Here is a 515,137-nt window from a genome sequence, read left to right as displayed (position 1 = left end):
CCAGAGCGCAATACTAAATTAAGAGTCAATTCTCTCCTCCCTTCCTTCAACCCATCCACGTTTGGCACGTAGCTTTTAAAGCTGTTTCGATTTACGTTAATATTTATTAACTAACAAATTTTAAAACAACTAAAAATGAACATCAAATTACCACCTATCAATCCATAATTTACTAATTACTCGATTATTCCCAATTAAATTTTTTTTTTAAATTTAACCATCGTGTTTTTGAGACAGAAAACCGGCCCTGTATTTGTACATTTTATCTTTTAAAATAAAAATTATATGTTATGTATATATGAAAAATATATAATGTATGGTTGGCTTCATACAATAAAGCAAATAAAGTTTTGTTTTTAATAAAATGGTGGTTAAAATGATATTCATTTTTTCTATTTGTTATTCTACGATCAGTGTGTAGTACTGAAGAAGAAAAAAAAAAAGAAAGAAAGAAAGTATATGCATATAATATATATATAATCACCCGAATATCTATGATTGTTACGCTTGTCTGAATAAAATAAAAAAGTAGGCATTTTTTGTACTACATTGTGTACAAAATGTACACAATGTACATTTGTGTACATACACTAATTAATATTTTATTATGAGTACATAAAACCTGATTATACTGAAAATATATGCAGTGTAATTAATTGCTTCCATTTTGAAATGATTGTATGGTTATCAGTTCTTCGAAGCTGTAGAAAAAATTTATGCTCATTGTGAAGTTTGCTTACATACGGGTATGTTTCTTTTTATACTTTCTGTGCTTTCTGTAATTTAAGCTTTCTTAAGAAATGTTTCTTTAAAAAAAAAAAAACAAGAGTAGAAATAATCTGTTTATATCGCCTCTTGTCTTTGAGATGTTTTGGGGGGGTGGGGGAAGTACTTTCTGCGCAAGAGCAAAGATGTGATTTCTCTTTTTGTAAGCCTGGAAATGGTTGGTTGGTTGGTTGGTTGGTTGGTTTGTTTGTGAGTTACCATATTTTGAAGATGAAGAGGTTCCAAGTGTTTTTGGAATTTAACATAAATGCCAACGCAAAACTTAATGTAAAAAAATAAATAAATAAATAATAATAATAATAAAGAAAAAAAAAAGTAGTGATGTTGTGAAAAAACCTTCTGTTTGGTCCAGTTTGCAGAAAAAAAAAAAAGAAAAAAAAAACATAGTTCATTCAGTTCCACTCTTTTTCTCTATCTATCTATCTCTTTTTCGTGTGTGGTGTGGTTGAGCAAGCAACCTGTATTAAATATACGTCCAGTACAATTGCGCTATATCTTGGCATGAAATGAACTGTATAATAAATAATTTGTATCACTTTTATATTTCTGCAGATTGAGAAAAATACACAACATATGTAGAGAAGATCTCCCTGTATATAGAAAATGGAAAACAATTGTTGACATGTAATAACCTGTTGGGAAAATATTAAAAGGGACACTGCCGTTAGCTGTTTGTCTTTATTTTTAGCTGCTAGGCTACAGTGACATCAATTTCAAAATCCACCACTCTCTATCACACATGGCAGCAATTGCCAATATCTTTTCAAGGATATGAAAAAAATATCCACCAACCACTTCATAATGTGGTCCCCTGAAGACTGTTACGATTAGTTTTATTATCCAGGTGGCACTTTCCCATCCATGGTCTAGTCCTTCCAGCAGGCGAAATATGAACATCTACCAATTAACGTGTTAAGTCCCCCCCCGAAGGTCAAGAAACGCCATTTTCCACCGTTGAGCATACAGAAAGTTTCGTAACTGGGATGGTTACGGTTCCATACCTTTGACAGGCTTTTCAACTTGACTATTTGGCTAAGAGGGGAAAAAGAGGTCCTCAGTGTCCAGACACAGTACACTACAGCAATCTCCTTTGAGCAAAACAATGGAGGAACTGAGTACATCTCTGCAAGAAAATTCTGATAGTGTAGAATCATCCGATCCGAAGGACTTTTAATAATATACACTGGGCTGTCACTTTATAAGGTACACCCCTGCTGTGAATACAAATGTTTTGTCCCATAACGTTGCAAGTCAAATGACCTCGAACGTGGCATGGTAGTAGTTGCAAGACGTGCTGGACAAAGCATCTCTGAAACGGCATTTCTCCTGAACTTTTCACGCACCACCGTTTCAAGGGTGTATCAAGAATGGTGCAACGAACAGAAAACATCCTCTCGACGGCACTCCTGTGGAAGAAAATCGCTTCTTGATGAGAGATCAAAGGAGGATGGCTAGAATTGGAATTGTGCAAGCAAACAGACGGGCCACAATGTCGCAATGTGGCCGAATACAACCTTGGCGCGCAGAACAAAATATCGCAACGGACCACTAGTCGCACTTTGTCGCGAATGGGCTACAACAGCCGACGGCCACATCGCGTACCTTTGTTATCAATGAAGAACAAAAGAGCACGCCTCCTGTGGGCACAGTAACGCCAGTACTAGACTATCGAGGATTGGAAGACTCAGAATTTGGCGAAAACCACATGAATCCATGGACCCATCATGTCTGACGACTACTGGGCAAGGTGGTGGGGGCAGTGTTATGGTGTAGGGAATGTTTTCTTGGCACACGCTGGGTTCATTGATATCCATAGATTCACGTCTGAATTCCACATCATACCTAAACATCGTTGATGACCAAGGGCATCTGTTCATGTTGACAGTTTATCATCAGTCAGTTGGTCACTTCCAGCAGGATAAAGCGCCGGTGCACAAATCCCGAATCACTATGGAATAGTTCCAGGAACATGACAATGACTTTTCTTTGCTGCAGTGGCCCGCTTAATCCCTGGATCTCAATCCTATTGAACATCTTTGGGATGAGATGGAAAGTGCTGTTCGCTGCAGGTCTACACGTCCGACGAATCTCAAGGAACTGCGTGACACACTCATATCTGCATGGTACTCCATTCCTGCACAACGTTTTCAGCATCTTGTTCAATTCATGCCTAGACGAATTCAGGCTGTTTTGAAGGTCAAAGGAGGCTCAACACGCTACTAGGTAGGTGTACCTAATAAAGTGGCAGCACAGTGTATATCTCACTTCAAAGCTCATCAGATCACGGTGTTAACCATATCATACAACGCAGATTCTCCATGATTCTCCATCATTCGTCATGATTCTCCTACGTTATGGACTTCTACTGACTCTATCGATTCATGGTATTTTCTGATACTTATACCCTGTTAGCACGGTGTAAAAGATAGCGCGCATTATAGGACCACCAAACCCATTTTCTAATAACTCCATGGTCCACACAAACGCGTTAGACATCAACAGAATTCGTTAGAGATTGCTGTCACTAACTCAATGATCTGATGAAATATTCAGTTCTTTTGCAACAGACCTTGATGGGAAGAAAAACTTTTTTTTTACATATATTGCAAATTTATGCACAACGAACTAATAATCAGCAATCTACCTACTTAAACTAAGGAATTCCATAATACACTGCTCGACAAAATTAACAGAACAAAAATGTTTTTCATGAAAATTTGTTATCCAATTAGTGTCCAATAGAAATCGATTTACCACCTTACAGAGCAGCGCATTTGCAAATTATTCGTATGTTTTTGTTTTCTGGAAGATAGCCATAGCTCCAGTACTCAGGATGACAAGTCATCGTTGTTTAGATGATTCTTTGAGAGAGCAGGCCATTGGACGACTTCAAGCAAGCCGAGCAGTCGCAAGCAGAGATGACACGTTGGCTTAATGTGTTACACTGTGTCATCTAGGCACTATGGAAGCAGTTTAACGAGATAGGAGCCATTACAAGCACAGTTGGCCGAGGTCCCTCGAGAGCTACATCAATCAAAACAGATCACTCTGGCTCTAACAGCAAGACGGGACAGTACGATGTCCCCCTCATCAACTCTCTTGAAGTCCACAGATGAAAACATTTACAACGGGAAATGTTTTAAGAAGGCTCAGTTCAAGTAGCCCCTACGCAAGGAAGCCAATGGTTTCTATCCCATTAACCCCAGGGCTCGTCGAAACTGGTGCCATGAACATGACTTGGAGCCCTCACAAATGGAGTACAGTTCTGTTCTCTGATGATTCCTTTTTAGCCTACAAACAGATTCTAGATGTTATTTCATCAGGAGACAACGAGGAATGAGGTACTATCATTCCAACATCGCATCCCTCTTCATCCTTTTGATAGGAGCACCGTAACTGCGCAGAGGCACAGAGAACAGATCCTCGATACCTACGCACGACCGTTTAGAGATTCGATTGGACCAGATTTTATTTTCATACACGACAAAGTCACTGCACATAGAGCTCAAGTGATGGAGGAATGTTTTGAAACTGAAGATATCCAACAACTGCCAAGGCCAACACGATCATCAGACTTAAATCCAATCGAACTTGTGTGGGAAGCTCTTGGGCTTCGCATTGCACATCGACAACCAACTCCTCCATCACTTAGTTAGCTAAAGTGTGCGATGGTGGAAGAATGGGATTTTCTGCCATAAAATCTTATAGGCACTCGTATATCGAGCATAGTTCACTGCTGTTGGGCCTGTTTAGCCGTTAGAGGGAATCATACGCTGTATTGATGTCATGTGACCATATTTTCGAGCATCTTGTATCGATTTCTCGCTGTCTCTTCATATCATTGTTGTTCTATGGTACACCAACATACCAAATTTTGTCTCAATTCACCGCAAGCTCCACGAGTTACACCACGTTTTCTACGTGTTCTGTTAATTTTGACGAGCAGTGTAGAGGAGACTCATCAGATAGTGCAGACGCTAATTCACTTTGCTTTTTTTTATAAATATAATTCCATCACACGATAAAAATTTTGTGACCTTGTATGAAGATAAGATAAACTGACAACACAGTGGTCATAATGCTTAGGATAATACAGACCAATTCCAAAAACAATGAAGACTATTGATGTTTTCAAAATGAAAAATTGGCAATGAAACAAATGTTCGTGGAGACTGACTAATTCGGCCAGGGTGTGAAAAAGGTATATAACAATTCAATTTCTCCCATCTTTACTGAATTAGAACCCAGGCCTTTATCTACTTGCTCTCGGAAGCAGGACTATCAATGACTGTGCTACTTACTGCGGGGAAGAGGGCTGCATAACACACAAACTATATTCAAATATTACATAATTTATAGACACAATTTACTGAAGGCGTCATGGGTCCCTCGGTATATTCTGGATTGCTCGTTTAAATAATTCAACCAAAAACACGCTGGTTGGACACTGGGGGCCTGGAAACGAGTGTGCTGGTCGAATGAGTTCAAATACTTGGTGCAAAACGACGAAGGACGAATTCGTGTGGCGCAAGCAACCCGAATCCATAGACCCATCGTGCCTACTGTCCAGGAAGGTGGAATTTTTTTTTTCTGGAAAGAATTCGGACCCCTCGTACGTATGGACCAACTTTTCACTCCGGAAGCCCTTAGGAGACATCTACTACATGTCATGTTGCATTTTGTCGTGATGCGCTGTCATCGAATCCACACTGTGCACGAGTGATTCGAGGAACACAGTGAAGATATCATCCATATTGATTGGCCTCCAAATTCGCCTCACCTGAATCCAATCGAACATCTAGGGGATGTTCTGGAACAGGAAGTGAGTGGACATGCAACCATCACCTATTCCGGCACTGAGGAAAGCCTTGTAGGCAGCATGGCAGTAGATCCCTACGGACGACTTCAGGTATCTAGTGGAGTCAATCCTAGGCCAATAGCGACTGTTATCCGTGCGAACAGTGGCCCAACGCGGTATTAAGTAGGTGATCACTCAGTGTGTGATAACCACAGATCTGTTGAGATGATGCTATCGAGGTTATTAATATATTATAAACTTCATATTTCGAGGCCTTGAAACACGTCCAGTGAATCAAATTAATCTACCATCGCTATAACATTATTTAAAAATAATGGAAATTATTTGTTGCTGTGAAGAAAATGCTTCTTTGAGCGATAGAGAACGATGGGAGATTGTACGTTGCAACAAGTACAAGGTTGTACGTGTTGCGACTTGGATGTATGCTCATTGTGAAATGAGCCTGCATCCAAGCTAATACAATACAATATCGTTCAATTTATTACAGCGGAAGACGTCTTTCCAGCAGTAAATCATGAGATATAACTCCTTGGATCGTACAGTAAAGGTGGGTGAGACATCGTGCAAGGACTTTGAAGCGAAGAACTGGCGGCGTGTTCAGACAATATTTTGATTGTCTGAACGGTGCAGAAAGCACCCAAACAATTATAAGCCACTACACCAATCATATATTGGTGTAGTGGCAAACCGACCAAAAAATACGCGCAATTTATAGATATAATACAAATGGGTGGATGAGTTAATTAATTCTGGGTAACCCTAATATGACTTTTGTTGTTTATGTAGGATTTTTAAACCAGGAATGCAATTTGTATAAATATAAATAGAAGGGAATTCTGTTCATCGAGGAATCCCGCAAGTAGCAAAGTAGTTGTAATCACTGGCCCCCCCACACCCGATGGAAAAGATCTGAATTCGAATCTCGTGAATGATGCAAAGAATTTTTAAGCGCATTTTTCGCATAGTGACCGAGTTAATCGGTGTCAGGCATAGTTGTATGGTTATTCTCCCAGAAAGTTATAGATTTTTTTATTCAGCAAGCCAGACATCACACTGACTTAATTAATCTAAGATCCGAGATAATGGTAGAGTCACGAGCAGGAGCACCCCTGCTATAGAACCGAGTTTTCGGGAGAAAAAAACATGGTGTGAAGGGGACGGTGATTATATCAACTCTGCTACCCATGAAGGTGGTAGATATCATATAGCAATTCTAAACTAAGAGGTTGTTTCAAGCAGAAAAATGGTCAAGAAACAAAGGCCGGATTAAGCAGAATTCAGCCTTCGTCATCCCGACAATGTTCACAGAGTGGACAATTACGAAAGAATGGGAATTTACTTGACGGGCTGTCTATTCCATTGAGGATTCAACCTGAGGAACTGTTATCTGTTACCAGGAAGTAATGCCTCCAAGAATAATGTAGTTTTTTGTTTGTTTGTTTGTTTTTTTTTATGAAACCCCCAAGCACGAGAGGTATCAGAAGCTATACTACTTAGTACCGTGCATGGGTTGGAGGTTGAGAAGATGAAAGAAGATGTTCACATTTCACGTGAACTTTTGTAGATTGTAATTTTCAGAAAATACGTATGAAGGGAGGTTGCTCCAGAAAACGGAAGTTGAATAAATAAATGAGGAAGAAGAATAAAAAAACAGAAAAGTTTCTGTGAGTTTGGACTTGGACAGTGAGAGAATGTTGACTGGTTGCAGCATGTGTTTGGACTTATTTGGAAGAGAGAGCAGGAATTATTGAACCCAATTCAGAAGAACAGTGCCCATGGAAGTATCTACAGAAAAGGCATGCAGCAGAAACAGAACGTCTATGAGACAGAGAGTGGAGAGAGACTGTTAGAGATGAGTCATTAATTAACCTAACCGCCTTCTTTCGAATGGAATGTAGCAGACTGAGTGAGGTTTTGGGGACAGCACCCCATGGAACAATATTCTGTGGTAGGGCAGATTTGGGATTTATACAGAGTGAGCAGCTGTTTGGAAGAAAAGTAACTCCGAGAGCGACAGAGAAAACCAAGTTTTTTAGATGCAGAGGAAGCAATATTTGTAATGTGCTTGTGCCAAGAGAGATTAGAAGTCAATGTAATCCCCAAAAGAGATATATGACCCTGATTAGAAATCGGAGTGTCATTAAAGGTAATGTATGGATATACCTTTGTACTCTACTATATATATATATATATATATATATATATATATATATATATATATATAATTATTTATTTAATTTTATATATATATATATATATATATTTTTTACCACGTACTGTTATTTTATTTAGGTAACTATATGTTACCCTTGGGCCTTTGACGGCATATACAGTTCCAGGGATTTTGGGTTAGCTAGAATAGAGTGAGACAAACTAACATGTACACATATATAGGAGGATCAAAGAGCGACACAAGTAATTATAGACCTGTTTGGTTTAACTTCTGTTCCAGGAAAATTAATAGAGGCACTGGTTAAAGAAGCACTGCAGGATCATCTAGACAAGACTTCAGTTATAGCTCGGACACAGCATGGTTTTGTTAAGGGGAAGTCTTGCCTGACCAATTTGATTGGATACTATGATGTGTTCACAAAGGAACTGGATGCAGGGAATAACTTTGATATCATGTATTTGGATCTTAGAAAGGCTTTCGATACTGTTGCACACGGAAGATTGCTGCACAAACTGGAGCAGTGTGGCACTGGAGGCAAATTGCTGCTATGGATAAAGGGATGGTTGAGTGGGAGAAGACAGAGTGGTAATCAATGGACACTGCTCATCGTGGACTAATGTTATTAGTGGAGTCCCTCAGGGTTCAGTGTTGGGTCCATTGTTGTTTTCTGTATTTATAAATGATATTGATGATGGTATATCAGGATTAATGTCCAAGTTTGCAGACGATACGAAGGTTGGCAGGGTTGTTAATGACACTAATGACAGTACGCTGCTGCAACAGGATCTAGAAAAGTGGAGCAGATGGGCTGAGAGGTGGCAAATGAAGTTAATCTTGACAAATGTAAAGTATTACATATGGGAAGCAGTAACCCCAGAATAACGTATCAACTCTGTGGTACTGCACTGACGGTGGTAGAGAATGAAAAGGACCTGGGGGTAATTGTGCAGGCAGATATGAAGTTTTCTGAGCAGTGCAGACGGTCTGCAAGAGTAGCTCATGATGTGTTGTCAATGATATACAGGAATTTTCTAGCAGGTATAAGGAGGTGATTATTCCCTTGTATAAGGCAATGGTCAGGCCACACGTTGAGTACTGTATACAGGTCTGGAGGCGTCATTTCAAGAAGGATGTACAGCTGCTGGAACGAGTACAGAGAAGGGCAACAAGATTAATGAATGGAACAAAGGGTTGCTCTTACGAAGAAAGGCTTAAGTTTTGCAAATTACAGTGTCAGGGGAGTAGGCTCCTAAGAGGTAATCTGATAGAGGTGTATAAAGCCTTGAATGGTTTGAGGCAGCGGGTAGTTGGTTGGTGGAACAGACTTCCATCCCTTGTTGTGGAAGTTGACAGCCTAAAAAAATTTAAGGCTCAGCTGGACAGGTATTTGGAACGAACGAAGGGGTGAAGTGGAAGTTTTATTTATTTATTATTTATTTATTTTTTTTTTGGCTGATGCTGCATAAGCTTGCTTTCTTCCATCATATGCCTCTACTAATGCTAATGCTAATGCTAATAGCAACATTGTTTAATTTAAGGGTTCAAACTTAGGTACATACATTATTGTAATTAATAATAAGGATTAATTTCAGAACTAATTGTCCAGTAGAAGTAAACTCCTCTGGGATGCACACTTACCAAAGTTTATATTCAATCTCATTTACTACGAGGAATAATTACAGTTCTCAGTAGTTTTAAAGACATGAGTTGGGTGTTCTCCTTCCATCGTACAGCTTAATCAAGTCATTCTCAGAGAGGAATACGGAGTGCCTTATTTTGTCATTCTCTTTAGATCAAACATTACGTTACTTTTCTCCCGAACTATATCTTGGACTCGATATAATAAGGATAAAGAGTACTTACAATTAATTGTCCCCTTTTCCAGGTTGGGCCAGCTCCCTGGTTTTAGGACGATTTTCAAATTTCGGGTTTTAATTTTCGGGATTCCTTTGTTGTGTACTTCCTCTTCTCACTTTTTAACTATCAGATCGAAATCCTGTGTTAACGGACTGTCTGGTTTTCGTCATCTTTCGCATATCCTGAATTCGGACTGCACTCAACATTCCCTCCTTGCCTATACTGCTCCTATTCCAGTTAAACTTTACTGATCTGTACCCCTTAGACATATTCCCCGGTACACTACTACCAATCGTCTCTTAACATCGCCACCACACTTCCTCCAAAAAAAAAAACTCACTAACCAACTCACTCACTAATCGACCAACTCCTTAAATGACCTACTTACTCACTTTTTCCCGCCAATCAAATCCTCATATACTCCATTAGGTTCTAAATTCTCCCCCCCCCCCTCTTATTTTAATATAATCCCCGATAATTCTTTCCCCCTTGACCTTCTAAGCTCCTTCAGCCCGTTTCTCCGTATACTTCTCCGGGCTCGGTCCTTTTCGAGGAATTCTGAAAAATTTGCTTCGACTTTTAGTACATTCCTAAACCATTAATACCTGATCCTATTTTAATCAATTGTTGGCGTGTTTAATTAAATATTTACTGAATCAATCTAAGTTGTAAGATATAATATTCCAATGTTAAATTATTATCATTATTATTTTTTTTCCCGTTACATTAGCATTAGTAAAGGCATTGTGATGCAAAAAAGCAAACTTATGCAGTATCTTATGCAGAAAAAAAAAAAAAAAAACACTCCCATTTCACCCCTCCGTTCGTTCGAAATACCTGTCCAGCTGAGCCTTAAATTTATTTAGGCTATCAACTTCCACGACAAGGGATGGAAGTCTGTTCCACCAGACTTCCATCCTTGAAAGGCCTTGAATGGATTGAGCACGCTGAATTCTGATGGGATCCTTCCACTTGTTCAGATTACGAACCTAAGGGGGCATAAATTCAAATTAAGAAAAGACAGATGTAGAATAGATGTGCAGAAATTTGCCTTTAGCCAGCGGGTGGTTAATTGCTGAAACAAACTTCCATCTGTCGTTCTGGAAGTTGATAGGTTGAATAAATTTAAGGAGGAACTGGACAGGCATTTGGAGGGAATGGTGTGATTTTTTTTTTTTTTTTTTTTTTTTTTTTTGGCTGATGCTGCATAAGCTCATACACTTGCTTTCTTGCATCAAATGCCACTGCTACTACTACTACTACTACTACTACCAACCAACTACCCGCTGGCCTGGCTAAAGGCAAATTTCCGCACATCTATCCTACATCTATCTTTTCTCAATTTTAATTTATGCCTTCTCAGGTCATTATTATTATGAGCAAGAGGTAGAATCCCAACTGCATTGAGCATGCTCAAACCATTCAAGGCTTTATACACCTCTATCAGATCACCTCGCCGGTGCCTAGTCGCCAGACACTGTAATTTTCAAATCTTAATCCTTTCTTCGTAAGAGCAGCCCTTTGTTCCATTCACTAATCTTGTTGCCCTTCTCTGTACTCGTTCCAGCAGCTCTACATCCTTCTTGAAATAAGGCCTCCAGACCTGTATACAGTACTCAAGGTGTGGACTAACCATTGCCTTATACAAGGAAACAATTACCTCCTTATCCCTGCTATAAAAATTCCTGTATATCATTGACAACACACCATGAGCTACTCTCGGAGCTCGTCAGCACTGCTCAGAGAACTTCATATCTGCCTGCAAAATAACCCCCAGGTCCTTTTCATTCTCTACCACTGTCAGTGTAGTACCACATGGTTGATACGTTGCTCTGAGATTACTGCTTCCCATGTGTAGTACTTTACATTTGTCAATGTTAAACTTCATTTGCCACATCTCAGCCCATCTGCTCAACCTTTCCAGATCCTGTTGCAGCAGCAGCATGGCGTCAGTAGTGTACTTAACAACCCTGCCAACCTTTGTATCGTCTGCAAACTTGGACATTAAGCTTGATATACCATCATCAATATCATTTATAAATACAGAAAACAACAATGGACCTAACACTGAACCCTAAAGGACTCCACTAATAACATTAGTCCACGATGAGCAGTGTCCATTGATTACCACTCTCTGTCTTCTCCCCCTCAACCACCCCTTTATCCATAGCAGCAATTTGCCTCCAATGCCACACTGCTCCAATTTGTGCAGCAGTCTTCCATGTGCAACAGTATCAAAAGCCTTTCTAAGATCCAAAATATAATATCAAAGTTATTCCCTGCATCCAGTTCTTTTGTGAACACATCATAGTATCCAATCAAATTGGTCAGGCAAGACTTCCCCCTTAACAAAACCATGCTGTTTCCGAGCTATAGCTGAAGTCTTGTCTAGATGATCCTGCAGTGCTTCTTTAACCAGTGCCTCCATTAATTTTCCAGGAACAGAAGTTAAACTCACAGGTCTATAATTACTTGTGTCAGCCTTTGATCCTCCTTTGTGAATTGTGGTCACATTTGCACATCTCCCGTCTGTGGGTACCTCTCCTGAGTCCAAGGAAGCTCTCATAATTATGGCTAAGGGTTCGCTTACTTCGTCTGCTGCCTCCTTTAATATAACTGGATAGATCTCATCCACCCCAGGTGCCTTTTTTTATGTTTATCCTCAACAATTTCTCATCCACTTTCCTCTCGGTTATTACAAAATCATCTAGCTCACTGCAAGAGTTTACTTCACCTCTGGCATTCCCTTTCCTGAATAATTCCTCATGTGTGAATTTAGATGCAAAATACAAGTTTAGTTGGTTAGCCACCTGAGCAGGATCCTCAACTGTTGTACCATCAATATCCAGTGGACCAATCTGATTCATCCCTTTCCTTCTAGAGTTTACATAGGTAAAGGACTATTTTCTGTTTTTCTTTGCATACTTTGCCAAGGATTTCTCATAATCTGCCTTTGCCTTCCTAATCTCCTTTGTTACTTGGTTACAGACCAGCTTATATCTATCATAGGCTTCCATGTCACCCATTAATTTATATGTATCCCATGTATTTTTCTTCTCTGCCATATGTCTCATTAGTTCATCTGACATCCATTTAGGCCTAAACCTTGAACAATATTTCTTAGTTGGTATGTAAAACCTAATAGCTTCCAAGATAAGTTCTTTGAATGCTTCCCATTTTGAATTTGCTGTTGATAACATCATCAGTTGGTCCCACTGTATAGAATTTAAATACTGTCTCAGACCATCGTAGTCGCCTTTACGAAAGCGAAAACCCTTCCCTTTACCCCTGATGGTAGTTACCTCCTTGAGTAAATCCCACTTCAGCATACTGTGATCACTGCCACCTAGTGGTTCCTTTATCTGCAGATTCTTAATGCATAAAGAATCACTACTGATAATCAGATCAAGAGTATTACTCCCTCTAGTTGCCTCCCGAACATGCTGATGTAGAAAACAATCATCCAATAAATCCACAAAAGCCCTGCTAGTGTGTGAGTAACCAGCCCCCAAATTCCAGTCAATATCTGGGAAATTAAAATCCCCCATTATAAGACTTTCTGATTTACTGGCCCACTCTATTTCCCTGTACAGTTTCTTATTATACTCATCAGAGTCATTAGGCCACACACACCTACTCTCATTTTTCCTTTCCCAGTGCTTATGTCACACCAAACTGACTCGACACTGCACTGTCCAGCGATGTCGACTGGCTTCACTTCCTTGGATTTTATGTGCTTCCTAACTAATAGCATAACCCCTCCTCCCTTCCTGTCCTGTCTATCCTTTCTGTACACATTGTACTCCCCAAATTCCAGTTCTGCATTCCTTATATCTGTGTGACACCACGTCTCTGATATCCCAACAATATCCGCCTTTGATGTTTTGAGCAATACCTCAAATTCACCAAATTTATTTACCAAACTCCTAGCATTGGTGTACACGCAAGTATAAATGCACCTGTTCCTATTCTTAGCTACCCTAACACAACCCATGTGTTTACTCTTACTGCAATGACTTCCAGCAGTCTCTGAAATATCCTGCATCTTGTTTTCCAGGCTGCTGCTCATTCCGATAGAAGCAGCGCAAGAATGACTTTCACCTCTGCCAGTGGCTACTTTTAATCTATTAGTCCTTGTATCCCCCAAGCTAGCAGTTTTCCGACCCGCCTAACACTGCCTCGATAGCATCAGCAAACATTCTTGCACCCTTTCTATTTAAGTGTATCCCATCCCTGTATAAGCAGTATCTCCTGTTAACCAGTACAGACCAGGCTGAAAAAAATTCTACCCCTTGAGCCTTGCACAAACTTTTCAGGGCCGAATTGATCGACAAAGCTCTCATCATATACTCCCTCCTATCGTGTCTGGGCAGAATTGCAGACACTTTCAAATTCAACCCTAATTCACGACTTAGCAACTAGTAACAACTTAGTGATTAGTTACTAGTAAGTCAAAACTGACAGTAAGCATATGAGCAGAAGAATGCTTTTTGCGAGATATAAGACAGGACTGCGTTTTAGAATGATTGAAAAGAACTAATTTATCTTTACTCCACTGCAGAATTACCTGGAGATCAGCGTTTAACGAATTGGTAGCAGATATTCGAGAAGTTGAAGCTGTTTGAGTAGGGCAAGGTTTCTCAAACTGGAAGGTGCAATGCAATCTGCTATCATCAGCAAAACTATGGATAAGATTTCCGGTCAATAGAAGAAGGTCATTTATATACAAGAGAAAAAGGGTGGGGGAAAGAACTGAACCTTGGGGTACATCAGCATTAGTGGGGAAGTTAGAAGAGGGAGAGCCATCAACCTTCACCAGCAGTGGGCAGTCAAAGAGAAAACTGGAAACCCAATTGCAAAAAAAAAAGTTAACAAACCATAAGATGGAAGCTTATTTAGAAGACCTTTATGCTAAACGTGATCAAAAGCCTTTGAAATGTCAAGAATAACTGCTTGAGTTTCATGAAACTTTTCCATTGAATTTGTCCATAGATGGGTAACATAAGCCAGAATATCATGAATCGACACTGCGAAATCCATACTGGCGATCATTGATCATATGGAAGATTTCTAGATAGCTTAAGAATTGGCGGTTAATGATTTCTCTATAACTTTAGAGAGAGTAGAAGTAATTGCAATGGGACGATAATTGGATGGGAGGGATTTGTCACCCTTTTTAGGAACTGGCTGGATATGAGCAAATTTGCAGGCAGAAGAAAAAACATTTGGAAAAAAAAGTGAAAAAAGGTGACAGAGAACAATAAATAAGTTCGGGGGCACAGGTTTTGAGAACAAGTGGGAAAATGCCCTCAGGATGTGGAGCTTTCTTAGCATCAAGATTCATTAAACTCCTTCTGACATCCTTTTGACGGAAGACCAGAGGAGACATTGAACGGAGTGTATTGGGAATGGTGGGAGGTAATTTACCAAGATCATCAATAGACGAGTTGGAAGAAAAATAGGATGCTAGCAGGTCAGCTTTATCTTTAGTTGAAGTGGCAATAGAACCATCTGGTTTTATAGAGGAGGGAACAGAGATGAACAAAAGTTCCGGCCAATAGCTTTGGCAAGAGAGCAGAATGCTCGGCTGATATTTGGACAAGAAGCAAGTTTTCTGCTATCAACCTGTTCGAAATCTAGTTTGCTCTACAAATGTTGTGAGCTTTGGCGTACGCAGAAAATGAACTTGGAAACAAGCCAATTAAGATATATAACCTTTTTCTCTTGAACGGCCTTAGCACATTTATTGGAAAACTAAGGTTTAGATGAAGGACGAAATTTTAAGGTGGAGTGTGATATAGCGATATAGGATTCCATCCCTACAAGAATAACTTCACTGACACAATCTGAGCAAATATTAACATTAGAAGATTTGAAACAGTAATCCGACCAAGGAAAAAAAGAAAAGAAATCTCGCAGATCATCCCATTTTGCATTCTTGTAATGCCAAAGAACATGACGTTGAGAATGGCCGTGATAGAATGACTCCATTGGAGAAGAGACCACCACTGAGTTGGGATGTGATGTGAACATTGAAATCACCAAGGAAAATTACCTCACTGTTAGGAAAGTTGGACTGGAGAAAGCCAAGTTTCAAAGAGAGAAAGTCAAAGAGTTCCATGTGATTAGTGGAATTGGGAGAACGATACAGGCAACAGATGAATTTGACAGAATGTGGTAGAGAGATTTTAAGCCAGTAACAGTGATGTGTCCAAACCCCTTATCGTCATGTTCGCTAATCAAGGATCTCCATATAAGTTGTTTTATATCATCCTCTTGATCATAATAAGGAAACTAAAAAGGGATAAACCATATTTAACCATTCTTGCCCAAAAAGTAGTAGTTCATTAATGGAAGCATTTAAGCACTTTCATCCCCACCTCCACCCTTGCAGATTAAAAATATTTTTTTATAGTACTCAAAAGTGCTTCAAATATTTATCCAAAAGTATATTACGTGGAACGTTTGAAAATTTCGTGGCCTGAGTATGAAAAGATAGTGGAAGTGCTAAAATTTTCTGTACTTAATGTACTATACTTCAAACAGCAACCCATCAAGTTTCATGCAGTTTCAATGGCATTTCCTGAGTTAAACAAAGTTGTGTGAAAGAGGAAGGATGGACAAAATCAGTCAACGTGCAATATCCAGTATTCGGGGAAAAAAAAAGGAACTAAAATCAAAGACAATTTATGAGAATATGATTACAATACTAGGCGAGGATGCCCCTTCATGTTCCATGGTTAAGAATTTAAATGAGGGAAGGAAAACCTGGAAGATGACCCACGCTAGGGTAGACCTGCAACATCATCAGAAAGCATTGACAGTATGCATGATCTGGTGTTGAGTGGTCGATGAGTGACAGTTCGGTACACTGCAGCGCCTTGCGCGTCATCGAAGACACTCAAATTTCTAGACAAGATCACATATCTCTATTAGGGATTACTCTGATTTCCAATCTCTCTTGGCATAAGCACATCACAAATATTGATCCCTCTGCATCTATCGCTCCCAGCGTTGCATTTCTTCCAAAGAGCTGCTCGCTCTGTACAAATTGCAATTCCACCCTACCATGTAATATTGTTCCCGCATCTGGGGCGATGCCCCATAACCTCTCACATTGAAAAGATGGCAGTTAAGTTAATGACTCATCTCTTACAAGTCTCTGTACTCTCTGTCTCACAGACGTTCTGTTTCTGCTGCATGCCTTTTCTATGGATACTTCCACAGGCACTACTCTTCTAAATTGGCTTCTATAATTCCCGCTGTCTCTTCCATACCAGTCTGAACATGACGCAACCAGCCGGTATCCTTTTACTGTCCACCTTCAAACTCACAGAGCCAACTTTTCTTCTTCCCCCATTTTTCTCAAACAGTCCCTCTTCATACGCATTTCCTGAAAATTACAATATAGAGAAATTCAAGTCAAATGTCAACAAGTGCCTTCTTTCATCTTCTCAACCCTTCCACCCATACACAGTACTAACTACTATAAGTTCCAATACCTTACGTGTTTGGGGTTTTCATTAAAAAAAATCTCACCTGAATGTGTGTACCACATAATAACAGAGGTTCTCCCTATGAAAAAGGTGTCAGCACAAGGGCTTCCAATCTTCTGGACAGCAGATAAAAAAAAAGGCACAAGAGTTGTCAAGTCAAGTAAACATTTGCATCATTTTCAAGCAGATTCAGTAACTTTCCTTGCAAGGTTTGTGATTAATGGATGAGAAGAGGGTCCATCACTTTCAGCCAGAGACAAAGGAGCAGTCCAAAAAGTCCTCTTCTCCTCTTCAAAGAAAGTCAAGCCGATTCTTTCCGCTAGCAAGGTGATTGCATCGGTTTTTGCGATGCTGTTGATGGAGTGGTCTCATTGAATTACTTTCAGATAGGCCAAACAGTCACAGGGGTATATTGCGCAGACCTTGTGAGGCGTTTGTACAGAAACATTAAAAATAAACGCCGATGAAAACTCAGCAAAGGAGTATTATTCCATGAGGACGACGCGCCTGCTCACAAGTCTGTCGTTACCCTGGCTGCACTGCTTTTTAAGTACGACTTTGAAATCTTGGACTGTCCCTCAAACTCATTAAATCGAGCGCCATCGGACTTTCACCTAATCCCTAATTTGAAAAATTCCTATCTGGCATCCATTTAATTATTAACAGTGACGTCATTGCTGATATGGAGGCAATTAATGCATTGCAGCATTGGTGGCAAAAGTGTGTTGATTCCAAAGGGGACTATGTTGAAATTTAACATGCTACCATACTTTTCAACAAATCCTTCATACTCAGGCCACGAACCTTTCAAACCGATGATTCTGGTCAGGAATCATTGGTTTCTTTAATAGAGCTCTTGGTTTACTGTAAAATAGAAGCTTGATTGCAATATCATGGTTATCAAGTTCATCAATTAATTGAAACATTTTTTTCTTCTGGGAACTGCAGTTTCAAAAGCAATAGTTTTAACAGGACAGCACAACTTCCGTATCACTGTTCACTGTTCTGGATTCAGACTCCAACCACCCAAAACCTCCGCTTTATCCTCAAAGAGGCTTATGGAGAATCTGCGCTTCCATATAGCATGAAAGAATGTTTAAAGATGGACGTGATTCAATCAAAAAAACGGCGGTCCTGGAGCTCCAACCACTGCTGTCACCCCAGAAACCATAAACGCTGCTTCTGTAATCGTGAGAGATCGTCGCATAACAGTAAGGCAACTGGCAGAAACGTTGAGTATCAGTAGGAAGCACGCAGGGTATTCTGCATGACCATTTGCATAAGACACGTGTTTGTGCACGCTGCTTTCCAAGATTACCCCCACCTGAGCAACAGCAATTGTCATGGAGGTTTGTCAGGCGTTGCAACTGATGGTTACTGTAGATGGTGACGTTCTGCACAAGTGATAATAGCATTTGAGACATGGATTCATCATTTCGACCCACAGAGTAATCAACAAAGCACTCTTTGGAAGTATAAGCCATCTCCAATACCGAAAAACGCAAAAGTTGTGGCTTCTGAGGGAAAGGTTATTGGACATCTCTTATTTATTTCTTTTATTTATTTATTTTTTTTTTTTACATTCAAGGAATGGTTTACCAGCATGTGCCACGTCATACAACTGTTACTGAACTTACTACAAAACTGTACTGCACTGTTGCGAGATCACATTCGTCGCAAACGACCACGACTGTACTCAGACGGATGGATGCTGCCTCAAGACAATGCGGGACCTCACACTGCTCACTGTGATCGAGTACAGTACTTAGCCAGCATTAATGTCAAATGTGTTCCTCATCTTCCCTGCAGCCCTGACCTTTCAGCCTGAGATTTTTTATTTCCAAAGTTAAAGGAACTGCAAGGAAAACGTTTGTCATTAGTCGTTGAAGAAACGTTGGCAAAAACTTAGGAAAAGGACCATCAAAATGGGAAAGACTAATAAAGGTATGTTGTGAAAAAAAATTATGATCATTCTTTATTGAAGAGACCTCATAATTCGACAGCTAAATTCTTTTTGTTCCTTTTTCTCTTTCAGCTTTAATTATAAAGCTGATGGTGAATACCACTGTAAGGAACTTACTCTGTTTCGAGAAAAAACATACACAAGAGTAAGAAAAATAGGGAGAGAAGATATGCAAACTTGACCAAGGCCATCTATAATAGATTAAGCCAGTTGCTCTCAAAACAAAAACAAATGCAGCTAGATTTACTGGCAGAGAGTGAAAAAATAACTCTCCTAAATTTTTAACTATTACTCAATAATTGTATTTTGTCAATGAATTACACTGTTGTGCAAAACTTAAGGACCAGTCAGGTTTTCACCTGTAGCTTCTCATAGGAGTGGTCTGGATATGAGAAAAGCATACCAAAGGAACCTCGTGAGGTACAGAAATGATGAAGGAAACAACACCGATACAACAACCCAAACAAGACAGTAAGAGAGACTTTATTCAAAAATGGCAACATAGCACTGGCTGCCATGATACAGATGCATCACTGCCAAAGATGGAACAAAGGGAAGAGGTGGTCCTCAGTAGGAGATATGGACACCCCTAATGTCGGTGCAGGCTCTGCACCCCCTGTCCATACTTAGAACAATGTTGTTGATAAGTTCTTCGTCTATTCCTTTGTCAGCGCCGTCTTCAGCTGGCTGGTGAACATTTCCTGGTGCGTGTCCCCAGAGCTTTCCATATGTGTTCGATGGGATCTAGATCGGTGGAACGGTTAGGCCAATCCATACGAACAATGTCCTCACTTTCCAAAAGCATATCAACAGCTGCAGTGCGATGGGGTGTGGCGTTGTCATCCATAAACACGAACTAGGGGCCAATGACACATCGGAACAGACGCACATGGGAAAGGATTACCTCAGTACAGTAGCGTGCTCCGGTTACAGTACCACCTTCCAGTATCTGGAGTTGCGTACGTCCATCCAAGATAACGCCTCCCCAGACGAGAACACCTGGACCGCCATATCGATCCCTTTCAGTGATGTTTGCAGGGTGAGTTACCCCATTGCGCTGCTGTCCAGTCCTTGCGTTCGATGAACCACTGTAAACGGTGTCTCCGATGGGCAGGTGTTAAAGGGACACAGCGTACTGGCCGTCGAGCAAACAGTTCTGTCCACCTTTGTGGAGTCGCCTGGCCACAGTAAACCGCGATATCCTGCTTCCTGTGCTGCTGTGCAGCTGGTTTGCAATGGATCCCGCTGTCTGAGTTGGTCCTTCTTGGCTTGTAGGAGTATATAGCGGTCATCACTGGGCGTTGTTTTTCGTGGACGACCACCACTGGTCCTTTGAACAGATGTACCTGTCGTTCTGAAGGTCGTCCACGCACGTGAGACGATGCCATGGGTGATACCGAACTCTGCTGTCACACCCTTTGCATTTCGACCTTCCACGAGCTTCCCGATTATTCGACCACGGGTAAAGTGATCCAGATGTTGTCTTCTTTGGAAAGCTCTTTGGAAGCTCACTTTGGAAAGCTCTTCAGTACACGATGCTTTCTTCCGGGGAGCCATAGAAAACGGGAATGCAGTGTGTGCAAAGCACTCAGTCCCTAAGTATCTGTTATAGTTGTAACAGATGGTGGGAAACGCCCAAAACCAAAGATTCATTCGGATTTCAAGATGTCCTGATTATGAACTTATTGGAATAACTAAATGCCACTTGACCATAGAACACTCGAAATTTACTGACACAATATACTGACGTCTCCTAACCTCAGACTCTTGTGGGTAGCATAGTTGGTAAAATCGTCCTCCTACTCCACAGCCGGTGGAAAAGACCTGAGTTCAAGTCTCGTTGATAACGTGAGAATTTTTTATGTTTTTTTTTTTTTTTTAGAAACGTGGCAGAATTAGTCGGTCTCAGGGGTATCATGGTTTTCTTCCCGGAATCGATTTTTCATCCAGCAAACAGAAAATCAATATGACCTTAGTCGCTGATGCTCCAAAAACCCTACAACAACAACATGACCTTAGTTGCTTTGGGACATAACACAAACAGGAAATACAATTTCACTAGCACTGGTTTCTTCTACAACCAATCTATTTAAAAATAAAAATTATGATTGAAAACGAGAGACAGGGACCTGATTTAAGGCTACACAGCTGGTTGTATCGTACTGCCATCTAGGAACATAAAACGTAACTAATAATAAAATAAGAGAATTTCTTGTTTAAAAATTACACAGAACCTACGGTGTCTATTAGTCAGTTATTTTTTTTTTTTATTATTTTTTTTTAATTAGTAGTAATGATAATGATTATATTATAAAACTATTAAACAAAAACACAACGTCTTGATTTATGTTTTTCCAAATGATATCAACTGACAAATCTTCAAGATTCCGAATACTATTTATTTAAATTTATTTGTTGTTAGTCATCTATACTGGTGTGCAAAAATTAAGGACCAACACTATTTCTAAAGGTTACAATCACAAAATCAAACGAAACAGCCTGTGGTGATTTGCATAACTGTGGCCATTCAGTAGAAAGCTGGTGCACATGCAAAAATTTGAATCGTGATGAGGGAGCTCAACTCCCATCATAAACAGATAAAAGCAGCAGTTCTATTGGTTTCATACAGTACCTCACGAGGTTCCTTTGGTATGCTTTTCTCATATCCAGGCCACTCCTATGAGAAGCTACAGGTGAAAACCTGATTGGTCCTTAAGTTTTGCACACCAGTGTATGAAAAGCAAAATACAAGAGGGATGAAAGATTTTATAGTTTAGGGATTCAGTCACAGAAGAAATCGATTGCTCGATTAATAATAGAGATTATTGTATAAAATTATTAAATAATAAATTACTTAAAAGCATATTGTTATCAAGTAGATTAAATAATGGAATGGTACACTATAATTATTTAAATATAAAACAATTTTCGAATTATCATTAGTAGGGGCACATGATGCAAGAAAGCAAACTTATACAACATCAGCAAAAAAAACAAAAAAAACTTCCCATTTCACCCATTCGGTCACTCCAGATTTTTGTCTAGTACAGCCTTGAACTTATTTAGGTTGTTAACCTCCACTAAAACAGATGAAAGTTTGTTCCAACTATTAACCACCCCCTGGCTAAAAGCAAATTTCCGCACATCTATTCTACAATTATCTTTCCTCAATCTGAATTTATGTCCCCTCAGGTGGGTAATCTGAGCAAGAGAAAGAATCCCATCAGCATTGAGATTGCTCAAACCATTCAAGGCCTTATACACCTCAATCAGATCACGTCGCAGGTGCCTAGTCGCCCAACGCTGGGAGACTAAGAGCATCCATTTGTTCCTCTCACCAGTATCGTTGTCCTTCTATGTAGTCCTTCCAGCAGCTGTACATCCTTCTTAGAATGAAGTCTCCACACCTGTATATGCAGTATGGTGTAGCTTGATCATTGCCTTATACAAGGAGACAATCATCTCCTTTATCTCTGCTAGCAAAAAACAATAAGGTAGCAAAATAGCAGAATTTACAGTTGAAAGTAAATAAGTACAACTAAAGTCTCTTTCCTGTATGCTTTGTCATTGCAAAAGAATCAATTCTCAGGCTAGTTGAGTAAGTCTCCCCCAGCCCTCTTCGTAGCCCTTAAAATAGTCCGGATTATTGGTAACCTGGATTCCATGAAAGGAGTGAATCAGACGCTGAATTGCTTCCTATTATTGTAAAAAACTGTATGGTTGCGGATCTCTACTCCGAAGACTTCAATCCGCTTCATCCTACCATGATCACTTCGATTGTAAACTGGCGAGGAAAGCATGGTTCATTGTTGGAAATATCGATTCGCAGATTAATACACTGCAGCTATGCTGGGATTCACCTAGTCAGAAACAATTTCCAGATAGACTGTGGCATCCAGATGTCGCTCCACTGGTAGCAAGGGACCCAGCATGAAAACACTCCTCACACCTTTACAGATCCACTAACAGCCTGTTTTGTTGATACAGGATGTTAGCGGATAGATCCATGGATTCATGTTGTTTCCGCCTCTGGTTCTCCTGGTTAAACCGTTAAAAGCAATAATCGAGATTCTTCCGACCAGGCTTCTTTTCTATTCTTTCAATACCCACTTTTTTGGAATACCAACTTTCAAGAATTCCATTCATGAAAGTTGCAAGTGCTCAACTGCGTCTTTCATTACCTCCATAGACTATTACTCCCACGCCGTTGGCTGATGTACAGGACCAATATCTATAAACTGCAACACTGCTGGAGTTTTCACAGTTGTACATAAAACACCAGGAATGTTGCAGTTTTTGAGATATTCATATAATGCATCTGATGCCAACTACTCAAAGTCACTTAAATCTTTCAACGTGCCCATTCTTGCGCGCGGCGCATACGTCCTCGTGGGTAGCACACTTGATAGAATTACTGTCCTCCCCAGATCGGGTGGAAAAGACCTGAATTCGAGTCCAGTCGACGACAAAAGGAATTTTTATGGACTTTTTTTCACAACGTGGCTGAGTTATTCGGTCTCATGCGAGGGTAGCGCGGTTTTTTCTCCCTGAAACTTGGGTTTTTCGCCACAGAACACACGCAATTTACAGACGGAGCAATATGCTCTTAGTCCCTGAGACTCCTAAAACCACACTACAACAGCACGCGCGCGCGCGCGCGCGCACACACACACACACACACACACACACAGTATTCCTACGCCACTAGTCGCACTTTGTCGCGAATAGGCTACAACAGCCGACGGCCACATCGCCTACCTTTGTTATCAATGAAGAACAAGAGAGCACGCCTCCTGTGGGCACAGCAACACCAGCATTGGACTATCGAGGATTGGAAGGCTCAGAATTTGGCGAAAACCACATGAATCCATGGACCCATCATGTCTGACGACTACTGGGCAAGGTGGTGGGGGCGGTGTTATGGTGTAGGGAATGTTTTCTTGGCACACGCTGGGTTCATTGATATCCATAGATTCACGTCTGAATTCCACATCATACCTAAACATCGTTGATGACCAAGTGCATCTGTTCATGTTGACAGTTTATCATCAGTCAGTTGGTTACTTCCAGGAGGACAATGTGCCTGTACACAAAGTCCGAATCACTATGGAATCGTTCCAGGAACATGACAATGACTTTTCATTGCTACAGTGGCCGCTCAGTCCCTGGATCTGAATCCTATTTAACATCTTTGGGATGAGCTGGAAAGGCTGTTCGCTGCAGGTCTACACCTCCGACGAATCTCAAGGAACTGCGTGACACACTCATGTCTGCATGCCACTCCATTCCTGCACAACGTTTTCAGCATCTTGTTCAATCCATGCCTAGACGAATTTAGGCTGTTTTGAAGGCTAAAGGAGACTCAACACGCTACTAGGTAAGTGTACCAAATAAAGTGGCAGCACAGTGTAGTATTCGATGTTGATGTGAAGACCTATGGAATTTGGATTCTGACTATTATCGAAATTCAAAAACAGCTTGACATTATCCAAATAAAAGTTCTGATACAATGATGCCTTATGGAAGGGTCCTAGAGATTAAGCAATGTAAGACATACGAGCATATCTTACAAACATGTTGAAGCACGTCATGAATACAAATTCTGACAATTTCATTACCTCTTTGAAGATTCTACTTTTATTTCAAATGTGGCTTGATGAAAGAGGATTGATTTGATTACTATCATACCATTCTAGCCCTTGATAAAAAAAGAGGACTAATAAAGTATTAAAATCCGTCGAAATTACAAACCTGCTAATATATTCACCAAAATACTGTGATGCAGTCTAGCTCCAGAGATTCCTGAGCAATTTCCGCCCACTCGATCTGCCTCCGTTGGCTTCGATAAGTTTGAATTGTACCAGCGATCGATTGTCGGGTAGTAACCTTTGCTTTCAACATGCTCCGTTGTAAACAGCAAACCGTGAAGTCATTCGCATTCGCCTCACGCAATACCAGATTTCTCCTTAAGCCAATCAGCTGTTTTTTCACTCCTGGACTGTGGGCAATGTTATAAACCCTGTTAGAAGGAATGAACGAAGTCAGAATGAAGACAACTTATTTATAATTCATTCGTTACCTTGAAGATTATAACCTGAAACATATTCAATTTATTCATAAACATTTTGAAGCTAATAAATATCCGCATGGTTACTTAATCACCAGGGGGCGTACGCAGAAATTTGATTCTAAAAACGGGTGAGAGCGTGAATTGATAAAAACTACTTATTTCTAATTGTTTAAGGAAGAGTTGGGTTTATTCCTCTGATCCACCTTCTCTATTTATACTCTTGCGAAACAGATCATTTTCAAAATGGAAGTTTTAGAGAAGAAAATAAAGGAAAATAATGTACACTGAGTCGGGTTTGCATTAGCGACACCTACCTAATACCTCGTGGAAGTCGCTTTTTACCCGTAATACAGTCCACAAGGTTTTACAGGGTGTCCTTTGACAATGCTACCCATTCTTTGCACAATATGTCCAGTAATGTCCATACACTAAATGTCCACTTCCAGTAGGTCCGAAACATGCTAATTGGGTCGAGATCGGTTGAGTTGTGCAGCCATGAGAGAACGGAGAATTCACTGTCAGGCTCTTGAAACCAGTTAGCAACCTGCTGGGCATTGTGGAATGGCGTTCTGTCTTGTTGAAAGAAGGTGGAGTTGTCTGGATACATTATCATCATGAAGTTTGTGTACCTAGCCTTCAACGATAGACACGTAGGCATTTACAACGAGCCGTTGATTAAGGGTGATTAGAGAACCAGGCAGTTCCCAGACCATAACACCACCGTTTCCAGCCTGCCAAACAGCAATAGTGCATCCAGGAGCCATGGCTTCATGTTGCTTTCTCCAAATGCGGATACCCGCATCAGCATGATAGAGTTGGAAACGGGATTCATCAGACCAGGCCACATATTTGCACATATAGGTGGTCCAGTGTTGGTTCTGACGTATCCATGCAAGGTGTAGTTTCTTGTACATGGCAGTGGGTATGAGTGCCCAACGGCCGTCAACTGCCATAACTTATACGATCTAATGTCCGGCATACAGGCCATATGGATATTGGTCTTTCTGTTCCTACATTGTACTTAGTGGTTAGCTGGGCCACTCACAAACAACTGGTTAGAAAAAAGGAATTTCTAAGATGTATATGAAAAATATCGGTTAACGTATAAAGTATGACCCACATGGGCTATAATGACATCATAACCTTTCTAAGAGGACACTTTTAGATATTTCTGGTATGTGAAGACAAGGATCTCCACTCCTCCAGTATTACTCGAGTATTGCTCCACTCCACTATTACTACAGTCTATTTCTTTTTAAGTTTAATAGGGCCAACAATGAGCTCTGGTTCCAACCGAATTATTGGGAGAGCACCATAAAATCCAGGGAGAAATAAGTAACCTACATTACGAAAGCGTTGACAGTATACTAGGATTATTTAATTTATTAAGTCACAGAAACTAATTGTCATTTTATCTATTTTTAACAGAAAACAGGTATAATGCTAATTCTATGTGCTCTTGATAAGTATATGCCGTCAACAGTTGGTATCACCATGAGCAAGGGCCCCTAATCAATGTTTGTATATTTACCCTGAACATTATTTTTCGCTTTTCCTTTTTTAGTCTCCCTCATCTGAGATGCAGCACTTACACCATAGGATGTATGGCATTGCGTGAGACAAGGACAGATTGCAATATCCCGAACGCTGCAAAAACCCAGAAGGATCTCTGGATTGTGTAGTCAATCCACAGATCCTTCACAGTCAATTGGGCCGTAGCTATCGATATCTGTCGCGAAACTAGCAAGTAAAAGTTGGATGTACTAGATTACAAATTCTGTGCTCCATCCCCGCGAGATTCATGAACGGTTCCCCCATGCTCTTTAATAATTGTCCCAAACCAGCCGTCTAGGCTCCTTGGTTGTTCAGAAACTCCACAGTGGTCGACTTGGCAGTATGGTAGTTTCGCAACTGGTGAGATGACAATTTAGTGATTGTCACATAGCCAGTGGAAATTACTATTTTTAACATAACTTTTTGATACAGCTATTATATAAATAGAACAAATTGAGATTAATGGCAATATCCTTGGATCAAGTGTAAGCTAAAAGATATCAGACAGAGAGTAATCATAAATGGACATAATAGGGAGGACCAGTGTAGCAAGTGGAGACACTCAAGGGTCAGTGTCGGAGCCACTTTTGTTTCTTATCTTCCTTGATGACACTAATGAGGGAGAGCAGGGAAAGTTGTCAACTGCTGATGGATGAAAAGTAAGAAGGGTGGTTAATGACCAGAACTAAATCAGTTTTCTTCAAAATGACTCTTAGATCGTTTGCACAAATGATCTGAAAATGCAACTGAGGTTTAATCCTTCTTAAAAAGGTTTTGCATCTAGGGAACAGAAATCCAGGAATTACTTGCAAACCAGGGAGGAGGGGGTCGAGTTAAAAGTCGTTCAGGATGAAACAAACTTAGGAGAACAGGCTGCTAGGAAGGCACGTGGTGTCTTTGTCCATCATCGCAAGTAGGGAAAATGGTGTCATTATATTGTGTTCAGGTCTGGCTTTTTCACTTGAAAAAAGACTTCTGAAAAGGTTCAGAGAAGGGCTTAGAAAGTGAGGACTGTAAAGCACAGCAACTAGACATCCTTTGGGGACCTGATAAATAAATTAATTAAAAATTAATGGAAAATCTACTCGTTCTTTTAATTAAAATTAATTGCGGAACAACTGTTGCATTTTTATGTAAGTGCCATCTAGTACCATGGCCCTCACCTGAGACCGGCTAACTCAGCAACGTTGTGAAAAAGGCCCATAAAAATTCCTCACGTCATCGACAGGACTCGAACACGGGTCTTGTCCACCCCGTGTGGAGAGGATGGCGATTCTACCAACTGTGCTACCCATGAGGGAGTATGTCCAACTCGAATTCGCATCGATCCCGTTGGAGGAGTACCTAAAATTTCCTTACCTAAAGAAGACTATTACCAATACACTGGATTCAGTTCCATGGACCCGTAAACCGCGAGGGTTCACTTCTGGTTTTAGTGTATGACACAACAGTTGGTTTAATATTCCGCAATATTTTCTGCAACAGTTACAATTCGTGCTACTAGATGGCACTTACATACAAATGGAACAGTTGCTCAGCAATTCATTTTTTAATTAAAAGAACGAGTAGATTTTCCATTAATCTTTAATTTATTGTTTGGAATTCTTCCTTTGATAAGGGAAAATATATCTTTTACTTAATGGTTCCTACTGTTTACGATTAATATACTGTACATTGAATGATACTTTATCAAGAGTTCACCTCATTCACTACATTCAAATAATAATGGAAAAGCTATCTGTTTCTGTTTGCTACCTGCCAGTAATCGGCCCTAATAATAATAATCCAAATTTAGGCGCGTACCAGAGTAACTGCTAGCCTGACAAATAATAGACTGAATAAATATATTTATAAATTATATACATAAGATGAGAGGGGTGGGGAACTAACAGAGGGCAAGGAATACGCTGTGGCTAATAAAAAAAAAAAGGCGAAGCGAGGAAAGAAATAGTACCCTCCAATCCTCCTCGAATACTCTAATAATTCATGGTGATTTAAAAATTTAGAATATGATAGCATACTAACATAAAGAGAAGATCAAAGATATATCAATTGTACTCGGGAGTACCGGAAGCGTAACTGCCCGACCCCTGAGATGAGATCATGGTATTTTAGTAAGGCACAGAACAATCACTGAATATGCAATAAAACAATTAAACAAACTTATGAAAAAATATAGACAACTTTTCAGGAAAAGAGAGGGAACACAAAATAAAAACAACGTGGTTATACCTCTAAGACGTCACAAGACTTTTTTTTCTTTTCTTTTTTTACCTTTTGCTTTATTAATATGCTTCATATTAACGTGAATAAGATCGCGTGCTTTCTCTGAGGTTTTCGTGCAGAATAATAATAACAGCAGCTGTTTCTTTGAAAATGACTTTTAAAAATCCTCAATGCATTTGATTGATTGCCCTTGTTGCAGTAGGGTTTCAGGGGCATCAGCGACTAAGGCCCTATTGCTCCGTGTATATTGTATTTAAGACATCCGATATTGATGGCACGTTGGGGGGGCTGTTAATACTAATATTTATATTTTTAGTATAAACACACGTGTGATGTAAGCTATAAATAAACAAAAAATATGTCCAAAGACAAATAAATAAATAAATATTTTATTTATATCTGTGAAAAGCATACACTGTGCTGCCACTTTATTGGGTACACCCCTGGTGTGCATACAAATGGTTTGTCCCACAACGTCGCGTCACATGACCACAGTTGCGGATATAAATACAGCAGAATCACCTTTCTAGTATCAGTCAGTTAAGCGTACAAACTGTAGCAAGAATGGAGAAAAGGAGTGATCTAACGGACTTCGAACGTGGCATGATAGTAGGTGCAAGACGTGCTGGACAAAGCAGCTCTTAAACGGCAGTTCTCCTGAACTTTTCACGAACCACAGATTCAAGGGTGTATCGAGAATGGTGCAACGAACAGAAAACATCCTTTCAAAGGAACTCCTGTGGAAGAAAATCGCTTGTTAATGAGAGAGAGGTCAGAGGAGGATGGCTAGAATTGTGCAAGCAAACAGACGGGTCACAATGTCGCACTTCACGTCAGAATACAACCTTGGTGTGCAGAACAAAATATCACAACGGACAACTAGTCGTACTTTGTCGCAATACGGCTACAACAGTCAACGGCCAAGTTGCGTACCTTTGTTATCAATGAAGAATAAGAGAGCACCCTCCTGTGGCCACAGCAACACCAGCAATGGACTATCGAGGATTGGAAAACAGTTGCTTGGTCTGACGAGTCGAAGTTCCTGGTGCATTGTGCTGATGGAAGGCTCAGAATTTGGCGAAAACAACATGAATCCATGGACCCGTTATGTCTGACGACTACTGTGCAAGGTGGAGAGGGCAGTGTTATGGTGTGGGGAATGTTTTCTTGGCACACGCTGGGTTCATTGATACCCATAGATTCACGTCTGAATGCTACATCGTACCTAAACATCGTTGCTGACCAAGTGCATCCGTTCATGTTGACAGTTTATCCTCAGTCATATGGTTACTTCTAGCAGGATAATGCGCGGTGCACAAAGCCCGAATCACTATGGAATGATTTCAGAAACAAGACAATGACTTTTCTTTGCTGCAATGGCCCGTTCCGTCAGCGGATCTCAAACCTATTGAACGTCTTTGGGATAAGCTGGAAAGGGCTGTTCGCTGCAGACCTACATCTCCGTCGAATCTCAAGGAACTGCGTGACACACTCTAGTCTGCATGGTACTCCATCCCTGCACAACGTTTCTAGCATCTTGTTCATTCCATGCCTAGACGAATTCAGGCTGTTTTGAAGGCTAAAGGAGGCTCAACACGCTACTAGGGAGATGTACCTAATAAAGTGGCAGTACAGTGTAGATCGCGTTTACATTTTGAACAAACTATAAAAATACTAAGAAGAAAAATAATTGGCAGCTCGACCCTCCACGCCAGTTTATTTCTGGAAGGACTCAGAAAGCAGGCTTCATTTTTCTAGAAAGAAATGGTTGTTTAATCTGCGTTTTTTCCATTTGTAAAGTTCTTGGTAACAGGAAATTGCATCTTCCATAAATGTACGCTGAGAGAAGATTCCTATTTCATCCGTTTTAAATAAATATTAATTGGGATGAATATTTCACCTTTAGCATGACCCGAAAAGTTTCAGGATGTTCCTCTATTATATTACTGTCATTAATAATGGAAAAAAAAGGGCACCAACATGGCGAACAACATGGCAACGAACAGTGAGGATTTCCTGTTTATGTATTGTATCACTACATAAAGGTAATTCAAATGGAACAAAATTACTTCCGTCTTGTCTGAATAAACAGTTCAGAGACGCACCTGGTTAAAAGTAAACAACCGCAGTATTGGGTCTTCGGTTCAATCATGTGATCAGGAAAGAGACCCTCAACGTATGGCACCATGGTTGCTGATTAAACCAAAGAGCAACATCTTTCGAATGAGAGACGATTGAATAATTTCTTCAAGGGATCCGAGTGGACAATGATTACAATAATTTTGATTACACCACGAGGAAAAAAGCTGCGTTCGAATCCCTTCAACGACGTGAGGGATTATTGTGGGCTTTTTTTTTTTCTTGTTTGCTTGCACAAAAACGAAATCTCTTTCGGTGGGGGAGATTGTTGTTGTAAAAGGATTTTAGGAGCATCAGCGACTAAGGCCATATTGCTCCGTGAATATTGTCTGTAAATTGCATGTGTTCTGTGGTCGATATTCTGTTTGCTGTATGAAAAACCTGGAGGGAACCATGCTACCCTCGCCTGAGACCGTCTAACTCAGCCAAGTTGTGAAAAAGGCCCATAAAATTTCCTCACGTCATCGACGGAACTCGAACTCAGGCGTCGTCCACCTGGTTGGGGAGGATGGCAAGTCTACCAACTGTCCTACCCACGAGGGTCCTTTTGCAAGTGGTGAACAAGGTGGTAGCAGGTTAGGTCATAACAGGGCTTGGGTGTTACTTCACTTTCCTGCTTCATGATAAGCTGTGTTGTATTACTGGTCTCTAGGCAACCAAGCAGCAAAAGTTAAGTGGAAATTCGTAAGCTGGCTTCCAACCCTATCGAGAAGGTGACCCATACACTATATTCGCTGAAAACTGTATAGTCGGCTGCGTCCCTCATCTAACTGTTTTGGGAAGCTAACCCTTGAAAATTATATGAAATGGAATGTGGGTTGAGAGTAAGAGAATGGACAAATTGGCAGGAAAAGACAGAGAACACGATCCCCGTATGGGAAAGATGCAAGGGCAAACCCCACGTATTTTTTTATAAATTTTATAATGCATGGTATTTTAAAGATTCTACTTGAAGTATGGACAAACAGAAGGGCGAGGAGTTTTTGAACGTTCCCAACTGAAGCTATGAGGCGCCATTATACACTCGGTGATCACTGAATCACAAATGCTTAATGTACTATGCCACATACACTCATTTAGTATAGAATTATGGCCACCTAACTAATACTGTGTTGGGGCACTGTTCGTACAGATAACAGCGCTATTCGCTTAGGCATTGGCTCCACTAGATGTCTGAAGACATCTGTAGGGATTTGCAGCCATGCTCTCTGTAAGGTTTTGTACAGTGTCTCAATGGATGATGGTTGCATGTTAATACGCTTCGCTTTCCGTTTTAAAACATCCCACAGGTGTCAGGACTCAGGTCAAGCAAATTTGGAGGTGAATCAAGATGAGTAATATCTTCACTATGCTGCTCGAACCACTCGTGAAGAGTGCTGGCCGAATGACACAGAGCATTATCGTCTTGGAAGACACCGTTTCTGTCCGGAAAAAAAATGCAACATAGGAAGGTTTACATGGTCTCCTAAGAGCTGCCGGTAGACCTCACCAGTGAAACGTTGGTCCATACGCCCAAACGCCCTAGTTCTTGCCAGCAAAACATGCTCCATATTAAGCAACCACCACCTGGATAGTTAGCACCACGCACGATGAGTCCATGGATTCGTGGATAACTGACGCACGAAAGTATTCGTCAGCGTGTTGCGCCAGGTATTTGTACATATCCGACTAGCACACTGGTCTCCAGTCTTCCAGTGTCCACCAGAGTGTTGTTAACACCACAGCATTCGCCCTCGACAATGACCAGCGGTGAGGAGAGGTTGTGTTGTTTCTTGGGTCGTTTGCTGTGGAACACCCGTACGTCTGAATGTACGGCGCATAGTCATTTGGGATATTGTTTTTGAATTCCTCATATTGTATTGCAATGTCAACTGTCACACAGTGACATGCCATTGAGCTCCTACAACGTGCTACACCCTTCGCTTACCACAAACATCCACACTGCACGATCCATTAGAGTTCCGTTGGTGGGAGGTGGTTTGACCCGTTCGATGCCACTCTTTGTACACCTAAAGCACAGGGGCCCATGAACAACCACAAGAAGTGCAGTTTCCGATATGGAAACACCCAAAGCACAAGCTTCCACAATCATGCCCTTTTTAAACTCCGTGATATCTTTACTACATCCCATAAGCGTTACTTCATCATTTTGATTTACACATTAAGGATGGGGTGGTCATAATTCGGTGATCACTGAGTGTAGTTCGCCCAAGAGAGGTAAACTCTCGCTGGAAACGTGCCAGGAATATTCCACTTTTGTAGTTATGAGCAGGATTCTACTAAACAAACAAGGAACAAAGCGCTAGTGCAGCAACAGAATTTTCAGAAAAGTTCATAAAAAGGATTCGAAGTCAAGAAAAAGGTAAATATTGTCCAAATGTCTTATCGTTCAACAAAAGTTGCAAAAAAAAAAGTTTTTTCTAAATTTTCCAAAAATTCCACGTCTACCTAAATTAATCCCAGTTTAAAAAAAAAAAAAATTAATTGGCAAAGAGAAACTTTAAAAAAGGAATTCCTCTCTAGATGGGATTTTGTGTAAAGAAATCTCAAAACAGAAGAAAAGTTTTAATGGGAAGATTCGGCTTCATACCTAAGAGAACGAAGTATGTAGGAGAAATGAAACGAATAAGAAATAAAAAGGGATTTATTGTTTACACTGAAGAAACCTAAATCGGCAAGCAATTTGCGATGGAAAATGTTGGAAAGCTGAACTTATTTCTGGAGTAAATGAATCAGAAAATGGGTCTAGAAGACTCATTTTCCACACAATGGGTCTAGAAGACATATTGTGTAATTTTGGGGGAGACGAATGGGGTTTATTCGTAGTTATAATTTGGTGTATAAAGCAAATGCTACTACGGTAGATTACCATGCCTAAGTGAACTCGACAATGAATCCTTTCATACCGCAGATGAGCAAACCTCTGAAATCATTAAAAAGAAAACAGGAAATAATAGATTAGCTTGTTGTTTATGAACAATATATTTGGAGGCGAATCGTTAATAAAAGTTGAAATTTTGGATTTGGTAAGACCAAATACCCCTCCGAATGAGGGATATACATTTTATACAATGACTGCACAAAAAGATTTTCGACTACTTACATTACCGACACCATTTCCATTGAACACGAGGGGCTTTTGAAAAGTTTTGAAAAGGGAAGTGGAGCAATATTAATTATAGGTCCTGAAGTCAACAAAGTTCTTTGAATTAGGAAAGATGGACAAAGTCAGTCATCCCAGATTTGGGAAAAAAAGGGACTAAAGACAAACGCAATTTATGAGGATATGGTTACACCATTGGAGGAGGAGGAGGCTCCTTCTATTCCATGGTTAAGAAGTGGGCAGCAGAATTTAAACGAGGAAGGGTGAGCCTGGAAGATTACCCACGTTGTGGAAGACCTGCAACGTCCATCACTCCGGAAATTGTTGACATTGCGCATAATCTAGTGATGAGTGATCGACGAGTGACAGTTCGGTACATTGCCAGCGTGTTGGGCATCCCATCTGACAGTACGCGCCAAAAATAACAGATACTATCGCTATGAAAAAGGTACCAGCACGACGAGTCCCAAAGTTGTTGACAGCGGATCAAAAATTAACAAGTAAATGTTTTCATCGTTTTCAAGCATATCCAACAAATTTCCTTACAAGGTTTTGTGACCGTGGATGAAATTTGGGTATATCACTTCCAGCCAGACACATAGGAGCAGTCCAAGCAGTGAAGACACAGTTCTTTTCCCCCTTCCAAAGAAAGCCAAATCGATTCCTTCTGCTGGCAAGGTGATGAAAAGCCAAGCAATCAGAGGGACATTACGCAGACCTTGTGAGACGTTGGCGTGTAAACAATAAAGACAAAAGCCGGGGGGAAAACTTAGCAAAGGAGTCTTGTTTCACCAAGACAACGCGTCTGCTCACAAGTTTGTCATTGCCATGACTTCACTGCATGAGTGCAGATTTGAAATCTTGGACCATCCCCATATTCATCACATAAGTTCCTACTTTTTCTTTTTATAGTTGTATATTACATATTTAATACACAACTATAAAACTGTTGGCCATAACTTATTCCGGTAATTAGCAACTCACTGGCTAAAGGAATTAGCACAATGGACCAACGTGTTGAACTTACTTACCTATTTCAGATAATGAAGCTGATTTGGTCATGCGCAGAGACCTTCAGAGGATGAGCTATAACTGACATCTTGGCAATGAGCTCAGGCAACGGTTGCATGGTTTTTTCTCCCGGAAACTGGAGTTTTTCGTCCAGTACACATGAAGGCGAACAAAACACATGCAATTATAGACACAATACACTGATGCCTCATTGCCTTAGTTGCATTAGCGCTTAACACTAAGCCTTAACCTAATCTTAAGTCGGACCATAAAATTACAGAACACTTATGGTTATAGTCAACTACTTTTCACTCTAAAAAATTGAAAAGCCTCCAATCGTCAGAGAAGTGACAGGCCTACATTGCAAACTTGATTATAACAGATAAAATAATAAATATACTGAGTGGCCACTTTACTAGCCCAGTAGTGATAGAAAGATCACGAAATTTTCATTGGTGTTGTTGAAGGACCGCTCCATTTTATGAAAAGGGTAAGCGTAGCCATTAACACCAGAATAGTTGATGAGCAAGTACTGGCTTAATACAAAGAGAACTTTATGGTCTTCCAAGACTTTGCGAGATCGGAATTTAAAAGATGCCGGATGTTGCTGTGTTATGAAGCGTCCCCTAGGTGATAACAGAGATAATATCTGGTTGACGCAGAATGACTTAGTAGAAACTCAGACGAAATAATATTTACCAGTTTGGAGTAAGCATGGATGTGTGGTATCATTCTGATTATATGGTGGGTTGCTTACTCCTAATGTTAAACGAGAACAAAGGTGTGTACTAGGATGATTCCACATTATGAAATCTTTTTCAATTGTGGAACTAGACAGTTAGACGTTGGCAAGAAATCGCATGCGTTAAGGATTGTAAGACTCGTTGTTTTTGGATGAAAGGTCTGGGCTAAAGATGGTTTGCGAATCATAGCATTGTTGCTAAAAATTTTGGATCTGATTTTTTCTTGAGAAAATTGGTGATCATCATACAACGGTTAGGGCACTGTGATGAATTTGGTCCTGTGCTTTGTGCTCTGTTATTCTGTAATCCTCCTTCGCACAAGATAAAGAAATCGGAAATTCGGTTACTTCTAGGATTTGATCTGGAAGAGTGTGAAAGTACACAGGCTGTGGAACTCTGTACCTTAATTTCCACCTTCACCTCCACATTACTAGATCTACTTAGCAGTGCACTGGGTTGCATCGCAGTGACATTCTTTTTGACAGTTCATGGTACAGCCTTGCACGTGCAGTTTAAAATGTTCATCTTTGTAGGTTCATGAGGTTCAATGAATAGTCTGACAATCCATAGTGCTGCCCCAGTTCTTGAGTAGGCGATGTCATTGTATTAAGGGTTTAGCTTTAGTAAAGGCATATATGATGCAAGAAAGCAAGCTTATACAGCATAAGCAAAAAAAAATCTCATCTCACCCAACCACTCGCTCTAAATTTTTGTCTAGTTCTGCCTTGAATCTATGTAAGCTATCAACTTCTACATCGACTGAAGGAAGTTTGTTCCAGCAATCAAATATCCGCTGATTAAAGGCAAACATCCGCACATGTATCCTACAACTGTCTTTCTCAATTTGAATTTATGCCCTCTCAGGCGATTATTCTGAGCAAGAGGAAGAATCCCATTAGCATTGAGCATGCTAAAACCATTGAAGGCCTTATACACCTCAGTCAGATCACCTCGCAGGTGCCTAGTCTCCAGAAACTATAATTTGCAAAACTTAAGCCTTTCTTCTTAAGGGAAACCCTTTGTTCTTTGTTCTATTCACTAATCTTGTTGCCCTTCTCTGTACTCGATCCAACAGCTCTACATCCTTCATAAAATGAGGTCTCTAGACCTGTACGCAGTACTCAAGGTGTGGCCTGACGATTGCCTTATGGGGTTACTGCTTCCCATTTGCAGTATTTTACATTTGTCAATGTTAAACTTCATTTGCCACCTCTCAGCCCATCTGCTCAACTTTTCTTGATCCTGTTGCAGTAGCATACTGTCATTAACAACCCTGCCAACCTTCGTATCATCTCTAAACTTTATTGGCACTTTATTGGGTACACCCCTGCTGTGCATACAAATGGTTTGTCCCACAACGTCGCGTCATTTGAGAGGTGGCAAACTTCATTTGCCACCTCTCAGCCCATCTGCTCAACTTTTCTTGATCCTGTTGCAGTAGCATACTGTCATTAACAACCCTGCCAACCTTCGTATCATCTCTAAACTTAGAAATTAAGCCTGATATACCATCACCAATATCATTAATAAATACAGAAAACAAAAATAGACCCAACACTGAACTCTGGGAGACTCCACTAATAACATTAGTCCACGATGAGCAGTGTCCATTGATTACCACTCTCTGTCTTCTCCCCCTCAACCATCCCTTTATCCATAGCAGCAATTTGTCTCCGATGCCACACTGCTCCAATTTGTGCAGCAGTCTTCCATGTGCAACAGTATCAAAAGCCTTTCTAAGATCCAAATATATGATATCAGAATTATTCTTTGCATCCAATTCCTTTGTGACCACATCATAGTATTCAATAAAATTGGACAGATAAGACTTCCCTTTAGCAAACCCATACTGTGTTTGAGTTATTACTGCAGTCTTGTCTAGATGATCCTGCAGTGGTTCTTTAACCAGTGCCTAGATTCATTTTCCTGGAACAGAAGTTATACTAACAGGTCTGTAATTACTTGTGTCGCCCTTTGATCTTCCTTTGTGAATTGGGGTCAAATTTGCACATCTCCAGTCCATGGGTACCTCCTCTGAGTCCAAATAAACTCTCATAATTATGGCTAAGGGTTTACTTACTGCTTTTGCTGATTCCTTTAATATAAGTGGATAGATCCCATCCACCCCAGGTGCCTTTCTTATGTTTATCTTCAACAATTTCTGCTCCACTTTGCTCTCAGTTATTACAAAATCGTCTCGCTCACTGCCAGAATTTAATTCATCTGTGGCATTCCCCTCCCTGAATAACTCCGCATGTGTGAATGTACAGGCAAAATACTCATTTAGTTTGTTAGCTACCTGAGCAGAATTATCAACAGTTGAACCATCGATATTAAGTGGACCAATCTGATTCATTCCCTTCCTCCTAGAGTTTACATAAGTAAAGAACTCTTTGCTGTTTTTCTTTGCATCCTTTACCAAAGATTTCTCGTAATCTGCCTTTGCCTGCCTAATCTCCTTTGTGATTTGGTTTCAGACCAGCTTATATATATCATAGGCTTCCATGTCACCCATTAATTTATATGCATCCCATACAGTTTTCTTCTCTGCCACATGTCTCATTTGTTCATCTGATAATGTTCATCCATATTTAGGCGTAAATCTTGAATAATATTTCTTAGTTGGTATGTAAAGCCTAGTAGCTTCCAAGATAAATTATTTGAATGTTTCCTATTTTGAATTTGCTGTTGGTATCATCTTCAGTTGGTCCCACCGCATAGAATTTAAATACTGTCTCTCAGACCACCGTAGCCATCTTTACTAAAGTAAAAACCCTTCCCTTTACCCTTGACGGTAGTTACCTCTTTGAGTAAATCCCACTAGTCGCATCGACAACTGAGGCCATATTGCACAGTATATACTATGTCAGTAAATTGCGAAAAAAATGCTACCCACGCCTGAGACCGACTAACTCAGCCACGTTATGAAAAAGGCTCCTAAAATTCCTCGTGTCATCGAAGTGATTCGAACTCAGGTCTTTTCCACCCGGTGTGGGGGGGACGGTGATTATACTAACTGTACTGCCCATGAGGGCTACACAGTAGGGTTGAAAGTTTGGCAGGTACTGCCTAATACAATAAATAATAAAGTGACCAGTCCTTATAATTGACATACAATGGTCCTCCAAAATTACCCTATTATAACATTAATTTTTTAAATTTATTTCTGCTGCATCTGTGGAGACTGTTTACAGCACATCGATTAAGAAGGAACCTAACCTCCAAAGTTAACAAATGTATTCATGGAGCAGCTTGTGTAAGTGTGGCGAATTTGAGGAAAAATGATTTTAAAATAGTCAGAACAATACTGAACTTGAATAAACAAACGTAAGTTGTGTTCTACAAATCATTGTCAGTGTTCCTTGCCCAGTCTCCCATTCTTGTGTTATTTCACTCACTAACAACACTTTATATGCAATAAAATAGTACTTGTCCGGCCCTTAGATTTATAAATCTAAACTGAGATGTCACGAAATTTCGTTTCATGCAGGTGTTGCGCCTGTCTACTGTTTTCTTATCGTAGGATTTATGAGAGACGAAACGCGCGTCTTGTTTGATTCCCCACTATCATCCCTGGTAAAAGAGGGAAGAGTGAAACTATCTAGGTCACAACACTCCACCTGCGAGTGGATCATTCGTGACGTCATAGCGTTCCCTTGAGGGTTTCTCTAACGGAACGTTTCAAGTGCTTTTCATCGGGATGCAAACAGAAATTCCTTCGGAACCATGAAGTAATCGAATTGCTTGTGTGCCTAGGACGATTGACTGTATAAGGGACACAGCTCTTCCTTATTGAAACAAACCCCTAATGAACATGATGGATGCCTACTTCATTCTGTCTATCAAACTACTTTCGTCGTCGTAGTTCGTTCGTGATGCTTCACATTAGTCGTACCAATCCGCTTCGCTCTTGCTTGAATCAACAAACAAACCTCTCGAGACGACAGAATGTCCTCTGCAGGAGCCACGTGACTTGGTGTTTTCTTTAATATCGCTCGCTGAAATCTCTGCTTCACACGTGTCTATTCCCTTCCGAAGTCAGTGCATTAGCCTTATTACCCTTTACCTTCATACCCTTATCCTTTAAGCCAATTTCCATGGACCCACACGACTATTTCCCTGATTAATATCAGTAGATATATTGACAAAAAATTAACAATAACCCATGGCTTGGACAATCACTAAAAAGAAGTGGTTCATTCCGGACTGCACTTGCCAATGTCATCTGGATGTTCCCATTCTTGGAATTAAAGTTTGATATAATGGGATCCACGTCAATTCGTTGCAAGATAGTTCTTTGTACCACAGTTCAGTACAAGACACTTCGCTGTATATGTTGTTGTTGTTGTTGTAGGGTTTTAGGGGCCATATTACTCCGTGTATACTGTCTATGGTCGATTTTCTGTTTTCTGGAAGAAAAACCCTTGCTACTCTCGCCTGAGAACGAATAAATCAGCCAAGTTATAAAAAGAGCCCATCAAAATTCCTCACGTCATCGATGGGACTCGAACTCAGGTCTTTTCCACCGATTCTACCAATTCGGTGTTTCATACATAGATCAGAAATCAATGACGTAGCAGGTTTAAGAAACATGAGAAATTTTGGCGACTAAGAAAGGAGGAATCCAGAAATTTAGAAAAAAAGAAAATGTTTTTTTATGCATTTATTTTCTTTTAAAGGATTCACGCCGATCCTTCTCAAGGGCAGGTTGGAAAGTGTCCATATCAGCATGACTCCGTCCATACTGTAACACCTTTAATCTGCCTAAAGATAAGATTTCAATTGAATCTTATGCTTTTCCAAGATCATGGATTGGTTGTGGGTTTAGATGCTGGAAGAAACTTATGGGCACAGAAACCAGAAAGGGGCAAAAATAAAGATTATCACTGTGACAGTTGCTAAAGCCATAAGCTGTTTTAGCAACATGGACTTGTTGAGGATTGCAAAGCCAGAAGACAATCATTTACACAGAAACCACAGGAAAGGAAAGGACAGTTAATGAAGGTAGGTTCCATTTTTTTTTACTCAGAACTCAGAAAACTGCTCTATTCTCGCACCATGAGGGTTTTTGTGAGGTTGTGAGGGTTGGAGGAATTTCTATGAGTGGGTACTCGGTTCCCTCCCCCATCTGGTAATTTCGGTTTTTTATGAAGCAAACAAATAAAACAGACTATAAATATATGCAGTTCACAGTATGGCATTATATATAACGCCCCACGAGTTAACGTGGGGCGTCTGTAACGTGAGACGCCCCTTAGTGAACGTGGAGAAATCTTCCCTGGAAATATCCAGGGAAGATTACTCGCCTACCCTTAACCCATCAACGGTACTAACTTGTACTACTAACTTCTTTCAATAAGAACTATGGCGCAGATTGGGAACCCAACGTCAGAAGACACGCCAATACCCAGCCGACATCCATTAATGATCTTTACTTTTCGTCTCTCGATTAATCTCCCCCTCCCCTGGTTTGTATTTCCTAAAATATGCAACTTACAGAAGAGAAAGTAAAGTGCGAACAAGATTCTATCCCATTCTTTAAATTGCCCGTGGCACTGAATTGCTCTCTCAAAGAATTCGTCGAATTGTCGTAGTCACCAATTGTCTTTCACCAAATTGTGAAACCTCATTCACCAAACTGTCTTACAACGAATACGTGATGCCAATGAATCAAGTGACATCCGTGAACGACCTTGCTGCTCCTGGACGTACGAAAAAGAGATGGAGGGTTCTTTACCCTCCCCCCACAAAAAAAAAAACTTGGAATTACTTCTCTCGTTTAAGTTTGGTACTTTGACAATTGTCTATCCATCAGTTTGTTTCATTATCATTATCCAAAAGTAATCTTCCAAAGGATTCGGCTCCTTTGGGAGATTACTTCTGGAACCGTTCACGAATTTACCCATGTGAGCTACTAGAAACACGTCGATATTTGATTGATATACTGTATTATAAATGTGTTCCTAGAAGGTCTTTGGCAAATGGATAGAAAAGTATATCTGCAACCCAGCAATGAAATCCTGTTATGAGGTGATCACACGACGCTTCGTCAGTTGACATTTCGCTCGGCTTTTTTCCCTCCACTATTTGCGCAGTCTGGCGCCCCGAATGATTTGCTAACTTTTTTTAGCTCTAATAATTGTGAAGGTGCTTTCTCCATCAAGCGTTTAATTAATGCAATCAAGAGGATGTTGCATCGTTAATGAAGGGAGGTTAAAAATAGCGGGCAAATCGCAAACAGACGACTTCTTTTCGCTGTCTTGCACAAGATGATCGTGATTGCCGAACACTTTTCGTGCTGTTTCCATAGTTACGAAGCCTTCTGGTAAGAAGAGGTGGAGAGTGTAGACAATGTGAGACGCGGGATGGCAGTAAGAGGCTGCAACAGAAGAGCACGAAAAACAGCCTCCACGCTTAGCATTGACCAACACGTACGTGGCCCAAGTGTTGCATTGCTCCTCATCCAAATGCATCGGGTGCCATTTAAAGGAAACCTGTTTATCCTTCACTCATCCTCTCGTATCTTCTCATCTTTTATTTCATCCTCTCGTATCTTCCCATCTTTTATTTCATTCTCTTTCATCCTCTCTTTCTCATTTTTAGTGGCTCATTTCTGTCTTTTATCATTTTCATTTACTCTCTCTCTCTCTCTCTCTCTCTCTCTCCCCTTTCCCTCTTTCTCATTCTCCTTTTCTCTCTTTCATTCTCATTTTCGCTCTCCATTCTTCTCTTCACTCTCTCTCATTCTTCTCCCTTGTTCTCCTCTTTTGCTCTCTATCTCATTCTCCTCTTTCTTATTCTCCTTTCGCGCTCTCTCTCTCTCTCTCTCTCTCTCTCTCTCTCTCTCTCTCTCTCTCTCTCTCTCTCTCATTCTTCTCTCTCTTATACTCTTATACTCCTTTTCAATCTCTATCTCATTCTCCTTTCTCTTTCATTCTCCTTTTCGCCTCTCTTTGTCCTCTTCACTCTGTTATTCTCCTCCCCCCCCCCTCTCTCTCTCTCTCTCTCTCTCTCTCTCTCTCTCTCTCTCTCTCTCTCTCTCTCTCTCTCTCTCTCTCTCATTCTTCTCTCTCTTATACTCTTATACTCCTTTTCAATCTCTATCTCATTCTCCTTTCTCTTTCATTCTCCTTTCTCTTTCATTCTCCTTTTCGCCTCTCTTTGTCCTCTTCACTCTGTTATTCTCCTCCCCCCCCCTCTCTCTCTCTCTCTCTCTCTCTCTCTCTCTCTCTCTCTCTCATTCTTCTCCCTTATTCTCCTTTTTGCTCTCTATCTCATTCTCCTCTCTCTTATTCTCCTTTATTTCTCTCTTTCTCTCTTTCTCATTCTCCTTTTCCCTCTTTCTCATTTTCCTTTCTCTCTTTTATTCTCCTTTTCGCTCTCTCTCATTCTCCTCTTTCTTATTTTCCTTTTCAATCTCTCTCTCTCTCTCTCTCTCTCTCTCTCTTATTCTCCTTTTCTCCTTTTGGTCTGTCTCTCTCATTCTCCTCTCTTTTATTCTCCTTTTGCTCTTTTTCTCATTCTCCTATTCGACCTCTCTCTCTCTCTCTCTCTCTCTCTCTCTCTCTCTCTCTCTCTTGTTCTTTTCGCTCTTTCTCTCTCTTATTCTCCTTTCCGCTCTCTCTCTTTTTTCTGGCATTCTCACTTTTCTCTATCTCCTTCTCTGCCTTTCTCTCTCTCTCTCTCTCTCTCTCTCTCTCTGTTTTTCTTATCATCTCACTTCTTCTCTTTCATTTATTCCCCTTTTACTAATTCTCTCGATTCTTCCTCTTTTACTGATCTCTCTGCTCTTTCGTTATTTTTATCTGGCTCTCTCTCTCTCTCTATTCTTGTTTCATTTTCTCTCTCTTATTTTCCTCTTATTTCTCTCTCTCTTTCTCTCTGTTGTTTGTCATTGTTTTTTCTCTCTCTCTTTCATTTTCTACGTTCACCAAAGAAGGCAGAAACTGTTGAACTAATCATTTAAAACATCGGGAAGGTCAAAGGTAGAAAGCGGCTTCGAATCACGTGATGAGGAGAGAAGGAGAAAGGGTAATCGCGATTCTCGTGGCGTGTTTCTCCCCATAACGCTTTCCCCGAAACTACTGTCCGTGGCCCAAAACCGCTTCCTGTTTGTAGTAGAGTCGTTAAGCTGATGCAGGAACTCGTTTCCTCACAATCGCTAGTGGTCCTGCGAGACACTCCGATTCGACGCGGCGTTCGCCACATCTGATTACTTCCTAGAAAGGGGGACGCGAACGTCCTTCATCTCACATTGTTTTCCCTCTTTTTTTTTTTTTAAAGGTTGGCACTACATAACCTTTATTTCCTTAGAAACCTTTGTCTTCTATAAATTCCATCTAAAGTGCATTGAAACAAGAAAAATAGCTAACCGTACTGATTATTGGTAACTGCCATTTTTCAATTTTTCAATATACAGTATATATATATATTTTTTTTTAACAAATAGTATCCGGTTTTTGTACCCCAGGTTTCGTCGGCGGTATCAAATTATCTCTGGGATTTTCTCCAAATTTTTTTCTTTCGTCTTGCAAGTAGACAAACGGAACCACGATGGATAGGTAATTTTTACCGTGCAAAATGTGGTCAAGGGGTATGAGAACTGGAGGAGAACATCCCCATAAAGAAACCTGGGAGTAACTCCTCTTCGCAATTTGTCACTGTACCCTCCATTCACCTCCCACAAGACAGGAAACATGATTCATCGGAAAAGGAAACTTTCTTCCACTCTTCAATGGTCTAAAGATGCCTTTCAGATGGAAACATGAAGACTCGTTGGAGTTGGGTTGATGTAAGTATGCTACCTTGATCGGTGCCTACTCTGGAGGTCCACACGGAGGAGGGTTCGTTGGATCGTGTTCTTGGAAATACTGGTAGTGGTCAGCTTCATAGTTCATAGACACAACTAGCCAGAAGTTGATAATGCTTGTGGTGAGGGTGTAATGGTGTGGTAAATGTTTTCGTGATGCCCAATGATGCAACATTTGGATGCCATAAGTTATCTGAAAATTGTTTCCGACAAGGTGCATCATTTCATGGCTGCACTGTATCCGTCTTCCAACAGGCAATGCACCATGTCCAAGGCAAGAATTCCACAGAACTGGTTCAAGGAATGTGAGAATGAATTCAGCCTGCTGCAGTGGCCTCCTCAGTCACAGATCTCAGTCCAAGGGAGCACCTGTAGGAAATGTGTACGTTGTTGTGTCTTATGTAAGGCGGCCCCCTAAACGTTACTTCAACTCTGCCTGTGGGAGCAAGAGCACCTGTGAGAAGAAGTAAACGAATCCTCCGAAGTAGACATCTGTTGTTGTTATTGCTGTAGGAGTTTAGCTGCATCAGCATGTTTGCTGGACGAAACTTGATTTTCTGGTGAAAAAAAACCTCCGAAAACCTCCTACTGCCCTCGCCTGAAATCTATTAACTGAGCCACGTTGTGAAACAGTTGGTAGAATCGCCGTGCTCCCTACACCAGGTGTAAAAGATTTGGGTTCGAGTCCTGTCGCTGACGTGAGGAATTTTTATGGCACTTTTTCACAACGTGACTGAGTTAATCGATCTCAGGCGAGGGTAACATGGTTTTATCTCCCGGAAACTCGGGTTTTTCGTCCAACAAATAGAAAATCGACCTCCGAACACATGCAGTTTACAGACAATGTACAATGGAGCAATATGACCTTAGTCGCTGATGTTCCTAAAACTCAATAACAACGTTGTGAAAAAGTCCCATAAAAATTCCTCCAGTCATTGATTTGCAACAACTATGGAAGCCTGAGTCAACACACACCAGCATCCCTATGGCATACTTTCCACACCACACCGAGTCCGTGTCGCGACGAATCCAGGCTTAGCCCTTAGGGGTTAAAGGGGCCATATTCGATATTTGGTAGTTGTACTTAATAAAGTGACCACTCAGTGTATATGCAGACTAATATACATGGAACTATTGCCTGTAACTGATAGTGTAACAATGTACTTAGCCTGGCTAGGTGAGTAGAATCTTCCAGATCATGGACTCCATTTTTAATCTTTTGTATCCATTCATACACTTTCCTCTGAGAAAATTAATACGCTCTTCTCTTCTGAGGACAAAAATCGTATAACTCTCTTGACGCCATTTTGAATCTAATCAATATAAGAAACTTCTTCGTTGTAAAATCAAGATCAAATCTCAATTCGCTAAAATAATATTAGGTCATTACCTCTTATTAAAAATCTTTCTCAATGTGTGCCAAGTCGCATTTGCTTCCATTATTGGGACTACTTTTAAGCTACGTAGGAACTGCTAGTATCATTTGATATATCAGATTTTCATGAATCCTTTGACCATGTCTCATGAAAGTTAATATATTGGACGGGAAAAAAAATGAATCCCCCGGATCGATAATCTGTCATAATTAGACGCTGTCTTCCTTCGCCTCTTTCATCATCTTTTTATAGAGATATTTCACGCCATCCGACGTGACCTCTGATCTTTGTCCTGTTGCTGATTCTTATTTTCTGATTAGTGGGAGATGACGCCCTCATAGCTTCTTGAAGGAGAGCTAAATCGCTCGAGACATCCGAAAATGAAGTTACTGAAGCGTAAGAAGAGATGTCATGGAAACCCACGCCAGAATGTGCACTTAGCCAAACCCAATTTCTACTTGAAAAAAGTGTTGGCACGCACTCGACAGTGGGGTTCTCCTTTCAAGTTAGTTAATGATAAGGACCAACTGGATACAGGAAACTGGTCACCAAAGTTTAGGCATCACTTGATTTATTCTGTAATTAAAGTCGTAGGCGTGTCCTTTGTGACATCTACAAAGATAATTGCACATTTTTCTACTAAGGGGTTGTTAAGTAACCGCTGGGTGGTAGCACTGATTAATTTCCAATTGCATGTCAGGGACACTTTTGAAGATGGAGGCACAACTAAGAGTGGAGCAGAATTGCAAACTCTGGCATGTTAAACCCTCTAACAGAGTCAATATAATAGTCATCCTCTCGCACTGGATTTAATCCAATTTTTATGGGTTCTTTCTGTCATGGGCTTTTTTCACAACGTGACCGAGTTAGTCGATCTCGGGTGATGGTTGCAGAGTTTTATTTCTGAGAAACTCGGATTTTTCGTTGATAAACAGGCTAACCGACTGAAGAAAACGCGCAATGACAGACGCAATATACTGACGCCTCCTAACCTTAGTAGCTTGGCGCTTACATTGTGTATATTGATAATGTTTATTACGTATCCTGTACTCTGTCACAACCATTTGTGGATCAGAGGAAAGTACCACAACTAATCATTTTGGAAATTGATGCAATCATTAAACATAGCAGTCACGGGCTATCGAACCACGGTTAACTCAAACGTGACCTATGCTGGGTATTAATGACTAAATCAGACCATATAAGTGTATTGATATAGTGAGTATTTGGACTTTTCGTCTATCAACCACTTCTTTGGCATTGATTATGAAGTCATTAGAATATTTGTTTTGTTTATTGAGTCTTCTTTTTCTGGAAATTTCTAATTAGTCATTACCGCATCACTTTGGAAAGTTTTTAAATTTCTAAACTTTTCTTTGGTTCTCTAACCGAGTTTTCCTTTTATAAGTGAAGAGAAAATATTTCTAGAAGATGGTGTGGCTGCGTTGTTTTGACTGCGTTAGAGGAATGACTGCTATGGGGTGTTTGTGCATCGGAATGTAAACGCTAATCCGATCAACACGGCGTCATGAGGAATGTGCGCAATGAATAAAACGAACAGGAGAATGTTAATCTGTTTGCCAGGTGTTTGTGCAAGGAACTTGCGCTGTTCAACGGGTTTCTAATCTTGCAAAAGCCTATCAAAATAACAAACCAATTTCCTGCTGACGATGATTGTTGCTGTGAATGACAAGAAAATGGACTCTTTCGACAAGGACAGAAACGACACTGGTGTCATCTTGACGTTCCTTTCCAAGAGAACGTTTATACCTCGTTCGCTCCCTCCTCCGTTCTGTCATTTGTCAAATCAATAACTCGCAGACCTGACGGCAGGGCGTTGCTAAGGAAACGCACGTGAGTTAGCCGCGTGCACCCTCTTTGAACTGTTATGAAGACATCGATTCCCTGTCCGTCTTTATTATCCCATCTGTAACCACAAATCCGGAAATGGAATTGCTCTATTTTTTGACTTGATGCTCTTGTGTGATGTCCTTACACAGGGTCTATTGACTGTGGGAGTTGGTGGGGGAGGATCGGTAAGATGCTGAAATGCGCGTCTTAAAGGCATTTTCCATCAGCTCGCTTCATCTGTGTGGTTGTTTTACTGTTTATGCTCCAAAGTCACCGCCAGAGGACAGGCCCGAAGGCATCCAACTATACACAATAAAAGAGAGTAAGCGGTTTTTAGAATGTTTGTAAGGTTGCTATGGAATTACAGCCAAAGGACCCCAGTAGGTGTGTTCCTTTATCATATTTATTATTTTAAATTGTAGGCAAACTATTTTTATTCCAGAATGTATACAATCCCTCAGTAATCGGCTTTAACTGCAAGGTCTCCGGAAATCAGTGGGACACCTGTCCTCCCAATGGACACATCTGGATTTATTCAGAGAACAGCAGAAAGTACTTAGACTTAAACATACAGTACACAGGCTTTTGATATTGTTCCACACGAACAACTGCTATACAACTGGAGCAGTGTGGCATTGAGACAAATTGTTGCTAATGGATAATGGGATGGTTGAGTGGTAGGAGACAGAGGGTGGTTATTAATGGCCACTGCTCTTCAAGGACTAATGCTATGAGTGGACTTGCACAGGCTTCGGTGTTGGGGCCCTTATGTTTTTAATATTTATAAATGCGTTAGTGTAAGCATATCAAGCTGGGCCATCTTTGCCATTAGGTACTAATCAAAGGCCTACTAAAAAACTTTTAAACACTTCAAAAGCAAAAAATTAAATTTAACGCAAGAGCATTATACACTGGTGTGCAAAACGTAAGGAGCAACACTATTTCTAACGGTTACAACCACAAAATCTTTAATTAGGGTACTCTTTACTGACGAGAGTAGATTCATTCTCAGCAGATTTTGGACATCAGGTGATTTGGCGAGAGGTTGGCACATGATATCACCCCGCAAACATTACTGAAACGATATGGCGGTGGAAGGGTTCTCGTCTGGGGAGGCGTTATCTTGGATGGACGTACACAACTCCAGATACTGGAAGGCGGTACTGTAACCGGTGCACGCTACTGTATTGAGGTAATCTTTCCCCATGTGCGTCTGTTCCGAGGTGTCATTGGCCCCGAGTTCGTGTTTATGGATGATAACACCACACCACATCGCACTGCAGCTGTGATATGCATTTGGAAAGTGAGGACATTTTTCGTATGGATTGGCCTACCCGTTCCGCGAACTAAATCCCATCGAACACGTATGGGACGCCTAGCGGCACGTCCACACCCACCAGAAAATGTTCACCAGCCAGCTGAAGATAGCGCGGACAGAGGAATGGACGATGTTACCGCAAGGACAGGCGGTCCAAAGCCTGCATCGACATTAGGGGTGGCCATATCTCCTACTGAGGACCACCTCTTCCCTTTAGTTCCATCTTTGGCATTGATGCATCTGTATCATGGCAGCCAGTGCTATGTTGCCATTTTTGAATAAAGTCCCTCTGTACCGTTTTGTTTCCGTTGTTGTGTCGGTGTTGTTTACTTTATTTCTGTACCTCACGAGGGACCTTTGGTATGCTTTCCCATATCCAGGAAACTCCTATGAGAAGCTACAGGTGAAAACCTGACTCGTCCTTAAATTTTGCACACCAATGTATGTTTGATATAATATAGTCAGTACTTAGAAGGAAGAATACGTAGTGCCTACGAACACCGAAAGACGGCCTGATATCAAGTTCTAAGTTTGCTGATGACACAAAGGTGGGCAGAGTGGTTAATGACAATAATCAAAGTATTCTACATTAAGAAGACCAGCATAAATTAATCAGATGGGATGAAAAATAGCAACTGTGATTTAATACGCACAAGTCAATACATTTGGGTTAAAATGTCATATGTGGGGCACCCGAGAACGATCTCATTTACCCCTATGTCAGTTGGTTTTCTTCTTTCGCTGGATGAAAACCGAGTTTACAGGAGAAAAATCCTTGATATCTTTGCCTTTACCTGACTCATTCAGCCAAGAAGTGAAAAAAATAAAATAACCATATAAGTTGCTCGCCTCATTGACGTGATTCAAACCCAGACGTTCCACTATCGATGTGGAAAGGACAATAATTATAACTATTTCGCCACCAGCGAAAACTATGCGTGTGGGTAACAATATAAATATGGTTGTTTAATATTAATTTTTTTCCAATATTATTTTACTTTTAATTTTACCACCCTGAATGCTTGAATGGCGGAGCTGGGGAAGACCACCGGTGCCGCTAGACCCTCAACACTTTACACTTTACCTAGAATACTATCACCAGATTTTAATTTCTGGGACATCTCATCCATAGAACCCTGGATTAAAAGGCAATCTGATTACAGTTACTAATTCAGGGAACTCAAGCAAATGGGTGATGATTTGAATGACTGTCTCTGCAGGTAGAGCTCAACGACACAAGAAACATCGATTATGCAAAATAACTCTTTAATGTACTAGACAAAAAATTAAAAACCATTATTCAATATCTAGTAGGGCCACTTTTTATCGGAATCACAACCCACGCATGTCTTAGCATGGATTGATATAATGTAGTGGAGTGCAGCTCCAGATTTGGCCATTCTTCTATCAAGATATTTGCCAGCTGCTATACAGTATTACGATCAGTAAAGAACTCGAAGCCGAACTGCCCTTTCCATCATATCCCAGACATTCTCAATTGGATTAAGATCTGAAGAATTAGGCTGCCAGGGAAGATGTTAGAAATTTTGGGAACGTTCCTCACACCATTCAATTCAGTTACAATTTGTGCGCCGTAGATTGTCACCAGGATTCGTCGCAATGCGCGTAAAAATGAACCATTGCAGGGTGAAGTTAGTCCAATACAACAAAAAATTATTCACTGGAGGTAACATGACCTTCTATAGGTATGAGCGAACCCTTTCCATGGTATCAACACCAGCCGTTTTAGTGGTGGACACGATACAGTCTAGATCAGGGGTGGAAAACCTATGGCACGCGTGCCTAAAGGGGCACACATACAAAATTTTTGGGCACGTGGTATTCAGATGGTCCCAAAAAATTGAGTTAAGTATTTCTCCATGATTTATCAAGTTCAGAGAATTAGAAGAAACTGCAAAATTCATCAAGTTTGCAGACAGAGTAAAACTAGCCGAACTGAAACTGAAAATGTTTCTGTGGATCGACCTGGATGATTTTGAGATGCAATTGATTGATTTTCAGAGTAGGTCAATTTGGAGGCAAAAATTTATCGACCTCAGAGCTGATTCAGCTCTGAGGTATATTATATTTATTTTGAACTTTTACCTAATTGTTTTATATGATTTCAACTATAAACCACACTTTTTTTTTACATAAACAGAAATAAGCAAATACAAGTAATTGCAGATAAAGAAGAGTATAGTGAATCTTGGGGAGATATATTTTTTAAAATATGCAATCTTAAATTTTTCTTTGATCCATATGAGATTGCCTTATTTTCGCGATGAGATCTCTCATCCACTTTAATAGTAGTATCTTCGTAGAACTGCATTCAGACTGTTACTTACACCATGCCATTGCAGTTTCTAGTGCAGTGAAGGCCTCCATTGGGCATTCAAATACATTAAGCAGCAGGAGTAATATTTCAGCATAACAACCAGCGCACTACAAATAGATAGTGTAATTTTTTGGGGGGCGACGGTGGTTCAGATAATTGATAAAAGATTCACCACCCCTGATCTAGATGCATTGCTTTATGAGGTTCAAGCCACACTTTCACTCTACCATTAGTGCAATAAAGGAGTAAAGCGAAACTCGTTAGACCACATGATCTTCTTCCACCCCCAACCCGCCATAGTCCAGCGTTGTCGACACCACTCCAGTCGAATCTTTCGATTTTTTCGCATAGGCATGTGACTACCAAATCCCTGATTCTTCAACAACAGCCACATAGTTCTGTTCGAAATGAACACAGGACCTTCTATTCTGAAGTACATTTCCCTGTAAATTCTTGGAGTACCAACCTTTTGCAGAGTTTCTTCCTTTTAGAGTTTCATTTTTTCGTCTTCAACCATTTGTATACTTTTGAGATGGTCGCTTTCGAACACTAGTGATTTCGTTTGTTTTCTCAATTGTGGCTGCCGCTAAACGTGCTCCAACAATAGCACTTTTCTGAAAAATCGAAAACACCACATCTGTCTTACCATGATAATATTGAGTTAGAAGTCCAAGGGAAAAAAACGCACAGTATTTAACAGATACTAAAGAACTTTGATCATACCACGTGACAACTTACATTTCCATATGTACGGAGAATATTCCGTACATATGGAAATGATTCTAATTTTGCTTTCCTTTCTTCTTCACTTCTGCCTACACTACTCTACAAAATTAAGAGAACAAAATGTTTTTCATGAACGTGTCGCCGAAGACACTATTCAGAATCAAATAGGGGTCCCGTTTTAGCCTACAAACTAATTCTAGACTTTATTTCATCTGGAGACAACGAGGAATGGGTACCACCCCTCCAACATCAGAGATAGGGACATTACGGTGGATCAGCGACCGCACTCCTCTTCATGTTTTTGATAGTGATATCGTAAATGCGCAGATGTACCGAGAACAGATCCTCGAACCCTATGTGCGACTTTTTAAGGGTGTGGTTGGCCCAGATTTTCTTTTCATACATGACAACGCACATAGAGCTTAAGTGGTGGAGGAATATCTTGAAACTGAAGATATCCAACGATTACAGTGGCTGGCACGATTACAGACAATGGGACGCCCTTAGGCGTCGCATTGCATGTCGAGTGTCAACTCAGTAACCTTGTGAGCTAAGGTCTTCGCTGGTAGAATAATGGGATTTGTTGTCATAGACACCCTTATATTGAGCATGATTCGCCCGTTTTGAGGCCTATTTAGCCGTTGGAGGGGACCATAGGCCGTAATGATGTCATCATGTAACCATATTTTCTAGCATCTTGTCTCATTTCATCGTTATTCTATGGTACACCACCATACCAAATGTTAACCCACTTCAACTCAAGCCGCACGAGTTACACCACGTTTTTTTGGTCGAGCAGTGTACTTCTGTACTCTCTCACACCAGCTGCTTTTGTTCTTCCCTGCTGAACACAAATGATGAGACCTGGTCTAGACGGAATAAACTCCTGAGCGTTAATTGGAAAGCAAAACGCATAATAATCTATTAAATCCGCATGCATATGAAAAGTTTGGGAAGACATTGGTGAAGTCCATAACGGCGTATTCATGCCATCCAATAAATATCGAAGTTAAAAGTTCCATAAATAAATCATCTGTGGAAGATTTTGAAAGGAACTGGAAAAACGCCTCCAAAACGAACGAACTACTTGTCACCCGGGTTGGAATTTTAGCCACCTGCCGATCGATTGAGAGTGTCCTTGACTGTCTTAAGTGCATCGTCTTTAACTCTTTTCTCGCTTCTTTTCGCAGCTGTTTACAAACTGCAGTGAGAACGCCCTATAGCGAGCTAAACCTTTGTGTTCATTATTGCCAATAATCATCCCCCCCCTCCCCCTCTCTGATCTTCTTTCTCTCTCTACAAGCTGTTTTCCACATCCTCTAAATTTTATATTTAACTATGACACACTGCGAAGTTTCGTACTTAACCATGCAAAATACGCTGTCGGTTGCTTAGCAACGCTACTCTTGTTTGCTTTCGTGTGTTTGCGAAATAATGCGCAGAAACAATACGGTGACAAGGAAGACTTCACCAAGACAACAGAAGAGTCTGGTTTATAACGAAAATGGGCGAGTTTGAGTTACGCGCCCTCTTCAGAACCTGTTTTCGAACATCCTTGAAACAGGTTGAAGTGCATGCCCAAGGGTACTTCTAGAGAACACGCGTGTCACTTCACAAAAAGACTGATAAACTCCGCTACACCATGTATAATGGAGAACAATATTGGAGAAAACAATTTTTATTCGTATAAAATATAACTCCTCCCCCCACCTGAATTACTTTCTGAGTCACAAGGCACAGTTCATTTTGAATTTGACTTGAAAAGGTGGGTTTGTGAGAATTGGCGCTTGCATCATAAACGCCCCTGCGTAGTTGGTGATTTCCATTCAAGAATTTCTTGCGAAGCATTTAGAAATTATTCAAAAGGAGACATTGAAACCGCTATCAATTCCAAAAGAAGCCTATCGGGAACACTTCCAGAAGTTGCAGATCCATTGTAATTGGAGTAATGTTATTTGCATTACGTAACTTCATAATGCAATCCTGTTTTTAACCCTTAACTTCCCCTATAGGCCTGATGATGGGATTCATTTGAACCTCGAAACATCGCCAAAGTATTAAGCGTCAATTGATGTGATTTACTTCAACAAACATTTTAAACTCCATTAGTAATCGTGTTTTAATTTCTTTAAAATCAATTGTTTATATTTTGAAATAATAAGATCCTCTTAAGCACCACCACTTACGTGTACCACTATGGTGGCTCCCAGACAATGGTCCATCTCCACCTCTTATCACTGTAAAGGTATACAGAAACAGTAAAACGGTTTCATAGACCCACATGTACAATTTTATATACAGTTTTACCACTTGAGTTAAAAACTCCAAATAAGTTAACTGTGAATCACAATAACTTATTAGTGCTTCAATTTGTTGTTTCATAAACAAGCGGGATCACACTATCAAAAGAAGGACAATGAGTTCAAGGTTGTCCAATAGACATTAAATGTTTCGCATTTTGAAAGACTTGTACAAAGAAGGTCTGAAAGACGTTAAAGTTCTTGGGGTCTTCGATTAAAAATATTCCAGAGATGCCAGGTTTTGTCATACATTTTTTGTTTAATTTAAAAGTACACGGGACCAGCGCTCTAGTTCTTCGCAAAGACAGAATGGACTGCTGACTAAACAAGCTGAAATAATTTGGAATTAACAAAACCATGTCGAGAAATGAAGTAGGACGTTGTCATGTTAGGATAAAACTATCTCTTAATTGTTTTGTTGGCGGTAAAAGTGACATCTTTTATAAATATGCGAGTAACATATCCTGTTGGGCTTTCTTGCCATCTCGCTTACCACAAAGAAAGAAGACGTTCCCAAATGTTCGTACTTTTTGGTTTGTAATTTATAATTAGATTGCTAGTTATACTTAAGATTTACGTTGTTCTACCTCTTTTCAGGTTGTACGTGATGCCTCTCTTAAGCACTAGCAGCAAGCAGCACAATCAGTCCCCCCCCCCTACAGGAAATGCATCGTGTATCCTCAGTCCCCTATAGAAAATGCATCGCCAAAAACGACAAAGTGAGAGATGACACATGTCGACGATGCCAACTGACCCCAGAAACAATCCACCACATAACCGCGGGATGCAGGGTGATCATAGACACGACTAGGTAGCCAGGATAACACATCAGAAGCTATCGAAAATACCAGTTGATCAAAGAAAGTGTACGTATTATAAACACGAATCTCACGCTGTACTAGAGACCCCTACTCGCAATCTATACTAGGACCGCACCATAATAACGGAGAAGACGATCCCGCACAACATACCAGACATAATCCTCTTAGACAAGAAGGAAATGGTCACCTGCCTGATCAACACAGCGGTGTCCAACCGCCAGACAGGAAGTCAAAGAAATGTGACATATGGAACAAGTAATGACCGTCCCGACGTCAACTACTGAAATGTGCCAAAGAGCCTCCATAAGAACCTAGCGACAATAGGCTTCCCGGAGAATACTTACATGGAATTCCAGAAAGATGTGATCTTGAACAACATCTGTAGGATAGTCAGAAAGTTCCTCGACCAACAGTTAATTGAAAGAATTTTATTAAAGTTTTGCGGGCTCCAGGGTTTCCCCTATCTGCCGCTAAATACATAATGTGCAATTTAAAGTATACATAATGTGCAATTTAAAGCAACTATTTACAATGATGATGATACATGAAGGCTATTTACAATGGTAATGATAATGATACAAAATAAACACTGGACTTTGGAGTCCAGCAGACTGATTAGTACATCAGGTAAGAGAATCCAAAAACGGAAACAGTCTACAAACAAGCCAAAGTTATCAGTCCCCAACAACCAGCTGATTGTTACAAAGATTTATACTTCAAAAGAATAGTTACAATTTCTGGCTTAGGGCCCTTTGTGAGAAGTTGAAAGTCCAGTCTTAAATCATCGTACAGAGGACAATGAAAGACGAGGTGCTCAACAGTTTCTTGAGCACCACAACTGCAGAGAGGAGTGTTACTTAATCCGAATGAGAATAATTTAGAGTTGAGACTGCCATGACCGGTATATAGTGTCCTCATGGAGCAAGCCTTCCAAGATGGCATAATTGACAAACTCCAGTCCAGGGTTTCATTACCATTTACAATAATAGAAGAAAGAACATCGCCGGGATGAACCTTGTTAGTAACAAGTTTGTAGGGTAATCCCCACGGATCTTCATTTATGTTATGCTGAACAAACCTTGCCCAGGCAAGTTTCTTCTCTTGGAAAATGATATTGAAATAACTCACCAAGTTTGTCAATCTCATCTCTGGGCCTGTTAGCTCTCTTTGCTCTCTGAAAATTACGACAAGCATTTTATAAGTTTCTTCTGAGAATTGTGAGATTTGGGGTCCACCATGAAACACTATTCATTTTCTTTTTTTTCTTTTTTAGAGTGGACTCACAGACAGTGATTAGAATCTCTTGAACCCTAGAAACCTGCATATCAGCAGAAAGCGAGCCAAGTTGGACAATTATTTCTTCTGAAATAAGCTCACGAACCTTTGGAAAAGCCAGTTGGAAATGCCACAACCAAGAGTAGAGTTTGAAAGGATAATGTCAATATAAGATTGACCCAGAGAAGAAACAAAAGTAGGCGGATGGTCTGGGGTATTCCAGGCCATCCGCCTACTTTTGGACTGAATAAGTTCCTCCAAAAGTTCACCTTGGTTAATAATAATAACAGTAACAGGACACAACCAACCACCTCATATTATTAATAATATAAGGTGGTTGGTTTTTTTTTTTTTTTTTTTTCAATTATGGCTCGCCATGCTAAAATTCGACCACCATCGCTATGGTAAGTAGTACTCATTAGCGTGATTATAACTTTAAAAAGGCTGCTAATTTTTTTTTTTTACTAGTTTTCCAATCAACCATTTGCTCTGGCAGGTGGCGCCTTGGTTGATGAAAGAATACTTGTGGAATTTCCTTTTATGCTTCCATTTATTAATTACTTGGATGCTGCGATCTCCGATACGTACATCGCACGTGCGTCTGGGGTGCCTTCAATAGGCGTTAAGAAACACAAAGACTAAAGTTATAGACAGAGACAGCAGCTGTCACGTGTTACTATACAGAACGTCATTTGGCAGACTAACAACTTCACATGTTCTCGCTCTCTTGTCTGCTACTGTGCACTGAAGCATTCAGCAAGGATGGAAGATAAATTAAATTATATCTAAAAAAAAAAAAGCAGGAGATGACGAACTCCATATATTTTTACCAGCTTTATTTTCTACATTAAGCCTATTGTGAAAGTTGCTAAAAAGGAAGTGGAGCAGAACCAGTTGGAAAGGTTACGTCGGTGGTACGCCCATGGAAGTGGGAGAGGGGGAGTGGCGATGGGAAATTACAATCAAAACTGGTCATATGACTATGTGATATACACGCTGTCTTGCCAAAAGCATCCTAAAATTAACCAATACATAATGATTTGATTTAGCGAAAGGCTTCTTCTTAGATTTTCAAGTAGCTAGAATGGCCACTTATGGACTATAAAGGAATCTCATAATACTGCTAAGAATATTAAAAAAAAAAATTAGCAATTTTTGTCAATGCCATATGACAATAAAACAAAGCTTTGATATTTGGAAAACTCAACTGGATTGTTTCCGATAGGATGTGATGCTTCACCAGCATTTTGTATTTTTATATGGCTCATCGGTTCATTGGTACAAACGAATAGTATGAAAGTTGGATGAGGGAAGAGCAGAGTGGTTTCAGAAAGGCAGATCAACCACGGTCTAATTTTTATGTGAGACAAATTATAGAAAAACGAGTATGGAAGAGTCTGTGCATGGCTTTTTTGGATATTGAAAAGGCGTATGATAGGGAAGAAGGGTATGACTCACATAGAGAAGAGGGGTATGGAAAGTGTTAAGGAAATAGGAAAAGGAAAAGTCATTGATTGAGAGTATTAAAAGTCTGTACAAAGGGACTAAATGCTGTGTGAAAACAGTGGTTGGAAACACAGGCTGGTTTGAAATTAATAATGGACATTAATAATAGACAGTTTGTTGTTGATTTTGGGTGGGTATGAGGTACAGGAGCTGGTGAATAGCTGGGTGTAGGAAGCAAAGAGATACAATTTAAAGGTTAGGGATGCTAAGTGTAGCGTAATGGGAATGGCAAGGAAGGAGGGGAGAGGAGGGGATTGACATTTTTATTGAGGGAAAGCAGATAGAAGATGTGAATAGTTTCAGATATTTGAGGAGTAAAGTAGATAAAGAAGGGAGAATTGATAAGATATGTAGAAAAGTAGACCAAGAAAATATGTTTTATAATTGATGTAAAAGATGAAGTTTGGAGAAAGGAGGTACCTGAGACGTGCAAGATCGTACTCTATAGAGCTTATTATGTATCAATAATAACCTATGGATCGGAATCATGGGTAATGCGAGAGAAGGATATGATCAGAACGCAAGTTATGGAAATGAAGTTTCTGATAAGTGTGTGTGATGAAGACCAGGAGAGACAGAGTAACAAACGGCCATTCCGGAGAAAGTGGGAGAAAAAGAAATAATTGGGAAAAACAGACTGAGATGGTTTGATCATGTAAAGAGAATGGAGGATAACAGACTGCCAAAGAGAATGTTAGAAATGAAATTAAGGGGAAGGACAAGAGGAAGGCCGAGAAGATGTCAAGAGGTGAAGAGAGATGTGGAGAGAAGAGGCTTCTGCTGGGAGGAGCTGGAGAGAGAGAGAGAGAGAGAGAGAGAGAGAGAGAGAGAGAGAGAGAGAGAGAGAGAGAGAGAGAGAGAGAGGAATGGTAGGAAGATAGAGCAAAATGGAGGAGACTGGTTTTCTTATCGACCCGGCAAGAAGCTGGAAAGACAACGGATAAGTAAGTATATGGGTCATCGGCAATCTTCCAATAGAAAATGGTGAGATGAAATTAGCAATCGCGAAATAAAAGAAAGGTTATCGCAAACTACATGTCAGATCAAGTACCACTTTCTCCTTCAAGTTAATGACCCAATACATATAAAACAAGCACAATAAAAGAGCACAAAAGACAAAGAAAAGAAACAAGAAAAACAGAAATGTGAGGTAACAAGATATATAATGGAAGAAACTACAGCCCCTGATCACGTGTATCTCACGTTATATTTCTATGTTTGCATTCTTCCCCATCTGGCTATCAGCCAAGAATTCACGCAAAACATCACTTGAATTTGATGTCTCCGAGAAGTCTAACCTTCACCTCGTCCTTGTACTTAATGGCATTTAAACCACTTTTAAATTTTTATTCTTTTGATTTTGTTGTTCGTTTTGTTTGTAATTTACTGACTTCCATTTATAATTATGCAACTGGAACTGTTTCCAACTGATATTTAAGTAATGGTATCAGCAGGCGAATGATATCATTATCATGACCAGTTGAAAAATCCAGAATATTTCATGGGGGAAACCTATGCCCTCCGTCTGAGATCGGCTATCCACAGCGGTTGAAGAGACGTTTGAATTCTTCTCTTAGATGTAATTCAAGCTGGAGCTTTCCTAATGAACGACAAGTGGCGAGCCCACGACCAACATAACCTTTTATTAGACAGACACTGCTAATCACAGCATACGTTTCCCCGCTTGCACGAAAAAAAAAAAAAAAAAAAAATCAGGCTATGCTCTCGGCTTGCGCGGCTAGCCAAGTGATTATAAACGCTATCATCCCCGCACCTGGTGGAGAAGGCCCAGGTTCGAACCTCGTAAATGACGTGGGGAACTTTAATAGGCTTTTTCCACTCAGTGACTGAGTTAGATGGTCTCAGGCGTAGACAGCAAAGTTTTTTTCTCCAAAAAACTCGGGTTTTTTGCACAAGCAGACCAACCAACGAACACGCACAATTTATGGACATAATACACACTTCTTGTTCTCGGGTAATCTTGAAATGACATTTTTTTTTTAAATTTGTACTCTTGGTGGCTACTAGAGAAATTTATAAATATGAGGGACTCTGACGTATCTCTCCTACTTTTGATCTTCATGGAAACATCTCCAATAATACCTTTCTCTTTATTTAATTTATTTATATGATGGCTAGAGTTGAAGTTAAGATTTGCATTCCAAAACAGTCAATCATGGTAGCCAGAAAAGCAATTAGGACTGTTACGCTTTCGCTTTGCATGAAGCCCTCTTTGGTAACACTGCTGGTATAATTACCATCCTCCCCACAAAACCAAAAAAGACCTCGAACTCAGGTGGAAAAGACCAGAGTTCGAATTTTTACTAAAGGAACTTTTATGGACCCTTTTCACAAAGTGGCTGAGTTAGTCGATCTCGGGCCGAGGATAGAGTGTTTTTCCCCTACAGAAACTCAAGTTTTTCGTCCAGCAAATAGCAAATCGACTACAGGACACACGCAATTTACAGACATAATATATAGGGCGCAAATAAGTCTATAACAACCAACCCAACTTTGTATGGAAAGCGTTTAGGTTTGATTCCTGTCGGAATAGAAACAATTTTTTTTATGGATTTTTGTTTTTATCACAAGGCGGCAAGTCCAGGGCAACAGGTGATTTTCCTGAAGCTCTGATTTTTCATCCAGCTAAACAGACAAGCCAACTAAAGGTTAACGTATTGTGCAGGCAAGACGTCCTGACTCTTCATGGCCTCAGTTAATATGTTCATAAGAAAACTGGTTATTTATAAAATGAATATTTAATGCTTAATGATTTTAAAGAAATCGCTGCAAATAATTTTGCAAATAGCATGCTATAAGTAATGATTTAGCTTTTCAAGCTTCTCTTAATAAGTTCCAAGAGAAATCTAGATAGGACAAAGATTGGATACCTGAGAATTCCTTTGCAAAAAATACACGATCGGATGTTCTGAAGTAAATTCAAACCACTTTCAATATGTTGTTTTATTGACTGCAATTATTGCTAAGAAATAACTCCAGTTGTTGTTCCAACACTGAGATAACTGAGTTTGCACGAGTCGCGTAGTGGCAGGAGAGTTTGTTTGCGATACGGTATTAGCATGAGAAAGGCATTACTCTTCAATTGTATTACCTCCCGACTAAATAAGTCTTCAGACGTCAAAAGGCTATTCTGTAAACTTTATAGGAAATTACATTCAAGTTACAAACTTCCATTTCTTTTATTTTTCTTGCGCCTTTGTATGTTCCTTCAGTAAAATGTCCCTCAGAATTCTTCCTTCTATTCTTCGTTCCTTGCCAATCTTCTTAGAACTTATCTCTAAGAACTTCATAGTCTTTCTTTGTTCGATTGCAGGAAATCAATCTCAGGCTATCGATTGGATACTTTTTTTCCTCCCTGTTTCTTTATAGCAATCTTTCTTTGCGCAAATACCAGCAATTTTTCCTTCCTCTGCCTTATAATCTTGTTCTGGTTAGAAAGCAATTTTGTATCCGTATTTCGGCACCTTCTGCAAGTAAGCAAGTCATTTTTCAAAATTTCCCTCAATCTAGAGAAACTGGATAGAAATACCGAATTGAATTTACTTTCGTTATGTTTTATTTTGCAAATAGCAAAATAAAACATAACGCTTATTAAGGTGGTTGTTATGGTTATATTGGGTGTGGTAAATATGAATATTTGCCACCGAGAAATAGAGAAATTAATTTAAATTGCCAATAAATAAATAAATAATAAAATAAGACAGCTTACTAGAATACACTTACTTTTCATCCCTTTTTGATTTGCGAATAAAGAAAATTTCTACAATTCTTTTGCTGATGTGTTTATTTCTTTTTTGGTCATAAATTGAAACCTTTGGAGAATATATTAACATAATATATGATAACCGCTAGGGGGACGCTTGTGTCCGGCTGCTTGTATGATGTGCTCCATAAACTTTTCTTGATTTGTTTTTTTTTTAATCAAAGTATTAAGTTCCTATTAGTGCTACCACATAAAGATAGGCCCTATAATTGCCAGATGCAAGTACTTTATTATTTGAGCAGAAAACAGATAAGTATTAAATGAATTTCTGCATGTTCATTCTGCTTCTTTATACAAGCGCATTCAGTCATTATCTTGTAGTTCAACTTATACACGTGTCCAACAGACACTTGACCTTGACCTGGCATTAGTCTCCCATAGCCTCTGCCTCCCCTTCCTACTTAGACCCCTGCTACCTATGGATTTCACTGCGGGACAAGGCGACTGGCTGGTCACCGTGCCAATTGTTTGCAAAACCACAACTGGTGGTGATATTGATAATAACCCTACAGTATCCGATATGTCAATCACTCAAAATGCTCAGCTCTACTGAACTGCCTCTTCTGGGATTTTCCTAAGAAAATAACGAACGAATAATAGAGTTGCAAAAACGTAATAATATAAACGTAAATAGTAATAATATTGGCAATAACATATAGTACGAGTATATATTTCAATCTATTAATTCAATGTGACAAATACTACCTTCTGTGAAAATTCTAGCGTCTGCACCATCTGTGGGACCAGCTCTGACCCCATTATCCAATGTATTGAGTGTACGCAATTAATATGCAATTATTGTACCCACTCTGACCTGAAAAAATTAAATAAAAGTCGTCGGAAATCATTCTGTTGTGATTATGTCAACTCAGAAATTCTCAGAAAAGCCCTATAACTGTTGCAACGCAAAACAGCACGGAACCTGAGGCACCTCCCTCCTCTTCTGCTAGCAAAGTTGAAATGTCCTACTCTAGTTCACTTCAGTCAAATATCATGCCAATAACCAGAAATACTGACTCTGAACCTTACGTGGAAGAAGCCCCTAATCACTGCTTGTTGTCTCCGGGATTGCATCAACTCAAACACAAGTGTCTCTGCTCTCAGAAGATCTCGGCACTAACTCCTTCTCTACTGACACTCGGAATTCAACCTTTTCTATTGTACAATCAAATAAATTCCAGGAACCACTCTTCAATACTATGAAGAAAATCCTCCATCCAACTCAGCTAACCAGTGTACCTCATACTGCAAAATCTGATATTTCTCTGGATTCTAATACACTCAATGAAGGAAATTATGAGCTATCCACGGAAATTCGTAACATAAAAATATGAAATAATCAACGCCCAAATTAAAAATCTCACGTCAATTATGTCTTGCCACTTAAGGGAAGCTAGGAAGAACTGTGACCCTACTCTTGAAACTAATGTTCTCAAAGTGAACAAGAGTTCAGCATTACCAGAAGATGCCCTTAGTATTGAGACCGGATCTTCATTTTCCACCAGCCTGAATACTCCTACTGCTGCAAACTCTGAACCTACTCTTGAAACTAATGTTTTCTCCAAGAATTCTCCATTACCTGACGATACCCTTAGTATTGAGACCAGATCTTCATTTTCCAGTGGCCTCAATACTCCTACTGCTGCTGTAAAGCCAGTTAACATTCATGATTCAAGTCATTCAACAGAGCAATTTACGTCCAAACACACTGTCAGATTATTCTTCTGATGTAAATCGAACCGCTCTCACCACCTGCTCTCGTCTGCGGAATACTTCTGCTTGTACCTCTATTTTACAAACTCTGAGTCACCTAGGGGAATCCTCTTCAACATCAGTTAAGGCAACATATGCCAAAAATAACTGCTGCCACATGTAATGAGGTCTTCAAAACTGCCTATAGGGCTGAAGCCACAGTGAGTAAACCTGCTTCTGATTGCCAGTCTCAAATGCCACACCAAAAATCAAAACAGAACAAACCCTCAGAAAATGCTAAGGCCTCTATATCTCAAGCTACTTTCTCCAAGCTTCCAGCCAAAATGTACCAAACTCAGAATGTAACTAACGCAGATAAATCTCAATTACTCAAAAAAAAAGTACAATATCACAATTATTCCCACTAAACACCGAATTTTTGTTTCTAGGCTTGGACCCACCACTAAATCTGAAGATCTTATCAATTTAATTAAAGAAGAATATGGTTTCGGTGTGGATGTCCGTTCTCTAAGACACGGTGTCCCGCCTACTCATCTTTTATAATAACATGCCTTCCATCACAAACAGAAAATGTGCTGAATCTAAGATCACTCTTATCAGGGACTCTAGTAAAACGCTTCACGGACAGACCACCAAGGGAGTCCAAAACCTCTTCTCCACATGCATAGCAATCAGTGGCCCAGCTATCTACACATACTATGCTCTCCTCTCGTCATAGAATCTTCAGATCTCAACTGTTCAGTGTTTACCTTCAGAATTGCAGGAGTATAGTTAGCAACCAGCCTCCGCAGCCGAGTGGGCAGGAGCGGGAGTGCAGTAGCACACGCTCTTTGAGTAGACTGGGGTTCAAGCCCCTGACTGCTGAATACGGTCGATCTGCCAACCCGCACTGGATCAGCGTGGCAGATTATGGTCCATTTCTCTCAGCATGAATTGTTGAGGAGGCTTCCATCCTGCAGTGGATTGATAATGGCTGCACTTTACTTTTTTTTTTTAGTTAGTAACCTAAACCACTTTACAGCAATCCAAGGCTCACATATTTACGACATTTACCTACTCACTTAAACCTGGCTCTCCATAGACAATGATGATCAGGAGATTATAGATGGGCAATATACAATCCATAGAAAAGACAGAGGATCTCTTGGAGGTGGAGTAGCTATTATCCAATCTAACCAGATACTCTGTGAAATTGCATCAAATTTCACAAATATTGAATCATTATAGTGCCTTCTCCATCTTGGCAAGTTAAAATTTTTATTAATATTACTTTATTTTCCACATCCCTTAACTAATAGTGACTCAGTACTTAGAAAACTCGCTGAAATATATCTTCCAGCTAATTCAATCTGCTGACATAGCAATGGTTTTGGGTGACTTTAACTGTCAACTGGCCAATTTTTATGATCTTCATCTCCATCACTGCAGACTAGGGCTCTCTTTAATATGCTTCACAGCTATGGTCTTGAACAAGTTTGCAATTTTCCTACCAGAGAATTTGCCTACCTTGACCAAATATTCTCCTCTACTGATATTGAGGTTCGCAAAGACAATCCTATATTCCACTCGGATCATTTGCCAATTACTTTTGACATCACTGTCACTTCTCATAACCTCAGATGCAGCTCCCGTTCTGCACGATTCAATTTCAGAATGGCTGACTGGCCTCTGCTCAACCTAGCTCTCAGCAATATGGACAAGCAGCTGTTTGCTGCTGTTGATGACATCGATGTGCTCACCAATAACCTGATCAACTGTGTCCACTCAGTTATATCTGAGATTGTTCCTCAATCCCATATGACTGCACGCTCTACCTACCCGCACCGGTATAACAGCGAATTAATACATAAAATTAAATAAATTTGATAATTGAGAGCTATTAAGTGCCCGATTATTAAGTGGGGCTTAGAGGGGAACAGGTATCCTGTGTGTTATCAGACACTCAGCCTAAAACACTGATGGATCCAATATCTCTCTATTACAGAAGATTTAGGAGAAGTCCAGTTGGCCTGCTTCCCTAAAATCCACTCATGCACACCTTCTCAAGGGTAAGCCCTGCTACGTCACTTAGGTGGCAATGAACGTGTACAGTGGTTCTCTTCAAGATGCCTGGTCAGCGTGAAGAGGAAAAGACCAAACCCTCCAGCATATGACAGCACGACGAAACAAATGGCCCTCAGTCCTCAGCAGCTTTCACTCCCCCTCTTACTGCAGCGAGAGGATCAGAGTGGAAGCAGAGGGTGCTAAGAATCTCTGGGTACGATCAGGCTGCCATGCACGGAAACTGAACTTGGCCTGTTATATCGTAAGATCACTCATCGGTGAAGACAGGATATTAGAGCTGGAAAAGGAATTAGAAAACGTAAATTGAAATATCATTGGTTTGGCTGAAACAACAAGAAGAAATGAATCACTTATAAGTTTATCAAGTGGAAATCTGCGGTACACCAATGGAAACAGTAAAAGGAGTGAAGGTGGAGTTGGGTTTCTGGTCCATAAGGATTTTAAAAACAACATTTTGGAATTCAAAAGTACATCACCAAGGATGTCAAGACTAATACTCAAGATTTCTAAGAGGTACAAGCTAAAGATTATAATGATTTATGCACCAACATCGAGCCATGATGTTGAAGAGGTTGAAGAAATGTACACCGAAATTGAGAGTCTTCTAGATGAGCAGAAAATCCACTACACTATTATTACGGGGGACTTCGATGCTAAGGTTGGAAAAAGGCAAAACAGCGCAGAAAGAGGAACTATAGGAAATTTTGGAACTGGTGAAAGAAATAAAAGAGGTGAAAGACTTGTGGTATTTGCAGAATCTCAAGGACTGTCAGTAATGAACACTTTTTTCAGGAAAAGGGTGAACAGAAAGTGGACATGGAAGAGTCCAAATGGATTAACAACTAATGAAATCGACTTCATCCTCACTAACAGAAGATATATTGTGAATGATGTTACCGTCCTGAATAAGGTAAATGTTGGAAGTGATCACAGAATGGTAAGATGTACACTTGATATAGATGTAGGAAAGGAAAAGGAAAAAACTGACTCGAGTAAATAATACAAAGGTCTTTGAGATAACAGAGGAGGAGAAAAAGCAGTATGTACTGGAACTTAAGAACAAGTTTGAGCTTTTGCAGACTGCTCAGGACCAAGATATCGACGAGGAATATTACAACTTTCTGAAAGTGATAAAGCCCAAGAAACCTATAGGGAAAAAGAAATCCAAAGAAGAAAAAAAATTAGTCAAGGAACACTTGTCATTATGAACCGAAGACGACAAATGAAGAGCAAGAAAAACACTGACAGGAAGAAAATTGAGTATACTGAGTTATGCAAAGCCATTAGAAAGAGACTCAGAGAGGACATAAGAAGATTTAACACAAGAAAAGTAGAACAAGCATTAAAAGAAAACAAAGGATTTAAATCAGCAGCCATGAGCAGTAATACAGAAAGACAAATGATACTGAAACTGAAGAATAGCGATGGTGTACTTATAAACAGCAGAGAAGGCATAATTCAGATAGCAGAAGACTACTATAGAGAATTATACAAGGAGCGAGGGAATGGTGCCAGCAGTGGGGAACATGGATTGCAAAGTAGCAACACATACCCGATGTTCTTCCTGATGAGGTAGAACATGCAATGAAGAAATTGAAGAATCACAAAGCCCCGGGGGAAGATGAAGTTACTGTAGAGTTGTTAAAATTGGGAGGAAGAGACATAACACAAAAACTGGCAAGGCTCTTCACAAAGTGCATTAGAAAAGGTATGATGCCTAAGCAGTGGAATAATGCAATCATAGTTTTGCTGCATAATAAAAAAAAGATAAATCAGAAATTGGAAATTATAGACCAATTAGCTTGTTATCCCACATCTACAAGTTGTTCACAAGGGTCATTACTAACAGATTAGAAAGAATACTTGATGAGAATCAACCGAAAGAGCAAGCTGGCATTAGAACAGGATTCTCAACTATGGATCACCTTCACGTAATGTCACAGCTAATGGAGAAAGCAAATGAATAAAAAACATCATTATGCCTGGCATTTGTGGATTATGAAAAGGCATTTGACTCCATACAGCATAGGGCAATGTTTCGGGCACTGGAAAGACAAGGCATAGATACACCATATATTATGATTTTGAAGAAAATATATGAGAGTGCTACATCCTTTATTAGACTAGACAAAGACAGTAGGAAATTTAAAATCGAGAAAGGAGTTCGACCAGGAGACACAATATCTCCGAAGCTGTTTACTGCTGCCCTTGAGGAAGCTTTCAGAAGATTAGACTGGTCGCAGAAAGGATTCAATGTGAACGGAGAGTACCTAAACCATTTACGATTTGTAGATGACATTGTGGTCATAAGCCACGATCCCAAAAGAATTAGAGGGAAATCTTAATCAGTTATGCACAGTTAGTAAGGATTTTGGACTAAAGGTGAATATGGCTAAAACAAAAGTATGCCAAAGAAAGGGAAATAATGATTGAAGGAGCAGTAATTGAAAAGGTGTAGTCATATATCTGAGACAAGTTATTAGCTGTAATAATGATAAATGGCTGGAAGTCAAGAGAAGAATAAATTTTGGATGGATAGCATTCCGGAAATATAGTCACATACTGAAGAGCAATATCCCAGTTTGTCTGAAATGTAAAATAATGAACCAGTGTATACTCCCGACCATGACTTATGGAAGTGAAACTTGGGCACTCACCAAAAGAATGGAAGAGAAGCTGAGAACTACACAGCGAAGAATGGAACGAATTATATTGGGGATCAGACTGTTAGATAAGAAGAGAAACACATGGATTAGGCAGCAAACTCAAGTAAAGAACATTCTTATCAAAACTAAAGAAATAAAATGGTCTTGGGCAGGACACATAGCTCGAAGACATGATGACAGATGGACTAAGAAAATAACAGAATGGTGCCCAAGAGGAGCTAGAAGAAAACCTGGAAGACAAAGGCGGAGATGGATAGATGAAATTCATGAGTTTTTGGGTAGTAAATGGATGGCCAGTGCTCAAAACAGAAGGAACTGGAAAGTTGATGGAGAGGCCTTCATCCTGCAGTGGATTGAAAATGGCTGATGATGATGAAGTGCCCGATAATTCCTATATTCTATTATATTATAAATCAACAGGGATTACCTTTATTTTAGATATAGGAAGCTTCCTATATCTAAAATAAAGGTTATCCCTGTTGATTTATAATAAAATTAAATCCAAAGAATTCTATAGAAACAAATATAAGCAAACAGGTGACAGCCGATACTACGAAATATTCAGCCAACTCAGCAAAGAAGTGAAAACCCTCATATTAAAATCTTACAACATGTATACAGAACCAATTCAGGATAGTCTACTTACTCACAGAGATATTAAACCATTCTGGAATTTCATGAAGCATAAGCATATAACCAGTAGAAAGGTACAACTGCATAATGCAGATGGAATTATCTTATCGGACGAATTCAGTATTGCTCAAGAGTTTGCCAAACATTTTTCCAGAATCCAAACAAAAGATACATAGAGACCTGCCTCATTTCCTGACTTCACACCTGTTAAAGATGATATTCTCATCAACATCTTTATCACAGATGAAGATTTAAAGTCAGCATTAAAAAGCACGAGAAATGACTATACTAGAGGTCCAGATAACATTCCTAGCTTATTTTGGAAAATGACTGTCGCTACCTTAAAACCCCTCATACTGCGGATCTTCAACTTGTCTCGCAGGCAGGGGAAGTATCCTAAGCACTTTAAGCAGGTCAATATAGTTCCAGTTTTCAAGAAAGGCGATCAAAATGATGTAACTGATTACAGACGCAGATCGTTGCAAAACAGTCAGTCTAAACTCTTCGACACAGCAGTACGCAAACATCTCTTCGAATTCTTCAGGCCTTTCATTGACAGAACCAACATGGTTTCTGCAGTGGCAAGTCAGTAGTCACAAATTTGCTTCCTTACTGGCAATACACCTCTGAAGTCCTTGATAACCACCTTCAAGTTGATGCAGTCTACACAAATATATCTAAGGCATTTGATAAAGTCCCGCACAAACAACTTCTGGAAAAACTTAAGCTATATGGTATCTGTGACCCTTTGCTCTCATGGCTACGCAACTATATTACGCATCGTTCCTTGAGCGTTAGCATCAATCAAGTGAACTCAGATCGTTTTATACCACTAAGTGGAATACCTCAAGGCTCTCCCCCTAGGTCCTCTACTTTTCATTGTTTTCATAAATGATCTTCCTTCTTTCATCTGCACCTCCAATATTCTAGTTGCTCTATATGCAGATGATCTTAAGATCTACTCAGCAGTGAAGGAGACAACGGATTCTCAACAGGTTCAATGCGCCCTCAATAAATTCTCTCTGTGGCTATCTCTGAATGACTTGTCTGCTAACCCTTCGAAGTGCAAAGTAATCTCTTTCTCATCCTGCAGATCTCCACAACTAATAAATACGGAGTACACTATTAACTCTCTGATCATCGAAAGGTGTGACCAAGTTAACGATTTGTTCAGGGGATTCTCTTCTCCAGAAGTTCTAAATTTGATGCCCATGTCCCTAAAATCACCGGCAAAAGCATTCGAAACACTGGGATTTATCAAACGGAACACCTACAAATTCAAAAACTACAGATATGCTGGCATCCTTTATAAAACTATAGTTCTCCCAATCCTTGAATTCAGCTCACTCATCTGGAATCTTCACACGAAAACTTTAATTAACAAAATTGAAGCAGTCCAAAAAAATTTTGTCCGTTACCTTACGTTCCGTAATCCTCTATTTTATCACACGGTATACTATGAATCGCTGTGTGATTACTTTCATCAGAGGCCTCTGTGCACTAGAAGAGTTATTGCTGACATCACCCTTCTAGCCAAAGTAATCACTGGAACTTATGAAGCATCTGATATCCATAGTAAAATCAACTTCAATGCTCCTTGTAGACAAGTTAGGAACCTTACACTGTTTCGCCTTGACTCTGCCACTCTATTCTCTTACTAATTAATTTATTATTTATTTTACCGGTAACTTAACTTAATGCAATCCTCTTTTGTACATATGATTTTAATTTTTAAATCTATATCAATGTTTATCTTCCTGTTGGATTTCATATTATTGTTATCAATTGTATTCATTATTATGCTCTCAGATACACTGTTAATGGTTATCTGTCGTGTATCTTGTTGTTAATAAAATAAAAAAAATAAAAAATTATATACGAGTTCAGTCAACTCAATTGTCAATCTTTTTCAAACATACAAAGTTCTAAATGACAAAATTTTAAAATAAATCACGCCATCTTCCAGCTACAGTAGAAATCCTAAAAATCAATAATGAATTAATTTTTCGCTTTTTTTTGGATTTAATACTTTTTGAAGGATACAGTTGGTAGAATCGGTGTCCTCCCCACACAGGGTGGAAAAGACCTAAGTTCGAATCCCGTCGATGGCGTAAGCAATTTTTATGGGCCTTTTTCACAACATGGATGAGTTAGTCGGTCTAAGGCGACTGTAGCATGGCTTTTCTCCCGGAAACTCGGGTTTTTCGTCCAGCAAACCAAAAATCGATCACAGAACACTCCAATTCACAGACAGTACATTGATCACACGGAGCAATATGGTCCCAGTCGCTGATGCTCCTAAACAACAACAACGACATTAAAAATGTTTATACAGATGTAAATAAATTCATTTGTTAATGCTTAATATTCATTGAAATGTGATTCTTCAAAACTGCACTTCTCAATCTCCAAGAATGCCGAATTTTAAAGAAGTTATTATTTGCATTGTTTTTTGGACTAAGGTTCCAATGGAATCTTCAGTTATTTGGGAGATAAAAAGGAACCATGATTAAATAAATCATATACATTAATCAATTCGATTTTTAATACAAAATTCATCTCAAGGATTTTAACCATTTCACAGTTAGCGCGGGTTATTTTCTGAATTTACTCGCCGAAGCGTTGTACAATAATTTTGAGCCTCTGGAAATCATATTAAGGATGCTTCGCACATTCCGTCAGAACAGACGATATGTCAGAGGTGACATATCGTCTGCTCGTGAAAGTTGTCTCAGATTAATGCGGACCAGCAAGTGTGCAAATTAAACATAATTTGTTTTGCACTTTATTATAAGTTCTTCGATTTTTGGGAACATTTCTTGCCACGGATTGCATAACATTAAGTAATAATGATTTATGACGAGTTTCGGATATTTATTTAGTTTTATTTGAATGTGACAGTATTCTGAACAAACGAATTTTTCATGTGAATTTTACACTATGGAACAAAAGTTAAGGTATAAATGATGACAGCGCAACAATTTGCAAAATAATTGATAGAAAGAATTGTGTGAGACATGAGCAGCTGATTGAATGATTGATTGATTGTTATAGGGTTTTAGGCCATCAACAACTTATAATACGTCTGTAAATTGCCTGTTCTGGGGTCGATTTACTGTTTGTTGGACAAAAACTACAAGTTTTTGTCCAGCAAACAGTAGTCGGCCTGAGACCGACTAACCTTGTGAAAACGGCCCATAAAAATTCCTCGCGTCATCGACGGGACTCGAACTTAGGAATTTTCCACCCGGTGTGGGGGAGGACGGCGATTTTGCCAACTGTGCTCCCACAGTGACAGGATATAAATCTTATATCAATTCTCTTCACAACAGCAATCTACAAGCTAACTTAATACTAATAATTCTATATATCTCTTAATTTAGCAATATCAATTTTCTTTCCAGCTTCAACCAATAAACCAACTCAATACTAAACATTTCCTTATATTTCTCGTAATTTCTTCTACTTCAGCCTTGCTCTAAAATAATCTACAACTTTATCTAAACACCCTTTCCAATAGAACACAGTTCAGAGGAGTTAAGTTCCTTCTTTTTCACGGTGGGGTTTCTTTGTGTGGATTCCTTCCACGGAGTGCAGTGAAGTCTCTCTCTTCTTAGTTGGAATCTGCCGTATGGCTCTTCCAGTACTGTCGTATTTCGGGAGCAGTTCTCTGTTAATACTGAAGGAAATTACCACAGCACTACACTGAGTGGATAGAAATCATGGGATACCTACCTTGTAACGGGTAGGCCGACCTTTCGCCCGGATAAGGGCAGTCACATGGCGAGGCATTAGGTCCACTAGCTCACAAAAGCATTCCACAGTTAAATCCATCCATGCTTCCTGCACCGCTATCCATAATTCCGTCGCTTTCCTGGGTGGTGGATCCAAAGCTTGAACGAACCTTTCCACAGCATCCCAAAGATGCTCCACAGGATTCATGTCCAGTGAATGGGGAGGCCATTCCATGGTGGTAAAATCTGCGGAATGCTCTTCAAACCATGTTCTAGTCACCACGACTCCGTGGGAAGCCGCTGGCAGAGTCCATTGCCCGGTGGATGCACGACGACCATGAAGGGATGTAGATGGTCTGCAAGGATGGACATGTAACATGGACCGTTCAGAGATGCGTCAAGACGTACCAAAGGTCCCAACGTGTGCCAGTTGAACACGCCCCAGACCATTACCGACCGGCCACCTGCATGAACAGTTCCTTGTTGACAGGAATTTGGTCTATCATCGGTGGGTGGATACCCTGGTGTTGTAATTGTGACAATCCAATTATGTATAACTCCACAATATGAGAGACGCCAGGTGGTGTATAACAGTTTAAACTGAAAGAGGTTGGCAGGGCACTAAAGAAAGGTCAGTGCACTAACCAAAAGGTTAATGCAATTGCATCATGAAAAACGATGCCATTTTACCAATTTGGTAATTCACTTGTAAAAAATCATGATGCAACTGCACTAACCTTTTCGTTAAGTGAAATCTTTACGTAGGTTGAGGTAGCCCTACCAAACTCTTTCAGTTTAAACTGCTATACACCCTCAGGCGTCTCTCATATTGTGGAGTTATACTTTATAGCTGGGTTGTCACTATGACATCACCAGGGTACCTAACCATCCACCAATGATAGGCCAAATAGCCTTGAAATGGCTGCCTGGATGGTGGTATCCACCAAGAATAAGTAACAAGCCTGGATGGTGGTATCCACCAAGAATAAGTAACAAGCCTTCTTTATTGGTGAAGCGTTACTTATTCGAGAGAGTGCAATACCAGGCAACTCGTTGTGAAGGTATTCACAATATGAGATACACTGGCGTACAAAATTTAAGGACCAGTCAGGTTTTCACCTGTAGCTTCTCATAGGAGTGGCCTGGATATGGTAAAAGCATGCCAAAGGAAACTCGTGGGGTACAGAAATGATGAAGGAAACAACACCGACACAACAACGGAAACAAATCGGTAGAGAGGGACTTTATTCAAAAATGGCAACATAGCACTGGCTCCCATGATACAGATGCATCACTGCCAAAGATGGAACAAAGGGAAGTGGTGGTCCTCAGTAGGAGATATGGCCACCCCTAATGTCGATGCAGGCTTTGCACTGCCTGTCCACACTTAGAACAATGTTGTTGATAAATTCTTGCGGTAAATTCTTCGTCCATTCCTCTGTCAGCGCCATCTTCAGCTGGTGAACATTTTCTGGTGGGTGTGGACGTGCTGCTTGCCGTCTCCCCAGAGCATCCCATATGTGTTTGATGGGATTTAGATCGATGGGAACGGGCAGGCCAATCCACACGAACAATGTCCTCACTTTCCAAAAGCATGTCAACAGCTGCAGTGCGATGGGGGTGTGGCGTTATCATCCATAAACACGAACGTGGGGCCAATGGAACCTCGGAACAGACGCACATGGGGAAGGAGTACCTCAGTACAGTAGCATGCACCGGTTACAGCACTGCCTTCCAGTATCTGGAGTTGTGTACGTCCATCCAAGATAACGCCTCCTCAGACGAGAACACCTCGACCGCAATATCGATCCCTTTCAGTGATGTTTGCGGGGTGATACCGTGTGCCAACCTCTCGCCAGATTAGCTGATGTCCAGAATCCCTGAGAGACTGAATCTACTCTCATCAGTAAAGAGTACCTTAAGTAAAGATTTTATGGTTGTAACCTTTAGAAATAGTGTTGGTCCTTAAGTTTTGCACACCACTGTACGATTAAAACGATGTCATTTTACCAATTTGGTAATTCATTTACGAAAAAACATGATGCAATTGCACTAATCTTTTCGTTGAGTGAAATCTTTACGTAGTGTGAGGCAATAGCTCCACCAAACTCTTTCAATAGAGTTTTATTTCTTTAATCATATTTTAATGATGATTATTCCCTTCCCTTTGAGGATACATATTAGGAATTATTAAGTTAGAAAGCTCATTAATTTCTAATATCCTCAAAATCTTATGAAATATAAGACGGACGTTGGTATCGAACAACTGTCCATTAACGAATAGTCTGTCAACAAAGGGATCAAAAAATAGAAGTTATTTTAATGTTAATTAAAGTGACATCTACAGATTTCCCAAAGTGTATCTGATGTTTCCACTTTCTTTCCATTGCCTGTAATAATCTCTCTCTCTCTCTCTCTCTCTCTCGAATTATTTCAGTGCCATGTTACTGGCGCCCGCACACACACACATGAAAAGCATTCCATGAATGTGGCATAAAAGCCAATTTTTCACCGTTGTTTGTTTATGTCATTAGAGTTACTTCGTTCGTGTGTCATAGAGCATAAAATGGAATGCTGCTGTCCAACAGAAACGCGCAATTTAGTCTTCCCACTCTAACGCGTTCCTCCTTTGTCCGACGCACGTGTTTTAACCGTTAAACCATCTGAGGGAGAATTATCTAAACAAAGAATTTGCTTTCATGCCATGATGGTATCACGGTATGACGAAGTTCGCCTTGAATGTGCGTGAAGTACTCTCAAAAGATTTTTATTTCTTTTATTATTCCTTTAACGCTTTCCACGCAACTGTACTAACCCACATATTTAAAAACTTCTGTCCACCTGAGCTTCGCTCACTTTTTTTTTAAAAATAAATATGGATGTCTGTCTGGGTGAAGGGGGATCAAAGAACTTTCCCGGCCCTGGTCTAGACAGAGGATACATGTCCTGTGTCTAGACCAGGGGCGTCCAACCTTTTTCTAACAAGGGGCCCAAAACAGATAAAATGGATTCTCACTGAAAGCAAGCCGCAAGAATAGTTCTTACATTTAATTAAGCAGCTTGTAGTCACAGTTTATTTTATTTATTTATTTATTTTTTATTAATAATTAAATACGAAAATAAAGTTATTACATAAAATCGATTACTAATAACATTATTATTATGGTTAGAATGAAATACCAAGGAAGATGAAAACTGAAATATTAAAGTTATCCGAACAATCGCATCCATCCATCCATGTGTATTATGTCCATAAATTGCGTGTGTTCGCTGGTCGGTTTGCCTGTTTTGCCGAAAGAAAACCCGAGGGAAAAAAAGGAAACCTCGCTTTCCTTGCTGAGAGCGTCTAACTCAGCCACAGAATAAAAAAAACAAACCTTTTTGTTTTTTACAGCCCATTTAGCTTTTTAAACTTTAGCTACATAAAGTCCCCATTTTATTTCGAAAATCTTTTCGTGGCCCCATCTTAGCTTGAAAATGTTTTCACGGACCCCGTTTTAACTTCAAAATTTTTTGGAAACCCGCACGCTTAACAATATTCTAATCATGCTCTAAATTTTTTCAGTTTTTAAATACTGATAAAATTTCAGGCATTATTTACAGACACTGAAGCATCTTTACGGACTCAACAACAGCGCTTTGTAATAAGGCTTGCTGTTATTGGGTTTTTAGGTACATCTCCAACTTTGACCATATATTGCCGTATATAATATGTCTGTAAACTACATGTAATTTGTGTTCGATTTGCTGATTGTTGGGCGAAAAATCCGACTTTCCGGGAGAAAAAACCATGCTACCCTCGCCTGAGATCGACTAACTCAGCCACGTTGTGAAAAAGGCCCATAAAAATTCGTCGCGTCATTGACGGGATTCGTACTTAGGTCTTTTTCACGCGGTGTGGGGAGGGCGATGATTCTACCAAATGTGCTACCACGAGGGCGTGAGGAGACGAAAATCTTGAAGTTGTCTGCATAGCAAATGAAGTTCTTACGTAGTGACAATGAATTGATCAAGTCCTGCTGCAAAAAAGGATGGAGATGGAACACCTCCTTAGGATACGCATCTATGTTATACTTGACGCAATTGTTATTGTGTATCACGAGGATTTGTGTTCCAGTCAGTTGTTCTCTAAAATGCTTCGATATGTGGATTACAAGTGAAGTGGTTCTAAGAATTATTAGTACTGATGGCCAATCTGTCAAATTCTGCTTTGATACCCAGGAAAAGCACATCCATTTGTCGTCTGTTGTTTAGGATATACTGGATTCCACAAAAGTTCTTGAGGCAGTTCGTGGTTGTTAATCTGTTTTTTTTTTTTTTAAATGGTATGTGGATAAATGGTATGTAGCTGGGTCTGTTCTGAAGCAGTGCTTATTTATGAGTTTTAGGACGAATCTCTCCAAATATTTTAACCTGTTGTAACCTATATTAATTTCTTGATTTTTGTCTTTTGTTCTTTGAGAAGTACTGTTCCCCCTCCCCAGTGGAGGATATAAGTTGCAGACGCAAGAATCTCGTTGAAGGTTAACTTCTCTGGATAAAGTTTGCTACCAACCTTGTGTGACAAGTGCATTAAAGTAAGGTGAAAAGGATTGAGGAGAGTAACGCACCGAATCCATTTTCCTCGCCACTAGATTGAGTAATAAAATGGCCATTGAAGCGGAGACGAGCAGGCAATCAAATCTCCGTACTTCTTCCCAGATATCCACTTCTTCTTTTCTTTTTATTGGATTACGTAACCAAATACATCATCTGCCATCAAATTTTATTTCGCAATTTCCGGTGCAGATTTTTTCCCCCCAACCAAGCAACCTTCATTAGCCAGAGAACATCTTGCAAAAGTCAAGATAATTCTTCCTCCTCGGAATTCAATCTACACGGACGAATAGAGATTAATTGACTATGTGGACCTCGTACAGCGGACATATTCAGACCTCGACATCTGAATGCCAGAAATAGAAAATAAAAGAAACATGAGAACGGAAGAATGGCATGAAAGGAAAACACATTATGATGGAAATAGAAGTATAAGCAATCTGTTTCTCTTGGCGTTGTCATAGTAACGAAAGAACTTCGGGTGTCGTTTTCTCAAGGTTTAATTAATAACAGCCTCCTGAGTCACATGCCTTCTTTAGGCTGACAGTTCCAAGCTGAGAATAGCAATGGGAAGCTTTTATTTAATATAATTTTATCGATTTTAGAGGAATCATATGATACAAGTATTTAAAAAAACTGGACTGAAACAATCAATGAAGTACGTACATCAATTTCAACCCCTAGCTGAACAATCAGGGCTGTGGATAGCTTATGACGTGAGTAGAGAATATTCTCCACATGATTATTCTCAAGAATTATCCATCGTTAGGCCAGCGCATTATGGCATTTAATCCTTCCTCCCTCCTTTTAGTGCTGCTTACAAGTGTTTTGAAATTTCAAAGTACTTTTTTTTTTCATTTCAGTAGATGAACCAGAGCAAATAATTAACAAAGGACCATGCACTTTTTATGACAGAATACGGGTGCGATCTCACAATGGACGTGTCACCTTGGGCAACAAGTGATAGGCATAATCGAGAGGTCATAATCGATTATTTCGATTATAGCAAATCATTCGATTATTTCGATTACACTGATATCAGTCGAATGGTTGATATGATTATGGAAAAATCATTCCGTTTTAACAAAAGATTCGATTTTTTTCGATTATATTGTAATTCCAATGAATTGTTCGATTATGGAAAATCATTTTATTATAATCATTCGTTCGATTATGGATAATCATTCTATTATGGAAAACCATTCGATTAAGGAAAATCATTCCATTAGGGATAATTATTGGATTATGTAAAATCATTTCATTTTGATAATTCATTCGATTAACGAAAATCATTTGATTATGATAATTCATTAGATTATGATAAAACATTCGATTAAGGAAAATCATTCGATTAGGGATAATTATTCAATTATGGAAAATCATTCGATTAGGGATAATTATTCAATTATGAAAAATCATTTCATTTTGATAATTCATTCGATTAACCATTCAACTATGATAAAATTCATCCGATTATGGAAAATAATTTGATTAGAGATAGCCATTCGATTAGGTAAAATCATTTAACTATGATAATTAATCTGATTAAGGAAAATCATTTAACTATGATAATTAATCTGATTAAGGAAAATCATTCGATTATGATAATTCATTCGATTAAGGAAAGTCATTCGACTATGGAAATTCATTCGATTACGGAAAATCATTTTATTATGGATAATCCGACCCCATATAAACGTGAGAAGAAGGCGAAGATAAAGAAGAAGAAGAAGAATTTTATTATGGATAATCATTCGATTAGGAAAAATCATTATATTATGGAAAAATCATTATATTATGGAAAAATCATTCAATTATGATAATTTATTCGATTAACGAAAATTATTTCATTATGATAATTCATTCGATTAAGGAGATCATTCGATTAGGAATAATCATTCGATTAGGGATAATCATTCGATTATGGGAAATCATTCGAATGATTATATTTATTAACTACCTAATTAGTCACTTATTGAGATTTCTCTATTACTAATCATTTGATTATGCCGCTCATTCGATTATGGGAAATCATTCGAATGATTATATTTATTAACTACCTAATTAGTCGCTTATTGAGATTTCTCTATTACTAATCATTTGATTACGCCGCTCACTCGGACGTTTAAAATCTTGGCTCGACTTCTCAGGTCAAGCGGAAAACCGTATATACAAAGGGTACTAGGAAAGTTTTGCAATACAGCTTTGTTTATTTAATTTTTTCAAAGTAATTTCCTCTACATTCAATACACCTCTCCATCCTCCGAAACCAATCTTTAAACCAGTTCTGCCAAGTTTCACTAGGGAGTAAAGCACACTCGTTGTCCCAAGCCCGTAGAAGGTCCTCATCACTGGAAAACCGCCTCCCTTTTAGCTTCATTTTCACATGCGGGAACAGTGCAAAGTCGCAGGGAGCAAGGTCTGGACTGTAGGGAGGGTGCTCAAGAAGTTTCAGTCCTGTCGTGGTCAAATATTCGGTGCAGGCTTTGGCGCGGTGAGCTGGAGCATTATCGTGATGGAGGTACCAGGTGTCCATTTTTGACTTTGGCCGCAGGTTCTTCATAGATCCAATGACTTTAGGCAGGCATTGTTCAGTATACCACTTAGCTGTGACTGTCTTCTGCGTGTCCAAAACGACACGTTCCACAATTCCACTCGATTTGAAAAATACAGCTATCATTTTCTTCTTTACAGATCGGGATTTTTTGACAATTACGGGTGTGTCGTCATCATCAAAGACCCAAACTTTGTTTTGAGCCTTGGTCGGCAGATCGTAATAGTACAACCAAGTCTCGTCACCTGTCACGATGTTGTTCACATACCGAGATTGTCCCTTATCAAACTTTTTTAACATCTCCTGGCACCAAGTCACACGGCGTGTCATCTGCTCTTCAGTCAGTTGATGCGGCACCCAGAGAGAACAAAGTTTCTTCACGTGCAAATGATCTTGCAGAATCGAACGAATTGCTGGTGCATTTAGGCCCAAAGTATCCTCTATCTGTTGGTAGGTCACTCGCCTGTTTTCGTCAAGCATTTTCCTCACAGCAGTAACGTTTTCCTCCACAACTGACGTTCGTGGCCTTCCCGGCCTCTCAGAATCCTCCAGAGTGAAATTTCCCCTTTGGAATTCTCTATACCACCTGAATATCGTTGTACGATGTGGACAATCATCATCTAGTGCAAGAGTCATTTCTTCTAAGCACTGGTCTATGGTTAAACCACGCACGAAATTATACCGCAAAACTGTCCTTATCTCATTTCGTGACCACGATGCCATCGCAAGCACTTTACACTTTCACTACTAATGAATAACTGAGCCCATCGACTTGGCGCGGCGGCTACTATGCACGTATGAACATGTCTCAACATGCAGCAACAAGCAGCTTCCTGCGATTCATTGTTGCGTCATATTGCAAAACTTTCCTAGTACCCTTTGTACAGGGCCAGTCCTAAACTACAGTGACCCAGGTGCGAGATTTAATGTTAGGGAAAAGGGCAGCAGAAGTTTCTTCTTTCCCTCTATGGAGGAACCTTCCATCTGTTGGCATTTGTGGTCCTTCCTTTCCAGTTCGGGCGGAACCAGGATGCATTTCACATACTGCTCTTTCCTCCCCAAGGACTAGCTTTGCCTGGACATGTCCCGAAAAATGTGGATCTATGTACATGTGAACAGTTTCTGACCATTCTGCTACCAGGAAGCAGCAATCACCAGGAAAGCTGCTTTCTGTCTGAATACCTGTCCATGACACGAGAAGGAGGAGGGCCACAACTGTTCACGCACTGTTTGACTAAATCCCGCACTCATAGGTAGTAATGAAAGTCCTATAGGGCGCAACTTAGAGTCATAAGCTGACCCCATAACACTGGCGCCCAACCAATGATACAGGGTCAGCGACCTGTCATGTTAATAACAATGCTTTTTAATAAATCTTTCTTTTCGCCGCCATCCCTTCATAGAGATATCACTGCAATGAAAAACGTTGGATTTTCTTTTTCTGTAAAAGCACCAGTTTGTTCAGCAAACCATTTGAGCGATAACATGAGCGATGAAAGATGGGTGTTTTCGTTGTCGTAAACAGCAGGGAAAACATGAAGACAGCGTATGTCACAACAATCAGATGTTATGGTGGCAGAAGAAAATATATGAGTAACCAAAGAAATGCGGAGCATTACGTTACGCCATGCGGACTCTAAACATTGAGTAAACGAAGGGAACGAAAGAAGAAAAGAGAGGGTGGTAAGGCAGCAATTTCCCCCGAAGGAATCACTTCAGAGTCATTACTAAAGCTTAATTTGATTTATGAAATGGGAAGCAAAAGTCAGACGAAAATGCGGCGACTACCGCTTTCATTCAAGTGAGTAAGACAGGGAGCGTCTGACAGCTACATACAAATCCCACCCTCCCCCACACCTATCACCTCACCGGAGGCACCATAAATTCCCAAGTGTCCCGTTACTTGTGCACACTACTGATGGGTAATTTGTTTCCCGGGGAATTCAAGCAATCGGACATGGAAGATAAACAGCAATGCCGTCAGAAACTGCTTGGGTTAAGTCTCTATTTGGAACAGAACAAACTGCTCACTAGACATATATAAACAGTCCTCTCTACGGTTATTAGAGGATTCAGTTCCAAATCTGATGTCAGATTTTGCAAGCTAACTTTCTGAATTATGGGACAGAATTCCAGTACACAGACTTAGTCAGTTTTCAAAAATACAAAATAAAAGTATGTGTAAGAATATCATAAAGACATATCAAGATATTGCATTTATCATTGTCTTCACTTCTGGAAATCTTGTTGGGCAGTACTGCACCCAAGAAAAAATTTGGTACACTGCTGATCAGTAATGTCATGTGCCCCGTCTTTTTACACTTTTAGACCAGCACAGTGAACATACTGAATCTTTTTAATGCCAGTAAGTTCTTTGCTATGTATAAATCACTTTGGTGGTGGCAAGATTGACTACATTGTTTTCTCTTCGCTAAAAAAAAAAAAAAAAAAAACATCCATTACAGATTACACATGTATAATTTCATTTGTGAAAACCATATTTTCAAGTGATATATTTTAAAAATGACCAAAGACTTCATAATCAACGAAAAGCTAATATAAAAACGGGAACAAACTGGGATAAACAACAAGATCCCTCGTTGGATCAAACTAGCTAAAAGACAGCAAACAAAGCAAGGTCTTAAATGGCGTACTTCAGAGTGGACTAGGAGCAGAAAGTGAAGTCCCTCAGGGATCAGTGTTGGGGCTACTACTACTGTTTCTTATTTTCTTTAATAACATTTTAAAGGAGTGTAAGAAATGTTGTCAAAGGTCGCTGCTGATTTAAAGGTGGGAAGGGTAGTTATCAACCAGGACCAGGCCACTCTGCTTCAAAATGACTTGCACAATTGTCCGAAAAATTGCAACTGAAGTTTTATGCTTCTATGTGTAAGGTTTTGCATCTAAGGAACAGAAATTCAACAGTTACTTACAAACTAGGGGGAAATGGAATTTAAAAGTGGTCCAGGGCAAAAAAGACTGGTTACAATTCAATCAGACATTCAATGTAGTGCAAACAGGCGGCTGGAAGTTTTTTTTCTAGGAGGCTTCTTCCTTGAATGCATCTAGAGAGATGCATTCCTACTCGTAATGTATCTTGACATTTTATCTAAACTCCACTCCTTGTTGGATTTTTTATTTATTTTTTATACAATTTTTGTTGAATTATTTATTTTGATGTCATTATTCTACTTACGCGTAATTGTATTTTAATGAAACTGTATACTAAACTCATTAGCTAATAAATGCGTCCTTTAATTAAATTGAGCGAATGAATAACATCATCCAATGAATGCTTTCTTTAACTATGGTGGTTACTTTGATTATTTAATTTCCTTCAACCGCTGGGCTGGAACAGGACTGTGTCCTCATTCAAACATTAAAGCTACACATATTCGCTATAAATTAAAAGTGACAACACTAATCAGTCTACATTTACTGAATATCACAATCCACTTCTCTCCACTCTTATACGAACATGAGATTTCTCATTTCCAATTCAAGTGTTGCGTGGTTAAATACCAAAGAAGCAAGAGAAAATTTTAAGCAACCAACAATGACCGATTCTGACCAATTTCAGTAATTAAACCATTCACTGCATGCCCTAATTAAGTTTGGGCACTCGGGTTATTACTCATCTTTTCAGTGACAAGCTGTTACAGAAAGTCAATAATACTACTGTACGATATTTGTCAAAGCAACGATTATTTTTCGTGGTACCCAATTTTCCTAGAAGAGCCGAGAATGCTAAGTTCAAGAAATGTCAAAAGAATGCAGAAATATGGGACGTGAATGTCTTATGATGACGTTAAAAGGTGTTTCATTATTTCAGAAATATATCAGGCAAGATTTATTTAAGTACACCCATTTCTCTGATATGTGATTTAAATATTCATTAATAAGTTCACTGCAGTTAATTAACGATACATAAATAAGAATACCCGAAATGTTGCTTTTAACATTTCGGGTATCCGCCGAGAATAAGTAAGAATTTAGCCAAGAAATATCTTTTAGTTTAAACCGCGCACACCATCAGGCATCTCTCATATTGTGGAGTTATACTTCATTACTGGGTTGTCACTATTACAACAACAGGGTACTTCCTTACCCACCAACCGATGAGGAGCCCATAAGCTTCGAAACGGTGCCGTCTGACAGTAAGCCGCCAAGAGTAAGTAACATTAGTCTTCACTATAGGTGAAGGGCTTTTTATTCGAGGTAGTGCAATACCATGGAAACTCGTTGTGAAGGTATTTACGATATGAGATATAATTAAAACGATGAATTAAAAAGGCCATGGTAGTAGTAGAAATGATGTGCTTACTTCATGGCATTTAGCCATGAAGAAGAAGGGAAGGGAACAGATCAAATCCAGAACAAAAAATTTATAATACAGCAGCCAAAAATTGAGGTTCATAAAAAAATGAAGGTGTGAAACATCGTATTTCACTACTAAATATATGAAATTTATTAATTTTAAGTAAATTAATATAAGCTTTTCAAGTGAAAATATAATTCGAAATAAATAAAATAAATTATAATAATAAAAATAATAAAATAATTCAAAATTAAATCTATAATTTTAATGTTTCCCTGCTTTAACCGAATAAGGGCCGTTCTTCATCGCGTCGGATAAACAGGACTAATACTATAATTATTACTTTCAAGGCAAACTGATTATGTACATATTGTAGTGGGCACTGCGCTGACATGTGGGTGGCACCAAGTCAGGAGGAAAAGAAGTCAGCGAATTTGACATGGTTGTTGTGTCAATTATTGCAGGGTTTTACGCACATCAACAACTTGGGCCATGTTCGGCAGTATATAATATATCTGTTAATTGCGTGTTATGTGATCGAGTTGCTGTTTGTTGGACAAAAAAACGAGTTTCTGGGTGAAAAAAAAACCTGCGCTATCCTATACTTGCCTGAGACTGACTAACTCAGCGACATTTGTGAAAAAGTCCATAAAAATTCCTCATGTTATCGACGGAATTCGAACTCAGTTCTTTTGTGAAAAAGTCCATAAAAATTCCTCATGTTATTGACGCAATTCGAACTGAGTTCTTTTCCACCAGGTGTGGGAAAGATGGCGATTATACACTGCTCAACAAAATGTTTTTCATGAATAGTTTATTGTTGTTGTTGTTTTTTTTAGGAGCATCGGCACTAAGGCCATGTTGCTCCAATTGCGTGTGGTCAGGGGTCGATTTTCTGTTCGTCTGGACGAAAAACCAGAGTTTTTGGGAGAAAAAATCATACTGTCCTTGCCTGACACCGACTAACTCAGCCACATTGTGCAAAAAGAATCCATAAAAATTCTTCCCGATCGACAAGATTCAGACTAAGGTCTTTTCCATCAGGTGTGGGGAGAACGGCGATCCTATCAACTGCGCTACCACGAGGGTATATTTTATTGAGAAAAATGACGTAGAAGGCCAATATTTGATATAATAAGCATCATGACATGCAAATTCCGAGTATCCAATCAGAGCCACAAATTATTCAAATTATTAACGCCTAGAAAAACACGGTTGCGACCACATCACTTCATTCCCGTTTTTTTTTTGGCATGCTCAATGGGACAGTCACATCTCCAGTACTCAGGTTGGCAAGTCATCGTCGTTTAGATCAGTTCTTCTCTCTTTGGTGAAGGACCAGTTCCTTTTATTTCCAATCAATCGCGGACCAGTACTTTTGTAAAATACAATCGCTGCGGACAGCAGTCTCAGGAGGAAGTGGCACACTGGTTTAATGTCTCAGGAGTTTCAGGAGAAGAGAACCACAGAAAGACAGAATACTACGAAGTCCTGTCATCAACTTCTCTTGAGGTTACTGTGGCCACAGCTGAAAACATTTCAACCTAACTGTGCTAAGGAGGCTCAATTCAAGTGGACTCAATTCCTCTCTCTATGAAAGGAAGTAAGTGTTTGTATCCCATTAACCCCCAGTGACGCAAGGAACTTTAATGGGCTTTTTTCAATCCGTGTCTGAGTTAGCCGATCTCAGTCGTAGATAGCAAGGTTTTTTCTCCCCCAGAAACTGGGGATTTTTCGTCCAGCAAAACATGCAAATCAACCAGAGAGCACACGCAATTTACAGACATAAACCCCCGGAGAATACACGTAATTTACAGACACAGGTTTTTATGAATGACACCTCACCCGTCTATATAAACGGGTGGGTGTCATTTATAAAAACCACATGCTTATTATGAACACTATTTACATTTACATTATGAACACTATTTACGTAGGAGATTATGAACACTATCGTAACAAAAGTCATGGGACCCTTGGGTCCCATGACTTGCTTTTTTTTTTTTTTTTTATAAAGAACAAACCTCACTAGCTCGGCACAAAATGCTACCCGCCATCGGTGAGATTCAGCACTGACCGAGGAATGCTGTTCTTGGAAGACACTTTTTCCAAGACACCTTGGCAGAATATACTTACACGGCTATCAAAAGCTAAGGAACAAATAGAAAGCCACGAATACATTGTATTAAATATACACAAACAAATATGCAAGAAATATTCGGTAACTAGGTAGAAACATCCAACTTTTGGAACCCATGTATTTTGCATTTATCTCACACATAGACTCTCGATTTCAAGATAACCATCATTATAAATGTCATGATCTGCTTGCGCCATAGTTCCCACTGTCCTTACAGTGTTAAAAGTCTGACTCACATACCCTCATGGGTAGCATAGTATTATCGCTATTTTCTCCACATCGGATGGAAAAGACCAGAGTTCGATGGAAAAGATCTGCGTTCGAATCCCGTCAATGACGCTAGAAATTTTTATGGATCTTTTTCACAAGGTGGCTGGGTTAGTCGGTCTCAGGCGAGGCCAACATGTTTTTTTTTTTTTTTTTTTCCCCAAAATTTGGGAGAAACACCATACTGCATTTTTTTTCCAGCAAACAGTAAATCTCACAGAGCATACGCAAATTAACAGACATATTATACATGGCGCATTAAGGCCTAAGTTACAGATATGTAAAAACACTAAAACATATAAAAACATACAACTGACTCATATGCTCTGAGGAGACAGATCCAAACACGCAAACTATCTCCTGAAGACATGTCCAAGGCAGCCCTCATGTTTCCGTACAAGTTATTGCTGTACGGTTTAAGCGGATCTGCTACTTAGGCCATATTGCTGTCCATAAATTGCATGTGTTCTTTGGTCGATTATTGGATTACACAAGCAATTATTGGATATATGTACACTGCCCTACCATTTATATCCGGACACTTGCCTTTGGACAAAAAAAGGGCATTTATTGTGGCATTTAACATTTTGCGATGAAATATTTTTTTTAACGCGGTCTTCAGTCTTCGAGGCATACACTCAACCAGTTTTTTATAAATGTCAGGTAATATATTCCTCCACTCAGCCTTTAACGCAGCCACCAGTTCGGCCTTTTTTTTTTTTTTTTTTTTGTGCGATCTCGATGTGCACGTACCCGACGATCCAATACATCCCAAAGATGCTCGATAGGGTTCAGATCATTTCTCTCGGTTGGCCAAACAACTTTTCCGCACCCATGTCCTCAACCACTCTGTTACGACCCGAGCAGTATGGCATTGCGCGTTTTCTTGCTGATGCAGGTATGGACCTTCCCCGAAGTATTGCCATAATGTTGGAAGTGCATAATTGTCCAGGATGGCCTGGTTAAGGTCATCAAAGCATTCATGGTTTTGTCGATAACGACTAATGGGCCCAAGCCAAACCATGAAAAGAGCCCCATACCATGACACTGCCTCCACCAAACTTCATTGTTGGGAGGATACAATCAGGAAGGAACTGTTCCCCTGGCATTTGCCACACTCAGGAACGGCCATCAGACTGGTAGAGTGCGAACCTCGACTCGTCCGTCCATAAGACTGTTTTCCACTACTCTACAGTCCAGGATTCGCACTCCTTACATCATGTTAATCGGCGTCTAGCATTTGTTGAGGTGATAAATTCTTTTGAAGTGCGCCTCCGTAGCCAGGTGGGAAGGAGCAGCAGTGCGTAGCACACGCTTCTTGATTAGACCGGGGTTCGAGCCCGTCACCACCAAATACGGAGGATGCGGAAAGGTCAAGGGAATGACCACCGCATATTCCTGGAGCAATATGGCCTTAGTTGCTAATGCTCCTAAAAACCAAATAACAATAACAACAATCTTTTGAACTGTTGAAAGTGTCATCTTGCATATCCACTTTTGCAGTTGACTGGAGTAGGGCCTTTATGAGCCATTTTAAATTGGTATGCCAACAGCATATTGACTGGGCCCAGGGTCGGTGCTATCATTAGGGTAAATAGGCAGCCACCTAGGGCGCAGTACTGACCTTTGAGGGGCAGTTTTATACAGATTAGTTTTTTAACCCATGTAAAAAATGCAACTGACAATTTATATATTCTTTATTCTTTATTTTAAGATAATTAAATAACAATACATTTATTTTAAGATGAATTTTAATTAATTATAAAGTCTTATAAAAAATTTATATACTTTGTTTATTTATTTATTCTTTTTATATGTTGTTCTATTTTTCTTTTTAAAATTTAGTGATATTTTTGGCTAAGAAAAAAATCTTGTTATTCTTAGTTGGCAGCGTGTTGTTTACAGCTGGATACGTTACGTCGAGTGAGTAATAGCATGTTTGCGCAATTTTTATTATTTCTTATAAATTTCTGATAATATTTTACTTTTATTTTATATTTTGAAGATTTTTATCGTTGTTGGCCTGAAGGAATTGGTGACAAAATTTCACTTTGTGTGCCTTTTCAGGCACACAAAGTGAAATTTTGATGTGCCTGAAATTGAAACTTTTAAAAGACTTCAGTTTTAACATTCCAATCACAAGATTATTCAAAATTATTTGTGTGCTAAAACATTTTTTTTTTTTGTATTTGTACTTGTAATTTAAAATAAATTGCATCCTTCAATTTAAAATAAATTGCAAGTACGTATTTAAATTGCAATTCAAAATAATTTAAAATTACGTACTTGCAATTTAAGATGCAAGCTTTGCCTGGGGCGCAAACATGAAAAAAAATTAAATTTAAATTTAAAACCTAACAGTGAGGTTAGTGAAGGCAACTTCTATTTAAAACATTTAGAAGGTATTTACAGAAAAGAATCATAAAATCGACTGTATAGCATAAATCATGCATATTAATTAATATATTGCAGCATGAAAACAAGAGACTGTTTATGAGACAAGGTGACAAAGTGCAATTTAAATATGACATAATGATAGCGCATTTACATTTAAACATCATTTGCATTTAAGCATTAATTATAAATAGGCTTAACAAATTGATAATGGTCTAACCTGAGTTAAATGAACAATGGAATTAAAACTTTTTTTTCGATGATTAAGGAATCATAGGAAATTAAAGATTATTACAGGCTTTAGTAAACTGACCAATTCATTATAACACAGGAAGAAGGACACAAAAAATAGACATAAAAACTTGAAAACTGAATAAATTGATAAGCCTATTTACACAAAATCACAAATATCAATTGGAAACAATCAACAACTAGCGCCACGGCACGCCACGCGAGAATAATTACACATTATATTATTTTATTGATTTTCATTATACTAAACAGTACTATTTAATTACGTTATTTACATTTTTGTGAAGATATAATTATGTTGGATTCGTACGTATAATATTTCCTGAGTGGTGTCCTGTTTTATATGATTTTGTTTGAGTTCCTGAGTTGCATTTCCGTTTCTATTATGTTGCGATGTGTTATCGGAGCTTGCAATTGAGAGTTATTATATCAGACTACTTATTATTATATTCATTACACACTTGATTAGCTTTGCATTAGTAATACCCCCTTGTATAGAAATAGACTGGTCTGTGTTGCTGATGAAGGCTCAAAGTCGGGAACGTCTGATATAACATTGTAGTTTGCATACTTGGTGATCATTTTGAGTGTATGCGAGGAAAAATGAGTCAGTCAGCGTCGAGATCTATCAGACTGCGAACATGGAATGATTGTGAGGAGAGACCTGCAAGTGCCAGTATCCCGACAACAGCCAACATAATTAAGTGCTCCCGTTCTGTGGTGTGAGGGTCTACCGGCCAGAGTATAGGTCAAAGACTGTAAGTTAGTGTGTCTTTGTGTAATGTTAGTAATGGGGTATGTTGTTCATCTCGCCTATGAGCCCAGATGAATAACTAGTAGTTACAGTTACGATGATGGGGGAGGCATTAGCCGGTTGGAGCTTCGTGGGCAGCCAAATTGCTAACGACGCTGTCCTCCCAGCACCAGGTATAGAAGATCTCAGTTCGAGTCCCGTCGAAGATGAGGAATTTTAACGGACCTTTTTCACAACATGGTTGAGTTAGTCAGTCTCAGGCGAGGGTAGAATGGTTTTTCTCCCCTGAAAACTCAGGTTTTTCGTACAGCAAACAGAATATCGATCACAGAACACACGCAGTTTACAGACAGAATATTCAGAGCAATATGGCCATAGCCGTTGATGCTCGTAAAACCCTGCAAACAACAAAAACAACTGATGGATTGGAGTTTGGGAGAGGGGAGGCAAGATGGGGCACATTATACCCGCTACCTTTAGTTGAAACTAAACAGGGGATAATAAGGGAGCCACACATGGTATAAGAAGAATAAAGTCATTGGGTAGGGCAGCCTATGTGGAGGTAGGTCGCCAGTCCAACAATGGCTGGGCCCGCAGTGGGTCTGAGACATGACCAATTCCCACACCAGTCCCCAGTTGTAGGTGTCAGCAATCCCACGCCACGCGGTAAGACCAAACGTACCATCAACTGTCAAGATCGGTGGGCGCTGCTTGACACCGAAGATCCGGTGATGGGAATGCGATGGGTGCTCTGCCCTTTTAATTCCCTTTGTTACAGTCGTGAGCATTTACCAAATGGCAATCCAACACTGGCTCTTAGGCAAGCATCATTAACAACAGCAACAGTTCAACATTGTGGCAAGACACAATGTCTGCAGTCAATTCCGGTCTATCTTTATCTCACACTAGCATAATCCAGTATCAGCAATCCTACATCATTCTGTGGCGCAACGTCAGCAGTCAGCCAACGTTTCATAACCCTGCTGTGTAGCACAGCTGGTAAAATCCTCGTCCTCCCCACGCCGGGTGGAAAAGACTTTAGTTCCAATCCCGTCAATGCCGCGAGGAATTTTTATGGTCCTTTCCACGACGTGATTGAGGTCTCAGGTGAGGGTAGCGTGGTTTTCCTCCAAGAAACTCGGGTTTGTCGTCTAGAAAACAGCAAATCGAAACCCACGCTAGCAATTTACAGACACATATTACGTGCTGAGTAATGTGGACTAAGATGTATATAAAGTTCTACTACAACAAACCAACCAATAAAGACCCTCCCCCATGACAGGAGGAGTTTTATGTTCTTTTTTTTTTTTTTTTTTTGTCTTGCTTTTGCATTGTAGACGAGGTAGTCGGTCTCGAGAGGAGAGTTTCTCGGCTCCACTTCCACTCTTTTTTAAACGAAAGGGTGCAACACTGAAACATCACCATTGATGATGCTCATGTACTGTGTGGCTTTTGTATAACTTATGAACGCTTACAAAAGTTATACACAATAAATACACCATAAAATTATAGTTAATACAATAGTGAAGTAATATCTTCTCATTCTTATTAATTCATTGTGAATAATGTCTCGTTTCCAATATGTTTTTTGTTTATTGGGATAACATCCAATGCTGATAATGATAATATGTGATGATTATAAACATGTGTGATGGCCATTAAAGATTAAGGTAACAGATGTTTTAGGTTTTCTTTAAAAACAAAAACAAAAAAAGACTTTAATGAAACGACACATAAATGGAGGCAAATTACTGCATTTCGACATATTAGGCTAACGTCCAAATTTGCAGCTGATCCAAGCGTTGATTACTGTGCAGGGTGGTTACTGAAAGTATGCTACTACAACAGAATCTAGAAAAGTTGGGCAGCTAGGGTGAGAAATGGGAAATGATGTTCAGACTTGACTTAGCCGAGTGGTCAGGAGCGCGAGTGCAATAACACGAGCTGTTTAAGTGGACCAGGGTTCAAACGAGTGATTGCTAAATACGATCTGACTTGGTGGTCGTTTCAGAATATATACAAGAACATTTTTTTTTTAACATTGATAAATGCAAAGTACTACATATGGGTTACAGTAACCCCAGATTTATGTACTACACTCAGGATAGTGAAAAAAAAAAAAAAAAAACTGAGAGTAATTGTGCAATCAGATATGAAGTTTTAAGTGCTTTACTCCCACACATTATTCTTACTAAGAGAAGTATATTTGTAAGACTGGATATCTTTTATCTTTACATGAAAGGATGCTGGTGAGACGGATTACTGACTATACTGAAAAAAACTTAGGCTGATCTGGCAGACAATGTGGTTTTACTCCAGGTCGTGGAACAGAAGATGCGCTTCGGGCATTGCGAAACTATATATTAGGCTCGAACAGTAAGTATGTCCTTGGAATCTTTATTGACTTTGAGGGAGCTTTTGACTCCATTCAATGGAGCAGCGTTCTTATGATGATGAGACTTGCAGGCTGTTCAGCTAAGATCTTTAGGGTGGTAAAGGACTACTTCACGCACTATACAGTGTCTGTTAAGTCGTCGGTTGATTCTATTGTACGACAGGTGACCAGGAAATGCCCACAAGGATCGGTTGCGTAGGGACTTCGAGCATACAGAGATGGTGGCATATGCCGATGATCTTGTATTGCTTATTGAAGGAAATACACGGATGTAACTAGAAACCAGGTCGCAGCAGGTTTTGTTTGAACTTAATAACTGGTGTAGGTTACATAAACTGACTGTATCAGGAACCAAAACAAGGACAATGGTCTTTAAGGATCAATTTTCGAGTAGAAGACCCCCGGTTGTTAGAATGAATGGGTCGAGCCTAAAATCGGCAAGGCAATTAAAATATCTAGGCATTATGTTTGACGGATCTTTGACTTGACTTGACTTTAAACTCACATGTTACTTATCTATCAGAAAAGGTGAGGAAATTTATTGGGATGATTACTCAAATCACTAGAGTTTGCTGGGGAATAAAAGGTAAGCGCTAAACTTGCTATATGAATGTGTATTTATACCCATGGTAACGTATGGTGCACCAATTTGGTTTGAACGTGTAAGTGGAAAAGTATTTACTAGAAAGCTCAGTTCCATTCAAAGAGTAACGCTCCTTAGGATGTGCATGGCATGCAGAACTGTGTCGACCCCAGCTTTGCAGATTGTGACTGGAAAATTGCCTATTGATCTGCATTTATTGTATTGTGCATTGGCTTACTTCATCCGCCGTGGCATTCCCTGTTCTTTTCTGAATATACAGGTGGATATTTTGGCAGATCCCAGGAAGGAAAGGACAAGAATCCGGGATGCTTTGGTAAAAGTCTGGCAAGAGCGTTGCAGTGTTTGTGATAAAGGGCACATTACACAAAATTTTTTTCCAGATTTAAGAAATGCAGCTTCGATAAAATTCAAATGGTTTTCCCCAAACTTACAAGCTATGTTCTTATTAACTGGTCATGGTTCGATTAATGCAAAGTTGCATGATTTAGGAATTAATGAAAGGTCTAGTTGCCATTGTGGCGAAAGAGAATCATGGGAATATATTATGTACAACTGTGAGGAGTACTGCGATCTACTAATTGAATTGGTATCTCGGGTTAGTAATCTCAATCTTATGGCAGAAGGCTGCGAGACAATTCTAGTTGATAAACAGGAGAACTTCTTGGCTTTCCACGCCTTTGCAACTGCAATATTTCTTAGTCGGAAGACTCTTCTGCATCTAGTAGCCTTGGATTTGTAATGCGGTATGGTGTAAGCCGAATTACCTAGAATTCTGTGAAATCGTGGAGGCTTGAGTCTGCTATATCCACTGCAACTCCAGCTCCTTGTGCTGGAATTTCTCTTCTGGGCGGCTCCTAGCGCTGCTGGCTTTCCAACAGACTGTGAACAGATGCAAATCTTTCCAATGAAGTTTGGACTTTGTCTGAAATTTAATTATATATAAAACAGAATCACCTGAGAATATCACCAGAAAAAACCAACTCAGCCTTGATGAAAGGGAACTTGGACCTAAGACGGCCTCCTCAAATTAAGATAAACCAGAGGACAATAAAATTCTCCAAACAACTCAAGTATCTAGGGGTCATCCTTGACCACAACCAATCCTTCAAAGACCACCTACAAAACATCCGAACCAAGATTAGGAAATATGCTGCCCTCGTTGCTAGGGTGGCTCGAAGGGACTGGGGCCTTGGCCGGCGTACGCTACATATCTTCTACAAAGCCATATTCATACCTATCATCACATATGCCTCTGGCGTATGGTATCACAAGGCTACTACCGCAGTCAACCGACGTATCATCAACTCAACCCAAAGGTCGATTCTACTATTTACTTCTCGTGCCTGCAGCATGGTGAGCACCCACGCTTTACAGGTCTTGACCGGAGTCCTCCCCCTTGATCTGGAGATTGTGGGCAAAGGTTTACTTTACCATCTTGCAAAGGGCACCTCAAGGACCTGTCTCGGACATACAACTGACCCAGCAAATAACCGCACCGCTGAAAAGAAGAGGCTCTACGCTCACCTGCTGCAGGTGTGGCAAGAGAGATGGACAAACTGCCATACAGGGGAGATAACCAGAAAGTTTATACCTGACGTCGGCAGGGTCTACCCTACGTGGTTCTCACCTGGACTCCATGCAGCATACCTTCTCACCGGACATGGCGCCATCAATGCCAAACTTTGCCTTTTGGGAATTGAAGAGGACCCTACCTGTGTTTGTGGTGGTCTAGAGAGCTGGCAACATCTAATGTATGATTGCCAGCTTTATGACGACCTCCGCAACATCTTAATAACAAAGATCTTATATTGTCCTAGAGGACGGGAACACAACATACTGGAAACAAAACAAGTGTACCTGGCTTTCTCCTGCTACGCCCAAGAGCTGTTCGCAAGAAGACGAGTGCTCGCTGCAATGGAGCAGAACTGAACCCTATACATGACAACCAGGAATAACAACTGAACCTACTTAATAAAGGACAAGAACTGACTTACTAAACTAGACGGGACCTTGTCCCATGAGTGATATCCCAAATGGGAACACCAAGTCCACTGAAGACCAACTGCAGCTTGCTGCTCGCCATCTTGGCTCTCAAACCATGCTCCCTTGCATGGTCCTATCTTTTCCTCTCTCCCCCGGCAGGGGGAGGGGACGGTATCTTCCGTCCCCTCACCTCCTTGCCACTCCCCTCTTCGCCTGGTGGGGCATGGGCCTGCCCCGCCGATTATCTGGGGTCGCCTTCTCTATCGTCCCCATATTTCTGTCTTTTCCCCCAGCCTTCTGTCTCCCCCCACCTCTATCTAATACGCAAGTGTACTCCACATAACTTAAAATTTAATAATGACTAAATTTAATTCCGTTCACAGTAAACTCATTTGGCCTTTCTACACAATTTTCTTAACCTCCACTGAGCGAAAAAATTTCATTTTATTATATATATATATATATATTTTTTTTTTTTTTTTTTTTTTTTAAGGTCCTAGCCACTGAAATCTCAGGAAATTAGGTGGCAGGACCTGCCAGAGTAAATATTTCAATACTAGTGTACCTGGTCTGCCTCCACGAGGCATAGTGTGGACAACGTTAGGCCCCAGCAGGGGTCTAGCGGCTAAATGGCCAGAAGAACAACGATACACAACACTACACTCATACAATATCCATACACTTTTAAATCTCTGGCCTTTACAGTGAACTGTTACATCCACAATGACATGGCTAAGAGATGGGGAAACCCCTGGTGCCGTTAGACACGAACGCACTATACACTATACACTATATGTATGTTTTATTTTTTATGTAATTTGATTATTTTTCAATTTGTTCATATCAATCTTTTTTGGTCATGGCAGGTTTTTTCCCTCCCTGTACTTGGGCAAACAGGAGAGGGAGTATATAAGAGTACTGCTAAATTATGTGTAACTGACAGCGGGGTTGCCATTGGTTGGCTGGGATCGCTTTAAGTAATAAATATCAATATGTATATCTTTACATACTGCATTTGGGTCTGGAGGCTTCCTTTTAGGAACAATGTGGAAGCTGCTGGAACAAGTGCAACTACAGAGAAGTGCAACGATATTGGAGAGGAGAACAAAGGGATGTCTTACCAAGAAAGGCTTAAGTTCTGCAAATTGCAGCGTCTGGAGACTAGGCACCTGCGAGGTGATCTGATTGAGGTGTTTAAGGCTTTGAATAGTTTGAGCAATTCAATGCTTTTGCTCAGATTAAGATTGAGGAAGGGTGGTTGCAGAACAGATGTGCTGAAGTTTGTTTTTAGCAGGAGGGTGGTATAAATCCGGGTTACGTCCGGATTTATACCGGACGTAACCCGGATATATCCTAGGATACACGACTGGTTCTCCCCTGGTTTACAACCAACGTACTTGTTTTACAGGCCATGGGGCCATAAATGCAAAACTCTCGCTTCTTGGGATCCTGGAGGACCCCTCATGTGCCTGCGGAGGGCTTGAGAGATGGCAGTATCTAATTTACGACTACCAGCTCGACGACCCACGCAGCATACTAATCACCAAACTAATCTACTCACTTAGAGGCAAGAACAGCCCCTGCTGGACACTAGGGGGGGGGGATTACCTAGCCTTCACGGAATTCGTACAAAAACTATTCGCAAGGAAGATAACCTTCCACCAGATACAACTCAACTAGACTACCAGATGAAACATATAAAATCCGGACAACTACAACCTCGAGGCGCGGCAAAACGTAGACAAAACAACTGATAATCATGAATATCACAAACCATCCTGATGCAAACCGCGATGGAACACAAGGGCAGTCATATAGGACTCCGTGCCCAGGAGATGATCCAACCACACCGGACTAGATCACCACGACCCGAATGTGACAACCTGAATATGACAACCACAAGGATGCCACAGGACTGTGACACCGGACTGGATCACCACGACCTGAATGTAATAACCTGAATAGACAACCACAAAGATGACACAGGACTATGATACCGACTAGACCACCATGACCTGATTGTGACAACCTGAATATGACAACCACAAGGATGCCAGAGGGTAAATGCGAATGCAACAACCTGAACATGACAAACGCCATATGGCGACCTGAGCTGGGCACCCTTGCCTGACTCACCTTGCATCCTTTCCCTGGGGGGGGAGCCCTGGCCTCCCCACCCTTCCTTCCCTCATTCTTCCCTCTGGTGAGGCATGGGCCTGCCTCACTGATCTACTGGGCTCGCCTACTCTATCGTCCCCATACTTCTGCCTTATTCCCTCCAGTCTTCAGACTCCTCCCCTCTCTGCCTTCATGCAAGTGTAAACCCCACACACCCAAATTTAAACTTATCCAAATTAACTTTCGCCCATACTATCGACCTTTCCAACATGAGCGACACCCCCCCTACCCTACGCAATGGAAATTATAATTTTTTTTTTTTTTTTTTTAGGACCTGGCCACTGAAATCTCAGGACACCAGGTGGCAGGACCTGCTAGAGTAAATAGAAAGTACTGGGTACCTGGTCTGCCTCCACGGGGAGAAAGTGGGGAAATGTTGGGCCTCAGCAGAGGTCCAGTGGCTAAATGGCAAGACGCAGTACATGACATTACACAGTTACAATATTCGCACACTTTTAATTCTCTGGCTTTCCCAGTAAACTGACACACCCACAATATACGAAACGCGGACATGGGGGGAACCACCAGTCTTGTCTTACCTCAACGCTATGACTATGATGTTTTTTATTCTGTCTGTGTCTTGTGAACTCCTCTGACCTTGCAGTATGTGGCCGTCCTGCAGCATAAACAGAACATCTATTATTGATTTGTTTAAACCAATAACTAATAACTAACCAAATAACTAATAACTTATTTGGCTGGGTTGAAGTTATTTGACTGGCTTCAGTTGTTATTTGAAGTGTTTAAGGCTTTAAGTGAATTATGTAAACTATCTGCCGATGACGTCCTTACTCTTTCTTGAATACACACGCAAGGGGACAGAGATTAAAAATTAAAAAGAGTGGTTGTAGGATAGATGTGGCAAAGCTTTCTTGCAACCAGAGGATGATTGATTGAACAAACTTCAATCTGGTGTTGTCGAAGTGGATAGTTTGAATAAATTTTAAAAAACGTTTGTAGAGATTATTAGAAGGGACGAGCATACTAAATATATTTATGTATTTATTTATTTATTTTTTTTGTTAGGCTGATGATGTATAAGCTTGCTTTCTGCATCATTTTGTCAATCCATAATATTAAGTTATCTCTTGGAGACCATGCTTTCTGATATTTCCTTTTCATATGCACTGGCTTATGGTCACATCGTGTCTAATTCAGCCTTAATAGAAGTCTTCTTTTCATCACCTTACTGAGTGTTGCCTCTTGAGTGGTACTCGGAAATCGTTTACTTTTTTAATTTCAGCTCTATTAGTTGAAGTTATAAAACTTATTAATCTCCCTCTTTACACTGTTTAGTGACAGCACAAGTATTATACCTAGAGTTTTGATAAGAATGTCCTTTACTTGAGTTTGCTGCCTAATCCATGTGTTTCTCTTCTTATTTAACAGTCTGATTCCCAATATAATTCGTTCCATTCGTCGCTGTGTAGTTCTCAGCTTCTCTTCCATTCTTTTGGTGAGTGCCCAAGTTTCACTTCCATAAGTCATGGTGGAGAGTATACATTGGTTCATTATTTTATGTTTCAGACAAATTGAGATATTGCTCCTCAGTATTTGACTATATTTCCTGAATGTTATCCATCCAAAATTTATTCTTCTCTTGACTTCCAGCCATTTATCATTATTACAGCTAATGACTTGTTCCAGATAAGTATATGACTCCACCTTTTCAATTACTGCTCCTTCAATGATTATATCCCTTTCTGTGGCATACTTGTTCATCACTATTTTTGTTTTAGCCATATTCATCTTTAGTCCAAAATCCTTACTAACTGTGCATAACTGATTAAGATTTTCCTCTAATTCTTTGGGATCGTGGCGTATGACCAGATTAGTAGTTATTACTTAATAATAAAAACATTACTTACAAAGTGATAGTTTCATATTCTTTACAAAACTACCATAACCTGAGCATAAACTTTAATTCATTCGAGGTCCGCCGAGATAAATCGTCAAAAAGAAGGTATTACCAGGTTGCGGGGCAATACGAGCCGCACCCCTTCCACGCCATGCAGGAATCCATATCCGCCTGTAGTAACAGACACTCCACAATTCAGACCTATGTTCCTGCTCGTACCTGGGCCCACTCATTGCTACACTTTGTCACTATTGTGATTTTCCCCTCTTTTGGTATCGGGTTGTAACTTCCTCGCTATAAGCACCGGGACTTCGTTCTGAACTTTGTAAACAAATCCCCGTTCAGTCCGTCTAAAAACTAGTGTTTTAACGAACCTTACTGGATAGATAATACAGAGAAACCTGTTAAATGTTCTTATGACATGGCTAACATACATAAGCCGCTTTAGGTATTCCAAGCGTAAAAAAAAAAAAAAAAAAATCACTCTGCCTGTGTTTTGAAATAACTCTCCTCGTCATTAAATACTGTACGCAAAACAACCGCTTGTTTATACCTTGCGGTATAAACATTTTACGCATCCATGGGCTTATTCAGGGATGGGCAGAGGGGGAATATGCCTCCCCTTCAACAAAAAATTGAAACTAAAAAAAAAAAGAATGCTGTCCTACACCCCCTAGGACAAGGGGGTTGTCCTACACCCCCTTTTTGTCCTACACCACGTAAAGGGGTGTACGACAAAACTCCTCTGACAAATAATAATACGAAATGTTTAAACCATAATTCTTTAAGAATGCACACTTAAAGAACACTTCTCTGAGATGAAAAATATTACATTCATTATATCATAAGCCTGCAATAAGGAAGGCATTATAAGTATTGTACTGTGGCATGCATTAACACTTGCATTATAAATTTATAGTTCACTGTTTTACAGGAAAACAAAATTATTTAAACAATCATAAAAATGAACATAATAAATGGAACATCACACTGTATCTATGAAAAATCAAACAAAAAAAGCACAATATTGAAAATCTCATTAAGCGTAAGGTTCATTTTACGTTCATTAAGGTTAATTAATAAGTTTAATATTATAATAAGGTAAAGTTCATTTTACTTCCACCTGATGCTGTGGCCTACTGCATTCAGAAATTCCTCCAAGTTTGTCGAAGGATAGGAATGCCTAAGTAAAATGAAATTTACCTTATTATAATATGAAACTTTATAATTAACCTTAATAAACCTTACGCTTAATGATATTTTCAATATTTTACTTTATTTGTTTGATTTTTCATAGATACGGTGTGATGTTACTTTTAAAGTTATTACTAAGTATAATACCACTCTTATACAACGTGAAATTAATAATTTAGTTTATTAAGCTTTCGCCTGAACTACTATACATTAAGGTAACATTTCAGGTATCTTACCGATACCCATCATCAGACCTTACTGTTGAGGAAACAAAAATTGAAAGAGTTACAAATTTGAACACAATTACCAATATTACGTTACAATTACCAATATTATGAATATTACAAACTACAATTTGCAAATAGACAATTCTATTTAAACTAATCCAATATTATGAACACTACAATTACGATTTTCAAATGAACAATTATATCTAAACTAATCCAAACTTAGAATTGCAAACCGTAATGGTAATATTCATAATATTGGCAATTGTATTCAAATTTGTAACCCTTTCTATTATTGTTTCCCCAATTGCACGGTCTCATGATGGGTATCGGTATGATATCTGAAACGCTACCATATTACTCTCAGGGGCTCACATCTGGTGAGTATGGACTTGGCACACCCAGGGTCCTGAGCTGGCTGGTTATCATCATTCTTCTCTTTCTTGGTGATTCCCTTCTACTCTCTCTCTCTCTCTCTCTCTCTTGTCTGGTACAGCATAAGCCTCAGGCTTCCTTGTACTATATGGCTAATAATAATAATAATAATGTATAGTAGTTTATGCGAAAGCTTAATAAACTAAATGATTAATTTCACATGGTATAAGAGTAGTATTATATTATATAATAATCTTAACGGAAAGCAACCACGTAACGTCCTTCCCTAACTATTTTAGATGTTCCTTTTATTATGTTCATTTTTGTGATTGTGTAAATAATTTTATTTTCCGGTAAAACAGTAAACTATAAATTTATAGTGAAAGTGATAATGTATGCTGCAGTGCAATACTTATAATGCCTTCCTTATTGCAGGCTTATGATATAATGAATGTAATATTTTTCATCTCAGAGAAGTGTTCTTTAAGTGTTTCTTAAAGAACTACAAATGATAAGAATAAAAATTATGGTTTAAACATTTCGTATTATTATTTGTCCTACTTTGCACTCTAATTGAAGGAGTTTTGTCCTGAAGGGATGAGGGTTGCCCGGACCCATTTAGGGTGTACAAAACTCCCTAGGACAAAATTGATACGGTGTGATGTTCCTTTTTCATAGATACTATTACTATTATTTTTATTATTACTATTATTAGCCGTATGGTGTAAGGAAGCCTGAGGCTTATGCTACACCAGCCAAAATAAAAAACATTCTGAGTTACCCTGAGAGAGAGAGAGAGAGAGAGAGAGAGAGAGAGAGAGAGTCAGAAGTAGCAGGGAATCACCAAGAAAGAGAAGAATGATGATATCTAGCTCAGGACCCTGGGTGTGCGGTGTGATGTTCCTTTTATTACGTTAATTTTTATGATTGTGTAAATAATTTTGTTTTCCTGTAAAACAGTGAACTATAAATTTATAATGCAAGTGTTAATGTATGCCACAGTACAATACTTATAATGCCTTCCTTATTGCAGGCTTATGATATAATGAATGTAATATTTTTCATTTGAGATAATATGAATAAAAATTATGGTTTAAAGTGACCCAGTGGTTTTCAACCTGGGTGCCGCAACAACATTCTTGGGGTGCCGTGTAATTTCGGTTTAAGTTTCTTAAAGTTATTATTATTTTTTAAATTTATACATTTATTTCATTATAAAAAGGTGTACGGTAGCCATAGTACCGAATCTTTTTAAATTTTGTGGTGATCTATAATTGATCATTATTTAGTACCTCTATACAGGTTGGCCTCTGTAGTCGAGTAGGCAGGAGTGCAGTAACACACGCTCTTTGAGTAGACCGGGGTTCAAGCCCCAGACTGCTAAATACGGTCGATCTGCCAACCCGCACTGGACCAGTGTGGCAGATTATAGTCCATTTCCCTCACCATGAATTGTTGAGGAGGCTTCCATCCTGCAGTGGGTTGATAATGGCTGCAGTTTACCTTTTATATCAAAAATAAAATTATTATATAGGTATATATTAAAAGGTCGAAAGCCACTGTGTTAGGTATTTCTTTTGGCCTAGGAGTGCCGTGTAAAAATTACAGGGACACTAAGGGCGCCGTGAACCGAGAAAGTTTGGGAACCCCTTGTTTAAACATTTTATATTAGTTGTCCTACTTTAATTGAGGGGGTTTTGTCGTACGTGGGGTTTGTCCTATGTAGGGTTTGTCTTAGGGGGTTTGGCCGGACTCATTTAGGGTGTACACCCCCCCCCCCTCAGGACAAAATAGATACCGTGTGATGTCCTTTTATTATGTTCATTTTTATGATTGTGTAAATAATTTTGTTCTCCTGTAAAAGAGTGGATTATAAATTTATAATGCAAGTGTTAATGTATGCTACAGGCAATACTTACAATGCCTTCCTTATTGCAGGCGTATGATATAATGAATGTAAAGGCCGCCGTAGCCTAGTGGTCAGCCACGCGGGTGCATAAGTACACGTGCCTTGAGTGACCGGGGTTCAAGCCCGTGACTGCTGAATACGGTGCTGTTTCTTGTATTCTGTGTATCTTGTAAACTCCTCTGACCGTTTGGTCGTCCTGGAGTATAAACAGAAAATTTATTTATTTATTTAATATATTTCATCTCAGAGAAGTGTTTTTCAACTGTTCATTCTTAAAGAACTACAAATAATAACAATAAAAACTAATACATTAATTAATATTATTATTATATTAGTCATATGGTGCAAGGAAGCCTGGAGCTTTTGCTGCACCAGGGAAAAAAAAATTCTGAGTTAGCCTGAGAGAGAGAGAAAACAAAAGTCAGAAGTAAAAGGGAGTCACGAAGAGAGAGACGAATGATGATATCCAGCTCAGGACCCTGGGTATGCCAAGCCCATGCTCACTAGATGTGAGCCCATGTCGTGCAAAAAAGAATGTCATTATTTTCCATTACAAAAATTATTTTGTGATGTTGAAATCTGCGCGTGTAGCACAGTGGTATTGTCACCGTCCTCTCCACACCGGGTGGAAAAGGCTCCGATTAGAATCCCTTCGATGAAGCGAGGAACTTTAATGGGCTTTTTTCACTCTCGGGCGAATATGTGACGGTAAAATGAAGATTTCGGCTTTTTTTAAGCATCTAAAGGCAAACTGACAGAAGAAAAAAAAAAAATAATAAATAACGACGCCTAAAGGTAAACAACGGCAATACTCTGTAGTGTTAGTAAACAGCACCACAGGAGTTCATCTTCTGTCAATATTTAAATACAAAAAAGTGTACGTAATTTGTTAAATTAAATGTATGCCATTTTGTGTTTTTAGTTAATTTTGAATTTAGTGTATTCGTATTACCGCCAAATTACAAACTTGTCTTCCTTTTTTAATGGAACGTGCTTGTGTAGTGGTAATTTCCTGTGCGCCATCCCACGTAACGTTCAGCGTCCTCTTGCTTCGGTTGTATATGGCGAGTATTATACTCGCCGCCATTACGTAGCATGAGGGTCGCTACAGTTGACAAATCATTTCACTGCGCTATTTCACCGAGCGTTTAGGTGTAGCGTGCTGTCAGCGCACCCCTCTTGCGTTTTCAAACGGAGGTAGTGTGTGCTCGACACTGGTGGTTCTTTATTAGCCGAAGAAAGTTGAGTATTCCTTGAGAGTCTTGGCCACTAACATTGAGCAGACGTCTGTTAGATAGGGCCGGCGAATAAAAATTCATTCTGGGGTGTCTGTTGATCTTCACAAGGTTGGGCTTGGTTAACCTTGCATAACCAGTAGAGACAGATGTGGAGTTGTAACTCAACATTTTTTGTTGTATTATCATCAACAATAAGTTAAAACGGTGTCAAAAAAAAAGAAAAAAAAGAAAAAAAAAAAAAAGGTAAGTCCGGAATTAATTTTATGTTGTAATTTATGTTGATGGTGACTTCTGTTTTTTTGAAGTGATAGTGATTTATGGAGCATCTCCAGTTGTACACAATTATCAATTTCCTGTTGATGTGATTATCGTGATCCATAAAGAAGAAAATCTGCTATCAGAGTTGTTTGAAAATGAATTAACATATAGGTTATTTAATTTTTGTGTGTGTGTAGAAACTAGTTATTGAGGTACAAAGGACATGCGGTTCTTATAGTCAGAAATTGGTAATGGTTGAATGAATAAGCTGTCAGATGCTGGCATTACAAGTGAGCCTTGAAATTGCTATTCATGACCTGCTTCAGAGACTTTGTCCCTGACAGTACAAGAAACGAGAGAGCGAGAGTGGCACAATGTTACATGTGCTCCTACATTTTATTTTCATTTATAATCAGGTCATTAGTATAGTAGAAAGAAGTTTATTTATCCAAAGAAAACTGAGGAAGAGGAGGTATTTGTCCACATTTTGAAAATGAAAGAAAAGGTGATATATGTATTTTTGTGTTCACTTCACTATTAGTAATATTGTTAATTTTCAAAAGCTGCTGTTGAAATAATGAAATTACTTACAGTAAAAAATAAATAATTTATTAATTTTGTCTGTATATGTATATATTTTAAAACATAAGAATTGTTTTTTTTAGCGAACTTAAGTATAAATTAGTTTTAGTAATTAAGTTACTTTTATTTAATGGAGGGTAACAATAATTAACTTCATTGATTTTTTTTTTGACATTAATATTGTTCATGTTATTAATATTTTATTTTTTACAGTTTAAATTTATAATTTTATATATTATATATTCATTCAACGTAATATATATTAATTTGTTCATATAATGTACTTTAGCATTTTGCTATGAACCAATTGAATAATTTTTTGTGAAATTATTTGTTGTTCGTAATTATAAGATCTAGAGTTTCATAACCTGTATTCACAGCATCCGTTTGAAATGAATAAGGAAGCGATTTTTTTTTTTTTTTTTTGTCATTTGAGATTAATAAAACTAGTAGATATTCCTCGCAGTATAGTGACAGTACAAGTTTTATATACAGCATTTAAAGTCTTAAGGGTGTTAATTATGCTCAAAATTTCTTATAAATTTGGACATTTTTGGCTGCTACTTTAATTAAAAGTTTATATCTGTAATGAATGCTTAATTTTTCAGTATTTCCCGATCTTGGAGTTATTAATTTTTTTTTTTATACGTTTTTCTTTGTTGCCCAGTATTGACTTAAATTGTTGACAAAGTGCGAAGGTAGGAGAAATGATTTTTCATAAAATAAAGTAACCCACTTAAAAAAAAAGTAATAAAATTCAACTCAAACTTCACAGAAAATCCATCGTATTATTTATTGAAGTATTTTAAAATTCGTAAATTTTTTTTTTTTTGTTTTTATCATTTTTATTCTGCAATTTTTTTTGTTTTTTTTTTTTTTGTTGTGGCATAGACTATATTCTATTTATGCAGCCTTACAGGTATACAATGTTTCTTTGGTCATACGTTCAGTTTCCCTTATTAGATAGTACTATTTATATTCCTCTTTTTGATTTTAATTTTTCCTTTCTTTTTCTTCCTGACAGTTATTATTGTACTACTTTGGGATCTGCTTTTGAATATTGGGACATGGGTTTTTACAGCTGGAGTGTCCTTTCTGATAGCAAACCAGATGTGTGGAATAATCCTTGTACTCCTCTTTGTTTGGAATGTGTATTATCAGTGCTGTAGTCATAAAATTAGAAGGTATCAATACATCATAGAAGGTATACTCTATGAATGTTACGAAAAGCAGACAATATACTATGCATATCAGGCTTATTAATTGAATTCCAGAGGGTATATGGCATATACCTGTGTGTGTGTGTGTGTGTGTATATATATATATATATATATATATATATATATATATATATATGGCATATTTACTTTTTCATATATATTAAAAATAATAAAACCCTAAGTATTGCCTAAGAATCAAATTCTAATAAATTTAGTTTTTTTAATTTTCAGTAAATATTTTAATATTTGTTTTTCCAAGTCTTTCAAAAATCAGGAGGTATATGTTCACTTAAAAAAAATGCAGAGGGTATATGGTGTATACTCACGTATACTCTCCACTATAGCTCTGTGTATTTACATATAAGCAAAAATTTACTTACATAATTACTAAAGGACATTATGTGAGATTGTTTCATCTCACTTAATGGGGGAATTACCAGTAAACAGCCAAGCAATTTCTGATAGTGTTTTTTTTTTTTTTTATGGAAACCTCTTTGATGGTTATTTATCCATCATGCAAGTGCTTTGAATAATTTTATCCAGGCAGGTGTTGAGGCACAGTTTATTCACCAAAAGCAAGAAAATATTTTAATCCTAAAGAGAACATACCCAACAGTTTTATGCAAGAGGGAATGTAGTACACTTTGTGTAGCTTGCTATGTTTTTTATTCTGCACATTTTGCGCTTACATGGGAAGTCACATGGTATGTAGAGTACACCAATGGTGAGAGCATATTTGTTATCTGTTAAAACTATGGCAGTAGTTCTAGCAAAGTGTTGTGAATTGAAGGTTAAATTCATATTTAAGGTATATTACAATTCACATCAGCATCACCTTACTAGTTATTTATCTTTTATTTTTTATTTATTTATTTCTTTGATGCACTAACATGCCTGCTGTAGAATAAATGATCCATCCTCATATACGTTGAAGCTGGAGAATTATAGAAGTAAGTCTGCTATCATGACCCGAGATCAGCTGGCAGTATTTTACCAGTGATTGAGGAGGAGTAATTAAAAAATAAAATTCTGACCATAGTAGAATTGAACTGAATTTTTTCCCACACATGGTTATTGTGATTTCTGTTTTTTGCTTGATTTTAATGGCTGGTGTATTTTATACACAAAAACAGAACAATTTATAAATTTAAAAATATATTAGAATTACATCAGTATTCACTTTTGATTTCTATCACTATTTTTTAATTGGAAAAGTTACAGCTGTAAACAAATCTTTATAGCACCCTGTACGGGGAAAAAAAAAAAAAAAACCCCTGTTGCTGTGATAACTTTCCAGAGAGTTTTGATGTCCTTTTTGTCTACCTGCCTATAGAGATTTGGCTCTGTACAGTTGTTTGGGAATTTCTTCTTTTTCTTTTTTGGTTATCCAAAAAAAATAAATAAATAAAAGAACCACTAGGTGGCAGTGATCTCAGTGTATTGATTTGGGATTTACTTAAAGATGTAACTGCAGTCCTAAAGTAAAGAGAAGAGTTTTTGCTTTTGGCTTTCATAAAGGTGACTACAGTGGTCTCAGAAAGTTATAAATTCTATATAGTGGGACCAACTTATGATGTTATCATCAGCAAATTGTAATTGGGAAGCATTCAAGAAATTAATCATAGAAGCTACTAGGCTTTTCATATTGACTAAGAAATATTCTTTATAGGTATAGGCCTAAATGGATGTTTGTTATTTGGTTTTTAGGAGCATTAGCAACTAAGGCCATATTGCTCCGGGATATGCGGTGGTCATTCCCTGACCTTTCTGCATCCTCCGTATTTGGTGGTGATGGGCTCGAACCCTGGTCTAATCAAGAAGCATGTGCTACGTACTGCTGCTCCTTACCACCTGGCTACGGAGGTGCCCCTAAATGGATGTCAGATGAACTGATGAGACTTGTGGTAGAGAAGAAAAATGCATGGACACTAGAAGGAAGGCGATTAATAAGTTTGGTCCACTTGATATCGATGGATCAACTGTTGATGATCCTGCTAAGGTTGCTGAAAAACTGAATGAGTATTTTGCATCTACATTCAGACATGAGGAATTCATTAGAAAAATGGAGGCCAGAAGTTTATCAAACTCTAACAGGGAGACAAATGATTCTCTTCCACTTTCCCTGCAATAAATGCAGGGAAGGTGGAAGAGAAATTATTGAAGTTAAAGATAAGAAAGGCACATGAGGTGGATGAGATCTATCCAATTATATTAAGGGTGGTTGCAAAGAAAGTAAGCAAACCATTGGCCATAATTATGAGAGCATCCTTGGATTCAGGGGAAGTCCCATGAGATGGGAGATGTGTGAATGTATCAATAATAAGCTTATACAGCATCAGCCAAAAAAAAATCCCATTTCCTCCATCTATTGCTCTTAGAGTTTGTCCAGTTCTTCCTTGAATTTATTTAAGCTATCAACTTCCACAATGACAGATGAAACTTTGTTCCAGAAATCAACTGCCTGCTGGCTAAATGCAAATTTTCGCACATCTGTTCTACAACTATCTTTCATGACCTGAGCAAGAGGAAGAATCCCATCAGCATTGAGCCTGTTCAAAACCATTCACACCCTTTTTCAATCTGTGATGTGGGTGCATTACTCATGTGCTTGTTTTTCCTTTGAGAATCTTTTAATAGACATTTTTTTCCATAATTTATGTATAAGTTAAAAGTTATTACAATGGGAAAATTTTTCTCTTTGCTACTAGATCTCACTTTTGTTCCCCTCACAACAGCATTTTTATGCTGTTGTTATGGAACCTGGCAAACGCCATGGAAAAGTAATGGATAAAATACAAGAATTGTTAAGAATGTGGAACTCTAATAAAGAAGCATAATATTTGCCAAAGGAACCTCATTTTAACAGTTTTGTCATAGAATTATGGGGAGTTATAATTACAACTTCTCCAATTGTATTTTTATTAATAAATACGGACATATTTTGATGTAATTACAGCTGGAGAAGCCTTTCTAATAGCCAGAAGATATAAATGTGGAATAATCCTTAACACTTTACAAATTAGAATAAACAGTATGATAGTTATGTTGGGATTTTTGAAATCGTCATGCCTGTAGGTAATTTCTGTACTCCCCTTCCAACTCATTTAAGTTATATGGTTGTCAAAATGTTTTATAATAATTTTTTTGTGACATTTGTAATAGTCTTGTGTGCATGACCTTGAAGCATCCACCATTGGTCAGTTGTTTTTGCTGTTGAACACTGTTAGAGAGCAAAGATGAATTTTACTGTTTCCAATTTTCACATAAAAAATTGGAGGTGGTTGTGCTGTTTCATGCTTGCATATTTTTGTCCTTGATTAGGGAAATTTTCAATGCAGATCATAATCAGGAATTAATAGCACACTTCTTATCCGGAGGTTGGTGAACAAGATTGCTGGTCTGGCAAGATGGGCTGGAAACGGGGCAAGAATGATGGAAGAATTGGTTGCTCTCAAGATTTTTGGACCTACTTTTGCTTGACTTTTTCTTTCGGGTTATTTAACACAAAATTTTATTTGACATTGTTCATAATGCAAAATATATTTAAGTGTTCTGTGTGTGTGTGTGTGTGTGTGTATATATATATACATTATTTATATATATATATATATATATACACCTAAAATATGAAACTTATAGTAATTTAGTGATGTGCATTAGTCAACAGCTGAGAAGATAAAAGGTATTTGTTAACATGGGTGTTGTGGAATGTGGGTAGTTTGAATAAATTAAGGAAGAATTAGACAAATTATTAGAGAGGATGGAAGGGTGATGTTGATTTTTTTAAAATTTTTTTATGATATATAAAATTGCTTGCTTGCATCATTTATTAATACTAACATTAGACTTGAATTTCTATAGATTGTACTTTTTTTTGGAAATACATGTGAAGGAAGGTTGGCATTAGCATTAATAGAGGCATATGCTGCAAGAAATCAAGTTTATACAGCATCAGCCAAAAAAAAAAACCTTCCCATTTTGCCCATCCATTCACTCCAAACATTTTTCTAGAGTTCTGCCTTGAATTTGTTTAAGCTGTTAACTTCTACAACCACAGAGGGAAATTTGTTCCAGTAATCAACCACCTGCTGGCTAAAGGCAAATTTCTGCACATCTGTTCTACAACTGTCTTTCCTAAATTTGAATTTGTCCTCTCAGGCGATTTAATCTTGGCAAGAGGAAGAATCCCATCAGCATTGAGCTTGCTGAAACCATTCGCGGCCTTGTACACCTCACTCAGATCCCCTCACAGGTGCCTAGTCTCCAGACACTGTAATTTTCAGAACTTAAGCCTTTCTTCGTAAGAGCAACCCTTTGTTCCATTCACTAATCTTGTTGCCCTTCTCTGTACCCTTTCTAGCAGCTCTACATCCTTCTTAAAATGAGGCCACCAGACCTGTATGCACTACTCAAGGTGTGGCCTGACCATTTCTGTATACAAGGGGATAATCAACTCCTTATCCCTGCTAGAAAAATTCCTGTATATCATTAACAAGACACTATGAGCTACTCTTGCAGACTGTCTACAGTGCTCAGTAAACTTCCTCTCTGACTGCACAATTATCCCGAGGTCTTTTTCATTTTCCACTACCCTGAGTGTAGTACCACACAGTTGGTACATTACTCTGGGGTTCATCATCAGTCATTTTCAATCCTCTGTGGGATGGGTGCCACTCTAGCAACTTTCCAGTTCCTTCTGTTTTGTGCAATGGCCATTCATTTACTACCCACAAACTCATGAATTTCATCTTTCCATCTCCATTGTTGTCTTCCAGGTTTTCTTCCAGCTCCTCTTGGGTACCATTCTGTTATTTTCTTAGTCCATCTGTCATCATGTCTTCAAGCTGTGTGTCCTGCCCAAGACCATTTTAATTCTTTAGTTTTGATTAGAGTGTCCTTTACTTGAATTTGCTGCCTAATCCATGTGTTTCTCTTCTTATCTAACAGTCTGATTCCCAATATAATTTGTTTCATTCTTCGCTGTGTAGTCCTCAGCTTCTCTTCCATTCTTTTGGTGAGTGTCCAAGTTTCACTACCATAAGTCATGGTGGGGAGTACACATTGGTTCATTATTTTATGTTTCAGACAAATTGTGATATTGCTCCTCAGTATGTGACTATAGTTTCTGAATGCTATCCATTCAAAATTTATTCTTCTCTTGACTTCCAGCCATTTATCATTATTACAGCTAATGACTTGTCCCAGATAAGTATATGACTCCAATTCACATTGACTCTTTTCTGCGATCAGTCTAATCTTCTGAAAGCTTCCTCAAGGGCAGCAGTAAACAACTTTGGAGATATCGTCTCTCCTTGTCGAATTCCTTTCTCAATTTTAAATTTGCTACTGTCTAGTCCAGTGGTTTTCAACCGGGGTGCCACGTAGTTTGAGTTTAAGTTACTTAAATCTATTCTTTTTCAAAATTAATCTGTTTATTTCATTATAAAACGGTGTACAGTATGGTAGGGGTGCTGCAAAATAAAATAAATTACTTAGGGGTGCCATTATTAAAAAAAGGTTGAAAACCACTTGTCTAGTCTAATAAAGGAGGTAGCATTCTCATATATTTTCTTCAAAATCATAATATATAGGGTATCTGTGCCTTGTCTTTTCAGTGCCCGAAACATTGCCTTATGCTGTATGGAGTCAAATGCCTTTTCATAAACTGCAAATGCCAGGCATAATGGTGTTTTATATTCATTTGCTTTCTCCATTAGCTGTGATGTTACGTGAAGGTGATCCATAGTTGAGAATCCTGTCCTAAATCCAACTTGCTCTTTTGGTTGATTCTCATCAAGTATTCTTTCTAATCTGTTAGTAATAACCCTTGTGAACAATTTGTAGATGTGGGATAACAAGCTAATTGGTCTATAATTTTCAATTTCTGATTTATCTCCTTTCTTATGCAGCAAAATTGATTCCATTTTTCTCCTCCTTAGGCATCACACCTTTTCTATTCATTTTGTGAAGAAAAGTTTTTGTGTCATGTCTCTTCCTTCCAATTTTAACAACTCTACAGTAACTTCATCTTCCCCCAGGGCTTTCTGATTCATCATTTCCTTCAATGCATGTTCTACCTCGTCAGGAAGGATATTGGGTATGTTGTATGTGTTACTAATTTGCGATCCATCTTTCCCACTGCTGGCATCATTCCCTAGCTCCTTGTATAATTCTCTATAGTAGTCTTCTGCTATTTGAATTATGCCTTCTCTGCTGTTTATAAGTACACCATTGCTATTCTTCAGTTTCAGTATCATTTGCATTACTGCTCTTGGCTGCTGATTTAAATCCTTTGTTTTCCCTTAATGCTTGTTCTACTTTTCTTGTGTTAAATTTTCTTATGTCCTCTCTGAGTCTCTTTCTAATGGCTTTGCATAACTCAGTATGCTCAATTTTCTCCTTGTAGTGTTTCTCTTGCTCTTCATTTTTCATCTTTGGTTCATCATGACAAGTGTTTCTTGACTAATTTTTTCTTCTTTTGATTTCTTTACCTATAGGTTTCTTGGGCTTTATCAATTTCAGAAAGTTGTAATATTCCTCGTCTATATCTTGGTCCTGACCAGTCTGCAGAAGCTGAAACTCGTTCTTAAGTTGCAGTACGTACTGCTTTTTCTCCTCTTCTGTTATCTCAAAGACCTTCGTATTATCTACTCAAGTCAGTTTTTTCCCTTTCTTTTTCTTACATCTATATTGTGTGCATCTGATAACACAATTCCTGTTCCCCCTCTAAGCCCCTACTCTGGGGTTACTGCAACCCATATACAGTAATTTACATTTGTCAATGTTAAACTTCAGTTGCCACCTCTCAGCCCATCTGCTGAACTTTTCTAGATCCTGTTGCAGTAGCGTACTGTCATTAGTTTCATTACCAATCCTGCCAACTTTCGTATCATCTGCAAAGTTAGACATTAAGCCTGATATATCTTCATCAGTATCATTAATAAATACAGAAACAACAGTGGACCCAACACTGAACATTGGAGACTCCACTAATAACATTAGTCCATGAAGAGCAGTGTCCATTGATTACCACTCTGTCTTCTCCCACTCGACCATCCCTTTATCCATTGTAGCAATTTGCCCTTAATGCTACACTGCTTCAATTTGTAGAGCAGTCTTCCATGTGCTACGGTATCAAAAGCCTTCCTAAGATACAAGTATATGATATCAAAATTATTCTTTGCATCCAGTTCCTTTGTGACCACATCATAGTATCCAATCAAATTGGTCAGACAAGACTTCCCCTTAACAAACAAATGCTGTGTCTGAACTATAACTGAATTCTTGTCTAGATGATCCTGTGGTGCTTCTTTAACCTGTGCCTCCTATTAATGTCCCTGGAATAGAATTTAAACTAACAGGTCTGTAATTACTTATCACCCTTTGATCCTCCTTTGTGAATTGGGGCCACATTTGCATATCTCCAGTCCATGGGCACCTCTCCTGAGTCCAAGGAAGTCTCATAATTATGGGTAAGGGTTTGCTTACTTCCTCTGCTGCCTCCTTTAATATAACTGGATAGATTCCATCCACCCCAGGTGCTTTTCTCATGTTTATCTTCAACAATTTCTGCTCCATTTTGCTCTCAGTTATTAAAAAATCATTTAGCTCATTGCCAGAGTTTAATACACTCCCAGCATTTTAAAATACTCAGTTTAAAATACTCAGTTTGTTAGCTACCTGACCAGAATCATCAACAGTTGAACCAACAATATCAAGTGGACCAACTTGATTCATCCTCTTCCTTCTAGAATTTACATAAGTAAAGAACTCTCTGCTGTGTTTTTTTTTCTTTGCATCCTTTTTCCGATGATTTCTTATCTGCCTTTGCGTGCCTTTGACTTCATTACAGACCAGCTTATATCTACCATAGGCTTCTGTGTCACCTGTTAATTCATATGTATCCCATACTATTTTCTTTGCCACAAGTCTCATTAGTTCATCTGACATCCATTTAGGCCTAAACCGTGAACAGTATTTCTTAGTTGGTATAAAAAGCCTAGTAGTTTCCAAGATGAAATCTTGAATGCTTTCCATTTAGAATTTGCTGTTGGTAACATCATCAGTTGGTCCCACTGTATAGAATTTTTAAAAACTTTATCAGACAACCATAAACACCTTTACAAAAGCAAAAACCCTTCCCTTTACCCCTGATGCTAATTACCTCTTTCAGTAAATCCCACATCAGCACAGTGTGATCACCACCATCTAGTGGTTCCTTTACTTGTAGATTCTTAATGCATGAAGAATCACTACTGATAATCGAATCAAGAGTATCACCTCCTCTAGTTGGTTCCCGAACATGCTATTGTAGAAAACAATCGTCCAATAAATCTGCAAAAGCCTTGCTAGTGTGTGAGTGACCAACCCACAAGGTTCAGTCAATATCTTGGAAATTAAAATCCCCCTTATAAAACAGTCTGATTTACTGGCCCACTCTATTTCTCTGTACAGTTGTTCATTATACTCATCAGAGTCATTAGGCCTATAACACACTCCTACTCTCGATTTTGCTTTCCCAGTGCTTATGTTACCAAACTGACTCAACACTGCACTCTCCAGCCATGTCAACTGGCTGCACTTCTTTAGATTTTATGTGTTTCTTAACTAATAGCATAACCCTTCCTTTCTGTACACATTGTACTCCTCAAATTCTGCATTCCTTATGTGTGACACCAAGTCTCTGATATCCCAACAATATCTGCCATTGATGTTTTGACCAACACCTCAAATTCATCAAATTTATTTACCAAACTCCTAACATTGGTGTACACATAAGTATACATGCAAGGCACCTCCGTAGCCAGGTGGGCAGGAGCAGCAGTGCGTAGCACACCCTTCTTGATTAGACTGGGGTTCAAGCCTGTGACCACCAAATACGGACGATGCGGAAAAGTCAGAATGGCCACCGCATATCCCCAGAGCAATATGGCCTTAGTTGCTAATGCTCCTAAAAACCAAATAACAAACAATATACATGCACCTGTTTTTATTCATAACCACCCTAACACAGTCCATGTATTTTTTCTTCCATGACCACCCAAAGCAGGGCTTGAAATGCCCCGCACTTTTCTTTCAAGGCTGCTGCTTGTTCCACTAGAAGCAGTGCAAGAATCACTTTCACCTCTGTTTGTGGCTACTATTAGTCTGTGAATGCCCCCAAGCTAGCAGTTTTTCGATCCACCTAACACTGCTTCAATAGCATTAGTAAATATTCCCGCACCCTTTCTATTTAAGTGTATACCGTTCCTGTAGAAGCAATCTCTCCTGTTAACAAGCCAGACTAGGCTGAGAAAAATTCTACCCCACGACCCTTGCACAATCTCTCCCTGGCCAAGTTGATTGAGAAGGCTCTCATCATATACTCTCTCCTGTTGTGTCTGGGCAGAATTGCAGACACTTTCAAATTCAACCCTGACTTGCAGCTTTTTTTCCAACATTGACCTGTACTTGTTAAGTAATTCCTCCCTTCTCCCACTCTTAATATCATTAGTGCCAACGTGTAGAACAATATCACGTTTTGTGCCCTAAAAGATGATATCTGATTTATGTCATTAACTTTTGCCCCTGGCAGACATATCCTGGTCCTGTTCCACTTATCCTTTTTGCACAATATATTGTCTGTTTCCCTGACAATAGTCACCAACAATAACTAGTTTCTGTGGGACCAGTGCATTTTGCTTGGGGATTGCCACTGTGTTGCCTGATGTTCAAGTGCAAGCTCTGGTATTGATCTGGGCAGTGAGAGCTTGATGGGCCCCTCAATTTAAAGCCTTCGAGGGCATCTACCCTGTTCTCCAAGCTCTCATAAAGGCCCATAACAACACTGAATTGACACTGAGTTATTGATTTCCTCACACTCTTTACATTGAGCACATACAAAGACATTTGCCTTGGCAATACCATGTCCTATTCCTGATCCGCAAACATCAAACAAGCAGTACTTTTCAAAAGGCTGTGATTCAGAGGACAAACTTAGTTCGAACTCTCACACCACTTATCTATGCCAAATCACCGATTCTAAAAGGTCTACGAATATTACTGTCCTGCATTATGATTTATGTGACAAGTTAAATTATTAAAACACATAAGTAGTGTTATAATTTTTAATCCTCTGCTGATACTGATTACACTGCTACAAGTTACCTAGAAACTTCCAGTATCTGCTATATCGATATGAAAACAATGGTGGTAGATTCTAATGCTACTGTTGATTCCCTTAGGGGCCTTGCGGCTAAGCAGCCAGAGACAGAACAACAGACCACAGCACAACTCTGTCACAAACCAGACACCACACTTTTTCTGGCTTTTACAGAGATTCTGTAAATTCTTCACAAAGTACCATGGCGCAGATGTGGGAAACCACCGGTGGCGCCTTCCACAAAACACTATGCCACTATGCTACTGTTGATTCAATGCCGGAAGAAATCGACTGTGGTTTTCTATGCAATTACAAGGCAGAGTAAAGAATAAATGCACCAAATTAATCAGAAAATCACAAAGGAACACTACAAATTTTAAATCAAAAGTTATACAAAAACAATAATTTCAAATCAATAAATAAAAAAGGCAACTTGGCGGCTTTGAACACATCTGGTTCCCACTAGCCTCATCAGCAGCTTATTCCAGAAAGTGGAAATAGAAGGAATAAATGAAGTAGAGCACAGTTTAGTTCTGTTAATTCAAAGGTGAGCAGTGAATGGATTTCGACTGTTTGCAGTACATGTTCACAGACTGGTTTGGGACAGTGATGAAATTTCAGATGGCCATTCAGAAGAAAATTGCCAATTCAGCATCTGTAGAAAGAACATGCAGCAGACACAGAATACAGACAGATGGAGGAGAGACGTATCATAAGTGGTGTGACGTTGTAGGTCAGGCTGAGCTTCAGAATGATTTGAACAAGCTTCATAGATAGTCAGAGATATAACAGTTACATTTTAATGCTGCCAAATGTAAGGTTTTGTATTTGGGAAATAATAACCTGAGAATAACTTTTACATTAGGTAGAGTTAGAGCCGAAGGATATAAATAAGGAAGGAAATTGAAATATATTGATGCTATCAGACTTAAGATTAGCATGCATGTAGGGAAGAGGAGGTTATAGTTCTGTTATACAAGTGAATAGTTCAACCATATGTGGAATATTGTTTATATTGTGAGGTTTCATTTAAGAAAATGTTTTTTTTTTTTAATGGGTCCAAGGACTGGTAACTCTAAGATTTACAAAGTGGTGTCTGTGAAAGTAGAGAATGTTGCAAAGAATGAATTGGTTATCTAGTAAGAAAAATGAAGCCATACTAAAAAGAAAGCTAGAATAGCAATAAAGGGACCATAATATTTTTTCCCCTCTGTGCATATTTTCATACATTAGAAATTACTGCTCTGATGCCCTTGTAATTGCCTTTATAATTTACAGAAATGCAAATTATAAAGGCAATACGCAGGATACTCCTTGCTTCAAGGCAGACAGACTTCTCTTATCACTCATCACCGTTCTTAGCATCACTTATCCTGGATATGGGATGGCTATTAATTCAGTGATTCTTGTCTTTTAGAGTGTATCATAGCACATACCAAATACAATTAATTTCATTTCATATATCTTTCTTCTCTGTCTTCCTTTTTATGCCTGACTAAAGCTGGTAATTCATATTCTTCATTTCCTTTCTTAATAAGCCTTCCAAAAATCCTTATGAGTTAACCGGTTATGGATTCTTGCCAACATTTCTTAATCATGTATGCAGAGGCACCCAGTGCTTAACTGAATATAAATGTAGTAATGAAGGCTAACTTATTAGCACTCATGATTAAAAATAAGCAAACAAGCAAGGCAAATTAATTAGTTGTAATGGGTATACTAATATGTGATTAATGAAAACTGCCAGATTTTAATGGGGAAAGAACAAAGTGAGAGTTGTAGAAGGATATAAATTATATCCAGTTATATTATATTATATCCACCCAGCAATTTTGGTCATGTTGAGTGGATGGGTGGGGAAGCTTTAATGTTCCTTATTGTTAGATTTTATATGAAAATACATTTATATAATATAAAACAAAATTTTCATGGGGGACTTCAGCTCCTAAAAACATGTACAAAATAAGGAAATAACCTTGAGTACTGTCATTCATCACAGTGTCCACTTTTTATATTCATTAGCAAACTTAGATCTCAAACTTGAAATATCATTAAGAACAGTAAGCAGCCAAGTACTGACCTTTATGGTGCCCTATTCATTATGTTGTCCCGTGATGAGTAGTGGCTATTTATAATCATTCTGTGTGGTTTTAAATGGTTCACTTAACTTTCCCTTTATCTGTTGTTGTAACCTTATCCCTAAGGCCACATTACAACAGCCCTACACATGGTACAGTATCAATGGATTTAGTGGAATCTGAGTATATGACATCAGAATTATTATGTGCATCTAGTGATGATCTCTTATCTGCTATTCAGTTTGGTCAGACATGATCTCCTTTTAACAAATTTATGCTACTTTATGGCTTCACTCCTATCACAATGATCTTGTATTACTTTACCTATTGACTCCATCCATTATTTTCCCTGGCACAGAGGTCAAACTTGCAGGTCTGTAGTAACTCTTCACTGTTTGAACCACCTTCATGAATAGGAGATATATTTACCCAGTTTATAGGAATTGGGGATGTGCAAATAATGCTCTCATTATTATGGTTAAAGGTTTAGCTATGCTACCCCTTTTTTGCAGCTTATTTTAATATACTGTAATTTGATAAATTTCATCAACTCCAGGGACTTATGCAGCCCCTAAAAATTGGTGATCTGATGCAGTATATTTCTGCTTCTATATTAATATGGCCTAGAGTATAGAGTTTGAAAGAGAACAACAAAAGTTAAAATTTTTTTTTTTTTGAATTCTCCTGAGATGTGGAAAATTTCTACCTTTTTAATATACTAAAAACATGCTATACTACTGACATAATAATTTAAATATTTTAATTAATTTTGATATACATTACACTACCCATGCATTTCAGAATGCTGTAGTTCCTTCTTCTGTGGAGCTTACTTGAATTACAAAAATAACATAATAAGATATCCACATTCTGAAAGAACTATGTGTAATGTCTCTCCATTATAATTTTGCAGACACAATGATGCCAAGAGGATATTGAAAGAGAAAGAATACCTGAAACAGAAAGGGCAGGTCAGTATTTCCATCATCTGGCTCCTCCTCACTGCAAGACGAACTGATTGGTGGAAGGCATGGGGAGGCTGATCGAGTGATATATATCACTGAAATGTTGTTAGTGCCACAGGTTGAAGTGTGCCTGACTGTCACCAGGGTCTGTTGTCTATATTTATTTGTAGGGAGTGTTGTCTGATCATTTCGGGCATAATGAGTGTGATATCGCAAGAACCCGGTTTGACAGTTTATAATGTATTATAAAAACAAGTCGCAGGCAATTTGGCAGGCTGGTATCAAGTTATAGGGACTATCAGAAACATGAAATTTAGACTTCAGTAAAGTTCTCAAAGATCCCGCATGAAAAGATTCCGTAATTCCAGAACTTCCATGGTCAGTATTCATATGAACTTGTGACAGTTATTTCCAGCAGTGGGAAAAACACATTTTAGCAAGCAGTAATATCCAACAACTATATGCTGCTCATATACAAAATTATCCTGATTTTGTTCAAATTTACACTGACGAATTGAAGCTTGAGAGTGAGGTGGGTGCAGCATTGGTACTCCCAGAGATCACCATTTCTGTATAACTGTACAACAGAAGTGACCACTATGATCAGTTCTGCTGTACAGAAGTCATAAAACTAGTTACAATGCTGAGTTATATGCTATAAAACTTGTTTTAGAAAATTATAAAATATATTCCGTCTTTCAATTCAAAAGAGCATAATATATACACTCGAAAAGTGCTCTGGTAGCTGTGCAAAACACTTCCCCACCATACATCCATTGATAAAGCTGATCAGAGCTGATTTGTCTCAGTGAGCATTAACAAATAGTTGTCTTCTGTTGGTTCCCACTTCACAGTGGAATACCAGGCAATAAAAGTGCTGCTCATGCTGCCATCTAGCACAGCATAAATTCTCTATTGCCATCTACTAACTATAAATACAACATACAGAGAATATGTAAAGAACAATAAACTCTACTATTATAACAAATTCTTTCAGGTTAAACCTGTAACACAATTGAGCTCCAGCTTCCTTAAAGACAGAAGAAGTAATCTTAGCCAGACCATAAACAGGGCATACTCACAAACTCACTTTTTTCTTCTGTTAGGAAATTATCCTCAATAGTATACACACTGCCACATACCATTTAGTTTTAAAGCATATACTTCTGGAATGTGTCTTATCCAGAAATGCCCAATTATTCTCATTCAGTTCTCTCTTAAACTTATACATATCTTTGTTGCTTAGCGATATCATGATAACTCAAAATTTAACTTCCCACAAATAAATGAATATGATTCTGTTTCCACATCAATCAATATTTGTAGATTTCAACCACATTATTAGGTGCAGTGTGGCCTCGGTAGCCCTTGTACAAGACATAGCAACAACCATGTTGTGCATATACTGTCTGGGATAGTTTAGGGCAGTGCAACAGGGGCAGTTGTCTTTGGTGTTAAGTGACTAGGAGTATTGTGAACCTATTTTTTTTATTATTTATTTTTTTTATAATAAAATTGCTATATATTAAGTGAATGGTGGGGAAAAATAACACTGACAATGTAAAAACTATATATTATCAAACAAAAGAAGTTTATTAATCAAAAGGTATTTGAGTCAATTCATGGGAATTATTAGACATGAACACAGTGCCTAGATTAATGGATTCGAGATTTCTAATTCTGTTACATGTTTTGTTTCAACTGAACATTGTAAAATTTAAATTATTTGTTTTATTATTAGTATGGCAAATGATGCAAGGAAGTAGGCATATACTGCATCAGCCATAAAAAAAATAAATAAACAAAACAAAAATAAAAAATCTCCCATATCACCTATTCATCCTCTCTAATAATCTGTCTAATTCCTCCTTAAATTTATTTAAACTGGCTACTTCCACAAACATCAAATGGAATTTTATTCCAGTGATCAACTACCCCTGTCTGAAAGCAAATTTCCATATATCTAACCTGCAACCACCCTTCCTCAATTTAAAATTATGCTGTCTTATGTCTGTTGGCTGAGCAAGAGTAAGAATACTATCAACATTTAGCTTTCTCATTCCATTCAAAGCCTTAAACACCTGAATCAGATCTTCTCCTTGCAGCTGTCTAGTTTCCAAAATGCTCCAATTTGCAAAACTGAAGTCTTTCTTCATAACAGTTATTAGTTTCCTATTGCTCTTTTTTATATCCTTTCCAACAGATCCATAGCCTTCCTAAAATAGGGCTACTAGACCTCTAATGCATTAAGGGCTTATGCCTCAAGCTGTGAATGAGTTAGACTATGTATATCTTAGTGCACTTGCATCATTTATACACAGCCAATTATAGATTAGCAAATTTGCAATAGCGGCACCATTTAAGTTACATCTCATATTGTGAATACCTTCACAATGAGTTTCCATGACATTGCACTACTTCTAATAAGTAACGCTTCACCCGAAGGAGAAGACTGTTGTTACTTATTCTCAGTGGATACCACCACCCAGACGCCACCATTTCAGGGCTATTTATATATGTGTGGGATAATAACTCGACTATCCACTTGTCCCCATTAGACTTAGAAAAGCAAAAAGGTAAAGTAATAGTAGGAGTGGAAGAGGAAAAGAAATGGTGTAGAAGAATGAAAGGGACAGTAACTCCTTCAACTTACACCACTCAAAAACTCAAACTCCTCGAATAGGCAACGCTTCCCCAGTGGAGAAGGCTGTTGTTACCTATTCTTGGAAACTCCGGACATCATCAGGCTCCCCCCTGGTGCCGTTTCAGGGCTATTTGGCCCTTATTCGGTGGGTAGGTAACCAAGTGATGTAATGATGACAAAACAGTTGTGAAGTATATCTCCACAATATGAGAGATGCCTGATGGTGTATAATATAAGTTAGGACTCTAATGCATTAAGGGCTTATGCCTCAAGCTGCGAAAGAGTTAGACTATGTATATCATAGTGCACTTGCATCATTTATACACAGCCAATTATAGATTAGCAAATATCGGCAAATTTGCAAAGTGGCACCGTTTAAGTTAACTTAAACGGTGCCGCTATTGCAAATTTGCTAATCTATAATTGGCTGTGTATAAATGATGCAAGTGCACTAAGATATACATAGGCAACTGGACCTGTATACAGTATTCAAGATGTGCTCTTACCATTGCTATATATAATGGAATAATTACATCCTTATTCCTGTATATCATTGACAAAACACCATCAGCTGGCAGCCCATCTACATTGCCTCAGAGAACTTTGTCTGACTGCACAGTTGTTCTCAGACACATCGTACTATCCAATTGGTATAATATTCTGGGATTACTGCTACTCGTATGCAGTACTTTGTATTTGTCAATGTTAAACTTCAGTTGCTATTGCTCAGACCATCTGCCTAATTTTTCTAGATATTATAGCAGTAGCATACTCTGATTAAAGTCATTTAAAAACAACCTTGCCAATCTTTGCATCATCCGAAAACTTGGACATTAAGCCTAGTATGCCTTTTCATCAATATAATTAATCCATATTGAAAACAGCAATGGGGACTCCACTAATAATATTAATCCAAGAAGAGCAGTGCCCACTGAAACTTTTTCTGTCTTCTCCATCAACCATCTCTTTATCCGTAGCAGTAACTTGCCTACAGTGCCATGCTGCTTCAATTTGTCTTGTAGTCATTTGTGTAAGAGTATCAAAAGCTTTTCTGAAATCTAAGTATATGGTTTCAAAATAATTTTTTTTTGTATCCAGTTCTTGTGTTACTATATCATAGTAACACAAGAACTGGATACAAAAAAAAAAAAAAACTGCCCTTTAGCAAATCTGTGCTGTGATTGATGTGTAACTGTATTCCTGTTCTGCATTGCTTCTTTACCAACTATTCCATTATTTTTCCTTGTTCCTTGGAATAGAAGTCAAGCTTACAGGTCTGTAATCACTAAATTTGCTCTTTGGTTCCTGTGTGAATAGAAAAGATATTTGCTTGTTTCCAATTTATAGCAACCTCTCCTGAATACGAGAATGCTCTTGTAATTATGGCCGAAGGTTTGCTTACTTCTTTTAGTACGATTGCATAGGTTTCATAAACCCAAGGTGCCTTATTTACTGGTGACTTATGAGCTTCAACAATTTCTCTCCCACTTTCTTCTCAGTTATTACAAAATCATTTACCTCCTAATTATAACTTGGTATATTTCTGGTGTTTCCATTCTAAAAGGTTTCAGCACAGATGAATGTAGATGCAAAATAATTATTCAATTATTTTGAATTTTACAAGATGGGATTCGATGCCACAAAAACATGTACGGCAAAAAAAAGAAGAGACGACTTCACCAGACTTTATTATTGAAATATCTAAATAAACAAAGCTTTTTTCTTATATCTCATGTTGTTAACTTTTCATTAATAAAATTTTTGCAATATTTTTTATTTCAAATTCTTTTAATTGGCAATCAGGTGCAAATTGTTTATAGATTTATTATCATTTGTTTATAGACTGTTTCTCTGGTACGCATTCAATTAAAATCCATTATAATTTTACCTCAATCAGCACGGTTTTTCATAACATGGAACAGTTTGGGTACCAATTATCAGTGCTATGTGGTGTATTGCTGTATTTCTTAGTTGGCATAAAAAGCTTAATAGCATCAATGAAAATAACATAAATACTGTCCGAAAACCTTCCCTTTACTCCATGACAATAGTTGTATCTTTAAGTAAATCCCACATTAATATGCTAAAATTACTACCACTTAGTTCCTTTATCTGGACATTCTTATTGCATGAAGAGTCAGTGCTGATAATTATCAGCACAGACTCTGATCTGATTATAATTAGATCAAGACGTTGCTTTCTTTTTTTGCCTCTCTTATATGTTGTTTTAAAAAATAGTTATCCAATAAATCCAGAAAAGTATTGCTACTGTGTGTGACTCACAAGTTCCAGTCAGTTATCTGGAAAAATAAAATAACCAATGTTAAGATATTCTGGTTTGCAGGCTCACTCTGTCTGTATAGTTGTTTGTTATTCTCATTACAGTCATTTGGCCTGTTGCCTACTCCTACTTGTAATTTTGTTGTACCTAGATTCTGTGTGCTTTTTAACAAAGACCACACTTCGTCCACCAGTGTATGTGGTATAAACTGCTATACACTAGACTAAGAGGATGACCAAATGTCTGCATTTGGTGACTTGATCAGTACTTTAGATTCATCAAATTTGTTTACTTTATCATAGCATTAGTGTATATATGTAAATACAGGTGACCCCGCTTAACGCTGATAATTCGTTCCGGAAAAACAGCGCTAAGTGAATCCGCGCTAAGCGAGCGCCGCATTCCCATAAGGTAACATATGTACAGTGTATTTGTAAGATGCGGTCGGTGCCATAGGATATTTCCTAATCAATAATAAACCGTAGTGAAAAGATGCACAAATGTCGGTAAAAATATTTAATATTCAAATATTTGTACAGTACATATAAATTTGTACTGTACTGTACAAATATTTGTACAGTACAGTACTTATGGGAATGCGCCGCATTCCCATAAGGTAACATATGTACAGTGTATTTGTAAGATGCGGTCGGTGCCATAGGATATTTCCTAATCAATAATAAACGGTAGTGAAAAGATGCACAAATGTCGGTCAAAATATTTAATATTCAAATATTTGTACAGTACATATAAAATATTCTGCATTGCATACGTATATAATTATGTGGTAACTACTTACGTATCAAAATTAAACTTAAAATTCCAATTAAAATCATGAATTTAATTGATCTGAATTGATTTTAATTGATGAATTTAATCATGAAAAATGTGTCGATTTTGGGTTGAACTTTGGCCCTCTTCTAAATAAACTAAAAGGGTATTAATTTTAAATCCCCCCAGCGTTACCACCCAACAATAAAGTCACCCGATCCTTTTTTTTTTTTTTTTTTTTTTGCCGCTCTGAAATCTGGCATGTTTTTTTCTTCTTTCAATATGAAACTTCTTTTAGGCATTCATTTCCACAAAAGTCCTGCTTCATCTATGTTATAAACTTGTTGAGAAGTATAACACATACAATACCCCTCTTCTATAATTTTAACAAGTTCTTTTTTGAAAGTTTCGGCTCCTTGATCTGCACTTGCGGCTTCTCCCTAGATTTTAAATCTATTCAACCAGCCCTTATCAGTTTTAAATGGTTCCGCATTTTTTTTTTTTTTTTTTTTTAGATGTTTTCTTCAGATCATCATATTGGCTAATCTCTCTCCCTTTTTTTTTTTTTTTTTTAATAATATTTAACTTAACTGAATTCTGCATTGGATATTATCTTCAATAAAATTTAGTTAACGTCTTTCCATTTCAATCCTAATAGCCGGCCTAGCCCTAGTTGCTTGCAGTGGAACAGCTATCTTTCCCGCTGCAAAAATTAATTCTTTATTTTTTTATAATTGTTCTTACAGTTAAACTTGCAAGTCCTAAATTATAGCACACATTCGTTTGTCGTTGACCGGAATCGATTCGCTTCAAAACGTCTAATTTAATTTTCAAATTCAGTCTTTTTCTTACATTTATAGTCTTCGTACTGCGCCCAGACGTTGTTGCTTTTTCATTCTTATCGGCCATTATTAACTCTTCGAAAATGTAACTGCGTTGGTTGCATTAATTATGATACAATGTTCGAGTAAACTGTCCTTTATGCACGATGTCTAATACTGTACTGAGTTATGACTAGACTTGGGCTAAATGCATATAACGCAAATATTACAAGCAATATACTGGATCGTTTTTTAAAATGTTGATCTCGGAACTACGTAACAAGTCACTGTACTGCAATTAAATTAGCGTGCGAGAAAATTTCACTGAGCGTGGGAAAATTTCTCAAGTCGGCGTGGGAAACGTTTTAATGCTGTTTTGCTATTGATTTTCAAGCTATCGACTCCATCAAACGAAACGATTTTGTTAAATATGCCAAAAATGCAATCTGTAAAAGAGCGTTATAGTGATCTGTGACAGTGTTATAGTCAGATACGGGTTATAATATAAGAACAACGTTATAGAGAATCAGTGTAAAGCGAACCGCGGTATAACCGGGGTCTGCTGTATGTGTTTATTTGTTAGGTAGTGTGTATGTGCATTAGCACATACATGTGCCTATGTTTGCCCTTAGTAACTCCAACCCAGATATTTGCATGTTCCATGAGGACACCCTACCCCAAGTACACCTTGGAATTCCTGATACTTTACTTCCCAGGCTACTGCATGTTTTGATAGAAGCAGTGCAAGAATCACTTTCACCTCTGCTTGTAGCTGCTGTTAATCTGTTACATAAACTATGTATCCATTTCCCCAAAGTTAGCAGTTTACTAACTGCCTAGGTAGCATCATCAAATATTTTTGCATCCCTTCTATTTAAGTGTGTTCCATTCCCGTAAAAAAAATTTTCTCTCCTAACAAAAACAAAACATCCTGAGAAAAATTCTACCCTATGAGCTTTGCACAGTCTCTCCAAGACCAAATTGATTGACAATGTTCTTGACTTTCAGCATGGCCTTTTATCTGTTAAGTAAATTGATAGATATATTTTTAATGTAATTAGTAACAATGTATCACCTTATACAGGGTGTCTCAAAAATATTGGTACAAACGTTTAGGGGAGGTAGGTACCACTCCCCTCCCCCTATACTTCTCCTTCAACCCATGCATGGTACTAAGTACTATAGGTTTTGATACCTTTCGTGTTTGGGGTTTTCGTAAAAAAAAAAAAAAAAAATCATCATCATCTAAAGGAATGTGAATCGCATAGGAACCCATAACCGGAAACGTCACCGTAAGTCAGGTAAGTCAGTACACGGCGCTGTTCATCAGTTCGCGAGAGGGAAAATTTCTGGTTTACTCATTCAAGCAGTAGTCGCCGCACGAAGAGCATGCATTGATATACGAACTGTGAGTTGGCAGACATGCACCTAGTGTATGGTTCAGCAGAGGGCCCACACTGTGTGCACCCCCATGCGGCACAATATTGCTTCACAATAAATGTGTGGGCAGGTATGGTTGGCGACTGCTTAGTCGGCCCATACCTCTTACCATCCCGCATCAACTCCGCTAAATATCGGATCTTTCTTGAACAAGTTCTACCAGAGTTACTTGACGATGTTCCAGCAAATGTGAGATGCAACATTTGGTTTCAGTGTGACGGGGTGCCTGCCCATTATGGAAGGTGTGTTCGTGACCATTTGAACAGGCATTTTGGGCATCGATGGATTGGCCGTGGTGGACCCTTTGCCTGGCCCCCACGCTCACCTTATTTATCAAGCCTTGATTTCGTTCTGTGGGGGGGTCCCTCAAATCTATTGTGTATGAATTGCCTGTGGAGACGGAAATGGATCTCATGGCGAGACTCGTCTGCGCTTCTGCTACTGTCAAAGAAACTCCAGGTGTGTTCGACCGTGTCCGCCAATCCGTGCTGCGTCGGTGTCACGCATGCATCTCATGGTGGAACCTTCGAGCATTTGTTGTAACATCATGAAATGCATCCATCTCCTACTCCATTGTTAATACTGTATTATGTCAAATAAATGTTTGCCACTAATTATTGTCTTGTGTCATTTCTGCTTCTTGTGCCTCTGCTACTACTTTCCCGTGACATTTCCGGTTATGGGTTCCTATGCAATTCATATTCCTTTAGATGTTACCTACCTCCCTTAAATGTTTGTACCAATATTTTTGAGACACTCTGTATATATCACAATAGTGTATCACCTTTTGTGCTCTTAAAAGATGATAGTTGTTTTACAGCAGCATTAACTTTTTCCTCTTGCCGATATAACCTGTTCTATTCCACTGTATCCTTGATACTAAATATTTACCATTTCCCTAACAATAGTTACTTCCTGTGCGATTAGTATATTCACTTCTGTGGTGTTGCTATGTTGTTTGCTTCCTGAGGCAGGCCCTAGCATTGAGCTGAGTGCTTGTTGGGTCCCTTTTTTTTTCTAATTTGAGGGCATCAGTCTGTTTTCTTCAAGCTTTATTTAGCATTCTGTTATCCATCATAATGCTAAATTTGTGCTTAATTTTCTCATACTCTGCAGTGTGAGAAGGCTTCACAAACATACAAAAAAAAAGTAGAACACATCATAAAATCCTGATTTATAAGAGAACTACTATCGGCATTTTTATCCCTGTGCCACTGAATTCCCACTAATTTGAGCTCTTTGCTTCTGTAGTCTGAGTCTGGATTTTATCAGACAATTGTAAATAAATAAATAAACATAAGAACAACGTGCAGTGTATAGAAAGAAATCAAGAAAAATAAATCAAAGCTTAGTGTCATAAGTGATGAAAGTTTATTTCCATCATTTATCATGGAACACAATCATCCTCTGAGCTCTGCTGATCATGCAGACGTGTTGTTCAGAAATATGGTTTTCAACAGTGAAATAGCCAAAAAAAAAGAAAAAAAAAAATGTGGAAGAACAAAAACATTTAGCGATTTGGACAGGAGGAAAGAAAGGTATCATATAACATCATTTGTAAGGCTCAGTAGTAGTAATAGTAGCAATTGCAAATTATGCAAAAGTAGTAATAGTAGCAATTGCAAATTATGCTTATATAGCATCAGCCAAAAAAAAAAAAAAAAAAAAACCTTCACAATTCACCCATCCGTACTCCAAGAATTTGTCTAGTTCTTCCTCAAATTTATTCAACCCATCAACTTCCCAAATTGTCTAACCTCGCACCCAGACAATCGCACCGATTGTCTGGTGCGAGGTTAGCCTGTGCAGACATTGCTCCTTAAAGCTCTTCAAACAGAGAAGTTTTTCCTGATTTATTTTCTGCTTTATTAGTTTAAATTGTCATATTAACTTATTTTCTAGAGTAGCTTTATATTCCTAGTTACGATACTTAGTTTAAAGTTTAACTTAGACAGAGATTTCGTAGATATTACTTAGTATCGGTAATGGTATCAAATCCATGTGTCACAAATTGAACGAGAGGTCTTTTAACCAAATTTAGTCGATTTATTAACCAATTGTTATATCAAATTATCTTCTATAAGTAGATTATAGACCTAGTCAGGATCCTTAGTTTATTCTAAATTGAGATAGCGAGATTTCGAAGCTAATCAATACTTACGAGTCCGTAGAAATACCGTTCGTGAATTCCCGCCATTTTTACACGATAGCATAAGCTTAGTGTAGTATACTGCATAATATAATATTGTCAATTAATCAGTAAATCTATTAATCTTGATAAACTTTATTGTCAATTAAATTGTATTTTTAACTCTATAAATATATATAACGACTTAATCGTAACAAATAATTAATACATAACTATAGTGGTACACGTGATACGGAAGTTGTATAAAGGGAACACTAGATACCGAAAAAAAAAAAAAAAAAAAAAAAAAATATATATATATATATAACATAACTGTTTTGGGATATAACTTAAGGATTTAATTTTTGTTTTAAATTTTATTGAATTAAATTGGAATCATGACTCTGACCAGAGCAGCAAAGCAAAAGGCTCAAGCTAATGGGAGTGCTGTGGTTCAGTGGAGAACTGAGGGGGGCAGTTGCCCTCTGAATCACAGTCTATTAAAATGCACTGTTTGCTTGATGTTTGCGGAGCAGTCGGGTACGGGACATGATACTGCCAAGGGGGATGTCTTTGTGTGTGCACGATGTCAGGAGTGCAAGGAAATCAGGCGACAACTCAGCGTTGTTATGGGCCTTTATGAGACCTTGAAGGACAGGGTGGATGCCCTCGAAGGAAATAAATTGAGGGGCCCATCAAGCTCTCAGCTGCCCACATCAACGCCAGAGCTTGCACTTGGTCATCAGGCAACACAGGGGCAGCCCCCTAGGCAGAATGCGCTGGTCCCACAGGAACTAGTAGTTGTTGGTGACTCTATTGTCAGGGAAACGGGGAACATGCTTTGTAAAAAGTATAGGTGGAATAGGACCAGGGTATGTCTGCCAGGGGCAAAGGTTGATGACGTTGTAGAGCGGATATCATCTTTTAAGGGCACAAAAGGTGATATAGTTGTACACGTTGGCACTAATGATATTAAGAGTAGGAGACCGGCGGAATTACTTAGCAAGTACAGGTCACTGTTGAAAAAAAGCCGTGAATTAGGGTTGAACTTGAAAGTGTCTGCAATTCTGCCCAGACACGATAGGAGGGAGTATATGATGAGAGCCTTGTCGATCAATTCGGCCCTGGAGGGATTGTGCAAGGCTCAAGGGGTAGAATTTTTTTCAGCCTGGACTGTACTTGTTAACAGGAGAGATTGCTTCTACAGGGATGGGATACACTTAAATAGAAAGGGTGCAAGAATTTTTGCTGATGCTGTCGAGGCAGTGTTAGGTGGGTCGGAAAACTGCTAGTTGGGGGGGATACAAGGACTAATAGATTAACAGTAGCCACTGGCAGAGGTGGAAGTGATTCTTGCACTGCTTCTATTCAAATGAGCAGAAGTCTGAAAAACAAGATGCAGGATATTTCAGAGACTGCTGGTAGTCATTGCGTTACAAGTAAACACATGGGTTGTGTTAGGGTAGCTAAGAATAGAAACAGGTGCATGTATACCTGCGTGTACACCAATGCTAGGAGTTTGGTAAATAAATTTGATGAATTTGAGGTATTGCTCAAAACATCAAAGGCAGATATTGTTGGGATATCAGAGACGTGGTGTCACACAGATATAAGTAATACGGAACTGGAATTTGGGGAATACAATGTATATAGAAAGGATAGACAGGACAGGAGGGGAGGAGGGGTTATGCTATTAATTAAGAAACACATAAAGTCAGAGGAAGTGAAGCCAGTTGACATCGATGGACAGGGCAGTGTCGAGTCAGTTTGGTGTGACATAAGCATAGGGAAATCAAAATTGAGAGTAGGAGTGTGCTATAGGCCTAATGACTCTGATGAGTATAATAATATATTGTACAGGGAAATAGAGTGGGCCAGTAAATCAGAGAGTCTTATAATGGGGGATTTTAATATCCCAGATATTGACTGGAATTTGTGGGTTGGTCACTCGCACACTAGCAAGGCTTTTGTGGATTTATTGGATGATTGTTTTCTACATCAGCATGTTCGTGAGGCAACAAGAGGGAGCAATACTCTTGATCTGATTATCAGTAGTGATTCTTCATGCATTAAGAACCTGCAGATAAATGAACCACTAGGTGGCAGTGATCACAGTGTGTTGATACAGTAAATAGAAAGGGTGCAAGAATGTTTGCTGATGCTATCGAGGCAATGTTAGGTGGGTCGGAAAACTGCTAGATTGGGGGGATACAAGGACTAATAGATTAACAGTAGCCACTGGCAGAGGTGAAAGTGATTCTTGCACTGCTTCTATTGGAATGAGCCGCAGCCTGGAAAATAAGATGCAGGATATTTCAGAGACTGCTGGGAATCATTGGGGTACAAGTAAACACATGGGTTGTGTTAGGGTAGCTAAGAAAAAGAACAGGTGCATGTATACTTGTGTGTACACCAATGCTAGGAGTTTAGTAAATAAATTTGATGAATTTGAGGTATTGCTCAAAACATCAAAGGCAGATATTGTGGGGATTTCAGAGACGTGGTGTCACACAGATATAAGAAATGCAGAACTGGAATTTGGGGAGTACAATGTCTACAGAAAGGATAGACAGGATAGGAAGGGAGGAGGGGTTATGCTATTAGTTAAAAAACACATAAAATCCAAGGAAGTGAAGCCAGTCGACATCGCTGGACAGTGCAGTGTCGAGTCAGTTTGGTGTGACATAAGCATTGGGAGATCAAAATTGAGAGTAGGAGTGTGCTATAGGCCTAATGACTCTGATGAGTATAATAAGAAACTGTTCGGAGAAATAGAGTGGGCCAGTAAATCAGAGAGTCTTATAATGGGGGATTTTAATTTCCCAGATATTGACTGGAATTTGGGGGCTGGTCACTCACACAGTAGCAAGGCTTTTGTGGATTTATTGGATGATTGTTTTCTACATCAGCATGTTCGGGAGGCAACTAGAGGGAGTAATACTCTTGATTTGATTATCAGTAGTGATTCTTCATGCATTAAGAATCTGCAGATAAATGAACCACTTGGTGGCAGTGATCACAGTGTGCTGAAGTGGGAGTTACTCAAAGAGGTAACTACCATTAGGGGTAAAGGGAAGGGGTATTGCTTTCGTAAAGGCGACTACAATGGACTGAGACAATATTTAAATTCTATACAGTGGGATCAACTGATGATATTGCCAACAGCAAATTCAAAATGGGAAGCATTCAAAGAACTTATCGTGGAAGCTACTAGGCTTTACATACCAACTAAGAAATATTGTTCAAGGTTTAGGCCTAAATGGTTGTCAGATGAACTAATGAGGCATATGGCAGAGAAGAAAAATGCATGGGATACATACAAATTAACACGTGACACGGACGCCTATGATAGATACAAGTTGATCTGTAACCAAGTTACAAAGGAGGTTAGGCAGGCGAAGGCAGATTACGAGAGATCCTTGGCAAGGGATGCGAAGAAAAACAGCAAAGAGTTCTTTACTTATGTAAACTCTAGAAGGAAGGGGATGAATCAGATTGGTCCACTTGAGATCGATGGGTCAACTGTTGATGACCCTGCTCGGGTAGCTAACAAACTAAATGAATATTTTGCATCGACATTCACACATGAGGAGTTATTCAGCGAGGGGAATGCCAGAGGTGTATTCAAATCTAGCAGTAAGCTAGAGAATCTTGTAATAACTGAGAGCAAAGTGGAGGAGAAATTGTTGAAGATAAACACAAGAAAGGCACCTGGGGTGGATGGGATCTATCCAGTTATATTAAAGGAGGCAGCAAAGGAGGTAAGCAAACCCTTAGCCATAATTATGAGAGCTTCCTTGGACTCAGGGGAGGTACCCATTGACTGGAGATGTGCAAATGTGACCCCAATTCACAAAGGGGGATCAAAGGCTGACACAAGTAATTATAGACCTGTGAGTTTAACTTCTGTTCCCGGAAAATTAATGGAGGCACTGGTGAAAGAAGCACTGCAGGATCATCTAGACAAGACTTCAGTTATAGCTAGGACACAGCATGGTTTTGTTAAGGGGAAGTCTTGCCTGACCAATTTGATTGGATACTATGATGCAGTCACAAAAGAACTGGATGCAGGGAATAACTTTGATATTATATACTTGGATCTTAGAAAGGCTTTTGATACTGTTGCACATGGAAGACTGCTGCACAAATTGGAGCAGTGTGGCATTGGAGGCAAGTTGCTGCTATGGATAAAGGGGTGGTTGAGGGGGAGAAGACAGAGAGTGGTAATCAATGGACACTGCTCATCGTGGACTAATGTTATTAGTGGAGTCCCTCAGGGTTCAGTATTGGGGCCTTTATTGTTTTCTGTATTTATAAATGATATTGATGATGGTATATCAGGCTTAATGTCCAAGTTTGCAGACGATACGAAGGTTGGCGGGGTTGTCAAGGACACTACTGACACTATGCTGCTGCAACAGGATTTGGAAAGGTTGAGCAGATGGGCTTCGAGGTGGCAAATGAAGTTTAACATTGACAAATGTAAAGTACTACATATGGGAAACAGCAACCCCAGAGCAACGTATCAACTCTGTGGTACTACACTGACAGTGGTAGAGAATGAAAGGGACCTGGGGGTGGTGGTGCAGGCAGATATGAAGTTCTCTGAGCAGTGCAGACGAGCTGCAAGAGTAGCTCATGGTGTATTGTCAATGATATATAGGAATTTTTCTAGCAGGGATAAGGAGGTGATTATTCCCTTGTATAAGGCAATGGTCAGGCCACACCTAGAGTACTGTATACAGGCCTGGAGGCCTCATTTCAGGAAGGATGTAGAGCTGCTGGAACGAGTACAGAGAAGGGCAACTAGATTGGTGAATGGGACAAAGGGGTTCTCTTACGAAGAAAGGCTTAAGTTTTGCAAATTACAGTGTCTGGAAACTAGGCACCAGCGGGGTGATCTGATAGAGGTGTACAAAGCCTTGAATGGTTTGAGCATGCTCAATGCTGATGGGATTCTTCCTCTAGCTCAGAAAAATCACCTGAGAGGGCATAAATTCAAATTGAGGAAAGACAGATGTAGGATAGATGTGCGGAAATTTGCCTTTAGCCAGCGGGTGGTTGGTGGGTGGAACAGACTTCCATCCCTTGTCGTGGAAGTTGATAGTCTAAATAAGTTTAAGGCTCAGCTGGACAGGTATTTCGAACGAACAGAGGGGTGAAGTGGAAGTGGTTATTTTTATTTATTTATGTTACTTTTTTTTTTTTTTTTTGGCTGATGCTGCATAAGCTTGCTTTCTTGCATCAAATGCCTCTACTAATGCTAATGCTAAGTGGGATTTACTCAAGGAGGTAACTACCATCAGAGGTAAAGGGAAGGGTTTTTGTTTTCGTAAAGGCGACTATGATGGTCTGATACAGTATTTAAATTCTATACAGTGGGACCAACTGATGATGTTACCAACAGCAAACTCAAAATGGGAAGCATTCAAGGAACTAATCTTGGTGGCTACCAGGCTTTACATACCAACTAAGAAATATTGTTCAAGGTTTAGGCCTAAATGGCTGTCAGATGGACTAATGAGACATGTGGCAGAGAAGAAAAATGCATGGGATACATACAAATTAATGGGTGACATGGAAGCCTATGATAGATATAAGTTGGTCTGTAACCAAGTCACAAAGGAGATTAGGCAGGCAAAGGCAGACTACGAAAAATCCTTGGCAAAGGATGCAAAGAAAAACAGAAAGGAGTTCTTTATATACTTGAACTCGAGAAGGAAAGGGATGAATCAGATTGGTCCACTGGATATTGATGGTTCAACAGTTGAGGATCCTGCTCAGGTGGCTAACAATCTAAACGAGTATTTTGCATCTACATTCACGCATGAGGAGTTATTCAGGAAGGAGAATGATGTAGGTAAAGTAAACATTGGCAGTGAGCTGGATGATTTTGTAATAACTGAGAGGAAAGTGGAGGAGAGATTGTTGAGGATAAACATAAAAAAGGCACCTGGGGTGGATGGGATCTATCCAGTTATATTAAAGGAGGCAGCAAAGGAAGTATGCAAACCCCTAGCCATAATTATGAGAGCTTCTTTGGACTCAGGGGAGGTACTCATAGACTGGAGATGTGCAAATGTAACCCCAATTCACAAAGGAGGATCAAAGGCTGACACAAGTAATTATAGACCTGTTAGTTTAACTTCTGTTCCAGGTAAATTAATGGAGGCACTGGTTAAAGAAGCACTGCAGGATCATCTAGACAAGAATTCAGTTATAGCTCAGACGCAGCATGGTTTTGTTAAGGGCAGGTCTTGCCTGACCAATTTGATTGGATACTATGATGTAGTCACAAAAGAACTGGATGCAGGGAATAACTTTGATATTATATATTTGGATCTTAGAAAGGCTTTTGATACTGTTGCACATGGAAGACTGCTGCACAAATTGGAGCAGTGTGGCATTGGAGGCAAATTGCTGCTATGGATAAGGGGATGGTTGAGTGGCAGAAGACAGAGAGTGGTAATCAATGGACACTGCTCAACGTGGACTAATGTTATTAGTGGAGTTCCTCAAGGTTCAGTGTTGGGTCCATTGTTGTTTTCGGTGTTTATGAATGATATTGATGATGGGATATCAAGTTTAATGTCTAAGTTTGCAGATGATACAAAGGTTGGCAGGGTCATTAAGGACACTACTGACGCTATGCTGCTGCAACAGGATCTGGAAAGGTTGAACAGATGGGCTGAGAGGTGGCAAATGAAGTTTAACATTGATAAATGTAAAGTACTACATATGGGTAACAGTAACCCCAGAGCAATGTATCAACTCTGCGGTACTACACTGACAGTGGTGGAGAATGAAAAGGATCTGGGGGTAATTGTGCAGGCAGATATGAAGTTCTCTGAGCAGTGCAGACGAGCTGCAAGAGTAGCTCATGGTGTCTTGTCAATGATATACAGGAATTTTTCTAGCAGGGATAAGGAGGTGATTATTCCCTTGTATAAGGCAATGGTTAGGCCACATCTTGAGTACTGTATACAGGTCTGGAGGCCTCATTTCAAGAAGGATGTAGAGCTGCTGGAACGGGTACAGAGAAGGGCAACAAGATTAGTAAATGGAACAAAGGGTTGCTCTTACGAAGAAAGGCTTAACTTTTGCAAATTACAGAGTCTGGAGACTAGGCACCGGCGAGGTGATCTGATAGAGGTGTATAAGGCTTTGAATGGTTTGAGCATGCTCAATGCCAATGGGATTCTTCATCTTTCTCAGAATAATCACCTCAGAGGGCATAAATTCAAATTGAGGAAGGACGGATGTCGGATAGATGTGCGGAAATTTGCCTTTGGCCAGCGGGTGGTTGGTTGGTGGAACCGACTTCCATCACTTGTTGTTGAAGTTGATAGCCTAAACAAATTTAAAGCTCAACTGGACAGGTATTTCGAACGAACGGAGGGGTGAAATGGGAGAGGGTTTTTTTTTTTTTTTTTTGGCTGATGCTGAATAAGCTTGCTTTCTTGCATCATATGCCTCTACTAATGCTAATGCTAATGCAAATATCATATGGAAGCCTGATCCAACAATCAACCACCTGCTGGCTGAAGGCAGAGTTCTGCATATCTATCTTCCAACCATCCTTCCTCCACTTGCATTTATGCTCCCTCATGTGTGTAGGCTCATCAAGTGGAAGAATGCCATTTTAACATTCAGCTTACTCAATCCATTCAGGGCTTTAAACACCTCAATCAGTTCTCCTCACAGGTGCCTAATCTTGAGACATTGCAATTTGCAGAACAGAAGCCTATCTAGGTAAGTGCACCCTTTTGTTCCCTTTACCAGTCTGGTTGCCCTTTACACCCATTCCAGCAAATCTTTATTCCTAAAGTGAGGGCTACAGACCTGTATACAGTACTCAACAAATGCAGGGTAATCACCTCCTTATCCGTGATAGCCAAGCTTCTGTATATCATTGACAAAACCTCATTAGCTGCCCTGGCAGCCTGTCTGCACTTCTCAGAGAATTTCATATCTGTCACCTTTTGATCCTCTTGATGAATACATTTGCAAATCTCCAGCCCATAGCGACCTCCCTTGAATCCACGGATGGCTAAGCGCTTGCTTACCTCTTTTGCTGCCTCCCTTAATATAATTGGATAGATTCCATCCACTCCAGGTGCCTTTTTTATGTCCATCTTCAACAATTTCTCCCCCACTTCTCTTTCAGTTATAACAAAGTCATTTAGTTCCCAGTTAGAGTTTGATAAACTTCTGGTATCCCATTTCCTAAAGAATTCCTCATGTGTGAATGTAGATGCAAAATACCTGTTCAATTTGTCTGCAACCTGAGCTGGGTCATCAACATTTAACTCAAAAAATCCCCCACCCCTTGTTTTCCAGGCTACTCCATGTCACAATGGAAGTGCAAGGATAAACTTTACTCTCTTTGTGGGTGCCATCAAACTATAAGCCGGCATATCCCTCCCAAACTTGTAGGTTTCTGAGCCACCTAATGCTGTTTTGATGGCATCAGCAAATGTTCTTGCATCCTGTCTATTTAAGTGTATTCCATTCCTAAAAACAGTCATTCCTGTTAATGAGCACAAACCATGCCATGAAAAATTCTACCCCATGAGCCTTACACATGGGGTAGAATTTTCTCCAGGACTGAAATGATTGACAAAGGCTCTCTCCTGTTGTGTTTTTGCAGAATTACAGACTTTCAAATTTAACCCTAACTCATGACCTTTTCTCACTGTTGTTCCATACCTGTATAATGAAATCCTTGAATTTCCTATTCATAATATTATTGGATTTGATAATAGCGAGCTATTAAGTGCTCGATAATTCCTATATTCTGTTATATTATGAAACAACAGGGATAACCTTTATTTTAGATACATAATTGTGACGCTGTTTATGTAGGATCTACCATGGGAGTGGCACAGCTTCAAGCAAAACAACGCCAAGCTTCGGTGCGGGCAGGTCGTTCAGATGCATCGGAACTTTCATTCCACGCAATAAATGAACAGCATTCATTCGGCTTTAATGAAACAAAAATTATAAATATTCAACACAACTACCACAAACTACTTGTTGCGGAAACCTTAGAGATGAAACTACATGAAACTTCAATCAATATCCATAGACCATTCTTATTGTCCGGTGATTGGTCACTTATACACATGCGTGAAAAACAAACACTACAACATAAGTCAAAAGTTTTGGATTAATTGTGAGTTGCTCTATTCCTGTGAACATGACGCCCCAAAAAGTTCTAGTCCGACTTAAGGAATGTAGAGAATAATCCCCCCCCCCCCAATATCCATTAAACTTTTTTAGATCCCCAAATTTAACTCTAATGTCAAGCTACTTGACCGAAGAAAATAATCGGTCCATATTTATTAAGCGGTTTAGACCTTCAAAATTTAATTTTATGTCAATCCACGTAATGGTTTCCTTGCTGCCAGAGGTATGGTGTTTGAAGACAGAAGTCTTGAGTGCTCAAGGTTGAGACCGAGGGGTCTGAACACTACGGTTCTGACAGTGGGGAAGATGTCCCACATGTTTTGTAAAATTGATATCACCTTCCCACAGAATTATTAGCGTATTGGACCAGGAGAGTTGGTTAGAAAAGAAGCTTCCTATATCTAAAATAAAGGTAATCCCTGTTGTTTCATAATAATAATATTATTAATATCATCTTGTATGACAGTATTATCTTTTGTGCTCCTAAAAGATATCTGCTTACAGTGTCATCAACCTGTGGTCCTGGCATACATACCCTGATGTCGTATTTCACCTATCCTTTTTATACAATATATTTCCTGTTTCCCTGATAGTAGTTATTGACAATTGATCTCTGCCTTTGAGGATATCATTGTAGTAGTAGTAGTAGTAGTAGTAATAGTGGCATGTGATGCAAGAAAGCAAGCGTATGAGCTTAGCAGCATCAGCTAAAAAAAAAAAAAAAAAAATTATACAACCATTCCCTCTAAATGTATGTCCAGTTCCTCCTTAAATTTATTTAACCTCTCAACTTCCACAACGAAGTTTGTTCCAGCAATTAACCAACCGCTGGCTAAAGGCAAATTTCCGCACATCTATTCTACATCTGTCTTTCCTCAATCTGAATTTTTGCCCCTTAAGTTCATAAACTGAACAAGTGGAATAATCCCATCAGAATTCAGCGTGCTCAACCCATTCAAGGCCTTATACACCTCAATCAGATCACCTCGCAGGTACCTAGTCTTCAGCTGCTGCAATTTGCAGAACTTAAGCCTCTCTTGGTAAGAGGATCCCTTCATTCCCCTCACCAATCTTGTTGCCCTTCTCTGTACACGCTCAAGCAAATCTACATCCTTCCTAAAATGAGACCTCCAGACCTGTACACAGTACTCAAGGCATGGCCTGACCATTGCCTTATACAGAGGGACAATCACCTCCTTTTTCCTGCTAGCAAAATTCCTGTATATCATTGACAAAAACCCATGACCTGCCCATGCAGCTTGTTTGCATTGCTCAGAAAACTTCATATCTGACTGCACAATTACTCCCAGGTCTTTTTCATTTTCTACCACCTTAAGTGTAGTACCACACAGTTGGTATGTTGCTCTGGGGTTACTTCTACCCATATGCAGTACTTTGCATTTGTCAAAGCCCATCTTAGTCACTTCTCAGCCCATATTCCCAAATTTTCTAGATCCTGTTGCAGTAGCACACTGCCATTACTGTCATTAACAACCATGCCAACCTTTGTATCATCTGCAAACTTCGACACTAAGCCTGATATACCTTCATCAATATCATTGATAAATATACAAAACAGTGGACCGAACACTGAACCCTGTGGAACTCCACTAATAACATTAGTCCACAAAGTGCAAGGCCCATTGATTACCACCCTCTCTTCTCCCACTCAACCATCCTTTTATCCATTGTAGCAACTTACCCTTAATACCATTCTGCTCCAATTTTTACAGTAGTCTTACATGCTCGACAGTGTCAAAAGCTTTTCTGAAATCCAAGTATATGGTATCAAAATTATTTTTTGCATCCAGTTATTATTATTATTAGCTATATGGTGCAAGGAAGCTTGAGTTACCCTGAAAATTCCCAAGTTACCCTGAGAGAGAGAGAGAGAGAGAGAGAGAGAGAGAGAGAGAGAGAGAGAGAGAGAGAGAGAGAGAGAGAGAGAGGAATCGCCAAGAAAGAGAAGAATGATGATATCCAGCTCAGTACCCTGGGTGTGCCAAACCCATACTCACCAGATACAAGCCCCTAACCACATCATAATATCCAATCATATTTGTCAGACAAGACTTTCCCTTAACAACCCATGCTGTGTCTGAATTATTGCTGCAGTCTTGTCTAGATGATCCTGCAACGCATCTTTAACCAGTGACTCCTTGTGTTATCTAATGCTTGATCATGGGTTCTAGCATTGAGCTGGGCAGCTGAGTGCTTGATGGATTTAGAGGCATGCTCTCTCTCTCTTGAACTAAACTATTCCTGTTACTTCGGCTCTTTGCTTCGTATTATCTGAAATAATTTATTTGGTAATGCAGGATAAATATTTTATATTAGTGAAACCAAGAAAATGACAGGGTCCCAAAGTATGTCCAGAAATGTAAACAGTCAACTAAAATTTCAGCAACTTGTGTATCCATGGCAAATGGATTTCTGTAACTTCCTCCATTAATATATCAATGAACTGTACATTCAATTACTTAGAGAATTAAATGTTTTTCATTACACGAATGTTCTGTTTTTACTCTGCCATAACCACATAGGTTAGAGGAGTTTACAAGTCAGTATTTTAACAAGATATTCTCATAACTCTAATTAGCATTGATGTGGCTCTTACCACAGTAAACTGATGCAATAGTGGTATTGATCTGCACAATTTAGACCTTGAAGCCAATTTCATTTGATATCAAGGTATATATTGTATTAATGTTATTAATACAGTAAAGCTCTTTATAAAGACACCTCCCTTCAGGGGAATGAAAAAAAAATGATGGTTATATCGAGTTTACAAAATTGGCAAAAGAAAAAAAAAGTTTGAACATTTAACTTAATTCTGCTAATACAATATAGTGTAATCTAATTCAAAATATGTACTACAGTATTCAACAATGATGTGGAGGTTGTACAGTTTGCACTGATTGGATTGTACAGTTTGCACTGATCGCAAGATTATTTAATGAAAAAACTTTCCAGCCTACAGGCCAGTAAAGCTCCTGGAGTTGATGGAATATACCCTATAATCTTAAGGGAGGCGGCAAGTGAGTGCATTGAACCATTGAAGCTAATTATGCGAGCATCACTAGACTCTGGGAAGATTCCCTTGGATTGGAAAAATGCCAGTGTATCTCCCATACGTAAGGGTGGCTCTAAGAGTGAACTGGGAAATTATCGACCTGTCAGTCTGACTTCAGTGGTAGGGAAAATCATGGAGGCAATGATCAAGGGTGGAATTCAGGATCATTTGGATCAAATTAAAATTCTCAAGGATACTCAGCATGGTTTTGTAAAGGGAAAATCATGTTTAACAAATCTGGTTCGCTATTTTGAAAGGGTCACTCACGAGCTGGATTTAGGGAATAATTTCGATATTGTTTATTTAGATTTCAGCAAAGCTTTTGACTCAGTCCCACATGAGCGGTTGCTTTATAAGCTGGAACAGGTTGGAATCACTGGGAAAATCCTTAGATGGATAGCAGGATGGCTTCAGGGCAGGAGGCAGAAGGTTGTGATAAATGGCTATTCCTCAGGTTGGGTTGATGTAAGAAGTGGGGTTCCCCAAGGATCAGTATTAGGACCACTGTTGTTTTTAATTTTCATAAACGACATCGATGAGGGTATAGAGGGCGTGTTGTCTAAATTTGCAGATGATGTTAAAATTGGTAGAGTAATTAATGATCACTGTCAAGCTGCGCTTCTTCAGAGAGACCTAGTAGACTTCAGGAATGGTCAGAAAAATGGTATTACAAAATGGTTACGATACGGTCAGACGTGAAATTCTCTGAGCATTGTAAACAGGTTGCAAGGAAGGCCCATGGTGTCCTTTCGATGATCTATCGAACTTTTGCAAGTAGAGATAGGGACGTGATAATCCCATTATATAAGGCTTTTGTTAGACCACACTTGGAATACTGTGTTCAAGTATGGAGACTGCACCTAAAGAAAGACATTGAGCTTCTTGAAAGGGTGCAAAGACGGGTAACTCGCCTGGTGAGATCAGCAAAAGGGCGTCTTTATGAAGGACGATATGTTTAATTTCCTTTTCTTTTATTAATTATTATTATTATTTTTTCTTTATCATTGTTTTATTTGTTTTTTTTTTTTTTTTTTTGCTGGTGCAGCATAAGCCATAGGCTTTCTTGTACCATACGGCCATTACTAATACTAATACTATTGTATAGTAAGATTTAAATTACATGTGCAATAATTAACATATACCATAGTACATTTTTTTATGAAAATCCCAAGAATGGGAGGTATTTGAACCTATAGTATTTAGTACTGTGCATGGGTTGAAGATGAAAGAAGATATATGTTGAGTTATACTTGAACTTTTGTAGATTGTAATTTTTTTGAAATATGTATGAATGGAGATTGTTCCAGAAAATGAAAGGTGAACGAATAAATGAGGAAGAAGAAAAGTTGTTTCTGTGAGTTTGAAGTTGGGCAGTAAAAGGATGCTGACTGGTTGTGGCATATGTTCAGACTGGTTTGGAAGAGAGTGGGAATTACAGAAACCAGTTCAGAAGAATAGTGCCCATGAAAGAATCTGAAGAAAAGACATACAGAAGAAACAATGTCTATGAGACAGAGAATAGAAGTGGAATCTAGAATCATGAGAAAGGTTTCGGGGGCATGCCCCAGATTTGGGAACAATATTCCATGGTAGGGCAGATTTGCAATTTGTATAGAGTAAGTAGCTGTTTGAAAGAAAAGTAACATGGACAGCAAAAGAGAAAATCAAGTTTGTTAGATGCAGAGGAAGCAGTATTTGTGATGTCATAGAATTGATAGTTTGCATTTAGACTCATTGCCAACGGCAATGAGTCTAAGTGTAAAAGTGTAAAAAAGGTGCCACAGAATAGTGGTAAGCTCAGTAGTACAGGTTTTGAGAACAAGTGGAGAAATATCATCCGGACCTGGCACTCTCTTGGAATGAAAACAGTTCAAAATTCATCAGACATCCTTTGGCAGAAGACTACAGGAGATATTGAATGAATGTACTGAGAATGGTAGGAGGTGATTTACTAAAATCGTCAATACAGTAGTTAGAAGAAAAGTAGGATGATAGCAGGTAAGCTTTATCTTTAGCTGAGGTGGCAGTAGAGACATCCAGTTCTGACAGAGTGGGAACAGAGATGTGCAAATGTTTGGCAAGAGACCAGAATGCTTGATTGCCATTTGGACAAGAAGCAAATGTTTTGCTTGTAACCTGTTCAAAGTCTAGTTTGGACTGCTTAATAACTGTTTTACAATTGTTGCAAGCTTTAGTTTAGGCAGAAAAGGAACCTCTAGATTTGGATGCAAGTCAATTACTATATGCAACGTTCTTATCTTGAACAGCCTTAGCACATTTATTGGAAAATCAAGGATGAGATTTTTGAGTGTGGAATAAATGATTTTATCCCTACAAGAATAATTTCATTGACACAACCTGAGCAATTGAAACAGTAATCCGACCAACAAAAAGAAAAGAAATATTGCATATAATCTCATTTTGCATTCTTGTGATGTCAAAGAACACGAGGTTGAGAATGGCCATAAGAGAAAAGGTCCATTAGAGAAGAGTTTTGATTTTATGTGTCTAGAGGACCACTCTCCTTGACCATGTACAGTACTTAGAAGGATTGCTTTTGAGAAAAAAAGCAAGAGTGTTGGTTGTTGTGGTTAGGATTGTTTGGCATTCTGATAGGTAAATGAATAAACTGTGTGAGATCATTATTAATTGCAAAAGCCTTAGCATCTCAACCAGCTGGATCCATGTGATTAGGAAATGGAAGCCAGCTGGAGTTATGAACATTAAAATCAAGGAAAATTGCCTCACTGTTGAAAAAGTTGGACTGGCTTTCGAGTGAGAGAGAGAGAGTGAGAGGGGGGGGGAAATGTTTGATAGGGTGGGGAGGATATGTTGAGTAATGAAATTTTTGGATATGCTGTACACAGGGTAAGAATATACCTAGCTCCTTGACAATGTCCCCAAATACAAATTACTTGGACTACCCCCAGTCACTATCTGGCAGTGAGATTATACACTAGCTGATTGGGAAGTGTCCTAGAGAATTACTAATAAATTTTGTATGGTGGACCATGTAGCAGCTGACCTGCAAACACCATTTTTGAGCTGTATCCTCAAAATAAGGACGATTGGATCTTGCCATGATTTCCATCATAACCTCAAAAGACATTAACCATATGGATTGCTAATCTCTGCAACACATATAATCAGTCATTCCTCATAAGATCTTTGTTTTGCTAATCTTGCCATGCAGGTTTGTCTATCTTCGGACCCTCAGTGAAGCTCAGCATTTTTTAAATGAGATCTCCATACTTGGACAGTATTCCAATTGTAGTGTTCTCATGGGTAGCACAGTTGGTATGATCGCAGCCCTCGGCACACACTGTGGCTGATTAGTCGGTCTCAGGGAAGGGTAGCATGATTAATTCTCCCTGAAACTTGGGTTTATCATCCAGCAAACAGAAACTCTACCTCAGAACATGCAATTTAGGAATGCAGAACTGGAATTTGGGGAGTACAATGTGTACAGAAAGGATAGACAGGACAGGAAGGGAGTAGGGGTTATGCTATTAGTTAAGAAACACATAAAATCCAAGGAAGTGAAGCCAGTCGACATCGCTGGACAGTGCAGTGTCGAGTCAGTTGGGTGTGACATAAGCATTGGGATATCAAAATTGAGAGTAGGAGTGTGCTATAGGCCTAATGGCTCTGAGTATAATAAGAAACTGTACAGGGAAATAGAGTGGGCCAGTAAATCAGAGAGTCTTATAATGGGGGATTTTAATTTCCCACATATTGACTGGAATTTGTGGGTTGGTCACTCACACACTAGCAAGGCTTTTGTGGATTTATTGGATGATTGTTTTCTACATCAGCATGTTTGGGAGGCAACTAGAAGGAGTAATACTCTTTATCTGATTATCAGTAGTGATTCTTCATGCATTAAGAATCTGCAGATAAAGGAACCAGTAGGTGGCAGTGATCAGTGTGCTGAAGTTGGATTTACTCAAAGAGGTAACTACCATCAGGGATAAAGAGAAGGGTTTTTGCTTTCGTAAAGGCGACTATGATGGTCTGAGACAGTATTTAAATTCTATACAGTGGGACCAACTGATGATGTTACCAACAGCAAATTCAAAATGGGAAGCATTCAAAGAACTTATCTTGGAAGCTACTAGGCTTTACATACCAACTAAGAAATATTGTTCAACGTTTAGGCCTAAGTGGATGTCATATGAAATAATGAGACATGTGGCAGAGAAGAAAAATGCATGGGATACATATAAATTAATGGGTGACATGGAAGCCTATGATAGATATAAGCTGGTCTGTAACCAAGTCACAAAGGAGATTAGGCAGGCAAAGGCAGATTATGAGAAATCCTTGGCAAAGGATGCAAAGAAAAACAGAAAATAGTTCTTTCCCTATGTAGACTCTAGAACGAAAGGGATGAATCAGATTGGTCAACTGGATATTGATGGTTAAACAGTTGAGGATCAGGCTCAGGTGGCTAACAAACTGAACGAGTATTTTGCATCTACATCACATGAGGAGTTATTCAGGAAGGGGAATGCCAGAGATGAAATAAACTCTGGCAGTGAGCTAGATGATTTTGTAATAACTGAGAGGAAAGTGGAGGAGAAATTGTTGAGGATAAACATAAAAAAGGCACCCAGGGTGGATGGGATCTATCCAGTTATATTAAAGGAGGCAGCAAAGGGAGTAAGCACACTCTTAGCCATAATTATGAGAGTTTTCTTTGGACTCAGGGGAGATACCCATAGACTGGAGATGTGCAAATGTGACCCCAATTCACAAAGGAGGATCAAAGACTGACACAAGTAATTATAGACCTGTGAATTTAACTTCTATTCCAGGAAAATTAATGGAGTCACTGGTTAAAGAAGCACTGCAGGATCATCTAGACAAGACTTCAGTTATAGCTTGGACACAGCATGGTTTTGTTAAGGGAACTTAACTTGCCTTGCCTGACCAATTTGATTGGATACTATGATGCAGTCACAAAAGAACTGGATGCAGGGAATAACTTTGATATTATATATTTGGATCTTAGAAAGGCTTTGGATACTGTTGCACATGGAAGACTGCTGCACATATTGGAGCAGTGTGGCATTGGAGGCAAATTTTTGCTATGGATAAAGGAATGGTTGAGGGGGAGAAGACAGAGTGGTAATCAATGGACACTGCTCATCGTGGACTAATGTTATTAGTGGAGTTCCTCGGGGTTCAGTGTTGGGTCCATTGTTGTTTTTTGTATTTATAAATGATATTGATGATGGTATATCAAGCTTAATGTCCAAGTTTGCAGACGATACAAAGGTTGGCAGAGTTGTTAAGGATGCTACTGACGCTATGCTGCTGCAACAGGATCTGGAAAGGTTGAGCAGATGGGCTGAGAGGTGGCAAATAAAGTTTAACATTGACAAATGTAATGTACTACATATGGGAAACAGTAACCCCAGAGCAATGTATCAACTCTGTGGTACTACACCGTGGTAGAGAATGAAAAGGACCTGGGGGTAATCTTGCAGGCAGATATAAAGTTCTCTGAGCATTGCAGACGGGCTGCAAGAGTAGCTCATGGTGTGTTGTCAATGATATACAGCAATTTTTATAGCAGGGATAAGGAGGTGATTATTCCATTGTATAAGGCAATGGTCAGGCCACACCTTGAGTACTGTATACAGGTCTGGAGGCCTCCTTTCAAGAAGGATGTAGAGCTGCTGGAATGAGTACAGTGAAGGGCAACAAGATTAGTGAATGGAACAAAGGGTTGCTCTTATGAAGAAAGGCTTAAATTTTGCAAATTACAGTGTCTGGAGACTAGGCACCGGCGAGGTGATCTGATAGAGGTGTCATTATCAGCCATTTTCAATCCACTGCAGGATGAAGGTCTCTCCAGCAACTTTCCAGTTCCTTCTGTTTTGAGCACTGGCCATCCATTTACTACCCAAAACTCATGAATTTCATCTATCCGTCTCTGCCTTTGTCTTCCAGGTTTTCTTCTAGCTCCTCTTGGGTACCATTCTGTTATTTTCTTAGTCCATCTGTCATCATGTCTTCAAGCTATGTGTCCTGCCCAAGACCATTTCAGTTCTTCAGTTTTGATAAGAATGTCCTTTACTTGAGTTTGCTGCCTAATCCAAGTGTTTCTCTTGTTATCTAACAGTCTGATTCCCAATATAATTCGTTCCATTCTTTGCTGTGTAGTTCTCAGCTTCTCTTCCATTCTTTTGGTGAGTGCCCAAGTTTTACTTCCATAAGTCATTGTGGGGAGTATACATTGGATCATTATTTTACATTTCAGAAAAACTGGGATATTGCTCTTCAGTATGTGACTATATTTCCTGAATGCTATCCATCCAAAATTTACTATTCTCTTGACTTCCAGCCATTTATCATTATTACAGCTAATAACTTGTCCTAGATAAGTATATGACTCCACCTTTTCAATTACTGCTCCTTCAATCATTATTTCTCTTTCTGTGGCATACTTGTTCATCATTACTTTTGTTTTAGCCATATTCATCTTTAGTCCAAAATCCTTACTAACTGTGCATAACTGATTAAGATTTTCCTCTAATTCTTTGGGATCATGGCTTATGACCACAATGTCATCTGCAAATCGTAAATGGTTTAGGTACTCTCCGTTCACATTGACTCCTTTCTGCGACCAGTCTAATCTTCTGAAAGCTTCCTCAAGGGCAGCAGTAAACAGCATCGGATATATTGTCTCTCCTTGTTGAACTCCTTTCTCAATTTTAAATTTCCTACTGTCTTTGTGTAGTCTAATAAAGGAGGTAGAACTCTCATATATTTTCTTCAAAATCATAATATATGGAGTATCTATGCCTTGTCTTTCCAGTGCCTGAAACATTGCCTTATGCTGTATAGAGTCAAATACCTTTTCATAATCCACAAATGCCAGGCATAATGGTGTTTTATATTCATTTGCTTTCTCCATTAGCTGTGATATTACGTGAAGGTGATCCATAGTTGAGAATCCTGTCCTAAAGCCAACTTGCTTGCTCTTTCGGTTGATTCTCATCAAGTATTCTTTCTAATCTGTTAGTAATAACCCTTGTGAACAACTTGTAGATGTGGGATAACAAGCTAATTGGTCTATAATTTCCTATTTCTGATTTATCTCCTTTCTTATGCAGCAAAACTAAGGCGCCTCCGTAGCCAGGTGGGAAGGAGCAGCAGTGCGTAGCACACGCTTCTTGATTAGACCGGGGTTCAAGCCTGTCACCACCAAATATGGAGGATGCGGAAAGGTCAGGGAATGACCACCGCATATCCCGGAGTAATATGGCCTTAGTTGCTAATGCTCCTAAAAACCAAATAACAACAACAGCAGCAAAACTATAATTGCATTATTCCACTACTTAGGCGTCACACCTTTTCTAATGCACTTTGTGAAGAGCTTTGCCAGTTTCTGTGTTATGTATCTTCCTCCCAATTTTAACATTTCTACAGTAACTTCATCTTCCCCCGGGGCTTTCTGATTCTTCATTTTCTTCAATGCATATTCTACCTCATCAGGAAGAATATCAGGTATGTCGTATGTGTTGCTACTTTGCAATCCATGTTCCCCACTGCTGGCACCATTCCCTCGCTCCTTGTATAATTCTCTATAGTAGTCTTCTGCTATTTGAATTATGCCTTCTCTGCTGTTTATAAGTACACCATCGCTATTCTTCAGTTTCAGCATCATTTGTCTTTCTGTATTATTGCTCATGGCTGCTGATTTAAATCCTTTGTTTTCCCTTAATGCTTGTTCTACTTTTCTTGTGTTAAATCTTCTTATGTCCTTCTCTGAGTCTCTTTCTGATGGCTTTGCATAACTCTGTATACTCAGTTTTCTCCCTGTCAGTGTTTTCCTTGCTCTTCACTTGTTGTCTTCGATTCATCATGACAAGTGTTTCTTGACTAATTTTTCTTTTGATTTCTTTTTCCCTATAGGTTTCTTGGGCTTTATCACTTTCAGAAAGTTGTAATATTCCTCGTCAATATCTTGGTCCTGAGAAGTCTGCAGAAGCTGAACTTGTTCAGCAGTATGTACTGAAGTTTCAGTACATACTGCGTTTTCTCCTCTTCTGTTATCTCAAAGACCTCTTTATTATTTACTCGAGTTAGCTTTTTCCTTTCCTTTCCTACATCTATATCAAGTGTACATCTTACCATTCTGTGATCACTTCCAACATTTACGTTATTCAGGACAGTAACATCATTCACAATATAACTTCTGTTAGTGAGGATGGAATCGATTCCATTAGTTGTTAATCCATTTGGACTCTTCCATGTCCCCTTTCTGTTCACCCTTTTCTTGAAAAAAGTGTTCATTACTGACAGTCCTTGAGATTCTGCAAATTCCACAAGTCTTTCATTGTGGAATTTGCAGAATCTCATGTGCAGAATCACTTTCTGTGCTGTTTTGTCTTTTTCCAACCTTAGCATTGAAGTCCCCCATAATAATAGTCTAGTGGGTTTTCTGCTCATCTAGAAGACTTTCAATTTCGGTGTACATTTCTTCAACCTCATCATCATCATGGCTCGATGTTGGTGCATAAATCATTAGCATTAGCATTAGTAGAGGCATTTGATGCAAGAAAGCAAGCTTGTGCAGCATCAGCCAAAAAAAAAAAAAAGCCCACTTCCACTTCACCCCTCTGTTCGTTCAAAATATCTGTCCAGCTGAGCCTTAAACTTATTTAGGCTATCAACCTCCACCACAAGGGATGGAAGTCTGTTCCACCAACCAACCACCCGCTGGCTAAAGGCAAATTTCCGCACGTCTATCCTACATCTGTCTTTCCTCAATTTGAATTTATGCCCTCTCAGGTGATTTTTCTGAGCTAGAGGAAGAATCCCATCAGCATTGAGCATGCTTAAACCATTCAAGGCTTTATACACCTCTATCAGATCACCTCGCTGGTGCCTAGTCTCCAGACACTGTAATTTGCAAAAGTTAAGCCTTTCTTCGTAAGAGCACCCCTTTGTTCCATTCACTAATCTTGTTGCCCTTCTCTGTACTCGTTCCAGCAGCTCTACATCCTTCTTGAAATGAGGCCTCCAGACCTGTATACAGTACTCTAGGTGTGGCCTGACCATCGCCTTATACAATGGAATAATCACCTCCTTATCCCTGCTGGAAAAATTCCTGTATATCATTGACAATACTCCATGAGCTACTCTTGCAGCCCGTCTGCACTGCTCAGAGAACTTCATATCTGCCTGCACAACCACCCCTAAGTCCCTTTCATTCTCTACCACTGTCAGTGTAGTACCACAGAGTTGGTACGTTGCTCTGGGGTTGCTGTTTCCCATGTGTAGTACTTTACATTTGTCAATGTTAAACTTCATTTGCCACCTCTCAGCTCATCTGCTCAACCTTTCCAGATCCTGTTGCAGCAGCATAGTGTCCGTAGTGTCCTTGACAACCCTGCCAACCTTTGTATCGTCTGCAAACTTGGACATTAAGCCGGATATACCATCATCAATATCATTTATAAATACAGAAAAGAATAATGGACCCAACACTGAGCCCTGAGGGACTCCACTAATAACATCAGTCCACGATGAGCAGTGTCCATTGATTACCACTCTCTGTCTTCTCCCCCTCAACCACCCCTTTATCCATAGCAGCAATTTGCCTCCAATGTCACACTGCTCCAATTTGTGTAGCAGTCTTCCATGTGCAACAGTATCAAAAGCCTTTCTAAGATCCAAGTATATAATATCAAAGTTATTCCCTGCATCCAGTTCTTTTGTGACTGCATCATAGTATCCAATCAAGTTGGTCAGGCAAGACTTCCCCTTAACAAAACCATGCTGTGTCTGAGCTATAACTGAAGTCTTGTCTAAATGATCCTGCAGTGCTTCTTTAACCAGTGCCTCCATTAATTTTCCTGGAACAGAAGTTAAGCTCACAGGTCTATAATTACTTGTGTCAGCCTTTGATCCTCCTTTGTGAATTGGGGTCACATTTGCACATTTCCAGTCTATGGGTACCTCCCCTGAGTCCAAGGAAGCTCTCATAATTATGGCTAAGGGTTTGCTTACTTCCTTTGCTGCCTCCTTTAATATAACTGGATAGATCCCATCCACCCCGGGTGCCTTTCTTGTGTTTATCTTCAACAGTTTCTCCTCCACTTTACTCCCAGTTATTTCAAGATTCTGTAGCTTACTGCTAGAGTTGAATACACCTCTGGCATTCCCCTCGCTGAATAACTCCTCATGTGTGAATGTCGATACAAAATATTCATTTAGTTTGTTGGCTACCTGAGCAGGATCATCAGCACTTGACCCATCAATATCAAGTGGACCAATCTGATTCATCCCCTTCCTTCTAGAGTTTACATAAGTAAAGAACTCTTTGCTGTTTTTCTTTGCATCCCTTGCCAAGGATTTCTCGTAATCTGCCTTCGCCTGCCTAACCTCCTTTGTAACTTGGTTGCATATCAACTTGTATCTATCATAGGCTTCTGTGTCATGTGTTAATTTGTATGTATCCCATGCATTTTTCTTCTCTGCCATATGCCTCATTAGTTCATCTGACATCCATTTTGGCCTAAACCTTGAACAATATTTCTTAGTTGGTATGTAAAGCCTAGTAGCTTCCAAGATAAGTTCTTTGAATGCTTCCCATTTTGAATTTGCTGTTGGTAACATCATCAGTTGGTCCCACTGTATAGAATTTAAATACTGTTTAAATATGTTATAAATCATTATAACCTTTAGCTTGTACCTCTTAGGAATCTTGAGTATTAATCATGACACCTTTTGGTGATGTACTTTTGAATTCCAAAATGTTATTTTTAAAATCTTTATGTACCAGAAACCCAACTCCACCTTCACTCCTTTCACGTTTCCATTGGTGTACAGCAGATTTCCACTTGATAAACTTATAAGTAATTCATTTCTTCTTCTTGTTTCAGCCAAACCGATGATATTTCAATTCACATTTTCTAATTCCTTTTCCAGCTCTAATATCCTGTCTTCACCGATGAGCGATCTTACATTATAACAGGCCATGTTCAGTTTCCGTGCATGGTAGCCTGGTCGTACCCAGAGATTCTTAGCACCCTCTGCTTTCACTCTGATCCTCTCCCTGCCGTAAGAGGGGGAGTGAAAGCTGCTGGGGACTGAGGGCCATTTGTTTTGTCGTGCTGTCATATGCTGGAGGGTTTGGTCTTTTCCTCTTCACGCTGACCAGGCGTCTTGAAGAGAACCACTCTACACATTCGTTGCCACCTAAGTGATGTAACAAGGCTTACCATCGAGAAGGTGTGCATGAGTGGATTTTTGGGAGGCAGGCCAACCGGACTTCTCCTAAATCTTCTGTATTAGAGAGATATTGGATCCATCAGTGTTTTAACCTGAGTGTCTGATAACACACAGGATACCTGTTCCCTTCTAAGCCCACTTAGAGGTATATGATAGAGGTGTATAAAGCCTTAAATGGTTTGAGCATGCTCATTGCCGATGGGATTCTTCCTCTTGCTCAGAATAATCACCTGAGAGGGCATAAATTCAAATTGAGGAAAGACAGATGTAGGATAGATGTGTGGAAATTTGCTTTTAGCTGGCAGGTAGTTGGTTGGTGGAACAGACTTCCATCCCTTGTGGAAGTTGATAGCCTAAATAAATTTAAGGCTCAGCTGGACAGGTATTTCGAACGAACGGTGGGGTGAGATGTGAGTGGGGTTTTTTTTTTTGGCTGATGCTGTATAGGCTTGCTTTCTTGCATCATATGCCTCTGCTAATGCTAAATGCTAATGTACATGGAGCAACATGGTCTTAGTTGCCCGTCCTCTTAAAACCCAACAACAACCAGCAAACCAACCAATCAATCAGCGAAGTGTGGTTTTACAATTTCCTTATACAAATGGGATTGTTCTTTTTTTTTTTTTTTTTTTTTTTTTCCTGTACAGGCTGTTCAACAAATCTCCAATAGGATACTGTTGACTTTCCTGGCTGCCTGTTTATGCTGATTAGAGAACTTCATATCTGTCCATATTATAATTCCCAGATCCCTTTCCACTTTTTTTTACTGTTTTTAATTCAGTCCCACCAAGTGTGTAAGTTACTGGGGTTGCTATTCCCAAAGTATAAGACATTGCATTTTGCTGCATTAAATGTAGCTGCCACTTTTCTGACCATCCTTAAAGCCTGTTCAAGTCATCCTGAAGGAGTGTTGGCCGGCAGTGATCATTAATGATGCTCCCAGTCTTTATTCCATCTGCAAATTTTGACATTGTGCCCTCTATCCTTTCACACTGTTATTTATGAAAATCAGAAATTACACCTTGATCAAGTGGCCGAAGAACTGATGTTATAATTAGGTGGCAGGTATTATTATTATTAGTAGTAGTAGAGTGACATGTGATACAACAAAGCAAGCTTGTATAGTATCAGCCAAAAAAACGTAATAAAATAAAAGCTACCCTTCCACATCCTTACCCACAAAGAATTTTTTAGTTCTTCCATGAATTTCTTTTTCATCCACTTCCATAACAACAGATGGAAGTTTGTTCCAAACAGTTAATCACCCGCTGGCTGAAGGCAAACTTCCACACATCTGTCATACAACCATCCTTCCTCAATTTGAATTTATGCCCCCTCATATGTGTAGTCTGGGCAAAAGGAATAATGTCATCACCTGCTTGCTCAAACCATTCAAAGCCTTAAACACCTCAATCAGATCATCTCGCAGGTGCCTTGTCTTCAGACGCCATTCACTTGGCAGTGAGACGAGCAGCCACCTACAAACAGTAAAATTTTCCTATTCTCCTTGCTCATCTTCCAATCTATAGTCTCTGATCCATTTATTCTGATTCATTCTTCATAGATTTTTGATGACATCCATTCCTTTTGTTTGCTCAATATATTAGCATTAGCAGAGGCATATGATGCAAGAAAGCAAGTGTATATAGCATCATCCAAAAAAAAAAAAAAAAACCCTTCATCCATCCATTCACTCCAAAAGTTTGTCTAGTTCAGCCTCGAATTTATTTAAGCTGTCAATTCCCACAATGACAGATGGAAGTTTGTTCCAGCAATCAACCACCCACTGGCTAAAGGCAAATTTACACACATTCATTTGCATAGGTGGAAATGTCTTCAAATCTCTGAAGTAATGGGCTTCTGGACTTTTCCAGTGATTATAAGGAAAGTTTCTTTTTTTTTTTTTGCCAGACATCTTTGTCAATAGGTGAATGATAATCCTGTTCCTCCTCTTTTTTTTTCTCTCTTTTTTTTTCTCTCTTTTTTTTTAATTTAACTACATTTCTTGCATTTATTCCTCCTTGACTATGTAAAACTAATTTTGACATAATCCCTTTTCTTTTTCCAACTTTAGAAACAAGTATGTTACAATTTCAGAGTTAATGGATTGGATTATAGACTTGATTGGATGAATTTTCTGCATGCTAGCATTAGCATTAGTAGAGGCATTTGATGCAAGAAAGCAAGCTTATGCAGCATCAGCCCAAAAAAAAAAAAAAAAAAATAAATAAATAAATAAATAAAAAATAACCACTTTCACTTCACTCCTCTGTTCATTCGAAATACCTGTCCAGCTGAGCCTTAAACTTATTTAGGCTATCAACTTCCACGACAAGGGATAGAAGTCTATTCCACCAACCAACCACCCGCTGGCTAAAGGCAAATTTCCTCACGTCTATCCTACATCTGTCTTTTCTCAATTTGAATTTATGCCCTCTCAGGTGATTATTCTGAGCAAGAGGAAGAATCCCATCAGCATTGAGCATGCTTAAACCATTCAAGGCTTTATACACCTCTATCAGATCACCTCGCTGGTGCCTAGTCTCCAGACACTGTAATTTGCAAAACTTAAGCCTTTCTTCGTAAGAGCACCCCTTTGTTCCATTCACTAATCTTGTTGCCCTTCTCTGTACTCGTTCCAGCATCTCTACATCCTTCTTGAAATGAAGCCTCCAGACCTGTATACAGTACTCTAGGTGTGGTCTGACCATTGCCTTATACAAGGGAATAATCACCTCCTTATCCCTGCTAGAAAAATTCCTATATATCATCGATAATACACCATGAGCTACTCTTGCAGCCCGTCTGCACAACCACCCCCAGGTCCCTTTCATTCTCTACCACTGTCAGTGTAGTACCACAGGGTTGATACATTGCTCTGGGGTTGCTGTTTCCCATATGTAGTACTTTACATTTGTCAATGTTAAATTTAATTTGCCACCTCTCAGCCCATCTGCTCAACCTTTCCAGATCCTGTTGCAGTAGAATAGTGTCAGTAGTGTCCTTGACAACCCTGCCAACCTTCGTATCGTCTGCAAACTTGGACATTAAGCTTGATATACCATCATCAATATCATTTATAAATACAGAAAACAATAATGGACCCAATACTGAACCCTGAGGGACTCCACTAATAACATTTGTCGACGATGAGCAGTGTCCATTGATTACCACTCTCTGTCTTCTCCCCCTCAACCACCCCTTTATCCATAGCAGCAATTTGCCTCCAATGCCACACTGCTCCAATTTGTGCAGCAGTCTTCCATGTGCAACAGTATCAAAAGCCTTTCTAAGATCCAAGTATATAATATCAAAGTTATTCCCTGCATCCAGTTCTTTTGTGACTGCATCATAGTATCCAATCAAATTGGTCAGGCAAGATTTCCCCTTAACAAAACCATGCTGTGTCTGAGCTATAACTGAAATCTTGTGTAGATGATCCTGCAGTGCTTCTTTAACCAGTGACTCCATTAATTTTCCTGGAATAGAAGTTAAACTAACAGGTCTATAATTACTTGTGTCGCCCTTTGATCCTCCTTTGTGAATTGGGGTCACATTTGCACATCTCCAGTCCATGGGTACTTCCCCTGAGTACAAGGAAGCTCTCATAATTATGGCTAAGGGTTTGCTTACTTCCTTTGCTGCCTCCTTTAATGTTTTGTTCTTTGCTTGCAAACTTGCTGAAGATTTGTTCAGTTGTGAGTGCTTAATATTCCTTGAAATGTACCTCTCCAAAACTGCTTATCTAGTGGGTACATGAGTTTAAAATTCAGAAAATTTTAAAATCCTACACTTCATTCTTTGAGGATAAGACTTGAAAGAGTTAAAATAAATAAATAAATAAATTTTCTGTTTATACTCCGGGACGACCAAACGGTCAGAGGAGTTCCCATGATAGATTGAATACAAGAAACAGCACTGTATTCAGTAGTCACGGGCTTGAACCCCGGTCACTCAAGGCACGTGTAACTGTATTCATTTTAGAATTACTGACAAAAAACATTTATTTATGCAAACCTGCATATTAGAGAAGCCTGTTTAGTGTGTGAGCTAGTTGAAATAGGCTAGTAGAAATCTGCAGAAATGCCAGAATGTCAATCCTTCACAAGCCTAAGTGATGAGCTGATATTGGCCTCAACCAATTAAAAATCCACGTACAAAATCAGAATTGACCTCTTATGAATTACCCTCTTATGAAAAATAGGAGGCCACCTTCAAAAGGGAGGACACAAGTCCTACTTTTTATAAATTTGAAAAGGCTTTACAGAGCATTTAGATCAGCATCAAAAATAGGATTGGAACCATAAAAACTTTAAAAATTTCATCTAAATATTTCTCTTAAGTTTATCATAAATATGATGAATCATAATAAAAAGCCCATAATAAATAGGATGTGAATCAGTCAATTGTAAATCAGTTGATCTTTTTATGTGTGTGTATAATGATTAGTGTGTATGGGAGAAGTGTAAAGATTTGCGTGTATAATTATTGTATAATAATTAGCATAATGTGTTTGTTTTTTGACTGGCACACTGCTTAGTAAGTGCAACAATGATCTTGAATGCCACTACAGAACAAACCCTAGATTTACAAGTTAGAATTTGCATTAGTAGAGGCATACGATGCAAGAAAGCAATCCTATACAGCATCAGCAAAAAAAAAAAAAAAAAAACTCATTTCATCCATTCGTTCACTCCAAAAGTTTGTCCGTTTCTTCCTTGAATTTATTTAAGCTAACAACTTCCACAATGGCAGATGGAAGTGTGTTCCAGCAATCAACCACCCACTCGCTAAAGGCAAATTTCTGCACATCTGTTTTGCAACTGTCTTTTCTCAATTTCAATTTGTGCCCCCTTAAGTGCGTAATCTGTGCAAGAGGAAGAATCCCATCAGCATTGAGCTTGCTCAAACCATTCAAGGCTTTATACACCTCTATCAGATCACCTTGCAGGTGCCTAGTCTCCAGATGCTGCAATTTTCAGAACTTAAGCCTTTCTTGGTAAGAGCACCCTTTTGTTCCCCTCACAAATTTTGTTGCCTTTCTCTGTACTTGTTATAGCAACTCTACATCCTTTCTAAAATGAGGCCTCCAGACCTGTATACAGTACTCAATGTGTAGCCTAACCATTGTATTATACAAAGGGATAATCACCTCCTTATCTCTGTTGGAAAAATTCCTGTATATCATTGACAAGACCCCATGAGCTTTTCTGGCAGCCTGTCTGCACTGCTCAGAAAATTTCACATGTGACTGCACAATATCAAGAACTTAATATCAGGCTTAATGTCCATGTTTGCAGACGATATAAAGGTTGGTAGGGTTGTTAATGATGATAATGACAGTATGCTACTGCAACAGGATCTAGAAAAGTTGGGTGGTCTGAGAGGTGGCAACTGAAGTTTAACATTGACAGATGTAAAGTACTGCATATGGGTAGCAGTAACCGCAGAGCAACGTACCAACTGCAGTACTATACTCAGTAGTGGAGAATGAAAAAGATCTGGGGATAACTGTGCAGTCAGATATGCTTCTTTTAGGAAGGATGTAGAGCTGCTGGAACGAGTACAGAGAAGGGTAACGAGATTGGTGAGGGGTGCAAAGGGTTGCTCTTACCCAGAAAGGCTTGAGTTTTCTAAACTGCAGTTTCTAGAGACTAGGCACATGCAAGGTGATCTGACTGGGGTGTATAAGACCTTGAATGGTTTGAGCAAGCTTAATGATGATGGGATTCTACCTCTTGCTCAGATTATGACCTGAGGGGGCATAAATACAGATGGAATGAATTCAAAGGTTACATTGGTATTTCAGTATTTTTGAACAAACGGCATTAACAGAGGTTAATCTGCTTTTTATTTAAAATATGAATCATTGCTATGACAGCCTATTTTGGATCATGCTGGTCCCTTATTACATAGCAGCTGCTTACTAGCAATAGTTCCTTGACAAAATACTGATAATAAAGTTGCATATGAAGTGCCATGTTACATGTGAAGTTATGTGCTTTGAAATTATAAAATAGCTAAATCCTATTTTTCATCTTCTGAGATATCATGGTATCACCACAGATTCTATAACTTAAAGACCAAAATTGCATTAAAGATATTTTATTATTTTAAAGGCCTAACTTCAAAACATCCATTATCAGATACCCTGATTTGTGATGTCCTAAGCAGGCTGTCATGTTAGTCTCATATTTTATATAAATAGGTAGCTTAATTCACTTTTTGGCAGTACCAAGGAAATTCAGGTAAAAGCAGAATTCTTTCTTCTGTGTCATTAAAACCATTGCATTTACTAGGCAGTTTAAATCATGCCACCTTCAAAAGGGAGGACACAAAAGTCCTATACTTTTTATAATTTTGAAAACATTATACAGGCAGCATTTAGATCACCATCAGAAATAGAATTGGCACCGTAAAAACTTTAAAAATTTCATCTAAATATTTCTCTTGATTTCATCAAGTCAATCATAAATCATCAAATCGCGAGTTAGGGGTAAAATTGAAAGTGTCTGCAATTCTGCCCAGACAAAATAGAAGGGAGTATATGATGAGAGCTTTGTCAATCAGTTTGGCACTGGAGAGATTGTGTAAAGCTCATGGGGTAGAATTTTTTCTCAGCATGGTCTGTACTTGTTAACAGGAGAGACCTTCTACAGGGATGGGATACATTTAAATATAAAGGGTGTAAGAATATTTGCTGATGCTATCGAGTCAGTATTAGGTGAGTTGGAAAACTGTTTGCTTGGAGAGATTTGCAGACTGATAGATTAACAATAGCTGCAGGCAGAGGTGGAAGGGATTCTTGCACTGCTTCTATTGGAATGAGCAGCAGCCTAGAAAACAATTTGCTGAGGATTTCAGAAACTGCTGGGAGTCATCATGAAACAAGTAAATACATGGGCTGTGTTAGAGTAAGTAAGGGTAAGAACAGGCGCATGTATACTGGCATGTGCACCCAGTGCTAGGTGTATCGTAAATGAATTTAAAGTGATGGACAAGACAACAAAGGTGGATATTGTTGGGATATCAGAAATGTGGTGTCACACAGATATAACAAACACAGAATTGGAATTTGGGGAGTACAGAGTGTACAGAAAGGACAGACAGGATAAGAACAGAAGAAGGATTATGCTGTTAGTTAAAAAACACACAAAATCCAAGGCAATGCATCCATTTAACATTGGTGGACAGTGAATTTTAAGTCGGTTTGTTGTGACATAAGCACTGAGAAAGCAAAAATGAGGGTAGGAGTCTATTATAGGCCTAATGATTCTGAGTATAATCAACAACTATTCAGAGAAATAGTGGGCCAGTAAATCAGAATGTCTTATAATGGGGGATTTTAATTTCCCAGATATTGACTGGAACTTGTGGGTTGGTTACTCCGCACAGTTGCAAGCGGATTTATTGGGTGATTGTTTTCTACAGGAGCATGTTTGAGAGGCAACCAGAGGGAGTAATATTCTTGATCTGATTATAAGTAGTGATTTTTAATGCATTAAGAATCTGGGGACAAGGGAACCACTAGGTGGCAGTGATCACAGTGAAGTGATGTGGGATTTACTTAAATATGTAACTACTATTGTGGGTAAAGGGAAGGGTTTTTGCTTTCATAAAGGTGACTACAGTGGTCTTACAGTTTTTAAATTCTATGCTGTGGGACCAACTGATGATGTTACCAACAGCAAATTCTAAATGGGAAGCATTCAAGGAAGTAATCTTGAAAGCTACTAGGCTGGTTCCTCCGTAGCCAGGTGGGCAGTAGCAGCAGTGCATAGCACATGCTTCTTGATTAGACCGGGATTCAAGCCCCTGACCACCAAATATGAAGGATGCGGGAAGGTCAGGGAATGATCACCACATATCCCCGGGGCCTTAGTTGCTAATGCTCCTAAAAACCAAATAACAACAACAGCTACTAGGCTTTTTGTTCCGACCAAGAATTACTGTTCAAGATTTAGGTCTAAATGGATATCAGTTGAACTGAGACTTGTGGTAAAGAAGAAAAATGCACTGGATGCATACAAATTTTCAGTCAACACATAAGCCTTTGTTAGATATAAGCTAGTCTATAATCAAGTCAAAAGGAGCTTAGGCAAGCAAAGGCAGATTACAAGAAATCTTTGGCAAAGGAAAATCGCAAAGACTTCTTTACTTATGTATACTCTAGAAGGAAGGGATGAATCGAGTTGGTCCACTTGATATTGATGGTTCTACTGTTGATGATCATGCTTAGACAGCTGACAAACTAAATGAGTCTTTTGCATCTACATTCACACATGAGGCATGCTGTGGGGAAGTGGACAGAAACTTATTAAACTGTAACAGGGAGCTAAATGATTTTGCAATAACTGAGAGCAAAGTGGAGGAGAAATTGTTGAAGTTAAACATGAGGAGGGACCTGGGGTGGATGGGATCTATCCATTTATATTAAAGAAGGTGGCAAAGGAAGTAAGCAAACCCTTAGCCATAATTATGAGAGCATCCTTTGACTCAGGGGAAGTCCCCACGGACTGGAGATGTACAAATGTATCCTCAATTCACAAAGGGGGGGATCTAAGGGTGACACGAGTAATTACAGACCAGTTAGTTTAACTTCTGTTCTTGGGAAAATAATGGAGTCACTGGTTAAAGATGCATTGCAGGATCATATAGACAAGACTGCAGTAATAATTCAGACACAGCGTGAGACTGCAGTAATAATTCAGACTGCTCAAATAATTCAGACACAGCGTGAGTTTGTTAAGGGAATGTCTTGTCTGACAAATTTGATTGGATACTATGGTATAGTTACAAAGGAACTGGATGCAAAAAATAATTTTGATGACATTTACTGTACCTGAATTTCAGGAAAGCTTTTGATACTGTTGCTCATGGAAGATTACTGTACAAATTGAAGCTGTATGGTATTAAGGGTAAGTTGCTACAATGAAAAAGACTTGGAGTTAATTGTGCAGTCAGGTATGAAGTTTTTTGAGCAGCACAGACAGGTTGCTAGAGCAAGCCACACCTCGAGTACTTCTTACAGGTCTGGAGACCCCATTATAGGAAGGATGTAGAGCTGCTAGAGTCAATACAGAGAAGGGCAACGAGGTTGGTGAGGATAACAAAGGGGTTCTCGTGAAAGGCATAAGTTCTGCAAATTGCAGTGTCTGGAGGCTAGGCACCTGCAAGGTGATCTGATTGAGGTTTATAAGGCCTCAAATAGTTTGAGCAGGCTCAGTGCTGAAGAGATTCTTCCTCTTGCTCAGATTACAACCTGAGGATGCATAAACTGAAATTGTGGAAACACAGTTGTAGAATAGATGGACGGAAGATTGCTTTTAGCCAGCGGCTAGTTGATTGCTGGAATTGACTTTTATCTGTCATTATGGAAGTTGATAGTTTAAATAAATTCAAGGACAAACTGGACAAATATTTGGAGCAAATGGATGGGTGAAATGGGAAGTGTAGTGTTTTTTTTTTTTTTTTTTTTTTGGCCAATGCTGTATAAGCTTGCTTACTTCTGTCTGCTAATGCTAAATCAGCAGATCCTTTTTGGTTGTATTTTATATTAAATGTTATTTTGAATATGCCATAGTTATTTACTAGCCACTTTTTCAATGCACAAAATGCAAGCTCTTTTTAACTAAATTCCACCTACCTTTGTGCTTTTTTTTTTTATTCTAATTCCTTTCTCATCAGGTCTAGAATCTGAATCATAACATATCATTATGATTCATAGAATGTTGAAGTTCATAGTACAGATGCTACAATGTTATGTGTGCCAACCGGGCTAGTCAGGTGGGTAAAGTGCCTGCCTGGCAACCCAAAGGTCGCGGGTTCAAATCCCGCCTCGGGCTTGGATCAGAGTAGAAAATGCAAAAACCTTGGGAGGTGCAATATGGCCACAGAAGCCGATGCACCAACAACTAACAAAAAAAATAAAAAATGTTATGTGGGCCGAATTGCTGTGTGTGAATGTGGCCTGAGGAATATACATTCTTGTGAATGTAATTATGATTTATTTAATCATAATTAAGGGGGGGAAGGAAGGGAAGTGGAAATAGAATGAAAAGTATGGGGATTGGAAGGGAAGAGAAAGTTGGATAGAAGATAAGGGTAATGAGAAATAGACATCGCCTGAAATAGAAGAGAAGTTTTTACAGAAGTTTATAGAAAAAAATGAAAAGTTATCATTCTGCATTTAATCAATATACCTTTAAACTATTAACATCAAATCTCAGACCGATTCAACCATTTTCCTCTAATATATTACTATAAAGAGTTTCCTTCGCCTGAATAATTTATCTGCAAAGTGAGAAAAGGCATTAAAATTTTCCGTTTTTCCCATTTTCCCGTTATATACATTTGTAAGTAATTGGAAGTTGAGCATAAGGTCTAGATACAAATAACAATCAAAGATAAGATGTTCAGCTGTTTCCTGGGCCCCACATTTACACAATGGGGAAGCAGACAGCCCAAGAATATATAAAGTTAAGGCTACCATGTCCAGATTTAGAAATGATGCATTTAATCCAGGATTCAGCCATGTTATCTGTTGTTTAGCTATTTCCGAGAGATTTGGAATGAATTTGCAAGTTGTTCTGCCTGTGACCAGACAGTTTGCCAGTCGTTGATTAGTTCATCTCTAATTCTTGCATTATCCTGATTTAATGACAAGTTCAAATCCAATCTTCTTCTTCTGCGGTTATAACCCAGGGTAGGTCTTAGCCTTTTCAACGATGTTCCACCAGTAAGCCCCTCACAGAAGTCACATTTTTTATCCAACTTCTTATCCTCATGACCTTTTAAGTTCTCTTCTACGTTATCCATCCATCTTTTCCGCAGTCTTCCTCTTGCCCTCCTACCTGTAGGTTTCCATTTTGTTATCCTCTTAGTTGTTCTGCTGTCATCCATTCTCATAACATGTCCCAACCAGGCAAGTCTCTGGCTCTTCGCAAATCTGATGATGTCCGCACCCTGAATAAAATTGTCAAGTTCATGGTTCATTCTGATCCTCCAGGATCCATCAACACCTTGTATGGGCCCAAAGACTTTTCACAAAATTCTACGCTCGAACACTCTCAACAAATGTTCATCTTTACTTGTTAATGTCCAAGCTTCACAACTGTATGCTATAACTGGTCTAATAAGACTTTTGTATATTCTTAATTTTAAATGTCTCTTCAATACTCTGGACTTCATTAGTTTTTTCATGTGCATAGAAGCATCTGTTTCCAATCAGGATATAGAACTTAATTTCATTAGTGATAGATTTGGACTGGTTTATTTGCGAAATTATGAACATGCTCAAACGAGAAGCTGCTGGTTCTTAAATTTTCTGTGTTATCTGCCATTCTCCAGACTTCCATATATTTTGTCTTTGCTTCATTTATCCTAAATCCCCTTCTTTGTACTTCACCATCCAGCCTGGCACTGTTTCCTCCAGTGCTCCTTTAGTCCTACTGATAATAGTGACATCATCAGCATATGCACAGACCTGCGCTGTCTTTGTGCCTATGTGTCCAGTCACTTCTAATTTTCTGACAGCCACCTCTAAAACCAAGTTAAATAATGTTCTTGTTTATACTCCGGCACAACCACCAGGTCAGTGGAGTTTACAATAAATCAATCAATACAAATGTTAATTGTATTTAGTAGTCACGGGATTGAACCCCGGTCCACTCAAAAAGCGTGTGCTACTGCACTCGCGTTCTTGACTACTCGGCTACGTCAGGCCTAACACAGTAGAGTGCATCGCCCTGTTTTACACCAGCGTTAATATCAAAGGGAATCGTCAACTTATTGTCAGTTCTCACCACTGCTTTAGATCCAGCTAGGATTGCTTTTATGAGCCTAACAATCTTTGCGGGTATGCCTAGAAGGAGATCATTTATCATTTCCTCTCTGTTGAGTGAATTAAAAGCTTGTTTGAAATCTACATATAGGTTAAATAAGTATATATTATATTCAAATGCTTTTTCCTGTATCTGCCTCAAGATGAAAATCTGGTCAGTTGTTGAGCGATTGGGTCTGAAACCTCACTAATATTTTCCAATGATTTTCTCTGAATATCACTGAATATCAAGCTTAATGTCCAAGTTTGCAGACGATACAAAGGTTGGCAGGGTTGTCAAGGACACTACTGACACTATGCTGCTGCAACAGGATCTGGAAAGGTTGAGCAGATGGGCTGAGAGGTGGCAAATGAAGTTTAACATTGACAAATGTAAAGTACTACACATGGGAAACAGCAACCCCAGAGCAACGTATCAACTCTGTGGTACTACACTGACAGTGGTAGAGAATGAAAGGGACTTGGGGGTGGTTATGCAGGCAGATATGAAGTTATCTGAGCAGTGCAGATGGGCTGCAAGAGTAGCTCATGGAGTATTGTCAATGATATACAGGAATTTTTCCAGCAGGGATAAGGAGGTGATTATTCCCTTGTATAAGGCAATGGTCAGGCCACACCTAGAGTACTGTATACAGGTCTGGAGGCCTCATTTCAAGAAGGATGTAGAGTTGCTGGAACGAGTACAGAGAAGGGCAACAAGATTAGTGAATGGAACAAAGGGGTGCTCTTACGAAGAAAGGCTTAAGTTTTGCAAATTACAGTGTCTGGAGACTAGGCACCAGCGAGGTGATCTGATAGAGGTGTATAAAGCCTTGAATGGTTTGAGCATGCTCAATGCTGATGGGATTCTTGCTCTAGCTCAGAATAATCACCTGAGAGGGCATAAATTCAAATTGAGGAAAGACAGATGTAGGATAGACATGCGGAAATTTGCCTTTAGCCAGCGGGTGGTTGGTTGGTGGAACAGACTTCCATCCCTTGTAGTGGAGGTTGATAGCCTAAATAAGTTTAAGGCTCAGCTGGACAGGTATTTTGAACGAACAGAGGGGTGAAGCGGAAGTGGGTTTTTTTTTTTTTTTTTTTGGCTGATGCTGCATAAGCTTGCTTTCTTGCATCAAATGCCTCTACTAATGCTAATATGCTGCCAGTCTGTTATAGATAACTCCCGACAAAACCTTGTAAGTAACGCTCAGCAACGTAATGCCTCTATAGTTAGAGCAAAGCAGTTTATCGCCATTCTTGTGAATCAGCTGTATGATTCCAAGTGTTCATTCATCCGGGATTTTTTTCCTCAGACAATATTAATAGTATCAGATTATGTATTCTTCTCCATAGTGTCACTCCACCATTCTTGAGAAACTCTGCAGTTATTCCATCAGTTCCTGGTGCTTTAAATTTCTTTAAGCTCTTAATAAATTTTTGAATTTCTTCAAAACTAGGGTCTTCAATGCATGGTGCTACTGTATAATTCAATAGCTGTTTCATTTCTGTCTTACCTCCTCTCATAATACTCTTTCCACCATTTCAGAACCTCCTTTCTCTCAGTCAGCAAGTTGCCTTCACTATCCCTACATGCAGTAACTTTTGATCGGAATTCCCATGTACTTTCTTTAATCTTCTTATGAAACTTTCTACTTTCCTTCTTGTTGTAATGTTCCACCATTTTGTCGATCTTCCTTCTCAAAGCTTCTCTCTTTTTCTTTCCATATATCCTAGCTGCGGCAATCCGTTTTTCCTTGTAGTAAACTGTGAACACTACAAGGAAAAACGGATTGCCGCAGCTAGGATATATAGAAAGTATATATTGGTGCTATTACACTGTAAACATTTCATCATGGCTTGTCTCTTCAAATCTACTGCTACTTGACACTCGTCATCATACCAATCCTCATTTCTCGGCCTTGAGGTCTCACCCAAGGTTACGTGTGCTGCACCCAGAATTATAGCCTTTATGCAAGTCCATTCAGCTTCAATCTTGTCACTTTTCCTGTTCCTGCAGTCTTCGGGCCAAATTTTCCTGGTACTTCGTTTCAACAAGTGTATCTTTCAATTTCTCTTCTCTACATTCCATCGCTTAGTTTTCTCAGCCTTTCCTCTTGCTACTAGAGCTATTTTATACTTCAGTCTGGCTCCCACTAAAAAATTATCAGAATTGGAGCTGATGCCACAAAAAGAACGGACATTTTCAATTGCAGTAGCCCACCTCTTAGAGACCAGTACATGATCAATCTGATTAGCCTGATATGTGTACCTTTATGAATATTTCTTCTTGGAAACCAGATACTCCGACCTTAAAGTTGTTGACAGCAGCAAATTGTGCTACCTTAAGGACCATTTGTATATTCATAATTCAAATTCAATGCATAAACAGAAGTAACTCTTCATTGAAATACTGATAAACTTGACTAATACTAGATTGTAAATGTGAAAAAATTGTTAATTCCAGTTGAGTTTGATTTCTGAAACCAATAACTCAACTGGATATTTCAGTTGAGTTATTGATTTCTGAAACCAATAACTCAACTGGATATTTCCTGCCATTTCTCTATCTTAGTTCCTGTGAACAAGTAAAATTATTGTTATTTCGATGACTTTTATCTTTGGTTTACTGTTCACCTAATTAAACTTGTATGCAACGCTATACCTTAATCCTAATCGGTGGTGTGATTGTGAGGAATATTTTGATTTCTCTAACAGATGGGTATTTAGTGATTTTGTAAATTAAAAATTATAGCAGCCATAAAGTAAAATCTCTAAAATAGTAATTTTATTTACAAGCCCAAGTTATATGGATTCTAATCAGTTAGCATATTAAATGTGGCATTAAAAGTATTTTTATTAAAAATTTAGCACCAAGCATTTTTTAACTCAATTTTAACTGGGTAGTAATCTCAAGAGGAATTTGTCATCCACACATATATTTTGATTCTTTTGAACTTTAAAATTGTTTTGTCCACTTAGCAGTTACTTCTTATGAAAAAGTTTTGTTCCAATTTCTCTATTAAAATTTTGTAATCCCTTTCAAAGCGAAAATGTAGAACTGAGAATTGTTAGTTTACATGATAAAGGGTTAAAAACTTTTGTTAGAATATTTTCATTGATAATTATGTAATTGTTAATTTTGAATGTAATATTAAACTAATAAAACATTTTAATAAGATCCATGTAGTCCACTCTATGCATCTAAAATGTGTAAGCAGATTTCTCAGAGATTTATAATTCAGGATAAATTAGTGATTGGGGAAACAGTTCTAAAGGTACTAGAGGACACTTCTACATAAGTGGATAAAATTTATTGTTGTTTCTGTTTCCTACAGCATAATTGGTGTTAACATTTTGTAATTTTCATTGTACTAATCATGTAACATTTGATTACTTTCAAATTGAATAATTATTTCTGAAGTTACATTAAATATTTAAATGTTTCATCAGCCATCAGAAGTATGATAATCAATGGCAGAAATGGATAGGGTAGCTTATGCTTAAAATTGTTATGCACTTTTATTTTAAAAATCATAGTGTAGGATATTATTATTTAATTCGGTTTTATCTAGTAATGAATATGATTTATATTGGAAATACTAATCTGGCTGAGGATAACGACTTTGAGAAATTAGCACTGGTGATTCACCTGTGAGTCATAGCGTTATTTGTACTTTCTGTGGCATGTACATGAAGCTTGTATTTTTGGTCCAGGAGCTCTTGATGGTCTTTTGAATATTTTTAATCATTTCAGTCAATGATGTATTTCTGTGTGTTATAGCTAGAGGGTGATTATCATGTGTTGAAACTTGGTACTATTAGATGAGATCATATTTCTGTAAAAGTTATTGTGCTTAGGAGAGTAACAGATCTTGAGGGCCTGGCAGTTACTCAGATGTCTAGTATTATTCCAAGTAATGCTCTCCCAAATGAGCCATAGGGATAGAACCACCAGGCTATGGCTAATTTGGTTCCAAATGAGGAAAACTGGAAATATTTCTGTAATAAAACCCAGAATATAACAACATTTTTATTTTTTAACCTTCACTCATTCACCCTCTCAATTGTAACCAAGACATTCGTGTGGCCTCTACTGTATTTAACTTCTCCCTTTTGTTTTAATTATAAAAAATTTATTTTTAGGTTTTTACTGAATACAAAAGTGATCTATTATGATTTGTTGAACCTAAGTAAAAAATATAAAAAGAAAATAAATGAGAGAAACTAATAATAATAACAAAAGTTTTTATCATATTTTTAAAAATCTCAGATAACTGACCCTATCCCCATTCAGATTGAAACTCAGATGCTCACATGGTGTCTTGTAGACCCACTGTGAACTTTTGTATTTTTGTCAGCTGTTTTTGTTTAGCTGGTGAAATCAAAGTATCGTGGCAAGATTAGACACCTGTTGCTGATTACACATCACATGGAAATGGGAGCTGCCTAGAAGAAAGTAGATGTTTTTGTTCACCTGGTTTCTTTTAAATACCAAACAAAAATTTCATGTCTTGTAATTCATAGTATACTGAAATGAAAACAAAATACAGCATAACCAGCTAGAGAATATTGGTAAGGCAAGGTACATGGGAGAATTTTATTTCATTTTAAGATTTAAAACATAATAGAAAAATTTAAAGAAAGTGGTGCCAGACATCATGCTAGCAGATGAAGGTTAATGATACTTGATATGGCTATTCATGCAGAATAGTTCCAACATGGTCCAGTAAGAGGGAAAGCTAAAGCAGTGTTATAGGAAATTATTTAATCATCATGTAGCAATTAAAATGTTATTTTGATTGTGGAGGAGGTTCCCTCCCCCACAATCAATATGTGGGATAGTGGTTGGATACCACATTAGTAACCTTTTATTGCATGCAACTGTGACCTATCTAAATCTCCTAGATTCCATTGTAGTACCTGTTATACAAGGAGCAAAGACTATGGGTGATAGTCATTGGAAAAAAACTCCTGGATCACCTCACAAAATTCATTCAAAGAACTATGAAGAGGGCAGCATACTTTGTAGTGGCTATAGGAAGACCTATCTGTATAAACTACATATGAACTTTCTGTAGAGTGCTGCAACCCATAGTACAGTGGTAGAGCAGCTGTGCATAAGCCCAATATAATGCCCACCAAAGCAAAATGGCATTTGGAGTAGTGTTGTGCCTGATGTTTGTAAACTCTGCAGTGGTGCTGTGGAATGAGGAATACACTTTTAAGCAAGTGTTTGGAGAGGACACTATCTCGGTCATAAATTTGGAGGTGATCTGGTTGTATGGGACAATTTCAGCATGGTTCATTATTGGTAGGAAACGAAATCATGAAGTCCGGGTGCTGATGGCATTCTTCGTCATGCCAAGGCTACACACATGAGGGGGCATGAATTCAAATTGAGGAAGATTTGTGGGGGTTTTCCTTCAGCCAGTGGGTGGTTGATTGTTAGAATAAACTTCCATCTGTTGTTGTGGAAGTGAGTAATCTAAATAAATTCAAAGAACTAGACAGATAGCCGCTTATTGAATATTTTTTACATCAAATTATTTTTTGTAAGTAGCTTATAGACCTACTAAGGATCGTTGGTTTATTCTGAATTGAGACAGCGAGATTTGAAAGTTAATTAATACTTAAGTCTCCATAGATTTACCGTTCGTAATTTCCCGCCCTTGTCTTTGTCATACGATCGTTATATATCGAACCTAGATAGCGTTAGTATAGTATAGGTTATAATATTTTCAGTGATCGGTAAAATCTATTAAACTTGTTGAACTTCGTTGGCATTTAAATTGTACTTTTAAGTAAATACATATACCGACTTAGATTACAAACGTAACATAATTAATTAATACATAACTGATACGGAAGTTTTATAAAGGGAACTCGGAGATAATTAATACTTGACACTAAAAAATATATATCCTCTTATAACTGTGTTGGGAGATACGTTAGGGTTATAAACTGAAATTGAAATTTTATTTAAATTAAAAGAAATCATGACTCAGACAAGAGCAGCAAAACAAAAGGCTCAAGCTAATGGAAGTGCTGTGGCTCAGAGGAGAACTGAGGGGGCAGTTGCCTTCTGAATCACAGAATTCTAAAATGCACAGCTTGCATGATGTTTGTGGAGCATTCAGGTACGGGACATGATATTGCCATGGGGGATGTCTTTGTGTGTGCGCGATGCAAGGAGTGTATCGAAATCAGGCAACAACTCAGCGTTCTTATGGGCCTATATGAGAGCTTGAAGGACAGGGTGGATGCCCTCGAAGGAACTAAATTGAGGGGCCCATCAAGCTCTCAGCTGCCCACATCAACGCCAGAGCTTGCAATTGGTCATCGCGCAACACAGCGGCAACCCCCAAGGCAGAATGCGCTGGTCTCAAAGGAACTAGTAGTTTTTGGTGACTCTATTGTCAGGGAAACGGGGAACATGCTTTGTAAAAAGGATAGGTGGAACAGGACCAGGGTATGTCTGCCAGGGGCAAAGGTTGATGACGTTGTAGAGCAGATATCATCTTTTAAGGGCACAAAAGGTGATATAGTTGTACACGTTGGCACTAATGATATCAAGAGTAGGAGACTGGCAGAATTGCTTAACAAGTACAGGTCACTGTTGAAAAAAAGCCGTGAAATAGGGTTCAATTTAAAAGTGTCTGCAATTCTGCCCAGACACGATAGGAGGGAATATATGATGAGAGCCTTGTCGATCAGTTCGGCCCTGGAAATATTGTTCAAGGCTCAAGGGGTAGAATTTTTTTCAGCCTGGACTGTACTTGTTAACAGGAGAGATTGCTTCTACAGGGATGGGATACACTTAAATAGAAAGGGTGCAAGAATATTTGCTGATGCTATCGAGGCAGTGTTAGGTGGGTCGGAAAACTGCTAGCTTGGGGGGAGACAAAGACGAATAGATTAATAGTAGCCACTGGCAGAGGTGAAAGAGATTCTTGCACTGCTTCTATTGGAATGAGCAGAAGCCTGAAAAACAAGATGCAGGATATTTCAGAGACTGCTGGGAGTCATTGCGGTACAAGTAAACACATGGGTTGTGTTAGGGTAGCTAAGAATATAAATAGGTGCATGTATACTTTCCTGTACACCAATGCTAGGAGTTTAGTAAATAAATTTGATGAATTTGAGGTATTGCTCAAAACATCACGATATTGTTGGGATATCAGAGACGTGGTGTCACACAGATATAAGGAATGCAGAACTGGAATTTGGGGAGTACAACATCTACAGAAAGGATAGACTGGATAGGAAGGGAGGAGGGGTTATGCTATTAGTTAAGAAATACATAAAATCCAAGGAAGTGAAGCCAGTGGACATCGCTGGACAGTGCAGTGTCGAGTCAGTTTGGTGTGACATAAGCATTGGGAGATCAAAATTGAGGGTGGGAGTGTCCTATAGGCCTAATGACTCTGATGAGTATAATAAGAAACTGTACAGGGAAATAGAGGGGGGACGGTAAATCAGAGAGTCTTATAATGGGGGATTTTAATTTCCCAGATATTGACTGGAATTTGGGGGCTGGTCACTTGCATACTAGCAAGGCTTTTGTGGATTTATTGGACGATTGTTTTCTACATCAGCATGTTCGGGAGGCAACTAGAGGGAGTAATACTCTTGATTTGATTATCAGCAGTGATTCTTCATGCATCAAGAATCTGTAGATAAATGAACCACTAGGTGGCAGTGATCACAGTGTGCTGAAGTGGGATTTACTCAAAGAGGTAACTACCATTAGGGGTAAAGGGAAGGGTTATTGCTTTCGTAAAGGCGACTACGATGGACTGAGACAGTATTTAAATTTTATACAGTGGGACCAACTGATGATGTTACAAACAGCAAATTCAAAATGGGAAGCATTCAAAGAACTTATCTTGGAAGGTACTAGGCTTTACATACCAATCAAGAAATATTGTTCAAGGTTTAGGCCTAAATGGATGTCAGATGAACTGATGAGGCATATGGCAGAGAAGAAACATGCATGGGATACATACAAATTAACACATGACACAGAAGCCTATGATAGATACAAGTTGATCTCTAACCAAGTTACAAAGGAGGTTATGCAGGCGAAGGCAGATTACAAGAAATCTTTGGCAAGGCATGCAAAGAAAAACAGCAAAGAGTTCTTTACTTATGTAAACTCTAGAAGGAAGGGGATGAATCCGATTGGTCCACTTGATATCGATGGGTCAACTGTTGATGATCCTGCTCAGGTAGCTAACAAACTAAATGAATATTGTGCATCGACATTCACACACGAGGAGTTATTTAGCGAGGGGAAACCAGAGGTGTATTCAACTCTAGCAGTAAGCTAGAGAATCTTGTAATAACCGAGAGTAAAGTGGAGGAGAAATTGTTGAAGATAAACACAAGAAAGGCACCCTGGGTGGATGGGATCTATCCAGTTATATTAAAGGAGGCAGCAAAGGAAGTAAGCAAACCTTTAGCCATAATTATGAGAGCTTCCTTGGACTCAGGAGAGGTACCCACAGACTGGAGATGTGCAAATGTGACCCCAATTCACAAAGGAGGATCAAAGGCTGACACAAGTAATTATATACCTGTGAGTTTAACTTCTGTTCCAGGAAAATTAATGGAGGCACTAGTTAAAGAAGCACTGCAGGATCATTTAGACAAGACTTCAGTTATAGCTCGGACACAGCATGGTTTTGTTAAGGGGAAGTCTTGCCTGACCAATTTGATTGGATACTATGATGTAGTCACAAAGGAACTGGATGCAGGGAATAACTTTGATATTATATACAAATGTACTTGGATTTTAGAAAGGCTTTTGATACTGTTGCACATGGAAGACTGCTGCACAAATTGGAACAGTGTGACATTGGAGGCAAATTGCTGCTGTGGATAAAGGGGTGGCTGAGGGGGAGAAGACAGAGAGTGGTAATCAATGGACACTGCTCGTCTTGGACTAATATTGTTAGTGGAGTCCCTCAGGGCTCAGTGTTTGGTCCGTTATTGTTTTCTGTATTTATAAATGATATTGATGATGGTATATCAAGCTTAATGTCCACGTTTGCAGACGATACAATGGTAGGCAGGGTTGTCAAGGACACTACTGACACTATGCTGCTGCAACAGGATCTGGAAAGGTTGAGCAGATGGGCTGAGAGGTGACAAATGAAGTTTAACATTGACAAATGTAAAGTACTACACATGGGAAACAGCAACCCCAGAGCAAGGTATCAACTCTGTGGTACTATACGGACAGTGGTAGAGAATGAAAGGGACCTAGGGGGTGGTTGTGCAGGCAGATATGAAGTTCTCTGAGCAGTGCAGACTGGCTGCAAGAGTAGCTCATGGTGTATTGTCAATGATATATAGGAATTTTTCTAGCAGGGATAAGGAGTTGATTATTCCCTTGTATAAGGCAATGGTCAGGCCACACCTAGATTACTGTATACAGGTCTGGAGGCCTCATTTCAAGAAGGATGTAGAGGTGCTGGAACGAGTACAGTGAAGGGCAACAAGATTAGTGAATGGAACAAAGGGGTGCTCTTACGAAGAAAGGCTTAAGTTTTGCAAATTACAGTGTCTGGAGACTAGGCACCAGCGAGGTGATCTGATAGAGGTGTATAAAGCCTTGAATGGTTTGAGCATGCTCAATGCTGATGGGATTCTTTCTCTCGCTCAGAATAATCACCTGAGAGGGCATAAATTCAAATTGAGGAAAGACAGATGTAGGACAGACGTGCGGAAATTTGCCTTTAGCTAGCTGGTGGTTGGTTGGTGGAACAGACTTCCATCCCTTGTAGTGAAGGTTGATAGTTTAAATAAGTTTAAGGCTCAGCTGGACTGGTATTTTTAACGAACAGAGGGGTGAAGTGGAAGTGGTTTCTCCTTTTTTTTTTTTTTTTTTGGCTGATGCTGAATAAGCTTGCTTTCTTGCATCAAATGCCTCTACTAATGCTAATGCTAATTATTGGAGGTGATGGAGGACAACTGATGTTAAACTTTTTTTTTTTTTTTGCTGATGATTTATAAGCTCTTTTTTTTTTTTTTTTTTTTTTGCATCATTTGCCAATATTAATACTAAATTCTGTCCACCGATCGTCTGCATTTTGCTGTTGCGCATGCTTTAAGCGTCAAGATAGCTAAATATATTAACGTTGACTATATTGTATTTGTTTCCGTTAAATAAAACCAAAACGCTCTCTCCCGAGGCTGGCTATCTCGTCCATAAAAGAGAGAAAAAAAAAGCACATAAAAATATCCACTCTTCTCGACGGGATTAGAACCCAGACATATTCCAGATGATGTAGAAGAGTGGTAATCATAACCATTGTCCTGACCACAAGGGGACTTGTCCACTGTAATTGCTCTACCCCTAATGGGTCGATTTTCATGAACTTTTGTTTGAAACTTTTAGAAAGATTTGTCAAGTCTTGACAAAAAAACTGTATATTTTCTCCCATAATACGTCTTCAGTAATATATACATATGTGTAAGGGGAAAGGAAAAGGAATAAAAGTACAGTAAGTAAATGGAATTAAAAAAATTGAGAAAATAAGAAAGTGAGAGAAATAGTGAAGATAATAGATAACTAATAGTATATGCATAATAAAAAAATATATAGCACACACATATATGTAAATTATGTAAGGATATACACTAAGTGATCACTGAATTATGACCAACCCTTTTTTTAAAAACTGATTTGACCCGTTGACCACGTGAGGAAGATGTGTGGGGGTTTTCCTTATCGACTAACTCCGCATGACAGTGCGGAGTTAGTCGACCTACGTAACATAGATAAGGTGTCAGTGGTTTAGTAGGTAGTAAAATTCCGAGCTGATGGGTGAAAGGAAGGATTTATCGGACTTTGATAAAAGGACAAATTGTGGTGCTTGACGAGCTGGTGCCTCTATTTCCGAAACGGCTGAACTGGTGGGGTGTTCGAGAGCCGCCGTTGTTAAAGTGTACCAGGACTGGCGTCAGAATGGTCAAACAACGACCCGACGGCAAAACTGCAAAGGTCAGCGAGCCGACCGGGCTAGCCGGGTGGGTAAAGTGCCTGCCTGGCAACCCAAAGGTCGCTTGTTCGAATCCCGCCTCGGGCTTGGATCAAAGTACTGCAAAAACCTTGGGAGGTGCATTATGGCCACAGAAACCGATGCGCCAACACCAACAACTACCAAAAAAAAAAAAAAAAAAAAAGGTCAGCGAAAGGTTGGTGTTAGAGGTGAGGGCCGGGTTCGACGACTCGAACAGGCACAGCACTGTTGAAGAGTTGACTACCCAATACAACATGGGCCATTCCGCTCTCAATGTGGAACAATATCTGGCATGATGCATGGTCATGCCAGATATATCGCATGTATGGGCTATACCAGCAGACGACCCCTACGGCATGCTCTCCTGACCAAGGTTCATCGGCGTAAAAGACTCACCTGGTGCAAAGAGCATGCAAGTTGTACGTTAGAAGACTGGAAGAAAGTGTGCTGGTCAGATGAGTCACGTTATTTACTCCACACCGTCGATGATCGTGTACGGATTTGGCAATCAACAACACGAAGCTCTTCATCCATCATGCATAGTATCAAAAGTGTAGGCCGGTGAAGGCGGTTGTATTGTGTGGAGTACGTTTCACTGGCAGGAACTTGGACCCCTGGTGCATGTGGAACAACGTATCAGTGGTCTCCGCTATCGTCAACTGCTTGCTGACTGTGCACACCCCGCTATGTTACACTTTTTGCCGAATGGCAGTTGTCTTCCAAGATGACAATGTGCCGAGCCATCGGGCACTTATTGTGCTGGGATGGTTTGAGGAACACAGTTCTGACTTCAAGGTTATCGATTGGCCTCCGAACTCCACCGATATCAATCCCATAGAGTACTTGAGACAATTTGGAAAGGCATATCAGGCGTCTGGATACACCAATCACCTTCATAATACCTGCATTGCTGACTGCATTACACACAGCTTGGTTGGCCATACCTTACGAACGCTTCCGACATCTTGTTGAATCAATGCCACGTCAGATAGCTGCTGTAATGAGGGCAAAACCTACGAAGTATTAGGTAAAAAAAAAAAAAAAAATTAGGTAGGTGGTCATAATTCAGTGATCACCCAGTGTATAGTAGTTAAGATTTTAACATTTATATTAAATGTTAAAATCTTACATTATCATTCACATTAACTTAACAGTTTAAACTGATAACTGTGGAAAAAAAAAAAAATCTCTTCCCAACATATTTTTTAATTTTATTATTTAGTTATTTTTTTTGTCGGGAGAAATCTAGGCTATAAATAGTGGGGAAAATATTTAAATAAATATATGTATATATAACAAAAACATGCCACCAGAAATCGACGTCTGAGTTTTAGTAGGTAATACAATTAAATATTTAATTGTATTACAATTAGTAGTATCAATATTATTACAATTAATATTAAATTAATTTCATTGAATATTATATTATTAATAAATGAAATATTGTACTTTTTACTAGTTTTGTTCCTAAAAAGTAGATTCGACGTACTTTGTAAAAAATATATACAGATCGATAGATCTCGGGACTTGGCTTATTTTTAAAGTGGCCTCCAGCGAATACTGATTATGTAAACGGAAAGCTAAATTTTTAACTCTTAGAAGTGTATTAGATTTAACAGTGCTTATTGAAATGTAACTTTGTGGAAAATGGCGGATGTGAAATAGGCGAGTGGGGAGTTAACAATATTCAATTTGAATACATAAAGAAATATTTTTATAGCTCTTCAAAAGGCATTAAATATAACAGCGATTCTCACTTTTTTTTTTTTTTTCATTAAGATAATTTGAAATTCACAAAAGCACGCACGGCTCATTGTGACTTGTTGTGCTAAAAATCCGGCAGCACTTAATTCAATTCGTGTGCAGTCGCGATGAACTTGTAAGCTCTTCTGGCTTCAGCCGTCTAGAGCGGTGGGTCCCAATGATGCACTGCGAGATTTGGGAAACTCCATGAGTTTAATGGCAAGAACTCTTTAAGTGTGCTGCGAATACAACATCTTAAATCATTATTTTTGAGTGACAAAAGGTTTTAAAATACTAGTCTAGAGAATAAACAGAAAAAAAAAAAATTGATTCAGTAATGTCAAAGAAGAATGCGAATAATATTTGAATCAGAAAACTTAAGGTTGCACCCATGGTGCCAGAAATACGAAATCAGCTATTGCATTGCAGAGCATGAAGCTTACAACTAAGCTTGAAAAAAAGAGTTGTGATGCGTGGATCAATAGAATTAGGAGTCCAACAGGCAGATGAGGTTGTGTGTCGCTGTTATAACTTATTGAAATTTGCAAGTTTTGCATAATGCAACCGTGATTGCAATAAAACAAATCGCGCTGCAGTAAATAAAGACTTTTGTCACGACGTAGAAAGGACATAAATTTCATCCTATGGGATTAAAAGTTCTTTACGCTGGAGAAGGCACAATTGATAAACTCTCATGGAATAGCAACTTGATGCGATCTTCTATATTGAAAAAGCTTTTGATTTTGCTGACATTAGAAAAGTGGGAGGGCTCTTTTTGTTCATTAAAATGTCACATGTGTTAGTACTTTATTCACAGGCTAGCGTCAGCAATGGTCCAACATCCTCCTACACAGTATATCGTAAATATTTTGTTTCTTTTACTCACTATATACAGTAATCATAATAATTATGAATTGCATAAAACTTTTATTTGAGGTTAATTTGAACCAGCGGCTTTTCGGTTTTCAGAGGTGCAGGTTATAATTACGCTATTTGAGCCCTTTCCACTCGACAGTGTCGCGTGCAGGCTCAGAAAAGTCGACAGGGTTCTTACCAAATTTATTGATAAAAAAGCCTATAGAAGGCATATAACAACACTACGTCGTTTTCAATGTTTGTAAGCTAATAGCTGTTTTTCTTTTAATTCTGATTTCAGAAATGTTGGTTTTCCCCCTGTCACGTACCGTATTTCACAAATAACTTAAGTTGATGTGAGTTGTATTACTGAATGTATTAAGTTTGAGGAGTAAATGTTGGGAATTTGTAAACTAAATCTTCATATGTTAGCAACACTGCCTTTAGTCATTTGTTTCTTGACCTTAAGAGCTCCATGCAGCACTGTTTATCAGTGTGAGCTCAGTTTATTTTTTAGGTTATCGTGTCAAACGTGTGCTGAAAGGTGAGTAAAATGTCATCACGCAAGTGTTTGAACAATCCGAACTTATTTTGTTCATTTGTGGAAGTTAATGTAGCCCTCAAGCAAAGAATTGGTAAAAAAATGTGTATTGCTTATTTTGGATTGAAACTTGGTGACCAAGATAAAGTTTGCCGAACTTGTGTTAAAGCATTGAAATTGTGGAAAAATGGTAAAAAAAAAAAAAAAAAAAAAAAAAAGAGGCTATTCCAATTGGAATTCTCATGATTTGGCGGGAGTACCATTGTGATGACTGCTATTTTTGCTTAGTAATGTAGAGGGATACAGTGCAAAAAGTAAGAACGACATTGTGTAATATTCCATCTGCCATTAGACCAGTCCTTCATGGAGAAAATCTGCCATGAGAAAATTCCATGTCCTCCACTTATATTGAAGAATATAGCAGCAAAGAGTGCTGAAAGTGAAGCTTTTGAAGATGAAACTGAAGTCTACACGCCAGGAAACATTCAGTCCAGCCCTCAACTGTTTTCACAGCATGAACTCAGTGATCTGGTGACAGACGTAAATTTACCAAAGGAATCAGCAGAACTCCTTGATTCTAGTCAAAAAAGTCAAAAAACACATGGGACATTTTTCTCATAGTACAGACACAGAGAACGAATCCCCTACTTTTCTGTGGACGATCCTATACAAATGACTTAATGAACTATTTAGGAATTAGTTACAATCCTACACAGTGGAGACTTTTTAGTGACTCATCAAAGAGGAGTCTCAAAGATACGCTACTCCACAATGGAAATAAATATGGGTCACTTCCAGTAGCTCACTCTGCATTTAAAATAAACATGAACTTGGAAGTTGTTGACAAATATTAAGTATAAAAAACATGATTGGTTGGTGTGTGTGTGTGCTGACTTTAAAGGGATATGCATGTTACTTGGACAACAATCTGGCAAAACAAAAACGACTTGTTTTTTGTGTTGGGCCGTGGCAGGCATGACCTTCTATTGCGGTTGGTGATTGGTTTGTGGAGTCTCCCTCCAGTGAAAACCAAAGCTGTGGAGCCCTGTAAGTAGCGTGTTTGTACAAATTTCAGTCCCTGTTGACGCCTTAAGTTCCTGGTTGATGTTTTGCAGAGATGTCTAACGGGATCGTCGAAGCTCACTCCAAGTGCGACTCCGGTCACGTGGATTTAGCATCCACTGTTTTTCTGTTCGTTGCTGGACGGTGACTTAATGATAGTATCATTTAATTCCATTTAATGGTAATATCACCGGCAGCCAACTTTGGACAGTGAAAGCTGTCTGTCAGAAATTGCTGGAATTTACAAGCCATTAATGTGACATCCGTCACAACAACTTCCCTCGAAATCAATCAATTGCTCTTCCTGCTATGGGCAGGATAACGAAGTTGTGTTACTCATGTCTTCATCATTTTCCGGTGTGAACCACTGTTTATCGAAGGTCCGATGGACTGAAAACAAGGATTTTTGGATACTTTTTTAAAAGTTTGTATATTTATATACACTTAATGATCACTGAATTATGACCACTCCATCTGTAATGGACTATGCCGAACAGCTTCCAGTATAAAAAGATGAACAGGCTAGAGCTGTGTTAATTTGCATATGGTCGTGCAAATCAGTATGATAAAGTAACAGGTATGGCATGTATTAAAGGTATCAAGGAGTTTCAAAAGGCCATGATGGTGGAAACTCGTGTGTCGCGTGCTTCCATATCGGAAATGCCACGTCTTCTCCGTTCCTCGCGGCCCACTGTGGTTAAAGTGTACAAAGAATGGTGTCGAAAGGGTCAAACATCTCCTTCCGACAGTACTGTCAAGGATTATGCAAGGTGGATGTTCGTGGCGAGCGAAGTGTGCAGCTCGTTGTACGGGCTTAGCGGCAGTTCGCTGTGTGAGACAGGTGACGTCACAATACAATATGACAAATGCAAGAATAATATCCCAAATGACGATGCGCCGCACCCAGACGTATGGGGTTCCACAGCAGACGAACCAAGAGATACGCTCTCCTCACTACTTATCGTCTAGGGCAAATGCTGTAGTATTAATAACACGCAGGTTGCACACTGGATGAGTGCAAACAAGTGTGCTGATTGGATGAGTGCAAACAAGTGTGCTGATTGGATGAGTGCAAACAAGTGTGCTAATTGGATGAGTGCAAATACCTGGTGCCACACACGCTGATGGAAGCTTTCGTGTATGTGGCTCAAGCAACACGAGTCCAACCCATCTGTTCCAGCAGGTGGCGGTGGTGTTTAATATAGGGAATGCTTTGCTGGCAACAATTGGTGCGTATGGAACAACGTTTCACTGGTGAGGTCTACCGGCAGCTCTTAGGAGCCCATGTGCACCTGCCAAGTTGCATTTTTCCCCGGATAGAAATGGAATCTTCCAAGACAATGTGCCGTGTTATCCAATCCGCACCGTGCACGAGTGTTTTGCGGAACAAAGTGAAGGTATCACTCATTTTAATTGTCCTTAAATTCGTCTGACCTTAACCAGTTGAACAACTGAGGTGTTTTGGAACGGAAGTGAGGCGTATGGACACGCAGCTGTGATCTATTGTGACACTGAAAAACCTTGCAGGCACATGGCTGCATATCTTACGGACGTCTTCAGACGTCTAGTGGAGCCAATGGCTAGGTGCCATTATTCGTGTGAACAATGGCCCAATACGGTATTCGATAAGGCGCTCATAATTCAGTGAGTGTAGAGCAGTATTTTCAGAAATCTAGTTAAGCTCTTTAATGTGGATCTTTATTGCCTTTGAATGGTGTAGGATTTGTTCAGACGGATATATATTTTTTTATTTTTATGATTAAATTCATCGTAGTGGAAGTCTTTTGTAGCATCAAAAGGGTTACCGATTTCCTTTAAATGCAGCCCTCCGGTAAGATATTTAATGGAGTGTGCCTTAGTTGCTCATTTACTACTAGCTCGATAATTGCTTGATCATATTATTATGTCAAATTTGCTCCAGCTTTTTATTTGATCTCCAGTGTTCAGTTCGCAGCTCCATTTGCAGTGTTGCCCTTTTGCTGTTACAAGTGTCATTAATCAGCCGCATATTACTTCGCTCCGGAAGCAACTAGCTCAACTTCTCGGCAGTTATGTACCCTACATAAGAAGTAATTATAATGAACTGGGTGCTTCAGCTCGCCATTTCTCATTATTGCTATCATTTAAGGCAGGAACTTGCGAGTTTTGTTAATATACTAAAACTGTGATCTTTCATTTCTGGTTCATTGGAATTCTTATAATTGATTAAGTTTGTGTTTGGTAGAATTATTTTCATTTACAGAAATTCGCTTTAAAATCGCTGTATTGAGTTACATAATAAACGCGAGCCAAAGGGAATTTTATTTGAATAAATTTCAAAATGTTCTCAGGTTAGAGAATAATTTTGTATAGTTTTGTTTTCTTTTAATTTACCGTATTATTTTTGGACCATAAGATGCTCTTCTTCAATTAAGAGTGTAGAATTTCCTAGTCCTTTAAAGTCAGTAGCATATGTTGTATCTATTCCTTAGAGGAAATCGTGGAAAGATATTATTGTGAAACTGTTTTCTTATTTGTGCTCCTTATGTTGCACTTTCCTTCCAAAATGTCTGTAGCTGTAAAGTCTGTGACGATGGACATTTTAATATTTAGATCTGTAAATGATCCAGGGACTATCTTTCTAAACTCAGTTATTATCTTTTTAAACTCCCTAGCACCATAAAGGTAATTACAGATGAGGTGAATATGGCGGCATAGACTACCTGTCTTCCGAAACACGAAAATCGCTAAGGTGACAAGTCTAGCTGCTCAGGGAATGCCCACTTACATTTGTAGTTTCTAGGTTTGCAATTTCCAGAAAACTGTGCATGGTCAGGCAGTGTCGTATAAGAAAATTACACAGTCATCTCAATACGATCGAGTATCCTCTTTTTTATGGCACGTTGTAGATCAACTTTGGGGATTCGTGCTGAGTTTTGTAACTTGGCTGTTTCATCTTTACACGTGAAATGGTACATTTATGTTTATTACTTAAAGCGGTCCCAGCCAACCAGTCAGTTACACATAATTTAGCAGTACTCTTATGTACTCCCTCTCCTGTTTGCCCAAGTACAGGCAGGGAAAAAAATTTGCCATGACCAAAAAAGATTGATATGAACAAACTGAAAATAATCAAATTACATAAAAAATAAATATACATATAATTAAATTTCAGACAAAGTCCACACTTCATTGGAAAGAGCTACATCTGTTCACAGTCTGTTGGAAAGCCAGGAGCTGCCGAGAACAGAAATGTCAGCACAAGGAGCTGGAGTTGCAGTGGATATAGCAAACTCAAGCCTCCACGATTTCACAGAACTTTATGTAATTCGGCATACACCATACCGCATTACAAATCCAAGGAGGCGCCTCCGTAGCCAGGTGGGAAGGAGCAGCAGTGCGTAGCACACGCTTCTTGATTAGACCGGGGTTCGAGCCCGTCACCACCAAATACGGAGGATGCGGAAAGGTCAGGGGAATGACCACCGCATATCTCGGAGAAATATGGCCTTAGTTGCTAATGCTTCTAAAAACCAAATAACAAACAACAACAACAAACAAATCCAAGGCTTCCAGATGCAGAAGAGTCTTCTGCCTAAGAAATATTGCAGTTGCAAAGGCTTGGAAAGCCACAGCAGTAGGGCCTGTGATTCGAAGACCAGCACATGCATAATCTTTCCGGCGCTTTCGAAAGTCATCAACTTGGACTGTTGGTGATGGCTGTTGTTTTCACTGCATGCTGCTCTACTTCCTGGCTGGTTAGAAGTGTCCGCACCATGGTTCTGACATGACATATTATTTTGTTAAAACTGTTAGCTTGTCCGGCGAAATCATCCTGCAGTGTTTTTTCCCCCTTCACGCAACGATTTGCCCATGTAAATTTGTGAGTGTGACATGTAGTTCTTGGCGTAACGAAATGGTGTACGCTACAGTGATACTCTATGAGATATTGAATAATGCTCTGTTGATTATTACTATATTTAATACCATTCTTATACCACGTGATATTAATAATATAGTTTATTAAGCTATTCGCTTAAACTATTATACATTAAGGTGACGTTTATTAGGTATTTTACCGATACCCAGCATAAGATACCTGAAACATCACCTGACATAGCCGATTGGTCAGGAGCGAGACTCGCGCTGTTTAAGTGAACCGAGGTTCAAACCCGTGGTTGCTAAATAGGATTAACGTTTGTATATAATTTATTGTAAACTCCTCTGATGTGGTGGTCGTGCCGGAGTATAAATATTTTTTTAATGTATAGTAGTTTAGGCGAATAGCTTAATAAACTATATAATTAATTTCACTTGGTATAAGAGTGGTATTAAATATAGTAATAATCTTAATGGAAAACAACCACGTAACGTTCTTCTTTAACTATATTAAATGCTCTGTTGCTCTAGGTTGGACGCACCCGTAACTATGAACTCTATATTGTCTGCTTATGCGCGTACTGGACTTGTGTTCTGTAGAAAGCATTTAATAACAACCCCTAAATTTACTTCCATGGTGGCACAATTTAAATTTATATAATCAAAATTTTCGTTTCATTTACTCCACGTACGGTTTCATTCATTTTGACTCGCGCACATATAATAAATGGTGTGTGAGAGTGAGTGAGTACAAAAACAGTTTACATAAAAATAAAAAATATTATGTGCTGTATTTATTACGCCTGCTGGTCAAAAATTTGACTAAATTTTTGGTATTCAATACGCGAACACTTTTCTTGTGCTTCTGGGCTTTTCATCTTTATTAAAAGAAACACACAAGGAAAGTAGAACCACTTTTCCCACTTGGGCTTATGCGAATCACCGGAATGTCCCCTAGCAAACATAAAGGGCTCACATTTCGTCGCACGATATCACGCCGGTTGAACTGAAGGCTCGAAAAGAAACATTCAAGTTCAGTTCCTGCTTCAGCGACTTTGGACAGAAAATCTAACAGCAGTTTGCAAGGTGTTCGACACGCCTGATACCTCAGTTTTCCAGAAGAATGCTATAATTTTAAACTGTTGAGTTCACTGGTATCCATGATCTCTTATGTTTTCTCGGATGGTGAACATCAATTTATGGAACACTTGCACCATAACTTTTTTTTTTTTTTTCACATTGCTCAAATATACGTTTCGAAGGTTTCACTGGGGCATTTGGTTATTGGACGAAATTCAGAGGTGCATAACTAACTGTTAATTTTTGTTACACTAACCGCAAAATACCAATAGCAACAATTTAAAGTTCTCTCTCTTTTTTTTCCCCCCCCTTTTGCTTCAGGTAGTGCCGCTACCTTACTATAAATCTTTTTCTGTTTACATTAAACTCCTGTATATTAATTTTTCACATCGTCCAAACATAAATTCATTAACATATACGATTATTTCTATAAGGGGAGGAGTTTTGATGATCCTTCTCACTCCTGATTTTCAGTTTTCCAGCTCCTTTTCTAATTTTAAATCATAACTGACATTTCGCAGCCTATAACCCGTATAAATTCGATTTCACGGTGCACAAGTTGTACAATTATTTTAAAGTTTTTGGATTTACAAGAATTTCCTATCCCTGCTTACTTTACATCTGTCCCACATTTCCCCCCTGCCATTTTTGTTTTTTTTTCGGGTGCCATAAACACATTTGCCTTTCCGCTGCTTGATCCTCCCTCTCTGAAGATTTTTCTTGTCTTCCCCCTCCCCCACCAACATCGTCAGCCTTTCGAGTATTTTTGTGGCTTCAAGAAATTTTAAATAATAAAAACAAACTTTAGGTGGTGCTATTAATTAATGATTAATAAAATTAAACGCTTCATCTGCATCGTTATGGCTGGAAGGTGCTACTCCATAGTAAAATTATACAAGAAATAAGCTAAATAGTATGAATCAGAGCTGTAATACTCAATATGTATTTACTTAAAAATATTTACTTTAATGTTACCGGTAAGTTGTCGATTTTTCGTTTTTTCCGTTTTAATTTCTGGAGGGTATCATACGGAAGTGTTCCACGTACTATATTGAGGTAAACACCTCTTATTAATTGACTAACAAGAAATAAGCGAAAAAAAAGAGAAAAATAACTACCAAGAGCCAGTACTCATTCTTGGAAGCACAGAATCATGGTATAATAGGCAATACGCAACTGCAGTCCATGAACGTAACATGCAGAAATACTAACACCTACTAATTAAAATAAATATTCTGTTTATACTCCGGCACGACAACCAAGTCAGTAGAGTTTACAATAAATCGTCAATACAAATATTTATCGTATTTAGTGGTCACGGGCTTGAATCCCGGTCCACTCAAGGAACGCGTGCTATGCACTCTCGCTCCTGACCACTGGGCTACGTCATTCTTCTCATTTTTCTCATACAATAAAACAAAGGAATGGTTGGGGGAACCACAGTAATAGCTTCATCCGGAGACGTCCCGTGACATGTGTACATTTTCTAGTTGAAACCATAAAATAAAATCTGTATTGTTATTCTACGTATGGACATGTGGTATCTTATGTAGGGCGGCATCCGAAGGTTAGTTCAACTCCGCCTTGGTTCATCGTGGTAACACAGAACTCTGTAAAGTGATCATTAATGAGTAGTGTTTGTGCAGTACAATGTATATGTTTATTTTTTTATGACCACTCTGCTACAAAGAAGCAACGATCACCGGGAAGACCCTAGTACCAGTCCACGCCAATAAGAGACGCGCCACAATTATACCATACTGTTATTAGTGGACTAAAATCCACATACGTGAGCAGAAGTACAAATCCTATGGGTGCAGCAGTCCCGTACCATTGAAGCCCTATCAATGGTACCAGCAGTAGATTCCGCCCTGCACAAGAATAAAGAGAGGTGGGATCGAAAACATACAAATAAATAAATAAAATAAAATAAAAATCCCGCACCTACACGAAAAAGTGTAAAAGAGTGCCAGCAACCCTTCGCCAACTGTAAGTAATGCAATACCAATAGGTTCCTGCAAATCCGTATCCAGGGAGCCCAATTCAAGTAGTGTTACTTAAAAAAAAAAAAAAAAAAAAACCAACACTACTGTACTTGGTGTCTAATGCGAATTTTGTTGCTATTTTTCACCATTTGTCTTCAAATTAAAAAAAATATATATATTTTTTATTATTATAAAAATACACTTTTTTATTATTTCCGTAAAGCTGTTGTGGGTGGCCAAGTGCCAGTGTATATTTTCCTATGCGCACCGCTCGTGGCATGCATGCCACACTGGTTTGCCATACGTCATTTGAAGACAATTTGCGCAAACAGTTGAACCATTGCCATCTTGTGATAAAATGGCCTACTCAATGAAACATTGACTTTGCTTTTTGCCTAAATAATAACTTATATCCTGAAAATGGTCAGCAAGTTTTATCTCTGGAATTTCGAAGAACAAACAGTGTGCAGGTGTTATTGGATTTTTATATATTTTTCAGGAAATGGCAACTAGATAAAGCTGCTATTTATCTACCTTCCTGTGCGAAGTGCGGTGACGTTGCCCTTTTTATGTGTGTGAAGTACAAAACTTGGAACGGAAATTCAAGGGAGCCTGTTTACTTCATTTTATGGCTAGATTTTTCTAACGCGCTAACAGTGTTCCCTCCCCATCCCTACATTGTATATTTTCTCTTTTGTTTGCATATTAATGTGTTAGTGTAAGCCATAAGATACAAGGAAGGAAACCAGGCTTTTTCAGTGTTATAAAAAAAAAAAAAAAATCGCACACACCAGTGTCCCTTTTATCATGCTCTTTCCACTTCCCATTAAACTTTACCAGACTGTCATCCTCAGTCACCACTAAAGGCAATTCATTGCAGTGATCATCAACACGCTGACCAGACAAATTTCTTGGGATTCAGTTAGTTTCCCCCAATAATTTTTATTTTTGTGTCCCATTTCATATTATGCAAGAATATTGTATTGGTCCGTGGGACAGATGGTTTTTTACAGGTTAGAAAACAAGAGTCTGTTACATCTTTTTTCATCAACGTGGAGGAGATATCTCTAAAATGTACTTTGGTAAGGTAGTAACAGGTTCAGCACCCCCCCCCCCCCCCCCCCACACACACCAAACATGTGTTCATTCTGCAAAGAGATCAGCTCTCCTTTTGAACGCTGCAATTTCAGAGGAGTGTCCCAATGCTTTCCACTGCGTGAAATTGTGCGCGATTACGAAGTATGCAAATATTTTTACTTAAAAAGTGATCACCTGTTAACCCGGAATTCATCTGAAACGTATACACTGCATAAAGAAAATGTGGAAAAAACTAACAAAGTTTCGGAAGAGAATAGTAGCTGGATGTCATAAGGGGGAAAATGTCTGTACATTACTTAGGAATTACAATCCCAAGTCAAAAGTTGGCAGTGGGCTAAAAAAAAATGAGTCTAGAAGTGAAGTGTGAAATACTGATCGACAGGAGCTGACATTCCGGGAATTTTAGGAAGGCGGTTCTTATACCCAGCGATTTGATATTCGTAGGCTCTGATATTCTTCATTCCGAGGCCCTCACTACATTATATTAAACGCCTGAAAATGCCATTCCGTTTAATCTAATGTTTATCTTTAATTCATGTTATTAAACTCAAGTTTATCCCAAATCTCGTAAGTCCCGGTAGTTTTCCACTCCTTGTGATTTAAAATAACGTTTTAATGTGGTGCGATACAAATTCCGAATCCTTTAATTCCTTCACTCTGATGTTTGAAAAATTGTTTGTACCTTCACTGTTTCCGGTAATTTACAATAGAAAATATCCGGTTTACGTTTGTGAGCGTATTTCGCTTGCAAAAGAAACTACTCTCTGAATTTTATCATTTTGGAACCATTTTGAGAAATAATGCTGTTCTTAAAAGTCAGCATCCGGTTACGCGCGCACGCAAAGTTTGTTATTATTCTCTCTCTCTCTCCACCTTTAAATCCAGAACGCTGCCTAACATTTTTGCAATTCGTAAAAGAATTTGACGCCAAAAAATTCCCATAAAGATAATTACTCTGTCATAGCCATTCTCATTTACGAGTCAGTAGGAATGCTTTCAGCACTTTGCACTTGTCATCCCGTTTTGCCACACTAATACTAAAATTAAGGGACATGACTTTGGGAGCTCTCACAAAGACCGTAAATTGTAGATAATGACAACTCCCTGCACCAGCGAGAATGTTATTAATGAGATCTCAAAATACAGTAATTGGTTGCTGTGTCGTTGTACTTAAAGTGAAGTTCCAAGCGTATTTGTATTAGTACGCACTGCACTGCTTTAGCATTTTTTTTTTTTTTTTAATGTGTGTGAGCTTGTATGCATGTTCAAAGGGATGGGCGAGAAAACTCGGTTGCTCTTTCCTGGAAATAAATAAAAACATTTTTCTGCAGCAGTGCCCTACCTTTTAAATTACCACAGAATCTCGATTATCCGAAACATTTCGGACTGAGGATGTTCGAATAACCGGGAATTTATGGTAGATTTTTTCCCCCGGATAATCGATTTTAAATGCATTCTGTCTATAGTATAAAAGGGGAGCAGGAACAAATAAATATACAGGGTGATTCCCTACCTGTGCGACAAACTTGCAGGAGGTGTAGGGGCCACAAAGACGAATCACAAAGCATTGCAGAGTCCGAAATGCCTTCGTCATGCGGGAGGTCGCGTGAACAAAGAAAAAGAACAGAAACAGCAACTCGTTAGTGTAACAGAAATCATTTTAATGACAAGTTTTACATTGGCAAAAAGCCATGCTACAGAAGGTGTTCGAAAGTTCGACCAGAAGCAGTCACACAGGCTTCACAGCGCTGCCGCATGGAATACCTAACGTTCTGGAAGATTCCTGGCGTGTCTCGAATCTCCCCGGCAGCTACAGAGATGCGAACGACGAGGTCTTCAACTGAATCAACGGGGGTCTCGTACACAAATGTCTTCATTTGACCCCAGCAGAAGAAGTCCAGGCATGATAGGTCCGGCGATCTAGCAGGCCAATGAACCGGACCACCACGACCTATCCAATGCTGTCCAAATGTAACGTTTAGGTGTTGGCGGACGTCATTGGTGTAATGTGGGGGAGCCTCATCATGCTGGAACCACATTGAGCGGCGCAACGACTGAGGAACATGTGCTTCTTCAATAACTCTAGCTACAGTGGTACACCCGGTCAGCCTCCCCGTGGCATGGTGTGGTAACGTCGGGTCCCACTAGGGGCTCGGCGGCTAATAGACCGGAGGAACAAAGGGCACAACACAATATACAGCACATGACCCCCACACACTTCAAATCTCTGGCCCCGATACAATGTACACCCGCGGAGATGGGAGAAATCCCAGGAGCCGTTAGACACTAACATACCTTATACCTTATACCTTATAATAAGTTCGGGCAGGACTTGCTGTAGAAAGATCAAGTATGCCCTACCGTCCAGACGAGGGGCAGAAGGTACGGTCCAATGAGGTGGTCTCCAACAATGCCGGCCCAAACATTGACAGAGAAACGGCGCTGAGTTGCACGTGTTCGCGTACCATGGGGGTTCTCCAAAGCCCACAAATGGGCGTTATGTTGATTGAAGGTCCCCTCTCTTGTGAAACTTGCTTCATCCGTGAACAATACGGATGCAGCAAATGCGCTGTCTGCCGCACTCTGTTGAAGAAACCAAGTAGCAAAAGTCCTCCGGAGTGGATAATCCGCAGGCTCCAATGATTGGGCGCGTTGCAGATGGTATGAACTCATTTGGTTTGTTAACAGTGTAAGATGTAAAATCTTACAAATATAATATTTTGTGGAGGAGGGAGATTTATTTAAAGTAAAACTTATAATAAAGCAATATGGGGGAGCAGAACATTACAAGTTAAGAATATTACTAAGATCACTGGCAAGGATTAAATTAGACAACGTTTATGAAGATCAGCGTTAAGCTTGACAAAGGCTAATGGCAAGGAAGGGGTGTACTTCGGTTCCCAGCGCACAGGAACATCCAAAACAATGGAAACTGGTTGCAACTGTTATGAGTAAAACGTGTCAACCCTGATAAACAATAGCGCGGTGGACCATGTGCTGTCGGGACATTTCTTTAATCGGTTACACCTGGACAGTAAAATACGGAATAATTCTGGGAATTAGATGGAAGTCTGGCTCTGGCTGTCGGTGATGGCAAGTTTTTAGATCGTGGGAAATTAGTCTGCTACAGGGTAACTATAAGCGGCTGACTTCAAAGGTACTGACAGCCTGAGAAAGTTTGCAGACTTCTTAAAATGAGAAGTTGGATCGAACAACAAGGAATCAGCTTGAGAAAATTAAAATTAGCGAATAAGAAGAGAGTGGAAGTTGATAAAATGAGTAAGATTGGTTAAACAGAAAATAGGGCGTATTTGACATATGTAGGCGGTACAGAAATTGAGATGAACAAAAAGTGAGTGGACAGGGGAAAACAGAGTCATACCCCGAGTTGAGATTCATGTGGGTGTTTAGGGAAATGAGTTAGAACACACAGTTGGGAATTTGGGAGTGTTTTGCGAAGATGAGTTAGTGACAGATCCCCGAGTTGAGTTATGTGGGTGTTTAGGAAAATGGGTTAGTGGGATTCTAAGTTGAGTTTTGTTGGTGATAGGGAAAATGAAATAGTCAGTGGACACAGCAGTCGAGATTTTCGTCGAAATAGGTAAAATGACTTAGTAACATGGACAGTTGAGGGTTCTGTTGTGGTAGGAAATATGTGTCAGTTAACAGTGGAGTGTTTGGTCGTGGTGGGAATAAGAAAAGGGTAGTGCGCTGGGAAATTTTCTTCTTGAAAGAGTTCTTAATAGGTGGAGCGGAAAGACGAGGGTAGCACCCTATGAGTTTTTCCTTGTGATAAGTTTTAATAAAGTGGAGTGGAGAAGGAGATAGTGTGAGATGCCCTATGAGTTTTCCTTGTGATAAGTGAATGGATGGTAGCCCGAATAAGGTGGAGAAAGAACGCCAGTCCCGTGCAGCAAAGAGTTCCTAAAAATCATCTGTAGCAAATTTATGGTGATAGCAGATGAAGGAGATCCTCAGAGAGCCAAAAATGGAAGGTTGAAACCGCCCCGGAAAGCAAACCAAAGAAAAAAGATAATAGTAAGTACTGTAAGTTAACAAGGACTGTTAGTTAAACAGTATAGTGATTAATTAATGAAAAACAGAGATAGCACTAGAAGTAACTTGATAGATAAATTATCTCTTAAGTAAATTATATATATACTAACAGATTTAATTAATTCAAAAAGGTTATTGTAAAATGCAAGAGAAACTAAAGATAAGTAATAGATTAAATTGTTCAAATGATTATAATATGTTAGAAGGATAATAAAGTTTATAGTGAGAATCTTGGAATGTTCTAAAGATAGATAATTGAATATAGTAAATTTTATATGAGAATATTTGAATATTCTAAGGATAGATAATTGAATATAATGTTTGTATTGATGAAGAATTGTTGATCTAACTGAAAGACTAATAACAAATAGAGACATTAGGAAGGTTAAGATTAGTCTTCAGTGTATTGTAACAGAATGGCGAGAGCACAGATTATAATGATGAAAATAGCATATTGATGGTTAATATAAGAATAATTTATGCAAGGTATCCTTGACTTAACCTTGTATGCACATTACATGTTTTTTTATTCAATTGTATATTTTGTTGTATATATGTATATATATATATATATGTATATATATATATATATATATATATATATGTCAATAAACTTTGTTGTTATATATTAATGTGTGTATTGTTTGTCATACTGAACACTCAGCCTTTCCGAAGGGAATTATAAATAATAGAGAAGTTCCCTTGAATCTGGAATTCTCCTAGGAAGTAGTCAGATGCGTAAGTGGGGGAAATAAGAATAAAGTGGACAAACAAATAATAGGGAACAAAACGAAATAAGGAATAAATAACTAAAAAAATATATAAAGCATCATTTTAAATTCCACTCCCACAACAGTATCCTCCATACAATGGATTCGGAAATACCCAATCGTTGGCCTATCGCTCGAGTACTCGGATTGCCTTCTGCAAGACGTAGGACATTCTCCTCATTGTCTGGCGACCTCGTCGTTCGCTCTCGATTCATGGTACCTCTCGTGAAACAACCAGTCTCACGTAACCATCTATGCACACGTGCGAAAATCGTATGATGAGGAGCACGCCTGTGCGGGAAACGTTCTTGGTACAAGCGCAGAGCGCGCGCTCGTTACAGTCCGCAGCTCCATACGCGAGGTGCATGTCGGCCAGTTCAACGTTTCAATACTCGTCCATCCTACTGCCTCGGGAACCGGTTCGCAAATGCTGACTTCCAGCGGGATCGCTGTTCACGCGACCTCCCGTTCAACGTCCTCTACCGCATGACGAAGGCATTTCTGACCCTGCAATGCTATGTAATTCCGATTCGTCTTTGTGCCCCCTACACCTCCTGCAAGTTTGTCGCACTGGTAGTGAATCACCCTGTATATATATAAAAGAAAAAAATTACAGCAATTTACGCTTCTGCTAGGCGTGTAGTTGTACAGATTTCACCAATCACGTTTTTCGGAAAACGACAAGAAATATTTGAAAACAAGAAGTTTTAAGAATTTATTCTTAATTCTAACACTGTTATATAAAAATATAAAAAATTCTTTCTCTGACTGGCTCTGATGATCAAAGAGGGCGTGAAAATGAAACTATGACGAAACCCATGGAAAATTAATATGGTAGGTGCTCTTCTACTCCAAAACGGAGCCTTAAAGAATTTTTTATGGCTGCATATCTTCAGTGATAAAAATAATTAATGATGCAGTTGGGGTCTTTTGCCATACTTGAGGAATACTAAAATTTTCAGATTTTTCCAAGAATTCGCACAAAATTCACAAGACCTTTTGTGTTATTGGTTGAAGTTAACCAAAGTGACCCATCGAAAGTTAAAATAATTGTCAGTGTTTTTCTTCTTGAAGGAAGTTGGTCTTTTTTCCTGCATGGAAATACTGTATTTTCTTTACACGCATAATTGGTTCTCATTCAGTTGTTCTTGAGATTTGGCTTGCCTAGTATCGATCCGAAAAGCGTTAAAAGATTTATTAGCCGTTGGTTTTCTCGGTGTGTATTCATCATAATGTAATTTTCAATTTCTGTTTGATTTGGATTAGTATAATTAATCGTTGAACTATTTCCTAATCTCTCAAAAAGTGATAACCTGGATCGTTACGAAAATAATCTACAGCTATCTCGCTTTCTCTTTAGTTGTATATTGCCGTTAAAATGTCCAAATAATTTATTAGAGTTTATTTTATCGAACCAGAGAAACCACCCTGTTTATGTAAAGTTAAATCGCGAGAACATGGCGTATCAGAAAAACTAGAAAGTTTGTGTCTGTCAATAAAGGCCAAGCAGGCTGGATAGATTATCCAGGCCATCTGTCTGTAACGCTAAAGACGCCGATGTAATTTATAAAAATTCTGCTTGGGAAAGAGGGTTTATAAACTATTACATAAATTTTTATTTGTATTGATTTATTAATTGTGAAATTAGGGCGAAAATTTCGAGGGAAAAAAATACAACATTGTAGATAACTGGTATTCGAATGAATTTTATTGTGTATTGAACATTTCATTTACATAAAACATCAACTGTTTTTTGTAAATGAAAGGAGTCATTGGAATGTTTTGGATAATCCCCCCCCCCCATCACCACCCAAAAAATTGGCTTGCCAGCTGACTAGAAAATTTCCTGTAGGTTGAGTACCTAGTTGATTTAAGCCCTTTTTTTTATTGTATGTGATGGGATTGTATATTGAATTGCATAGCAGAGCAAGGAAAAGCGAAGTTAACGGAAATGAAAAGGGTAAGGCGCCCGGAGACTTCTCTTTTTTTCTGCATGTCCCATTTCTGCCTCTTATCATTCCTTCTATTTCGGCCTGATTACAAGATGAAAACTTTAAGTATCGGATTAGAATCTTTCGTAAAAGTATTCGATTGTGTGATACAAGACTAGATCAGGACGTCATTCTAAGAAACCACAATTTTTTTTCACTCTTAGACTTGCAGTATAAATTAAAATGCAATACTGTATGTCAATAGTTTAAAATAAAAATGCATACACATCAGTACTGTTGTTCTGGGGCAAAGTTGTAACTTCAGTGAATGAAACAAAATTAAATAAAACAAGTTTTGAAACACCGAAATTAATAATCGCACGGAGGGGAGGGGTAGTGTATTCGGTGGAGTTACCAGGATAAAATCATCTTGTTTTTCACCGGCACAACTAGAAGTCATTTTGTCGCCTTTTGTTGTAGACTCCATGGACTTCTTTTTGTTTACAATGTCATACAGTACTCTGTTATTGATTCTCGATGTCGTCTTGAACAAATCCCTTTCTATACCGTCCGCCTGAATTGCCAACTGTTCAGCTTCGTTGAGGTCCAAAATAAACATTCCCCCTGTTCTATTAAGCCTGCAAAATGTCAGTGTATTTCTGTGTAAGTTTCAATGCAATTCTAAACTTTCTCATCCAAGTTTTGGTGCAGCGTGTTCTCTGAGAAGGAAATTGCATATATGGAATAGATCTACGTTAGAGTAGAGATTAAAATATGGAAGAGGTTGGAGTTACTGGTAAGATCCTACGCTGGATTGCAGGCTAGCTAAAATATTTTTTAGCTAGCCTGCAATCAATTTCATATTGACGAGGTAAGCTGCCCGAGTTATCTGATGATTTGAAGGTGGAAAGGTTATTAATAATCATTTGGTAATAGGGAAAAGAACGTCGTTATCCCTCATTACAAGGCTATCTTTAGACTGCATTTGAAATATTGTATTCAGTTCTGTATACCGCACCTGCGAAAGACAGAACTTCTGGATAGGGTTGAGAGATGGCGACCAGATTGGTGATCAGTGCCAAGCGTGCAACCGGACATCTGAAGGAAGGTCTGCTTGAGGTGTATAAGTTACTGAGGAGATTGAATAAAATGAATGATGAAAGCGTGTTCTCTCCGTCGATGAGACACGAACCCGAGGGGTGTCAGGGAAAAAGAGGATTGGATATAATGAAGTTTACCTATGGGCAGCGGGTTGTCGAACATTGGAATAAGTTGCTTCCCAATGTGGTGGATGCAGTGAGTCTGAGTAAGTTTAAAGCAGACTTGGGTGATTATCTTCGGAATAAGAATAGTATGAATATTCTGATTTATTTTTATTATTTATTTATACGCTCTTACAAACATCACGTAAATCCATTACCTGAAATTGTCCAGAAGCATCGGAACTGGCGCATCAAGCAGCCATCAATTTAGGCGAATTTTGTATTAAAAATATATTAATGGATATCCAAAATTTAACATGAGAAGTCTATTTTTGATTCCCGACTGCTGGGGATTTTAGCGCACGCGTAAAAACACTTAATTTAACTACATGGGATACATTCGCACATCCCCAGTCCACAGGGACTACCCGTTAATCCAAAGATGCTCTCACAATTATGGCAAAGGGTTAGCTTACCTCCTTTGCTGCCTCTCGTAATATAATTGGATAGATCTCTTCCACCCCAGGTGCTTTTTGTGCTTTAAGATAAAATAATTACTTATGTCTCCACTTTCCTCTCAGTTATTACAAAATCATTCAGCTCTCTGTAAGAATTTGACACACTTCCAGCATTCCCTCATCTCTAGGCATCTGACCGCCCAATGGTGGTCCGATGCCTACAGATGATACATACCTATTTAGTTTGTCAGCAACCTGATCAGGATTATCAATAGTTAAACCATTCATATGCAGTGGACCAATGTAATTCATCCTCTTCTTTCTAGAAGTCTTTGCTGATTTCTTGTATTCTTTGCTTCCTCCCTCTTTAAATTTGTAAATTCCTTCTTCTAGTCAGAGCTCCTATGGTTTGACCGGAATATCCATGAACGTATGAAATCTACAGCAAACGTTGAAAACGGGCGTATTTTGTCCGTTGGATATATATATACCTTATAAAAGGGTGACTTGCAAAGTAACTAATATGATGAGAATATAGTCGTTGAAAGGAATGGCTACGTAGGCGATGATAATTATCATAGGGGAAGTGTCTTTATAATTATAAAGAAATACTTCCCCGCGTGTTGCAGAAGTCTTTTTTTCCCTTCTAAGATATCTACAGGAGATAATCAGACAGGATAGGATAAGAAATAGCAATATAAGGAAAGTCAAATGTAACTAATAGAGGATTAGAGAGAATTGATTAAAGTGATTGGGCTACATTTGGACAAGGCTAGAGGAGAATGTGAGCAGAAAATGCGTCTGGTGATTGAAGGCGACCACGTGGACAACCAATAAACAGATCGATGGATGTAGACGCTGTTGGATAATAGCAGACGTATTGGTGACAGAATAGAGGGAAGTATAGATGGAAGGAACCAAGGCCTATACCGAAAGGGATTTTTTTTTTTTAGCGACATTCTCAATTAACTACATAAAATCGAATAATTATGCATCGTTAGAAACAGTCATTACTATATATTTTTTTTTGATTCCAACCTCCTCCTCGAATGACTTCCACAAAATTGATTACGATGCAGGTAAGATAATTTTTTTCTGCTTTATGGATGCGAACTCCAACAGTCAGTGGGGTCAGCATGTTACCGAAAACATTTCGCATTTCTGAAGCAGTAATTGGTCCTGCTTGGGATAAGGTTATTCCGTTATCTCCTCGAGATTAATATAAGTAAAGTAACTGCTGACAGTGAGCGTTTTCATCACTACAAGAAATCGAATAACAAAGTACCGTTGGCATCCTTACACCGCAGTTGTTACTACGTTGATGGAGAATAAGGCTATTAGGCAGTGGAGCACCAAGGATTTTTCTTTATGGGGAATGCACTGAGGATTATAGCACGGCTTTTTATTCCCCCTTTCTGATGGAGTCTCATTGGAAGGGCTGAAGTTTCAACATCCAATACCCTGGGTGTGCCTCGTCTATAATAACATTTTCACGCAACAACTGATCCAGGTTGTTCGGAAAGGTCGATTCCATTTAATAGAACTCTGGTTTTTAGCTGAAAATTATAACTACACTACGTTAATATTAATTTCCAATCTTGCTGCTCTAGTTGGCCAAGTGTAATGCGATCTGCCAGATTTTTATAATTTTTAAACTGCTGCAATACTAGATGAAAACAAAACATGTTTGTGGGAGTGAGACGGTTTAAGAAGCACTGTTTTGGAAAAGGAAAATTTTCTTATACAGCCACGGAGGTTGATGACTTCGTTACACCTTGGTTGTAGCCACTTTGCGGGGGAAATCAATCGACCGGTGTGCGTAGGTGGTCGGCAACGCAAGTACGGTTATATCATCTACCTTAATCACTGTCATCGAACAAAGACACTCAATTATCTTTGGGCAGTTGTCTGCTTCTGTATGAGTAATCCTTTATTTGCCTCACTCAAGTTGAAACACATTTCACTTGCTCATTACCAGTAGCAGGCCTCGCATGTTTTTTAAGTATGTCACAACTATCTTAACACCCATTTCCTCTTTTTCCGCGAGATTTCGGATGAGTGTTACTTTCCATTATCTTCACTGCTGAATTTCCGTTGAATGGTTTTCAACGAAGCTTGTCGCTTATTATGCAGAAAGTGAGAATTTATAACAATCATTATTAAATTTTCGTCGTGGTCACATTAACTGGCCTAATCTTGCGTAAGTTTTGGAATTCTTAATTCAGGATGATTCAAAACCCACCAGTGCACTGAAGGACCTCACAGAAGATGACTTCCAGGGCCCTCGTGGGTAGCACAGTTGGTAGAATCGCCGTCCTCCCCACACCGGGTGGCAAAGACCTGAGTTAGAGTCCCATTGATGACTTGAGGAGTTTTTATGGGCCTTTTTCACAACGTGGCTGAATTAGTCGGTCTCAAACGAGGGTAGCATGGTTTTCCCCCTACCAGAAACGCGGGTTTTTCGTCACGTAAATAGAAAATCAATCACAGAATCTAAGCAATTTACAGAGACTATACACGGAGAGCAATATGGCCTTATTTGCTGATGCTTCTAAAACAGTACAACGAAAAAGGCGTCCGTGGATGGAAGGGGGCGCTGGAGGCGGTGTAGCTTCACTCACAGGGAAGCTACTCTTGAAAGAAAGAATTTTCAATTCCAGAAAAATTTGTAATAAATTTTTTCAGTGAAATCAGTCGCATTAATTTTGTGACAGACCTGGTATATTTTTAAATGTGCAAAAAAGGAAAAAAAATTGCAACAAAATTGCTTTATAGTACATACATTGTGATTATTCTTATCATAATAAGAAGCAATTATTATAGAGCACATAGATCGTAGGTATAGCTTAGCTTAATTTTTTAAGCTAAGCTATACATACAATCTAGTCATTACATTACAGCACATAAGGACTCCTTAAAAATCAAGAGTATAGAGCACATAGTATTATATGCTTGTCCAGTATTATAATACAGGGGAAACACATGGCCATGTGTTTTGCCTAAAAATATTTTGTGCGATCCTTAGACGCTTTTTCTTCAAAAGAGCAAATAAATTAAAAAATATATATCAAGTAGAATCATATATCGTATAAAATAGGGATGGATAGAAACGTGTAAACCACAAATACGATGTCGTAGCAATTACTTTTGTGGTTTGGCTTTTACATCTCCCTCTCTCTCTCCCCTCCTCGTTTAGAGATAAACTCCCTTTTCTAGCTAAAACCTGAGGGAATTATTTGCTTACGTGAAGTAGTCCTTGGGCACTGCCCGCTTATTTTTTTCTTTCATTTCGTTTTAGTACAAGTGATCTTGTTTGGACTCTGTTTTTGTCAGTTGCATTTTAACAGTGGCCAGTGCCAGCAGAGGAAAAAAGAAAACTGCAGCGCTGAATGTTGTGGTTAAATAAAAATAAATTTTCTGTTTATATGCTTGTACTATGGTCAACTCAAACTCGCGTGCTACTGTTGCGCTAACTACTTTGCTACGTTAAAGATGAATTATTTGTTTAAAGTGGATAGTAAGATGACGTGCAGTAGTGGATGTCCTTAATCTATAAGGACAACCGCGATTGGTTGTCTTTGTAGATTATTATATCGCTACATTATAGATTATTACGTTGCTGTGGCATCTGATTTTTGATGATTAGGGAAATGACGCTTTACTTGTGAACAGGCATTTGAGGTGTAATCCCAGTTATTCTGTTCGCTGGATTCGTTATCCAGTTTTGCAAAATTTATTCTGTAAGATGAATTGGCAAGCCTTCATTGTGTGGTACCAGAAGAGATGATATGTTGGAGTGCACAACAGCTTTACGATCGGCAGTTTTGTATTTCCATCATACAAAAGTAATAGTCATCATGATGGTTTGTGCTCTCTTCGAAGTATAGATAAAGACACACATTTACGGCTACCACGAAACCATTTCTCCAATGTCGATGTGCAAGTGCCACAGCAGAAAGGAAGTGTTCATATGTTGTTTTTATCACCCATAGACATTCCAAAATAAGCTTCATGTGTGGTGTAAAACTTTGCTACCTGTAATGTTGGGCTTCATCTGTTTTGGACCTGTGTAATATCCACAAACACGGGAGATAAAAACCAGTTTTTTTTGGTACATGAGTGATTTTTCAAATTTTAAATGTCTGTAGCTTTTAAAGTTTCTCCAGATTTGCATTAACTTATTAGAGGTTAGTGAAAGTAATAATTATTTCGAAACAGTCGGAAAAATTAAAACAAAAAAAAACAAAAAAAAAAACACGACATTCTTTGAAGAATTTGGAATTTTAACTTTTGAAGAAGTTTTCTTATGCTACTCGAATGCAATCATCAAGTGCCTGCGAACTTGCTCAGGAGTCTCTTCTTAATATCTTCAAACAGGCCTATAGGGCTGGGAAATTCCATACTGCAATAATTAAAGACCAACACTAGCCAGGAATTAAAAATTTTACTATAAAAATAAAATATACAGAATATACAGAAGCTGTTTAGTAAATTGAGCACCTCATCTTCCTTTTACTTAACAGCTTCTCCCCATTTATACAATTTACCTCGGAGGTGGAAAAAGCTGGGTCCCTCCCGTTTCTGGATGTCCTAGTTAGTAGAGATGGGTCTAGAATACAGACAACGATTTATAGAAAGCCTATGTGCCTACGTTCATTACAGCTCGGCACAGGCTTATCATCATAAGAATAGTGTAGCCAGGGCGTTGTTGAATAGGGTGGGAACCCACTGTAGTACCCCCGAGGATAAGGAAATGGAAATTTGCAGAGTCACGGCAGACCCCAGGAAGTGTGGGTACCCCCAGAGGGTCTTGGACAAATATATTTATAGGGTAGAGTCCAATCGTAGGGAGTCGCCTGCCCCTGTGGCTACCGCATACATTCCTTACTATCCGGGCCTTTCAGAACGCATTGTACGGGCACTGCGGGAGTGTCAGACCCGCTGTGTGCAACTTCCGGGACGGAGATTGCATACAGTGGTGTCTCAAGTTAAAGATCCCGTAGCCCAGGACTATACTAGTAGTGTGGCACTATGAGATTAAGTGCCCGGATTGTGAGGAGTGTTATGTGGGGGAGACGGGGCGACGTTTAAAAGACCGTCTGGAGGAGCACATGACCGCTATTAAGACTGTTAATTATGCGAGATCTGCTGTGGCAGAGCATTTCTGGGAGAAGCAGCATCGGATCTCCCCTGAAGACGCGGTCATTACGGACCGTGCCCATGGATTTTGGGAACGCAAGTGGCTCGAGAGCTTCCGAATCGGTTCATTCAGTCGTAATACTATTAACAGGGACAGGGGGATACGTTTACACCCCCTGTTCCGGGTAAAATAATGGAGTCACTGGTTAAAGATGCATTGCAGGATCATCTAGACAAGACTGCAGCAATAATTCAGACACAGCATGGGTTTGTTAAGGGAAAGTCTTGTCTGACAAATTTGATTGGTTATTATGATGTGGTCACAAAGGAACTGGATGCAAAAAATAATTTTGATATCATATACTTGGATTTCAGGAAAGCTTTTGACACTGTTGCGCATGGAAGACTACTGTACAAATTGGAGCAGAATGGTATTAAGGGTAAGTTGCTACAATGGATAAAAGGATGGTTAAGTGCGAGAAGACAGAGGGTGGTAATCAATGGGTGCTGCTCTTCGTGGACTAATGTTATTAGTGGAGTCCCACAGGGTTCGGTGTTGGGTCCACTGTTGTTTTGTATATTTATCAATGATATTGATGAAGGTATATCAGGCTTAATGTCGAAGTTTGCAGATGACACGAAGGTTGGCAGGGTTGTTAATGACAGTAATGGCAGTGTGCTACTGCAACAGGATCTAGATAATTTCGGCAGATGGGCTAAGAAGTGGCAACTGAAGTTTAACCTTGACAAATGCAAAGTACTGCATATGGGTAGAAGTAACCCCAGAGAAACGTACCAACTGTGTGGTACTACACTTAAGGTGGTAGAAAATGAAAAAGACCTGGGAGTAATTGTGCAGTCAGATATGAAGTTTTCTGAGCAATGTAGACAGGCTGCTAGGGCAGGTCATGGGGTTTTGTCAATGATATATAGGAATTTTGCTAGCAGGGAAAAGGAGGTGATTGTCCCTCTGTATAAGGCAATGGTCAGGCCACGCCTTGAGTACTGCGTACAGGTCTGGAGGCCTCATTTTAGGAAGGATGTAGATTTGCTTGAGCGTGTACAGAGAAGAGCAACACGATTGGTGAGGGGAATGAAGGGATCCTCTTACCAAGAGAGGCTTAAGTTCTGCAAATTGCAGTGGCTGGAGACTAGGCACCTGCGCGGTGATCTGATTGAGGTCTATAAGGCCTTGAATGGGTTGAGCACGCTGAGTTCTGATGGGATCCTCCCACTTGTTCAGAATACGAACCTACGGGGACATAAGTTCAAATTAAGAAAGGATAGATGTAGAATAGATGTGAATAAATAAATTTAAGGAGGAACTGGACAGGCAATTGGAGGGTATGGTGTGATTTTTTTTTTTTTTTTTTTTTTTTTTGGCTGATGCTGCATAAGCTCCTACACTTGCTTTCTTGCATCAGGTGCCACTACTACTACTACACTTCCGTTTCCGATGCGCGCGTGGGGAATGCCGACCATGTGTCTGATGGACCACGTGCATGAGTGCCATGGGCCTGCTACTTAAGGATGTGTCATTGCATTAATAGTACACTGTTGAAGAAGGAGACAGCAGTTTCCGAAAGCTTCAGGTTTTATCGCTTTTAATCCAGTTTATCTTAGATAATTTTATTGCTAACTACATTTTTAACGTTTTATCGTAGTTTATTTTATTGTAATATTTTAGTCTTCCGCTAGTGTATCACAGTATTTCATTATATTCTGTATATTTTATTTTTATAATAAAATTTTTAATTCCTGGTTGGTGTTGTGCTTTAATTATTGCAGTCTCTTCTTAAGTTTGTGAGAGTTCTGTTTCCTTGTTCAATTTCTCTTCCGCTCTGAGGGAGTTACACACATCTTGTGACACTATATTTTACGCCTAATGACAGCTTGCCGACATTGATGCTATTTTAGATGAACCTACTAGTCCCATTTGCTGCTTGGATAAGAATTTTGATTGGAGTGCTCTTAGGCATACAATGCTTCTTGCTGATAATTTGATTTGCTGCTAATGATATTTGGTAAGTGAATTTGCTCAGATGTGCTTGCTATCATCAGTGTTTTTATAAATTAGGCACATTGGTCCATTGTTAATATACGTTGAAGACTTAATGGCTTCGACTTTCTACTAGGCCCTCCCGCTGCAACGTTTCTAACGGATTTTAGAGCTCAATTTCTCCATCTCTGTTGTGTGCTCACTGCATAACCACTGTAAGTGCGTAATGGTCTCCAGACTGTGTTAACCTATTTTATTCTATTGCCTTTTCTTCGTCACTGCGGCCACTGTATACTTTATTTTTGCAAAATACACATTACTTCATTCTTTTTCACGTTAATTTGGATGATACAGGGTGTTCTTCTCTGAATGATCTTCGATTTCACTTGCGGGAACAACATAATTTGATTGATGTGTAGACTTGTACGGTCACATTGCATTATAAAAGATGGAAGAACACTTCCTAGTTCACAACAGAGGTAATTTTACTTGGTAATTTTAATGTTCACAACTCCAGCTGGCTTCAGTTTTCTAGTCACACTGACCCAGCTGGTCATTCCATTCTATTTATTTGTACACACACAATTATTAAACACACATATATATACACACACAAATTTACAAAAAGATATATATACAATTTTATATACATTAACATTCTCGTTACACATATATAAGACATTATATTATACCTCATGGTGCACTTCGTACATGTATCCCAGAGTCTAGGGTGGCCCCTAGGCAAAAGCCCATCTCCACCTAGTTCATCTGTTTTTGGCGTAGAACCTCAACAAATCTAGCCTAAAAACATGTGCGAGGTATTTTACCACCGCCAATATAAGACAGCTGTTGCTCGGTGCCCTTCTCTAGGCCCGGGTTGACGTTATGTAATTGTGCCGAATGCACAAGTCCCCCACCCACCCACCTGATGTAGTGCAATACCAGTGGGTGTCAACAAATGAATTACTAGTGGAGAACTTCCGCAAATTATCCTCACAACACCCACTAATTATTATATTAAACAGGTATATACAATACTTTTTTTTTTTTAATATGCTTAGAGTCTCTGAATTACTGAGAACCAAGAAAACAATATATAACATATACATCTTTACAGTAACAATTGATATAAATCTTGTCGATAACAATTGGCCAAAATCAGTGCAATATTAATTAACATAAATCAACACAATAGCAATCCATATAAGTCAACACAATAACTGTTAACTTAAACCTTTTGTCTTTTGGTCATTTGTGAAGTCAATTCCCAGAATAAGCTGAAGTTCTTAGCTGAGTCCTCAATATGAAAACTGATCTTGAGAAGATTTGCAGAGCAGTAAAGTTATTATGGTCTTCAACTAAGATATTTACATTGTTCTCCAATAAGTTGGAACCGCAGACATTAAATCCGTTCTAAGTTGAGAGTACAATGGACAGTTCAGAAGTACATGAATCCACTTTCATATTCCCCACATGTGCAGTACGGATCAGGCTCCAGGCCACGCCCAAATAACTTAGCCCGGAGGGACCCATGCCCTGTTAGCAGATAAGAAGTTGTCATAGAAGGTCTGAACCGCGAAATAACTCCAGGGGTTGTTGAGAATTCCACTTGCGCAATATACTTTCTTGTTACAAGCCCAAATTCGCTCTCATCCCATCTTTTTTGACAGAAAACAGTAAATTCCTTCCAAAGCCTTCTCCCTTTTAAAGTCGCTGGCTGGATCAGTCTTAATTCCAAGCATTGTCTTAGACTGTCCTTTTTTTAGGTAGTAAATCAAACCCCGAAAAGCAATATATAAATCTACAGGAATCGTACCGCCAAATATTTGGAATGAGTTGTTTGAAATAGTCCTTGGAATATTATTGATCGTCAAAAGAACTGATCTTTGTGTGGAAATAAGTTTCTGTTTCACTTTTACCTTTGATACTTTTTGGTACCAAACACTTGCTGCGTATGATATAATAGGCAAAAATATGGTTTTATAGTAAAGGTTCAAGGTTTTCTTTGATAATCCTCACTCTTTCCTTGAGACTCTGATAACTGAAGCTGTGAAAAAACGGATTTTGTCCCTGAGTTTTGACACATGAGGCAGAAAACTGAGTTTATCGTCTAAGGTGATTCCCAAATACTTAGTTTGGGATACATGTGGTATTTGGGTATTATTTAGTCGGATTCTGGGCGGTCTGTTGTGGCTAAAATGGTTCTTAAAAGTCACAAAATTGGTTTTACTGGGGGATATTTTCAGTTTGTTGACTGTAGCCCATGACATAAAGTCATCCAAGATAGGCTGTATTTTCTCTTCAGTTATTCTCCTTGTGTTTCCATCAGCAACGATCACCAAATCATCCGCATAGGCTATCTTACTGATACCGTTGTGTTCCCGCGTTAACCATTGATCCAGCACAGCATTCCAGAGGAGAGGTCCCAACGCTGATCCTTGGGGTCATCCTTTTGAAATCTGAGCCCAGTACGTATGATGTTTTGCCACCACCTTAATATGTCTCTCGCTAAAGTACGATCGCATAACACTGAATTACTCCTGTTCTTTGCCGCCTTTTTTTCACTTTCTTATTCCAAAGGTGCTTTTCCTTCTGCTTGGAAATTTGCTCATATCCAGCCAGTTCATAAAAAGGGTGACAAATCCCTCCCGTCAAATTATCATCCCATTGCAATTACTTCTACTCTTTCTAAAGTAATGGAGAAATCAATTAACCGCCAACTCTTAAATCAACGATGGCCAGTATGGATTTCGTCAGTGTCGATCCACTCGTGATATTCTGGCTTTTGTTACCCATTTATGGACTAATTCAATGGAAATGTTCGGTGAAACACAAGCAGTTGCTGCTCTTGACATCTCAAAGGCTTTCGATCGTGTTTAGCATAAAGGTTTTCTAAACGTGCTTCCATCTTATGGTTTGCCAACTGTTTTTTGTAATTGGTTATCCAGTTTTCTCTCTGATCGCTCCTTAAGGTTGATGGTAGATGGCTCTCTGTCTTCTAACTTCTCCACTAATGCCGGTGTCCCCCCAAGGTTCAGTTCTTTCCCCCACTCTTTTCCTCTTGTATATTAATGACCTTCTTGCATTGACTGGAAATCCTAACCATAGTTTTGCCGATGATAGCACATTGCATTCCACTTTCCATTTTGAGAAACCTTGTCCTGCTCAATCAGCTTCAACTTTTCGAAAATCTGCTACCAATTCCTTAAATGTTGATCTCCAGGTAATTCTCCAGTGGGGCAAAGACAACTTAGTTGATTTCAATCCTTCTAAAACTCAGTCTTGTCTTATATCTCGCAAAAAAGATTCTTCTGCTCCTAATTATCTTTGGTGACACTCCGATTTCTAGGCAAAATGATATATCTCTTTTGGGGATTACCCCGACTTCTAATCTCTCTTAGCACAAGCACATTACAAATATTGCTTCCTTTGCATCTAAAAAACTTGGTTTTCTCTTTCGCTCTCGGCGTTACTTTTCTTCTAAACAGCTGTCACTCTTTACAAATCGCAAATCCGCTCTACCATGGAATATTGTTCCCACATCTGGGGTGGTGCCCCCAAAATCTCTCTCAGACTTCTTGATTCCGTTCAGGAGAGGGCAGTTAGGTTAATTAATGATTTATCTCTAACAGTCTCTCCACTCGCTGATTCATAGACGTGCTGTTTCTGCTGCATGTCTCTTCTACAGATATTTCCATGGGCACTGTTCTTCTGAATTGGCTTCTATAATTCCCGCTCTCTCTTTCAAAACAGTCCGAACACGTGCCGCCACCAGCCAACATCCATTTATTGTCCAACTTCAAACTCACAGAACCAACTTTTCATCTTCTTCGTTTATTCATTCAGCTTCTGTTTTCTGGAACAACCTTCCTTCGTACATATTTCCTGAAAATTAGTCTACAGAAGTTCAAGTCCAACAAATATCTTCTTTCGTCTTCTCAACCTCCAACCCAAGCACGGTACTAAGTACTATAGGTTCTAATACCTCTCGTGTTTGGGATTTACATAAAAAAAAAAAAAAAAAAAAAAAGAAACTTACTCCGACTCAGCCACCTCACATCTGTGTGTAATATCAGATCTGGTTCATTTTCATCGAGTTGCATTTTGAAAAGTCTCCTTTGAAGAGATTGTCCTCTGATGGAATTCATTATTTCGAAAGCGATGTTCATAACAATTTTAGTACAGCAGACTCTCGATTTACCGGGATCGGATTAACCGGGACACTTCAAGACTCCAAATTAAAAAAAAAAAAAAAAAAAAAAAAAAAAATCAACCAGAAATCATAAAATTCAAGTAATAACTAGAATAGGTATAGATATTTTGCAAGTCGTAAATAAGCGTAAAGAAGTGCCGCTATAAGTCGTCGTTGGGAGATTATTATCTTGCAACCCCCGCTGTCTTCACACCCTCCGCTCAAAAAAAAAAAAAGAAAAAAAAAAAAAGACCAAATGTTTAGTACGTTGCTTCGTTTGTTTTGTTATTTATATCAGGGATGTCGAAATTTTTTTTTATAGTAAATATATATATATATATATTTTTTTTTTTTTGTTTAGAAATCGTGAAAATGATGAGTAAACGCAAAAGAGTTGCGCTTTCAGTCAATCAAAGACTTGAAATTATTAAAAAGTTTGAAAACGGTGCATCCGTTAATTAAATCTCTAATGAACCATTATAATGTTGGTTGACCAAATCATACGCGACATTGTAAAAAATAAAGGGAAGCTATTCGATTTAAAATTGACATCGCAAAAAATAAGGGGAAGTATCGTATTGGACACACGAGTAGTACGTGGTAAGTTTTTTTATCTATCGCCATATTTTTTACGTAGCTTGCTGAACATTTTTCGATAGAGTAAGTCCCCGATTTATGCAACTACGGATTTACGTAAATTTGTTTTCACTCAATTTTTTTTTTTTTTAGGTTGTAAAATTTAAAACAACAAAAAAATAATAGTAATAAGCAATCAATAACGACGATCACTGCACGCACAAATTGCACAAGTGAGATCGGAGTAACAAGCAAAAAAAAAAAAAAAAAAAAAGGAAAGAAGAGAAGGTTGTTACAATTACAGTATTTGATTTTTTTTTTTTATATGACTGAAGATTTCCAGTGAAGGGAACACGCATTTCACCATAATAACGTAAAAACCCACAGAATTCCAGCTATTGTTATTATCGCAAATGCAATAAGATCAAGTTTACTACCCATTTATAATAGATTGGGCTAACAGAAACGCCCAATAAAACGGAAAGTGCAAATTGTTTTTATTGTTTTTTGTTGACCTCCAGAAATGTGCTTTAGTAAAATGTGAGCTCGCGCGGGCTGATGATAGTGAGTTTTCGCCTTAACCCTGTGAAGTTCTTTTCAGAAAATTTAATTTTGACTTTTATCATGGTGCCGACTAAGAGAATAAGTGACAGCGCTACTAGTAAATCTACCAAGAAAAAGAAAGCGATCGATTTGGATCAGAAAAATTAACCAAGAATGTATGAAAATGGTCCAACATTAACAAGTATCTCGCTGAATTCAGATTTGTCAATGAGATATATGTTATTAGCCATTCCCGAGTTACGTAAAACTCGAGGAAGTAAGAAGTCCTGGAACGTATCTCTTACGTATGTCTGGGACTTCTGTATTTTTGGATTAACCGGGAAATCGATTATCCGGAATTTGTTTTTTACCATCTATCCCGGAAAATCGAGAGTCTACTGTATTTAATCTTTTTCTGGCTAACACTTGTTGGTAGATGATACAGTAGTAACTCAAAAAATCTGGGAATTCATCATTCTTTTGGCACAATGCAATGAATCCGTTAAGGTGCCCCGTTATTGCTTTAGCTCCATCTGTTGTTATTGATACGAGCTTAAATAGTGGTAATTCATTTTTTTCAATAAAAGCTTTGAATGCGTTAAATATATCATGCCTTCTAGTTCTTTCTCTTAACGAAACTATACCCGGCAGTTCTTCTCTAGTGGCAGAATCATCGAAACCCAGACGAATAAAAACGAACAACTGAGCTATATCACTGACTTCTGTAGATTCATCTAGTTGAAAAGAAAAGGACACACAATTAGGCAATTGAAGCACGCAATTGTTCGCTCACATTTTTATTAATTTTTTCGTTGCATCGCATCACAATATTTCTAGATAATTGCAGATGTTGAAGAGCACTTTTAAGCATTGCAAGTAAAACAACATTTTTCTTTTATCATTACAAAAAAGTATTCTAGTTCCCACTCGATGATGATACGTTTTACTCTTTTTCGTAGTATTCATTTTAAATCAAAGGGTATTAAATTAACGTATAATTACTGTCCAGTTATTAATATTAAGTAAGCTAAATAAGAATTCGCGCATACAATATGCTCTCTACAACGTAACTGCGTGAATTTTCACTAGACAAACCTAGCGGCTGCGCGGCGACAAGAGTAGTCACGTGGTTCAACGGATTTTAATAAGGGTATGCAGTGGGGCTCATAATAATAATAACATTTACATTTTGACTAATCTATTTTTTATATATATTTAAAATTCGTCGTGACGTGATCGACCGAAATTAAAGCTGCGATCGATTTGTTGGCCACCCCTGTTGTAGGTGATTCTAAATATTCTAGGAAGCGAGTGTGTTTTATTTAATATTCTAAAAGGTTGTAGATAATTCTAGAGTGCTTTGCAATAATATAAATTGACGAGCATGGGCTATAACTTATAAAATCGAAAACCTGTCATTCAGAAAGAGTGGTGTAAGTTTTGTGTGTCTTCTGATAAACATGGGCAGAAATAAGGAAACTGAGTGTTGGAAAAGGAAGTGCTATTATAACTCTATAAACAAAAAATATTAACCTGCAAAAAAAAAAAAAAAAAAACTAGGAGTTTGCACTCCTTTCATTTAAAGCAGTGCAAACTACCATTCGACGATTCAAGGACACCGGAAGTTTAAAAGATACCACTGTTAGGACGAGTAACAACGGAATTACAAGATAAGACCATAACACTAATTTCTAGAAGCACTCGGCGACTTACTACACCTGAAATCTGAGCTGAGTTATAGTAATAGTATTCGCCATATATTGCAAGGAAGCCCAGGCTTTTGCTGCACTGGCAAAAAAAAAAAAAAAAACCCAACTAGATAAGAAAACACAAATTATATGCTTCCCTCCTCCCACAGGTAACTATCAAGTTGACCTTTTAAATTTAGTCAAACTGTCAGCCTCAACTATTCGAGAGGGAAACGTGTTCCAGCAATCAACGACTTGCTGGCTAAAAGAAAAATTCCTACAATTTAATCTAAACCCGAATCCCTGTAATTTGAATATATGGTCCCTAGTTCTGGAATTCTTTATAACAGTGAGAATTCCACTTTCATTCATTTTACTAGTCTCTCTCAGAGATACCTGGTTGCCAAGCTCTGTAGCCCACATTATCTGAATCTTTCCTCTTACTTCTGTCGATCTCACTATTCGAGTAGCCTGTCATTGTACCTTTTCAAGAAGCTCAATGTCTTTCTTCAGGTGAGGTTTCCATACTTAAACACATCATCATCATCATCAGCCATTTTCAATCCACTGCAGGATGAAGGCCTCTCCAGCAACTTTCCAGTTCTTTCTGTTTTGAGCACTGGCCATCCATTTACTACTCAAAAACTCATGAATTTCATCTATCCATCTCCGCCTTTGTCTTCCAGGTTTTCTTCTAGCTCCTCTTGGGTACCATTCTGTTATTTTCTTAGTCCATCTGTCATCATGTCTTCGAGCTATGTGTCCTGCCCAAGACCATTTTAGTTCTTTAGTTTTGATAAGAATGTCCTTTACTTGAGTTTGCTGCCTAATCCATGTGTTTCTGTTCTTATCTAACAGTCTGATTCCCAATATAATTCGTTCCATTCTTCGCTGTGTAGTTCTTAGCTTCTCTTCCATTCTTTTGGTGAGTGCCCAAGTTTCACTTCCATAAGTCATGGTGGGGAGTATACATTGATTCATTATTTTACGTTTCAGACAAACTGGGATATTGCTCTTCAGTATGTGACTATATTTCCTGAATGCTATCCATCCAAAATTTATTCTTCTCTTGACTTCCAGCCATTTATCATTATTACAGCTAATAACTTGTCCCAGATAGGTATATGACTCCACCTTTTCAATTACTGCTCCTTCAATCATTATTTCCCTTTCCGTGGCATACTTGTTCATCATTACTTTTGTTTTAGCCATATTCATCTTTAGTCCAAAATCCTTACTAACTGTGCATAACTGATTAAGATTTTCCTCTAATTCTTTGGGATCGTGGCTTATGACCACAATGTCATCTGCAAATCGTAAATGGTTTAGGTACTCTCCGTTCACATTGACTCCTTTCTGCGACCAGTCTAATCTTCTGAAAGCTTCCTCAAGGGCAGCAGTAAACAGCTTCGGAGATATTGTGTCTCCTTGTCGAACTCCTTTCTCGATTTTAAATTTGCTACTGTCTTTGTCTAGTCTAATAAAGGATGTAGCACTCTCATATATTTTCTTCGAAATCATAATATATGGAGTATCTATGCCTTGTCTTTCCAGTGCCTGAAACATTGCCTTATGCTGTATAGAGTCAAATGCCTTTTCATAATCCACAAATGCCAGGCATAATGGTGTTTTATATTCATTTGCTTTCTCCATTAGCTGTGATATTACGTGAAGGTGATCCATAGTTGAGAATCCTGTCCTAAAAGCCAGCTTGCCCTTTCGGTTGATTCTCATCAAGTATTCTTTCTAATCTGTTAGTAATGACCTTTGTGAACAACTTGTAGATATGGGATAACAAGCTAATTGGTCTATAATTTCCAATTTCTGATTTATCTCCTTTCTTATGCAGCAAAACTATGATTGCATTATTCCACTGCTTAGGCATCACACCTTTTCTAATGCACTTTGTGAAGAGCCTTGCCAGTTTTTGTGTTATGTCTCTTCCTCCCAATTTTAACAACTCTACAGTAACTTCATCTTCCCCAGGGGCTTTCCGATTCTTCATTTTCTTCAATGCATGTTCTACCTCATCAGGAAGAATATCGGGTATGTCGTATGTGTTGCTACTTTGCAATCCATGTTCCCCACTGCTGGTATCATTCCCTCGCTCCTTGTATAATTCTCTATAGTAGTCTTCTGCTATTTGAATTATGCCTTCTCTGCTGTTTATAAGTACACCATCGCTATTCTTCAGTTTCAGTATCATTTGTCTTTCTGTATTACTGCTCATGGCTGCTGATTTAAATCCTTTGTTTTCCCTTAATGCTTGTTCTACTTTTCTTGTGTTAAATCTTCTTATGTCCTCTCTGAGTCTCTTTCTAATGGCTTTGCATAACTCAGTATACTCAATTTTCTCCCTGTCAGTGTTTTTCTTGCTCTTCATTTGTCGTCTTTGGTTCATCATGACAAGTATTTCTTGACTAATTTTTTCTTCTTTGGGTTTCTGTTTCCCTATAGGTTTCTTGGGCTTTATCACTTTCAGAAAGTTGTAATATTCCTCGTCGATATCTTGGTCCTGAGCAGTCTGCAGAAGCTCAAACTTGTTCTTAAGTTCCAGTACATACTGCTTTTTCTCCTCCTCTGTTATTTCAAAGACCTTTGTATTATTTACTCGAGTCAGTTTTTTCCTTTCCTTTCCTACGTCTATATCAAGTGTACATCTTACCATTCTGTGATCACTTCCAACATTTTAGCTTATTCAGGACGGTAACATCATTCACAATATATCTTCTGTTAGTGAGGATGAAGTCGATTTCATTAGTTGTTAATCCATTTGGACTCTTCCATGTCCACTTTCTGTTCACCCTTTTCTTGAAAAAAGTGTTCATTACTGACATTCCTTGAGATTCTGCAAATTCCACAAGTCTTTCACCTCTTTTATTTCTTTCACCAATTCCAAAATTTCTTATAGTTCCTCTTTCTGCGCTGTTTTGCCTTTTTCCAACCTTAGCATTGAAGTCCCCCATAATAATAGTGTAGTGGGTTTTCTGCTCATTTAGAAGACTCAATTTCAGTGTACATTTCTTCAACCTCTTCATCATCATGGCTCGATGTTGGTGCATAAATCATTATAATCTTTAGCTTGTACCTCTTAGAAATCTTGAGTATTAGTCTTGACACCCTTGGTGATGTACTTTTGAATTCCAAAATGTTGTTTTTAAAATCTTTATGGACCAGAAACCCAACTCCACCTTCACTCCTTTCACTGTTTCCATTAGTGTACAGCAGATTTCCACTTGATAAACTTATAAGTGATTCATTTCTTCTTCTTGTTTCAGCCAAACCGATGATATTTCAATTCACATTTTCTAATTCCTTTTCCAGCTCTAATATCCTGTCTTCACCGATGAGTGATCTTACGTTATAACAGGCCAAGTTCAGTTTCCGTGCATGGCAGCCTGGTCGTACCCAGAGATTCTTAGCACCCTCTGCTTTCACTCTGATCCTCTCGCTGCCGTAAGAGGGAGAGTGAAAGCTGCTGGGGACTGAGGGCCATTTGTATTGTTGTGCTCTCATTGCTGGAGGGTTTGGTCTTTTCCTCTTCACGCTGACCAGGCGTCTTGAAGAGAACCACTCTACACGTTCGTTGCCACCTAAGTGACGTAACAGGGCTTACCATCGAGAAGGTGTGCATGAGTGGAATTTAGGGAGGCAGGCCAACCGGACTTCTCCTAAATCTTCTGTAATAGAGAGATATTGGATCCATCAGTGTTTTAGGCTGAGTGTCTGATAACACACAGGATACCTGTTCCCCTCTAAGCCCCTCTCACTTAAACACAGTATGGTACAAATGTGGTCTCACAATTGCCTTATACAATGGGATTATGACCCCCTTACCTCTACAGGATAACGTTAGATAAACCGTCGAAAGAACACTGTGGACTTTCTTGGCTGCCTGTTTTACACTTCAGAAAACTTGATATTTGCCCGTACTCTAATTCCCAGATCCCTTTCCCCTTCAATGTTTTCAATTCAACCCCACAAAGTGAATAATTTATTTGATGGTTGCTATTCCCCAAGTATAAGGCCTAGCATTTAGCAGATTTAAAACATTGCTGCCACTTCTCAGGCCATCTTTGAGGTCTGTTCATGTCATCCTGAAGAAGCACTCCTTGGCACTGTTCATTAACGATTCTGCCAATCTTTAGGTCATCTGAAAATTTTTACATCATACCTATCCCTTCGTCGATGTCGTTTATGAAAATAAGAAATAATAATGGTCCAAGAACGCTACACGACCATGATTTCATGGTCGTGTAGCGAATTTCGTTCAAAGAAACGGGCCAAGAGCGAGCAGCATTGGACAGCTGAAGAGTAGAAAAACGTACTGTGGGCGGATGAATCCAAAGTTGAAATTTTTGGATCTAAGCGTAGAGTTCATGTGAGACGATCAACTGAAGAAATAATGGTGTTCACAGTGTTTAGCGCACAGTCTAGCATGGTGGAGGGTTCATCATGATCTGGAGTTGCTTCTGTTTTTCTGGATTGGGTAACATCGTAAGAATTGAAGGAATTTTAAGGAAAGAAGGCTATAGAAACATATCTTGAACATAATACGATGTTCTCTGGATTGGAAGAAATTTTATATTACAGCAAGATAACGACCAGAAGCACAGCTCTAAGCTTTGCAAGAGGAGGGCTATTGAAAATTATGATGTGGCCACTCCAATCGCCTGACTTAAACCCAAAGGACTTTTGTGGGCCCATCTAGACTGTCAAATCCGTAAAAAAAAAAAAAAAAATAATAATAAATAAATTAAAATAATAATAATAAAGAAATAAAGCCATATTAGGCCACCCGAATATTTATTCATCTGCCAGGCCATGTGTATCATGTCTGTAAATTGCGTGTGTTCTATGGTCGATTTGCCTATTTTACTGGACGAAAAACCAGAGTTTCCTGGTGGGAATGAAACTTGCTATCTTCGTCTGAGACCGACTAAACTCAGCCACACACACGGAGGAAAAAAAAAAAAAAAAAAGCCCGCAAAAGTTCCTCATGTCATTGACGGGATTCAAATCCATATCTTTTACACCGGTGTGGGAAGGACAGTGACGATACCACTGTGGTACGGCGCAGACAAGTCAGTGGAGTCTGCCCATCTCACAAAATTTATAGGAAAGCTTGCAGATCGCTTGAAATAATGTTAGTCGAGTCACTATTATAAAATTAATCGCCAGAATGCCAAGTCTGTGTGAAGCAGTGATAAAATCTCGTGGAGGATATTTTAATGAAAAATTAATATAGTTGTTAATATTAATAATTTCAATATTTTTTTCTTTAAATTTTTTAGTGCTTAATAAAAAATCTTAAAATACTGTGTAGCATTTTTTTTTGTATTAACCCTTACATTTTCATAGCTAATTAAAAAAAAAAGTAAAAAAAAAAATAACCAAAAATGTTGTCATACTCTGATTCCAAACTTTTAGGCAGGAGTGTATATATATTATCAGGTGGGGTAGTGTCTGATGATGTTGGATTTCAGTGTCACTTAGAGATCCCACGAGCTTCATATTTGCTCTCTGCAATGCCATTGCAGATGTATGTGCAATTGCGCTGTCTTGTGAAAATAACCTTCCTGATATTTCTGGTCTTCCAGTTGGTATGTGAACCTCTCAAACATTTTGATTGTTGACGTATCCACTCAAGTGGAAACATGCCTTGTCTGTAAAGAACCTATGATCAAAGATTTCCATTCCTGCTGGAACTGCATTTCTGTGCTTTCTTCTTTAAGTAAGTTCGTGAACAGTGTGAACCCTCTATGGACGACTTCAAGCCTAGCAGAATCAGTACTGAGGAAATGCTCATTGCATCTGATAATCTTCTGAGTAATTAGTTTGGACGTTATCAATCACGGCGCCCGATATTTTAAGTTTTCCACTTGGTTTGGTAGTCACATAGCAAGTCTAGCAAAAATTTTTTTAATCATACGATGGACTTAGCAACTCGTGTGTCTTGAAATATTGTATGTTCTGCAGAGGAAATGAGTTTTGAAATATCGCCCATAATAATAAAACATTTCTGTTGTAGAGTTAACGCCATGGCTTTTCAGAAAGTTAATGGCCTTACTGTGTGAGTGGCTTCGCATGCGCACAGCGCTGCTGCCATCTGTAGTTACTGTATATTATACAGGAATGGGACATGTCTATTTCATTTAATAATTTTCTGATTTGTTCGGACTCTGCTGGAGTCGCAGAATCCGATATTTTAGGCTGCCCGCTAAGCGTATTTTTTGGTTAAGCAGCCAGCCTCTAAAAATATTTTTTGTCAACTTCCGCGCGGTGGACTCATTTAGTGTGGCTTTAAAAAATGTATTCCTATAACTTCTGTAAAAGAAATGAGTTTGAAGTATCGCTCCACAACAATGCTTCTGTTTTTGTTGTAGGGCTCGTTTACTGCGTGAGTGACCATGCACATGTGTGCTGCCATCTGTCGTTAAGCTTCAGATCTATAGTCAACCAAAATATGTGTTGTTCCCCTGAGTATAACCAGATGATTTGAAAAGCACTTTAGTAAAGTGTATTGATGTCTAACGGCACCAGGGGTTCCCCCATCTCCGCGTTGCTTTCATTGTAGGTGTACCAGTTCACCGGGAAGGCCAGAGATTTAAAAGTGTATGGATTTTGTATACGTGTAATGTTGTGTATCGTTGTTCATCTGGCCATTTAGCCGCTGGATCCCTACTGAGGCCCAACGTTGCCCACACTTGGCCCCGTGGAGGCAGACCAGGTACACAGTAGTATGACGCTTTACTCTGACAGGTCCTGCCACCTAGTTTGCTGAGATTTCAGCGGCTAGGGCCTATGTAAAAAAATATATATATAAAAATAAAAAATAAAATGCAACACGCGGCGATTTTCAGGGTAAGACGCTAAAGAGATTATTAGAGGCCAAAAGGGCATGCGTGACTTGATTTGAACAATTAAAATTTTGATAGTGTGGGGCATACGCTATGATATTTAGTCAGATTGGGGAGGAGACTGAAGGCTGGGGGCAAAAGTCAGAAATATGGGGTCAGTAGGGAAGACGACCCCAGAGAAGGTCAGTGGGGCATGCCCATGCCCCACCAGGAGGAAAAGAGGGGTGGGTGAGGGGGAGAGGAAACAGCAGAGCCATCCTCTCTCTCCTTCCCCCGCCCAGGAAGAGGAGTAAAAGCCCAGTGCAAGTGAGCACAGGTGTAGGATCGCCTTATGGCGTCGCCAGCAAAGCTGCGTGTAGTCACAGTAGTTGAAGTGCCCAAGCCGTGAAAGTTCGTCATTCTGGGACAGTCCCGACCTGCCTAGTAGTTAGCGTATCCATTTTTTGTGCAGGCGATGCACGAGCGGGTATCCTTACACGCGTCAGTCATATTTCCGCGTCTCTATCAGTATTCGTTGTACTAAGAGTCCGCGAGGTCCCTCCTTATTGAAGTTTCTTATATTCAGCAGCTGTGTTTTGCACTGGAGGGGTAAGCAGCTCTTGCACGACTTTCTCCTTATTATTGTGGTTTCCTGTGAACAGCAATTTTTGTTCTGCACCGGGTAAACAACTCCTGCGCGAATTTGGTTAGTGCCTTGTACTCTTCGCATGAATCTAGTAGGTGCGACTCGAGATGTCTCTTGGGAAGTACGTGGTGGCTGTCGTAAGTCTGCAGCGTAGGTCTTCATAGTTGGTACATTCATACGTTATGTGCGTCCAGGTTTCTGGCTCCCCACAGGAGCAACATGGGTCCTCTAGGATTCTGAAAGATGATAATTTCGCGTTGAACGCTCCGTGGCCTGTCAGCAAATAGCTTGTGAAGAGGCCGGGTTGAAACCAGGGTGGGGGCATGGGGTACATGGTGAGCAGAAATTTCTTTGTAATTTCGCCTTTGGTTGTGGCAGTCCATCGATCCTGCCATACCTGCTGTGAGCACTTTAGTAATGATACAGAGTGCTTTTAAACGAACTTATGTATACTTGTTTGTCAACGTGTAACTTTTTCTGTGTTTTCGGAAGCCAACTAAGCGCGAACCGCGGTTCACGCTTAGTTGTGGCTCGCCTTCTCGTGGCACAGACGGATACCGGGACTCCTTGGTGGCAAATTGGCAAGAAACAGCTAAATAACACGCACACACACCCTTTCTACACAGTTCTGTATCATCTTAGTGGGCAATGGCGAATTTGAACGTTCTGTTCGTGAGCCATACCTATGATATTATACATGTCTGCATGTGGTTTTTGGAAGACTTCTTTGGAAATCAAACAGTTGGCAAGCGAGTACATAAAAAAATGAGTTGTGGGTATGCTTGTTAAAAAGGTTGACACCGCTTGTAGTAAATATTAGAATTGATCTTAAAATGCGATTGCAAGTTTAAGATACGTTGCAAAATAGTTTGAATGAATATAAGTGTTAATATTAATAAAAAATATTTCGAAAGTTGTAAGCCTCTTGAGAGACTTCACAAAATTTTTCGGATTGCTATATTTTATTCAGCTTTGAGGAAATAATTTATTATACCTGAATCACCTAGCAATAGCAAGTTTAATCCTTTTCTAGAAATAGAAAACATGTCATTGGGATCTCATCCCTGGAGAATTGACAAGACTACTATGCCTACTCGTCTATAGCTAAATCCTTAGATTTAGAGCATTCGACGTGCGTACCTATAAAAAAAAAAAAAAAAAAAAAGTTAGAACTCAAGGAGTGATGATTCAGGGAGGAAAAACACCATAGAAGTTCCTTTTTCTTAAAAAAAAAAAAAAAAAAAAAAAAAAAAAGGCAATCTCACTAATGTTCAGCTTATTCTTCAGGTGGAATTGAAATGGAAATAGAGTTAGTCTTTACAACGTGAAGCACTGAATCGCTTAAGCGAGGAAGGAAGTAGATAAGGATTTAAACAATAAAAACTTAGTAAGGCAAAAAAAATCCATTTTATAGAATCATCTCGGTTTACTTGCATGTGACCGTATTTCTACTCAAATTAAATAAGCTTCTCTGCATAGCGTCAGGCAACAGCGAACTAAAACAGAAAACCAGATACCGTAGAAGAAAAACAAAAAGGGAGAAAAATCGCAGGAATACGAATAATATTTTGTGTAAGAAATTCTGTATTGTGAAGAGTTCATTTTCATCTTCTCACATAACTTCTATATTTAAAACACAGCAGTAGTGGCGAGGAACCTGACAGGTGTCTCTCGAAAATTACGTTCCCGCGTTAACTGTTAATGAATAGTTTCTAAAGTTTAATTAATGAATAGTTTCTTGCGGTTTTCTTATGTAAATTGATGCGTGGATTCAGATGCACTGCCACCTTTTTTGCAACTACAGTATTCAGATTTTTCTTGAGGAATAGCATAGTACCGGACAAGCGCCGGTGCTGTGTTTGTTTAAAGTTTCAGGTTATTTGTTTTTCCGCTCCCACTAGGTCACTAAACGTATACTGTCGTACTATATTTGTTTTGTAAATATTTATTATTGTTTTCAAAGCGTAAAGACAAAACACGGAACCTGGTATTCCCTTAAAATGGTTGCTACTCTACGGGATATACGTAATTTCAAATTTTGCGCTCTGTAGAGGGAGCCAAATTTGAAATTAATTTCAAAATAAGCCTGAAAATGGAAGTAAGTAATAGTATTGAATATACTTAAGTTTTTTTTTTTTTTTTTTTAAATAACTTTTATATAGCAGATATATATATGCGCCTTTTGAAACTTCACACATATAGTGGTCTTTTAGATTTGAAAAATGGAAGACACTAAGACTGATGCTTGCATTTTAAGTCTAATACATTTTTGTAATTTTTAGTAAAAGTAATGTTTTTGATTAATTAAAAAAATGTGTAAAACCCAGCGTGATTTAAAAATTCATTTTTTAAACTTAAAAAGGTACAATAAGCATTGCATTAAGAAATTCAGACAAGATGAAATATTCACATTTTTCAAGTAGAATTTAAAAAATTCAAGTTTTCTAAAAATTAAAAAGAAAATTGGCACCTGTTAGGTGTCTCGCCACCGTTTTTGCTACGAATGGCAGCACCACTACCAAGATAAGGCAGCAATGAAGGCTTTCTGCAGATGTTTTGGAAAATGATCATTGTAACAGGCTTATAATACACTGAAAGGACAGAATTTATGGGACACCTGGTTCCTAGGCAACTTGACGCTGTCAGCCCTCTTGCTAGTGGACGAATCCACCGCATGGCAGGTGTATAGGTACACTGCATTCACGTAGACGGTAATTCGACGTCAGCATGGATAAACGTAGTGAGTTAACAGACTTTGAAAGAGCGATGTTAGTGGGTGCCGACGCATGGATCACTCTATCGTGGAGGTGGTACAGAAATTGCACTATCCCCGTTCGACAGTATCAAGGGTGTATCGGGAATACACCATTTCGGGTGTATCGGGAATACACGGGTGTATCGAGGGTGTATCGGGAATACACCATTTCCGGAATAACATCTTATCTTGGACAGCGCTGTGGGCGGAGAAAAGTGGTGGATGAACGTGGCCGTCGACGTCTGTCTCGCATTGTTTCAGCCAACCGGAGAGTGACAGTAGCCAAAACACCGCCGATTTCAACGAGGGAGGCGCCAGAAACGTCTCCACCATGAATATCAGGCGATCATTAGCCGCAATAGTTTATGGGAGCAGCCGACCTACTAGAGTCCCATTGATAATACCACGACACAGGACTCAACGCCTCAACTGAGCAAAAGAACATCGGCACTGGACCTTGGATGATTGAAGACAGGTCTCCTGGTCCGATGAGTCCCGTTTCCTTTATTTCGAGCGGACAGGAGGGTGCGTATCTGGCGGAAACCGCACGAAGCTATGCGCCTGTCATGTCAACGAGGAACTGTTCAGTCAGGTGGAAGGTCGGTAATGGTCTGGGGGCGTGTTCAACTGGCATACGTTGGGACCTCTAGGTACGCCTAGCCGCATCTCTGAATGGTCCAGGTTGCGTGTCCATCCTTGAAGACCGTCTGCATCCCTTCATTGTCATTGTGCACCCACAGGGCAATAAACTCTTCCAGAAGGACAGTGCGCGTCCCCACAGAGCTATGGTGACTAGAACAAGGTTCGAAGAGCATTCCGCAGATTTTACCACCACGGAATGGCCTTGCTGTTCACCAGACATGAACCTTATGGAGCATCTTTGGGATGATGCTGTGGAAAGGTCAGTTCGAGCTTTGGATCTTCCGCCCAGGAATGCGACAGAATTATGGACAGCGGTGCAGCAAGCATGGATGAAATACCTGTGGAACTCTAGTGAACTAGCAGACTCGATGCCTTGCCGTGTGACTACCCTTATCAGGGCGGAAGGCGGATCTACCCGTTACTAGGTAGATATCCCATGATTTCTGTCCACTCGGTGTACTAGTCTGTAGAATTAAATTTATCTCCAGTATCCAAAATATGAAATGTGAATGTAATTTGAAATATATATGCTACGTATCTTTAGCCTTAAAGATCCTATTTATTTATTTGTTCAATTAATTTGTTATTTACAATCGCCCCTTGTACAGTATGCAAGCCAGAGGGGTGTTTTAAGTTTGGGATGGGATTTTCTCTGCTAGTTTGAGTGTATATGTTGTACATGGGGTTCAAAATACCGCTCTGGGATTGGAGGAGGAGGGGGGAGGGAGTGAAAATAGTGGAAAACAAACATGCTAAAACCGAGAATTTCTTTTCGGCTCATCCGTCATATTTCATAGTCATTCCTCCAATCAGCCGTTTCCAAAGACACTTTATAGCGCTTTAGTTTACGGTGTACAGTTATGAAGAACCTGTGTCAGCAATGATGAATTATTTTAGGCCTGGGTGTTAAAAATAATCTGAAATAAAAATAACAGTTTTCTCGTGCTATAGAAATAAAAAAAAAAAAAATTATTTTTCCTCAAATAAATTTTTTTTTTTTTTTTTTAAAATATGAACTATTTATGAGAGGCAATGTTTCCTTATACATAAGAAAATATATGGAAACTTGCCGTGAGTTCACAATCCCTGACCTATGTGATATAAATTGGTGTTCAAAGAAAGTGAACCACCCCTTAAAATTGTAATTGTCGTCCGAATAAAGTAAGTATATGGTAATATTTCTTACAGATTGCATCAGATAAGATTGACAAGCGTGGGTGATAACGTATTATTGCATCAGCTGTTACTTTCAGCTATATAAGCACTTTCAGCACGCTCTGCAAGAGTTGCAGTCATTCCTTGCTTGTGTCAGGATGACGAGTTACGTGCAGTTGACGCCACGAAGAAAGAGTGCTACTGTTGCTTCTTTACGTGAGGTAGGATGTTCTTCCCGTCATATTGCTTATAGAGTGTCTTGTAATCAGTCGACAGTGAGTAGATTTCTTTCCAAACTCAAGAATACTGGTCTGCTAATAGGGAAAAAGGAACCTGACGCAAACCAGTCTCTATGCCAAAACAGGACCGCGTTTTGAAGCGCTCATGCCTTATAAACCGTAAATCTTCTTGTCAATCTTCTTCGTCTGAGCTGAAAAGAGAATGGGAAGAACATACAGGAGTGGTAGCAAGTGCAGTAACAGTCAGAAGACGCCTCTTCAAAAATGGACTTATAGCCCGTCTTCCTAAGAAGAAGCCCTTCCTCACACAAAAATGGATGAAAAAGGCCCGATTAATTTGGTGTAAGGAGCATGTCAAATGGACTCAGGAGCAGTGGAAGTCAGTTATTTTCTTGGATGAGAAGAAATTCAACCTGCATGGCTCTGATGGGACTCAAACGATTCGCTGTAGACGTGGTGTAGAATACCATCCAGACTGGTGTCTACAGTGAAATTCCCTACCAGCCGAATGATATTGGGGTGCATTTCGTATCGCGGAGTAGGTCACCTGCAGGTTATAAAAGTTCCGTAAATGCCGATGGATACCTGGCTATAAAACTGCAACCATTATCAACCCACTGCAGGATGGAAGCCTCCCCAACAATTCATGTTGAGGGAAATGGACCATAATCTGCCACGCTGGTCCAGTGCGGGTTAGCAGATCGACCGTATTTAGCAGTCAGGGGCTTGAACCCCGGTCTACTCATACAGCGTGTGCTACTGCACTCCCGCTCGTGGCTACGGAGGCCTACTACTTGGCTATATTGGAAGGCAAATTGCTGCCAACTATTAGGGACCATTTCAACTTGCCAAGTAACTGCATCTTTGGACGACTCTGCTCCTTATCATCGGGCAAAAAGTGTTAAATAGGCACTTCTGTAGTTACTTTAGCTTCATTTCTGCACTAGAGGTTCGACAGTAATGTGTTTACATTTGTTACAAGTAAAAAAATGGTTGGAAGGACGGTCCATTTACAAGTGTTAGCTGGCCAGGAAACAACCCGGAGCTGAATCCTGCAAAGAACTGCTGGCATCGTGTGGAATCTGCAGTTTCCAGAAAGAAACCAAAGACCCTTCGTGAACTTCATAATTCATGTTTGGAACCACGAATTATCAATTGATTATCTTCAGAAATTGATCTTGTCAGTGCCTCGACGGTGTGCTGCTGTCATCAGGGCTGGAAGCGGTTCAACTAAATATTAGTTTGCACTTGGTAAACTTTTTCATTTTGTTTTCCATTTAAAATGATAAACTGAAGCAAATTGAGGGATTCTGATAACATTTCAGCCGTAATTGTCGTGTTTACCAAAACTGTTGTATAAAGGTTGCAAATACTAATTTTGGAATATTTTGAGAGCACCTGTCAAATATTACTGAGCTCTTTGCCTTAACTATTAATAAATATCTTTTGTTTATATTTCTGTTTGTGATGCTAGTCATTAATGTAACATACCATCGCGAAAAACGGTTGGAAATGTGAAATTCCTAGGTGATGCACTTTCTTTGAACACCAGTGTATATGAAATGTAATAATAATTGCCGGATTTCTATTTGTTCGATTTTAAAGAAATTTTGGTGACTCGTTAAAATCTTTTTAAAAGAGCCAAATATAAAATGTGAAATTTCGTCTATTGGAATCGGGTTGTTTTGCACGCAGACAGAAGGGTGAACAATAGGTGTTTTTATACCTATGAAAACGCCTCTAAAAAGGGGTGTTAGACTTTACTTTCATTCACACTCTAAAATAGTGTTAAAACAACGGGGAAGTGCTGATTTTTCTGGGAAAATTGATAATTTTCCCAGAAAAATCAACACTTCCCCGTTGTGTTAATATAATATAATTAAAATTTTTAATTCTCCGTACATTAGTAGTTGTGTGAGGTTCACATCAGCCGTTTTTTAAAACTTCTTTGGCTCAACTTTGTTGATAGAATATCTAAATCTTTTTCTCTCTTTTTTTTTTTTTTTTTTTAGTAGGGTTTATCAGATCTAAAGTATGCATTATTTTTCGTGTTCGTAAAATGATGATTGCAAAGTAAAGTTGTTTAAACAAAGCTTTATGAAGATTTCATCAAAGAACGGTACGTAATCCTTTACACCTTTCTCCTGTCTGGAACCGTCGAGTGGCAGCTCTATTAAGTACACATATCCATTTATGAATGGAGCTCTCTCTTCAGTAACTGCATCACCTGTTTGTACCGTACGATATAAGAAGGTGAGCAGAGACTTAGGGATGCTGGACGTATGAGATTAGTGCTAAAGTCGGCGACGGAAGATTTAATTTACTTTGAACGTAGTATGTTAGTCAGCGTAAGATGCTCCTATATGAATAGCTCTGGTGCATCCCAATATGTTTTAGTAACCGCATATTGCTATGTTTGATTGGCTTTTCGCTACGTTTTGAATGGAAACTTTTTAATAGATTTTTATAAACATTTTCGTTTCTAATGCCCACCCACCATCTGATGTGATGCCCACCCATCATCACATCAGAAACCCATATTCCGAGCGGCAGTGTTAGAATTAAATCTGGAAAAAGTGCGAACACTACATGAAACGGTGTCTGGACTCTTGACTACCTGATCTGAAAATATAGCAGGACTCGTCACTATGTAGTCTCCATAAGATTCTTTGAATCCATCCTTTTATTATTCCAAGACACCGTGCGCTACTCCTGCGCATTTGTCGTTATACTTGTGCAGTGGAAACGAAGACAAATTTTCTGCAGATAGTGATGAAACTTAGGGAATTTTTTGCCTGCATCGCCTACTTCGCTATTTGTAATTGCGTCTATCGGGGTGGCCTTGTCATCCTCATCGCAAACACTGATCTGTCTGCCAAGTGTTCTCTGACTACAGGATTATTTCACTATAAGATCACCTTTCTTCTGTAACTTGCACAAGCTCTGGCACAGTAGTTCCTGTTGCTGTTCTTTTCCACAAGGTGTGGAAAAGGATCGAGTTTAAATCCAGTATCTACGGAAGAGGAGGAATCTTTTTTTTCACATGGTTAATTAAAAAAGCTACCACTATTGACACCTCACGCCTTTTGTTGTCTTGATACTTATTATTGCAACACCTTCTGCCATCTTGCCCAGTGCCACCTACAGTTGACAGTTGAAGATAAACTGTGAAATATGGCATCTGGTAAATCTTTAAATTTGCAATTCATACTGACCGTTACTTTGAATACATATTCAGTATTTGGAAATACTGTATTCTTAGTGTCACAGACAGGTCCGAAAAGATTTGTGTATGAAAAAAATAATAATAAATAAATTTAAAAAATCTCAAAATCTAGTCTCAAAGTTCAGCATTTTATTAATATATGGTAATTAGTGTCAACTATGCTACTCTGTACTCGTAAAATATGATGGAAATTGAGTTTCTATTTGTTTAACTGCGAACAAAACATTAGTATTTTATTGAGGAGCTCGATTTCAATCGGCCCTTCAGTTTCTGCTGCCCACTCCTTCCTTCCTTTGGGGGATGGAAGGAGACCCTGACAGTATGCACAGACATTCTCGATTTGAATATTTTAATCATAAGAACGCGTCGCACATTTTGATTAGCCTTGTTGTGCAAATGCTCCTATTGATAAATCACTTTTTTGTTTATGATTTAAGTTACCAAGTATTTAAATAAACCCAATGAATTCTCCGTGGATTCGCTTCATGTTAACCGTCTGCCGAATGAGTCCATGCAATTTATAGCATCGAATTCATTCCTGTTGGAAAATTCTCTAAACTTAAAACGATTACTGCTGAGTAGTTTCTTTCTTTATGCAGCCCTAAATTAGACACTAGCCGACCGAGTCGTAGTTGAAAGGCTACCGAGGAAGAACTGAAATTTTATTAATGCCACTTCCCGTAATAATTTAAATGTCAAAGAGACATATTGAAGATAAGGAAAAGAAAACTATATAAAATGAGAGTGTGCAGTAGATTTTTAAGCATGACGTTCTCCGTGATCGATAGAAGAGCAGATGGGATCGATGGTTAGAAACTGGGGCTAGTTGAGGGGGTTGAAGAAGATGAAGAAAGCGGAAGTGCACTTAGTGTTGTAGCTCCTTTGTGGATACAACAACTTGGAGAAAGAGGCACTGTCATCAGCATTTGTCCAGAAACGCAAAGGTTACATCGAAGATCCCCAACTCTTTACGAGTTTGTGTGGAAAGTTTGAATTAGTTTGATCAGTTTGGTTTTTGTTTGATTGCACACCGAAGTTTCGGACAAATAAACTCTTTAAATCTCTTTTGAGCAGATGAATTCCTCTGAAAGAAGACGCATACGTTTCTGAAGTTAGCACGACGTTCGGATAGTCTAAAGAATTCAGAATGCAACATTACATTTTGCTTTTACGCAAATAAAAATGCCTTTGCTTCCTATCACAGAATTTTTAACAAATTCAATACGGATTAGGGATTCAATTTCATCTCCATTTTGTGTTGCACGTCTTTCACAGTTAGACCCCTTAAGATGAAAGCACTAGTGGAGGGATGTAGTTTGTTCAGCAGGAGAGTGTGACAGCTTACTTAATTTCAATAACTTTAAGCGAAAGTAATAATGGTTACTCAATTTAAAAGGCTAAAATGAACGAGTTCGTGAAATTCGAAACAATTTCCACACTTTTCTCTGAGAAGTTCTTATAATGATAAAACCGATGTAATGGGCAGGTGGAGACAAGTTTTTTGTAATAGTTATTAGGCAGCTCACCGTGTCTCTCTCTCTCTCTCTTGTATGTGAGAAAGATCTGTAGCATGTTATGAAACCATAAAAGCATCCGAGCTGTTCTTTCGTAATTACTGACCTGACATACTCCTCTTCCTCTCTAGCGGGGAGCCTGGGTAAATTGCGAAACAGATGGCAAGGCAATGAATATTTTCTTGAATGCATGCTGAGCTTGGACAGTCCCATTAGAAACCCTAGTGAGCCCTTCAAGTACAAATGTGGATCAGTGGTGGCAGCTCTGGATCGAAAATAATGTTTGAAATATTCACTTGGAGAAAGTAGCTTAGTCAACGACATTTTTTTTCCCCTACTGCTGTTTTATGTAGTAGTTTATTAACTACAAAGAATTTTAATGCCTTAAAACCTTGCACTGTTTCTCTCCCCATTTTACAGTATTCGTTGTGGAAAAGTAGTGGACAGATTTGCTGTGTAATTTACACAAACAATATATTGGTACATGATTCGCAAACCTCTGTTTGCCTGCGGATAAACTTGATTGAATGTCTGGTCTGAGACGTTTTGTTAACTAGGTTATCGGGGATTATTTGGAGCATGCGCCAAATCCAATTCCTCGAGGTGATTAAATATGGAATAGAAGGGAGAAATGAGCATGATGTAATCAGCAGTCAAATGTAAACAAAATTGAATCGACAGAAGGCATTTGTGTGCACTTATTGGCAACAGTATGTTTGCTAGTAAACGTCACGCAGTTTGATTTCTTCAAGTTAGCCGACTTCTAATTTAACCAAATTAGTACCTTGCTGCTAGCCGCATTAGCTTATTCGTAATCTAAACGAATGTATTAGAACAACCGTAGGTACATTGTTCAATGAGGAACACTGTTCAAAATATTGAGGCATTATTTGATAGTGTATATCTAAGATATTTAGATATACACTATTAAATAATGTATACACTTATATATAAAAAAAAGCACACCTTATATATATATATTTTTTTTTTTTTTAAAGCAGCATATTCCTTTTTTAGAACATTGTGGCAATTTTCGACCATCGCAGGTGACATTTCTGTTGCTTCTTGTGGCCATCAGCTTCTTCTGACATTGCATTTTTTTTTTTTTTTTTTTTGGCACTTGTTGTTAGAGTTGTTCAGTGGTAATTTTAAAGCTTCTAAATGTAATGGTCTGCATTGGAGAACGGAAATCCCGGGGTCACGTATAAGCTAGGAAAAGAGAAGCTAAAAGTGGTTTTGAACGAAATTACTTAGGGATTACGATTTAGTCAGACATGACTGAATCGTAAAGACATGAATAAAACTTAGTTAACTTTAATCCATCCAGAACTCAGTCCTATCTTACTTCGCGCGCAAAAAAAAGTGTACTGCTTCTTGGTCATCTTCGTCGACACTTAATAGATTTTTTATTTGTAAGAGGTGGGTCATTAATTAACCCGATTGCCCTCTCAGAACGGCGCAATGATGTTAATTAAAGACCCATCTCTTACAAAGTATCATAGACGTACGATTTCTCTTGCTTGCCTTTTCTGTAGATCTTCTATGGGCACTGTTGTTCTGGATTGGCATCTGTTCCTCCACTCCTTTAAAAACCAATCCGAACACGTGCCGCAACCACGCAGCATCGATTTACTGTTCAACTCCAAACTCACAGAACCAACTTTTTTCACTTCCTCATTTACCCCTTCCACTTCTGTTTTCTGTAACAACCTTTGACATGTATTTCCTCAAAATTAAAATCTACAGAAATTCAAGTCTAATGTCAACAAGTATCTTTTGTCTTCTTTGTACAACCCATACACAGTACTAAGTACCATGCGTTCTAAAACATTCCGTGTTTAGGGTTTTAAATTTAAAAAATAATAAATAAATAAATAAAAGGTCAGACATAATTTTCTCTGCAAGTGCAAACAGGCGACTGAGGCCCATTGCTAGGAATGAGAAATATGTCATCTCTCTATACAAGACATGGTTATACCGCATTTCGAATATGTATTGTATTCAGGTAGAGAACGCACCTGTTATCTGTTCTGGAAACTTAGCAACTCATAAAACTGAGGTCTCAATTCGATAGGAATATCAATAACTAAATTTGTGGACTTCGCGGTAGTACAGTGGTTATAATCGCCGTCCTCCCACGCGGCATGGAATGAGGTTTGAGTTCGAATCCTGTCAATGATGTGAGGAATTTTTATGGGCTTTATTCACAAGTAGATGAGTTTCTCAGTCGAAAGTTGTTTCCCCTCCGGTTTTTCATCCAGGAAACTCAGGTTTTCATCCAGAAACTCATTGCAAATTACACACTGTACTGAACGCTTCATAGCCTAAGTTGTTTTTGCGCGCGCGGTCGCACATACACACACACACACACACACACACACCCTTGTTCTTCGTTTTACTTTTATCAAATCCACATCCTTCCTAAAATGGGAGTTACAAACCAGTATAAAATATTGAAGATATGGACTAACCAAAGCTTTATATAATGTAATAATTACTTCTCTGTCCCTATTAACAAAAGTCCTCTAAATAGATAAAACACCTTTGTTCCCTAGCGATCTGTCAGACAGGTTGAGAGAAATTCATGATGGATTGCTCAAGCCTCTTTCATTAACTGTCTTTAGTACGTTGCTTCTCGACTAAATAAGATAATATGAGATTACATATTCCAAGAGATGATATTAAGTGACAAGGAGAAGAAACATCCTAAATACGGTAATCATAAGAAAGATTGGCTGTAAATAGTTTTATTAATTAAAACGTTAACATCAAGGCTCTGAACAGAGATCAACAAGAGATATAATAAGAGGACACGAATTTTTAGGTTTACTATGTGGAAAGATTTTTTTTTTTCTGTTAACAAAAAGGCTCAGATAATAAGAAGGTTCGTGCAACGAAGAGTTGATGAATTTTTGATTGGAAGAAGCGCTTGAAGCACTAGCTGAGTCAGAGACTTCAAAATTTCTCGTAAAAGTATGACGTCATTGGTGTATGAAATGAAATTCTTGTGGCGATGGAAAAACGATAATAGCAAAACATTCCTCATGTAGAATTGCTTACATCCCTCAAAGTGGCATCACCCATTCGCGGGATGTCATAGAGCAGTTGTACCCAAATAAATCTGGTTCGTCCTTATCAAGAACAGTAATTTCTTTTCGAAAGACATTTTTCAGTAAAGATAAGGATACATCCAAAAACTGAAGTATTACTAGGAACTGCAATATTTTGATAAATCACTTCATGAAAAGCCAAAGAGATGTCGACAGATGTAAGATTCAGTTGGATTTCTTTTGAAATGCTACTTGTATTAGGAATGTGGTGATTGTAAGGGTTGGCTTACTCTTAAGTCTATAATGATATAGTGATGAAGTTGTGGAAAAAATTAGTTCAACTGACGTGTAAGATCTTTGAGAAAAACTGAGATACTGAAATTAAGTTATTACTTTAATCATATTTTGGAATTTGGAATTCATTATTCTTGGCACTGGCTACTAAAAATTCAATGTTTTCGTTCATTTTAAACTAGGTAGCAAAAGAATGAACAAAATATTCTCCCGTTGCTAGTGTTAGTGAAGGGTCGACTAGTTTGACAAACTGTAGTATCCACCAGAGGTGGCTTGCTGATAGTGTTGTTGCCTTGGGCCCTGCATAGATTTATCTCATAGTAATGCCCATGGATTGAACGTTAGATGAGGGCTAGGACCATCGCGTCTCACATCACGAAGGAAATGCATTCTCGAATAATGCCCAAAACATACTTTAATTTATTAGAGGATGTTTCAGTTAAAAAGCACCAGGATCAACCTCGCTTATTTTTAGATTTATGCCGTTTGTTGCTTTAAAATCATCATCATTCGTCATCATTGTCAACATCAAATTCTTAATTCGAAGTCTAGTAGTACCGGTTGGGTTTTGCGATTTCTAAATTTAAATTTGGCCTAACCAAATGCTTTTTTTTTTTTTTTCAGTAAGAAAATTGTTCTCGGTCCTTAAGTGTAGTCTAAAAACGTCATCGGTGTAAAGAAGAGCAAGCATCGTATTTTCCTGATATTTTCTTACCACTTCTTCAGTGACAGCTGTCTTTGCAATATCACCGTCATAAAAGATCATTTCGGTCACAAGAACTCGTTGAACAGGAACATGTACAAGTTCTTGTGATCGAAGTGATCTTTTGTGACTGTGATATTTCAAAGACAGCTGTCACTGAAGAAATGATAAGAAAATACTACTAAACGTTTTATCCCATTTTATATATATATATTTCTAATTCGGAAATATAATATAATACCATCGTAGGTTTTGAGTTTTATTATTTTCAAACAACGCAGTTTACCACGCATCATGCCACTCAAGGAATACCTTAGTTTAAAAAATAAATAAATAAACAAAAAAAAAACAAAAAAACCCGGCGATCCATACAACAAATAAGCCTAAAGCTAAAAATCAGCGAGATAGACACCGCCACCTTTTAATTGGAACACCCTGTGTTATTTTTTTCTTAAGGGGAGAGGGGGACTGGAATGACTATGAAATTACAATTGGGCTTCAAAGCTTCCCAGAGATCAACGAAACTTACGTTGGAAATTTGTTATTGATCCGCCTTTTTCTTGTTAAGTGAAACTTGGACATCTGAAATTCATCTATACTGTATTGTACCCAAGAATTGTTTGAGAAAACATCACTACGTAGCCAGAGGAAAGATTTATGAAGCATATTTTTTTCGGGGTTGGGGGGGGGGAATTGTGTTAACAAGGGCACAGGGGGATATAGATCTATTTATTGATATGAAATTTGGTACGAAGGCCCGTAAGAGTGTCTTAAAAAAACTTCTGATATTTAGAAAGAGATCGGGGCTGTTCCAGATTCGTTGCAGTTTATGTAGGAGAAAACTAGGGGGCTGTGGAATAGAAGTAGTATGCACAGAAAAGAATGACCTCGGTTCGCTCATATGAAGTGTTACTTTCTCCTGAGCTTTTTTTTTCTTTCTTTTTTTTTTTTTTTATCAGTTTACAAAGCCCTCGTGGGCAACAGTTGGTAGATCGTCGTCCTCCCCATACCGGGTGGAAAGGACCTGAGTTTGATTCCCGTTGATGACTGGAGGAATTTTTATGGGCCTTTGTCAGAACGTGGCTGAATTAGTCGGTCTCAGCCAAGGGTAGCATGGTTCTTCTCCTGGAAACTCGAGCTTTTCGTTCAGCAAACAGAAAATTGACTTCAGAACATACGCAATTTACTGACAGTATACACGGAGCAACATGGGTATAGTCGCCGATGCTCCTAAAACCCAATAACGACATGTTACATTTCAATTTTTATTAAAAGTTCAGGAGAAAATAAGTATTACAAAACGTTGAGTGAATTAATATTACGTTGTAACGTATGTGCAGTGAAGTGAAAAGTTAAAGTTTCAAAATACTTTTATATATTATTAGTGAATGTATAGCTTCGATTTTTAGGGGGGCCGCATTTTTAGTTTGCTTAAAAATATCTTTTAAAATAATCTAAATATAATTCTTGACTAAATGTCAAAGAGTATGAAAAGGCTGTTTAAGCATGGGTTCATAACTGGGTTGTCACTATTGCAACAGAGTACCTGTCCACCCACCGATGATGAAGCCAACCAGCTTCGAAACGGTGCCGTCTGGGTGGTGGCGCCCATCTGAGAATAAGTAACAGTAGTCGTCTCTACCAGAGAAGCTTTACTTATTCGAAATAGTGCAATACCTAGGCAACTCGTTGTGAAGGTATTCACAATATGAGATAAAACGATGCATGCATACTACCTGGATAGTAGAAATGATGGAGATGCATTACCCATGCTTAAACAGCCTTTTCATCTTTTAAAATATTTAAAATTATTCAAATATTGAAATTCAATAATTCAGATTGAAATTAAATATAAAACCCTACATCTCTCTCTCTCGCTCGCTCACTCTTTTTGTTTTATGAAAACCTCAAACACGAAAGGTATTAGAACTTATAGTGCTTTGTACAGTGCTTGGATTGAGGGTAGAGAAGGTGAAAGTCAATATTGTTGCCATTAAATTTGAATTTCTCTGGATTATAATTTTTAGTAAATAAGTATGACAGGATGTTGTTCCAGTAAACGGAAGTTGAAGGAATAAATGAGGAAGAAGAAAAGTTGGTTCTATGAGTTTGAAGTTGGACAATAAAAGGATACTAACTGGTACGTATTCGGACTGGTTTGGAAGAGAGAGAGAGAGAGAGAGAGAGAGGGGGGGGGGATTATAGATGCCAGTTCATCTCTTACTATACTCGCCCTATGATTTCTTTAATTGTGAAGTTAGCGATTTAAAAGAGTTAATAGAATAAAAGAAGTTCCAAAAGGAATCTACCCCTAACTTTGGCTCGTGAAAGTATAAAGATCATAAAACTGAGGAACATCTGAAACCATAACTGTGAGTTTTCGACACGTTCGTTAGCAGGTGAACTTGCATTATGGAAGGGTCACGTATCTGTTAGATGCCTTGTAATCTCGTGCTCTTAAAATTTACAGGAGGAAATTTAATGTTATCGAGATATCACGCACTGGCGAATTCGACAGGAATGTCGAAATAGCTTGCAATTCTCTTCATATTGAGTCAGCTGACTGGAATAATGGCTTTTCTTTTGTGAAGTTGAAAGCATTATGCGACGACCGTACAGATGGCTGTGTAGACAGTTCCAAACTTAACGATGAAATCGATTTACTTGGTGTTGTTCCCCCTACCCCCAAGTTTATCCATTTCATGTACTGATGTTTCACTATTCCATTTTGTTATATATATATATGAATGATTATTGCAATTCTTGCAGGTAAATGAATTATAGTTCGTCGCGCTAGCAGTAGAATTGAAACTGAAAGACAACACCCTAGTCCTAATTCTGATGTTCCAGCCAGTGATGACACAACACATTATCATGGGTGGTTTAATACCGTGTAATCTCTAGTACCCTTTTACTCGAAACTTTGAGTAAAAGAGTACTACAACCACAATCAGGTCCCCTCTAAGATGCTTGGTTACCAAGCTCTGTAACCACCCACGTATTCGAAATCTTTCCTCTTGCGTTCGCCCCTTTGCCGATCTCACCATGCGAGTCGCCCCTCTTTGGGCCCTTTGAAGAAACTCAGTCTTTTTTCAGATGAGATCTCCAAATCCCAAACTTCATGGGGATTTGGCTTTACTTCAAATTGTGATTCACACATGTCGTAATCTAAACCGTTATTGTGTAGTTGTTCGAAAATGTGTTTATACAACATTTGATATATCTGTTTGCCACGTCAAACTGAAACATGCCTCAAGGGAGATCTGGCAACCATCCTGGCGCCACCCAACTTGAAACAAAGCAGAAAATGGTCCTTAAAAATTCCCGTCAAGGAAATGGCTGAAATTGGACACGCATCTTTTGTCACAGTCATCTTCTGTCAAACAAGTAAAGCTCTCTTTATCTGTGGAGTTTAATGCCTATAAAATAAAGGAGTTGAAGCGACTTTCAGTTAGTTATTCTCAATTTTATGGCTGATAGTGGTTTTAGAGATAGCAGCAGGCAGTACTTAGTGACAGTGGACAGGCCTATTGCAAACGATTACCAGCCTCACAACGTTCAAAAATATACAGATATCACTATAAGATAAAGTACAGCTGGATGTGCTGTTTCTTATACATCAGGAGCTTACGACAGCATAAATGTTGAGAGAAAAAGGACAAGTACTTTGTAATTACTTCAATATAGCTGGGTGGTCAGGTAGGGGCTACATAAATATACGCACGTGCTTTGATTGACCGTGGTTCGAGCCTGCGTGATTACTAAATATGGAGCTGTTTCTTGTATTCCATCTTTTTGAACTTCTCTGACTGTGAAGATACATTTGAGATACTTAAGAAAGAAGTCACTAATAAAACAGTGATGCTTAGCCATAATGAAATGAAGGCTGAAATTAAAATTAACCATTGCTTAATTAACCATTAATCTTAGGGAAGAGTTCTTTCCGGTTTTTCACCTGCTTGCAGTGGAACCTTTTTTGATTGCTAATAATAACGCCAACAGCAGATGTTAACCTCAAGGTTTTTTTCGTATTCTCAGATAAAAAAGATGGATTAAAATTTTCAAGGTCTAATCAAATGGATTTTATCTGTTGATATTTGAACTTTTTTTTTATTATCTTAATGTACAGAAATCTGCGCAGGTACTCGCTCGTAGTTTTTACCCAAATGAAAATTCCAGAAATTAACTCATATATAAATGGGGAGCAGGAAAAAACAGTTGAACAGCACAAGAATTTCAGACTCATGGGGTGATAAACTCGCATTAAAAAAAAAAAAAAAAAAATTAAAAGGTATATGCACAAACCGTGATGGGACATCAAGCAAGAAGTCATAGGATATCAAAAACTCTTTGGTGGATCCTTACTTAACAAGATTGCCGCGTTCTTGTTATAATGTGCGATTCCACTATCCTGGACCTCGGTACTTCTGAATCTTATAACCAAATTATGATAATGCAGGCAACTGAGTATTGGTTGGCAAGGTGGCTAAACAAAGTTACTCATTAACTGCGTATCCGGGGAAATTGTGCACAGAAACCTAAATTAAACTGTAGAAACAGATTGCAGGAAATAAAAACATGCGTGTTAATAAACTGATCACAAAAGAAAGATGTTTCTGATTCGGCAATGATGTGAAGAATTTTTATGGACTTTTTATGGACTTTTTTCATAGCGTGGCTGAATTAGTCGGTATCAGGCGAGGGCTGTATGGTTTTTCATCCAGCAACCCGACCAAAGATAGTTTGGTCGGTTTTCTGGAAGGGATGTAATTACAGATGTGATATACTGATGCCTTCTGGCCTTAGTTGCTTTGGCGCTTTAAACGCACACCGAATTCCTCCTAATGACATTATATTAACCAGGGAACTGAGCAAAAAGAATGATCGAACAGATCATAAAATTAATGGAATGAAAATGTTGAGACGGCGTGTTCCTTTCAAATGTCATCCAATTCGCAAAATAATACATGCTGTCTCAAAAATCCTTGAATTTTCGAAAAAAAAACGTGATTGAGCTTGCTTTTTTTTTTAAATATATTGCCATTTTATTTATGTAAAATTAATTTTAATAAGTGGTATTGCTGTCGCATTTTTTTTTAACCATGAAAGTTTTGTGATAGAGCTGCTTTGTTCGCACATTTGTTTGTTTAATTAGTGTGTCGGGCTTGATTTTAATAAAATTTTTGAGGGTTCGACAAATTATTATAAAAGAGCGAAATATGAAATATCGCTCTTTTAGAACAAACAAACATTTTTTTTTTCTTTTTTTTTTCCCATAAAAGACCCAAATCTTTTTAAAGGGCCCAATGTAAAATTTTATGAAAATCTGTCCACTGGAAGTCGAGTTGTTACATGCGGACGGACAGATAAAAGGATGGATATGGCCATGATACTAGGCGCATTATGTATATATGCTAACGCACCTAAAAAGGCACTACGACTTGTGGGGGCCGTGTACATTTGGTTAAATTTTAGTTATTAACGTCTTAATACAAAGTTGTTTAAAAAACCGTATTACAGTATTTGTGGTTTCTATTTGATTTTGAGGTCTGTATTCCATTTTCTTTTCCCGTTTGTCCCTTTTGGTATTAGTACACAAATACGTATTTGTGTACTAATGCCATATAAATTAACAGGTCTCGGACTGCGAATAAATTTGCTTGTTTTTATGGACTACAATTTGAAAATACTGTATATACAAATAATTATATTCTGTAATTCTGACTTTTCACTAATTCGGATTACATCCCAAACCCCCTCCCCCAGTCCGAATTATTGTGGTTCTGTTGTACTTTACACTTGATTAAGAATACTTTGAATTATACAGAAAGCATATCCTAATTCAATATGATGCCTTCGTAGCTTTAAAATTCAAAATTTAATGGAGTATTAGAATCGTTTCAGTGCAGCATACGCGGTTATAAGAATTTCATTGATTATATGCGTTTGAGAATAATTGAACTGGACACGTAGCGACGGTACACCAAGTAATCCATCACGAAACTTCATCTCTTTATGCTGGCCCTTCGCTCTAGAAATTGTCTGGAATTTTCGTATCTTGTCATTTACTCCTATTAGAGCAAATTGATTTTAAGGCCTAAACGTGAGGAACATTAGATTGAACGATGAATTAACGAATCAATGATAGCGGATAAACTTTTGGTGTACTAATGTTAATTGATGATCGTGCCCCAAATTTATAGCTTTCATAATGTATTCCTTAAATAATGAATCGTATTTCCTAATTTAATGTAAGTAAAACGTATGAGGTAGACCTAGGCGAATCGGATCACAGGGAGATTTGGATCAAAATAATTAATTTTTAAAAATAGCCCAAAATAAAATTGCAATCTTATTCTGCTCGTGCGATAATGTTGTCATACAACCCCAGTGTTACTAATTAGATTGAGTACGTCAGGTATCTCTGTAAATTACAGGTTAAAGAAGCAGACATTTTTGCGCTTTCAAATTTTCTGAAAAATATGAGCTACGAGGGGAAGTCAAAAAGTTCGTACCCTCACCTAGATAAAACATCAGTAGTAAGATGCCGTTTTTAATATAAGTTGTCTACATAAATCCGACGAGTATAGCGGATGGGTGACCACAGTGATGGAGAACTTCACAAGAAATTCTTGAATGGAAAGCATTGTGAAGGGGCATTGGTGTGATGTAGGAGTCTGTTCTGTTTGCCGTAGTTGACACTTCTTAGCCCAAATCAATAAGTAATTTCTCACATATGCAGATGATATTAATTTTTTTTGTTTCTTCGGAAGATCAGAAATCAGCTGACTATTGGAATGAACAGGCTAACAGGAAGATATAAGAACTTACCCTACACCTAAATGGAAATAGGACAGCTCAAACAAATCCTGTTCACTAAAAAAATAAAGCAAAATAATATAACAGTACATATGAATGACGTCCAAGTACAGAAAGTTAAGTCGCACGTTTGACCTACGAGGGGCGTTTGAAAAGTTCGTGGGGTGGGTATGAAGGGTTTATTTGGGGTAACGTTACTTTTCGTCATAGGCCCCCTTTGGAGTCGAAACACTTTTACCACTGGTGCAAAAGTTTTGATGGTGCATCCACTACAGCAATGACGTCACTGTCGGTGGGAAAATGGTTGCCAATCAAGTAATTTTTCAAATTGAGAAATAGGTGAAAGTCCGATAGTTCTAGATTTGGTGAATATGAGGAATGGTCCAAGATTTGAAAGCCTCACTCTTGCCATAGTAGTGATTATTTGTGAGAAAGAATCCTGTGCTAAGTTTCCCTTGATATTTGTTTGACTTTACACGCAAACACCTCATAATGTCTGCGTAATATGCCCCTGTAACTGCCTGGCCTTTCTGAAGGTATTCCACTAGCAAAGACTCCATCAGCATCGAAACCGATGGAATTACCTTTCCAGCAGAAGCCTTGAGCCGCTGGCATTAAAAACTGCAATCTAATGAAACAGTATATTAACAGACGCTTTATTCCTAGCCTTTTATACGCGTCAAAAATCTGATTATCTGCTCCGGAAAGCAGTATTAAGATTTTCTTGAGGTGCCATGAGACGGTTATATAGAATTACAGGTTACCCTTTTACCATTTCTAGAGCTAGACTGTATTCCAACTTAGAGATTACACCCTGGAGACAAATAAGCATAAAAAATATCCTGACATTTGCCATTTCTTAACTGAACGACTGCATCTGCTAAAAGCCAGAGTTTGGATAATTATACCCGGAGAGAAATCAAAGACCAGTTGCAAGGAAGGAACCGCAACTCAGAAGCACAATCACCCAGTTAAATAGCCTAGAAAGATTCTTTCCAGCATAGACTTTCACTTACCTCAATATCAACCCTGAAAAACCTTGCACAAGAGATTCAAATATTACACTCCTGTATCTGGAGTGAAGACATTGACCCCTTAAACTAGGAAAATTAGAAGAGAATACTCGACAGATTACTGTATAAATTAAAAGTTGAAATCATGTATGATATCATGTTCGTAAATATTAATTTTAAAATCATTTTAATGGATCTATAATACTGTATAATATTTTAAGTATTCTTTGTTTTATGATTATCACTTCCCATGTTCAACGTCATTTCAAAGTTAAATTATATATCATAGAACTGTTCTGCGGTATTCCTAGTTCACTGAGACAGATTTATAATGAACGGTGCCCTATGGGAAAAAATATACAATAAGCATTGGTTACATTTGATCGAGAGTGGTATTTTTTGGGTGGGGGAGCTTATTGTGTTTTTTTGGGTGGGGGAGCTTATTGTGTTTTTTTGGGTGGAGGGAGATTCTGATTCGTGACATGTAAATATAGAAGAAACAAAGTGTGGTCAGGCATTGAGTGGAGTGAAGGGCATTGGTACAATAACTCTACGGAAGGCGAGTGAAGTGTGTTTGTTATGGCAGAAAGCAATTTACCAAGATCATCAATACATTTTAAGAACAGTAGGATGCTAGTAAGTCAGCTTTATCGTTCACTTTGGATGCAATTAGAACTATCAGGTCGCAAACAGAGGTGGAAGTATAGATGGACAGAAGTTGTTCCCAATCGCTTTGGTCAGAGAGCACCTTGCTCGACTACCATTTGGACACGGACCATTTGAAAGAGTCTCTGGGCAGTAACGCCACTAAAAGGACGTTTATCTCTCAGGGTCGATATAGACTACCGTCGGTTCTGCATGATTCGTGATTAATGTGCCTATTTGAATTAAATGATCTAAAAAATTCATGATTGGCATTAGTGTATTAATTCTGCTATGAATTCAACTGATGAAATAGTGACAATTACTGCAATCGCCGTCACCTCAGACAGCATCAACATTAAAAATAGCTAACTTTAAAAATAAAACCACCGCCTACCAAGAAACTGATCAGTGTATTTTTCAGTAATCGGGAGAAAAATATGACGTCCTGGACTGGAAAAAAAAGGTGTCACTGATAGACTGACCCCATCTGAACACAGTCAAACCAGAGCGGGTATAGATACCTGATGACACATCCATTGAGGCCAACATCATTTGATCTATTGGTGAAATGAAAAAAGCTGTCATAAATTGGTGAAAATTATTCCAGGAAGACTCTACTGTGTTAAGACAGGCCAGGATCTTTTGCTGTATTAAAATCTGGTCTGTAAGCTGTTAGTAGTATCTTTTCTCTTAGGGTGCCCTAATACTTTTGGTAACAAAGTATACATATTTTTCATTATAAAATTTATACATTTTACTCATCGAAATAATGACTACGTAAGTTGACACATAAATGTAAAATTTATTTTCCGCTTGAATAAATTATTTTAATCAAAAGTAATTGAAATTCGGTTTATGGCTACCCATGACATAAATTTTAGTGCTGAAACCTGTACGTTTTACTCATTGTTTTAATTTGACTTTATTATTCGCGTTAAATGTGAGTTTGCGAAATTCTGCACCTATTTTTCGATAGATTATTTTGATTCTTTTCAATTACTTCGATAAATTCTCTCCAGTCTAGACGTTCTTCGTAAGTTTTATAGTCACTTCTTCATCTTGTCAGTAACAAGAAATTTACTGGTATAATTAAATTTCGTTAACCGTGCTTTTAATATTAATGATCAAAGCCGCTTTGAATTCCTCTACTGATTTGCAACATCCTAGCTTAAAGAGATTGATTTAATGTATTCTAACTTTTCTCCAAACGTTTCTGGTCATTTTAATAGTTACGAGTTTGCAGGATCTGAGATGAAAAAAAAATTGTTAACTACAGTAATATTTACAGTGTTCTCCGCAGTGAGGCGTTAGTGTAGCCCAATTACAGTGGAACCTCTATATAACGAAATCGATCGTTCCCTTGAAAAAATTCGTTATACAGAAATTTCGTTATAAAGAAAAATAACCTTTTCAACAACGAAATATACTGTAAATTCAGAAATATAGTAAAAGATGGGAAAGAAGTGGGAACGAATAAATATTCTAACATTTTAAAACAATTTATTAATGCATACATATTGAGAAATGACTAACCCACAATTTATTAGTATATGTACTTTTAAGAATTATTTCGTAAAATATATGGTTATTTTTTGTTATACACTGGATTTTACTCTACATCGTTCATAAAACTGTTCGCATTTGTTTAAACTTGAACCACTCAGATATATTTTCTGTTACATTTTCTTTCCACTGAAGGCCTCGATGCAAAGTTTCAAATGCTGCCAACATTTGTTTTGAAGGTTTAATATTGCCCTCATTTTCATCCAACTTATCGTCGATATTGTCACTAGTTCTTTAAATACGTTCCAAAATGTTGGCGTCACTCGGATGTTCAGCTACTATGACATCATTATCAACTCTTAAAAATTCGTCAAGAACAATTTCTCCACTGATCAAACCTCGCTTGGAACTCTTCCTAAGATTGCCCAATGTCTTCTAGTAGTTCATCCCACTCATCTCTGTTAATTAGCATTTTAGCAAAACCTGCTTTTGCGAAACAATTCTTAATCATTGTTTCCGTCACATCTTGACTCCATGTTTTTGCCAACTCTGATATGCACATCCGCAAATCTATAACAGAATCTATAAGTTGGTTGGTTTCTGTTCTCAGTATAATTTTTTTCAGTATGCGCTTTTGGTAGTGCATTTTTAAATTCTTGATAATGCCTTGGTCCATTGACTGCAGTTAAGACGAATTATTCACAAGGAAGAAAACAAGCTTCACACTTCTAAGTTTCGAAATTACCGAGTGAAGGTGGGCAGGGCAGTTGTCGACAATCAACGCGATTTTTCTGTTTTCTTTTTCATATTTTATATGATCCCGTTTCATATTTCTATCGAAATTTAAAATCCACTGCTCAAAAATTTCGCTTATCGTTCAAGGTTTTTTGTTGTAGTCGTAGTCCAACTCTAACGACTTTACTCCTTTGAAACATCGGGGTTATTTACTTTTGCCTGTTACCAAAAGCTTCAGTTTTTCATTACCAGCCATATTTGCCACCAAGAGTAATTCTCTCCTTACTATTTTTACCACCTAAACATTTATCACCTTTAAAAGTCAATGTCTTGTTCGGCAAACATTTAAAAAATAGACGTTTCATCAACGCTGGATGTGTCTTTGGACTCGTAGTCCTCCATAATTTTTTTTTTCAAACTGTTTCTTTCCAATGGGTATAGTTTTCTTCGATTGCAACTCCACTTTCATCAGAAATAACTTTATCGAGTAGGCCATGGCGCTTTTTAAATTTGTCCAGCCAACCAGAACTGGCTTAGAATGTTTTGTGCCCCAGAAAAAATGCGTACTGCATAGCCTTTTATTTTATTAATAGCGCTTATATCGGCATGTTTTGGTCTCGAATCAACTTCATCCACTTAAAAGTTGTTTGATCTACATCTTCCCAAAGGCATAATTTCTCACGCTTCCGGCTGGATCCCGTTTCCTAAAACAGTTTGAGAATTGAAACAGGGTTTTTCAGAATGGTTGACACATTACTTGCAGGAACATTAAAATTTAAAGCATATTTCTTTTTTTTTTCCTTTTTTTTTAACGCCGCATCTATGCTATTAAGCACTTCTACTTTTTCACACTACACTCAAGGATTTCTTCTTAGACACTGTAAGGTTACTTGCACAGCAGTTAAAACAAAGCGGAAATTAGGGACCACTTGTAGCTACCATGTAAACAGAGACAGGTGAAATTTAGTGAAAGTGTGGATGACTCGTTTCTTCGAAACAACAGATGAATTTCCGCGATAAAGGAAAACCACTCTCCTAATTCTCTAATAGGATGCTTACGTTAAAAAATTTATTTTTTCCAATGGCTGTGGACAGCTGACCAGCGGGACTTCTCGGCATAGTAGTGTATAAGTTGTATAGGCTTTACTTCTTTTTAGCCATTGCTGAATCCACTGCTGGGCAAAGGTCTCTCCCAGACTTCCATCTTTTTCTATCTCGTGCTGTGGTTGGCCAGTTTCCTCCTGCATGGTTTTACAGGCACCATAAAATTGTAAAATGTTTTAATTCGTGGAATTAAAGCCTTTAGCTATTAAAAGCAAAAGGAATTAATGTGCTTAATCCTTTTAGCTCTTAATTTGTGCTTTCTACAACATAGCTTTATTGCCTGAAGGCCAGATGTGCGAACGAATGCGTAACCAGGTCTCTCAAAATCTGTTCGTTATATGGAAAATGTATTCGTTATAGGGAAACTATTTTCAATGTAATGACCAAGGAGAAATCAAAAACGTTCGCTATATGGAAGTTCGTTAAAGAGAGGTGTGACTGTATATGCAGTATTTTTTTAAACAGTTGTTTGTGGTGAATTTACACATGTTAAATGTTTTCTTTTATAGCGGATTTTTGAAATTCTTGTATTCACCTTTGTCAATAATTGTTGACATTTGAATACATGAATTTCAAATTATATGAAAATTTAGAATAAGTTGTAATTCTGCAACTCCTTTATTCGAAAATTTCTTATTGTTTTCAGTGTTATTTCAGAACGAGTTTTGTCTGATCTGGACAATTGATTGACACCACTTCATGTATTAGAAATATTATGGAAAACAGTGATTAATAACCTTACTAAATTTATTTATTTTATTTATTTAATTTCAAATATAAAATAAAAAAAGCAGAAATAAATTAACGTAGTACTAGGAGGCTTCTTCCCATGTTCGCTTTACTCGAGAGCCCCCGCACACGGCTTTCTACGTAAAAGACACACCTGTCGAAACGCACCGATCGATATCTAATCAGGAAATTAACTATGCAGTTATTTACGTTGGGGGGAAACCCCTGGTGCCGTTTGACACTAAACACACTGCATTTGTAGTGACGTAACTGCACTGCACACTTGTACCAACTGACCTGCATCCCTCTTCTTCTATTGGAAACCCCATACCCACCACGCGGCATTCTCAAGGTGGAATGAATATTAATATGTAATTATTTACCTGTGTTTACATAGGTCACTTAGAAAAAGGCTTTTTGCTTTGGGTTCCATAATGCATAAGGAATATTGTTGCATCCAAAAGAGCAGGACTAAAATATTTACAAACTATACAAATATTTAAAGTGTTTTTTTTTTTTTTTTTTTGGCTGATGCTACATAAGCTTTCTTTCTTGCATCATATGCCTCTACTAATGCTATTCTCTCTGTTACATCGCTACTTGAGGATGCGAGCGACATTTAGTGCATTTTGGGGAAGGGCGTCGGTATGTAGCAGTTCAAAGGTGTGGTAGGTGGTGGTAAAAATGGAATATGAGTTACTCAGTGTGAGTATGAAAAGACTGAGTTTAAAGAATAGTAGCATGATTGGGTCAGGTTTAAATTGGATGGGCGGAGATAAGTAAATGAGAAGAAAATAAATAGGTTTTCGCCCCAAAAGGGGATTGTTGTTGCTGTTCGGAGTGATTCCTGTTGTAGTTCGGGGACCAGTTCTGGGATAGTAGCGCTATGTAGTGATGGAGGGTTCCGCCGTGCACTACAGACGCTGTTTTAAGTAGCGCGCGCATATGTGTGTGTGTTTGTGGGGGGGGGGGGGGAAGAAGTAGTCGCAGTTTTAGGAGAAAAAGCAGTGGTTTTCAACCCTTTTTTTAATAACGGCATCTCTAAGTAATTTATTTTATTTTGTGGCACCCCTACTCAATTTTCTACCCGTTAGATCCGATTCTCTCTCTATATATATATCCAATATTAAAAAAAATATGTTATTTGATAGTTATTACAATAATATAACTATAAACAAAATTACAATTCGTAATACAAATCACAGTAGAACCTTACTAATTGGTCACCCTCGGGACCAGAGGGGTGACCAATTAGTGAAATAGACCATTTAGTGAGAGAATAAATAAAAAGTCAATTTGTAATCATAAAAAACTAGGAATTATTTATTTAGATTAAATTTTAATACATATACAGTAATTAAAAAAAAATTACATACATGTATATTTAAGAACACTTTTAACTTAATAAAAAAAAAGAAAACTTATTTACATTACAGTAATTTGAAGTTGTAAATACATAATTTTTTGTTTAAAAACAACTGCTATTTTTGTTTGTTTTTCAGTAGCCAAGTTATAAATTTGTCGTAGTAAAATTATTTTTGGCCTTTCTGCTTCTTCTTGGCATTCATACCAATTGATTATATCTGTCAGGGATTGACTGGCTTCCTTATGGGAAATGGTAGATTTTGTGGGCCTGTCGTCTTCTTCATCTACTACTTCAGTAGATCCCGCAGAAACATAGGAGATAATTTCATCATCCGTAAAAATTTCGTAAGCTATATCCGTTGCGTTTATATCGCACCAATTTTTGACATCGTCTTCTTTTTAAGTTTTTGAATATTGGCAAAGATCTGCAAATTTATATTAAAACTGGTGGTGTGAGACCAGAATCTTCTTGTTCTGCAGAGTCAGGTTGTACTGTTGAGATGGCCAGAGCAGATTCCAGGCAGATTTTAGCGTCCTTTCAGGAACACTTTGCCACGCATCAGCTGCATTATAGATAGCATCCTTTATAGTATATTCCTTCCAGAACTGTTCAACCTCTAAATCGTTTTCACATAGTGCCAAGTTCTGTAAAAATAATTTTCTGTACCGCCTCTTAAAACTCTCTATAATGCCCTGGTCCATTGGCTGTAATAGGCTAGTTGTATTAGCTGGAAGAAATATGCAATGAATGTTGTTATGGGATGAAAATTCTTCTAAATCGTCAAGGGGATGGACAGGAGCATTGTCCATTATCAAAAGGGCTTTTTCTGGTAGGTTTTTTTGTTTTAAGGTAAGAAAGAATTTGGGGACAAAATTCTTCTATAAACCATTGCTTAAAAATTTTTGTTTATCCAGGCATTATTTTGGTCATACAATTTTACAGGCAGTAAATTATAATTCATGTTCACGTGTTTTTTTTTTTTTTTTTTTGCCTTGCCGATTACTGCTAATGTCATTTTGTGGCCCCCACTAGCATTGGAACAAACAAAAATTGTTAAACGCTCTTTCCTTACCTTAAATCCTGCGGCTGAAGATTCTGACCCAGATTCCAGTGTTTTTTGAGGAAGTGCTTTCCAGTATAATCCTGACTCGTCACAATTGTACACCTGTTACGCGCACAATCCAAGATCACTAATATGGACACTTAGTTTTTAAACCTATGGAGCCAACCTTGACTTGCTTTAAAATTTGGGTCACCGTTCAATTTTTGATTCATTTGGAGCGCCTTTTCGATGATAATTGGTCCACTTAATGGAATCCCTTGGGAGCGCTGCTGTGCAAACCATATAAACATGGCTTCGTCCAATTTGTGGAGTGTCGCTGTAGTCAGCCTTTTTATTTTCAAAACGTTTCCATCAGCAGCCTCTGTTTTGCACATAAATTCTTCAGTTTTGTCCCCATTCTTTTTTATATTATTCATCGTGGTATGTGGGACACTATACATTTCCCAGAGTTTTGATACACTTTCACCTTTACGAAGACGTTGTAAAATTTCATATTTTTTCGACAAATCCAGACTTTTATGAGTACCTTTAGCAGACATGACTTAAGTCACTCGAACGCACTTAGAAACTTGAAATTAAGAAGGACTGTGACCGCGAACAGCTCTAATGGAATACATACTTTCTAAAAACTAAATTCACAGTGGAAGGGGAGGAAGAACGTCTACGAATTAGCTCTAAACAGCTAGTTAGGAAATGATCACCCTTGTCTTCTGTTTACTATTCGGGGAAGGATGGTTTTACTGAGATATGTGTTTATATCAGTATCTTTCAATTGAGTTCTGAGGAACACGGTAATGACTTTGTTCCCTGTTATTTTCTTTCCCTCCAGCTTCCTACTCTATCACAAATATGCATTAGATTTGGGAATCAAAAAGATATCAAGACAATTCCGGAAAAAACAAAACAAAAAAAAAAAACTGGTCCTCCTCCAAAGGTGACCAATTACACAGGGTGACCATTTAGTGAGGTTCTGTTCTACTGTGTGTGTGTATATATATAATAATTTTATTCTTTATATAGAGATATTAAATAAACATCAATTATAGATCACCACAAAATTAAAAAGATACCGTACACCTTTTTATAATGAAATAAATATATAAATTAAAAAAAAAAAATTAAGTAACTTAACCCAAATTACGCGGCATCCCGGTCGAAAACCACTGAGATAAAGTATCGAAAAGAGTAAAATAAAATTGTTACTGTCTTGTCCAGTTACTCTTTAAGCAGTAACATTTATTAGAGAAAGTGTAGATTATCTGTCGTGGGGCATTTTCCTGTTCCAGAAGTTGATCCGGAAGCTGATTAACAGGCCAGTCAGATACTGCCCCCGGCTCCTACTACTGATATTGTTAATTGAGAGAAATTTTATGGAGTTGATAGCATGTATTATGTATTAACAGATTAAATGAGAAAATTGAATAGATTAAACGTAAATGAATACCAGTTATGTAGATACTTGTGAATAGCTTGTATATTAAATGACTTTGTTTTATAATTTTTGTGTCATTGCTCATGAGAAACTGACAGCTCACATATGGTGTATGGGGAAAATTCGTAAGCTCGTGGAAATCCTGGTATTTTAACACACTTAGTTAGCTTGAGGGGAGCGGTTGTACTAAAATAATAATCGACACTGACAGCAATACTAGGGTACAGGGGAAATAAAAATAAACAAACAAGAAAAATCCCCCTCTTCCTCCCACATGGCATTGTGACAGACTGGTTTGAAGACATGAGCACCGAAATGTTGGACTGGACAGCCCAGCCCTGATCTCAGACTTATAGAGACCCTCTGGGATGAATTGGATTGTCTCGTGCATGTGACTAGAGACTGCCAAAAAAATAGCTGAAATGATTTGTTGCTTTGAAGGCGTAATGGCTGAAAATATCGGAGGAACGTTACAATAAACTGGTGGAGACTATAGTCTGATATAAAAGCAGAAAGTGTCAGTAGTGGGTGGGAGTTATATCCCTCCCGTATGATTAAAATAATGTGGATTTTTTTTTTACTTCTACATCGTGATTAAAGCTTAATTCTCTGAACATTGCTTTAGCCCCCCCCCCCCCCAGAAAATCCTGACACCACCACTGATGGACCTCCTAACACCCGATAGTGGTATCTGCCAACTTCATAGACTCAGTTTTGTTGTTATTTTTGTTCTTCTCTTTAGATGTTTTGTTTATCTGTGTTTTGTGCAGAGTTAAATTCTTATTCTCTCTCTCTCTTCAGGTTTTTGATGATAGTTACGAACTTGCTCTTTCTTTTTTCAGAAAAGAAAATTGAATCCAGAGCAGCTATTTGTAATTCAAGTCTGTTTTCAATTTCCTTTTGACTTGGGACATGTGCCTCTATTATTTATTATTATTATTTTTTTTTTTTTGTATTAAACAGTTTTTGTCAGACCTGTGCTCCTTATTTTTATTAAAACAGTTCATCTTAGCTGTACTGCATTGTGCTACATCCCCACCCTCTTTTTTTTTTTTTTTTGTATTAAACAGTTTTTGTCAGACCTGTGCTCCTTATTTTTATTAAAACAGTTAATCTTAGCTGTACTGCATTGTTCCTACACCCCCCACCCTCCTTATTTTTTTTTATCTTGGTGTATTTGGAATTTCAATAACATTCAAATTAGGTCTATAACGTAGGTTGTGGCCTTTTGGGTTGTTTTCTGTGGCGCCTTTCCGTCGGTCATAAAGTTATCCTCCGGTAGGATTTTAATCTACTCTTGCCAACAAGAAATTGCTGATAGTCTTAATTTGTTCTCTGCTCTTTCTTTTATTGCGCCACTCTTGTTCTAATTAACCGCGATAGTAACGTGCCATTCGGCATTCGGGGCACGACTGCGTGAATGGTTTGTGCCATTTTATTGTAATTCCCCTACGGTGTTCGTAAACGGAATTAATTGGCATTTGTGATAGCACACGTCACTTTACAGAGGCTACTATTATTTATTCATGAGAACTTCACGATATACACGTCTATGAATCCATTCTCCTTGTTTCGGAAAGAACTCGTTTGTTGCGCTGAATACTTGCACACAGTGTAAGCATGATGTGCTAAGACAAATTAGTTAGTTAGTTAGTTAGTTATTTTGGTTTTTAGGAGCATTAGCAACTAAGGCCATATTGCTCCGGGATATGCGGTGGTCATTCCCTGACCTTTCCGCACCCTCCATATTTGGTGGTGACGGGCTCGAACCCCGGTCTAATCAAGAAGCGTGTGCTACGCACTGCTGCTCCTTCCCACCTGGCTACGGAGGCGCCGCTAAGACAAATATCTCTTCACTTTTAACGAAGAAACCCAGGAGGGGTAGAGACTCATCTCATATGATATTTGTGTGTATCTGGTATTCCAAAAATTGTAATAAACTGAATATGTGTTCCAGATTTATTCCAGGAATTTGACCAAAGGGGAAATATGTGGTAGAGAGGGGACCTCCGAAAAAAGGTTTTGAGGGGCCTCGGCCTTTCTTGAAACTAAAGGCAGCGCACAATTTTTACACACTAAAAGTAGGAAAAATTAGTAATGTAAATTTTTATAGATATAAAAACAAAAGGTTTTATTTACTGGTGGGAGATCGAAAAGTTTGTAGCCTGAGTATGAAAGGATAGTGGTACAGTATCAGAATTTCTGTATTTAATGTGTAACACTCAAAATAGTAACTCATCAAGGTTCACGCGGTTTTAATAACTTTTTTTTTTTTTTAATTACATGCCTGAAGTCAAAATTGTGTGAATGAGGAAAGATAGACAAAATTAGTCATTGTGCAGCCATCAGATATTTGGGGGATGGGGAGTGAAAGGGACTAACACCAAAGTCAGTTCATGCGGTTATGGTTACAACATTGGGAGAGGATGCCTCCTTCCTATTTTATGGTTAAAAAGTGGGAAGCAGAATTTAAACGAGGGAAGGAAGCGCCTGGAAGATGACCCACGGAAGACCTACAACGTCCATCGCTCCAGAAGTTGACAGCGTGTATGATCTGGTCATAAGTAATTGACGAGCAACAGTTTGGAACGTTGTTAGCATCCTGGCTTAACATCTAAATGTGTGTATCACAAAATAGTAGTGGTTTTTGCTATTTTAAAGGTGTCAGCACGTTGATTCTCAAAGTTGTTGACAGCAGATAAAAAACGGACACAATTGTCAAGTCAAGTGAGCATTTCAAGGTTTGTGACCGTGGATGAGACGTGGGGCCCCTCACTATCAGCCAGAGACAAAGGCGCAGTCCAAACAGTGGAAACGCGCAGCTTCCCTCCACCCTCCAAAGAAATCAAAGTCAATTGTTTCTGCTGGCAAGATGATGACTTGTTTTTTGGGATGCAGATGGAATGTTGCTAGTGGATAACCTTCAGAAAGACCAGACAATAACAAGGACATATTACACCTACCTTGTGAGGCTTTTGCATGAAACCATCAAAGAAAAAAGCCAAGGAAAACTCAGCAAAGGATTTTTTTTTTTTTTTTTTTTTTGCTGATGCTTTTTGTAAGTTTGCTTTCTTGCCATTTTCAGGTGGTAGATGACTTTCATCAACCGGTGAAATACCACCACTTTGCTTATTGGAGGCTCGAAGTGGTGAAACCCATGTTTAGTCTCTAGAGCAAAGTTTCCGGCAACCCCCCTCCCCCCATACTTCTCCTTCAACCCATGCATGGTACTAAGTACTATAGGTTTTGATACCTTTCGTGTTTGGGGTTTTCATAAAAAAAAAAAAAAAAAAAAAAACTACTAATATTAATACAAGGTGTCTCTCAGTTAACAACTTAGTCATTACCATTGCTGTATGAGTGCTGCTTTGAAATCTAGGACCATTCCTCATATTCCTCAGATATAGCACCATCGGACTTTCATCTACACTGCTCGACAAAATTAACAGAACACGTAGAAAACGCGGTATAAGTCGTGCAGCTTGCGATGATGTGGAAAAAAAAAAATTGGTGTTGTGGTTGCACCATAGAATAACGATGAAATAAGGAGACAGCGAGAAACTTCGGACAGGTAGAAGAGACATATAGGGGTTGTATAAGAATTACAAAAAAAAAGAAAAAAAAAAAAGTCATATTACAGAAGTCGATAAAAGATGCTCGAAAATATGATCACATGACATCAGTACGGCGTATGATCCCTTTCAATGGCTAAACAGGTTTGACAGCGGTGAATCATGCTCGATATAAGGGTGTTGTAAGATTCTGTTGCAACAAATCCCATTCTTCCACCACCGCAGGTCTTAGCTCACCAAGTGACCGAGGAGTTGTCTGTCGGCGTACAATGTGATGCCCAAAGGCGTCGTCCCACACATGTTCGATCTGATTAAGTCTGATGATCGTGCTGGCCACAGAAATCATTGGATATCTTCAGTTTCAAAATATTCCTTCACCACTTGAGCTCTATATGCAGTGGCGTTGTATTGCATGGAAAGAACATTTGGGCCAAATGCACCTATAAAAAGTTCAAGGATCTGTTCACGGTACTTCTGTGCAGTTACCGTACCCCTATCAAAAACATAGAGGGGGCGCTGCCGTTCATCGTTATTCCGCCCCACATCAGAACACCGTAAGTGTCCCTTTCTTTGACGTTGGAGGGATGGTACCGAATTCTTCATTGCCTCCAGGTGAAATAAGACCTAGAATATGTTTGTAGGCTAAAACGTGATTCAGAGAACAGAACTGTACCCCATTTGTCAGGACTCTAAGTCACACGTTTATGGCACCAGCTTCGACGAGCTCTGCGGTGGTTTGGGGTTAATGGGATTTTTATTTAATTTTATATTTTTTTGTACTTTGTTGCGGCCGCCAGGGTTTCCCCTATACGCTGCTGCTGTAGCTTCTGAAGGCACTAGGCCAAGGCCGACAACTGTGTGTGTTATGTAATGTACGTGTGTTTTGTTATGTTGGGTGTTGAGTGCCGGCTCCTGGCATTTCGCAGCCAGGGGGCATGGAACACCTGGCCCCCTGACTCCCATCCCAAGCCACATCGAGGCAGCCAGGTTCAACAACCAGGTAGAGATTTCAAGAGAACTTGAAATCTCAAAGATTGAATGAATGGAGAAAGGGAAATAGGAGAAGTGTGGAAAGGGAGGGGGAGGAAAGAGGACATGTATATTCCCTGTTTATGGCGGCCCCCAGGCATGTGCCTATTTCCACCTAATGTCTCTGTGAAGGAAAAATCTCTGTACAGTGGGCCTGACATAGTATTAACACACACTACTTCGAATTTACCAAAAAATATATATATTTCTTTTTTTTTTTTTTTTTTTAGTTCCTAGCTGCCGAAATCTCAGGAAATTAAACCGCAGGACCTGCCAGAGTAAATCTTAGTCTACTGGTGTTTCCTGGTCTGCCTCCACGGGGCGAAAGTGGGGCAACGTTGGGCCTCAGTAGGGGTCCAGCGGCTAAACGACCAGATGAACAACGGTACATGACACAATATCCATACACTTTTAAATCTCTGGCATTTCCCAGCGAACTGGTTCACCCACAATGAAAGCAACGTGGAGATGGGGGAAACCCCTGGTGCCGTTTGACCCTAAACACACTTTACTTTACTACTTCTAGCCCAAAAACTATTTGCTAGGCGTAAAACACTGATAGCCATCTACAGAAGAAGAAGATAAAAAAAAAAAAAAAGACACAGAACACGCGTGGAGAGGACTCAAGGAGAACCTGCTCACTACTCATCATCTAAAACCAGCGAACGCAAGAATAGCCCCATGGAGATGCGGATCTTCCCATGATGAAGAGAACCACAGCCATTAATAACAGACTAACAACGGACCTGACCGGTGTTCATAGCTGAGGACAAATCTGGATACTAAAGGCTACCGATGACAGAGAAGACCGACGAAGATAGAGAAACTGTAAGATGTAAAATCTTACAAGTAAATTGTATATAAAGATAACAGATCGTCGTTCCCAAACTGAGAAATTTAATAAGAAAGGAAACTTTAGGAATAGTTATATTGTAAAATAAAATCTAACAAATCAAATAAATTGAACAAAGTTGATTGTTAAAAATATGGAGGAGATTAAATTAAGGAAGGGGCTAATCGAAGGGAAGGGAGAGTCGTGAGAATTACTGCAAGAAATTTCTACCAACAGATGGATAAACACTGAGAAATAAGTACCGTAAACAAATTTGAAGGTCTAAAACCGGTAGCAGAGCCATCGGTGAATAGGCGACAAAGGAGGGGTCGCTCGAGAACAAAGAAAGGTGAGCCGAATTAGTCGGAACATCCCTTTGATCGGAGATAAACAGGAAGTGAGTACACGGCTAATACTGTTTCCAAAACAATTGGGCTAGCGTCTGGTAGTCTGCGACAGCTTGACCCGCAGAAATTTAGGGTAGGTGTGAATGTAGTAACACCGTCTATGTCGGCCTTCTTCAAAAGAGAACAGACGGCCTGGGAAAGGGATAGTGATATTAAAATGGGAGGTTGAATCTAGCAGGGATGGACATAGCATGGGAAACTCACACTAGCGAATAGTCGGGATGTAAATTTAAATATTGATGTACGAGTGGTTAAATTTCTGAGCGAAGGTGGGCCAACAGAAAAGAGCGGTACACAAGTTCGGAAAACAAAAAGAGAGCGCGCGCAGCCAAGAGAGTCACAGAGTTGAGTTTTATGTGTGTGTTTATGGAAGTGAGTTAGGAAACACTGAGTTGAGTTTTTTGTCGGTGTTAGTGGGAAAATGAGTTAATAAGTTGTGTAGGGTTAGATAAGTACTCAGGTCAGCAGTTGAGAACGTTCTGACAAAGTTAAGATGAAGTAATAAATTGTGTAGGGTTAGATAAGTAATAAGGTTAGATGAAGTAATAAGTTGTGTAGGGTTAGAGAATAAGTCCTGTCCTGTCAGCCAGTTGAGAAAGATCTGACAAAGTTAAGATGGAGTAGTGAAGGGTTAGATAAGTTTAAGTATAGTCAGTAAGTTAAAAGTTAGAGGAGTTTCATGATAGAAGAGAACAGTCGAGTAGTCCGTAATCGGAAGGCAAGGGTAGTGGCCCGTATGCAAATAAGTCTAATCCGTCATTGGAGGAAGGCAAGGGTATTGGCCCGTATGCAAATAAGTCTAGTCCGTCATCGGAGGAAGGCAAGGGTAGTGGCCCGTATGCAAATGAGTGAAGTGTAAGGAGAATAAGCCTGTCCGTAATAGGAAGGTAGTGAAAGTGGCCAGCGTAAAAATAAGTAGTGTAAGGAGAAAAATAACCCTAGTCTGTCATCTGAAGGCAGTAATAAAGGCCAAGGAAAGAAATAACCCTAGTCCATCATCTGAAGGCAGTGGTAAAGGCAAAGGCGCAGATAAGTGAGCTGAGAAGGTAAAGTTGTAATCCCGAGTCCGCCAGAATAGCTGAACCGAAGGCTAAGTAGCAGTATCGAAGACGAGCCCATAAATTCCTAAGAGACACAGTGATGCCCTATCCAGACGTAGACTATAGCCCATTGAGAAACTAGGAGAGCCTAAGATGGAAACTTGAAACCTCCGTGGAAAAGAAAGGAACCAGATAGAAGTAGGTGAGCGATATATTAAGTACACTAAGTTAATAAGGACTGTTAGTGAAATAGTATAGTAATTAATTAAAAAAGGGATAGCACTAGAAAGTAAAATGAAAGATAAATTATCTCTGAAGTAGATATACTAACAGAGTTTATTATGTTAAAAAGGGTTAATGTATAATGCAAGGGGAAACAAAAGAATGAGTAATAGATTAAATTGATGTGCAAATAGCTATAATGTGTTAGAAGGGTAGTAAAGTTTATAAAGAGGGATTCTGAATATGTTTTAATGATAGATAATTGAGTTATATGAGCAATTCTGAATATGTTTTAACGATAGATAATTGAGTTATATGAGCACTCTGAAAATAGTGTTTTTATTGATGAAGGTTTGTTGGTTTATCTGAAAGGCCAATAACAAATAGAGACTTTAGGAAGTTTAAGATTGGTCTACAAGTATATTGTAACAGAGTAGTGAGAACACTGAGCTGAATGATGAAAATAGCCTATTTGATTGTTAATATATGAAACAGAATTGTATCCAGGAGTAAGTGAAATAGGTATAGTGAATGTATAAGTGTTAGGAATTAGTTAGGGCAAGAAGAATGAATCAAGTGTTTTCATATAATGGTCAACTCAGATTAGCTAGTGAAGAGAAACAGGAATAAGAATAATATATGCAAGGTATCTTTGATTTAACTTTGTATGTCATATTACATGCTATCTAGTTCAGTTGTATCTCATGTTGTGTATATATATATGTAAATAAACTTTGTTGTTTATTAATTAGTGAGTTTGTTATTCTTGAACACTCAGCCATTCCGAAGGGAATTATACATAGTTGAGAAGTTCCCTTGAATCTGGAATTATACATAGTTGAGAAGTTCCCTTGAATCTGGAATTCTCCTGTGAAGTCTAAGTCAGATGTGTAAGTGGGGGGGTATAAGAAAAAAGAGGTCTATATAAATAATAGGGAACAAAAAAAAAGAATATTTATCATTAAATAAAAACAACAACTAAATAAGAATCAAAGGCGTCCTCCTCCTTAATCCCCCCCCCACAAAACTCCAAGTTGCTGCCTTGATGGAGCCATATTGCTCAAGGCTCTGCACTCTCTTGTGCAGTGCAATTCTTTTACTCCCACACCCGGCAGGGGGGGGAGGTGATGGCTTGCTGTCTTCTCTCTTCCCTGCCACACCATTCCTTCCCTCTGGTGGGGCATGGGCATGCCTCACTGAATAATTGGGGGTCACCTACCCTATCGACCCTCTTCTTCTTATTTCACCCCTCAGCCTTCACTCTCCCCTCCCAGCACTTTCTCTTGCACAGTGTATAGCCCTACACGTCCAAATTTAAAATACACCAAAAAAATTTCTCCCAACCTTTTAGGCACTTCAGGAACAGGCCTTCAGTGTCAAACTCCATATTAGCGCTTTAATGTAAGTGAACTAAACTCAACCGCGGTCGTTCCAATTTTTTTTTTTTTAGGTCCTAGCCACTAAAATCCCAGGAAAGTAAGTGGCAGGACCTGCCAGAGTACAATTGACTCACTGGTAACACCCGGCTAGCCTCCACGTGGCGAGGTATTGGCAACGTCGGTTCCCATTAGGGGGCCTGGCGGCCAATAAGCTGGATAAACAATGGGCACAACACATAACACTACTCATGACCCACACACTTCAAAATCTCTGGCTTTGACAGGGTACTGTCACCGATACATAGAACATTCGCGGAGATGGGAGAAATCCCAGGAGCCGCAAAACCCTCAATATACCTCATACTACAATATTCTAGTATGTGTTATCCCTGTCAGGCCATTTTGCCACCAGGGAGCAGCTGTCTCCAGGACAGCCAATTCCCGGCGCACGTTCGACGGCATGTGGAGCTGGGCCTGTTCCAATAGTCTGTGCTATAGCACAAAGTCCCACATCCACCGGCGGGTGTGTCATACCAGTGGATGCCAGCAAATCCTGTACTCAGGGTGCCCAATCCTGACTACCAGCAAAAAAAATAAAAAATAAATATATATATAAATAATATAATTAATTAATTAAAAAATATATATCTATTAAAAATAACTAAAATTAAAATAAAACTACAAATTATGGGTTTACAAATTATTAAATAAAAACAACTATGGGTGAGAAGAGAAAAAAAAAAATAAAAAAAAATTTAAAACCCAAACTAAGGGTGAAGGAAAAAAAAAAAACACTTTCCTATGGCTATATACCAAATCTTTCAAAATTTTCACTCATTTATTTCTTAATTTCGATTCACATCTTAACTTCTTAACATCTAGAACCAACATGTAACCTTGGTCAAGATCTATCTTAACACAGACCAACACAATTCCCTTACCATTAAACTCCTTGACACAACAGTAGCATACAAATTATACTTATACATCGAAGTTGAATAGCACATCTGAATTAGGGAGCTTAGCCAAAAATACTTCTTTTGTATGGCTAAATGGGATACAAATCACTGGCTTCCTTGCGTAGAATCCACTTGAATTGAGCCTTCTTAACACAGTCCAGTTGGAAATGTTTTCACCTGTGGCCGCAGAAACCTCAAGAGACATCGTTGACTCTTGCTGTTAGAGCCAGGTAGCGGCGGTCTGGTCTGATTGACGTAGCTCTCGGGAGAACATGGTTAACTTTTCTTGTAATGATTCCTCTCTCATGAAACTGCTTCCATTGTGCCAAGACGACACTGCGTGACACATTAAGCCGCCTGCGACTGTCCAGCTTCAGGCGGTCCATCGCCGCCATCTCAAAGAATCATCTAAACGACGATGATTTGCCCTCCTGATTACTGTAGATGTGGCTATCCCATTTAGCAAGCTAAAAAAAAAAAAAAAAACGGGAATGAAGTGATGTGGTCGCAACACATGTTTTTATAGGCATGAATAATTTGAATAATGTGCTGCTCTGTAAGGTGGTAGATAGATTTATATTGGATATTCGAAATTTGCATGCCAGGATGCCTATTACATCAAAAAAAAAAAAAAAAAAAAAAAAAACCTCAGGGAGAAATTTAAAAAATATTGATGATTTCCATAAATTGAGTCGATCGTTTGCGCAGACAAGGTTAGGGTTATTCTGCGTTTTGTTCCCGTTTAAGGAAGACTTCGAATATGTGTGCTTCAGAGCCTGGCAATTAAGAGTATAGTGGCTCTGAGATGGTATAATAAAATGAACCATTGAAGAGGCCTTTTAAGAATTCCAACGGGATTCGAATCCAAACCTCTCCAAAATGGTTAACCCACAATACCCTTGTGGAGGACTTCATCATTCTGTTCTAGAAGACAAGTGTATCGGTGGCTGAACCACTGGTAAATTTGATTTTGGTTAAATAAATATACATTATATGAATAAATTAATTATATTCCGTTATGTTCCCATTCAGAGGAATTATGATGGTATTATGATTATTGATCTTCATTTTTCTTTTCATTTAATGCAAGTAACTTTATTTTGGGGTAATTATGGCTTCAATGTAGAAGACGTTGCTTGTTCTCATGTATCCTCGTGTAATGAATTCAGTCAAAACTGATTCTTTGCATGTTATGTAAAGAATACAAATTTGGTAATATAAAGTGGCAAAATATTTGGTTAAACAAAACATTCGTTTTTCGTTTTTTCCTCTTAACAAATTCTAATATTAAGGGTGCTGCAGACGTCATCTTGCCTGCCAACTTTTAATAAGCAGACGACATGCAGTTTGATTGGCAACTATTAATCCAATGAAATAAAACTGCATTTGTTGTGTATAATACAAAATTAAAATTTCTCTTTAATTTTTAAGCAGCCAAATATGTTTTAATTAAATAAAAACACATTTGGCAGCTAAAATTAATGCTCCTCTCTCTCTGATGCGTATATTACGTATTCATAGATAAAAGTCGACTTCTATTTATTTTCTTGAAAATTCTGCTACTACCATTATTACAGTCATCTTTCTTATCTCATATAGTGGATATAATAAAATCTCTAGGAAGTACTACTGTCTTTCTCCTTTTTAATTTAATTATTTCTGCTCTAACGTTTACACTGCTCAGTAAACTGTAAAGGAAACGGTACTTTATAAGGCACTAATTGTGACGCTTTTTTTTTTTTTTTTTTTTTATGCTGTTGGTGTACATTGGAGGCTTTGATTATGGTACTGGACCATTCCTTGTCTCTTTGGTAGTGTATTGCACATTGAGTTCTCTATAAACAGTGCCTCAATATGGAAGTATGCTTGATATATAAAAAAAAAAAAAAAAGTTACAATTTCGAAAAGTGAATCCAAAAACAACTGACGAATTCCATGAACTTTTCTTCTGATGAAGTTGAGCAAATGCTTGGGTTTTAAAAGATGAGCATCGCTGCATATTTGTAAATTGTCTGTGTGCGTGCGCGCGCGCGATAAATATGTTAGTATCAATCCATGTCTTTCTAAGTATTGTCTTTAAGTTTAGTATTTTATACTCGACGTATAAGTCGAGTATAAAATACTCAACTTATACGTCGTATAATTTTTTTATAATTTTTTAGCACATCACCAGAGTCTACCTATTTGATGGCTATATTCTGGATTTGGTTGCGTAAAATAAGCATCTGGGCAACTAAGGCCACGAGAGTTTGCAGTCTACAGACAACTATATTGTGTATGTAAATTGTTTATTCTGTAGTCGATTGGTCAGTTGGTGGGATGAAAAACCTTCGTGTCGTAGGAGGGCGGAATAAGTATAACCCCTTCCGAGTCGAATAATTCGGCTGCAGGGTTATGAACTTTATTACACTCTATAGATGAACAGTGATCGTACCCACAATGCTAGTCGAGCCTGTTTGCCTATAAAGTTGCGTGTCATATGTATTGTCTTTCGAGCAGTGACTGCCGTGCATGTTCATAGGGTTTCCCTCATTCATCACGGTGTACAGTAGATCCCAGACCCGGAAATGTGGCATATGAAATTCAACATGTACTTAGTTTCAACTGCACGCGCATTGATTTCACTATTAGAATGCTTTTAGCTGTTGACATCGGCTGGATGAGGTCACAGATCATCAGTCCAACGGACAGATATCAAACGAAACTATTGCTTTAAAATATTCATACTTGCATCATCATCCAGTGCGTGAATTTTAAAAGATGCCCTTCAGATTATGCTTTCGTTTGTGGATAATTTTGAATGAACAAATAAATTATTGCACTTACAGTCTTCTGTATGTTATGATGTAACGTGCGCTCTAATTGTGAACTATAAGTAATTCATGATTAATGCATGGAACCAAAAGCTTACATAACATCAGACCAAATATGATTGTAATTCATTATCTTCCATTTCTTTTTCATAAGCTTTCCATCACCGGCAGATTAGAAGAGCGTTCATTCAGGTAAACAGTCAAAGTTAGTTAAAGGCAAATTTTCAATAAGAGGGAATCGTAGAATGCCATTGCAGCAAAACTGCACACCTTCATCAAAAGTAGACGTTATCATCATATGGAAAAGTCATAGTGCTACTGCAGTCATGAAATGTTCCAGCAGACTGCAGAAATTGACGGAAAGAGACCGGGTGATGATCAGAAGAGCGGTACGTGGATTCCATCAGTCCTCATCGAATGCTGTCAACCAGAAGTTGAGGGAGGTCACTGGAATAGATATTAGAACGTTGGAGGCTCCACATCAGATTTATGGAACAGCTGCAATAATGCACAGCACAACGTACACCGTCGACTTGTCTAGTTAACAACCCATCGTAATTGGTCAAAGTTAGTTAAAGGCAAATCAACGCTCCAGGAGTAACAAATCATTAGTTTTCCGATTTGATGGGATGACAAATCACGGTACACGGTTTTCGGATCTGATAGCCATGTTTGGGATTGGTAGATGCGTGGGGAACGCTATGAGTGTCTCGTCCCAACTGTGAAGTTTGGCAGAAGTGCTGTTACCGTCTAGGGTTGATTACCGGGCTTTCAGTTTCAGCAATGTGTAATACCGTGCAACGTTTTTGAAGTCATGGACGTGCAATAGCTCGTTGACCCGTCCAGAACCCGACCTTAACCCCACTGAACGCTTTAAGATTAACTGGAACGTTCACATTTATTGAGAACCTGGCGATGTATTGCAGCCATTCTTCATGATAGATGGCTTGACTAGAGTGGAAAACATCGTAAAATTATTTCCATTTTCTCAGAGTATAGTTTGTTGAATAGCTGCCTTCTTTTTCATTATTTAAAAAAAAAAAAAAAAGAGCCAGTTTTGGCTTTGTTATCACAAAGCCAGAACTGGCTCTTGATAACAAATTGCCCTTGCATATATCTTTGAAATATGCAGGTGTCCCGTTACTTTTGGTAGTATGATGTTGTTCCCCTTTGTCGTGCTATTTCGAGAAAAAGAAAAGATATCCACTGTGTTTAGTTCAGTTTAGTGGAAGTCCTTTTTCTTTGAACCGGAATCTTTCTATGAAAATAATCCTTTGTGTCCAACTATGTTCGTTGTTTTTCTCTGTACCCTCTTTGGCTGTAAAATGTTCAATCATTGAAATGCACTTTAGAAACTTGAATGCTGTATTCAAAATGAGATTAAGTATCGCTATATTACAATGGAATAATCAATATCTTCGTACATGCTTGTAAAATTTCTTTTGTATCATAGAATCTTTTGTTGCCCTGCCAGCCTGTTCATTGCTTATAGAACTCTATGATAGATTAATTACCCCTAAATCTTTTTTTTTTTTCTCGTCTTCAAGGTACATGAGACGGAAGCAGCAGTTTCTCTTTAATTTCTTTCTTACTTAATAAATTTACCAAAGATTATTGTTACCTAAATTAATATCATTACCAATGTTATGGAAACTGCTCCCGAAGCCATAAATTTACTTAAACCTTTGTTTTTGGAGTTTAATTTAGTTCTATTGCATTAAAATATAGCTTGGGCAGAATTAAAAATTAACACACGTTGAAGTAGTTGGTATTTGCTAAAGTTGCAGTATATTTGAATGTCGATGTACTTGGAATAGAACAAATTGTAGTTGGTCGAATCTCTACCATTTATAGTATTGTGTTCAGGTGTTCTCTAGTGATGACGTCAATGGACGTCACCCAGGAAGAACGGCAAACGCCTGCGATGTGGGGGGGGGGGGGCGCTGTATTGATGCCGATATCGTTTTGAACATTGTAATAATGTTGATCTTGTAATGGATGCACATCTTAAATAATCCTACTTTGTCTTTCAGTTTTGGAGATTTCTACACGAATTGGAGGTCCAATTCGTGTAGAAATTTAATTTCCAGCTATTTTAAAACAGTTATCAACGCATATTAGAAATTCCCCTTTCCCATAGCAACTTTGTTAAGGCTAGTTCAACAAGCCACTCCCTTTTCCCTTCTTTTCCCCATTCTTCCCCCACACTCTCTCAGCCGTCGATGGCCGGACCAAGTATGCATGCAGGAACTGAGGCGCACATCCTGTGCCTCTCAGTTCTCCTCTCTCCGTTGCTCTTAGCTCATCACCGTCGTCTTCCGTGCTCAGGGGTAACCAATGTCAGTCGTTGTTCAAGTGCCCGGCCCGTGACAAGTGGCGCAGTGATAACGGTTGCCTGGCAGCAGGAAAGCTTCCGCATCTCTCTCTCTTTCGCTGCGCGAAGGTTGCTGGGTTCGCTCTCTCTCTCTTTCTCTCTGTGTGCGTGCGGCTATGGCCAGATGTTCTGTGCCCCTTGTTAAGTGCGTCTGTAATGGTAGCACGTGAAATTTTTAGTGTAATTTGTGACGGTCCAGTGTCTGCACGTGGGTGGATAATTATCCGGTTTGCGTGAATGAAAGCTTCACCGGATCAGGAAGAGTTTAGAGGTAACGATGCTGTGAATTCCTGTTCCTATTCGACGTATGAGAAGGTAAGTGTGTGAGTAAATGCTGCCGATATTCTTTCACCCACCCTCCCCATACTGTTGGATAACACTTAAATTGCTGTGACAGCCCAGCTAGTGGTTACCATGCCAGTTCGCGTGATTAGTGAGCCGTGTGGCTCGAAACAAATTAAAAGCAGTGAGGTTATATTTCAAAATATGTTCAGTTAAAAAAAGAAAAAGAAAAAAAAGTGGAGGTTAATTAAACTACGTGTGGTCGTGCTAAACTTGTTGCCTAAGAATAGACGCCATGTTCAACGATATGATAATGAAACAAAGTTTTATTCAACAGTAAATAACCAAGCACGTATACTCGTAATTTGATACCTACTCATAACAGACTGAGTGAGTTAATCAAAACGAAGGATCGTCTTCACCAGAATTTTTCAAAGGAAAGGATACAAATAATTTTCATTTATTCACAGAAAGCGAAATATAAGAAGGCTGATTTTTCTCGTTCATATGCTGGGTTACTTTCTCCACCGGAAGTAACAAGTGGAGATTATGGTTCGACCTTAGTTAATTCCATTTGCTTCATCCTCCACGGTAAGAATCTCTTCTTTTGCAAAATTTTACCTACCACCTCTAACAAATGTCTTTCTAACGGCTTCTGTACTCCTTGTCAATATTCTTTGACAACGAGTACAAATTGCTTGCAAAATGCACAGGTTGCTCTTCTTTTGAGTAACCTGTGAATATGTGATTGAAAGATGCGAGAAATGCTTTATCATTTGTAGCTAGCTTCTAAAGAGAGAGAGAATTACTTTTTGTGACTGTTAGACAAATGATGCAGTTGGATACTGACATTTATAATAAATTAAATTCTCAGCATCATCCTGCTTATTTGGTTTGTTCAAAGTGAATAATTATAATCATAGTATTAATACACTTTAAAGTATTTATTTATTTATTTTCGAAACAAAATTCGACCGTCATTATTTTAATGTGTCCACTCCCTATGAAACGCTTCTTTTCTTCTGTGCAAACTGACAAAATTTGCATTGGAAGACGAACACCTTCTGTATTCTCTGTCTGCTCTTCGATTGGTTGTTGTACATTGTGACTGTGCTCTGTATATGGCATACCGTGCCGATATTAGATGGAGCTCTCTTCCTAAATTCTCTGCAACATTCCACAGAATTTAGCTCTCTTCCTAAATTCTGTGGAATGTTGCAGACTGGGAGAAGAAAGATTCATGACTTTCTATATTTGATGTACGTGCACCGGGACTGAGGGAAAATCAAACCTCTTGACTATAAAATGACTCATTAACATCTGGCAATATGATACACGATAGGCATTGGTTATTGCATTGGTTATTGCTTTACTGTGTTTGTATTTCGAGTGCTACAGTATCAAAAGAAAAAAAGAAGCATCGCTTCCCCCCCCCCTTTTTTTTTTCTTTTCTTTTAGTTTCCTTCATTTGAAGTGAGCGAAAATCTTCCCACGCAAGCGATAAATGCACAAATCCACGTAGGAACTCTGTTATAGTGGTTTGAAGTTATGTTCCTGCTGATCGTCATCTTGCGTGAGCGAACATTGCCCAGTTGCAGTACATGATGACAAAAGACACACACAGGGACACAAATGTCAAACGACAACGAAAGTGCTGTCATGGATATCAACAGGGAGTAACGGAAATCTTCATCAGATATAAGATGTTTGAAGGAGTTTGATGGCCACAAATGTGCAGCTAGTTTTTGCTGGTTAGTTAAATGTGGACACTTTCCTAGGGGTTTTTGCTCTGCGAATTCAAGAGGCACTTAAGTCGTGCATGAGGTAATCTGTAGGCACTGATAAGGAATTACAGATAACAAGGAAACGACATTAATTCTCTATTGATTGGACTGCTTTTTCTCTCTCTCTCTTTCAAAGTAAGACATTATTTTATTTTATATAACAGTAAACTTTTTTAAATATAAATTACCCCCTGAAGTGTCAGTTTTTAATATGCATTCGGGCAGTGCTATAAACCTTATTAATTTTTTTTTTTGTTGGGAAAAAAATCTCAAAGAGCAGATGGTATCTGTAGTCCAAGAAAGTAAGCTGAGTTCAGGAGTCCCCTAACCAAAAAGAAAAGAATCTTTGACAAAATACAGTATTTCAGAAGTCGTCGAATACTTTTCCGAAGAGCTAACTACCGTTTATGTTGCAAGCACAGCAGTCAATATGGCCTCTTGCCAGACACGCAGCCAAAGTTCATGTAGTCGCAAGTTATTACTTCATTTATACTAATTCCCCGAGCTTCAGCTCCTGCTGTGTATGTCAAGGACTAGGTAGGAACTAGTTAATGGTTGATGCTTCTAATCCCTCCCCCCCCCTCGATGTCGAAGGCAATTGTTGATTACCCTTTTCTGCTTAAAGCCGTGGTAACACGGATTTTCATATGAATTCATATTTTTTCACCATTGATATTGTCAGTGTTTTGAATTATGTTCTTCGTAAATATTGTCCTAATCAATAATATACTATTGTTTGATTAAATGGGGAGAACGAATCTTTATTGCAATACATAAATATGAAATAGAAGTATTTGCTGCAGTAGCCCATCTTGGAACTTTGGCTAGTGGTTAACAATGAAATATGGGAATATCCTATAAATTATTAAAAAACAGTACGCTAAGAAAACTAAATAAATTAAAATTAGAAAATAGAGTTCAAAAGTAAAATTGAAAGAAAGCTTACAATTCAAAGCTGACAAGATCACGTAGTATTTTAGTATTTTTCACTTGTTCCTGCCTGAATTTATCAGGCCTATAGGACTTGTCCAGTTAAATTCAAGTAATAGGAGAATATTATGCAAGTCGTATTAAGGATTGCATATAGAAACTGTTGATGCATGGACCTTCCTAATAAATTGGCTAGGAATATGTCATTGGATCTTCGTCCGTATACGCTTTCTTGACCAAATTTCTTCAAATCTAGATAGCATCTCCTGTGGGAGATGCTATTGGTTCGACAGGTGAAGACGTTCGTGAAAAGAGAAAAATCGCGAAGTTGAGCGGAGATGAGGCACTGGGATCCTCCAGGTATCATGAAAAGAAGGAGAAGAGAAGAGGCCAGCTAGGAGTTACACTGTTAATAGGAATCTATTTTCTTTCGTAATACACAGAACCCTTGGAAATGTTGATAGTTTGGCCGTGGCTGTGATCTTCAGCGGGGCGGTAACTTTTAGCTTGTGAAAAGTCTATTTGAGGAGCCAATACTCAGCTGCATCATGATTAAAACGCAGTTTTGGATCAGACATGATCCCTAGGTCAGTATGGTTTTGAACAAGTGCGATGGAAGCTCCTAGGATATTTTGAAGAATATTTGGGAGCAGTTTTAGTGAGATCTTGGTTTCGGACTTCTCTGGATTAATGTGCAGACCGAATTTCTTGAGGTAGGTAGAAATAATGACACAAGCAGTGAATATTTGCATAATTTGGTGGGATCTTGCTTTGATTTGCTTTGACTGGTATGAAGATCTTTGGCATAGATATCTAAAGTTATTGGCGTAGATATCTAAGGTGTCTATGGTAACTACTGGTGCAAAGAGAACAGTTAAGAGGAGGCCGTTTAGTATAGCAGGTGCTGAATCGAGATCACTTTGGACAACATCTCAATGTTGTATATTTGAATAACATCTCAAAGTCGTTAGTAGCTAACGACTTTGAGATGTTATTCAAGCCAAATTTAACTGTACGAATAGGAAGTAGACTTCAGGAAAGCCAGTTGCTCTTCTTAATAACCGCTGCAATTTTATTGGAGACGAAAATGCTGGCCCGTTCTTGGACTATCTTGCGGCTCCCAGCTTTGATATCTGTACTTCAGACTTTCAGAAAAGCGAAAATCATGAAAGAGGAACAGTGGTCGAAGATGTATTTAGCACGTTGATAATTAAGTACCGAATTCATTCCATTTATATTTTATATATAATTGCCTTTGCTAATGTCTAATAATTCTTAATGTGCGCGGTTTTATGTGGTATCACAGGAACCGCTTGACACGAAACACAAGTACATTATCAAATAATTCTTCATGTGCGAGGCTTTTACTTTTTTCCGCCTTCCTTTTTATGTCATATTCAGTTCTAATTTGATTAGTATAATTCACAAAGACACCTTTGCAATTAGACTGAGAGACAGATTTGTCGTATATTCCAGCGTACTGGGTTAGTAGCTAACGACTTTGAGATCTCTTCGTATGTACAACTGATAATAATAATCTTTAATAAGTTAAATCGTATAACTTATTAAAGAACATTAATTTGTGATTCCATGCACAGATAACCAGAGGAACCTTACAAAACATTGATTTATACAAGATATTGCATAAATACAATGCACAGAAATACAAAGTTAATCTACATAATAACCATTAAAAACAAAATATCAGAATAGATAGAATTAATCATAATTAAAACAAACAAGGCTACAAATTCGGCATAACATAAAATGACATCAGCATACTAGGACCGGCACTTTCACACCGGTCCTTTACATACAGTAAGACAGGCCAAGATGTCATCGTGATATGACTTGTCAGTGGACCATAGGTCAATGTCGATGTTGAGCGAATTGAGAGTGTCCAAAGTCACATTTGGGAAGTGTCTGTTGAAACTATAACCTTTGGAGCCTTGAGCTCAAAGAGGGGGTACTGCGGAGTGTCTTCCTGGCAAACGCTAACCAACTGTGTTCCAGATATTCATGTGATCATGCTTAGGTGAAGGAATGCTTTTATTTTCCTCACATGAGGACTGTGGGCGTGTATTGCAGGTTGGAGCAGAGTGCAGATTTGGATGTCGTGAAGATTTGGTGAGACCACAATTTGGCCCACTTCAGCCCCCAGAATTTCTTGAGGCTGGTGGGAGATGCGTCAGACCAAACTTCCACGGCATAGGGGAGCACGCTACTGAAGTACGTTTCGAGGTATTTCCTGATTATTTGTTTATTGTAAGTTTTACACAAATCTATTTTCATTCCCCAGAAGGCTCTCAAGGCATTGGAGCACTGAGCTCGGATGTATTGTTTATAGGTGAGGCTTGCATCAAGGATTACTCCTAGGAATTGAAACTATCAATTGGAGCCAGAACCTTTCCTGCTAATTCCGAAAGTAAGATATCAGCAGACATCATCCGACTTGGAGAAAATATGAGATAGCTTGACTACTCTGGATTAACTGACAGTCCAAAAATTTTGGCATACTCACAGAATGCACTAAGAATTGTTTACAGTTTCTGCGGAAGTTTGTCTTGATTGTGGATCGACAACCTGGGGTTTGCATGGCAAGTAACACACATTATCATCAGCATACGACAAGAACGTTGGAACTTGATCCATAAGAGGAATGAATATTGCAGCGAATAGCAGGGCTGAGAGCGAACCACCTTGTGGGATACCTACATCTGCGCTATTACAGACTGTACTGTTATTACATGTGAAGTGAAGCATTCCCCTATATAGATTTTGAAAAGCTCGAGTATATTGCCGGATATCCCGTAGAATCCATGAAGTAAGGCAAGGAAGTTTGGGATTTGGACTGAGTCGAATGCAGATTTCATGTCCAGAAATATGGTGTAGAGATCTTTATTATTATTCCAGGCGTGAAGTATTTTCTGCGATTTAGACTCTAGTCTATTTATAGTACATATATTTGGTATGGCATAGTGGGTATGATTGGGCCTATGTGCGAAGATTGCGAGTGCAACATCATTATAGATGCACTTCCATATCGCTGAATGAGACATTTCAGGAAGGCAGAGGCGATTGATCCTAGCATGACGTCTGCAGATGTTTTCGCATGAGGCTTTTCTGGAACTGCCACGACTCTAAGTCAGGCAGATTGCAGTCACCTGTGCCTGTTTGAATATTTTGTTGTAGACGTGGGTGAGCTCTCTGCTGATGAAATAGAAGGCAATTTTGAGACTAAAAAGAGGTATTGTGTCAATTCCTATGATGGACTTGTCAGGTAGTGAGTATTATTTTTATTGGCTGTTATTCGGAAATTTCGATATTACTGGTAGTTGAAGAAACGTCAAGCGCTTCATTCCAAGGGTATATTTCGGACTCGGTGTGATCTCTCTTGAAACGCAGCACATGCTCACACCATTCCTGGACATCAAACGCTATGGGGGTGCAAGTATGACTTGTAGACCACACACACGTTTGCCGTTGGACAGCCGGCCGTTTATGAAATTGTCAATAGCCAGTTGTTTGCTATTCTGGAAACCTATCTTGCTTTGGAGAAGTTGGCATATGACTCTTCTGAAGGCGACTTCTTGTAGGAGGCGTGGGCTCCTATTTTTCCTTGAAGGCCTCAGTCAGGAGGTCATTCCACCATGGTTTCGAGTGGGGACAAATAATGCAAAGTTTTGGACCTTGCAATGAATTCCATCCATCTCGAAAACCTTATTGATGGTTTAAGCTCTGCCAGTTTGTTCCATGGGTAAAGTTGGAAAAGGGTAGTAACTTTTTCAATGTTGATGTATTTTAGATTGTACATTGTACAATCTCCTGCCAGTGTTTTGTAGCTTGTACTGGCGAACGTTCATCCTTAGGTGCCTGCAGTGATATTATGGCAGTGATCGAATGGGAGGAAGTTATCGGTTATGGGTTTCTTTTACGGAACGGTTTGAGAAGATGCGCTGGAGAGTAGCATCAACATGTGAGGGAAGAACATCAAAAAGATCAATACTCATTTCTAACACGTTTAATGACTGTATCTAGAAGCTTCTTTGTTACTCGTAGTGGAAGATTAAAGTCTCGGAGGATGATGAGCCCCTGACGATGATTGATTATGGATGACAGCCATTCCGTCAGATTGAGGATACAATCCTCAGAAACCGGTGGAGGAAAATACACAGAGATCGACAATCCAGCAATTTGTAGATACTAGTCTGCTAGTCTTACTAGTAAGTAGTCTTGGTGAGGTCCAAGGTTAGGTGTGTGTTAAACGCTAAGGCTGTGAGACGTCAGTATATTGCTTGTATTCTTTGGTCTGTTTCCTGGAGGGGGAAACCATGCAACCCTCCCCTGAGACCGACCCAGTTACGTTGTGAAAAAAGACCATAAAAATTCCTCGCACCATTGAGGGGAATCGAACGTCATTGAGGGGACCACTTTACTACACGTGTGGGGGGAGAGGGTTGTGTTACGAACTCCAAGTCAGTCTGTCCTTTTAAATTTTGAATCCTTTTGGTTTTGTAAATAGTAAACGGATTTCTCCCTGAAAACTTACACCAATTCACAGATTGTACAGGATTTGGACAACGGGGAGTCAACTGCCCAGATGGCTGTACGAGTCTTTAGCCCGAAGATTTAGTTGCCATTATTTACGATTAATGATCAAGTTTGCCATACACTAGCTCTTGTGATCTTCATTTCCAACAAGGTGGAGCGCCTTTTTTTGAAATGCTTTTGCAATATAAACAGTTTGAGAGAAATGGCGGAACCTTCGTTATACTCGCTGGTTCGGACGCAGTGCAATTTTTGTTTATGCGGTATTATACAGTTACAGAGAGAGAAAGAAAGAGTAAATTAATTACGTCTCACCAAAACCATAATGATCCTAAAATGATGCTAGCTACGAATTTAGATTAACTTTATAATCCTGACTAAGAAATGATAGCAGTATGGAAATTATATTGCATATATAACCGTATTAATTGCATTTCAAGTTATTGTTATTCCTCCTCCTCTCCCTTTCTCGAACTCCGTATAATGTAAATAATTCTAGAAAATATTTTGGTAATAGTAGTAATAACTACATAGTACAAGCTAGCCACAGGCTTTTGTTGCACTGGCAGGGGAAAAAAAAAAAAAAAAACAACACGAGTCGATAAGAAAATATAAATTTTATGCTTCCCTCCTCAGAGAGCTAACTATCCAGTTGACCTCTGAATTTATTCAAACTGGGCGCTTCAACTACCTGTGAAGGCACCTGTTCCAGCAATCAACTCTCTGGCTGAAAGAAAATTTCTTACAATCTAGTTTAAAACCACTTCACCTGTAATTTGAATTTATGCCACCGAGTTCTGGAATCCTCTATAACAGTGATAAATTCCGCCTTCGTTCATTTTATTAACCCCTTTCAGGGCCGTTATAAACCTCAATCAGGTCATCTCTGAGGTACTTAGTTGTCTTTTTTTTTTTTTTTTTTTTTATATGAAAGCCAACTAAATCCATATTGCTCCGGGGATATGCAATGGTCATTCCCTGACCTTTCCGCATCCTCCGTATTTGGTATAAGGGCTCAAACCCCGGTCTAATCAAGAAGCGTGTGCTACGCACTGGTACTCCTACCCACCTGGTTATGGAGGCGCCAGCAATCATATGGGCTTAAACCACTCGGCTCCTTCAAGTTTAAAAAAAAAAAAAAATTATCTTTATACTCCGGCAAGACCACGTAAGCCAGAGGAATCTTACCAGTGATCCTTTTTAACATTTAGGAATATAACCATTAACCGTATTTAGCAGTCATGCGGTCTTGAACCACAGTCAACCCAAACTCGTGTGCTACTGCATTCGTGCGTTTGACCACTCTTACGTCCTTGCTGGTTCACAGGTAAAGTGTATAAATTACGATTTTTTTTTTTTTTTTTTAAATTGTATTTATTTTTGAACGTGTTGATCAGAAGTATAAAAGAAATTTATAGCATTAGATAAGTAGAGACATGATGGATGTGTGAAAGATTAAATCGAAATGTTTTCAGTTCGATAAACTGCTGATGCATTCTGAATCGGCTACAATCTACGGACGTTACGCTTGTGTGGTACTAAAAATAGCTTCATTTCTTGGAAATGCTGACAACATAAGGTGCGACTGGTATTTCAAAATCAAATGAAATTTTCAGCCTGCTATGTTCGCTCTCGGATATGCTTCAATAATATATTTCGGGTAGTATTCATTTTTGATGTTGACAGCTAAAATGTGGGGGTTTCATCTGGGGGGGGTGCATGCAATATTCCACTTATTCGTTTCTATTCAACTATTTGCAGACATTGCCGGTATGTAGGCCTTTTAAGGCTAGCTGGTTGCGTATTCTGCTGACGCGTTTAAATAACAATGTCCATTTATCATTGATTCTTACCGGATGGGAACTGTCTCAGCTTCCTTTTCAGCATTCGTGGTCGAAAGCCAATGCTCTTTATTTTCTAATAGTGTGAAAATTGCATTTCGGATTTATTTCTGAACTAAATTACAGTTCCAAGGTCAGATGAAATTGATAGCACTTGTAGGCTACTTATTGGCTATCCATTAACGGTTGTATTCCACAAATATTTTTTTTCCCCTTCTTCTTTTTCCTTTTCTGTTTGAGCTGACATATGATAAATTTCTGTTGTCGTTTCTTTGGAATTTTCTGAAAAGAGCATATTGATGATCACAGAATATCTTGAATTGGAAATTCAAAGCATCATAACAAAATTAAAACAAAGGTTTCTGAGAAATTCAAGGGCGTTGCTTACAGTAACATTTCAAAAGATAAACAGATTATTTATTTACTCAGTATATGTTATCTGACCTACACTTCCGTAGGCCATAGATACCCGGGTATTGCACCCTCGGATGATCGAGTAACAGTTTAAGTATGCCTGGAAGTGTGTTATCCAGTCTTATCGTAGCCAAGGTGCACAAAGCAAAAGTGCCCAAGGGAAAAAAAAAGTTCTATTCTGAGCTGTTACAGAGTTATTACTTTTTGAATTAAAAAAAAAAAAAAAGCTATAGAGTTATTGAGTGATAAAAAATAGTGAAATAATACCTGGTACGAATAAACTATTTGCAATTTAACAGGTATACCTATCTTTATTTTTTTTGAAATTCTGATTTTCTGTGCGGTGGCGCTCAGAGAATCAGACACGCATTTATGTCTGTATTTTCTTTTTTCTTATTATTTTCAATCCTAGAATGGAACCCATAATTTTTAATACATCCTTGGAACATCTTGTATAGACTTGTCAAGTCTCTCTCTCTCTCTCTCTCTCTCTCTCTCTCTCGTACTTTGAAACTCAGTTCACATTTAAGGATTCACAATGAATATAGGATTGGTTTCTAATCTGCTCTTATTATTATGTTATACTGTGTTTTATCTATCTGATTCTTTTTATGAGACCCACATGATGTTTGTCGACGATCACGTGTCTTTCTTTCATACGCCCTTCCTGGAAGTTGTCATATAAGCGACCTTGGGTGGGAGAATCTCCATCTTCCCATTGCATATAGAAATTGGTACAGCTGCGTGATTAAAGAAATGTTCACACTTGGATATACTTTTCATCACATTTCAAGAAGACCATCTTTTGGCAGTCTTCGAAAGCATTACTGACAGATTTCTTTCTTATGAATGGACCATCGATTTTCAATCGATAAAAGTTGGGTGCATTGGCATGACAGGTGTGGTGATAAAGTGGGCAATATTCATCCACACGCGCTGTAAAAGGCGTGCATTTCCATCACACTGGGATTACGGTAGAGTAGGATTATTGATCTTTTGTTGTTTTGCTTCTTACCGCGGAAAATATGACACCACGATTTTATAGTAAGAATAGTTACGGAATTCGTAATTTGATTGCATAAATTGTGTTACGTTGGAGTATTTTGATCTGACAAACCAGATAGTGACAGTTAAACAAAAGCCTTTTTAATAAAATCGACATCTGAGAATTGACTAATCTCTGATAAGATACTTGATGCTAAGTGTTATTTATTTAACACCAAGATAGCGGGAAGTAAGGAAGTTTAAAGTCCAAACATATGTACAGTAAATTTGTGCTAATAAAGCAGCCTGTTCTATTGAACGATCTAGGGAGTGTTCTGTGCTCGAATTTTTTAATTGCCTCGTTGTAAGCAATGAGAGAAAAGTCCAATAAAAAGGGGACTGTACTTCTTTCCGTATGCTGGAAAACGAAAAAAACAAAGTTCAAAGATCAATTTTTCCGAGATGCAATTCCAAATTGCATCTAGGAAAGATTTTCTTTCTTTTTTGTATAGCCTGAATATATTATATAAGACATTTACTTAGAGACGTTTAGAAATTATGGACTTAGAAGAGATAAGTTTCTATATCGTTAGGCCCTGGAAAGTTTTTAATTTCATTTCTTTTCATTTTTTTTTTTCCGTTGGTAGTACTTCAGCTTTGGGTTTTAATCCAAAACAACTACTTTATGTTAAGTAAAAGAAACGTTAGCTTGAAGCGATTGCGGTGTAGTATGTAATATGGAGATACAACTGAAGGCATAATCCTTGTAAAGGAAAGGATATCTCAAGGGGAATTATGATGGTCAATGGTCTTATTTGAGTTTCATTTTATAAAAGCATTTGTTGAATCTAAAAATGGAAAATGTCTAAGGAGGTAATCCTTTTGTACTCTTAAACAGGCGTACATCGAAGGCATAAATTAAGAACCATAGCTCTGAAGAATTTAGTAAATGAAAAAAAAAAAAAAAAAAAAATCCTGCATTACTTCTCTTACAGGGGATTCGATTATTTTCACTGGAACAGAAATTAAACCAGCAGGACTAATTAGTCGTCTCACCCTTTGATCCCCCTTTGTGAATTTGGGGTACATTCCCAGATCTCCAATCCGTGGGGAAATCACCCGAATCCGCGATGCTGCCATCTTTATGACTGAATTTGCGTACTTCCTTCGCTGCCTCGCATAATATAATCGGATAGATCACAGGTGCCTTTCTTAGGTTTAACTTCAACGATTTCTCTTCCACTTTCCTCTCAGTTATTACAAAATCATTTAGCTCCCTGTTAGAGCTTGATAAACTTCTGGCATACCCTTCTCTAAAGAATTTCTCATCTGTGAATGTAGATGCAAAATACTCATTTAGTTTGCTAACAACCTGAGCAGGATTATCGACAGTCAAACTATGGATATCAATATGGACCCAGTTGATTCATTCTAGACTTTACATAAGTAAAGAAGTTTTGTTGTATTTTGCATCATTTGGCAAAGATTGCAGATTAATTTATATCTACCATAGGCCTATGTGTCGCCCGATAATTTATATGCATCTCATGAACTTTTCTTCTCTGCCACAAGTCTAATTAGTTCATGTGACATCCACTTAGGCCTTGCAGAGTACAGTATTTCTTAGTTGGTATGAAAAGCCTAGTAACTTCTATGATTAATTCTTGAACCTAATGATGTTACCATGAGCAAATTCTTGCCATTTAGAATTTGTTGATGGTTAACATCAGTTGATCTCACTGTATAGAATTTTTAAAAACTGCGAAACCACTGTAGTCATCTTTACGAAAAAGAAAAAACCCCTTCTGTTTACCCTTGATGGTAGTTACATCTGTAAGTAAATCCCAAATCAGTACACTGATCACTGCCACCTAGTGATGCTTTTATCTGCAGATTCCTAATATATGAATAATCACTGCTGGTAATCAGATTTAAGAGTATTACTCCCTCTTGTTGCCTTTCTAACGTGCTGCTGTAGGAAATAGTCATCTAATAAATCCATACAAGTCTTGCTGGTGTGCGATTGACCAACCCACAAGTTCCAGTCAATATCTGGAAAATTAAAATTGCCCATTGTAAGAGATTTTTATTTACTGTCCCACTTGTTTTATGTACCGCTATTCATTGTGCTCATCAGATTCATTAGCCCTATAACATACTCCTACTGTCATTTTTGCTTTCCCAGCGCTTCTTTCACACGAAACTGACTCAACATTGCAGTGACCACCCATGTAAACTGAATGCATTGCCTTAGATTTTACGTGCTTCTTAACTAATAGCATAACTCCTCCCCCCTCCTAATCTGTCTGTCCTTTTTGTATACATTGTACTTATTCGAATTGTGCATCCCTTATATCTGAGTGACACCACGTCTCTGATATCCCAACAATATTCGTCTTTGATATCTTGACCAGCACTTCAAATTTATTTACTATACTCCTAACATTGGTGTACTTGCACATGTTCTTACCCTTAGTTACCCTAACACAGCCCATGTACAGTATTTACTTATTCGATGATGACCCCTAGTAGTTCTTGGATTCCAAACACCTTGTTTTCAAGGCTGCTGCTCATTCCAATAGAAGAAGTGCAAGAGTTACTTTCACCTTGTTTTTTTGCTTGTTAATCACAGAAAAATAAAACTCAATTAATTTTAAGGGGAAGGGAAAAAAAAACAAAAAAAAAACAATGTGCTTGTAATATAACGCACTGCGTCCATTGCCTAACTTGTAATGGAAGTATGTTTTCGGTTCATTTAATAAAAAAAATTAAATCGATATCACATTTTCATTGTATGTTTCGTTAGGCCCTGGAAAGTTTTTAATCATAACCTTCCTTGCCCCTTTCCCCTACAAAACATCGGCATAAATGAAAGTATGTTTTCCATTAATCGACAAGAAAAATGCAGATTGCTACCAAATATTTAACATATATTGTGTTGGACCATGTGATGATTCTAAGTTTAATTCCAATTTTATAGCGTTCCCTTGCAGAAATGTTACTATAAATTTGAAACATTTCTCAATTTCAGTGCTTACTTACTTATTTTATGAATGCTTGTAGCAAATTTTCATGTCGATGGGTTGACTCATTTTGTTATTAATCATGAATTATTACTATTTGCTAATGCACCTAAAATGTATCGCAGTGCATGTGTTAACTAACTTGTTGATATTCATTAACGACATTGATGAAGGTATAACATGGTTAATATCAAAGTTTGCCGATGATACAAAATTGGGAAGGGTAGGTCGATTTTCTGGTAACTGGTATTAAATGAATGAACGAGAAACTGGAATATGCTGTTACATAAAATAGGTTTCAGCTGTTGTACAGCTGAAACCTATGACAATGTTAAAACATTGTATACTTCTGGAGGGAGGGGACAGAGAGAGAGGATCACTGTCCTCCCCACACAGGTTGGGAAAGACCCGAGTTTGAATTCCGTTGATGATGTGAGGAATTTTTATGTATCTTTTTCCCAACGTGGTTGAGTTAGTTGGTCTCAGGCGAGGGTAGATGGTTTTTTTTTTTTTTTTTTTCCTCCCGGAAACTCGAGTTTTTCGTCCATAAGACAGAAAATCGACCACAGAACACACAATTTACAGACAGTATACACGGAGCAATATGGCCTTAATCGTGATGATCCTAAAACAACTACATATGTTTTTTTTTTTTTTTTTTTTTTAAGTTCGTTACCAGTCTGTCAAGTGCAGTACTGGTACGTCATGCCTATGTCAAAAAGATGGCCGCAGCCACGAAAATGATCGTGTCACTAATAAATAGCAGATATTTCCCCCCTTGGGACGTGCTTTTGATTACAATGCATCACTAAGGTAACCTGTAGCTATAGTGCCAATACTTGACGTGGTTCTCGTACAGCGTCTTTAAGCAAAGGAAGATTGCTTCGAAGAGCAGTCCCACATATGCAACATTGACATAAACCTTTATTTAAATGATGGGCCATATGAAGTTCATCACGCTATACCTGGTATCAGTGGCTGCAGAATATCTTCATACCGATTCTCTTAGTCATTAGAAGATTATTGCAGTTTGTTTTTTAATCTGATAGGAAAGATGCTGGTGAGAAATTTCTTTTTGCAATCTTTCCTCACTTAGATTAATGTAGAGTAGTTGATATATTCTACATTTGAATGAGAGAAGAAAACTTATAAATTTTGAAAAAAAAAATCAAAAAATAAATAACGGATGTTTTCTCAGAAAAGGGTGTTTATGAATCATTTTCTACTGCTGATTTATAAAATGCTTTCTTTTTGTATCCATCACGTTAGATTTCTTCAAAACTCACGAGAGAAAATTAGATTTTTCAATTTTTTATTAATTTTGGCATAATTTAATGTTGAACAACCAGGTTGGCTGATTATTAGAAAGGATTTCAATATTTCAACAGGGTAGGCGCAGGATGATTATACTAGGCCTGACGTAGCCGAGTGGTCAGGGGCGAGAGTGCATAGCACGCGTTCCTTGAGTGGACCGGGGTTCAAGCCCGTGACTACTAAATACGATAAATATTTGTATTGACGATTTATTGTAAACTCTACTTAGTTGGTTGTCGTGCCAGAGTATAAACAGAAAATTTATTTATAGGTGGGAGCCTACCCTGTGTGGGCAATGACGCCCAAATAGTTCATGGAGAAAGACAATTTTCTCCACGTAATGTAAAGAAGAACCATCAGTTGCAGCTGTTTGTGTTGCACTGTGTACATTATGTAGAGAAGAAATTATAATAAAATGCTACTTTTACCAGACTTTTATATTTAAAAACTGTTGAAAACATTAAAAAAAGGGCAGTGTAGTGAAAAAGTCCACTAAACACTTTACCTCTCATTTTAAAAACTGACCTACGATTGGTCAATTCGTTTCTTTGATTTTCTTCAGATCCTTCTACTTTGCAGTCCCTTTTCAGCATCCAGCACTAGTCAGCCATCACGTTTTACATTATTTTTAATGTAAAACGTGATGTTTTACATTTTAATGTAAAACATCACGTTTCATCTCCATGTTTTTAATGTCCTGGTGAAACCTCTCGCCCTGTTCTTCAATAACACTTCCGTCCATGTTATAACCCAGCTTCCTAAAGGTTGTCAACCTGTTTTCAACTATATTATTGTAGTCTGGACCCTTGTTGTTCTAAGAAGTTCTCAACAACAGACTTGAAGCTAATCCATGCCTGTTCTCTTTTATTCATATTTCCCTCTAAATCACAGTCCCTCATCAGTTTGCTGCGAATTTGAGGTTCAGCAAAAATACCTTGTTTTAGCTTCTCTTTGGGTGATCGATGGGAATTTAGTATAAAGGTAATTAAAGCAGGAACTTTCTTGAGGTAAAGCTTTCAGAAACTGTTTCATCAAACCCAGTTAAATGCGCAAGGATGGAAGGAGGATGGTTTTGGGGTTTACCAGTAGTTTATGACCTGTTCTTTGATCCAGGCAACAAACTGCCCCTCTTTGGCCAGATCTTGACATTTCAGTGCTTACTCCTTGGCCGACTGCGCTACTCACACAAAAAGCAAGACATTTTTGTGTATCTAGATGGCTATCCAACTTGATGGAAAGCAATGAACAACCAGATTGCCGACTTTTAAAGTCAGTGCCTATCACTGTGCTGACTTTTAAAGTCGGCATAGACCAACCATCCATGTCCTTCATACTTATTATTTGTCAACAACTTCAAGTTCTCATATGTTTCTTTCAAATGCACAGAGTGAGCTACTGGAATCGACTAATTTATTCCATTCCGGAGCAACACACCTTTGAGACTCCTCTTTGATGAGTCAATAAAATGTCTCCATTGTGTAGGATTGTAACTAATTCCTAAATAGTTCATTGTCATTTATCTTATTGCGAAAAAACCCCATAAAATCGTCCTCAGAAAAGAAGGGGACTAGTTCTCGTTCTGTGTCCGTACCATGAGAAAAACGTCCCACATGCTAGAAGGTGTTTTTTTTTTTTTTTTTAAGTCTGCAGAGACTTTAAACCAAGGAGTTCTGCAGATTCCTTGGATAAATCTCTTACCAGATAATTTACTTCATGCTGTGAAAACAGTTGAATCCTGGACACAATGTCTCTAGGCATATAGATTAAGTTTCATCTTCAGAAGCTTCACTCTCTGCTGCTACATTGTTGAATATAAGTGGAGGGCATGTCTAACGTAGTGCCACTGGCCACTCTCTATGCTTAACGCGGTTACTGTGTGCTCCTGGATTTTATGTTAAAATGTGATTTTAACAAGAGTTATTTGATTTTTCTTAGTGATCACCTTGTTAACGAGTTGCATTGTAGTTAGGGTTGAGTGTTTTTACACCGTATCAGGTAGTATTCAACTACTTATAGACATGCGTTTATTTGAAAGTTGGAACGTTCTGATGCCTCAGAGACCATAACAAAACCAACTCCAAAAAAACTGCTGTTAAAGGAAGACCTGCAACTAGGTGGAAGGATAGGATCAGTGAACTTTTGGTCGTGACATTTTGCGATGCCGCTCGTATAGCATATGATCGATGCAGTTGGAGAATTTTGTTGATGACCACAACAGCTCTTCAGGGAACTGTGACTGGAAGAAGAATGATGTCGAATGAAATATTAGGATACACATAGTGTTAGGGTCAGGCGCCACCTGTGATTTCTCACATCTGCGCCATATGTACGCTGTGAAGAAATACAGAACTACTGTAAATGCCAGAAAAGTGTTGTCTGTTGTATATGACATATTGCGTTAGGTTCTGTTGAGTGTCCTGGCATTTGGCCGCGGGGCCCCTGGTGGGACCTCATTAGGATACACAATGCCCTTATTACTCTTTGCGTTGTATTCCCCTACATTAACTAAGCAAAAGTATAACAGTCATCACATTGGTTTGTAGGCTACCGCCAAATCATGGGAATTGCAAATGGCATAGCCTTGTTTTTACCTTTTTTTTCCACGATCTCAGTCCTTTAACAGAGGTTCGGAAAACTTTGTGGAGCCCATTGTTTATTTGGTCACCGAGTTTCCCCCCAAAATCTGCACAATACACTTTTTATTTTTTTATTACAAATTCTGCAATATCTTTTCTTTACTGGAGGACTACCATAACTCCCACAAATACATAACAAAAGTTTGGATTGTTTGTTCAGGCACTTGCGTGAAGATATTTTACTCACTTTTCGGCAAAGTTTGACACGATAACTTCAAAAATAAATTGAGCTCACACTGATAAACACTGCTGCACAGAGCTCTCAAATTCAAGAAAGTAATGACTGAAGGTCATTACTTTCTTGAATTTGAGAGCTCTGAGCCATCATGTGAAGATTTAGTTTACAAATTCCTACCATTTACTCCTAACCTAATACATTCAGTAATACAACTCACTACATCAACTTAAGTTATTTATGAAAAAGCGGTACGTGATAGGAAAAAAACCAACACCACATCTGAAATCAACTTAAAAACTGAGTTAAAAACAGCTATTAGTTTACAAACATCGAAAACCATGCAGAGTGGTCAAGAAAATCTCTACTGACCTTTTAACTTTTTTTACGGTCATCGTAAAGTCCCTAAGAAAGTTAAATGTCAGTGGAGATTTGCTTATCTACTTATATTTATTTCATGTTCGCACCAGAAGTCTCTCAGAATTGCATATTGGTGGGTTACAATATTAAGTTCCAAGATCTGTAACCAATAATAGAATAAAAAAAATGCCATTATAAAACCAAGGCAATAGAAAATTTAAGGTGAACACAAAATCCAGTAAGTATCAAACACTGGAGAAAGTTTTAAGAAATCAGTAGTAAATAAAAGTTTATTAAATATCTCGAGACTTCAAGAAGTGCGGTACCATCCATATTGTAACTCATTGAAACGAAGTCGCTCGGCAGAAGGGTTTCAAAGATAGTAAATAGTTACTTGTGGTTGTGATCCATATTTTATCACTAATGATTTGTATGCAGATAATTTATAGCCTCTAGATCAGGGGTGGGCAACAGCCGGCCCGCGGGCCACATCCGGCCCGCGACGATGTTGAATCCGGCCCCCTCGGTAAATGCATAAATATAGAAAATCCATACCTGACTACACTCGCCGTAAATGTTCGGCTTAATTCGGTTCAATCGGGAATCGTGGCCAGTACAACAGTAACCAAGTGATTCTACGCAGCGTCAAAGAGTTATTTCCTAATTATTATTGTAGCATCGATCGAACGAAGTTCCTTTGGGGTTGACTTCTTATTGAAAAAAATAATATTGGTGCGAGATATTTTATGTTTTATGCCTTTTCTAATTATTACAATTTTTAATTTAATATAATTTATAGCCCATAAAATGAGCCAATTAAAAGAAAAATTGATGCCGTATGCCGCATTTCCAATGATAATTGGACATTCAGATATATTTTTTTAAAAAATACATTAATAATTTGGTAATTCAAGTAATATAACATTTTTTAGGTTCTGATTTTTTTTTATTAAATCGTTCAATCTATTCCGGCCCGCATCATGATGCGAAAATTTCATTCGGCCCGCTGACGAAAAAAGTTGCCCACCCCTGCTCTAGATGTTTCCTTTCAGGTTACTCCTGGTTTTGATTTTTGCAAACTAATAATTACGTGGTGATGACACCATTCCTTAGCTCTGAAATGGTTGTATGTTTGCAATTACAGTACATTATTTTATTTATTATTATTATTTTTCCATATCACATAAATCGACGTAAATCTGCATTCAGATTCCGGTGAGGATGAAATGGTTGGCTGTGTGGAGATTATTACGGAATGAGGTAAGGGATCTGAGGGTTTAATATGGAATCTTCCAGATGCGAAGGGGGTTCTCATTGCGTCCAGAAATGTATGGCTCTTTAATCCACACGCATATTTAGCTGGGTACGTCACGATTAAATTGCACAAAAAAACTTGAGTGGAATGGATACTGTTGATAAAAATTTTATTAGCTAATTTGATAGCTGTTCAACATATAAATTTAATAGTTTTTATTTAGGCTCTCTCTCTCTCATTACAGCTTTAGTCGGAAATACAGCGGGCAATTTATTTATTTACTTTTTTTGGGCCTTAGCCAAATGAGCGAAGCTACCTCATATGCACGTGTTGATACCCAGGAATAAAATCCGGAATGGATGAATGAAACAATTGTGAACGGTGTTTCAGACACCTAAAATTATTCTTTAAGTGCGCTAATTGGGACCTAACTGACACCGTTTTGTCCCATTCAGGAACCATAATTACGTGCAGTTGCTTTCCAGCATATAGGCCGATTTCCTTATCGGACGCTTTTACCTCTGAATGCGGTCATTATGAGTGAGTTGCTACCACTGCAGAGGGTTAAATAATAAATAGAAATTCAGAAATATTCTAGTGCGATTGATAAAACGAAGCTTTTAATACATTACACTGCCCATTATACTTGTCACGCATTTTTATTATTTATAAACGTGCATAAAAGTAATGGACAGTGTACAAACTAAATGCGAATTTATATAATTCCTATTTCTGTAAACGTTCTGTCGTTGGTATATTTGGTCCAAAAATAGCTTCACCCGTGTCATTTTCGTTTCTTTCTGTCAAAACCTTAAAACTTGAAAGGTTAATGCTTTTTAACCTTAAAAATTCCCCTGTATTGTAGATAGGATTTTAATAGGGACTTCGTATATGAACTTACTTAATACTTTTATCGTAGTTGGATCTTAGAAGCAGATTGAGTCATACACGATGATAAAAATGCTAAAGTTTTTTTGTTTATTTGTAAAGCAGATGATTATCCAATATTTAGGTCACCTGAGGTGATACTCTACTAATATGGAGATGAAAGTTTGATAGATGGAAAGTGAGTATGTAGGTTACGAGTTAAACTCGTGTTAACGTATTATCGGTCACAGAGAACATGATATTTTAAGTGAAGGACATCACAGTGAATATTAATCGCTTCAATATAAAAAGTGAAGGGAGGATGCTTTTTTCCTCTTGCCTACATCTATTACAACTTGCTAAACTAAATTGTTACAGGCTTCTTTTCTGGATCATCTAAGAGCAATCCCATAATCAGGCCAGAAGTTAATTTTTTTTTTTCCCTTAGAATTAAACCCCAATTTTTGGCTTGATGGTGGAATTATGTAAATGGACCAGACACGTAGCTTGTAAATTTTTTTTTTTTTTTTTAGCATGTTATTGTAGTAGATGTAGGATATTGTATTCTTGACTATACAAAAATAAACTTTTTCACATGAAAAATTAGTGGCCCCTTTTTGAACTTCTAATAATGTACACATTTTGATTATGGATTTAATTAAAATAATAAGCAGTATCTTTCAAATTGCGAGAGAAAACTGGCGATTGCTTTAATTTTAATTCATTTTATTTGCAGGTGAACATAAAGTAAACAAGCGTATTCTTAAGTCTACTCAATCTGTATTGAAGGGTTGATCGTGCGGCACGTGCTGCTGCCTATGGCACGAGTGAACCATGGATAGTAGCGAAGACATCAACAAACGACCTGGGACGAGGTGAGTTATTCCAAGCTTCCTGCTATAATTCTTGTTTAGCGGCCTTCCCCGAAGGGAGGTCGTAAATCGTGTCAATTGTGTTTATGTGTAGTTTGTGTTGGGGGGGGGGGGAAGAGGAGTGATTAGTGGGTGTTGTGACGGCTGCCAAATTTATGCTTGAGAACAAGGATGGTTTAAATGGCGTGGAGAATTGAACCGTTGTGCTCTTGTGGAATTTGCGACCTTAAACAAGGGCAGTAATTTTGCAATAAATGCACCTTTATTATTGTACATCATTGATGTTGCCATATTTGTTACTTTTATTTCTTTAAATTGAAGCCGTAGGGAATCATGTAGAAGGTTCTCCCCCTTCCTACAATGAAGAAATTGATAGTTGATCTGAAGAAGACGCTTAATTATCTTTCAAATATGACTATAAAATAGTGTGTTACATAATATACGACGAAGGTTCAGTAAGTTTTCTGCCTTGACTATAAATATGATGTGGTATGATATTATATAAGACAGGACCACTAATTTCCAACCAAACCCCTCCGGAATGCCTGAATGGAATGTTTCCGTCAAATTCAATTGAAATCCTAAATCTATTCCAAATAGACTGTAAAAACAAGACCTGTAGGACTGCTATCGTATACAACTGATTTTACAAGAGTTCTCCAATCCATACCTTGGAAAATATGTCGAGTCTACTAAAGGAAACTATATATAATCCACCATTACCCCCCCCCCCAGTGTGTTATGCTGTTTAAAGGGGAGATCCCTTAATTTTGTGCTGCTTGTATTAGTATTAGTAAAGGCCGCATGGTGCAAGAAAGCCTATGGCTTATGCTACACCAGCCAAAATAAAAAAATTAAAAAAAAAACCCGACTAAAACAGTGATAAAAAAAAAATAATTAATAAAAGAAAAGGAAATTAAATCTATCATCCTATGCGTTTCGCTCACCCGAAGGTACTATAATAAAACTTCTGGATAAAATAAAACTTCCTGCAGTCCAATCTAAACATGTCCCCCCGTAACTTGAATTTATGTCCCCTAGTTCTAGCATCATTTATAATCTTGAAAATTTCGTCCTCATTTATTTTACTGATGCCTCTCAGAGCCGTAAACACCTCAATCAAATCTTCTCTAAGGTGTCTAGTTTCCAAACTCTGTAACCCACATATTCGAAGTCTTTCTTCATAAGGACGCCCATTTGCCGATCTCACTAGGCGAGTTACCCGTCTTTGCGCCCTCTCAAGAAGCTGTCTTTCTTTAGGTGCGGTCTCCATACTTGAACACAGTATTCCAAGTGTGGTCTAACAAAAGCCTTATATAATAGGATTATCACGTCCCTATCTCTACTTGCAAAAGTTCAATTGATCGATAGGACACCATGGGCCTTCCTTGCAACCTGTTTACAATGCTCAGAGAATTTCATGTCTGACCGTATCGTAACACTCAAGTCCCCCTTCCTCCAGTACTGGGTTTAGTTGAACTCCACCAGGTGAATAAGTTATTTTGAGATTACTGTTTCCCAGGTGTAATACCTTACACTTTGTTGGATTAAAGCATATCTACCATTTTTCTGACCATTCCTGAAGTCTATCTAGGTCTCTCTGAAGAAGCTCAGCTTGACAGTGATCATTAACTACTCTACCAATTTTAACATCACCTGCAAATTTAGACATCACGTCCTTATCCCTTCATCGATGTCGTTTATGAAAATTAAAAACAACAGTGGTCCTAATATTGATCCTTGGGGAACCCCACTTCTTACATCAACCCAATCTGAGGAATAGCCATTTATCATAACCCTCTACCTCCTGCCCTGAAGCCATTCCGATATCCATCTAAGGATTTTTCCAATGATTCCAACCTGTTCCAGCTTATAAAGCAACCGCTCATGTGGGACTGAATCAAAAGCTTTGCTGAAATCTAAATAAACAATGTTGAAATTATTCCCTAAATCCAGCTCATTAAGTGACCCTTTCAAAATAGCGAACCAGATTTGTTAAACATGATTTTCCCTTTACAAAACCATGCTGAGTATCCCTGAGAATTTCAATTCGATCCAAATGATCCTGAATTCCACCCTTGATCATTGCCTACATGATTTTCCCTACTATTGAAGTCAGACTGACAGGTCGATAATTTCTCACTTCACTCTTAGAACCACCTTTATGTATGGGAGATACATTGGCACTTTTCCAATCCAAGGGAATCTCCCCAGAGCCTAGTGATGCTCACATAATTAGCCTCAATGGTTCAATGCACTCACTTACCGCCTCCCTTAAGATTATTGGGTATATTCCATCAACTCCAGGAGCCTTACTGGCCTGTAGGCTCGAAAGTTTTTTTTTTTTTTTTTCATTCAATAATCTTGCAAAATTTCAATATTATTAATTACATATTTTTTCAACTTCGCTCCCACAATTTCCAATTGCCACAAAAGGTTTTTCTTCTATAAATATCGATGCAAAATAACTGAGTTCATCTGCAACGGCAGCTGGTGTATTTAATACTATCCCTTTCTCTTACATAAAGGTCCGATCTGGTTTGTCCTGCTCTTCTTAGATTTATATATGTGAAGAATTCCTTATCCCCCCCGCCCCTGTTTGCTCTGCTAGCGATTTCTCATAAACTACCTTTGCCTGTCGGACCTTTTCTGTAGCTCTATTACAGATCATCTTGTAGCTGTTATAGGCTTCAGTACTTTTTATTTTTCTAACTTTTCCATGCCACCTTTTTCTGCTCAAGTAATGTGGCATTAGTAGAGACATATGATGCAAGAAAGCAAGCTTATGCAGCATCAGCCAAAAAAAAAAAAAAAAAAAAACCACTTCCACTTCACCCCTCCGTTCGTTCAAAATACCTGTCTAGCTGAGCCTTAAATTTATTTAGACTATCAACTTCCACAACAAGGGATGGAAGTCTGTTCCACCAACCAACTACCCGCTGGCTAAAGGCAAATTTCCGCGCGTCTATCCTACATCTGTCTTTCCTCAATTTGAATTTATGCCCTCTCAGGTGATTATTCGGAGCAAGAGGAAGAATTCCATCAGCATTGAGCATGCTCAAACCATTCAAGGCTTTATACACCTCTATCAGATCACCTCGCTGGTGCCTAGTCTCCAGACACTGTAATTTGCAAAACTTAAGCCTTTCTTCGTAAGAGTACCCTTTGTTCCATTCACTAATCTTGTTGCCCTTCTCTGTACTCGTTCCAGCAACTCGACATCCTTCTTGAAATGAGGCCTCCAGACCTGTATACAGTACTCTAGGTGTGGCCTGACCATTGCCTTGTACAAGGGAATAATCACCTCCTTATCCCTGCTAGAAAAATTCCTGTATATCATTGACAAGACACCATGAGCTACTCTTGCAGCCCGTCTGCACTGCTCAGAGAACTTCATATCTGCCTGCACAACCACCCCCCACAACCACAGGTCTCTTTCATTCTCTACCACTGTCAGTGTAGTACCACAGAGTTGATACGTTGCTCTGGGGTTGCTGTTTCCCATATGTAGTACTTTACATTTGTCAATGTTAAACTTCATTTGCCACCTTTCAGCCCATCTGCTCAACCTTTCCAGATTCTGTTGCAGCAGCATAGCGTCAGTAGTGTCCTTGACAACCCTGCCAACCTTTGTATCGTCTGCAAACTTGGACATTAAGCTTGATATACCATCATCAATATCATTTATAAATACAGAAATCAATAATGGACCCATCACTGAACACTGACGGACTCCACTAATAACATTAGTCCACGATGAGCGGTGCCCATTGATTACCACTCTCTGTCTTCTCCCCTTCAACCATCCCTTTATCCACAGCAGCAATTTGCCTCCAGTGCCACACTGTTCCAATTTGTGCAGCAGTCTTCCATGTGCAACAGTATCAAAACCTTTCTGAGATCCAAATATATAATATCAAAGTTATTCCCTGCATCCAGTTCTTTTGTGACTGCATCATACTATCCAATCAAATTGGTCAGGCAAGACTTCCCCTTAACAAAACCATGCTGTGTCCGAGCTATAACTGAAGTCTTGTCTAGATGATCCTGCAGTGCTTCTTTAACCAGTGCCTCCATTAATTTTCCTGGAACAGAAGTTAAACTCACAGGTCTATAATTACTTGTGTCAGTCTTTGATTCTCCTTTGTGAATTGGATGTCATATTTGCACATCTCCAGTCTGTGGGTACCTCCCCTGAGTCCAAGGAAGCTCTCATAATTACGGCTAAGGGTTCGCTTACTTCCTTTGCTGCCTCCTTTATTATAACTGGATAGATCCCAGGTGCCTTTCTTGTGTTTATCTTCAACAATTTCTCCTCCACTTTACTCTCAGTTATTACAAGATTATCTAGCTTACTGCTAGAGTTGAATACACCTCTGTCATTCCCCTCGCTGAATAACTCCTCATGTGTGAATGTCGATGCAAAATATTCATTTAGTTTGTTAGCTACCTGAGCAGGATCGTCAACAGTTGACCCATCGATATCAAGTGGACCAATCTGATTCATCCCCTTCCTTCTAGAGTTTACATAAGTAAAAAACTCTTTGCTGTTTTTCTTTGCATCCCTTGCCAAAGATTTCTCGTAATCTGCCTTTGCCTGCCTAACCTCCTTTGTAACTTGGTTACAGATCAACTTGTATCTATCATAGGCTTCTGTGTCACGTGTTAATTTATATGTATCCCATGCATACTTCACTATTGGTGAACATATAGTGGCAACTTCACTATTTATCCAACCTGGAACCCTCCTCGTGCATCATAGAGTGGAGTATTTTTTTAATGGTAAATACGCATTCAAGCCGTCTGTGATTAATGTTTTAAAAGCATACCACAGTTCAATTGTATTCGTTCTTTGTGCGATATCTACCCAGTTAATAGAGGCCATGTAATACCTTAAGGCATCGTAATTTCCTTTTCTGAAATTAAAACCCATTCCTTTGCCTTTTACTACTGCTACCCCTCATCATCATCCACCGTAGAACTCCGTGATCACTTCCTGCTACTGGTTCCTCTACTGTCAAGCCTGTTATGTCATCTGATTCATGGGTGATGATGAGGTCTAGGATATTCTTTTCTCTAGTACTTTCCCAGACATGTTGATACAAATAACAGTCATCTAGTTGATTTAAAAATTTTGTTCCCCATGTCGAGTTTCCTTCCCATTTTCTCCAATCAATTAGAGGCAAATTGAAATCACCCATAATAAGACATTGATGCTTACTTGTCCATTCCATTTGCATGCAGAGGCGTTCGTCATAATCTTCACAATCATCTGGTCTGTAGATTACACCTACTCGCATTATACCTTTGTTTCCAACTATCTCACACCATACAGATTCTATACTAGCACGTGAAACGTTTGAATCCGGGAAAGCTATCGTCGCGCACAGGCTGCTTCTGATAAGAAGCATTACCACACCACCCCTTCTGTCTACCCTATCCTTCCTAAATACATTATACAAGCCGTACTGAACCTCATCATCCTCTATTTCGGGGTGGCACCACGTTTCTGTAAACCCTATTATGTCTGCGTTACTTGTTTTAGCCAGCAGTTCGAATTCGCTCATTTTATTGACGACACTTCTAACATTACTATATAAACAATTAAGACTTACTGTTCTTGTATATTTAACAACCCTTGAAGTTTTTTAGGCTCTCTTCCCTGGCATTAGTTGCCCGCTCACTCGAAACGTTTCTGCCCCCCAGAACATCTAGATATGTCCATTTGGGGAAACAGATAAGAACTCTTGAGGAATGTGCAAGAGTTACTTTGACCAATATTATCAGATAAACGCGTGTCATTATTACCCATATCCCCCGTAACTAGCAGTTTCCCAGAACCTTTAAGGTATCCTCAATAATACTGGCAAAAACTTTTGCACCACCTATGTTTAAGTGTATCCCGTCTCTAGAAAACAAATTCCTTCTACCTACAAGTGTGGGCCAAGCTGATAGAAATTTTCCCCCAAAAGCCTTGCAGAGTCCTTCAGGTCCTGAGTTGATCCACAAGGCTTTTAACATATAATCTCTCCTATCGTGTCTGGGCAGAATTGCAGACACAGACATTGTGGCCTATCTCGGGGCATTTCGTCAGCATGGTCCTGTATTTTTCCAATAAATGGTCAGATCGTGTACGTTTAATGTCATTAGTCCGCACATGAATAATAATATTCTCTTTACCCCCCTTAAAATCTGAAAATCTGTTGGTGACATCATTAATAGTTGCTCCCGGCAGACATACCTTGGTTCTACTCCACCTATCCTTATTACAAAAAATATTTCCCGTTTCCCTGACAATAGTCTCCTAATAAAACAGTCCTTTTGAATCAAAGTAGTTTGCACTTGGTTTTTCTGTTTTGAGGCCCGAATCGGGAGTGCATCACTTGATAGATTGCTGGAGTCTTGAGTCCCTGACGAGCTCCCCGATCCATTATTCTCGAGGGCATGCACCCGTTTTTTCAGTGACTCATATTGTTCCCTCAGTGCACCAAATTGCGTAATTTAAGATTAGTGCACTCCTTACATCGATCACAAAGAAAGGAATCCCTAGGTGAGCTATGATTAGTCACCAGGTGGACTTTGGAAAACATTCCACAGGTTCCTCAACGGATTAAATCATGACTTACACGTAAATCACCATCTGCTATTTCCGTGTGAGTCATGATACCCTGTGACGTGTTTAAGGCAGATCTCGTAATTACCATTATAAAATTAGCTAAATATCAATGAAAATTAACTTTAAAAAATGATATCTGTAATATTATCAGTAATACTGTAATACATCAGTAGGTAGCGAGGAAAGGTCAGTTGATCAAAGAAAGTGTACCATACTATAAGTACGAACCCCAGGCAACATACGGGTTGTACCGTATTACAAGTACGAACCCCGGGCCGTACTGGAGACTCCAACCCACAAGCTGTGCTGGGTCTGCGACATAATAAAACAAAAACAAAATCAAAATCAAATAATAACAAAATAATCCAACAATATGCTAAATAAATCAAATATTTAAAAGCAGTAATCCAATCCACTAGACTGAAGAGCCCTGTCGAAACATGTTCGCTCACCTCGAATGCCAACACTCGAATTGTAAATAGTTTCACGACGTGAGGCTTGCAGTATTCAAATTTGAATAAATAATAATCCTTCGAGATCGTAGGTTGGACGTATTAGTCCTGGAAGATATCATGAGAAAGAAGAGGACAGTGATGACCAAGAGTCGCCAATACCACCTGAAGCAGGCCGTGGAGATATTGACCTTAGCGCGGAAAGGAGGAAGGGGCTTGATAGAGCTCATCGAGCAACAGACGAAACCGATAGCGAACCTGAAGGATTACTTCCATAAAAACCCAGCGCCACTCTATCGGGCCATAAGGACGATAGATAAGAGGCATTCCCCCACTCAACCTAAGCGAGGAGACTCCTCCCAACCAGACGGAACAAGCGAAGCTAGAAAGATGTGTAAAGAAGACACTACAGTAACCTCCTCAAAGACTACATAGATGAAATGGCTTCCAGTGGTAACGAGCGGGACGCCCTTCCTGCTCGTGATCCAAGGATTCATGTCGACAACGAAGATTAGGCAATCAACACCAGCAACTATAGAAAATACATCGCCAAGGAGCCTGGAGTGACAGATGACACATGTCGACGATGCCACCTGGCCTCAGAAACGATCCAGCACATCACCACGGAACATGCTGGGTGATCACCCAGACAGAATACACTCGTAGACACGATCAGGTAGTCAGGATAATACATCAGTAGGTAGCGAGGAAAGGTCAGTTGATCAAAGAAAGTGTACCATACTATAAGTACGAACCCCAGGCAACATACGGGTTGTACCGTATTACAAGTACGAACCCCGGGCCGTACTGGAGACTCCAACCCACAAGCTGTGCTGGGTCTGCGACATAATAACGGACAAGATAATCCCGCACAACAGACCGGAGATAACCCTTGTCGACAAAGTCTACATTTCTGATTGACATAGCGGGCCCTAACTTGGCAACCTCCATAAAACCCACGAGAAGATTAGGAAGTACATGGACCTAAGACAGGAGATCAAAGAGATGTGACATATTCAACAAGTAACGACCATCCCCATGATTATGTCAACCACCAGTATGTTGCTAAAGGCCCTACACAAGAGCCTAGAAGCATAGATCTCCCAGATAACAATAACAAGGAACTCCAGAAAGTCGCAATCCTAAATATCTATAGGATAAAAACCACCCTGTGCACGCAGTGCCCGTCACGGGGTGGAAACCCCATTAGGGAGAAATAATAATATATGGCTTCAACGCGATGTGGCCACAAGTTAAGATGTACGTAGTGTGTTTGTGTTACCTTTCGGGAGGGTTCAATATTTTTTTCATTTTTTCTTAAATTAATTGATTTTTTTTTTATTTTTCTGTGATTAATAGAAGTGAAAAGTAAATATAGTTGTTCGGTATCAATTAATTACTAAGCATATAACTTTATAGAAAACTTGATAAAATTGTATGATTTTACGAGGCCCTCCGTTTATGTGTGGACGAACAGACATGGTGAAGACAACGAGGATTTTAATAAATCTTTTATAAATCTCTACACGAAATAAATTGTCGTGTAGAGTTATTGTCTTTCTATACATTAAAATAATTTTCCTCCTAGTGATATTTAACGTGGTCATGATAGATAAACCTCGTGCGCGCGCTTTGTTTATCTCTCATGATCATCCGGTACCATTCTTGATTTCCATAGGTAACGTATTTTATGTATTCATAGCTAAGGAAGAGACAGTGTCGAAAACTTCTGTAAGTATTTTATTTTATTTCATTAAAAAAAGGGAGCGCAGCCTCCTAGTTTTCATCAAGAATTAAAATACTGTATCTCACTTATCTGATATTCTATACTGATTATCCAATCTGTAACACTGAACAAGAATTTTGGTAGTGGGCAACGAGTGCCATTTGTGTTGCTTGGATTCTAAAATGCAAGTGACATCTTCACCAATCCTGCTGTCGGAAAGACTTTTTTTTTCTCCTTGTAACGGAATCCAAAAATATACTATTTAGGTACACTCTTTTTATATTCTAAAATACACATACGGGTAGTAGTAGTAGTGGCACATGATGCAAGAAAGCAAGTGTAGGAGCTTATGCAGCATCAGCCAAAAAAAAAAAAAAAAAAAATCACACCATTCCCTCCAAATGCCTGTCCAGTTCCTCCTTAAATTTATTCAACCTATCAACTTCCACAACGACAGATGGAAGTTTGTTCCAGCAATTAACCACCCGCTGGCTAAAGGCAAATTTCCGCACATCTATTCTACCTCTGTCCTTTCTTAATTTGAACTTATGTCCCCGTAGGTTGGTAATCTGAACAAGTGGAAGGATCCCATCAGAATTCAGCGTGCTCAACCCATTCAAGGCCTTATAGACCTCAATCAGATCACCGCGCAGGTGCCTAGTCTCTAGCCACTGCAATTTGCAGAACTTAAGCCTCTCTTGGTAAGAGAATCCCTTCATTCCCCTCACCAATCGTGTTGCTCTTCTCTGTACACGCTCAAGCAAATCTACATCCTTCCTAAAATGAGGCCTCCAGACCTGTACGCAGTACTCAAGGCGTGGCCTGACCATTGCCTTATACAGAGGGACAATCACCTCCTTTTCCCTGCTAGCAAAATTCCTATATATCATTGACAAAACCCCATGACCCGCCCTAGCAGCCTGTCTGCACTGCTCAGAAAACTTCATATCTGACTGCACAATTACTCCCAGGTCTTTTTCATTTTCTACCACCTTAAGTGTAGTACCACACAGTTGGTACGTTTCTCTGGGGTTACTTCTACCCATATGCAGTACTTTGCATTTGTCAAGGTTGAACTTCAGTTGCCACTTCTTAGCCCATCTGCCCAAATTATCTAGATCCTGTTGCAGTAGCACACTGCCATTACTGTCATTAACAACCCTGCCAACCTTTGTGTCATCTGCAAATATCGACATTAAGCCTGATATACCTTCATCAATATCATTGATAAATACACAAAACAACAGTGGACCCAACACCGAACCCTGTGGGACTCCACTAATGACATTAGTCCACGAAGAGCAGCACCCATTGATTACCACCCTCTGTCTTCTCCCACTTAACCATCCTTTTATCCATTGTAGCAACTTACCCTTAATACCATTCTGCTCCAATTTGTACAGTAGTCTTTCATGCGCAACAGTGTCAAAAGCTTTCCTGAAATCTAAGTATATGATATCAAAATTATTTTTTGCATCCAGTTCCTTTGTGACCACATCATAATAACCAATCAAATTTGTCAGACAATACTTTCCCTTAACAAACCCATGCTGTGTTTGAATTATTGCTGCAGTCTTGTCTAGATGATCCTGCAATGCATCTTTAACCAGCGACTCCATTATTTTACCCGGAACAGAAGTTAAACTAACTGGTCTGTAATTACTCGTGTCACCCTTCGATCCACCTTTGTGAATTGGGGACACATTTGCACATCTCCAGTCCGTGGGAACCTCCCCTGAGTCCAAGGATGCTCTCATAATTATGGCTAAGGGTTTGCTTAGTTGCTTTGCCGCCTCCTTTAAAATAACTGGATAGATCCCATCCACCCCAGGTGCCTTTCTTGTGTTTAACTTCAACAATTTCTCCTCCACTTTGCTCTCATTTATTACAAAATCATTAAGCACACTGCGACAATTTGATAACCTTCTTCCATTTTCGAATTGTAATAATTCCTCACGTGTGAATGTAGATGCAAAATACTCATTCAGTTTGTTTGCTATCTGAGCAGGATCATCAACAGTCGAACCATCGATGTCAAGTGGACCGATCAGATTCATTCCCTTCCTTTTAGAGTTTATATAAGTAAAGAAATCCTTGCTGTTTTTCTTAGCATCTTTTGCCAAAGATTTCTCGTAATCCGCCTTCGCCTGCCGAACCTCCTTTGTGACCTGATTACAGACTAGCTTATATCTGCCACAGGCTTCTGCGTCACCTGATAATTTATATGCATCCCATGCATTTTTCTTCTCTGTCAAGAGTCTCATTAGTTCATTTGATAACCATTTAGGCCTAAACCTTGAACGATATTTCTTAATCGGTATATAAAGTCTAGTAGCTTCCACGATTAATTCCTTGAATGCTTCCCACTTAGAATTTACTGTTTGTAACATCGTCAGTTGATCCCACTGTACAGAACTTAAAAACTGTCTGAGACCACTGTACTCCCCTTTACGGAAGCAAAAACCCTTTCCTTTACCCCTGACGGTAGTTACCTCTTTGAGTAAATCCCACTTCAGCACACTGTGATCACTGCCACCTAGTGGTTCCTTTATCTGTAACTTCTTAATGCAAGAAGAATCACTGCTGATAACCAGATCAAGAGTGTTACTTTCTCTGGTTGCCTCTCGAACATGCCGCTGCAGAAAACAATCATCCAATAAATCCACAAAAGTTTGACTAGTGTGTGAGTGACCAACCCACAAGTTCCAGTCAATATCTGGGAAGTTAAAATCCCCCATTATAAGACATTCAGATTTACTGGCCCACTCTATTTCTCTGTACAATTGTTCATTGTACTCATTCAAGTCATTAGGCCTATAACACACTCCTACTCCTATTTTTCCTTTCGCAGTGCTAATCTCACACCAAACTGACTCAACAGAGCACTGTTCATCTATATTAACCTGGGTGCACTTCCTTTGATTTTATGTTTTTCTTAATTAACAGCATAACACCCCCTCCCTTTCTGTCCTGTCTATCCTTTCTGTACACATTGTACTCCCCAAATTCCAGTTCTGCATTCCTTATATCTTTGTGACACCACGTCTCTGCTATCCCAACAATATCCGCCTTTGATGTCTTGACCAACACTTCAAATTCATCATTTATTTACTATACTTCTAGCATTGGTATACATGCTCCTATGCCTATTCCTTGTTACCCTAACACATCCCATATACCCAACTATTCCATGATGACTGCCATCCGTCGCTGAAACCCCCAACACCCCTCGCTCCAGGTCGCTTCTTATTCTAATAGAAGTTGTGCAAGAATCACCTTCACCTCTGCCTGCGGTTACTGTTAAACTATTAGTCTTTGTATCCCCCCAAACTAGCAGTTTTCCGACCCACCTAACACTGCCTCGATAGCATCAGCAAATATTCTTGCACCCTTTCTATTTAAGTGTATCCCATCCCTGTAGAAGCAATCTCTCCTGTTAACAAGTACAGTCCAGGCTGAAAAAAATTCTACCCCTTGAGCCTTGCACAATCTTTCCAGGGCCGAATTGATCGACAAGGCTCTCATTATGTACTCCCTCCTATCGTGTCTGGGCAGAATTGCAGACACTTTCAAATTCAACCCTGTTTCACGGCTTTTTTTCAACAGTGACCTGTACTTGAGTAATTCCGCCGGTCTCCTACTCTTAATATCATTAGTGCCAACGTGTACAACTATATCACCTTTTGTGCCCTTAAAAGATGATATCCGCTCTACAACGTCATCAGCCTTTGCCCCTGGCAGACATACCCTGGTCCTGTTCCACCTATCTTTTTTACAAAGCATGTTCCCCGTTGTGTCAATTAAAAGCCACCGGGATCTGTCTCCCTCATTTCTCGGTTCAGGCTATTTTATGCCCGGACCTCTTTTGGGCTGAAATTTCTGAATTTGATGTTAAAATTGGACTAATTATTACCGTTTAGATTTTAAGACTACGAAATTAAAATTTTCCTAATCAACTGCTTTTTGTCTCAATGAGAAAGCTCTTCCCCGTTCTCAGTTTGGTCTAAAAACGCCATAGGTGCACTTCTGAAAGGAAGGTAAACAGATTTTATTTGAACATAAATATTTGCAGCTTGGACCTATAAGCAACACAAATTGGGCTGAAATTCAGAAATTTCAGCCCAAAAGAGGTCCGGGCATAAAATAGCCTGAACCGAGAAATGAGGGAGACAGATCCCGGTGGCTTTTAATTGACACAACCCGTATGTGTATTTTAGAATATAAAAAGAGTGTACCTAAATAGTATATTTTTGGATTCCGTTACAAGGAGAAAAAAAAAGTCTTTCCGACAGCAGGATTGGTGAAGATGTCACTTGCATTTTAGAATCCAAAAGGGGGGGGGGGGGCACTGAACGTGCATTCGATTCTGAACGATTGTGGTAAATAAGAATATGCATAATATCAGCAAATATTTTACCAAGTACTGGCCTCTTCGTTATTTTTTATTATGTTTACTAATAAGTATTATTATTTTATTATTCAGAACTGATTGCCGTTTTTTAAAATTCAAACAGCCATAGTTCTGTAACCGTTCTGAATCGGACCCACGTTTGTTTAAATGAGTTACTTTTTCTTCTTTTGGAACTGTAGATTTGCAAACAACATTTACATTATATCAATGAAGTCACAACTACTAGAAAATATATAAAAACCACAATATACTCTCCGATTTTATATGCTGCAGAGGTATGGGCATCAGCTGCCACTAGCACAATCAGTCCAATTTTTTCTGCTGAGTTTTGGCTCTTAAAATGGGCCATAAACAAACACAAACTTCCTCCAGCTATGGACAACTGAAATGGGCAACTTGATTCAAATTCACTGGCTCCCCACGCTGATTAGGTTGAAACGTCTTACCACGACTATCAAAATGATGGTTGGCGAGATTTTCAGCACCATCATTCTGGGACCTGTGCTTATGGGGAGTCCCTCAGCGCGACTCTAACTCTATGCCCACATCTCAGCCGTCTCAACCTATCCGATAAGTTTTTGCCTTTTCAGCTACTTTCATGTGCCCAGTCCTTGGATGCTGACCTTAATAAGTTCGCTTCTGACGGGTAATACAGACGTCTCATCCTTGAATTGTACTTCCCTGTCCCTGATCCTTCTGCCTGAAGCTCGTCTTAATGCCGCAAGCCGACAATACCACCTGTTGTGAAGATGGCATACTAACTTTTCAGTATGACAATGAGTAATGGTGAACTAACTACTTCTGTTCAGTGAAAAGAACTTTGCCTGTTTATATTACTATTGTATATGAAATTATTTGTTTCCGCCAATATCTTCTTTATATCATCATCATCAGCCATTTTCAATCCACTGCAGGATGAAGGCCTCTCCAGCAACTTTCCAGTTCCTTCTGTTTTGAGCACTGGCCATCCATTTACTACCCAAAACTCATGAATTTCATCTATCCATCTCTGCCTTTGTCTTCCAGGTTTTTTTCTAGCTCCTCTTGGGTACCATTCTGTTATTTTCTTAGTCCATCTGTCATCATGTCTTCGAGCTATGTGTCCTGCCCAAGACCGTTTTAGTTCTTTAGTTTTGATAAGAATGTCCTTTACTTGAGTTTGCTGCCTAATCCATGTGTTTCTCTTCTTATCTAACAGTCTGATTCCCAATATAATTCGTTCCATTCTTCGCTGTGTAGTTCTCAGCTTCTCTTCCATTCTTTTGGTGAGTGCCCAAGTTTCACTTCCATAAGTCATGGTGGGGAGTATACATTGATTCATTACTTTACGTTTCAGACAAACTGGGATATTGCTCTTCAGTATGTGACTATATTTCCTGAATGCTATCCATCCAAAATTTATTCTTCTCTTGACTTCCAGACATTTATCATTATTACAGCTAATAACTTGTCCCAGATAAGTATATGACTCCACCTTTTCAATTACTGCTCCTTCAATCATTATTTCCCTTTCCGTGGCATACTTGTTCATCATTACTTTTGTTTTAGCCATATTCATCTTTAGTCCAAAATCCTTACTAACTGTGCATAACTGATTAAGATTTTCCTCTAATTCTTTGGGATCGTGGCTTATGATCACAATGTCATCTGCAAATCGTAAATGGTTTAGGTACTCTCCGTTCACATTGACTCATTTCTGCGACCAGTCTAATCTTCTGAAAGCTTCCTCAAGGGCAGCAGTAAACAGCTTCGGAGATATTGTGTCTCCTTGTCGAACTCCTTTCTCGATTTTAAATTTGCTACTATCTTTGTCTAGTCTAATAAAGGAGGTAGCACTCTCATATATTTTGTTCAAAATCATAATATATGGGGTATCTATGCCTTGTCTTTCCAGTGCCCGAAACATTGCCTTATGCTGTGTGGAGTCAAATGCCTTTTCATAATCCACAAATGCCAGGCATAATGGTGTTTTATATTCATTTGCTTTCTCCATTAGCTGTGATATTACGTGAAGGTGTTCCATAATTGAGAATCCTGTCCTAAAGCCAGCTTGCTCTTTCGGTTGATTCTCATTAAGTATTCTTTCTAATCTGTTAGTAATGACCCTTGTGAACAACTTGTAGATGTGGGATAACAAGCTAATTGGTCTATACTTCTTTATATATTGTACTGTAAATTACTGTATTATACATGGAGTTTTGAGTTGTACTTCCACATATGCATTTCCTTATGGTTCAATGCTCTCTATTTATATTGTATTATTACTCTTAACCCCTGGCCTGGTGGCCGTGAAGGGCAACATTTGTAATGTATCGAATTGTATTATCATCATTATTATCATTGCAATAAAGTTTTCTTTCTTAAAAACCCAGAAATTCTTTCAGATCATTTTGAAACTTCCTGCGCGCGCACACACAATAAAAGCCCTCTTAACCGAATTCCACGTAAGTGATGCTATTCCTTTCCCTCTTTAAAACATACTCCTACTGTCTGAAATGGCCACAGTACACTACAGTGTGTCGTAGGCGGTGGTCTAATATGCTTGCGAGTAGTGTATTTACACTGCTCTACCATTTAATATTTTGTGCTGAAACCTTTTGCTTTTATGACGGCCTTTAACCTTCGCGGCATACTCTCAACCAGCTTTTTATAAATGACATGTTCCTCTACTCGGCCTTTTTAACGCAACCACCAGTTTGGCCTTGTTCTTTGGGCGATCTCGATGTGGGGACGTACCCTATGATCCAATACATCCCAAAGATGCTCGATAGGGTTCAGATCAGCTCTCTGGGTTGGCCAATCCAACTTTTCTACACCCATCTCCTCAAACCACTCTGTTTCGACCCGAGCAGTATGGCATGGCGCGTTTTCTTGCTGATACAGGTATGAGCCTTCCGGAAGTATTACCATAATTATGGAAGAGCATAATTATCCAAGATGGCCTGGTATTGCACAGCATTCACAGTTTTGTCGATAACAACTAATGGGCCCAAGCCAAATCATGAAAGGAGCCCGTTCCATGACACTGCCTCCACCAAACTTCATTATTGGGAGGATACAATCAAGAAGGAACTGTTCCTCTGGCATTCTCCACACCCAGGAACGGCCATCAAACTGGCAGAGTGCGAACCTCGACTCGTCTGTCCATAGTACTCTTTCCCACTGCTCTGTAGTCCAGGATTGGCGCTCCTTATACTCGTTAATCGGCGTCTAGCATTTGTTGAGGTGATCAATTATGTTGAACGCGTCATCTTCATGCCCGCTTTTGCAGTTGTATGTTCGAAGCCCAGTGTGCACGTTTATAGCAGGTTCTGTGATGTGTTGATGCATAGGACCTGTTTCTCCATCCATGGAGGTGTCCGGATATTAATTGTAGGGCAGTGTATATATACCATTCCAACCTGTTGAGTTGTATGCTTTCGAAGGGATCAGTTGTGTGTTTGTTCCAAACCGCATTTAGAACCAATAAAATTATAATGCACCGAATATTACGTGATTGATGAAGTATGGATGAGAAATGAACGTTCGTTTTCACATTAAAAAAAAAAAAAAAAACATTCAATGGCAAAAACATGGCCTTCCTGTCCCCTACTTTTAAGTTCTTCACAATTGTGATGTTGATAAATGATCATAAATTTTTAAGAAGCACGCTAATCAGCAGATCATCTCTTCCCGCTAATACGGAATACTTGAATGTAACAACCTTAATCCATCCTATGGAACAAGGGGTTCTAGAATGCAGAGAGAAATGACATATGCATAAGGTTTCGAGTTCAATTTTGGAAAAAATAGAAGACAATTTAGAATTCTTAGACTCGTTAAAAGCAGTCAACATCAAAGATGTGTTTGCAATGCGAGCATGGAATAAAACTCCAAGCTCAGCATTTACTAATCTTTTAGAAAATTTTGTACCATGGTTGACACGTTGAAGAAAGTACAGAACTACAAGAAGATAGTGAATTACACGGTTTATTAACAGATTTCGGGCAAATCGAAGTTTCCAAAGATGCACGAAGACATACAACAATGGGTTCGGCAATGTTTTTTTAACAAATGAGTGACGATTTGCTGGAAAATGGAATTATGTATGAGACGATACAGAAATCACACATACACTGAGTCAAACAGTGGAGCTAAATATGAAGAAGAAATTGAATCAATTTTTTCATTCCACCGCCTCCAAAATGTACATGTATATGTTTTTAATCCTTAAGGTTATGTATGTATAGTTCCTTTCCATGCGTTAATCGACCAACTACTCTTTGTGATCACCTCAGATAAGAAGGCTTCTGCTGTTTTCATGATACGTCATCACGATCCAAATATTAGTACCAAAGGCTAAGGGGGCCCGCCCAGCAAAGACGTTAATATTATATTTAAGTAATTAAATTAACTTTTAATTATGTTTGCCGGCAAAAAATTCAAAAAATTTACAAAATAATATAAATATATATTTTTTTTATCTTATTCGTGTATTGTGTTCCTTTTCACATTTTGCTTTTTAACTTTTGCATCTATATGTGGATATAGACGAACACGCACACACAAGGGAAACTTTATGTATTTTGCATCGGGATCCGCGTTACTCATACATGCCAGGAGTGGCGTCGTGTACTTTTTATTTTCATGTGGTTGATTATCACCATAAATTGCGTGTGTTCTCTGGTCTGTTTGCCTGTTTTTTTGGACGAAAAACCCGAATTCTGGGGGGGAAAGAAAAAAAAAAACCTTATTATCCTCGCTTGAAACCGACTATCCAGGGAGTGAAAAAAGCCAGCCCATAAAAATACTTTGCTAAGTTGTCATTATGACTGAGGGGAACCATCCCCCATCATAATGACACTTTACAGACGGCTGGCGAATAGATATAACATTACTGAAGTGAAAACAAGAGAAATTTTTATCTCAAGTCTCAGGCAGCGTCTTGAAAACATCCAGTATTATCAAAGAAATGTGTGTGTGAAGGGAAGAGAGATCGATGTGGAAGTCAAGCAAGTGAAGACAAGACATCCTACTTACTATTCCTTCGATCTCATGGCCGGTTAGGGCTCGTGCGAAGCCGTATAGAGAAAAACGTAGTGTGTTTACAAATATGACTTAAAGGATACATTGCACAGTAGCAATTAGCAAACGTAGAGAAATGTAAGGGTGAAACTCGACAGACCAACCCCATTATAGAATGTAAGAAGCGTAACAAAGTAATAAACAAAGATTATTACTCACTTAAAATTTGAATTTCGTTTATTTTAAACGCGGCTGCAAGATGAGAAACAATTGGACAGATCACACGCAGCACAGTCTACAAATACATCGTTATAGGAAGGGCACATGAAAAGGGGAAGAGGGGTAATGATTTTATTTTGGAACGACTTTCTTGAATTTGATAGAACAAAGCTTTCATCCGGAAAAGTTTGAAGTTGCAAGTGCCATTTGCGTGGGAGAGAATGGGATGATGCAAACATGTCTAATTAAGTGGTGCCACAACGTACGTGAGGAAATTTTTAGGCTTTTTTACCTGAAAGGCTTTTCTCAAATGTAAATTGGACAATCATCATAGGGAAACCAAACGTGTCAAAGCAAAACTTGAGCCAGATATCACATTGGTAGCGCTTGGGTTGCCACGATGACACTCACAATAGATTGGCTTTATTGGGCATAATTTGATGGACAACCCCGTTGAATTTGACCCCAACCACTATTTGTTTACAGTCGAACTTTCTCTTTGAAGAATAACACATACTGGAATAATAACTGAACGTGGTGTTCTCTACAAAATACATTAAAAGAGATGCTATTTTGATATGCCTTGCAGAATATGGCTTTCAAGAACCATGCCAATGACTGCAGAAAGTGCTTTAGATAATTTCGCAGTTGCTTATTTATATTGCCTGTATAGGAGGCAATGAAAGATTGTTGATCTCAGATAAAGGGAACCCTTGGTTTACTACGCAGGTCAAAATAATTTCTAAAATAAAGTTTTATACAGAAAGTGAAAAAGAACTGGGCTTCCCTCTGATCAATCCAAGCAGAAATATGAGAGGGCGACGTTCATCCAAATGAAGAGACAAGCATACTGTGAGATTTATAGAAGCAAGACTAAGAAAAGTAAATAGAATAGCAAACAAGAAAAGTAGCAGCGAATTGTAGGACCAGATATTTTTCAAAGACTAGACAGAAGCTACGTTTGGAATCCTTGTATATGAAACCAAATGACAAAAAAAAAAAAAAAAAAAAATAATAATAATAAATAAATAATAAAATAATAATAATAAACAACCGCAGCGTATAATGGAGAGGCTGATAAACCACGTCGTTGGGTTTTGGGCATATCAGCAACTCAGACCATATTGCGCGTATATTTGCCTCAAATTTTACGTTGTGTTCTGTGGTCGATTGCCGTTTTTTCGCAGAAAAACCTGAGTTCCCGGGAGAAAAAAACTATTTCACTCTTGCTTAGATCGACAAACAGTCACGTTCTGAAAAAAGTTCAGAAATTCCTAGCATCATTGACGAGTTCGAACTCTGGTCTTTTCCGCCCGGTATGGAAAGGACGGCAATTTTGCCAACTGTGCTACCCACGAGATCAATGACGCGAGGAATTTTTATGGGTATTTTTCACGACGTAGCTGTGTTAGTCAGTCTCAGTCAATAGCATGGCCTTTTCATCCGGCCAACAGCAATTTACAGACATATATACGGCACTATACGGTCTGAGTTGCCGATACGCCTAACACCCTACTGCAGTATTGCATGAAATTGATATCGCTAGGAATAACTTAAAAGAAACGGTTAACTGTCTCTCCAATAAAGGAACAATGGGAGTGTACCAATTTCCACTATTCGCGATAAAAATATATAGTACATAACTGACTCACTCTATCTCCTCTTCCAAAGTACAGTACATTAAAAATGTGTTATTCCGAAATCATGTAAAAGCTATTACGTGAGACTAATTCAAAAAATAAACAGCCCCAAATTCAGTAAAGACTTCAGGCCCATTGGATGCTCTCTGCAAAAAATTACTCGAAAAAGCAGCCCTAAATACGATAAATCAGCACTGCTTTGGAGACAGACCAGAGTACTTGCATTTTTTTTGTTCCACGAAGATGGAAGCATTAAATAATCAACAGTTGGGCGTCATTTTTGCATGTTGCATTAGCATTTGATAGCACCTCTATCCGGAACCCGAGGGTAATCCTGAAGGAGTATTTTCACATGACAGGAAGTGTCTTACTTATCTCACCAGCATCATCCAGGAAAGACATACATGTATTACAGTAATGTAAATAGAACAGCCTCTTATCATATAACAAGAGGATTTCTTCGAGGGGCTTCTCGAAGAAATTTATTCCAAAAGCAGGGCACTGCTCTGCTTTTGGCTTAAAACTAAGAAATTCATTGTCTGTGCTGATTTTTGTTACCTCTGATGAGAAAGAAAGTGCGTTTCATTGTAACGAGGCAAACAATACACTAAGCAAGCTTTAAAACTACATAGACTGCATTGAAATGAAATTAACACTGCGAAAAAGGACTGTCAACAAAAACAAGAAAATTGAGTTTTTGTGAATTAACATAAAAATTCGTTCGCATGTCGACTTGGATCTGAAAGGGGAATAAGAGCCAAACTTCATGTCTCATTTTGGAAACGTATCACTCTGGATCACTAGACTAGAGCTCACGTGCATCAGAAACTATAATCTAATCATGCAATCCGTTGACTGTGTTATTCCAATTTCATTTTATGCATCACTCATCTGGTCATCGGTTCCTGAGAGTAACATCAAGGCTTTCATGGGCATTGAATATTGTCTTCTGAGATGGTTAAAAAGGATTGCTGGGAAACCATTTCCTATCTCAAGAGTAATACCGTCACTTCTGTTTTGTTAAACTTAATCTTTTGTTGTTGTTGTAGGGTTTTAGGAGCATCAGTGACTAAGGTCATATTGCTCCGTGTATATTGTCTGTAAACTACGTGTGTTCTAAGGTCGATTTTCTGTTTTGCTGGATGAAAAACACGAGTTTCCGGGATGAAAAAAATATGATACCCTCACCTGAGATTGGCTAACTCAGCCGCGTTGTGAAAAACGCCCATAAAAATTCCTAATGTCATCGAGGGAATTCGAACTCTGTCTTTTCCACCCTGTGTGGGGAAGACGGCGATCCTACCAACTATGCGACCCACAAGGGCATCTTATGTTATATGTGTTATGAATTTGTAAATTGTGACATAAATTACTGAAGCATAAGTTTGTAATCGCATCCTCTAGCCAGAGATTATTGAAGGGTGTCTTGGAAGTGAAATATATACTAATAAAGTGCACACATGAAGTTTTCATGCAGTATATGAACTGCTCGTTCGATATATTTAGTCGCAATTTCATTTTTTCATTTTCAGTCAGAATTTTAAATTGATTCGCACGTTAGAAACTATATGGTGACTTACGATAGAGAGAAAGAGATTCCTGACCGTTGCTCTACACGTACACGAAGCGCCATACAATCTAATCGAAATCTTTACGTGGGAGTTTGTTGGATGTAAATTTATTTAAACTGTACGTTATGAATTCATGTTACCGCTGATGTAATCCCGATGTGTTTGTTTGGTATTGTGGTGTCCAGGAAAGAACCATTCATTCTTTTTTCATTTATTGAGTAAAGCGGCCCCTAGCCAAAAAATCTGCCAGATCCGCCCCAATAAAAACCAACTAACAGATGTCGTTCTAAAGACCTTCAATGAGTTACGTCATGCTTTGACGACATTCAACATATGCTGCAAGTTCCTGCTGCCGCCAGTCAGTCGCATGGCTGAAACTGGGTGTTGGGAAAGAGAGAGAACTGTTGAAAGTGTTTTTGACTTTGTACGTGTCATGGAAATCATCACGGACAAGTTATTCGTATACCTTCCTGCGGATGTTGTGTCCGCATTTCACTGTGTTTGAAACGTAAACTGGAGTTGTGACAGCTTCTGATTTTTTTTTTTTTTTTTTTTTTTTTCTCTCCCTGTGTATGGTCTCCCCTAAACATGAACGTTGTTCCTTGTTCAAAGGTATAGGTTTCGATTCCGTCAATGACTGGAGGAACTTTTAATTAATGTCATTCAAACTCAAGGCCCATGGGCGGCGGCAGCTCACATATCTCACAACGGGGATTCTGCTTCTCTGCTCTTGAGGAATTCGATCGGATATTGAATTTCCTCCCTACCGTGTTCGTTATCTCTGCTGTTATGTCGACCATCTAAAAATCTGGAGTTTTAGATCCACTTGATTAAATTGCCTTCTTTGGATTTCTGGTAAGGCCAGACCAATCTGCATGTATAAACTTACTCCCCTCCACGATTCTCTCAAAGCGCACAATAAATTTATCTGTTCCAGCCTTTGCGCTCAGCGGACATAAATTCACTCTGCAGAAACGAAAATTTCGTAACTTTAAAAAAGAAGAGATTTTAAATCTTTATGCAGATAGGGTGACGTAACAGAGTCTTAAGATTTCAAGGTTAAAGGAGGAGACTTCTTGATTATGAGATACATATAAAGAAAATACTTTAAGAGTAAATCGCAGGGTTATGCGAACATTTATAGCTTATTAGTTTGCCTGTAAAGGTATTGATCTTGAAAGGATATTGGAGTTTGTCAATAACCATAACCTGAGCCATTTGCTCTGTTTGAGACTTTCCTGTGGATGACATTGTTTCTAAGTAAATTGGGAACGTGTTGTCAGGTTGGTTTCCTGTAAACAAAAGGCAGCATGAAGAATATCCCGAATATCATAAAAATTAGTACGATAGTGTCTCTAGTTCCGTTGGAGTCGTCTGTGGGGCAAAGACAACTTAGTTGATTTCAACCCTTCTAAAACTCATCAAGTGTATAATGACAATATTATTTTTTGCGTGCAGTTCCTCGGTCACTGCATCATAGTAAATGCCTACCTACAAAATTGCCAATTGAGAAATCCATGCTGTGTAATTTGCAGTATAATTGCATGCCTGTTCAGATGGTTCTGCATTACTCCTTTAACCAGTGATTCCATTATGTTCCCTGGAACATACGTTAAGCTAACAAGTCTGTAACTACTCATGTCACCTTTTGATCCCCCTTTATGAATTGGAGATTCTTTCGCACATCTCCAGTCCATATGATCCTCCCCTGAATCCAAAGATGGTCTCATAATTATGGCAAAGCGTTTGCTAACCTCCTTTGCTGCCTCCCTCAATATAATTGGATATATTCCATCCATCGCAGGTGCCTTTCTTATGTACTTCTTCAACAATTTGTCTTCCACTTCCTTTCAGATATCACACTCATTTAGCTCCTCGTTAGAGTTTGATAAACCCCCTACAGAATTCCTCACATGTGAATGTACGTATATGCAAAATACTTGTTCAAGTTGTCTGCAACCTGAGCATGATATCAACAGTTATCGCATAGGCATCAAGTGGTCCAATGTGATTCAATCCCTTTCTTCTACTCTTAATATAAGCATAGAATTCCTTGCTGGTTTTTTTTTTTTTTTTTTCATTCTTTACTAGAGAGTTCTCATTATCTGCCTTAGCTTTCTTAACCTCCTTTGTGACTTGATTATAGACTAATTTACACTGAGGGAACAATGAATTATAACCACTTACCTAATACTTCGTAGGTCCTACTTTTCCCTCAGTACAACAGCTATCCAACGTGGCATTGATTCAACAAGATGTTGGAAGCGTTCGGGAGGTATGGCCAACCAAGCTGTGTGTAATGCGGTCAGCAATGCAGATATGGAGGTGATTGGTGTATCCAGATGCCTGATATGCCTTTCCATAGTGTCCCACAAGTGCTCTATGGGAGTTCGGAGGCCAATCGATGTGCTGTAAGTCAGAGCTGTGTTCCTCAAACCATTCCTGTACAATAAGTGCCCGATGGCTCGGCGCATTGTCATCTTAGAAGACACCATCGCCATTCGGGAAAAAGTGTAATATGGCGCAATGTACACAGTCAGCAAGCAGTTGACGATAGCGGAGACCACTGGTACGTTTTTCCACATGCACCAAGGATCCAATTTCTTCCAGTGAAACATGCCCCAAACCATACAACCGCCTGCACTTTGATCCTGAAATGGTGCATGATGGATCAAGAGTCTCATGTTGTTCACGCCAAATCCATACATGACCATCCACGATGTGGAGTAAATAACGTGACTCATCCGACCAGTACACCTCCTTCCAGTCTTCTAACGTACAACTTGCATGCCCTTTGCAGCAGTGGAGTCTTTTACGTCGATGAACCTTGATTAGGAGAGGGTGCCGTAAGGGGTCGTCTGCTGTTATAGCCCATACGTGCGAGCTTGAGATGCATGGTCATGCTAGATATTGTTCCGGGTTGGCCCATGTTGTATTTGGTAGTCAACCCTTCAATAGTGCTGCGCCTGTTCGCCTGTACGATTCATTGGACCTGGAGCTCACCTCTAACAACAACCTTTCGCTGACCTTTGCAGTTTTGCCGTCGGGTCGTTGTTGGAACATTTTGACGCCAGTCCTGGTACACTTTAACTACGGCGGCTGTCAAACACCCCACCAGTTCAGCCGTTTGGGAAATCGAGGCACCAGCTCGTCGAGCTCCCACAATCTGTTCTTGAACAGAGTCCGATAAATACTTCATTTTACCCATCACGCGGCGCCTCCGTAGCCAGGTGGGCAGGTGCAGCAGTACGTAGCACACGCTTCTTGATTAGACCGGGGTTCGAACCCGTGACCACCAAATACGGAGGATGCGGAAAGGTCAGGGAATGACCACAGCATATTCCCAGAGCAATATGGCCTTAGTTGCTAATGCTCCTAAAAAAACCAAATAACAAAAATAACCCATCACGCTCGGAATATTACTACCTACTGAACCACTGACACCTTATCAATGTTACTTAGGTCGACTAACTCCGCACTCTCGTACCTCACGTGGTCAACGGGTCGCATTCAGTTTTCATAGGGGTGGTCATAATTTAGTGATCACTAAATCAGTGTATATCTACCATAGGCCTCTGTATCACCTGACGATTTATAAGCATCCCTTGCACTTTTCTTCTCTGCCAGGTGTCTCAATAGTTAATCTGACATCCATCTAGGCCTAAGCCTTGAACAGTATTTCTTTGTTGATATGAAAAGCATAATAGCTTCTTTGATTACTTCCCTGAATAGTTTCCATTTAGAATTTGTTGTTGCTAACATCATTTGGTGCCACCGCACAGAATTTAAAAACTGTCCGAGACCACTGTAATTATCCTTACTAACTCAAAACCCTTTCCCTTTGCCCTTGACAGTAGTTATGCCTTTAATTACAGAACGAGTGTTCCTTTCTCTTGTTACCTCTCTAACATGCTGCTGGAGAAAACAGGCCGAGAAATCCACAAAAGTGGTCGGGCTGCAAGAGTAGCCCATGGTGTCTTCTTGTCAATGATATACAGGAATTTTTCTAGCAGGGATAAGGAGGTGATTATCCCCTTGTATAAGGCATTGGTCAGGACACACCTTGAGTACTGTATACAGGTCTGGAGGCCTCATTTTAAGAAGGATGTAGAGCTGCTGGAACGAGTACAGAGAAGGGCAACAAGATTAGTGAATGGAACAAAGGGGTTGCTCTTACGAAGAAAAGCTTAAGTTTTGCAAATTACAATGTCTGGAGACTTGCGAGGTGATCTGATTGAGGTGTATAAAGCCTTGAATGGTTTGAACATGCTTAATGCTAATGGGATTCTTCCTCTTGCTCAGAATAATCGCAATTTAGCCGACCGAGCTAGCCGGGTGGGTAAAGTACCTGCCTAGCAACCCAAAGGTCGCGGGTTCGAGTCCCGCCTCGGTCGGGCTTGGATCAAAGTACTGCAAAAACCTTGGGAGGTGCATTATGGCCACAGAAGCCGATGCGCCAACAAGTATCAAAAAAAAAAAAAAAAAAAATCAGAATAATCGCCTGAGAGGGCATAAATTCAAATTGAGGAAAGACAGTTGTAGAATAAATGTGCGGAAGTTTGCCTTTAGCCAGCGGGTGGTTGATTTCTGGAACAAACTTCCATCTGTCTTTGTAGAAGTTGATAGCTTGAATAGATTCAAGGTGGAATCAGATAAACATTTGGTGCGAGTGGATCGGTGAAACCAGAAGGGTTGTTATTTATTTATTTTTTTTCGACTGATGCTATATAAGCTTTCTTTCTTGCATCATGTGCCTTTACTAATGCTAAAAGTATGTGAATGACCAACTCACAAATTCCAGTCAACATATGGAAAGTTCAAATGAGATATTCTGATTTGCTGTCCCACTTTGTTTCTCGGTATGGCTGTTGGGTATACCCATCACAGTCATTGGCTATGGTACACTCTTACTCTCAATTTTGTTTTCCTAGTACTTATATCACACCAAACTGACTCATCATTGCACACGTAACCGTGTCAGCTGATTTAGTTGTTGTTATTTGGTTTTTAGGAGCATTAGCAACTAAGGCCATATTGCTCCGGGATATGCGGTGGTCATTCCCTGACCTTTCCGCATCCTCCGTATTTGGTGGTGACAGGGCTCGAACCCTGGTCTAATCAAGAAGCGTGTGCTACGCACTGCTGCTCCTTCCCACCTGGCTACGGAGGCGCCCCAGCTGATTTAGATTTAATATGCTTAACTAAGAGCAAAACCTTTCACCTCTCATCTCCTGTTCGCCCTTCCTTCCTGAAGGCATTGTACTTCCCATATTTAAATTCAACATCACTTATATCTGAGTGACACCATGTTTCCACTAGTCCTACGATGTCAGCATTTGATGACTTAACTAATGCTAGGAGCATTGTAAATTTATTTACAATGCTTCTAGCATCAGTGTTGGAAGTATATATGCGCATGTTCTTACTGTTACCGTAACACAATGAGGCAGAAGGTTCTGGAACAGCGATAAAGAACATAAGTTTATTTTTATATTAAAACCACTCTTATACCACGTGAAAATTAATAATAAAGTTTATTAGGCTGTTCGTCTACATTACTATACATTAGGGTGACTTTTCTGGTATCTGATGATGGGTATCGGTATACCCATCATCAAACCAGCTGCTGACAGACTCCTCCTGCTGATACTCCAGAAAAAATTGTCATGCACATCAGGTTTCTGGAGCATCAGCAGGAGTCTGTCAGCAGCTTGGTCTGATGATAGGTATCGGTAAGACACCAGAAACGTCACCCTAATGTATAATAATGTAGGCGAACAGCCTATTAAACTATATTATTAATATTCGCGTGGTATTAAGAGTGGTTTTAATATAATAATAACCTTAAGGGAAAACAACCATGTAGTGTCCTTCCCTAACTATACAGTATTGAATAAAGAAGATAATTTTTTTTATATTTAATAATAATTAAAACGACTTTAAACTTGTAATTTTATTTAATTAATTAAATTATATATTTATTATTATTATTACATTTTTCTGTTATTAGTTTCATCTGGGAATATTCATTGAAAATTTCCTGTTAATTAATAATGACAGTAGGAATTCGATCTATTCATGCATCGATGCAGAATGAATTCTGGTCTGACAAGCCGTGAGATAGATGGCTCTTTGGATGCTTTTTAATCCTTGTCCAAACAACGAAATATTCATCAATATGTGAAGAGGAGACGCCTTGTTTTGCTACGGATGATGTCAGGTACCAGGACTTAACTACCTTCTTTGGATCACCGTCATTTCCGGGTGTGGACTTCTACTCTGCTGTTAGATGTAGCAGCGTTACTTGAGGCATGGATAAAATTCTCTGGCTTAGTGGTTCCAAGTAAACAAGTTGAAGCAGTGACCTGCACGTCATGTATTCCCATTAGATCCAAAATGGAGCTCTTTCACAACCTTCCACGCAGAGTTACCATAGTAACCTGGCGCCGTTCCAAATAGCTCTGGAGTAGCTTGATTCGATAGTTCTGATTAAGAAGTTTTCTGATTTCTCCAAATCGTTACGTTCCTTCCAATCCGATCACCTTTCTACAACGCTGTCATCGTAATCTGATACACGAGCCTCGCCCACGAAGTTTCCTTAATTAGCAACGTGTTCCTGACAATATCCTTTCTTAAAGAAACGAATTGTATCCGTGCACTTTCCATCCTTTAGATAAGAATTACTGCGGCTGAATGTATAATGAAATGTTGCTTTTACTGTTACTTTTTTTTGACTCTCTGCCGTAGTTCACTAATTAACGAACTGCAGATTATATCAAATTGGAAAGCGGCAGTCTTTTGGTGCCTTGGTGACGCAACCCTGCCTGTGTATATTTAAGTATTTTACGCTTTGTATGTGATGTTAGGTTAATCCTGGAGACGGCATTTTGTAAAAAAAAAAAAAAAGAATACAGAGGTGTGCTTAATCTGTGTGATTTATGCCATCTTCTACCCACCAATATGTACTGTCATGTGGTGACTTTAGCGTATTGTAAAAATATTCCCACCCCCTATCGATCGGGGAACAGGTATTGGCAAACATTCAGAATGTTTTTTGTCTCTTTCCTCTGCTAGAAAGAATGTGCACAGTCGTTGATGAAAGGAGAATTGACGAAAGATGCTGCAAAAAATTGTCCTATCGATATAGTTTGTGACGAAATAATGATCTAAGTCTAATAGTGAAGGAACTTTGTATATCTCTGTGTGATATCCAAATGTTGCAAAGGACACATTGCAATATCACACAGAGATATAAGGTATAAGGTATGTTAGTGTCTAACGGCTCCTGGGATTTCTCCCATCTCCGCGGGTGTACATTGTATCGGGGCCAGAGATTTGAAGTGTGTGGGGGTCATGTGCTGTATATTGTGTTGTGCCCTTTGTTCCTCCGGTCTATTAGCCGCCGAGCCCCTAGTGGGACCCGACGTTACCACACCATGCCACGGGGAGGCTGACCGGGTGTACCACTGTAGCTAGAGTACTCTGGCGGGTCCTGCCACCTACTTTCCTGGGATTTCAGTGGCTAGGACCAGATTTAAGAATGAGATGATCGCTGTTTCTTGAGCAACGGTTGTAATTTTAACAGAGCGTAGGGTTGTTCGCTGATAACTTGTTCTAGGGCCAAATAGGTCGGGCAGTAATTTTGATGTTTTTAGATTTAGACCTGTGGGGGCATGAGTGTGTGTGTATATAAAAATATATATACACACACACCCACACACAAATATATATATAAACTAAAAAAAAAAAAAAAAAAAACGTTGTGCAAGAGAAAAGTAAGGGAGGAAGGCAAAAAGACTGGAGGGTAGGAAACAGAAGAAAGGGGCCAATAGAGAAGATGGCCCCTGATGACAGTGTGGCATGCCCAACGCCTCACAAGAGAGAAGAGTGGGGTGGCGGGTGGACGAAAACCACCTCCCCACAAAAAAAAAAAAAATAAATAAAATAAAAAATAATAATAATAAAAAAAAAAAAAAATCATTCTGTAAGAGAAAAATAGGGGGGGAGTAAAGAACGGATGGCAGGAAACAGAAGAAAGCCGGAAAAAAAAAAAAAAAAAAAAAATGAGAGAGAGAGATATACCCCGCAAGTTCAGGGTAGGTACAGCTAGTACGGCCAGTCAGTTGCAGCCGACAACTTGCTGGAAATCCAGCAGTGTGAGTGCTGCTATGGTGGATGGGTCATGTTCAGTAAGGTCTAGTTCAGGTGCCGTCATTGGGACTCCATTTGGTGAGTCTTTGTCGCATCCAGACTGAAGGCTGGTCCAGTAGTCCATCAGAACGAACAGTGGGGGTGGTCAAAACCGGGAGTCCAAGATTAATGGTCAAGTCCAGGGATCGATGCGAGATATAATTAAACACAGAGATATAATTAAATTTTCTGGGCTGACGCTATCTTGAAGCTATATTGTTGATAAAGTTATTTATCTTCAATAAGCAACTTTGCTTTAACTTCGCATACAATTTCCACTCTTAATTAGTGCTACAGTAATGCAGGTTCTCGCGTTACCATTCGAGATATGCTGTTTCCTTTACCTCATATTGCAAATACCAGAAAGAAGATATTCGGTTCAAATCATTATTGGGAACGATTATAGAAGAGTAATTGAAGCTTGTATCGCAAGCCAACTAATACAGCGTTAAAGCACTTAATCTGAAGAGCCAGATTACGGTGCTTTATGAACGAAAAATGTGTTTTCATTAAGTACACCCACTCTTTTCATGAACTGGGGCGTTCCTTCAGCAGCAACATCACATATTCTTACCACGATATGAAGTAGATGGGCAGATATGTGGGGATGCTGATGTATCTAATTCAACACGAAAGTGGGCAACGGAAGATTTAAGTGACTTAGAACGTGGCATGGCTGTCTGCGCCGTTATTGGTATCCCGAAAACTGCAACCATGCTGAAGTTTTTACGCTCTGGTGTATCTAGATTTGATCCAATAACCAAATTAACATTCAGCCACATATGATCCCAGACAACTCGCTGATACGAGAGGACAGTGAAGGCTGACAAGACTTTTGCAGGATAACCGAAAGACTACAGTCAGTCAAATAACAACATAGTTTAACAGTGGTGATCAAAGAATCATTTCAGAACTTGTCGCGTATTGGGTATATAACCGAACTGGGTTACGCTCCTGTCGGTGGAAAAGTAGTTACAATTGGCTCAGGAACATCAACAACGATGCCTACTCTGCATCCAGGTTAATGCTGTTTCACTCTGATGAGAGGACCATAATACGATGCAGATAGCATGGAGCCATGGCGTTCCACATAATTTCATATACTTGATGAAAAGGACTGCATTGTTGCCTCTTTAGCAAAAACCAACTAATTTTTTATTGTGATGTATTTTATTTTTTATTTTTTTGTTTTTGCTGAAGGTCCTTTTAGAAAGAGCGATTTCATGACTTGTTTTTCAGGACAACAAAGCTTGGTGTGTGTGTGTGTGCTTGGTCTGAGGAGATTAAAAGTAACATTGGTGAACTGGCCCACTCAGAGCACAATACTAGAATCATAGTGGTACGGGAAAGAGTGGCCCGTCCATGGAGATTAACATCACCTGCTGAATTTAAAACTGCGTTGGATGGATGGAGAAATGTTTCCATCTAAACTATCATAACTTTCTAGAAAATGCTCTGTGGTACTCTACGTGCTGTGTTACCTCTAATGGAGAGGTAACACAGCTAACCTCGGCTCTATGAATCAGCATTGCATTTTCTCAGTGTCTTAATACATTTGTTGACAAAACGTATAGGTCACCCAACAGTTTTGTGGTACATTGCAATGAAATTTAAAAGTTGGCATTGTTCTTTTGGTGTATGATTCCGGTTCAGAAAATATTGTAATTGAGAAAACAAAAGTTCGCATTAACATTTAAATTTGATAATTTCTCGAATATCGCGATTCTTAAAAAACTTAAAACTTAAGTTTTTATATTTGTTTATAGATATCTTACTTAAAATGCAAGACCTGTTTTTTTGTTGAAATAACAGTTCTTTTCTGTAACGGACTTAACAAGCGGTCCTTATATAAGAAGACAAAAGACTGAAATATGGCCATAAGCAGCTCTTGCGCCATTAAACCTCATTCTCAATGACAAAGGCAGGAGAGAGAGAGAGAGAGAGAGAGAGAGAGAGAGAGAGAGAGAGAGAGAGAGAGAGAGAGAGAGAGAGAGAGAGAGAGTGTCCTAATTTGAATGTAGTTAATGATGGAGGGACTTTTATTTATTTCCATACATGGTTTCAAATTAGCGATGACTTTGCAATCGGAGAAGAGTTATCCGATTTCAGGTGGAAATAAAAGTTTTTTTATTTTTTTTGAATTATTTGGTGTTGACACAGAATAATCAAACCTTACCTTCATTGCCACAAATTTGATCAGTATTGCGCCAAATAAAGGATACATAATCAAGGATGCCAATATATAATTTAACGAAACTACAATTCTTGACGGAACTCGTTTCTCAACTCAACTCAACTCAACTTAACTTAACTTGATTACATACTATCTCTCTCCTACGCGAATTGATCATTAAAAAATAAAATTAAAATATTGCAGTAAGCGCTTCTGATCAGGAGAGCTCGCAATGTAGAATATAAGAACAGCGCCGTGTTTAGTAGACATGACAGCTTGAACCACAGATACTCAAACGCGTGTGTCTCTGTACCCTTTTGCTTGACTACTCAGCTATATTTTCAGCTTTTTTATTATAATAAATTAGTTCAGAAATATAAACAGGTGGAATTGGTTTTCATCTCCAGGCGTATCTGACTGACCGCAAAACTTTTTTTTTTTTTTTTTAGATAAAAATGTTTTTGTTAATATAAAAACTATTTAATAGCTTGGGCCGCATGCCTGTATATTGAAAATGAAACAAAATTATAAACAAAGCAAAATACCCCAGAAAAAAGACGAGTCCTAGTTTTTAGGAGATTTTCGTCTTAATTCCCACAGGTGATAACAGAAGGAGAACGTCAAGCAGTGATAAGGAGCAACACCCTTTCTCCCAGTTTTCTCAAGATGGGATCGTACTGGTTGGCCATCTTAAATAAATCAGAGGTGACACAATGGTTCCTGTCATAAGGGGTTGTGGAAGCCACAAAATTGCCCCTCCCCCGTACCAATCCACTTGCCATGAAACTCTGTGTTCTGATATGCACAAACTTCTTTGTGGTAATATAGTGGAGCTCCATCTGCTTGGAAAATCAAATTGCACTGATATTCCAAAATTTATTTTGCTTTACTTTACCCCATATTCTCACATTTTGCTTGTTTATTTTCCTATGTTAAAAGTGCACTCGTCACTACAGATGATTTTTTTTTTTTTTTCCAGGAAACTGTCTTCCATAAGTTCAAACAATTTTTTTTAACAGAAATTTCCATTCAGCAGGTCATCATGAGCCTGTTGTTTTCAACTAAATTGCTTCTTTTTAGAAGCATCAAAACCATAGTCCATTTGTGTGTATATTACTATAATATTTCACCTAACGGGAGATCATTTCAAAACTGGTCTTAGCGTAAATCCACACTTCCAGTGCATTAGTTTTTTATAGTTTACCTTTGATTCCTTAGGTGGCGCCATCTTATGACGATTTTTGTTTTCTGTTGTGAATGCAGCCCCTTATTATTATAAGCCATATGGTGCAAGGAAGCCCGAGGCTTATTCTGCACCAGCCAAAATAAAAAAAAAAAAAAAATTCCCGAGTTACCCTGAGAGAGAGGAATCACCATCGCCTGTTATTTACGATGTACATATTTCCGTTTCTTTTTTGCATCTGTGATGTGTGATATTGGTGTGTGAACTTGAATTCAAACTTAAAACAAGCCATCTTCGTGTACCTGCTTGTTTTTAGGCGCATTAACATCTCATATGCGTAATGCCCCTATTGTCTTCTCATGTTCGGCCGCCCCGTGTAATAACTCGACTCCTACTGGATTCACTTAAATCAATTTTTATATTTGGGCCTTTTAGAAATTTATTATCGAGCCATCTCAAATGTAATTAAAATCGGGCCAATATAAATCTTGCAATTATTATTTCTTTGTTTGTTCGTTCGTACACATGTAATAATTCGACTACCAGTCAGTAGATCCCGATCATCTACGATCTGAAATCTAGGCGTCGGCAACGAAAACCACGCTAAAAGCCATTGCATTTGATGAGTACTGGCTCCTTCAGTGGGTCCGCTTTAAACATAAACTGCCATCCCTCACACATACTTCATTACAGACAAAGTCACGGAACGGATCTTCACCCTACGCTTACTCGTCTCAGTTAAAATGATAGCGGGTGAAATCAGTACGCCAAGTTTTTGGCAGATGTGCAATTAGAGGATCCCTCGAAACCCTTAAGCCCTTCTCTCTCTCTCTGCAGCCTGTGGTGTGGAGGCTTAGGATAGGCAGCAGATTCCTGCCCATGGAGATGCTCCACAACGTCCACGAGATGGATATCGACTAAAAAATGTTCATAGGGGATGAATCCTACAGAAGACGAATCATAAGGGAACAGCTTTCGTCTTCAGCTGAGTGACTGCCATCGTTTTTTCATCGCGCTGTGTGTAACATGAAAAAAAAAAAAAAAAGTTCTCTAATTTCCCGTATTAATATATAATTTTATATATGTTTTATGTTTTGACATGTTTTTTGTAATTTTTCCAATATTGGTTAATTTTATGTTAAACCCCTTGCATTGTCGCTATTATGGGTATTGCATCAGGCATCCATGTAACTATTCACTGAATGCAATAAAGATAGATTTTAATGAAATTTTATAGCTGAGTGGAGGAATGAATGGGCAGTATGGTGGATGCGCAGAAACGAAATGATCTTGGTTCGCTTATAAATGTCGTTGCTTTTTGCTCATGTTTTTTTCCCCCCATAAATCATGAATTATGTTTTCTAATGAGCCTGAAATCTGATGCACTGAATACATTAACTAACTTGTTTATTTATTAGTAAGTTTAATTTATGGATATTTTAATCATTAGAGTTAGTATATCCAGCTTTCTTACACGCTAATTCACAGTATAAAATTATGCGAGAAAAATGAAACCAGTCATACAGCATACAGTGAAGCCATATCTTCTGTAGGTGCTTTACATTCGATTTTAATAAATATTCGAAAAGTATTAAAATTTTAAATTATTTTTATATCTACAGTAATTGTTTGACTTCACTGTACATACCTCCCAATGTAATATTTTATTATGAACTTTATTTGTTATTAATGGAGTCCCCCCCAGGGTTCGATGTTGGGCCCATTGTTGTTTTATATATTTATCAATGATAGTGATGAAGGTATTTTAATAAATTACCTTCATCACTATCATTGATAAATATCAGTGATAGTGATGAAGGTAATTGTCCAAACTTGGCTTAATGTCCAAGTTTGCAGATGATACAGAGGTTGGCATGGTCGTTAATGACAGTATCCTACTGCAACAGGATCTAGAAAAGGCGGGCAGACAAGTGGCAATTGAAGTTTAACATTGACAAAGTGCTGCATTTGTAGTAGTAACCCCAGACAAACGTACCAACTGTGTGGTACTACACTGACAGTGGTAGAGAATGAAAAAGACCTGAGGGTAATTGTACAGTCAGATATTAAGTTTTTTGAGCAGTGCAGGTCATGCGGTCTTGTCAATGATATACAAGAATTTTGCCAGTAGGGATAAGAAAGTGATCATCCCTTTGTATAAGGACATTGTCAGGCCGCGCCCTGAGTATTGCGTACAGCTCTGGAGGCCTCCTTTTAGGAAGGATGTAGAGTTGCTAGAATGAGTACAGAGAAGGGCAACAAGATTGGTGAGAGCAACAAAAGGGTGCGCTTACGAAGAAAGGCTTAAGTTCTGTAAGTTGCAGCATCTGCGAGGTCATCTGATCGAAGTGTAATAAGGCCTTGAATGGGTTAAGCAGGCTCAACGCTTATGGGATATTACCTCTTGCTCAGATTACGAACCTGAGGGAGCATAAATTCAAATTGAGGAAAGATAGTTATAGAATAGAAGTGTGGAAGTTTGCCTTTAGCTAGCGGATAGTTGAATCCTGGAACAAACTTCCATCTGTCGTTGTAGAAGTTGATAGCTTAAATAAATTCATTGAAGAACTAGACAAACTAGAGCTAGAAGAAATTGGAAGTGTGAAATTGGATTTTTTTTTTTTTTTTTGCTGATGCTGTGTAAGCTTGCTTTCTTGCATCAGACTGTTCTAATGCTAATGAACAGCGCATGAAATGCAACAAGTATTTCAGGCTCTGTGATTTAATAAGCGAAACAATTGACGTATACTGTTAACGAATTCGTAGTGCCTTTTACTTATTTCTTCCTGGATTTTAATAATAATTGAAATATAACAAAATTTCTGTAATAAATCATGATTTATATAAACTGATGATAAAAAATAAAATAAAGAAACACGCAGAAAGCAAAGGCTTTTATGTGCGAACCGAGACCATTTCGTTTTTGCGCATGCGCAATTTACCCATTCATTCTTTCAGTCAGGGTATGACAACAAACATCGAGGTGCCTCAGCTCAGCTAAATTATACGGCATGTGGATAGTCTATGTCAGTGTTTCTCAAAGGGTGTGCCGCGTCACATTAGTGTGCCGCAAAATTTTCGAAGTGTGCCGCGAAATTTAGAAATTTCTTCTTCTATGACTACGTAGGTGTGCCGCGAAATTTTTGTTCTTTGGAAAATGTGCCACGAGAGTAAAAAGATTGAGAAACACTGGTCTATGTGATATGAGTGGAACAAAAATAAAATAAAATAAATAAATAATAATAATTGAACGGGATTTATATTAGTCCGATTCAATTATTATTGTTTATAATAATTGAACCGGACAAACCGGATTTATATTAGTCCAAGAATAAACCGGATTTATATTAGTCCAATTTTAATTAAATTTAGGATGACTCGATAAATATTTCTAAAAGAGCCAAAATATAAAATTTCAAGAAAATACATTCACTTGAAGTCAAGTTATTGTATGCTGTCGAAGGGATGTGCGGATATGGTGAAGATATAGGCGCTTTATGCCTATATGCTAACGCGCCTAATAAAAAAATGCTACCTTAAAATGTTTCTAACTTAAAGTCACAATAAAAATTGCGACTTTTAAGTTAGTTAAGAATGTCTATATTTACTTATAAACTTGAAAGTGTCATGTGAAAAAGCTGCACCATCAGACGTTTTCGCCTTTGGCTTTAAATTCGAAAAAAATTATTCCGTGATGAAGGTGCCTTAAACATCTGTCGCCTTTTAATTAACGCAGGAGGAGGTTTTAATGTTGTAGGGATGCACTGGGGAAACCAGTAACTGTATAGAAACTCTGCTTCTTCTTACAAATTGTTTTCGGTGCGTTCACTACAGGAATTTGCACTCGTGCTACACGAATATCCTAATTAACAGTCGTGCTATGGATTGACCGATCTTCAGCAACCACCGCGCTACCACGCATAACGACTCGGCATTATCGATCCTCATTGGCTTATCGCCGTTGCAGTAGTAGTCGAATTATCAAACTAATGCAGTCTGAAGTACACCAGACTTCCAGTTTCTTCTAATTATCCTGTTTTCGCTCATTTGCGTGCCGAACGCAGTCTGTCCGACGGTGTTGTCGGTCATTTCAGCTAATTAGGAATTTCGGGATCCAGTGAACATAGTTGCAAACAAATCAGTTACGGAAGGCTACTGAAAATTTGGAAAGTGCAAGCGAACTGGTTAATTGACTGCTCTTGCACTTAATTCGTGAGCCTGGACGCAGTCATCCATGCACTAACAAATGAATGTTTAATTTTATCGTTAATTCATTGGATAAAAGGTTTCACTCCACAAGTCTTCGAAAATTCCCTGTTCTTATTCTAACTGGAATGTCATTTATGTTAATAAATGACTTTTTTATGTTACCGCGCGAAGAAAAGCTGTTGGGACTTCTGGTGCTTGAATGAGCACCGATGGGATTACTTTTCAGGTAACGAACTAACTCATCAGTGGTGTCTGCAAAGGTGCAGCAGACAGGTTTGTTTTAGATCAGCACAAATAAGTGTTGATATGATACCGGAAGCTTAAGAAATCATTGGAAGTGCGCCTATATTCTAAGTGTAGGCATCCGTTTGGTTGGAATCACTGTTTCGCTTAACAGGACATTTTAAGCAGAAAATACGGTGCATATAAAACGTCCACAAATCCCCCTTTTGGAGCACCAAAATGAAGCATTCTTTCATTAGTCGCTTCTCGGATGTGTATATTGGAGTATTTCTAATCTCCATCAGCCAAGTGTACGAAACTACATGGAATTAGTATTATTGTGGCACATCCATTCTTCAAAAAGTGCCTATCCAATTTCTTCTTGAATTTTTGCCGAACTTTCCACTTTAATCACCTTTGCAAGCAACTTATTCCAACGTTCCACAGTCCTCCGTGACAGTATAGTGGTTTGCCACTTGTCACTCGTTTGGAGAAGTCTGGGTTTTAGTTCTGTCATAGCATAGACTGGAAGAATGTCTAATTGCACTTTCCCAGTGAATTATTCTAGGTCTTTCAGCCCGCACATTTGTACAGACAAAATACACAATAGAGCAATATGGTCCGAGACATTGATGCGCCGAAAACCCAACAACAACCACCAGAGTTTCACAACGTGTTGCCCGAAGGCAAACTTTGTAAGTGCTGGTGTACTAGTACACTAGTTGTGTCCTCTGGTCTTGTCTCCCTCACTGAGCAGCGTAGGTTTGTGTGTTCTATTATGTTCCGGCCTCTTGGCTACCCAGAATCATCAGTCGCCTGCATTCCTCGATCAAATCCCCCTAAGATATCTTAGAGAGAGAGAGAGAGAGAGAGAGAGATAATCTTTAATGCCCTTCACGGCCAAAAAGCCAGGGGTTAATATCTTCTTACAAACTCTGTAGACCACATCTTTTAAGCTGTTCCTCATAGTGATATTGCTTAGCGGTCTTCGCCAATCCAGTCGTCCTCCACTGCGCCTTCTTTAAAAGAAGTGTCTTTCTGATACTGAACATCCTTTCATTGTTTGCTCTCCTCCAATCTATAAACTACTTTTGAGTTTCTGCTTTCCAAGTACAATACCTTGCATATTGAACTTTAGCTGCATTTTTCAGATCACACTTGCGATCGGTCCAAATCTTTTTGAAATAGCATAACTTAGTTCTGATCGTTAACCAGCTTCCAAACCTTTAATTCGCCAGCAAACTTTGACAGATTTCCTCATTGGCATCATTCAGGAAGATAAGAAACAAGATAGGTCGAGCATTGACCCCCTGAGGGACCCCACCAGCTATACCGCTCCGCACTGAGGAATACTCATTTATGAGTGGCTTGTGGCCACATATCGAAGCAGTAATAGTAGATTCATGTATCATGTATAACATGGATGGACACGCACCCTCTGTGCTGTCTCTCCAGCCCCATTTTCTTCTACCACCAAGATCAAGAAATTATTTGATCTGCAACATAATTTTTTGTTGTCAGTGGTTACGAATCACAGTTCGAACCATTTACTGTAGGAAAAAAAATAATAATAAAATAAATTGTTTGACTATTACGCGTACATTCTGTGAAAGGGATTGCAAACCACTTATATGAAAACGCATTTGTTTCAAATGATATTTTTCTAGTCCACTACAACGCTTTACTCATAAAATTCTCGCAGTTTTGCCATTAACAAATTACATTACCTCGGCATGCTGTTATTTGTGCATCAACTTTGCAATTATGTAAAGTTACCGTGATCCTCGGTGTCCGCTCCATGGAAACTGAATAAACTTCCCATATATCAACCTCTACTTCCGTTGTGTACACCTACTCTTCCTGGTGATTGATTATTTCCACGCTGTTGAGAACTGTTTTAGTCATCGAAAATTGACTGTGGTTCTTTAGAATTCCATCCCCCACTCCCCCAAAGCGATTACGCATTACGAACGATTTACTGCACCGGCAAGATTATGAAGGTCATTATTTCTGATAGCCTTTGTTAAATCAGTTTAATTCGGAAATGAAGGATTTTTTCCTCTTATGCACTCGAAAGCAATGGAAACTTACGGATAGTTACAGTATCTAGTGATTCTAAAAACTAAAACGAAAGCTTTAGAGCAGAAATGATAATGGACATGAAAAAAAAAAAAAAAAAAAAGATGTATAGAATAAGAATTGAGATTTAAAGAGTCATCATAAAGTGCTCAGGTTATCTTTCACTGTGGCAGGCATCCCCATCTTTACGTGGGGTGAATTAACTGTAAGAATAATCACGCATATTGTATGTTGCGGGATATACCATTTATTGCTAATTAGATAATACATGGGTGGTCAAGAAGTTCTGGAAACAGGGTATATAAAAGGTATTAATAAATTATAGAATTGGTTATTTTAATAGCTTAATGTCTTGTAAAATAACATGAAAAAAATTGTGTCACCCGTATTGTTTGCAATTAATAAACTTTTAATTTTTTTATATTGGTGAGTGGAGAAGAATGAATATCTCGCAAATCGAGCATCGTTCAGTAATCAAATTTTTGAGTGAAGAGGGCAGAAATGCTAAAGAAATCTATGAAAGACTAGAGTTTTAGTGAAGTATCATCTGCTTATGCTACTGTTACAAGATGGTCGTTAGAGTTCAAAAGAGGGTGGAGTCTGTTGAGGTTGATCCAAGGTCTGGTCCACCATCTGAAGCAGTCAGTTCTGAAACAATTGTCATCATAAAAAAATAAAAAAAGAGGAGAGAGAAAGCAAAAGTATTAAAGTGCCCGAACTTGAAAAAGTACTTAACATTTCCTATGGAAACGTTTTAAATTAATACATGAGTATTTGTGAATGTCTGAAATTTGTGCAAATGCGTTGTTCCCTCAGACATTTCTGTTCCCCCAACCACTAGCAGCATCCCAAAAACTGGACATCTTGTCAGCAGCAGAAGGAATCGATTTGGCTTTCTTTGGAAATGGGAAATGAGCGGTGCTTTCACTCTTTGTACTGCCCCTTTGAATCTAATTGAATGTGATGGACCCACGTCTCATTTGTGGTCACAAACCTTACATGGAAATTTAATGGATCTGCTTGAAAGCGATGCAAATGTTCACTTTACAACTCTTATGCGTTTTTGATCTGCTGCTAACAACTTGGAGCCGACCGGGCTAGCCGGGTGGGTAAAGTGCCTGCCTGGCAACCCAAAGGTCGCGGGTTCGATTCCCGCCTCGGGCTTGGATTCAAGTACTGCAAAAACCTTGGGAGGTGCATTATGGCCACAGAAGCCTATGCTGACGACACCTTTTTTTTTATAGCGAGCGGCTCTCTTATTGTGTGTACATGCGTTCAGATGAGATGCAGAAGACGCTGGCAATGTACCGAACTGTCACCTGTCGACCACTCATCACCAGATCATGCACACTGTCAACAACTTCTGGAGTGATGGATGTTGCTGGTCTTCCACTTCGTGGGTCTCCAGGCTTTCCCACCCTCTTTTAAATTTTGCTGTCCACTTCTAAACAATGGAATGGGAAGGGGCATTCTACCTCAAAGTTTTAACCATATTCTCATGAATTGCCTTTGGCATTAGTGCCTCCCCCCAAATATTAGATGGTTGTACTCTAACTGATTTTGTTCATCTTTCCTCGTTCACCTAACTTTGTCGACTTCAGGGCATGTAATTAAAAGTGTATGTGTGTGTGGGGGGAGAAACTTAATTGAAACTTCATGAAATTTGGAGGGTTGCTACGCATTTGAAATGTTATACATTTAAGTACAGAAATTGTTAACGATGTACCGCTATCCTTTTATACTCAGGCCACGAACTTTTTAAACGCCCCTCGTATATCGATTTCAGTGAGAATAGTGACTTCAGTGGAAAGTTAAAATGTAAGAGAATAGCATTACAAATTTTTAAATAAAACAAACTTTGCTTACAGTATGCAGTTTATGAAGAATATTTCTAAAATGTTCATAGCTGGTTAAGTTTAACCGGGTTTAGCTTTTTTTCGACCTACGTAGAACTATGTTTAGGTAGAATTACTAAGATTAAAAAAAAAAATGTAGCGGAATCCTGGATAAAAAAAAATAGAAGAAAGAAAAAAATTCGAACAAAGAAGTTTCTTTTCGTAATGGATTAATGATTTTAAGAAATTGCGGTACTTGACTCAGAGTCGGGTCAAATTCAGGGTGGGAGCAACTGCTAATTACTTTAATTAGTAGAGTATCCGGTTTTTCTAATTCGCTTCTTCAGAAGAAGTGATATGTGAGCAGTAGAACGAATAAAAGCTTCCTTTTACCAGACGGCATTCATTTTCTTCTTGGATTTCAGGTATTGGACATGCGCCGAATGTTTAAGTTATTGGAGTTCAGTTGTTTCGGTTTTAGAAATGTTTAGATCTTTTCTTCTTCATATGTATAATCATATTTTAATGATTATACATAACCTCTCCAGCTTTCACTTTTTCAATTAATAAAGCATCACTAGGTGACGCCACTATGCAAAGCTCCAGACGTATAATAAAGTTTTTTGCGATAATCATAGTGCTGTAATGAAATGCCTGCTGCGATTGAAAAAGTTTAGGTGAAGGTTGTAATCCCCTGAAAATGATTTTTATGAATATCATTTTTATGAATATCGCAGAAAAAATATTCCATAACTACCAACCAATTTCATCGTTTTATGCAATATCGGATGGCTAAGTTGGACATAAGTCTGAATTTTAGAGCAAAAAGTACAAAATAAATTAAATAAAAAATGAATGTGGAAATAAATAAACGAAAATAAAGGCTATGGTGTAATGGTTGTACGCTAAACCTGAAGCATGGCTCATCGTGTAAAATCAATGTTACTATAATCACACATGCGCAGTGGGTACTTCAATTTGATGTGTCGGAATGTGTACATCAAAGAAGTCTACCACAGCGAGTGTACTTATCATTTTGCTTTTGTTTTTCGATTTGTATCCATTAAAAAAAAGTTCAAGCTTTACAACAATAAGTGAAGATGAGTCTCGCATGGAATATCTTATTGTGTATTTTCTCTATTGTAGTATTCTCTGCAATTACTTGTGCATAAGAAAAAACAAATTAATACTGAGAATAGTAAAAAGCAAAAAAGCAGGTGTTCCCCAAGGTTCAGTTCTTTTCCCCCCACTCTTTTCCTTTTATATATCAATGACATTCTTCCTAGATTTCGAACAGGCCAAGACTAGAAAACTGGCTTCTTGTCCAAATAGTAGTCGAGTACTGTATTCTGGTCTCTTGCCAAAGCTATTGGCTGCAACTTTTGCCTACTGTACTCCTACCTCTGTTCACTGTGTACAGATCGCAAATCTCCCCTACCATGGAATATTGTTCCTACATCTAGGATAGTGTCCCCAAAACTTCTCTTTCAGGCTTCTAGAAAAGGGCAGTTAATTAATGACTCATCTCTAACAAAGTCTCCACTCTTTTCTCGTAGACGTTCTGTTTCTATAGAACAGTGCCCATGGAATGGGCACTGTTCTTCTGTAATTCCCCCCCCCCCAAACCATCACACGTGCCTCAAACAGTTAGCATCCTTCTACTATAACTTCAAGCTGATTAAACCAACTTTTCTTCTTCCTCGTTTAACTTCCGTTTTGAGGAACAACCTTCCTTTATACGTATTTCCTGAAAAATAAAATATACAGAAATTCAAATCTAATTTCAACAAGTATCTTCTTTCATATTCTCAACCTTCAACCCATGCACAGTGATTAGAACCTATAGCACTACTGTATATTAAGTGTTATTGGTTCTAATATCTCTCGTGCTTTAGGGTTTCACTAAAAAAAAAAAAAACGAAAATATTAATACTTTGTTCAGGGTGATCATTTGAAATGAAAACCCATAAAAATGCGAATAACTTCGAGTAAAAGAGATCTAGAATATTTTTTTTACCTGAAGTTCAATCATGGTCGAAAACGCTACAGGCAGTGTTTTTGAATACTATTTCGCAGTGTTCAGTTATGTTGTGACCATGATGATTTTTAACATTTTTGCAACAAATTAATTAACGTCAGAGAATAAAGAATTTTTCTTGTAAATTGTATATCATTTAGAACTCTTTTATCCGAAGTCATTCTCATTTTCACGGATTGTCTACGCCGAGTTTTGTATAACTTTATGAACAAGTAATGCATAGCGATCCAAAGACATTTTGAAGGGTGTATTAAAGTAAGTTTTATAATATTTCAATTATTTTTTACGTCATGGCTGAAATGAATTTTTAGTTTAAATATTAAACTTTATTTGGGTTCCTGGCATAGTACAAAATTATTCTGAATGATAAAAAAAAAATAATAATAAAAATAACAGAATAAATAAAAGCTTTTAATGATGATAAATTCAGCTCTGAGGAGAGAGAATTGAATAATTGGCATAGAAACAAGATACACTGCATTACGTAATTTTTACCGTTCACACGGGTATTTAAAGTTATCGGTTATAAATAATAGATGGCGCCTCATTCCACCACTCAATAATCAAAAACGCTGTTTTGTATCCACTATACGTGACCATACAAATTGAGCAGAGAAGCCCACCAGTTTTACCTTGTAATTTACAAGGACTGCAGTAGTACGGAGGAGATGTTACAGACAAATGGAGAAAGCCGTTCTGATAGTTTTTATGTGGGAATATCCGCAACTAGGTCGAGTAAACAGCATAAGAATATAATGTAGCCTGGTTAGATCCATAAATGGGTAATGAATAAATTCCAGCTCATATTCTAATGCTAGTTGTGTAATTTTGTACTATACATATTGAATTACATATTGAATTATCTCCAAGTCCCTGACATTTCCTCCTCTCTCAATTTCTGGGGCAGGAGGAATCCACAGAGGAGCAACCAAACCTTCAAAGCAGAATAGCATTTAACACCACACCGACAGTCCTGCCCTCGAGGGCACTGTTGACATAATTACCGTCCTCCCCACAACATGCCTCGGAAGTTTTATGGGTCTTTTTCGCAACCTGGCCGAGTTAGTCGGTCTCAGGTTGATGCGCCTAAAACCATACAACAAAACCAGCACACCTATTCGCTGGATCGGGCGCGGAGAACCCATTTTTTGGTAGGCTCATTCACCTGATCTCATTTCCTTTGACTTTTTTCTTGGCAATTGGTGAGTACATGAGGCTTATATTCAACTGTTTTCACAAACGAATTGCCCTCGTGGGTAGCACAGTTGGTAGGATCGCCGTCTTCCGCAAACCGGGTGGAAAAGACCAGACCAGAGAGACCAGAATCCCGTCGATGACGTGAAGAATTTCTATGGGCTTTTTTTCACATGGCTGAGTTAGTCGGTCTCAGGCGAGGGCAGCATGGTTTTTTCTCCCGGAAACTCTGGTTTTTCGTCCAGCAAACAGAAAATTGACCACAGATCACACGCTTGTTGGTTTATTTGTTTGTTATTTGGTTTTTAGGAGCATTAGCAACTAAGACCATATTGCTCCGGGATATGCGGTGGTCATTCCCTGACCTTTCCGCATCCTCCGTATTTGTGATGACGGGCTCGAACCCCGGTCTAATTAAGAAGCGTGTGCTACGGACTGCTGCTCCTTCCCATCTGGCTACGGAGGCGCCTAGACCACACGCAATTTGGCCCTAGTTGCCGATGCTCCTATAACAACAACATCCTTCTTTCTTCCCCCCCCGCTCGCCTGGGGACATCCCGTGTATGTCTCCTCCTTTTCTTTCATTTTTTTCACAAATCTCTTCCTCCCCACATTTCTTTTCTTGATACTTCCAAGTTACCGGCCTGTTTATTGTTGGGATCTCGCTCGCTTTCCCTGAATAGTAGTAGTAGTGGCATGTGATGCAAGAAAGCAAGTGTATGAGCTTATGCAGCATCAGTCAAAAAAAAAAAAAAAATCACACCATTCCCTCCAAATGCCTGTCTAGTTCCTCCTTAAATTTATTTAACCTATCAACTTCCAGAACGATAGATGGAAGTTTGTTCCAGCAATTAACCACCCGCTGGCTAAAGGCAAATTTCCACACATCTATTCTACATCTGTCTTTTCTTAATTTGAATTTATGCCCCCTTAGGTTCGTAATCTGAACAAGTGGAAGGATCCCATCAGAATTCAGCGTGCTCAACCCATTCAAGGCCTTATACACCTCAATCAGATCACCGCGCAGGTGCCTAGTCTCCAGCCACTGCAATTTGCAGAACTTAAGCCTCTCTTGGTAAGAGGATCCCTTCATTCCCCTCACCAATCTTGTTGCCATTCTCTGTACACGCTCAAGAAAATCTACATCTTTCCTAAAATGAGGCCTCCAGACCTGTACGCAGTACTCAAATACGCAGTACTGAATATTTGCATAACACTGCCTGAACACTGTTAAGATGTGTATTAGTTCCGGTGAAGAGAGAGAGAGAAATTTGTAGGACGAAGTTTGACCATACACTATGTGGCTGCCCTGACAATGGGGTTGTGATTCGGTATTATGTCATACAGAAACTGGGACACTGAGTTTGCTTGATGCCCAGCAGTTATCAAGTGCGTGCAATTTCCTGGAAGGAAGCTACAGTCTGTTATTACGCATGTGAAATTCCCCTATTCCATTTGTTTTTACAAAGTGAATTGGTTTGAATTGAAGTCCATCTCATCTAATTTCACCCTTTCCAGAAGTTGGTAACATGGCATTGTATGCATCTGCCAAGTATTCCCCGTGAGTTATTCTGGGTTTTTCAGCCCGTGCACGTACACACTTTAAGTTTCAACTTTGTTCTGGGTTTCAGTGTCTGACGACGTTGCTCTTGAAGTCAACCTATCCCTTGTCAGGGTCGAGGCATAGAATGAGTAAAAAAAAAAAAAAAAAAAAAAAAAACATCTGAGATAAGCGAGAACCTGCTTTATTAATCTTTGTATTTGGTCTATGTACGAGTACAAGTGCCGATGAATGTCATAATCTCATCCACCAAAACAGACAAACCGCGGTTACACACAATTTACACGCACTATACTGATCTCATGGCCTTAGTTTCCTCGCTGTAAAACCCCAACAATCAACCAACTGTACAGTAAGATTTTTAACTAGGTGCTCATCACAGACTGATCACCGAAGTATGTACTGTATTTACATTATTGTGCTGAAAGTGTTGTTGCCACGCCATCGTATCATTGACCCATTAATCCGAAATCAGTAGGCGTAACGTATTTACTTTCTTCGCGGCTCCACCAACTAAATCGCCCTTCGGCAATCCTGCCTTCCGTAAGGTATGTGAGCCTGTATGGTTTAATTGGTATCAGCGGATGTCTGTCGACTGTGAGCATCTAGAATTCGAATAGGAACTTTTTTTTTTCCAGTCTATTAACATATATATATTTTTTGTTTTGTTTACCTTTTCTCCCCATAAAACGAACATTGACCTTCAAAAGAAATGTTGATTATTTCAAATGCATCATTGCCTTAGTTATTCTTGCTTGTATTTACTGGCAAATATAGGATTTTTGAAAAATTTACTCATAGAGAATTGAGAAATAGGTACGTCTATTCCTCACTTCATTTTTATTGGAGGCTGTTGTTGTTGAATTTTAGGAGCATCGAGTACTTAGACGATGTTGCTCCATGTATATTGTTTGTGAATTGCGTGTGTTTTAAAGTCGCTTTTCTGTTTTGCTGGACGAAAAACTCGAATTTCCGAGAGAGAGAAAACCATCCTACCTCGCTTGAGACCGACTAACTCGGCCACGTGAAAAAAAACTCATAAAAATCCCTCCTGTCCTCGAGGGGATTCGAACTCGGGTCTTTTCCACCCGGTGTGGGGAGGACGGCGATCGCACCAAATGTGCTACCCAGGAGGGCTTTATTGGAAGCCTCCGCATTTATGAATCAATTGTGTGGTTGTACCGAATCTTAATTGTATACTCATTTTGAAAGGATTGAACCACTGTAATTTTTAAATAGAATTTCAGTTAAGCACGTCGAGGAAATTGTGAATATATACATCGTAGTGGCTAAATTCAATAAAATACGAGGGCTATTCAATAAAGAATGATCGTAACTTTTCATGAAGAACCGTACTGCTTGCTATTTCTAGCTAAGGTGCGGAATTTAGGATCAGACCAAGCTGCATCACATAGCAACTGCGCAGTTGACTTGTGCGCACTCTGTGACCTTGGTGATTGGTCAAGTTTATGCCTGTTCAGTTTTTCCTACGTAACAATGGACATTACATGCGAAGAACAGTATGCTGCTCTCAAATTTTGTTTTCGTCTCAAGAAAACATCTGAAGAATATGAAATGTTAAAAGAGGCTTATGGTGAATCTACGCTTCAGCACAGTTCACAGATGGTTTGGAATGTTTAAAGATGGAAGGGTTTCAATCATAAAAATCGGCTATCCTGGAGCTCCAACCACTGTGTCATCACAGAAACCCTAAACACTGCTTCTGTAATCGTGTAATATTATGGCAACTGGCAGAGATGTGTGGAATATCAGTAGGAAGCACGCGCCGTATTCTCCATGACTGTTTGCACAAGACACGTGTTTATGCAGGCTGGATTCAAAAACTACTCACGCCTGAGCAACAGAAAGATCTCATGGTTTGTCAGGAGCTTCAACCGATAGTTACCCAATATGATGAGGTTCGGATGAGACACTGCTTCGTTTCGACCCAGACTACAGAACTGTATTGCACACTTTGCGGGTCGCATGCATCACGACAATGCGAGACCCCACATTGTTCACACTGTCATTGAGTACTTAGCCAGCATTAATGTCAAATGTATTTCTCATCCGCCCTACAGCCCTCACCTTGCACCCCGAGATTTTTATTTTCAATATTAAAAGAAGGAGATGTAAGGAAAATGTTTCTAGTCATCAGAAGTTGTAAAGACATCGGAGGCAATTCTCAAAGGCATGTCAAAAAGTGGCTTCCACCATGTTTTTGAAGAATGGCAGAAACGTTGGAGTAAGTGCATTTCACCAAATGGGGAGTACTTTGAAAAGGACCATCAAAATATGGATAATTAATAAAGATACGTTGCGGAAAAAAATATTGATCATTCTTTATTGAGTTCTGAATGAATCTTGAAAAGTCTACTGAGAGTGTCTCTTTATCGATTCAAAATTTGATAAAAAAAAAAAAATAAATAAATAAATAAAATAAAATAAAATTCCACTTACATATAAAGTATATACAAATCTTAATGTTATCACAAGCCGAAATGGTAAATTTATTGAGAGAGTAAAATAAAGTCCGTCTTGTGAAATACAGATGCAAGTTTGTGTATCACAAAAACGAGAAATTGAAATATCTGAGAAGAAAAGATCTAGAAATTGGACTGCCGATTTGCATCTCTTCTGGGGGGGGGGAGCTAATGTTTCGATATCCCGTCAACCCAGCAGGGGGCCGAGTTAAGCGGCTGTAGCCCGACACTCAGGAATGAGTTTGCTTACTGGTTGTCGTTGTGTAGAGACTAGAACTGCCCTTCGCTTGGTTGAGGCTTATCGAAAAGCTAAGTTCTGCTTTACCTGGTGTTGTCTTTTAGTTTCTTCCTGAAGAGATGGAGAATAGGCGGTCGAATTTCTTTCCAGATATTTTCGTCTCTCTTTTTATTTATGGTGTACATCTTCCATCAGCAATTCAGCCTTTTGTTGGTCTTTGCAAAAAAAAAAAAAAAAAAAAATAGTCATTCACCACAGGCATTTGGGGGCTTTCTGAGATTTCTTCCATTCATCCTTTATATTCTAGTACTTTATGTATAGGCGCATTTTATTTTATTTCCTTATGCAGTAAACCTTCGCTTTATCGGATTTAGCAAATAACGGACCGCGTCTACTGAACTAGGCTTTTCGCATGTATGGGACCCGGTTCCATAACTGTGTGTGATGGGGGCTTATCGTGGGCTTAAATATGTTCACAAGTGAAGCCAGAGTGTCCGAGAGCCAAGATTTTCCTCAGCACGTGCAAGAATTCAGGAGTCACGCGAACCTGCAGCAGAGGTGTTTTTTTTTTTTTTTTATTTTATTTATTAAACTAGGCCGTCCCAGTCAACTTTTCCGGCAACCACCCCAGCATTTACAGTACTGTAAAAATTATATTAACACATGTACTGCGCCACAGTCACTAGAACATAGGACACCCTAGCTCTATGCTTTATTCCTAACTTAGATCGTCATAGGGATGGGAGGTGGGGAAGGGTTCTTCCTCATTTTTCGCTTCTTCCACAGGGGTGCCTCTGTATTCTTTTAACTTCCTACTTCTTGGTGGACAGCCTTCCTATCATCCACTCCAACCTTCTTGCTCTGCTCCCTCCACTGTCACCCCTTTCATGTCTTCCCCTTCTGGAGTTTTTTTTTTTTAACACGGGCCTTCCCTGGCAAGCTCAGGCGCAGTCCAGGATTCGCCCCCTCCAGAATCTTTCTTCTACTGTATCCATCTGCCTCACCGAGGCGGTGGACGGAAACGTGAGGTCCTACTAGGTCCCCGTGTTTCCGTCCATTCATTTTCCTTGTGCCTACGACGAATGGCATGCTTCCCATTTATCACGAACAAATACACCGAACTTCACATATTTACAACATTGTTTCCCAAATTGAGACAATATTTTTGATGTGCAAACAAGTACAGTTACACACCCGACAGATGCCAATGCTGATCAACTCCAAGCTCGCTTAGTTAATACAACCTTCACAGTGCTGTGGAATTAGGTATGTAGAATTGGGGACGGGGAGGGGGGGGGTAAAAAGAAGTGGTGCGTTACGGCGTTGCTGCTTTGGAAAGCTGAAATTAAGTAGTATGATGGATTTTGGAGCGGCTAATTATCAGTGAACAACAGACTTGAAGCTTGTTTTTGTCAGACCAATAAAGTGAAAACAGTATCGGGTTTTTAACCTTCCACTTCGAAGGACGAGCCTTTTCGTGTGAGGTAATTTAGTCTTTCGTAGTCGACAGCGGCTATCAAGTATTTGGGATCTAATACTTTACTTACTATCGTAGTACGGAGCCCAGACATCTTCATTTTCTCGTGCTGCTCACTAGCGGGGGTTCAATATTGAAACGTGCAGCCTTTTTTAGCGAGAACAAACTGAAAAGACCCCGAGATAAAAATGTCCTCCAGTAAAGACCTAACAATTCGGTGTGTAGACAATGCGCGTATTCTCGTCGATTTATTGATTTTCATATTAACTCGCATACAAAGAGCGTGGCAGCTCCTGAAGATTAATAAAAAAAAAAAAAAAAAAACCCACTACTCGGAAAGGTGCGTGAAAGAGTTTAGTTAAAAATAAAAAAAGAGTGGGAGTTGTGGGTGGATGGGTGATGGAGGGAGGGTGGAATTGACGTTAGTATTCCAAATGAATGTTTGGTGTGCGAGAAACGTGTCGGGGTGTATAAAGAAATATTGCAGTTTACACGTCTCTGTTAAAGAGCTAAGCCGATGTTTCATGTATGGGAAAATTGAGAATTGGATACACAAAAGAGTGATACGACCGGTAACCAGGAACTCATTTGTTCGTTCTCGCTAATTCTGTCTCTCCCCTTTTATAATACTCGAGTAATGCGGTTTCTTTTTAACTTTATGAAAAATGAAGATTTATTTTCTTTATTTTTCTAAATATACTGTACAGTACTTCTCTTTTACTAAAATGGCGTTGTTAGTATGTATAAATTTCTCTTCATCAGTGTCTATAATTTTTTTTCTTATTTAGCTGAAATACGTTACGAAAATAACATTCTATATAGTTTATAACATTTTTGGGTGTGCCATCGTAAATTGATGAGGCCTTATTGTTTTCACTGTGTCCGTCCGCATGTAACAATTCGACTTCCAGTGGACAGATTTTCATGAAATATTATGTATCTTTTTTACAGGTTAAGTCTAGGGCAAAAGTTTCAAGATATGGAAGCTATAAAAAATATTATAAATATTGGGCATAGTCTCATTCTGTAGATAGCTCTTTGGGAAAACTAGTTTTGCTACTTGGTACATTGATCATATACTGTGGAGCTACTTCGTCATGAGTTGATTTGGATTTGCTCTACTCTAAAAAAAAGAACAATTCTCCAACGGAGAAGTATACTGTTATTTATTTAAAGTGCATGCCGCTACCCACTACTCAGACAATGGTTTTGACCAAAACCATGAGAACACCTGAACAACCAGTAACGAATTGTATCCACAATATTTGAGATGCAAGGTGGTGCAGTAAATGAAAGAAAATCCCGTGGATGACGGGTGGAATTTTTATGAGCCTTTTTCACAACGTGGCTGAGTTAGTCGGTCTCAGGCGAGGGTAGCATATTTTTTATCTCGGAAACTCGGGTTTTTTCGACCTCATAACACACACGCAATTTACAGACAATATACACTGAGCAACATGGTCTTAGTTGCTGATACGCCTATAACCCTGCAACATCGAATTTCCACTGGAGTTTTTCTTTTTAATTAGCGTCTACTCGTAGCGAAGAGGCTATGCCCGTACAGTGACTATACACTGAGTGATCATTGAATTATGACCACCTACCTAATACTTCGTAGGTCCTTCTTTTGCCCTCAGTACAGCAGCTAACCGACGTGGCACTGATTCAACAAGATGTCGGAAGTGTTCTGCAGGTATGGCCAACCAAGCTGTGTGTAATGCGGTCAGCAATGCAGGTATGGAGGTGATTAGTGTATCCAGACGCCTGATATGCCTTTCCATAGTGTCCCACAAGTGCTCTGTGGGAGTTCGGAGGCCAGTCGATATGCTGTAAGTCAGAACTGTGTTCCTCAAACCATTCCTGCACAACAAGTGCCCGATGGCTCGGCGCTTTGGCATCTTGGAAGACACCATTGCCATTAGGGAAAAAGTGTAACATAGCGGGATGTACACACTCAGCAAGCAGTTGACGATTGCGGAGAGCACTGATACGTTGTTCCACACGCACCAGGGCTCCAAGTTCCTGCCAGTGAAACATGCCCTACACCATACAACCTCACAACTGCCTCCACCGGCCTGCACTTTTGATACCATGCATTATGGATCAAGACCCTCATGTTTTGACGCCGAATCAGTATACGACCATCCATGGTATGAAGTAAATAACGTGACTCATCCGACCAGCACACCTTCTTCCAGTCTTCTAACGTACAACTTGCATGCCCTTTGCACCAGGCGAGTCTTTTACGCCGATGAACCTTGGTTAGGAAAGGATGCCGTAGGGGTCGTCTGCTGTTATAGCTCATGCGTGCGAGCTTGAGACGCGTGGTCATGCCAGATATTGTTCCGGGTTGGCCCATGTTGTATTGGGTAGTCAACTCTTCAACAGTGCTTCGCCTGTACGAGTAGTCGAACCCGGCGTTCACCTCTAACATCAACCTTTCGTTGACCTAGTTTAAAACGTGCAGCCTTTTTTAGCGACAAAGTGTTAACCATTTTTACGTCAATCCTGGTACACTTTAACTACGTTAGCTCTCGAACACGCCACCAGTTCAGCCGTTTGGGAAATCGAGGCACTAGATCGTCGAGCACCCACAATCTGTCCTTTTTCAAAGTCCGATAAATCCTTCCTTTTACCCATTACTCTCGGAATCTTACTATATTCTGAACCACTGACACCTTATCTATGCTACGTAGGTCGACTAACTCCGCACTCTCATACCTCACGTGAAGAATGGGTCGTATTAAGTTTTCATAGGGGTGGTCATAATTCAGTGATCACTCAGCGTATATCTGTGCATAAACGATACCATGTTTTAGATGTTTGGACATTCATTGCTCAAGAAGGGAAAGTTGTATATATAATAAATTTCTATCTGTGTTTGTTTGTTTCCCGGGAAGTTTTAGGTTCAATTCCGATTCTCCCCCCCCCCCATCCCAACCAGTCACCCTACAGAACACATTGCCATAAAATTGAAACAGCTTCCTTTTTTATAACCCCTTCACATATATGTATATGTGAAGGGGTTAATCCATATCCGTTGTACGATCGTCTCTCCCTTCCTACGACTCAGTCTCAACGTGGCTGAGTTAATGAGTCTCAGGCGAGGGTTGCATGGATTTTTCCTTTTTAAGCTCTGTTTTTTCTAGAAAACAGGAAAATCGACTACAGAATTCACGCACTTTACAGACACAATATACTGATGCCTCATAGCTTTAGTTGCTTTGGCGCTTATCTCACACCCTGAAAAGGGTGTGTGAGCTAAGTGACAAATGTAGAGCACTGCACATGCTTTGCATTTGCAGTCATAACTGTGTGATACTACACTCATGGTAGTAAAATGAAAAAGACATGTGGACAATTGTAGAGTGAGATATGAAGTTCTCAGAGCAGTGCAGACAGGCTGCCGGTACAACTCATCGGATTTTGTCAATGATATAAAGGAAGTTTTCTAGCAGAGTTAAGGAGGTGATTATCGCATTGTACAAGGCAATGGTTAACCTGCTTCTTGAGTACTGCATAACGGTCTGGACTCTTCACTTCAGGAATGATAGTTCTGCTGGAACGGATGCAGAGAAGGGCACCGAGATTGGTGAAGAGAACGAAATGGTGGGCTTACCAAGAAAGGCCACAGTTTTGAAAATTGTAGCGTCTGGAGATCAGGCACCCACGAAGTTACCTGGTTGAGGTGGTTAAGGCTTTGAAAGGATTGGGGGCAAGCTTAGTGCTGATGGCATGCTTTCGCTTGCTTAGACTACACACACGAGGAGACATAAATTAAAACTGAAGAGGGATGGTTGTGGAATAGATGTGCGGAGTATGGATATATCTTACCTGACGGCTACCAACGTAGTGAGGCTTCAACACTTTTGATTCAGTATTCTAGGTTTTAAAAATGTTATTGATAGTCTGATGCTCCTGAAATGTAACACAGTCGGCACATTTCATGACTTGTTTTTATTGTTGCAAAAGACTGTTTTGGTGACTCAGATGCCTCGTGACCTGAGTTGCCTTAACACTAATTAATATCTCCAGAGCTCCACTTATTCGATGCCAGTGGGAACCCACGATGACACTTTTGGGTGTGGTTAATTTCACCTGCGTTATAAATTTCTTCTTACAAAGACATTTATTCAGTACCTTACCTCATTAGTCCACCAACGTACTTTTATTGGAGAATTTTTAACGAGATAAGAATACTGTAATCCATTAAAAAAAAAAAAGAATTATTTTTATTTTTTTTAAGTGATGAGCTAGACATTTTTTCATGAGGTGTAACTTGACTTGCAGCATAACGAGCTTTATAACGCGGTATTCTATTATATACATATCTTGGGTAGCCGATTTCTCTAAGAACTCAGTGAGGGTAAGCAAATTCCTTAATTAATGTCACACTATCGACACCACACAGAAAAAGTCTGTCGAAGAGGACGAGCTTTATCTGTGCTTGTGATCTTCGAGTTCCGGGTTAGAGATAATCCATGGAATATTGGAAAGAATCTCTAGTAGAATTTTTTTCCCCCCTGTTAATTAATATTGATAACATTTTTACCGTTTTACTACTTCATCGATCATTGCTTTAAAAAAAAAAAAATAAGGTAATTTGTTATACACTCAGGTGTTCTGCTTTTCTTTCAGTTTGGTGAAAAACTATTGATTTCCAAACTTCTCGAACTTCCATTCATAAGCCAACCTACTTAAAATAGCAGTGTTCTTTATTAGATTGTAATTTTTTTTTTTTTTTAGCGATCATAAGTAGCAAAGAATGTATGACGATATAACAGTACCTTGGTTGTCATCTTTGCGTCGACAATCGATTAAAGCAAATGGGGACTTACCACCGAACCACATCCTCTCATTAGATGTATTGCTGAGCTGTGTTCTGAAAATTCGCTTTAGCGAAAACTTGTGTTAGACTTGTTTCTAGCTAATTAGAAAGTTTTAGGTTCTAGCTATAAAGACAGATTTTTATTGGACACACACATTGCGGAAGGAAAAGGCCCAAAACGCACATTGAGTTTTAACACAGCGCGAGGAAATATCCATTTAATGGAAAATGTCCTGAAGGCTTTTTATTTCTAATTCTTTTTTTTTAGGCAGGTTAGCATATGCTTCAGATGGTGTTGTCTTCACGATGTTTGTCTGTCGGTCCGCATGTAATAATTCCGCTCTTAGTGGATGGATTTTAGGGTAAAATTTTATATTTGGTTCTTTTAGAAAGATTTGTGGAGGCATCACAAATTTCATTAAAATCGGATCAATAGAAATGTAGCAATTATGTCTTTGTCCGTCCGCATGTGAAAATTCGATTCCCAGTGGATGAATTTTCATGAAATTTTACATTTGGTTCTTCCAGAAAGGTTTGTAGAGCTACCTTAAATTTCATTTGGACTAATATAAATCCGGCAAATATAATTTATTTTTTTATACATGTCACATAAGCTATCCATATAGCTTGTAGTGTAAAATTTTTGAGTGCAAAACTAGATGGAAAATCCAGATAATCGCATTGTTTTCCTTCTTTAACACGACGATCAAATCAGTTACTGATTGTGGGAGTGTTGACCTGGAGTACGCCCATGTCTTCAATAGAAGTCAAATACAGACTTTGTAGTATGGCATGGTGCACTGTAATGTTAAAACAGAAAAGAGCCTTGTCATATTGAGTAGAATCATCCAGAACGTAAACGTACCGCATGGCATTCATTGTTTTAAGAATGATAACCAATGGTCTGAGCCCCAACTGCAAGAAAGAGCCACAGACTGACAGCACTTCTATCAAACTTTACAGTTGGAACAACAGTCTGTAATGTGGACAGATTTTGTTCTAATGTTTCCAGAATCGTGTCATTTGTAACTGGTGCTGGAAGTCTTGCAGTGTTGCCACTTAAGACGTGTTACCAGATTATTGTAAACTACCTTTAGAACCCCTGGATTGTATGCAGTGTATGCATACACTGCATACAGTCAACGTCCTCTCCATACCGGATAGAAATCTCCCATTTTTGAATCCCGTCAATGACGCAAGGAATATTTATTGGGATTTTTTCCCTCTGTCTCACAATTTGACTGATTTCGTTGGCCTCTGTCGAGGGTTTAATGGTTTTTTTTCTGTCCCAGAAACTCGGGTTTTTGGTCTAACAAACAAGCATATTGACCACAGAATATACACAGCTTACAGACATAATACATTGAGTGATCACTGATTACGATCACGTACCTAATACTTCGTAGGTCCTCCTTTTGCCCTCAGTACCAGCTATCCGACGTGGCATTGATTTAACAAGATGTCGGAAGTGTTCGGAAGGTATGGCCAACCAAGCTGTGTGTAATGCGGTCAGCAGTGCAGGTATGGAAGTGATTGGTGTATCCAGACGCCTGATATGCCTTTCCATAGGGTCCCACAAGTACTCTATGGGATTGATATCGGTGGAGTTCGGAGGCCAGTCGATAATGCTGGAAGTCAGAACTGTGTTCATTAAACCATTCCTGCACAACAAGTGGCCGATGGCTCAGCGCATTGTCACCTTGGAAGACACCATTGCCATTCGGGAAAAAGTTCAACATACTGCGGTGTACACAGTCAGCAAGCAGTTCACGATAGCGGAGACCACTGATACGTTGTTCCACATGCACCAGGGGTCCAAGTTCCTTCCAGCGAAACATGCCCCACACCATACGACCGCCTGCACGTTTGATTACATGCATGATGGATCATGTTGTTGACGCCAAATCCATACACGACCGTCCACGGTGTGGAGTAAATAACGCGACTCATCCGACCAGCACACCTCCCAGTCTTCTAACATCTAAACTTGCAAGCTCTTTGCACCAGGCGAGTCTTTTACGCCGATGAACCTTGGTATAGCCCATACGTGCGACGCATGGTCATGCCAGATATTGTTCTGGGTTGGCCCACGTTGTATTGAGTAGTCAACTCTTCAACCGTGCTGCGCCCGTTCGCCTGTACGAGTCGTCTGACCCGGCGCTCACCTCTAACATCAACCTTTTGCTGACCCTTGCAGTTTTGCTGTCGGGTCGTTGTTTGACCGTTTTGACGCCAGTCCTGGTACACTAACTACGGCGGCTCTCGATCACCCCACCATTTCAGCCGTTTGGGAAATCGAGGCACCAGCTCGTCGATCACCCACAATCTGTCCTTTATCAAAGTCCGATAAATCCTTCCTTTTATCCATCACGCTCGGAATTTTACTACCTACTGAACCACTAACACCTTATCTATGCTACGTAGGTCGACTAACTGCGCACTGTCGTACTTCACATGGTCAACGGGTCGCATTCAGTTTTCATAGGGGTGGTCATAATTCTGTGATCACTCAGTGTATATGCGACACGATATGGTCTAAGTCGCTAATGTGCCTAAAATCGCACGACAACCCTGGACTTGCTGTATTATTATGCTTTGCCACTTATCCACTGGTAACAGTGGTCCAGAGGGTTGAGTTCTTTCTAGAAGCCAACATGAAATTTCACTTGCCTGTATAACTATTTGAAATCATCTGTTCAAAAGAATTTCAACTACTGGTCGTCTGTGTCTATATTTGTATGAGTAATTTTAATTAGTATTGGTGGACGTCATCGTTGCAGGCTCATATTCAAGGTATACCCTTCTAGGAATATCTGTCGCCAGTATTTTCATAGTGTATGATCTGATCTGTTGACAGCTTTTCCACACATGCACGTCTCCTGTGTTAATTGCGGTCCTGCTCTGCTCACCTACCACCTTCCGTATATCAGCCACACCCATGGATGTTGGTTGACCATTACAGATGTAACCACTACAGCTTCCTTGTCCGTTCAAATATTTGAGCGAAAGTACTTGTACATCCAACGGGAAATTGGACCTTGACTGCAATCACAGAGTATCTTTTAGGGCTACTCCATGATTGGACTTTATGTGATTGTGGTATAGCTGCACTATTTCAATACAGATTTTCAACATCTTTCTCGTTTGATTTTGTGGTGTACTTTAGAAATGATTTTTATTTCTGGATGGTACAGTACTTTATATTTATTGGTGTGTATTCTATGGCTGTGGATCGCTTCATCTTGGATATTGCTATATCGTTAGTGTGTATGTCACTTTATTCATTGAGCAGAAATTAATTGTTGAAGGTACCAAGTAACAAATTGGGAACTGGAGTGCTGTCCAGATCTGGAGAGTTGTCGTCACATAAATTAACCATTCACATCGTAAAATGAGCATCTTTTTTTATATAGGCGTTAGGTGTTAATTGGTGTAATTAATAAATAAGTTGCCTCTACTTTCTGGAAGAATGTGTGAGGGGGGGAATATCAGTAATTAGCGGACAAAGTCGAGGAGTTGTGAGAACCCTTTCCCCCAGATGTGGGAATAGTGGTTGGGTAAAATTTTTAAGGTTTGCGCGCAATTATTTTCTGTGATTACGTGAGGACTTGAGAGATCGAAAGAGGGCTCATCTTTGAAGAGCATTCAGCGGTAACTCCTTTAATAAGGAAGTGGGCTTGTGTACGTTACATGAGAAACTTGTTCAAAGGTTGACGCAGGCCTGAAAGAAACAAAGAAAGACATTGTCAGCTGTGTGTGCAACAGCACTTGGAAGCATCCAGGGCCGCAATAAGCGAGCATTAATCAATAGGATATAAATCAGAGAGTTGGCGAGAGAAGGAATTGTGGGGCATTCTTATATCACTCCACGATAATCCATAATAGAGGACGGATATTACGGCTCTTTATCGCTTTTGATGTAATCAGTGTTTCTTTTCCGTGTCAAAACTTTGAAGGAACTCTGTTGTTATGAGCGGCCACCAAATGACGTGACACCTCCATAAAGAAACAGAAAGTAAACCCTTTTAGAGTGATTGATAGCTGCAATTTTAGCGTTGTCACGTTCCAGCTTTGTTGTTGTCTCCCTTAGTTGCTTCTGATCAAGATGATAAACTTGTTTGAAACACTGATGATTTACTAAAATTCGGGTTATGATTTGTGGGTCTTTGCACAACATTTTGTTGTGCACTACATTTGGACCAAACAGTAATTTTTTTTTTTTTGAATCTTATTGTATCCTAGGGATACAGCTATAAGCAGGTGAATAAACTCAATTCAATTCACTTAGCTCGAATTCAAAATAAGTGTCCTATGTTCCAAAGGTACTATAGCGGAGAGAAATTCTGTAGGCGGTTGAAAGTCATTCGTTAACTGCGCTCTTCTCCTCTTTTATACTGATTTCATGAGGATTATCTTCATCCTCATGAATGTGGTGCCGACTGCTTACGTAATCAGTGCCTTTCTTAGACCAACAGTTTGTTGATGAGATACGGTGGAATTATAGCGCGAATTCTTCGCAGAATAGCTAGTGACCTTGACAACAAAAAATATATATCTACTATAAGCTTTCATTATTGAAAGCTTATAGTACAGCGATTTTTTTTTTTTTTTTTTTTGAGATATATAGTTCACACATTCATTGGCATTCTCAATCGACAAATAGAAACCTGTTGAGCACCCTTTTTGTGCCCTCTTTGAATCTTGAGAAGTACCATCGATTCTCTCACTGCTGTTTTAAAAAATACGCAGGCCTGAAAGAAACAAAGAAAGACATTGTCCACAAAAACGACCACTCCCAATATTTTGAGCAGACCAACTTTATTAAAAAATTAAAAAATAAATAAAAATTAAAATAAAAAATTAGAAATTTAAAATAATGAAGAAGGGAATTTCCTTTACTTCAAATTACTTTATTCTTGCTTTTTATGAAAAAGATAAAGGGATTGGACCAGTATTAGCTATCGTTGCACCTATCAAAGATGCTCGTAGCTGATATCACCATCATGCAAAGAGGAAGTAAGGTTATATAGGTTTAGCCAAAAGAAAGAAAAAAAAAAAAAAATGTGCCCGACTCATTTGCCCATACGCTCTGATAATTTGCCTAATTCTTTCTTAGATTTATTTTTAGCACCAGATGAAATTCGTTCCAGCAATCAATTATTCTCTGGCTGAAAGCAAAATTTCGCACATCTATCCTGCAGCTATTTTTTTTTTTTTAATTTAAGTTCAATGTTCCCTTATGTGGGAATTGCCGAGAAAGAGTAAGGGTATTAGTAGTGATGCAAGAAAACGAGCTTATATAACATCAGCAACAAATGAAAAAAAAAAAACCTACACACTTCACCCATCCATACCCTCCAAGTTCTTCCTTCAGTTTATTCAAGCCCACTTCCACAACAACAGATGGAAGCCTATTCCAACAATCAACCGCCCGCTAGCTGAAAGCAAACTTTCGTACATCTATCTTGCAAGTATCCAATGGTAGTATCCAATCAGATTGGTCAGACAAGATCTACCCTTAACAAATCCATTCTGTGACTGCCTTATAACTGCATTCCTGTCCAAATGGTCATTTATTACTTTAATCAGTGATTCCATTATTTTCCCTTGGATGGAAGAAGTGAAGCTTACAGGCTGTAATTACTCATGTCATCCTTTGCGAATAGGAGAGACATTTGCCGATCGACTATCTATACGAAACCTTGAATCTGAGAACTCTCATAATTGGTAGATTATCTCAGACTGGTAGGCCTTTTTCTTCATACACCTAATCATAAATAATGGAATTCCTGTGTACATTGTAGTCTTTTTTTTTTTTTTTGATGAGGTTCATACTTCGAATCGATATGTATCTTGTTATGGACATTACACAAGAAGGCTCGACGTAGCCTTATGTCGAAACGCGAGAGTTTGGTAACAACCGCGTCTGAGTTGACCGTAGCCCAAGCCGCTTGTGTACATCCTTCCTAAAATGAGCCCTCCAGACCTGTATACATTTTGAGTACTGCATCTAGGTCTGGAGACCTTATTTTAGGAAGGATGTAGATCTGTGCTGGAACGAGTACAGAGAAGGGCAACGAGATTGGTGAGGGAACAAAGGAGTGCTCTTACCAATAAAGGCTTCAGTTCTGCAAATTGCAGCGTCTGGAGACTAGACACCTGTGAGGTTATCTGATTCAGGTCTTTGAATGGATTGAGCAAGCTGATGGGATTCTTCCTCTTGTGCAGACTACACATATGCGGGTGCATAAATTCAAATCGAGGAAGGACGTTTTCAGAATAGATGTGCTGCAGTTTTCCGGTAGCCAGCAGGTGGTTGATTGCGGTAGCAGGTTGTAGGTGAAATGGAAAGTATTGGGGTTTTTTTTTTTTTTTTTTCCGGCTGATGCTGTATAAGCTTGCTCTCTTGCATCTTTTGCCACTACTAATGCTGAATGGAAAATAAGGTTAATGATTATATTCATTGTCGAAATGATTGATTGTGAGCTCCTGTGATCTAGTGGTTGGTTGTGCCGGAGTATAAACAGAATAATATTAAATAAATAAATGGTTAAAATGTCTGCCATTCAGCTCAAACTTGATGATGAAGAGTTTTCTCATCATAAGCTTCTCTGCTTTCATTTCCCAGTGATTATTTACATCATTTATTGATAAATTATAATGATTTTATAATTAATACTAATTATTTACCACCTCCCTATTTATGCGGCAATTATTGTATAGTCTCTCCTCTGAACATATCCTTTATTTGTTCATGCCCTACCTGTTGAAATATCAACATCCATTAATCTCAATCCTTCCACAATGTCCATTGTTGTAACGGTAACAGTTTTCCCCCTGGAATACGCCCACAGTTCGCTGATGAGTGTTCAAGCATCGACGCCAGCGGGGTGGGCGTCATTGCTTTAGGGTGAGGGATGTTGATGTCACGGGGTATTGCCTCGCTTAGTATCTGCGCACCATGTCGACTAATGAAGTACCGTAATAATTTCCTGGCGGCAATTGACGCACTCGGCCAAAACTCCATTGCTGTACCGGAGATGAGCAAAGATGCACTGTCATTATGTTGAGACTACTGACATAGGCCGTTTTCCCAACATACGTATTGTCGATGCAAGTCTGATTGCGAACTTTAGAAAGTCTTATTTAGATTTTTTAAAATAAAATCTTCCTTGTAAGTGTACATTGTTTTGAACATTCGGGCTGTTTTGTCAGATTTCCTTATCCTGCACTAAAAAATGACTAAACAAATTTGGATAGATATTTACGGGCTTCACCAGTGCCCTCTTCCCTCGTGAGTGGGCCTTTACTCTTCTTTCCCTTTTGCAGTGGTGGACCTAGTCACCAGCTCTGTCACTGGTGCTTTTTTTTTTTTTTTTTTTGTCGTAATTGGACTGAAAGTTTTGAATTTTCTGTAAATTTTTGACTCAATATTACCCTTTAGATTTTACGAGTTCTAAATTTAAATTGTGCCTGATCAACTGCTTTTTCTTCTTTATCAAAAAGATGTTTCCTCCTCTGAAATGGCTTCGGTGTACTTCTTAAACGAACTTAGACTGATTTTATTTGAAGAAAAAAAAACAAAAAACGTACGACAGGAACAACTGTTGTAGCATAAGGAATAACCCAACGCCCGTGCTTAAGAACGAATGTCACCATACATCCGTTTTATTTTCTTATCTCCCCCCCCCAATAAAATCTGTTTACATTCGTTTCAGACGTAATCGAGGACGGGATCAAATTTTCCCATTGTGGGAAAAAGCAGTTCATTAGGCTAAATTTAGATATAGTAAAGCCTAAACAGTAATGCTGTACTTAGTAAAATTTTAACATAAAAAAAATTTCATCCCCGAAATAGCCTAAACCTGAAAATAAGCAAAATAGACCATGCTATCTTTTAATTGAAACATCTAGTTTATTTAAGGGTGGTGGGGGCAGTTTTTAGCCCAATATATCTCGCAAAGGTTTTCGTGAAAGGCGATATTGCCATTCTGCTGTGATTCTTTTTGTATGTTCGCAGAAAATTTCTTCTTTACAGAGGGGACGTTGGAAGTGTGGATGGCGAATGAAGATGGCGACTGTTGAGAGGATCCAAGTACCATGCCGCCAGTGAATACATTCATTTAAAGGGAATGCCCCAAAAATAAATGCTGTAGATATGCAGCAAACATTTGGGGAACTTTGTCCTTCATACGCCTCGGTTAGAAACTGGTTCGCAGAATTTAAGCGTGGACGAGACATTATTGAAGATGCACCCCGCAGTGGGAGACCTGTTACTGTGTCGACACCTGCAAATGTGGAATACCGTTCATGACCTGATCATGCAAGACCTCAGGATAACATTGAAGCACATTGAGATAACATTCAACATTTCCCCTGAGCGACTCACGATATTGTGGTGTATGTTTTATGAATGAAGGTTTCTTTGATGTGGGTCCCTAAAGAACTGAATGCAGATCAGAAGTGGGAAAGTGTGAGGTATTGTCATGAGATTATGTAGCATTTTGAAGCTAATGAAACTCAATTTTGGGCGCAATGTCACTGTGGACGAAACATGGGCGCGCCACTTCGACCTTGAAACAAAAGAACAATCGAAACAGTTGAAGCAACCCTCGTCTTCCCCTCCTAAAATGCGTCGAGTGCAGAAGTCGGCTGGGAAAGTAATGGCATCTATCTTCTCGGATGCAGAAGGAGTGATCATGGTTGATTTCCTGGAAATGAGGTGCTGCTATTAATGCCGAGTATTATTCTAACCTACTGAGACGTTTCCGCAAGGAATTGAAGCTGAAGAGGCGCGAGAAATTTGCCAAAGGAATCATCTTGCATCAAGACAATGCACCGACACAGTGTTTGTAACTCAGGTAACACTGCGTGATGACTGTGAGTTCGAGCTATTACAGCATCCGCCCACGGATTTGGTTCCATCGGCCTATTTTATATTTCCAAATCTCAAAAAGGACTTGAAAGAACAGAAATTTGACAGTAGCAATGCTGTGATTGATGCAGCCAACAGCTGGCTTGAGTCAAAATCTAAATATTTTTTGAGCTCGTTCAAAAAGCTTGCGGATCGTGCCAGAAAGTGTTAACTTGGGTTGGTGGGGAGGGGGGAGACTATGTTAAAAATAAATGAGTTTTTCATTACTTTCCAATATTTCTTCTATGAGCGGCTACAAACTTTTCAACTCGTGCGTGTGTGTGTGTAAGTAGCTTAGAGTGAGTGGGGAATGCTGACCTGTCAGATGTAGTTACAATGGAAAAAATTAAAGCAGTGCCCCGGATCCATAAACCATCCCAATGTATTAATTTATCATTCCTTTTTTAGCCGTTACTTTTCACTACAACTAATTATTATTTACACACACACACACACACACACACACACACAGAGAGAGAGAGAGAGAGAGAGAGAGAGAGAGAGAGAGAGAGAGAGAGAGAGAGAGAGATTTCTAAGTTAACAACTTCGCCCCGGAACTGCAGTCTTTGCTAGTGGAAGATTCAAATTACAGAAGCAACAAGTTTGAATTAATAATTAGTTACGTTATTAATAATGAAAATAATGAGTAGCAGCGTTTATAATGCGAAATACAAAATAAGTGTTTATTGAGAGTTAAACACCTCCTGAACCCTTTGTACGTATAAAACGTAGAAAGGGTTCAGGTTCTACGTAGAAACGTAGGACGTATAAAACGTGGCGTAATTCGTGCAGCTTGCGATGAAGAGGGACAAAATTTGGTTTGGTAGTGTACCATAATAACGATGAAATAAGGAGACAGCGAAAATCTTCGAACAGGGACATTTATGGGGGTTGCATTAGAATTATCAAAAAGGTCACATCACATCAATACGGCGTATGGTCCCCTCCAACGGCTAAACAGGCCTGACAGTGGTGAACCGTGCTCGATATAAGGGTATCTATCAGGTTTTGTGGCAGTAAATTCCATCCTTCCACCAACGCAGACTTTAGCTCACCAAGTGACCGAGGAAGTTGGCTGCGATTGAGTACAATGCGACGCCCAAGGGCTTCCCACACATGTTCGATCGGATTTAAGTCTGGCGATCGTGTTGGCCACAGAAATCGTTGGATATCTTCAGTTTCAGGATATTCTTCCACCACTTGAGCTCTATTATGCAGTGGCGTTGTCGTGCACGAAAAGAAAATCTGGGCCCTTGAAAAGTCGCACATAGGGTTCGAGGATCTCTTCTCGTACCTCTGCGCAGTTATGGTAACCCCAGTCAAAAACATGAAGAGAGGGTGCGGCCGTTGATCTTTATTCTTCCCTTCACGGGAACACCGCCTTCACTGCAAGTATCCCTTTCTCTGATGTTGGAGGGATGGTTCCGCATTTCTTGTTGTCTCCAGATGAAATAACGTCTAGAATCTATTTGTAAGCTAAAACGGGACTCCTATTTTATTGTGAACAGTGTCACCGAAAATATTGTTCACAATAAAAACTATTCATGATAAACATTTTATCCTGTTAATTTTGTCGAGCTGTTTTGTGTCTTTCTTTTAGTGTGTCCTCCAGACCTGAGTTCATGAGGGGCACTCAGGTCTGGAAGCACTGCCATTTGAAGATTTAACACTCGATTTAGGAAAGTAAATAGAAAAAACATAAAGGAAAATTTTTAAATATTTTTCGAAGCATCTTTTAGTATATTCGTTTATCTCGTCTTCATACGAATTATTTGTGCAGATAATTCGAAAAAGTTAGAAGCCATTCATTTCACAGTCGTAACTATTTTCATCACGTTTAGTGAGGAAATGTTAGCATCTCGCAATAAGATGCGTCCTTCACCAGTTGCTTCATTTCTTCCGTACACATGACCTGTTTCTTTTATAGTCAGTTGTTGTTTTCGTTTGAAATTACTCTGCATTTTGTCATCTTTCTTTCTGCAACATCACCTTAAAAAGCAAGAAACTACTACTGAGTAGGAGTCGTATTAGTACATTGACTGGGTTAAGTCTCATTGGAACAGGATTTAATCCAGTTTGTTTACATTGTCATTGGGGGAGGGGGGCGGTGTAAATTTTCAACCTTTCTTTACGGTCGTTGTCCTGAGAAGAATCGAAGAAACTGAATCGGCTGAAATCGCCGGTTTAAAAACAAAACTCGAAATCAAGACATAACTTCGCCGACGTCAGCCAAGGGAGATATTGGGCTCGTGGGCGGAGTGAGTGAGTGCAGAGATAATCGACTCTGGTCACATCGATCGTATGTCTTAAGTACGAAATGATAGTATTGAACCTTAAGGGGGAGTGCGGACATTAATATCTTTCTACTCAAACAAAGGACCCGAGGAAAGAGGGCCATAAATTCTACACAAGTGTTTTCGCCTTGTGTCAACACAACATTTTCTGCTGTCGGAATGGAAAGATGTGGAACGCATTTCTGCAAGAAATGTGGTAAAATTCTCTTTCCCGGAATATTTTCAAGGACTGTTGCTAAAACAATACACAGCAAATCGATAGTCACCAGTTAGTATTTGTTCGGCTAGCCTTTCACATGATAGTATGAAAAACTAGCCGAACATGACAGTACGGAATGAAAGATAAACGAGCGAGGGATGTGAAGATAATAATTTCTTTATTTTTTGGTAAAGAAAATGCAACTTTTACATTCTCAGTAGACCAGGATAAATCTTTTCCCATTGCCATAATGCTGAACATATTGGTGCACCATCGCAGATTTACAGAAACGTTGCTGTCTTGGTAACAGTTGGTAAACTAAACAAAGATCCTTGTCTATTTGAACGTAAGTAGACAACGGGCGTTTACTTGTGAGAGTGACAAAAAAAAAAAAGAAAAAAAGAAAAGAAAAAAGTAGCGTTTGTAGGACAGACTTCAAAGGCAAAACTTATGGTCTCCTCCTGGGAACTAGGATTACAATCAAATACTTTCAAGGCCATAGCTATCAAATGTGGAGTCGTTTTGCAGAATGCCTTCACATATAAAATGGAAAACTTGTCTTCCAATTTCAAAACTACACCAGTGGTTGACTCAGTGACAACCGGTGATGCTTGTGGCGTATTATAAAAAGAGAATAAAAAGTAAGGTGTTTACTCAGCACCTTAGAGCGTGTTATGAAGGATTCATCCAAATGAAGCTTTGAGATGTAGGCTGGAGAAAAACTTAAGACTCGTGGTGCATGAAATGCGCATAGTGAAAATAAATTAATTCCCAACAGTCCAGTTGGCTTTGGCGCATCACAGAAAGAGAGTTGTTTTTTTAACATCCTGCTTATGCGATCCACAAGAGTCGATCTCTCTGTGTGTTTTGCTAAATGAAAGTAAAAGAACACCATCACGAAACTGGAACAAAGTAGTTTATCACAGGCATTATTTCTGCAGGGAGATATACTGTATTTATATTAAGCATTGAAAAATTTACAGCAAAAAATATTGAAATGATTAACATTAACAACTATACTGATTTTTCTTCAGAATATCCTCTACGAGATTTTATCACTGCCTTACACAGACGTGGCATTCTGACGATTAATTTTATTAATGGTGTCTTGACTAACATTATTCCAAGCGATCTGCAAGGTTCCCCATAAATTTTGTGAGAATGGACAGACTTTACCGACTTGACGGTCTAGATGATCCCATAAAAGCTCCGTTGGGTTTAAGTCAGGCGATTGGAGTGGCCACACCATAATTTGCAATATCCTGTTTTTTAGTTGCTAAAAAGTCCCTGTACAATTTAGAGCTGTTCTTTGGGTCATTCATTGTCTTGTGATATAAAATTTCTTCCTTCAATTCTGACTTTGTCACTCACTCCAGAAAAACAAAAGTGCTTTAGATTGCCTCATTAGGAACCACTGTCGTACAGTTCTGGCTAAGAACGAAGGGTAAAATACACATAACAGAGAAACACCAAAGGCACATTAAAAAGCATAATTCAGTAGTTATAAAAATTCGGTTGACTTGTTTAATTGCATTACATTTATTTCAAGAACGTTTTTAGAATATCTTTTTAGGTGCGTTAGCATATATGAATAATTCGCATAGTGTTTCCATGTCCGTCCGTCCGCATGTAATGACTTGACTGCCAGTGGTTGGATTTGGATGAAATATTTTATTTCAGCCTTTTAAAAAGATTTGACGAGCCATTCCAAATTTTATTAAAATCATACCGATCGAAATTGGCAGTTATTATTTATTTTTATTATTATTTTATAAATATCGCATAGGCTATTCATATACTGCATATTGTAACCGAAGTACTGGAAATAATTTTTGTCCTGCGCTGGTTGGAGGAATAAACGGGCAATATAGCGGATGCGCAGAACGAAAATTTCTCGGTTCGCTCATAAAGGTCGTTGCTTTTTTTTCTTTTTTTTTTTTTTTTTTTTTTTTTCTGGCATTAATCATGAATTATTACTATTTGCTGACACGCAGAAATATAACATTTTAAGTAACTTTTCTCTCTCTCTTTTTTTTTTTTTTATGTTCGTTGATATCCTGATCTCTAGCAAAGATTTTTTTTTTTTTTTTTTTTAGTGGGATTGATATTAACCTCTAGCATTTCATTGCATAAACATTTTATAAGTATAGTGTTCTCATTGGCATTTCGAAAGTTATTCTCTTTTGACTTTTGTCCCTCTGAACAGCGGCTTATATTGTATAATTCCCGAATTCAGTGTGCAATATTATCAAAAATATTAGTTGTATAACGAATAAGTTTGTTTTATACAAATAGTTGCGTGTTGTAGGAGGTTAGTGTCATAGAAGTATAAATGACGCTGCAGAGTTAAATGTCTCATTTACATCGACATGTTGTGCAAAACGTGGGACGCCAAGGACAGTGCTTAGTGTGCAACGAATTTTGCAGTTGCTCTATGGTGAAAATTAGTTTGCGTTTCACTTACGTACTGCCAAAATCGAACATCAACCAGGGAGGCCTTGTATTTTGACAAGAGATCTCCAGTCTTTTTTGGCTTGAAAAAAACTGCGTCCTCCTGAGGTTCAAAGGTATAGGGACAGTTTTCAGTGCGTATACTGTCAGGAGAGCGTTACTGCTGCTGCTTCCCACTAACCTCTCATAACGAAAGAATGCATAGTGGCCATGCCATGCTGTCGTATTCGTAGGAACCGGCTTATGGGGAGTAAGCTAAGTTTTGCTGGAGGAATAAAGAAATATTTTTGTCTTCAAGGGAATGTTCAGATTAATAGTGGCATAGTATTTAGGTTCAAGCGCCACCGGTGGTTTCCCACATCTGCGCCATATGTACTCTGTGATGGAATAGTTAGTGTCATCAGTTGGGTTGTCCTGGAATTGGTAACGTGTGCTTCAAGTGGGTAGAACGCCTTCTCAGGAATACATCTTGAGCGCACTCAGTGAGCGCTACATAGAAATTTTCTTCCGTGAGAAAAAGGTGCTCAAAATTTGTGGGGGTTTTTCCTGTATCTTCGTGAATAGTCTAGTCCGGCAGTCATACTGGGGACAGAGGTACATGACATGTTCCCAGTTTTCTTCATGGCCACAGAGGCAGAATGGGTTTTCTTCAATTCCAAGCGTGGTTAATTTATGTCTAAGTGGGCCATGCCCTGTAAGCAGAAAGATGACCTGGAGCAAACCAGGGAAGAGGCTTTGGGTATGTCAGTGTTACAGTTGGAATAATTTTTTTGGTAACAGCACCTTTTGTTGTCGAATCACAGCCAAAGGAGGATCTGTAATAGGCGTTCCTATTCATCAAAATCTGGTCAGCACTCCATTTTGTCTTAGTGTGTCAATACTCTTGGTAACGCAGAACACCTCAGAATATACGTCTTAAATTATGCCACTTCAGAATAACTTGCATCGATTATACTATGATCTGAAAGATAGCAACTAAAGTTTAACCTTATTAAATCTTAATATGGAGAAAAGAACCCAAGGTGGCATACAGCCCATGGGATAAGGAATTAAAGGTGGCTTAGGATGAGAAAGATTTCGGAGTTACGATGTAAACATATGAAGCCTTTTCTCTCAGTATAAGCAGGCGGCCAGGAAAGCTCAGCGTGTATTAACAATGATCAATGGGACCTTTGCCAACAGAAAGAAGGATTTTATTTATATAAAGGAAAAAAGTGCGACCTCATTTGGAATATTTCATTCTGGTCTGGAGGCCTCATCTAAAGAAGGATATAGAACTGAGAGAGAGAGAGAGAGAGAGAGAGAGAGAGAGAGAGAGAGAGAGAGAGAGAGAGAGAGAGAGAGAGAGAGAGAGAGAGACCGATCAAATGAGGGAGTTATTTTCATCTTAGTAGGTGAAACAAGAACAAGAGAACAGAAATTTAATATTTGGAGAAAGCATTAGAAGACTATCTTATGAAGCTCCTGTGGTCAGTGTGTTCTCACTGGAATAAGTCACCTCTCAAGTAGTCGAGGCAGAGAGTTTGACAAGGTTCAAGATTTGAATTGCTACATTTTAGAACTGGGCAAATTGTGATTGACTGCGGATATATTTATTAATTTGTGTGACATTGAACGTTTTCTTCCTTGCATCATTTGCTTCATTGCAGAGGAGTTGTCGCTAAATGACTAGACTTAACCAAAATTGATCCATGTGACTCATAAATGGGACCTGGGTATTAGTTCTATTAGCGTTTTAGATGGTAGCTTTGTTAATATTAAATTAATTAATACTAATACTAAAATGGATTTTTTTTTGTTTAGATTTCGGGGGGAAATATCACGGCCCATTTTTAACTGTTATTGACTTCAGTCAAGTTGTCTCCTTTGGTTGTATCGGCGCGGCAGACGTGATCAATGGAACCTCTAGTGATAAGAGGTTCATACTTGTGGTCAACACATTTATTTGCTGTTTTCTACGTTGCCACCGGCCAAGGAGCCTAGTTTCTGCCACCGATGCATTTATATTTCCGGAGCCATTTTTGTAGAATACTTCTGGTTACCATTTCACGATTTAGGCTCATAAATTACTGAAGAATCACCAAGAAAATGCTTGATACCCGAAAGAATTTCATGAATGGAAATAGGAAGAAATTTTAAGGGACAGTGGTAGATGCCACATTAGACGAAAGTTGCTCTGCACATTACTGTTTTCGCATCTCTCTGAACGCGGTATCTATCGGAAAAAACCTTATACGTGGTTCTGCAAGATGTTTTCCACTGCTGTCTTCCGTGACGGTTATTATCCCCCCCCCCCCCCCCCCCGCATTCCCTTCCATGATAGCAGTTGTTCTGTGCTGACACGCTTAGAGACTGAGCGGGGACTCAGTGACAAACACTTTAGGACAAGAAATCCTTCCAGTTACCGCAGACATGTTATGAATTTTTTTTTTATTTTATTCGAACCAGAGAGTTAAATTAACTTCCCGTTTCGAGTTAAGCCTAGTAAATTGGGCTTAACCAGAACATGAAAATCAAACTGAAGCAAGCCGATAAAACAAATGATTTAAATTACCCAAGTCATTACTGTCAGTTTAAATTCTTTGAATAATACAGCTTCTTATTATTTCAGCTAAAATGCACAAATTTTCATTGGCATTTACTAACACTGTTAAGAACAAATAAGCAAAAGTATGATGGATTACCAGTCGATTTACTAAGAACGTAACTGGCATACTTAAGCGAGATCTTCAATCAGTAGTCAAGTTTGGCAAGAACTGCATTATTTTATTTGCTCCAACTTCCAGTACGCCAGTATGTAGAATGGGTTTGCATATTCTCACTTAACAAGAACCATTGGGTAAAACCTGCAGGTACCCAGTTTATTTTGTATATTTTTTACTGACTCGTTTTGGTTTGGATCTTGAACAAATAGCGCATTTATTAATGGTCTACCTGAGCAGAGAAAGCCTAGCAAGACCTTGGGCCGCCTATTGTTTTTACTCCTTGTTATTAGCATTAGCATTAGTAGAGGCACGTGATGCAAGAAAGCAAACTTATGCAGTATCAACCAGAAAAAAAAAAAAAAAAAACTCTCCCATTTCACCCCTGTCCAGCCCAGCCTTAAATTTATTTAGGCTATCAACTTCCACAACAAAGGACGGAAGTCTGTTCCACCAACCAACTACCCACTGGCTAAAGTAAACTTCCGCACATCTATCCTACATCTGTCTTTCCTCAATTTGAATTTATTTATTCCCTCTCGGGTGATTATTCTGAGCAAGAGGAAGAATCCCACCAGCATTGAGCATGCTCAAACCATTCAAGGCTTTATACATCTCTATCAGATCACCTCGCAGGTGCCTAGTCTCCAGACACTGTAATTTGCAAAACTTAAGCCTTCCTTCGTAAGAGCAACTCTTTGTTCCATTCACTAATCCTGTTGCCCTTCTCTGTATTCTCGTTTCAACAGCTCTATATCCTTCTTAAAATGAGGCCTCCAGACCTGTATGCAGTACTCAAGGTGTGGCCTGATCATTGCCTTATACAAGGGGATAATCACCTCCTTATCCAGGTGAGAGAATGACCACCGCATATCCCGGAGCAATATGGCCTTAGTTGCTAATGCTCTTAAAAACCAAAAAAACAAACAACCTCCTTATCCCTGCTAGAAAAATTCCTGTATATCATTGACAAGACACCATCAGCTACTCTTGCAGACCTTCTGCACTGCTCAGAAAACTATATCTGCCTGCACAATTAGCCCCAGATCCTTTTCGTTCTCTAACACTGTCAGTGTAGTACCACAGAGTCGATACGTTACTCTGGGGTTACTGCTTCCCATATGTAGTACTTTACATTTGTCAATGTTATGCTTTATTTACATCATATTTATTGTGGTTAAGCGGTGCTAGCCAATGTTTGGCATCCCAGCCATTATCGCACGTCACTTACTAAGACAACACGAAGAACTACTATCTTGTTCAGTCACTAAGGCAGCGCAATGAGCCACCATCCGGGATGAGTCACCAAGGAAACCGTCCAGGATCAGTCACTAAGGCAGCGCAATGAGCCACCATCCCGGATAAGTCACCAAGGTAACGACAAGCTACTTTCCAGGATCAAACACTAAGACAGCACAATAAATCACCATCCAGGATCAGTTGCTAACGCAGCACAGTGGTCCATCATTTGGATTCAGTTGCCTGGGAGCAGTCACCTAGTTAAGATAATGGAACACCATCTGGAATATGTCACTTACTATAATACATACAGCATTAACGCCAGCCTCCCTTTTTTTAAAGAATGGTTGGGTCAGCGATATGGGCGGTATGCTAGGATAATTTTCCTTTTCTGCTTATTTGAAGAAGGAAGCTCTCTCTCTCTGAAAAGATCTCATCTCTATCTCGGATCAGTCAGTTGGAAACGGAAGATGCAGTGTCATGATGGGATCTCGAGCGTATTTTATCTTATCTAAGTATTTAGCTAAGATAAGATACACTTATCTTAGCTTCTGTGTTATACTTTTTTTCTTAAGAATATTTCTTTACCTTTTTTTCCCCAGGGATCTATATGTATGATCAGGCTCTTTCTTATTTTTGTTTATTTTTTCGACATTTAAGTATCCGTTAGATTATTTCTACGTTTGCTTTTATTTCTAACCAGAGTAATTTTCTAAAAGCTTATTGGGTCTCTTAATGAAATCGTAGATACTAGTAACTTTGATGGATGAAACTGAAAATCGTCTTTACGTTGCACTTGAACTGATTAGAATCTTTATTGCAAATTCCCATCGTTAGAGTACTAACGATGTCAGTCCTGACGATAAAAATTTGCAGTGTAATCCTTGAAAGCGTCAGTATAATAAAAATTTTAATTTATTTATATTCCACTTACTGACGAATGCAAATTTTTATCCTAAGCCACGTCAATTTTCTTTTCCAGCTAATTGCACATGATATGCTCATGAAAATATTAAAAACTGCTTCAGTATTTTTCATTCCCTTTTGTCATAATGTTCGAATCGTTGGAAATGTGTAATTTATACTGTGAACGGGGTGTTGAACTCTTCCTTTTATCTTCATCATTTTCGGAACACCCACTCTCCCACACAACATTGCTCAGTTGATAATGAATCATGCAGTTTTGGCGACGTGTGGAGTAGTTACTGCAAAGAGTGTATACCTTATAACGCCCACACTACCACAAAGACACCACAGCTGTCTCTGAAATTGTACCACATTTAATTTTAAACTCGCTATGAATCATTTTTCAGAAACTGGAATGCACAGGATGACTTTATTATTATAAGTTGGAAGAACTGTCTTGCCCTCTCCCATCGGTGGTCACATTAATTCCCTGGCAATTAAATGTACCCCAGACAACAGTATCTTAGTTCCCCCCTCCTCTGATTGCGGAAAATTATGTGTGTGACTGTGAAGTATGCAAACATTTCATATAAAGGTTATCAACGATTAACCTTGAATTCATTTGCCCGCAAGCAGTGGTTCCTTTTTTGAAAAGAGACGAATGGCCGACAAGCTTTCTGAGCTGACCAGAGTGCAGCTTTATCAACTAGTGTTTGATATTAATTCAAATTTGTTAAGCAATCGGAAATTTTTAGTGTTTGCCTTTCGATATATAATTTATCTTAAATTTCATCTAGATATTATTTTAGGCAGTAAAATAAAAATGCACAAAACTGTAAAGTATGGGGTTACTATTTTTTTTTTTTTTTTTAATTAACTATCCAAAGTTAAAGCTTAAATTATAAAAAACCCAATGTTATTTGGCCGTACTGAAATTATGAGGTTGGGAGAACTATCTTGCTCTTTCATGTGATCCTGTGACCAGCAGGATTTAAACTCTTAATGCAAGAGTTTTATCAGATCCTGAATTGAGACTGAACAGCTAGCTAATAATATCGGAATATGGGCAACAACAGGGAATTAGTTTTAAAGATTAATGCCTGATGATAAACTAACCCTTCTCCAACACATTGAACCTTTAAGAACCGAAAACTTTGCCTTTGCAATGACCATAAAGCAGTATACGAGTACGGTATATTATCTGTTGAACTTCCAGTTAGACGATAACACACACACACAGGCCAAAAAAATAGAAACCTTCATTCAGTATCGATTCGGTCGACATTTTTTCCGAATAACAGCAGTGTGTGCCGCGCCATGGATTCTCTAAGATATTTTAGTGTGCTTTGGTCTAACTGTAGCCATTCTTCCAACAAATATCGCGTAGCTGCGACAAAGCACTGCTTCTGTTGGAATGAGCAGAAGCCTGGAAAACAAGATGCAGGATATTTCAGAGACAACTGGGAGTCATTGCGGTACAAGTAAACACATGGGTTGTGTTAGGATAGCTAAGAATAGAAACAGGTGCATGTATACTTGCGTGTACACCAATGCTAGGAGTTAGGTAAATAAATTTGATGAATTTGAGGTATTGCTCAAAGCATCAAAGGCGGATATTTTTGGGATATCAGAGACGTGGTGTCACACAGATATAAGGAATGCAGAACTGGAATTTGGGGAGTACAACGTCTACAGAAAGGATAGACAGGATAGGAAGGGAGGAGGGGTTATGCTATTAGTTAAGAAACACATAAAATCCAAGGAAGCGAAGCCAGTGGACATCGCTGGACAGTGCAGTGTCGAGTCAGTTTGGTGTGACATAAGCATTGGGAGATCAAAATTGAGAGTAGGAGTGGGCTATAGGCCTAATGACTCTGATGAGTATAATAAGAAACTGTACAGGGAAATAGTGGGCCAGTAAATCAGAGTCTTATAATGGGGGATTTTAATTTCCCAGATATTGACTGGAATTTGTGGGTTGGTCACTCACACACTAGCAAGGCTTTTGTGGATTCATTGGATGATTGTTTTCTAAATCAGCATGTTCGTGAGGCAACAAGAGGGAGCAATACTCTTGATCTGATTATCAGTAGTGATTCTTCATGAATTAAGAATCTGTAGATACAGGAACCACCAGGTGGCAGTGATCACAGTGTGCTGAAGTGGGATTTACTCAAGGAGGTAACTATCATCAGGGGTAAAAGGAAGGGTTATTACTTTCGTAAAGGCGACTACGATGGTCCGAGAGAGTATTTAAATTCTATGCAGTGGGACCAACTGATGATGTTACCAACAGCAAATTCAAAATGGGAAGCATTCAAAGAATTATCTTGGAAGCTACTAGGCTTTACATACCAATTAAGAAATATTGTTCAAGGTTTAGGCCTAAATGGATGTCAGATGAACTAATAAGGCATATGGCAGAGAAGAAAAATGCATGGGATACGTATAAATTAACACGTGACACAGAAGCCTATGATAGATATAAGTTGATCTGTAACCAAATTACAAAGGAGGTTAGGCAGGCGAAGGCAGATTACGAGAAATCTTTGGCAAGGGATGCAAAGAAAAACAGCAAAGAGTTCTTTACCTATGTAAACTCTAGAAGGAAGGGGATGAATCAGATTGGTCCACTTGATATCGATGGTTCAACTGTTGATGATCCTGCTCAGGTAGCTAAAAAACTAAATGAATATTTTGTATCGACATTCACACACGAAGAGTTATTCAGCGAGGGGAATGCTAGAGGTGTATTCAACTCTGGCAGTAAACTAGATAATCTTGTAATAACTGAGAGTAAGGTGGAGGAGAAATTGTTGAAGATAAACACAAGAAAGGCACCTGAGGTGGATGAGATCTATCCAGTTTTATTAAAGGAGGCAGCAAAGGAAGTAAGCAAACCCTTAGCCATAATTATGAGAGCTTCCTTGGACTCAGGGGAGGTACCCATAGACTGGAGATGTGCAAATGTGACCCCAATTCACAAAGGAGGATCAAAGGCTGACACAAGTAATTATAGACCTCTGAGTTTAACTTCTGTTCCAGGAAAATTAATGGATGCACTGGTTAAAGAAGCACTGCAGGATCACCTAGACAAGACTTCAGTTATAGCTCGGACACAGCATGGTTTTGTTAAGGGGAAGTCTTGCCTGACCAATTTGATTGGATACTATGATGCAGTCACAAAAGAACTGGATGCTGGTAATAACTTTGATATTATATACTTGGATCTTAGAAAGGCTTTTGATACTGTTGCACATGGAAGTCTGCTGCCCAAATTGGAGCAGTGTGGCATTGGAGGCAAATTGCTGCTATGGATAAAGGGGTGGTTGATGGTGAGAAGACAGAGTGGTAATCAATGCACACTGCTCATCGTGGACTTATGTTATTAGTGGAGTTCCTCAGGGTTCAGCGTTGGGTCCATTGTTGTTTTCTGTATTTATAAATAATATTGATGATGGTATATCAAGCTTAATGTCCAAGTTTGCAGACGATACAAAGGTTGGCAGGGTTGTTAAGGACACTACTGACGCTATGCTACTGCAACAGGATCTGGAAGGGTTGAGCAGATGGGCTAAGAGGTGGAAATAAAGTTTAACATTGACAAATGTAAAGTACTATATATATATATATATATATACATATATATATATATATATTTTTTTTTTTTTTTTTTTTTTGTAGTTGTTGGCGCATAGGCTTCTGTGGCCATAATGCACCTCCCAAGATTTTTGCAGTACTTTGATCCAAGCCCGAGGCGGGAATCGAACCCGCGACCTTTGGGTTGCCAGGCAGGCACTTTACCCACCCGCTAGCCCGGTCGGCAGTACTACATATGGGAAACAGCAACCCCACTGTCAGCGTAGTAACACAGAGTTGTGGTACTACGCTGACAGTGGCAGAGAATGAAAAAGACCTGGGGGTAATCGTGCAGGCAGATATGAAGTTCTCTGACAGTGCAGACGGGCTGCAAGAGTAGCTCATGGTGTCTTGTCAATGATATACAGGAATTTTTCTAGCAGGGATAAGGAGGTGATTATTCCCTTGTATAAGGCAATGGTCAGGCCACACCTTGAGTACTGTATACAGGTCTGGAGGCCTCATTTCAAGAAGGATGTAGAGCTGCTGGAACGAGTACAGAGAAGGGCAACAAGATTAGTGAATGGAACAAAGGATTGCTCTTATGAAGAAAGGCTTAAATTTTGCAAATTACAGTGTCTGGAGATTAGGCACCGGCGAGGTGATCTGATAGAGGTGTATAAAGCCTTGAATGGTTTGAGCATGCTCAATGCTGATGAGATTCTGCCTCTTGGTCAGAATAATCACCCGAGAGGGCATAAATTCAAATTGAGGAAAGACAGATGTAGGATAGATGTGCGGAAGTTTGCCTTTAGCCAGCGTGTGATTGGTTGGTTGGTGGAACAGACTTCTATCCCTTGTTGTGGAAGTTGATAGCCTAAATAAATTTAAGGCTCAGCTGGACAGGTATTTTGAACGAACGGAGGGGTGAAGTGGAAGTTTATTTATTTATTTATTATTATTATTTTTTTTTTTTTTTTTGGCTGTTGCTGCATAAGCTTGCTTTCTTGCGTCATATGCTTCTACTAATGCTAATGCTAAAGTTGAAGAAAAAGGACTTCGTTGCGGAATAGCTCTCTCCAGCATATCCCACACATTCTCACTAGTATTGAGATCATGTGGACATGTGTTTTGTAAAGGGCGGCTCCTAGAACGTCTGTTCAACTCCGCCTCGTATCTCTGTGAAGAGCAGTATCACTACAAATGGGCCAGAATGTGTATGACGTAGGTTTAGAATGTAGGGGCCAGAAAAAATAGTGGATCTTCCAGCCATTCTTGCACGATGCGCTGTTGTATTGTCATCCAAGTGATCATCGCCTTCGGTATAAAAGTATAATTTGCAAGCTGCAGTAGATCTGATACAAAATTCATGTATACAAAATACTCCCTGAATCACTTTCAGTGAAAATATTCGACGTTCCACCGGTATCAATCGGCCCAATCCTTGCCAACAAATCATTGCCCATACAATGATGCCACCCCTAGGCACTTGGATTGTCCTAACATGGCAAGCAGGGTCAATCGCCTGCAGCTCCAAGCTCGGTTCTCTGTGGTCCGATGGCAGAATGGTAACGAATCATCTCAAGGTGTAATGGCTCTTTTCATCAGTATTTTAAGCCCGTCTGTAGCTTTTTGGTCTCAAAGTCACCTCTGGATTTCCATTTCTTCAGCGCATTTGACTCAACTACACGCACATTTTTGTCAGTATCTCAAAATATATTTTATTCAGATGGGCTGTGTCAGTACTGTGTGTGTCTATTTAAAAAAAAAATAAATAAATAAAAAACGAGAGAGAGAGAGAAATCATCATTGATAGAATGATGCTAATTCCCCCATTAAATTCAGTGAACAAAAAGTATCCCGAAAATTTTACCCCAGGGGCTCACATCTGGTGAGTATGGGGTTGGTAAACCAGGGTCCTTCGTTGGATATCATCATTCTTCTCTCTCTCTCTCTCTCAGGGTAACGTGGGATTTTTTTTTTTTTTTTTGGCTGGTGCAGCATAAGCCTCAGGCTTCCTTCCACCATCATATGGATAATAATAATTATTTCTTTTCATGTTACTGTTTCATATTAGGTATGAGCTGCACGGGCGTTATTTGCCTGTCTCAAAATCTCAAAATGAATTTCATTCAGCTCGGTTGTGTGTAAGCACTTTAAAAATAAAATCACAAAAGAGAAATCGAATACTTAGGAATATTCTCAGTATTTTATTTATTTATTTATTTTTTTTATTCATCTAAATTTCAATGAACAAAAAGTATCCCGAAAAATTCTTTTCATCAAAGCTACATATTGGCCTACGTAGCTTCGATGAGTCCTTGGCATTTTTGAGTACTAAAACTGTGTAAACAGATACGTCATTTTGTTTACTGTCTCCTGTAAGCCATCATTTATTTTCGCTTTGCTAGCAGGATTTAAATTGCTTAGTTAATACATCGCTCACGGTAGAAAAAAACTTTGCCCTATCATTGCGCTGTTTAAAAGCAAATATCATCACCAAATAGATTTTGTCTGTTTGTTTCCTTTGATTTATCTAAAAAACACCGCTGCTGTCTGGCGAGGGATTAGATAGGCCTAAAAGAGGTTATCATAGCAGTGTCCCATCAAAATTTTTAAATTAATGGCAAATGTGTTTGAAAGTAGTGCAATATCAGGGCAACTCGTTGCGAAGTTATTGTTTTGGTTTTTAGGAACTTCAGTAACTTAGGAGGCCATACTCCGACGTGTTTGTGTGTGTACTAGATGCGGATCAAAAACCCCGAAACAACTCACGGGGGGGGGGGGAATTCCCATTCCTATAGTTGAAATTGGCCAACCACAGCCCCGATTGAAGAGGCGTTTAGAAACTTCTCCAATATACGACGCGACTCCTCCAGTAGATGAGAATGATTTTACATGCACACTCGCCAAAAAAAAAAAAAAAAAAAAAACGAACCTTTTGTATTAAGACAGTCTCAGATGGAAGAAATGCCAGATGTTTTTTGGCATGGTGCAAGGCGCTATGGATAATTGGAAATCAGTAACTTAAAGAATCTCTGCCAGTAATGTACAACTGAAACCGAACTATCCAAATAACATTTTCGTAAAAAAAAACTACAAGCATATTATAAATTTTACACGTGATACCATATGTCTCTATGAAACGTGATGGTTACAAAACTTGATAGCAGTCTTCATCTTTCAAATTAAGACTATCACATTTCTCTTTGCTACTTGGTCCGAATTGGAGGCGGGGATGGATATCAGGTGTTATTCTGAGGAATTCCTTAGAAGTCATAAAGTCATACAAGAGAAATTAGCCGACCGGGCTAGCCGAGTGGGTAAAGTACCTGCCCGGCAACCCAAAGGTCGCGGGTTCGATTCCCGCCTCGGGCTTGGATCAAAGTACTGCAAAAACCTTGGGAGGTGCAATATGGCCACAGAAGCCGATGCGCCAACAACTACCAAATATAAAATAAAAAAAAAAAAAAAAAAGAGAGAAATTCTAGCCACTTTGAAGCCACTTGAATCCCATAAAACTCAGTGCAGGCAGAAACCTCTAAACTCCACCCAACTGAAGAAACATTAAAGGAAATTGCCCCATACAAAAAATTTACCAACAAAATCATCATCAGAAGATACTTGAACTTGTTCCTTCTCAAATTTAGCAAAACATCTACTCCATCTGTCGCATTTATTTGGGAGTTTTCAAAAATGGACAGTAAATATCAAATTAAGCCATCAAACTCGTTCTTTCAATATACAACTCTGCTGATATGTTTAGATCGGACAAGAGTTACACATTTCTAGCCCGAACTTCTATTTGCGGATATTTCCAAGCAACATTCCCATCCAGGATGCAGTCCGCCTTTTAAGACAACAAACCAGCTCGATCCGAAAGAATATTTCAAATCCAAACAAGAAAAAGTGTTAGCATCTGCAAAACACACACTACAGATACATATTGCATAAATAAACAGACACCTCTTGACTCCGAGTTGTCTTGGCGCTGATTCAAAACAACTTCAACCCACAAGTAATATCAGTGCCCACTTTTCAAAAGGACAAGACGATTATTAGGTCTACATTCATAGGATTCTGAATATTCTTTTCCTTGAACAGTTTATAATGAAATCTCTCTGACCTTTAACGCTAATTATTAACACACTTAAACCTTGTACAACAGGAAAGTCATCTTTAAGATTACTGTAAATGGCTTTGACAGGAAAGTGGAAGAAATTTATTCGCTGCAAGTCCTTATGTACGCAGTTTACTCAGCTTATGACATGTTGACTTAATTTGTAATGCAGTACAAATTAAAATAGTAAAAAGGAAACGATGACTATGGAGTACAGGAAAGTTAATACGATAATTGTTTATTTATAGGTCCACCACAAAAATTTATCTTGAAACATGAAGTTTTGTATGAAGGATTGGTTAAAATGCAAATAAAGTTCCTATATTTGTTATCTTCTGCTTGAGCAACACTGGCGTGTAGGTGGACATCTTAATTGATGCTATTAAATGGTTAACAGTGCTGTGGGGATTCCGGAAATCTGAGAATTGTCTGTTATTTTATAAAACATGTAGTATTTTAAACTGCGCTAAAATTATTCTTTAAAACTTAACGGTGGCAGAAATTCGTTGCCAAGTTTTCAAAAATATTTCGTATTGTTTTGTGTGTACACTTTCGTTCTATTGAGTCAAACGCGAATGTTTATTGTATTCTGACACAGTGCTGTTCAACCTTATCTAGGCATCATCTGTTCTCCCGGTCTGTGGAAAAATACCAATCTACTCCCGGATGAAAGGCTTCGTTTAAAATGACTTAATGAAAAACAGATAAAGAGTACACATTGCGATTTATTTCCGGCTACATGCATTTATAATCTCAAAATGGGTTGACAATGCAAATGAATTAGAGAAGTTAACTTGTAGAACACTGGGTAAATACCAAGCCATCTGTTGCAAATCCAGACATTAAAAAAAATTAATAATAAAATAATTAATTTTCTGTAGGAAGAAATGACGGCAGCCGCCATGATGGTATCTACCAGTACATGTTTATTAGCAAGTCCAAGCCTCGCTTGATGTGAGCGATGTGGGCTATCAAAACTGGAGAAAAAATAGCAAAAAAAAAAAAAAATTAGCTGTTGTTTCATCAACTGAGTACTTGTAAACATTGGTTTGGATGTGGAGTTTTTCAACCTACATGGAAATCGACTGGAGAACACCTTTCCGCATAATAAAACATATAAAATAGCATACCATATGAACTGTACCCACTGTTGCAGAAGTATTCGATGCACCAAGAAAACCAACCTACCAAGTGGAGGAAATTTCATTTAAGATACATATATGAGCACAGGAACAATGACAATATGAAAATTGTCGAATTTCAATTTTATTCAGTTAAAATGTTCAAATATTAAGTGAAAGGGAATTGCTCTCTCCTATAAATAAAAAAGAGGAGAGAAATGGTGTTCCACTGAGTTAAACGTTCCTCGGTGTCATACAGTGCGATAGATTATTTCTAACGAAACCGCACCTTACTGAAAACCATTGCTGAAAGGTAGTTTATGTAGCATTGTAGCTTGCTCCAGAAGTGCACAATAGGAAATCGCTCCATTGACGATTTTATTTCGATTAAGTTCAGCTTTAATTGGAAAATAATATGCACATCCGAAGTTGACGATGTGCAATAAATCATTGGCAAAAAGCTTGCATTTGATGAGCTTGAAAATAATAAAAGTGGCAAGTCCTTTGTAATGTAAGGTTCACAAGTGGTTCCTTGCAGGTGTACTAATCTGACAGGAAATTTCCTGATATCGTCCTTCGACTACGTACAGCAATAATGTTTTTTCTAGATGTGTAGAAAGACCCACTTTCTCCAAACTGCTGGTGTCTACTCTGTTGTTCGATCAGGAAACGAACACACCAAAGCACTAATCCTTTGGTGTTCCCATTGCGAAATTCATATAAAGTGTTGATTTTGCAATCCATATTCAATAAATTTACAAAACATAAGCAACGCTACTACTTTGAGCACAAAAGGTGACGTGATAATTGCATGCCCGTTAGCTTAACTTCTGTTCCACGGAAAATAATGGAGTCATTGGTTAAAGAAATAATGCAGGATCATCTAGACAAGGCTGCAGTTATACTTCAGACACGGCATGGGTTTGTTAAGGGGAAATCATGTCTGGCTAATTTGACTGGATACTACAATGTGGTCATAAAGGAACTGGATGCAAAAAATAATTTTGATATCATATATGTACTTGGATTTCAGGAAAGCTTTTGGTACTGTTGCACATAAGACTGCTGTGTGGCATTGAACTAGTTGCTGCTATGGATAAAGGGGGTGGGATTGAGTGGGAAAAAGACAGTGGTAATCAATGGACACTGATCTTCCTGGACTAATGTTATTAGTAGAGTCCCTCACGGTTCGGTCCATTGTTGTTGTCTATATTTATCATTGATATTAATGAAGGCATATCAGGCTTAATATGCAAATTTGCAGATACTACAAAGATTGGCAGGGTGGTTAATAGTAGTAATGACGGTATGCCATTGCAACAGGATCTAGAAAAGTTAGGCAGATGGGCTGAAAAATGGCAATTGAAATTTAACATTGATAAATGCACAAAGTACTGCATATGTGTAGCAGTAATTGCAGATTAATGTACCAACTGTGTGGTACTACATTCAGGGTAGTGGAGAATGAAAAAAGACATGGAGGTAATTGTGCAGTCAGATATGAAGTTCTCTGAGCATTGCAGACACGCTACCGGGACATTTCATGCGGTTTTGTCAATGATATACATGAACTTTGCCAGCAGGGATAAGGAACGATTATCTCATTGTACACTGAGTGGACAGAAATCATGAGATACCTACCTAGTAATGAGAAGACTCGCCTTTCGCCTGGATAAGTGCAGTCACATGGCGAGACATTGAGTCCACTAGTTCACGAAAGCGTTCCACAGGTATTTCTATCCATGCTTGCTGCACCGCTGCCCATAATTCCGTCGCATTCCAATGCTCGAACGGATCTTTCCACAGCATCCCAATGAACGGGGAGGTGTTATTCTGAGGAATAACACCTCCCCGTTCATCCCATGGTGGCAAAATCTATCGAATGCTCTTCGAACCATGTTCTAGTCACCACTGCTCTGTGGGGAGGCGCAGTGTCCTGCTGAAAGAGTCTATTGCTCTGTGGGTGCACGATGACCATGAAGGTTACGTGTACATCCTTGCTGATGATCAGCAAGGATGGACACGTAACCTGAACCATTCAGAGATGCGTCTAGACGTACCAGAGGTCCCAAAGTGTGCCAGTTGAACACGCCACAGACCATTACCGATCGTTCACCTGCCTGAACAGTTCCTTGTGGGCATGGGGGGGATGCATAGCTACGTGCGGTTTCCGCCAGATACGCATCCTCCCGTCCACTCGAAATAACTGGAAATGGGTTTGTTTGTTTGTTGTTTTGGTTTTTAGGAGCATTAGCAACTAAGGCCATATTGCTCCTGGATATGCGATGGTCATTCCCTGACCTTTCCGCATCCTCCGTATTTGGTGGTGACGGGCTCGAACCCCGGTCTAATCAAGAAGCGTGTGCTACGCGCTGCTGCTGCTGCTGCTCCGTCCCACCTGGCTACGGAGGCGCCCTGGAAACGGGACTCATCGGACCAGGTGACCAGTCTCCAATCATCCAAAGTCCAGTGCCGATGGTCTTTCTCCCAGTTGAGCGGTAGAGCCCTATGTCGTGGTGTTAGCAATGGGACTCTGGTGGGTCGGCGCTCCCATAACCTATTGCGGCTAATGATCGCTGGATGGTCTAGCTGTATAAGCTTGTTTTCTCGCATCATTTGCTAATGCTAATAATTAGCCCTTTGTACTCGTATAACGCTATGGTTAGGCCATGTCTTGAATATTGCATACAAATTTCGAAACCATTTTAGTAAAGATATAAAATATTGTTTCTCTTCTCTACAACTTTTCCAACAAAATGTTGAGAAAAGAGAAACAACATTAGTTAACAGCACAAAAGGGGTATTCTTATGAAAAATCGGGCTTCTCTAAATCGTAGCATATGAAAAGTAGGTACCTGTGTAGTGTCAAAGCTACAAAAGGGTTGAGTAAATGAAATGTTGATGATAATTTACTCTTTCTTACAACACACATACACACGCACAAACACACAGGGAGAGTAACTTTTCAGAAGGATAACTTGGGATGTAATTTTTGACGTAAATTTCTAACTTTATAATATTTGTACATAAAAAAATGCTAATTCTGTTCTCTTATCTGATTTATAAGCGAAGCTAATGTTTGCAAATATATATATATATATACCTGTTGAATATCTTAGTAGTTTTAAGCACTGTTAGTAACCATTCCACAGTGAGACAAGGCAACTTTAGTTATATATATATATATATATATATATATATATCGATAGGATTAAAACTGTTGAACATTTCTTGTGTATTAATTAAATATAAATGGATTATCGATGGTTTGCTCTTGCGGAAAGAATTTTATTCGAGTGTGTGTGTTGAATTGATTGAGAATTACGACTTATATACGAGTATGTGTGTGGGTTGATCTTTTTCTGTTGAATTGATTGAGAATTACGACTTATATACGAGTATGTGTGTGGGTTGATCTTTTTCTGTTGAATTGATTGAGAATTACACGAATTATATAAGAGTATGTGTGTGGGTTGATCTTTTTCTGTTAAATTTATTGTGAATTATCAAACACTAGTGTCGCTTGACGAGAAATGACGTTTATTCATAATTATTATCGAATAATACTAGGAATCATACTTTGGTCTGGTCGATGCAGGAAAAGTCTGCGAGATTACTTGGAAATATGGGAAGGTTTTGACTTCTTTAGTATTCTTTTTGCATTTGTCGCTTGACCTTGCCTTCAATCCTGTTGAATATCTTAGTAGTTTTAAGCACTGTTAGTAACCATTCCACAGTGAGACAAGGCAACTTTAGTTAGTTTTAATGTTCATGGGTTTAAAGCTGTCGGTATAACTAATATCTAAAGCCATATTTATTTTAAAATTTAATTTCAGTTAGTAAAGTTTGTCAGTTGACATGCGAGTTTGTTTTTGTTTCCCCAGGGAAAACGCCAGTGTGGAATTATCACTGCCTACACGTTCTCGTTTAATATTGCTGTGCTCACTGTTTTGACGACAGAATTTCATGGTAAGTTGAATCGCAACATACATGGCAAGGTCACGCTTCGCTGACGCCTTTCTTACTTGCTATTGTCGAAGGGCAGTGAGGTAATTAAAGTTTCTACGGTGCAAAGACAGAAGTATTTGGATTCCTATTCCGATTACACAATACTGTACGGGCCTATTGCATCCACGTTTATAGGTGCATGACAGCTCACTGCCCGTCAAATTCTCTTCATATAGCTTGGCGCTTCCTTTAGTTATCAGTATCTGTCTAGCTTCGTTTCCGTGGTGTGTGCAGGGGAAGTTGTGCGCAGTGACTTTTTTTTTTTTTTCTTCTTCTTTGCATCTGTTAGCAACTGTAGCCACTGAATATCTGTAAGCAATGAAGGACCCACCTGTTGTAGCCAAGCTTAAAAAGAAAAGAAGAAAACCAGGGTTGGCGTACGTATCAATTGTAATAGTTTTGCAAAACAATTTTTTATTTATCATTTTACATTTGTATGTTAACCAATTATTACATATACTGTTTTAACGTTTAATTTTGTATTTTTATTTTTTCAGAGTTTTCAAGAAGAGCTCCCCCAACGGCAAGGTAATTATTTCTTATCTTTATTTTAGAGTTATTGATTTGTGCTGAACAACCTGTAAAGTTTTATTTTTTTTGTTCAAAGAACATGAAATTGAACACACATAATATTGTTATATAACAAAATATGCCACCGGTTATTGAATATAATATCTTTTTGCGTAAAGATGTAGTGTAAATAATGGTATTCGAAAATGATCGTGTATAGGAAAAGCTCGTAATTTGAAATTGAAGACAGGTGGGAGGGCTTTATTCTTCAATACAAGAACTTACTGATACTTCTGTTTACAAAGGCATCATAATTATCGTTCTTGGGAAAGAATCAAGTTTACCATTAACCAAAATTAAATAAATTTGTAATTATAAAATTACTTAGTTTGAATAATCATATTCTTATCACCCAGTTCTGACTTTTGCAGTCACTACATCTCAGAGTAGCGACAGCAAGCAGTTTAATAACAAGTAGCGTAGTACGGTATCCAACAGTAAAAATGGCTTTTCATAGTTATATGAGAAATTTTATTTATGTAGTTATAGAAGAATAGCTCTAACTACCAGTTAAATGAATATAAGCAATCACAAAAGCTACAAAAACAAGGGGACGGTGTCTCCCCGCATTTCGAGTCATGATAGTGGTGGGTATCATGCAGTGCTTTTCATTTGAGTTGTTATTTCTTGATATGATGTATTTTCTTTTCTTGAAGCCATTTTTTTTTCTTTTGAAAAAGAAAATAAAAAAAAAATAAATAAAAGTAATATATATGAGACCGTATCACCGATAATAGACTCACTTTTGGAATGCCAGTAGTTCTGTGGTCAGATTATATATTCCTATTTTTAATATTAATATAAATGTAATTTCCATTTTTATATGTTTATCTAATTTATTATATTAAAATCACTCTTATATCATGTGAAAATTAATACTATAGTTTATTAGGCTGTTTGCCTACTAAGCTAGGCGAACAGCCCAATAAACTATAGTATTAATTAATGTATAGTAATATATATTGATCTATAGTAATGTAGGCGAACAGCCTAATAAACTATAGTATTAATTTTCACATAGTATAAGAGTGGTTTTAATATAATAATAACCTTAATGAAAAACAACCATGTAGCATCCTTTCCTAACTATATATTGTATCTAATTTAATTATTTATAAATATCTTTTTTAATTTAAAAAATGAAGTTGGTCCTTATAAATTCAAAATAGTCCTTATCTTATTTAAAAGAGATAATTAATTATGCAGTTTGTAGCCTTTGGCAGAATGGTGGAAAATGATTTTGTATTAGCATTCGGCGTACCAGCTGCCCATGAGCCTATAATGAAATAACTAAATTGTGGATGAAATGAAGGATTACGCACAAGTTTTAATAGATTATGATATTACTGTGAAAAAATGATTAATAACATAAAAAGAAGTTGCAGATGCTTTAAGTAGCCTGTTTACAATCAACAATGTTTTTGTTATTTAAGTTTATCATAATGCATTTATCATAATGCATTACATACAAATTTATACTAACCACAAAAAACTTTGTTGTATGAGATTAAATATTTATAAAGATTACATACAGGATCACAGTATATATATTCACAGAATCACAATATAATCACACAAGATATATAGCTATAAAAAATTCAAAATATGCTATATGTATGCAATTATCTATATAAAAATGTCATGTTTATATAGATTTAAATAAATGCATATGCATACATTGTAAAGTCATAAAAAATTTAAATCTAGTTAAAGGTATTCCTTGAGTGGCATGGTACATAGGTAAACTGTTGTTTGAAGGTAATAAAGCATTCAAACCTTCATTGGTATAATTATGGTTATTTCTGAATTGGAAATATGTACATAATGGAGTCAAACAAATTGTTTGATTCCATTATGTCTATCACATTGTCACGACAACAAGGTCTTGTGACCAAAGTGACCTTTTGTGACAGTGATATTGCAAAGATGGCTGTCACTGAAGAAATGGTAAGAAAATACCACAAAATTTTTTACTCCATTATGTACATATTTCCAATTCAGAAATAAACATAATTATACCAATGTAGATTTGAGTTCTTTATTATCTTAAATCTAATTATTTCCTATTTCATTACTCAGTTCTTCATGTAATAACATTTATTTTTTTACAATTATTTTCTGTCATGTACTTTAGCATATACTTATGCTGGTATGGAAAGTAGTCATCTAATAAATGCAGTAAGGTTCTGCTACTGTGTGAATGACCCCCCCCCCACAAGCTTCCTTCAGTATCTGGAAAGTTAAAGTCCCCCATTATAAGACATTCTGATTTACTGGCTGGCTCACTTTATTTGTCTGTATAGGTACTGAACAGATACTTGGTGTCATTCAGATATCTCTCTAACAAATAACTTAATAGACACCTTGGTTTCTAGTAAGCCATGTGTGATGTTTACCCAGATGCAAGCTGATAGGATTTTTTCCCCCCAAAATTAATACATACTCAGAGAGCTAAATTGTAAGCTCTCTGAGTATGTATTATATTGGTATTAATGACATCCAGAGTATTCTCATAACTGTTATTGTATCATGTCTTTGAAACACTTTGTTTTTCAATTTAGCCATGTCTGTATATAATAATGCCCTTTAACTGATACATGAGAAATTAAGTTCACTTTGAATTACCACAGGCATCACAATATCAGACTTTATCACTTTACTGTACTGCATCAGTTTTGTAGATAAATAGTGCACCGATATTGCTTGATGTTGTGTAGGTAACAAAATGCTTTTTTCAACATTTTTGTTCTTCACCATGGATGATGCTCCCTTATCAATCTTTCCCATGAGAGACTATTCAGTCTCTCATGGGAAAAATTGATATTTTTAATCACTGTTATTATTTCTTTAAAAACATCTTCCTCAGTGATGTTGCTATACAAAGAACACATCTGCAACCCTTCAATAATATTGAAAACTTCATCATTCCCATGCACAGCTGATGATTAACTCTTGTATGTTCTTAATGGCCCTAGTAATCCATATTGGTTAACTTTTTTTTTTGCGAATATACACATTCTTTTCACATGAGATAAAAATAAGTATGAAAGTATATGCAAGATATGAAAGTTCTTTCAATGCATTGTCAGCAAATTGCAGCTATATGTATAGATTCTCTTGACATTCTGCTGTCTGTCAGCCATGTTTACAAGTAATAATAGCCATTTTTGTATTTATAGTAGTTTTGAAAATTGATATTGGTTGGCATGGTCTTTCACAGTAAGATTTGCAACTGTTTTCACTTATACATACTGAAATTGAAGAAATTCACTGGAAGTTGGATCTAGAAATTGAGATATATAAGCATCATATAGGATATTACTGCAAAGTAAAATAAATAATGATGGGTGTTAATTTTTTAGAATTTTTAAATTTTTTTGATTTTTTAAACTCCTTTTTGATTTTATTTTTTCACAATAATAATTTTGACATATCGCCTGGCATTAAGTCAAAATAGTACAATCTTAATATTTAAAAGCATTTATTTATATAGTTTATCAATATTTACAAATAAATTTCTTGAAAAATTTCATTTTGAGTGCATGCTGTCCAGAAATCCATTTGTAAAAGGGTGAATTTAGATAAATTTCCTGCACATCTAACCTGGTAATGCTCGTTGAGAAAGCCCTGATTCCCATGATTACAGTCACATTATTGATTCCATTGTGACTACTTCAAACAAGTTACTCTATTCCTGGCAGTCACTTGGAATAATCTCCATGCCACATCTATCTTACAAGTCTTTGAGGACAAAGCAGAGATGGGGGGTAACTTACATAAACCTACACCTAGAATTTAATGCCACCCATTTTCCTCTTAATAGTCCATCTATTGGATAATTACTTGGTTATTCATTTTGACATGTCTAATTTCTTGTTTCTTTCACCATTACACCATTCTGAAAGAAACTTTCAGAATGGTGTAATAAGTGGGCTCAATGAAGAGTATTTTGAATAAAAATAAAAGTTTTTGATTTCATTCATTTTGTGTTCTTTTTATTGCATCATTCCAAAAACTTAGTAGTAGTCATCTCAGTGAATTTTGCCATTGAGGGTTGTGTTCTTGTAATTAAATTATTCCCCTCCCGCTTTGTATTATGTTATTTATATCTACTTGTGGGTGTTCAGTAGTTTGAGTATTTTCATTATAAAAACAATTACATTTTAAATATAAAAATGGTATTTTTTTTTTTTTTTTAGGTTTTATTTACTGTTATAAAATATACTTATAAATTCTATTTATAGATTACTGTATACCTTGGAAAACGGGATTTTGTGGATCATGTCAGCCACGTTGATCCAATTGGTATGATTTGTTTGTTATATTTCTTGCATTAATATATTGATGTACATAAATTAAGGTATAGCTGAGTTTGCACACTTACCTTTTTTAAACGGAAATGAAATTGAATACAAAGATCAAGTAATTGACCAAATGAATGTATTGCTCTGATATTCAAATGTGACAATTTTTCAAAGTAATATCATCATGCATCACTCAGTTTGATTGTGCATTGATACCAAGCATACATAAATGTTTCATGTCTGAGGGCATAAACACTGAGTGAATTATCATAGTGGAGAGTAGTCAACAGGCCACTCCATTGTGGAGCTGAGAAGGGTGATTATCCAGATGTGATGGCCTGATTGTGGAAAGGGTCTACAGTAGTGAAGTGGTGCGATGACTTGGGTAGGCATAATGCATATACACACCTGAAAACCCTTGAGCACATATGGAATGCTCTGGAGAGAAAAATTTTTAATTTTCAGCCACATAATTCATCTACATGAATTATTAACTGCTCTCTTGGAACAGTTTTGGCAAACTCTCTCTTCTATGAGAGTCTGTGGCATGTGGTGACTGGCTATCTGAATAGTCATATCCACTATTAACATTTACAGTCTCCTCTGATGCATACTCATTTTCAGGATATCCATGTGTTAACTTGCATATTTCAGAAAATCCATGTTTTACCTGTAAGTTCACAGATAAGATCTGCTTTGTCATAATAATATAGTGTACTTCCCTGTCATTTCATTGTCTTGTATCAATTTTTTGCAAACTACAGCACATTTGTCATTTATGCCTTAACTTTTGATCACCAGTTTATCTAGTCATAGTCACACATCATATATATTTTGCACATTTAATAATTTGAATATTTTATGGATGCATGTATTAAGTTCTAATTGTGTATTGTATATGGTCTAAAGTAAGAGGAAGGTCTCTTACATAAATAGACCTTCCTACTTTAGATTATACTAAGCCTTCACAAGATTTATTCTGTTATTACAACGGTTATCCTCAACCTACATCATAAAGTCATTTCCTTTATTATTTTTTTTTCCACTCTCTTTTATCTTCCCAATCTCCGTCCACCAGTCCTCTTCTATTCATAGCTGTTTTCACACCCTCTATCCATGTCCTTCTTGTTCTTCCTCTCTTTTTCCTTCTCCATGGCATCCATTCCATGGATGTCAGCAGTTTATTTTTTTTAATGCATGCATTCATAAAAAATAAACAGCCAGCAGTTTTTTTTTTTTGTCTTTCATTTAAGGTTCAAGTCTCACATCCATTGTATTACAGAATACTTTGTAATATACCTCTGCCTTCTGACTCAGTCTGTTGTCCTCCATTCTCTTTACCAAACCACTTCAATCTTTTATTTTCTCTATTTTATCAATCATGGGTTTTTGGATGTTAATTGCATTACTCTCACATCATTTCTAACTTTTTCATTTCTAGATTTTCTTGTTGATTTTTGCCAAAAATCCATCTCAACAGCCAGCAGTTTATTTTATTTATTTATTTTTTTTTGTCTTTCATTTAAGGTTCAAGTCTCACATCCATTGTATTACAGAATACTTTGTAATATTGCACTATATATTTGATATTTAGTTTTATTAATGATATTTTATTCCATATCACACAATTGAGCATTCCTATGATCTTTCTACCTTCACCCATATACACCTGTACTCCATCTAAATCCAGAACATCCTCACTTAGATTCATGTACTTTGTCTTATTAAAATTCACTGCCAGTCCCTATGTTTTATATTCTTCTATAAATTTCTGCTCATGTAATTTGCATCTTCATCATCCTGTGCTACCACAACTTGGTCATCTGAAACAGTAGATTGCAGAGGTTGTGATTTTGGCCAAGGGGAACACCCATTGAACTGCACTTCTGTGACCATGGTCTTACAACAACTTCCAGGTATAGCTTAAACAAAGTAGGTGACAAACATTATCCTTGAAGTAGTGTTTTGGTACAGTAGACTGTTGAAATAACAGAACATTCGAGCTAACGGCACATTGAATCGGATGTTTAGTACAGCGCTGATGTATTAACAGTGCTGAAAAAAGAAAAAGGCAAGTCATGTGATTACTGTATTTGTTTAACTTTGCCATTTTGAAAGTGAATTCTGTACTGATATCACAAATTATACCGCTGTTTTACATTTTTTTTTTTTTTTTTTATAAATTAAAAATCCCTCACTATAGCTTCTAAAGTTAATAAACCTTGTACAGAGAAGAAAAGAAAACAACATTAAAGCTTAGTGACAAACTTGATATAGTAATAGAAAATAGAACGGGCGTAAGTAGGCTTGTATTAATACCAGAAATTACATTGGATTGTCAATGTCTTTGATTTTTATGTGCAGTTAATAAAAATTGCATTCTTAATCTCTCCATTTCTTTTTAGCCTCATTATTTCTGCATTAAATATATTAAAAATAAAACTTTCTAGATAGTGGAAAAATCAAAATAACAGTATCTTGAATCCCTGAAGGTGCCGTTATTCTGAAAGTCTACTGTAATTTTAAATTTTCTTGATAGTTTTGAGCCAATTTTAACACAGCATGCATTGTTCTTGTAGATTCTTCTAATTATATCAATTAATGGCTGGCTTATCAACATTGCTTTAACCAGTGACTCCATTATTAACATCATCATCATCAGCCATTTTCAATCCACTGCAGGATGAAGGCCTCTCCAGCAACTTTCCAGTTCCTTCTATTTTGAGCACTGGCCATCTATTTACTACCCACAAACTCATGAATTTCATCTATCCATCTCCGCCTTTGTCTTCCAGGTTTTCTTCTAGCTCCTCTTGGATACCATTCTGTTATTTTCTTAGTCCATCTGTCATGTTTTCGAGCTGTGTGTCCTGCCCAAGACCATTTTAGTTCTTTAGATTTGATAAGAATGTCCTTTACTTGAGTTTGTTGCCTAATCCATGTGTTTCTCTTCTTATCTAACAGTCTGATTCCCAATATGATTCATTCCATTCTTCGCTGTGTAGTTCTCAGCTTCTCTTCCATTCTTTTGGTGAGTGCCCAAGTTTCACTTCCATAAGTCATGGTGGGGAGTATACATTGGTTCATTATTTTACATTTCAGACAAACTGGGATATTGCTCTTCAGTATATGACTATATTTCCTGAATGCTACCATCCAAAATTTATTCTTCTCTTCACTTCCAGCCATTTATTATTATTACAGCTAATAACTTGTCCCAGATAACTATATGACTCCACCTTTTCAGTTACTGCTCCTTCAGTCATTATTTCCCTTTCTGTGGCATACTTGTTCATCATTACTTTTGTTTTAGCCATATTCATCTTTAGTCCAAAATCCTTACTAGCTGTGCATAACTGATTAAGATTACTCGTGTCACCCTTTGATACCATACCCCCCTTTGTGAATTGGGGATACATTTGCACATCTTTAGTCCATGGGGGACCTCCCCTGCATCCAAGGATTCTCTCATAATTATGGCTAATGGTTTACTTTACTTCCTTTGCTACTCTAATATAACTGGATGTTGTCAGAATATCAAGAAACTCTTAAATCTGTTGACCATTAATTATTCCCTTTCATCACATCCACTTTAATATTTGTTTCTGCATTATATATTAATTTTATACAATACCTCTGCCTTCTGCAACTTTATTTAGATCTCTGTAATACTACTACATTGTCCTATACAATATTTATATAACCAATAGTTTGCATGCAGTGTTGCATATAATCAGCATGATTTGAGTAATATAACACTAACACAATCAGTATCCTTTGAGTAATATAACACTAACACAATCAGCATCCTTTGAGTAATATAACACTAATCTTCTTTGCATTCTTTTCATTTGAATTTTGAGTTCTGTTCTAATTTTCTAAGTACTGAAGTTAACATGTCTCTACTAAATATCTGAAGCCAGAGATCATTCTCCAATGCTTGATTCGGTTTGACTGGGGACGTCTTTATTCTGAGCTGTTGGAGGATGCCATTATGCTCTTGTCTGAACAACTGAAGTTAATTGCACTATGTGGTGCAGCCAGAATTGCCAGGATTGGTAACAAGTCGAATTGGGGTTTTAATAAGGAAGCTAAGATGGCTTTCATCAGGAAGTAAAAGAAATGGCAGAAAACCCAACTTCCCTCAGACCTTTCCATCTTTAAGAAAGAAAGAGCATGCTTCTTGAAAAAGAAAAGGCAAATCCTTAACCAAGCTGTTCTGGTTAGGTTGAAGAGGGTAGAAGGATCCTTTTACATCATCTAGCCATTGACCAAAAGCTTGTCCAGGAATGGGCACAGTTCAGCTTTCTGCAGGTGGATTTTCCTGATCCTGATTCCTCTCTCTCACACAGGACGACTGGTTACCTAGGGCACACTTGACTGACATCGAAATAACTAGATAGACCCTAATTGATGTCATTAATAAACTACCCAACAAAGCTACTGTGGGTCCAGATGGTTTCCTACTCTTTATTATCAAAATTTGCAGCACATATATAGTTGACCTTCTCCCTTTCAGACAAATCTTGCAATCTGGAATAGTTCCTTCAATTTGGAGAACTTACCATGTTAAGCCCATTCCAAAGATCAAGAAACCCAAAGACCTGCGACCAATCTCTATCAGTTGTTCTTTACTCAAAATTTTTGAAAAAGTAATTCAGCCAGCAATTGCCCAGCATTACTTTGGACACAGGCCCGAGTATCTGCATACCGTTCTGCACAGGAGATCGACAACTACCAATCTTCTCTTCAGCATTCAGCAGCCCTTAACAGCAAATCACAGATTATTATCATATACCTGGACATTAAATCAGCTTATGACAGAATACACCTACCAGCTCTTTTTACCATTCTGAAACACTAGTTCGGCCTGGCATATACCTTACTTCAAATTTTGAAGTAAATTTTACTTCCTAGACACCTGTCTGTGACTCACAATGACTTCCAGGTAACTATTGACATCTCAAGAGGCATCCTGCAAGGAAGCATGCTGTCAGCTATCCTGTTTGCAGCAGTTTTGGAGCCTTTCCTAGCTCAGAATCCTAACTTTGTCTCTTACGCTGACAATCTGAAATTCTACGTGAGCTCAGATCATAATCATCAGATTCATGATATCAACCAACAAGCTTCTAGGCAGATATTGAGCTTGGAAAATTATCTTGCCACAATTGGGCTGCATCTGAGCTCTTCCGAATCAGCGCAGCTGCCGATAACCAAGAAGAGAATGATATCCAAATCTTTGTTAGTGGGGAGCTGGTGCAAAAAGTGACCGCCCATACTGACCTTGGCCTCACCTGGGTTGTTGGGCTCACTTTGTCAGGATAAGGCAGAAGATGTACATGGCTCTTTGAGCAGTGCGTGAGGAGCTCATTGATGTGCATCAGCCAGTGCTGCTCGTTCAGCACATCCTGAGGTGTATTATGCTGATCCCTCTCTATGCATCAAAAATTTGGTCATCTGCTCCTGCCTCATACCTTCACAAGTATCTCAGTTTAGAGTACTGGTTGCTTAGATGGACAAACAGGGTGGTAGGCCACCTCCTAACTATCTCCAGATTGATCCTACAAGCAAATCTGGGTACCACTGCCTGGAGACATCTCATCATGACAAGAAATCTCCTCACGCTTGCACGGCTTATAACGGGGTGAATTGAGGCTCCATCAGTACCCACATTAATCTCTGGCCCAAAGAAGGCAAGAGGGGAGTGCCCCGACTCCTGTTTCCCTCTGCGTCGTACGCTGTCAAGCATTGTTCATGTTTCCAGCTTGTTCAGGGAACAAGCTGGAAACATGTAGCGTGAGGAACATGTTTCCAGCCAATTGTCTTCAGATCTTCTATAAATTTAGGCTCCACCCTGATAGGTTCTGTGAAGACAAGCTGTACAGGAACGAAATCCTCAAGAACTGCTACCAGATAATGAATATATGTTATTCATCTGCTCCTGGACATGACTGACTGCTTTTTTTTTTTTTTTTTTTACTTGCCTCTTTGTATTTAACAAAGACTTTGTTTTGTCTCCATGCAATTGTATATTTAATCCTGTAAATTTCTTGGGTCGAGCACGCATGTACTTTTGTTTATTGTACATGTGTTCCTCGCACCTTAGTCTGTAAATATCACACCCTTCTGGCACAGAGCCGTCTCAGGGTGACCCAAGGTTCCTTGAGAAATAAACTGATTTTAATAATAATAATAATAATGTCTAAATTGAAAAAGTTAAGCTTGTTTAAAGTGCATTTGTTAATTGTATTAATTTTAAAGTTTTGGAAGGTTTTTTTTTTTTTTTTTTTGCCATTAATTTTGCCATTTTTGCCTTAAAAATCATTAATTATACACCCAAATGGAATTTATATATTTCTGACATAAAATTTTTGTTAATTTTTGTTAAATTTCTTATTAAATTTTCAAATGCTCACTTATTTCTTTAATCAGAATATTTTAGTAATTAAAGATTGGAGAGAGAGAGAGAGAGAGAGAGAGAGAGAGAGAGAGAGAGAGAGAGAGAGAGAGAGAGAGAGAGCGCACGCAAAATATTTTATAATATATACATTTATATCCATTCCCAGATGGGGTGGTTCTCATTGATCCCGACTTTGTAAAGGACCATAAGGTGTTTGGTCATGTTTTGGCTGCATTTCGTTATGGCCGTGAAGATTTGGATGTCCTTGGATTAACATTCCGTAAAGACCTGTATTTAGCATCTGAACAGATTTATCCACCAGATTCAGAACTCAAACGGCCATTAACAAGACTACAAGAGAGACTTGTCAAAAAGCTTGGACCCAATGCGTATCCTTTCTTCTTTGAGGTAAGTTCTGCTTTTTTTTGCACTATGCAGGATATACATTTCTTTAGCATGTTGCAGTTCCCGCTGCTCTCCATTTATTTTTACTTATTTTACATTCACACATGTACATTTCTGTGGTCATCTATGGTTTGATAGGCTGTAATTTATTAATGTATATTGCCAAGCTAATATAATTATAATCAGGGGCATATATTTAATGAAAGAAAAGCATGCACTGCACACTGACAGTCATTAAATTGATATTTATTAATCTAGTAAAAGGAGTAATTATGTGTTTTTTCTTGTAGTAATAAAGAAATTATATGTCTGCTAGTGGTTATGGTTTGTAAATAAGAAAAGGCTGTTGCTTTAGAAGGATATTGTTGTATTCTCAGATTTAGTATGAGTAGTGGGAAATGATGCAAGAAGGAAGAAGCATTAGCTAAAAAAAAACAAAAAAAAAAAAAAACCCTCACCTCATTTGTCCATCCCCTCTAATAATTTCTCTAATTTTCCTTAAATTTATTCAAACTACCTGTTTCCACAAAACCAGATGGTAGTTTGTTTCTACAATCACTTATTCTCTGGCTGAAAGCAAATTATCACACATCTATACTGTAGCCTCCTTTTTCAGTTTATGTCCCCTCATGTGTATGTGTTGTCCAAGAAAAAGTTAACACCATCATCATTAAGTTTACTCAATCCGTTTAAAGCCATCAACACTTCAATCAGGTTTCCTCACAAGTGTCTAGTTTCCAACTGCTTGCAGAACCAAAGTCTTTTGTGGTAGGAGTACCCCTCTTTGTCCTTGACTAATCTGGTTGCTCTTCTCTGCACCCATTCTGCATCCACGTTTTTCTTAAAATGAGGGTTCTCAGACCTGTATGCATTACTCAAGATGGAATAATTATCTCCTTGTACCTGTTGGCAAAGTTATGTCATTTACAGAAGGCCCCAGTGCCAAGAAACTTGTGACTGAGTGATATCTGTGCCTTTCCAGAACTGTTATGTTGTTGTTTGGTTTTTAGGAGCATTAACAACTAAGGCCATATTGCTCCGAGGATATGCGGTGGTCATTTCCTGACCTTTCCGCATTCTCCGTATTTGGTGGTCACAGGCTCAAACCTCGATCTGATCAAGAAGCGTGTGCTACGCACTGCTGGTCCTGCCCACTTAGCTACGGAGGCGCCTAAACTGGAATTTGTTAGTTGGTCACTCACACACTAGCAAGGCTTTTGTGGATTTATTGGATGATTGTTTTCTACAGCAGCATGTTCGGGAGGCAACTAGAGGGAGTAATACTCTTGATCTGATTATCAATAGTGATTCTTCATGCATTAAGAATCTGCAGATAAAGGAACCACTAAGTGGAAGTGATCACAGTGTGTTGAAGTGGGATTTACTCAAAGAGGCAACTACCATCAGGGGTAAAGTGAAAGGTTTTTGCTTTCGTAAAGGTGACTACAGAGGTCTGAGACAGTATTTAAATTCTATACAGTGGGACCAACTGATGATGTTACCAACAGCAAATTCAAAATGGGAAGCATTCAAAGAATTAATTTTGGAAACTACTAGGCTTTTCATACCAACTAAGAAATATTGTTCAAGATTTAAGCCTAAATGGATGTCAAATGAACTAATTAGACATGTGACAGAGAAGAAAAATGCATAGGATACATATAAATTAACAAGTGACACAGAAGTCTATGATAGGTATAAACTGGTCTGTAACCAAGTCACAAAGGAGGTTAGGCAGGCAGGCAAAGGCAGATTATGAGAAATCTTTGGCAAAGGATGCAAAGAAAAACAGCAAAGAGTTCTTTACTTATGTAAACTCTAGAAGGAAAGGAGTGAATCAGATTGGTCCACTTGATATCAATTGTTCAACTGTTGATGATCTTGCTCAGGTAGCTAACAAACTAAATGAATATTTTGCATGTACATTCACACATGAGGAGTTATTCAGGGAGGGGAAGGCCAGAGGTGTATTAAACTCTGGCAGTAAGCTAGATAATCTTGTAATAACTGAGAGTAAAGTGGAGGAGAAATTGTTGAAGATAAACATAAGAAAGGCACTTGGGGTGGATGGAATCTATCCAGTTATATTAAAGGAGGCAGCAAAGAAAGTAAACAAACCCTTAGCCATAATTATGAGAGCTTCCTTGGACTCAGGGGAGGTACCCATGGACTGGAGATGTGCAGATGTTACCTCAATCCACAAAGGAGGATCAAAGGGAGACAAGTAATTACAGACCTTTTAGTTCTGGAACTTCTGTTCCAGGGAAATTAATGGAGGCACTGTGTATGGTTAAAGAAGCATTGCAGAATCAAACTAGATAAGACTTCAGTTATAGCTTGGACACAGGATGTGTTTGTTAAGAGGAAGCCTTGTCTGACCTATTTGATTGGATACTATGATGTGTTCACAAAGGAACTGGATGCAAAAAATAATTTTTATATCATATATTTGGATCTTAAAGGCTTTTGATACTGTTGCACATGGAAGACTGCTGCACAGATTGGAGCAGTGTGGATATTGGAGGCAAATTGCTGCTATGGATAAAGGGATGGTTGTGTGGGAGAAGACAGAGTGGTAATCAATGGACACTGCTCTTCATGTTATTAGTGGAGTCCTCCAGGGTTCAGTGTTGGGTCCATTGTTGTTTTCTGTATTTATTAATGATACTGATGATCAGTCTTAATGTCCAAGTTTGCAGACTATATGAAGGTCGGTAGGGTTGTTAATGAAAGTAATGATAGTATGTTGCTGCAACAGGATCTAGAAAAGTTGAGCAGATGGGCTGAGAGGTGGCAACTGAAGTTTAACATTGACAAATGTAAAGTACTGCATATGGAAAGCAGTAACCCCAGAGTAATGTATCAACTGTGTGGTTCTACACTGACAGTGGTAGAGAGTGAAAAGGACCTGGGGGTAATTGTGCAGGCAGATATGAACTTTTCTGAGCAGTGCAGACTCATGGAGAGTAGCTCATGGTGTCTTGTCAATGACATACAGGAATTTTTCTAGCAGAGATAAGGAGGTGATTATACCCTTGGATAAGGCAATTGTCAGGCCACACCTTGAGTACTCTATGCAGGTCTGGTGGCCTCATTTTAGGAAGAATGTAGGGCTGCTGGAGCAAGTACAGAGAAGGAGAACATGATTAGTGAATGGAACAAAGGGTTGCTCTTATGAAGAACGGCTTAAGTTTTGCAAATTACAGTGTCTGGAGACTAGGCACCTGTGAGGTGATCTGATTGGAGTGTATAAAGGCTTGAATGGTGTGAGCATGCTCAATGCTGATGGGATTCTTCCTCTTGCTCAGAATAATCGCCTGAGGGGGCATAAATTCAAATTGAGGTAAGATGGTTGTAGGATAGATGTGCAGAAGTTTTCCTTTAGCCAGCTGGTGGTTGATTGCTGGAACAAACTTCCATGTGTCATTGTAGAAGTTGATAGCTTAAATAGTTTCAAGGCAGAACTAGACAAACATTTGGAGCGAGTGGATGGGTGTGTGTTTTTTTTTTTTTTTTTTTTTTCCTGATACTATATAAGCTTTCTTTCTTGCATCATGTGCCTTTGCTAATGTTAATGTTGAGATTCTTCAAAGCAATTATAGTATTATTCAAACTGCAGCAATAATTCAAACACAGCATGGGTTTGTTAAGGGAAAGTCTTGTCTGACAAATTTGATTGGTTATTATGATGTGGTCACAAAGGAACTGGATGCAAAAAATAATTTTGATATCATATACTTGGATTTCAGGAAAGCTTTTGACACTGTTGCGCATGGAAGACTATTGTACAAATTGGAGCAGAATGGTATTAAGGGTAAGTTGCTACAATGGATAAAAGGATGGTTAAGTGCGAGAAGACAGAGGGTGGTAATCAATGGGTGCTGCTCTTCGTGGACTAATGTTATTAGTGGAGTCCCACAGGGTTCGGTGTTGGGTCCACTGTTGTTTTGTGTATTTATCAATGATATTGATGAAGGTATATCAGGCTTAATGTCGAAGTTTGCAGATGACACAAAGGTTGGCAGGGTTGGTAATGACAGTAATGGCAGTGTGCTACTGGAACAGGATCTAGATAATTTGGGCAGATGGGCTAAGAAGTGGCAACTGAAGTTCAACTTTGACAAATGCAAAGTACTGCATATGGGTAGAAGTAACCCCAGAGAAACGTACCAACTGTGTGGTACTACACTTAAGGTGGTAGAAAATGAAAAAGACCTGGGAGTAATTGTGCAGTCAGATATGAAGTTTTCTGAGCAGTGCAGACAGGCTGCTAGGGCAGGTCATGGGGTTTTGTCAATGATATATAGGAATTTTGCTAGCAGGGAAAAGGAGGTGATTGTCCCTCTGTATAAGGCAATGGTCAGGCCACGCCTTGAGTACTGCGTACAGGTCTGGAGGCCTCATTTTAGGAAGGATGTAGATTTGCTTGAGCGTGTACAGAGAAGAGCAACACGATTGGTGAGGGGAATGAAGGAATTCTCTTACCAAGAGAGGCTTAAGTCCTGCAAATTGCAGTGGCTGGAGACTAGGCACCTGCACGGTGATCTGATTGAGGTCTATAAGGCCTTGAATGGGTTGAGCACGCTGAATTCTGATGGGATCCTTCCACTTGTTCAGATTACCAACCTACGGGGACATAAGTTCAAATTAAGAAAGGACAGATGTAGAATAGATGTGCGGAAATTTGCCTTTAGCCAGCGGGTGGTTAATTGCTGGAACAAACTTCCATCTGTCGTTGTGGAAGTTGATAGGTTAAATAAATTTAAGGAGGAACTGGACAGGCATTTGGAGGGAATGGTGTGATATTTTTTTTTTTTTTTTTTTTTTGCTGATGCTGCATAAGCTTCTACACTTGCTTTCTTGCATCATGTGCCACTACTACTACTACTACTGCTACTACTACTACTAATTCCAGAATTCATTAAATCTCCTTATTTGAACGTGCAATTCTTCTTTTAAAAATTACCTAAAGAGATTGGGAAAGGAAAGCAACCTTTCTTATATTTTCTACTTTAACCACTAACACTTACTAATCTTTGCTTGGTCACACCAGGCACTGCTCCTTTCTGCCTGTGGTTGGGCAGGAAACCTGGGTGCAAGAGCCAACCCCCAGGGCTAAAAGGAGCCAAATAGATGCCCAATCTTTTCCAACTCTCAAAATTTACAAAATATTGAAGACAGCAGCAACGAGCTTATGTAATTAGTTTTTTTCTCTTTTCATAATTTGTTTGTTTAGATGACTAATATGTATAAATGCATGGTGGCCATAATTAAAGTTTCCCTATTCAGAGCTCTCTGTAGCTCTAAGTAATAAGCGGAATGCCACCAAATTAGTAAGTAAACTATTCAAGGCATGGGGAGAAAAAAAAAGTATCGTGAAAAAAAAAAAAAAAGTTCCAAAATCTGCCAATAGGGGATAATATCGCGCTGTACATAGAGGAAAGACATCACAAAGTACCAACAAATAAATAACTAAGACAAACCTTAATGAAATTACAAATTTTTATTTGTGCTCTTTGCAAAAAAACAAAGAAACTGAACTAAACTGCCAAAGGAAATGGTTTCACAGCTCCAAACTCACTCACGGTTTACTCCCGATGGTCGATGATGTCGCTGATGGTGGAGTTGGTTTTCGATGTTCTAGACCAGAAATTGCATTGTTCTATTGTTCTAGACCAGAAATTGCATTCAATGCACAGTGTGCTCAACTGCAGAATGCAACATATCTACACATGCTGCATTATGTTGTCCTTTAAGACAGCCAGGTTAGGGCCACTTCCTAGATAGACATTAGCCTTGAGGTGACCCCACCGCCAAAAATCACACTGTATAAGGTCAGGTGAACGTGGTGGCCATGCAATGGGAAACAAATGACTAATGACTCTTTCTGCAGTAAAGTGATGCCAGAGAAGCAGCTGCTGTACTGATCGTGCAACATGAGCAGGAGCCCCATCTTGCATAAAAATTGTCTCATCCAGGCATCCTCTTTGCTGCATTTGATGAATAATAAAATGCTCGGCATGTTGGCACCTTCGTAGCCAGGTGGGCAGGAGCAGCGGTGCGTAGCATATACTTCTTGATTAGACCGGGGTTTGAGCCTATGACCACCAAATATGGAAGATGCGGAAAGGTCAAGGAATGACCACCACATATCCCTGGAGCAATATGGCCTTAGTTGCTAATGCTCTTAAAAACCAAATAATAAACAATCAACAGCTCAGCATGTGATGATATCTTTGTGCTCAAATGGAACAGGTGGCTGCTCCTGCTGGGTTCAATTCCTCAAAAAAGTATTACCCTAGGATGAAATTCGAAGTCACACCACACCAGACGGTGATTTTTGGCAAGTGCAAGGGATTTGCTGAATAGCATGCAGTGCTTCTGAATCCCACCTTTGGCAGTTTTGAGAGTTGAGAGTCCTATCGAGATAAAAATGGGCCTCATTCCCCAAAGAATGTTACATAGCCAGGCATCGTCCACTTCCATTCTGGCAATAAACATTAGAGCAAATGCCATTTGTTTTTCAGGATCATCTCTTTGCAGCTGCTGCTGGCGACTGATCTTGCATGGATAATAGTGGATTAGTTTCCGAAGGATTTTCCACATAGTGGAATATGGGACATCCAATTGCCTCGCTACTCCCCGTGCACTGCTACTAGTTCCAGCAGCTGTATCCATGGATTGGTCAATGATAGCTGTTGGAACTTCCTTTGCTACCTGAGGTGAAACAACAAAGGACCCAGTTTCCTCAAATTTGTTAATCATCCTTCTAATTGCCGCAGCTGATAAAGGACCTTGACGTAAAGGCAATAAAGGACCCAGCTCTGAATAGGGATACTTTAATTATGGTCACCCTGTATGCAAAAAGAACATATAAAAATATAAATAAAACAAAAATATCTTTCAGCTTCCACCCCACTGTCCTGCATCAGTTACTTTACAGCCAGCACCAGGGGATACAGGAAAACCATGTGGAGTGGATTATGAATTAAAAGCATATGTTGCTGATGGTCCAGAAGAAAAGCCCCATAAAAGGTATAACATGCAGTTATATTAATTCTATTGTATAGTTATATGCAAGTAGATCAGCAATTTATAAAGCTGAGGTATTTATTATGAATATAGGACTTTATTTAGAAAGGAATTATATATGATACCTTGTCATTTGCATGGTTATCTTAAGATATTTGCAATTAGTAAGGGGCTTTGAGGGGGATAAGTTCCAAACTTGAGATACTTTTGTATAAAATATTTTACTCTTAATATATGTCACACACATTGACTAGCTTAGATGTGTGTTTATAAGGTAACTACATGTATTTATTAATTTTATATTCTGTTTAATATATTAATGCCCTTCATATAACTGTTAAGAATTTAACACACAACACACATGACATATGCATTCAGTTAGAAAGACAAGTTTTAATAGGTTGTGTAGTATATAAAGAATTCGGTGATTAATGCATAATATGATATTTATACTAATAAAAGAGGACCCACCATAATATAATTCGATTTGCATTTGGTATAAGTAATTTGAAAAAACAAAGGCTATATCTGCAAAGGAAAGAGTCTGAGCTATATCCCCATTTCACTCTGGCAGTCTGGTGGTTTTGCCACTTGTTTGGAAAGATTTGGGTTCAAATCCCATAGGAAATTGGAAGAATTCATAAAGGTCTCTTCAACTGGTGCTTTAGTTTAGCAATCTTAGACAAGGGTGGGAGGTGTTACATGAATTACTTTTCATGTCGTATGGGGTTTTTCAGCCCATACCACATGCAAATTAGCCTGTGATCACATACTTGTACAAAACCAATGCATTGGTGCAATATGGTGTTTTTATGTGTCATAAACATCAACAAACAAAAACCAGTCCCATGCCACTGACAAAACAGCACAACATACAAGGGAAGTCTTTTGGGAAAGCCTTTCATTTATTGCTGCTGTCATTCTCTCAACAAAAAGTCACTTCTAACTTTTTTACTTTGTTGTTTTTTTTTTTTTTTTTTTTTTCCAAACTCATTCTCTAGTCTTAACTTTTTTGACAGCAGAATGATTTCCCCTGCTGATTCTAACTCTAGCTGGCTACAATTTTCTAGTGGCATGGATCCAACTGGTACTTCAATAGTCTGGAGCTTTTGCTAATGATCACATAATTTGGTCATCTACCTTTCAACCCTAAACACACATCTAACACTCTTGATCTTTTCTCATTTCTTTGTCTTGATTGGACTACTGTTTAAATATTTTAATTCTGTTTGCTCATATTCAGTGAGTGAAATTATTTTTTGTAGGAATGAAATCTTTTTATTCCTCATTTCATCCTACTAAATGTTCATATTTTTCTAAACCTTGGTTTCCCAACAGATATGCTAAGATTGTTCGAGATAAGAACATAGCTTATTGCAGTTGGCTTGGCTATATCCAAATCTCTGTCTTCTAAAAATGTAACATTTGTAAAAAGTTATTAATTAATGCAAACTCAACATTAAATAAACTTAAGAGTAGGAATGTAGAATCTATATTCTTGTCTAAATGGTAGGCAAGATTCTGGTGTCTGGCCAGAGCTATTGACTGTAACTTCTGTCCTATGTTATTATTACCTCTTCCACCTCTGTAATCTAAAGTTTTTATTGCACACTCATCTAAAGATAAAGAATCCTGGACAACCTTGATGCCAAGAAGCCTCCAATCCTGATAGGATTCTTTACTACTTGTTCTTAAAACCTGTGTGCCAGTGTTTTCTTGTTTTGTCTCAATTTTTTACTCTTTTTTCCAACCTGTAATGGTCTGTCTATATGGCAATTGGCTCACATGGAGCCAGTTAAAGGAGTGGCAAATCCCTTCCTTCCTTCCAGTTATTGTTTCATTATACTTATCTCAGATCTTTCCAAAGCAATGGAAAAATCCATTAACTGCCAACTCGTTAACTCTAATTAATCCAAACCTTCTCATTAACAGTCACCGGTATGGTTTACAAGGTACTTGGCTTTACTCATATTTGGACAGATTTAATTAAAAATTCTAGAACACTGAAGCAGTTGCTCTTGACATTTCTCAGTCTTTTGATTACGTTTGGCATAAAGGTCTTCTAAATAAGCTTTTATCTTATAATCTTCCTTAATTTTTTTTTTTAAATTAGGTAGCAGTTCTCTCTGACTGTTCATTCACAATTGGTGATGATAGATGTCTATATGTAATCTAACTTCTCATAGAAGAACAGAAACTTGGAATGCCGGCTGGAATTCCAAGCTTCTGTTCTTTCACTTATTTTTTCCTTCTGTATTATTGATCTTCCATTGATCGGAAATCCTGCCCATAGTTTTGCTGATAGTTTGCTATATTTCATCATCTAGTTACAAACACTGCTCTGCACAAATGGCTGCAACTTATCAAATGTCCATTACCAATTCCTTGAATTAATCTCTAGGAAATAGTTAACTTCAGTCCTAAAACTCAGTCTGTCTTATTTCTTCTAACAAAGTTTCTGCTGTTTCCATGTTGATTTTTAATCTTTACTGGGAATAAACATAACTTCTAGCCTATCTTTGCATCACAAATATTGCTTCCTCTGCAAAAAAAAAAAAAAAAAAAAGTTTTTTATTTTTTTGTTCTGCATTACTTTTTTTCTAAACAGTTAATACTGTGCAAATCACAAATTTGTATAGCTGCAGATTAAATACTCTGCAGATCAAAGCTCCAAAAGAGGGAAGTTAGGATAACACATTAACTGCCATAATGTTAATAAGTTTCCCAAGGTCACCAGTCTGTCCCCCCAATATAATTATACTGTGACCTATCAAAAAAAGGTGCCTCCGTAGCCAGGTCGGAAGGAGCAGCAGTGCGTAGCACACGCTTCTTGATTAGACCGGGGTTCGAGCTTGTCACCACCAAATACGGAAGATGCAGAAAGGTCAGGGAATGACCACCGCATATCCCGGAGCAATATGGCCTTAGTTGCTAATGCTCCTAAAATCCAAATAACAAACAAACAATAACAAACCTATCAAAAAAAAAAAAAAAAAAAAAAAAAAAAAAAAGTTTCGCCAGGCCGTCTGGATTCATTTTACATTAAAGAATATGCTGTTTGCGATACCCCAGTAGGATCATGCTGCTCAAACAGTAAAGTGAATTGTAATAGAAATGTTGTGCTTTATGGCCTAATTCTTAATAAAAATGTGACACAAACATTGCTCATGTTGACCTATCAAATGATAAGCATATTAATGATTCCTCACTTAAAAATTCCCTTGACTCTATCACACAGATGTTCAGTTTCTGCTACATGCTATTAGGTATTTCTAGGGGAATACTATTCTTTTCATTTAACATCTGTAATTTCACTTCTTATTTTTAAACAACTTAATATTTACACCTGAAATAGACAGCATGCATTCACAGTTCCACTCCAGACTCACTGAATTATTTTTTTTCCCCCCTTATCTTTCTGTTCAGTTTCTGTTCTTTGGAACAGGCTTCCTTTTTATGTATTTCCTGAAAATTTTAATCTACAAAAATTTAAGTCCAACATTAACGAGTATCTTTTGTCTTCTTACCTTTTGTACAGTACTAGAGCACTACAGCTTTTAATGCATTTTGTGTTTGGGATTACAAAAAAAAAAAAAAATCCTCAATAGAGAAAACCAGTATCATTATAAACAAAATCATAAATACTTTGGCAGAGTAAATGTAAACATTCACACAAAATGAATATCAGACTCAAAAATTTCATTTTTTTTTTTTTTTACTTTGTCACATATACACCAAAAATACCAAACTGTTAACCCTTATCAGTATTGTCTTTTGGTGTTTTTGACTACATAATAGCAAGATTACAGTCACTGAAGCAGCAGAGTAGAAAACATGCATGAAATGTGTGATTTCTAGACTATTGGTAATACAGGCAAACCCTATATAACACGGTACTTCTACAACACGGTTTTGCTCTAACATGATTGATAGATTGCGGCAATCCTCGCACAACACAGTACTTATATAATAAGGTTTCGCTCTAACACGGTTTGAGAATTGCGGGAAATCTCGCATAACACGTATTTTTGGGCTTTTGTGCTGGGAAAACCCTGCTATTATGTTAGATGTAATTTTAAATGTTTCCATTCCTTTTTGTGAATCCATGCTGTTGACTCACTAGTCATTATCGCCCTCATGGTATTTTTCTAAGCACATTTCTGGAGGTCACTACCATAAAACAATAAAAACAATTAGCAGTTTCCGGTTTATTGGTCTTTTCGGTTAGTGTAATCAATTATAAACAGGTAGTAAAGTCGATCTTCTTGCATTTGCTATAGTACCGATAGCTGGAATTTTGTGGGTTTTCACATTATTATGGTGAAACGTGTTTCCTCTTCCGTGAAATATTCAATCATATAAAAAACAAATAAATTTTCAGAAACTCATTACTCTGTATGTTAGTATGTACATATTACAGTACGTATTAATTAAGCTATGTATGTAAATGTAAATTTATTTTTATTTTACTAACTAGAAAATATTCTTCCGATTTTCACATATCATTTAAAGCGGGGGTCCACTGTATTTTGTTGGGATTTCTGTGCTATTGAACTTGTGCTTGTTTGAGATCATAAAGAATTGTGACTTCAAAGAATGCAGTTCATGACTTTTAAAGAGAGCAGAAGGTACATGAAATCTAGATGCTGCAGAAGAGATTGTGCTTAGTAGTGACAAAGAGGAAGAAAATTAAATGAACGTACGTTAAAGTTAAAATATTAAGTTATTACTACTATAAAAATTAAGTTTCTGATAGTTATAAAAAAAATTATAGTTGTAAAAATTAAAGTATTGTTAGCTTCTAGAACGTAACCATCCTTTTTGTACTGGTTTTTAGTCCTAATACTGTTTTGCATTACACGAGATTTTGTAGAAACCAAACTACCATGTTATACGAGGGTTACCTGTAAATAGATTCTAAACTTTACACAGATGAAGTGCTCTCATTTCATGTATTTTGATTAAGATTAACTGTGCAATATGCTATTCAAAATTTTTGCAGTACAGTCAGTTATGCTATAATATGCATTTTGGCAACGTGATTGTCCAACACGCTGATATATTAGGGAACAGTATGGGTACCTTTGTATAACGTGATTTTTGCATTGGCTCATGCGTGATTTCATTTGTGAGTAAAATTAGGTGAACACAAAACCCAGCACCAAGCTGAACATAGCAACCTGTGCAGCAATATATACAAATTTACAAAGCTTAAAAAATGTCAAATGTGGGACATCTATATTTCTCATTTACTGTAGTTGTATTGGTCGGAGACACACTGTTGTCATTCCCCATATTAACAAGATGTTATAGGCCGACTCATGTTTTCAGGAGCTCACATTTTTAAGTTCGAACAGAAATTTTGAGGCATGAGCAGAGGATACATTTATTGAGATCATTACCATAAAACCATGAAAACAATTTGCAGTTCCCAGTTTATTGGGCTTTTCTGTTAGTGCAAGCTAATTATGACTGCGTAGTAAACTTGATCTCATTGCATTTGTGATAATACCGAAAGCTGGAATTCTATGGGTTTTTACTTTATTATGGTGAAATGTGTTTCTCCTTCCATGAAATCTTCAATCATATAAAAATAAAAAAAAAATTTCAGAATCTTCTCTTCATTCCTATTTTTTAAGCTTCCTATTTTTAATGCGCAAAATTATTACTGCATATCTCATTTGGGCATGCTGTGTTCATCATTATTTATTGCTTATCTTTTTTACTGTTTTAAATTTTACAATAAAAAAAAAAGTCAGTGAACAGAAATATTAATTAGTGTGTGTGTGTGTGTGTGTGTGTGTGTGTGTGTGTGTGTGTGTGTGTGTGTGTGGGGCCATAACACAGAGATTTTTAGGAACACATGTACTACATTATAGCAGAACTGACTGTAGCTGTTTTTTTTGATTTCATCAAAAATAATAACAATAACATAAACTAATTAGAGAACTGCCTCCATTGCATTGAACTGACATATTGGGAGTAATTTTCCACATTTTGTATTGGGATTAGAACTTAGTATGTAGCTGGCTTCTGAATAATTGCAGGCATTATAAAATAATATCATATGTCGAAACTATGATTGCCAGTCAGAAACAGGTTCTTTATGATTTTTGGCTGTATTTTTGTATATAGTTACGGTAGATAAAGAGATGGTTTTATTCCAAAGCAAACATCATACTTTTACATGTAGGTATTGAGCTCTCATTGCAAAAATGGTAAGTTGAATATTCCTGTAGTGAAATGGTAGGTAAAATGACTGATTATGCAGCTGAAATGCTGAAAGTTTTCCCCCATCTTTTCCAACAAAGGAGTGCATCTCTGAAGCTAAAATGCATTGCTTTAAAATATAAAAATAAATATTACAGGAGAAATTTTACTGTTTATAACTTTGTTACTTTGAAATCTCAAGTTTCATTTTACTGAAAATATTAATAATCACTAAACAATAGCTCCTCTTTTACAACAGAGGGTGTATCTCTGAAGCTGAAATGCATTGCTTTAAAAATATAAAAATAAATGTTACAGGAGAAATTTTACTGTTTATAATTTTGTTACTTTGAAATCAAATATCTCAAGTTACATTTTACTGAGAGAATATCAGTGATCAATAAACAATAGTAAAATAAGATTTGCCTTAGTCAACAACATGGAGAAAATAGTACTTTTGAAGTTTTATTGGCCTTTGCTTTACTAGTAAATTAAGTAGTACATTAAGTAGAGTATACAGTCCTTACATATCCTTTAAAATAAGTATATTTAATATCGACTTCTCTAGGAATTCTGTACGTTTAGCAATACGGAAAATTATGTATGCTCCCAGTCGACAAGGAGAACAGCCAAGTGTAGAAGTTAGCAAAGAATTTATGATGTCCCCAAATAAATTACATCTAGAAGCTTCATTGGACAAAGAAGTAGGTATTTATAAATTAAACCAAGGGCATTTTAAAGTTATGAGAAAATAATATTCTTTAATATAATGCAGTATATGTGTATATTTCTCTTGACTACAATAGTTTTGTTTTTTGTTGTGAACCTACATTCTATCATTTATCTCATAGAATATGTATGCATCACAATAAAGTGATGCATTACAGCCCTTTTTTAAACAAAATGCTTAATATGATATAAGGTATTTTACATGTAACAGTGTTATACTACATAAATTAGTCAGTTACTTCCATTGAAGAAGAGATGTTAGAAGATAACACCATCTATCCTCACCTGCAGTGAGCATTCAGGCAGAAAAGTGTATACCAAATAGAAAAAAATAAAAAAAACAGTCAGCAGGCCATAAGGTAGAAGCCAGCATGGATTGCATTTATGCTAAATACAATCAAAAGCCTTAGAAATGTCAAGAGGAGTGCTGCTTCAATTTCACCAAGAAGATGTTCTTGAATTTTCCATCTTTTTACATTGAATTGCCTAAATACGAGTAACATAAGCCGAGTAACTAAATACGAGTAACATTAGTATCACTAATGAATTGATGAAATCCATTGTTGATTATCGATGAGGCAGAAGTTTTTAAGATAATTTAAAAGTTGGCAGTTTGTGGATTTCCCCATTACCTTGGAAAGATATATAGGTAAATGCAATAGGGTGATAACTGGAAATGAGGGATTTGTCACCCCTTTTCAGGAGCTGACTGAATATTTGCTGACTGAGCAAATTTCTAAGCAGAAGTTAAAACAATAGTGGAATAAGAAAGAGCAAAAAGCAACACAGAACTGGAGCAAGCTCAGAAGCACATTTTTTTTCAGAATAATAGAATTCTTCTAACAGCCTTCTGTCAGAGGTACACTGGAGGCATTGAGTAGAGTGTATAGGTGTGACAGGAGGCGGTTTACCATGATGATTGATACAAGAGAAGAAAAAACAAATGAGATGCAAAGTCAGCTCTGTCTTTAGCTGCAAATGCAATAGAACCATTAGGTTTTGATAGAGGTGGAAATATAAATGGACAGGACTTGGACCAATAACTTTGGAAAGAGACCAGAATTCTTGACTACCATTTGGACCTGAAGCAAGTGTCTTCTCTCAGCTTGCTCAATATTGAGTTTTGACTGATTAATAATCCTTTTTACAATTTTTGCAAGTTTTAGTGTAGGTAGAAAATGAAGCTGAAGATTTAGATAGAAGCCAGTTGCAAATATGCAAAACAGCCTTAGCACATTTATTGGAAAAGCCAAGGTTTAGATAAGGATTTCAACCCTGTATGAATAATTTCACTGACATGATCAGAGCAAATGCTAGTATTGGGAGATTTAAAACAGTAATCCAACTGAGAAAGGAATATATAAACATATAAACCGCACAGATCATTCCATTTTACATTCAGTAATGCTAAATAACATGAGATTGAGAATGGCCTGAGAGAGAGAGCGAGAGAGAGAGAGAGAGAGACCACCATCAAGTTGTGATATGAAGTTTCTATAGGATCATTAACATTGATCAAGTATCAAAGAAATTTGATCAGATTAGGTAAACAGACAAGAGCCATGTGATGCTATTAGTAATTGCAAAAGTCTGCTTAACTATAAAACTGAAGCCAGCTGGAGAGAATATTAAAATCAAGGAAAATTACCCCACTTTAGAAAAGTTAGGCTGGAGAAAGCAAAGGTTCAAAGAAAGGAAATCAAAATGTTGCAAGTAATTACTGGAGTTAGAGGAACAACATAGGCAATAGATGAGTTAGTTAGTTAGTTAGTTGGTTGGTTTTTAGGAGCATTAGCAACTAAGGCCATATTGCTCCGGGAAATGCGGTGGTCATTCTCTGACCTTTCCTCATCCTCCGTATTTGGTGGTGACGGGCTCGAACCCCGGTCTAATCAAGAAGTGTGTGCTATGCACTGCTGCTCCTTCCCACCTGGCTACGGAGGCGGCACGGCAATAGATGAACTGAACAGAATGGAGCAGAGAGATTTTTATGCCAAAGGAGATTCCAAATTAGGGAGTCTCTGAAAAAGGAATATCAGAGCAGATATATGCTCAAATACCATCTTTGAAGAAATCATAGAGCAAATTGTTATGACAACTGAGAGGAGTAGTTGAGACAACTGATAATAGAGACTCTGTAGGAAAAGTAACTGAGACTTGGCAGGGTGTAGGTGGAAATGGAAATCATTGAGATTGTAACTGACACCACATATATTGGCAAAATGAAAAGAAGTCCCCCCTCCCATTTTAATTGATGGCCCTTAATTCTATAATCATTTATAATTGAAAATATCACCATCATTCATTGTACGTTCTCTTCTAAGGTGGTAGTTGCCACGCTCATAACCCACATATTTGAAGGTTGTCTCTTTTTTTTTTTTTATGAAAACTCAAATGTGAAAGGTATTAGAACTGATAGTACTTAGTACCATGCATGGATTGAAGGTTGAGAAGATGAAAGAATATACTTGTTGAATTTAGATTTGAATTTCTATAGAGTGAAATTTTCAGGAAATGTGGGCAGAAAGGGGGCTGGTCCAGAAACGGAAGTTGATGGCATAAATGAGGAAGAAGAAATGTTGGTTCCGTGAGTTTGAAATTGAAGAGTAAAAGAATCCTGGTTGGTTGCAGCACATCTTCATAATGATTTGGGGGAGAGAGAGAGAGAGAGAGAGAGAGAGAGAGAGAGAGAGAGAGAGAGAGAGAGAGAGAGAATTATAGAAGCCAATGCAGATGAACAGTGCCTATGGAAGTATCTATGGAAAAGGCAAGCATCAGATACAGTGTCTATGAGAAGAGTGGAGAGACTTTGCAAGATATGTTAATTAAACTAACTGACCTTTTGAATGGAAGTCTAGAAGTCTGAGAGAATTTATGGGAGCACTGTGCCTCCAGATATGAGAACAGTATTCCATGTAGGATGGATTTGAGATTTGTGCAGAGTGAGTAGCCCTTTAGAAGAAAAGTAATGCTGAGAAAATAAGACAAAAACAAACCCAGTGTTTTAGATGCAGAGGAAGCCATATTTGTGATGTGCTTATGCCAAGAGAGAGAGAGAGAGAGAAAGAGATTAGAACACATGTAATCTTGTTGGAAGTTGTTGTTGTTATTTGGAGCATTAGCAGCTAAGGCCATATTGCTCCAGGGATATGCAGTGGTCATTCCCTGACCTTTCCGCATCCTCTGTATTTGGTGGTCACGGGCTCAAACCCCGGTCTAATCAAGAAGCGTGTGCTATGCACTGCTGCTCCTGCCCACCTGGCTACGGAGACGCATGTAATCTTGTCTGGAAACCTTAATGTTGTCAAAGATAAACATAGGAACAGAAGAATCCTTTTTTGCAAGATATGAGATAAGAACTGAGTTTTAGGAGGATTGAAATTAGCTAAATTATCTTTACTCCACTGGAGATCAGCATTTAAGGAATTGATAATGGATATTTGAGAAGTTTAACCTGTTTGTGGAGGGCAAGGGTTCTCAAACCAGGAGGTGGAATGCTATGTGCTATCATCAGCAAAACTATGGATAAGATTTCCAGTCAGTGGTGGAAGGTCATTAATTAATATACAAGAGTAAAAGAGTGAGAGAAAGAACTAAACCTTGTGGAACAGTAGCATTAGTGGAGAAGTTAGAAGACAGAGTCATCTACCATCACCTGAAATGAGCAGTCAGAGAGGAAACTGGATACCCAATTAAAAAAATCAGTTGGAGGATCATAGATGGAAGCTTATTCAGAAGACTTTTATGACAAACACTTTCAAAAGCCTTTGAAATGTCAAGAGCAACTGCTTGAGTTCACCAAACTTTTCCATTGAATTTGTCTACAGATGAGTAACATAAGCCAGTATATCACCAGTGGATTGACACTGATGGAATCCATACTGGTAATCATTGATCAGATGGAAGGTTTCTAGATATTTTGGGAACTGGCAGTAAATCGATTTCTCTATTACTTTAGAAAGAGTAGAAGTAAGTGCAATGGGACAATAATTGGATGGGAGGCATTTGTCACCATTTTTAGGAACCGGTTGGATATGAGTAAATTTTGAAGCATAAGGAAAATCATCAGTGGAATAAGAAAGCATATAAAGACAACACAGAACAGACGTACGCTCAGGAGCAGAGGTTTTGAGAACAAGTGAAGAAATACCATTAGGATGTGGCACTTTCTCGTCATCAAAACTCCTGGGAATAGTAGGGGTGGTTTACCAAGATCATCACTACAATAGTTAGAAGAAAAGTAGGATTTTAGCAGGTTGGCTTTATTTTTAGCTGATGTGGCAATAGAGCCATTGGGTTTTGGGAGAAGTGGGAGTAGAGATGGGCGGCAAAAGTTGTGGCAAATAGCTTTGGCAAGAGACCAGAATACTCAACTACCATTTAGACAAGAAGCAAGTTTTTTACTCTTAGCCTGTTCAAAATCTAGTTTGGGCTGATAAATAACTGCTTTACAGTTATTGTGAGCATAGTGTAGGCAGAAAACGAAACTGGAGATTTGGTTGCAAGCCAATTGTGATATGCAAATTTTTTATCTTGAACAACCTTTTGCACATTTATTGGAAAACCAAAGTTTATATAAAGGACGAGGTTTTAAAGTGGAGTGTAGAATAAAGGATTTCATTCCTTTAAGTATAATTTCACTGACATGATCTGAGAAATATTGATATCAGAAAATTTTAAGAGTAATCCAACCAAAGAACAGGAAGAATAAAAATCTTGCAGATCATACCATTTTGTATTCTTGTAATGCCAATCAACATGAGGTTGAGAATGGCCACACGAGAAAGGGTCCATTGGAGAAGAGACCATCACCAAATTATGATCTGAGGTTTTTAGAGGACCATGTACTTGGAACGGTTGTTTGTGAGAAAAAACATCACTACAGGATCAAGATTGTTGGCTGTGTCTTCAAAGATTCAAGTTTAGAAAAGAAAGTCAGAGAGTTTTGAGTGATGTGTGGATGCAGCAGATGAATTTGACAAAATGGGGTAGATTGATTTTAAGCCAGAGTAGATCAAAAAGAGGAGATTCCAAATTACTGTCTCTGACAGGGAATATCAGAGTGGACACATAAATACCACCTTTGAAGTGAAAGGAAATGTAAGTGAATAAATAAAACAACTGAGATGAGCAGTGGTTGAATTAACTGGTAATTGGGATTCTGTCAGATAAAGTAAGTGGGGTTGGCAGACTGTAAGTGGAAATTGACATCATTGAGATTGGAAGTGAGACCATGTATATTTGTAAAATGAACAAAAAGTGTTTGGGAGGATTCGATCTTTTTGCAGATAAATTTGTTCTATTAGTTTGACTATTCATGATATATTCAGTAGTAAGAAAAGCTGGGGAGGACATGTATGAAGTAGTGAAATTTTGGAAAAGGTGTACACATTCCAAGAATATACCTTGATGACAATGCAATCAAGTCAAGAAGAGGAAAGAGACAAGCTAAGGCAGATTATGAGAAGCCCTTGGCTAAGAATGCAAAGGAAAGTAGGAAATAATTGTTTACTTATATTAATATTAGAAGGATAGGAACAAAACTACATTAGTCCTCTAGTTATGAATGGCATAACCATTGATGATCATGTTGAGGTTGCTGACACTGAATTAATAATTTGCATCTAAATTTTACATTACAAGTGAAGATATTTCCAGGATGGGGATATCAGACGTATACATAATTCTAACTAGGAGGTGAATGAATTTGTGATAGTTGAGAGAAAAAAAAAAAGCTTGTGGCATTATTAAGAATAAGAAAAATGTTGAGCGGAATTCCTTCTGCTTTGCAATACACTTCCGATTCTGGTTGTAACTGAGATTCAAAATAAAATTCTGAAAATAACAGCAGTCATCCACCCTTCACGGTTTGAGTGCCAGTACACGGCTGAGTTTGTTGAAGCTAAAAGCAAATAAGACACCTAGGGCTGATGGAATCTAGTAGTAGTAGTATCTATCCTATTATATTACAAGAAGCAGCAAAAGCAAACCCTGTCCATATTATGAGAGCATGCTTTAGTTCAGGGTTTCAGAGTAGGGATGTGGAAATATCTTTTTTATTCACAATAGTGAATCAAACGGCAAAGTGTGCAATTATAGACCTGTGAGCTTGACTTCTGTTTCAGGGAAAATAATGGAGTCAGCAATTAAAGAGTACTGCAAGGTCATCTTGACAGGAATAGAATTATATGGAAATCATGCCTGATTTGTTAAGGTGGAGTTCTTGTCCGACCAATCTGGTTAGCTGTTATGATTCAGGAACATGAGAACTGGATGCAAAAGTAATTTTAACATCACATACCGAGATTTAAGTAATGCTTTTGGTACTGTTCCACATTAATGACTGCTGTACACATTGGAGCAGCATATCATTAGGGGCAAGTTACTTTGGATAAAGGGATGGTTGAGTGACAGAAGACAGATAATATTTATTAATTGGCACAGATCTTCTTGCACTTTATTTTAATATTAATTATTTATTTATTTATTTAATATTAATTTGTTTAATATAAAATAAAATAATTAAACAAATAAAAAATATTCATACTAATTCCATTCCCATGAGGTAACCATCTGGTTCTGCTTTGAACTTAGCCACTGCATCTACCACATTGGGAGGCAACTTATTTTAGTGTTTGACAACTTCTCGCCCATAAATGAACTTAATGAGCTCCAGTCTTCTGTTCTTCAACAATATTTTATATTGTGTCCCCTGGTTCTTGTCTCACCTACAAGGGAGAACAGACATTTCTCATTTATTTTACTCAATCCCTTCTCTACTTAGATGTCCAGTTGTCAGACTTTGCAGTCCATGCCTTCTAAGCCCTTCATATGTGAATCAGTTTGTGTTTATAATTAATCTGGTCACTCTTCTTTGAACTATCTCCAGAACCTATATCTTTTTATAGGTATGGTTACCAGACCTGAGTACAATACTCCAGATACTAATCATCATCTTGTATAGAGGGACAGTGACCTCCTCCCTACTAGTGAAGGTCTTATAAGTGCCTTCCTAGCTGCCTATTTACACTAATGGAAAATTTCGTATAGACTAGGATTTTTTTTTTCTCTAAAATGCATATAGAAGCATTAAACTTTAGTTGCCATTTGGGGGGGGGGGTATATGTGCAACCGATCCAAGTCATTTTGAAATAGCATGGGGCCTGGCTTGAATTCTTTATCACTCTTCTCTCCTTCAAATTATCAGAAAACAACTCTTCTTGGATACATTTATGAAATTTAGAAATAATAAGGGAGCCAACACAGATCCCGAAGGGGCCCCACTTGTTACATTGGTTCACTCTGAACACTGACCATTTATGACAGCCTACGATCCAGCGAGGGATGTTACCAGTAACTCCAACTTATTCCAGTTTATATAGCAGCCTTCCATGAGGGACAGTAGTACCAAAAGATTTACTAAAGTCTGTATACAATGTAAAAATAAACTATATAATGTCAAAATTGTTACCTGCATCCAACTGTTAAATGCATCACAGTAATTTACCAGATTGGTCAGGCATTACCTCCCCTTAACAAATCCATACTGGGATCTGTTCAAGATGCTATTTATTGTCAAGATAGTCCTCAGTTGCAGCCTGAACTGTAGGATGACTCCATTAGGCTTCACAATCTTCCCTAGCACACAAGTCATATTCATTCACTGGTCTATGGTTATCTAACTCCCCTTTAGTACCTTTACTCCTCTTTCCAAAGTCTAATGATATGTGTTGAAACATTGAGAATTAGCATTCCTAGTAGGTTGATACACTTACTTGCTTGCAGCCTCTTTCATTATAACAATATATACTCTCCTCCCCTGGAGGCTCACCCTGTTGTAACTTCAACAGCTTTTCTTATGAAAACTCTGAGATCATTATATCATTTATTTTTCAGAAATCAGACTCCTTAACATTCCCCAAAGACTTGACTTTGGTTTGTACTGTAAATATTATTGAAAAGAATCTGTTCAACTCATCTGCCATTTCTGAATGAATTTCTGTGCACCTTTTACTGCAACCAATTAAGGAACCCTTTTGATTTACTCTTTTCTTTTTGTATTCACATATGAGAACTCCTATTCCTCATTCAAAGCTCGCTTTGCTAGTGATTTTTCATAATCAGCTTTCACCTGTCTTATCCCATCAGTGATTCTATTACTGCTTTTACAGGTATGGAATACCCTTAAATAGAAAGGGTTCGAGAATATTTGCTGATGCTATCGAGGCAGTGTTAGATGGGTCAGAAAATTTTCTAGGTGAGAGCATCCTTTTGTTCCCTTTGCCAGTTTGATTGCCCTTCTCTGCACATGTTCCAGCATATCTACATCCTTCTTAAAGTGGGGGCCTCCAGACCTGTATGCAGTACTCAAGATGCAGCCTAACCACGGCTTTATACTAAGGGATAATCACCTCCTTATCCTTGCTAGCAAAGTTTCTGTATATTTTTGACAAAATTCCATTAGTTGTCCTGGCAGCACATCTGTTCTGATCAGAAAATTTCATGTCTGACTGCACATGGTCTTTTCAGTTCTCCACTATCTTGAGTGTAGTATTAGAGGAATGCACAGACTAATAGATTAACAATTAACAATAGCTGCAGGCAGAGGAGAAAATGATTCTTGCACTGCTTTTATTGGAATGAGCAGCAACCTGGAAAGCAAGGTGCCAGAGATTTCAAGGATTGCTGTGACTCATCATAGAAAAGTAGATACATGGGCTGTGTTACATGTATGTAACATAATTACATGTATACCAGTGCTATGGGCATAGTAAATAAATTTAATGAATTTGAAGTGCTGGTCAAAACATCAAGAGACATGGTGTCACTCAGATATAAGGGATATAGAACTTGAATATGGGGAGTACAATGTATATGGGAAGGACAGACATGATTGGGGGAGGGTTATGTTTTTAGTTAAAAAGCACATAAAATCTAAGGCAGTGCATCCAGATGACATGCTTGGCCAGTGTTGAGTTGGTTTGGTGTGACATAAGCACTTGTTTTTTTTTAAGCACTGAGAAAGCAAAAATGAGAGTAAGAGTGTATAGGGTTAATAACGCTGATGAATACAATGAACAACTGTACAGATAAATAGTGGGCCAGCAAATCAGAATGTCCTATAATGGGAGATTTTAATTTTCCAAATATTGACTAGGTGGCTTGGTCACCTAGCAAGACTTTTGTGGATTTATTGGATGACTGTTTTCTACAGCAACATGTTAGAGAAGCAGCCAGAGGGAGTAATACTCTTAGTCTGATTGTCAGCAGTGATTATTCATGCATTAAGAATCTGCTCCAGGGGAAAAAATAATGAGGTCACTGGTTAGAGAAGTAATGCAGGATCATCTAGACAAGATTGAAGTTATACTTCGCACCTAGCTTAGTTTTGTTATGGGGAAATCTTGTCTGACCAATTTAATTTGATATCATATACTTGACTTTTCTTTTTGTATTCTATTACAGAGGTGTAGCATTAAGAGCAACTTACTGTTATGGATAAAGGGATGGTTGAGTGGTAATCAATGGACACTGCTCTTCATGGACTAATGTTATTAGTGGAGTCCCCCAGGGTTAGTTGTTGAGCCCATTGTTGTTTCTGTATTTATCAATGATATTGATGAAGGTATATCAGGGTTAATGTCTAAATTTGCAGATGATACAAAGGTTGGCAGGGTTGTTAATGACAGTAATGACAGTACACTACTGCAACAGGATCTAAAAAAGTTAAGCTGATGGGCTTAGAGGTGGCAGCTGAAGTTTAAACATTGACGAATGCAAAGTACTGCATATGGGTCTTAAACCCAGAGTAATGTACCAACTGTGTGGTACTACACTCAGAGTAGTGGAGAATGAAAAACACCTTGGGGTAATTGTGCAGTCAGATGTGAATTTTTCTGAGCATACAGGCTGCCAGGACAGCTTATGGAGGTTTTTTTAATGGTATATAGGAATTTTGTTGGCAGTGATAAGGAGGTGATTATTCCATTGTATAAGGCACTGGTTGGCCCACATCTTGAGTTTCTGCATACAGGTTTGGAGGCCTCATTTTAGGAAGGATGTGGTGCTGCTGGAAGAAGTACAAAGAAGAGCAGTGAGATTGGGGAACAAAGGAGTGCTCTTACCAAGCAAAACTTCAGTTCTGCAAATTGCAGTGTCTGGAGACTAGGTACCTGCAATTTTATGATCTTATTGAGGTGTTTAAGGTTTGAATGGCTTGAGTGAGCTCAGTGCTGATGAGATGCACATGAGGAGAGAAATTCAAATTTAGGACAGACAGTTACAGAATAGATATGCAGAAGTTTCCATTATCCAGCAAATGGTTGATTGCTGGAATGATTTCCATTTATTGTCATGGAAGTTGATAGCTTAAATAAATTTAAGGAAGAATTAGACTAACTATAGAAGGAATGGATAGGCGAAGTGGGAAAGTTGTTTTTTTTTTTTTTTTTTTTTTGGCTGATGCTGTTATGAGCTTGCTTTCTTGCATTATATGTCACTACTAATGGTGTTAAAGCTAATTCTCTTATAATACTCATACAAATCAGAATAATGTAATTGTCTATAACTGTCACATGCTTGTTTTGTTATGCTCAATTAAACTTGGTCTGATTACTGTTTCAAAACTTCTGATGTCAACGTTTGCTCAGATTGTGTCAGTGAAATTATTCTTGCAGGAATGGAATCCTTTATCCCACACTCCACTTTAAAATCTTGTCCTTTATCTAAACCTTGGTTTTCCAATAAATGTGCTAAGGCTGTCCAAGAGAAGAACGTTGCATATCGTAATTGGCTTGTTTCTAATTCTTCAGTTTCATTTTCTGCCTACACCAAAGCTCACAACAATTGTAAAGCAGTTATTAATCAGTCCAAACTAGAGTTTGAACAGGCTAAGAGTAGAAAACTTGCTTCTTGCCCTAATGGTAGCCGAGCATTCTGGTCTCTTGCCAAAGCTATTGGCCGCAACTTTTGCCCATCTCTGTCCAAACCAGATGGGTCTGTTGTCACTTCAGCCAAGGATAAAGCTGACCTGCTAGCATCCCATTTTTCTTCGAGCTCATGTATTAATGATCTTGGTAAAACACCTCCCACCATTCCTAACACACTCCAGTGCATCCAGTTGATATAGATGGACAGTGCACTGTTGAGTCAGTTTGGTGTGACATAAGCACTGCGAAAGCAAAAATAAGAGTAGGAGTGTGTTATAGGCCTAATGACTCGAATGAGTACAATGAACAATTGTACAGAGAAATAGAGTGGGTCAGTAAATCAGAATGTCTTATAATGGGGGATTTTAACTTCCCAGATATTGACTGGAACTTGTGGGTTGGTCACTCACACACTAGTCAGACTTTTGTGGATTTATTGGATGATTGTTTTCTGCAGCAGCATGTTCGAGAGGCAACCAGAGAAAGTAATACTCTTGATCTGGTTATCAGCAGTGATCATTCGTGTATTAAGAATTTGCAGATAAAGGAACCACTAGGTGGCAGTGATCACAGTGTGCTGAAGTGGGATTTACTCAAAGAGGTAACTACCGTCAGGGGTAAAGGAAAGGGTTTTTGCTTCCGTAAAGGGGAGTACAGTGGTCTCAGACAGTTTTTAAATTCTGTACAGTGGGATCAACTGACGATGTTACAAACAGTAAATTCTAAGTGGGAAGCATTCAAGGAATTAATCGTGGAAGCTACTAGACTTTTCATACCGATGAAGAAATATTGTTCAAGGTTTAGGCCTAAATGGTTATCAAATGAACTAATGAGACTCGTGTCAGAGAAGAAAAATGCATGGGATGCATATAAATTATCAGGCGACGCAGAAGCCTGTAGCAGATATAAGCTAGTCTGTAATCAGGTCACAAAGGAGGTTCGGCAGGCAAAGGCGGATTACGAGAAATCTTTGGCAAAAGATGCTAAGAAAAACAGCAAGGATTTCTTTACTTATATAAACTCTAAAAGGAAGGGGATGAATATGATTGGTCCACTTGACATCGATGGTTCGACTGTTGATGATCCTGCTCAGATAGCAAACAAACTGAATGAGTATTTTGCATCTACATTCACACGTGAGGAATTATTACAGTTTGAAAATGGAAGAAGGTTATCAAATTGTAGCAGTGTGCTTAATGATTTTGTAATAACTGAGAGCAAAGTGGAGGAGAAATTGTTGAAGTTAAACATAAGAAAGGCACCTGGGGTGGATGGGATCTATCCAGTTATATTAAAGGAGGCGGCAAACCAACTAAGCAAACCCTTAGCCATAATTATGAGAGCATCCTTGGATTCAGGGGAGGTTCCCACGGACTGGAGATGTGCAAATGTATCCCCAATTCACAAAGGAGATTCGAAGGGTGACACGAGTAATTACAGACCAGTTAGTTTAACTTCTGTTCCGGGTAAAATAATGGAGTCACTGGTTAAAGATGCATTGCAGGATCATCTAGACAAGACTGCAGCAATAATTCAGACACAGCATGGGTTTGTTAAGGGAAAGTCTTGTCTGACAAATTTGATTGGTTATTATGATGTGGTCACAAAGGAACTGGATGCAAAAAATAATTTTGATATCATATACTTGGATTTCAGGAAAGCTTTTGACACTGTTGCGCATGGAAGACTACTGTACAAATTGGAGCAGAATGGTATTAAGGGTAAGTTGCTACAATGGATAAAAGGATGGTTAAGTGGGAGAAGACAGAGGGTGGTAATCAATGGGTGCTGCTCTTCATGGACTAATGTTATTAGTGGAGTCCCACAGGGTTCGGTGTTGGGTCCACTGTTGTTTTGTATATTTATCAATGATATTGATGAAGGTATATCAGGCTTAATGTCGAAGTTTGCAGATGACACGAAGGTTGGCAGGGTTGTTAATGACAGTAATGGCAGTGTGCTACTGCAACAGGATCTAGATAATTTGGGCAGATGGGCTAAGAAGTGGCAACTGAAGTTTAACCTTGACAAATGCAAAGTACTGCATATGGGTAGAAGTAACCCCAGAGAAACGTACCAACTGTGTGGTACTACACTTAAGGTGGTAGAAAATGAAAAAGACCTGGGAGTAATTGTGCAGTCAGATATGAAGTTTTCTGAGCAATGTAGACAGGCTGCTAGGGCAGGTCATGGGGTTTTGTCAATGATATATAGGAATTTTGCTAGCAGGGAAAAGGAGGTGATTGTCCCTCTGTATAAGGCAATGGCCAGGCCACGCCTTGAGTACTGCGTACAGGTCTGGAGGCCTCATTTTAGGAAGGATGTAGATTTGCTTGAGCGTGTACAGAGAAGAGCAACACGATTGGTGAGGGGAATGAAGGGATCCTCTTACCAAGAGAGGCTTAAGTTCTGCAAATTGCAGTGGCTGGAGACTCGGCACCTGCGCGGTGATCTGATTGAGGTCTATAAGGCCTTGAATGGGTTGAGCACGCTGAATTCTGATGGGATCCTCCCACTTGTTCAGAATACGAACCTACGGGGACATAAGTTCAAATTAAGAAAGGATAGATGTGCGGAAATTTGCCTTTAGCCAGCGGGTGGTTAATTGCTGGAACAAACTTCCATCTGTCGTTGTGGAAGTTGATAGGTTAAATAAATTTAAGGAGGAACTGGACAGGCATTTGGAGGGTATGGTGTGATTTTTTTTTTTTTTTTTTTTTTTTTGGCTGATGCTGCATAAGCTCCTACACTTGCTTTCTTGCATCAAGTGCCACTACTACTACTATTACCACTACTACTACTACACTCCATTCAATGCCTCCTGTGGTCTTCCATCAAAATGATATCAGAAGGATTTTGATGAATCTTGATGCTAAGAAAGCTCCAGGTCCTGATGGTATTTCTCCACTTGTTCTCAAAACCTGTGCTCCTGAACTTACTCCTATTCTTTGCCGCCTTTTTTCACTTTCTTATTCCAAAGGTGTTTTTCCTTCTGCTTGGAAATTTGCTCATATCCAGCCAGTTCCTAAAAAGGGTGACAAATCCCTCCCATCCAATTATCGTCCCATTGCAATTACTTCTACTCTTTCTAAAGTAATGGAGAAATCAATTAACCGCCAACTCTTAAACTACCTAGAAACCTTCCGTCTGATCAACGATCGCCAGTATGGATTCCGTCAGTGTCGATCCTCTGGTGATATTCTGGCTTATGTTACCCATTTATGGACTAATTCAATTGAAAGGTTCGGTGAAACACAAGTAGTTGCTCTTGACATCTCAAAGGCTTTTGATCGTGTTTGACATAAAGGTCTTCTAAACAAGCTTCCATCTTATGGTTTGCCAACTATTTTTAGTAATTGGTTATCCAGTTTTCTCTCTGATCGCTCACTGAGGGTGATGGTAGATGGCTCTCTGTCTTCTAACTTCTCCACTAATGCCGGTGTCCCCCAAGGTTCAGTTCTTTCCCCCACTCTTTTCCTCTTGTATATCAATGACCTTCTTCCATTGACTGGAAATCCTATCCATAGTTTTGCCGATGATAGCACATTGCATTCAACTTTCCATTTTGAGAAACCTTGTCCAGCTCAATCAGCTTCAAGTTCTCGAAAAATCTGCTGCCAATTCCTTAAATGCCGATCTTCAGGTAATTCTCCAGTGGGGCAAAGACAACTTAGTTGATTTCAACCCTTCTAAAACTCAATCTTGTCTTATATCTCGCAAAAAAGGATTCTTTTGCTCCTATGCTTATCTTTAGTGACACTCCGATTTCTAGGCAAAATGATATATCTCTTTTGGGGGATTACCCTGACTTCTAATCTCTCTTGGCACAAGCACATTACAAATATTGCTTCCTCTGCATCTAAAAAACTTGGTCTTCTCTTTCGTTCTCGGCGTTACTTTTCTCCCAAACAGCTGCTCACTCTGTATAAATTGCAAATCCGCCCTGCCATGGAATATTGTTCCCACATCTGGGGTGGTGCCCCCAAAACCTCTCTCAGGCTTCTTGATTCCATTCAGAAGAGGGCAGTTAGGTTAATTAATGATTCATCTCTAACAGTCTCTCCACTCGCTTTCTCATAGACGCACTGTTTCTGCTGCATGCCTCTTCTACAGATACTTCCATGGGCACTGTTCTTCTGAATTGGCTTCTATAATTCCCGCTCTCTCTTTCAAAACAGTCCAAACACGTGCCGCCACTAGCCAACATCCATTTACTGTCCAACTTCAAACCCACAGAACCAACTTTTCATCTTCCTCATTTATTCATTCAACTGCCGTCTTCTCAACCTCCAACCCAAGCACGGGACTAAGTACTATAGGTTATAATACCTCTCGTGTTTGGGGTTCTCATAAAAAAAAAAAAAAAAAAAAAAAAGTTTGTAATAGCAATTGTTAAAAAAAGAGTTTTTTAAATTTTGCCATTAGAACATATATCTGAAATAAATTCTATAGTTTGTTAGTATTAGTAATGGCAAATGATGCAAGAAAGAAGGCTTATATAGCATTAGCCAAAAGGAGGGGAGAATAATAATAATAATAATAATTATCCCAGGTGTCTTGCATTTTTGGGAGTGGACATTTTAATTTTGTAAAACATCCTCTCCATATACAGTATATCTATGGGAAAATTACTCCTGCTTTATGAGCATTAGTTTTTTACTTTTCAGGAATAATGTTCATAAATCAGGTAGTTACTGCAATAATAAAATCTATTTGGTAACAATTCATTGGTAGACTTCCTTCCTGTTTCTTTCCTGGGCTAGAAGTTATGATTCATTGTTGTGTTGTATTTATAGTTATAATCAATTTTTCTTTGGTTTTTTATAAAAATATTAGATAGAATTTTTACCGTGTTTTATTCTTTTACAGCTATATCATCATGGAGAAGATATAGTAATCAATGTTCACATAGCCAACAATTCTAACAGAACAGTTAAAAAAATAAAAGTGTCAGGTAGGTGTATGTGTATTCACAGAGAAAAACAAGTTAAGGATATTAATTTAGAAGTAATGATTTAGAATTGTATTGATTAACGTAAATCTTATTTCAGAAATGTATCTTTCATCTTAAATAATATGAATCTGATCAAACTGTGGAACTGTCAAAAGGTAGGAGTTTTACAGCAGATTTTTTTTTTCTGCCATAAAGGTGTAATTTTTTTTTAAATGACAGGCTGAAATGTAAAGCAAAAATGGCTCTCAGATGTGTAAAAATGCCTGTACACCTGGAATTGTGTTTTAAAAAAAAATCAAGAACATGACCAACTTTCTTGTTATTATAGACTACAATCCCTTTATTACATAAGTACTGCAACTTTTTTTTTTTTTTTTTTTTTGTATAATTTACTTTGAAATCAGAAGTATTATGTCTTAGGTGTATAAAACAAAACCTTGTTTAATATAATGTAGTTATTTACTAAAAATTTTACATTTGGTTTTTGCTATTTTTAACCATGGCACTTTCTTTTTAAATTCCTTTATAAAATTAGTAATTATTATCTTTATTAGCCACAAGTAGTAGTAGTAATGGCAAATTATGTAAGAAAGCAAGCTTATATAGCATCAGCAAAAAAAAAAAATCCTTACACAGTTCACCCATCCATGCCAGACCATCCACTTCCACAACAACAAATAGAAGCCTGTTTCAACAATCAACCACCTGCTGGCTGAAGGCAAACTTTTACACATCTATTCTGCAACCATTCTTCCTCAACTTGAATTTACAAGAATGCCATTAACATGCAGCTTACTCAACCTATTCAAGGCTTTAAACAACTCAATCAGATTTCCCTGCATGTGCCTAGTCTCAAGATGCTGCAATTTGCAGAACTGCAGCCTTTCTGGGTGAGAGTACCCTTCACCAGTCTGGTTGCCCTTCTTTGCACCTGTTCCAGCAGATCTACATCCTTCCTAAAGTGAGTCCTCCAGAGGATGTCTTTTTCATTCTTGGGGGTAGTACTACATAGTTGATAAGTTATTGTGGGGTTACTGCTACCCATATGCAATACTTTGCATTTGTCAATGTTGAACTTGAGCTGTCATTTCTCATCTCATCGACCCAATTTTCCTAGATCTTGTTTCAGTAGCTCACTCTGATGACTCGTTAACCACCCTGACACCTTTGAATCATCTGCAAACTTAGACATTAAGCCTGATATACCTTAATCAATATCATTGATAAATATTGAAACAACAATGGGCCCAGCACTGAACCATGGGGAACTCTACTGATAATGTAATTCCACAAAGAGCAGTGCCCATTGATAACTACTCTTTGTCTTCTTCCACTTAACCACCCTTTATCTGTAGCAGTAACTTATCCTTAATGCGATGTTGCTCCAGTTTGTACAGCAGTCTTTTATGTGCAACAGTATTAAAAGCCTTCCTGAAATAAAAGTATGATGTCAAAATTATTATTTGCATCCAATTACTTGGTCACTGCATCATAGTAACCAATGAGATTGGTTAGACAAGCCTGCCCATTAACAAATCTGTGCTGTGCTTACAGTATAATTGAATGCCTGTCGAGATGGTCCTGCATTACTTTAACCGGTGATTCCATTATTTTCTCTGGAACACACGATTATCTATCATGTCTGTAATTACTCATGTCTTTCTGATTTTCCTTTTATGAATTGGGGATACATTTGCAGATCTCCAGTCCATAGGAACCTCCCCTGAATTCAAGGATGGCCTCATAATTATTGCTAAATGTTTTGCTTACCTACTTTGTTGCCTCCCTTTATATAATTGAATAGATTCCATTCACCCTTGGTGACTTTTGTGCCCATCTTCAACAATTTCTTTTCCACTTTCCTTTCAGTTATCACAAAGTCATTTAGCTCCTTGTTAGAGTTTGATGAACTTCTGGCATCTCCTTCTCTAAAGAATTCCTTGTGTGAATTTAGATGCAGAATACCTATTCACGTTGTCTGCAATCTGAGCAGGGTTATGTAGTCCATAGGATGTAATTACAGAGTGATCCGGACAAGAAAAAAATAATTATAAAATCTTTGTTAAAGGTTATATTACAGTTTTTTTTTTTTTTTTTTTTTTTTTTTTAACGAAACATCAAGATCTTAGTTTACTTTTTTGCATATCTCACCAAGCAGATGTCTGGTGCTAAGGAAGCACCAGCAAAAGATGGGATTTTGCTGCTCCAGCCAAAAATAAAATTAATAATAACAAAATAAATAAAAATAAAATAAATAAACTATAACTACCAATGTATTTCTTTCCTTATTTGGAAAGCTATCCAACTGTTCTTTAAATTTCCCCACACTGTCAGTGTCACCTACCCACAGAGGTAACTTTCATCCGGTAATTAACAGCCCATTGGTTGCGGGGAGCCCCTCCCCGCAACCAATGGGGGGGGAATCTTATAATCCAGTCTAATCTGTTTCCCTGTAATTTGAATTTAAAAATTTCACCTTCATTCAGTTTACTATCCTTTCTCAGGGCCTTATAGACTTAATAGGAAGTCTGAATTTACGAAGTCTGTAGTCCATATATTCAAGTCTTTCCTTATATGGTATCCTTTTGCATATTTCACCAAGCAGGTTGCTTGTCTTTGTACCCTTTCCAGAAGATCAATGCTTTTCTATGTCATTATCATTTACATGATATTCCAAATGCAGCCGTATAAGGTGGGAGGACAATAGAAGTATCTAGGTTTTTTCAGCCTGTTCAACTTTCATATAACCCATAAACACGTTTCCGTAGACAAAACCGAATGGAGCAATATAGCCTAAGATGTTGATGTTTCAAAAAAAAAAAAAAATAAATAAATAAATAACCCAGGAACATAACCTTTAACAAAGATTTTATAATTTTTTCCTGTCCAGATCATTCTTTAATTTCATCCTTAGCTATGGATGCCATACTTTTTCCCATCACAAAAGTCACATTTGCAGGCCTGCAGAAACTTATTTCACCCTTTGAATCATCTTCTTGAATTAGAGAAAAATTTATACATTTCTTATCTTTTGATACTTTGTCCGAATTCAGGGATGCTATCGTTATTATAGATAAAGGTTAAAGCACTTAAAAAATAAATTTAGGATATAAAGCTTCATGCTGCAAAGTATAAGACATTGTACATGGAGGGCACAGCAATGAGCAAACTAAGTTTGCTACATGATTTACCATGACAAGTTTTTTGTTTAAAAAACCTCAATAAAACCAACCAACCAACCTATATGTATTAGGATAATTATACATTCTACTGGGTTTCTTTAATTGCTTTGAAAATGTAAATAATTCTTTCAATAGCTTATTTTCAACTTTTAATATTTGGTATAAATGCAGTTCTTTTCTTCATTACAGTTCGGCAGTTTGCTGACATCTGCCTGTTTTCCACAGCACAGTATAAATGTACAGTTGCAGAAATTGAAAGCGAGTGAGTGATCTTAATATAATTTTCATTTGTATCTTTAAGCCCTAATTTAATTTTGATGTGATTTATATAGTTACAAGAATAAATCCTTATGTTATGTTTGATTATATACTTCATATTTCTAATTAATCAGAACCAGCAAAGACAATATCAGTTTTATATGCTAGTGGTTATGGCTAAGACTGCTCATTTATATTTGACGGATCATTACATTTTATTTAATGCATAACTGTAGGAAAAGATAAGGTTTTCTACCAGGGGGTTCCATAATTGAGGTGAAGCTCCTTGAAAGTTTAAGCTACAAGTATAGGAGATAGAAGTCAAGTCTAAAAAGATAAATTTGCTCTCAGAAATTTGATGCAGCTTTTCTGTGTATTACATTAAAAGTCACAAAAGAAATTTAAATTAAAATTTTCTCTCTCTCTCTCTTTTTTTTTTTTTTTATTATTGAAAATCCCAAATATAATAGATATTAGTACCTATAGTACTTAGTACCATGTGTGGGTTGAAGGTTGAGAAGATGATAGAAGATATCTGTTGACATTAAACATGAATTTTCGTAAATTCTAATTTTCTGGAAATGTGTGTGAAGAGAGGTTGGTTCAGAAAATGGAAGTCTAAGGGATAAATGAGGAAGAAGAAAAATTGGTTGTGTGAATTCAAAGTTGTACAGTAAATGGATATTGATTGGTTGTGGAAAAATATCTTTTTAAACTTGTTAAAGTAAGATATTAGTGTTAGTTTTAGTCAGAAATGTTCTTTGGTTCTTCTACATTTGGAGGTAACTATACAAGTTATTCTATTGAAATGATCTTTGTAATATTGCAGCAGCTCTTTGATTAATGATATTTTGGTTTATGATGTGCTCTCTTATCGAATCCCATGCATTTAATTAACAGTGAAAGTTTCAATTAATGATATTAGTATAGCAACGTTTGGACATTATTTTCGATTAATGATATTAGTATAGCAATGTTTGGACATTATTTTCAGCCAAGAAAAGAGCTCATAAGAAGCATAGCTGTCTGGCGGCTCTTGAACACCCCACCAGTTCAGCTATTTAGGAAATTGAGGCACTAGCTTGTCGAGCACCCACAATCTGTCCTTTATCAAAGTTGAATAAATCCTTCCTTTTACCGATCACTCTCTGAATTTTACTACCTACTAAACCACTGACACCCTATCTATGCTATGTAGGTCGACTAACTCCGTACTCTCGTACCTCACATGGTCAATGGATCGTATTCAGTTTTCATAGGGGTGGTCATAATTCAGTGATCACTCAGTGTATATGCATTTAACAGTTTAATATAAATATTTATTTGCTAATATAAAATGTTCAATTACTGTACAATACCGTATTATAAAGTACAGTTTTTCTGTGATAAAATTCAATTTTCAGTGGTCTTGGATTGGATTAATCATATGATGTGTGTTTCATATATTCAATTAATGGTAATTTCAGTTTGTAGTCATTTTCATGGAACCATGCCTGGTGAGATTGGCAAAAGGACGTCCATATGAGGAAAGACTTCGAATATGTGGGTTGCAGAGCTTGGAAACTAGGCACCTTAGAGGAGACTTGACTGAGGTGTTTAAGGCTCTGAGAAGCATAAGCAAAATGAACAAGGGCAAAATTTCCACGGTTATAAATGATTCTAGAACAAGGGGCCATAATTTCAAGTTACAATGTTTAGACTGGATTGCAGGAACTTTTATTTTAGCCAGCGAAACTTTTATTTTATAAATTACTGGAATAAGTTACCTACATGGGTGGTAAAGGCTGACAGTTTTGGAAAATTCAAAGGCCAGCTGGATAATTACCTACACAGGAGGGAAATGCATAGGTTGTCTATTTCCTTTTTTTTTATTATGTTTTTTTTTACTATTATTATTTTATTTTTATTCTTATTATTTTATTTTATTTATTTTTGTTATTTTATTTTATTATTATTTTATTATTATTATTTTTTTTTTTGGCTAGTGTAACATAAGCCATAGGCTTTCTTGCACCATGTGGCCATTGCTAATACTAAATATCAATTAAAATTGTTAATCAAGGGATCACTGTATTGGAAAGCAAATGAAAGGTAGTTAATTTGAATCTATTAAATGTATTTACTTTGTTATATAACACTTATCAATATTTATCCATTTTATATGAGAGATCTTATTTTTGCAGAGTGTTTTATGCTTTATCATGCCTAACGATATGAACATTGTACATATGCACTGCAAAGTAAAATCAACCTGTCTGCTGGTAATATGTTGTTGTTATTATTTGGTTTTTAGGAGCATTAGCAACTAAGGCCATATTGCTCCGGGGATATGCGGTGGTTATTCCCTGACCTTTCCGCATCCTCCGTATTTGGTGGCTCATGGGCTCGAACCCTGGTCTAATTGATAATATGTAGAACAAAGGTAACACACAACTGATAAGCATATTTTACAGTAATGTACCATTTATTAAAAATAAGATTCCTTAGTTGTTTGTATTAGAATGTTTATCATAATAATTTGTCAAGTAAGAGAAAACATGAAAGTTAGATAAAGCAACGGCTTTTTACCTGTTTTTTCTTCTCTAGAGTTACGATTTGAAGTAACATGAATTTAGCTTGAAATAGCTAAGAAATATATGGGATTGCAGGAGATATTAATGCAGAAATTAAATACAGACAGACATTAAGTGTATTACTGCATTGGGCCATTTACAGGGAATATTCTGTTCTCTCCAAAGGTTAATTATGTTTGTTCTTATGTCCATTGGAGTGGAAATTTTTTGTGACATACATACATACTATATGTATTATCTTAGTAGTGTCCAACTGTTATTCTTATTTTTTCACTTGCATATTTATATGAACTGCATAACAGCCTTTTGAAATTTTGCTAATTGGCCATTGCTACTTTCATCAATGTTCAATCTCTTTAAAAAAATATACTACTTTGTCTTTATTGTGTGTCTCATCCTCTTGCAAATTGAATTCAGCTCTGTATGAAGATATTTTTTCCACAGCTGGAAAACATTTGTGGGGATAAGGAAATTATAGTTCTGAAGCTGCTCTAAGGTGAATGTGAAGGGTCTTGCCCTAGTTAAGTTGTTTTTTATACATAAAACTAAAAGATGATTTAGGATGATTACATATATTTATATAGGATGAATAAGTGTATTTATATATACAGGGTGTCTCAAAAATATTGGTACAAACGTTTAGGGGAGGTAGGTAACATCTACAGGAATGTGAATCACATAGGAATCCATAACCAGAAACGTCACCGTAAGGTGGTAGACGGCACTGTTCATCAGTTCGCGAGAGGGAAAATTTCTGCTTTACTCATTCAAGCAGTAGTCGCCGCACGAAGAGCATGCATCGATATACGATCTGTGAGCTGGCAGACATGCACCTAGTGTATGGATTAGCAGAGGGCAATGGACGAGCTGCTCAACAAATTTATGGAGAACGCTTCCCAGACAGACAGATAGACATGTACCTGACTACCATTTGTTTGCATGTGTGCATCAAATTTGTGTGATTATGGGTCATTTAGAGGTAACAGGAGTAGTGCTGGCAGACCATGTTCGACGCGAACTCCCGCCATGGAAGAAAGTGTGTTGAATGCCGTCCAGAATAATCCTACTACCAGCGCACCTGCTGTTGCCTCTGCCTTAGGGGCGTGTCTCGTTGCAGTGTACAGCATGTCTGGCACCACGATTCCTTACACCCCCTTTCATCTCCAAAGGGTTCAGTTACTGCTCCCCCCCCAAGATCATCTTGCACATGTGGCTTTTGCGCAGTGGTTTCTCCAAGAAAGTGTTCAAGACTTGAATTTTCCAGCCTATGTTTGTTCATGGATGAGGCTTATTTCACTCGGGAAGGCATTATTCAATCAGCACAATACTCATGTGTGGGCCCATGGCGACCCACACAGTGTGCGCCCCCATTCGGCACAACATCGCTTCACAATAAATGTGTGGGCAGGTATGGTCGGTGACTGCTTAGTCGGCCCATACATGTTACCATCCCGCATGAACTCCGCTAAATATCGGATCTTTCTTGAACAAGTTCTACCAGGGTTACTTGACGATGTTCCAGCAAATGTGAGACGCAACATTTGGTTTCAACATGACGGGGTGCCTGTCCATTATGGAAGGTGTGTTCGTGACCATTTGAACAGGCATTTTGGGTGTCGATGGATTGGCCGTGGTGGACCCATTGCCTGGCCTCCCACGCTCACCTGCCTTGATTTCTTTCTGTGGGCCCTCAAATCTATCGTGTATGAATCGCCTGTGGAGACGAAAATGGATCTCGTGGCAAGACTCGTCTGCCTCTGCTACTACTTTCCCGAGACGTTTCCGGTTATGGGTTCCTATGCGATTCACATTCCTTTAGATGTTACCTACCTCCCCTAAATGTTTGTACCAATATTTTTGAGACACCCTGTATAGAGAAAATTGTTTTGAAAAGGACTATCCAAATTTAAAAAAGAACCTTTTGGAGAACCCTCTTGGGATTATCCAAAAGTATAATCAATAACTAAAACTACAAAATCATAAACTTTAGTGCAGGCAATTATTTATTAAAATGCACTGCAGAAAAGGTGCTGTGATTTCTATTGAAATGCAGTTTCATATTCTTGCCATTCCTTATTTAATAAATGTGATAAGAATGGAACATCATAAGTCTAGAACTGAGTGTATATTCACCTAATAGATGAACACATTCTGGAAAAGAATCTTCTAGCGTCTATTGGTTTACACTTCCTGATTAGTCATGCTCTTCAAATAAATACTGTATTACATGCAACTGAGATTTTTTTTTTTTTTTTTTCATTTTAAGTTATTATACAAATGCCTATGAAAAGAGATATCGGTAAGTCCAGTGAAAATATTTAATACTACAAATAAGTTATACTATTGACAATTCACTTGTTATCACTTTATTTAAAAATTTACTAGGTTAGAATATAAATTTTTTAACCACTTGCATTATTTTACTCTTAAGAATATTGCCACAATTTGTTGCATGTGATCAGCATTCGATTTAGGCATAATTTAAATAAGCCATGACCTGAGAACTCATTTTCTGAAGGGGAGGGAGAGAATCTTGCTGTTCTGCACCCTGTTTACATGTTTTGATTTAGGGCTGCCTCATGTTTAAATCTGACTCTGCATGAGATATGCAGATATGCAGATACCTGGCTACAGAGGTGCTCCTATGTTGAGAATCAAGTACCTTATCAGGCAGGCTCTGTATGCTCCCTTGTGGTTATAAATAATGCCTTGATATAGTAGCTGCATAAAATTGGTGGCAAAAAAAAAAAAAAAAAAGTAAACTGCAGCCATTATCACCCATTGCAGGATGTAAGTCTCCTCAACAATTCATGTTGGAGGAAATGGACCATGATCTGCCACACTGATCCAGTGCAGGTTGGCAGATCGACCATATTTAGCAGTCAGTGGCTTGATCCCAAAGAGCATGTGTACTGCACTCCCACTCCTGACCCCTGGGCTACAGATGGTAATGGGAGTTTAAAAATAACAGCTGTATATTTGTCAACTTAAGTGTCTTGGCAGAATGTGCTGTACAACGATCTAGAATCATCAAAATGTTCCTTTTTTTCCTGAAGCCATTCTTTTGTCCACTTTTGATAACGAAGACTGAAATTTTTTGACCATAAGCCAAGCACTTCTATTGGCCACATAATCACAGGAAAGTTGGTTAACTTCTTTAAAACATCTTGGCTTGGAAAACTTACCAATCACCAGTGGGCATAGTTTTGAATTGAAGCATAACAGAATAGTGAGTCTCTGTGTACTTAATTTTCCACCATGACAAGACTCCTCGAACAGCAAATGTTTTGTTTCGCAGAAAATTATAAAATAAACCTGTCTCATCAAGATTAAAAATATCCTTTGCCTCATATTTTTCAAGAATGGACCGTACAGAACACAACCAGTCTGTAGCCTTTTCCTTGTTGACTAATCCAGACTTGCCGCAAACATTTCAAGAAACCAAGTTGTTCCTGTCTTTAAATCTTTGGAGCCAGCCACTGCTGCATTTGAAGTTGCTAATTCCATATTGCGAAGCCAGATAATTTGCCATTTCTTGCGAAATCAGACCCGATATTGGCAATTTAGATGCATGGATTTATTGGTACCACTCGAAACGTTTTGTTTCAAGCTCCTCGTGTTTTGAATTAGGAATTCATTCCTGTTTTTTTTTATCACTGCTCCAGTGTCACGCAGTTCAAGTTTTTTTCAGTTTTTCAGTGTTATAGATGAAGTAGGTAAAGGGATGTTGTATTACTTTGCAATGTCCATTTTGCTAAGTTAAATCCTATCAGCCTCTTGTATAATTTCTAGTTTAGTTTCCAGGCTCAATTCTGTCAGTTTACTTTTTGTAACCATAACACTACTAAATGAGATTTAATATAAACAAACTTTAAATTAATTTAAAGCCACAAGTTCTGAAAAAGACATCAGCTCAGATAAAATGGAACAAAAAATAGATTACTGTATACCATAGCAAAAGATTCTTTGAAGTGGCGTAACAATTGCAACTGACCTTAATCCCATGGAGAGCAAGGGAGTATATGTAAACTTAGAAAAGTTTAGAAGAGTATATGTGAACAACTTAGAAAAGCTGTTTTTATTCTTTTGTTAATTTAACATGATGTTTTTCAGAATGCACTTATGTTGTAGCTACTATAAACTGGTTTTGTTTACATAAAAATAATTTCTAACAAGTCGGTGCCATCCTTTGGGAAGCAGGGAACCGGGTGGCCAGAGGCAATCATCGGACAGCTATGCTAAGATTTGTATTAAATGTACAAAATAACAATATTTATTTCTCACTGGGTGAAAACGAACTTTGTAATGCATATTAACCAAATTTTGTAATAAACAAATATATTTAAATAGAAAAGCCTATCCTTTCACAGGGGAATGGTTTATACTTCATATAAACGAGTACTTTGTATAAACCGAGTTTGTATTAACGAGATTTTACTGTATAGATATTTCTCAACTTTACAAGTTAATTTGTTCCTAGTGTGCACTCGTAAAGTCACCTTGTAACGTCAGCGTGGTAACTGTGTTATGTCATGTGAGTGTGAGATGTTCTCATCTGCCTGAACAAACAAACGAATGCACAGTAGTATGTGTAGCTATGTACAGTAGATCCTTGCTACCTGAATTGGGGGGGGGGGAGGTAATCCGGATTAGCAAAGCAAGAGATAGCCCTAAAAGACAAAAAAAAACTTAGAACACATATAAACAGAAAATTTAATGATAGAGGTAGTGCTGATGAAAATAAATGAAATAAATATCACTGTAGAGCTTTTATTTAAAAACTATAAAAAGACAATACATTTATCCATCGATGGAAGGCTCAGAAGTTGTACAGTAGACTGGATTTACTTGGATCAGATTAACCCGGACACTTGAAGACTGCAAATTAAAAAAATATATATATCCACCGGAAATCATAAAATTCAAATTATAAAAAAGAATAGGTATAAACAATGTTTTGCAAGTTGTAAATAAGCTACAAGAAGTAGTGTTATAAGTCATGATTGGGAGACAAATGTACCTATTATCCTGCAACCTCCAGTCTTCACACCTACTGCTCAAAAAAGGGGGGGGAAGAGAACAAATGTTTAGTTTGTTTTAATGTGTCGTGTTGATTGTTGTGTTCCATCATACTGCAAAAAGACAAATTTTGTTTTGTTATTTATGTCAGGAGTGTCTTTTTTTTTTTTTTTTTAGAAATTGCAAAAATGATGGGTAAATGCAAAAGAGTCGTGCTTTCAGTTAAACAAAAACTTAAAATTATTCAAAAGTTTGAAAACGGTGCATCCATTAAATCTTTAATGGATGAATCATTATAATGTTGGTGACTAAGCCATACGGAATATTGTAAAAAATAAAGGAAAGGTATTAGATTTTATGGGCACATCAGATAGTGTTAAATGCATGACTATCCGAAAAATGACGAAACAGTCTACTTACGAGGACCCCAACAAGACACTGGTGTGGTGGTTTAGCCAACAATTATATAAACCCACAATATATAAAATATGTTAAGTTATATACATATAAAGAAGTAATATAAGCAATAACACCCATCCGACTCAGAGGCAACAACAAGACAATGTGATGTATGTTCCATCTGTCTCTGCAAAGTCAGAGTGACTCATCTGCCTTTCTAAATTCCGTGTGCTGGATTAACTGTAACCGGATTAGCAAGGATTTACTGTAATACTACCATAGTATTGTCTAGCTATACATGTGGCTTGAAATGTTGTATTTATAAATGTTTAGCATTTATTTATTGCAAATTAATGTTTATATTTTCGATTTTGTTAATATTTGATACTTGAAAAAAAGAACTTGTAAACCTAGGAACCCATGAAATGAAAACTCGTAAAGCAGGAACTGCTTGCATATATATTTATTATTTTTTTTTATAGAGATGGATGTCCTGTAGGACCAGGGTTTACTTTATCCAAAGTTTATTATCTTCGACCTCTTCTTGCCAATAATAAAGATAAACGAGGTTTGGCTCTTGATGGCCAGTTAAAGCATGAAGACACAAACTTGGCTTCCTCCACAATGTAAGTTAAAGTATTTCCGAATAATAAGAAATAATATTTAGAAATTTTTATAATTTAAATTTAATATTCTTAATTTGAATATATAAATTTTAATATTCTTTTTAATGACAATACAAATTTCCAGAGAATATCTATGAAAAAAAAAAGCTTTGTTGTCACCAAAATTCTTTATTCAGTTATGAATGAAATTTTTAAAATTGATGTTGTGAACACCAATGGCTTTCCTTATCTTTTACAATTTATTAAAAGGGATGGATAAATTAAATAGGTAGGGTTTTTAAACTTGAGAAGGACATTATATGAGTACTACTAAGTACTATTTATTAAAAATTTTTTAAGTAAAAACAAAAAAAAATTCAATAAAGATTCTTTTCCACATGAAGTATTTTTAATTAGTTTATTGGTACACAAAGGACATTTTGTACACTGGACTTTAGACAATCCCAATAACTAAATAAAATTGACTACATTTTAGATTTAAATCTTGAAATCATCTACAGCCCTGGATTTTTGGGTTCTATAAAATTGTGCACAAAGAAAGGTCTATAAAATTTTGCAAAAAGAAGAATTAACTTCTCTTTGTGCCTAATACATAACAATACATATGAACAGAGTTTTGTAGTTAGTTTTAAATGAGAGCTTAAAATTAAATTTAAAATTTTCCTTGGTCATTAAACATATCTATCTACTCTAAAATGATGGATGGATAATTATCTACGGTAGGAGGAAAATGTATAGGTTGTCTGTTTCCTTTTCTCTTATTATTTTTAAAATTTTCTTCTTTTTTGGTTGGTGCAGCATAAGCCATAGGTGGCCATTGCTAATACTAATACAAAGGTATATGTAATATAACGTGTGCTAGTGGGAAATTCTTCAACTGGACCTTTAAATATAACAACACAAGGTTTTAATAAGAAGCTGGCATTTAAAATATGAAGCTTTTTTAAATGATGTTATGCAAATAAATATTAATCAATCCTTTTAGTGAACCAAGAAACTAAAAATAAATCAAATCAGTGCAAATACTTACTTATTTGTGGGGGGGGGAGGAGAAGCCTGTCTGGCATGTTTTAAAATTTTAGAACATGCCAGACAGGCTTTCTGCAGACTTAAGCCTAATTCTTTATTCTATTTTTTTATTTTAATTTCAGACTATTTATGAAATAGATAGCCTGAAATTTCTTTTTATTAAGGAACAGATAAGGAATTTATGATATGTAAAAGCTGGGTATATTCTTGCTGTGCGTACACTATATCCAAAAATTTCATTACTTCATACATATCCTCCCTGTTTTTTCTTATTACTGAATGCATCATGAATAGTCAAATTAATAGAAGAAACTTATCTGTATAAAGATCTAAACCTCCCAAACTTATTCATTTCACAAATATACATGGTCTCACTTCCAATCTCAATGATGTCAATTTCCACTTACAGTCTGCCAACCCCACTTACTTTACCTGATAGAATCCCAATTACCAGTTAATTCAACTACTGCTGATCTCAGTTGTCTTAATTATTCACTGTATATTTCCTTTTCCTTCAAAGGGGGTATTTATGCATGTATCCACTCTGATATTCCCTGTCAGAGGCTCTGATATTCCCTGTCAGAGTAATTTGGAATCTCCTCTTTTCGACCTTCTCTGGTTTAAAATCTCTCTACCTCATTCTGTCAGATTCATCTGTTGGCCCTATTGTTCTCCCAATTCCACTAATCACTTGGAACTTTTATCAGCTGTGATTCTTGATGCATTAAAAATCTGCAGATAAAGGAACCACTAGGTGGCAGTGATTACAATGTGCTGACGTGGGATTTACTCAAAGATGTAATTATCATCAGGGGTAAAGGCAAGGGTTTTTGCTTTCGTAAAGGTGATTACAGTGGTCTCAGACAGTGTTTAAATTCTATACAATGATGTTACCAACAGCAAATTCTAAATGGGAAGCATTCAAGGAAGTAATCTTGTAAGCTACTAGGCTTTACATACCAACTAAGAAATATTGTTCAAGGTTTAGGCCTAAATGGATGCCAGAGGAACTAATGAGACTCATGGCAGAGATGAAAAATGCATGGGATACATAAATTATCAGGTGACACAGAAAACTATGGTAGATATAAGCTTGTCTGTAATCAAGTCACAAAAGAGGTTAGGTAAGTGAAGGCAGATTATGAGAAATCCTTGGTAAAGATTGCAAAGAAAAACAGCAACGAATTCTTTACTTATGTAAACTGTAGAAGGAAGGTGATGAATCACATTAATCCACTTGGTATTGATGGTTTGATTGTTTATGATCCTGCTGAGGTAGCTTACAAACTGAATGAGTATTTTGCATCTACATTCACACATTAGGAAATCTGTAGGGAAGTGGAGACCAAAAGCTTATCAAACCCTAGTAGGGAACTAAATGATTTTGTAATAACTGAGACCAAAGTGGAGGAGAAATTGTTGAAGTTGAACCTAAGAAAGGTATGTGGAGTGGATGGAATCTATGCAGTTCTGTTAAAGGAGGCAGCAAAGGAAGCCGACCTGGCTAGCCGGGTGGGTAAAGTGCCTGCCTGGCAACCCAAAGGTCGCGGGTTCGATTCCCGCCTCGGGCTTGGATCAAAGTACTACAAAAACCTTGGGAGGTGCATTATGGCCACAGAAGCCTATGTGCCAACAATTACCAAAAAGAAAGAAAAGAAAGCAGCAAAGGAAGTAAACAAACCCTTAGCCATAATTATGGAAGCTTCTTTGGACTCAGGGGAGGCCACCATGAACTCAAGATATGCAGATGTATTGTATCCCCAATTCACAAAGGGAGAGCATAGGGTGACACGAGTAATTAGACTTGTTACTTTAACATCTGTTTTGGGGAAAATATTGGAGTCACCGGTTAAAGAAGCATTGCAGGATCATCTAAACAAGACTGCAGTTATAGTTCAGACACAGCATGGGTTTGTTAAGGGAAAGTCTTGTCTGACAAATTTAATTGGATACAGTGACGTGATCACAAAGGAACTGGATGCAAAAAATAATTTTGATATCATATATTTGGATTTTAGGAAATCTTTCAATACTGTTGCTCATGGAAGACTACTGTACAAATTGGAGTAGTATGACATTAAGGGCAAGTTGCTCTAATGGATAAAGAGATGACTGAGTGGGAGAAGACAGTAGTAATCAGTGGATACTGCTCTTTGTGCACTATTGTTATTAGTGGAGTCCCGTAGGGTTCGGTGTTGAGCATATTGTTGTTTTCTGTATTTATCAGTGATACTGATGACAGAATATTAAGGTCAATGTCCAAGTTTGCAGAAGATACAAAGGTTGGCAGCATTGTTAATGACAGTATGCTACTGCAACAATTGGCACCTTCCGTAGCCAGGTGGGAAGGAGCAGCAGTGCGTAGCACACACTTCTTGTTTAGACTGGGGTTCAAGCCTGTCACCACCAAATACGGAGGATGCAGAAAGGTCAGGGAATGACCACCGCATATCCCGGAGCAATATGGCCTTACTTGCTAATGCTCCTAAAAAAAAAAAAAAAAAAACAGCTACTGCAACAGGATCTAGAAAAGTTGAGCAGATGTACTGAGAGGTGGCAACTAAAGTTTAACATTGTAACATAAATTACTGCATATGGGTAGCAGTAATCCCAGAGTAATGTACCAACTGTGTTTTACAACATGCAGGGCTGTGCTGTGGAGAATGAATAGGTCTTGGGGGTAATTTTGCAGTCAGATATTAAGTTTTCTGAGCAGTGCAGACTCATGGAGAGTAGCTCATGGTGTCTTATCAATGATATACAGGAATTTTGCTAGAAGGGATGAGGAGGTGATTGTTGTCTTGTATAAGGCAATGGTTAGGCCACACCTTGAGTACTGCATACAGGTCTGGATGCCTCATTTTAGGAAGGATCTGGAGACTAGCACCTGCGAGATGACCTGGTTAAGGTGTATAAGGCCTTGAAGGCTTGAGCATGCTCAATGCTGATGGGAATTTTACTCTTACTCAGATTACTCACCTGAGGGGACATAAATTCAAATTAAGGAAAGACAGTTGTAAATAGATGTGCAGTTGCCTTTAGCCAGTGAGTGGTTGATAGTTGGAACAAACTTCCATCTCTCGTAGTGGAGGTGGACAACTTAAATAAGTTCAAGCAGAACTAAACAATCATTTTTTTGTGAATGGGTGAAATGGGAAGGTTTTTTTTTTTTTTTTTTTTTTTAATTTGGTTGATAACCATATAAGCTTGCTTTTGTACATCATATTCCTCTACTAATTCTAATACTAAATCTTTGACTTCCTCTCTTTTAAACTTGATTTTCTCCAGTACAAATTTCTTAACAGTAAGATAATATACCTTGGGGATTTTAATGTGCACAATGTGTAAAGCTGGCTTGCATTCTTTAGGACCCAGCTGGTAGTGATACTGAGGCTTTACAGTTGGTAATGATCTCACAGACAATTCTAACCACACGACTATCTTTGATCTTTTGCTCACAAACAACCCTTCCTGGTGCACTGTTGAGGCTAGTGGTCCTTTAGGCACCTCTCAGATCACAACTTGATGATAGTTTCTTCTCCAGTGGAGCCTTTCTCTTGTCATCATTCTCAACCTTATGTTGTTTGGCATTACAAGAATGCAAAATTGGATGACCTGCATGATTTCTGTTTTTTTTTTTTTTTTTTTTTCCATGATTCGATTACTGCTTTAAGTCTTCTGATATCAATGTTTGCACACATCATGTCAGTGAAATTATCCTTATAGTGATGAATTCTTTTATTGCACATTCCACCGTAAAATCACCTCCTTTAGGCCTCGGGTGCCAAGCGTTCCATGGCCAAGTGATTCTAGTGCATTTTTCAAAGCGTTTTCTACAGAGAGCATTTAAGTGAACAGTTTCTATTTTTAGTTTCAAACACCGTTTTCTTGATTTCTATAGCATAGTAGCCCTCTCACACTACAAGAAGTAGGCTAAAGCCCAGAAAGGAAATCCACCTTTCTGTTTCTTTCTAATAGTACTAACTTACTAACTCAGCCGCTTGGTCACCTTGTGGCACTGCTCCTGCCTCCCCGTGGCGGGGCCGGTAACCTGGGCAGTAAAGATAAACCCCCAGGGCCAAAAGGAGCTATCATGGATTCTAACAATTTTCCGCCCTTAGAGCCTTCAAGCTCAAGACAAGAATCCTGTCGTGAAAATACTAGTCAGCCAAAAAGGCTTCGAACAGAGGCACAGTGTCCAGACATCCCTAATTTTCTGGTGATACACTCTCTGTCCATGCAGCCCATGGGCAAGTTATCACCATTTATGATTCAAAGACATCTAGAATCTATTGCAGGATCACCAAAAATGGTGAAGCGACAACAATCAGGAGATCTCCTGGTTGAAACAGCCACATCCAAACATTCTGAGTGGCTATTAAAGACAACAACATTTGGTGGATTGCCAGTGTCTGTTACTCCTCAGAGTACCTTAAATTCATCTAAAGGAGTCATCACAGAATGGGACTTAATTGCAATGTCTGAGGAGAAATTAGTTCAAGAACTTAGCCATCAAAAGGTAATCACTGCTAAAAGAATTATGACAAAAAAAGATGGAAATCTCATTCCAACTCGTTCCATCATTTTAACTTTTAGCACTCCTGATTTGCCATCCTCAGTAAAAGCTGGATATTTAAACTGCCGAATTCGCCCATACATCCTGAATCTTCTTCACTGTTTTAAATGCCAGAAATATGGCCATTCACAGCAGGCATGCAGAGGTGATGCCATCTGTTCTATTTGTGGATCAAAAGATCATACACAAGCAGATTGTCCAGCAGCAGTTCCCAGTTGCCCCCAACTGCAAAGGCAGTCACCCTGCCTTTTCTAAATCATGTGAATTGTGGAAAACAGGCAATAAAATCCAAAAATACAAAGTAGAACATAAAGTCACATATCCTGAGGCATGCAGACAAATAATGTTGACCATGCCTAGTCCATCTTACGCCTCTCGCACCCGAAGTTTTCATACAACTGCAATTCAAACAGATGTGTCAATATCGCCCAACGTTTCGCTATCTAATTGGGTAAAAGCAACTTTATCAACCACTGGAAAAGAAAATTCTAAAACTAAAACTAGCAATGCCACCAACACCCCAATTAGTATCCCAACTAATACTTTGATAGTCTCGAATGACACAGAAAAATTTAAACCTACTAAAGACTGTAAGGAAACTGATCCACCCACAAACACTATGGAAGTGGATATACACCCAAATTATGAAGAACCTATCCTAGAACTCCATGCCAATGACACTATGGATACCGGATGCCCCTTATTTCCAAAAAAAAGGAAAAAAATGCCCTGCATACAAAAAACAGTCAGATGAATCATCCTCAGCCAAACCAAAATAATGTCTAACATCATACAGTGGAACTGTAAAGAACTAAGCAGCCATTCTGATGACTTAAGAGATTTAATCTCCCAATTCAATCCTATAGGTATATGCATGCCTACAGGAAACAACCTCGTTATACAACTCACAACTCCAATTTGTCTTTTCGGTGACTTTAATGGACACTGTCCATTGTGGGGATCAGCCACAATGAACAGAAGAGGCAAATTGATTGAGGAATTTATAAATAATAATGATCTGAATTTATTAAACTCTGGATCTCCTACCTACAGGATCTACTTCTGAAATTGACTAGTCAATCTGCTCACCATCCATCTTTCCAACCATGACATGGTCTGTATTAACAGATCCTTTTAACAGTGATCACTTTTCGATTATTTTCTCCTTACAAACAGGGGTAACTCCAAATTCTAATCAAATACCCACTTGGAAGTTTAAAAAAGCGAACTGGGATGGCTATTCTTCTCAAATATTTCTAGACAGACTTTATGTTCAAAAAGAATCTATTGATGATGTAAATACTTACATCACCAATCAGATTCTGATTGCCACTAATACCTGCATTCCAAAATCTAAGATATATCGCAATCACTGAAATCACTGGTGGAATACAGATTGCTTCATTGCCGAACGGGGAAAAAAACTGAGCTTGGAATAATTTTCGTAAGAATCCCACCACTAATAACCTTATTGCTTATAAAAGGCTTAAAGCAAAAGCAAGGTAAATTAGAAGGAAAGCGAAACAAGACTCGTGGATTGCTTTTGCCTCAACAATCACAAAAGACACTAACTTGGCTCATCTGGAAAAGAATACAGTTACTAAATGGGAAATTTGCTCGTCTGCCCTCTCCAATACTTCACTGGAAAGGGAAAGACCTATCTTCAGCTGAAGAAGTTGCTAATGCACTTGCAGAATCATTTGCTACAATCTCTGCTTCTGAATCCTATGCGTTCCCTTTTCAGAACATCAAAGCTCATGCAGACTGACATAAAATCAACTTTTTCACTCACCGCTCATTCCCATACAACCAACCCTTTACACTCATAGAACTTCAAGAATCGTTAAACAGATCTTCAAATAGTGCCACAGGCCCAGATGGAGTTCATTACGTTATGCTGAAGCATTTACTTGAAGAGGATTTGAGTACCATGCTAATCTTTTATAATCGAATATTCTCTGAAAATGCCTATCCTTCTTCCTGGTGTCATTCTTTCATTATTGCTTTACCAAAACCAGGAAAAGATCATTCCTGTGTTGTAATTTACAGGCCAATATCTCTTACGAGCTGCATGGGAAAAAAGTTTTCGAAAGGATGATTCACACTAGGCTCATTTGCATCCTGGAGTCACAGAATCTCCTTCCAGATCATCAGTACGGCTTCGGAAGAATAGATCAATGCTGGACATGCTTATCAAAGCCGAATCTCATATTCGCAATGCCTTGGTCATGAAACAACATCTAGTCATGGTCAACCTAGATCTTGAAAAGGCATTTGACACTACATGGTGTGGCACCTCCGTAGCCAGGTGGGAAGGAGCAGCAGTGCGTAGCACACACTTCTTGATTAGACCAGGTTTCGAGCCCATCACCACCAAATACGGAGGATGTGGAAAGGTCAGGGAATGACCACTGCATATTCCCGGAGCAATATGGCCTTAGTTGCTAATGCTCCTAAAAACCAAATAACCAACCAACCAACTACATGGTGTCATGGGATTATTATGGACCTTTACCATCTGGGTAATGTCATGGGATTATTATGGACCTTAGGGGCCATTTGCCGAAAATAATTCAAAATTTTCTGCAATTGCATTCTTTTCAGGTCCGATATAAAAACACTCTCTGCATCTCACATTCAGGAAGAAGGAGTCCTGCAGGGATCGATACTTAGTCCAACACTATTTTCAATCCGAGTTAGCAGCATAACACGAGATATCCCAAAAACTGTTGAAACTTACATACACGTAGATGAACTTACCATTTCCTGTCAGTCTCAAAGTATGAATACCATCGAACGATAACTCCAACTTGCCATTACCAAAATACAATCCTTACTTCACAGAATGGCTACCGACTATCAGAAAAAGAAATGCACTGTCACTCTCACTTTTGCAAGAAGCGAGCTTCCAATCCCACTTGTAAGTACCGTTAAATTTCTTGGATTGATATTAGATAGCAAGCTGAACTTCCAAAATCACATCTCTCATTTAAGAAATACATGTCTAAAGCATCTGAATATACTGCGATCAGTCTCGGCTATGCCATGGGGCACTGATCGGTATATTCTACTGCATCTTTATAGAACTTTAATCTGTTCACGTCTAGATTATTGTTGTCCGGTCTATGACTCTGCCAGGAGCACTACTTTACAACGTCTAAATGTTATTCAGCACAGTGCTCTCAGGACTGCGTTGGGTGCTTTTAGGACTTCTTCAATCCAGAGTCTTTATATTGAGTCACATGATCCTCCATTACATCTATCATTACTGCTCCACTATGCTGCTAAGATCCAGAGTCTTCCATCATACCCCAGTTGGGAGTATCTTTATAACGCTCGGTGGAATTTGTTATATGACAGCAAGCCAAATGAAAACAGACCTGCTTCAGTCAGGATTAAAGAGCTTTCTCAGAGTTGGAATATCAATTTAAGCGATATTTTTCAGGACACGACTGCACCTGTGCCCCCTTGGACATTTGTTTCTGCCTCGCTTGATACACATTTTCTGGAGTGGGGGAAGAATACTGTACCTTCCTTTAATATCAGGCAGTTGCACTTAGCTCACACTACTCTGAACTCCCGTGCCTATAAAATCTATACTGATGGATCAAAAACAGCCAGTACGGTTAGTGCTGCTGCAGTTTTTCCTTCTCATACGGTTAACAGCCTCACTACCATTAGCCTGCAGCGTTTTCACAGCCGAATTATATACCATCAAATTAGCACTTAGTAAAATGAATGAACTTTCTATTTCACCTGCCATAATTTACACTGACTCCCTCATTGCTGTGTCTGCCATAAAGAAGAATTTCTCTTATTCTCATCCTTGAAACACATTCATTCTCAGCTATTTTCCTGCAGCGTGTCCAATCAGTCAATCAGTTTTTTCTGGATCCCTGGACATATTGGCATTCCGGGAAATGAAAGTGCGGACCTCACAGCTAAACATCCTCAACCAGCTGTCCCAGAACATCATCAGGTTTCTTACACTGATCATAAGCCTGTCGTTTGCAAAGCAAGTTACGACAACAGGTCACAGATCTGGAAAATTAACACCAACAATAAACTTTACCAGGTAAAGCAAGAACCAAAGCTGTGGCTCTCAGGCTTTCGAAGAAACAGATGAGAGGAAGTAGTACTGGCAAGACTCAGAATTGGACACTCTTGTCATACCCATCTGTTCCTGCTACTGGGAGAAGATCCACCCCAGTGTTCATCCTGTGACAGTCAACTTACTGTTAGGCATTTTCTATTTTATTCCCCCCTTTATTCAACCGTACATTCAAACACTTTTCAGTCGCATCTCTAGGCTGAACGTCTCACATGATTTAACTCATATCCTTGGAAATTATGCAAACATAGAAGACTTATAATCTTTTTAAAATGTATTAGCCTATACAGGAGTATTTAATTTAACATCTACACCGGTATATTTTGATTGAATAAACTATAAGCAGACACAATTTGGCCTCATTAGCCCTTGTGTCGTTAAGCCAAATACCAACAACAACTCCTCCTTTATCTAAACCTTGGTTTTAAATTAATAAAGTGTGCTAAGGCTGTTCAAGATGTTTCATATCTTGAACAGACTTAGCAACATTCAGTTTCACATATCACAGTTGGCTTGCATTCAAATTTCCAGTTTAATTTTCTGCCTAAACCAATGCTCGTAAAATTGTAGACTAGTTATTAATCAGTCCAAACTAGATTTTGAACAGGCTGAGTGTAGAAAACTTGTTCTTGTCCAAATGTTAGTTGAGCTATACTAGTCTCTTTCCAAAGCTATTGGATGCAACTTTTGCCCATTTCTATTCCCACCTTTGTCAAAACCAAATGGTTCTATTGCAACCTCAACTAAAAATAAAGCCAAGCTGCTGGCATGCTACTCTTTTAACTCCTGTATATGATGATCTCTGTAAACCACCTCCTACCATTCCCAGTTCAATCCATTCATTGCCTCCTGTGGTCTTCCATCAAAAGGATGTCAGAAGAATTTTAAACAGTCTTGATGCCAAGGAAGTGTCTGGTCCTATTTCTCCCTTATTCTCAAAACTTCTGCTCTCGAGCTTACTCCTGTTCTGTCGCCTTTTTACTCTTTCTTATTCCACTAGTGTTTTCCCTTCTGCTTGGATATTTGTTCATATCATTTCAGTTCCTAAAAAGTGTGAAAAATATCTTCCTTTTGTCCCATTACACTTATTTCTACTCTTTCTTAAAATAATGGAGAAATAAATTAACCACCAACTCCTGAATCTAGAAACCTTCCATCTGATCAATTATCGCCACTGTGGATTCTGTCATTGTTGATCCACTGGTGATATACTGGCTTATGTTATCCATCTTTGATGAAACTGAAGCAGTTGCTCTTGACGTTTTAAAGCTTTTGATCATATTTTGCAAAAAAGTCTTCTAAATGTGCTTCCATTTTATGGTTTGCTTTTCTGTAATTAGGTACAGTCAGTCCTCATATAACACGGTAGTTGTGTTCTTAAAAATCTTCATGCAATGCAAAATTGTGCAATATAAATAACAGTCCTTATGGGAGAAATAGGGTTAAATGCCAACCATCCAAAATTGAACAGGAATTTGTAACCAAAACATTACCAACAATAAATAATTGTAATAAAATACATATTTTATTATGATTATTACTTAAAAAATATTGCTAATGCTTTTGCCTTTATCATAAACAAACTTGTTCCTTATCTCGTCTTTGTTTGATCTTTTGTCCAAACAGATAACAGACATTCCATCTCTTGTAATTCTTTGTCTTCATGGATTTTGTTACACTTTGAGTTGGTCTTTATAAATGGATTTTGTTACATTTTGAGTTGGTCTTTATAAATGGATTTTGTTACACTTTCAGTTGGTCCTGCTATAAAAGTTGCTTTTATTTTCCCCCTGCATTCTATCTAATTATTCTCAGCATTGCCTCATTTAGACTTGTACCATGCACAATATTACACGTTCTTTCATTCCACTCAAAGCATTTCACAATTTCATATTTTGTCTATATCGATATTGCTTTTCTTTTTCTCTCTGAACCTGCAGTATCTTCACCACTTTTCACAATTTTTTCAAGTATTTTAGGGAATAAAGCACAATTGCAGTATAAAAAGAACAAAAATGAGGAGGCACACTTTATATACATAAACAACGTAGCATGCTTTTAGTGCTTTTAGCAACCTAGTAAACAACTAAGTAAGTGTTGTGTTCAGCTGGGTTATTCCCCTGTGTTCTACTGCCATTTCATGTACATGCAAAGTTGAATCCAGTTTTCTCTGTGACTCCTCACTGCCGGTGATGGTAGACAAATAGAAATGTTTTCTAATTTCTTCACTAATACTGGTGTTCCCCAAGGTTCTTTTTTTCCTCCCACTCTTATACTTTTATACTAATTACCCTCTACCATTGACTGGAATTTCCATTGTTTTTCTGATGATAGTACATTCCAGCTTGAGAAACCTCAAGTTTGTGCCTCTCAGTGTTACTTTTCTTCCATACAGCCCCTCACTCTGTACAAATTTCAAATGTGCCCTACCATGAAATATTGTTTCCACATCTCTGGCAGGGTCCCCAAAACCTCTCTCAGGTTTCTGTACTCCATTGAAAAGAGGGTTAATTAATGACTCATCTCTAACAAATCCTTTCTACTTTTTGTCATAGAAATTCTGTCTCTGCTGCATGCCTTTCTTTTGGATACTTTCATGGGCACCGTTCTTCTGAGTTTACTTTTTTTTTTTTTTTTTTTGTTAGTTGTTGGCGCATTGGCTTCTGTGGCCATAATGCACCTCCCAAAGTTTTTGCATTTTACTCTGATCCAATCCTGAGGCAGGATTCGAACCCACGACCTTTGGGTTGCCAGGCAGGCACTTTACTCACCTGACTAGCCCGGTCGGCGAGTTGACTTCTGTAATTCCCGCTCTCTCTTTCAAACCAGTCCAAACACTTACTGCAGCCAGTCAGCATCCTTTTACTGTCCAACTTCAAACTCAAGAACAACTTTTCTTTCTTCTTCTTTCTCATTTATTCCTTCATCTTCCGTTTTCTGAAACAATCTCCCTTCATAGAAATTCAAGTCTAATGTCAAAAAGCATCTTCTTTCATTTTCTCAACCTTCACCCTATGCACAGTTTCAAGTACTATACATTCTAAACCTCTTGTGCTTGAGGTTTCATAAAAAAATGGAAAAAGGTAATACTAATATTTCATTTTTTTTTATTAAAGGCAGACAAGAGAGAATTTAAAATATGTATAAATAATTTTATATTACTTAAATAAAAATACAAGATGTAACTTCATGTGGAATTCCAATTCATTTTGCTTTGTATGTAGATGATGCTGCTACTTGGAATTGTCTTGACCCCTTCTGATGAAGAATTATCAAATCGATCCCCCTTTTTATGTAATTCTGCTTTTTTATTTTCAAATTCAATGTCCGATTCCTTCTGCCATTGGAACTGTAGGCAAAATATAATTGTAAATACCTCTTTATCAGTCTACTCATTATTTTGAAATTCAGTATTAGTCTCCAATTTGTTCATGAATTTTAAGCAAAAATTTAAGCATTAGTTTTTCTGGAATCTGTTCTTAGGAATAGAATTCCTCTTCCCATTCAAAAAAAAAAAAAAAAAAAAAAATATGTTTTGATTAGGAGTTAGGATCTGGGTGCGAGGTTTGCCTGTGCGGACGTTGTACCTTAAAGCTCTTCAAACAGAGAAGTTTTTCCTGATTTATTTTCTGCTTTATTAGTTTAAATTGTCATATTAACTTATTTTCTAGAGTAGCTTTATATTCCTAGTTACGATACTTAGTTTAAAGTTTAACTTAGACAGAGATTTTGTAGATATTACTTAGTATCGGTAACGGTATCAAATCCACGTGTCACAAACCAAATTTTTTTTTTTTTTTTTTTTTTTAACCAAATTTAGTCGATTTATTAACCAACTGTTATATCACCCCTCGACGTGGGCACCTGTACGTGGTGAGGGGACCTCCCAGTGATGCTGCTGGTTTTCCAGATTAGCATCACTGGGATCCAACGCCCATACCTTGGTTCCAGGGTTACATCATTGGAATCCGGCGTGTGCAGCCGTGCGCCGCGACCCGTGGAAGCGGAAAGGGGGATCCTGGTGGTTGAGGGGCCCAGCCTTAATACACCACTTTGGCCCCTGCTTCGACGAGACGGGTGGTCCCGGACCGGCTCGACTGGGATCAATCGGCGGGTGGTATTATACTGCTAGGGTCAACTGCGTTCCAATAAGTCTCCCTCCCTATGGTCCTGGGACGGGATAAAGACTTATTGGTAACGTGGGTATGGTGTTCTAAGCGAACTCGGCGTCCCATTCGTGTACGCAGTACCTGCTAGTTCACGAGTGGGCGCCCCCTCGTAGGGCTCCGTGGTGGGTGAGGTACTTAGGCATCAGACATTTTTCTTTACTCTCATGAGTAATTCAAATCCCCTTTCTTCTGGGGCCCCAACAAGGCCCCTACCTAATCGAGATGATGACGCAGATAACACCTCTGCAAAACGAGCCAGAACTGAGGATAAATCACCACCATTAGTGACACACGCTTTTCCTCATTCTCCATTCCACCGGAGAGCAGTCCATTGGAAAGATGTCACCCTTCTTCATCCAGAAAGGATTAGAAGGGTTGGCAGGTTCACCAAAATCTGTAAAAAGACTGCGTTCTGGCGACCTTTTGGTCGAAGCTTCTACCACCAAGCAAGCGGAAAAAATCATAAAGGCTACATCCATAGGGGGAATACCTATCATCGTAACCCCTCACAAAACTCTAAATTCTTCACGTGGTGTCATATCAGAGTGGGACCTTCTTCATGTTTCTGAAGAAGAGATCTGCTCTGAATTGAAAGACCAAGGAGTGACAGCTGTAAAGAGAATATCGATACGGAAGGATGGGAATCTCGTCCCTACCCGAGTTCTCATCCTCACGTTTAACACCCCACGGCCTCCAAATTCCATCAAGGCAGGTTATCTAAACTGCCCAGTGAGGATTTATATCCCAAACCCACTGCGGTGTTTTAGATGCCAAAAATACGGCCACTCACAAACATCTTGTCGTGGTAACCCTGCCTGTGCTCGATGTGGTGTTAAAGACCACGAGAGCAAGGAATGTACAGCTCCAAAACCCGCCTGTGTTAACTGCCAAGGTGAGCACCCCGCCTATTCAAGAGCATGCCAGCGGTGGAAAGACGAAAAAGAAATCCAAAAACTAAAAACAGAGCTGAATATTTCCTACCCAGAGGCCAGAAAACGTATCCAACCAGTAAATAGCGGGAAACCTTCATATGCCCAGAAGGTTTCTGCTAAGAGCACTATCGGGACACAAACTGAGATGACTATACCACCAAGAGAGTCATTCACCCCGATTGCACGCTATTTATTGAGTTCTCAAAAGCCCACCAAAAAAACACAGTCAGTTGCCACTCCTATATCCGTACCTCCTAGTGCTCCACCACTACCAAAACCAAGTGGTAAAGAGCCTGAAGTAACAACAGAAAGAATGGATGTAGAGAACAAGGAGGTACAGGATGAATCAGTCTTGGAACTCTTTGCGGAGGAAGAAATGGACACGGGACATCGTCCATTCTTCCCCAAAAAAGACAAAGCCAAGACTGATAAAAGTAAGCCCTCAGCACCTCGGAAGCCGCCTGATGGACCCACCAAGCCAAAATAATGGCTAAATTCCTACAATGGAATTGTCGTGGATTCCGGCGAAATACTGATGACATCAAGGCCCTCCTGCAAAAGCACGAGCCAGTTTGCTTTTGCTTGCAGGAGACTTATCTAAAGGCAAATGATGATCCCACCCTGCATAACATCACAATCTTTCGTAAGGATAGAATTGCGGATGGTCCTGCTCATGGAGGAGTGGCTATCCTTGTGGGTAATCAGACCCCAGTTCAGCCCTTGCTAATTACAACCAGCATAGAGGCTGTTGCAATTCGCCTTACAGTGGGATTTTTAATAACGGTCTGCTCGATTTATTTGCCACCTGGGACTGACATCTCCCAGGAAGACCTTGATGATCTTGTAACGCAGTTGCCTCCCCCTTTCTTACTTCTCGGGGATTTTAACGGACATAACACCCTGTGGGGTAGTGCTAACATCAACGGAAGGGGACGAGTCATAGAGCGTATGCTCAATGACAATGACCTTTCCCTTCTAAATACTGGAACAAACACCTTCTTCCATATGCCTACCCGTACTTTTTCTGCCATTGATCTCTCTATTCTCTATCTGCTCCCCTTCTCTACTCCCTTCACTCACCTGGGAAGTGGAGGAGAATCCATACGGAAGTGATCACTTCCCTGTGATAACCTTGTTACACAGTGGGAGACCGTGTCTTCCTTTTAGGTTACCACGGTGGAAGTTTGATCAGGCTGACTGGAATGCCTTCCAACATCAGGCAAATTTTGACCTCAGTACAGTCAGTCAGGAGCCTATCAATGACGCAGTAACGTACATCACAGAAATCATTGTCCACGCAGCTGCTAATGCTGTCCCAAAAACATCAGCCCGGTTTCCACCATTTCCCAAACCTTGGTGGAATTCACAATGCACAGCAGCAAAAAAGGCTCAAAACAAAGCGTGGGGGATATTTCGCCGATATCCTACCACGAACAACCTTATAGCCTTCAAACGTGCACGAGCCAAAGCACGCTACATCCGTCGTCAGAGCCAAAAGGAATCGTGGATCCGTTTTACATCATCTATTAACCAGTCTACCAACTCTAAGGTAGTCTGGGATAAAATCCGGAAAATGAAGGGAAAATATACATCCCACCCTTCTTCAATCTTAGATTATAATGGATGCGCTGTTGCAGATCCAACTGCAATAGCCAATGCTCTTGGGGAAACATTCTCTAACATCTCCGCAACATCCTCGTACTCCCCAGAGTTCCTGGTCCTGAAACATAAACTGGAAAGAGAAGCACTTAATTTTAAGTCCAAGGGCCTCTATCCCTACAACGGGGATTTTACTATTCAGGAACTGAAAAGAGCCCTCGCTCTTTCCAAAGCAAGTGCTGTTGGACCAGATGGCATCCATTATGACATGATTAAACATCTTTCACCAAAATCTATGGATTGTCTGCTCCTTCTGTATAACAGAATCTTTACTGAAGGGCAGTTTCCGGATTCCTGGAGAAAGGCAATCGTTCTTGCCTTCCCTAAGCCAGGAAAGGATCCAAAAGTCACCACCAACTATCGTCCTATTGCTCTGACTAGCTGTCTGTGCAAAATCCTGGAGAGAATGGTTAATTCTCGTTTAATATGGTACTTAGAATCAAATGACCTTCTCTCCAACATACAGTGCGGCTTCCGAAGGAACCGGTCCACTTTGGACCATCTTATTAGATTGGAAGCATCCATCCGGGATGCTTTCCTAAAACGTGAACACTTGGTGTCGGTGTTCTTTGACATGGAGAAAGCGTATGACACAACTTGGAGATTTGGCATCTTAAAAGATCTGCATAGCCTTGGCCTTAGGGGGCAACTCCCCATTTTTATTAAAAACTTTTTAGCCAATCGATCTTTCCAAGTTCGTGTGGGATCCTCACTCTCTCGTTCCTTCAGCCAAGAGGAGGGAGTACCACAAGGATCAGTATTAAGTGTCACGCTTTTTGCCATCAAAGTGAATTCCATCACAGAACAACTTCCTCCAACTGTAAACTGTGCCCTCTATGTTGATGACTTTAGCATATTTTGTCAGTCATGCAACATGAGGGTTATTGAAAGACAACTGCAGAAAGCTATTGATCGCCTCAACTCCTGGGCTCTTGCTAATGGCTTCAGGTTCTCGCCGGAGAAGACCGTTTGCGTACACTTTTGTCGTAAGCGTAATCTTCATCCTGAGCCTGAATTAAAGCTCGGACAAAATGTAATTCCAATAGCAGCGGACACAAAATTCTTGGGACTCGTATTCGATAAAAAGCTGACCTTTCTGGATCACATCCGTCAACTCCGCACAAAGTGCACAAGAGGGCTAAATATTCTGCGCTCTCTTTCCTCAACATCTTGGGGTGCGGATCGATGCACCCTACTACGCATCTATCGTGCACTTGTACGATCCAGACTGGATTACGGGTCCCTGGTATACAATTCGGCCAGAGACAGTGTACTTCGTTGGCTCGATCCTGTCCATCATCTGGCTCTCCGTACCGCTATTGGAGCATATCGCACATCTCCTGTCCAGAGCTTATACGTCGAAGCAAACGAACCGCCATTATTGCTTCGACGTAAGCAGTTGTCTCTAAACTACGCTCTAAAACTGAAATCCCTGCCAGACCACCCTACGTGGTTTTGAGCCACGATGGGAAAATTTGTACAACACCCGTAAGACTGCCAATCGTCCTTTTGGTATTCGTGTCCAAGAGCTACTCAAAGAACTTAATATAAAGGTAGACAGGGTTGCCCAAACACCAAAGCAACCCCTTCCACCCTGGCATGCTCATGTCCCGGCATGTGACTTGTCCCTTCGAAATTGGGGAAAGTCGGACACTCCATCGTCTGTCTACCTGCAGCTTTTTTCAGCACACCGAGCTGAACATTCTGACTTCGCGCCAGTCTACACAGACGGGTCGAAGTCAGAATCATATGTGGGATCTGCTGCTGTCTTTACAGACAGCACTACATCGGAGCAGATTCCCTCTGAATGCAGCATATTTACTGCAGAGCTGCACGCTATAGAGTTAGCCTTGGATCACATTAGTGAATGCCAATACCAACGGTTCATTTTGTATACCGACGCTCTCAGCGTGTTACAGGCTTTAATATCTGTGAGATATAATTCTCATCCAGTTCTGTCTAGCATTCAGCAGAAGATTCACGTTCTCCATGAACGTGAATATGATATCCGCTTCTGCTGGATTCCTAGCCACATTGGGATTAGGGGAAATGATTTGGCTGACGCCGCAGCCAAATCAGCAATTCCCAATAATGACCACTGCCTGTTAGTCCCCTATACAGACTACAGGCAAATAATACATCAAAAGATACATTCCCAATGGCAGGATTCGTGGAATAGACAGACTGCGAATAAGTTATATCATATAAAACCTGTAATTGAACCGTGGCAGTCTAGTCTGCGCAGGAATCGTAAGGAGGAAGTTGTTCTTGCCCGGACCCGCATAGGACACAGTCATTTAACTCATTCGTTTTTGCTGAGGGCTGATGACCCTCCTATGTGTGTGTCCTGTGGCACAATCCTAACGATTAGACACCTTTTAATTGACTGTCCAGATTTTAGCAGCACCCGTTTTACCGCTTTTAGTCATCTGACTGAGCCTTATACACTCAGTCAGATTTTATCCGACAATGACAACGTGTCTGCTGTTTTTAGCTATTTTAAATCAATAAAAGTTTTTAATTGTATTTAAAATTTGTTATTGTTATCTCTTTATTGATTTAATTTTTATATATTTGTTATTATTTATCTGGACATGGTGACCTAACTAATTAGGTCACCGAGAATTTAAACTTTTAAATATTGCATAGTCTTGGCGCATTATGGCCACAGCTGCCAATGCGCCAATAAAAAACCAAAAACAAACAAACAAACTGTTATATCAAATTATCTTCTATAAGTAGATTATAGACCTAGTCAGGATCCTTAGTTTATTCTAAATTGAGATAGCGAGATTTGGAAGCTAATCAATACTTACGAGTCCGTAGAAATACCGTTCGTGAATTCCCGCCATTTTTACACGATAGCATAAGCTTAGTGTCGTATAGTGCATAATATAATATTGTCAATTAATCAGTAAATCTATTAATCTTGATAAAACTTTATTGTCAATTAAATTGTACTTTTAACTCTATATATATATATATATATATATATATAACGACTTAATCGTAACAAATAATTAATACATAACTATAGTGGTGCACGTGATACGGAAGTTGTATAAAGGGAACTCGTAGAAAACACTAGATACCAAAAAAAATATATATATAACATAACTGTTTTGGGATATAACTTAAGGATTTAATTTTTGTTTTGAATTTTATTGAATTAAATCGGAATCATGACTCTGACCAGAGCAGCAAAGCAAAAGGCTCAAGCTAATGGGAGTGCTGTGGTTCAGGGGAGAACTGAGGGGGGCAGTTGCCCTCTGAATCACAGTCTATTAAAATGCACTGTTTGCTTGATGTTTGCGGAGCAGTCGGGTACGGGACATGATACTGCCAAGGGGGATGTCTTTGTGTGTGCACGATGTCAGGAGTGCAAGGAAATCAGGCGACAACTCAGCGTTGTTATGGGCCTTTATGAGAGCTTGAAGGACAGGTGGATGCCCTCGAAGGTAATAAATTGAGGGGCCCATCAAGCTCTCAGCTGCCCACATCAACGCCAGAGCTTGCACTTGGTCATCAGGCAACACAGAAGCAGCCCCCTAGGCAGAATGCGCTGGTCCCACAGGAACTAGTAGTTGTTGGTGACTCTATTGTCAGGGAAGCGGGGAACATACTTTGTAAAAAGGATAGGTGGAATAGGACCAGGGTATGTCTGCCAGGGGCAAAGGTTGATGACGTTGTAGAGCGGATATCATCTTTTAAGGGCACAAAAGGTGATATAGTTGTACACGTTGGCACTAATGATATTAAGAGTAGGAGACCGGCGGAATTACTTAGCAAGTACAGGTCACTGTTGAAAAAAAGCCGTGAATTAGGGTTGAACTTGAAAGTGTCTGCAATTCTGCCCAGACACGATAGGAGGGAGTATATGATGAGAGCCTTGTCTATCAATTCGGCCCTGGAGAGATTGTGCAAGGCTCAAGGGGTAGAATTTTTTTCAGCCTGGACTGTACTTGTTAACAGGAGAGATTGCTTCTACAGGGATGGGATACACTTAAATAGAAAGGGTGCAAGAATTTTTGCTGATGCTGTCGAGGCAGTGTTAGGTGGGTCGGAAAACTGCTAGTTTGGGGGGGATACAAGGACTAATAGATTAACAGTAGCCAGTGGCAGAGGTGGAAGTGATTCTTGCACTGCTTCTATTGAAATGAGCAGAAGTCTGAAAAACAAGATGCAGGATATTTCAGAGACTGCTGGTAGTCATTGCGGTACAAGTAAACACATGGGTTGTGTTAGAGTAGCTAAGAATAGAAACAGGTGCATGTATACCTGCGTGTACACCAATGCTAGGAGTTTGGTAAATAAATTTGATGAATTTGAGGTATTGCTCAAAACATCAAAGGCAGATATTGTTGGGATATCAGAGACGTGGTGTCACACAGATATAAGTAATGCGGAACTGGAATTTGGGGAATACAATGTGTATAGAAAGGATAGACAGGACAGGAGGGGAGGAGGGGTTATGCTATTAATTAAGAAACACATAAAGTCCAAGGAAGTGAAGCCAGTCGACATCGATGGACAGGGCAGTGTCGAGTCAGTTTGGTGTGACATAAGCATAGGGAAATCAAAATTGAGAGTAGGAGTGTGCTATAGGCCTAATGACTCTGATGAGTATAATAAGATATTGTACAGGGAAATAGAGTGGGCCAGTAAATCAGAGAGTCTTATAATGGGGGATTTTAATTTCCCAGATATTGACTGGAATTTGTGGGTTGGTCACTCGCACACTAGCAAGGCTTTTGTGGATTTATTGGATGATTGTTTTCTACATCAGCATGTTCGTGAGGCAACAAGAGGGAGCAATACTCTTGATCTGATTATCAGTAGTGATTCTTCATGCATTAAGAACCTGCAGATAAATGAACCACTAGGTGGCAGTGATCAGTGTGTTGAAGTGGGATTTACTCAAGGAGGTAACTACCATCAGAGGTAAAGGGAAGGGTTTTGTTTTCGTAAAGGCGACTATGATGGTCTGAGACAGTATTTAAATTCTATACAGTGGGACCAACTGATGATGTTACCAACAGCAAACTCAAAATGGGAAGCATTCAAGGAACTAATCTTGGAGGCTACCAGGCTTTACATACCAACTAAGAAATATTGTTCAAGGTTTAGGCCTAAATGGTTGTCAGATGAACTAATGAGACATGTGGCAGAGAAGAAAAATGCATGGGATACATACAAATTAATGGGTGACATGGAAGCCTATGATAGATATAAGTTGGTCTGTAACCAAGTCACAAAGGAGATTAGGCAAGCAAAGGCAGACTATGAAAAATCCTTGGCAAAGGATGCAAAGAAAAACAGAAAAGAGTTCTTTACATACTTGAACTCGAAAAGGAAAGGGATGAATCAGATTGGTCCACTGGATATTGATGGGTCAACAGTTGAGGATCCTGCTCAGGTGGCTAACAATCTAAACGAGTATTTTGCATCTACATTCACGCATGAGGAGTTATTCAGGAAGGAGAATGATGTAGGTAAAGTAAACATTGGCAGTGAGCTGGATGATTTTGTAATAACTGAGAGGAAAGTGGAGGAGAGATTGTTGAGGATAAACATAAAAAAGGCACCTGGGGTGGATGGGATCTATCCAGTTATATTAAAGGAGGCAGCAAAGGAAGTATGCAAACCCCTAGCCATAATTATGAGAGCTTCTTTGGACTCAGGGGAGGTACCCATAGACTGGAGATGTGCAAATGTAACCCCAATTCACAAAGGAGGATCAAAGGCTGACACAAGTAATTATAGACCTGTTAGTTTAACTTCTGTTCCAGGTAAATTAATGGAGGCACTGGTTAAAGAAGCACTGCAGGATCATCTAGACAAGAATTCAGTTATAGCTCAGACGCAGCATGGTTTTGTTAAGGGCAGGTCTTGCCTGACCAATTTGATTGGATACTATGATGTAGTCACAAAAGAACTGGATGCAGGGAATAACTTTGATATTATATATTTGGATCTTAGAAAGGCTTTTGATACTGTTGCACATGGAAGACTGCTGCACAAATTGGAGCAGTGTGGCATTGGAGGCAAATTTCTGCTATGGATAAGGGGATGGTTGAGTGGCAGAAGACAGAGAGTGGTAATCAATGGACACTGCTCAACGTGGACTAATGTTATTAGTGGAGTTCCTCAAGGTTCAGTGTTGGGTCCGTTGTTGTTTTCGGTGTTTATGAATGATATTGATGATGGGATATCAAGTTTAATGTCCAAGTTTGCAGATGATACAAAGGTTGGCAGGGTCGTTAAGGACAATACTGACGCTATGCTGCTGCAACAGGATCTGGAAAGGTTGAACAGATGGGCTGAGAGGTGGCAAATGAGGTTTAACATCGACAAATGTAAAGTGCTGCATATGGGAAACAGTAACCCCAGAGCAACGTATCAACTCTGCGGTACTACACTGACAGTGGTGGAGAATGAAAAGGACCTGGGGGTAATTGTGCAGGCAGATATGAAGTTCTCTGACAGTGCAGACGAGCTGCAAGAGTAGCTCATGGTGTCTTGTCAATGATATACAGGAATTTTTCTAGCAGGGATAAGGAGGTGATTATTCCCTTGTATAAGGCAATGGTAAGGCCACATCTTGAGTACTGTATACAGGTCTGGAGGCCTCATTTCAAGAAGGATGTAGAGCTGCTGGAACGGGTACAGAGAAGGGCAACAAGATTAGTAAATGGAACAAAGGGTTGCTCTTACGAAGAAAGGCTTAAGTTTTGCAAATTACAGAGTTTGGAGACTAGGCACCGGCGAGGTGATCTGATAGAGGTGTATAAGGCTTTGAATGGTTTGAGCATGCTCAATGCCAATGGGATTCTTCATCTTTCTCAGAATAATCACCTCAGAGGGCATAAATTCAAATTGAGGAAGGACGGATGTCGGATAGATGTGCGGAAATTTGCCTTTGGCCAGCGGGTGGTTGGTTGGTGGAACCGACTTCCATCACTTGGTGTTGAAGTTGATAGCCTAAACAAATTTAAAGCTCAACTGGACAGGTATTTCGAACGAACGGAGGGGTGAAATGGGAGTGGGTTTTTTTTTTTTTTTTGGCTGATGCTGAATAAGCTTGCTTTCTTGCATCATATGCCTCTGCTAATGCTAATGCTAATTGTCAAATAGGTAACACCATCATACCTTCATTTGTGGTGCTGAGTGGGTTAATGTTTATTCTGTCAAATTTTGAATCATAGCTTAGGACTGATTAGCATAAATCTTTTAGAGTGCATAGCAGGGCAGTTAATCTCCTTATTTCATATAGTCAGCATCCTTTTTTTTTATGAATTCTACTTGTCATTATAAACTTAAATAACCTTGATGTAAACTTATATATTGTTGATATAAACTTAAACATATATTTTTTAGTACATACTAGGGCAGTTAATTGCCTCATTTGGTATTTGTAGCATTTTTTTTATAAATTCTACTTGTTGATATGAACTGGTAAAATTAATTTTTTATTTTGATATTGTATAAATTTCTTTCAGAATTACAGATCCTGCTCAGAAGGAAAACTTAGGCATTATTGTTCAGTACAAAGTAAAAGTGAAACTTTGCCTTGGTCCCTTAGGAGGGTAAGTCTGCCACATGCTATATAAAAATTTTTAGTTGCTTTCTCTGTATGTACAGTTATTGCATTAACTTAATATGTTTAAAGTACATTTTTCAAAATTTACTTAGCCAATGAAATTGTCTTTCATTAACTGATAACCTGATATTAGTTGTCCTCATTAATTCATAACCCAATTATAGTAGTCTTTCATTAAATCATTATTTTGCATTTATAAATAAACATTGTTTTATTTTTTAGCATTAGCATTAGTAGAGGCATATGATGCAAGAAAGCAAGCTTATTCAGCATCAGCCAAAAAAAAAGAAAAAAAAAAAAAAACAACCACTACTCCCATTTCACCCCTCAATTCGTTCGAAATACCTGTCCAGCTGAGCCTTAAATTTGTTTAGGCTATCAACTTCAACAACAAGCGATGGAAGTCTATTCCACAAACCAACTGCCTGCTCGCTAAAGGCGAATTTCCGCACATCTATCCGACATCCGTCCTTCCTCAATTTGAATTTATGCCCTCTCAGGTGATTATTCTGAGCAAGAGGAAGAATTCCATCGGCATTGAGCATGCTCAAGCCATTCAAAGCCTTGTACACCTCTATCAGATCACCTCGGCGATGCCTAGTCTCCAGGCTCTGTAATTTGCAAAACTTAAGCCTTTCTTCGTAAGAGCAACCCTTTGTTCCATTCACTAATCTTGTTGCCCTTCTCTGTACTCGTTCCAGCAGCTCTACATCCTTCTCGAAATGAGGCCTCCAGACCTGTATACAGTACTCAAGGTGTGGCCTGACCAATGCCTTATACAAGGGAATAATCACATCCCTGTCCCTGCTAGAAAAATTCCTGTATATCATTGACAAGACACCATGAGCTACTCTTGCAGCTCGTCTGCACTGCTCAGAGAACTTCATATCTGCCTGCACAATTACCCCCAGGTCCTTTTCATTCTCTACCACTGTCAGCGTAGTACCACAGAGTTGATACGTTGATCTGGGGTTACTGTTTCCCATATGTAGTACTTTACATTTGTCAATGTTAAACTTCATTTGCCACCTCTCAGCCCATCTGCTCAACCTTTCCAGATCCTGTTGCAGCAGCATAGTATCAGTAGTGTCCTTAACAACCCTGCCAACCTTTGTATCGTCTGCAAACTTGGACATTAAGCCTGATACACCATCATCAATATCATTTATAAATGCAGAAAACAACAATGGACCCAACACTGAACCCTGAGGAACTCCACTAATAACATTAGTCCACGTTGAGCAGTGTCCATTGATTACCACTCTCTGTCTTCTGCCACTCAACCATCCCTTTATCCATAGCAGCAATTTGCCTCGAATGCCACACTTCTCCAATTTGTGCAGCAGTCTTCCATGCGCAACAGTATCAAAAGCCTTTCTAAGATCCAAATATATAATATCAAAGTTATTCCCTGAATCCAGTTCTTTTGTGACTACATCATAGTATCCAATCAAATTGGTCAGACAAGACCTGCCCTTAACAAACCCATGCTGTGTCTGAGCTATAACTGAATTCTTGTCCAGATGATCCTGCAGTGCTTCTTTAACCAGTGCCTCCATTAATTTTCCTGGAACCGAAGTTAAACTAACAGGTCTATAATTACTTGTGTCAGCCTTTGATCCTCCTTTGTGAATTGGGGTTACATTTGCACATCTCCAGTCCATGGGTACCTCCCCTGAGGTCAAAGAAGCTCTCATAATTATGGCTAGGGGTTTGCTTACTTCCTTTGCTGCCTCCTTTAATATAACTGGATAGATCCCATCCACCCCGGGTGCCTTTTTTATGTTTATCCTCAACAATTTCTCCTCCACTTTCCTCTCAGTTATTAGAAAATCATCTAGCTCACTGCCAATGTTTACTTCACCTACGACATTCCCCTTCCTGAATAACTCCTCATGTGTGAATGTAGATGCAAAATACTCGTTTAGATTGTTAGCCACCTGAGCTGGATCCTCAACTGTTGAACCATCAACATCCAGTGGACCAATCTGATTCATCCCTTTCCTTCTTGAGTTTAAATAGGTAAAAAACTCTTTTCTGTTTTTCTTTGCATACTTTGCCAAGGATTTCTCATAATCTGCCTTTGCCTGCCTAATCTCCTTTGTGACTTGGTTGCAGACCAACTTATATCTATCATAGGCTTCCACGTCACCCATTAATTTGTATGTATCCCATGCATTTTTCTTCTCTGCCATATGTCTCATTAGTTCATCTGACAACCATTTAGGCCTGAACCTTGAACAATATTTCTTGGTTGGTATGTAAAGCCTGGTAGCTTCCAAGATTAGTTCCTTGAATGCTTCCCATTTTGAATTTGCTGTTGGTAACATCATCAGTTGGTCCCACTGTATAGAATTTAAATACTGTCTCAGACCAGCATAGTCGCCTTTACGAAAGCAAAAACTCTTCCCTTTACCTCCTTGAGTAAATCCCACTTCAGCACACTGTGATCACTGCCACCCAGTGGTTCATTTATCTGCAGATTCCTAATGCATGAAGAATCACTACTGATAATCAGATCAAGAGTATTACTCCCTCTAGTTGCCTCCCGAACATGCTGGTGTAGAAAACAATCATCCAATAAATCCACAAAAGCCTTGCTAGTGTGTGAGTGACCAACCCACAAATTCCAGTCAATATCTGGGAAATTAAAATCCCCCATTATAAGACTCTCTGATTTACTGGCCCATTCTATTTCCCTGTACAGTATCTTATTATACTCATCAGAGTCATTAGGCCTATAGCACACTCCTACTCTCAATTTTGATTTACCTATGCTTATGTCACACCAAACTGACTCAACACTGCACTGTCCAGCGATGTCAACTGGCTTCACTTCCTTGGATTTTATGTGTTTTTTAACTAATAGCATAACCCCTCCTCCCTTCCTATCCTGTCTATCCTTTCTGTAGACGTTGTACTCCCCAAATTCCAGTTCTGCATTCCTTATATCTGTGTGACACCACGTCTCTGATATCCCAACAATATCTGCCTTTGATGTTTTGAGTAATACCTCAAATTCATCAAATTTATTTACTAAACTCCTAGCATTAGTGTACACGCAAGTATACATGCACCTGTTTCTATTCTTAGCTACCCTAACACAACCCATGTGTTTACTTGTACCGCAATGACTTCCAGCAGTCTCTGAAATATCCTGCATCTTGTTTTTCAGGCTTCTGCTCATTCCAATAGAAGCAGTGCAAGAATCTCTTTCACCTCTGCCCGTGGCTACTGTTAATCCATTAGTCTTTGTCTCCCCCCAAGCTAGCAGTTTTCCGACCCACCTAACACTGCCTCGATAGCATCAGCAAATATTCTTGCACCCTTTCTATTTAAGTGTATCCCATCCCTGTAGAAGCAATCTCTCCTGTTAACAAGTACAGTCCAGGCTGAAAAAAATTCTACCCCTTCAGCCTTGCACAATCTTTCCAGGGCCGAATTGATCGACAAGGCTCTCATCATATACTCCCTCCTATCGTGTCTGGGCAGAATTGCAGACACTTTCAAATTCAACCCTACTTCACGGCTTTTTTTCAACAGTGACCTGTACTTGTTAAGTAATTCCGCTGCTCTCCTACTCTTAATATCATTAGTGCCAACGTGTACAACTATATCACCTTTTGTGCCCTTAAAAGATGATATCTGCTCTACAACGTCATCAACCTTTGCCCCTGGCAGACATACCCTGGTCCTGTTCCACCTATCCTTTTTACAAAGCACGTTCCCCGTTTCCCTGACAATTGAGTCACCAACAACTACTAGTTCCTGTTGGACCAGCGCATTCTGCCTTGGGGGCTGCCTCTGTGTTGCAAGATGACCAAGTCCAAGCTCTGGTGTTGATGTGGGCAGCTGAGAGCTTGATGGGCCCCTCAATTTATTACCTTCGAGGGCATCCACCCTGTCCTTCAAGGTCTCATATAGGCCCATAACAACGCCGAGTTGTCGCCTAATTTCCTTGCACTCCTTGCATCGTGCACACACAAAGACATCCCCCATGGCAGTATCATGTCCCGTACTCGATTGCTCCGCAAACATCAAGCAAACAGTGCATCTTAAAAGGCCGTGATTCAGGGGGCAACCGCCCCCCTCAGTTCTCCCCTGAGTCACAGCACTCCCATTAGCTTGAGCCTTTTGCTTTGCTGCTCTGGTCAGAGTCATGATTTCGATTTAAATGTCAATAAAATTACAATTTCAGAACAAAATTAAAACCTTAAACTTGTATCTTAACACAGTTATAACGCTATATTTATTTTTCGGTATCGAGTGTTATCTACGAGTTCCCTTTATATAACTTCCGTATCAAGTATGTATTAATTATTTGTTACGTTTGTACTCTAAGTCGTTATATATATATAGTTAAAAGTACAATTTAATTGACAATGAAGTTTAACAAGATTAATAGATGTACTGATTAATTGACAATATTATATTATGCACTATACTATACAAAGCTAATGCTATCGAATTCCGGATATGCTGTATCGCGCTTCAGTAACGAGTGTTATCTACGAAATCCCTTTATATAACTTCTGTATCAAGTTATGTATTAATTATTTATTTTTACTAATTATTTATGTTCCGTAACCTAAGTGGTTATATGTATAGTTAAAATTACAATTTAATTGCCAATGAAGTTCGACAAGATTAATAGATTTTACTGATTAATTTTCACGTAGCAATGGCGGCCCTTTATGAACGGTAAACACGTGGATTTGATACCCTTTCCGATACTAAGTAATACCTACAAAATCTCTATCTAAGTTATTTTAACTTTAAGTACCGTAAATAGGAATATAAAGCTACTCTAGAAATAAGTTAATATGTCAATTTAAACTAATAAAGCAGAAAATAAATCAGAAAAAACTTCTCTATTCCAAGAGCGGCAGAAAGGCACGTCCGCACAGGAAACCCTCGATCTCCTCAGATCTCTCATTTTATTGTTTTGATGAGCTCTGGGCTATCAGAAAGTGACAAACCATCTCAATAGGCATTGAGTTTTTCCCACTTATAGCTTTTTTTTTTTTTTTTTTTTAATAACTTCTGCTGCTGCTATACCATATTTCTCTTTTGGTGGGTGAATGCATTTAGCCTAGGGTTGTTAATACCTGATCACAGAGTCTCTATATGGTTAATAAGAATGACATTCATTTCCATAAAGCGCTTGTTTGTTTGTTATTTGGTTTTTAGGAGCATTAGCAACTAAGGCCATATTGCTCCGGGGATATGCGGTGGTCATTCCCTGACCTTTCCGCATCCTCCGTATTTGGTGGTCACAGGCTCGAAGCGTGTGCTACGCACTGCTGCTCTTGCCCACCTGGCTACGGAGGCGCCCCATAAAGCGCTTGTCTACACAATGTTGTGTAGGTTAGCAGTTGATGACGTGAGGTCTGGGACTTGTTCTATTATGATTTTGTGAATAAAACTCATTACCTATATAACAACTTCATTCCCTGCTATAATTACAGGGACATATCACTAATGTCAGTCATTGAGTTTCAGGACAGCCATTGTTAGGGAAGATTAAATTAGCTATTTTCTTGTCTCATAGAAACAAATGAATCTGATGGTTGCACATTTGATAGGAAAGTTGTATGTGGTATAGGAGAGATGAAATTGCTTTATACTAAAAATGTTAGATCTTAGATTTAATTAATAGAATAAGCAGTGCTTTTTTTGTAAAAAATTAGGTGCCGTACTCATTCTTTGCTATCAGAAAAAATTGAAAATTAAAGGATATGTAAAGTACTCTAAAAATTTTTTTCCTGATATTTTTACTTTAGTAGTAATGTTTTTGGAATAAGAACAACAAATTAAGTACATTAACACAGTTTATTAAGCATAAATTTATTATTTAAGTATATAAAAAAATAAGTAAACTGTGAGTAAAATAAGTAATAAGTAAAAATAATTTCATAATAAAATTTTTATTAAGTTCTCATCCGACACACTATGCCGACTTCTTTTCTTGTTTGTGTCTGTTGCGGAATTACGTTTCCGAAGTAGCCACGAATCGGCATATTTGCTCAATCGAAGCATGTGAGTGGTGGGTCTACAATTTTAAGAAATAGGAGTGAAGAAATTGTTTTTGTCATCAACAAAGCTCTTGTTGGGCTGATGATCAGATCCATTTGTGAAAATCCTCGTTCATATTCACTCGATGAAATTGGTATCGTACTCAGAGCTTTCTTCAATTCTTCCGAAACCTTCTTAATAATTAGGTATCCCCGAAATCCACGAATTGTATCTCTTTCCTTTAACTGAAGCCTAATTGAAAATAATGAATTAAAATCCACTAAAATTTCCTCCCTTAAGTGGACCAAAACTTTTCGACAAAGTTTCATGTTCACAGGGTAGGAATGAAATTAACGAAATTTGTGTGTGTTCTGAATCTTATAAACGTAGAAACAACATGACTACTATATATACTAATAATAATCGGAACAGGAACTATAATATAATGTATCAACTCAGGGTCATGAACCGAATATGATTCACACACCACCTCCCCCTACTCATTATACAGATGACATAAAGGTTTACAAAAATATTAAGAATATTTTTACATTACATTTTTACATATACATTAACTGAACACCAGGTTGCTCTGTTAGAAAAGGGTTTAACTTATAATTTACCCCCACGTACTCTACCAAAGAAACAGTTAGTAGTAGACCTTGAATTTAGTTCTATTGAGGGACATGCCTCAAAAAGATTTTTTAATCCAACAAGTTAATCAGATCATTAACAATCCTAGAATGCCAGGTTTACTGAGATTAAATAGAAATGAAGCTATTGCTTTACGGAAATTAAGAGAAAATAAAGATATTATAATTCACAAAGCTGATAAGGGAGATACAGTAATGTTTTTAAATAAAACAGATTATATTAACAAATTACAGGTAATTATATCAGATAGTTCCACATACCAAGAAGTAGACTTTTCCGTGTTTAATAATGTGGTCAATCAGTACAACAAAATACTTACGTCATATCACAAAAGAGATTACATTTCGATGGCACAGCTAAAGCAGCTAAAAGCTAGAACAAATAATACACCTATTTTCTTTGGACAAGTAAAACTACACAAACCCAGACACCCAATTCAGCCTATAGTATCATACAAAAATTCTGCTTTTTTGGCCTTGGCGACACATTTATATTGGATTATAAAACCTTTTCAACAGGTATTAAAATATAGTATAAAGAATTATGATACCTTGTATACTAATTTGAAAGACCATAAAATTGGGGGAGAAGTTAAATTATTTTCCCTTGATGTAATTTCATTATACACTAAGGTTAATGAAGTATATGCACTGGATATAATCTGGGATTTATTAAGCAATAACACTAATTAGCATTAACAGTATGAAGTTGCCTAAAAAAGAGATATTTTAGCTTATTAAGTCACTGGTTGAGGCTAATTATATTTTATTTGAAAGTAAGAGCTATAGACAGATTTTCGGTTTGCCCATGGGTTTAAACTCGAGCGACCTAATATCAGAGTTGTATTTAGATAGATTAGAAAATATACACTTAACACAGTTTCTACCAAAAATCACATTTTATGAAAGATACCCTGACGACATTCTCATTATAACGGATTATGACACTACAAACGAAGTTTTGCAAACTTTTAATAATATTTACATAGGCTAAAATTTACACTTAAGAAAGAACAAGAAGAAACTAAGTCCATAAATGTTTTAAACTTCACATTTAAAAGGGAGAGCAAAAATATTAATTTCAGTATCTATCGTAAGCCCACAAATACGGGGATGTTCCTACACTATAGCAGTTATCACCCATACGCATATAAAAGGTCAAAGCATTTAAGAACTGGTTTAGCAATCATGCTAAACCAGTTCTTAAATGCATTCAAATACTCTACAACATAACTTGCCCTACAGATAGAATCAGAAGAACTGACAAATGGCCGACTGGGCTAGCCGAGTGGGTAAAGTACCTGCCCGGCAACCCAAAGGTCGCGGGTTCGATTCCCGCCTCGGGCTTGGATCAAAGTACTGCAAAAACCTTGGGAGGTGCAATATGGCCACAGAAGCCGATGCGCCAACAACTACCAAATAAAAAAAAAAAAAAAAAAAAAAAGAACTGACAAATAGGTTTCTAAATAGAGGATACCCTATCACCTCTATCAATAGTATTGAATTAGAAGCAAAAGACAAAATAATCAACAACAAACATAACAATATGATTAATAAAAAATATTTTATTACAATGCTGTACGTTGAACACTGGTATAGATAAATTAACAACATTTTTAGAGGTACAGAAATGAAAATAGTAGCAAAACCAGGCCATAAATTATATGCAACACTAAAACATCACTCCGTACTATCGTCCTCCGAACAAACACATGACCTCGTCTACCAGATTTCATGTAAGTATTGTGATTCTACTTTTATTGGATCTACCAGATGTATTTTAAACTCGAGGGTTAAGCAACACGAAGCATCAGTCCGCGCATCATGTGCGAATGTTTCGGAACTAGCATTCCATGCAATAAATGAAAACCACATATTCCTGTTTAATGAAGCCAAAATTTTAAATATTCAGCATAATTATACTAAGTTATTGATTGCCGAAACTTTAGAAATGAAATTACAAAGAAACTCGATTAACATTCATCATCCATCTCTTATTTCTGATTCGTGATCATTCGAACGTATGTGTACCAAAGACTAATCTCCTATTTTTAAGATTCTGAACACACACAAATTTCGTTATTTTCATTCTTACCCTATGAACATGACACTTTTAAAAGTTTTGGTCCACTTAAGGGAGGAAATTTTTAGTGGATTTTAATTCATTATTTTTATAGTATTTTTATCGTATTTTAATAGTATTTCACTTGTATTTTAAATTCGCGTTCATGACAAAATGTCTTCCATCACCAAACATTGCTTGGGGGTTTGATATTTCTGGGGTCGGGTTGGAGTTCACCACTATGATCCTGGGACATTAGACTACTCGTGTATTGATAGGAACACATAAGTTTAAAATTATTTTAATGTATCATTAATAAATTATTTTAATAATTTATTCGCATAAGGGGAGTTGGTTGAGAAGAAATCCTACTGACTGAATAAAAGGTAACTCCTTGTTTATTCCTCAAATCTGTTTTTAATACATATATATCTACTTTGGAAAATTAAATGCACTAGGCATAATCCTTATGGGTTTTGATAATTAACTATATAATATCGGTGTAAATACACCATAGTTAACCCATATATTTGAGCTACGATTGTAGCGTAGAAGGCATCGTTTTAAATGTATCTCATAATGTGGTTGCCTTCACAACAAGATAGCTACTATTGAATTACTTCAAATAAATAACGCTTCTCTAGTAGAGAAGACTACTGTTATTTATTTTCAGCGGTACCACCACCCAGACGATCGTTTCGAAGCTTTTTGGCTTCGTCATCAGTGGGCGGGCAGGTACCCAGGTAATACAACCAGCCATCTCAGTTGCGAAGTTATATCCACATTATGAGAGATGCCAGAAGGGTGTGGTGGTAATGTATTTGGAAAATTAAATGCACTAGGCATAATCCTTATGGGTTTTGATAATTAACTATATAATATCGGTGTAAATACACCATAGTTAACCCATATATTTGAGCTACGATTGTAGCGTAGAAGGCATCGTTTTAAATGTATCTCATAATGTGGTTGCCTTCACAACAAGATAGCTACTATTGAATTACTTCAAATAAATAACGCTTCTCTAGTAGAGAAGACTACTGTTATTTATTTTCAGCGGTACCACCACCCAGACGATCGTTTCGAAGCTTTTTGGCTTCGTCATCAGTGGGCGGGCAGGTACCCAGGTAATACAACCAGCCATCTCAGTTGCGAAGTTATATCCACATTATGAGAGATGCCAGAAGGGTGTGGTGGTAATGTATTTGGAAAATTAAATGCACTAGGCATAATCCTTATGGGTTTTGATAATTAACTATATAATATCGGTGTAAATACACCATAGTTAACCCATATATTTGAGCTACGATTGTAGCGTAGAAGGCATCGTTTTAAATGTATCTCATAATGTGGTTGCCTTCACAACAAGATAGCTACTATTGAATTACTTCAAATAAATAACGCTTCTCTAGTAGAGAAGACTACTGTTATTTATTTTCAGCGGTACCACCACCCAGACGATCGTTTCGAAGCTTTTTGGCTTCGTCATCAGTGGGCGGGCAGGTACCCAGGTAATACAACCAGCCATCTCAGTTGCGAAGTTATATCCACATTATGAGAGATGCCAGAAGGGTGTGGTGGTAATGTATTTGGAAAATTAAATGCACTAGGCATAATCCTTATGGGTTTTGATAATTAACTATATAATATCGGTGTAAATACACCATAGTTAACCCATATATTTGAGCTACGATTGTAGCGTAGAAGGCATCGTTTTAAATGTATCTCATAATGTGGTTGCCTTCACAACAAGATAGCTACTATTGAATTACTTCAAATAAATAACGCTTCTCTAGTAGAGAAGACTACTGTTATTTATTTTCAGCGGTACCACCACCCAGACGATCGTTTCGAAGCTTTTTGGCTTCGTCATCAGTGGGCGGGCAGGTACCCAGGTAATACAAACGATGCCTTCTAAAACGATGCCTTCTACGCTACAATCGTAGCTCAAATATATGGGTTAACTATGGTGTATTTACACCGATATTATATAGTTAATTATCAAAACCCATAAGGATTATGCCTAGTGCATTTAATTTTCCAAATACATTACCACCACACCCTTCTGGCATCTCTCATAATGTGGATATAACTTCGCAACTGAGATGGCTGGTTGTATTACCTGGGTACCTGCCCGCCCACTGATGACGAAGCCAAAAAGCTTCGAAACGATCGTCTGGGTGGTGGTACCGCTGAAAATAAATAACAGTAGTCTTCTCTACTAGAGAAGCGTTATTTATTTGAAGTAATTCAATAGTAGCTATCTTGTTGTGAAGGCAACCACATTATGAGATACATTTAAAACGATGCCTTCTACGCTACAATCGTAGCTCAAATATATGGGTTAACTATGGTGTATTTACACCGATATTATATATATATCTACATATATATATATATATTTTTTTTTTTTAATTTGGCATATATTTTTAATACATTTAATGTCTTGCATTCTGAATGGACATGCCACTAACTGCAGCCATTCACTTTGCAAGTATTACTGAATTAGCTGAAATTTGCGATTGATATATTGTACTATAGCAAAAATTACTTCTACTTTTCAGAGATCTAGTAGCTGAACTCCCTTTTATTTTGATGCATCCCAAACCAGAAGAAACGAGCATTCAGATATCCCATTTGCCAGATTCTGAAAGGCAGAATGATGATAATGAGGGTGTGGACACTAATCTCATTCAGTTAGACACGTAAGTTTGAAATAAAATTGTTCCAGGTTCATGTTTGTTTCATGTTCCAGGTGTCCCATATTAGAATAAGGCAATTTTCTGCATTTTTACTTTATATTGTTGCTTTCAGACAGCCTTTGTATATGTATTCATAGATCATTGCAACCTTTGGTTGTTTATTTCTCTATAGGAAGTTTTTTATTTCTCTATAGGAAATTCTGTAAATAGGTTCCTGTGTTAGCAGGAGAGACTGTTTTTACAGGAATGGGATACACTTAAATAGAAGGGGTGCAAGAATATCTTCTGATGCTATCGAGGCAGTGATAGGTGGGTCAGAAAACTAGCTCGGGAGAATACATAGACTAATAGATTAACTAGAGCCACAGTAAGAGGCGATGGTCATTCTTTTACTGCTTCTATTGGAAAATGCAGCAACCCAGAAAGCAAGATGTTGGGGATTTCAGGCCCTGCTGTGGGTCATTGTGGAACAAGTGAACACATGGGCTGTGTAAGCATAATTAAAATTAAGAAATGTGCATGTGTACACTAATGCTAGGAGCACTGTAAATAAATTCAATGAAATTGAAGTACTGATTAAGTCATCAAATGCAGGCATTATAGGGATAGCAGAGATGTATCAATCAGACATAAGTGATGCTGAATTTGAATATTGGAAGTACAATGTATATAGGAAGGACAGACAGGAGTGGAGGGGTTATGCCTTTAGTTAAGAAGCATATTAAATCTAAGGCAAGGCTGTGCATCCAGTTGACATGGTTGATCAGTGCAATGTTGAGTCAGTTTGGTGTTGATATAAGAACTTGCAAAACAAAATTGTTAGAGTAGGAGTGTGTTATAGGCCTAATGACTGTGATCAGTATAATAAACAGCTATACAGAGAAATAGAGTGGGCCAGTAAATCAATGTCTTGTAATGGGAGATTTTAACTTTCCAGATGTTGATTGGAATTTATGAGTCGGTCACTCACACAAGTAAGACTTGTAGATTTCTTAGATGACTGTTTTCAGCATATTAGGCAACAAGAGGAAGCAGTACTCTTGATCTGATTATCAGCAGTGATTCTATACATGAATTAAGAATCTGCAGGTAAAACACCCACTGGGTGGCAGTGATCACAGTGTACTAATGTGGAATTTAATTAAAGACATAACTACTGTCTTGGAATAAGGGAAAGGTTTTTGCTTTCATAAGGATGACTACAGGGGTCTCGGACAGTTTTTAAATTCCATCCAGCGGGGCCAACTGGTGATGTTACCAGCAGTAAATTCTAAATGGGAATCATTCAGGGAAGTAATCATCAAAGCTGCTAGGCTTTTAGTATTCACCATATAGTGCAAGGAAGCCAGAGGCTTTTGCAGCACTGGCAAAAAAAAAAAAAAAAAAAAAAACCAAGTAGATAAGAAAATGTAAATTATATGCTTTCTTCCTCACACAGGTAACTATCCAGTTGACCTATGAATTTGTTCAAACTGTCAACCTCAACTACCTGCTAGGGCAATGTGTTCCAGCTATCAATGACTCGCTGGCTAAAAGAATACTTCTACAATCTAATCTAAACCTAAAGCCCTATAATTTGAATTTATGACCCCTTGTTCTGGAATTCTGTAGAACAGCAAGAATTCCATCATTTTACTAATCCCTATATTCTTGCTCTGCAAATATACGATTTCTGTGACTGGTTGAATGTGTACCAAATACCAAAATGCAAAAGGACAATGTGCAAAGAAACAAATTTCAAACAAAAAAATTGTTGTGCTTAGTAAAATGTCTATGCTAAAAATGTCTATGCTAAAATTTAAGCCTTTCTTTGTAAGAGCAACCCTTTGTTCCATTCACTAAACCTGCAATCTAAATATATCATTTAATATTTATGGCCAAAATTTATAACAAAAAGGAAAAACAATAATAAATTGATTTTTTTTTTATTCTTTATTTCGATGAAAACATTTTCAAACTTAACATAAAAAAAAAGGAAAAAAAAAGTTTATGTACATAACAAATTTATGTTAAATTGTGACAGCTGGATCATTTAAGCAAAAGTATGTTGTTACTGGTAAATTCTGCCAAAATGGTAACAGCAGAATTGCATTCGAACTGTATTTCTGAATTTCGACTCTTCTTACATAATCTCGATTCACCTATACCACTAATTTAATTCCCAAACTACTATTCAACAAAAATTGTAATAATCTCCGTCCAATTCACTTATTCATGTGATATGAAAGAGTTGACCTTAGTGTTTTAAACCAGTTTCAACTCTTTATAAAAATTATCGTATGCTTCATAAACCTTCTAAGGTTTATTTACATTACAGAATTTAAAATATGAAATATAAAGATAATTATTACGAAATTTAACAGATCTAATCAGTCAGATCTATATAACATCTTGGTTCACTGCTGCTTGCTTCTCTTGTTTGTTTTCAAAAAACGGCTGAGTTCAATTTCGGAAAATACTTTCAAAAGTATTTAGCCAAAGCATTCTGAAACCATCTGATTAATCTTTTCATTTGCCTAATTTGGAACAGCTTCCATTTTTACGATTATTATTTTGGTTTTGCATGTGATATAGTTTATTAAAATTTAGAATCCATGTTTCTTGGCAGTGTTTAAAAATTCTGAAACCCTTATTTTACCCATCCACTCGCTCCAGATGTTTCTCAAGTTCTGCCTTGAATCTATTTAAGCTATCAACTTCTACAACAACAGATGAAAGTTTGTTCCAGCAATCAACCACCTGCTGGCTAAAGGTAAACTTCCGTACATCTATCCTACAACCGTCTTTCCTCAATTTGAATTTATGCCCTCTCAGGCAATTATTCTGAGCAAGAGGAAGAATCCCATCTGCATTGAGCATGCTCAAACCATTCAAAGCTTTATACACCTCAATCAGATCACCTCGCAAGTGCCTAGTCTCCAGACACAATAATTTGCAAAACTTAAGCCTTTCTTTGTAAGAGCAACCCTTTGTTCTATTCACTAATCTTGTTGCCCTTCTCTGTGCTCATTCCAACAGCTCTACATCCTTCTTAAAATTAGGCCTCCAGACCTATATACAGTACTCAAGGTGTGGCCTGACCATTGCCTTATACAAGGGGATAATCACCTCCTTATCACTGCTATAAAAATTCCTGTATATCATTGACAAGACACCATGAGCTACTCTTGCAGACTGTCTGCACTGCTCAAAAATCTTCATATCTGCCTGCACAATTATCCCCAGGTCCTTTTCATTCTCTACCACTGTCAATGTGGTACCACAGAGTTGATATGTTACTCTGGGATTACTGCTTCCCATATGTTTTAATGGGTACAGAGAAGAGCAACAAGATTAGTGAGGAAAACAAAAGGCTGTTCTTACAAAGAAAAACTTCAGTTCTGTAGATTGCCATATCTGGTAACCAGGCTCCTGCAAGAACATGTGATTGGGGTGTTTAAAGCTTTGATGGAGTTAAATATTGATGGCATTTTTATTCTTGCTCACACACAAGGGGTATAAATTTAAATTGAGGGGTATGCTGCAGATTAAATGTGGAAATTTGCTTTCAGCCAGAGGGTAGTTGATTATTGAAACTTTCATCTGTAGTTAAAAATGGAAGTGGGTATTTTGAAGAAATTTTAAGAAAGGATTAGATGGACAGATGAAGTGGGAAGGTTTTTTTTTTTTTTTTTTAATAAGCTTGCTTCTTGCATCATTTGTCACTAAAATTACCAAATATACTAAAATGATTAATAATACTAAAATGACTTTTGGTAGAATTACTACTTTCTTCAACATCTACCCTGCTAGATCTTAAGGCTCAAGTTATTTGTTTTAACTCCATGCTTGAGTAGAAAAAGAGGCCTGTTTTCCTGAAAGCTTTGTTTGCTTGGAGAACCAACACGACAAACAACAACTCACTAAACCAGATTTAACCCTATGCCATTCAGACATTTTTCAATAGGAATTTGTATTATAATTCTTGAAAATATCAGTGCATAAACTTTAATGTGTGTAATGTTGTATTATCAGTTAGCTGCCAGTCCCTACATAATGTCATTGAAAACTCAGATGGAAATATATGATATTTCTATGAAATATATGAGATTTTGCTTAAACTTTTTTTTAAGTTGGTTAAATGCTTCATCTATAACTTTTTCAGTAAAAGGTAAACTGCAGCCATTATCAATTTATAAATTGATATGCTTACAAAAATGACAAATCTACCGTTTTGCAGTGTAAAACAGACCTTTTCGAGTTTTTTAACGGAAGGAAAGTGACTTTATTGTGGACAAGTTCTTTCTAACCCCTACAAAAATATGGCTGCATTGAAACATTTCACTTTAATTCTTATATAGAATAACCTCCTTATATAAAGATCTTTCATTGGGAAATTTGGAAAATTAAATTTATATCATTAAATATTTCAACACAAAAATAATGACAACAAAAGAATAGTATTGTTAAAGATTTAAATAACATTTAAATAAAGATTTAAATAACTTCTTCTTATTTCAGTATAAAATGATCACACCTTTTCATTTTTTTTTTTTTTTTTTTTATCAGAGGAAGTATAACAGAAACATGAAAAGCATAATTAATTGTATCATTACTAAAAGGATCTTATACAGCTAGTTGAAGATAAAAGGGTATAGAGAGTATTTCAGATTGCTGTTGACCATCATTTTATAGTGAGCAATTTAAAAATGATAGTTGTATAAGAGGTGGGTATAAAAAAAAAAAGTATTTAAAATTGACAGAACTCAAAACACTCTCACAATTGCATAATCTGAGAAAGGGGATTCTTACTCGTGCTCTAATTATGCACTTGAGGGGATATAAATTCAAATAGAGGAACGACAGTTATATAATAGATGTGCAGAAATTTTCCTTTAGCCAGAGGGTTGTTGACTGTTGGAACAAACGTCCATCCATTGTTGTGGAAGCCGATAGCTTAAGTAGTTTCAAGGAGGAACTGAACAAACATTTTGGAGAGAAATGGGTGAAATAGGAAAGGGTTTTTTTTTTTTTTTTTTGGCATATTTGGAACATTTTATTGAACCTTACCAAATTTCATTAAAGTTGGACCAATAGAAATACAGCAAGTATTATTTATTTATTTTTATCATTTCTTTCCCATACATATAACATAAGCTATCTGTATACTGTATATTGTAGCTGATCAGGGTGGCCATATTTTGAAAATTCATAAGTAGGACAACTTGAAACGAAATGTTTAGTACAGTAAACCCCCTCTATTCACGGTTTCGCGTATTCGCGATCGCCGATTTTAATATAAAATGAAACCTAAAAAAATGTGAATTTTAAAGCGCCATGAATATTTTCCGCCATAAAAAAAACATGAGCGTGGCTAAAATTATCTTTGCCGGTCAAAACAGCGCTCAGTGGGTGGGGGGAGATAGTTGACAAAATCGCGAGCGTGGATGTTTCTCGCTAATCCTTGTTCGGTATGTGTTATGCGCTTGCCATGGAAGGTTTCGTCGTTTGCTTTAAATTTATATGCTTATAAATTGATCTTATTATCATTTTTTTTTTATCTTTTTGTTTATTTTTTCCCCTTGATGCGCAATATTTTTTCAGTAAAAGGTAAACTGCAGCCATTATCAATTTATAAATTGATATGCTTACAAAAATGACAAATCTACCATTTTGCAGTGTAAAACAGACCTTTTCGAGTTTTTTAACGGAAGGAAAGTGACTTTATTGTGGACAAGTTCTTTCTAACCCCTACAAAAATATGGCTACGAATAACAAGAGAAATGTGAAAATAGCAAAAAAGGTGATGACATTAGCGAATAAAATTGAGTTATTAGATAAAATTTCTAATGGTGAAAGTGTCTCTCTTCAGTGGCAAAACATTATAAAATCAATGAGTCAACAGTACGATCAATCCAAAAATCGGAAGAAAAAATCCGCCATAGTGTCCGTGAAAACGCGCTAATTGCTTCAAAAATTTGCTCTGTAACTGAGCAAATAGATGATATCCAGCTCAGGACCCTGGGTATCCCGTGATGTTAAATTAGAAAAAATGGAAAAAGCTTTAAATCTGTGGATAGAAGCCCGAACTCAAAATAAAATTCCGTTAAGTTCACTCATCATTCGTGAAAAGGCAAAACTCTTTTATCAACACTTTAGCGAAACTGTTGATAGCACTGGCGGGATACGTTTTTTTGCTAGCAAAGGCGCTGGTTTGAAATTTCTAATAAATATTACATTTAATATTAAATTGTTTCTTATTTTCATTTCGATGCCATATGCTTGCATTTCACTATGTACTGTCTATGTACATAGTCATATTATGAAGGTACATATAATACATACATAGACAAAATTTTAGAATAGTTTTTCTTATATATTTCATACTTTGGAACAGAACCCCTTTATTACTATGGGAGCCATAACTCAGTATTCGCGTTTTCGGTATTCGCGACATTTCTCAGGAACGTAACCCCCGCGAATAGCGGGGGTTTACTGTATAACATTTTTTTGTTCAAAAAGTAAAAGAAAAATTTAAAATTAAAATACATTTTTTTTATCAATCAGTCAGTATTTATTTGTTATAAGATTGTTGTTAATATGTATTTGTTCGATATAGACTATAATATTATTTATAACAGTTATTTTAAAAATAGCAAGGAAGACTACTTTTACTTTATATATTTTTCTTTAGATTTCACTAGTTTTAAAATTTCTTTTCCTTCTGAAGTTTTTAAATGCCGAACAGGACATGTTATAAGTTTTCTTTCACCATAAATTTGGCTTCTAAATTTCCTAATAAAAGATGGTTTCTCTCTTTCCACCAAGCAGTTTAGGCTGAAAACTCTTTCTGAGAAGCATTTGAATGTGAAATGCTTAATATGGTGCTTACAATTTGAGACAAATTATTTGCCTCCAGAAATTTTGAGAAAAATTGCACCTTTTTTTATCAACGTACATTTTCATATCCATATTAATTTAAAGATAATATGAATTCAATATTGTCTAAAAATAAAAAATAATAGTAAAGTAAATGGTAATCTAAAAAAACTAAATTGCATGAACTTTGAAATATTTTTAAAAATTCTAAAATTGAAATCAAAAGTACTTACTTTAAATTGTAAACCAAAAATGTATAAAATTTTATAAAAAATAACCATATCTTAATAAAATCAGAGGTTATTCATGGTATTTTACGCTAGCTTAAATGATTATTACTGTTTTTTTATTTAATTTTTAAAATTACTTCACTTTAACAATTCAAAAAAAAAAAGGAAAATTCATTTAAGAATTATTACTAAAATAATGTATGGTATAGATAAATTAATTAAAAATTCGTAAATTCGATAAATTAAATTTTTTCCTCTCTTATTGGGACAAATGATGGCATTATCAGGAAGTGGGACTTGAAGTTCTAAATCGGGACAATCCCAGCCATATCGGGATGGTTGACCACCCTTTACTGATGTACTGGATATCATTTGTTGCCACACACTGGTTGGCAGAATGAAGAAGCAATGTGGTAGATCCACAGAAATGGAATTTTGTCAGTTTGCACGTAAAAGTTGTATTTTATTACTTATTTCTCTTTTTTTTTTTTCTTTTTCTTTTTTTTTTTTTTTATTTAATTTGAGTTATTACTATTTGTTAATGAATTGTGTATTTTAACTAACTTATTATTAATATGGTCAAGGGGGACACTCAAAAATTACATAATAAAAGGTCATATAAAATGTTGCCAATTATGAGTTGCATAGATGTAATACAATAAGATTTTTTATCAGAAATAAATAATGTGACAGACTATTTCAATTTCATCACATATTGATAGGAAGGGTGTAGTTTTCAAAAAAAGTAATTTGAATGACCTCTCATGAATATGGTTTTATTGGATTATCTTTCATACAGTTATTGTATTTCATAATTGCAAATTTTTAAATTCCAAATGAATGTTTGCTTGTAGAAATGCTTGCTTTCCTGTAAAATGTAACAAAGCTTTCCTTTTCTTTATAAATATATAAATGAATATCTTATGTTTATAGGGATGGAACAAGCTGTTTGGCAGATCCAGATGATGACATTATATTTGAAGATTTTGCAAGGCTACGTCTCAGAGGGGAAACAGAAGCATAAACAGCGATAACATTTCCATCACAGTTCTTATGCTTCCAGTTTGCATATCGTGCAGTCCTAGGTTCTCTTGCCTGCAGTAGAAGACAAAATAATGGCTGTCTTTTTATCTCTGGACTGTCATGATCATGTTACCTTGATTCAATCCAAATGAATATGAACATAGTTCTAAACACTGACCATTTATATACTGGGCTCTGTTTTGTGATGTTCGTAGTATCTGACCCATCAAAACACACTAACTTATTTGGAGTTCCTGATTAACTTGACTAGTCTATACGTGTTCACTGGAGAAAGTGTCAAGAATAAAACAGGGTGGGAGTTTAAGATTTATTTGGAGGAGCTAGAGAATAACTGTGACAGCGGTTCCTTAATTTGGGTGGATTATTTGCATCCTGCATTATGTAACCGGCCATTTTTACATTAAGAAAATAGTCAAAAATAAGAAATTGTTAGTTTAATATTTTGTAATTTCAAAATTTTGCACACTGAATATATGTACATATTTATATATATATGTATATATATATAATGTTATGTACAGTTCTTTATTGAATCCTGGTTACAATATTTGATGCAATATACTAAGTGCAGCTGCTACATAACTGAAATCATGAATCAGGAGTTTTTTAGTGCTTTAAATCAAGGGGTATCAGATGTGAAACAGTAGAATTTTATATTAAAAAAGTCGGTAGGTTTATGGAGAACAGTTTGCAGTATATTTATTTATAAAACTATAAAATGTTTTATGAAACCAGAATTCTAAAATTCTTATTTTCCAACTGTAAAACTGCATATTATTACAAGTTTAAATATAAGATGCTAGTATTAGATTATAATCAGTTGGCACTATTGTAATTTTCAAGGCAGGTGTGCCTTTAAAATATTCTTTGAAATATGTTATTCTTAGTAGATTAGATTTAATATCTTGGGTATGCAGCACATATCCAAATATTTTTATTCATGCAGATACTGAGAACAAATTTAATTGTACAAACTCTTCAGTATATTATTGGCTTAATATTTTCCTTATAAGTGAATTTTTACGATTTAAATTTAGTAATTCTTAAAGTAAAGCTTTATTTGGTTACCATAATTCAGAAGATTAATACCTAATATTAATGTGAAGGGTTAACTTAAATGTTTATTTATTTTTAATTTTTTAATATAAAATTTCATATTCTTGCTTTTGGATTTCATGATTGAATTAAGGAATAGAGGATGGTGGAGGAGAGCACAAAACCTGTTTTGCAGAGCCATTAGTAGAGTTAATATAAACAACTTTTATGGATGTTTAAATATTACTGGAGACATTTGCTTTTATATATATATATATATATATATATATATATATATATACACGCGTGTGTGCGCACGCACACACACGCACACACACATTTATAATATATATTAATGCAGCAGAATAACACTGAATCTATAATGTTTTTATGCTTTCAAAAATAGTCACATGCCAATGTTAAACAAGCATACAATTCATTGATATTTATTAAACGCATTAGATTTTTGATGATTTATTAACTGTGCCTTGTTTTTCTGCAAACCCTGTTGTATGTGTGGTTGCACAAAGTATAAAAATAATGCTGTTTTATAGTTCAATTAAATAATTATTTCATTCAGGATATATGTGATTTCAAATTTTGAATGATCTTGTTTACTAAAATTAATATAATTATTTTGAACTGGGAAGCAGTTTAATTTAATTGGATTATTATGTATATTTAAACAGCTTTAAATTATTATAGATTTTAAAATCTGATACATGCATATTTGTGTGCAGTATTATTTAAAGCCTTGATAGGTAGGCTAAAGCAACCATTCATAGTAAATTCACAGCACTAAATTATTTCTGTAATAGCCAGAGAAGATCATGATCAAGATCCAGATCACTTGTGAGGATCATTAGATTCTTTATTTTAAGTAATAATATTTCGCAAACAACTACAGTGTGGGATGTTTTTTATTTTACACATTTAGCCCTAGTATCTGTTCTGGAAGATTTAAATTTTTATCTGAATTATTTCTTGTATATTTCTTTAGTGTCTTCTCCTTTCTTTGTTATCATGATCGATTCTGTAATGCTTATGCTCCAGTGTAAAAAATCCGAGAGAGATTTAATATACACAAACGGCATGGGAATTTCTTTTTAGGTGAACTCCCATGACATGATCGTGTTTTAATATCCTAATGGATAGAATCTCCCCCAGTACAAAACATGCACATTATATTTGTACAGAAGAGAACATAGATTATTTCTAGTTCATATAGTCCATTTCCATGCAATGTTCCCTCCAGTTTTGAATAAGTTAAGTGTTTACTTTATCAAGTTATTGGATTATTGCCATAAGCTGCTCCTTTTTTATAATTGTATATGATTTTAAAGAGGTGCACCTTTTTACAATTTTGTAAATATTATTTCAGTTATTGTTTTTAAGATCAGGTGTAGATCCAGTCACTTTTCACTTTTAGTGAAAAGAGCATATCTTGATATATAACAGTAAGCAAGTTATTATTTATTAATTTTTTTTGTAAAGTAACATATATAGCTTCCTAAGTATTGTAGGGACCATAATGAGGTGAAAAATTTTGGCATTATTTATATTTTTTGCATGAATTTTTACTTCATGATCAGAATTTATGTATGCAGTTTCACTTTATTAATCATTTTTTCTTATTCTGCTCATTTAATTTAATATTTGTTTGCTTTTTATTGCATGTTATTTTTAAATGCATTAAAGAGCGTGTTGATATTTTTTTGCTCCCACATCCTTGAAGCTTGTCATGCCAAGTCAGGTGCACATTTTTTTTTTTTTTTTTTATCACAATCAAGTTTGGAACAATGTTTTCAATAAATCACGTATGTGTAAAAATTAATATGCTGTAACAAACTTGCTAGTCTTGTAGTTACTATGTTGTATATGACTGATATAAAATGAATTGTTATTTGTGGAAGTCTTTGTCACTAAATCTCAATCCCAGTGTGCATATACACTTCAGTTAATTTTAGTATGTTTAATTCAAAATTTTATGAATTGGGTAATAAATGACATACAGTTTCATAAAATTTTACACAATTTCAGTATTCAATTGCATTTTAAACAGTACTATAGGATTAGATAACTAAAAATTGCAGTTCATTGTCCCATGTTTTTCATATTTCATTACACATTTCACTCACATTATAGTCTGTAACAGTGAAAAGCTTAGATTGCTAAGCTACTTCATTGGACAGCACCTGGAACTTTCAGAAACCATCAGTTAAAGTAGCTCAGTATTCAGAGTATCCCCCCCCCACTTTAAATACTAATTTGCAGGATGGCTCAAAAACTGCTATTTAAAAAAAAAAAATTCACTTTAATACAAATTTCTTTATTATGAACCATTATTTTAATCTCTTCATTTGTGCTGTCCATACTGATACTTATCTTTTCTTATTTACTTATCCATTTTATTTTCTTATTTACCCATTTTCCCATATTTATCCATTTTCTTATTTACTTATCCATTCTGATATTTTACTTATAAAGAACAAAATTTATATATTCATATTTTTTTGAATTCTCCTGAATTCTTCTTTCAGTTTAAAGGAGAAAGGATCATTTGGGTTGAATTTGTGGTAAGTATCTGGCTACAAAAATTACAATAGACAAATTACATTCACATATACCCTTACTCCAATATCAAATGCTGCTTAACTAAACTTGATGTTTCTTGATTCTCTGTGGAATCTTACCATAAGGCCTAGTAGTAAGGGTGGAATAGGGACAGTGCTTCATCACCATATAGCATTATAAAACACAATTAAATATTGATAAAAAATAAATTTGCCTCAACAAGGTTTGAGATTTCCAAAACACTTATGCTGAGCCAAACTGGGTAACAGTTGTAATAGAATGTTCTAATCGCCCACACCTGATGCATTCCACAAAAACACATTGTCAAACCAAAGTTATCATATTTAAAGAACTAATTAGAAATCCTATCAAACATTTTGTATTTTCAATATTAAATGGAAACTATTGAAATCCAAGACATAACATGTTTTAAGCAAAGGGTCATATTCAGATTAATGTATGTAATATGAATTCCAAATCTGTAAGGATTAAATGTTAATGTTCTTAACACCTACTGAAGCTAAATTGAAATTTGACTATTTAGAGAAGAGACTGATTAATTCTATTTAAATTATATGAAAAAAAAAAAAAAAAAAAACAGGCTGCTTAAAGAGTTGAACATATCATCAATTTGAGAAATAAGAAGCATACCTGAACAAATGAAGGATGGCTACTGTTTGAATCTGACTCAGAGGAGCATGTAGGAATGTTAAGAGAAAAGGCCAAGGTGCCCCAAGGTATAAACACAGAAGTGCATTCAAATGGTAATTAAAATATGGTATGAAGAGCATATCAATTAACAGAAATGCAACTACCAGAAAATATTTTACTTCCTCTCCCCCAAATACTTAGTAAAACAGTTTTAATATAGACATTTTCATTGCACACTGACATATTTTATGAATCAGCCTTTTTGTTTAATAATTATTTTGCATCTATCTCTCCAGCCTTGAATATACCAATTTCAGAAGACATTCTTTGGTAACGGTGTTGGTTCAAGGGAAAAGGATAGCCAATCTCAGACAAAGGCGTAGTGGTTTTCTCCTGTGTGTCATTCCAGGTTATTCATCCTACACAACATGCTACCCAGCTTGTGAACACACTTTTACACAGACACAACAGACTATAAAAATATGGTCTAAGATGCTAATTCTCTATCAAAAAAGCCTATAACAGTCAAAGGTCTAGATATGATTATCATCCAGGCCACTTGATCCTTATAATGTCTTTGTCATTCATGTCTGAACAACTGTTGTTGTACTATGCTAAAAGGTAGGTTCTTATAAGTATTTCAATTTCATGCTCTATCTTTTTCCTGGGATTTTTGCAAATGCTGATGTTTTTCATAAATTCTGTGCTGTCCCTGTATCAAACTGTATCATTTGAAAGCAAGAGTGAGAAGAAATATGACTGATAAATCCAAGCGTTGAATACCATTTCATTGACCGTTTTTAATGTAATAACATTCCAAAAGAACACATGGGGGTAAATATTAATTAATTAATTTTAAAAAAATTTATATATATATATATATATATATAAAATGTGAGTATACCAAAACCTAAAATCATCTACTGTGCTAAATCAAAAATTTTTAACCCAGAGAAGTGGTGGGTCACCTGACAGATGACAATCCTCGAAAATAATGTTCCCATGTTAACTGGTAATCAATGATTACAAATTTGAATTTTTTTTTCTGCCTTTCTAAATATAGCCAAATTTTTACTACAATAGTGCCTAAAATGCTTTTTTAAGTTTTTATACAGAAATTGCATGCGAGAATCGGGTAACCTATTGTATTTGTGTTTTTATTCTCCCACTAGTTCAATAAATATGTACAATCCTACCTATTTGTTTTTGAAAGATTTATTACTGTTTTCACATAGTAAAGATGAGAACACAAAACTCAATAATATTCAATATAAGATAGTTACAGAGCAGTGAAAAATAATGAAACCTAAAACAGGTACAAGTTGATCTATAATAGTACCACAAATAAGGTTAGGGAGGCCAGGGCTGCACACAAGAAAGCATTGGCTAAGAGAGCAAAGAATGGGAACAAGTAATTTTTTGTGAATGTGAATACAATGAAGAAGAAAGCTAATCAGATCGGGCTGTTGTGCACTGGATGTGGGAAAGTGTAAAATAACACAGCTTGATGTTGCCGATGAATTGAATAGGTACTTTGCATTGGTCTTTACTAATAAAAGACTCTTTATGCTAGGAAGAGGCTGATCCATATGAAATTATTTGGTAATTACAGATGATTGCTTATTAGAAAAATGTTTGAATGTAAAGTAAGGCTCCCAGAGTTGATGGCATATAGCCAGTAGTTTTGAGGAAGACTGCAAGGGAGGGCACATTATGGCCATGTTGCCCTTGCACCATAAAGCCCACAAACAAACAAACAATGGCAAGGGAGTGCATTAAACCATCTTTGGACTTTGAAGAGATTCCTTTAGATTGAAGAAGCACCAGCATAGCACCAATACATAAAAATGGTTCTAAGAGTGAAGTTGGTAACTACAGACCAGTTAGTCTGACTTCATCGGTAGGAAAAATCTTAGAGGCAATGAACAAGAGTGCAATCCAGGGACATTTAGATTGATGTGACATTCTGAATGACACACAACATGGCTTTAAGGGAAAATCATGTCTATCAAACTTAGTAGGCTATTTTGACACAGTTATTCGTGAGCTGGATTTAGGGAACAATTTCAATATAATTTATGTGGATTTTAGCAAAGCATTTGACTCTGTCTCTCATGAGAGGTTACTGTATAAGCCTGAACAGGTTGGGATTACTGGTAGGATTCTAAGGATTGCTGGGTGATTGCAGGGCAGAAGGCAGAGGGTTGCAATAAATGGATATTCTTCAGATTGGTGTAATGTCAAAAGTTGGGTGCACCAAGGATTTGTTCTTGGGTCACTGTTGTTTCTCATTTTCATAAATGATATCGTCAAAGAGATGAAAGGCAGGATGTCCAGATTTGCAGACAACATAAAGATTGGTAGAGTCGTTAATGATCATTTCCAAGCAGCACTTCTTTGGGATAACTTGAACAGGCTTCAGGAATGGTCAGAAAAGTGGAAGCTAGTTTTTAATACTGCTAAATGTAAGGTCTTACACTTGGGGAATAGCAACCCCCAAATAAATTATATACTTGGTGGGGTTGAATTAAAAACAGTGAAGGAGGAAAGAGATCTGAGAGTTATGATACAGGTAGATATAAAGGTTTGTGAATAGTGTAAACAGAAGCCAGGAAATCCCATGGTATTGATTTATTGAACATTATCCTTTTGATATATGGAGGTCATAATTCCACTGTATAAGGCAATTGTAAGACCATGTTTTGAATACTGTGTTCAAGTATGGAGACCTCATCCAAAAAAAGACAAAGCTTCTTGAAAAGGTCCAATGATGAACAACTCAGGTGGTGAGATCGGCAAAAGGCCAACCGTATGAGGAACGACTCCAATTTTGTGGCTACAGAGCTTGGCAACCAGGCACTTCAGAATTGACATGATTGAGATTTATAAGCCTCTGAGAGGGATTAGTAAAATGAATGAAGGTGGTATTTTCACTGTTGTAATGAATTCCAGAACTAGGGTCCATAAATTCAAATTACTGGGGTTGAGGTTTAGATTAGATTGTAGGAAGTTTTCTTTTAGACAGCAAGTCGTTGATTGCTGGAAAAAGTTGCCCTCGCAGGTACTTGAGGCTGACAGTTTGAATAAATTCAAAGGTCAACTGAATAGTTACCTGTGTGAGGAGGGAAGCATATAAATTGTATTTTCTTATAGTTATAGTATAGTATAGTAATAGTATTTGCCATATAATGCAAGGAAAACACAGGCTTTTGCTGCACTGGCAAAAAAAAAAACTCCAACCAAGTAGATAAGAAACCATAAATTATATTCTTCCCTTCTCACACAGATAAGTATCCAGTTGATCTTTGAATTTATTCAAACTGTCAGCTTCAACTACCTGCGAGGGCAGGACAACTTGTTCCAGCTATCAACGACTAGCTGGTTAAAAAAATCTACTTGGTGGGGTTTTTTTTTTTTTTTTTTTTTTTTGGCCAGTGCAGCAAAAGCCTGTCGCTTCCTTGCACCATATACTATTACTGTTTATAGTGAATACTATTGCTATCTCAAGGTGGACTCAGAACAGCATTCACCTTGAGAAATATATTGTGTGCTGTATAATAACTAATAGTATTGAATATATGTGTATGTATATGTGTGTGTATGTGTGTGTATGTGTGTGTGTGTATATATATATATATATATATATATAACTTTTTTTTTTTTTTTTTTAATAATATTTATATACATAAGCTGAAATCATTGATACTGTTCATTTTGTTATTTTAGCTAACTAGTAAGCTAGACACCCCCTGTGCTCTTGCACATATGTATCTAGAGCTCATCTGCTATCTGTTTCTCAGTCATAAATATCAGTTGGTTATATTTTAAACAAAACAAATAAACAGGCCATCACTTTTAGGTCAAATTAACAAATGACAAAAGAAAATATATTTAACTAGTGAGTGACCTTTGGCCTCGTGACAGGGATAGGGATATCACACCACAAGTTACAAGTTACTGTTCTCACCACAAGGAAGTAGGTCACTTTTATATGTTGTTTGCAGATCTAATCAAACCTATCCTAGTGGAGACTCACAACTAGAATGGACAACAGTAATGGACAATCACATTACCTAAAGTCCTGAAACCAACCAGGAAATGCATTGCCAGCTGGTCACCACACTTTGATGTTAGTAACAATGGACTATCACATCACTGAGACAAAACAAGTCACTCAGTCCTACTGGACTAACACAGAGCCCACCCTCCAGGTCCAACAACAGGGCAACCTCAGAGATGTGATGTTAACTGAGGCAGCAGTGACATGCTCTGGAACACTACAAAGCCACAAATCAAGCCAATCAGCTTCTAACTCACTTCAAGCAGAACCATTGGGTTAACTGAACCCATGGACTACTGCTTTGGGTTAATTTACCCATAATCAGGTCTGCAGCAAACCACATCTAAAGACTGTTCATACTCTGGACAATTCCTGTCTCCAGCAGCATGCCCCAAGGGGAGTTTCCTCCAGCAGTTTGCACAATTGGGAGGATCATTAATTTTTAGGAGACTCTTGAAAGGAGTGGTCTTTGGCTGTGCAGTGCCCACCAACATGTTGCCACAATAATGTTGCACAACATGGCCAAAGGCCATGCAACAATAGCACTGCATGGGGACCTAGAGACCTAGCATCCAGTACGAGGATCAATCTACAAACACTTGCCCTGCCCAAGAGAATCTTTCTATCAAAATTATACACTTTCTTTTTCTTCAATTTGTTCTGAACAAGGACTTATACACTAGATCTGACTGTTCCTCTGTTATGGTCGATCCTTTCAGGTTTTGCTGCCACAACTCCAGTAAGTGCTGTTTTGTCACTTGCCCATCCAAATCAAAAACAACAAATTTTGGTAACAATCTAGAAGACCTCAACTCCCATCTCTTCACTCCCTCGATCTTGGGACATACAGAAACCTTCTTTTCTACAATGTCTCGTATTACTGATCACCTTCACCAAGAAGGCCGTAATATCATCTAAAGCTGGACAAACCATCTGTAGCAACTCCGATCGCATTTGGTCACTAGTACTATATCTATCTGGCCTAGACTTGACTCTCAAAGTCTTTCATTTTACAGGTTCTCTTAATTGTTCCTCTGTTACATCAAAAAAGGTCAAATGTCTTGCCTTAACTGATTCTTGGGCTTGAGTTAATCTTGTGTAGGCCTACTGTTCTCCAACTCAGTTTCAGCAATAACTGTTTCTAACTCATCCCAGACTGTGTATGTCCAATATGGTACCATTAGAGAGGTCCACACCATTACTAAATGGAATCTAATGGAACTTCAGCCTCACCTCCATCAGCTTGGCCAAAAGCCCTAGTTCTCTGTCCTGATTCCACTACAGAGTCCTAAATGTTTTCACCATCATCAGAATGATCGTTATCAGAGTCCTCGTCCGATGTTTCAGAGTCCACAGCCATGGTCTCCTTTTGGACAGTACTCCTGGTAGTCATTCTTCTGGTGCTGTGACCAGGATCCTCCAAGCTGGCAATTTCTAATGATGAAAACTTTGATGATGATCTAATGATGAAAATCAATTAGAGAATTATGGTAATAAAAATTTATTTAAATATTTGTGAAGAGGATTATTAAAATTAAAACAAAGGTACAAACACTAAAAATTCCTCTTTCTATAATTCATGGAATGAAATTTTTTTTTTTTTTTTTTTTTTTACTGATACCTGATTTTATTAAAAAAAAAAGTGTAATTAGTAAATTTTAAGAACTTTTTATTGTAGTACTGTATGAAAGAAAAAAAAAAATCCTTTAGTCATATATATTATGTAGAATATGCAGAATTCAGGTAATGAAGCAAAGATGATAATACTTGTTATTTTGGAAAACAGACCTTTATTCTATGTTAGATATGAACTTAACAATTACAGTTAAACCCAAGCCACCAGAAAATAATAAATTAAACATAATTTATACTCACAAATGAAGATGCATGAGAACAAAAGGGTTATTTATTACAGAGAGGAACAACAACGATAGTAGTGGTTCTAGACATTTATCAAAATTGAAGTATTTTCTATTAAGGAAAAAGTTTGTAAAGCTGTGCTAAAGATATAGAAACTAAATAATTAAAATATAGGAACTATTTTAAAAGCCTTATCCTAAAGTCCAGGTTTGAAGCCCTAGATTTACTAGCAATGTTTTGGATTTGTGTGCTGCACATATCTGATCAATTATTCATCAGCTCACAATTCAGAATTGCAACACAGATTGTCTAATCTGTAACTTCCCAAAAACCTAAGGTCATCATTAAGCTGAACAAACCACAAATAAATAAAACAGAAGACTTGAAAAGAATGCCATAGTGGAATGGTTATGGACAAAAATGATAATTTGCATATTGACATTAAAGTTTCCATCATCGAGGACATTTCTGTACCACCACCAATGATTGTTAAAGCAGATTACCAAAACTTGGCGACATAATTATTCATGGGTCAACCTAAGTTACTAATATCGTGTCAGTGCCATCTCTAATGTGAACGTAAGCCCAGGGTTCGATGGCCAGTTTTCAGCTACCACTAGAACAGCCAAAATGATCCTAAAGCCAGAACACATGTCCTACAACTGTTATTATTGAAATGTAATTTATTAATAAAAATATTATTTTTATTAATTGCAAATTGCCATCTTAAACTTATTTAGGGCACCTTATCCATAACTGTTTAATGTCCTGACGTACAAGTTATTGCAAATGCATCATTTTAGTATGCAGCAACCTACTAAAGTAGTTAAAATTGGCATGATTTAAGTATATCTCATATTGTGAATACCTTCACAACGAGTTGCCATGATGTTGCACTACCTCAAATAAGTAAAGCTTCACCAATGGAGAAGACTATTGTTACTTATTCTTGGTGGATACCACCACCTAGACTGCACCATTTCAAGCTTATTGGCTTCTCATCGGTGGGTGGGCAATGATGACAACCTGGTTATGAAGTATAACTCCACAATATCAGGAGATGCCTGATGGTGTGTAACTAGTTATCATACAAAGCATTTTATTATTATTATTTATTATTATTATTAGCCATATGGTGCAAGGAAGCCTGAGGCTTATGCTGCACCAGCCAAAAAAAAAAAAAAACTGAGTTAGCCTGAGAGAGAGAGAGAGAGAGAGAGAGAGAGAGGTAGAAGGAAATCACCAAGAAAGAGAAGAATGATGATGTCCAGCTCAGGACCCTGGGTGTGCCAAGCCCATATTCACCAGACGATATGTTTACAAACTTGTACGTCAGTAAACTTTGATGCAACGTGAGACTTTAGCACTAAAATACTTTCAGTCTGTTTAATGTCCTTAAGTAGTCTAAATTTAGATAAGATATTTCAGAACCCTCTCCTCTCCCTTCAAGATTCTTTCTGCACATTGTACATAGAAAAGATATTGTTTATTATAGACTGCACTATAACCTGCTACTCAAAGTCCTAATCACACTACTTCCCCTAAGAAAAAGTTTCCGAAAAAATATTGAAACAATTTGAAACTTCCAGTGTATTTTTTTTTATATTACATATGTATATTCTGTGGAGTTTGCATGTTTGTAGGATGAAAAATCTCGATTTCCAACTCAGATCCTGCTCTTAACAATTTTAAAAAATTGCACTATTTGCAGGCTGCCAAAATGTGGCATGGCATAGTACTACAACCCATGCATTAGCCCTATGAAACCTTATGTGCCAAATTTGATATTCTATTTCTGATCTCCATATCATTCCATATATTTTATTACTGATATTCTATAGTAAAATACAAACTTTTGGGGAATATTGGAAGTAAACAAAGTTTAGAGGAGTTGGCATATGATGAACCTAAAAACTACAGTATTTTCATATTATTTAGAAGTTCAGTGCTTTTAATAGCTATTGCTGCATGTTAATATAAAAACAGGAGCTTTTTCTTGCCATTTAAAAAAAAGTCTGTTTTGATTTTTTGTAATGGTATTACCTTTTGAGATGTGTTAGTATTAGGTCTTTGTGATAGCTTTTATGTTTGGATACCAGAGAATGCCAGAAGATGGCAGTAATGGTCATATTCTGATCTAGTCAAACAACATACAAAATCCTCTCATGTTTCTGATGATATTACAGCTTCCTCTCGTGATATATATAATTTATTTAGTATGGATTAATTATAATAAATAGCTGAAACTTGTAGAAGAATTGTTGATTTTAGCATATTTATATTCAAAAATAGTTTTATAGACTTCATTTGTTTTAAAGGGGAGAAAGATGAAGGGGAAGGGAGAAAAGTTACGTGCTAAAATATTGCTCTTGTGTAGTCCCTACCTGCAGTTTCTTTCCACTACTTTAAATTTATTTAGCTATGAAAATAAGTGTGTGTGTGTGTGTGTGTGTGTGTTTTATACTTGCATATTTAAATGTATGTTATTATGAATATTTATAACTAATTAGTTTTAATCAGGGCTCTGAATGGACACTGGAAAATTTTCCATACAAACGTCAATAATGATACATGTACAAATTAGCTGCATTCTGCACACATCCTGATGAGCATTCCATGAAATTTTTTTACATTTTGAGCCATGGTTTTAATTTGTTGCCGTGTATGTAGTATAGTGCATAAATTTTATCCTAACTAAGTTTGAAATTTTTGCTAAGACTATTATTTTACAAATGGTGTGACATCTTGTATTTTCTAAAAGAGAGAGAGAGAGAGAAAACAACCATTGTTCAACATGAGAAGCAGAGATAATTTTGCATGACTATCCTCTGTCATATTGTTAATGTATAAGATTTGCAATATTAGAAATGCAGACTTTATAAAGATATATATTTTCAATTAAAAAAAAAAAAGTTTCAACAAGAAGGATCCTTTGTTAATGCCAAAAATGTTTGTTTCAAAATACTCTCATGTATTTAAATGTTGTGCTTTTTTAAAATTCTTAATTTCTGTCTAAGTTGATTCTAAATCATTACCAGGAGCTTTTTATCAAGCTCATATGAGTTATTTTTAAAATTCAAATTAAATAAATTACTGTTTGCTATGTTTATGCACTTAACACAATGGCATACATTATTCAGTTGAAACTCAATGTAAATCATTTATAGAAAGACTTATAGTAGCGATTGTTTTCATCATTAATTAAATTTTAGCAATAGCTTATGTTTTTTATGGTACTCACCTCTTAAAACTACACGGATGAAGAGGTGTGTACTGTAAAAAAAATAAGCCCTTGCTAAAATTTAATTAATTCATTTGAAATTCATAAGTAACTTATTAGATTAAAATTCAGTTGAAACTCTTAAGCTACTCATTAGGTTAAAATGTCTGCTCAAGAATTTTAGCGAACTGCGAACTGACAGTTGATATATACAATGTCTAATTAGACTTTTTTTCTATTTTTTGAAATAAAATTACAAGTAGATTTAATATGATTAAAAACAAATAAAATAAAAATTTTAATAAGTGTTTGAATTAACAAAATTTAATATATGTTTGTATATGCAGTTAAATTTTATTTTGTCTAGGTTAAAATTAAATTGTTGAAAAATATGTGGCTGCTGTCAGTAATTTTTTTTTTTTATGAAAACCCCAAACATGAGAGGTATTAGAACCTATAATACTTAGTACCGTGCATGGGTTGGAGGTTGAGAAGATGAAAGAAGATATTTGTTGATATTAGATTTGAACTTCTGTAGACTGTAATTTTCAGGAAATACATATGAAGGAAGATTGTTCAAGAAAACGGCAGTTGAATGAATAAACGAGGAAGATGAAAAGTTGGTTCTTGAGTTTGAACCAACAGCAAATGGATGTTGGCTGGTGGTGGCATGTGTTCAGACTGTTTTGAAAGAGAGAGCAGGAATTATAGAAGCCACTTCAGAAGAACAGTGCCCATGGAAGTATCTTTAGAAAAGTAATTGCTATCCTTGTGCAAATACAAGTAATAAACATACCAGCTAAATTTAAATTATATCAGTGAAAAAAATGTTTGATGAATTTGTGATCCAAACTGTCACTTTATAATTTGTGACAGTTTGAATTACTGCCAAAATATAAATATAAAAAAAAACTGACAGGGTTTTGAAGTAGTTTTTCATCTTTTGTGGCCATGGCTCCTTCTTGATAAGCAACATTACTTTGTCGACTCTTTTACCAAAATGAGTGCAGCAAAGTGTTTAAATTTTTCAGAAACTGCATTGAATTATTAAATTTATTTAATAAAATTTAAAAACATTACCTTTTAGAATTAGCTAATGGACCACTCGTTGACAAAATCCTGCCCTGAAGCACATCTAAATTTTTGGCTGCTGCTGCTGTAAGCTTGCTTTCTTGCATCTTGTGCCTCTATTAATGCTAATGTTAAAGCATATGTCATCAATTTTTGTCCTACAAATAGTAATTACAATAAAAATTCAGGAAAACAATATAGACTAGATTGGTTACCATGATTAATATATAGCAGGTGCTGTATGGAGTAGTAAAAATGCTGTTTCACTTGAGAAGTTTGACATTTATGTTTAGCAGTAGATATCAGAAATGTTTTTAATGTAATAATTAAGATTGTACCAAAATCTTTGAAAGCAATGGTTAAGCCAACACGTAAATAGAAATTTAATATATTGTTATTAAATAATGGACATTATGATAAGACACCAAGAAATTACACTGGATTTTTCTTATTGATACCATCATTCACTGTTCATACTTTTTTGGTAGTTATTGTTTGACTTATCAAAATTTAGAAAAACAAGGTTTATCTTTGATCAACATTAATTTATTTAATGAAATCTGATATTTTTAATCTATAAATTATATAACCACATTAATTTAATCTTTATTTATAAAGATGGAATAAAATTTTACTTTAAATATGAAAACTTGACATGCACAGTGCATTAAAATATTATTCACTAATTTTAGTTTAATAGGAATGCAAAGTATTACAGTCTGAGATTATGAAATGGACATGGAAGTACAGGTGTTTCTAGTTTTCAATTTTTTTTTTTAATGTGCAATTTTAAAACCTGATATAAAATTTTAATTCATGATTGCAGTGCTATTTTTCCTTAGTGTTATTTCAGGTTATCAGTAAATTAAAACTTTAATATCTACCAGTTTTCAGTTTGGCACACTGTTGCATATCCACCATTCCATATTACAGTTATGACATGTAAACTTCGCATAATTCTGTTGTGCACAGTTTGTAATAATAGCAAGATAAGAAAAAAGTTTCTTAAAATTTATAGAAATAAGAAATAATCAATTTACTTATCCTTTCTGTTGTTTTGTAGTCAGAAATTATTTGTAAAAGTGTCTGTGAATGGATTAGAATCCATTTATTTTTTTGATTTTGTTAATTTTATACTTAAGTCCATGCAGTTATTTCCTTTCAAATTGCCTAAAGTGAGAATTTCCCATCACTCACTTACTTAGGTTTGCCTGTGCAACTGGGCACATTGAGCAGCAAATGTTCTCCAACAGGATCAGTCAGCTTCAACGGCTCCTGTTCTTCCCATGTGATTATTATACTAATGCTTTGCAAGTCTTTTTGGAACGTCATGCATAAAGTCTTGGGTGGCCTGCCTCTCTTCCCCTTCCCATCAGGTGGTGTCCATCACATTGCTGTATTTGTGTACTGCTGGTCTGGTAGACACAGAATGTACATACAGCAAGGCGCATCCTATGTTCTGTCACAATATCATGCAGACTGTGCAAGCTGCTTCTTCTTTGGGATCTTGTTATTGGTAATGTAATTAATTTCAAGTATTTTTCATACGCATCGGTGATGGAACAATTTGAGCTTCCACGCTATTTGTGCCATGATCTTCCATGTTGCTGGCATAGAGCACAGTTGGCAAAATAATAGTGCCATTAAGTGAGATCTTCATCACAGTATCAATCGCTGTAGTCAACCAAATTGGGCACAGTCGTTGGAACATTGCTGACGCTTTACCAATTCTGTAGTTGACATCCACCTCTGTTTCTAGAGAATATGCTGCCAAAGAAGGTGAGCTGGTGTACTTCTTCAAAGGGTTGATGTCTGACAACAATTTGTATGAACGTTTGAGCATTGCCGACCTGCATGGTCTTTGTTTTCTCACTGCTTATCCTCAGCCCAGTTTTACCAGCCACTGTCTCCAAGTTGGTGGTCATGTCTTGTAGCCATTTTCTTGTTTCTGCTAGCAATGCAATGTCATCTGCAAAGTCCCGATCTTTGAGACAAGACTGGATATTCCATAGGATGCTCAGGTTCAGCGCATTCTGTATGACAAAGTCCATGGTCAGAAAAAAAGAAAGAATGCAGCCTTCTTGCATTCCAGTGTTGATAATGAAGAAGTCAGTGGTGCCGGTTGTCAGTTTTCACACAGCGACTGGAGTTTGGGTAGCGGTTCCAGATAATACTGATGTAGCTCTGAGGGATGCTTTACATTCTCACAATGCTCCACAACGACTCTCTATGTATGCTGTCAAATGCTTTTTTGAAATTATAAAGTTAATTGATAGTGGCTGTTGGTCAGCCCTTGTATTATGGAGTCTGCCATATTACATTAGTTCTGCTGAGATTTGGTATAATCTGGCAGCCTTATTATTCTTCAACCTCTGCATCACTTTGCTGGTCTCTGCAGCTATGATCATACCCAGGTTTACATCCAGTGCACCTGGGAGGATGGAAATACTGAAGTCAAAGGTTGCAGCTGGGTTTGCCTGGTTCAACATTTCCTTAAAGTGCTCCATTCAGTGTATCTTGTTCTTTTTTAGTTAGCAGGGTCTTTCCATCTTTGTCTTTGATGGGGATGGTGTTGCTCCTTGTTCCCATTAATGCATATTCCTGATTATATACCTACTGCAGGTTGAGGAAACTTAAATAGTTAACAAACATGTTGAGTACGAATTAATTGCAGGGTAATCACACCAAAGAACTATTTAAATAAAGTAGTAAGAAATGTCATTTTAATTGAAGTGGTGGTGGAAGATGTTGCCTTTGACAGGGTATTAGTTAGCCAAAACGAACAATGAACAATAATTTATTGGCATTAAAAGAATTTTATAGCTCTCTCTCTCTCTCTCTCTCTCTCTCTCTCTGCCAAGTTTAATATATGAAAAGGAGATGTGAAATATTTTTTCTGATTTGGTTTGTATGAGAAAAGCAATAAATGAATAATTATTAATTATTCCTCTTGTTTGCTAATTTAGGCCAGCAGAATCAGATCTAGATATAGACATGTGTCTAGGATCCCTTGATGATGACTTAGTGATGGTAAAAGTGAAATTGTTCTTATAAAAATTTTTAAAAAAGTAAACTTGTTTTGAGTGAAACAGTTCTCTAACATTTAAAACCTTTGTTGGTGTGTGAGGAACATTATTAGATTTTATATGTAACAGGCTATTGCATTAGCATCACGTTTTTACATAGTGAATTATCGAAAATGGCATCATTTTTATCACGTTCATATTGTGAATACCTTCAGAGCGAGTTATTGCACTACCTTGAATAAGTAACGCTTCACCAGTGGAGAAGACTATTGTTACTGATTCTCGGTGGATATCACCACCCAGATGGCCGTTTCAAGGCTGTTTGGCCTCTAGGTTCACTACGTACAAACATGATGCTAATGTATTAACCTGTTACATTTAATGAATTTCCCATAAGCTGAGGCTTTAACCCTGGGTTGTCACTATTGTAACACCAGGGAACTTACCCACCCACTGATGAGAGGCCGAACAGCCTTGAGACGGCCATCTGGCTGGTGGTATCTACTGAGAATAAGTAACAATAGTCTTCTCCACTGGCGCAGCTTTACTTATTCGAGGTAGCGCAATATCAGCCAACTCTTGAAGGTATTCGCAATATGAGATATGATAAAAACAATCCATTTCGCCATTTTCGGAATTTTACTACGTACAAACATGATGCTAATGCACTAACCTATTACGTTTAGTGACTTTCCCGTAAGTTGAGGCTTTGGCCCTAATTTTTTCAGTAGATTTTATATGATAAAATCTAATAATGTTACTCACACACACCAACAAAGGTTTTAAACATTAGAGAACCCTTTCTAAAAGTGAAATTATACTGTATTCAGCATTATACAGTTTTCACTCTAAGACTGTTGGCTGTCAGTATATTAGCTACTATTTAAAAAAAAAAAAATTGTATAAAGAATGCTCAAAAATAAATTTTTGGAGTTAGACTGATTTCTAGTTTGCTTTCAATGCTAATTGCATATTGATTATATTTACTGTTTTTGTCTACATAAAACTAAAAATAACTTGTGCATGCCGCATTCATCTAGGGCCCTACAAAATCTAGATCTGGTTTGCAGACCATTACTTTAATTTTTCTTTTTTTTTTTTTTTATTGGCACGGTGGTTGTTATCGTGGTTTTTGAACACTGATGAATACTATAACTGAGATTAAAAAGTGGTTTTGGGAATTTGTTCTAAATAAATCCTCGCTGCTAATCTATTAATATTTGTGTTATTTTTTTTTTTTACTTTGATTATTGGATAGTAACTTACTTTGACTACGTGCTACTGTTTTACTGAAAAGTCTATTCACTATCACTTGTTAATGGATTTTTTTCTTTTGAAAAATGATTGTTTCATTTCATTTTGTTTTTATTGAAAATGATTGGGTATATATTGAAAATTGTAAACATTTGTAGAAAGTACTTCAGTGTAATGTTTTTGAACAAATTATAGATTTCTAATGTAGCTCTTCTAGAACATTTTGTGAATCACTTGAATATATGTTGAACTGAGAAGAGCTTAAAAGTGTATTTACCTATTATACAAATTTTTACAGCTTTTATAAATTTAGCCAATAGTAGCTAGTTATGTGATTTATATACCAAGAATAGGTGTATTTATAAACATTGCAGCTTCTGTCCAAATATTGAAAAATGTTTTACACCTTGTGATTACTTGCCACAATATTCCTGCCAAAAAATCCTTTCTCTTAGGGGGGTAAAAGTAAAAAAATTACAGTACACTTGATTATCCAGGGTGGTGGAGAGAGGCACACTGAAAATAAAAATACAAAACTCACATGTAGCTATTTCTCAGTGAAGTATAAAAGAAAGTTTTTGAGAACTGAAGTATTATATAATTCATATTAAACTTGTACATAGTATTTGTAGAAGAATAAGAGAAATTTACCTCAATATGATACGTAGAACACTTCCATATGACACTCTCCAGAAATTAAAACAAATATAAAATTAACATAAAATGATTACAGTAATAAAATCGGTTAAATACATTTAAAAAAATTTTAACATAAATTTTAAAAAACGACTTTCCTTTCTGAAAGGAAAGTAGTTTATTACTATAATCATTTTGCATTAATTTTATATTCGTTTTAATTTCTGGAGAGTATCATATTGAGGTAAATTTCTCTTGTTCTTCTACAAATACTGAAATGCAACATAGAACATATTGAGTATCGTAGCTCTGTTTTATACTAATTTTACATAGTATATAATATATGATTGTTTTTATATTAGAGATATTTGCTCATTAAATCCTAATGATTAACTCTTTCATTCATTCATTTTCCTTATTAGTTTTTATAATGAATGGTCAGCCTGCTAGTACTGAATATAATATAGGTCCTGTTCGCTTCTTTCAGTAAATTTTTTTTTTTTTTTTTTTTTTTTAGATTCTGTAAAATTCAGATATTCTGAAACCTTCCAGTAAGCAATAAATATAACTCTTTAACTCCCAAAGTGATAAAATACTGTATAACAGTGATGTCCAACCTACAGCCCACAAATAATTTTTATACAGTTCACGCAGAAAGTGAACTAAAACAGCATTTTAAATTTTGTTAATTATTTCAAAAACCATCTACGTTCAATGCTAAAATAAGTGGAAATAAACGAATTTAGAAGACTGGCGCTTGTTGCAGCAAATATGTGAGAGTGGTGGAGTTACGAAACCATGTGTTGGTATTGTGAATTCTGTTTCTTTTATCTATATTTAAATATGTGCATGCCCGACCAGAAGCGTGTACACATATGAGGTGCTATCAAAATGTTCTGGGATTCCAATTATGGCAGAAGGTTAACCAAAGATGGTTAACCTTCTGCTTGACCTTGGTAGCTGCACAAAAGTGTATACGCAGTACATTTCATCGAAAATGTAACACTAATTTTTCTCCAATCGCCCAGTGTGGCCTGGGAAACAAATCTAACTTTGAATATTATTATCATTATTAGCCCTATAGTGCAAGGAAGCCTGAGGCTTTTGCTGCACCAGCCAAAAAAATTTGAGTTACCCCTGAGGGAGAGAGAGAAAAAACAACAGTCAGTAGTAGAAGGGAATTGCCAAGAAAGAGAAGAATGATGATATCCAGCTTTAGGACCCTGTGTGTGTGCCAAGCCCATACTCACCAGATGTGAACCCCTAGCCGCTTTGAAAAGTACAAATTTTTGGAAGAGTTCTATCCAAATGATAGAGCCACATGCAGCCGCTTCGAAAAGTACAATTTCTGCCCGAGATACATCCAAACGATAGAACCACGTGCAGCCGCTTCAAAAAGTACTCTGTACGGGAAAAGGTTGGACAGCACTGCTGTATAACATAAAATAACAAAAAAAAAAAAAAAAAAAAAATTTATCAGTATATAGGATTCCACAGATTCACTGCACAGTTGTCTACTAACTGGATAATCAAGAGTTGACTGTATACTTGTTTTTAGTGCTGTGAATAGCATTTGCTTGTAAATTTTGTTAATTATTACAAGAAAGAACAAAACTTTTTACAATTTCATTTCTCCTGTTTAGAGAGAAAGAAGAGCATTAGAAAGATGTTTATGTAACAAATAAAAAAAAAACAGAAAATTACTATGAGGATTAAATTCACTGAAAGATTGATGTGCATTAATGAATTCCAGTTTTGGATCAGTCAAAATGGGTTAATAAAATTTATCTTTTCTTCTGTTCAAAGAAGAAACACGCAGCCAACAATTGGATTAAGTCCTGTTATTTAATTTTTTTTTTTATATTAAAAGTGAATACCTATTTGTGTGATATAATATTTTCCAAAAAATAATCCTTTTTCTGTAACAGGAATAAAAAAAAAAAAAAAAAAAAAAAAAACGATGCAATGTTATAAATTTTGTTATATTTTACAACTCAGATTGGTAATGACCTTTCTTTGCACATGTTCTAGTGAACCAAACTGGCTAATTATATCTTGCAATATGATTAGAAGCTAGCTTGTGATAAAGCTGTATTCTAGATATTCAGCTGATGTTAAATATTTATTGAATATATTATACTAAATATTTATAAATACTTCTAAGGTTGTCATCAGAAAAATATTTAAATTTAAAAAATGCCTCGATGTGTGGCATAGCAGCTTTTCAACCATTCAGCTGTTTGCACAATATGTTATTTTACATAGAATAGATGAACAGCTGACACAGAATGTCAGAAATTAACAGAAGTTGACCCACTGTACATATATTAAGTGTGAATGGAAACAATAATTCTTATGTGGTGTTATATTACCATCTAAACTCCTCATTTTCAATGTGTATCATTGTATGAAATACTTTAATTAGATATCATTCGTTGGTCTTATCCAACTGGTCATTTCTGTTGACAACTGATGTTGTCATGCCACAGTCTTCATTTCCTTTTCTTTTGTATAACTGGATATTGTACAGTTACTACAAATAAAGCTTCAGTAAAAATGTCATTTGGTCACTTTCATTTAATTTATAGTAGTGTGTAAACTAATGTATTTAATGTCATGCAAAATATTCAAGGTATGTTCTTCTACTGAGATCCACAAATATATCTAGTGCACTTTTGCCATATAATTGTATCAAGACTGATATCACAATATTATTTATGCAGACATTAGAAGAAAATTACAGCCAAAACAAGTTTAGAACTCCAATATTCAAATGTCTATAATCTGAAATATTATGCAGTGTTAGGGGACTAAAAGTAGGTAAAGACTAATTAGCTTCAAGTTTATTTGTAAGTAATATATACACATGTGCACATTTTTATGTAACAGCCAGGATAAGGTTCCATAAAAGCTATAAATTGTCAATAATTTCAAACTTGTTTTTTTCTTATCAGTATATATGCTATGATTGATGAATAACATGTTAAAACTAAGTTTAAGTGAAATTATTAGAATAAAATATACATGAACAATACTGTTTTGGATTAATCTTTGCAGTCTGGTACCCCTTCTGATTGCAAGTAGCAGTAATTGACAGATCAAGCCCTTTCCACCGGTTGCTTTTACTTAGCATTAGAGCCTGCCGACCGGGCTAGCCGGGTGGGTAAAGTGCCTGCCTGGCAACCAAAGGTCGCGGGTTCGAACCCCGCCTCGGGCTTGGATCAAAGTACTGCAAAAACCTTGGGAGGTGCATTATGGCCACAGAAGCCGATGTGCCAACAACTACCAAAAAAAAAAAAAAAAAAAGCATTAGAACGAATTCAACCTCCCCGCCCCCCTGCTGCTGTTTTAAAATTGGAAAACGAGTTCAGATTTTAAAACAACAGCAAGGTGGAGGATGTTTATTCCCCTTGCCACTGTTTTCAAATAGAGAACCCATTTTCCGATTATAAAACAGCCACAAGGGGAGGAGAAACAAATAGACTAACTAAAATGGGTACTGTATACTGAGGAGGTCGGAGCTTCCAATCAACCCAAGGAAGGCAACGAGCAGAAGGGGGCCTGTTAATCCCTGCTACGAGCAATGATAGATCAGAAGGGATTTACCATATTGTAAAGACTAACCCTGTTTTGTTTCTGCTAGCTAATTATATTTCAATGTTTATTAATGATACTGATGAAGGTGTACCTGGCTTAATATCTTAAGTTTGCAGATGATAATTTTGTTGCAGGATAATTAATGACAGTAACGAGGGTATGCTACTGTAACAAGATTCACAAAAATTAGGCAGGTTGGCTGAGCAGTGGCAATTGAAGTTTAATATTGGCAAATGCAGTACTGCATAGTGGCAGTAATTCCAGAATAAGATACCAATGGGTGGTTACCATACTCAAGATAGTAGATAATGCAAGACCTGGGAGTTAATTATGCAGTCAGACATGAAGTTCTCTGACAGTGCAGATGGCCTGCTAAGACAATTGATGGCATTTTGTCAATGAAATACAGGAATTCTTCCAGCAAGGATGAGAAGGTAGTTATCCCCCATAAGGCAATAGGTTATGCCACGTCTTGAGTCTGCATTCCGTTCTAGAAGCCTCATTTTAGGAAAGAGGTTAAGCTATTGGAAAGGATGCAGAAAAGGGCAATGAGATTAGTGAAGGGGGACAAAAAGGTATTCTTACTGGGAAAGATTTCAGCTCTACAAATTGAAACATTGGGAGGCTAGGCACCTGCAAAAAAATCTGATTCAGGTGTTTAAGGCTCTTCAATGGGCTGATGGCATCCTTCTTGCTCAGACACATGTGAGGAGGCATAAATTTAAATTGAGGGAGGATGCTATATGATAGGTGTACAGAAATGTGCTTTCAGCCAGACTGTAGTTCCTGCATTGTATCCAGGTGTCATTGTAAGGGACATGATGACCAGATTTTCGAGTGTTTTCTTTTTAGATAGACCTAGGAACACTTACACGCATTGGTTGGGGCATATTCCTCTCTGCCTCCCCCCCCAGAATACACCCCCGAGTAGTTCAGTTATTGGAATAAAGTTCCATGTGGGTTCATGAAGTGGGTATTTAGAATAAATTTAAGAAAGAATTACACAGATTGTTTATAATTTTATTCATTTTTTATTTTTTTTGCTGATGCTGTATAAGCCTGCTTCCTTGCATCATTTGCCAATAATAATTTTAGGGGGAAATATTGTACCGAACTGGTATTTTTAAAGAATAAATTAATGTAATGTTAGTTGTCTAGCTTCCCCCCCCCCTTCCTCATCAAATTATTCAGTTTACTCATGAATATGCAGCTTCTTATGATGTCCAGATACATACTGGAAATCATTTTCATCATAATTTAAAAAAAAAACTTCCCTATTTATTTCAATATTTAATAATTTCTGTTTTTTTTTTTTTGTTCATTATTTATAGTACAGTCAGTCCTCATATAACAACATAGTTGTGTTCCTAGAAACCCTTGTGCAATGCAAAATCATGCAGTATAAATAACAGGCCCTTAGGCCTGATGTAGCTTTGTGGTCAGGAGCACGAGTGCAGTAGCACGTGCTCTTTGAGTGGACTGGGGTTCAAGCCTGTGACTGCTAAATACGATTAATGTTTGATGGATAAAGCCTTGACCTGGTGGCCTGCCAGAGTATAAACAAGAATAGTTTTTTATGGGAAATTAAGGTTAGGTGCCGACCACCCAAGATTGAACACACATTTGTAACCAAAACATTACCAAATGCAATAAATAATCGTAATAAAATACTTAAGTATTTTATTACGATTTTTATGTAATAAGATATTGCTAATGCTTTTGCTTTTATTGTAAGCAAACTTATTCCTGATCTCTTCTTTGAATATTCTGTCTAAACAGATAACAGACGCTCCATCTCTTCCAATTCTTTGTGTCTTGATCTAATGTCTTTTGTTAAACTTTGAGTTGTTCCTGCTATAAAAGTTGCTTTTATTTTCTCTGCATTCTTATTGTTCTCAGCAGTTAGGTTGTGTTATTTCCTAACCTTAAAGGTTAAGTTAGGAAATAAGGTCCTGTAACTTCGTCTGTCACTCCATCAACCACAATATCTTTCTTGACTTCTACTGCCATTAACGATAACACGCACAATCTGCTTACTGAGAATGCAGGGAGAAACTGCAGGAGCAGCAAACCAGTTTGTTCAGGAAGTTGCCCATAGTTTGCCATGATTCTTCTTGTGTTGGCTTTCTTTACCTTAGTCACTTTTTTTTTTTTTCTCTCTGAACCTTCAGTATTTTCACCAACATGCTTTTTTTCACACCATTTTCAAATGTTTTACTCATTTTTAGTGTATAAAGCACAGTTACAGTATAAAAAGAACAAAAATGAGGCACATTTGATACACACAAATAAAGAAGTGCACATTATTATTATTATTATTAATAGCCATATGGTGCAAGGAAGCCTGAGGCTTATGCTGCACCAGGGGAAAAAAAAAAAAAATCCCCAAGTTACCCTGAGAGAGAGAGAGAGAGAGTCAAAAGTAGAAGGGAATCACCAAGAAAGATAAGAATGATGATATCCAGCTCAGGACCCTGGCCCATACTCACCAGATGTGAGCCCCTAGCACCCCTTTGTTTCTCTCCCTTGGCGAGAGAAACAAAGGGGTGCTCTTATGAAGAAAGGCCTAAGTTCTGCAAATTGTAGTGTTTGGAAACTAGGCACCTGCGATGTGATCTGATTGAGGTGTATAAGGCCTTGAATGGTTTGAGCAGGCTCAATGCTGATGGGATTCTTCCGCTTGCTCAGATTAAGAACCTGAGCAGGCATAGATTCAAATTTAGGAAAGACAGTTGTTAGAATAGATGTGCGAAAGTTTGCCTTTAGCCAGCGGGTAGTTGATTGCTGGAACAGACTTCCATCTGTTGTTGTGGAAGTTGATAGCTTAAATAAATTTAAGTCTGAACTAGACAAACATTTGGAGTCACCAAATGGGTGAAATGGGAAGGATTTTTTTTTTTTTTTTGGCTGATGCTGTATAAGCTTGCTTTCTTGCATCATATACCTCAACTAATGCCAATACTAACTGTTGTGATTCCGCCAAATTCTACTGCCATTTCTTGTAAATGCAAAGCCGAATCATGCATAAGTGAATTTATTTCGTGTTATATGTGACATCGTTCCCCTATTTATAAATCACGTATGATTGTATTAGCATTAGTAGAGGCATATGATGCAAGAAAGCAAGCTTATGCAGCATCAGCCAAAAAAAAAATACTCCCATTTCACCCCTCTGTTCATTCAAAATACCTGTCCAGCTGAGCCTTAAATTTATTTAGGCTATCAACTTCCACAACAAGGGATGGAAGTCTGTTCCACCAACCAACTACCCGCCGGCTAAAGGCAAATTTCCGCACATCTATCCTACATCTGTTTTTCCTCGATTTGAATTTATGCCCTCTCAGGTGACTATTCTGAGCAAGTGGAAGAATCCTATTGGCATTGAGCATGCCCAAACCATTCAAGGCTTTATACACCTCTATCAGATCACCTTGCCAGTGCCTAGTCTCCAGACACTGTAATTTGCAAAACTTAAGCCTTTCTTCATAAGAGCAGCCCATTGTTCCCTTCTCTGTACTCATTCCAGCAGCTCTACATCCTTCTTGAAATGAGGCCTCCAGACCTGTATACAGTACTCAAGGTGTGGCCTGACCACTGCCTTATACAAGGGAATAATCACCTCCTTATCCCTGCTAGAAAAATTCCTGTATATCATTGACAAGACACCATGAGCTACTCTTGCAGTCCATCTGCACTGAATTCATGTAGTGTAAACTCGTGTTATACGAGGATTGGCTGTACAAGTAACACATATATGAACTGTATATAAATTTTTACATTCAAAATATATAACAAATCAAAATATGCAGCATTTTTCACTAGTGACGCTAGCGAGAAAGTGTAACAGATAACACGTGGGTACATATGTATAACTTCAAATTTTCATGCTTTTATTGATGGACAAAGTATCAAATAAATATGCGCATAACTTGAAATGTGCAGTATTATTATTATTACTAGCCATATAGTGCAAGGAAACGTGAGGCTTATGCAGCGCCAGCCAAAAAAAATTTCCGAGTTACCCTGAGAGAGAGAGAGAGAGAAAGTCAGAAGTAGAAGAGAATCACCAAGAAAGAGAAGAATGATGATATCCAGCTCAGGACCCTAGGTGTGCCAAAACATACTCAGCAGAGCATGTTTTAGCAGAATGAACCGTATACGCACACAGAGTAAACCCTCACTTTAATAGACACCAATTTAATGGACTTCAGAAATAACTGACGGCATTCACAGAACCATGCTTTTCATCTGTATGGGACATAGTGATGTAACTGCTTCAGTCTGATGGTACGAGTTGCTATGAGTTGTATTTTTACAATGAAACAGAGAGCATTTGAACATCTGATGAGATTACTTGAGAGCTCTTTGGACTCTAAATAAGTTTTAGTCAAGCTCTTCTACTCCATACAATAAGTGCAGAAAAATACAGTATTACAATGTTTAACATTTTTCATTTCATAGTACAGCACTTTTTTTTGTAACATGCAACCAACTTTTTTGCTCTAGGTCTTTTTTCAATCAACTTTAATGGATAATTAGATTTAGGGAAAGGCATTATCCTGACTATTAAATTGAGGTTTTACTGTAGGTACGAAAGATATTCTTTAAATTAAATTTAATTTAATTTAAATTAAATACATGTCCTATGTGATGAGAAGATTTAGTCTTATCTTAAATTATTGAGTTATGGTAACATCCTTCCACTGTAATAGTCAAATTGCTGTAGACCTTGTGGTCTGAAGCAGTTGTATAGTATAAGTAACCCCATTATTCTCCTCGATTTGTCAGAAATTGACTAATCAAGAGTTCTTAATTTTGTGTATTCTGATGTCATTGCAACTCTATAAATTAACCAGATTGGCCTCTGCAAATCTAACATTATTTGTTCCTTTGTATTACCTGCAATTTAGAAAGCAGTATAGCTTTTAAACATAAAGCTGTTTTTTTTTGATAAATCATTGTGGAATAAGGAGTTCATTATCAATCTCGATGCTGGAATGTGTGAATTGTTTCCCACAAAGATCAGTGGTTCTAAATATATAAAAGTGTAGGGTGCTGGTAAATAGGTGAAGAGAAAAATTTGACATTCTTCACAGCTTTATAAAAAAATTTATCAAAATCTTTACTGGACTTTTTTTTTTTTTTTTTCTTTCAGTATAATGCAATAAAGATTTTAATCCATTTGATTTTAGTATTCAGCACACACCTTTTTTTTTTTTTTAAGTACGAAAATAAATTAAATACTTCACTGTTTTATATTTTTCTTTCTTGCTCTGTTCCTTCCAGTGACATATTTTTGTTGTCACTGGATGGAATAGAGCTATACGACAGCAAGACAGAAAAATATCATGCAGAAAAGCATTTGTTTTCATATTATTTTGACTCCTGCATTGAAATACCCATGTGAATAAAAAGCTCCAGCAGAGAAGCCATTTTGTCTGATAAAATTGGATTTATTGCTGATGCTCGTAGGTCAGGAAGGCCAACATATGTTTTAAATAATGGCAAGAGAGAAAATTTTGATTTTGTAAACATTGAAACAATCCAAAGCAGTTTCAAATGCCAACTTCTTAGCTCACAAATTTATTGCATTGTATTAGTATTGACCATAGAGTGTGAGGAAATCAGACTTTTACTAAACCAGTAAAAAAAACAAAACACTACCTCCATATTTTCCTTCTGTAGGTACCAATTTATCTGGCCTTTTGAGTTTCCCCTTAGTCATCTGCTGCCTCAACCATCTATGGAAGCAACTTATTCCAGTGATTAATAGCTTTCTGACAAAAAATAAACTTCCTAATTTCTAGTCTTTAATCCCACCCCTTTGTTTCAATTTGTGTCCCATGGTTCTAACATCATTTAATACCATGAAACTTACTTTCCATAAAAAAAAAAAAAATTAGGTCCCTCAATTAGTTCCCTTCAAAGACACTTAATTACAAAATTCTGAAGTCCATATATCCCCATGCCTCTTCCTGTAAGGAACCCCCCCACACATGGCGCCTACGTAGCCAGGTGGGAAGGAGCAGCAGTGCGTAGCACACGCTTCTTGATTAGACCGGGGTTCGAGCCCGTCACCACCAAATACGGAGGATGCGGAAAGGTCATTCAGGGAATGACCACCGCATATCCCGGAGCAATATGGCCTTAGTTGCTAATGCTCCTAAAAACCAAATAACAACAACAACAACAACCCCCCCACACACTGCCATTATAACCAGGTACATAGTCTGATATGGACCTTTTCAAGAAGTTTAATGGGTTTTTTATTATTTTTTTTTTTTAAGGTTCGACTTCCATAGTTGGACACAGTATGCCAAGTGTGGTTTCACAATGGCCTTATTGAGTGAATTTTAAGCCTTTCTGTCTCAACAAGAAATTTTTTTATAAATAATCAACAAGGTCACTTCATATGCTTCTCATTACCTGTCTGCACTGAATGGAGAACTTTATTATTATTATTAGCCATATGGTGCAAGGAAGCCTGAGTCTTATGCTGCACCAGCCAAAAAAAATTGAGTGCCCCGAGGGAGGGGGGGAGAGAGGGGGTAATCACCAAAAGAGAGAAGGATGCTGATATCCAGCTCAGCACCCTGGGTGTGCCAATCCCATACTCACCAGATGTGAGCCCCTTGTACACTTGGACCATAAATCCCAAATCCTTTCTTTTCCATATTTTTAATTCAACCAAAGTGCAGTCATTTTCCAAGTGTGAAACCATGCATTTAGCAGAACCTAGCTGTCACTTATATGATCTTGAAGGCTCAAGATCATATAAGTGACAGCTTCAAAGATCATTTTGAAGCAGAGTTGCCTAGTGCTGGTCATTGGTCATTTTCTAAAATGGTCTTGGGCAGGACACATAGCTTGAAGACATGATGACAGATGGACTAAGAAAATAACAGAATGGTACCCAAGAGGAGCTAGAAGAAAACCTGGAAGGCAAAGGCGGAGATGGATAGATGAAATTCATGAGTATTTGGGTAGTAAATGTATGGCCAGTGCTCAAAACAGAAGGAACTGGAAAGTTGCTGGAGAGGCCTTCATCCTGCAGTGGATTGAAAATGGCTGATGATGATGATGGTCATTTTCTACTCCCAGTCTTCACATTATTTGGAAATTTTAAAATTGCATTCCTTCATGAAAATTTGAGAACAGCTTCAATATGCTTTGAAGAAGATCAGAGGCTTTTTTTTTTTTTTTCCCTTCGGAAATAATTCTGGTTGGCATAAAATTCTTTAAAATGTTTAAAATGGGTGGATTTTTTCAGGGTTTGAACAGCTAGCATATGTTTTTCCAGATGCTAGCTATTTGGAGTGGCAAAATGAATAGTATCAAAGACCTTTTCAGCACACAAAAAAAGGGAATATAGTACTGTAAGGACCTTTTCATTTAGTAGGTAGAAGCAGAATTTCTTATGTGCATCTGGCTGCTGAAAGGTCTTCATATGATTCTGTGTTTACCATCTGTTACTGCACTCATAAGTTAGGAAACAATTTTGTCACAGCAGATACAATCATGTCTACTGGAATGCAAAGACCTTCCAATACACACATCTCTTAACGAAAAATAAATTTTCTGTTTATACTTTGGGACAACTTTATAGGTTCAGGGAGTTTAGCTGTTCACAAGAACTTGGCCATATTTTATAGCATTGCATGAATTTGTTGTGCAGATGTGTTGTAAAGGATTCATTTCCTATGTTGCTATCGTTGGGTTTTATGCATATCAGCTATATTGCAAAGTTGTATATTATGTCTGTACAAGTGTGTTCACAGGCTGACTTGCATGTTGTGCAGGCTGAAAAACAGACTAATTCATGGAGAAAAGCTTACTTCCTCCACCTGAGATCAGCCAGCTACAGCCTCAATTGAAGTGGACTTTAGAAATCCTTCCAACCATAGACTGGTATCAGTCCAAGACTGCTCTAAACAATTGACACATGGCAAAATCATACTATCATGGAGGATCCATTGTCCATATAAATTTTAGGACAGCGGAGTTCAACAACCTATTACACAAATATAAAAAACCACTACAATAGATTGCTAACATCAGAGATTGTACTGAATAGCAACACAAGATAATTTCAAAGTTATAAAAACGAACAGGTGTGACTCTGCTAATTTAAGTTTAATAAAGCTGCTTAAATGTATTTTAGGTGAGTGAGAATTTTAAAATGCCCAGTACCCAATCATCAGGGGATCACATCTGGTGAGTATTGGCTTGGCACACCCAGGATCCTGAGCTGGATATCATCATTCTTCTCTTCCTTGGTGATTTCCTTCTATTTCTCTCTCTCTCTCAGGTAACTCAGAAATTTTTTTTTTGGCTGGTGCAGCAAAAGCCTCAGGCTTCCTTGCACCATATGGCTAACGATGATAATAATAATGATAATCTTTACTCTACTCGAGAATATTCAGAAACAACATTTTAGGGGACCAGTAACCTTTCAAAAGTCATGTGGCCCCCTAAAATGTTGTTTCTGAATATTTCCCTAGGAGAGTAAAGATGTACTCTCATTGTACTTCTTTTTCCGAGTCAATGAATTTGATATTCTAGACCAACTATATTGAGAATGGAAACTGAAAAAAGTGAAAATTTTGATGTCTTGGTGTCCCAAAATGACTTTTTTTGGAACTACAGTATTGAATATCTTAGTTTCACAACGAAGAAGAAAAGAAGAAATTTGCTTTAAAAAGGAAGGCAACTTTTACATCATCAAAGTTACATGATTGCTTAAAAATTTTATATGAATACAAGTACATTATGTATCAATATATTTGATATTAAAATGAAAACTTTCTGTCCATAAAAAAAATCTGGTAAACATAGGTACCATAATCAGAAAACAGTAGTTTTCTTAAATAAGTAAGAGAGATTACAGAGTGATAAATAAAAAAAAATCTGTTTATGCCCCGATAAGCCTCAGGGTGGCTAGAGAAGTTTACAGTTTTGTTATGTTGGTAGCCACCATAATGAATACGATATAATAGTAGCACAATTGCCAATGGGTTTTCCACTTTTTGTTGACACATGGATAATATGCATAATTCTCTAAGAATTATGTATATTAGAGAGGGTGGACAGATGAATCAGGTATTTTTTTCTGGCTGATACTGTATATACTTGCTTTTATAATAGTGACAATCATAAGTAGTAGTGGCAATCATTTGCCAATACTAATTTCCCATGTCCATGCTTTCAAAGAATAAAGTTTGAAACTCATTTTTCCCATGAGCATTTTTGCAGTAAAAGTCAAACACCTCTTCAGCCGCCCTAGCCTAGTGGTCAGGCACGTGGGTGCATAACTACACGTGCCTTGAGTGAGTGACTGGGGTTCAAGCCCGTGACTGCTGAATACGGTGCTGTTTCTTGTATTCTGTCTATCTTGTTAACTCCTCTGACTGTTTGGTCGTCCCGGAGTATAAACAGAAAATTTATTATTAAATTGTAAATATTACTGGAAATCGTTATAAAAATGGACAGATGTGACAAAGTTATAAAAATGGACAGATGTGACTCTGTGCTAATTTAAGTTCAATAAAGCTGCTTAAATGTATTTTAGATGAGTGAGAATTTTAAAATGCAGTACCCAAGCATCAGGGGATCACATCTGGTGAGTATTGGCTTGGCACACCCAGGGTCCTGAGCTGGATATCATCATTCTTCTTTTCCTTGGTGATTTCCTTCTATTTTTCTCTCTCTCTCAGGTAACTCAGAAATTTTTTTTTTTTGGCTGGTGCAGCAAAAGCCTCAGGCTTCCTTGCACCATATGGCTAACGATGATAATGATAATCTTTACTCTACTAGAGAATATTCAGAAACAACATTTTAGAGGACCAGTAACCTTTCAAAAGTCATGTGGCCCCCTAAAATGTTGTTTCTGAATATTTCCCTAGGAGAGTAAAGATGCTCTCATTGTACTTCTTTTTCCGAGTCAATGAATTTGATATTCTAGACCAACTATATTGAGAATGGAAACTGAAAAAGGTGAAAATTTTGATGCCTTGGTGCCATGAACATATATGACTTGGAGTCCTGACAAATGGGGCACAGTTCTGTTCTCTGATGAGTCCCATTTTAGCCTAAAAACAGATTCTAGGTGTTATTTCATCCGGAGACCAAGGCCTTGGCCACACAGACTTCTGTGTGACCCATTTCAGTAATCAAAACTCTGTTGCATATAGCAGTTTTTGTTGTGGAATTCCAAGGTTTCTGTTCAGTGGCACATTATTCTATAAGCAGAAAAGACATCTGCATAGGGCACCAAAATCACTGTTTAAAAACCCATTGCTGTTTTTTGCAAATATTTTCAAGTGATTTTTATTGGAAACTGGACTTTTCACCTGCCAAGGTCAATAAACTTTACTTAAGGATTAATTTGAAAGTTACATTTTTTTCAAAAATGGTTTTACTGATTTTGATGAAATTTTATATCTTTTTTTTATGTCATATAATTTTTTTTGTTTTGTTTTCACAATAAAATGAAATTGAAAATGTTCTTTATTAGTTTTTTCTTTAGAAGGGGCCCTCAAATTCCATTTTGCCTTGGGCTCCATGAAGGTATGACACGCTGCTGTTTCTGTTCCATTAACAGTGCCCTGTAGATCATGGTCCGGGTATATCTCTTGGTTGTGATCAAGAGATACACCCAGATCAATTGCCAGCTAGTAATTCCTACTCATTAAAAAAAAAAAAACTATTCAAGATGATGGTAAGAAGGTAAATTAGTGTTGAAGATCATCCTGAGGTCACAATTTTTTTGATCATTTTGCTGTATTGCATAGGCTGAACAACTGTTGGCTTGGTTTTTAATGAGAAGACCATGCCACCAGAAATGTTTGGATTAAATTTCAGATGGAATAATTTGAAACAGTTGCCTTTTCTGTGAGGCTCTTATTAATTCTATCAACTGTATCTTGACATCTGATATTGTGGTACTATTTTAGAAAGTAAATGGTGCCTTTTTTTGTGAATACCTGCTGACAAAAAATTCTGGCTATGCCACTGCTGAAGGTGAATATTTGATATAATAGGCATCCTGGCATGTATATTGTGAGTATCCAATATAAATCGATCTGGCATCTTACAGAGCTGCACATTATGCAAATTGTTCATGTCTATTCAAACATGGGTTGTGCCCACATCATTCCCATTTTTTGGCTTGATTAGTGGGACAGCTACATCTCTAGTACACTGGATGACAAGTCATTGTCATTTAGATGATTCTTTGAAATAGCAGGCCATTGGATGACTTGAAGCTGGACAGTCGCAGGCAGAAGTGGCATGTTGGCTTAATGTGTTTGCAGTGTTGTCACAGCACTGGAAGCAGTTTCAGACAATAGGAACAATCACAAGAAGAACAGGCCAAGGTCAACCGAGGGCAACATCGACCAGAATAGACTGCTATCTGGCTCTAAGGCATGACAGAACCCAACGATGTCCTGTAATCATTTGTATCTTGGGGATACTACAGCCATAGGTGAAAACATTTCCAACCAAATGACTGTGTTAAGAAGGCTCAGTTGAAGTGGAATGTATGCAAGGAAGCCAGTGGTTTGTATCCCATTAACCCAAGACTGCATAATAGTTCAGACACAGCATGGGTTTGTTAAAGGGAAGTCTTGTCTGACTAATTTGATTGGATACAACGATTTGGTCACAGAAGAACTGGATGCGAAAAATGATTTTAATATGATATACTTGGATTTCAGGAAAGCTTTTGATACTGTTCCATATGGAAGACTGTTATACAAATTGGAGCGGTATGGCATTAAGAGCAAGTTGCTGCAATGGATAAAGGGATGGTTGAATGGGAGACGACAGAGAGTGGTAATAAATGGACACTGCTCTACGTGGACTAATGTTGTTAGTAAAGACCTCCAGAGTTCGGTGCTGGGCGCATTGTTGTTTTGTTTTTTTTATTAATGATATCGATGAAGGCATATCGGGCTTAATGTACAAATTTGCAGATGATTCAAAGGTTGGCAGGGTTGTAAATGATATATAAAGACAGTAATATCTAGGAAAGGTGAGCAGATGGGTTGAGAGGTGGCAACTGAAGTTTAACATTGACAAATTTAAATATGGGTAGCAGTAACTGCAGAGTAACGTATAAACTGTGTGATGCTACACGCAGTATGGCAGATAATGAAAAAAACCTGGTGATAATTGTGCAGTCAGATATGAAGTTTTTTGACCGAGCAGACAGTCTGCAAAAGTAGCTAAAGGTGTCTTGTCAATGATACACTGGAATATTTATAGCAGAGACAAGGAGATGATTATCCCTTTGTATAAAGCAATGATCAGGCCACGCCTTGAGTTCTGCTTACAGGTCTGGAGGCCTCATTTTAGGAAGGATGTAGAAGGGCAACAAGATTGGTGAGGGAATGAAGGGATCCTCTTACCAAGAGATTCTTAAGTTCTGCAAATTGCAGCGGCTGGAGTCTAGGCACCTGCGAGGTGATCTGATTGAGGTGTATAAAGCCTTGAATGGGTTGAGCATGCTGAATTCTGATGGGATTCTTCCACTTGTTCAGATTACGAATCTAAGGGATCATAAATTCAAATTGGGGAAAGACAGATGTTGTAGAATAAATGTGATGAAATTTGCCTTTAGCCAGCGGGTGGTTAATTGCTGGAACAAACTTCCATCTGTCGTTGTGAAAATTGATAGGTTAAATAAATTTAAGGAGGAACTGGATAAACATTTAGAGGGAATGTTCGTGTAATTTTTTTTTTCACTACTACTTAGCCACATAAACGTACAATACAATAAAAAAACCTTGCTCAACTTATTGTATATGTCAGATATAATACGATAGAGATATTTTGGAGGATTTTCTATTTTCAAAGTTTTGGAAAGAAGAAGAACGAGCGAGGATATTTTGGATATTACAAATATTTTCTTTGAAACAAATAATCCAACGTGGAAGAACTGTGTTGATTTGTATTGATGTTGTTCTGCAATTGGCAGGAGAAGATAAAGGTTTAATAGGCAAAGTAAACGAAATTGCTCCAAATAAGTTTTGAATCATTGCATTATACGTAGGGAAGTATTAGTAGCGAAGGAAATGCAAAGTGATTTGCATGAAGTTTTGAAAGATCCAGTAAGTGTGATCAACTTTATTAGTACAGTACTCGAAAAAAAATTTCTACTATATAATTTATAAAATGCCATTTTTGTTCTCTAAATATCTGATCATCCAACCTCGGGGTTTACATTGTGGGGTCGCGTCAATTTTATATTTAATAAAGGGGGTCGCGAGTGAAATAAGTTTGCGCGCCACTTGTCTAGATGATCCTGCATTGCTTCCTTTACCAGTGGCTCCATTATTTTCTCTGGAACAGATGTTAAGCTGACAGGTCTGTAATTACTCATGTCACCTTTTGATTACCGTTTATGGATTGGTCTACGTTTGTACAACTCCAGGCCATTCTGAATCCAAGGATGCTCTCATAATTATGGCTAAAGGTTTGCTTACCTCCTTTGCTGCCTCCTTTAATATGATTGGATAGATCTCATCCACTCCTGGTGCCTTTTTTTACGTTCAGCTTCAACAGTTTCTCTTCCTCTTTGCTTTCAGTTATCACAAAATCATTTAGTCCCCCCCCCCCGTTGGAGTTTAATAAATTTCTGGCAGACTACGTTTCTAACATAGGTTTCTGTATCATCTGTCAATTTATATACAGGTTCCTACCCTCCCCTCCCGGAAACTCGAGTTTTTCGTCCAGCAAACAGAAGGTCGACCATAGACAGTCTTCGCAAATGGGGAGTGCATTGGATGCATCGCAACAGGGGCCCCTAATCGAGGAAGCCATCAGAGTTTCAACGTAAATAAATGAGGTTCCTTAACCCCTTTTGTAACCGACCATAGAACACACAATTTTCAGACAATACATACGACGCAATATGACCTTAGTTGCTGATGCGCCTAAAACCTCACAACAACGTATCTCTCTTGAACAATACTGGCAACAACTTGTTGTCAGTATTGTTCGAGAGTGGTCTGCTGAACACTTCCATCGTGGTGGAGAATCCAAACGCCAAGTTTGGATTCTGCACCACGATCTATCTATCGTACTTCTACCGGATGGGATCCTGGCGAACCTACCTCCTGCATCATTTAGAGGACTTATTGAGCCTCACTGTGTGGCAGAGGTACTGGCAGAAAGACATTTTTTGAGTGTCTTTCCGCCACTCAAAGCTCGGATACACACTTTTTGAATATTTTTATGGGTGTATAGATATGTTATTGTTCTGCGTTAAAAGTATAATACAATAATAACTTAAATACTAAATGCATTTCTCTACATTTCCGTTGACTTGGCGGGGATCTAAGGGGCAAAGTAGACGAGCGCTTAAAGCTCTGGCGTCAGCTGGCGGTGTGAATGCCTTCAAAACAGCAAACTATCGTAGCGTTGCTAACAAAATGTTTTCTGTGCTTGGGGTTTAGACAGGGGCGGATTAAGGAGGAAATATGCCCTCCCGGCCATATTTAAATTTAAGGCCCCTGTAATATATAAATTCAAAGGGAAACAGAAACAGAAAACCCCTTATCGCTCTTTTACTTTCAATTTGGGTGGTTGACTCCAGACGAAGTCACCTGGATAAGCTTTGTGTATTATCCTTTTGTATACATCTGAAAGCAGCAACCGCGGAACACTTTGCTATGCATCCTAATGCGTTCCTTAATCTTGATGGAAAGTATTGAATGTGTGATACGGGGATAATCAATTGTAAGTTTTCGGTTGTTCATCTACACCTTCGTTCCCAGCCCATCCAGAATAGATTGTGAAGTGCATATTGGTTTGAAGGAAGATCATTCTCCATTGGAAAATTTAGAAAACGAACTTTCTTAATAAAAAAAAAATAATTTTATTAGCAGCAAGAAATAATACATAAATACTCAATAATACAATTAAAATAAATTGCACGCAATTGGCCTCCTTTCAGTATCACTTCAACAGATCCTTGAATTGTCCATCCCCGATTCAAGGATGAAGCGGTCCTAATTCTAAACGTCCATTTGAAAATCCGTCAATGGGTTGTTGCCTAAATGAAGAAAACAGGCAGGGTTGCCCTTACGGAAGGACACCAGCACAACAGATAAGTGCACCGCGTATCTCCCCTCTGTTAACGGGCAAACGTCTGCCACACTGACGCCCTCACCCCACCATAAGGATCCAGACCTTTTGTCTTGAATAAGTCCACCCTCCATTCCCTTCTTACAATGCAACAGATTTTCGGTATCTGTCCTTAACTACCTCCCGATGAGGTCGTTTGATGGATACGTTGGGTTTCCACTACGCAGCACCCCATGTGGGAATAACGACTGTGCCCTCCATCCTCCTCTCGGACATCATCCGTATAGAAGTTTTTGTGTGAAAACAAAGACCCCCTAGCCTAAGAGGCCGGATGAACACAACCCCACACATACCTCACGAACACTTGCTAATCTACATAAATCTGCCTTTACAGAGTTTTGTACTCATCACATTGCCTGATGCAGAACTCCCATGGCCACATTAAAATTAACACTATGCACTATGTTCTAAAGAATTCTAGAACTAGGGTTCATAAATTAAAATTACAGGGCTTGAGGTTTAGATTACATTTTAGGGAGTTTTCTTTTGACCAACGAGTCGTTGATTGCTGGAACAGGTTTGCCCTCGCAAGTAGTTGAGGTTGGCAGTTTGATTGTCATTCTTTGAATTTTTTTTTTTTTTTTTTAGCCCGTGCAGCAAAAGTCTGTGGCTTCCTTGCACTATATTGTGAATACTATTACCATTACAACAAGTGAATATAAATTTACAAAAAAAAAAACACGAAGAGAATTTATATTAAAAATTCCATATTAAATTAAATGAATTTAGGCAACCAAGTCCTTAAGACACATTCGTCCACGATTTTTATTAACATATTTTTAATTCATTATGGAGTCATCGACTCCATAATGACGTATGTTTTACCTGGCTGGATTAGACATTCAAGTACACCAAAACAACTTCGGATCTTCAACTTTAAAGCGTCATCCCATCTACGAAATATCTCCAGTGAGGTGTTGCTTCTTATCCAAGAGGAACTGAACTTGGGAAGTGGTTAAACAAATAAAATATCCTCGGTTGGAAGTTGTCACTGCTTTGATGTCGGTTTGTTCTGAAGCAGCAAAGACTGAAACGTAATATTGCATCCATTCATCCATCCTAGCATATTTACTCAACTGGGAGATGATTGTACCATCTCCCCGATGAATAAAAATGATTTTAAAATAATTTAAATAAATTATTTATATTCATTAGTGTTAGTTTAGTTTGTCAGATAGTTAGCTATTAACAAATACTTAAAAATTTGTAATTAAAATTAAAATTTTTGAATATATAAAATTATATTTATCAATCATGATAGAACCTTTTTCCTTATAAAGTAATAATGATGCCCATTAGGAGGATGGAGGGAACGTTCATTCTTCCCACACCGGGTGATGCGTATTGGAGATCCAACGTGTCCATCAAAGGAGCTCATCGGGAGGGTAGTTAAGGAAAGAAACTGAAAAACTGTTGCGTTGTAAGAACAGGGTGGAGGTGGGCTTATTCAAGACAGACGACTGGATCCCGACGATGGGGGTGAGGGCACCAGTGCGGCAGTGTCCTTCAAGGGCAATCCCGTCTACGGATCCAGTTCACTAATTAGGGATTGTTTCCTTCCTTTAGGCATCAGCTGATTGACAGATGACTTTTCGAATGAGGACCACTTCGTCCAGGATGCTTGCTTGAATCGGAGATGGACAACTCAGGAATCTATTGAATTGATGCTGAGAGGAGGCCAATGACATACAGTTGCTGTCGAATGTATTATTGAGTATTTATGTACCATTGATCCACTGTACTTGCAATTCGGAATATAAATTTCTTGTTGCTAATAAAATTGATTTTCTAAAATTTCTAAAGGAAAATGATCTTCCTTAAAACCGATATGCACTTTACAATCTGCACATCCTAGAAACAAGGGTGTAAATGAATAACAGAAACTTACTATTGATGAACTGTATATCGCACATTCAGTACTTTCCACCAAGATAAAAGAATTTGTTGCGATGCGTGGCAAGGTGATACTGCTACTCTTACTGTAAGGCACGTAGCCAAAATAAAATTGAATATCCTATTTGATATTTTAATACGAAAATACCCTAAATTACTTTAAAGTATTTTCGTATTAAAATAGGGTTGCTGAAAACTCCGTGAAGTATACCTTTTAAGGAATTGTTTTTGTTGTAGGGGTTTTAGAAGCATCAGCGCAAAGACCTTATTGCTCAATGTATACTGTCTGTAAATTAGTGTGTTCTGTGGTAAATGTTCTGTTTTCTGGAAAAACCCGGTTTTCGGGAGAGCAAACCATGGTACTCTCGCCTCAAACCGACTAACTCAGCCACGTTGTGAAAAAATTCCATAAGAATTCCTTACATTACTGACTGGACTCGAACTCGAGTCTTTTCCACCCGGTGGGGGGGACGGCGATTTTACCGACTGTACTACTACCCACGAAGGCTTTAAAGAATGCTGCTCAGACGAAATATAAGTGATATTTTTTATCAGCGTGGTCGACTGCTTAGGAGATCTTAAAAGTTCAGAGGAACAGTTAGTTAATGGGTAGCGGAAAGGGGTAACAGACAAACGTGTTATCTGTCAAAAACACTGAATATGACAATACCAATATTGAATCTCTGTTTTCTATACAAGATATAGAAATAGCACTATCTAAAACCAAAAACAATAAATGTCCAGGTTTTGATCTCTTAGAGGTTGAGATTATCAAAAAATTAGTGGAAATAACACCAGACAAATTAACGGCATTATATAACAACTGCATGACAGAAGGTATATTCTCAAAAATATGACAAAAAGCAGTGTTAAGATTATTTCTCAAAAACCCTGAGAAACCCCCTACTGATTCCAAATCATATAGACCAATTTCCTTACTCCCTGTACTAGAGAAAATATGCGAAAGACTAATATATAGCAGATTAGCTCAATATTACACAGAAGCAGGTTTACATTGCAACAATCAATTTGGTTTTAAGCAGGGCAACTCTACGGGGGATGCCATGCACCACCTACTGACAAAAGTTAAAAACTCAGAGGAGAAATATATGCTGGCAATCTCTATTGACTTTGCCGGGGAATTCGACTCACTCTGGTGGCCTAGTGTCCTTAGGAGACTCCGCCAGGCAAATGCCCCACAAAACCTCTATAAGGTAATAAACAGCTACCTTACAGACAGAAGTGTCTCAGTACGCACAAGGGTCCATGAATTGACACGCCCTGTGAATAAAGGGTGCCCGCAGGGTTCAATCATTGGCCCCTTTCTTCTGGAATATTGTTCTGGACGAATTTCTGGCCTTGGATCTGGGCCCCGTGGTAAGCCTGGCCTTTGCAGATGACACGACTTTCCTTGTAAAAGGCAACTCACGAGTGGTTGTAGAGCAAAGATCAAATTCCGCCCTCTTGCAGCTGAAGAAGTGAGCACAAACGCACATGCTCAAAATATCGCCAGAAAATACCAAACAAATATTTAAAAGACACTTTGGACATTAGAAGACGTCCACAAATCAAAATTAACAGAACGACTATAAAAATGGTAATAGAACTAAAATATCTTGGAGTAGTCTTCGATTTAAAATTAACTTTTTACTCTCATTTGATCTACTTTGTGAAGAAAGTGAGAAATTATGCAGGTATGATTGCCAGGATCAGTCAAGCAGACTGGGGACTCAAAAGAAAGACCCTGGCAATCATATACCGCGCAATGTTCCTACCTGTTATCCCCTATAGAGCCGGTGTGTGTGTGGTTAACCCGCTCGGCCATAGTAAGAAATAGGAATAAATTATAATCGATAGAAAGGACAATATTTCTCACTATTATGAGAGCATATCGCACAGTAAGCACAACTGCGCTGCAGTTGCTGGCCAGAGCTCTCCCACTCTACTTGGAGGTAGCCAAAAGGGGCTTATATTATAGACATAAAAAGGGCATACCCACAGAATTTCGGGGGATAGCCCTTGATACAGCCAACACCTTCAATGCTGAAAGAGAAAGAATAGCCTCCATGAGCTAGGGCAAATAAAGTGGGAGCAGGAAACCAGAGGTCTGGTTACCAAACGATTTCTGCCACAGGTGGCAATGGTTAGCCCAAAGCCACCTAAGTGGTATGCCCCTGAACGTTTTGCAACATTTATATTGACAAGTCACGGCTCTCTAAAAGCGAAACTAACCTGCTTAGGGCTTCCTGATGACCCAAACTGCATCTGTGGTGAGAATGAAGACTGGGCACACATTCTATATGAATGTATAATTTATGACATCCCCAGAACACAGCTAATAGCACAGATTTGCCCCCTTCCCAGGGGAAAAGACCAAATGTTTATCACAGAAGAGGAAAAGTATAAAGCCTTTACATCCTACACTCAGAAAGTATTCGAAATGGGCAGCACTATCCAAAGAATGGCAATTCAGCCCCCCAGCAATTAACCAATAATCAATAGTTAAAATTGCCCAAGCCTTCTACTACGCCCAGACGATGACTTAAAAACTGTCAGGATAGCAGTATTCTGCGCCCTTACAGAAACCTGGCGCAACAAAACCGGATTGACCTGGGTACCCCCAGGACTCCATATGTAGGAACCTGGGGCTCCACGCCTATTAATTACTTATTTTGGGGAGGGAGATGTAGAGTCAGCTAGGGAAGGAGATTAGCTGAAAAATATCAGTAAGCTAGTAGCAAGGGGATACAATGTAGAATGAATACGAATGAAAGACAGAATGAACAGGCTGGGCACTGAGTGAAAGAGTGAATTAGGAATTATGGAAAAAGGAATAAATGTCAGTTTTGGTGAAAGAAAGAGTGACCCAGCATGAGGGAAAGAGAAAATGAATTAATGTTATTGTGAATGGGAATGACTGGAAGAGCAAATGTAATTGGCTGAAAGAATACACAGTTAATAATAACTGACATTACTTTATATATACACTTGTGTTCAAAGTAAGTGCATCACCTAGGAATTTTACATTTCTAACCTTTTTTCGAGTTGGTATGTGATATTAATGACTAGCATCACAAATAGAAATATAAACAAAAGATATTTATTAATAATTAAAGTAAAGCTAAGTAATATTTTACAGGTGCTCTCAAATATTCCAAAATGAGTATTTGCGACCTTTATACAACAGTTTTGGTAAACAGAATTATGGCTGAAATGTTATCAGAAGCCCTCAGTTTGCTTCAGTTTATCATTTTAAACGGAAAATAAAATGAAACGTTCACCAGGTGCAAACTAATATTTAGTTGAACCGCCTCCGGCCCTGATGACAGCAGCACACTGTCGAGGCATTGAAAAGATCAATTTCTGAAGATAATTAACTGATAGTTCGTGTTTCCAAACACGAATTATGAAGTTCACGAAGGGTTTTGGTTTCTTTCTGGCAACTGCAGATCCACATGACGCCAACAGTTCTCTATAGGATTCAGATCCGCGCTATTTCCTGGCCAGCTAACAGTTGTAATGGACCGTTCTTCCAACCATTTTTTGACCTGTAACAAATAAAGTCGAACCTCTAATGCAGAAATGAAGCTAAAGTGACTACAGAAGCGCCTACTTACACTTTTCGCCCGATGACAAGGAGCAGAGTCGTCCTGAAAGATGCAGTTACTTGGCAGGTTGAAATGGTCTCTAATGGTTGGCAGCAATTTGCCTTCCAATATAGCTAGGTATCCGTTGGCATTTATTATTATTATTATCCATATGATGCAAGGAAGCCTGAGGCTTATACTGAACCAGGAAAAAAAAAAGTTCCCGAGAGCCCTGAGAGAGAGAGAGAGAGAGAGAGAGAGAGAGAGAGAGAGAGAGAGAGAGAGAGAGAGAGAGAGAGAGAGAGAGAGAGTCAAAAGTAGAAGGGAATCACCAAGAAAGAGAAGAATGATGATATCCAGCTCAGGACCCTGGGTGTGCCAAGCCCATACTCACCAGATGTGAGCTCCCGGGGTTACGGAACCTTTTATAAACTGCAGGTGACCTACTCCGCAATACGAAGTGCACCCCCATATTATTTGGCTGGTAGGGAATTTCACCGCAGACACCATACAGTCTGGATGGTATTCTTCACCACGTATACAGCGAATCGTTTGTCTCCCATCAGAGCCATGCAGGTTGAATTTCTTCTCATGCGAGAAAATAACTGACTTCCACTGCTCGGGGATCCATTTGACATGCTCCTTACACCAAATTAATCGGGCCTTTTTCATTTTTTGTGTGAGGAGGGGCTTCTTCTTAAGACGAAGGGCTGCAAGTCCATTTTTGAAGAGGCGTCTTCTGACTGCTACTGGACTTGCTACCACTCCTGTATGTTCTTCCCATTCTCTTTTCAGCTCAGACGAAGAAGCTTTACGGTTTTTAAGGCATAAGCGCTTCAAAACGCCGTCCTGCTTTGGCGTAAAGACTCGTTTGAATCCGGTTCCTTTTTTCCTATCAGCAGAACCAGTATTCTTGAGTTTGGAAAGAAATCTACTCACTGTCGACTGATTAAAAGACACTCTATAAGCAATATGACGGGAAGAATATACTTCCTCACGTAAAGCAACAATAGCTCTCTTTCTTCCTGGCGTCAACTGCACGTTACTCGCAGTTCTGACACAAGCAAGGAATGATGCAACTGTTGCAGAGCATGCTTATATAGCTGAAAGTAACAGCTGATGCAATATTATTACGTCATCACCTATGCGTGTCAATCTTATTTGATGCAATTTATAAGAAATATTGCCGCATACTTACGTTATTTGGACGACAATTACAATTTTAAGGGATGATGCACTTTCTTTGAACACCAGTGTACTAACAAAGATTTATTAACAACACAAACACTATCACCGCAATTTCCTCTGGCCTGCAAAAAACTTGCAACTGGCCTGCACCACAACTGAAGAATACAATAAGTTGAGGTGCCCAGAGAGTGCAGCGCAGAAAGCAAGAGTCGAACAAATAAAATGAATGCCAGAAGGATGAATGAGAGTGTAAGTTTGTGAGAAAAAGAACACAAACCATAAAAGTTACAGTTAAGTTTCAATTATTTATATTTTTACTTATTTAACTATTATGTATTAGTATTGAATTTACATTACACACCACTGCATCCGTACCCCGGGTACGGATGCAGTGGTGTGTAATGCGAAAAAAAAAAAAAAAAGATGAATGAGTGAGTGAAGAAAAAAAAACATATATATACATTGTATAGTCTACCAGAAAAAAAAATTATTATAAAAGTAAAATGCAAGTAGAGTGAGAATGCAGATTATGAATGAAGTAAATGTATGTCTCTCCCACTTCCCACTGTAAGAGAACATATCCTATCACCGGAGCAGGATGGGCAGTTTGACCAGTATTCCAGTAGGAATCGGCACAACACGACATTTGGTAATCTGAACTGGGTACTGAAACCCAGTTCCCTTTAAAATCCCATCCCCAGGCAGAGGGGAGATGGGTCTCTGTCTCCTCCTCTCCCTGCCTTCCCCATACTTCGCCGAGTGGGGCTCATCCCCACTGACCTCTCTGGGATGCCTACTTTATCGTCTCCCTGTCCTTCTACCTGTTTTCCTTCAATCTTCAGTCTCCCCCCCCACTCTAAATAAACTGACCGAGTACGTCCCCTTAACAATGCCGCCAAATTCTAATCAACGTCTAAATTCAACCGCTGTCTCGAAAATCTCTTTTGGCCTTTCCAAATTCTAGTGTTCAACCCCCCCCCCTTTTTTATAAATAGGTCTTGTCACTGAATTCCTTGGAAATTAGGTGGTAGGGCCTGCCAGAGTAATTAAATGATCTTCTGGGTGCCTAACCTGCCTCCCCATGGCAGAGTGTGGATGCAAATAGGGGCCCAACGGCTAAATGGTCAGAGAAACAACAGAACATAACACGACATTCCACTCCCCACACACTTTTTAATTCTCTGGCCTCCACAAAGTTCTGTGTCACAAAAACAGAGTACACAACACGGAGATGGGGGAAATCTCTGGTGCGGTCAGATAATAAACACACTTTACTCATCTGTCAAAGTTATGCTTGCGCACATCTCAAAATTTGTTTGTTGCCGAACTGCTGATATTGGTAAGATGTTCTGCGGGTAGCGATATTTCTAAAAAACAGGAAGCTAATTCTGTGGGAAATAATGTCGAAAATCTTTGAGGGGAGGAGTTGCCAGAGTAGTCAACTGTAGATGAATTCTTAGTCTTTAACGGTGTCTACAGTGATTTACCAGAAGTGTTTTAAATAAAATGAATTATGAATGCGAATTCCTAGTTAAGATAACTACTGCTGATATAAGAGAACAATTGGAAACGTGTTGTTGCCGGAAACTTGAGGAATATCACTGTGGTTACAAACCTGACTAGTCCTTAAGTTTTGCACACGAGTATACAAAGAGATAATCACCTCCTTTTCCTTACTAGCAAAATTCCTTCATATCATTGAAATATAATGAAATAGTACTAAAATAGAAGTAATATTTACAATAAATATAACTTGAAAATGAAATGCACAAGGCATAATTCTTATGGATTTTGGTTATAACTATATAGTATCGATGTAAACACATCATAGTTAACCCATAAATTTGAACTATGTAAGTAGTGTAGAGGGCATCGTTTTAATTGTATCTCATATTGTGGTTGCCTTCACAACGAGATAGCGGTATTGCACAGCTTCAAATAAATAACGCTTCTCTAGTAGAGATGACTACTGTTATTTATTTTCAGATGATACCACCACCCAGACGATCGTTTCGAAGCTATTGGGCTTCATCATCAGTGGGGGAGCAGGTACCCTGGTAATACAACATGCCATCACTGTTGCGAAGTTATATCCACAATATGAGAGATGCCAAAGGGTACCTGCCCGCCCACTGATGATGAAGCCCAATAGTTTCGAAACTATCGTCTGGGTTGTGGTATCCTCTGAAAATAAATAACAGTAGTCTTCTCTACTAGAGAAGCGTTATTTATTTGAAGGAGTGCAATAGCGCTATCTCGTTGCAATAGCGCTATCTCGTTTA

General features: G+C 38.1%; 1 protein-coding gene across 4 annotated transcripts; it reads left to right on the top strand.

Moving 5' to 3' along the window:
• Positions 1-104,835: 104,835 nt before the first annotated feature.
• Positions 104,836-468,741, top strand: krz (beta-arrestin protein kurtz). Of its 4 annotated transcripts, none has more exons than XM_090377575.1 (13): positions 104,836-104,853; positions 283,807-283,945; positions 371,322-371,352; positions 375,639-375,699; positions 382,265-382,506; positions 389,411-389,538; positions 396,314-396,449; positions 412,272-412,356; positions 415,728-415,800; positions 424,270-424,413; positions 448,389-448,475; positions 459,784-459,924; positions 467,943-468,741. In XM_090377575.1, exons 2-13 carry the CDS (start codon positions 283,905-283,907, stop codon positions 468,031-468,033), a joined length of 1,260 nt encoding a protein of 419 aa, XP_090233701.1. In that variant the 5' UTR covers positions 104,836-104,853; positions 283,807-283,904; the 3' UTR covers positions 468,034-468,741. The 4 variants fall into 4 exon arrangements, with proteins under 4 accessions (XP_090233701.1, XP_090233693.1, XP_090233710.1 ...); XM_090377567.1 differs by lacking the exon at positions 104,836-104,853 and adding an exon at positions 262,680-262,972; XM_090377584.1 differs by lacking the exon at positions 104,836-104,853 and adding an exon at positions 263,513-263,530.
• The last annotated feature ends 46,396 nt before the right edge of the window (positions 468,742-515,137 follow it).

The sequence above is a fragment of the Mastigoproctus giganteus genome, chromosome 1 (assembly GCF_048544385.1).
Source record: "Mastigoproctus giganteus isolate SK-2022 chromosome 1, ASM4854438v1, whole genome shotgun sequence".
NCBI lineage: Eukaryota > Metazoa > Arthropoda > Arachnida > Uropygi > Thelyphonidae > Mastigoproctus > Mastigoproctus giganteus.
This window is presented reverse-complemented; position numbering and strand designations above follow the sequence as displayed.

Coding starts and splice junctions, on each gene's coding strand:
- krz (XM_090377559.1), top strand. CDS start 371,143: ATGAAGGACCCACCTGTTGTAGCCAAGCTTAAAAAGAAAAGAAGAAAA. Junction 389,539..396,313: donor GAAGAAAAGCCCCATAAAAG/GTATAACATGCA, acceptor CGACTTCTCTAG/GAATTCTGTACGTTTAGCAA. Junction 459,925..467,942: donor AATCTCATTCAGTTAGACAC/GTAAGTTTGAAA, acceptor TTATGTTTATAG/GGATGGAACAAGCTGTTTGG.